General features: G+C 47.0%; 6 protein-coding genes, 1 long non-coding RNA gene and 1 pseudogene across 8 annotated transcripts; 2 read left to right on the top strand and 6 right to left on the bottom strand.

The window, feature by feature from the left end:
• Positions 1-20,797: 20,797 nt before the first annotated feature.
• LOC141171804 (indolethylamine N-methyltransferase-like) lies at positions 20,798-36,898 on the top strand (the record flags this gene model as incomplete). The annotated part of the gene is made up of 3 exons (XM_073655441.1): positions 20,798-20,945; positions 34,894-35,101; positions 35,682-36,898. Coding segments are annotated over 3 exons (786 nt in total), but the record flags the coding sequence as incomplete, so codon positions are not given.
• Positions 36,899-103,180: 66,282 nt separating this feature from the next.
• On the bottom strand, positions 103,181-107,861 carry LOC141171611 (nicotinamide N-methyltransferase-like). The gene is made up of 3 exons (XM_073655283.1): positions 107,687-107,861; positions 106,047-106,254; positions 103,181-104,474 (listed from the first exon to the last, which is right to left on the bottom strand). Exons 1-3 carry the CDS (start codon positions 107,835-107,837, stop codon positions 104,045-104,047), a joined length of 789 nt encoding a protein of 262 aa, XP_073511384.1. The 5' UTR covers positions 107,838-107,861; the 3' UTR covers positions 103,181-104,044.
• Positions 107,862-118,669: 10,808 nt separating this feature from the next.
• Positions 118,670-200,484, bottom strand: LOC141172611 (nicotinamide N-methyltransferase-like). Of its 2 annotated transcripts, XM_073657014.1 has the most exons (5): positions 200,254-200,484; positions 198,757-198,829; positions 181,943-182,134; positions 172,158-172,365; positions 118,670-119,183 (listed from the first exon to the last, which is right to left on the bottom strand). In XM_073657014.1, the coding sequence occupies exons 3-5, from the start codon at positions 182,076-182,078 to the stop codon at positions 118,754-118,756; spliced, it is 774 nt and encodes a 257-aa protein (XP_073513115.1). In that variant the 5' UTR covers positions 182,079-182,134; positions 198,757-198,829; positions 200,254-200,484; the 3' UTR covers positions 118,670-118,753. The 2 variants fall into 2 exon arrangements, with proteins under 2 accessions (XP_073513115.1, XP_073513114.1); XM_073657013.1 differs by lacking the exons at positions 198,757-198,829; positions 200,254-200,484 and adding an exon at positions 198,508-198,707 and having other exon boundaries at positions 118,671-119,183.
• On the top strand, positions 198,292-249,982 carry LOC141172612 (uncharacterized). The gene is made up of 3 exons (XR_012252497.1): positions 198,292-198,836; positions 209,960-210,049; positions 249,817-249,982. It is a non-coding gene; the product is annotated as an uncharacterized lncRNA (long non-coding RNA).
• On the bottom strand, positions 248,354-423,695 carry LOC141172610 (indolethylamine N-methyltransferase-like). Its single transcript, XM_073657012.1, has 6 exons — positions 423,538-423,695; positions 413,039-413,235; positions 411,156-411,363; positions 397,176-397,570; positions 249,803-250,010; positions 248,354-248,872 (listed from the first exon to the last, which is right to left on the bottom strand). Exons 2-6 carry the CDS (start codon positions 413,187-413,189, stop codon positions 248,443-248,445), a joined length of 1,392 nt encoding a protein of 463 aa, XP_073513113.1. The 5' UTR covers positions 413,190-413,235; positions 423,538-423,695; the 3' UTR covers positions 248,354-248,442.
• A 17,180-nt stretch (positions 423,696-440,875) lies between these two features.
• LOC141171610 (nicotinamide N-methyltransferase-like) lies at positions 440,876-451,424 on the bottom strand. Its single transcript, XM_073655282.1, has 3 exons — positions 451,328-451,424; positions 448,899-449,106; positions 440,876-441,678 (listed from the first exon to the last, which is right to left on the bottom strand). The coding sequence occupies exons 1-3, from the start codon at positions 451,371-451,373 to the stop codon at positions 441,252-441,254; spliced, it is 681 nt and encodes a 226-aa protein (XP_073511383.1). The 5' UTR covers positions 451,374-451,424; the 3' UTR covers positions 440,876-441,251.
• A 45,803-nt stretch (positions 451,425-497,227) lies between these two features.
• Positions 497,228-506,925, bottom strand: LOC141171609 (indolethylamine N-methyltransferase-like; annotated as a pseudogene).
• Positions 506,926-521,674: 14,749 nt separating this feature from the next.
• Positions 521,675-534,287, bottom strand: LOC141171608 (nicotinamide N-methyltransferase-like). Its single transcript, XM_073655281.1, has 4 exons — positions 534,233-534,287; positions 525,031-525,237; positions 524,486-524,693; positions 521,675-523,325 (listed from the first exon to the last, which is right to left on the bottom strand). Exons 1-4 carry the CDS (start codon positions 534,282-534,284, stop codon positions 522,896-522,898), a joined length of 897 nt encoding a protein of 298 aa, XP_073511382.1. The 5' UTR covers positions 534,285-534,287; the 3' UTR covers positions 521,675-522,895.
• Between the last annotated feature and the right edge of the window lie 11,269 nt (positions 534,288-545,556).

Below are 545,556 nucleotides of genomic sequence, written 5' to 3'. Positions count from 1 at the left end.
TTTAAAATAATAGAGGCTGCAAAAAAACAAAAAAATTGGCGGTACACGACACGGCATCTATTCAAATGATTGGCTGCCCATGAAATCCATAGATGTGCTTGGTTTGCCCAAACAGAGATAGGAGAGCACCAAACACAGATAGAGTCTTGTCTGATGGACAAATTGGGGTAAAGGAGGGATATAGGGATCTGCTCATCTTTAGGGGTTTAACCCACAACTCATCAGGGTTAACAGCTGCTGCAGTTCCCTGTGTGATCCAAGTAGGAGGAGTATGGGAGTGGTAGTCTGCGCTGCTGTGGTTGAAAAAGGAAATCAAGAAACAGTGGTAATGGTTGATGGCGTGGTTTATTCTCTAAAATAACATAGACAGTCTTAAACTGTTTATATTATGTAGTGATGACTCAAAAGAGTATTTCCAATGCATGAAACTAAATAAATATTTACTTTAGTATATTTTTTTTAGTTTATTTCCTTTATTGGTAATACTTTTTGGGTCCATATGGAAAACCAACAAAAACACCAACCAAACTATACATCATAATCTACTCCTTTGCCATTTCTGGGCATCTCAATCTTGTCCCGATTCTGACCCTTATATCCTCCCGTTCTTTTCCTACCACCCACGCCACTCCGAGTGTCACCACAATCACACCACCCGTCTAAAGCACCACATTGTCATACATTCCTTATTTCATTTACTCTTCCCACATCTCCTCACTATCTCACCCTTCCTGCCACATTTCATTTTTTTCTCCTCACCTCCCAACCATTGCACCTTCATTCCTTCTACAATTCCATTAATTTCCCTTCTTCTGACCTGTCCTTCTCTCTTTCTTCTGTCCTCCTTTCTTTCTTTCTTTCCTTTCTTTCTCCTTCACTCTTTCCCTTTCTTCTTCCTTACCCCCATTGAATCTGTGTCACCACAGCTTCTTCTATAGCTCTACAGCTTCAATCTAGATTACACCCAGTCACTACGGGGAAGTCTCTTCCCATGACTCACCGCAAGCTGTCAGATGGGGAAGTCGGGGATTTCCATTCTCACAGTCAGCAGAGTTCACAATTTTTCCCCATGGTATCTATCCTAATAAATACCTTGTTTTCAAACACAGAATCACCAACACGTGGTTCTACTAGTTCTTCCAAGAGCCATAACATGTTTATTTTTACATCCACATAGCTGTATGAGGGCTTGTTTTTGCGGGCCGAGTTGTACTTTTGAATAACATCATTCATTTTATTATGTGATGCACTGAATAGCAAGAAACAAATGCCAATTGTGTTGAAATAGTAAAAAAAAATGCAATTTCCCCAATTGTTTTTTGTGTTTTTTATTTACCGTGTTAAAACTGACCTGGCAATATGATTCTCCAGGTCAGTACGACCACGCAGATAACAAACCTGTATAGTTTTTTTTATTTAAGTGGTGAAAAATAATTCAGAAATTTGTAAGCCCAAAAATTTTTTGCTTGTGTTGCCATTTTCAGAGACCCGTAACGTTTTCATTTTTTGGGATCTGGGGCTGGATGATGGCTTATTTTTGCGCCATGAGCTGATGTTTTTATTGATATATTTTGTGGTAGATATGATGTTTTGATAGCCTCTTATTGCATTTTATTGCAATGTTGTGGTGGCCAAAAAAAACTGAATTCTGCCATTTTGATCCTTTTTCTTGTTACATTGTTTACCAATCAGATTAATTTGTTTAATATTTTGATAAATTGGAGGAACTGTGACAGTGGCGTCCCTCTCAGATACATCAGCCTTTTTCAACAAGGAAACATGAAACACAGGATTAATCTTCCAGGAAGTAGGGACATCCAACCTAACAGCAGACAACCTGAAGCACTTTAAATGGATCCACAAACTTAGGACCCAGTTTTTTAGAGGGAATCCTCAACCGCAAGTTCCTTGAGGACAACAAAACCATGTCACCCACAGTAAACAAAACCTCCTTACATTTCCTGTCAAAATACTTCAAGGACTTCTTGTTAGCCTCTTGCAGGTTACAACGTACATTAGCCCAAACTCTCTCCAAATCACCGGAAAAATTCTCCTCCTCCGGCACCGCCGACCCCAATTTGGAGAACGAACCAAAAGACGGATGTCTCTACGTACAATAAAAAAAAGGAGAACACCCAGCTGAGGAGGATGTATGATTGTTAAGAGCAAATTCTGCAAGAGGCAGAAACTCAGACCACACCTCTTGATTGTCTGCCACAAAACAACGCAAAAACTGTTCTACACCCTGGTTCTTTCTTTCAGTCTGTCCATTTGACTCCGGATGATACCCAGATGAAAATGACAAATGGACTCCCAACCTGTCACAAAAAGCACGCCAAAAGCGAGCCACAAACTGAGGTCCTCTATCAGAAACAATATCCGTGGGAATGCCATGGAGCTTGACAATCTCCTTAACAAACACCTTAGCGAGTGTCTTGGCGCAGGGCAACTTAATGAATGGAACCAAATGACACATCTTACTAAAACGGTCCACGACCACCCAGATGACAGTAAAACCCACGGACACAGGAAGATCAGTAATAAAATCCATTGTGAGATGCGTCCAAGGTGCACTAGGAACCTCCAGAGGGCAAAGCAACCCTTCAGCAGGAGCATGTGAAGCCTTTGACCTAGTCCAAGGTGCCCCAGCGAGGTAGTCGTGGGCGAGCTGTAGCCCCCTCTCGCTATGGCACCCTACAGACAATACGTGTCCTCCCTCTGAAGTGTGGCTGTGTATGTAGTGCTGTTCACTTACTTCAAGCCATCCGATCACGGCTGTCTCCAGGCAATTTTCTTCTGGGACCAGGGCAGCAATAATTTCAGAGGACACGAGGTTCTTAACCAGAACTTGGACTTTACTTGGGGAAGAGGAATATATACAATATTTACAGTCAGATATAATGGATAAGGCCTGACAGGCAATCATCTCTCTCACAGGCGCTGTTAACTGCTTCAGCCCTGGTTCCCTCTTTAAGCGGAGCATCTCTGTGGCTATAATCCCTGGCCCAAGAGACTCCTCTGTATTGACAGTGACCTGGATCCGATATCTCTCCCCCACGTCTTAGCCTGGAGTCCTATTTAGCTCCCTCTGCGTCCTGCAGACTAGAAGTGCCCCGTGTCCTCACTACGCTTTGATGAGTTTCTCCGGCGGGCTGACAGGACTCGTGCTCTTGTGTGGGGAGACTTGCACACTGGGATCCCACTGTCTGAGGGTACGGAGCTCCCGTCTACCCTAGCAGCCACTATAATCAGGCTGTCTGAACAACTTGCGGTCTCAACTTGTACTGAAGAATCACTTCCTGATTCTGGAAACTAAACAGAGACTTTCCTAATATGCCCACCCTCAGTGAGCTGTCATCACAGAACTTTAACCCATCACTGTCTATAACTTTGCTGGCAGACTCAACCTGACATCTGCACCCAGAACAGTGGCATCTTGTGGCTGTTTTCAGGTACTACAGCCCAGAAGGAATTATACCAGGAACAAGCTTTATATCTCTCTGGGCTTGATAAGGGCACTAAGTTCCCCCTCTACTCTACTAACTGGACCACTAAAGCTAACCCCCTTAGCTTGGTCTACCACAGAGAGGGAGGTCTGACCTCAGGGACACTTCCTTTAACTATCTCATTACCAAGGGAAGGCTATGCCCTTCCCCACTATTACATTCCCCGACACTTTAATGTTGGTCGTCCCTGACCACACTAAGCAATAAACATCAATCAACAGCTATAAAATTATGTTGCATAACTAAATTTTACTAAAATATTTTTAGTAAACGACTGGTCCTGAGGTCATCTTCTTGGATGGAAGACTGGCCCTTCTCGGTTAAGGGCCCTGGAACAGCAACTCAGGACAGTCCGTTATCAACTTTTTCAGAGGCACCGGTCCTTCTTGGTAAGGACCCTGGAAATGAAGTGTCCACAGTTTTAAGTCAGGTCAACACCTCAAAAGCCCCCAATCCCCTCCTGGGGCTATATTCTGAGGCACACAGTCACAGGTAACACCCTGTGAGTCTCTTTCTTCTTCGCCCTAGCGGGGGTCACCGGTTCTTCCCGCTAGGCCGCAAGTCTTTTAGATTTGGATGATATCCATCCTCAAGGTGTGCCTCAGCATTTTAAATTCCAGCAGAAAAAGGCGCAACAAGCGCAACAAAAAGAAAACAAAAGTAAAAACAAAAAGAGCAGCTCTCCTGGGCACGCAACTTTTGGGTGCTGCTTAAGGCCTTCCTGGCCTGGGAGGTAGGGGAACAGTCCTCCATTTTAATTCAACATGGGGCACTCCGCCCCCATTGGGTACAAGTCCCAGAAACTGGACCACCGCTGGTGGGTCCTGATAAAGGAAGAGATGAAAGGTCAACGGACCCTTAGCTAGTTAGCTTACTTCTTCCGGGCCTCCCCCCGTTCCTTCATGAAGGCGGCCCATGCTGCAGATGAAGGTGGCTTCCTCCACTTCCACGGCTGATCGGGGTATCTGCTAGGCCCGGGGTCCTCGTCCGAGGACGTAGCACTGCCACAGCCGACCTTGGTAGGGCCGTAGCTGGTGACAGAAAAATGATGGTCCTCCTGGCTGACACCAGCCTGAGTCTCTCTGGCAGTCCCCTGCTCAACTGCCTCAGCCCCTCCTGGGTGTTGTGGTGCCGACTCCTTCTCCGGCACCTCACTAAGGAAATCAGCTTCCTTGCCGCTTGCGACCTCCTCCTCCTCGTCGCTCACAATATCTCCCCACTACCGCCTCCTAGGCTCCTCTGTCGGTGGAGTACTGGCCTTAGGTGGGGACAGAAAGCCTTTAGGGGCTTCCCTAGCCCAGCGCTGCTTAGCCTCTCTTTTGGCCCTCCTCTCGAAGACCTGTCGGTCCTTCTCTAGGACGTCTTTCCATTTGTATGGGCGGGTGACCGCAGCTGCGTACCACCCCCTTGTACATTCACATTTTACGAAGAGGACAATGTCCCCCACGCGTAGGTTGTGGAGACGGTCAGGCAGGTAGTCACGCTTGATGACCTCACGGGTGACAAATACCTCGTCCCCGGTCCACTCTTCCTCCAGGAACCCGTACCCCTCACGAATGTGGAACTCAAGGACTCGCCCCCGAGTCTGGGACGCCTCCACTGACTCTCTCCGCGCCGCGTTGGACCCTTCCAGCCAGCCACTGAGGAAGGTGTCGGTCCACCGTCACTGCTCGCGCGAGGTCATCGGGGGGTCGTGGGTAGCCCACTGTGGACCTCCGGGCTTGGTGCACCGCCCTGCTGAGGAGGAGTGCAGGGCCTCCAAGGCCAGCGACCAAAAGTTCTCCTGCGGGGCCTTCTTCCTCGGAGGCCTCGCCTCCGCGCCACTACCTGTCGCCGTGGAAGCTGCCGCGGCAGGCGAAACCGGCCGCTGGGGTATAGGCTGCTCACCTCCGTCAGTCTCCGTCGCAGCTGTTGCTCCAGCCCCACTGGGATGTTCTCCACCCTCGGCCGAGGGGGACGGGCTTCCCGGCATCCGGCTCCAAGTCCACACACGGAGCTCATGGACGAGCAGGCCCAGCTCCGGTTCGGGCCTAGTAGTCCACTGCACAGCCACTGGGGGTAGAAACTCACGGGCGACATCCGCAAGCGAGCGACCCTCGCCTGCAGCCCCTGGGGTACTCAGCTCCAACACTTCTTCCTCACTCCGCACTCCGGACAGGTCGTCCGAGCCGCTGTCTGCCATTCTTCCGGAGCGTTCACCGCAGCGCCTCCTTCTCCTCACGTACCGGACAGAAAATGGCGCCGGTCGCTTATTGGTGACGCGCTTCCTGCGTGTCCAACTCCGCCTCTTCCTTGGCCGGCCTTCTGACGCGACCGCCGCGTCACTTGTCACTCTCGGCCGCTCCGCCTTTAGCCGCGCCCCGCGTTCCCTCTCTACTCTACTAACTGGACCACTAAAGCTAACCCCCTTAGCTTGGTCTACCACAGAGAGGGAGGTCTGACCTCAGGGACACTTCCTTTAACTATCTCAGTACCAAGGGAAGGCTACGCCCTTCCCCACTATTACATTAGCACACAAAGTACATTGACGCACCCACTTGATGACTTCTTTCTGCCATCCAGGCCACCAAAAACTGCAACTGATAAGTCTCTTAGTCTTAGAAATTCCTGGATGACCTGCCAACCGAGACTCATGACACTCTACAAACAAATCTCTCCTAAAGGATCTAGGCACGAACAACCTCCCTTGGGGAGTGTTAGATGGAGCATCATCTTGAACCTTCAGAATCCCATTCCCCAAAACAGAGTCCAATGCCGCCGCCACAACTCCTTTCTGTAAAATGCTCTCCTCCTCCTCGGCACCGACTGTAGGAGAGAAGCTGCGAGATAAAGCATTGGCTCTAACATTCTTAGTACCAGGGATATAGGTAACAGAAAAATGAAACCGAGAAAAAAAAAGTGCCCACCTAGCTTGACGGGCATTCAAGCGCTTGGCAGCATCCAGATAGATCAAATTCTTATGATCTGTGAAAACCTGAATAGGAAATCTAGCGCCTTCCAAAAAATGACGCCAATGTTCAAACCCGAGTTTAATAGCCAGCAACTCCCGATTTCCAACATCATAATTCAGTTCGGTTTCCGAATTTTTTTTTCGAAAAGAAGGCACAAGGATGTACTCCATCCCTGTTCTCCTGAGACAAAACTGCTCCGACCCCCACCGATGAAGCATCGACCTCGACCAAAAAAGGCTTGGTCTCATCAGGCTGCATAAGGATAGGGGCAGAACTGAACCTCTCTTTGAGATACTTAAATGCTTCAATGGCCTCAGTAGTCCACTGGACCGTATTCGCACCTTTCCTGGTGAGATCGGTTAGAGGCTTAACAATTACAGAAAAATTCTTAATGAATTTCCTGTAATAATTGGCAAAACCCAAAAATCTCTGTATAGATTTCAAACCAATAGGCCTAGGCCATTCCTGCACAGCCTGAACCTTCACCGGGTCCATCTCAAAGCCCTCGCTGAAGACAATGTAGCCCAAAAAACTAATTTTCTGCACAGTGAACTCACATTTCTCCAGCTTAGAAAAGAGTGAATTATCACTCAATAACTGCAAAACTTCACGTACACTCTGCCAATGGGACTCCAGATCTGGCGAATAAATCAAAATGTCATCCAAATACACAACCATATTCTTACCATTCAAAGGTCTCAGGATGTCATTAATAAGGTTCTGAAAAAATGCAGGTGCATTGGTAAGACCAAAAGGCATCACCAGATTCTCAAAATGACCTACCGGAGTGTTAAAGGCAGTTTTCCATTCATCACCCTCCTTCACTCGTAACAAATTGTATTCCCCCCGGAGATAAATCTTAGAGAACCACTTGGCCCCCACTAACTGGTTAAACAAGTCAGGAATTAACGGCAATGGGTAGGAATTGCATACGGTAATCTTATTAATTTCACAAAAATCCAGACATGGACGTAAACCCCCGTCCTTTTTTTAAACAAAGAAAAATCCAACTGCCACAGGCGACTTAGAAGGTCTAATGTGACCAGCAGCCAGGCTAGTCTGTATGTACTCCTCCAAGGCCTTTCTTTCAGGGATAGTTAGATTAAACAAGCGACTCTTGGGAAGAGTAGCTCCCGGAATAAACTCAATGGCGCAATCATAATCCCTATGAGGAGGTAAAACTTGCGACTCCTCCTCCGAAAAAATCCTCCAAAAATCTTGAATACGTACAGGTAATTCCCCTTTTTCCACAGCCGCAATGCGACCATTACAACATTTATCATAGCACCTCGGACTCCAAGACTTTATCATATTAGTAGACCAGTCCAGCAAAGGATTGTGCAGTGTTAACCAAGGCAATCCTAGAACGACTGGAGAGGGTAAATTATTTAATACAACCAAGTCAAAAAATTTCTTGGTGAAGTCCATTGATAGTGAGGGGAAATGCAGCAACCTTGTGAGTAATACATTTCAAGGGAGTGCTATCAATTGCAATCACAGAAATAGGTGATGACAAAGGATTGGATTTCAATTTAAGTTTTTCCAAAAACCCTTTATCAATCACATTAAGTGTTGAACCACAATTCACAAATACCTGAAATTCAATCAAATTTTCCTGCAAAGTAGTACTCCCAGAAAGAACTACTCCTGCAGAGCGTAAACAAGCTATACGGGCGTAACTGACCTTTTTTTTTCTTTACTTAAACGAAGCTCACAATAATTGCATCTCAGGTGCGGGGAATGCAATTAGCAAATCCTTAACCCTTTCACTCAGACCAGTAAGAAATAGACATTTCAGAGCAGGATCATTCCATTTGACTTCTGAAGCCCGTCTTCTAAAGCGTGTGCAATAATTTTCAACATCACCTGACCCCTGATTCAAACGCCTGAGTTCTGCCTCAGCAGATGAGATTCGATCAGGATCGTCATATAATAGACCCATAGCAGAAAAAAATTCTTCTACCGACCTTAAGCATGGATCATTAGGTTGAAGAGAAAAGGCCCAACCTTGTGTTTCAATGCGCAAAAGTGACATAATAAAACCAATGCACTGTGGTTCATTCCCAGAGGACCTTGGTCTCAAACCGAAATATAACAAACAAGCATTTTTAAAGGAAAAAAAATCTTTCTGTTTACCATAAAAAACATCAGGCAGTCCTACCTTGGGTTCCACAAAATGCTCTCCAGAACAGCTACTCACGTGTTGCTGTAGCTCGGCCACCTCCAGAGACAATCCCTGCAAGCGTTGAGCCAAATCCTAGACGGAAGCCATACTGATCCCTGAATTTCTTTCCTTTTAGTTTTTTTGGGCTGGACTTACTGTTATGATCTGCAACAAGTACTAAGGAAAGAAAGGGGAAAGCTATCCCTACAGTAAGAATAAGCTGAATCCCTATGATGTAGCGGGCTACCTGTTCCTTGCCAACAGACCCGCCTAGGTCCTCAGCTAGTCTGAACGAAGACCTATAGCATAAAGGGGAGGAGTCCCTAAAAGAACTAAGGACTGGAACAAAAATGGGACACCTCCTTAACAGAGAAAGTTGTTGCAGAACATAAAAAGATAAACTGACAAAAAGGTACTAGAGGTCCCAGAAGGACCAAGCGAACTGACAGAGAAAGGTACAGAAGAACCTGGCTAGCAAAACAGTCAAACAACATTGAAGTCCAGCAAAGCCAAAAGGGCGGAGCTGGAATATATAGGCAGATGGTCATGTGACCGCAAAACACAAGATGGAAAAAACAAACAGGAGGGTTCTAACACAAGCAGCTTGGTGAGAAGGCAACAACTGTTGGCACAATTATTAGAAAATGGAATAAACACAAGATGACTGTCAATCTTTCTCGGTCTGGGGCTCTAAGCAAGATCTTGCCTCGTGGGGTAAGAATGATTCTGAGAAAGGTCAGGAATCAGCCCAGAACTACACTGGAGGACCTGGTTAATGACCTGAAGAGAGCTGGGACCACACTCTCAAACATTACCGTTAGTAACACACTACGCCGTCATGGATTAAAATCCTGCAGGACACGCACTGTCCCCCTACTCACGCCAGCACATGTCCATGTTTAGTGCTAGGATGATTGAACAGCTGTAGAGTGGGAGGAGTCAGATGATAAATACCCAGCTTTCTAGAGCATTCAGTGTTGGGTGGGCCAGGAGGTGAAAGCTCTGGAACAGTGTGATCATGTTAAGAAAAGCTAGACCTTGTGTTGATTGTTCCTGAAACGGGCGGATTCCTGTAGCAACAAGGACTGTGCCATATGTTATTTTTTTGTTTTCCTGTTAAGCCGGGAAGGCCATGTTTGTTTTGCTAAACCTGCACTGGTTTTATACTGTACGTTTAAAAAAAACAGTGGAAGATTTAAAGAGACAGTGTTCCTGTGTCTCTCTATATGCAGCTGAGTGAGCCGATCTACCACAAACTCCACTCGCTATGGAGGAAGAAGAAGGATGACTAGAACCCCAAGAACACTGTCCCAACCGTGAAGTATGGTGGGGAAAACATCATACTTTCGGAGTGCTTTTCTGCAAATGGGACAGGATGACTGCATTGTATGGAAGGGAGGATGGACTGGGTCATGTATTGCAAGATTTTATGGTCTCGAAGACCTCCGTTTTCTCCATATCAACTTATTCAATCGCCGGATTTTGGTCAACAACCTCCTTCCCCCAGTAATAGCATTGAAGATGAGTCGTGGCTGGGTCTTCCAACATTTCAATGACCCGAAACACAGAGCCAGGGCAACTAAGGAGTGGCTCAGTAAGAAGCATTTCAAGGTCCTGAAGTGGCCTTGCAGTCTACAGACCTGAACCCAATAGAAAATCTTTGGAGGGAGCTGAAACTCAATGTTGCTCAGCAACAGCCCCGAAACCTGAAAGATATGGAGAAGATCTGTATGGAGGAGTGGGCCAAAATCCCTGCTGCAGTGTGTGCAAACTTGGTCAAGAACTACAGGAAATGTCTGACCTCTGTAATTGCAAACAAAGGTTTCTGTACCAAATATTAAGTTCTGTTTTTCTATTTTATCAAATACTTATTTTATGCAATAAAATGCAAATTAATTATGTAAAAATCATACAATGTGATTTTCTGGATTTTTTTGAAGATTCTGTCTCTCACAGGTGAAGTGTACCTACAATACAAATTACAGACCTCTCCATTCTTTGTAGGCGGGAAAACATGGAACATCAGCAGTGTATCAAATACTTTTTCTCCCCACTGTATAACGTACTTAAGAAATAAGAGGTGGGGTGGTGTGTTCCTTTAAATAGTATGGATACGTAGGCCCTTGATGGACAGAGTGGTCCCCCAACATGTGGATGGCAAAAGAAACACAGATGGGTTCCAGCAGCAGTTCAAATGTTTTTTACTCACTGGAAGGCAAAATGATTGATGGTTAGAGAATCTCCTTAAAAGGCAACAGGCTTGATCAGTGTTAGATGGTTAGTATACAGCAATGATCTAACGCTGGCGATAATTTGCTTGTGCTTATGACAGTCTGCTGGCAAACACCTCAGCAGCTCATCCTTCACTCAGAGACACTCTTTTGAACAATGCAGCATAGCACATATCCGCAGTGCTGGTCACCCCTTGTCATGGTCATATCTCTTGGCAGCAGTGTCACAGTTACTCATACACAGACACGTGCCTCAGTATGTCTCTAATATGGAACTTCTCTTTGCACTCAGACCTAACATTCTAATGCCACTTTTGTGGGAAGAAGCACAGTCAGAGAAAAAACCTGTGTTCCCCTCTGCTGTGACAAACTTTGTGCTATCAGTAGACATGCTCTTCCCTCAGAGGAATAAGTCTTTCTAGCTTCACTGGTGGCAATCCTTGTCCTTAAATGTTCTGTAATGGTGTCCCGCTCATCAACACAGGTTCATTTCTTCCACCCTGGACAGACTAAGACTACTGTAAAGCAGACTGGAACTTCTTACATGCTCCTTTTGAACCCTAACAAATCCCTGGGATGGCAAATAATTTTACAATTGTTACTCACCCCTTACTTATTAGCTTTTTATCTTTCAGACATCTTCTGCTTGGTCCTCTTTTACTGCATCAGCTTGGCTGCTTGTCTTCGTATCCTGTGTCGAAAAACCAGGAGAATTTAGCCCACCGGTACACATCCAGGCAGGGTGGGAAGATATGCTAATGCTAATTCGCCACATCTGATTACTCAGCATTTCACAGAGCAGCTCAGTGTGTTAACTCTTTATGTTCTGCGTTAACCACTTCAGACTTCACTCCTGTTACAAAGTGACAAGCTGTCAGGGCATTTTAAACCCAGGGTGAGTCTCCCACAAAACAAATTGATTCACATGTACATAATCCCTTACATCACATATGTCACTTGTCACTGGATCTGTTACATAGTTGTCATAGCAAACATATAAAAACATGGCCTAGTATAACACATTGCATTGAATGTTTCAGCATGTATGTCATTAGCATGGGGTCAGGCATATATGGACAAAAAACAAGGACTTGGTGAGTGCTGCCAAGGATGTGAGGGATCCAGAGGACGTAAAGTATAAGGCTTTATTGTAACTATGTAACTATGCGTTAGGGGTCGATCAGACCCCTTCATAAGGTATATAGTGAGGGGCCTGATCGACTGCAAAACAAGTAGTTACAATAAAGCCGTATCCTTTACCTCCTCTGGATCCCTCACATCCTTGGCAGCGCTCACAAAATCTGCGTTTTTTGTCCATATATCCATAGTTCATAGTTGAGGTACTCACAGGTCCAGGAACCATCAGGTGTAGCTACAGAGCTACAGCCATATGGTGGAACCATCCATACGATACACAATGTTGTACCTGCCTTGCACAACTTTCTAGGTGAGCGATTCAGCTTACTTTTACCGAATCACTGGTTTGGCTGATCTACACTAGGAGCGCTTTTCTCTCTCTTTACCTTTATTGGCATGGGGTCAGCACAGTAAACCAGTAATTTAGGCAACCAAATGGTATTCCCATAATGAGACCAACAGCAACCCAATCCACAGGCAGCATGTATCAGACACTGGCTGTAGGATGTCAGCCATGTATGTTTGACTCTGAAACGCTGCGACGTTTCAGAGAAAAACATACTTTAAAAACCATCAGGACCAAACTGCACCAGCTGCCTTTGAGTGAGTGGTCTTTCCCTGGGTGAATGTATAGGGAGAGACCTGTTGTAATGGGATGGGTTGTGGAACCACTGTGCCGTGGTGCGAGAAGAGACCGGAGGGGCGTGACTAGGTGACTCACCAAATCCGACCTCAGATCTATGGCGGCTTAACAACTCCGAGATCCAAACAGGGACAAGGGAAGTGGACCAGGTGCTACTCCGGTAGTGACCTCGGGTGGATGGCAGCTGACCCCCAAGGACAGGAGGCAGGCACAGGCAGACACAGCTGAGGAACAGGCAGGCTGACACAGCTGATGGAAGGGCAAGCAGGCACGGCTGATAGTTAGGCAGGCAGGCACAGCTGAAAGATAGGCAGGCAGGCACGGCTGATAGACAGGCAGGCGGGCACCGCTGATAGACAGGCAGGTGGGCATGGCTGATAGACAGGCAGGTGGGCACAGCTGATAGACAGGCAGGCGGGCACGGCTGATAGGCAGGCTGGTGGGCACGGCTGATAGGCAAGCAGGCGGGCACAGCTGATAGACAGGCAGGCGGGCACGGCTGATAGACAGGCAGGCGGGCACGGCTGATAGGCAGGCAGGCGGGCACGGCTGATAGACAGGCAGTTGGGCACCGCTGATAGACAGGCAGGTGGGCACGGCTGATAGGCAGGCAGGCGGACACATGCACTGAGACCTGAGTGTTATGATCTGCTACAGGGACTAAGGAAAGACAGGAGAACTATCCCTACAATAGAACTAAACTAGATCCCTACGATGTAACGGGGAACCTGATCCTGCGATCAGACCCGCTAAAGTCCTCGGCTAGTCTGAACGAAGACCTATAGATGTGAGGGAGCGATCCCTACAAGAACTAGGGACTGGGATAAGTTGGACACCTCCTAGCAGAAATAGTAGCAGTCAAAGACAAACACACAACAAAAAGCATAGAGGTCAGAAGACCTAGCAAAACTAACAGAGAACGGCAACAGAGCACCAAGCTAGCTCAAGAGTAGTAAATACAATGAAGTCCAGCAAGACCAGGAGGGCGGAGCCGGATTAAATAGGCAAAAATGGTCATGTGACCAGCAAACTAAAAAAAACCTAACAGGAGAGTTCTAACAGTACCCCCTCTTCTACGAGGATCCTCCGGATCCCCTAGGCCCAGGCTTACCAGGAAACCTCCTGTGAAACGCTCTGACAAGTCTGGAAGCAGAAACATCATCCGCCCTCACCCATGAGTTATCCTCAGGTCCGAAACCCTTCCAAGTGACGAGATACTGCAAACTCCCTCTATACCGTCTAGAATTTAGGATGCGGGAAATTTCATATTCCCCGTCCTCCACCACCGGAGGAACAGTGGCAGAGGCGTCACCATCAGACACATCAGCTTTTTTCAACAGAGAAACATGAAACACGGGGTTAATCTTCCAGGACGTAGGAACCTCCAACCTAACAGCAGATTAGTTAACTATCTGAAGCACCTTAAAGGGCCCTATGAACATGGGACCCAATTTTTTAGAAGGAATCCTCAAACGCAGATTTTTAGAGGACAACCAAACCATGTCACCAACAGCAAACAAAACCTCTTGCCGTTTCCTATCAAAGTACCTCTTAGATTTTTTGTTAGCCTCCTGAAGATTACCAAGCACATCCGTCCAAAACTCTCTCCTCCTCAGGCACAGCCGAAACCAATTTGAAGAATGACCCAAAAGACGGATGTCTCCCAGAACAACAAAAAAAAGGCGAACACCCAGCAGAAGAGGATGTATGGTTGTTAAGAGCAAATTCAGCAAGTGGCAGAAACTCAGACCACCCCTCTTGATTGTCTGCCACAAAACAACGCAAGAAATGCTCAACATCCTGGTTCTTCCTTTCTGTCTGGCCATTAGACTCAGGATGATATCCAGATGAAAACGACAAATGAACTCCCAACCTGTCACAAAAGGCACGCCAAAAACGAGCCACGAACTGAGGTCCCCTATCAGAAACAATGTCAGTAGGAACACCATGTAGTCTGACAATTTCCTTGACAAAGGCCTTAGCGAGTGTCTTAGCGCAAGGCAGTTTGATGAAGGGAACCAAGTGACACATCTTGCTAAAACGGTCCACGACCACCCAGATGACCGTGAAACCTTCAGAGGGGGGAAGGTCAGTAATAAAGTCCATAGCCAGATGTGTCCAAGGTGCACTAGGAACCTCCAGAGGGCAAAGCAACCCCGCAGCAGGAGCATGCGAAGACTTGGATCTAGCACACACAGTACATTGGCGCACCCACTTAATGACTTCCTTCTGCCATCCAGGCCACCAAAAACTGCGACCCACAAGTCTCTTGGTCTCAGAAATTCCTGGATGACCTGCCAACCGAGACTCATGACACTGAACAAACAAATCTCTCCTAAAGGTCCTAGGCACAAACAACCTCCCATGGGGAGTGTTAGATGGGGCATTCTCCTGAGCTTTAAGAATCTCATTCTCCAAAACGGAGTCCAAAGCAGCAATCACAACACCTTCTTGTAAAATGCTCTCCTCTTCCTCCTCAACACCGACCATGAGAGAAAAGCTGCGAGACAAAGCATCCGCTTTAACATTCTTGGTACCCGGGATGTAAGTAATGGAAAAATTAAACCGCGAGAAAAAAAGTGCCCACCTAGCCTGACGGGCATTCAAGCGCTTGGCAGCATCAAGATAGATCAGATTTTTATGATCAGTGAAAACCTGAATGGGAAATTCAGCACCTTCCAAGAGGTGACGCCAGTGATCAAATGCGAGTTTAATCGCCAGCAATTCCCGATTACCAATATCGTAATTAAGTTCAGTCTCGGAAAATTTTTTTGAAAAAAAGGCACAGGGATGTACTCCATCCTTGTTTTCCTGAGACAACACCGCACTGACCCCTACCGAAGAAGCATCAACCTCAACCAAAAACGGCTTAGTCACATCAGGCTGCATAAGGATGGGAGCAGAGGTGAACCTCTCCTTTAGAAACACAAAAGCTTCAATGGCCTCAGAAGTCCACTGAACCGCATTAGCACCTTTCCTGGTGAGATCGGTCAGCGGTTTGACAATAATAGAAAAATTTTTTATGAATTTTCTGTAATAATTGGCGAAACCCAAAAACCTCTGTATCGATTTCAAACCAATAGGCCTAGGCCATTCCTGCACAGCTTGAACTTTAACCGGGTCCATCTCAAAACCTTCACTGGAGATAATGTAGCCCAAAAAACTAATTCTCTGTATAGCGAACTCACATTTCTCCAGCTTAGCAAAAAGCGAATTGTCCATTAATAACTGTAATACCTCACGTACGCTCCGCCAATGAGACTCCAGATCAGGCGAATAAATCAGAATGTCATCCAAATACGCAACCACATTTTTGCAGATTAAAGGTCTAAGGATGTCATTAATAAGATTCTGAAAAAATGCTGGAGCATTGGTAAGACCAAAAGGCATAACCAGATTCTCAAAATGACCCACAGGAGTGTTAAAAGCAGTCTTCCATTCATCACCCTCCTTCATGCGCAACAAATTGTATGCCCCCCGGAGATCAATTTTAGAGAACCACTTGGCCCCCACTAACTGGTTAAATAAATCAGGAATCAATGGCAGTGGGTAAGGATTGCGTACAGTAATTTTATTAATCTCACGAAAGTCCAGACAAGGATGTAAACCGCCATCTTTTTTTTTTACAAAAAAAAATCCAACAGCCACAGGAGACTTGGAAGGCCTAATGTGACCGGCGGCCAAGCTTGTCTGTATGTATTCCTCCAAAGCCTTTCTCTCAGGAATAGTAAGATTAAATAAACGACTTTTAGGAAGAGTCGCTCCAGGGACAAATTCAATGGTACAATCATAGTCTCTATGGGGAGGCAAAATTTGTGACTCCTCCTCAGAAAAAACTCTCCAAAAATCCTGAATAGGTACAGTCATATGAAAAAGTTTGGGCACCCCTATTAATCTTAAGCTTAATGTTCTATAAAAATTGGTGTTTTTGCAACAGCTATTTCAGTTTGATATATGTAATAACTGTTGGATACAGTAATGTTTCTGCCTTGAAATGAGGTTCATTGTACTAACAGAAAATGTGCAATCTGCATTCAAACAAAATTTGACAGGTGCATAAGTATGGGCACCTCACCAGAAAAGTGACATTAATAGTTAGTAGATCCTCCTTTTGCAAAAATAACAGCCTCTAGTCGCTTCCTGTAGCTTTTAATGAGTTCCTGGATCCTGGATGAAGGTATTTTTGACCATTCCTCTTTACAAAACAATTCCAGTTCAGTTAAGTTTGATGGTCGCCGAGCATGGACAGCCCTCTTCAAATGATCCCACAGATGTTCAATGATATTCAGGTCTGGGGACTGGGATGGCCATTCCAGAACATTGTAGTTGTTCCTCTGCATGAATGCCTGAGTAGATTTGGAGCGGTGTTTTGGATCATTGTCTTGCTGAAAGATCCATCCACTTTGTAACTTCATATTTATCACTGATTCTTGAACACTATTGTCAAGAATCTGCTGATACTGAGTGGAATCCATGCGTCCCTCAACTTTAACAAGATTCCCAGTGCCAGCATTGACCACACAGCCCCAAAGCATGATGGAACCTCCACCAAATTTTACTGTGGGTAGCAAGTGTTTTTCTTGGAATGCTGTGTTTTTTTGCCACCATGCATAACGCCTTTTTGTATGACCAAATAACTCAATCTTGATTTCATCAGTCCACAGGACCTTCTTCCAAAAAGAAATTGGCTTCTCCAAATGTGCTTTTGCATACCTCAGCCAACTCTGTTTGTGGCGTGCTTGCAGAAACGGCTTCTTTCGCATCACTCTCCCATACAGCTTCTCCTTGTGCAAAGTGCCTTGTATAGTTGACCGATGCACAGTGACACCATCTGCAGCAAGTTGATGCTGCAGCTCTCTGGAGGTGGTCTGAGGATTGTCCTTGACTGATCTCACCATTCTTCTTCTCTGCCTTTCTGATGTTTTTCTTGGCCTGCCACTTCTGGCCTTAACAAGAACTGTCCCTGTGTTCTTCCATTTCCTTACTATGTTCCTCACAGTGGAAACTGACAGGTTAAATCTCTGAGACAGCTTTTTGTATGCTTCCCCTGAACAACTATGTTGAATAATCTTTGTTTTCAGATCATTTGACAGTTGTTTTGAGGAGCACATGATGCCACTCTTCAGAGGAGATTCAAACAGGAGAACAACTTGCAAGTGGCCACTTTAAGTAGCTTTTCTCATGATTGCATACACCTGGCTATAAAGTTCAAAGCTCCATGAGGTTACAAAATCAAAAAAAGTGCTTTAGTAAGTCAGTAAAAAGTAGGTAGGAGTATTTAAAACAAGAAAATGATAAGGGTGCCCATACTTATGCACCTTTCAAATTTTGTTTGAATGCAGATTGCACATTTTCTGTTAGTACAATAAACCTCATTTCAAGGCAGAAACATTACTGTGTCCAACAGTTATTACATATATCAAACTGAAATAGCTGTTGCAAAAACACCAATTTTTATAAAACATTAAGCTTAAGATTAATAGGGGTGCCCAAACTTTTTCATATGACTGTACAGGCAATTCCCCTTTATCCACAGCAGCAATACGTCCGTTACAACACTTGTCATAACACTTAGGGCTCCAGGACTTAATTTCATTGGTAGACCAATCCAGTACAGGATTGTGCAATTTTAACCAGGGTAACCCCAATATTACTGGAGAAGGCAAATTATCCAATACCACCAAATCCAAATTTTCTTGGTGAATACCATTAATAGTGAGGGGAAATTCACAGACCTTATGAGTAACACTCTTCAAGGGAGAGCCATCAACAGAAACCACAGCAATAGGGGATGACAAAGTTTTAGGTTCTAATCTAAGTTTTTCCAAGAATCCCCCATCAATCACATTTAGAGTAGAACCACAATCCACAAATACCCGAAATTCAATTAATTCATCCTGAGCAGCAGTAGTGGCAGAATACTCCCTTAGAATTTAAACAGGCAATACGGGCATAACTGACCATTTTTTTTCTTTCTTCATACGAAGCACACAGTTCTTAATAAAATGACCAGAATTTCCGCAATAGAAGCACAAGCCTTCAGAAAGCCTGCGATCTTTTTCCTGAGAGCGGGGTGCCATCGCCCCAATCTCCATCGGCTCTCCATTGTCAGCACAGACCCTCTCAAGACTCGGAGCTGACATAGCAGAGGATTTGCTCTCATTAACCCTTGCACGCAGTCTCCTGTCCACCCGTATAGCTAATTGCATTGCCTCCTGCAAGTTTCCAGGTGTGGGATAAGCAATCAGTAAATCCTTAACCCTTTCACCTAGCCCTGCAAGAAACAAGCTTTTCAAAGCTGAATCGTTCCACCCCACCTGGGCAGACCACCGACGGAAGTGAGAACAATATTTTTCCACATTACCTGATCCCTGCCTCAAACGTCTCAATTCAGACTCAGCAGATGAGACACGATCAGGATCATCATACAACAAACCCAAAGCAGAAAAAAAACTATCCACTGATCTAAAGCACGGATCACTAGGTTGGAGAGAGAAGGCCCATCCCTGAGGATCTTTGTGCAAAAGTGACATTATGAACCCTATGCGCTGTGATTCATCACCAGAGGATCCGGGTCTCAAACAAAAATACAATAAACAAGCATTTTTAAAAGAAAAAAAATCTTGTTGTTCGCCAAAAAATAAATCAGGCAGACGTACCTTTGGTTCCACAAAATGTGCTCCAGAACAGCTACTCACGTGTTGTTGGAGCTTGGCCACCTCCAGAGAGAGTCCCTGCAAGCGTTGAGCCAAATCTTGAACCGAGACCATGATGGAAAACTGGAGGTCTTTCCTTAGAGAAATTTTTTTTTTCTTTTAGGGCTGGACTTACTGTTATGATCTGCTACAGGGACTAAGGAAAGACAGGAGAACTATCCCTACAATAAAACTAAACTAGATCCCTACGATGTAACGAGGAACCTGATCCTGCGATCAGACCCGCTAAAGTCCTCGGCTAGTCTGAACGAAGACCTATAGATGTGAGGGAGGGATCCCTACAAGAACTAGGGACTGGGATAAGTTGGACACCTCCTAGCAGAAATAGTAGCAGTCAAAGACAAACACACAACAAAAAGCATAGAGGTCAGAAGACCTAGCAAAACTAACAGAGAACGGCAACAGAGCACCAAGCTAGCTCAAGAGTAGTAAATACAATGAAGTCCAGCAAGACCAGGAGGACGGAGCCGGATTAAATAGGCAAAAATGGTCATGTGACCAGCAAACTAAAAAAAACCTAACAGGAGAATTCTAACACTGAGAACTGAACAGAGTGTTAATAACAAACTAACAAAGTTGCACAGGCACCTCCATATTGAAGGAGGTTCCTTAAATAGTTAATGTCCTCCGGCCATTGGCCGGGGACACTTTAGGACGGTGCACATGGTCCCTCTAAGAGGAGGGGAACGCGCGCGCACCCTATGTACAGTGCCCGGGGATCAGCGCGTGGTGCTCGCAGCCCAGGCAGCAGGAGGATGCCAGAGCAGGACCCTCTGGCCGGGGGCTGCGGCGGTAAGGGGGTCGGTGTCTCTGCCTGGCAATGAGGGCAGAAAGCAGAGACGTTGGCACTACACCTGTCAGTCATTGGCAACCAGTGTGGCAAAGCCACTGGGGACATACCTTTCCACCTTTCTTAAAGTATGTTTTTCTTTGAAATGCTGCAGAATTTCAAAGTTAGACATACATGACTGAAATCATACAGCCAGTGTCTGATACATGCTGCCTGCGGATTGAGCTGCAGGTATCTGCTGTCAGGTTTCCTTTAAGTTATTGCAAAAAATCCCCCTTGGATTTACAGTGAAATTGTCCCTTTGCAATGCAAAATGGTTAAAATCCATTGCACATTCACATCATAATAATTTGCAGCATGACTCAAATCCCCATCAGAAAAATATGGTAAAAGTGAGCCAATACAGAAAATAGCTACAAATTAAAGGGGGTGCAGAAATGCTATAGCAATGGCAAACAGGGTCCGGTGCTTTGAATTATTCCTACGACTCCTATACTAGAACTCACAGTGAACTTTCTTCAATCTGTTTGTAGCTATTGAATTCTTTCTAAAAAATCAGTGCCAAAATCAGCAATAATCTAGGACTTGGACACAGTTTTAGAATCTCGTGTTGTTGGAACCCTGACAGTTTTATTCATGAAACATTTCAATTGTAATTTGTAAGTACTAAAATCCAAATCGTCCATTGCACAACTTGTTTATCATTCAACGCATCAGAACGGAAAAGGAAAACTTCTACGAACACAAAGCAAAGTCGAAAAGTTTACAGTTATTTCTATCCAGGTCAGAGAAAGCAGAGGAGCAGAGGTAAGAGACACTGAGTCGTTATTACAGAAGCTTCAGAGTGCAGAAGGGTTTCCAGTTGAAACTTTTTTATTGTCAAAGTCAAGTTGTTTCTACACGATAAGGGGATTGGTGCAACCTCAAAACATTTTGGTTATTCTTCTGCGCTCTAAGTTTTCAAACTTGTTGGACCACCCAGGTTGAGATCGAACCAACTCAAAAGACATAGACTAGTGGTGAGGATTCGCCTTCATGCCATTCTGCGCCACTGACGATGGTTCATTGGTACTTAATGTTGTATAGATCAAACTTTACCATCAAAGGTGTAAATGCGTTATTTCTAGAAATGAGCGGTGTTCGACTAGAACTGTTCGCCAATCTCAAATTCGAGCTGTCTTGGGCGGTGTTCGAGTTGTTCGATGAACCCGAACGATTTGCAAAAAATTCGGCTGTTCGAGGTTATGTTTGATAACTGTTCGTGCACCAAAAGCGTGTCCTGCATATCTGGCGCTATTTAGAGCACCAATCAAGCAGGGATTGTCTGCCACTCACTGTAATGCCACAGCCATGGTGGTTGTGGCATTACAGTGATTGCCCAAATCGATGGGAACAGTGCTCACAGTGAAACATGAAAAGCCGGCAATTCAGCAGCGGCATACACCGGTACTCGACAATTTAGAACAGAAAGAATAGAGAATCACACATAGATTAGATAGATAGAAACATGTCAGTCACATATATATGAAGTACAGTGACAGTGTTGCTTACTGTACTTGTCATTTAGTGTAAAGGATTTATTAAACAAAATAATAGTGTTTTCATGCACCGTCTCTTTAAAAAAGCCTGCCGGCATTTCAGCAGAGGTACCCGACAATTTAGAATAGAAGGAATAGAGAATCACACATAGATTAGATAGATAGAAACATGTCAGTCACATATATATGAAGTACAGTGATAGTGTTGCTTACTGTACTTGTCATTTAGTGTAAAGGATTTATTAAAAAAAATAATAGTGTTTTCATGCACCATCTCTTTAAAAAAGCCAGCTGGCATTTCAGTTGCGGTACCCGACAATTTAGAATAGAAGGAATAGAGAATCACACATAGATTAGATAGATAGAAACATGTCAGTCACATATATATGAAGCACAGTGACAGTGTTGCTTACTGTACTTGTCATTTAGTGTAAAGGATTTATTTAAAAAAATAATAGTGTTTTCATGCACCGTCTCTTTAAAAAAGCCGGCCGGCAATTCAGCATCGGTACCCGACAATTTAGAACAGAAAGAATAGAGAATCACACATAGATTAGATAGATAGAAACATGTCAGTCACATATATATGAAGTACAGTGAAAGTGCTGCTTACTGTACTTGTCATTTAGTGTAAAGGATTTATTTAAAAAAATAATAGTGTTTTCATGCACCGTCTCTTTAAAAAAGCCGGCCGGCAATTCAGCATCGGTACCCGACAATTTAGAACAGAAAGAATAGAGAATCACACATAGATTAGATAGATAGAAACATGTCAGTCACATATATATGAAGTACAGTGACAGTGTTGATTACTGTACTTGTCATTTAGTGTTAAAATAAAGGATTTATTTAAAAAAAAATTGGCGTGGGGTTCCCCATAATTTTAGGCTCTAGCGGAGGTTAAGCAGATGGCTGGGGCCTGGGAAGGGGGTAATACCCACGGAGCTTCCCAGGCTACTAATATCAGCCCCCAGCTGAATACCTAGCCTTTACTAGCTATTAAAATGGGGGACGCCTCAAAAAAGTGACGTGGGGTCCCCCCTATTTTAATAGTAACATAGTAACATAGTTTGTAAAGCCGAATAAAGACTTGCGTCCATCAAGTTCGACCTGTTAGTTCTGTAATTGCTAAAGTTGATCCAGAGGAGGGCAAAAACCCCAAATGATTTGGTCAATCTTCACCTGAGGAAAAATTCCCTCCCGACTCTGAAACCAGCAGTCAGAATAAATCCCTGTATCAACCTACTATTTTATTTTATTTTTAAGTATATGCTGAAATCTGCCTGGTATCTAGAAATGCATCCAGTCCCCGCTTGAACTGGTGTAGTGAATCCGACATTACCGTCTCCTCACTCAGTGAATTCCATATTCTCACTGCTCTTACCGTAAAGAACCCCTTCCTATGCTGGTGCTGAAACGTTTTCTCTTCCAGTCTTAGTGAGTGCCCTCTTGTTACCGTAATATCCCTCCTTTTGAACAAATCTCGGGCAAGATCTCTATACTGTCCCCTAACATATTTGTACACATTTATTATGTCCCCCCTCAACCTTCTCTTTTCCAAGCTGAATAGTCCTAGTTTTGCCAACCTCTCTGGGTATTGCAGTCCCTCCATTCCCTTTATTAATTTTGTTGCCCTCCTTTGTACCTTTTCAAGCTCATTTATATCCTTTCTATATATTGGGGCCCATAACTGAGCACAGTATTCCAAGTGTGGTCTGACCAGTGCTTTGTACAGTGGAAGAACAATGTTCTCATCCTTTGCAGCTATACCTCTTCTGATACATCCCATTACCCTGTTTGCCCTTACAGCAGCGGTCTGACTTTGGGCACTCCAATTTAGTTTGCTATCAATCAAGATGCCCAAGTCCTTCTCCATCTCTGAATTCCCCAATGATTTCCCATTCAGTGAGTACTGGTGACTTCCATTTTTCCTTCCCATATGTATGACCTTACATTTCTCCTCGTTAAACCTCATTTGCCATTTAATGCTCCACCTACCCAGCTTATCCAAATCCCTCTGTAGGTCTGCACTGTCCTCTTTTGTATTAATTGTTTTACATAACTTTGTGTCATCTGCAAATATTGATATTTTACTATTTATCCCGTTGACTATGTCGTTAATAAAGATATTAAATAACATTGGGCCTAGTACAGACCCCTGTGGTACCCCACTAGTGACGCTTACCCAATCTGAGTATATTCCATTTATAACCACCCTCTGCCATCTATCCTTTAGCCAGTTAGCTACCCACTTGCAGACATTTTCCCCCAGCCCCATCATTCTCATTTTGTATACCAACCTATTATGTGGCACGCTATCCAACGCTTTTGAGAAGTCGAGATATACGACATCCACTGGTTCCCCCTGATCTACTCGAGAGCTAACCTCCTCGTAGAAGTCAATCAGGTTTGTTTGGCAGGAGCGATTCCTCATGAATCCATGTTGGTTCGGGATTAAAAGATTATTAGCATCAAGATGCTCCATGATTGCCTCTTTAATGAAGCTTTCAAAAATTTTGCCCACAACGGACGTCAGACTCACTGGCCGATAGTTTCCGGCATCACTTTTCGATCCCTTTTTGAATATTGGCACTACATTCGCCTGTCGCCAATCAAGTGGTACAAACCCAGTCTCAACAGAGTCCTTAAATATAAGATATAACGGTCTGTCTATCACATTACTTAGTTCCCTTAGTACCCGTGGGTGTATGCCATCAGGTCCTGGTGATTTGTTTATTTTAATGTTACTGAGGCGTTTCTGTACCCCAGCTTGGGTTAGATTTGTCATACTTAGTGGAGGATTAAGTTTGTCACTTCTCATTTCTCCTGTTAGTTCGATTTCCTTTGTGAAAGTTGTCGAAAAAAAATTATTTAATAGATTAGCTTTATCCTCATCTTTCTCTATGATTTTGCCTTCCTCACTTTTTATCGGTCCAATATTATCCGATTTAATCCTTTTACTATTTATATACGTAAAGAACAGTTTGGGATTTGATCTACTTTCCCTAGCAATACGTCTCTCTGTTTCCTCCTTCGCTATTTTTATTTGTTTTTTACAGGTTCTCGTTTTTTCCTTGTAACACATTAGTGCTTCCTTACTGTTTTCCTGTTTTAATCTCTTGAATGCCTCTTTTTTGCTATTTAACGCCCCTTTTACGTTCTTGTTCAACCATATTGGTTTCCTCTTATTTCTGGCCCTTTTATTCCCATATGGTATATATCTCTCGCACTGAGTATTCAGAATTCTTTTGAAGGTTTCCCATTTACTATTCGTATTCCTTTGATTAAGAACTTTGTCCCAGTCAATAAGTTGAAGGCTTTCTTTCAGCTGATCAAACTTCGCCCTCCTAAAGTTTAATGTTTTTGTTGTTCCCTTATTGATAACCCTACTGAAGGGCATTTTGAAGTCGATAATATTATGGTCGCTATTACCTAGGTGCCCCCCTATCTGTACCTCAGTTATTCTATCAGGCCTATTAGTCAATATTAAGTCCAACACGGCCTTCCCTCTCGTTGGTTCCTGCACTAGTTGGGAGAGATAATTATCCTTAATATTTGTCAAGAACCTTTTACCTTTCTGAGATCTACAGGTTTCTGTTTCCCAGTCAATATCCGGGTAGTTGAAATCCCCCATTACAATCACTTCATTATGTTTTGCTACTTTGTCTATTTGTCCTAATAGCAGATTCTCATTCTCCTCTGTTATATTTGGTGGCTTATAGCAGACCCCCGGTAATATTTTACTATTATTTTTAGTTCCCTCTATCTCTACCCACATGGACTCGACCCCCTCTTCTCCCTCTCCTATATCTTCCCTTAGTCTGGGTTTTAGACATGACTTTACATATAAGCAGACTCCTCCGCCTTTCCCCTGTTTCCGGTCCCTTCTAAATAAACTATAATCTAATAAATTTACCGCCCAGTCGTAGCTATCATCTAGCCAAGTCTCTGTTATACCTACGATGTCATACCTCTCCTCCGATATAAGCGCCTGCAGCTCATCCGCCTTATTGGTCAGGCTTCTTGCGTTGGTCAGCATGCAAGATAAAACTTTGGGGTTATTTAGCATCCTATTCTTCTCTAACGATCTAACTGTACTATCCCCACCCCCCTCTCCACCCTCATTATATTCACTTCTCCCCTTCCCCCTTGCTTGCCTCACATCCCACCTATTTCCTTGGTTTCCCCCCCCCGTCTCTAGTTTAAAAACTCCTCCAACCTATTAGCCATCTTCTTCCCCAGCACCGCTGCACCCTCCCCATTGAGGTGCAGCCCGTCCCTACGGTAGAGCCTGTAGCCGACCGCGAAGTCGGCCCAGTTCTCCATGAACCCAAACCCTTCTGCCTTGCACCAACTCTTTAGCCACTTATTCACCTCCCTAACTTCCCATTGGCGCTCCTGTGTGGCTCGCGGGATTGGTAGTATTTCTTAGAAAACTACCTTGGAGGTCCTTGCCCTAAGCTTCCTACCTAGGTCCCTGAAATCATTTTTAAGGACCCTCCATCTACCACTCACTTTGTCATTGGTGCCGATGTGGACCATGACCGCTGGGTCTTCGCCAGCCCCACCCAGTAACCTGTCAACCCGATCCGCGATGTGCCGGACTCGAGTGCCAGGGAGGCAGCACACCGTTCGGCGATCCCGGTCTTTGTGACAGATTGCCCTGTCTGTCCCCCTAATAATAGAGTCACCCACTACCAGAACCTGTCTTGCCTGCCCTACACTTCCCCCCTCCCCCTCATTACTGGAGCATACACTCCCCCGGCGGTCAGAGGATCTGTCGTGCTCCAATAATGCCGGTTCTGAACCAGCCTTCCTATACTTCTTCCCTCTATCCCTCCTAACTGTTATCCAGCTCCCTGCCTGTTCAGCCTGCACTTCCCCTCTATGCTCCACCCCCAGTATTGACCCATTGAGTGTCTGCTCGGTGAGCAGCAAACTCCGTTCCATGTTGTCGATGCTCCTCAGTACCGCCATCTGAGCACCTAGATCCAGAATTTGGGCTTCCAAGTGCACGATATGCTCACATCTCTCGCAGCAGTATGGATCCTCGAGCGGTTGCTCACGGAATGCATACATTGCGCAAGATGTACACTGCACGGCTCCGGCCAACATGGACGTCATTCTAAATATGGGGATACAGTCAGTATATATATATATACAAGTACAAAACACAATTATTTATATATAGGTATATGGACGGGGATCAATTAGGGATGTGCAAGTGTATCAATTAGATATCGGCGGGGGATCAGTTAAGTATCAAGTATGGACGGGGGAATCAGATAAGTAGGTCAGGTGGATTAATTAAGTAAAAAGTAAAGTAAAGAAAGAATGAAATACAGTCAGCAATTCAGTCCTAAGTCCTCCCTTCCAAACTCCCTGAATGCAAAGTCACTGAAAAACAAGTCACACACTTACTTTCGTTCGCACTTACGCTCCGGACACACGCAGCTAGCAAAGGCTAGGCAGACAGCTGGGGGCGGATATTAATAGCCCAGGAAGGGTGCCATGAATATTGGCCCCCTCCCAGGCTAGAAACACCAGCCGTCAGCCGCCCCAGAAGTGGCGCATCCATAGGATGAGCCAATTCTGGCACTTAGCCTCGCTCTTCCCACTGCCCTGTAGCGGTGGCAGTGGGGTAATAGGGCTGGGGTTGATGTCAGCTTATAATGCCAGCTGACATCAAGCCCAGGTTAGTAATGGAGAGGCGTCTATAAGACACCCCCATTACTAACCCCATAGTCAAAGTAAAAAAAAAACACAAACACCCAGAATAAAGTCCTTTAATTGAAATAAAGACACAATTCTTTATTGTTCTAAATTAAACCATACTTACCGTCACGCCCATTCCAGCTGAAGCCAACGATCTCCTGCAATAAAGGTAAAATAATAAAGCAACATCATCCTTACCTTTCCATGGTTCCCACGACGGCTTCAGCTCTGCTACAATCACATGACAGGCTGGATCGCAGCAGAGCGCTGCCATCCAGCTTGCCATGCCGCACACACTGAGAAGCGCAGGCATGCTTGCGCTCCTCAGTGTCTCGCTGTGACGGCATAAAGATGAGCCGAGTTCATGTCCAATGAACTCGGCTCACCTCAGGCACGTCACTGACAGCGTGGGAAAATTCTCCTGCACTCAGCGCTTCAGCGTGAGAATTCTCCCACGCTGTCAGTGACGTGCATGAGGTGAGCTGAGATCATTGGACATGAACTCACCTCATGCACGTCACTGACAGCGTGGGAGAATACTTACGCTGAAGCGCTGAGTGCAGGAGAATTTTCCCACGCTGTCAGTGAGGTGCATGAGGTGAGCTGAGTTCATTGGACATGAACTCAGCTCATCTGGATGCTGTCACAGCCAGACACTGAGGAGCGCAAGCAAGCCTGCGCTTCTCAGTGTCTGCGGGATGACAGGCTGGATGGCAGCTTTCTGCTGCGGTCCAGCCTGTCATCTCGATGTAGCAGAGCTGAAGCTGTCGTGGGAACCATGGGAAGGTAAGGATGAGGTTGCTTTATTATTTTATTTTTATTGCAGGAGATCGTTGGCTTCAACTGGAATGGGCATGATGGTAAGTATTGTTTAATTTAGAACAATAAAGAATTGTGTGTTTATTTCAATTAAAGGACTTTTTTCTGGGTGTTGTGTTTTTTTTAAATACTTTACTAGAAATTCATGGTGGTCATGTCTAATATTGGCGTGACCCCATGAATTTCGGGCTTAGGGCCAGCTGATAATGCCAAGCTGGCCCTAACCCCTTTATTACCCAGTGAGCCACCGCACCAGGGCCCTGGATGAGTTGGGTACAGCGCCAGAAGATGGCGCTTCTATGAACGCGCCATTTTCCGGGGTGGGTGCGGACTGCAATTTGCAGCGGTGGGGGGGGGGGGCAGAAAGCTTGGGCCTCCCTGTGCTGCGGATTCCAGCCCCCATCTGCCTAGTTGTACCTGGCTGGACACAAAAATAGGTCGAAGCCCCGCAAATTTTTTTTTTAAAATTATTTCATGAAATTCATGAAATAATTAAGAAAAAAAGGGCTTCCCTATATTGTTGTGTCCAACCAGGTACAAATAGGCAGCTGGTGGTTGGGGGCAGCCCGTTCCTGCCTGCTGTACCTGGCTGGACACAAATATAGTGCGAAGCCCCACGTCAATTTTTTTAAATTGTCTCAGGAAATTCATGAAATAATTTAAAAAAATTGACGTGGGGCTTCGCACTATATTTGTGTCCAGCCAGGTACAGCAGGCAGGAACGGGCAGCCCCCAACCACCAGCTGCCTATTTGTATCTGGCCGGACACAACAATATAGGGAAGGCCTTTTTTTCTTAATTATTTCATGAATTTCATGAAATAATTAAAAAAAAAATACGTGGGGCTTTGCCCTATTTTTGTGTCCAGCCAGGTACAACTAGGCAGCTAGGGGCTGGAATCTGCAGCGCAGGGAGGCCCAAGCTTTCTGCCCCCCCCCCCCCGCTGCAAATTGCAGTCCGCAGCCACCCCGGAAAATGGCACGTTCATAGAAGCGCCATCTTCTGGCGCTGTACCCAACTCATCCAGGGCCCTGGTGCGGTGGCTCACTGGGTAATAAAGGGGTTAGGGCCAGCTTGGTATTATCAGCTGGCCCTAAGCCCGAAATTAATGGGGTCACGCCAATATTAGACATGACCGCCATGAATTTCTAGTAAAGTATTTAAAAAAAACACAACACCCAGAAAAAAGTCCTTTAATTGAAATAAACACACAATTCTTTATTGTTCTAAATTAAACCATACTTACCATCACGCCCATTCCAGCTGAAGCCAACGATCTCCTGCAATAAAAGTAAAATAATAAAGCAACATCATCCTTACCTTTCCATGGTTCCCACGACAGCTTCAGCTCTGCTACATCGAGATGACAGGCTGGACCGCAGCAGAAAGCTGCCATCCAGCCTGTCATCCCGCAGACACTGAGAAGCGCAGGCATGCTTGCGCTCCTCAGTGTCTCGCTGTGACGGCATCCAGATGAGCCGAGTTCATGTCCAATGAACTCGGCTCACCTCATGCACGTCACTGACAGCGTGGGAAAATTCTCCTGCACTCAGCGCTTCAGCGTGAGAATTCTCCCACGCTGTCAGTGACGTACATGAGGTGAGCTGAGTTCATTGGACATGAGCTCACCTCATGCACGTCACTGACAGCGTGGGAAAATTCTCCTGCACTCAGCGCTTCAGCGTGAGAATTCTCCCACGCTGTCAGTGACGTACATGAGGTGAGCTGAGTTCATTGGACATGAGCTCACCTCATGCACGTCACTGACAGCGTGGGAAAATTCTCACGCTGAAGCGCTGAGTGCAGGAGAATTCTCCCACGCTGTCAGTGACGTACATGAGGTGAGCTGAGTTCATTGGACATGAGCTCACCTCATGCACGTCACTGACAGCGTGGGAAAATTCTCACGCTGAAGCGCTGAGTGCAGGAGAATTCTCCCACGCTGTCAGTGACGTGCATTAGGTGAGCTGAGTTCATTGTCGGCTCATCTGGATGCCGTCACAGCGAGACCCTGCAGAGCGCAAGCATGCCTGCACTTCTCAGTGTCTGCGGGATGACAGGCTGGATGGCAGCTTTCTGCTGCGGTCCAGCCAGTCATCTCGATGTAGCAGAGCTGGAGCTGTCCTGGAAACCATCGAAAGGTAAGGATGATGTTGCTTTATTATTTTTCTTTTATTGCAGGAGATCGTTGGCTTCAGCTGGAATGGGCGTGACGGTAAGTATGGTTTAATTTAGAACAATAAAGAATTGTGTCTTTATTTCAATTAAAGGACTTTATACTGGATGTTTGTGTTTTTTTTTAACTTTGACTATGGGGTTAGTAATGGGGGTGTCTTATAGACGCCTCTCCATTACTTACCTGGGCTTGATGTCAGCTGGCATTATAAGCTGACATCAACCCCAACCCTATTACCCCACTGCCACCGCTACAGGGCAGTGGGAAGAGCGAGGCTAAGTGTCAGAATTGGTGCATCCAATGGATGCGCCATTTCTGGGGCGGCTGACGGCTGGTGTTTCTAGCCTGGGAGGGGGCCAATATTCATGGCACCCTTCCTGGGCTGTTAATATCAGCCCCCAGCTGTCTGCCTAGCCTTTGCTAGCTATTAAAATAGGGGGGACCCCACGTTATTTTTTGGGGGGGGTCCCCCATTTTAATAGCTAGTGAAGGCTAGGTTTTCAGCTGGGGGCTGATATTAGTAGCCTGGGAAGCTCCGTGGGTATTACCCCCTTCCCAGGCTTCAAACATCTGCCCCAGCCATCTGCTTAACCTCCGCTAGAGACTAAAATTACGGGGAACCCCACGCCAATTTTTTTTTTAATAAATCCTTTATTTTAACACTAAATGACAAGTACAGTAACCCATACTGTCACTGTACTTCTTATATATGTGTCTGACATGTTTCTATCTATCTAATCTATGTGTGATTCTCTATTCCTTCTATTCTAAATTGTCGGGTACAGATGCTGAATTGCCAGCCGGCTTCTTTAAAGAGACGGTGCATGAAAACACTATTATTTTTTTAAATAAATCCTTTACACTAAATGACAAGTACAGTAACCAACACTGTCACTGTACTTATTATATATGTGACTGACATGTTTCTATCTATCTAATCTATGTGTGCTGCTCTATTCTTTCTGTTATAAATTGTCGGGTACCGCTGCTGAATTGCCGGCCGGCTTTTTTAAAGAGACGGTGCATGAAAACACTAATATTTTTTTTAATAAATCCTTTACACTAAATGACAAGTACAGTAACCAACACTGTCACTGTACTTCTTATATATGTGTCTGACATGTTTCTATCTATCTAATCTATGTGTGATGCTCTATTCCTTCTTGTCTAAATTGTCGGGTACCGGTGTATGCCGCTGCTGAATTGCCGGCCGGCTTTTTTAAAGAGAGCATCTTCTGAGCAGTTTGTCAGCTTTTGGACACCTTTGAAGGTGTTTTCTATGTGTTTCTATGTGTTTTTGTTTGCCTGCCATTGGTTTTAACGGTGTTCGACAGTGTTCTAATGTGTTCGACGAACAGTTCGACGAACAGTTCCTCGAACATCCCGGTGTTCGACGAACCGAACCTGACCCAAACACTACGGGGGTGGCTCAACACTAGTTATTTCACCATCCTATAGAGCATAGAGTATTTTTCCCGCTTTTTCTTTTTTTTTGGGGGGGGGGGAGTGACTTTATGTGGTAGAGGAAATAGTGTAATTTAAAACTTCATCTTATATGGCTACATGACAGAAAAAAAACAATTTATGGCAAAAATTGGCCATGGCATGGCTGGAAGAGGTTAAGGGAGTTGTTTGAGATGAGAAAAGGAAATTTCCAAATAGCTATATTTGTAAAATCTTGAGAAAATAGAGCTCAAAGAATATGGGTATGTTCACATATGGCATTTTTGCTGAATTTTTTTTTCTGCTTTTCTTTTTTTTCTGCATCTTACCATACCGACAAAGTGAATGAGATTTCTAAAATCTCATTAACACACTGCAATTTTTGAAATCCACATCATGTCAACTATTTGGGCTTGTTCACACATTCTGTGTTTTTTTGCCACGTTCTATCCCCCCCCCCCCATTTGCTTTTACCATGGATGACGCAACGTGTGAACATACCAGGGATTACAGGATACTCTTTGGTGGCAATGTTTTTTTTGAATGCTAAAATATACAGTATATACAAATGATTTGTTGGTGATAAAGGGTTAATATCGTTATTTTACAATAAAGTTAATTTCTGAAGCATCTACAGAGAATCTGAGGACGGTTCGAGGACAGATCATCATGGCCGCCCCTATTAGCTCTCCGCAAACCTACATTGATGAGTTTAACACCAAAGATTACTTACAGACGTACTATGCTGCAGGGTAAGGTATACTTATTGGAGAATGGACAGATTTTGTTTTGCGAAATCTACATGAAAATTTCACAATAGGTAAAATAATTAATTCAAATGTATTTTATAATTAAATGTATTAATTTTAATTAATTGAAAAGCTTCAATTACATCATTTATATTGTAATTATTAGTCACATCTTTGATTTACTGAAGTATTTTCTGACATCAGTAATAAGTCTCTAATAAACTCACTAGTTCTGTTGGTACTCAAAGATACATATGGTATAGGGACAAGTATGTGCCCCTTCCACATTACACCAATCGGAGCTTTTCTGACCTCCCATTCTACATCCATAGACATTAATATGGAGTTGTTATACACCGGGGGCGAGGAGTCGGATGTTATACAGCAGGGAGGCAAGGGGCTGGATGTTATACACCAGAGGGGCAAGGGGTTGAATGTTATACACCAGAGGGGCAAGGGGTTGGATGTTATACACCAGAGGGGCAAGGGGTTTGATGTTATACACCAGGGGGGCAAGGGGTTGGATGTTATACACAAGAGGGGCAAGGGGTTGGATGTTATACACCAGAGGGGCAAGGGGTTAGATGTTATACAGCAGGGGGGCAAGGGGTTGGATCTTATACAGCAGAGGGGCAAGGGGTTGGATGTTATACATCAGAGGGGCAAGGGGTTGGATGTTATACACCAGAGGGGCAAGGGGATGGATGCTATATACCAGAGCGACAATGGGTTGGATGTTATACACAGGGGCGAGGAGTCGGATGTTATACACCGGGGGTGAGTAGTCAGATGTTATACACCAGGGGGAAAAGGGGTTGGATGTTATACACCAGAGGGGCAAGGGGTTGGATGTTATACACCAGAGGGGCAAGGGGTTGGATGTTATACACCAGAGGGGCAAGGGGTTGGATATTATACACTGGGAGGAAACGGAATCGGATGTTATACATCAGGGATGAGGGGTCGGATGTTCTACACCGAGGGCAATGGGGCCGAATGTTATATACCAAGGGTGAAGGGGCCAGTTGACATACACCAGTAGCAAAGGGGACAGATGTTATATACCGGGATAATGGGACTGAATTGAAAAACCTGAACTAAGAGATTAAGATGTGTGTCCCAATACTTTTCTCCATATAGTATATATCACACTTGCCTATTTGCAGAAGTTGCGATGTATACTGAACAATACAGCCATGTAAAATGTGTATTTATGTCTTACATGGACTAGATTAAGTGGGCATCTGAATGTTCCAATCATTTGTACTTGTTGCAGTTTTCATTCTAAAGCCATGGTTATCAGTACGGTGTTGGTTCTTCATTGCTGCTAGAAAATTCTCTACTCCTCTTGGAAAACTTTCAACTAGATTTTGCATTAAGCCGTAAGGGATTCTTGTGCATTCAGCTACATATATAATACTATGATTGATCACTCAAGTTGAGCAAAACGGCATAAACTCAACCTTCCGGTACCTCCTAAAAGTATTCCACAGAGTTCAGCTCAGAGAGACCTCAGAGCATAGTTAGAATAATATGTAAAAAATAAAAAAAAATCCTAATACTCACTTCACCGCTCCTGCTGCTCCTCTCCTCACTGTCACCCGTCTGGTCCTCGTCGCATCTTCAGATCTCCACTGCTCGTGTTGAATTCACGTTGGGCTGGGACTTCCGAGTTTGACTATGCCATTGAGAGTTCTGCATCAGCGCGAGAGGTCACGTCATCATGATGTTATAGTATATGCCTAGAGTGAGAGGCCGAGGATTTTAGCACAAGCGGCGACAATCTGAAGATGCGACGGGTCCCGGATGGGTGATGGTGAGGAGCCGGAGAGCTGAACAATGAAGTGAGAATAATTTTTTTTTTAAGATTTTCATGACTTTTTTCGGTTCAGGAAAATGGCAGCCGAGGGCCAGCATTTTGATAATTAACATATAAAGTTGCACTCTGTAGTGCTATAGCATGTAAATATTAATTATTTGAAATTTGAATTGCAATACTGCTCTAGAAAACAGTAAAAAAAACAAAGATATTTAGCAAATAATTTGGCCAAATCATGTATGTCTAGCAGCCAATGACAAGGCAACCTTCTTTTGCTGGGAACCTATCCTAATGTTATTTTTCTCCTGGGCTGATAGCTTTTCAACATTTTGATTAATCCATGCAGAGTTGAATTACAAAAAAAATCTGAATTTTTGCGAATACGGATTTTTGCAAAATTTGAATAGAATTATATTCTACCTGAATTTATTCGCTCATCTCTACTAAAAGTGTTCCTTCCTAACCTGACATTGTAAATGTTGTATTATCTTTTAAGGCGGGATTAGAGGGGACACGCTGCTTGATTTTGGCACTGGACCCACCATTTATCAACTCCTCTCGGCTTGTGAAGTGTTTGATAAAATCATCGTCTCAGATTTTCTTGAGCAAAATCGTGCTGAAATCCAAAAATGGCTGAAGAAGGATCCGGATGCATTTGACTGGACGCACATCCTCAAATTTGTTTGTGAGCTGGAAGGAAATAGGTAATAATTCCCTTTTAAAGTGTACACAAACTTAATAAATAACACAAATAGAAATAGCAGAGGTCAAGTAAAATACAATTAAAGCGTATCTGTACTTTTACAAAAATCATGTAGAAAAGCGCAGTCTGAAAAATGCTTTTAGTGCCTATATCAGTCCACTATGTCCAGGAGCGTTTTCAAGTCTCATGCTCTATAACCACTTATTGTGATTGAGTGGTTCTTCTTCATCTTAATCTTCATTCTGCCAGCACAATAGAGGCTGGAACTTCCTTTCCCTCACTTCACTCTTGCTGTTATCCAATAGTATGCTTGCCCTAAATGGAAAGACTTGTTCCACTTATTGTAATCAGCTTCGGTGTCTCTTCTGCTAGCGATGGATTACACTTTACAACAGGCGGTATACAACATGTAAGACAGGAGGGAGATACCTAGTGGCACTTTGGAATAATTTTTCAGTGGTAAAATATAGTTTTTCTTCTTGAGAAATCCCTTTTGATGGAGCTTTTTGTTCAGGTACTTATTACCATTTCATTAACGTACAAATTCCATTGTATAACACTTTATTCTTTTATGCTTAAAGGGAGGATTATGAGAAAAAGGCAGATAAACTCCGCAGTAAGGTGAAAGAAGTACTGAAATGTGACGCTCTGAAAAGGAACCCTTATGACCCTGTCGTTGTGTCACCGGTGGATTGTCTCCTGACTTGTCTTTGCCTTGAAGTTGCGTGTAAAGATATAAAGTCATTCTGTGAAGTTCTGAAAAATTTCAAAGACTTGATAAAATCTGGAGGTCACCTTGTACTTGTAAGTGTGCTGAACACTACTTACTATTACGTTGGTAAAACATATTTCGGTTCATTGAGCACAGAAAAGGAGGAACTGGAAGAGGCCTTCAAAGAAGCCGGTTATCAAATCGAAAAAATGGTGTACACTCCACGTATGGATAAATCAATGATGGAAGTTGCAGATTACCAAACTAACTATTTCATTCTTGCCCGTAAATCAGAGTAACGGCAAATTCTTGAGGCACCATTTTTTGGGAAATGCTAATATACATGGTATATCTGCCTGCTTAACCTTGTAATCCTGATGATAAATACAAGTAGTTATGAGATTTGGGGGTCGGTTGAGTTTGAAAAAAGCAAAACCAAAATAAGGTATTGCTCCACTTTAGATTTGCAGGACACTGGTCTAGCAAACACATCACTAGTCTGTTGGCCACCGGATCAAAGCGTCTTCCCTGGCTGCTCTTTTTATTAATTGGTCCAGCATGGCGTCATGCCCACCTCAAGCCGCAATGATGACTTTGCACCGTACCAACTGGACAAAAGTGCAGTTGGGATGATGGCAAACAAGAGGAGGTTTGCAGGGCTCTGATCCGGTGGCCACGGACCACCGACGTAGCTGCTGGACCATGTCCTAAAGATCATTTTGCTCAACCGTATTCCACTCGACAACACTATTAATAGAGGAATTCATATGCAAAAGCGTTAGTATATTTGGGTAGCCAAAAGAATGCAAACTTGGACGGAAAATGGTGAGTAGATTTGATACCTTTGGTGAATTTATTGAATTATTATTTTGAGATCCTCAGATGATTTTGTCTCTAAAAGAAATAATGCGCCCAAATTGTATTGAATTTTGCTAATTTTGTTGAATTTGAGTAGAAACTGAATGGGTCTAAAATAAAATTTAACGAGGAACACAACATGGTGTCAACTGACTGGCTACTTACCTTTACACCTATGTATGTTCATAAGTATAAAATACTTAATACAAACAATAAACTTTAGATTTGAAACCAATCCTGTCTTGTCCTCAATATTTTCTGAAGATTTAACCTATTATTTAATTTTACTTTCAAGAACATTTCATGATTTGTAACAATATCATTAGAATATGCCATACAGTACCAAAATGACAGCTAGGACTCTAATTCTCTGGATTGATGAAGGTCCCAGAGGTCAAACAGGTTTTCCAGGATCAGACTATTGATGGCCTTTAGATTATTGGGGCATTGTTTAATGACATCATTTAAAATTTTGTATGAGTTGGGGGACATACAATGGGTGCAGAATTAATAGACAGTATTTTAAAGACGCACTCCTCCCATCAAAATTTGTATCCTCTTAATATATTGCAGTCGTCATATTATATAGAACTGTGTACTTGCAATTGCTCATTTTGCCTTTCTACTTAGGTAATTCTTCTCTTTTCCATTAGGTCTATGACAGCACATGATTAAAAACTGACTAGCTGAATCCTTCTAAGCTCTGTGTAGAGACAGGAAGTCTCTTTTTCCTGCATAAGTCATAAGTCACTGCAAATGTCCCTGGCAGGGGGACGGGGGAGCTGCTGGGTCAGGAGTTGAAGAGGGGAATGACTCATGCTGAGAAAAGAGACTTCCTGTTTCTACATAGAAAAGAGAAAAGAGTTAACTGGGTAGAAATGCAAAAGGAGCAATTGAAAGTACAGAGTGCCTAATAATATGATGACTGCAATATATTAAGAGGATAAAAATGTTGATGGGAGGACGGCTTCTTTAAGCATATGTAGCATCGGCATCTCTGCCTCCTGCCGGGCAGGGACGCCGTTCCCCTCACCGCCGCTGTCCAGGTTTGGCGTCTTCCCGCTCCCTTGCTGCTGTGGCACGCACCCCGCGCAGCTTCCCGGGCACTGTGCTCAGGGCGCGCGCACGCTCCCTCCCTCTTAAAGGGGCCGCGCGCGCCGTCCTATAGAGTCCCCAGCCAATGGCCGGAGGACTTCCCCTATATTAGGCACCTTCTCCAATATGGAGGTGCCTGTGCAAGGTTGGTGTTCCGAGTGCTGAACACTTGCTCCAGCCCTCAGGTCCCGCTGCCTGTCAGTCCTTCCTGCCAGTCTGTCTGTGAGTCCAGCCCGCCAGCCTGTCTAACAGTTATGTCCTCCAGTCTGTCTACAGTTGTGCCCGCTAGCCTGCTTACCTGGAGCACCTGTCTATTATCTGTTGTGCCCGCCAGCCAGCCTACCTGGAGAACCTGCCTGTTACCTGTCGTGCCCGCCAGCCAGCCTACCTGGAGCACCTGCCAGTTACCGGCCGTGCCCGCCTGCTTGACTACCTGGAGCACCCATCTGGCTATCTGCCGAACCAGCCTGCTTATCTACCCGGACCACCCATCAGCCTTCCTGCCGTGCTCATCCGCTGTACTGGTCAGTTCCTGCCATCTGACCTGTAGGTGTCACCTGCTCTCACACAAGGTCGGTCCCAGAGTGGCACCTGGTCCACCTGCCCGGTCCCTCCCGGGTTCACGGAGTCGACTAAGCCGCTGTGTAACCTTGGTCGGACCAAGTAGGCACTTAGTCATGCTCCTCTGGTCCCTCCTTGCACCAAAGCACAGAGGTTCCACCACCCGGACCCGTAACAGCAATATATTATCATTTTTATGCAGATTTTCCAACTCTGAGCTGTATAAACTTGGAGGAAGCAGATCAGGTGATGTGTAGTGTTGAGCGAGCATTAAAATGTTCGGGTGCTCGAAGCTCCGGCCGAGCTCACCGTGATACTCGGGTGCTCGACCCGAGCAATGAGCCCAATGTTAGTCTATGGGAGACCCGAGCATTTTTGCGGCGGCACCCCCGGCAGCCTGTAGAAAGCCTAAAAAGTGCCCAAAACGATAGTGACAGTGCTCAAATGACATGGGGACAGCATGGGGATCGCCCCAGGAAGCATTGCTGACCCCTGCTGTCAACAACGTGGTCAGATGTATTAAGCCACTTTTACGGGCTCCCAATAAAACGTTCAAAAGCAAAACTGAAACTGCTTTCCTGTGAAATATGTTAAGGAACATCCTTTCCAGGGTAAAGACTTGTGTATAAGGTAAAATAAATAACCAAAACCAAAAATACTCCTCCACACCTTGGGCTATGTTCACAAGTAGCATTTTTTATGCGTTTTTGCACTTTTGTATTGCTTTCAACCGTGACAAATGCATTCACCGGGAAATGTCATTTTAACATTTTACAACCTTATCTGGCCATGTGCTGTGTGACACATGCATACAGTGCTGAAAAGACATGGGAACAGCATGGGGAAGACCCCTGGAAGCATCTCTGACAGCCAGGTCACTGCCTAAAAGTGTGCCCATCAGAAGTGATCCTTGTCGCATCAGAAGATGCAGACTTGCAACTATCCCCGTGCAAGTCCTTGTCCCAGGGCAGTGTTCAATTGTACCTCCCCCATTCGTTGCAATGCAAGCGCAAGTATACAGCCTGCCACCCACCCACCCCCAGGCTGCAATACCATACTGCTTGCTTGCACTTGAAATTGGGCCTTTTAGGTATGTGGAGGCGGAATCTGGCCACCACGTCATGGCTGCGTCGGCGGCCTGGTATTCATATCCAGTCCCCAGCCGCCAGGCGGCCGGGTGTCCACGCTTGGTCCCCAGCCACCGGGGGGCGGCCGGGTGTCCATACTCGGTCCCCAGCCGCCCCTATTTGTCCCGGTGCGCCTTATACACAAGCGCGCATACCAAAACATTACCTGTGCCCTCCCCAGTGCATTTAGTGGGAAGGACAGCCTAACCACAAACACGTGGACAAGTGAATGTGGCCAGGGATGGTCCATCTCACTGATGCCTTCACACTGGGTTAATATTGTGGAAGCCGGGACACAGTTGGATACTGGGATGCAACACGTCCTCCAGACATAGAGGATTGCGGGTCCTGGGTCAATCAGGCTTCAACACAAAGTTCAGAAGGTAGACAACAGCAGTGGTCGGCCTCCTACACAACGAGTAAATTATTCATGATCATGAGGCCATCCATCTCCTTAGCTTTCTGTTCCTTGAAATGCAAGCGCAAACATGTAGTAGTGGCTAGGCCTGAGGTGGTCAGCGTTTTGGCGCATATCCTACCTCCTCCGAGGATTGCTGGATGTTTTCCTGCTACTATCCCAGTTCTATGACTCCCGTTAAAACAAAGCTTCAGGTGATGAATGATGGATGAGGTGGTGGCAAAGGAGAAAGAGCAGGAGGAACAGGGACCATTCACATCAATATCAGGCCAGTCAATCACATATGTCTTGTAGGATATGTTTCTGTACCAAAAGGAGCGGTTCGGCTACACAGTTATAGGGCATACAGTGAGTGCAATGCCTACCAAAAATTTTGATGCACTCCAATGCCCCTTGGAAATGACATGGAGGTCAGAGGGCCTTAACTAAACTGTTTTTTCCATTTATAGCAACTGGGTCTCCGGTACACTGTTGGCCTAAGCAGTGAATGGAAGGTTTTCCAAAAATTTTGAGAAACTGCAATGCCCCTTGAAACAGACGTGGATTACAGCATACTAAAAACCTTAAGCTTAACAAGACGGTTTTAATGCCCCTTGGAAGAGACGTGGAGGTCAGAGTGGTTTAACAAGACGGTTTTAATGCCCCTTGGAAGAGACGTGGAGGTCACAGTAGCTTAACAAGACGGTTTTAATGCCCCTTACAAGAGTCATGCAGTACAGCATATTAAAAACATTATTCCCATTATTGGGGAGTGGGTCTCACATAGTCTTTGCCTATGCCTTCCAAGCAAAAGCTGCCAAAAATTTTGATGGATGAACTTGCAATGCCCCTTACAAGAGCCATGCAGTACAGCATATTAAAAACATTATTCCCATTATTGGGGAGTGGGTCTCCCATAGTCTTTGCCTATGCCTTCAAAGCAAAAGCTGCCAAAAATTAGGATGGAGGAACTTGCAATGCTGGCAACATAGACCACGGTCACCATGGTGGTATAGTGGTGGTGGAGGCTGAGGATAAGGAGAAGAGCAAAAAACAGCTGAAATGAGGAAGCGTATACCCATGTGTAGGTGTGAAGCGGTGCATGGGAATACACCTCCCGAAATAACGCAGTGGATTTGACTTTATGTTACTCTGCTATAATTTGGTGGTGAAGAGAAGTCTGGCCCAATCCAGCCCTTGTTCATTTTGATAAGGGTCAGCTTGGTTGGGCAACGAACTGTGACCTCTGCCGCTAGCGTGTTCAAATGGGAATTTTTTTAACAGTTCTGCAGCAAGGGCCTTCTGGTACTGCCCCATTTTTGTAGACCTCTCCACCTCAGGAATAAGAGAGTGAAAGTTCTCCTTGTAGCAGGGGTCTAAAAGTGTCACCAACCAGTAATGACTGTCACCCAACATTTTGACAACGCGAGGGTCACGGTTAAGGCGGCGTAACATAAAGTCAGCCATGCATGCCAGACTGGTAACGGGCAAGACTTCCGTATCCTCACCAAGATGACAACTGACCATGCTCTCTTCCTCCTCATCCTTCTCCCCCTGTCCTCAGGCCACCCACGCTGAACCGAAGGTATGACAGTTGTACAGGTACTACCATCTACAGCGTATGATACCAGCTCCTGTTCTTCCTCCTCCTCCTCCTCCTCCTCTCCCTCATTGTCCCCCAATGCACGTTGGGATGAGATGAGGCTGGGCTGTGTGTAATCGCCCGCGACGGCTTCTTGATCCATCTCATCATTCTCTGGCTGCAATGCCTCCTCTTTAATTCTCTGCAGAGAGTGTTGCAAAAGACAAGTGGGATGCTGACGCTAATGATGGCATCATCGCCACTCACCATCTTGGTGGACTCCTCAAAGTTTGTCAGGATGGTACATATGTCAGACATCCAGGTCCACTCCTGAGGTCTTATGTGTGGAGTCTGACCTGAATATCGACGGCCTTGTTGCAGTTGGTACTCCACAACTGCTCTCTTCTGCTCGCAAATCCTTTGCAACATGTGGAGGGTAGAGTTCCAACGTGTGGGGACATCACACACCAGTCGATGTGCCGGAAGCTGCAAACGCTGCTGCAACACAGCAAGGGCGGCAGAAGCTGTTGCCGACTTCCGAAAATGAGCTGACAGGCAGCGTACTTTGACGAGCAGATCTGGCAACTCGGGGTACGATTTAAGAAACCGCTGAACCACAAGGTTAAGCACATGAGCCAGGCATGGTACGTGTGTGATCTCGCCTCGCCCCAGAGCCGCCACCAGGTTACGGCCATTGTCACACACGACCATGCATGGATGTAGGTTCAGCAGTCTCAGCCACAGATCTGCCTGCTCTTTCACAGCTGTCCACAACTCACAAGCAGTGTGAGGTTTATCACCTAAGCTTATGAGTTTCAGCACAGCCTATTGCCGCTTGGCTGAGGCTGTACTGAAGTGCTTCCAGCTTGTAACTGATGTGGTGATATCTGAGATGGAGGCTGAACATGAGGAGGAGGAGGATGATGCGCATGAGCTGTACACTGTGGGGGCAACTCTGACTGACATAGGGCCCGCAATCCTCAGTGTGGGGAGGATGTGTTCCGTCCCAAGGTCTGACTGGGTCCCGGCTTCCACTATGTTTACCCAGTGTGCCGTCAGGGAGATGTACCGTCCCTGGCCAAAAGCACTTGTCCACGTGTCCGTTATCAGGTGGACTCTCCCAGTAACTGCGTTGTTGAGGGCACGGCAGATGTTTTGGGACACGTGCTTGTGTAGTGCGGGGATGGCACACTGGGCAAAATAGTGTCGGCTGGGGACCGAGTACCGAGGGACGGCCACCGCCATAAGGTTGCGGAAGGATTCCGTCTCTACCAGCCTAAAAGGCAGCATTTCCAACGCAAGCAGTCGTGAAATGAGCTAATTTAGGACTGTGGCCTGTGGGGCGTTGGCTGCGAATTTGCGCTTTCGTTCAAAGGTCTGGGATATGGACAATTGAACGCTGCGGTGGGACGTGGACGTTGATGCTGTTTCTTGAGAAACTGCCATAACAAGTGAAGACTGGGAGGAGGGGGCATCTTTGTCTGCAGTATGGACAAGGGAATGCCTTGAACGCACAACAGGGGGTTCTCTTACACGCACAACAGCGGAAGAGGCAGTGGTGACACCCGTTGACACTGGTCGTGGACCCTGGGGTTCGCCCCACAAAGTCGGGTGCTTTGCTGACATGTGCCTGATCATGCTGGTGGTGGTCAGGCTGGTAGTTTTGTCACCCCTGCTGATGCTGGCCTGGCAGGTGGTACAAATGGCCTTTTTGGGGTTATCTGCAGAGTCTTTAAAAAAATTCCAGACTCTGGAAGACCTACCGGTTGTACTGGCAACGTCCCTCGTGTTGGTGTTACGGGGAACAGTTGCCCGCCTTCTGTCTGCGGCCACCACACTGCTTCTTCCTGCCTGTTGGGGTACTCTGCCTCCCTCCTCCTGTGTGCTGCTGGCCTCGCTCTGCATGTCCTCCTGCCGCGTTGGGTCAGTTACTAGATCATCCACCACCTCCTCCTCTTCCACTTCCGCACCACGGTCCTCCTCCTCACTTTGTGGCAATTGTGTCTCGTCATCGTCCACCTCTTGTGACAAATTGCCAGCGTCGCCTTCCTGTGGCCGTGGCTGTTCAAATATTTGGCGATCGCTACATGGGATCTCCTCTTCCACCACTTCAAGCGGAGCAGGCGAGGGGCCCAAATATGGAAATGGACCAGTGAACAGCTCTTCAGAGTGTCCAACTGTGGGATCAGTTGCTGTCTGATGACACTCGGTATGGTGGGAGGAAGGAGCATCAGGGTGAGGAGGAGTATGCAGTCGAGACTCACGGCTACTAACACTTGACCGTGTGGAAGACAGACCGGAGGTGGTTGTGCCCAGGTGAGTGGAAGTATTATCTGCTATCCAATTAATATCCTGTTCACACTGATCAGTTTGCAGTAGTGGTGCTGTTGTGTGCTTCCCTAGTAATTCGGTCAAGAACTGGGAGCGAGAAGATGTGGCTGTTGGTTGTGGCACATTTTCACCTTGGCCACGGCCCCGTCCTCTGCACGCACCATCACCAGAATGTCCAGTTCCACGTCCCTTGCCACGCGCCTTGTCCATTGTAAATGAAGTAGAATAGCTTACACTGGCACTATCAATGGCAAAAGGGTAATAAAAAGGAGATTTGAACCGTGGAAGAGGAAAACCACAGTTCTAGTTATCTGGCCTACACCAGAATCTTTTAAACAGATATATTTGTGTCTGAACAGTCAGCAAGACACTCAAAATGTTTTTTTTTATGGAAAAAAGGCAAAAAAGTGGATAACATAGAGATTTGAACCGTGGAACTGCAAAACCACAGTTCTAGTTATCTGGCCTACACCAGACTCTTTTAAACAGACATATTTGTGTCTTAACACTCACAGACTGTTACGGGTCCGGGTGGTGGAACCTCTGTGCCGCGGTGCAAGGAGGGACCTAGAGGGGCGTGACTAAGTATCAACTCAGACCGACCCTGATCGTACGGCGGCTAACGACTCCGTGACCAGGGAGGGACCGAGCCGAGGGACCAGGTGCTACTCTGGGGACGACCTTGTAAGAGAGCTGGTGGCTCCCACGGGTCAGATGACTGGGACTGACCGGTATAGCGGGTAGGCACGACAAGCAGGTAGAAGTCTCTGGGTTAGCAGACGGGTGGTCGCGGCAAGTGACAGCAGGAGCCTCCAGGTAGGCTAGCTGGTAACAGGCAGGTAACAGGTGAGTGCTCCCAGGTGAGCAGGCTAGCAGGCACGGCAGGTAGCAGGCGGGTAACTGGCAGGTGCATCCTGGTAAGCAGGCGGGTTTGCCCATAGACAGACTGACGGGTAGAGCGGAAGGCAGACTGTCGGGCTGGAGAGTAGTCAGGCTGGCAGACAGGACTGGTAGTCAGGCTGGCAACGGGACATGAGGGCTGAAGCAGAGGTATACTTGTGCAACAACTTTTGCTCGGACCCCTCCATTTTGGAGAAGGTGCCTTATATATGGGAGGTCCTCCGGCAATTGGCCGGGGACTCCTTAGGACGGCGCGCGCGGCCCCTTTAAGAGAGAGGGAGCACGCGCGCTCGCACCCTAAGCACAGTGCTCAGGAAGCTGCGCGCGCCGACAGCAGCAGGAAGAGGAGCGCGGGAGGACGCCGCACGGGAAGCGGCGAGGTGAGAGGGACGGCGTCTCTGCCTGGCAGGGGGCAGAGACGCCGATGCTACACAGACACACTCAATTTTTTTTTGGGGGGGGGGGGGAGGCGGAAATACCAAAAGGTTAATAAGATGGGTATTTGTACAGTCTGACTGAGGAAAAAAAGCAGATTTAGATGAAAAAAAAAGATTTTTCCTGGCCCCTGAGACCTGGGGGTAAGTCTAGCAATTTGAAAAGCAGCACTCAGGACTGTAATGCAGTGTTTGTTGGTATAACCACTGCGTCTCCTATACAGCCTGCCTGCCGGCCTGATATCTGGGATGGATATTAGTCCTGAGAAGGACTGTTTGTTTGATTTGGCAGGCTTTAGAGACCCTCCCTAACTATTTTGCAGTATATATCTCTCCCTAACTCAGCAGCACTCTTCCTATACCGTCTGATCCAGATTTAAATACTCGAGGTGACGCTGTGCGGCCAGCCAATCACTGTAATGCCCACAAACAACATGGCTGCGGCATTACAGTGACTGGCTGGCAATCCCTGCATGTTCATTTGCTCTGTAAAGAGCGCCAAACATGCAGGGCGGAGACCCGAGCTCCCACCCGGGTAACCCGCTAATGCTCGGTGCTCGCCGAACATCCCGAGTAGTGAGATGCTCGGGCGAGTACCGAGCAGTGTCGAGCATGCTCGCTCAACACTAGTGATGTGCATTTCTGTAATGAGGGGGTATGGCTAAGGATACCATGTCCTTAACCAGGGTGTGCAGAATTATTAGACAGCTTGTTTTCCTTAGGCAAAATGGGCCAAAAAAGAGATTTAACTGACTCTGAAAGTCAAATTTTTTAAAGTCTTACAGAGGGACGCAAAACTTCTAAAATCGCTAAGATATTGGGGCGTGATCACAGAACCATCAAAAGTTCTGTTGAAAATAGTCAACAGGGTCACAAAAACGTGTCAAAATAAATGGCGCACATTAACTGCCAGAGATGAAAGAAGAATCAGACGTGAAGCGACCAGATAGCCATTATCCTCCTGTTGCATCTACAAGTCATCGTTTTGAGTTTTCAATCTGCGCATGAGTGCAGACAACCAGCGCGGGAGCATTATGACTTGTAGATGCGACTGAGCATGCGCCGCTGATGAAGCCATTTTCTTGAAGACCTGATGTTTTATAGGACACCACAAAAATGACTGAGCCGGCGCGAGATTTGAAATCGGAGCTACCCTGTCATTCAAACACAGTGTGTAGACAGAGGGGACAGAGCAGAAAGAAATGACCCTACCCTCAGTCCCGCCAAGATGCACGGAAATATCATTACAAGAAAACTTAAAACAAAAATCACAGAAAGGATTTCATCACCACAGGTATCATTTTTATCCTTATCACAGCCAATTTGGCCATGCCTTTACTTTACTTTGAAAAATCCTGCTGACAGGTTCTCTCTAAGTTGTGGTCCTTTAATATCAGTCATATTTTTTGCAAACATATCGCATGTAGCACTCTAATCTTCATTGCTGTACTCTATTTGTATAATTTGCTTAGTGTTTTATGGCTTTCTCTCCTTATCTCTGTGGCTAAGTTGTGAGCTGTGACGTCTGCTCACTATCCAGATTCACCACATAACGGCTTCTGCATTCCCTGCCTTGGCTTTTATATGGGCTGTGATAGTCCTTCCTGATTGGCTGTATTACACCACGTGATGTGATAGCTATAAGGGATTATGGGGAAGCCTGCCCAAGGTCATGTAATACTTTTCTGGCAGATGAAATCTTCTGCAACATATAAAGTAGTGGGAAGTCTCGTGAAGCGAATCACAAGTTGTTAAAATTCACCGGGTTATGCAAATTCCTAAAAATTTGATGCAAATTTGATTCACATCGAATCGACTCGCTCACCTCTATTTGGTGCCATATAAATAAATATTGTGTTACTTTAACAAGAACAATATACTTTGAAGACCGAGTTCACCCCGTCATAGCAGCAGTATTTCCTCTTTCAGCAGGATAATGGCCTTGTCACACGGCAGAAATAAAGGGTTATTCCCAAAATTTAAAGTTATCACCTTTCCCAGAATCCGGACCACCACTGATCCTGAGAACAGTCAGCTGAAACCATACCGATCACCAAGTTATTACCGTACCTTAAATTATTGTTAATAACCCTTAAAGGATCATGACAAAAGATTCAAGATGATGAATGTCTCCAAATTACACAAATCTCATATTTTACAGGATTAAAGGATCTGCTCCTACTGCCATGGTGGCAAATACTTTATCAGGACACATTCAGAAGCCTTATCGAGTCCATGCCTTGACAGCTCAGAACTGTTTTGGCAGCACAAGGGGATGTTCCCAATATCAGCCAGGTGGTTTTAATGCTATCATTGATTGTTGCCTAAATAATGGTAGATTCCTTTAATCTGGCAGCCACAAATTCGGAAAGTCCGATAATCTTTATCTGATTTGGCCAAGTTTATTTATTTTACTCACTTATATAGCGCCATTAATTACACAGATCTTTACAGACATTATTGGCACTGTCCCCATTGGGGCTCACAATCTAGATTCCCTATCAGTATGTCTTCGGAGTTTTGGAGGAAACTGGAGAACCCGGATGAAACCCACGCAAACATGGGGAGAACATACAAGCTCCTTGCAGATGTTGTCATTGGTGGGATTTTAACCCAGGACTTTGATGTCAGATTATACGAATGATTAAAATAGCTTGTCTCCAAAAAGTATTTTCTTGGGAATCACTTTTGATATTTTACTAGAAATATCTTATGGAATATTTCATTATTTCAGCTCAGTTGCATCCACAATTATTGGATTATATTATTATAAGTTTATAATGATGACTCAGCACAAATGAACAAACATCTTAACATTTGTGACTGCCTAAAGCCTTTTCTTCCTTGAATAGACATATCCAGCTCATTTATTTGCCAAGACACTTTGCCAAATTTTTATTTAATCATTCGCAATTTGGAACCAGGTATTAATATAACAGGTTTTCTTACAGATGAGCCTCTGTGCCAATGTAAAGTATGAGGAGGATGCTGTGCTCGCTGATGTAGAGCTCGTCTTCTTATTTTATTTATCACCAGGTCTCAGGCCACTACTGGTCAAACATTGATGGCCGATCTAAAGTTATAGTTCTTGCATGGAACCATAACGCAATGAATAAAGTTTTAAGAGTAGAAGATACTAAAAAATTTGGTACTGCAAAAAACTTACCAGGCTGGTAATAGCCTGTCTTTCTCTTCTCAACATGTTACTTTGTCTTCTTGACATGTCATTCCTACCCACCATGAGCTTCAGTCCCGATGGTGGTTGATAAGAGAAGACAAAGACTTGCCATATAACCATGTCATGTCTTTGTCTTCTCTTCTCAAGAACTGTCGGGACAGAAGCTCATGGTGGGTAAGATTACCAGGTGAGGAATGTGTGGTGTAAGGAGCTGTCTGGCATAAAAAAAAATATTCCTACGCACTATTTAAGATCTAGCCTTTGTGCCAGGTGTGATGGTTTATTCCCTGTTTTTATATAAGTGACTTCTTCGGTTTAGATCTCTGGCTTGTCGAAATACAACTCTAATTACATCATAGTATCCCAGTTGTGTCCATCTTCCATTACCTGACCCTGGCTTCTCTTCTCTTTCTCCATGATGCCACCATCTACATTTGCCTGACTTCCGTTACCAACCTCAGTTGGTACTGGTTTGGCATCTTCCATTCTTTCACGGCAGCGCAGAACAACCTATTTGCTCCATCTTTTTAGGCACCAACCTCAGTGTTACTCACTCGTCCTGGTTCTAGTGTCATACTCTGCATCCTCCTACATCGGGCTACCATGGCACCTTGCACGGTACTGTGAGAGCCCACTTCTAGGCCTCATAGGCTGGTGTAGGAGGCAGAACACCACCTGAGTATTCATGTAGTTGGTATCCACTCTGCTGATGTGGACCACTTTGTGACTAGCTCAGCTATGCTGGATCTCTGGGTAACAATGCTACACAGTACTGACTAGCTCTGCATTGGACTTTACGACAAATCCAGCTCTGCAATATCACTGGGTAACTTTGCTATACTGCTGGCAGCTCTACATTGGACTCTGTGACAAACTAAGCACTTTTATATCACAAAGTCAACTGTGCAATACTGCTGCCCGCTCTACAATGTGCTCTGCGATGTATCACTAAGTCAATCCAACCATATAACTATGTAATTGTTTCTGATTACTGAGTCTCCTCTGCATCCTTGTGGATTTCAACTCGGTTATATCTGTTTCTCTGATCTCAGTTCTTCTTCATTGGACCCTGTGACTCCTGTTTGCTCCTCCTGTTGCTGTTCTGCCACAACAGCTTTCATTGTTCCATCTGGATCTCCCTGCACAACCTCATCAGTCTGTGCTGCTTAGAACTGCTTATCCAGACCAAATACCTTGAGGATCCAACACACCAGATGAAAAATAAAACTCGATTAGTCTGTACACTTTCCACTAGTACGTCCAGTTCATTAACTTAGCCTATGGTACAGTTCTGCAAAGGCTTTCACTTGCCATTGCCCCCAGCAGCTGTACCGCCAAAATAACTCATCGAGTGGTCAATGTGACCTGAAATCACACATGCCTGCTCACACATGAGTTTGTTTGTGGAGCAGAGGTCACTTTCTTAATGTAAGTCTATCGAGTTTAATTTTGGTTCTTATATCCTAATAGTGTGAGCCACCAAAGCTGAAGAACAGTAACATGGGGCATCAGTGTTATAGGCTTATTTGGTGAGGTAGATTCTCAAAACCATAGGTCTGGAGGTCTGGGTGGCCAGCACGGATTGTAACAAATAGTGCATCGTAGAGAGTTTTAACCAATGACACATGAATCAGTGAGTACCAGGACAAGTTATGCAGCAGAGAAACAAGCAAAGCAGCTACCACAAATGAAGGATAGACAGGTGTGCCCGTATACACTGGAACATTAACTGGAATCTTCCAGCAAAGAAACAGTTAATCACATAAATGCAGTCTGGTATCTTCCAGCAGGTCAATAGTTAAACACAGGAGTAACAGAGAAGTTAATGATGCAGTTTGGTATTTTACAGTAGGGTAATGGTTTATAGCAATGTATGCACACGGGCGTTGTAGTAAAGAAATAGTTAACTGCAAGAAAGCAAAACTTGAGACTAACTTGAAAAGATGTGTAGTGCCCCAATGCTGATGTGTATGTACCTTTAAGATGTAGTACAGCTAGCAGCTACCTCATTATGTCTGGACAATGTTCACTTTCCCCTTTGCAGACAACGTACAGAATGGTTTAGATATGAATAGAGTGATGTACTTATTGTGTTCTGCTATCAGATTACTAAAGAGTTAACAATCCAGCCCTGCTTTCCATATGGTGAGACCACATGACCAGGTCCTGGGTTTAGCATCCAGAGAGAAGGAGACATGTTATAGTGTAGTGTCTGGTCTTTGCCTGGAAGCTGAAGGAGCAGGTATGGAAACTCAGATCTCCTGTGTATATCAGAGACTACAACAGCCTCAGCTGAAATCAGCTTTGTGATAGACTGTGCACATAAGCAGAAGCTGGTACTCCAGAATCACTGCACCATTTATGTATCTGCATTATCATACTGGAAAGTAACTGTGCTTGCTGCATTGAAATTGAAACTCTGCTGAATCGTCAGTCTGGATTTACCTGCGTTTGTATGCTACAAGTAAAGTTTATCAGTGATGAGCGAATATGTTCAAAATCCGATCTCAAATGTTAAGTTCAACACGAACGTGGCACATTCGGATTCGTGATCGGAAAGGCGAGAAAATGTGTTAAATTCGGGAAAATCGGTAATGTTCGGCGAATTTACATGGTTACGTGATTGCGGGGCAACTACTGTGTTTTTTACAGTTTTGCTACCATAGTGCTTGCGTATTGTAAGCGGGGAGACGTGGCAGATGAGTGGGAAGGCTGGTGAAAGCTCAGAGCAGGTCTGATCAGTGGCGCGCTGTTTTTTTTTTCTCCTTTCTGTAGGCGGTAACTTTAAATCAGGAAAGCTCGGCTAGCCAATCAGAGTGCAGGATGCATCCACAGTGTCCCAGACACAATGGCTTCTGCAATTGGCTGCTGAAATCACATGTCTTCTCCATATAAAAACCGGCCATGTTCCCTCAGCGCCATTTTATGCATGTCACTGAAGGAGATAGACGCTGCTCAGTGTGCTCTGTCCTGTGTAATGAGAGATGTTAGCTAGATAGATGGGCGCTTCTGTGGAAGTCAGATGTAGATAAGTCCTGTGCTGTGTACCTGTTCAATCGACCTTGCAGCCTTTTTTTATGTTTTTGTGCAATTACTGAGATTTTCACAAAAAGAACAGGGACTATGGCTCAGAACAGTGCTGTGCATCGGTTGTACTGTTCTCCATGCAGAACTTCAATCTATTTTTGCACTTACTAATGTGATAAAGCAAGAAAGCAAGCCCTTGTAAGCCACTTTTTGTTTTTGTGGGGTTGAAACTCAGCTATCTGCAGAGCTTGTCAGTGCAGAGTTTCTGAGTGTAGAGCACAAAAAAACTTTTTTTTTCATTTGCTAATATGATAGTGCAAGCTGTGTTAGCCCAGTTTGTCTTTTTTTTGGTGGATGAACTTCAGCTTTATGCACAGTAAAACAAATATTTTTTTGCTGTTGCTAGCCACAGCCCACCAAAGATTTTTTTTGTGTCACAGACGTGTTACAATCTGCTATAAGCCACCTAGTGCTTTTAGTGCGGTGAAATTAAGCTGTTTTCAGAGTCAAAAAATAGATATTTTCTGTTGCTAGTCACAGTCCACCAAAGATTTTTATGTGTCGCAGGCGTGTTACACTCTGCTATAAGCCACCTAGTGCTTTTAGTGGTGGTGAAATTCAACTGTTTTCAGAGTAAAAAAAAATCTTTTTTCTGTTGCTAGTCAGTCCACCAAAGATTTTTTGGTGTCACAAACGTGATACATTTTGCTAAAAGTCACATACTATTTTAGAGGCGGTGAAATTCAGCTGTATGCAGAGCTAATGCAAAGTAAATAAATCTATTTTTTACTGTGACTATAGTGATACAGCAGGCTAGATCGAGGGTTTGAAATATCTTGGAGCATATATTCTATGTTATACAGTCAAAAAATACTTTCTTTGATTCATAACGTTATACAGCAGGGGATATCTCAGTTTAAATTAGTTTGGAGAATATCTCGTATGTTATACAGGCCTCATCCACAATAAAAAAATACTTTCTTCTGTTACTAATGTGATACAGTATTACTAATGTGATACAGTAGGGGACATCTCAGTTTGAAATTGTTTGTAACATATCTCCTATATGTTATACAGGCCTCATCCACACTAAAAAAATACTTTCTTCTGTTACTAATGTCATACACTAGGGGACATCTCAGGATGCCAAGGGAGAGTGGTTCACTGCGATCGAGGGGGGTTGGCGATACCAGAAAAACTGTTAGTGAAGGTGTTAGTGAAGGCGAGGAACAAATGGAAGAGGAAGAGGTGATGGGCGAGCAACAGTCAGAACAGGAAAAGGATAATCATCCCCTCTGTGTTCGTGTTTGGTGGGTGGGGACAGAGGAAACCATCACCAACACAGCATGGGCTTGAACCTCAGGAAAGAAGCCGACATATGAGTGCGTTCTTGCTGCACTATCTGCAACATGATTCCCGTATAGTTATGATTCAAAATAGTGCTGACGACTGGGTTGCCACTCTGTTAGATCCACGTTATAAGAGTAAATTTTGCCAGATCCTTCCCGCCCTGGAAAGGGACCCGTGAATGCTGGAGCATTGAAACATGCTTTTACACAACCTTAACATAGGTTTTCCCCAAGCCAGCAGTGAGGCACACAGAGTTCATCGCAGCTCTACACTTCCAACCTCCGACACGTCAATTCGTCAACGCCAAAATATTAGCAGCAGCAGTAGTGTAAGTGGCAGAAGCAATTTCTGGGAGTCCTTTCACACATTTTTTAGACCAGCTCGTGCACCTGCACAACAGAGTACAAGTCTGACACGTGGTGAACGACTGGAGAGGATGGTGCACTCCTGATTGAGTCTCCATCTGCTGGGTTGGCAGTAGTGGAAGAGGTTTTGGTTCCTAATTCTACAATTTCTACTGTAGTGAAATTAATGCCACTTTGCTGGTGTCTGCCACAAATTTTTGGAAATGTGGAGAATCCTGATTGGGTCTCCATCTATTGGGTTTGGCTGTAGTGGAAGAGGTTTCTATCTCCATTAAACTGCTTCTACTCTGGTGAAATTCATGCAACTTTGGTGGTGTTAGGCCCTCATTTAGGGAAATGTAAACACTTCTGATTGAGTCTCATTCTACTGGGTTGGCTTTAGGGGAAGATGTGATGTTCCTAATTCTACAATTTCTACTGTAGTGAAGTTGATGCCACTTTGCTGGTGTCTGCCTCAAATTTTTGGAAATGTGGGGAATCCTGATAGGGTCTCCATCTACTGGGTTGGTTGTAGGGGAAGAGGTGTCATTCCTAATTGTACAATTTCTGCTGTACTGAAATTGATGCCACTTTGTTGGTGTCTGCCAGTAATTTTTTTAAATGTGGGGAATCCTGATTGGGTCTCCATCGATTGGTTTGGCTGTAGTAGAAGCTGTGACAGTGCCCATTATACTACTTAAACTCTAGTGAAATTCATGCCACTTTGCTGGTACTAGGTCCTAATTTAGGGAAATGTAAACACTTCTGATTGAGTCTCCATCTACTGGGTTTGCTTTAGGGGAAGACGTGTCATTCCTAATTCTACAATTTCTACTGTACTGAAATTGATGCCACTTTGCTGGTGTCTGGCACTAATTTTTGGAAATGTAGGGAATCCTGATTTTGTTTCCATCTATTGGGTTGGCTGTAGTGGAAGAGGTTTCTGTCTCCATTAAACTACTTCTATTCTGGTGAAATTGATTAGAGATGAGCGTTGTTCTACTCGAACTGTTCGCCAATCTCAAATTCGAGCTGTTTTGGGCGGTGTTCGAGCCGTTCGGCGAACACGAACAATTTGAGAAAAATTCGGCTGTTCGAGGTTATGTTCGATAACTGTTCGTGCACCAAAATCATAACTGGATTTTTTCTCAGTAAAGATGAAAATTAATGTTAATACGCAGTTTGAGTGTACAGCGGGGTGGGGGGAGGGGCAGGGGATGGATCTCTGCAGGAACAATGAAGATCTCCATTTTTTTTTTTCTCTTTCCCGCATTTAAAGTGGGGAGGTGCAATCTGTCAGCCTATCAGCAGCGCACACACGGAGCGAAGTGCTTTTTTTCACACAAGCAAGGGCATGTGTCATTGGCAGTGTATGTCACATGTCCTTGCCCTATAAGACCAAGCCATTTTCCCCGTCGCCACCATTTTCTCACTGCTGCAGCTGCGTGTTAGACGGCACCGCTGTTGCTGTGTGCGCTATACCTTGTTAATTTCAAGCCAATTTTCGCACAAATATACAGATAGCTTGGGAGTAGGGAATAGTTGTGATTGCAGTCCTTTTAAGGACTAGGTTACAGCATTTCCTACGACTTTTATCAGGCAGGTCTGTGCTCTTAAATAGATAGATTGTGGGAGTAAAGACTAATTGTAATTGGAGTCCTTTACAGGACTAGGTTACATCAGTTCCTATCAGTTTTTGCCAGGCAGGTCTGTGCCAGTGCTGTGCAAGTTTTTTTCACAGCATTTGGCTGAATCTAGCAAAGCTAATCCTTTTTGGCCTATTGCAGAGTGTGTTAGTCAGTGGAGTAGCCTATCTGTGTTGCAAGATATACCACCTGTGTATAGAATACCAATTTTTTTACTGCACCTAGTGAAGTAAAATCTTTTGGGCATAGCATCATTCTATTAGTCCATCTATACTGACCTCCATCAGGTTGCAAATTGAATATAATTTTTTTCTGCATCTAGCTCTGAAAAAATATTGGGCTTCTAGCTGTGTGTGGGACTTGTTGTATTAGTCCATCTATACTGACCTCCATCAGGTTGCAAACTGAATATATTTTTTTCTGCATCTACCTCTGAAAAAATATTGGGCTTCTAGCTGTGTGTGGGACTTGTTCTACTAATCCATCTATACAGACCTCCATCAGGTTGCAAACTGAATATATTTTTTTCTGCATCTACCTCTGAAAAAATATTGGGCTTCTAGCTGTGTGTGGGACTTGTTGTATTAGTCCATCTATACTGACCTCCATCAGGTTGCAAACTGAATATATTTTTTTCTGCATCTACCTCTGAAAAAATATTGGGCTTCTAGCTGTGTGTGGGACTTGTTCTATTAATCCATCTATACAGACCTCCATCAGGTTGCAAACTGAATATATTTTTTTCTGCATCTACCTCTGAAAAAATATGTGGCCTTCTAGCAGTGTGTGGGACTTTCTCTATTAGTCCATCTATACTGACCTCCATCAGGTTGCAAACTGAATATATTTTTTTTCTGCATCTACCTCTGAAAAAATATTTGGCCTTCTAGCAGTGTGTGGGACTTGTTCTATTAGTCCACCTATACTGACCTCCATCAGGTTGCAAATTCAAAATAATTTTTTGTCTGCATCTAGCTCTGAAAAAATATTTGGCCTTCTAGCAGTATGTGGGACTTTCTCTATTAGTCCATCTATACTGACCTCCATCAGGTTGCAAACTGAATATATATTTTTTCTGCATCTACCTCAGAAAAAATATTTGGCCTTCTAGCAGTGTGTGGGACTTTCTCTATTAGTCCATCTATACTGACCTCCATCAGGTTGCAAATTAAAAATAATTTTTATCTGCATCTACAGTACCTCTGAAAAAATATTTGGGCTTCTAGCTGTGTGTGGGACTTGTTCTATTAGTCCATCTATACTGACCTCCATTAGGTTGCAAATTGAATATAATTTTTATCTGCATCTAGCTCTGAAAAAATATTTGGCCTTCTAGCAGTGTGTGGGACTTTCTCTTTTAGTCCATCTATACTGTGTAGCGCCGGCGTCCCTGCCCTCTGCTAGGCAGGGACGCTGTTCCCCTCACCTCCCTGCTCCGTGCCCGGCGTCCACCTCCCGCTCTGCTGGCAGCGCGCGCTCCTTCCCGTCCACTGTGCTTAGGGCGCGCGCGCTCTCCCTCCCTCTTAAAGGGGCCGCGCGCGCCGTCCTAAGGAGTCCCCGGCCAATGGCCGGAGGACTTCACCATATATAAGGCACCTCCTCCAAAATGGAGGTGCCCGAGCAATGTTGTTGCACTGTTTACTACTCTGCTTCAGCCCTCAGGTCCCGTTGCCAGTTACCTGCCAGTTACCTGCCAGATTCCTGCTTGATTATCTGCTACCTGCCTGCTCGTCTGAGGTCCGACGGTCTGCCTTACTACTCCTGTCAGTCTGTCTAAGGACCAGTCTGCCCGCTCACCTGGGAGCGCACATCAGCCACCTGCCTGCTTGCCCGAGGTCCGACGGTCTGCCTTCCAACTCCTGTCAGTCTGTCTATGGACCAGCTTGCCCGCTCACCTGGGAGCACACACCTGCTACCTGCCTGCTAGTCTACCTGGAGGCTCCGCCGTCACGTGCTGTGACCACCTGCCTGTTCAGTGACTCCTGCCCGCTCACCTGGGAGCGCTCATCTGCTGCCTGTCTGCTAGCCTACCTAGAGGCTCTGCCGTCACGTGCTGTGACCACCCGCCTGTCCAGAGTCTTCTGCCCGCTCACCTGGGAGCGCTCATCTGCCGCCTGTCTGTTGGTCTTCCTGGAGGCTCCGCCGTCACATGCTGTGACCACCCGTTCTTCCAGAGACTCTCGCCTGCTCACCTGGGAGCTCACGTCTATCATCAGCCGCCACAGGTCGTACCAACCCTTTACCTAGAGACTGCCCCGGTCACTTGCCGTGACCATCTGCCCGTTCATCCAGAGACTGCCCCGGTCACTTGCTGTGACCATCTGCCCGTTCATCCAGAGACTGCCCCGGTCACGTGCCGTGACCATCTGCCCGTTCATCCAGAGACTGCCCCGGTCACTTGCCGTGACCTCCTGCCCGTTCACTCAGAGACTGTCCCGGTCACCTGCTGTGACCTCCTGCCCGTCTTCCCTGGTCGCCACCCGCTCCCTTACAAGGACTGCCCCCTTGTATAGTAGCTCAGAGGTTCCGCCTCCCAGACCCGTTACAGTTTGCTCGGGCCATGGAACCCGGTGGCACCCAAGCTCCCTCGCTCTCGGACCTGTGTCATGAACTGTCCCGTCAAAGGTCCCAACAGGAGTCCATCCTGGGTCACCTGCGGAATGTCAATACTCGCCTGGACACTCTGACTACTCCACCAGCAACCTCCGCCAGTGCCATGTCTCGCAATCCGGCAGCTCCGCTGCCCACTAATACCATGGTATCCTACCCCGGACCCCGGCTTTCTGCACCTCCTCGCTTCGGAGGCGACTCCGCCCAGGCTCGGGGCTTCATAAATCAGTGCACCCTGCACTTTGAACTTTTGTCCCACCAGTTTAACTCCGACCGGGCCAAAATTGCATTCATCATGTCCCATCTCACCGGGGAGGCCCTGGCCTGGCTAAATCCTCTATGGGAGAGAGGAGACCCCCTGGTGTCCAACTTGCCTGCTTTTCTCACGGCTTTCCGGAAAGTCTTCGACGAACCCGGACGGAAGACCTCATCCGCATCATCACTGCTACGCCTCCGTCAGGGAAGTCTCACCGTGGGCCAATATGCCATATGGTTCCGTACCCTTGCCTCGGAGCTGGCCTGGGATAACGACGCTCTGGTATCCGTCTTCTGGGAGGGTCTGTCCGGCCGTATTAAAGATGAACTTGCCGGTCGGGACATTCCTACCACTCTCGATGACCTAATAACTCTTGCCACCCGGATTGACCTACGGTTCCAGGAGCGTGCCAAAGAGGTCACCCGTGAGAGGAGGTTACCATGTCTAGCTCCTACTTTTCAGAAACCCGTCACTCCCTCCGTCTCTACCCAGGTACACTCTCCTGAGTCTATGCAGGTTGACCAGACCAAGATGGTCAAAACCCGTCAGGACTTACGCCGTGCCGAAGGGAGCTGCTTCTACTGTGGCAGTAAGGAGCACCGGATCCGTGCCTGCCCGGAGAGGTCGGGAAACGCCTGTGTCTAGGTTCGCTCAGAGAGGTCAACCTAGACAAGAATAAATCCTCTCCATCTCTGCTGCTGTCAGTCTCAATCGTCTGCGGGGAGAACCGTTATTTCGAACTAGCCCAACTTGACTCTGGAGCAGCCGGGAATCTTATTTCACAGTCCCTGGTAGAGAAATACCGCATCCCCACCAAACCTCTGGCTGTACCCTTGTCTGTTGCTGCCGTGGATGGGGGCCTCTTACCACGCCCCATCCAACTCATCACCGAATCCATTACTCTGCAGGTGGGAATGCTGCATTCTGAGAGTATCTCCTTTCATGTTCTGCCTGGACTCTCTCACGCCCTCTTGCTAGGCCTACCTTGGCTCCAGAGACATGCACCCGTGCTTGACTGGCAGACCGGAGAAGTCCTTCGCTGTGGACAGGACTGCCATAATACCTGTCTGGTTCCCGTCCATCCCGTCCGTCCTTCTCCTACCCCAGCTAATCTACCTGGACTTCCGATTCCTTATTGGTCTTATGCTGATGTCTTTAATAAAAAGGAAGCAGAGACACTACCTCCTCATAGACCATACGACTGCCCTATCGACATGTTACCTGGTACTACTCCTCCCCGTGGGCGTATTTATCCTTTATCCGCTGCTGAGACCCGGTCGATGTCCGAATATATTGAGGAGAATCTGGCCAGGGGATTCATCCGGAAATCTACCTCCCCGGCGGGAGCAGGCTTCTTTTTCGTCAAAAAGAAGGACGGCTCTCTCCGTCCCTGTATAGACTATAGAGGCCTTAACCAGATCACGGTGAAGAATAAGTACCCCCTTCCGCTCATTCCGGAGTTATTTGATCATCTGAGGGGGGCTAGAATCTTCACCAAACTGGACCTCCGTGGGGCGTACAACCTGGTTCGTATCCGTCAGGGGGATGAATGGAAGACGGCATTCAACACCCGGGACGGCCACTATGAATATCTGGTAATGCCCTTTGGTCTCTGTAACGCTCCTGCCGTCTTTCAAGAGTTGGTCAATGACATCTTCCGGGACCTTCTCTACTCCTGCGTAGTGGTGTACCTGGACGACATCTTGGTCTTCTCTCCGGATCTCCAGACTCACCGGAGGGACGTTCGTCAGGTCCTGCTCAGGCTCAGGCAGAATCACCTCTTCGCTAAATACGAGAAATGCCTCTTTGAGCAGACCTCGCTTCCGTTTTTGGGCTACATTATTTCTCAGACCGGCCTACGAATGGATCCAGAGAAACTGTCTGCCATCGAGAAATGGCCTCGACCGGAGGGGTTGAAGGCCATTCAGCGATTCCTGGGCTTCGCCAACTACTACCGCCTCTTCATACCACACTTCTCTTCCCGGACTGCCCCAATTTCCGCGCTCACCCGTAAGGGTACTAATCCCAAAGAGTGGCCGCCCGAAGCAGAGGAGGCCTTTCTTTCCCTAAAACAGGCCTTCTCTTCCGCCCCGGTGCTGCATCGCCCGGACGGCAACAAGCAGTTCTTCCTGGAAGTTGACGCCTCCTCCTCTGGAGCCGGAGCGGTACTTACCCAAAAATCATCTTCCGGGAGAATGGTAACTTGTGGCTTCTTCTCCAAACTCTTCTCCTCTTCTGAGCGCAACTATTCCATAGGAGACCGAGAGTTATTGGCCATCAAACTGGCATTGGAGGAGTGGCATTACCTACTCGAGGGGGCTCTTCACCCGGTAATAATTTACACTGACCACAAGAACTTGGCTTACCTCCAGCATGCCCAGAGACTTAACCCGCGCCAAGCCCGGTGGTCCTTGTTTTTTGCTCGCTTTGATTTTGTTCTTCATTTTCGCCCGGCTGACAAGAACGTCAAAGCAGATGCCTTGTCCCGATCCTTTCTGGTGTCCGATCTCGAGGAAGAACCTAAACATATCATCGATCCCGCCAGAGGAATGCAGGTGGCTCCCGTGAGCCTAAATCGTCTCCCTCCCGGTAAGACGTTCGTATCAGTACCTGATCGGGAGAAGATCCTACACTGGGGTCACTCGTCTAAACTAGCTGGCCACGCCGGTCAGAAAAAGACCCTCCAGCTTATTGCCCGGCACTACTGGTGGCCTACCCTGCACAAGGACGTAATAGACTTTGTTTCTGCCTGTGTGTCCTGCGCCCGCAACAAAGTCCCGAGACACCTGCCAGCCGGTCGCCTTCTTCCGCTTCCTGTGCCTGCTGCCCCCTGGCAGCATATTGCTATGGACTTCATAACTGATCTCCCCGTCTCTGCCGGTTGTACGGTCATTTGGGTGGTCGCTGACCGCTTTTCCAAGATGGCTCACTTTATTCCCCTGCCTGGTCTCCCGTCTGCACCCGAGCTGGCTAAAGACTTTATCCGCCACATCTTCCGTCTTCATGGCCTGCCCCTCCACATCGTGTCGGATCGTGGGGTACAGTTCACCTCACGTTTCTGGAGAGCCACTTGTAAACTGCTAGACGTCACCCTGGACTTCTCTTCCGCTTACCACCCACAGTCTAATGGTCAAGTGGAGCGGGTCAATCAGAACCTGACCAGTTACCTCCGGCACTTCGTTAATGCCCATCATTCTGACTGGGTGGATCTCCTACCATGGGCCGAGTTCTCCTATAACAATCACGAGAGCGAATCCTCTTCCAAATCCCCGTTTTTTGTAGTCTTCGGTCAGCATCCTCGGATTCATTTTCCTGTCTCCACCTCTGTGGACAACCCGGCTGCGGAATCTCTCGTTAGCAAATTTTCCTCCATTTGGGAGAGTACCCGATCCGCACTCCTCCAGTCGTCCGAACGGATGAAAAGAGACGCTGACAAAAAACGCCTGGATCCTCCACAATTTCGTCCTGGAGATAAAGTCTGGCTCTCGTCTAAATATGTCCGACTCAAGATACCTTCTTACAAGTTAGGGCCTCGGTTCATCGGTCCTCTGGAGGTCATCAGTCAGATCAACCCGGTGGCCTATAAATTGAAACTCCCGGCCAACTTACGGATCCCTAACTCCTTCCATGTATCTCTCCTCAAACCTGTGGTACTTAACTCTTTTTCCAAGTCTACAGGTACGCCTCCTGCTCCGGTTTCTGCTGAGGACGAGTTTGAGGTAGAGAACATTCTTGCCACCAAAAGGGTAAGAGGAAAGACCTTTTTTCTAGTAGATTGGAGGGGGTTTGGTCCTGAGGAGAGAACGTGGGAGCCCCGGGAGAACATCCATGCCCCTCTTATCCTAGCTAAATTTCTGTCTGGCCTAAAAAAGGGGGGGCCTAAAGGGGGGGGTACTGTAGCGCCGGCGTCCCTGCCCTCTGCTAGGCAGGGACGCTGTTCCCCTCACCTCCCTGCTCCGTGCCCGGCGTCCTCCTCCCGCTCTGCTGGCAGCGCGCGCTCCTTCCCGTCCACTGTGCTTAGGGCGCGCGCGCGCGCTCTCCCTCCCTCTTAAAGGGGCCGCGCGCGCCGTCCTAAGGAGTCCCCGGCCAATGGCCGGAGGACTTCACCATATATAAGGCACCTCCTCCAAAATGGAGGTGCCCGAGCAATGTTGTTGCACTGTTTACTACTCTACTTCAGCCCTCAGGTCCCGTTGCCAGTTACCTGCCAGATTCCTGCTTGATTATCTGCTACCTGCCTGCTAGTCTGAGGTCCGACGGTCTGCCTTACTACTCCTGTCAGTCTGTCTAAGGACCAGTCTGCCCGCTCACCTGGGAGCGCACATCAGCCACCTGCCTGCTTGCCCGAGGTCCGACGGTCTGCCTTCCAACTCCTGTCAGTCTGTCTATGGACCAGCTTGCCCGCTCACCTGGGAGCACACACCTGCTACCTGCCTGCTAGTCTACCTGGAGGCTCCGCCGTCACGTGCTGTGACCACCTGCCTGTTCAGTGACTCCTGCCCGCTCACCTGGGAGCGCTCATCTGCTGCCTGTCTGCTAGCCTACCTAGAGGCTCTGCCGTCACGTGCTGTGACCACCCGCCTGTCCAGAGTCTTCTGCCCGCTCACCTGGGAGCGCTCATCTGCCGCCTGTCTGTTGGTCTTCCTGGAGGCTCCGCCGTCACATGCTGTGACCACCCGTTCTTCCAGAGACTCTCGCCTGCTCACCTGGGAGCTCACGTCTATCATCAGCCGCCACAGGTCGTACCAACCCTTTACCTAGAGACTGCCCCGGTCACTTGCCGTGACCATCTGCCCGTTCATCCAGAGACTGCCCCGGTCACTTGCCGTGACCATCTGCCCGTTCATCCAGAGACTGCCCCGGTCACTTGCCGTGACCATCTGCCCGTTCATTCAGAGACTGCCCCGGTCACTTGCCGTAACCATCAGCCCGTTCATCCAGAGACTGCCCCGGTCACTTGCCGTGACCTCCTGCCCGTTCACTCAGAGACTGTCCCGGTCACCTGCTGTGACCTCCTGCCCGTCTTCCCTGGTCGCCACCCGCTCCCTTACAAGGACTGCCCCCTTGTATAGTAGCTCAGAGGTTCCGCCTCCCAGACCCGTTACATACTGACCTCCATCAGGTTGCAAATTGAATATAATTTTTATCTGCATCTAGCTCTGAAAAAATATTTGGCCTTCTAGCAGTGTGTGGGCCTTTCTCTATTAGTCCATCTATACTGACCTCCATCAGGTTGCAAATTAAAAATAATTTTTATCTGCATCTACCTCTGAAAAAATATTTGGGCTTCTAGCTGTGTGTGGGACTTGTTCTATTACTCCATCTATACTGACCTCCATCAGGTTGCAAATTGAATATAATTTTTATCTGCATCTAGCTCTGAAAAAATATTTGGCCTTCTAGCAGTGTGTGGGACTTTCTCTATTAGTCCATCTATACTGACCTCCATCAAGTTGCAAATTGAATATAATTTTTATCTGCATCTAGCTCTGAAAAAATATTTGGCCAACTAGCAGTGTGTGGGACTATCTCTATTAGTCCATCTATACTGACCTCCATCAGGTTGCAAATTAAAAATAATTTTTATCTGCATCTACCTCTGAAAAAATATTTGGGCTTCTAGCTGTGTGTGGGACTTGTTCTATTACTCCATCTATACTGACCTCCATCAGGTTGCAAACTGAATATATTTTTTTCTGCATCTACCTCTGAAAAAATATTGGGCTTCTAGCTGTGTGTGGGACTTGATGTATTAGTCCATCTATACTGACCTCCATCAGGTTGCAAATTAAAAATAATTTTTATCTGCATCTACAGTACCTCTGAAAAAATATTTGGGCTTCTAGCTGTGTGTGGGACTTGTTCTATTAGTCCATCTATACTGACCTCCATCAGGTTGCAAATTGAATATAATTTTTATCTGCATCTAGCTCTGAAAAAATATTTGGCCTTCTAGCAGTGTGTGGGACTTTCTCTATTAGTGTTAGAACCTTGCTGTTAGGTTTTTTTTTCCTTTGCTGGTCACATGACCTTGTTGGCCTATTTAGTCCTGCTCCGCCCTTCTGGCTTTGCTGGACTTCATTGTATATCTACTTTCTAGCTAGCCTGTGCTCTGTATCTAACTCTGTTAGTTTGCTTGGTCTACGGACCTCTATGTTCTATCTATTTTGTTTGTTCGTCTGTCTGCTTCTATTTATGTTAGGAGGTGTCCCATATTCCTCCCAGTCCTTAGTACTTGTAGGGATTCCCTCCCCACATCTATAGGTCTTCGTACAGACTAGATTAGGACTTTAGCAGGTCTGATCGCAGGATCAGGTTCCCTGTTACATCGTAGGGATTCAGCTGAGTCTCATAGTAGGGACAGATCTCCTCTCTTTCCTTAGCTTTGGTAGCAGAACATAACAGTAAGTCCAGCCAGCAAATTCTCTAAGGAAAGATTTTTCTGTTCCATCATGGTGTCGGTTCAGGATTTGGCTCATCGCCTGCAGGGACTCTCTCTGGAGGTGGCCGAGCTCCGTCAGCACGTGAGTAACTGTCCTGGAGCACATTTCTTGGAGCCTAAGGTATGTTTGCCGGATTTGTTTTTTGGTGAACACCGAGAATTTTTTTCATTTAAAAATGCTTGCTTATTGTATTTTCGTTTGAGACCTAAGTCCTCTGGGGATGAATCCCAGCGCGTAGGGTTCATAATGTCACTTTTGCGCAAAGAGCCTCAGGAGTGGGCCTTTTCTTTGCAACCTAGTGATTCATGCTTCAGATCAGTGGATAGTTTTTTTTCTGCTTTGGGACTATTATATGATGATCCTGACCGTGTCGCATCTGCTGAGACTGAGTTGAGACGTCTAAAACAAGGATCGGGTAATGTGGAAAAATATTGTACACATTTTCGTCGTTGGTCCACTCAAACAGGGTGGAACGATTCTGCTCTGAAAAGTCTATTTCTTGCTGGGCTCAGTGAAAGGGTTAAAGACCTGCTAATTGCTTATCCTACACCTGAAGATTTGCAACAGGCTATGCAATTAGCTATACGGGTGGATAGAAGACTGCGTGCTAGGGTTAATGAGAGCAAATCCTCTGCTATGTCAGTTTCTGGTTATGATAATGTGTGTACTAACAGTGGTGAACCGATGGAGATTGGATCGGTGGCACCTCGCTCTCAAGAAAAAGACCGTCGTTTTTCGCAAGGCTTGTGTTTCTACTGCGGAAAATCTGGTCATTTGATTAAAGGCTGTGAGCTTCGTATGAAGAAAGAAAAAAAAATGGTCAGTCACGCCCGTATTGCCTGTTTAAATTCCAAGGGTATATTTTTAGCTGCTTCCACGATTGCTCAGGAAAAATTAATGGAATTTCGGGTGTTTGTTGATTGCGGGTCTACACTGAATGTAATTGATGGGGGATTCGTGGAAAAACTCAATTTAAAACCTGAACCTTTGTCATCCCCCATTGCTGTGGTTTCTGTGGATGGCTCCCCTTTGAAGAATATTACTCTCAAGGTCAGTGAATTTCCTCTCACTATTAATGGTGTTCACCATGAGAAATTGGATTTGGTAGTGTTGAATAACTTGCCTTCTCCAGTAATATTGGGTTTGCCCTGGTTAAAATTTCACAATCCTGTACTGGATTGGTCTACCAGTGAAATTAAATCCTGGAGCCATAAATGTTATGACAAGTGTTGTAACGGGCGTATTGCAGCTTTGGATAGGGGAGAATTGCCTGTTCCTATTCAGGATTTTTGGAGAGTTTTTTCTGAGAAGGAATCGCAGGTTTTGCCTCCCCATAGAGACTATGATTGTTCTATTGAATTTGTCCCTGGAGCGACTCTTCCTAAGAGTCGTTTATTTAACCTTACTATTCCTGAGAGGAAGGCTTTGGAGGAATACATACAGACAAGCTTGGCCGCCGGTCACATTAGGCCCTCTAAGTCTCCTGTGGCGGTTGGATTTTTTTTTGTAAAAAAAAAGGACGGCGGTTTACGTCCTTGTCTGGATTTTCGTGAGATTAACAAAATTACGGTACGCAATCCTTAACCACTGCCATTGATTCCTGATCTGTTTAACCAGTTATTGGGGGCCAAGTGGTTCTCTAAAATTGACCTTAAGGGGGCATACAATCTGTTGCGCATGAAGGAGGGTGATGAATGGAAGACTGCTTTTAACACTCCTGTGGGTCATTTTGAGAATCTGGTTATGCCTTTTGGTCTCACTAATGCTCCTGCATTTTTTCAGAATCTGATTAATGACATCCTTAGACCTTTGATCGGTAAAAATGTGGTTGTGTATTTGGATGACATTTTGATTTATTCGCCAGATCTGGAGTCTCATTGGCGGAGCGTGCGTGAGGTATTACAGTTATTAATGGACAATTCGCTTTTTGCTAAGCTGGAGAAATGTGAGTTCGCTGTACAGAGAATTAGTTTTTTGGGCTACATTATCTCCAGCAAAGGTTTTGAGATGGATCCGGTTAAGGTTCAGGCTGTGCAGGAATGGCCTAGGCCTATTGGTTTGAAATCGATACAGAGGTTTTTGGGTTTCGCCAATTACTATAGAAAGTTCATAAAAATTTTTTCTAGTATTGTCAAACCTCTGACTGATCTCACCAGGAAAGGTGCTGATGCGGTTCAGTGGTCTTCTGAGGCCATTGAAGCTTTTGTGTATCTCAAGGAGAGGTTCACCTCTGCTCCCATCCTTATGCAGCCTGATGTTACTAGGCCGTTTTTGGTTGAGGTTGATGCTTCCTCTGTGGGGGTTGGCGCAGTATTGTCTCAGGATAACGGGGATGGATTACATCCCTGTGCCTTTTTTTCAAAAAAATTTTCGGAGACTGAATTGAATTACGATATTGGTAATCGGGAATTATTGGCTATTAAACTCGCATTTGAACACTGGCGCCACTTCTTGGAAGGTGCGGAATTTCCCGTTCAGGTTCTTACGGATCATAAAAATCTGATATATCTTGATGCTGCCAAGCGCCTGAATGCCCGTCAGGCTAGGTGGGCACTGTTTTTCTCGCGGTTTAATTTCTCCGTTACTTACATCCCTGGTACTAAGAATGTTAAGGCGGATGCGTTGTCTCGCAGTTTTTCTCCCATAGTCGGTGCTGAGAAAGAGGAAAACATTTTACAAGAAGGTGTTGTGATAGCTGCTTTAGACTCCGTTTTGGAAGATGAGATTCTTAAAGCTCAGGAGAATGCCCCATCTAACACTCCTCATGGGAGGTTGTTTGTGCCTGAGACCTTTAGGAGAGATTTGTTTGTTGAGTGTCACGAATCTCGGTTGGCAGGTCATCCCGGAATCTCTGAGACCAAGAGACTGGTGGGTCGCAGTTTTTGGTGGCCTGGATGGCAGAAGGAAGTCATTAAGTGGGTGCGCCAATGTACTATATGTGCTAGATCTAAGTCCTCACATACTCCTGCTGCGGGGTTGCTTTGTCCTTTGAAGGTCCCCAGTGCTCCTTGGACACATTTGGCTATGGACTTTATAACTGACCTTCCCCCCTCTGAGGGTTTTACTGTCATCTGGGTGGTCGTGGACCGCTTTAGCAAGATGTGTCACTTGGTTCCCTTCGTCAAACTGCCCTGCGCTAAAACTCTCGCTAAGGCCTTTGTCAAGGAAATTGTCAGACTTCATGGCGTTCCTACTGACATTGTTTCTGATAGGGGTCCTCAGTTCGTGGCTCGTTTTTGGCGTGCCTTTTGTGACAGGTTGGGAATTCATTTGTCGTTTTCGTCCGGATATCATCCTGAATCTAATGGCCAGACAGAAAGGAAAAACCAGGATGTTGAGCAGTTCTTGCGTTGTTTTGTGGCAGACAATCAAGAGGGGTGGTCTGAGTTTCTGCCACTTGCCGAATTTGCTCTGAACAATCATACATCTTCTTCTGCTGGTTGTTCGCCTTTTTTTTGTTGTTCTGGGAGACATCCGTCGTTTGGGTCGTTCTCCAAGTTGGGATCTGCCGTGCCTGAGGAGGAGAATTTTTCCGGTGATTTGGAAAGAGTTTGGACGGATGTGCGTGGTAATCTTCAGGAGGCCAACAGAAAATCTAAAGACTACTTTGATAGGAAACGACAGGAGGTTTTGTTCGCTGTTGGTGACATGGTTTGGTTGTCCTCTAGGAATCTGCGGTTGAGGATTCCTTCTAAGAAATTGGGTCCCAAGTTTGTAGGGCCCTTTAAGGTGCTTCAGGTTGTCAACCAATCTGCTGTTAGGTTGGAGGTTCCTACCTCCTGGAGAATTAATCCGGTCTTTCATGTCTCTCTGTTAAAAAAAGCTGTTGTGTCGGATGGTGACGCCTCTGCCTCTGTTCCTCCGGTGGTGGAGGACGGGGAATATGAAATTTCTCGCATCCTTGACTCTAGACGGTATAGAGGTAGTTTGCAGTATCTTGTGGCCTGGAAAGGTTTCGGACCCGAGGATAACTCTTGGGTGAGGTCAGATGATGTTTCCGCGTCCAGACTTATCAGAGCGTTTCACAGGAGATTTCCTGATAAGCCTGGTCCTAGGGGATCCGGAGGATCCTCTTAGAAGGGGGGGTACTGTTAGAACCTTGCTGTTAGTTTTTTTTTCCTTTGCTGGTCACATGACCTTGTTGGCCTATTTAGTCCTGCTCCGCCCTTCTGGCTTTGCTGGACTTCATTGTATATCTACTTTCTAGCTAGCCTGTGCTCTGTATCTAACTCTGTTAGTTTGCTTGGTCTACGGACCTCTATGTTCTATCTATTTTGTTTGTTCGTCTGTCTGCTTCTATTTATGTTAGGAGGTGTCCCATATTCCTCCCAGTCCTTAGTACTTGTAGGGATTCCCTCCCCACATCTATAGGTCTTCGTACAGACTAGATTAGGACTTTAGCAGGTCTGATCGCAGGATCAGGTTCCCTGTTACATCGTAGGGATTCAGCTGAGTCTCATAGTAGGGACAGATCTCCTCTCTTTCCTTAGCTTTGGTAGCAGAACATAACAATTAGTCCATCTATACTGACCTCCATCAGGTTGCAAATTAAAAATAATTTTTATCTGCATCTAGCTCTGAAAAAATATTTGGCCTTCTAGCAGTGTGTGGGACTTTCTCTATTAGTCCATCTATACTGACCTCCATCAGGTTGCAAATTAAAAATAATTTTTATCTGCATCTACCTCTGAAAAAATATTTGGGCTTCTAGCTGTGTGTGGGACTTGTTCTATTAATCCATCTATACAGACCTCCATCAGGTTGCAAACTGAATATAATTTTTTTCTGCATCTAGCTCTGAAAAAATATTTGGCCTTCTAGCAGTGTGTGGGACTTGTTCTATTAGTCCACCTATACTGACCTCCATCAGGTTGCAAATTCAAAATAATTTTTATCTGCATCTAGCTCTGAAAAAATATTGGGCCTTCTAGCAGTGTGTGGGACTTTCTCTATTAGTCCATCTATACTGACCTCCATCAGGTTGCAAATTAAAAATAATTTTTATCTGCATCTAGCTCTGAAAAAATATTGGGCCTTCTAGCAGTGTGTGGGACTTTCTCTATTAGTCCATCTATACTGACCTCCATCAGGTTGCAAATTCAAAATAATTTTTTGTCTGAATCTAGCTCTGAAAAAATGATTGGCCTTCTAGCAGTGTGTGGGACTTTCTCTATTAGTCCATCTATACTGACCTCCATCAGGTTGCAAATTAAAAATAATTTTTATCTGCATCTAGCTCTGAAAAAATATTTGGCCTTCTAGCAGTGTGTGGGACTTTCTCTATTAGTCCATCTATACTGACCTCCATCAGGTTGCAAATTAAAAATAAATTTTATCTGCATCTACCTCTGAAAAAATATTTGGGCTTCTAGCTGTGTGTGGGACTTGTTCTATTAATCCATCTATACAGACCTCCATCAGGTTGCAAACTGAATAAAATTTTTTTCTGCATCTACCTCTGAAAAAATATTTGGGCTTCTAGCTGTGTGTGGGACTTGTTCTATTAGTCCATCTATACTGACCTCCATCAGGTTGCAAATTGAATATAATTTTTTTCTGCATCTAACCCAGCCAATAGTTTTGGCCTAATACCACAGTTTGGCCACTCAGCTCTGCTCGGTTCCCATCCATTGTTTTTTTGTGCAAACAACTCCAGAGTTGTGAATTAGTTAACCACCAAAATGAGTGGAAAAAGGCCTGCTGCTGGTGGAAAGGGGAATAGGCGTGTTGGGAAGGGGAAAAAAGGTTGTGTCCGTGTGGTAGGTGTTAAAGCAACAGTAACATCTGCAGAAGAAAGACCATCTTCCAGCCAAACTAAAATGTCTACTTCTTTTAGCGGACAATGTGATAAGATCCCTTTCTTACGGCCACGCCAATCGCTACAAATTCCAGATGAGGCACAAAAACAGCAGGTGCTTCAACGGATATCAAGTGCTCCTTTAAGTGGGCTCTCCTCCACATCAACTTCAACATCACAAATACTCCAGTCCTCAAAGGTGTCACCCCAATCGCACTTGCTTCCTCACAGCTCCCAATTCTCCAGCTGCCCGTCTGAGTATGAGGTAGAACAGATGGTTGAGTCTGCAGAGCTGTTTACTCATACTATAGCCTGGGAATCAGAGGTCGACTCCAGCGCTTCTGTGAATCCAGACGAGGAAATGATCTGCACTGATGCCCAGAATCTTTATGAGTCGGATCCAGGACCAGACGCAGAAGGTTCTGACCATAATGTAGACCCTCATTCCCAAACTGTAACTCCTGTTGGTGGAGACAATGAGGAAGACGATGATAAGACTCAAATACCTGATTGGAGCGACAACTTTAGTTTTTTGTCAGGGCAGGAACAGGTTGGCTCTGAGGACGACGGGTGTGATAACGCACAGGGTGATGATGATGAGGTTGGAGATCCCACTTACTGTCAACCCACAGTCAGCCAAGAGATGAGGTCAGCAGAGGAGGTGGAGGAAGATGCTAGTGACGACGAGGTCAGGTTGCGCCTTCCTGGACAGAGACGTAGTACTGGAAGCACGTCAACAACTGCATCCTCAAACACAACTCTGCCTCTCACCACAAGTCGTGGTGGCTCTTCAGGTCGCATGGGTGCTAAGCCTTGCATAGCCTGGGCATTTTTTCAGATCGATAAAGATGACCCAACTCGTGTTATCTGTAACATTTGTCAGCAAAAGCTAAGTAGAGGCCAAAAAATACATAGTTTGAGTACTTCATGCATGAACCGGCACATGGACATGAAGCATAAGTTGCAGTGGGAAGCTCAGTGTGCTACAATGCGGCCTAGCCGGCCGGTCCAACCACCGTCTGCCATATCTTGTGCATCCGCGGCCTCTTCATCCTCTGTGACTGGGGGGACAGCAGTCACACCTGTTTTGGGGCGCAGACCTGCCACCTCTTTACCCGCAACAGCCAGCGTGATTGGCAGGTCATCATTTTCTTTGGAGGTGGTAACACCAGCTGGTCTTGAGCGCTGTCCGACATCGATAGCACCACCTTTGGATCAAGGCAACCTAACATGTCCGCCTGCATCTTCCTCACAGACCGGCAGTTTGCCGGGGACACCCTTATCAACCCCGTCTAAGCACAATAGCCAGCCCTCAGTCCCTCAGATGTGGACAAGTAAAAGACCATTTCCTCCTAGCCATGAGAAAGCTAAGAGGTTGAATTTCACCATCTGCAAGCTCTTGGCTACAGAAATGCTGCCTTTCCGCCTGGTGGACACAGAGGATTTTCGAGACCTTATGTCCATCGCAGTGCCCCAGTACCAGATGCCCAGTCGGCACTACTTCTCAAAGAAAGGTGTGCCTGCGCTCCACCAGCATGTCGCACACAACATCACCGCTTCTTTGAGAAACTCTGTGTGTGACAGGGTGCATTTCACCACAGACACTTGGACGAGTAGGCATGGACAGGGGCGTTACATGTCGCTGACTGGGCACTGGGTAACTATGCTGACAGATAAGCGCACGCGGCTCTCCACTGATAATGTAGACAGACTCACGTTCATAAAGATGAACAAATCATGGATCCGAAACAACTTTTCTACCCCTGTGTCATCCTGGGGAGAGTAAAAGCTTGATGATTGGTTAAAATCACCCTACCAACCGTTTTAAGCTTTCAAATTACTAATCATGTTTATCTGTATCTTGGCTGGAAAATAATTTGGGCTTTGTAGCAGTGTGCAGCACTGATTCTATTAGGCCATCTATAATAAGCTCCACCAGATTTAAAATTACTAATCATGTTTATCTGTATCTTGACTGGAAAATAATTTGGGCTTTGTAGCAGTGCGCAGCACTGATCCTATTAGGCCATCTATACTAAAGCTTCACCAGATTTAAAATTAATAATAATTTTTAGCTGCATCTAGCCCGGAAAATAATTTTGGGGCTCCGAGATGCGCAAGACACATAAGTGCCTTCTTGCTGCACTACCTGCAGCATGACCCTCATATTGTCAGAATTCGAAGTAATCATGACTACTGGGTTGCCACACTCTTAGATCCCCCAAACTTTTCGATCAACCTTTTCATTTTAATAAAGACCAAAAAAATGGTCATTTTTGAAATTATAAGCATTAGCAGGTTGTTAGAAACTGAAATCAAACAGTTTTCAACTCAAAACTTTATTCTAGGTGATGTTACATTTTCACATAGGACCCCTTGTTCGAAAGGAGCTTCTGAACACTCTCGTCCATTGAATTTGTCAGGTTTTGGATGGTTTCTGCTTCAATTGTTTTGCATGAGGACAGAATACCCTCCCAGAGCTGTTGCTTAGATGTGAACTGCCTCCCGCCATCATAGACACTCCTTTTAATGATGCTCCAAAGGTTCTGAATGGGGTAGAGGTCAGGGGAGCATGGGGGTCACACCATAAGTTTGTCCCCTTTTATGCCCATATCAGCCAGAGATGCAGATGTTTTATGTGCAGCATGAGATGGTGCATTATCATGCAAAAAAATGATCTTGCTGTGAAATACACGGTTCTTCTTCTTGAACCATGGCAGGAAGTGCTGTTTGAGAAAATCCACATACATTATGGAGTTCATCTTTAGCGCCTTCAGGGATCCTAAAGGGGCCGACAATCTCTCTCCCCATGATTCCAGCCCAAAACATTACTCCACCTCCTCCTTGTTGGCGCTGTAGCCGTGTTTGCGTGGGGTGTCCATCAACCAGCCATCCTCCACTCCATCCATCTGGACCATCGAGCGCTGCACGGCACTCATCCGTGAACAAAACAGTTTTGAAATCAGTCTTCATGTAATGTTTGGCCCACTGGAGCCGTTTCTGCTTGTGTGAAGTGGATAGAGTAGGTCGACAGGATGGCGTATGCACAGCTGCAAACCTCTGAAGGACCCTGCATCTTGTTGTTCGGGGGACGTTGGAGGCACAAGCAGCTTCAAAAACTTGTCTGCTGCTATGACAAGGCTTTTTTGCCGCTGCTCTTTCAACCTGACGTAATTGCCTGTAGGAAAGAGTCCTCAATTTGCCCTTATCAGCACGCACACGTGTGTACTGTGAATCAGCTACATACTTCTTGATTGCCAAGACACTTCATCCTGATCATCGCACAATGTTGATTGTAGTCATGCCTTGACCTAAACACTCCACAATTTGTTGCTTCTCAGCAGCCGACACATCCTTTTTCTTTCCCATTTTGGCAGAAAATGTAGGCTGCTTAATAATGTGAGACAGCCTTCTTAAGTAGTCTTGCCTTTCATTGGACACACCTGCCAAACTAATTAGCACAGGTGTCTGCAATTGCTTACAGTGATATAAAGAGCCCTGACACACAGCACCATCAATGAGTTTAACTGACAAACAAACAAATTCTTCCCTTATCACTCCTAAACACTTTTTGCATAATAATTTGGAACACAGTGTACATGTGCTTTTCCACAAAACACCAGTGGTTCACGTAGTGAATCTTACAGTTCTAACTTGCCAACCGTGGTCTGTATGGAGTTGTTCAATAAAGGGCCCAAAATTAAGATAACATAGATGGGAGAGGTCTCTATGAATAGGAATTCCTAAGTATTTGATACCCTGTGAGGGCCAGGCAAAGGGAAAGTTGGACTGGATGGAATCCTATATGGATTTGGGGAGGGAGACATCGAGGGCCTCAGACTTCGCTGCATTGATTTTAAAATTTGACCATGTAACAAAGTGATCTATTTCAGCCATAACAGCATGGATGGATATATGTGATTGAGTGATATATACTAGGACATCATCAGCAAATAGAGAGCACTTGTACTCGGTGCCTCCCACCTCAATCCACCTAATATTGGGGTTATGGCGAATTGATGAGAGCAGGTGCTCCGTCACTAGGATGTATAAGAGAGGGGACAGAGAACATCCCTGCCTTGTCCCATTGGTGATTGTGAAAGGTGATGAAAATGTTCTGACGCGCCCCCTGGGCCTTGGGACACCCGGAGCCGGACCCTTTTTGGTGGATGCTGGTGGTTGTAGTCTCCGTGGCGGCGACCCGGTTCCGTGGCTCAGGGCGGTCAAACCAGTGGCGGAACTATTTATGTGGTTTTGATGTTTAAATATCCGACTACGCCACCCGTGGATTGCGGTCAGAGTGAACCGCCGCTCCAGGGCAGACCGCTGAGGCTGGTGTTGTGGGTGCAGCAGAGCGTAGCATAACTCCCCACAGGAGGAGTATAGCCTCAGGGCAGTGTATGCGGAGGATGGGGGTGATGGTGCAGGGCAGCAGCAGTAACGACACGGAGTCAGTGATGCAGTCCAGGGCCTTTACTCACAGTTCTTATTATCCAGACCACGTCTGCAGGTAACGGCTGCCCACGTTGTACTGTGCTCACCAGGTGAGGGGCTCAGACAACTCCCAGATAACTTTGGAGCGCTTCACAGGACCCCCTTTGTGTGTCCTTTGTCTGGACTTTCTTACCAACCCTTCTGTCCGGCTGCCTCGGGCCTCCTCTTGGTAAACTTGGCGCCAGTTTCCCTGACCCTATGTGGTGCCTTCCTAGCGGGTGTAGCGAGGGGCTGCGCCACATAAAATGTCACAGCCTCCTGTTTCTAGCTGAGGGTCGTTTCCTGCCTCCACTAGTTTCGGGGACCGGTCTCCCCCTTTGGCCTGACCCCTCCACGCAGGTGGATTCGGGCGTGCGGTGGCGACTCGCCCGTCCGCACCCCTGGGATCCCTTCGTTCTTCGTTCCTGGAGCCTTCTCCGCTCCTCTTCCTTCCTTCTCCCTCTTCCAGGCCTGGGCCTCTGTTACTAGGCCCGCCTCCGGAGCAGAGCTCATGCAGAGCCCCTGCTCCCTGCCACTTCTGCTCAGACTTCTCTGCACTGAACTAAGATGGTGCCCACCTTTTATACTCCCTTCTCAATGCACCCAGGAACTGCTTCCTCCCTGCTCCTGCACTACAGGGTTCCCCTTCCTCAGTGTTCCCTCCCCCCACTCCAGCCAGGGACAGGGACTGTCGTGCCCATCTCAGGGGCATATTGGTCACCCTGCCCCACGGCAATGTGGTGTAATGCATGCAGGTGTCGGGTCCTGATCCACACTACATCCTTACCTGAGAGTGAGATATCACACCTCTGGGTGAGGTGCAATACCTCTGTAGCAACCGAGCCCTCAGGGTGCTACAGTTCCATTTATCTTCAGCCTAGGTGACGTATTGCGATACAGGGCCGTGATTTTGGCTATAAAAGGGTCCCCTAGACCCCTACCACAAGCTTTTTAAGAGAATCATATATGGCGTGCCAGGAGACTCTATGGAATGCTTTCTCAGCATCCAACGAGAGTATCTAATTACAAATTTTTAACTGCATCTAGCCCAGGAAATACTTTGTGCCTAGTAGCAGTGTCTGCTAGTCAGCGGATTATCCCGGCTGTTAAGCAAGCTACACCACCTGTAGTTTGGACACTTAATTTTTTCAAAGGAAATGCTTCGGGACCACGGGATACTCAGTGAAGAGCATCAGGAGGCACCCCAAGGCATAGGGGCTGGGACTGGCAGTAGGATGCCTTGCGGTGGACAGCCGAGCTCGATCCTTATAAAAGCTTTTTAACTGCAGCAGCTTTAGTGGACGCTACTGGAGCTGGAATTACGCGGCTGCTGGCATGAGACTTGCCCTCCAATAGATCCTTGTAAATGGATTTAAAGTGTATTCATTCAAATTAGAGAGACAATTTAAATTAAAAAGCTTAGAGCTGCCTCCACCACAGGGGGGCTCGCTCGACCCACCAGCGGACAGGCACCAGTATTGGGAGAGGGGGGCTGGCCGTCAGGGTTCACCGCGGCTCTGGCACAAACCCGGCGACACGGAGGTGGCACGGGCAGGAGCGGACTGAACGTGTCGGCTTCTCACTTTTTGGATTTTAGAAGGGCATGACATGCCTATATCTGTGTCTCCCCCTCCTTTTACTCCTCCACCTCTTTTCTTTTCGCATGACTATATGTACTTGTCACTTTTCCATGTGTTAGTTGTGTCTTCTGAGCAGTTTGTCAGCTTTTGGACACCTTTGAAGGTGTTTTCTATGTGTTTCTATGTGTTTTTGTTTGCCTGCCATTGGTTTTAACGGTGTTCGAAGGTGTTCGACGAACAGTTCGGCGAACACACGGGTGTTCGACGAACCGAACCGAACTCGAACACTACGGGGGTGGCTCAACACTAAAATTGATGCCACTTTGGTGGGTTTAGGCCCTAATTTTTTGAATTGTGGAGAATCCTGATTGGATCTCTCCATCTATTGGGTTGGCTGTAGCGGAAGAGTTGTTGGTCTCCATTATACTAGTTCTATTGTAGTGAAATTAATTCTTTGGTGCAGATATTTTTGTCACAGGGGTACACAAGATATAATCAAAATTGGTTTTCTTAGTACCCTGGTATATAAAGCAGACTATATTTCATTTTTAATTTTTCAGTGCTGATATTGTTCTCCATACAGAGGTACACATTAGTAATGAGAGAGCACTAAATGTGCTCAACTTAGTGGTTCAGCGGTTTCTCAAAACCTACCCAGATCTGCCAGCGCTGCTTGTGAAAGTATAACGCGTGTGTGCCCATTTCAGAAAGTCAGCTATAGCTTCCGCCTCCCTGGCAGTGCTTCAGCAGCATATGCAGCTTCCAGCTCACCGATTGTTGTGCGATGTCACTACACGTTTGTGAGTAGAGATGAGCGGTGTTCGACTCGAACTGTTCGCCAATCTCAAATTTGAGCTGTTTTGGGCGGTGTTCGAGCCGTTCGGCGAACGCGAACAATTTGAAAAAAATTTGGCTGTTCTAGGTTATGTAACTGTTCGTGCACCAAAATCATAACTGGATTTTTTCTCAGTAATGCTGAAAATTAATGTTAATACGCAGTTTGAGTGTACAGCGGGGCGGGGGGAGGGGCAGGGGATTGATCTCTGCAGAAATAATGAAGATTTCCATTTTTTTTTCTCTTTCCCGCATTTACAGTGGGGAGGTGCAATCTGTCAGCCTATCAGCAGCGCACACACGGAGCGAAGTGCTTTTTTTCACACAAGCAAGGGCATGTGTCATTGGCAGTGTATGTCACATGTCCTTGCCCTATAAGACCCAGCCATTTTCCCCGTCGCCACCATTTTCTCACTGCTGCAGCTGCGTGTTAGACGGCACCGCTGTTGCTGTGTGCGCTATACTTTGTTAATTTCAAGCCAATTTTCGCACAAATCTACAGATAGCTTGGGAGTAGGGAATAGTTGTGATTGCAGTCCTTTTAAGGACTAGGTTACATTATTTCCTACGTCTTTTATCAGGCAGGTCTGTGCTCTTAAATATATAGGTTGGGAGTAAAGACTAATTGTAATTGCAGTCCTTTTCAGGGCTAGGTTACATCAGTTCCTATCACTTTTATGAGGCAGGTCTGTGCTCTTAAATAGATAGGTTGGGAGTAAAGACTAATTGTAATTGCAGTCCTTTTGAGGGCTAGGTTACATCAGTTCCTATCACTTTTTGCCAGGCAGCTCTGTTTTAGTGCTGTGCCAGTTTTTTTCACAGCTTTTGGCTAAATCTAGCAAAGCAAATCCTTTTTGGCCTCTTGCAGTGTGTGTTAGTCAGTGGAGTAGCCTATCTGTGTTGCAAGCTACACCACCTGTGTATAGAATACCAATTTTTTTTACTGCACATAGTGAAGTAAAACCTTTTGGGCATAGCATCATTCTGTTAGTCCATCTATACTAACCTCCACCAGGTTGCAAATAGAGATGAGCGTTGTTCTACTCGAACTGTTCGCCAATCTCAAATTCGAGCTGTTTTGGGCGGTATTCGAGCCGGTCGGCGAACACGAACAATTTGAGAAAAATTCGGCTGTTCGAGGTTATGTTCGATAACTGTTCGTGCACCAAAATCATAACTGGATTTTTTCTCAGTAATGATGAAAATTAATGTTAATACGCAGTTTGAGTGTACAGCGGGGCGGGGGGAGGGGCAGGGGATGGATCTCTGCAGGAACAATGAAGATCTCCATTTTTTTTTCTCTTTCCCGCATTTGCAGTGGGGAGGTGCAATCTGTCAGCCTATCAGCAGCGCACACACGGAGCGATGTGCTTTTTTTCACACAAGCAAGGGCATGTGTGATTGGCAGTGTATGTCACATGTCCTTGCCCTATAAGACCAAGCCATTTTCCCCGTCGCCACCATTTTCTCACTGCTGCAGCTGCGTGTTAGACGGCACCGCTGTTGCTGTGTGCGCTATACCTTGTTAATTTCAAGCCAATGTTCGCACAAATATACAGATAGCTTGGGAGTAGGGAATAGTTGTGATTGCAGTCCTTTTAAGGACTAGGTTACAGCATTTCCTACGACTTTTATCAGGCAGGTCTGTGCTCTTAAATAGATAGATTGTGGGAGTAAAGACTAATTGTAATTGGAGTCCTTTTCAGGACTAGGTTACATCAGTTCCTATCAGTTTTTGCCAGGCAGGTCTGTGCCAGTGCTGTGCAAGTTTTTTTCACAGCATTTGGCTGAATCTAGCAAAGCTAATCCTTTTTGGCCTATTGCAGAGTGTGTTAGTCAGTGGAGTAGCCTATCTGTGTTGCAAGATATACCACCTGTGTATAGAATACCAATTTTTTTACTGCACCTAGTGAAGTAAAATCTTTTGGGCATAGCATCATTCTATTAGTCCATCTATACTGACCTCCATCAGGTTGCAAACTGAATATAATTTTTTTCTGCATCTAGCTCTGAAAAAATATTTGGGCTTCTAGCAGTGTGTGGGACTTGGTCTATTAGTCCATCTATACTGACCTCCATCAGGTTGCAAATTAAAAATAATTTTTTTCTTCATTTAGCTCTGAAAAAATATTTGGGCTTCTAGCAGTGTGTGGGACTTGTTCTATTAGTCCTTCTATACTGACCTCCAGCAGGTTGCAAATTGAATATAATTTTTTTCTGCATCTAGCTCTGAAAAAATATTTGGGCTTCTAGCGGTGTGTGGGACTTGGTCTATCAGTCCATCTATACTGACCTCCATCAGGTTGCAAATTAAAAATAATTTTTTTCTGCATCTAGCTCTGAAAAAATATTTGGGCTTCTAGCAGTGTGTGGGACTTGGTCTATTAGTCCATCTATACTGACCTCCATCAGGTTGCAAATTAAAAATAATTTTTTTCTTCATTTATCTCTGAAAAAATATTTGGGCTTCTAGCAGCGTGTGGGACTTGTTCTATTAGTCCATCTATACTGACCTCCATCAGGTTGCAAATTAAAAATAATTTTTTTCTGCATCTAGCTCTGAAAAAATATTTGGGCTTCTAGCAGTGTGTGGGACTTGGTCTATTAGTCCATCTATACTGACCTCCATCAGGTTGCAAATTAAAAATAATTTTTTTCTGCATCTAGCTCTGAAAAAATATTTGGGCTTCTAGCAGTGTGTGGGACTTGGTCTATTAGTCCATCTATACTGACCTCCATCAGGTTGCAAATTGAATAAAAAAATTTTCTGCATCTAGCTCTGAAAAAATATTTGGGCTTCTAGCGGTGTGTGGGACTTGGTCTATTAGTCCATCTATACTGACCTCCATCAGGTTGCAAATTAAAAATAATTTTTGGCCTAATACCACAGTTTGGCCACTCAGCTCTGCTCGGTTACCATCCATTGTTTTTTTGTGCAAACAACTCCAGAGTTGTGAATTAGTTAACCACCAAAATGAGTGGAAAAAGGCCTGCTGCTGGTGGAAAGGGGAATAGGCGTGTTGGTAAGGGGAAAAAAGGTTGTGTCCGTGGGGTAGGTGCAGAAGAAAGACCATCTTCCAGCCAAACTAAAATGTCTACTTCTTTTAGCGGACAATGTGATAAGATCCCTTTCTTACGGCCACGCCAATCGCTACAAATTCCAGATGAGGCACAAAAACAGCAGGTGCTTCAACGGATATCAAGTGCTCCTTTAAGTGGGCTCTCCTCCACATCAACTTCAACATCACAAATACTCCAGTCCTCAAAGGTGTCACCCAAATCGCACTTGCTTCCTCACATCTCCCAAATCTCCAGCTGCCCGTCTGAGTATGAGGTAGAACAGATGGTTGAGTCTGCAGAGCTGTTTACTCATACTATAGCCTGGGAATCAGAGGTCGACTCCAGCGCTTCTGTGAATCCAGACGAGGAAATGATCTGCACTGATGCCCAGAATCTTTATGAGTCGGATCCAGGACCAGACGCAGAAGGTTCTGACCATAATGTAGACCCTCATTCCCAAACTGTAACTCCTGTTGGTGGAGACAATGAGGAAGACGATGATAAGACTCAAATACCTGATTGGAGCGACAACTTTAGTTTTTTGTCAGGGCAGGAACAGGTTGGCTCTGAGGACGACGGGTGTGATAACGCACAGGGTGATGATGATGAGGTCGGAGATCCCACTTACTGTCAACCCACAGTCAGCCAAGAGATGAGGTCAGCAGAGGAGGTGGAGGAAGATGCTAGTGACGACGAGGTCAGGTTGCGCCTTCCTGGACAGAGACGTAGTACTGGAAGCACGTCAACAACTGCATCCTCAAACACAACTCTGCCTCTCACCACAAGTCGTGGTGGCTCTTCAGGTCGCATGGGTGCTAAGCCTTGCATAGCCTGGGCATTTTTTCAGATCGATAAAGATGACCCAACTCGTGTTATCTGTAACATTTGTCAGCAAAAGCTAAGTAGAGGCCAAAAAATACATAGTTTGAGTACTTCATGCATGAACCGGCACATGGACATGAAGCATAAGTTGCAGTGGGAAGCTCAGTGTGCTACAATGCGGTCTAGCCGGCCGGGCCAACCACCGTCTGCCATATCTTGTGCATCCGCGGCCTCTTCATCCTCTGTGACTGGGGGGACAGCAGTCACACCTGTTTTGGGGCGCAGACCTGCCACCTCTTTACCCGCAACAGCCAGCGTGATTGGCAGGTCATCATTTTCTTTGGAGGTGGTAACACCAGCTGGTCTTGAGCGCTGTCCGACATCGATAGCACCACCTTTGGATCAAGGCAACCTAACATGTCCGCCTGCATCTTCCTCACAGACCGGCAGTTTGCCGGGGACACCCTTATCAACCCCGTCTAAGCACAATAGCCAGCCCTCGGTCCCTCAGATGTGGACAAGTAAAAGACCATTTCCTCCTAGCCATGAGAAAGCTAAGAGGTTGAATTTCACCATCTGCAAGCTCTTGGCTACAGAAATGCTGCCTTTCCGCCTGGTGGACACAGAGGATTTTCGAGACCTTATGTCCGTCGCAGTGCCCCAGTACCAGATGCCCAGTCGGCACTACTTCTCAAAGAAAGGTGTGCCTGCGCTCCACCAGCATGTCGCACACAACATCACCGCTTCTTTGAGAAACTCTGTGTGTGACAGGGTGCATTTCACCACAGACACTTGGACGAGTAGGCATGGACAGGGGCGTTACATGTCGCTGACTGGGCACTGGGTAACTATGGTGACAGCAGGACAAGGGGCTGCTGTCCAAGTCTTGCCGTCCCCACGAGTTGTGCGTCAATCCTCTTTATGTCATTTTTCCTCCACTGCTTCTGCCTCCTCAACCTCCTCTCGGTCTTCCACCTGCACCCAAAGCCTGTCTGGTCATGCCACAAGCTTTCTAACTGCGCAGAAGGGATCCTGCACACCTCCTTACTATGCTGGCAGTAGGGCTCAACGTCATCAGGCGGTTTTTACATTGAAATGTCTGGGAAATGTGAGTCACACAGCTGAGGAGTTGTGGTCAGCTCTGGAGAACCAATTTCATGAATGGTTGTCTCCACTGGACCTGAAACCAGGGAAGGCCGTGTGCGACAATGCTGCAAACCTGGGTGCGGCCCTTCGCCGGGGCAATGTCACACACGTGCCTTGTATGGCTCACGTGTTGAACCTGGTTGTCCAGCAATTTTTAGCCCACTATCCCAGACTAGATGGCCTTCTGCAGAGGGCACGGTCGCTGTGTGCTCACTTCCGCCGTTCGCATCCCGCAGCTCAGCGACTTACATCTCTACAGAAGTCGTTGGGCCTGCCACTTCACCGGCTAAAATGCGATGTGCCTACCCGGTGGAATTCAACTCTGCACATGTTGCAGCGACTGTGGCAGCACCGACAAGCCCTGGTGCAATACGTTCTGACGTATAGCCTGGGCCAACGAGATTCAGAGGTGGGGCAAATCACGCTGGAGGAGTGGTCTCAGATCAGGGACCTATGCACCCTTCTGCACAGTTTTGAAATGGCGACGAAGATGTTTAGTGCTGACGATGCCATTATCAGCATGACTATTCCGGTGATTTACATGCTGGAGCACATGTTAAACAGAATTCGGAGTCAGGTGGTGGCACAAGAGGATGTGGAGGAAGTAGAGGAGGAGGAGTTGTATGCGGAAGGGCTAACATCTGCAAGGTCCAGACGGTCGGCAGCACCAGGGCGGCAGGCATGTGAGGGTGGGGGAGATGATTTTACCAGGGCGCATGGTAGCAGCCAAACTAGTGAGGAAGGTGCAGGAGCCCAGGAAGAAGTGGAGGACGAACTGATGGAAGACTCATCAGATGAGGGAGACCTTGATCACATTTCTGTTGTGCGAGGTTGGGGGGAGAGGACAGAGGAAGGAAGCATGATTGTTACCTCGCCACCAACACAACAGGGACTTGGTGCTCCTGGATGCGCAACACACATGAGTGCCTTCTTGCTGCACTACCTGCAACATGACCCTCGAATTGTGAGAATTAGAAATAATCCTGACTACTGGGTTGCCACACTGTTAGATCCCCGGTACAAAAGTAAATTTGCAGAAATTATTCCTGCCATAGAAAGGGATGCACGCATGCAGGAGTATCAGCAGAGACTGTTGCAGAATCTTACATGTGCTTTTCCACAAAACACCAGTGGTGCACGTAGTGAATCTCACAGTTCCAACTTGCCAACCGTGGTCTGTATGGAATTGTTCAATAAAGGGCCCAAAATTAAGATAACATAGATGGGAGAGGTCTCTATGAATAGGAATTCCTAAGTATTTGATACCCTGTGAGGGCCAGGCAAAGGGAAAGTTGGACTGGATGGAATCCTATATGGATTTAGGGAGGGAGACATCGAGGGCCTCAGACTTCGCTGCATTGATTTTAAAATTTTACCATGTAACAAAGTGATCTATTTCAGCCATAACAGCAGGGATGGATATATGTGATTGAGTGATATATACTAGGACATCATCAGCAAATAGAGAGCACTTGTACTCGGTGCCTCCCACCTCAATCCACCTAATATTGGGGTTATGGCGAATTGATGAGAGCAGGTGCTCCGTCACTAGGATGTATAAGAGAGGGGACAGAGGACATCCCTGCCTTGTCCCATTGGTGATTGTGAAAGGTGATGAAAATGTTCTGACGCACCCCCTGGGCCTTGGGACACCCGGAGCCGGACCCTTTTTGGTGGATGCTGGTGGTTGTAGTCTTCGTGGCGGCGATCCGGTTCCGTGGCTCAGGGCGGTCAAACCAGTGGCGGAACTATTTATGTGGTTTTGATGTTTAAATGTCCGACTACGCCACCCGTGGATTGCGGTCAGAGTGAACCGCCGCTACAGGGCAGACCGCTAAGGCTGGTGTTGTGGGTGCAGCAGAGCGTAGCATAACTCCCCACGGGAGGAGTATAGCCTCAGGGCAGTGTATGCGGAGGATGGGGGTGATGGTGCAGGGCAGCAGCAGTAACGACACGGAGTCAGTGATGCAGTTCAGGGCCTTTACTCACAGTTCTTATTATCCAGACCACGTCTGCAGGTAACGGCTGCCCACGTCGTACTGTGCTCACCAGGTGAGGGGCTCAGACAACTCCCAGATAACTTTGGAGCGCTTCACAGGACCCCCTTTGTGTGTCCTTTGTCTGGCCTTTCTTACCAACACTTCTGTCCGGCTGCCTCGGGCCTCCTCTTGGTAAACTTGGCGCCAGTTTCCCTGACCCTATGTGGTGCCTTCCTAGCGGGTGGAGCAAGGGGCTGCGCCACATAAAATGTCAGAGCCTCCGGTTTCTAGCTGAGGGTCGTTTCCTGCCTCCACTAGTTCGGGGACCGGTCTCCCCCTTTGGCCTGACCCCTCCACGCAGGTGGATTCGGGCGTGCGGTGGCGACTCGCCCGTCCGCACCCCTGGGATCCCTTCATTCCTCGTTCCTGGAGCCTTCTCTGCTCCTCTTCCTTCCTTCTCCCTCTTGCAGGCCTGGGCCTCTGTTACTAGGCCCGCCTCCGGAGCAGAGCTCATGCAGAGCCCCTGCTCCCTGCCACTTCTGCTCAGACTTCTCTGCACTGAACTAAGATGGTGCCCACCTTTTATACTCCCTTCTCAATGCACCCAGGAACTGCTTCCTCCCTGCTCCTGCACTGCAGGGTTCCCCTTCCTCAGTGTTCCCTCCCCCCACTCCAGCCAGGGACAGGGACTGTCGTGCCCATCTCAGGGGCATATTGGTCGCCCTGCCCCACGGCAATGTGGTGTAATGCATGCAGGTGTCGGGTCCTGATCCACACTCCATCCTTATCTGAGAGTGAGATATCACACCTCTGGGTGAGGTGCAATACGTCTGTAGCAACCGAGCCCTCGGTGCTACAGTTCCATTTATCTTCAGCCTAGGTGACGTATTGTGATACAGGGCCGTGATTTTGGCTATAAAAGGGTCCCCTAGACCCCTACCCCAAGCTTTTTAAGAGAATCATATATGGCGTGCCAGGAGACTCTATGGAATGCTTTCTCAGCATCCAACGAGAGTATCTACTTACAAATTTTTAACTGCATCTAGCCCAGGAAATACTTTGTGCCTAGTAGCAGTGTCTGCTAGTCAGCGGATTATCCCGGCTGTTAAGCAAGCTACACCACCTGTAGTTTGGACACTTAATTTTTTCAAAGGAAATGCTTCGGGACCACGGGATACTTAGTGAAGAGCATCAGGAGGCACCCCAAGGCATAGGGGCTGGGACTGGCACTAGGATGCCTTGCGGTGGACAGCCGAGCTCGATCCTTATAAAAGCTTTTTAACTGCAGCAGCTTTAGTGGACGCTACTGGAGCTGGAATTACGCGGCTGCTGGCATGAGACTTGCCCTCCAATAGATCCTTGTAAATGGATTTAAAGTGTATTCATTCAAATTAGAGGGACAATTTAAATTAAAAAGCTTAGAGCTGCCTCCACCACAGGGGGGCTCTCTCGACCCACCAGCGGACAGGCACCAGTATTGGGAGAGGGGGGCTGGCCGTCAGGGTTCACCGCGGCTCTGGCACAAACCCGGCGACACGGAGGTGGCACGGGCAGGAGCGGACTGGCCGTCTCGGCTTCTCACTTTTTGGATTTTAGAAGGGCATGACATGCCTATATCTGTGTCTCCCCCTCCTTTTACTCCTCCACCTCTTTTCTTTTCGCATGACTATATGTACTTGTCACTTTTCCATGTGTTAGTTGTGTCTTCTGAGCAGTTTGTCAGCTTTTGGACACCTTTGAAGGTGTTTTCTATGTGTTTCTATGTGTTTTTGTTTGCCTGCCATTGGTTTTAACGGTGTTCGAAGGTGTTCGACGAACAGTTCGGCGAACACACGGGTGTTCGACGAACCGAACCGAACTCGAACACTACGGGGGTGGCTCAACACTAGTTGCAAATTCAAAATAATTTTTATCTGCATCTAGCTATGAATAAATATTTGGGCTTGTAGCAGTGTGTGGGACTTGTTCTATTAGTCCATCTATACTAACCTCCACCAGGTTGTAAATTCAAAATAATTTTTATCTGCATCTAGCTCTGAAAAAATATTTGGGCTTGGGCTTGTAGCAGTGTGTGGGACTTGTTCTATTAGTCCATCTATACTAACCTCCACCAGGTTGCAAATTCAAAATAATTTTTATCTGCATCTAGCTCTGAAAAAATATTTGGGCTTGGGCTTGTAGCAGTGTGTGGGACTTGTTCTATTAGTCCATCTATACTAACCTCCACCAGGTTGCAAATTCAAAATCATTTTTATCTGCATCTAGCTCTGAAAAAATATTTGGGCTTCGGCTTGTAGCAGTGTGTGGGACTTGTTCTATTAGTCCATCTATACTAACCTCCACCAGGTTGCAAATTCAAAATAATTTTTAGCTGCATCTTGCCTGTAAACTAATTTTGGGCATATTAGCTGTGTGTGGTACTCTTTCTATTAGGCCATCTATACTAAGCTCCACCAACTTTCAAATTACTAATAATTTTTAGCTGCATCTTGCCTGGAAAATAATTTTGGGCATAGTAGCAGTGTGTAGTACTCATTGTATTAGGCCATCTATACCAAGCTCCACCAGCTTTGAAATTAATAATAATTTTTAGCTGCATCTAGCCCGGAAAAATTTTTTTCTTCCCAATAGTGGTAGCAATAGAAATATGGGGCGCGCTCCTGGCTAACAAAAATATACGCTTCATAACAAAAAACACCAGCCTAGCGCACTGCATTAATAAGATGGCATCATCGTCTCTCCCGTCTACGCCGGCTAGCATTCCTGTACCTAAAACACAATGCATGGGTCCGCGCTAGCCACGATGCTGAGGGGTCTAAAGCTGCTGTTAACGCTTTATCACAATTCAATTGGCAGATTTTCACAGAGCTCCTCCCCAACGCCCACCCATCGGTCAACAGTTGCCCACCCTCCCTATGGCATCTAGTGGCGAATAGTTGATGCCATTAATCAGAGCGTCAGTTGCCCCGTCGACGTGGCAAGCATACGGTAAGGCATGGGAAGAGTGGACACGACTAGTAGCAGGCAGACGGGTTGTCCAATGTGAACAAGCCAGATTACAAGTCACCATAGAATTTCTCCACCAGCTAATGATGAGGGGCATATCAGGGGTGTCAGCGCAGCGGTGTCTGACTGGAGTAGCATTTCACTTCCAACTACTGAATTGGGGAGATGTGACAAAGATTCATCATCAGACAATCCATAAAAGGGTGGAAAAGGGGTCAGCCAAGTCAGGAGTGTAGACGTCCCGTCCCGTGTCACTAAAACTGATTTCTCACATCATATCTGTTATGGGGCCGGGTGGTGGAACCTCTGTGCCGAGGTGCAAGGAGGGACCCAGAGGGGCGTGACTAAGTATCCACCCGAACCGACCCTGGTCGTACGGCAGCTAACGACACCGTGACCAGGGAGGATCCGGGCTGAGGGACCAGGTGCTACTCTGGGGACGACCTTGTAAGAGAGCAGGTGACTCCCATGGGTCAGATGACTGGGACTGACCGGTATGGCGGATGGACACGGCAAGCAGGCGGAAGTCTCTGGTAGCTGGCAGGTGGTCACAGTTCGAGAAAGCAGGGCAGGTAACAGTCTTTAGGTTTACCAGGAAGGTGGTCACAGCAAGTGACGGCAGGATCTCCAGGCAGGCTGGCAGGAAACAGGCAGGTGCTCCCAGGTGAGCGGGCAGACAGACGAGGCGGGTAACTGGCAGGAAACTGGTGGGCGCTCCCAGGTGAGCAAGCTGACGGACACAGCAGGTAACAGGCGGGTGCTCCCAGGTGAGCGGGCAGACAGACGAGGCAGGTAACAGGCAGGTAACTGGCGGACGCTCCCAGGTGAGCGGTCTGACAGACGAGGCAGGTAACAGTCAGGTAACTGGTGGACGCTCCCAGGTGAGCGGTCTGACAGACGAGGCAGGAACAGTCATGTAACTGGTAGACGCTCCCAGGGGAGCGATCTGACAGACGAGGCAGGTAACAGGCAGGTAACTGGAGGATGCTCCCAGGTGAGCGGTCTGACTGACAAGGCAGGTAACAGGCTGGCAGGCTGGACGAGGAGTCAGGCTAGCAGCGGAACCTGAGGGCTGAAGCACAGGTGAGACACAGTGCAAACAACTTTGCTCGGGCACCTCCATTTTGGAGGAAGTATATGGGAATTCCTCCGGCAATTGGCCGGGGACTCCTTAGGACGACGCGCGCGGCCCCTTTAAGAGAGGGGGAGTACGCACGCGCGTGCCCTAAGCACAGTGCCCGGGAAGGAGCGCGCGCCGGCAGCAGCGAGGGAAGGAGCGCAGGAGGACGCCACGCGCTGAACAGGAAGGTGAGAGGGACGGCGTCTCTGCCTAGCAGGAGGCAGAGACGCCGATGCTACAATATCCCTAACACCATTAACATGACACTCACAATTTGAAGCAATACTACTGTCTGCTGCATTTGCGATCGCCTTCTTCGGGGCACTATGCATAAGCGAATTAGTCCCTCAATCCAAAATTACCACCAGTGGAGACTTATTACACCAGGACGTAGTCATAGCCAATAGTGCAATACGCCAATCGAAAACGGTTCCAGCGGGCAGGGGCACTGGGGTACTTCTACAACCCACAAACGGTATACTGAGTCGGGTAACAATAGTAAAAACATATATAACCATCAGATCACAAAGTAATTTCTTCCTATCACACATTGATGGAACGCCATTATCAAGATACCAGTTCCAAGCTATATTTAATAAATGCATAACATCGGCAGGGAGCCACCCCAAAGATTACGGGACACACTCATTCCGTATAGGCGCAGCCACGGAAGCAGCAAGAGCAGGTCTGTCAGAAACGGAAGTTCAGAGGATATTGAGATGGCGATCCACCTGTTTGACGAGATACATAAGACCGGACTTGTTATCCTAACGTGGTTTGTTTCTTTTACAGGTGACGCTAAGCCAACAGTGTGGGTGATAGGCCACTCGCATATATATTGGGCAGAAAAAAGGACAAAAGTCCACCCAGGCGGGAGGAAATTAGAGTTTCATAACACATATTTCAACTGGAGAGGTATTAGAGGCCTGCTATGGCCACAGGTACTAATGGAGGTAATCAAGGTACGGAGAGAGGCAAGAGGTCCGGTCATCTTAGTTATACAGGCCCGGGGAAACGACCTAGGTCATCACAAGAGCGCATAACTAATGGCAATAATGAAACTAGACACTGAGCGCTTCAGAGAATTTTTCACAAAACTAACTATAGTATGGTCAGAGATTGTGCCGATAGCGGTATGGCAAGGTGCGCGAGACATCACGGCCATCAAACGGACAAGGCGGGTAATAAATATTCGGATGGCAAAATTTCGAAGAGACAGAGGCGGTGTAGTGATACAACACCGACAACTGGAAGGAGATAAAGCAGGCCTCATACGGCCCGACGGTATTCACTTAATGGATATTGGACTGTACATATTCCTGTCAGGACTCCAGGACGGAGTGGAACAAGCGTTAAGACTGATGAATGGGGGTCAGAGTCCTGCATACGAGTATGCAGGATCCTCCGTGGCCTGGAAATAGAAAGGACATGTTGGAGAGTTACACTTGTTGGCCAACTTGCCGGTGTGGAGACCCAGGGCATGCTGCAACAAGCTGAATTATTTTAGAAATAAAATGCCTTTCTAATGGAATGAGTATAAAGAGTTAATAAAGCTGTGACCGATCCTCACCCATGCAGTTGTAAGAGTTACATTGTCGTATTGTCAAGGAAAGGGGGGCGGTAGGGAGGCTGAGTGTCTGGGTTTGGTTGGGGGTCCCCACAGTCTGCCTAGGCTAGATGCATTTAAAAATTCTTATTAGATACACAGGCGGTGCAGCTTGCTTCGCAGCTGGGCTACTACGCCCAAAGTATTGCCTAGGCTAGATGCAGTTAAAAATTCTACGCTGACTAGCAGACACTGAAGCTTTGGAGCAGACCTCTGAGTAAACAGCTCTTCAGACTCAACCATCTGTGTTACCACAAGCCATAGTGTATGTAGTTTCTTACAGTTAAAAGGGGGGGGGCGACCCAACCCACCTGGAATTGACGATGCCAACGTCACGTAAAACACAGCAAGGGGACTCCAAGAAGAGTCTCCATTTTTTCCAAAAATTGTGGCACAGACACCACTTAAGTGGCATCAATTGCCCCAGAGTTGCTTAAAATGGTTGGTGAGGTGATTTTACCAAATCCTCAAGCTTTTAGTCTCCCCAAGATGACACAGGGGTAGAAAAGTCCTTGCGGATCCATGATTTGTTCATCTTTATGAACGTGAGTTTGTCTACATTCTCAGTGGACAGCCGCGTGCGCTTATCTGTCAGCACACCACCAGCAGCGCTGAACACACATTCAGAGAGAACGCTGGCTGCAGGGCATGACAAGATCTCCAAGGCGTGAGTGGCGAGCTCCGGACATTTTTCCAGATTGGAATCCCAAAATGAGCAAGGGTCCAGTGACACAGTCATGGCTTCGATGTTCACTTGGAGATACTCCTGTACCATCCTCTCTAGGCGTTGACTATGTGTCAGACTTCTTGTCTCCTGTGGCCTTGCAAAGGATGGTCTAAAATAGTGGTGAAACGATTCCACAAAATTGCTGTTACCAGCAGATACTGTGTTACTGTTACGGTTTGAGTGATGAAGACTCGACAGTCCCATGGTTTGCAAGTTAGAACTGTGAGATTCACTACGTGCACCACTGGTGTTTTGTGGAAAAGCACATGTAAGATTCTGCAACAGCCTTTGCAGATACTCCTGCATGCGTGAATCCCTTTCTATGGCAGGAATTATTTCGGCAAATTTACTTTTGTACCGGTGATCTAAGAGTGTGGCAACCCAGTAGTCGGGATTACTTCGAATTCTGACAATCCGAGGGTCATGTTGCAGGTAGTGCAGCAAGAAGGCACTCATGTGTCTTGCGCATCCAGGAGGACCAAGTCCTTGTTGTGTTGGTAGCGAGGTAAGAATCATGCTTCCTTCCTCTGCCCTCTCCCCCCAACCTCGCACAACAGAAATGTGATCAAGGTCTCCCTCATCTGATGAGTCTTACATGCCCATCGCCAGTTCGTCCTCCACTTCTTCCTCGGCTCCTGCACCTTCCTCAACAGTTTGGCTGCTACCATGCGCCCTGGTTAATCCCTCTCCCCCACCCTCCCATGCTTGCCGCCTTGGTGCTGCCGACCGTCTGGACCTTGGAGATGTTATCCCTTCCGCATACGACTCCTCCTCTACTTCCTCCACCTCCTCTTGTCCCACCACCTGACTCTGAATTCTGTTTAACGTGTGCTCCAGCATGTAAATCACGAATAGTCATGCTGATAATGGCATCGTTGTCAGCACTAAACATCTTCGTCGCCATTTCAAAACTGTGCAGAAGGATGTGTGGCGCCCCTGAGGGTTCAGTCGCCACAGAGGTACTGCATCTCACCCAGAGGTGTGGTGTCTCACCCTCAGGTAAGGAAGGAGTATGGCTCGGGACCCTAACACCTGCATCCAACGCATACCCGCAGTGGGGGTAGGGCGAGATTGCTCCTAAGGGAGAGCACAGTCCCAGGTCCCTAGCTGGTGGGAGGGTCCTATGTAGTGGGTGTGGGTGGAGAAAGCAGCTTAGGGGAGCACATGACAGGGAGAGTATAAATAGGAAGCCATCTTAGAAAGAGCAAGCCAGTCAGAGGAGGAGAAGTGACAGGAGCAGAGGCTCTGCATGAGCTCTGCTCTGGAGGCGGGCCTATCCTGGGAGGCCCAGGACTGAAGGAGAGAAGAGAGGAGTGGGAGCAGGAAGGCTCCAGGAACCGAAGGGACCCTAGGGGTATGGGCCGTGCAGAAGGCCACCCGTACACCGCTGCTACCAGGAGGTAGAGGGGTCAGGCCAGATAAGGGGAACCGGTCCCTCAACTAGCGGAGAAACAGCAAGGCTCAACTAGAAACCGGAGGCTGCAGCATTTCATGTACTGCAGGCCAAAGTCCACACCAGTCTCACTAAGAAGGTAGCCACATAGGACCCAGGGGACGGAACACATGTCGCCCGCCAAGGCCCGAGGATACCGGATAGAAGTGTCACTGGGTGTGAGGTGCAGGGAGAAGGCCAGAGAAAGGACACACAGAAGGGGGTCCTGCTAAGTACTCTGGAGCTATCTGGGAGTGGACTCAGCCACTCACTGAGTACGCACAGCACGACGGGGGAGATTGCTCTGGTACCTGTAGTCTGGACTGCAACAACTGTAAGTAAAGATCTTGAGACTGCATCACACGGACTCTGTGTTCATTACTGACTCCCTGCACTACAACCACCATCATCCACCCACACTGCCCTGAAGCTACACTCTTCCTGTGGGGAGTAATAATACCATTGCTACAAAACCACCAGCTTCAGAGGACTGTTCCGCAGCGGCGGCCCCTTTGGCTGCACTCCACAGGTGGCGTAGTCGGACATTATAAAACCCATATATACAAATTACCCTTGGATTGACCGCCATGGGTCACGGACCGGGTCGCCGCCACAGTGACTACAACCCCAGCATCTACCGGCCCGGCTCCGGGTACCCCACGGTCCAGGGGGCGCGTCAACTTCATAGGTCCCTGATCTGAGACCACTCCTGCAGCGTGATTTGCCCCACCTCTGGATCTCGTTGGCCCAGGCTATACGTCAGAACGTATTGCACCAGGGCTTGTCGGTGCTGCCACAGCAACATGTGCAGAGTTGAATTCCACTGTGTCGGCACATCGCATTTCAGCCAGTGAACTGGCATGCCCAACGACTTCTGTAGAGATGTAAGTCGTTGATCTGCAGGATGCGAACGGCGGAAGTGAGCACACAGCGACCGTGCCCTCTGCAGAAGGCCATCTAGTCCGGGATAGTGGGCTAAAAATTGCTGGACAACCAGGTTCAACACGTGAGCCATACAAGGCACGTGTGTGACATTGCCCCGGCGAAGGGCCGCACCCAGGTTTGCAGCATTGTCGCACACGACCTTCCCTGATTGCAGGTCCAGTGGAGACAACCATTCATGAAACTGGGTCTCCAGAACTGACCACAACTTCTCAGCTGTGTGACTCACATTTCCCAGACATTTCAAAGTAAACACCGCCTGATGCCATTGAGCCCTGCTGCCACCATAGTAAGGAGGTGTGCAGGATTCCTTCTGCGCAGTTAGAAAGCGGGTGGCATTACCAGACAGGCTTTGGGTGCAGATGGAGGACCGAGAGGAGGTTGAGGAGGCAGGAGCAGTGGAGGAACTTCTAGATAAAGAGGATTGACGTACAAGTCGAGGGGACGGCAAGACTTGGACAGCAGCCCCTTGTCCTGCTGTCACCATAGTTACCCAGTGCCCAGTGAGCGACATGTAACGCCCCTGTCCAAGCTTACTCGCCCAAGTGTCTGTGGTGAAATGCAACCTGTCGCACCCAGAGTTTCTCAAAGAAGCGGTGATGTTGTGTGCGACATGCTGGTGGAGCGCAGGCACACCTTTCTTTGAGAAGTAGTGCCGACTGGGCATCTGGTACTGGGGCACTGCGACGGACATAAGGTCTCGAAAATCCTCTGTGTCCACCAGGCGGAAAGGCAGCATTTCTGTAGCCAACAGCTTGCAGATGGTGAAATTCAACCTCTTAGCTTTGTCATGGCTAGGAGGAAATGGTCTTTTACTTGTCCACATGTGAGGGACCGAGGGCTGGCTGTTGTGCTTAGACGGGGTTGAGTAGGGTGTCCCCGGCAAACTTGCCGGTCTGTGAGGAAGATGCAGGCGGAAAAGTTAGGTTGCCTTGATCCAAAGGTGGTGCTCTCGATGTCGGAGAGCGCTCAACACCAGCTGGTGTTTCCACTTCCAAATGAAATGATGACCTGCCAATCACACTGGCTGTTGCAGGTAAAGAGGTGGCAGGTCTGCGTCCAAAAACATGTGTGACTGCTGTCCCCCCAGTCACAGAGGATGAAGAGGCCGCGGATGCACAAGATGAGGCAGACGGTGGTTGGCACGGCCCGCTAGGCCGCATTGTAGCACAGTGAGCTTCCCACTGCAACTTATGTTTCATATCCATGTGACGGTTCATGCATGAAGTACTCAAACTATGGATTTTTTGGCCTCTACTTAGCTTTGGTGACAAATATTACAGATAACACGAGTTGGGTCATCAATATCGATCTGAAAAAATACCCAGCCTATGCAAGGCTTAGAGCCCATGCGACCTGAAGAGCCACTACGACTTGTGGTCAGAGTCAGAGTTGTGGTTGAGGATGCAGTTGTTGACGTGCTTCCAGTACTCCGTCTCTGTCCAGGAAGGCGCAACCTAACCTCGTCGTCAATAGCATCTGTGACGCCCAGCTGCGCTTGGTATCACAGATCCTAGAAGAGTGCATGGATGCAATCCTCCACAAGAGGCCCCCATAAAAATACACACATCTCCACCTTCCACCTCAGACCAGCAGAGGGAGCCCATTAGGGATATAAATAGGGAAGGTGGAGCTAGGCAGTTCAGTTCCTCTGAAGAGTTCCTGCAGTAGAGAAGCCTAAGAGAGGTCAGTCTGCAGTGGAGCTCAGTCTAGTCTAGAGAACTCAGTTAATAGTTCAGCAGTGGAGCACGAGGCTCCTGTTAGCTAGATTCAGGGAGCCCAGTTAGAGCTTAAGGTGTGCCGGCGCCATAAGATCGGTGAAGCGCGGCAAGTTGTCGTTAGTGTATATAGCGTAGTGAGGGCCCGAGTAGGCCGAAGGTGAGTGGAGAGTTAGTACATAGGGGGCAGAGGAGCTTAACCAGCTCACCCCGAAGCATTTTACCGGACACCGGATCCGAGCTTACCGGGATCTCTATGACCCAGTAAGGCATAACCGGAATCCCTGGAGAACTACAAGTCCCAGGATCGCTAAGGTGCTGATACGTAACAGAACCAGGAGACGCTTAGGCCCCGCATACTGGGAGCATGAACTGAAGACAAGGCCCTACCACAAGGTCAGCCAGCACAGGACAGAGACAAAGTTAGGCCTAGCTCCAGGCAGGTCAGAAACTTACTACGCAGAGGGAAGAAACAGGAGGCCCTACACCCGCTCATTGGGAAGGATCCTGATATGCACCCTTCACCCTACAGTGCTCCGGGATGTGCCTGAATTTCCACCAGTAAAAGGTACTGAAGTGACTACCGTGTCCGTTCCCTGTTCTTGCTCTGACCCAGCTGGGTCTCGCCTGTCCTGAATTCCCCCTGCATACGCTTTTCTGAGGCCTAGCTCCACCTGTGGGGAGCTATACCATCGAGCTGCCTTTTCACCGGCCTCAGTGGACTACTGCAGTGCTGGTGCTTCTCACCAGATACCACAGGTGGCATCACGAACTCTTATAAAATTAACAAATAGCTACCCTTTTAAAGACTGACCCCAGGGTACGGGCCCGGGAGCCGACCACCGTGACATCCCAAAGGCCAGGCAAAGGCCCGGGTACCGAGTCATCCCCATCCCCTGGGCTAGTCACATCCTCCTCCACCTCCTCTGCTGACCTCATCGACTGGCTGACTGTGGGTTGACAGTAAGTGGGATCTCCAACCTCGTCATCATCACCCTGTGTGTTCTCACACCCGTCGTCCTCAGAGCCAACCTCTTCCTGCCCTGACCGAAAAGTCAAGTTGTCGCTCCAATCAGGTATTTGAGTCTCATCATCGTCTTCATCATTGTCTCCACCAACAGGAGTTACAGTTTGGGAGCGAGGGTCTACATTATGCTCAGAACCTTCTTCATCTGGTCCTGGATCCGACTCATAAAGATTCTGGGCATCAGAGCAGATCATTTCCTCATCTGGATTAACAGAAGCTCTGGAGCAGACCTCCGTTTCCCAGGCTATAGTATGAGTAAACAGCTGTGCAGACTCAACCATCTGTGTTACCCCATACTCAGACAGGCAGCTGGAGACTTGGGAGCTGTGAGGAAGCAAGTGCGATTGGGGTGACACCTCTGAGGACTGGAGTATTTGTGATGTTGAAGTTGAGGTGGAGGAGAGCCCACTTGAAGGAGCACTTGATATACGTTGAAGTACCTGCTGTTTTTGTGCCTCATCTGGAATTTGTAGCGATGGGCGTGTCCGTAAGAAAGGGATCGTATCACATTGTCCACGAAAAGAAGTAGACATCTTAGTTTGGCTGGAAGATGGTCTTTCTTCTGCAGATGTTACTCCCCCCCACCACGGGGGGGCTTGATCCACCAGCGGACAGGCACCAGTATTGAGAGAGGGGAGTTGGCCGTCAGGGTCCACCGCAGCTCTGGCACAAACCCGGCGACACAGAGGTCGCACGGGCAGGAACGGACTGGCCGTGTCGGCTTCGCACTTTTTTGGTTTTAGAAGGGCATGACATGCCTATATCTGTGTCTCCCCCTCCTTTTACTCCTTCACCTCTTTTCTTTTCCCATGACTATATGTACTTGTCACTTTTCCATGTGTTAGTTGTGTCTTCTGAGCAGTTTGTCAGCTTTTGGACACCTTTGAAGGTGTTTTCTATGTGTTTCTATGTGTTTTTGTTTGCCTGCCATTGGTTTTAACGGTGTTCGAAGGTGTTCGACGAACAGTTCGACGAACAGTTCGGCGAACATACGGGTGTTCGACGAACCGAACCGAACTCAAACACTACGGGGGTGGCTCAACACTATTTGTGAGCAGCAGAAGGCAGTTGTTGAGTACCAGCTTCAACACGCCCATCGGCATTCAGGTCAGCCTTGGCACATAAGAACTGATGAGTGGGCATGGATGTCTGACATCTGTGCCACCCTCAAAAACTTTAAGGACTCCGCAAAGATGGTGAGCAGCTATGACGCCATAATTAGCGTCACCATTCCGCTTCTCTGTCTACTGAAATGCTTGGTACTCACAGTTAAAGAGGAGGCATTGCAGGCGGAGCAAGAAACTATGCAGCCCAGCCTCATCTCAATGCGGATTGGGTGATAATGAAGAGGAGGAGAAGGATGACGAGAACATGGACAGTTGTCCTCTTTGGGAGGACAGGGAAGTCTTGGCTGTCTTGGAAGTCTTGATACCCCTTTTTCAGTCTGTGGGAAAGCTGTATGAGTTTCGCTTAATGACCTTCAGTGTTCTAAACCGTGGCTTTGCTTATGCACGTTATTTCTCTAATCGCAATGCCGATCAGGCCATTGTCCAACTCTGTAGTGATTAAATTCAAGGCGTAAAGAAACATCTTTGTCTGTGATTAAGCACCACCGAGAAGTATGAGCTTATGTTGGACGGGCTGCCATTGCTTATGTAACAAGCTGCATTAGAGGACTTCCTGGGAGAAATGACAGCCGGAGTAGATATGGTTTCCCTCTATGCCAGTCCTTTCACCAAGCTAAAGAATATGGCTGTGGTGAAATAAAACTCTCACCGAGAAGCAGTGTCAGACTGAAGAACATTGGGCCCACCAGAGGATTTGATTTTGAGGGACCACCTTTCTCCCCCACTAAAGAGCCCCATAGCAGCTGCAAGGTTTGCGCTATGAACTCTCCTGAAGGAGAAGCAAGGACCCACCGGAGGATTCTCCAGTTCTCTGGTGGGCCCTTCCAATCCTGCCGAGAAGCAGCCCTGGCTAAGAAAAGTGAGTGGGAAAGTTCCTGGACACTCTATGGCTGTTTTTTTGCTGAGGCCTGGCTCTAGTGAGATGTACTGTCCCTGGCCACATTCATTTGTCCACATGTTTGTGGTTAGGCGGTCCTTCCCATTAAGTGCACTGGGGAGGGCAGGGGTAATGTTCTGGGACCCGTGCTTGTGGGAGGCGGGGACGACACCGGGAGAAATAGTGGCGGCTTGGGGGCCGAGTATGAAAACCCAGCCGCTGCCGCCATGAGGCTATGAAAATTTTCCGCCACCACAAGCCTAAAAGGTAACATTTCAAGTGCAAGCAGCTGTCTAGAAATGTGGCAGTTTAGTATTGCGGCCTCTGGGTGGCTGCATACTTGCGTTTGCATTCCAAGAAATAGAAAATTAAGGAGATGGATGGCCTCATCATCATGACAACCTGCAAGGTTTGTGCTATGAACTCTCCTGATGGAGAAGCCAGGGCCCACCGGAGGAGTCTTTGGTTCTCTGGTGGGCCAGTCCAACCCTGCCAAGAAGCATCCCTGGCTAAGAAAAGTGTGTAGGAAGGTTCCCGGACACTCTATGGCTGCTTTTTTACTGTGGACTGGCTCCAGCAATCCATAAGTTTGCAATCTTTAAGATCCCTTCACTGGCTCCCAATTGCCCAGCGTATCCAGTTCAAACTACTAACACTGACGTACAAAGCCATCCCTAACCTTTCTTCTCCATACATCTCTGAACTAATCTCCTGATATATTCCCTTCTGTAATCTCCAGTCCTCCCAAGACCTCCTTCTTTCCACACTTATCTGTTCATCACCCAATCACCTCCAATACTTCTACAAAATATCCCCCATTCTCTGGAATTCTGTGCCTCAACACGTCCGATCAGCCACCAGATTCGGATCCTTCAGACACAATCTGAAAACCCATCTCTTCAAGACAGCCTACAGCCTGTCATTGTCTCGCTGCCACCTCACCTCAACACCACCGTAGCTAATGGAACTTTACGACCTACTGTCTCCTTCCCCACCATCCTGTAGAATGTAAGGCCGCAAGTGCAGGGTCTATAAGACTTAAGATGCAATATGGCACCTTGGCAAAACCCAGTTATGTTCTCCCTCTGATATCTAACAATAACAAACAGGTCATGCTGGAAAAAACTTGCACCTACTGCCACTCAGTGTCTTCAGCTCCTTTGTGAGAAACTAATGTTTGCTCAGCCAGTCTACCAAATAAAATTCCTGAGGTACGGAAATTGTGGGTGGTTTGCTTCTGGTACTGGGTGCTAATACCAAACCATGGCGTGCTATTCACTGGATATTCCTGGCTGGTTCGAGACAAGCTCATTCCCACAGAAAAGTACCAGCAAGCTAAGGAGATGGTGGCCTCTATCATCATGAAGGCGTTTGCTCGTTGTCTAGTAGTCTGGCTTTTATACTAATGATCCTGCTCATTTTTATAGTTTTAAGTGAGCACACGGAGAACGTGGTTTCTGGAGCTACGCACCCAGGCCGGGATAGTGGCGGAGAAATTGCTGTACCATAAGGATGAGGATGCGAGCCTTGCAAGGCACGTGTCTGAGGTTGCTCCAACGTAGGGCCGCCACTGGGTTTTCACCATTATCGCACATGGCCTTCCCTTGCTCCAGGTTCAGTGGAGACAGCCATTGCTCAAACGCGGCATGGAGAGCTGTCCACAACTCTTCAGCTGTATGACTGCGATCTCCAAAGCATATTAATTTTAACACTGCCTGATTGCGGTGAGACCTGGCTGCGCAGTACAGAGGTAGGGGGGATTCTCTCTGCACTGTTGGAACGTGTGTCTCAGTTACACAGAGGTTTAGGGTGCAGGTGGAGGCCCTAGAGGAGGTGGAGGATGCAGAAGCACTGGAGGAAGTGTTAGATACAGAGGTTTGTCCCGCAAGCTTTGGGGATTCCAACAATTGCTGTGTAGTGACACCTTGGTATCTAGTGGTTTAGTTCTCCATCCCCTGGTGTGTAGTGGTTTAGTTCTTCAACCCTAGCTGTTTAGTAGTTTAGTTCTCCAACCCCTCTTTTCTATTAGTTTAGTTCTCCATGTTCTGGTGTGTATTTTTTTGCATTCTCTAACCTTAGCTGTTTAGTAGTTTAGTTCTCCAACCCCTGTTTTCTATTAGTTTAGTTACCCATGTTCTGGTGTGTATTTGTTTCATTCTCCAACCTTAGCTGTTTAGTAGTTTAGTTCTCGAACCCCTGTTGTATATTAGTTTAGTTCTTCATGTTCCGGTATGTATTCATTTCTTTCTCCAACCCATCCATGCCCACCCCCAGGGGTTAACATCTTGTGATGAGGGTTTGGATTCTTCTTGGACCCTACTTCATCCGTGCCTGGATCAACTGAAAAAAATTTGGAGCATCGCTACACATGCTTTTCCCATCTTGAGTCTGTAAAGCTTTGGATTAGACCTCTGATGCCCCAGAATAAAAAGTGTGAACAGATCTGCGGACTCGCCCATCTGTGCTTCTCCACAGTCAGTTGGCTGGTTGGAGAGTTGTGACGTGGGTGAAAACAAGGGTAATTGTGGTGTCACCTCTGAGGACTGTACCGTGTGTGATGTTAATGTGAAAGAAGAGGAGCAGAGGCCACTTGATGCAGTGCTTGTCAGCTACTGGAGCATATGTTCTTCCTGCCCCTCATCTACTAGGCATACCGCTGTGCGACTGCCAAAGAAAGGGAGTGCAGTCCAGTAACAGAAGTTTTCAAAATGCTGCACAATTGCTCATTGCAGCAAAACAAACCTACTTCTCATCTCTCATATCATATGTGTCTCACAATCCTAAACAGTCAATCAGTACTTTCAAGTCCCTCCCCTGTCCACAAGCTCCCCCTCCCCCCCTCCTCTCATCTCAGCTGAAGACAACCTAATTCTTCAAGCAGAAGATTGACAACATAAGACAAAGCTTTTGCTTAAAGTTCCAACAGCCCCTTCTCATAACAACTCAACTCTCCTCCTCCAAAACCAGCTTTTCCGGCATCACGAAAGATCATCTTTACTCTCCAAATCACATCTCACCGCCTGTGAACTTGACCAAATACCATCCCACTTCATTTCAAACCATACCACAGTCTTCATCCCCAGCCTAACCCTCCTCTTCTACCTGTCACTAACAACTGGCGTCTTCCCCTCGTGGTTCAAACATACCTTGATCACACCCATCCCCCAAAACCCCTCCCTTGACCCATCCTATGTTAAGCTATCGCCCCATCTGACTTCTCCCCTATGCCTCCAAACTACTGGATCAACATGTCTATTTTGAACTGTCCTCCAACCTCTTCTCCCGCTCCCTCTTTGACCGCTTGCAATCAGGCTTCCGACCTCATCATTCCACTGAAACTGCCCTGACTAAAGTCACCAATGACCTACTAACTGCCAAATCCAAGCCAGACTACTCTGTCTTCCTCCTCCTAGACCCGTCATCTGCATTTGACACAGTAGACCATACCCTTTTACTACAGACTCTCATCTCTCGGCATCACAGACTTGACCCTGTCTTGGATCTTTTCATACCTAACCGACAGGACATTCAGTGTCTCCCACTCACACACCACCTCCTCATCTCACCCCTTATGTGTCGGTGTCCCCTAAGGTTCAGTTATAGGACTCAGGCTCTTCTCCATCTACACCTTTGGCCTGGGACAGCTCATGGTCTCACGGCTTTCAGTATCATCTGTATGCTGATGACACACAGATCTACCTCTCTGGACCTGATATCACCTCCTTGCTAACCAGAATCCCACAATGTGTGTCCTATATTTCATCTTTCTTCTCTGCTAGATTTGTAAAAATTAACATGGATAAAACAGAATGCATCAACTTTCCACCATCTCATTCACCCCCTCCTCCAACTGACCTATCTATAAAAGTGAATGGCTGCCCAATCTTCCTAATCCCGCAAGCTTGACTCTGATCTGTCCTTCAAACATCAGATCCAATCCCTTTCCACTTGCTGCTGACTCCAACTTCAAAGTATCTCGGGGATCCGCACATTCCTCAACCATGAATGTAGAAAAACACCAGTACACGCCCTCATCATCTCCTGCCTCGACTACTACAAGCTCCTGCTCTGTGGCCTCCCTTCTACCGCTCTCTCACCCCTCCAATCTATCCTAAACTGTGCTGACCAATTAATGCGCCTGTCATCCCGCTATTCCCAGGCTTCTCCCCTCTGTCAGTCCCTGCGCTGGCTCCCTGTTGCCCACAGACTCGAGTTGTAAAGCCTAACTTTGGCATACCAAGCCATCGAAAACCTGTCTCCTCCATACATGTGTGACCTAGTTTCCCTGTTCTAGTTACCTGCATGCAACTTCCCATCCTTCCAAGATCTCCTTCTCTACTTCCCTCTTATCTCTTCTTGTCACGATCGCATACAAGATTTGTCCCGTGCATCTCCGCTACTGTGTATTGCTGTACCCCAACACATCAGACTCTTGCCTACCGTGCAAACCTTGAAAAGAAAGCTGAAGACCCACTTCTTGTGACAAGTGTACAATCTGCCGTAAGCCTCGCTCCAGCATACCGCTGCACAACTAGCTATACCCTCACCTACTGTATCTTCATCCATCCCTTGTAGATTGTTTGTGCGCCCTGGTGGGCATTGTCCTCTCTACTCTTGTACCAGTCGGTGACCCCTTTTCACATGTAACGTGCCACAGAATAAATGTCGCAGTAATAGTAATAATAATTATAGTACTTGTACTCTGGGTCAATTGATGGCACTTTCCAGGTGTCTACCCCTAATTTGATGTGTTTTGGCAGCTTTTGGGCCGGTTTTAAGGTGTTGCGTATGCGTTTTTTTATCCCCCCCATTGAATCCTATGGCGTTCGGTAAGGTTTATCAAACATTCGACGAATAAATCGGCGATTATCGCAAATTCGGCGATCGTAATCCGAATCAAATATAAAAACATTCTCTATTTATCAATAGCCTTTTGGCCTCTCTATTTTCTGGACAATCGGGTGCACAACATACCATCACACCAGGAAGCAGAAGTTAATACAGTGCACCCTGGCATCACAAACTACATATTCTTTTACTTTTATTCCTGCCTTAGTGAAGTGGTAATACCCGCACACCACATCTGTGTGACCTATGGCAGAGTAGTGCATCACTGGCATTGCAGATCTTGATTACAGAGATCAGGTGTGAACAGCACTGAAAACAGAAGTAAATAACTTGCTTGCTTAATGCTAGGTGTTATTAACTAGACTAGTAAGGATCAGCTTGGAAATAATGCTTGTTGGAATTTAGAAGTAGATGAGACAATAGACACCTGGCTGGAGCTGAGCCAAGTGAAGTAGTAGAAATCTGAAAAACTTGAAGCAACAAGCACCCTTGCTCTGCCTGAGCTGTCTTTAAAAGGCATAGCGTGATGATTTCACAGGAGTTTGACTGGTTACCAGGAGTTTGCTAGAAACAGGACAGATGAGTAACTAGAAGAAGATCAGAGCGGCGACTGGAAACTGGGGACAATGATGATCAGTAGATATTTTAATACAATTGCACTAAATTAAATACAAAATTAGAAGGAATTAGGGGAAAAACATTGATACATCTTTAACATATTCAATCAGCAATTCTATTTCACTATGAAATACAATGTAATCACCAAAGCAATACAAATGTCCAATAACAGGTGCAGTGTCCTTTCTTCTAAAGGTGCTTTGGAGTAATTCTCCAGAGATGAGCTGACTAGAAAGCCGTGTTCTCTTCCAAATGGACCTTCAGACGCATCATAAGGGGGATATTCTATAGGTGCAGTAGTACGCACCTGCTTAGGTATTTATTAGCGCATCTACAAAAATAGCAATAAAACCAAACTACTGAGTAGAACTAATATAACAAGTTACTATTTGATAAAATTCTACTATATCACCATTAGATCATAAATAAAGAGAGAATAAATTTGAGTGGAATTGAACTCTACTCGAATTTTACAAAAATCCGCATTTGCCAAAATGCTTCTGCACAGCCTTAGCAATTTTTTACATTTTTTTTCTGAACTATTAAATTGTGTTAAAAGGTTGAAAAAAAATCCTAACACTCATCTTACCACTAACCTCTTTGGCTGCTCTGCTCCTCACTGTCACCCGTCCAATCCTTATTGCGTCTCCTTATACCCGCCGCTCTCACCAATATCCCCACGCCACTCACACTGAGTGAGGACTGGTTCTGCTTAAGTGCACGCAAGGTCTCGGTGCACCTCGATTTGCTGTGTCCTTCTGCTTGTGCAGAACCCTCCCGGGCCTCATCAGTGCTAGATGTCCTGGCTCAGTGTGAGAAGCCCGGGGATTTCAGTGTACGAGGCTGGGATCAGAAGATGTGACGAGGACTGGATGGGTGACCGTGAGCGGCGGAGGTGCTGGAGAATTGAGCATAAGGATCTTTTTTAATTTTTACATTGTACATCTAATATGCTTCAGAGTGGGGAGAGAACCCAGAGAATAAAAAGGGACATTAAATTTGTGGAGAATAATTATTCGTGAATCGAACTTCCCAGGAAAATCCACGCGAACAGGAGAATTCGAACTTTGACTGATCGGCTCATCTCTAATTGTAACCTCCCTTTCACAAACTTTCTGAATATGCAACATTTTAGCTATTACAGTGGATACTATATACTATTACATATGGACTCCATCATTCCTATCAATTACTTATTTTTTGCATTTATTTTTATATTTTTAGGCTCAACCCAACTCCAAATCACTTGCTTACGAGTATTGATGCAAAATTATGTAATTAGCCTACAATGTTTAGAAACTAAAGCATGCAGATATGCACCAGTATTTCCAAACATTGGTGGCTGAATTTGGTGTTACTTTGGTATACGGGCACTAATGAAATATTTAGTGTCATAATCAGAAATCTCCACGTGTGATTTATCCACACGAGGAGTATACACTGCTTTCTCAATCTGGTAACCTGCTTCTTTGAAGGCCATCTCCAGAGTTTCCTTTTTTGAGGTCAGTGCACTAAAACGCTTTTTGCCAACATAATAAAAAGTAGCATTTAACCCACTTAAAATTAAAAGGTGACCTCCGGGTTTTATCAAGTTCTTGAAATTTTTCAGAACTTCACAGAATGACTTTATATCTTTACATGCAACTTCAAGGCAGAGGCAAGACAGGAGACAATCCACCGGTGGCACAACGACAGGGTCGTATGGATTTCGTTTCAGTGCGTCACATTTCAGGACTTCTTTCACTTTACTGCGGAGTTTCTCAGCCTTTTTGTCATAATCCTCCCTTTAAAAATGCAAGAATATTATCATTTTTACACTACTGAAATGGGAGCTGGTACCAGAACAATATACCATCTCATGAAGACAACTCAGTCTATATCTCTTTCAGATGATAGAGGTGGATTCCCATCTCTAGGTTCCCCGTGATGAGCCTCAGTGGAGAGATGCTCTAAAATGTCCATGTGTTATGTGTTACATGGTTGACCATTTATTCTAGGTACTATGGTGGAAGTATTACAGGCAGCTACTCAAACATCTGATTTAGTAATGCATGGACAAACCAGATGCACCAAGCAGAACACTACAGATGCTGTCCATTCTGGCAAGGAACCCTCCTCGTAACATATCATAACATAAGAAAACAACACAAAACAATATAAAACAAAACAATAAAAAAGCATGATAACTTTATTCTTTTGGGCTGTACAATTATGATGATGCCATTTTTTAGATTTTCCTACTTACGTGCTCTAAAATCCATTTTATCCTAAAATAATGTGTTTCTGTGACAATCTTCCAAAAATGTCATGTTGTAGTCGCAATTGTCAGTGTCATCAAAGGTGTTAAACATTTCAGACTGGTGATCGCAATAATTTCCGCAGTTTCAGGAAGATCCTGCCACTAATTTGTGTGGGTACAGAGATGGTACTCGTCCAATGAATATGGTGTACATATCCATTATGGAGCGCTTATTGACAAGCTCTCATGATGAATATACAGCAGGTGAAATAGCAATTGAACACGTCACCAAGTTTCTAAGTAAATATATTTCTAAAGGTGTTATTGATGTGAAATTCTTACGAGATGTTGGTAGCAACCCATCCAATCCACACAAGCAAAGAGTTCAAACCATACATGTTCATACATTAAGTGATGTATAATAATGAAAAATAATACAGGGAAAAAGTATTGAACATGTATTGAATGATGTGTAAAACTAGTGAGCTTTTTCAAGACCTTTGCAACCTTATTGTTGCAAAACATACTGATGACATTGGTTAAAGAAGAATTTCTAAACTATTGAAGATTCCAGTGAGCCCTGTTGGGGTCATAATTTGGAAGTTGAAAGAACATCATTTCACCATAAACTGGAAACGACCAGGTGCTCCCCCCAAGATTTCAGAGAGAGGAGTGAAAACTGGTTAGAAAATTGGTGAGGTGTTCAATACTTATTTCACCCGCTGTATAGATGTTAAGAGGTTCATTAAGTTATAATTTTTACTTTTGTTTCAGAATTGTATTTTTGTTCTGAGGTTTTCTCACAGAGAACAAAGGAATGCTTGGCCAGGGCGGAAAGGGAGAGATAGCTGTCAGTAGAATGATCATCTACTGTCTGGGGCGCTTAATTGTAAAGGAAACCAGTGGTGTAAGTTGTTGCTTTATTTCTTCCTTTTGATTTTTTTAATTTTTTTACTGCAGCTCTGTGTGGTCAGATTGGCTACTGAGTCTTAGCAGTAGTCCTGCACCAAACACAGCACGTACCTCGTCAGTTTTAATATTCAGAAAATTTTTGTGATGTATATAAAAAGTTTGTGTAAACTTGTAAGTTTAAGTAAGTAAATTAAGTAATTATTACCCTTTTTCCTCCAGCTCACATACAAATTTGATCAGGTGAGTCCAGTCAAAAGCATCTGGATCCTTCTTCAGCCATTTTTGGAATTCGGCACGATTGTCTGCAAGTAAATCTGAGACGATGATGTTATCAAACACTTCACAAGCCGAAAGGAGATGATAAATGGAAGCTCCGGTGCCAACATCAAGTAGCGTGTCCCCTCTTACTCCACCTTATAAGACAACACAAAATGTAACATATCAGGTTAGAAAAGGATATTCCAAATCACAAATTACAGCTACAAACAAGTCTACAGAAGAGTAAGGGGGTTGCTCACCTTGGTAAATATCAATATTATATGCACTTGTAACGTGGTGCGGGGCGGTAGCCCTGGGCGAGGTACTTGTACTTCACACCCTGGCACGCTACATGAAAATGGAGGTCCTTACTGGGTGTGTGGACTTTAGTTGTGATAGCTATATGCCCTTCTAGATTGCATGGTGCTGTTGTTTTTGCCCGGCCAGGACCTCATTAACTTTTGAGGAACTATGTACCGCAGGTACTAGGCATTCATCTTCATGGATGATTCTGTTATTGCATGGAACATTATCACACACTTCTTCCTCTCTTTCCTGGAGTCACTTCACTTCGCCTTCTTCTGCTTCCACACAACCAGGTACACTATCCCAAGAGCCTCCTCGTCCCCAATAACGGCCCTAAAGTCCAGCAAGCAAGAGTCCTATAGTTCCACCTACAGTTCTGCATCCTTCCCCCCTTAGGGGAAATTTCTATGGCTGCTACTTAGCTTTCCGCTTCATTCAAGCCGCTGAATCACCACAGGGGGCATATCCTCTTCATCTTGCTTATCCTTCCTTCTCCATCCCGTTACCAGACTGACAGACAATTCCGTACCATCCCGCTACTCTTCCTGCCCCAGGCCCCGATACTTCTTACTCTCCTCTCTTTCACTTTGGACCGACTACTGACTGTGACTCACTTCTCTGTAGGATCTTATTGCTCGGTTGCCTTTCTCTTGACACTGGACACCCACTGCATGCAGTTCTGCTTCTCAGTCAGACCTAAGGTCTTCTACTGCTGCAGGCTCGTCCCTATGTGACATACAACCTGGAAACTCTTTGTTATGCCTTCACTTAGCTCCTCCCCCTTGGGCTAGTCCTAACTATTAACTCCGACTATTCCAGCCATCTACCTAGTGCTGGGAAGAACACAACTCCGTCATCAACAATATTAATCATTAGATATTTGAAACACCATCATTTTACATATTTTCTAGGGGGAACATGGGCAACTCATCCACCTCCTTACACACTCTGCTCTGATGGAATTTTTAACAGTAGATGTGTTGTGTGGAATTCTCTTATTTCTTTGGGAGCTGAAATACTCCCAAATTGAAATCATTGGTCAATTTTTGAGTAATAAGTGGAGAGAGCCACACTTGTTCGGACACTTCTCCATTTCCCGCAGCACAAAGCAGTGGCCATAACTGTTTGTTCTGGACATTTATGACATATCCTGTCAATCTGCCAAGAATAGGAACACTCCTTTAATTCCCACAAGGAGGTATAGAGACCAAATCGGTAATAATGACACTATAAATGTCAAAATGTAACTTTTCAATAAATTGAAATTACTGGATTACTTACTTTCAGTGAAAGTTTCATGGAGATTTTTTAATGCAAAATCTGTCCATTCTCCAGAATGGATTCCATTTCCTTCCACATAGTATCTCTGTAAGTATTCTTTGGCCTTAAATTCAGCAATGTAGGCTTGCTGGGAGGTAAAAGGAATGGCCATGATATTTTATCCCCAGGACTATCCTCGGATGCTTCACAAATAGAACTAATTGTAATATGAGAAATGAACCCATTAACAACAACATTTATAAATGTTTTAACTATGATACAGCATTTTCACCAAAGATTCGACTCTCAATATTTAGAATAAAATTTCATTTTATTAAGTTTTTATAAAGTTTGATCATTTTTCTCATCAGATAAACCCTTTGAAAATGTCTGGCTTGCGAAGGAATGCTTGTCTTTGATTTATTTCACACTTTTTTTATATATAATACGATTAAAAAAAGATAGTTAAACCAAGGGATAGAAGATGATGTGGATGAAAGGAAGGGACAAGGCTAAACTTTAGAATATATTTTCCCTATTGATTCAGTGGAAGTGTAAAAAAAAAAACCCATAATGCATGAACCAACGTTCCCATAAAATTATTTATGTTCTATTATTCTAAGAAATCATTAAAGCCTTTTTATATGGAAGCCATTGACTGTTCTCCTGAGGTTGTCTACTCTACAGATTCACAGTTCTCATGATAAAATAAAATAACCTTGTTGCTTCTGGAGACTGAACCTTTTTTTCTAAAATTGTATCCCTTTCTTTTTCAAGTAGGTTTTACGTAAAAAAGCCATAAATTATGGACCATTTATATACTTGTATGGGTTAATCATGTCACCCCTTAGACATTTCTTCTCTAGCTTGTCCATATTTTAATCTTTCCTTATAACTAAGGTCCTCCATGCCCCTTTATGTGACTCTTTGTGCTTTTTCTAACCCAAGTCTATACTTTCTATGAACTGGTGCCCAGATGAGTATACGTGAGTTGGTTAATTATTATAGGGAGATAATAAATTATTGATGTGATGTGCTCAGCCTTAATGATTAAATTCTTTCTTGTGATACTTTTTATGGTAACATCAGCCACAGAATTGTCATGTTTTTTTTAATTTAGCTTTTGATCCATCAACTTTGGAGAGTTTATATTATGGATCTGGAGAATGTAAAGAGGCAAAGAGCCTGAGGACATCCCAACCTTTACTGTAAACCCAATCATCAAAAACCAGAGTTTGACAGAATGGATATGAACATGGATACTTGATCCATCAAGTTTGGAGAGTTTATATTGTGGATCTGGAGCCTGTAAAGAGGCGAAGAGCCTGAGGACATCCCGACCTTTACTGTAAACCCAGCCATCAAAAACCAGAGCTTGACAGAATGGATATGAACATGGATACTTGAGCCATCAAGTTTGGAGTGCTTACATTATGGATCTGAAGGCTGTAAAGAGGCGAAGAGCTTAAGGACACTCTGACCTTTACTGTAAACCCAGCCATCAAAAAACAGAGTTTAACAGTATTTATTCGAACATGGATACTTGATCCATCAAGTTTGGAGAGTTTCCATTATGGATCTGGAGCCTGTAAAAAGGCAAAGACCTCAAGGACACCCTGACTCTTACTATAAATCCAACCATCAAAAACTAGAGTTTGACGGAATGGATAAGAACATTAAGAGAGATGACAGAAAAAGTATAGGCAGAAAAATCAATTAAAGTCTAAAAGTAAAAAAAAAAACAAGTCCTAAGCAAAGAACCATAGTCAGAAAACAAATCTAGAATATAAACCAGCAGTATTTCTGTGCCCCCATTGACTAATTGCTGTCAATAAATTCAATGCTAATGTTTCTCGTTCCTTACCTTGGCACCTTGGGTTAAGTTTTCTGGAGATGACTGGAGCGAGATGATCATTGTTGCTCTGTTTGATGGTATTTATATCATATGTGTCCGCATTAACATGCATTGACTTCTCAACAAAATTTGTGGGGAGAAAAGGGTGGACACATCTGTATTTGCCAAGTTATACAATAAAATAAAGTTTCCGAGTTCCTGAACAAATTGGTAATTTCCTGTCTAGCCGTCTTTATGTTAAGATGCAATTACATTAATGCAGTTGAATGCGTCGCTCATTATACAGGTGTGTTTAGGCATCAATTTTTTTTTCAGATTTTTTTTAGCAACTACTGTTTAATGTAGAGGTAGAACATTGTAGCTAAACCTTATTGAAATTAACACAACATTTCTAATTTTATTTGAAGATTTATTCAAAACCAAGTCAAGAAACTAAGGGTCGCCGTACAGAGTAAATTAAAGTTGATGAAGATTAAAAGTTTGATAAAAAATGATCATTCTTTGATTAAAAACTTAATGCAGAAGATCGTTTTGGCCGAAGAATCACAGACCGTCATGGTTTGAAATGAAGTTGGCCGTGATTTCGGTTGATTTTTTTGGGAGGAGGCTGAAAGTCAGACAAAAGATCATTCAATAAAAAAATATTCCCAGAAAAATTGTTTATTCGTTCGTCACTTTTTAGTTGATTTTTAGAAATTTTGTTTATTTTATTTAATTCTTAGTTCAGGACAATAACAGGAAATATGGACTAAAATGTGTATTACTGTGTCGGCATTACAATCGTTCTAAAAGCAACATACTTTAATTCAACTGGGCATTGAAGTGTTTCTAAAGAATTTAGACCTACCACAGATTTATTCTTTTTTTTGCAGAATTTCTTAAAAATATCTGCAGACTACATTATTTATGTTTACATCCCAGAATCAACCTACTAGGCAAGATGACTCAAAAGAAAAGTTTTGACAAAGTGTTGTAAAAAAAAAAAGACATACAATGACATAAAAAGTGTAGTTTCTTGTAAATTCTCATTCCTTCAGTCCAAAGCAGCAGCACCACGAATGGGAACGATTCTTCCCTGCTGAAATGATAGGACAGGTGATTGCAATTAATCCAATGTATTGTCATCCTATATACCCCTACTATCGAGTCATCTCAATGCAATTATAAGGACTAACCTAAAAATATCACGCAAGGTCTGCTGAAAGAAGCAGTCCCGTCAACATATTTATCCTCTTAATATATTGCAGTCATCATATTATATAGCACTGTGCACTTACAATTGCTCATTTTGCCCTTCTACCCAGTTAATTCTTCTCTTTTCCATTAGGTTTATGACATCACATGAACACGCGAACATGCTCGTTACTCGAGATTTACGATCATGCTCTGGTGTTTTCCGAGTATCTTCAGTGTACTCGGTGATATGTTTGAATCACTCCCGTGCGCATGATTTGCGACTGTTTGACAGCTTTAATACATGTGAGGAATGCCTATTTCTTAGGCATTCCTCACATGTATTAAAGCTGTCAAATACATTTATATTTTATGTGATATATATTTATGGATTCTGTTGCTGTATTTATATCTGGATTTATTATACTTATCCAGGGAAACTACCATCCATTCAATAGACCCACTCCCTATGCGCTTTTGTTACACTCGAGCCCGGACTGACTGGCGTGAGCGTGATTAGTGATCCCACTGTACCATGAACCGAGGAGTGCCTGGAGGGGCGTAACTAAGTATCAACCCGATCCGACCAAGGTCGCACGGCAGCTCAGTCAACTCCGTGAACCAAAGAGGAACCGAGCAGAGGGACCAGGTGCTACTCCAGGTCAGACCCCGGTCACAGCTGTTGACCCACACTGGGGAATGCAGGAACAGGCAGGTTAGACTGGCATACAGACAGGTGGGTATTGGCAGGTACGGCTGGTATGCAGACAGGTGGGTACTGGCCAGCACGGCTGGTATGCAGACAGGTGGGTACTGACAAGCACGGCTGGTATGCAGACAGGTGGGTACTAGCAGGTTGGAGCGCAGGCTGGATAGGGTCCAGTACAGACTGGGAGACAGGAACAGAGCCGCAGATGCAGTAGACAAGCAGAGTAAAGTGAAACCGCCGGAGTGGAGGACAAGGCAGAGCAGAGCGGAACTGCAGGTGCGGTGGACAAGGCAGAGCAGAGTGAAACCGCCGGAGTGGTGGAGAAGGCGGAGCAGAGCAAAACCGCCGGATCGGTGAGCATGCAGAGCGGAGCGAAACCGCAGGTGCGGTGGACAAGGCAGAGCAGAGCTAAATCGCCGGAGCGGTGGACAAGGCAGAGCAGAGAGGAACCGCTGGAGCGGTGGGCAAGGCAGAGCAGAGAGAAACCGCTGGCGCGGTGAGCAAGCAGAGCAGAACAAAACCGCAGGTGCGGTGGACAAGGCAGAGCGAAACCGCAGGTGCGGTGGACAAGGCAGAGCAGAGAGGAACCGCCGGAGCAGTGGGCAAGGCAGAGCAGAGTGAAACCGCCAGAGCGGTGAGCAAGCAGAGCAGAACAGGGCTGACGGTGCAGGCAGAGAGGACAGGGCTCTGTTCACATGGAACAGATAGGAAAATACAGGAAGATGGCTAGAACACAGGAGGTAGATACGGAGGAAGGGAAAAGGGACAAGCAGAACCAGATACACACAAGGTACTTACAATGAAGTAGCGAGTGGACACAAAACTCACAAACAGAAGTACAGAGACAACAAGTTGGAGTTAGGTGCAGGTTCAGACACTGCAGGAAAAGGGAGGGTACGGACATAGAGACAAACAGGTAACAGGCTAGGAGACAGTTCAGACAAGAACTGACACTGCAACGAGATACAGGAACGAGCCTGGGTATACAGCCCCCAGCGTGGCGGAAAAGGACTAGAAGTCACAGATAACAGGCCTGGGTATACAGCCCCCAGGGTGGCAGAAACAGACTAGAAGTCAGAGATAACAGGCCAGGGTATGCAGCCCCCAGGGTGGCAGAAACAGACTAGAAGTCAGAGATAACTGGCCTGGGTATGCAGCCTCCAGGGTGGCAGAAACAGACTATAAGTCAGAGATAACAGGCCTGGCTTTGCAGCCCCCAGGGTGGCAGAAACAGACAAGATACAGGACAAGACCTGGCAACTCAGAGGCAAGGAGCACACTGATAGTTAGTGTTGCTCAGGCACCTCCTTCTGGGTGGAGTAGGTTTAAATATCCAGTGACTCACAGCAATAGGCTGGGGACGCATTAGGAGTGCGCCCAAAGCAGCTATAAGAATCAGAAAGTAACTGGGCCGCCGCCCTAAGCAATCAGACAAGAGACATGCACACAGCATGAGCTGGAGCAAGGTTTGCAGGCTGGACTAATGGGTAAGATTGCGGTCTTGCATGGTGGAAGGTGGGGCACTATGCAAGCATGCCGCCAGGGATGTTACAGCTTTTCTGGGACTATTATGTTTTTTCACGTATAGTATCTCTATCCCCTCTATATATTTTGTCTTTTATCCTTATATATTAATAAAAATTATATTTTATATTGAATATTTCGAGTGTCTATGCACTTTTCTTTGAGTAGGTATTACTTTATAAATTCACGTGGGTTGAAAATGCTCACTATACCCCTGGATAAAATCCTTGAGGGGTGTAGTTTCCAAAATGGGTCACTTGTGGGGGGTTTCCAGTGTTTAGGCACATCCGGGGCTCTCCAAATGCGACATGGCATCTGCTATCTATTCCACCTATTTTTGCATTAAAATAAACAAAGGTGCTGCTTCCCTTCCGAACCCTGCCATGTGCCCAAATAGTAGTTTTCCTCCACATTTGGGGTATACGTATACTCAGGAGAAATTGCACAACAAATTTTGGGGGTCATATTCTTATGTTACCCTTGTGAAAGTAAATAATTGAGGCTAAAGTAAATTTTTTGTGAAAAAAAGTAAAATGTTAATTTTTTCCTTCCACATTTGAATAATTCCTGTGAAGCACCTGAAGGGTTAATAAACTTCTTGAATGTGGTTTTGAGGACTTTGAGGGGTGCAGTTTTTAGAATGGTGTCACTTTTGGATATTATCTGTCATAAAGGCCCCTCAAAGTCACTTCAAATGTGGTGTGGTCTTTAAAAAAATGGTTTTGTAAATTTTGTTGGAAAAATTAGAAATTGCTGATAAACTTTGAACCCTTATAACTTCCTAACAAAAATAAATTACTGTATATACTTGAGTATTATCCGACCCGAGTATAAGCCGAGGCACCTAATTTTACCACAAAAAACTGGGAAAACTTATTAACTCGAGTATAATCCTAGGGTGGGAAATGCAGCAGCTACTGGTAAATTTCCCCATCCTGGTAAGCATTGCCCACTCATCTCCAATCCTGGTATGCGTGGCCCCCCTCATCCCCAATCCTGGTATGCGTGGCACCCCCTCATCCCCAATCCTGGTATGCATGGCACCCCTCATCCCCAATTCTGGTATGCATGTCACCCCTCATCCCCAATCCTGGTATGCATGGCACCCCTCATCCCCAATCCTGGTATGCATGGCACCTCTCATCCCTATACATGGCACATGTATATTTTCCTGTGTATATGATCATGTGTGTATTTTGTGGGATTGGGGGAATGTGTATGGGGGCCAATCCATTCATCGCGTGGTTAAACCCTTAATGACTGGGCCAAATTTTTGAAATCTGACGTGTCAATTTATGTAGTAATGACTCTGGAATGCTTCAACATATCCCATTGATTTTGAGTTTGTTTTTTCGTGACACATTATACTTTATGATAATGGTAAATTTAGGTTGATATGTTTTGTGTTTATTTTTAAAAAATGTCAAAAAATTAGCAATTTTCAAACTTTGAATGATTATCCCTTTAATTCAGATAGTCATACCACACAAAAACATTTATAAATAACATTTCACTCATGTCTACGTTACATCAGCACCATTTGTAAAATCTTGTTTTATTTTGTTAACATTTTAGAAGGTTTAAAAATGTAGCATCAATTTTTCATTTTTTTTAATGGAAATTTACAAAATGTATTGTGTATAGGGACCGATTCAGTTTTGAAATGACTTTGGGGGTCGTCATTATTGGAAACCCACAAAAGTGATACCATTTTAAAAACAGCACCCCATAACATATTCAAAATTGCTTTCAGGTAGTTTATTAACCCTTCGGGTGCTTTTCAGGAATTAATGCAAAGTGACATGACAGGAATGAAAAAATTTATTTTTACCTCCTAAATGTTCCTAACTTCTGAACAGGGCGCTATAACTAGAAGACTTTAAGGTCGTCATTTGGCAATGAATTGCCATGGCAAGCATCAAGACCACATGATCAAGATCTGAGGGTGCCGATGGGGTTACAGAGATAGCCTCTACACTCTGTTAACCATATATATAGCAGTTCATAGAACACGATAGTGCATATGTCCCAACTGGGATCTATTATACTTAGTATTAATCAATCGTATGAATATCCAACAGCACTATCATAAACGGACTAATTGAATCCCATCGTTTACTTAACACCAAAAAACAAAAGCGTATAACGAAAGAGGGACTACCAAAGGTTTTCTTTAGAAAAATGTATAAAGTTTATTATTTAAAAAGATTTTTTAGAAGGCACAAAGGTAGGGGAGAAGTGAACCTGAGAGCAGTGGTAATATAAAAAAGCCTCTCACAAAACACTGTCACTACCCCAACGAACCCCACATATTCTAATTTGTACAGTCTTATTACTCAGGCTAAGAAAAGCACCAAGCTGTTGTAATCATAGCAACAGCAATTAGCAATCAAAATCAATAAATACATTCATGGTAATCAAGTAAATCACCTCCAAGAACCACCAAGAGTAAAACAGGGGGTAGTTACTCATCAACCCCCCTTCCATATCCAATCCCTGTAAAGAGTAATAAATGTCAATACATACCAGGGATTCAAATGGGGTTCTATTTAGGAGGCCTGAGACCGAGGGACCCGTTGGGGGAGCGCACACGTGAAGTGAAATGCCCCGACGCGCGTTTCGAACTCCCTTCTTCAGGTGTTAACCATCTAGATGCTGAAGTCACAATTGACAGCAGTACTTAAGGGGTTAAGCGGCCATGGTCAGAGGACATTAATACAGGACGGGAACATTACTACAGGAAGGGGCCCAGTATGGAGGACATTATTATAGTAAGTCATCGACCAAATGATCTTATCTGACAGCTATCTAATGTGTATAGGGGGCTTCAAGTTTGATAGATATCCCCTATTAAAAGGATAGGTGATCGATTCCTAATCACCGGGGGTGTGATTAATGAGACCCCCATCAATCCAGAGAATGGAGGAGCTTTGAAAAGCCCTCTCTGAAGGCAGAGGTGGTTGAGCATGCATATGCTCCATTCATTACCAATGGGACCACCGGAGATAACAGTGCATTTGACATAACTGAGTATTTGACTGGTCTCTGCCACTTCTACGAATGAATTGGAGTGGAGGTGCTTATGCTCGACTGCCGCTCCATTTAGAAAAGACCCTTTAGAGCCCCATTCTTAAAACTGGAGGGATCTCAGTGTTCGGACCACAGCAATTGGGAAGTTATCCCTTATTGTATCAAAAGGGGATAACTTCCAAACTTGGTACAACCCTGCAACTCAAGTTGCACAGTAAGTTGCACCCCATTTAGATGACTATTTTTGCGTATGAGAAACAGTTCTTTCATCAGCGTGGCATATTTTTTTTTTATCATATGCAAAATAAAATCAAGTTTCTCTTAATTATTAAACTCTAAAAAAAACTAAGGGACTTAAGAGAGTGGGTTTAACGAGACCTTTAGTTCAGGTCTGCTCCAAAAAAAAAGCACCTAAAAATCAATAAAAATGCTTGAAATACTTTTCCTATTTATTTCTTTTAGCATTGTTCTATCGCTTCAGCATATACTTTTCAGAGAACTCAAAGGGGTTGTCCAGTATTTGGAAATTGATAGCGTATCCTTATCCTTTTGATAATAATCAGTATCAGATCTTTAGGCTTCTGTTAGCAGCAGGGGCATAACAGCCGGGTTCGGGGCCCGTCTACGCCAGCAGAAACTTCAGTTGGATGTGTGTCCTCAGATGCACGTTCAGTTGAAGTGTATTGCGGTGCACAGTCCCAATGGATCCGCGCTCCACAATACACGCTGCCGGCCAGAGGCCAGCAGCTGACGTCGGTGTGTACTTGACAGGTCTCATGTTAGTGATGTCAAGCGCTGCCTGCTTCACTAGAGGATGCGCACGGTGCAGGAGCGAAGGAACAGTGAGTATTTATTTATTATTTTTTAAATCAGTGGCCATACTACTATATGGATGCATTATACTTTATGGATGACTATAAGAAGCATTATACTTTATGGATGACTGGGTTACCTTATACTTCATGAATGACTATGGGGTGCATTATATTTATGGATGACAATGGGGGTGGATTATACTACATGGATGACAATGGGGGTGGATTATACTACATGGATGACCATGAGGTGCATTATACTTTACAAATTACTATGGGCTGTGCATTATATATATATGGATGACTGGGGTGGATTATATTTATGGATGACAATGGGGGTGGATTATACTACATGGGTGACAATGGGGTGGATTATACTACATGGATGACAATGGGGGTGCATTATACTCTATGGATGATTATGGGGTGCATTATACTTTATGAATGACTATGGGGTGCATTGTACTTTATGAAGGATATGGGCTGTGTATTATACTATATGGAGGACTGTGGGGAATGCATTGTACGTCATGGATGACTGTGATCTGTGCAATATATTATATGGAGGACTATGGGATGCATTATACTACATGGAGGACTATGGGGGCGCATTATACTTCTTTTATGCTTCTATGGAGCCCCATGACATATATATGCCCCTACTGAGTATAATTGTTTATTTTTTTTTCTATACATTAAAGAATAGACATACCAACCCATATACCAGGATGAGACACATATATACCAGGATGAAGGGTGTATATATTATTTTTTTTAATTCAGGATTGTGGGGGGCACGGTCCAAATCTTGCACTGCTGTCATCAGACTCTAGTTACGCCACTGATTAGCAGGTCTAAAGTCTGCCAGAAGTGAAGCTGATGACAGCTGCATACACCATGTTTGTGTTTTGAGTAATACTATGAGGAGAGGGGCACCGAAGAACAATTTTGCAAAGGGCATCATTTAGCCTAAGGCCTGTAAGTCTCAAGTCTGTGCAGTTGAAGCACAGACCAGTGCAGGTGTGCTTTTCCGCTAAGGGCATGTGCCAGTGTCAGCTTCTCTCCCGGGTCATCGGTTCTCTCAGAAGCGCGTCTTCGCAACAGTCCGTGAGCTTAAGAAATACTGATTGATGCAATAAGACAATGACCCGATACACACCTACGCTATGCATGCAATTAATCCTAGAAAGTTTGAATTGTCTCTTCAGATAGGATGAGGACTAGAACACTAGTGCCACCTACAGCAAGTAGCAATTCTAAAAGTCAATAGTGACCCTTTAAGGAGCCTTATCACATGACTTAGGATATAAGCCAGAACCAGAAACTGAATTTTCAGACACTGTTTCGGGGTTCTCACACCTTGCACTGACAAGGGGCAGTACCCCGAAACACAGGGTCTGCAAATTGAGTTTCTGGTTCTGGCTTATATTCTAAGTCATGTGATAAGGCTCGTTAAAGGGTCAATATTGACTTTTAGGATTGCTACTTACTGTAGGTGGCAGTAGAGTTCTAGTCCTATTCCTATCTGAAGAGACAATTTGCATATTTCCCAGAGGAGCATTGCAGCTTTAAAAGTCTCCTTACCTTGCCATGCTTAACATGTCATTCTCTGCAAGGAGAAATGTTACCCCTTAGATAGAAATTTGGAGGAACTGAAAAAAATTTGCAGGGAAGAACGGTCCAAAACTCCTCCTTAGTATAGAGCAAATCTTATTAGCAGCTGCTGGAAATATTTAGCTTATGGGAGATATTGAGCTCAAGGCTCCACTTACATTTTACTTGATGTGCCCAATAAGTCATGAATGATACAACTGTGTTTAGTTAGATTAACTGTTATCGAAGTTGCAATTATAGACAAAGACAGACACATTAGTACCAATGAGACAGTTCTCAAAAGGTTCACTTACTTTTATTTCACATTTAATTTTTATCAATTTAGCATAATAGGTTTACATTTCAAAGCGATGCTGAAGAATTTGGTGTTAATTTGGTTTTCGGGCATGAATAAAATATAAACCTTCAAAATTAACAACATCCATCTTTGATTTATCCACACGTTGCATAAACACGGCTTTTTCAATCTGGTAACCAGCTTCTTTGAAGGCAATCTCCAGATCTTCCTTTTTTGAAGACATTACACTAAATCGCTTGTCACCAACGTGATAATAAGTAGCATTTATCCCACTTGCAATTATAAGGTGACCTCCAGGTTTTATCAAGTCCTTGAAATTTTTCAGAACTTCACAGTATGATTTTATGTCCTTACACGGAGCTTCGAGACAGAGACAACACAGGAGACAATCCACTGGTGGTACAACGACTGGGTCGAAAGGGTTTCTCTTAAGAGCATCACATTTCAGGAATTCTTTCACCTTACTGCGGAGTTTCTCAGCCTTTTTGTCGTAATCCTCCCTTTAAACATACAAGAATATTATTATTTCACTTACTATTATGCTAATGAAACAGTAGACAACTGACATCTAGACGCTAGACGATATGGACAACATACAGTAATAGTGGGTTTTCTTCTGCGACCCACCAAAATGAGCCTAAGCGAAGAGCTTTTCCATAAGAATGACTTTCCCTTTGGTGGACTGGAGACGTCCATGTATTACATGGATGACTATTCATTTGAATGCTACTACAACACTTCCCCTGTTATAGTTGCAACAGAGGGGTCATATAATCACTGTCCTAACATGGCAGCTTGACGGCTTTTCTAATTAGTTCTCTCCTTGCTTGGGATGTCAGTTTAGGTGGATGTATTGGTAAGTTTTCAGTTGTGCCATACTCCTTCCATTTTTTTGGATGATGGATTGAACAGTGCTCCATGAGATGTTCAGAATGTGGGCTATTTTTTTTAATAACCTAACCCTGCTTTACTCTTCTCCACAACTTTACCCCTGACCTGTCTAGTGTGTTCCTCGGTTTTCATGTTGCTGTTTGATCCCTAATGTACTCAAACAAACATGTGAGGCCTTCACAGAACAACTGTAGTTATATTGAGAAGAGATTATACAAGGGTGGGCTCAAATTCCTAATTCTGGAGGCAACAGGTCACTCAGGATTTTATTTGGGGTATCAAACTACAAGGGGCGTAATATAAAAAATTGTGACGTGCATTTGTATTTAGAAAACCATTTATCATTTCCTTTTGTTATGATCGTGTAGCAAGTAGCAACTCATTCAGGAAAATAGTAACAACTGCCACAGATCCTGCCGGTTCCTGTACAGACTAGAGATCTTGACCCCACAGTCCCTTGTGGGTCCTGCATGAGTTGAGATAGCCCTAACCACAGACTGTAATATGGCAACTTGGACCTATGTTGCCTGAAAGGTCGTCAAACGATACACGTTCCTCCTAAAGAACCGAGGGCAGAGCAGAGTGTAAATTACCTACAGAAGGGAAGTGTGCTCAAATAGCAAGATTCCAGAGTGAGTAGAACAAATCATGAAATACAAAATAAAGGATTAAGTACGTAATGTCAGAAAATATGCCGCCTACTTCCTAAAAAGAAACAGCAGATAGGTACAGAGTAAAGAACATACTAAGAGATAAACCCAGCTGGTCTTTCACTGACTGGCTTAAACTATAGCAGCATTGCTGGACATCCAAATTAGACTATCACCAGCAGGAAATACCAGCAGGGGGAAAGAATGTAAAGTCGCACCTGACAGGTGACAGGTCAGACAATTGAAACAAGGATCACAAAAATTAAATCCGAGAGAAAAGGTGTATCTGCTGTGGCTCAGAGGACAGAGAACCAGACCACAAAGCACAGGCTCAACGATTTGAACCCAGACTATTTTTTTTTTTATTATAACTTGTGTAAATATCTTTGTAATGCAATTTGTGTGTGATGCATTAGCACTAAATAGTCTAAGTTGGTGAAGTGAGAAACATATTGGCATAAATTAATTTTTAGGATAAAATAACTAAAAATTGGCATGTGCATATGTATTCATGCCTTCTGCTATGGAGCCCCTAAAATTTTCTGGTGTTACAATTACCTATATAAGTCACATACTTAGTGAAAGGAAGTCCACCTGTGTGCAACCTAAGTGTCACATTGTCTGTCAGTATATACACACCTTTTCTGAAAAGCCACACAGGATGTAAAACCATTAGGCAAGAGGCACCACTAACCAAACATCATGAAGACCAAGGAGATCTCCAAAGAAATCAGGGACAAAGTTGTTGAGAAGTACAAAGTCAGGGTTGGGTTCCAAAAAAAATATCCCAATCTCTGATGATACCCCGGAACACCATCAAAGCCATCTAACTTTAAAGAGCTGGAGCAATTTTGCCTTGAGGAATGGGCAAAAGTCCCAATGGCAAGATGTGGAATGCTCATAGAGACTATAGATGAGCGAACCTTTCAAGGTTCAATTCGGTTCCGATCGAAGAATTTCCCACTTTTCGTCGAACAGTTCATCTAACAGTTCAACGAACATATCCAAATCCAATTGAATTCCATGGAGGCAAAACTAATCACATAGACAACACCTTCAAATGGGCCCAAAAGCTGCCAAAACAGCTCAAATTAGGGGTGAACACCAAGTGTCAAAAGTGGCATCAATTGACCAACAGTGCAAATTTTATAATAGCACAGCATCAGTCAGCCCTGGGCCACGCAGGAGGTGTCACGGTCTGGGCCAGCAATTACAGCTTTGAATGTAAGTTCAAATTAAGATGAGATGGGTGAGGGATCAGTGTAGGCCTACTGTGCTGGGAGCCTTGATACCACATGCAACAGCTCAAGCAGCTTTTCTGGTGGCACAAATATAAGCTATGTAGACTACTATTGCTCGGAAAATTCAAGGATAGTAACACATTTAGTTGACTGAAAGTAAGTGCACGCTTGCCTGTCATGGGTGTGTCCGATGTAACAGACAGTTGCTCTGGATCTGGCTGCAGAAAGTCACTGCGTTTGACATTGCAGACGACTTCTTAATCCTTCTGACTTTTGGACCCAGCGGCAACTTCCCTCCTACTCTGATTGACACACCCTGGTCTGGGTGTTTATAAAGTCTCAGTCTGCTTCAGGAAATTATATTCTCATTTTCCCTTGTGAAAGCTTGGAGCAATAGCAGTCAACTAGCTTCCTCTCTGGTGCCCTTGGAGGACGTTTGGTGATATCTAACTGGTGTCTGCTAAAGCTAAGTTTTCCCCTCTTTGTTTGTCTCCCTTGTTGTCTTTAGTTTATAGTGGGGACTGACCAGTGCTCACCCCTCCCTATCTAGGGCCTTGCTCTAGGGATATACAGGGACTAGGTTTCCTGTTCGGCGATAGGTGCAGAACCTATATAGGGGTGGTAGGACAGGTAGGGTGATATTAGATCTGCCTAGGGGTCTCAACTCCACCTTTCCCTAGTGTTTTGGCTGCCCTCTCCTCATCCCTTTGTGTTGCACTTAGTCTTTCCCACACTGTGCGGGACACTGCCGGTCTGGGAGCCCTACTTCTATTAGCAACACACATGACCCAATCAGGAGTCTCCACATTTAAAAAAATTTGGGGCAGACACCAAAGTGGCATCAATTTCACCAGAGTAGAAGTAGTATAATGGGGACAGACACCCCTTCCATTATAGGAAACACACCAGATGGAGACCCAACCAGGAGTCTCCACATTTCAAAAAATTATTGGTAACATCAGCAGCAGAAACAGCAGGCACAAAAGCCATAACAAAGATGTCACAGACTGCAATAACGTGATATCAATGCAGCACACTAAAAACTACACCATACCCTAGTCTGCACAGTCTGTGATTGGGGTGCAAAAGTCTTTGGAGATCCATGACATGTTCATCTTTATGAAAGTTAGGTGGGCTACACTTTCAGAGGACAGCCGGATGCGCTTATCCGTCAGGACACCATCAGCAGCACTGAAGACACGTTCTGAGAGAACGCTGGCTGCCGGGCATGATAAAACCTCCAAGGCATGACAGGCGAGCTCAGGCCACTCTTTCATTTTTGAAGACCAAAATATAAAAGGGTCCAAACCCTCGCTGATGGTTTTGATATTGTCACGGGTGTGTCAGAGGTGACAGACAGTCGCCCTGCAGTGGGTTGCAGGAGATCTCTACGTTTGGCATTGGAGACAGTTTCTTAGTTAAGAGGCTGTCTTTAGGACCGAGCGGCTACCTCTCTCTTGCTAATTAGCTCTCTGGCCTGGGTGTATATATACCTGGTGTGTCTGAGAGGGATTCGCTGGCTATATCCATTTCTACTTGTGAAGCTTAGCAGGAGCTGTACTTCGTCTTCTCTGGAGCTTGAGGCCGTGTGCTTATTTGGAGTTCTTCTAAAGCTAAGCCATTTCCCCTGTTTTGTCCACCCTTGTTGTCTATAGAGTTTAGTGGAGGTTGACTAGTGCTCATCTTGACGCACCCCCTGTGCCGTGGGGTACTCGGTGCCGGACCGGTCGTTGCTAGGGGAGATGTCACAGTGGCGGTGACCCGATCCGTGACCCAGGGCGGTCAATCAAAAGGGAAATATTTACAGGGGATTTATAGTTTTTGATATACAGTTCATGACGCCACCTGTGGTATGCGGCTAAAGGGAGCCGCTGCAGAGCAGGTCCTCTGAAGCTGTTGTTAATGCAGCAGAGTTGGTTTAGCTCTCCACAGGTAGAGCTTAACTCCAGGGCAGTGTAGATGATGCTGTTATGGAAGTAGCACTCGTAGTGCAGTGTAGTGCATGGGGTGATGGCGCTGCAATAATTTCACAGAGACAGTGGGGTGCAGTCTTCAGAGTTTACTCACAGTTGTTAAGTTCCTCAGGTTGCACTTTCCGGATTACGACCTCCCACGTCGCGCTGCGTTCACCAGGCAGGGGCTCAGCAAACTCCCAGGTGCTTCAAGAGTGCCTGACAGGACCCCGTTATATATGCCCTTCTCAGCCGTCTTCCTGCGCTGGTCCTCACCCTTCTTGCCCTGCGCCTCGCCAAACAATGTCCCAAGCCGGTATCCTCAGATCTTTCTGGGCAACCTGGAGTTCCCTGGATCCTATGTGGTTACCTTTTTGGCGACTTGAGTGCGGATGTGGCAACTGCACCCTGAAAGTACAGAAGCCTGCGGTTTCCAGTTGAACTTTGTAATTCTCACTGATTAGGGGCCGGTCCCCTCTGCTGCTCGATCCCTCCACCGCCTGGCAGATTCGGGCATACGGGTGGCCTCCAGCAATGCCCGTACCCCTGGGATCCCTTCTTCACTCCTGGAGCCTTCCTCCTGCTCCTCTGCTCCTCAGTCTGTCCTGGGCCTCTCAGGCTAGTCCCTCCTCCTCCTGAGCAGAGCTCCTGCAGAGCTCCTGCTCCCTCTACTTCTCCTCCCAGACTGAACTGTCCTTTCAAGATGGCGTCTCTATTTATATCACTTCTTCCAATGCTCCCCTGATTTACTTCCTCCACCCACACCCACTACATGGTTCCCCCTCACTTTGGTTACCCTCACTCCAGCCAGGGACAGGGCTCAGCAGGAAAGCGACGCATCTTGCCCCTCCTGCTGGTCTGGAGTAGTGTAGTGTTGGATGCAGGTGTTAGGGTCCCTGGCAGCACTCTATCCTTACCTGAGAGTGGGATACCACACCTCTGGGTGAGGTGCAGTACCTCTGTGGTGACTGAACCCGCAGGGGCGCAACAATCTCCTTCCATCCCTAGCCGTGGCTATACGCCAGGGAGCGTAGGGCGAGGTACGAGTGCGGTGATTGCTGAGGAGGCAATATAAGGATGATAGTTGAGACAGGGTGATGCTAGACCAGACTAGGAGGTCTCCACTTCCCCCCTTTCCCTAGTGTCTGGGCTCCCTTTCCCTCCTCTCCCTTTTCCCTCTATGCTGCACTAAGTCTTCCCCACACCTGGCATGTTATTATAGCCGGCCGAGCACGTTTTGAAAAGGTAAAAAAAAAGGGAAGTGACTTTTTTTTTTTTCTTTGTGTGTTTTTGGGTGAGCACCTTTTTTTTCCTTTCTCCCTTTGGTATGGGTTCAGTTGCAGAGCTTGCAGAGCTCGCAGAGCAGTTCCGCTGTTTGTCTATGGAGGTGAATGACCTCCGCTGTGAGGTTCAGCAGCAGCATCAGCGGTTACAGGTCGCCAATATGGGGGTTTCTGAAGGTAGGTCTTTCCAGCCTGAACCCAAGGTTGCCCTTCCGGACAGGTTTTCAGGAAGCAGGGACAAGTTTTTTGTGTTTAAGGAGGCATGAAATTTGTATTTTAAACTTCATCCCTACTCCTCCAGTAATGAGGAGCAACGGGTTGGTATTGTGATCTCTCTATTGCAGGGCGATCCTCAGTCATGGGCGTTTTTGTTACCGCAGGACTTGGTTTGTCTCCAATCTGTGGAGGGGTTTTTCGGAGCTCTGGCCCTCATCTATGATGGCCCTGACCGAGTCACCTTGGCTGAGCCTAGGCTACGTCGCCTTCAGAAGGGGATTCGGTCAGTGGAAACATACAGTTCGGAATTACGTAGATGGACAACAGATTCCAAATGGAATGACTCAGCCCTTAAAAGTCAATTTTGTGAGGGGCTTACTGAAAGGTTGAAAGATGCCTTGGCTGTATATGAAACTTCTCAGTCCTTGGAGGCTGCCATGTCTTTGGCCATACGTCTTGATAGACGCCTTTGGGATAGACGGGTGCGACCACCTTCTTCAGGGCCTTCTAGCCGGTGTTGTGTACCTCTGCCAGGGGAGCGGTCTGGAGGTGAACCAGTACTGGGGGAGTTGGAGGAACCCATGCAGTTAGGGGGAGTCTCTACATCATACATCTCCCCAGAGATTCGCAGGAAAAAAGGTGTTTTTTTGTGGGAAAAAGGGACACTTTGTTGGGACCTGTCCTTCAATTCCTAAACAAAAGGAAACTCGATTAACTCTCGGTAGTCTGGAGTTGGATAAACAAGGGGTGCATTTGTGGCCAAACTGCAGTTCCCGCTTTGTCCTGACAGCAGAGGTGGTGCTAGAGAGCAAAACCGAAAAAATTTCTGTGTTTTTGACAGTGGAGCCGGAGTCAGCATGGTTGATGCTGAGTTTGTGAAAACTCATAGTCTTGCTTGCTGTGCTTTAGCTGAACCTTTTCCCATCTTTGCCCTTGACTCGGCGCCACTTGCACAGAAAACATTTACTCAGATTGTACATAATGTAAAACTGAGGGTGGGGTCAGTTCATTGTGAAGTCATCCCTTGCTATGTTCTGGACAATTTTCCTACTCCGATTGTTTTGGGTATACCTTGGCTTGTTAAACATAATCCGTTGGTGGATTGGCAAGCCAGGGAGATTATTGAATCGGGAGATTACTGCCATGAGAACTGTCTATATATTTCTATTGCTACTGTCTCTATGGAAATATTACCTGCTTTTTTGTCTGGTTTTGAGAATGTTTTTTTCTGAGAAAGGGTTTCAGGATTTGCCTGCTCATCGTGCTTATGACTGTCCTATTAACCTGACCCCCGGAGCTAAACTACTGAAGTCCAGACTGTATAATCTTTCTGACCCTGAGAGGCAATCCATGAAGGATTTCATTGTGGAGAAGGGACATATCAGACCCTCATCTTTGCCCGTGGTGGCAGGGTTCTTCTTTGTGAAGAAAAAACAAGGTGGTCTATGTCCCTGTTTAGATTTCCGAGAATTAAATTAAATTACCATCCATGATCCATATCCTCTTCCTCTGATTCCTGATTTGTTCAGCCACGTTGTGGGAGCTAAGGTATTCTCCAAGTTGGATTTAAGGAGAGCCTACAATCTGGTTAGAATCAGAGAAGGGGATGAATGGAAGACAGCGTTCAATACCCCGGAAGGACATTTCGAGAGTCTGGTTATGCCTTTTGGTTTGACCATTGCACCTGCGGTATTCCAGCATTTCATAAATTATATTTTCCATCATTTGATGGGGAGGTTTGTGGTGGTCTATCTGGACGTTATTTTGGTTTACTCACCTGATTTTGAGACACATGTTAAGCAGGTGCTCCAGATATTAAGGGATAACAAACTTTATGCCAAACTAGAAAAATGTGTTTTTGCTGTTCAGGGGGTGCAGTTTTTGGGGTACTTGTTGTAATCTTCAGGTTTTTGATCGATCCGGAAAAGATACATGCAGTTCTTGACTGGGAATGTCCCGAGAACTTGAAGGCTTTACAATGTTTTCTGGGCTTTACTGGCCTTTACTGACATGACTAAGAAGGGGTCTGATTTTTCCAAATGGTTAGATGCTTCCTTCCAGGCTTTTTCTTCCTTAACGAATCATTTTGCCACAGCACATATACTCAGTCAACCCGATGTTTCTCAACCCTTTATTGTGGAGGTCAATGCTTTGGATGTCGGGGTTGGGGCTGTGTTGTCTCAGGGTTCGTCTCCTGGTAAATGGCGTCCATTCGCCTTGTTTTCTAAAAAATTGTCTTCGGCTGAAAGAAATTTTTGACGTGGGTAATAGGGAACTTTTGGCGATCAAATTGGCGTTCAAGGAATGGCGATATTAGTTGGAGGGGGCTGTCCATCCTATTACTGTTATTACTGACCATAAGAACCTGTCTTGTCTTATCTCCAGTCAGCTAAACGTCTCAACCCTAGGCAAGCCAGATGGTCCCTGTTTTTTACAAGGTTGAATTTTGTTGTCACTTTTCGTCCAGGGGGTCAAAAACGTTAAGGCTGATGCTTTGTCCCGGAGTTTCCCTGGTGGTGGTGACCATGAGAACCCTGCCCTGATATTACAGAAAGGGGTAGTTATTTCGCCTCTTTTTCCTGAACTAGAGGGTGAAGTGTTGGAGGCTCAGGAGGATGCCCCTGCCTCCTGCCCTTCAGGAAAGTTATTTGTACGACCTGATCTGCGCCGTAAAGTAATCAAGGAACATCATAACTCTGTGCTTGCTGGGCATCCAGATGGTAAGGCAACCGCGGACCTCCCCTCTCGTTTTTGGTGGCCAGGGTTGCATTGGGATGTAATTGAACACGTAGCTGCTTGTAGTATTTGCGTCTGATCTAAGGTTTCGCACACCTGTCCATCTGGTACTCTTCTTCTGCTACCTATCTGACGCGCCCCTGGGCCTGTGTCGCACTGCGTTGCGCACGCGGGAGCTTACCCGGAGCCGGATCTGTTGAGGGTTGTAGTCTCGTGGCGGTGACCCGGTCCGTGCCCAGGGAGTCAAACTGAGCGGCGATGTATCAGCGGTAGATGTTGGACGACTACGCCACCCGTTGAGTACAGCTAAGGAGCTGCTGCTGCAGGGCAGACCGCTGAGGCCGGTGGTAGGATTGTGCAGCGTGATAGTATAACCCCCAACGGGAGGGGTATGGCCTCAGGGCAGCCGACGTGGATGATGGGGGTAGCAGGAACCACTCGGAGACGGTATGGTGTAGTTCAGGGTCTTTACTGGTGACAAAGATAGACCCTCCCAGAGTACTGGCTAGCGATTGGGGCCTGGTCAGTCCTTGAGCAGATGGGATCTCCCCTGGCCAGGCGGAGTTGTAGGCCTCCCAAACTAACTGTACTCTTCTGGCTACCTTGCTAGAGGCGGGTATAAGTAGCCCACATCCCTGAGTGTACCGTGTGGTGCTCACCCGTATGGCCGGTGACTCGGGTTTCTTGGCCAGAGGACCTGGAATCCCCTGCCTGACGGATTCTGCTGCTGGGTAGGAGTTAGTCCCCACAGCCTCGGACTCCGGGTCCGGTAAGAAATCTTCTCAGTCAGGGCGAGCTCTGCAGCTGCCAGCCCCTGACTCCTTGTAACACTGCTCCCACAGAGCTCCTGATGTTCTGTTCCTATATTTGCTTCTTTTCTCTGTCTCTACTTCTTTTCTACTCACTAACCCTGCCTCAGCCCTAGGTTTATATAGGGGAAGTTCTTCCCCTCCCAGGACTGGGCAGGAGGTGTGGCATGCATAGGATTCCTGACCAAGAGACCTCCCACCTGCTCTCAGACGTAATATCTCTATCACTGTGGCAACCAGACCCCTGGGGTGACACATTCCCCCCTAGTGAAATTTAGTACTCCGGGACTAAACATATTTTAGAAAAACATAACAAGATATAACAATAACAATACAATAAAGAAACACATAAAGGTGGTCACGGCATGTCCGTAACCGGGTGCAGTCTTTGAAGAAAGCAAGGTGTCCATTTCACCAAAACAGGGAGACGTAACCAGGTAGGGGTCTGTCCTGCCCCGAGTCATTAACAGTCTTTAGTCCGTCCTGGGTTACGCTCCAACTATGTACACAGGATTCCCGGTAAATCCACCAAAGACTCCTATAAACAACTAGAAACACATAATTATACACAAGCAACAAGAAAAACAGGTAACCACAAATAAAACAATTTATACACTTCAAATCCTCCAACGTGCGGGTAACTGGCCTCTAGTGGCCCTAGTGGACCTACGGAGCTGACTGTCTGGCCCTGAACTACAAGGTGTAGGAGCTGTCAAGGGTAAATTGGGCAGCTGTCTACGGGCCCTTTGGCTCACTAGGGATATGGCAGGCTCACTGCAAGCAGAGGGTTGATCCTCCTGATCTGCTGGTGTGGGATCTTCTGCCTCCTGGACTGGCTGTTCTTCCAGCTCTACCTGTTGCTCCATAGGTGCTTGGGATGCTGGTTGGAGGAAGGTGAGTATGGGTACCACAACTGCACCATTGACTTGAGTCCAAGACCGAGGGAAGTCTCCGAGCACAGTACTAACCATATCTTCCCTTTCCTCTACGGGTCGATGGTCTTCTTGTTCCTCTTCAGGGTTCCGTAGCTGTTCAGGACACTTCTTCAGGTGATCCCGGGATACAATGGCTGTGGTCTCCCCTCCGTCTTTACTGATGGTACAGACCTTCGGGTTCTCGTGGCTTGAGGGCAGTACGGTGTACGGGTCCTTCTCCCACTGGTCGTCCAACTTGTGGAGCCGTCTTTTCCTCTTCAAGACCTGCTCTCCGGGCACCAGGGGAACAGCGGGAGCATACTGGTTGTAAGTTTTCTCTTGTCTCTCCCTAGCCTGACAGAGACTTCGCTCCACGCTCTCCTGTACTTTCCGGTACTGCTGCTGCCTCTCTGTGTCCCAGTCTGCTTCTGGTGAAGTGTCCTCGGGTGTCAGGACTCCCATTTCCAGGTCAACAGGTAACTTACCAGGTCTCGCCCTCATTAGGTAAGCCGGGGTACAGTTGGTGGAACCTACCGGGATGTGGTTGTATAGGTCCACCAGATCGGGCAGCTTCTCAGGCCACAGACTGCGTTCTTCCAGGGGCAACGTTTTCAGAAGATCCATTACCACCTGGTTCATTTTCTCACAAAGTCCATTAGTTTGCGGATGATAGGGTGTTGTCCTTATCTTCCGGCAGCCATACAGATTGCAGAATTCCTGGAAGACCTCCGCTTCAAAGGCAGGTCCCTGGTCCGTCAGCACTTGGTCCGGGTACCCGTGTGGACGGCAGAAGTGCTGCTGGAAGGCTCTAGCTGCTGTTTGAGCCGTTAAGTCCTTGACGGGGACGACAACCAAGAACCGGGAGTAATGATCCACGATGGTTAACGCGTAGACGTAGCCACTTCTGCTTGGGGTCAGTTTTACATGATCCAAGGCTACCAGTTCCAACGGCTGCCGGGTGACGATGGACTGCAGGGGAGTCTTCTGGCTGGCACGGTCCTTCCTCCTCAGGTTGCACGGGCCACAGTCTCTGCACCACCTCTCGATGGTTCCCCTCATGCCTACCCAATGGAACCGCCCGCGCAGCAGGAACTCCAGCTTCTTCCATCCGAAATGCCCAGCTCCATCGTGGTATGCCTCCATCACCATGGCTGCGTCTCGTCGTGGCACCACTACTTGCCAGATTAGTTCATGCGTCCGGGAGTTAACCATCCTGCGGCACAACTTCCCCTTGTAAAGGAACAGTCTACTCTTTTCTGCCCACAGTTGCTTGGCTTCCTCCGGAGCGTCTGGGTCAAGGCGAGCCTCTGGCCGAGTCAACATCTCCTTCACCAGCCGGACGGCAGGGTCACTGTCTTGCGTTTCCGCCCAGTTGTAGTGAGGTAAGGGGTTAAGCGTAGCGCCTTGCTTACTCCTTACCCGATGGGAATACTGGATAGTCCCATGACGGTGAAACGCGGGGAGTTCGACTTCTTCCAGTCCCTCTGGATCTTCTCCTACGTCCGGTAGGTTTGGCATCCTGGACAGGGCGTCCGCGTTGGTATTGGAGCGTCCTGCCCGGTATTTGATGGTGAACTCGTAGTTGGACAGGCGGGCCATCCATCTCTGCTCTAGGGCACCGAGTCTTGCCGTGTCCAGGTGTGTCAACGGGTTGTTATCCGTGTACACGACGAACCGGGAAGAAGCGAGGTAGTGCTTAAAGCGTTCGGTGACTGCCCACACCACTGCCAGGAACTCTAGCTTAAATGAGCTGTAATTCTCAGGGTTTCTTTCGGTGGGTCGCAGTTTTCGGCTGGCGTAAGCGATTACTCGCTCTTTCCCCTGCTGGATCTGGGACAGCACGGCTCCTAGCCCGATGTTACTTGCGTCGGTGTAGAGGATAAAGGGCTGGCTGTAATCCGGGTACGCCAGGATTTCATCCCCCGTGAGGGCCATCTTCAGCTGGCGGAAGGACTCTTCTTCCAACTTCTCCCATCTGAAGGGCGGCTTCTGGTTCTTGGCCTTCCGGGACTGGCCTATCAGGAGGTCCTGCATAGGAGCTGCCTTCTTGGTGAAACCGGGGATGAACCTGCGGTAGTAGCCTACCAACACGAGGAACTGCCGCACTTCCTTTACACTGGAGGGACTTGGCCATTCCTTAATTGCGGTGATCTTATCAGGGTCGGGAGCCACTCCGTCAGCGCTCACCACGTGTCCCAGGTACTGCACCTTTGGTTTCAGGAGGTGACACTTGGAGGGTTTCACCTTTAGGCCGTAGCTTGCCAGAGCTTCGAACACTTCCGCCAGGTGTTTCAGGTGGTCCTCATAAGTCTTAGAATATACGATGACATCGTCCAGGTACAACAGGACCGTCTCGAAGTTTCTGTGGCCCAGACAGCACTCCATTAATCGTTGGAAGGTTCCTGGTGCGTTGCAGAGTCCGAACGGCATACAGGTAAACTCGCTAAGTCCCATCGTGGTGGTGAATGCGGTCTTCTCCCGGTCCGCCTCCGCTACAGGAACCTGCCAGTACCCACTAGTGAGATCCAAGGTAGAGAAGAAGTTAGCAGATCTTAAAGCAGCCAAAGACTCCTCTATCCTTGGTAAGGGGTACGCATCCTTGTGTGTGATACGGTTGATTTTCCGGTAATCTACACACATCCTCATGGTGTTGTCTTTCTTTTTGACTAAGACTAGTGGAGCTGCCCAGGGGCTACAGCTATCCCTGATCACCCCAGCCTCCTTCATGTCTCTAAGCATCCCCTTGGCGTGTTGGTAGTGTGCAGGGGGTACGGGTCGATACCTCTCTTTTATGGGAGGATGGTCTCCCGTGGGGATGTGGTGTTCTACCCCCTTGACTCGCCCGAAGTCTAACGGGTGTTTACTAAACACTCTCTCGTACTCTTGAACCACCCGATAGACTCCCTGTTTCTGGTGTGAGGGAGTGGAGTCAGTACCCAAATGTAGTTGCTGACACCAGTCCTCCATTGTTTACTTAGAGCCGTTACCTTCCTCCGGGTGAGATGGAGGCAAGGGTTCCACAGATTGTATAGCATTTTGGTTAATGGTATATAATTTGGCTAGCGTGGCATACCGGGGCAGGTACACTTCCCTCTTCCCGATATTGATTATGCGAACAGGCACCCTCCCATGGCGTACATTAACCACCCCCCGTGCTGTCAAGATGGTGGGCCTACTGTCTGAGTAAACTGGTTCTACCATTGCCTGGTAATCTCTACCTCTCAGACCAATAGCTGCCCGGCACCAAATCATCATTTCACTTTTTGGGGGCATGGCAATAGGGAAAGGGTCACACATTCTCACGCTACCAATCTCACCGCCGGAGAGTTCCACCTGTTGCCGTCGCATCAGTGCCCGGATCTCTTTTTGGAGCACTCGCTGCTCGCCGGAGCTGGCGTTCTTGGCAACCTGCTGTAAAAGGAAAATCACCTCTGCAAGACAATTTTCAATTACATTAGTTCCTAGAGTTATCTTTGGGTGACTCTCGTGTTTGTCAACGTCTACAATGATCAGTCCCTGTGCTGCCAGTTCAACTCTACCAATTTTAATGGTCACCTCTTTAAATCCGATCTGTGGCACGGGCTGACCATTGCTGGCGATGATACTCAAGTCGTCGTCAGGGTAGCGGGTAATATCCGAGTCATTCCAGTACTGCTTGAAGAGCACGTACGGGATGGTGGTGACTTGTGACCCGGTGTCCAGTAGGGCACTCATAGGAATGCCATCCAGTACCACAGGCAAGACTGGACGTCCTCCCACATATTTGTCGCGCCAGTTCGATGGGCCTGATGATCTTTTTCCTAGGGGTTGGCCCTCTACCCTAGGTTGTGCCAGTTTAAAGGACAGTACCTTGCCATATGTCCAGGTTGATTACAGCGGCGGCAGATGGGTCGTCCATCCTCGTTGTATCGGTCGCTGGGTCTTCCTCTGGCTGGTGGGGTCCTCCTTGGTCGACGCCATGGGATGTCCTCCGGTCCGGATGCCAGCTGGATCTTCCCTGGAGTAGAAACCTGTAAAGACTGCACAGTTCGGGTTAGCGCAGCAACGCTTTTAGCTAGCTCTTGGACCTGATGGTGCAGGTCTGGAGCCGGGTCATTGTTCAAAGCCTGCGCATCAGCTCCCACAGGCCCTGCCGACAAGGGCGCCGCCTCCTGGTGGTAAGTGGTAGTGGGGCGTCTGGGGGTCACAACGCCACTTGGTGCCGGTTCTCGAAGCACCCGGATGGCTCTGTCATTGAACTGTGCAAATCCCAGATGAGGGTCCTGTAAGGCCATTGCCCGCAACTGGGTTCGGTGGGCATTGCAATATAAACCCTCTATAAATTGTTCAGTCAACAGCCTGTCCTCGTCTCCCACGCCGTCAGGGTCGGTCTGCTTAATGGCTCTCAGGGCCTCTTGTAGGTTCAGGGCATAGTCCCTTATACTCTCATGTGCCCGCTGTTTGCACCCGTAGAATCTAAGCTTGATCTCGGCTGAGGTGCGGGTATCAAAGGTGTCCCTCAGCCGGGTTAGTATCCCTGCGACAGTCCTCCCCCCAGGTGGCCAGGACTTTACCTCCCTTCGGGCTGCCCCAGTTAATTGGGCCACCAGGATGCTCACTTTTTGCTCTTCTGTGAGGGGGTACACCTGGAAGAGGCTATCCAGCTTTTCTCTAAAGTCATGCAGGGTATGTGACTCCCCTGAGTACTGGGGTAGCCAGGCCGCTCCCGGGATATAGGGCATGGTGAAAGGCATCACTGCAGCAGCGGTGGCGCTGGCGGGGGTTGAGGCAGTGAAGCTCTCCTCCATATCCGACATCCTCCTCCCCCCTAGTGGACCGTGGCCTACCTTGCGATGATCCTCTTCCGTAGGCCGCGGCTCCACAGTAGATTGTCAGGGTTGAGGACCTTCCGTCGCGCTCCTGTGACGTCGGCGTCTGCTGGGCTCCTTCCAGAACCTTACGCGACGTCCGGACGTGAGGCGGGGCTTCAGTTCTCGCGCGCTTTCGGAGTCCACGCCCCTCTTCTTCCCGCGCGACGTCTTCAAGATGGCGTCCAACGGCGGGAAAACTCCACGGAAGGCGGGAAGAAGGCTGGAAATGGCGCCGGATGGCGGGAATCTTCACCACAGGTAAGTTTGAACAGTCTTTTTCAGGCACGCAGTACCCGGTGGTTGCGGGCACGAGATCCTGTCGACTACGCCAAAAGTTGACGCGCCCCTGGGCCTGTGTCGCGCTGCGTTGCGCACGCGGGAGCTTACCCGGAGCCGGATCTGTTGAGGGTTGTAGTCTCGTGGCGGTGACCCGGTCCGTGCCCAGGGAGTCAAACTGAGCGGCGATGTATCAGCGGTAGATGTTGGACGACTACGCCACCCGTTGAGTACAGCTAAGGAGCTGCTGCTGCAGGGCAGACCGCTGAGGCCGGTGGTAGGATTGTGCAGCGTGATAGTATAACCCCCAACGGGAGGGGTATGGCCTCAGGGCAGCCGACGTGGATGATGGGGGTAGCAGGAACCACTCGGAGACGGTATGGTGTAGTTCAGGGTCTTTACTGGTGACAAAGATAGACCCTCCCGGAGTACTGGCTAGCGATTGGGGCCTGGTCAGTCCTTGAGCAGATGGGATCTCCCCTGGCCAGGCGGAGTTGTAGGCCTCCCAAACTAACTGTACTCTTCTGGCTACCTTGCTAGAGGCGGGTATAAGTAGCCCACGTCCCTGAGTGTACCGTGTGGTGCTCACCCGTATGGCCGGTGACTCGGGTTTCTTGGCCAGAGGACCTGGAATCCCCTGCCTGACGGATTCTGCTGCTGGGTAGGAGTTAGTCCCCACAGCCTCGGACTCCGGGTCCGGTAAGAAATCTTCTCAGTCAGGGCGAGCTCTGCAGCTGCCAGCCCCTGACTCCTTGTAACACTGCTCCCACAGAGCTCCTGATGTTCTGTTCCTATATTTGCTTCTTTTCCCTGTCTCTACTTCTTCTCTACTCACTAACCCTGCCTCAGCCCTAGGTTTATATAGGGGAAGTTCTTCCCCTCCCAGGACTGGGCAGGAGGTGTGGCATGCATAGGATTCCTGACCAAGAGACCTCCCACCTGCTCTCAGACGTAATATCTCTATCACTGTGGCAACCAGACCCCTGGGGTGTCACATATCCCTAGCAGGTCATGAACACACTTGCCAATGGATTTTATTACTGACCAACCGGTTTTTGCAGACAAAACAATGGTTTTGGTAGTAGTAGATAGGTTCAGTAAAATGGTTCACTTCATCACATTACCTGCACTTCCAAATTCCAAGACACTTGCTCAGGTGTTCATAAATGAGATTGGAAAGCTTCACGGGGTTCCCTCCGATGTGGTTTCAGATTAGGGGACCCAGTTTGTTTCCAAGTTCTGGAAGGCATTCTGTTCTCGACTGGGGGTGCAGCTGTCCTTTTCCTCTGCCTTCCACCCTCAGTCGAATGGTCAGACCGAGCGGGTCAATCAGAACTTGGAGCCATACCTCAGGTGTTTTGTCTCCGAAAATCAGGAGGATTGGGTATCCTACTTACCGCTGGCAGAATTTGCCATCAATAATCATCATCAAGAATCCACTGGCAGCTCACCGTTTTTCTGTGCATATGGTTATCATCCACAGTTTTTTACTTTCAGTGGGCGAGGAGCTTCAGGAGTTCCTGAGGAAGAACGGTTTACTTCATCACTCTCCTCGGTGTGGCAGGGTGTTCTGTGTAATTTGAAGACCATGGGTGACAGGTATAAACGTATGGCTGGAAGAAAACGCTTTCCAGGTCCGGACCTTAATAAGAATGACTTTGTGTGGTTGTCTACCAAGAATATAAGATTGAAAGTTCCTTCTTGGAAGCTGGGAACTAGGTTTATTGGTCCCTACAAAATTACTGCCACCATTAACCCAGCAGCGTTTTGTCTTGAACTTCCTCGGGCTCTTAAGTAGAGATGAGCGTTGTTCTACTCGAACTGTTCGCCAATCTCAAATTCGAGCTGTTTTGGGCGGTGTTCGAGCCGTTCGGCGAACACGAACGATTTGAGAAAAATTCGGCTGTTCGAGGTTATGTTCGATAACTGTTCGTGCACCAAAATCATAACTGGATTTTTTCTCAGTAATGATGAAAATTAATGTTAATACGCAGTTTGAGTGTACAGCGGGGTGGGGGGAGGGGCAGGGGATGGATCTCTGCAGGAATAATGAAGATCTCCATTTTTGTTTCTCTTTCCCGCATTTGCAGTGGGGAGGTGCAATCTGTCAGCCTATCAGCAGCGCACACACGGAGCGAACTGCTGTTTTTCACACAAGCAAGGGCATGTGTCATTGGCAGTGTATGTCACATGTCCTTACCCTATAAGACCAAGCCATTTTCCCCGTCGCCACCATTTTCTCACTGCTGCAGCTGCGTGTTAGACGGCACCGCTGTTGCTGTGTGCGCTATACCTTGTTAATTTCAAGCCAATTTTCGCACAAATCTACAGATAGCTTGGGAGTAGGGAATAGTTGTGATTGCAGTCCTTTTAAGGACTAGGTTACAGCATTTCCTACGACTTTTATCAGGCAGGTCTGTGCTCTTAAATAGATAGATTGTGGGAGTAAAGACTAATTGTAATTGCAGTCCTTTTCAGGACTAGGTTATATCAGTTCCTATCAGTTTTTGCCAGGCAGGTCTGTGCCAGTGCTGTGCAAGTTTTTTTCACAGCATTTGGCTGAATCTAGCAAAGCTAATCCTTTTTGGCCTATTGCAGAGTATGTTAGTCAGTGGAGTAGCCTATCTGTGTTGCAAGATATACCACCTGTGTATAGAATACCAATTTTTTTACTGCACCTAGTGAAGTAAAATCTTTTGGGCATAGCATCATTCTATTAGTCCATCTATACTGACCTCCATCAGGTTGCAAATTGAATATAATTTTTTTCTGCATCTAGCTCTGAAAAAATATTTGGGCTTCTAGCAGTGTGTGGGATTTGTTCTATTAGTCCATCTATACTGACCTCCATCAGGTTGCAAACTGAATATAATTTTTTTCTGCATCTACCTCTGAAAAAATATTTGGCCTTCTAGCAGTGTGTGGGACTTTCTCTATTAGTCCATCTATACTGACCTCCATCAGGTTGCAAATTAAAAATAATTTTTATCTGCATCTAGATCTGAAAAAAATATTTGGCCTTCTAGCAGTGTGTGGGACTTTCTCTATTAGTCCATCTACACTGACCTCCATCAGGTTGCAAATTAAAAATAATTTTTATCTGCATCTACCTCTGAAAAAATATTTGGGCTTCTAGCTGTGTGTGGGACTTTCTCTATTAGTCCATCTATACTGACCTCCATCAGGTTACAAACTGAATATATATGTTTTTTCTGCATCTACCTCTGAAAAAATATTGGGCTTCTAGCTGTGTGTGGGACTTGTTCTATTAATCCATCTATACAGACCTCCATCAGGTTGCAAACTGAATATATTTTTTTTCTGCATCTACCTCTGAAAAAATATTGGGCTTCTAGCTGTGTGTGGGACTTGTTCTATTAATCCATCTATACAGACCTCCATCAGGTTGCAAACTGAATATAATTTTTTTCTGCATCTAGCTCTGAAAAAATAGTTGGCCTTCTAGCAGTGTGTGTGACTTTCTCTATTAGTCCATCTATACTGACCTCCATCAGGTTGCAAATTAAAAATAATTTTTATCTGCATCTAGCTCTGAAAAAATATTTGGCCTTCTAGCAGTGTGTGAGACTTTCTCTATTAGTCCATCTATACTGACCTCCATCAGGTTGCAAATTAAAAATAATTTTTATCTGCATCTACCTCTGAAAAAATATTTGGGCTTCTAGCTGTGTGTGGGACTTGTTCTATTAGTCCATCTATACTGACCTCCATCAGGTTGCAAACTGAATATAATTTTTTTCTGCATCTAGCTCTGAAAAAATATTTGTCCTTCTAGCAGTGTGTGGGACTTTCTCTATTAGTCCATCTATACTGACCTCCATCAGGTTGCAAATTAAAAATAATTTTTATCTGCATCTAGCTCTGAAAAAATATTTGGCCTTCTAGCAGTGTGTGGGACTTTCTCTATTAGTCCATCTATACTGACCTCCATCAGGTTGCAAATTAAAAATAATTTGTATCTGCATCTAGCTCTGAAAAAATATTTGGCCTTCTAGCAGTGTGTGGGACTTGTTCTATTAGTCCATCTATACTGACCTCCATCAGGTTGCAAACTGAATATAATTTTTTTCTGCATCTAGCTCTGAAAAAATGTTTGGCCTTCTAGCAGTGTGTGGGACTTTCTGTATTAGTCCATCTATACTGACCTCCATCAGGTTGCAAACTGAATATATGTTTTTTCTGCATCTAGCTCTGAAAAAATATTGGGCTTCTAGCTGTGTGTGGGACTTGTTCTATTAATCCATCTATACAGACCTCCATCAGGTTGCAAACTGAATATATTTTTTTCTGCATATACCTCTGAAAAAATATTGGGCTTCTAGCTGTGTGTGGGACTTATTCTATTAATCCATCTATACAGACCTCCATCAGGTTGCAAACTGAATATAATTTTTTTCTGCATCTAGCTCTGAAAAAATAGTTGGCCTTCTAGCAGTGTGTGGGACATTCTCTATTAGTCCATCTATACTGACCTCCATTAGGTTGCAAATTAAAAATAATTTTTATCTGCATCTAGCTCTGAAAAAATATTTGGCCTTCTAGCAGTGTGTGGGACTTTCTCTATTAGTCCATTTATACTGACCTCCATCAGGTTGCAAATTAAAAATAATTTTTATCTGCATCTACCTCTGAAAAAATATTTGGGCTTCTAGCTGTGTGTGGGACTTGTTCTATTAGTCCATCTATACTGACCTCCATCAGGTTGCAAACTGAATATAATTTTTTTCTGCATCTAGCTCTGAAAAAATATTTGGCCTTCTAGTAGTGTGTGGGACTTTCTCTATTAGTCCATCTATACTGACCTCCATCAGGTTGCAAATTAAAAATAATTTTTATCTGCATCTAGCTCTGAAAAAATATTTGGCCTTCTAGCAGTGTGTGAGACTTTCTCTATTAGTCCATCTATACTGACCTCCATCAGGTTGCAAATTAAAAATAATTTTTATCTGCATCTACCTCTGAAAAAATATTTGGGCTTCTAGCTGTGTGTGGGACTTGTTCTATTAGTCCATCTATACTGACCTCCATCAGGTTGCAAACTGAATATAATTTTTTTCTGCATCTAGCTCTGAAAAAATATTTGGCCTTCTAGCAGTGTGTGGGACTTTCTCTATTAGTCCATCTATACTGACCTCCATCAGGTTGCAAATTAAAAATAATTTTTATCTGCATCTAGCTCTGAAAAAATATTTGGCCTTCTAGTAGTGTGTGGGACTTTCTCTATTAGTCCATCTATACTGACCTCCATCAGGTTGCAAATTAAAAATAATTTGTATCTGCATCTAGCTCTGAAAAAATAGTTGGCCTTCTAGCAGTGTGTGGGACTTGTTCTATTAGTCCATCTATACTGACCTCCATCAGGTTGCAAACTGAATATAATTTTTTTCTGCATCTAGCTCTGAAAAAATATTTGGCCTTCTAGCAGTGTGTGGGACTTTCTCTATTAGTCCATCTATACTGACCTCCATCAGGTTGCAAACTGAATATATGTTTTTTCTGCATCTAAATCTGAAAAAATATTGGGCTTCTAGCTGTGTGTGGGACTTGTTCTATTAATCCATCTATACAGACCTCCATCAGGTTGCAAACTGAATATAATTTTTTTCTGCATCTAGCTCTGAAAAAATAGTTGGCCTTCTAGCAGTGTGTGGGACTTTCTGTATTAGTCCATCTATACTGACCTCCATCAGGTTGCAAACTGAATATATGTTTTTTCTGCATCTAGCTCTGAAAAAATATTTGGCCTTCTAGTAGTGTGTGGGACATTCTCTATTAGTCCATCTATACTGACCTCCATCAGGTTGCAGTTTAAAAATAATTTTTATCTGCCTCTAGCTCTGAAAAAATATTTGGCCTTCTAGCAGTGTGTGGGACATTCTCTATTAGTCCATCTATACTGACCTCCATCAGGTTGCAAATTAAAAATAATTTTTATCTGCATCTACCTCTGAAAAAATATTTGGGCTTCTAGCTGTGTGTGGGACTTGTTCTATTAGTCCATCTATACTGACCTCCATCAGGTTGCAAACTGAATATAATTTTTTTCTGCATCTAGCTCTGAAAAAATATTTGGCCTTCTAGCAGTGTGTGGGACTTTCTCTATTAGTCCATCTATACTGACCTCCATCAGGTTGCAAATTAAAAATAATTTTTATCTGCATCTAGCTCTGAAAAAATATTTGTCCTTCTAGCAGTGTGTGGGACTTTCTCTATTAGTCCATCTATACTGACCTCCATCAGGTTGCAAAATAAAAATAATTTTTATCTGCATCTAGCTCTAAAAAAATATTTGGCCTTCTAGCAGTGTGTGGGACTTTCTCTATTAGTCCATCTATACTGACCTCCATCAGGTTGCAAATTAAAAATAATTTTTGTCTTCATCTACCTCTGAAAAAATATTTGGGCTTCTAGCTGTGTGTGGGACTTGTTCTATTAGTCCATCTATACTGACCTCCATCAGGTTGCAAACTGAATATAATTTTTTTCTGCATCTAGCTCTGAAAAAATATTTGGCCTTCTAGCAGTGTGTGGGACTTTCTCTATTAGTCCATCTATACTGACCTCCATCAGGTTGCAAATTAAAAATAATTTTTATCTGCATCTACCTCTGAAAAAATATTTGGGCTTCTAGCAGTGTGTGGGACTTTCGCTATTAGTCCATCTATACTGACCTCCATCAGGTTGCAAATTAAAAATAATTTTTATCTGCATCTACCTCTGAAAAAATATTTGGCCTTCTAGCTGTGTGTGGGACTTGTTCTATTAGTCCATCTATACTGACCTCCATCAGGTTGCAAACTGAATATAATTTTTTTCTGCATCTAGCTCTGAAAAAATATTTGGCCTTCTAGCAGTGTGTGGGACTTTCTCTATTAGTCCATCTATACTGACCTCCATCAGGTTGCAAACTGAATATATTTTTTGTCTGCATCTACCTCTGAAAAAATATTGGGCTTCTAGCTGTGTGTGGGACTTGTTCTATTAATCCATCTATACAGACCTCCATCAGGTTGCAAACTAAATATATGTTTTTCCTGCATCTACCTCTGAAAAAATATTGGGCTTCTAGCTGTGTGTGGGACTTGTTCTATTAATACATCTATACAGACCTCCATCAGGTTGCAAACTGAATATAATTTTTTTCTGCATCTAGCTCTGAAAAAATAGTTGGCCTTCTAGCAGTGTGTGGGACTTTCTCTATTAGTCCATCTATACTGACCTCCATCAGGTTGCAAATTAAAAATAATTTTTATCTGCATCTAGCTCTGAAAAAATATTTGGCCTTCTAGCAGTGTGTGGGACTTTCTCTATTAGTCCATCTATACTGACCTCCATCAGGTTGCAAATTAAAAATAATTTTTATCTGCATCTACCTCTGAAAAAATATTTGGGCTTCTAGCTGTGTGTGGGACTTGTTCTATTAGTCCATCTATACTGACCTCCATCAGGTTGCAAACTGAATATAATTTTTTTCTGCATCTAGCTCTGAAAAAATATTTGGCCTTCTAGTAGTGTGTGGGACTTTCTCTATTAGTCCATCTATACTGACCTCCATCAGGTTGCAAATTAAAAATAATTTTTATCTGCATCTACCTCTGAAAAAATATTTGGCCTTCTAGCAGTGTGTGGGACTTTCTCTATTAGTCCATCTATACTGACCTCTATCAGGTTGCAAATTAAAAATAATTTTTATCTGCATCTACCTCTGAAAAAATATTTGGGCTTCTAGCTGTGTGTGGGACTTGTTCTATTAGTCCATCTATACTGACCTCCATCAGGTCGCAAACTGAATATAATTTTTTTCTGCATCTAGCTCTGAAAAAATATTTGGCTTTCTAGCAGTATGTGGGACTTTCTCTATTAGTCCATCTATACTGACCTCCATCAGGTTGCAAATTAAAAATAATTTTTATCTGCATCTAGCTCTGAAAAAATATTTGGCCTTCTAGCAGTGTGTGGGACTTTCTCTATTAGTCCATCTATACTGACCTCCATCAAGTTGCAAATTAAAAATAATTTTTATCTGCATCTACCTCTGAAAAAATATTTGGGCTTCTAGCTGTGTGTGGGACTTGTTCTATTAGTCCATCTATACTGACCTCCATCAGGTTGCAAACTGAATATAATTTTTTTCTGCATCTAGCTCTGAAAAAATATTTGGCCTTCTAGCAGTGTGTGGGACTTTCTCTATTAGTCCATCTATACTGACCTCCATCAGGTTGCAAATTAAAAATAATTTTTTTTCTGCATCTACCTCTGAAAAAATATTGGGCTTCTAGCTGTGTGTGGGACTTGTTCTATTAATCCATCTATACAGACCTCCATCAGGTTGCAAACTGAATATAATTTTTTTCTGCATCTACCTCTGAAAAAATATTTGGGCTTCTAGCTGTGTGTGGGACTTGTTTTATTAGTCCATCTATACTGACCTCCATCAGGTTGCAAACTGAATATAATTTTTTTCTGCATCTAGCTCTGAAAAAATATTTGGCCTTCTAGCAGTGTGTGGGACTTGTTCTATTAGTCCACCTATACTGACCTCCATCAGGTTGCAAACTGAATATAATTTTTTGTCTGCATCTAGCTCTGAAAAAATATTTGGCTTTCTAGCAGTGTGTGGGACTTTCTCTATTAGTCCATCTATACTGACCTCCATCAGGTTGCAAACTGAATATATATTTTTTCTGCATCTACCTCTGAAAAAATATTTGGGCTTCTAGCTGTGTGTGGGACTTGTTCTATTAGTCCATCTATACTGACCTCCATCAGGTTGCAAACTGAATATAATTTTTTTCTGCATCTAGCTCTGAAAAAATATTTGGCCTTCTAGCAGTGTGTGGGACTTTCTCTATTAGTCCATCTATACTGACCTCCATCAGGTTGCAAATTAAAAATAATTTTTATCTGCATCTAGCTCTGAAAAAATATTTGGCCTTCTAGCAGTGTGTGGGACTTTCTCTATTAGTCCATCTATACTGACCTCCATCAGGTTGCAAATTAAAAATAATTTTTATCTGCATCTACCTCTGAAAAAATATTTGGGCTTCTAGCTGTGTGTGGGACTTGTTCTATTAGTCCATCTATACTGACCTCCATCAGGTTGCAAACTGAATATAATTTTTTTCTGCATCTAGCTCTGAAAAAATATTTGGCCTTCTAGCAGTGTGTGGGACTTTCTCTATTAGTCCATCTATACTGACCTCCATCAGGTTGCAAATTAAAAATAATTTTTTTTCTGCATCTACCTCTGAAAAAATATTGGGCTTCTAGCTGTGTGTGGGACTTGTTCTATTAATCCATCTATACAGACCTCCATCAGGTTGCAAACTGAATATAATTTTTTTCTGCATCTAGCTCTGAAAAAATATTTGGCCTTCTAGCAGTGTGTGGGACTTGTTCTATTAGTCCACCTATACTGACCTCCATCAGGTTGCAAACTGAATATAATTTTTTGTCTGCATCTAGCTCTGAAAAAATATTTGGCTTTCTAGCAGTGTGTGGGACTTTCTCTATTAGTCCATCTATACTGACCTCCATCAGGTTGCAAACTGAATATATATTTTTTCTGCATCTACCTCTGAAAAAATATTTGGGCTTCTAGCTGTGTGTGGGACTTGTTCTATTAGTCCATCTATACTGACCTCCATCAGGTTGCAAATCGAATATAATTTTTTTCTCCATCTAACCCAGCCAATTGTTTTGGCCTAATACCACAGTTTGGCCACTCAGCTCTGCTCGGTTCCCATCCATTGTTTTTTTGTGCAAACAACTCCAGAGTTGTGAATTAGTTAACCACCAAAATGAGTGGAAAAAGGCCTGCTGCTGGTGGAAAGGGGAATAGGCGTGTTGAGAAGGGGAAAAAAGGTTGTGTCCGTGGGGTAGGTGTTAAAGCAACAGTAACATCTGCAGAAGAAAGACCATCTTCCAGCCAAACTAAAATGTCTACTTCTTTTAGCGGACAATGTGATAAGATCCCTTTGTTACGGCCACGCCAATCGCTACAAATTCCAGATGAGGCACAAAAACAGCAGGTGCTTCAACGGATATCAAGTGCTCCTTTAAGTGGGCTCTCCTCCACATCAACTTCAACATCACAAATACTCCAGTCCTCAAAGGTGTCACCCCAATCGCACTTGCTTCCTCACAGCTCCCAAATCTCCAGCTGCCCGTCTGAGTATGAGGTAGAACAGATGGTTGAGTCTGCAGAGCTGTTTACTCATACTATAGCCTGGGAATCAGAGGTCGACTCCAGCGCTTCTGTGAATCCAGACGAGGAAATGATCTGCACTGATGCCCAGAATCTTTATGAGTCGGATCCAGGACCAGACGCAGAAGGTTCTGACCATAATGTAGACCCTCATTCCCAAACTGTAACTCCTGTTGGTGGAGACAATGAGGAAGACGATGATGAGACTCAAATACCTGATTGGAGCGACAACTTTAGTTTTTTGTCAGGGCAGGAACAGGTTGGCTCTGAGGACGACGGGTGTGTTAACGCACAGGGTGATGATGATGAGGTTGGAGATCCCACTTACTGTCAACCCACAGTCAGCCAAGAGATGAGGTCAGCAGAGGAGGTGGAGGAAGATGCTAGTGACGACGAGGTCAGGTTGCGCCTTCCTGGACAGAGACGTAGTACTGGAAGCACGTCAACAACTGCATCCTCAAACACAACTCTGCCTCTCACCACAAGTCGTGGTGGCTCTTCAGGTCGAATGGGTGCTAAGCCTTGCATAGCCTGGGCATTTTTTCAGATCGATAAAGATGACCCAACTCGTGTTATCTGTAACATTTGTCAGCAAAAGCTAAGTAGAGGCTAAAAAATACATAGTTTGAGTACTTCATGCATGAACCGGCACATGGACATGAAGCATAAGTTGCAGTGGGAAGCTCAGTGTGCTACAATGCGGCCTAGCCGGCCGGGCCAACCACCGTCTGCCATATCTTGTGCATCCGCGGCCTCTTCATCCTCTGTAACTGGGGGGACAGCAGTCACACCTGTTTTGGGGCGCAGACCTGCCACCTCTTTACCCGCAACAGCCAGCGTGATTGGCAGGTCATCATTTTCTTTGGAGGTGGTAACACCAGCTGGTGTTGAGCGCTGTCCGACATCGATAGCACCACCTTTGGATCAAGGCAACCTAACATGTCCGCCTGCATCTTCCTCACAGACCGGCAGTTTGCCGGGGACACCCTTATCAACCCCGTCTAAGCACAATAGCCAGCCCTCGGTCCCTCAGATGTGGACAAGTAAAAGACCATTTCCTCCTAGCCATGAGAAAGCTAAGAGGTTGAATTTCACCATCTGCAAGCTCTTGGCTACAGAAATGCTGCCTTTCCGCCTGGTGGACACAGAGGATTTTCGAGACCTTATGTCCGTCGCAGTGCCCCAGTACCAGATGCCCAGTCGGCACTACTTCTCAAAGAAAGGTGTGCCTGCGCTCCACCAGCATGTCGCACACAACATCACCGCTTCTTTGAGAAACTCTGTGTGTGACAGGGTGCATTTCACCACAGACACTTGGACGAGTAGGCATGGACAGGGGCGTTACATGTCGCTGACTGGGCACTGGGTAACTATGGTGACAGCAGGACAAGGGGCTGCTGTCCAAGTCTTGCCGTCCCCACGAGTTGTGCGTCAATCCTCTTTATGTCAAAGTTCCTCCACTGCTTCTGCCTCCTCAACCTCCTCTCGGTCTTCCACCTGCACCCAAAGCCTGTCTGGTCATGCCACAAGCTTTCTAACTGCGCAGAAGGGATCCTGCACACCTCCTTACTATGCTGGCAGTAGGGCTCAACGTCATCAGGCGGTTTTTACTTTGAAATGTCTGGGAAATGTGAGTCACACAGCTGAGGAGTTGTGGTCAGCTTTGGAGAACCAATCTCATGAATGGTTGTCTCCACTGGACCTGAAACCAGGGAAGGCCGTGTGCGACAATGCTGCAAACCTGGGTGCGGTCCTTCGCCGGGGCAATGTCACACACGTGCCTTGTATGGCTCACGTGTTGAACCTGGTTGTCCAGCAATTTTTAGCCCACTATCCCAGACTAGATGGCCTTCTGCAGAGGGCACGGTCGCTGTGTGCTCACTTCCGCCGTTCGCATCCCGCAGCTCAGCGACTTACATCTCTACAGAAGTCGTTGGGCCTGCCACTTCACCGGCTAAAATGCGATGTGCCTACCCGGTGGAATTCAACTCTGCACATGTTGCAGCGACTGTGGCAGCACCGACAAGCCCTGGTGCAATACGTTCTGACGTATAGCCTGGGCCAACGAGATCCAGAGGTGGGGCAAATCACGCTGGAGGAGTGGTCTCAGATCAGGGACCTATGCACCCTTCTGCACAGTTTTGAAATGGCGACGAAGATGTTTAGTGCTGACGATGCCATTATCAGCATGACTATTCCGGTGATTTACATGCTGGAGCACATGTTAAACAGAATTCGGAGTCAGGTGGTGGCACAAGAGGAGGTGGAGGAAGTAGATGAGGAGGAGTTGTATGCGGAAGGGCTAACATCTGCAAGGTCCAGACGGTCGGCAGCACCAAGGCGGCAGGCATGTGAGGGTGAGGGAGATGGTTTTACCAGGGCGCATGGTAGCAGCCAAACTAGTGAGGAAGGTGCAGGAGCCCAGGAAGAAGTGGAGGACGAACTGATGGAAGACTCATCAGATGAGGGAGACCTTGATCACATTTCTGTTGTGCGAGGTTGGGGGGAGAGGACAGAGGAAGGAAGCATGATTGTTACCTCGCCACCAACACAACAGGGACTTGGTGCTCCTGGATGCGCAACACACATGAGTGCCTTCTTGCTGCACTACCTGCAACATGACCCTCGAATTGTGAGAATTAGAAATAATCCTGACTACTGGGTTGCCACACTGTTAGATCCCCGGTACAAAAGTAAATTTGCCGAAATTATTCCTGCCATAGAAAGGGATGCACACATGCAGTAGTATCAGCAGAGACTGTTGCAGAATCTTACATGTGCTTTTCCACAAAACACCAGTGGTGCACGTAGTGAATCTCACAGTTCCAACTTGCCAACTGTGGGACCGTCAAGTGTTCAGCACTCAAACCGTAACAGAACCACAGTATCTGCTGGTAACATCAATTTTGCAGAATCATTTCACCACTTTTTTAGCCCATCCTTTGCTAGGCCACAGGAGACAAGAAGTCTGACACATAGTCAACGCCTAGAGACGATGGTACAGGAGTATCTCCAAGTAAACATTGAAGCCATGACTGTGTCACTGGACCCTTGGTCTTTTTGGGCTTCCAATCTGGATAAATGGCCGGAGCTAGCCACTTACGCCTTGGAGATCTTGTCATGCCCCGCAGCCAGCGTTCTGTCTGAACGTGTGTTCAGCGCTGCTGGTGGTGTGCTGACAGATAAGCGCACGCGGCTCTCCACTGATAATGTAGACAGACTCACGTTCATAAAGATGAACAAATCATGGATATGAAACGACTTTTCTACCCCTGTGTCATCCTGGCGAGAGTAAAAGCTTGATGATTGGTTAAAATCACCCTACCAACCGTTTTAAGCTTTCAAATTACTAATCATGTTTATCTGTATCTTGGCTGGAAAATAATTTGGGCTTTGTAGCAGTGTGCAGCACTGATTCTATTAGGCCATCTATAATAAGCTCCACCAGATTTAAAATTACTAATCATGTTTATCTGTATCTTGGCTGGAAAATAATTTGGGCTTTGTAGCAGTGTGCAGCACTGATCCTATTAGGCCATCTATACTAAGCTCCACCAGATTTAAAATTAATAATAATTTTTAGCTGCATCTAGACCGGAAAATAATTTTGGGGCTCCGAGATGCGCAAGACACATAAGTGCCTTCTTGCTGCACTACATGCAACATGACCCTCATATTGTCAGAATTCGAAGTAATCATGACTACTGGGTTGCCACACTCTTAGATCCCCCAAACTTTTCGATCAACCTTTTCATTTTAATAAAGACCAAAAAAATGGTCATTTTTGAAATTATAAGCATTAGCAGGTTATTAGAAACTGAAATCAAACAGTTTTCAACTCAAAACTTTATTCTAGGTGATGTTACATTTTCACATAGGACCCCTTGTTCGAAAGGAGCTTCTGAACTCTCTCGTCCATTGAATTTGTCAGGTTTTGGATGGTTTCTGCTTCAATTGTTTTGCATGAGGACAGAATACCCTCCCAGAGGTGTTGCTTAGATGTGAACTGCCTCCCGCCATCATAGACACTCCTTTTGATGATGCTCCAGAGGTTCTGAATGGGGTAGAGGTCAGGGGAGCATGGGGGTCACACCATAAGTTTGTCCCCTTTTATGCCCATATCAGCCAGAGATGCAGATGTTTTATGTGCAGCATGAGATGGTGCATTATCATGCAAAAAAATGATCTTGCTGTGAAATACACGGTTCTTCTTCTTGAACCATGGCAGGAAGTGCTGTTTGAGAAAATCCACATACATTATGGAGTTCATCTTTAGCGCCTTCAGGGATCCTAAAGGGGCCGACAATCTCTCTCCCCATGATTCCAGCCCAAAACATTACTCCACCTCCTCCTTGTTGGCGCTGTAGCCGTGTTTGCGTGGGGTGTCCATCAACCAGCCATCCTCCACTCCATCCATCTGGACCATCGAGCGCTGCACGGCACTCATCCGTGAACAAAACAGTTTTGAAATCAGTCTTCATGTAATGTTTAGCCCACTGGAGCCGTTTCTGCTTGTGTGAAGTGGATAGAGGAGGTCGACAGGATGGCGCATGCACAGCTGCAAACCTCTGAAGGACCCTGCATCTTGTTGTTCGGAGGACGTTGGAGGCACCAGCAGCTTCAAAAACTTGTCTGCTGCTATGACAAGGCTTTTTTGCCGCTGCTCTTTTAACCTGACGTAACTGCCTGTAGGAAAGAGTCCTCAATTTGCCCTTATCAGCACGCACACGTGTGTACTGTGAATCAGCTACATACTTCTTGATTGCCAAGACACTTCATCCTGATCATCGCACAATGTTGATTGTAGTCATGCCTTGACCTAAACACTCCACAATTTGTTGCTTCTCAGCAGCGGACACATCCTTTTTCTTTCCCATTTTGGCAGAAAATGTAGGCTGCTTAATAATGTGAGACAGCCTTCTTAAGTAGTCTTGCCTTTCATTGGACACACCTGCCAAACTAATTAGCACAGGTGTCTGCAATTGCTTACAGTGATATAAAGAGCCCTGACACACATCACCATCAATGAGTTTAACTGACAAACAAACAAATTCTTCCCTTATCACTCCTAAACACTTTTTGCATAATAATTTGGAACACAGTGTATTCACGTAGTGAATCTTACAGTTCTAACTTGCCAACCGTGGTCTGTATGGAGTTGTTCAATAAAGGGCCCAAAATTAAGATAACATAGATGGGAGAGGTCTCTATGAATAGGAATTCCTAAGTATTTGATACCCTGTGAGGGCCAGGCAAAGGGAAAGTTGGACTGGATGGAATCCTATATGGATTTGGGGAGGGAGACATCGAGGGCCTCAGACTTCGCTGCATTGATTTTAAAATTTGACCATGTAACAAAGTGATCTATTTCAGCCATAACAGCATGGATGGATATATGTGATTGAGTGATATATACTAGGACATCATCAGCAAATAGAGAGCACTTGTACTCGGTGCCTCCCACCTCAATCCACCTAATATTGGGGTTATGGCGAATTGATGAGTGCTCCGTCACTAGGATGTATAAGAGAGGGGACAGAGGACATCCCTGCCTTGTCCCATTGGTGATTGTGAAAGGTGATGAAAATGTTCTGATGCACCCCCTGGGCCTTGGGACACCCGGAGCCGGACCCTTTTTGGTGGATGCTGGTGGTTGTAGTATTCGTGGCGGCGACCCGGTTCCGTGGCTCAGGGTGGTCAAACCAGTGGCGGAACTATTTATGTGGTTTTGATGTTTAAATGTCCGACTACGCCACCCGTGGATTGCGGTCAGAGTGAACCGCCGCTGCAGGGCAGACCGCTGAGGCTGGTGTTGTGGGTGCAGCAGAGCGTAGCATAACTCCCCACGGGAGGAGTATAGCCTCAGGGCAGTGTATGCGGAGGATGGGGGTGATGGTGCAGGGCAGCAGCAGTAACGACACAGAGTCAGTGATGAAGTCCAGGGCCTTTACTCACAGTTCTTATTATCCAGACCACGTCTGCAGGTAACGGCTGCCCACGTCGTACTGTGCTCACCAGGTGAGGGGCTCAGACAACTCCCAGATAACTTTGGAGTGCTTCACAGGACCCCCTTTGTGTGTCCTTTGTCTGGCCTTTCTTACCAACCCTTCTGTCCGGCTGCCTCGGGCCTCCTCTTGGTAAACTTGGCGCCAGTTTCCCTGACCCTATGTGGTGCCTTCCTAGCGGGTGTAGCGAGGGGCTGCGCCACATAAAATGTCAGAGCCTCCGGTTTCTAGCTGAGGGTCGTTTCCTGCCTCCACTAGTTTCGGGGACCGGTCTCCCCCTTTGGCCTGACCCCTCCACGCAGGTGGATTCGGGCGTGCGGTGGTGACTCGCCCGTCCGCACCCCTGGGATCCCTTCATTCCTCGTTCCTGGAGCCTTCTCAGCTCCTCTTCCTTCCTTCTCCCTCTTCCAGGCCTGGGCCTCTGTTACTAGGCCCGCCTCCGGAGCAGAGCTCATGCAGAGCCCCTGCTCCCTGCCACTTCTGCTCAGACTTCTCTGCACTGAACTAAGATGGTGCCCACCTTTTATACTCCCTTCTCAATGCACCCAGGAACTGCTTCCTCCCTGCTCCTGCACTACAGGGTTCCCCTTCCTCAGTGTTCCCTCCCCCCACTCCAGCCAGGGACAGGGACTGTCGTGCCCATCTCAGAGGCATATTGGTCGCCCTGCCCCACGGCAATGTGGTGTAATGCATGCAGGTGTCGGGTCCTGATCCACACTCCATCCTTACCTGAGAGTGAGATATCACACCTCTGGGTGAGGTGCAATACCTCTGTAGCAACCGAGCCCTCAGGGTGCTACAATTCCATTTATCTTCAGCCTAGGTGACGTATTGTGATACAGGGCCGTGATTTTGGCTATAAAAGGGTCCCCTAGACCCCTACCCCAAGCTTTTTAAGAGAATCATACATGGCGTGCCAGGAGACTCTATGGAATGCTTTCTCAGCATCCAACGAGAGTATCTAATTACAAATTTTTAACTGCATCTAGCCCAGGAAATACTTTGTGCCTAGTAGCAGTGTCTGCTAGTCAGCGGATTATCCCGGCTGTTAAGCAAGCTACACCACCTGTAGTTTGGACACTTAATTTTTTCAAAGGAAATGCTTCGGGACCACGGGATACTCAGTGAAGAGCATCAGGAGGCACCCCAAGGCATAGGGGCTGGGACTGGCAGTAGGATGCCTTGCGGTGGACAGCCGAGCTCGATCCTTATAAAAGCTTTTTAACTGCAGCAGCTTTAGTGGACGCTACTGGAGCTGGAATTACGCGGCTGCTGGCATGAGACTTGCCCTCCAATAGATCCTTGTAAATGGATTTAAAGTGTATTCATTCAAATTAGAGAGACAATTTAAATTAAAAAGCTTAGAGCTGCCTCCACCACAGGGGGGCTCGCTCGACCCACCAGCGGACAGGCACCAGTATTGGGAGAGGGGGGCTGGCCGTCAGGGTTCACCGCGGCTCTGGCACAAACCCGGCGACACGGAGGTGGCACGGGCAGGAGCGGACTGAACGTGTCGGCTTCTCACTTTTTGGATTTTAGAAGGGCATGACATGCCTATATTTGTGTCTCCCCCTCCTTTTACTCCTCCACCTCTTTTCTTTTCGCATGACTATATGTACTTGTCACTTTTCCATGTGTTAGTTGTGTCTTCTGAGCAGTTTGTCAGCTTTTGGACACCTTTGAAGGTGTTTTCTATGTGTTTCTATGTGTTTTTGTTTGCCTGCCATTGGTTTTAACGGTGTTCGAAGGTGTTCGACGAGCAGTTCGACGAACAGTTCGGCGAACACACGGGTGTTCGACGAACCGAACCGAACTCGAACACTACGGGGGTGGCTCAACACTACTCTTAAGGTTCACAATGTGTTCCACAGGTCCTTACTCAAAGGTACGTAGAACTTCTTGAGCCCTCACCTCTACCACCGCCCCCAGTAATGGTTGATGGTAATTTGGAGTTTGAGATTTTGAGGATATTAGATTCTCATCTCCAATGTTGTCCTCTGCAATACCTGGTCCACTGGAAAGACTATGGCCCGGAGGAGAGGACGTGGGTTTCAGCGTCAGAGGTGAATGCTCCCAGATTGATTCGCTCTTTTCACACCTCTTTTTCTGAGAAACCTGGTCCTGTGCTGCTGTGCTGAGAGAGGATGGAGTAGGGTGACCACAACAAACTGCTGGGACTGTGAGTGAGGTGCATGTGGAAATGTTAAGGTGGATTGAGAGAGATGAGGTGTGCTCGTGATATAAAAACAGCAGGCATGTCCAATTACATTACAGCTGACGGGCTTTCACTTTCCCCAACTGGAGCGGGTAAATAAGTGGAGGTTCTGCAGCCGGAGACCTGTGTAAGAACACTTGGCACGGTGACGGAGGAGGAATAAGCTTCATATGCGGTTGATTGGGCGGCCGATATTTTTTAAGGCCCTCTGGTCCACATTTTATTGCAGTGAGATTCTCAGACTAACACATGTTGATCGTGCATGTGCCGGTTCATGCATTTAATAGTCAAATTATTGCAATTTTTGCCTCTACTGAGTCATTTTTTACAAAGTTGGCTGATAACGTGAGTTGGGTCACCCTTTGCGGTCTCAAAAAAGACCCAGGCTAGACATCCCTTGCTGCTAATGTGAACTGCAGACCCGAGACTGCTGCTGGCCACAGCCACAGTTGTGGCTGAGGATGCAGTGCTTGTCGTGGTTGCATCACTCCATGTCTGCGTGGGAGGCCCCATTGAAACCTCCCTCCTCGTCTTCCTCCTCCTCCACCTCCTCTGCTAAGCTACTCAGCTGCATGCTTCTGGGTTTACACCAAGAGGGATCTACAACCTCATCATCATCCTCTCTGTTCTCCCACTCCTCACCCTGAAAATCACCTTCCTCCTTTTCCTACCCCGATAGCACACTACAGTCCCTGTGAGCCTCATGTATCTGAGTCTCATCAGGATCACCTTCCCCCAGGGGGTTAAAGTCTGGTGATGAAGGGCAGGATTTTGTTCGGACCCTATTTCGTCCTGCCCCGGATCCAACAGAAATTATTTTGAGTATCGATACAGATGCTTTCCTCCTCTTGCGTCTGTGAATCCTTTTGAGTCTGAATCTTTGTAGCAGACCTCTGATACCCATGGCATAGAATGTGCGAACAGCTCTGCAGATTCACTCGTCTGTAGTTTCCTACAGTCAGTTGGAGAGTTGTGATGTGGGGGGAAACAAGGGTAATTGGGGTGCCACCTCTGAGGACTGTGCTGTGTGTGATGTTAAGGTGGAGGAAGAGGAGGAGAGGCCACTTGATTCAGTGCTAGCATGTGCTAGCATGTGCTCCAGTGGATGGCACTTTCTGGCCTTCATGTACAAGGCCTACCTCTGTGCGGCTGCCAAAGAAAAGGAGGGGAGTATCTCATCCAGTAACAGAAGTTGTTAGTTGTCTTTGGATAGGAAGTGATGGTGTTTGTTCAGTAGAGCTTTGACTAACATTACCACGTACCCCACGCACACTTTGAACACCACGAGCTTGCATTTTCCCCACTCATGTTGGATGTACCCTTCCCCTCTTTTAACCAGCTGTTTAGAAAACCTATGCCCAGACCTGTCAGTCACCTGTCACTAAATTACCAATCAGTATTATTTTTGCTCAGATAGTGTGTCTGGAGCATGCTATTAGCACCAAAAAAATAGATTTTCTAATGTTTGGCCCCAGATACAGCAGAATCTCAGCACAAAACAATTACAAGCTCAGATGTGGCCTGCTTTATGTAGCATGGTAGGAACAGAAAAACTGTTTCAAAAGGTGTACTCTTGCATGGAGCACAATATCAGCACAACAGAGTTCTATGCTGAAATGTGGCCTGGTGTCTGTCTGAACCACACTAATAGCAAAACGATTGATCTTCTGGAAGGCCGATTTCACAGCCACACAGGTTCCTATCTATCCATCTAAACTATCTGACTTACAAGCAACCGCCTGGCTAACTAGCTCACTCTTTCACTATCCAGTAGCAGCAGAAGAAGCAGCCTCTCTGCTCTGTTACACTGACAAAATGGCACCAAAACAAAATGTCCACTCTTTATAAGGAGAGGGACATGTGACTTCAGCAGCCAATGACACACGCCCTTGTGTTTGAACAGATGGTTCCTGTGCCCTGATTGGCTGCCAGAATCTTCACACATTAAGCTAAGAAAACAAAAATTAAGAATAACAGTCCGCCGCTCCTCTGACCTCTCCCCACCCCCTCCCCTCATCAAACACATCTTCCCCCGCTCATCATACAGCACCACTCTCCTGGGCAAAGTCCTAAAAAATACTCTGGTGGAAACACAATCATTTACTGAACTTTGGCTGAATTTTGCCAATTTTGAGTAAAAATACTCAGGGTCCGATCACGAATCCAAATGTGCAATGTTCGTTCTGAATTTAAAATTACTGAACATGTTCGCTCATCTCTAATAGAGACTTGAAGCTGTAATTGCTGCAAAAAGAGGCTGTACAAAGTATTGACTTTAGGGAGGGGGTGAATAGTTATTCACACTGAAATTCAGTTATTTTGTTCTATTTGTTGTTTGCTTCACAATAAAAAGAAAAATAAATGTTCACAGTAACAGTGAAATTCCAGGTTGTGAGGCAGCAGAACACGAAAAATGCCAAGGGGGTGAATACTTTTGCAAGCCACTCTACATATATATATATATATATATATATATATATATATATATACACACACTATATAGTAGGAGTGTGTGTAATATACATACAGTGGGGAAAATAAGTATTTGATACACTGCCGATTTTGCAAGTTTTCTCATACTTCAAAGAATGGAAAGGTCCGTAATTTTTATCGTAGGTACACTTCACCTGTGAGAGACAGAATCTAAAAGAAAAAAATCCAGAAAATCACATTGTATGATTTTTACATAATTAATGTGCATTTTATTGCATGACATATGTATTTGATACAATAGAATAATGGACCTTAATGTTTGACACAGAAATCTTTGTTTACAATTGTAGAGGTCAGACGTTTCCTGTAGTTCTTGACCAAGTTTGCACACATTACAGCAGGGATTTTGGCCCACTCCCCCATAAAGATCTTCTCAATATCTTTCAGGTTTTGGGGCTGTCGCTGGGCAACATTGAGTTTTAGCTCCCTCCAAAGATTTTCTATTGGGTTCAGGTTTGGAGACTGACAAGGCCACTCCAGGACCTAGAAATGCTTCTTAGGGAGCCACTCCTTAGTTGCCCTGTCTGTGTTTTTCGGGTCATTGTCATGCTGGAAGACACAGCCACGACTCATCTTTAATGCTGTTTCTGAGGGAAGGAGGTTGTTGGCCAAAATCTCACAATACATGACCCCATCCATCCTCCCTTGACTACGGTGCAGTTGTCCTGTCCCTTTTGCAGAAAAGCACCCCAAAATATGATATTTTCCCCACCATGTTTCACAGTTGGGATGGTGTTGTTGGGGTTGTACTCATTTTTCTTCCTCCAAACATGGCGAGTGGAGTTGATACAAAAAAGTACTATTTTGGTCTCATCCGACCAAATGACCTTCTCCCATGCCTCCTCTGGATCATTCAGATAGTCATTGGTGAACTTCAAATGGGCCTGAACATGTGCTGGCATGAACTGGGGGACCTTGTGTGCCCTGCAGGATTTTAATCCATGACGGCGTAGTGTGTTACTAACAGTAATGTTTAAGACTGTGGTCCCAACTCTCTTCCGGTTATTTACCAGGTCCTCCTGTGTAGTTCTATGCTGATTCCTGACCTTTCTGAGACTCATCCTTACCCCACGAGTCGATGTCTTGCATGGATCCCCAGACCGAGGAAGATTGACAATCATCTTGTGTTTCTTCCATTTTCTAATAACTGTGCCAACAGTTGCTGCCTTCTCACCAAGCTGCTTGCCTATTGTCCTGTAGCCCATCCCAGCCTTGTGCAGGTCTACAATTTTGTCACCGGTGTCCTTAGACAGCTCTTTGGTCTTGGCCATGATAGAGAGATTGGAGTGTGATTGAGTGTGTGGACAGTTGTCTTTTATGCAGGTAACGAGTTCAGACAGGTGAAAATAATACAGGTAATGAGTGCAGAGTAGGAAGGCTTCATAAAGAAAAACTCGTGCTGGTTGGTAGGTGATCAGATACTTTTTTCATGCAATAATATGCATTTTAATTACAGTACAGACCAAAAGTTTGGACACACCTTCTCATTTAAAGATTCTGTATTTTCATGACTATGAAAATTGTACATTCACACTGAAGGCATCAAAACTATGAATTAACACATGTGAAATTATATACTTAACAAAAAACTGTGAAACAACTGAAAATATGTCTTATATTCTAGATTCTTCAAAGTAGCCACCTTTTGCTTTGATGACTGCTTTGCACACTCTTGGCATTCTCTTGATGAGCTTCAAGAGGTAGTCACCGGAAATGGTCTTCCAACAATCTTGAAGGAGTTTTCAGAGATGCTTAGCACTTGTTGTCCCTTTTGCCTTCACTCTGCGGTCCAACTCACCCCAAACCATCTCGATTGGGTTCAGGTCTGATGACTGTGGAGGCCAGGTCATCTGGCGTAGCACCCCATCACTCTCCTTCTTGGTCAAATAGCCCTTACACAGCCTGGAGGTGTGTTTGGGGTTATTGTCCTGTTGAAAAATAAAAGATGGTCCAACTAAACGCAAACCGGATGGAATAGCATGCCGCTGCAAGATGCTGTCGTAGCCATGCTGGTTCAGTATGCCTTCAATTTTGAATAAATCCCCAACAGTGTCACCAGCAAAGCACCCCACCCCATCACACCTCCTCCTCCATGCTTCACGGTGGGAACCAGGCATGTAGAGTCCATCCGTTCACCTTTTCTGCGTCGCACAAAGATACGGTGGTTGGAACCAAAGATCTCAAATTTGAACTCATCAGACCAAAGCACAGATTTCCACTGGTCTAATGTCCATTCCTTGTGTTCTTTAGCCCAAACAAGTCTCTTCTGCTTGTTGCCTGTCCTTAGCAGTTGTTTCCTAGCAGCTATTTTACCATGAAGGCCTGCTGCACAAAGTCTCCTCTTAACAGTTGTTAAAGAGATGTGTCTGCTGCTAGAACTCTGTGTGGCATTGACCTGGTCTCTAATCTGAGCTGCTGTTAACCTGCGATTTCTGAGGCTGGTGACTCGGATAAACTTATCCTCAGAAGCAGAGGTGACTCTTGGTCTTCCTTTCCTGGGGCGGTCCTCATGTGAGCCAGTTTCTTTGTAGCGCTTGATGGTTTTTGCAACTGCACTTGGGGACACTTTCAAAGTTTTCCCAATTTTTCGCACTGACTGACCTTCATTTCTTAAAATAATGATGGCCACTCATTTTTCTTTACTTAGAATTTGTATTATGGCAAGAAAAAAGCAGCTAACACTCTATTCAGTAGGACTATCAGCTGTGTATCCACCAGACTTCTGCACAACACAACTGATGGTCCCAACCCCATTTATAAGGCAAGAAATCCCACTTATTAAACCTGACAGGGCACACCTGTGAAGTGAAAACCATTTCCGGTGACTACCTCTTGAAGCTCATTAAGAGAATGCCAAGAGTGTGCAAAGCAGTCATCAAAGCAAAAGGTGGCTACTTTGAAGAACCTAGAATATAAGACATATTTTCAGTTGTTTCACACTTTTTTGATAAGTATATAATTCCACATGTGTTAATTCATAGTTTTGATGCCTTCAGTGTGAATGTACAATTTTCAAAGTCATGAAAATACAGAAAAATCTTTAAATGAGAAGGTGTGTCCAAACTTTTGGTCTGTACTGTATGTCAAAATCATACAATGTGATTTTCTGTTTTTTATTTTAAGATTCTGTCTCTCATAGGTGAAGTGTACCTATAATAAAAATTACAGACCTCTCAATTCTTTGCAGGTGGGAATACTTACAAAATCAGCAGTGTATCAAATACTTATTTTTCTGTGGCCCCGTTGAGGATTTGTGTGAACCCTATTTTAGGGGGATTCATGCACAACCTCCGGACGCACTGCAGAAACACAGTGTGAACAGGGCTTAATATACTACTGTATGGAATTGTGCAGTCTACTATACTATTCCAAAATATCCCAATACATCAACCAAACAGACACTTTTTTAAAATAAATCAGTGGTATATCAATTCTTTCAGCATTTTTGCAGCATTTTTTCCCCTATTCAAATGAATGGGAAACAAAAATACAAATGAAATGGCTGTAAAAATGCAGAATTTCTCCTGCCAACACTTTAGTTTTTGATGCAGAACAATAAACAGCAAAAACTGTGCTTTTAAACAGACCCTACAGGGTTTTCTGAGAATGTAAGCATAGAATTAAATCTTCCACGGCTCCAGTACTGATGCAGCGGTGGTCTATGGCAATCTTAGCACTTGGCTGAAGTGATCTTGTATCTCTACCTTCTGTTATAGGTGCATAGTAAATAATGACCATCAGGGACACCGAAGCATCGGCACTGAAGTCAGAGGGGATTTAGCAGGGTAGTTTGGGGGACATATAGGACTTTTTTTTAACACTTTTTATTCTGCCGTCTGTGAGGTAGTATGTACAAAAAGATGGAAATTCAGCTAATGTTTTTTATTGTTTGACTGTTAGGGATCATTCACACGACCGTATTCTCAGTCCGTGAAAAAAGCGTACAGCATTCAGACTAGTGTTTTTCAATGGGGCAGTGCAGATGATTTTTTCGCTGACCGAATCTGCATGTGAAAAATAAATAATCGCAGCCTGCACTAGATTCTTCCATAAATTGGATGAGACTCGCTCATTCAAGTCTATGGGTGCGTTAAAAAAAAATGAGATGCCACAGTATAGGATCCGATTTTTATGAATACATTGTAGTTCTGTAAGATAGGAAATTGTAAATTGTCCTGTAAATGAATAATAGCTGCTGCTGCAAAAAAACGCATTGTACATGGATCACACGTGAGAAAAAATGATAATTACTAGTGTTGAGCGAGCACTAAAATGCTCGGGTGCTCGAAGCTCGGGCCGAGCTCACTGTGATACTCGGGTGCTCGACCCGAGCAATGAGCCCTATGTTAGTCTATGGGAGACCCGAGCATTTTTGCGGCGGCACCCCGGGCAGTCTTTTAAAAGCCTAACAAGTGCCCAAAAAGATAGTGACAGTGCTCAAATGACATGGGGACAGCATGGGGATTGCCCCAGGAAGCATTTCTGACCCCCAGGTCACTGCTGTCAACAACGTGGTCAGAGGTATTAAGCCACTTTTATGGGCTCACAATAAAATGTTCAAAAACGAAACTGAAACTGTTTTCCTGTGAAATATGTTAAGGAAGTTCCTTTCCAGGGTAAAGACTTGTGTATAAGGTAAAATAAATAACCCCCCAAAAAAATACTCCTCCACACCTTGGGCTATGTTCACAAGTAGCATTTTTTATGCGTTTTTGCACTTTTGTATTGCTTTCAACCATGACAAATACATTCACCGGGAAATGTCATTTTAACATTTTACAACCTTATCTGGCCATGCGCTGTGACACATGTATACAGTGCTGAAAAGACATGGGAGCAGCATGGTGAAGACCCCTTGAAGCATCTCTGACACCCAGGTCACTGCCTAAAAGTGTGCCCATCAGAAGTCATCCTTGCCACATCAGAAGATGCAGATTTGCAACTATCCCCGAGCAAGTTCTTGTCCCAGGGCAGTGTTTAATTGTACCTCCCCCATTCCTTGCAATGCAAGCGCAAGTATGCAGCCTGCCACCCACCCACCCCCAGGCTGCAATACCATACTGCTTGCTTGCACTTGAATTTGGGCCTTTTAGGCATGTTGAGGCGGAATCTGGCCACCACGTCATGGCTGCGTTGGCGGCCTGGTATCCATACTCAGTCCCCAGCCGCCCGGCGGCCGGGTGTCCATACTCGATCCCCAGCCACCCCTATTTCTCCTTGGAACATCCCCCCCACACACTTTTCTTAGCCCGGCCTGCTTTAGGGCAGCATTGGACGAACCCACAAGAGAACCAGACTCCTCCGGTGGGCCCTGGCTTCTCCATCAGGGGAGTTGAGAGTGCCAAGGTGAGGACCATGATGATGATGAAAGTTAGCATCTGCTTTGTTTTCTTGGAATGCAAGTGTAAGTGTTCAGCCTGCCACCCACCCACCCCTAGGCTGCAATGCCATACTGCTAGCTTGCACTTGAAATGGGGCCTTTTAGTTTGGAGGAGGCTGAAGCTGGCCACTACCTCATGGCTGCTTCGGCAGCGAGGTATCCATACTCAGTCTCCAGCCGCCCCTATTTGTCCCGGTGTGCCTTATACATAAGATTAAGCGCGCATACCAAAATTTTACCTGTGCCCTCCCCAGTGCATTTAGTGGGAAGGACAGCCTATTCTGCTGTAGTGTGTGCATGCCAAACCCCTGTTCATGGTACATGCGAAGATGCCTCCCACCCTGCACCTGTCATTGCAGACTTGCAACTATCCCCGTTCAAGTCCTTGTCCCAGGGCAGTGTTCAATTGTACTTCTCCCATTCCTCGCAATGCAAGCGCAAGTATGCAGCCTGCCACCCACCCACCGCCAGGCTGCAATACCATACTGCTAGCTTGCTTGCATTTGAAATTGGGCCTTTTAGGCATGTGGAGGCGGAATCTGGCCACCACGTCATGTCTGCGTTGGCGGCCTGGTAACCATATTCTGTCCCCAGCGGCCCGGCGGCCGGGTGTCCACACTCGGTCCCCAGCCTCCAGGGGGCGGCCGGGTGTCCATACTCGGTCCTCAGCCGCCCCGCGGCTGGGTGTCCACACACGCTCCCCAGCCGCCTGGGGGCAGCCGGGTGTCCATAAACGGTCCCCAGCCGCCCCTATTTCTCCTTGGTATATCCCCCCACACACTTTTCTTAGCCCGGCCTGCTTTAGGGCAGCATTGGACGAGCCCACCAGAGAACCAGACTTCTCCGGTGGGCCCTGGCTTCTCCATCAGGGGAGTTGAGAGTGCCAAGCTGAGGACCATGATGATGATGATAGAAGTTAGCATCTGCTTTGTTTTCTTGGAATGCAAGTGCATGCATGTAGTAGCGGCTAGGCCTGAGGTGGCCAGCGTTTTGGCGCATATCCTACCTCCTCCGAGGATTGCTGGATGTTTTCCTGCTACTATCCCAGTTCTATGACTCCAGTTAAAACAAAGCTTCAGGTGATAAAAAATGGATGAGGTAGTGGCAAAGGAGAAAGAGCAGGAGGAACAGGGACCATCCACATCAATATCAGGCCAGTCAACCACATATGTCTTGTAGGATATGTTTCTGTAACAAAATGAGCGGTTCGGCTACACAGTTATAGGGCATACAGTGAGTGCAATGCCTACCAAAAATTTTGAGGCACTCCAATTCCCCTTGAAAATGACATGGAGGTCAGAGGGCCTTAACTAAACCGTTTTTTCCATTTATAGCAACTGGTACTCCTGGACACTGTTGGCCTAAGCAGTGAACGGAAGGCTTTCCAAAAATTATGAGGAACTGCAATGCCCCTTGAAACAGACGTGGATTACAGCATACTAAAAACCTTCTACCCATTAGTGGGGAGTGGGTCTCCCTTAGTTTTCGCCTTTTCATTGAAAAGCAAAAGCTGTCTAAAATCAGGAGGAAATGCAATGCCCGTTGGAAGAGTCGTGGAGGTTAGAGGTAATTAAAAACAACATTTCAATGCCCCTTGGAAGAGCTGTGGAGTTCAGAGTGGCTTAAGAAGACGCTTTTAATGCCCCTTTGAAGAGACGTGGAGGTCACAGTAGCTTAACAAGACTGTTTTAATGCCCCTCGGAAAAGACGTGGAGGTCCCAGTAGCTTAACAAGACGGTTTGAATGCCCCTCGGAAAAGTGGTGGAGGTCCCAGTAGCTTAACAAGACGCTTTTAATGCCCCTCAGAAGAGACTTGGAGGTCCCAGTAGCTTAACAAGACACATTTAATGCCCCTCGGAAAAGTGGTGGAGGTCCCAGTAGCTTAACAAGACGCTTTTAATGCCCCTCAGAAGAGACGTGGAGGTCCCAGTAGCTTAACAAGACGCTTTTCATGCCCCTCAGAAGAGACGTGGAGGTCCCAGTAGCTTAATAAGACGCTTTTAATGCCCCTCAGAAGAGACGTGGAGGTCCCAGTAGCTAAACAAGACACTTTTAATGCCCCTCGGAAAAGTGGTGGAGGTCGCAGTAGCTTAACAAGATGCTTTTAATGCCCCTTACAAGAGCCATACAGTACAGCATCTTAAAAACATTATTCCCATTATTGGGGAGTGTGTCTCCCATAGTCTTTGCTTATGCCTTCCAAGCAAAAGGTGCCAAAAATTAGGATGGAGGAACTTGCAATGCCCCTTACAAGAGCCATGCAGTACAGCATATTACAAACATTATTCCCATTATTGGGGAGTGTGTCTCCCATAGTCTTTGCTTATGCCTTCCAAGCAAAAGCTGCCAAAAATTAGGACGGAGGAACTTTCAATAATGGCAACATGGACCACGGTCACCCTGGTGGTATAGTGGTGGTGGAGGCTGAGGATAAGGAGAAGAACATAAAACAGCCGAAATGAGGAAGCGTATACCCATGTGTGGGTGTGAAGCGGTGCATGGGAATACACCTCCCGAAATAACACAGTGGATTTGACTTTATGTTACTCTGCTGTCATTTGGTGGGTATGAGAAGTCTGGCCCAATCCAGCCATTGTTCATTTTGATAAGGGTCAGCTTGTCAGCATTGTCAGTTGACAGGCGAGTGCGCTTATCAGTTATAATTCCCCCAGAGGCACTAAAAACACGCTCCGATAACACACTAGTGGCAGGGCAGGCCAGGACCTCCAAGGCGTACAGAGCAAGTTCATTCCAAGTGTCCAGCTTGGATAAACAATAATTAAAAGGCACAGAGGAATCACGGAGGATGCTGGTAAGGTCGGCAATGGTCAACGAACTGTGACCTCTGCCTCTAGCGTGTTCAGATGGGAACTTTTTGAACATTTCTGCAGCAAGGGCCTTCTTGTACTGCCCCATTTTTGTAGACCTCTCCACCTCAGGAATAAGAAAGTAAAAGTTCTCCTTGTAGCGGGGGACTAAAAGTGTCACCAACCAGTAATGACTGTCACCCAACATTTTGACAACGCGAGGGTCACAGTTAAGGCAGCGTAACATAAAGTCAGCCATGCGTGCCAGACTGGTAACGGGCAAGACTTCCGTGTCCTCACCAAGATGACGACTGACCATGCTCTCCTCCTTCTCCTCCTCCCCCCTGTCCTCAGGCCACCCACGCTGAACCAACGGTATGACAGTTGTACAGGTACTACCGTCTACAGCGTATGATACCAGCTCCTGTTCTTCCTCCTCCTCCTCCTCTCCCTCATTGTCCCCCAATGCACGTTGGGATGAGATGAGGCTGGGCTATTTGTAATCGCCCGCTGCGGCTTCTTGACCCATCTCATCATACTCTGGCTGCAATGCCTCCTCTTTAATTCTCTGCAGAGAGCGTTGCAAAAGAAAGACAAGTGGAATGCTGAAGCTAATGATGGCGTCATCGCCACTCACCATCTGGGTGGACTCCTCAAAGTTTATCAATATGGTACAGATGTCAGACATCCAGGTCCACTCCTGAGGTCTTATGTGTGGAGTCTGACCTGAATATCGACGGCCTTGTTGCAGCTGGTACTCCACAACTGCTCTCTTCTGCTCACAAATCTTTGCAACATGTGGAGGGTAGAGTTCCAACGTGTGGGGACATCACACACCTGTCGGTGTGACGGAAGCTGCAAACGCTGCTGCAACACAGCAAGGGCGGCGGAAGCTGTAGCCGACTTGTGAAAATGAGCTGACAGGCGGCGTCCTTTGACGAGCAGATCTGGCAACTCGGGGTACGATTTAAGAAACCATTGAACCACGGGGTTAAGCACATGAGCCAGGCATGGTACGTGTGTGATCTCGCCTCGCCTCAGAGCCGCCACCAGGTTAGGGCCATTGTCACACACCACCATACCTGGATGTAGGTTCAGCGGTCTCAGCCACAGATCTGCCTGCTCTTTCACAGCTGTCCACAACTCATAAGCAGTGTGAGGTTTCTCACCTAAGCTTAGGAGTTTCAGCACAGCCTGTTGCCGCTTGGCGGAGGCAGTACTGCAGTGCTTCCAGCTTGTAACTGATGTGGTGATATCTGAGATGGAGGCTGAACATGAGGAGGAGGAGGAGGATGATGAGCAGGAGCTGTACACTGTGGCGGCAACTCTGACTGACATAGGGCCCGCAATCCTCGGTGTGGGGAGGATGTGTTCCGTCCCAAAGTCCGACTGGGTCCCGGCTTCCACTATGTTTACCCAGTGTGCTGTCAAGGAGATGTACCGTCCCTGGCCACAAGCACTTGTCCACGTGTCCGTTGTCAGGTGGACTCTCCCAGTAACTGCGTTGTTGAGGGCACGGCAGATGTTTTGGGACACGTGCTTGTGTAGTGCGGGGATGGCACACCGGGCAAAATGGTGTCGGCTGGGGACCAAGTGTGGGATCAGTTGCTGTCTGACGACACTCGGCATGGTAGGAGGAAGAAGCATCAGGGTGAGGAGGAGTATGTGGTCGAGACTCATGGCTACTAAGAGTCGACCGTGTGGAAGACAGGCCGGATGTGGTGGTGCCCAGGTAACTGGAAGTATTATCTGCTATCCAATTAATAACCTGTTCACACTGATCAGTTCGCAATACTGGTGTTGTTCTGTGCTTCCCTAGTAATTCGGTCAAGAAGTGGGAGCGAGAAGATGTGGCTGTTGGTTGTGGAACATTTTCACCTTGGCCACGGCCCCGTCCTTTGCACGCACCATCACCAGAACGTCCACTTCGACGTCCCTTGCCACGCGCCTTGCCCATTGTAAAGGAAGTAAAATAGCTTACACTCGCACTATCAATGGAAAAAGGGTAATAAAAAGTAGATTAGAACCGTGGAAGAGGAAAACCACAGTTCTATTTCTCTGGCCTACACCCGACTCTTTTAAACAATTTGAACAATCAGGGAGAACCTATTACTGTTTTTCTTTACGGAAAAAATACCAAAAGCTGAAAAATAGAGATTTTTTACCCTGGAAGAGCAAAACCACAGTTATAATTTACGGGTGTATACCAGACTTTTTTAAATATATATATTTGTGGCTGAACAGTGAGCGACACACTCAAACTGTTTTTTTTTAGATACAAATGGCCCAAAAGTGGATAATACAGAGGTTTGTACCGTGGATCTGCAAAACCACAGTTGTATTTCTCGGGCCTACAACAGACTATTTTCAACAGATATATTTGTGTCTGAACAATCAGGAGACACTATTATTTATTTTTTTACAGCAAAAATGCCAAAAGCAGGATAATAGAGATTTTTTACCGTGGAACAGCAAAAGCACACTTCTGTCTCTCAGGCCTACACCAGACTATTTTCAACAGGTATATTTGTGTCTGAAAAATCAGGAAGACACTATTATTTTTTTTTTTTAACGGCAAAAAATGCCAAAAACAGGATAATAGAGATGTTTTACCTTGGAACAGCAAAACCACAGTTATAATTTACTAGTGTATACAAGACTTTTTTAAATATATATATTTGCGTCTGAACAGTGAGCGACACACTCAAACTGTTTTTTTTTTTAGATACAAATGGCCCATGGAACTGCAAAACCACACTTATCTTTCTCTGACCTACACCACACTATTTTCAACAGATATATTTGTGTCTGAAAAATCAGAGACACACTTTTTTTTTTTGGGTGGGGGAGGGGACACACCAAAAGGTTAATAAGACGGGTATTTGTACAGTGTGAAGGAGGAAAAAAAAAGAATTTAGATGAAAAAAAAAGGATTTTTCCTGGCCCCAGAGACCTGGAGCTAAGTCCAGCAATTTCAGCAACAGGAGCACACAGGACTGTAATGCAGCGTTTGCTGGTATAACCACTGTGTCTCCTATACAGCCTGCCTGCCTGCCTGATATCTGGGATGGATATTAGTCCTGAGAAGGACTGTTTGTTTGATCTGGCAGCCTTTACAGACCCTACACTAACTATTTCTCAGGATATATCTCTCCCTAAATCAGCAGCGCTGTCCCTACACTGTCTGATCCGGAGCAACTGTGTCCAAGATGGCGGCGCTCGGTTTTAAATACTTGAGGTGACGCTGTGCGGCCAGCCAATCACTGTAATGCCCACAAACAACATGGCTGCGGCATTACAGTGACTGGCTGGCAATCCCTGCATGTTCATTGGCTCTGTAAAGAGCGCCAAACATGCAGGGTGGAGACCCGAGCTCCCACCCGAGTAACCCGGAAATGCTCGGTGCTCGACGAACATCCCGAGTAGCGTGATGCTCGGGCGAGTACCGAGCAGTGTCGAGCATGCTCGCTCAACACTAATAATTACTGGTAATTACTAATTAGATTTTTTTCTAAAACCAATTACAGCACCTGAGAGCAAGAGAATCCGCCCAATCACTGAAGAGGAAGTCAAGAGCAAAAAATAAAAATGGCACATCCCACTTCCTTCTTCAGTGGTTTCCAAGAAGTCAAGTAGGAGCCTTCCAAAATTATTATTTTCCATATTCTTGTTATGATTTATACTGTAGCATCGGCGTCTCTGCCCCCCGACAGGCAGAGACGCCGTCCCCCTTACCGCCGCGCTCCTGGCCCGGCGTCTTCCGTCCCTTCTGCTGCTGATGGTGCTCTCAGCTTCCCGAGCACTGTGCTTAGGGCGCGCCCTCCCCAATGGCCGGAGGACCTCTCATATGAAAGGCACCTCCTCCAAAATGGAGGTGCCCGTGCAAGGTTGTAGCTCTGTGTTCTAAACTCTGCTTCAGCCCTCAGGTCCCGCTGCCAGCCTGACTACCAGTCCAGTCCGCCAGCCTGACTACCAGTCCAGTCCGCCAGCGTGACTACCAGTCCAGTCCGCCAGCTTGACTACCAGTCCAGTCCGCCAGCCTGACTACCAGTCCAGTCCGCCAGCCTGTCTACCAGTCCAGTCCGCCAGCCTGTCTACCTGTCCAGTCCGCCAGCCTGTCTACCTGTGTCCACCAGCCAAGTACACTCTCCAGCCCGATAGTCTGCCTATGGTCCAAATCCGCCAGTCTGTCTATGGGCCAGGATAGCCTGCCTACCTGGAGAACGTACCAGTTACCTGCCATGCCTACCAGCCAGCCTTCCTGGTGGCTCCTGCCAGTTACCCGTGGAGTCTGCCAGTCCGTCTTCCCGGATCACTCGTCAGCCTGCCTGCTGTGCTCATCTGTTGTACCGGTCAGTCCCTGCCTTCTGACCCGTGGGAGTCACCTGCGCTCATACAAGGACTGGTCCAGAGTAGCACCTGGTCCCTCTGCTCGGTCCTTCCCTGGTTCACGGAGTCGATTGGGAGGAGACACAGGTTAGATATTAGAAAAAACTTTTTGACAGTTACGGTGATCAATGAGTGGAACAGGCTGCCATGAGAGGTGGTGAGTGCTCCTTCAATGGACGTCTTCAAACAGAGGCTCGACAGACATCTGTCTGAGATGATTTAGTGAATCCTGCTTTGAACAGGGGGTTGGACCAGATAACCCAGGAGGTCCCTTCCAACTCTACCATTCTATGATTCTATGAGCCGCCGTGCGACCTTGGTCAGTCAGAGTTGATACCTAGTTACGCCCCTCTGGTCCCTCCTTGAACCGCAGCACAGAGGTTCCACCACCCGGATCCGTAACATATACATTCACTCACGCTCATTAGTCACTATAAGAAGAAAAAGACCAAAACCTTAACCACCATAAGCCAGAGGAAAGTTATAAGTAGGGGTGCTGTCATGGGTTTCAGGAAAATCAAGCTACCGGTCGGCAGTAAGTAATTATCATATTTCCTCTCACCCATGACAGCACCTGAGATACAATAATAAAGAAATCCTTTGATAGGGAGGGAGCACCTCTTCTAAGATCTTACACCTGAAGAAAGATCTTAAGAATATCCCAGTTTAATGAATAGTATTTAAGGAACACAGATCTTGAAAGTTCTAGATATATTATTCCATCAAGAAAATAACTTTCTTGATTCGGCGCTTCGACAACGAAAAAGTGTCCACAAGCTCACTGGAGACAGTGAGGAAGAAGTAGAACAGGTTACCATTATGCAGAAATCCCTTTATTTTTGATTATTTTTATAAAAAGAGGATCTATATTTATAGATCTATATTTATAGATTTACTTATATGCATGCTTGGTTATTTTTTAGTATTTAATAAGATAAACTATACTTGTTAAAACACTTAAGCAACAACCGAAGTACTCAGAAACCTGTACTAAAACCTAGTATGTCAATAGAGGCAGAAGTCAAGTGATTCCAGGAACCTGAAGTCTAAAATGATCTGAGCTATTCAATATAATGAAGAGCCACCAACCAACACTTATTTAGACATGATAGAAATTATCCTCTTTCCTATAAATGGGATCAATGCTCCAATTACAAATGGATGCTTTTAATATACTCCAACCATGAAGATTGTTTAGCTGAAAAGCTTAAATGCAAAACAGATTAGACTTCGTGCCAAGAGAGGCTAAGAATCCAAGTGATAACCATTATCCTTATGACACTGAAAGGCCTTTGGGGATACACATTTTTTCACTTTTTTATTTATGTTTAAAAAAAAAAAACACTACCCCTTAGTCTATTCTTTCGCATGAAGAAGCGACACAGATAGAGAGATATAAACCTCATATGGCATTGGTCGAAGCTAAGATGGTCTTACTCCAAGGGTATTAAAAACTCCCCACCTTCAACAATGCTCCATTACTGATGCCCATCCTGTTCTTGGGTAATCAGAACAGTCTTACCTCAATTCCAAGGTATTCATTTTAACCAGTAAAGACGTTCCTTTTTTGCTAGAGGAGTCTGCCAAGTAAGGAGACACCTTAATCCATCCATTGACTTGTCACTTTATAGGCTTATTGAGGACCTGCATTTCCTATAACTAATACTGACAAGTCCAACTTTCGAATCCAGGCCAGAAAAGCAGACTTGTAATTAGAATAGTGCCATCAGACTTAGCACAATTATGTCAATCTTACCACTCCAAGCTAGGAAGATTGATTGAGACAGTGAAGTTTTAGTAATTCAATGTCTTCAAAACTTGCCTTAAGACTCCATACTCGAAGGATTAGCTGGACTACAATGGTTTGTTTTTTTTCTTTGTTGTATCTACACGTATGGTCAGAATGTTGATCCGTGCATACTGGACTATTTATGGTGAGATGGCTTTTTTCCTTTTTTCACTTTTTGCCAGTCTATTTTATGACCCCCAGCTAGGAGGATCAACTGGACTATTCTGCTTTCATTCAGCATAGTGCACCCATGATCATCTTACAACTTCAACTAGGAGGATAAACTGGGACAGATTTTTATCAAACTAAAATGTTGACAAGCCTACTTTATGACTATAGACTAAGAAGATTACATGGACTAAAAAAAAATGTTTTTATTCAGCTTATAGACACCATGTCAATCTCACAACTCCAAGTAGATGGGTAAACTGGGACATGGGTGTTTAACTTAACTGTTGACCAGTTGATTTCATGACTCCAATTAGGAGGATTAATTGGACTTGCTGTGGTTTTATTTGGCATACCAAAACCATGTCCTCTCACAACTCCAGCAAGGAGGAAAAACTGGAACATAGATGTTTACCAACCTGAATGCCGAGCAGTCCATTGTATGACTCCAACTAGGAGAATCAACTGGAGATGCTATGGTTTTATTCATCTTAGCACAACCATATCCAGCCTACATTTACAACCAGGAGAAAAAACTGGGACATAGATATTTATCAGACTATACCGTACAGTATAGTACATCCTATTAAATCAAGGAAGATAACCAAGCATATATAGTCCATTTCCTACCTCCAAACTAGGAGGAATCACTGGACATACTACAGTTTTATTCATCTCAGCTCAACCATGTCAGTCTTACAACTCCAACAAGGAGGAGAAACTGGCCGTATAATGGTTTCAATCTGTTTAGCATAGCTATGGCCTTACAAAATCACCAACTAGAAGGACAAATTAAGGATATAGATGGTTTTCCAGATTAAATGCTAACCAGTTTATTTTATGCCTCCATTACATTTGATTTAGTGCAATATGCACATCTCAAGTAGGAAGGATAGACTATGAATCTTGACTTAAGAGCCTCTCGCAGGACTGCATTTTGGCCTCCCCTAACTACAATAGACCTCCGGTATCATCTGGAACTCATCCTTCATCAAGTTCAGCAAAGAAAAGGTAGAGACCGACACATTGTGAGGCAGTAATGAAAACCCAGACGTACTAAGCCATGAGTCAGCTGGCTAACCAGGCAAAGCCCATAGCACAAAGTTAATGTATATCACTGAGGGTCATAACAGGTTGAAGGTCCCATCAAGCCATGACATGAGGCAGAGACAACAAGCCAAAATAGAAGGCCGCTGGCCCAACAGCTACGGTAACACAAGGCAACAGCTAAAACACAAGGCCGCAGCTAAAACACAAGGCCGCATGCCATACAAAGCTGCAGGCCGTACAGCTAACACCAGGCCACCATCAACCCTGAGGGCGTAAGACCAGCACCAACCATGAGGCTGCAGATTTCACTGAAGTTGTAGGCCAAACATTAAATTTGAGACAGCAGGTACTGTAGACATGAAATCTAGTTTTCCCAAAGCTAATGATAACATTTATTGCCCAACTGGGCCCTTATACTCACTGCGATTATTGCTAGAGATTGCTATAGAGCACCCCAAGGGTGCTCCATGATCCATGGCTGCTCCAGCTGTGTGCTCAAGGCTCCTCTGAGGACAGAAATTCACTGAAGGAGGAAGTGGGAGTTGCCTTTTTATTTTTTGCTTTTGGCTTCCTGTCCAGTGATAGGGTGAATTCCCCCTCTCTCAGGTGCTGTCATGGGTGAGGGGAAAAAAATTGTTCCACTTTTCTGAATGAAACTGTGAATGATTTTTTATACGGTTGTGTGAACCTACTGTAAGGTCACCTCCACACGTCCGCACTTCCGGTACATGTGGGAACCAAACAGTACATGTGATTTCTTTCACGGATACCACATGTACCCATTTTAACCTATAGTGCTGCTCACAGTGTTTTCCTGGCAGCACGGATGACAAGGGTCAATGCAAGTCTTTGGGTCAGTGTAAACACGTACAGCACATGGATGGTACACTGATGACATAGGTACCGATGTAAGACATACGTGTTTAAAACGGGTGTGTGAAGGGTGCCTAACAGTGTTGTTAATTTGAGTATTTCAGAATTGGGGGCCCCCACTGAATTTCGCCCAGTGCCCTAATTTGTCTAAAACTGGCCCTAGGTGTAAACGTGACAAAATGTGGAAACCTTCATGTGATATGAATACTTTTTCAAGACGGTGTATAAAGTTGCAGTAAAGTTGATAAAACCGTTTTACCTATTTCCTTCCAGCTCACATACAAATTTGATGATGTGAGTCCAGTCAAAAGCATCTGGATCCTTCTTCAGCCATTTTTGGAATTCGGCGCGATTTTGTTCAAGTAAATCTGAGACGATGATTTTATCAAACACTTCACAAGCCGAGAGGAGATTATAAATGGCGGGTCCAGTTCCAAAATCAAGCAGGGTGTCTCCTCTTACTCCACCTTGCAAAAAAAATAAAAATATAAGGTTAAGAAGGAATATTAGGAATTCAAAATTACAGCCAAATCTATGCAAGAGTAAAAGGGTTGTTCATCTGGGATATGCCAGTTTATCACCAGTTAATTACTTTTGTTGTCATTGTGTATTTTTTTTATGTGACCCCTGATATGATCCATTTACCGGTAGATGGTTGATAAGGGCAGTAGGTTCAGTATTGGTTGTGTGGGGCCCAAAACCCATTATTAAAGATGAGATATAGATAGAACATAGGATGTAGTGGCCACTCGTGGTAGAATGGTTTCCATCTCATGTAGAAAGGAAACAGGTGTTCACTTCAAGAGTTTCTCACAAAAAGGCAATGAGCTTAGTGGTCCTCAGCATTACATGAGGCAATGAGCTTTAAGGTTTTGAAACATTTTATATGAGAATATGGGCTGACTTGAATAGAGATAGACAATTGGTACATGTGACAGTAGGTTATCACTATCGCATCTAATGCATCACACAGAAATTAAAAATTGTAGTTTTTCGGGGGTTGAAACCTCTAAGGAACACCCCCTTTAAATTTAGTAACAAGTCTATGCATTTCTCCTCTGCCGCAGCTTTCTTTCTTTGCTCTTTTATGCATTCGGTTATTGTAGTAACCAGGCGTGTACCCAAGATGTCCCCATTGTAGGCCTCTTAAGATGTCTAACACTTGCTTACCTCATCCCTGCTATTGCTGGGCACTGCAGTAAGTATCTATAGTGTGCTTCCTGACAAATACACCTCTGCTCCTCCAACATGTTGTCCACACTATTGGGCTCTTTATCTATTGCTACTCAAGGTGCTTACTACTGACTTAGCTCTGCTGCTATATTGTACTTGACTCGCCCCCTGGGCCGTGGGGCACTCGGATCCGGGCAATTAGGGAAACGGTGGGAGTAGTAGTGGCAACCCGGTTCCGTGGCTCAGGGTGGTCAGGCCAATGGTAGTCTGCTACGTTCTGCTGATAATGTCCGACTACGCCACCCGTGGATTGCGGTTATTAGGAACCGCCGCTGCATGCAGACCGCTGGGGCTGATGAGGTGTGCAGCTAGGGTAGTGTGACTCCCCACGGGAAGAGTGCGGCCCCAGGGCAGTATAATGGATGGTGGGAGTGATGGTAGTGAGAATCCCAGTGCTGATAGTGCTGGAGGAGCAAGGAGCACACAGACAACAAGTTGCAGTCCAGGGTCTTTACTACAACAGGTAAACTGACCCATAAACAGTCCCGGCTAGGAGGGGACCTGGATGTCTGAGAGCAACGGGAAAATTGGCCCTGGTCAGGGTGAGGGTGTAGGCCTACCGTGCTTTCTGCGCTCCTTCTGGCTATCTCCTCCTGATAGGGTAACAGCCCACGTTTCCGAGCTTTCCGTGTATTCTCGCCTGTATGGCCTGCGACGTGGGTTCCTTTCTGCCCCAGCCTCGTACGGCTTTACTGGTCCCTTCGGTTGTGGCAGGGCCTCCAGGCTTCTTAGGCCAAGGAATGTACAGTCCCTTGCGGACTGGTTCTCTGCTGGGGGATGTGGAATCCTTCCAGCCTCAGACACCAAAGTCTGGTAAAAATTAAGTCTTTTCTCTGCCAAGACAGGCTCTCTTCGCCTCTTGTCCCTGGCTTGTGGCTCTCCTCCTGCCACACTTCCTCTTAGGTGCAGTGCAACTGTCTGTCCCTGCTCTGCTGAGACACGTCTCAGTCCTGAGACAGGTCATCTGGTTCTCCCTAACCCTGCCCCCAGTACCAGCTTTTATAGGGGCAGCCAGCTCCCCCTACTGGCCTGAGACAGGAGGCATTGCATGCTAATGTTCCCCTGACTAGAGAACCTCCCCCTTGCTCTCAGACACAGCTTTAATTACACTTGTGGCATCCAGGTCAGGGTGACACATTCCCCCCTAGTGAAATTTAGTACTCCGGGACTAAACAATAAACAAAGACAATATGCATAACAATAAAACATTAATATACAAGTGACGCACAGATTGAGTTCTTAAGGTCACAGTGTGGCCTGTGACCGGGTGTCCATATCACCAATACAACGGGGAGCCTTAACCAGGTGGGGGTCTGTCCTACCCCAAGTCCTTCACAGTCTTAGTTCATTCCTGGGTTAGGCTCCGAACACAGTCCATACAAGGTCCTGGTTATAAAAAGTCCATAACCTGTGAGTCCTTACGGTAACTGCAAGAAACTGAAACACAGAATTACCAAACATGCATGTAACTTTGCAAACAATTCAACATTTGGCAACAAGGTTATTTACAATTTAGTACACTCTATATTCTCCAGCGAGCGGGTATCTGTCCCTTTGTGCTCCTGGTTGACCTACGTAGCCCACTGTCTGGTGGTGGACCAACCTGGCTTTCCCCACTAGCGTTAGGGGTGCAGCTACCAGCTGGGTGTACAGGTAGGGCAGGCAGCTGTCTGCGGGTCCTTTGGCTTACCGCAGGCATGGCAGGCTCACTGTCAGCAGAGGGTTGACTCTCCTGGGCTGCTGGTACAGGCTCTTCTGCCTCTGGAACCGCTTGCTCCTCTTCACCTTCCGGCTCTGGTGTTGGTTGTTGCTGTGCCGGTTGCAGGAAATGCAGGACGGGTACCACTATGGCATCATTTATGCGAGTCCAGGACTGAGGGAACTCTCCGAGAACGGTGCTGATCATTTCTTCCTTGTCCTCTGTGGGTTCAAGGTCACTCTGATCCTCTTCTGCACTACGGAGTTGCTCGGGGCACCTTTTGAGGTGGTCTCTGGAGACGACACTAGTGGTTTCTCCTCCGTCCTTGGTGATTACGCACACCTTTGGGTTGTCGTGGTCAGACTGCAGTACGGTGTAGGGTTCCCTTTCCCACTGGTCGTCCAACTTATGTAGCCTTCTCTTTCGCTTTAGGACTTGCTTACCAGGTTCTAGGGAACTAGCAGGGGCGTGTTGATTGAAGAGTTTTTCTTGCCTCTCTCTCACCTGGGCCAGGCTCTTCTCCACACTCTCCTGTACCTTCTTGTACTGCAGTTGCCTTTCCGTATCCCAGTCCGCATCCGGGGAGGTGTCCTCAGGTATTAGGACTCCCATCTCCAGGTCTACGGGCAGCTTACCTGGTCTAGCTCGCATCAGGTAAGCCGGGGTGCAGTTTGTAGCATTCACCGGGATATTGTTGTATAGGTCTATCAAGTCCGGCAGTTTTTCTGGCCACAGGCTGCGTTCCTCCAGGGGCAACGTCTTCAGGAGATCAATGACTATATTGTTCATCTTCTCACACATCCCGTTGGTTTGGGGGTGGTAAGGCGTTGTCCGTATTTTCTTACAGCCATAGAGGTTGCAGAACTCCTGGAAGATTTCAGCCTCGAACTCTGGACCCTGTTCTGTCAGGACCTGTTCTGGATACCCGTGTGGACGGCAGAAGTATTGCTGGAAGGCTCTGGCCGCTGTTTGGGCTGTGAAGTCCTTTACCGGGACCACCACTAGAAAACGGGAATAGTGGTCCACGATTGTCAGGGCATAGATGTATCCTGACCGGCTGGGAGCCAATTTGACATGGTCCAGAGCTACCAGCTCAAGAGGCTGCGTGGTGACGATGGACCTCAAGGGTGTCTTCTGGCTGGCACGGTCCTTCCTCCTCAGGTGACAAGGGCCACAGTCTCTGCACCACTTTTCTACAGCTCCTCTCATGCCGACCCAAAAGAACCTTCCTCTTAGCAGGAACTCCAGTTTCTTCCAACCGAAGTGTCCCGCTCTGTCATGGTAAGCCCCCAGGACCATAGCTGCATCCCGCCTTGGGACCACGACTTGCCAGGTCAGCTCGTGCGTCCGGTGGTTAACAATCCTTCTGCACAACTTGCCTTCGTAGAGGAACAGCTTGCTCTTCTCTTTCCATAGCTGCTTGGCTTCCTCTGGGGCATCTGGATCTAGGCGGGCGTCTTCCCGGGTCAGCAGATCTTTCACCAGGCGGACTGCAGGGTCACTATCTTGGGTCTCGGCCCAGCTGTGGTGAGGTAGGGGATTGATCATCACAGTTGTTAGATCCTCCTCCTTCACGCGGTAAGAGTGTTGAGCGGCTCCATACCGGTGAAACGCGGGGAGTTCTACCTCCTCCAGCTCTTCTGGGTCTTCGTCACCTTCAGGTAAGTGAGGCATTCTTGATAGGGCGTCCGCGTTGGCGTTGGTTTTGCCTGCCCGGTACTTGATCACGAAGTCATAGTTGGAGAGACGGGCCATCCACCGCTGTTCCAGGGCACCCAGTCTTGCATTGTCCAGGTGTGTCAACGGGTTGTTGTCCGTGTACACGGTGAACTTTGCGGAGGCCAGGTAATGCTTGAAGCGTTCCGTCACGGCCCACACCACCGCCAAGAATTCTAGCTTGAAGGAGCTGTAATTCTCCGGGTTCCTCTCGGTGGGCCTCAGCTTCCGGCTGGCGTATGCGATCACTCGTTCTCTGCCCTGTTGGTTTTGGGACAATACGGCTCCCAGTCCCACATTACTGGCATCTGTGTGGAGAATGAAAGGCTGGCCATAATCAGGGTAGGCCAGGATCTCATCCCCTGTGAGGGCCATCTTTAGCTGGTGGAAGGACTCCTCTTCCGGTTTATCCCACTTGAAGGGCGGCTTTTGGCTCCTGGACTTAGACTGTCCGATCAGGAGGTCCTGCATAGGAGCTGCCATCTTGGTGAACCCGGGGATGAATCTTCGATATTAGCCTACCAACCCGAGAAACTGTCTCACCTCTTTGATGTTCGAGGGGCTTGGCCAGCTCTTGATTGCCGTGACCTTGTCAGGGTCGGGGGCCACTCCTTCCGCGCTTACCACGTGCCCTAGGTACTGGACCTTTGGTTTCAGCAGGTGACACTTCGATGGTTTCACCTTCAGGCCATAGCCTGCCAGGGCTTCGAACACCTCGGTCAGGTGCTTTAGATGGTCCTCGTAGGTTTTCGAATAGACGATCACGTCGTCCAGGTAAAGGAGGACCGTCTCGAAGTTTCGGTGCCCTAGACAGCATTCCATCAGCCGCTGGAATGTCCCTGGTGCATTGCAGAGCCCGAAGGGCATACAGTTGAACTCACTCAGTCCCATCGGGGTGGTGAAGGCGGTCTTCTCCTTGTCAGCCTCTGCCACAGGAACCTGCCAGTACCCGCTAGTAAGGTCCAAAGTAGAAAAGAAGTTAGCTGATTTTAGTGCGGCTAAAGACTCTTCTATTCTAGGCAGCGGATATGCGTCTTTGTGGGTGATACGGTTGATTTGTCTATAGTCGACGCACATTCTCATGGTGCCGTCTTTCTTTTAGACCAGAACCAAAGGGGCTGCCCAGGGGCTACAGCTATCTCTAATGACCCCAGCTTCTTTCATTTCCCGCAGCATACCCTTGGCGTTCTGATAATGTGCAGGGGGTACCGGTCTGTGCCTCTCTTTTATTGGTGGGTGGCTCCCTGTGGGGATGTGGTGTTCTATCCCCTTTACTCTGCCGAAGTCTAGCGGGTGCTTACTAAAGACTCTCTCGTACTCCTGTACCACCCGGTAGACTCCTTGTTTTTGGTGCAGGGGAGTGGAGTCAGCACCCACATGGAGTTTCTGGCACCAGTCCTCCTTTTGTTTCTGGGAGCCATTACCCTCCGCCTGAGGAGATGGAGGCAAGGGTTCCACGGCCCTGATAGCTTTGTGTTCGACGACAAACAGTTTGGCGAGTGTAGCGTACCTGGGTAAGTGTACTTCCCTCTCCCCAATGTTGAGGATGCGGACGGGCACCCTCCCATGACGGACATCAACCACCCCCCGGGCTGTCAAAATGGTGGGCCTGCTGTCTGAGTACACGGGTTCTACCATGGCTTGGTAGTCTCTACCTCTCAACCCGATTGCAGTCCGACACCAGATCATCATTTCACTTTTGGGAGGCATGGAAATGGGGAATGGATCACTGAGTCTTACGCTACCGATCTCACCACCAGACAGTTCTACCTGCTGCCGTCTCATCAGGGCTTTTATCTCCTTGTTGAGGACTCTCTGTTGGCTGGAACTAACATTCACCGCCACCTGTTGTAAGATTACAATTACCTCTGAAAGACAATTTTCAATTACGTTAGTACCCACAGTTATTTTAGGGTGACTTTCACGACGGTCAATGTCCACAATAATCACCCCCTGTGCCGGCAGCTCAACTTTACCAATTTTAATGGTCATCTCCTTGAACCCCATCTGCGGCACGGGTAAGCCATTACTGGCGATGATGCTCAAGTTATTGTCTGGATACCGTGTGATATCAGCATCAGTCCAATACTGCTTAAAAAGTACATAAGGGATAGTGGTTACTTGCGACCCAGTATCCAGCAAGGCGCTCATGGGGATACCGTCCAGCACCACGGGTAAAACCGGGCGCCCCCCAACGTACTTATTACGCCAATTGTAAGGGCCTGGTGATCTTATGCCTGGGGGTTGGCTCTCTGCCCCAGGTTGGACCCGTTTAAATTACAGTACCTGGAAAGGTGTCCGGGCTGGTTGCATCGACGGCAAATGGGCTGTCCATCCTCTGCGTAGCGGTCTGTGGGCCTCCCTCGGAACGACGGGATCCTCCTCTGTCGACGCCACGGGACATCCTCCGGACTTGAAGCCAGCTCGATGGGTCTTGACGGGTCCACTTGCAACGCCTGGACGGTCCTGGTCAACGCCGCAACGTTCCTGGTCAGCTCCTGGACTTGGTGGTGCAGGTCTTTCGACGGGGCTTGGTTCAGGGCCTGTGCATCAGCCTCCACGGAGTCCATAGAGGAGGGCGCCGCCTCCTGGTGGTAGGTGATAGCAGGGCGCCGGGGATTTATAGCGCCACTGGTTGCAGATTCACGGAGCACCCTTATGGCCCTGTCCTTAAATTGGGCAAAGGTCAGGTCGGGGTTCTGAAAGAACATGAGGCGCAGCTGGGCCCTGTGGGCGCTGGACAGCAGACCTTCTATGAATTGTTCTGTTAGCAGTTTGTCCGTTTCCTGCACACTGCCAGGGTCAGTTTGTTGGATAGCCCTCAAGGCTTCCTGCAGATTTAGGGCATAGTCTCTGATGCTGTCCTGTGCCCGCTGCTTACACCCATAGAACCTCATTTTAATTTCAGCGGAGGTACGTGTGTCAAAGGTACCCCGCAGCCGGGCCAGAATACCCTTCACAGTCCTTTTCTCCTCAGTGGGCCATGATTTTACCTCCCTTTGGGCTGCGCCAGTTAACTGCCCTGTTAATATGCTGACCTTCTGTTCCTCTGTCAGGGGGTAAACGTGGAACAAACTGTATAGCCTTTCCTTGAAGTCAGTTAGGGCATGGGGCTCCCCTGAGTATTTGGGCAGCCAGGCCGCTCCAGGGATGTAGGGCAGGGAAAAGGGCATCACCGCTGCTGCAGCTGCGTTGGTGGTAGTGGGCGCCTCTGTGTCCGACATCTTTCTACCCCCATAGTGGACCGTGGCCTACCTTCCGACGATCATCTTCTGTAGGCCGCGGCTCCGCTGCTGCTGCTGTGGACGAGGACCTGGCGTCGCGTCCTGATGACGTCAGCGTCGCTCTCTCTCCCTTCCAGGACCTTGCGCAGCGTAGGTGCGTGGGGCGGAGCTTCGGATCTCGCGCGGTTTTGACGTCCACGCCCCTCTTCTTCCCGCGCGGCGTCCTGGAGATGGCGTCCGATGGCGGGAAACAGCTGCAGATGGCGGGAAGACGGCAGAAGACGGCGGGAAAAGGTCCAAGATGGCGTCTGATGGCGGGAATCGGCTCCGTATGGCAGGAAACGACTCCAGACGGCGGGAAACTTCGCCACAGATAAGTTACAAAAGTCTTTTTCAGGCACGCAGTACCCGGTGGTTGCGGGCACGAAATCCTGCCGACTACGCCAAAGCTGACTCGCCCCCTGGGCCGTGGGGCACTCGGATCCGGGCAATTAGGGAAACGGTGGGAGTAGTAGTGGCAACCCGGTTCCGTGGCTCAGGGTGGTCAGGCCAATGGTAGTCTGCTACGTTCTGCTGATAATGTCCGACTACGCCACCCGTGGATTGCGGTTATTAGGAACCGCCGCTGCATGCAGACCGCTGGGGCTGATGAGGTGTGCAGCTAGGGTAGTGTGACTCCCCACGGGAAGAGTGCGGCCCCAGGGCAGTATAATGGATGGTGGGAGTGATGGTAGTGAGAATCCCAGTGCTGATAGTGCTGGAGGAGCAAGGAGCACACAGACAACAAGTTGCAGTCCAGGGTCTTTACTACAACAGGTAAACTCACCCATAAACAGTCCCGGCTAGGAGGGGACCTGGATGTCTGAGAGCAACGGGAAAATTGTCCCTTGTCAGGGTGAGGTTGTAGGCCTACCATGCTTTCTGCGCTCCTTCTGGCTATCTCCTCCTGATAGGGTAACAGCCCACGTTTCCGAGCTTTCCGTGTATTCTCGCCTGTATGGCCTGCGACGTGGGTTCCTTTCTGCTCCCAGCCTCGTACGGCTTTACTGGTCCCTTCGGTTGTGGCAGGGCCTCCAGGCTTCTTAGGCCAAGGAATGTACAGTCCCTTGCGGACTGGTTCTCTGCTGGGGGATGTGGAATCCTTCCAGCCTCAGACACCAAAGTCTGGTAAAAATTAAGTCTTTTCTCTGCCAAGACAGGCTCTCTTCGCCTCTTGTCCCTGGCTTGTGGCTCTCCTCCTGCCACACTTCCTCTTAGGTGCAGTGCAGCTGTCTGTCCCTGCTCTGCTGAGACACGTCTCAGTCCTGAGACAGGTCATCTGGTTCTCCCTAACCCTGCCCCCAGTACCAGCTTTTATAGGGGCAGCCAGCTCCCCCTACTGGCCTGAGACAGGAGGCATTGCATGCTAATGTTCCCCTGACTAGAGAACCTCCCCCTTGCTCTCAGACACAGCTTTAATTACACTTGTGGCATCCAAGTCAGGGTGACACATACTGACCGCATGCTTGGCTCTGATACCTCAAGATGCTTGACTGCTGACTCAGATCTGTTGCTCCAAGGTAGTGTTGCACGCTTGACTTTACTTCTCCAACTTGCCTAACTGCTGTCTCAGTTCTGCTGTTCCGAAGTGCTGCCCACACATTTAGTTCTGCTACTGCATGGTACCTGTCTGCCATCTCAGCTCTGATGTTCAAATGAGCTGTCCACACCTTTTGCTCTGCTACAAGGTACCCATCTTCCATCTCAGCTCTGCTGTTTCCAGGTACTGTTTGCACAATTGACTCTGTTGTACCAAGATTCCTGGCAACATACATTGACCTGCCGCTCCAAGATGTTGTCTGCACACTCATGTCTGCTTTTCCAAGGTGCCTGTACTTATCTCTTGCTACTCTGATCCATGTGCCATTCAGTATATCCAGATCTACTGATACTTGGTGCTCCATGTGCCATCTGGCCTATTCAACTCCACTGCATCAACACCTCCTATCCGTGCTGCTTATCCTGACCTGCAGCTTAGCAAATCCACCTCACCAGGTGATTCATAACACTAGCAACCAGGATTTTACATGAAAGTGAAAAAGTACTCCAGTAAACTAGCCATATGAGTAATAATGACACGATAAATGTGAAAATTGAACCTTTAGATTAATAAACAATTGCTGAATTTCTCACCTTTAATGAAAGTTTCATACAGATTTTTTAAAATAAATTCTGTCTTCTCTCCAGAAGCCCGATAGTACATCTGTAAGTAAACTTTGGGGTCAAATTCATCAATGTACTGTTGCTGGGAGGTAAAAGTAGTAGCCATGATATTCTGTCCTCAGGATTATCCTCAGATTATCTGCTAGATGCTTCTGAAACGACCTGTGACGCAAATAAATTGTATATATTTTAGCAATCAAATAACTTCATCAGGACAGTCAGATTTGAATGACCGAGTATCATTTGATTTATGGTAGATATTAGTGCATGCTTCAATTTTTTTCACATACAGATTTGATTAGTGAAAAACAAAACACTCTTCTGCACTGCGCCATTGAATAACATTGGTCTGAGTGCTGTCCACATTTTTTCACGCATATCATTCGGACTGGAAATACGGTTGTGTGAACAAGCCCTAAAAGAAGCAGCTTTCTTTATTCTGAATGGTGCTAATTTGCCTGACATTTATTAGGATTTATATTAGTAACTGAAGAGGACAAAGACCAGTCTGTGAATAAAGCTCTTCCAAAAACCTAAACAAAACAGAGAAATGTGTAGGAAACTGGAGCATATCAAGTAAAAATTTGAATTCTTTATTTTAACAATCAGTAAAAAAAAGAAGTTTCAAATAATGCAAGATAAAAAGAAGGGGAAACAGAAGCGACACCAAAGTGCCACATCTATGTAGCGAGTACACTATGGTCTAGGCAAAAGTAATTCTTGACTTCAAGGAAAGGAGAAGGCTATCAATCTGAACATGATCCAATGGAGAGTAATATATACTATTCAATACAGTACAGATATACAGCAGCATGTAATCAAATAATGTAGAAGAGCATATAGCATGGATCGCTAGTAATTTCTATAAAGTGCTTGCGCAGGGTTTACATGATAAGGCAAAGATCATAATAAACAAATACATCCGTGATTGACATTATAGCAGAGGGTATATGACGCGCCCCTGGGCCTGAGTCGCGCAGCGTTGCGCACGCGGGAGCCTACCCGGAGCCGGATCAGATGGGGGGTAGTAGTCTCGTGGCGGTGACCCGGTCCGTGCCCAGGGAGTCAGACTAAGTGGCAGTCTATTAGCAGTGGATGGTGGATGACTACGCCACCCGTTGAATGCAGCTATGGAGCTGCCGCTGCAGGGCAGACCGCTGAGGCTGGTGGAAGGATGGTGCAGCGTGGATGGTATAACCCCCAACGGGAGGGGTATGGCCTCAGGGCAGCCGACGTGGATGATGGGGGTAGCAGGAACCACTCAGAGACGATGCGGTGTAGTTCAGGGTCTTTACTGGTGACAAAGATAGACCCTCCCGGAGTACTTGCTAGCAATCGGGGCCTGGTCAGTCCTTGAGCAGACGGGATCTCCCCTGGCCAGGCGGAGTTGTAGGCCTTCCCAACTAACTGTACTCTTCTGGCTACCTTGCTAGAGGCGGGTAAAAGTAGCCCACGTCCCTGAGTGTACCGTGTGGTGCTCACCCGTATGGCCGGTGACTCGGGGCCTTCTAATGGCTTCCGCTCCACGATGGCGGTGCTGGTCCCACGCGTGTGACCGTGCCTTCGGGTTTCTGGGCCAGAGGACCTGCAATCCCCTGCCGGTCGGTTTCTGCTGCTGGGTAGAGATTAGTCCCCACAGCCTCGGACTCCGGGTCCGGTGATACTTCTCAGTCAGGGCGAGCTCTGCAGCTGCCAGCCCCTGACTCCTTGTAGCACTGTTCCCACAGAGCTCCTGATGTTCTTTTCCTATATCTGCTTCTCTGTCTCTACTTCTTCTCTACTCCGGGCATGGCCCAGGAGCTGGGCCCCAGCCGGAGCCACAGCTCCCTGTCAGCCCTCCTGGCTGAACTCTGCCTCTGAACTCCCTAACCCTGCCTCAGCCCCAGTTTTATATAGGGGAAGTTCTTCCCCTCCCAGGACTGGGCAGGAGGTGTGGCATGCATAGGATTCCTGACCAAGAGACCTCCCTCCTGCTCTCAGACATAACATGGCTGTTACTGTGGAAACCAGACCCCTGGGGTGCCACATATACAGGGGAGAAGATCCCAGCCATTCCCAACCAAAGACACACAGTATAAATGTAAAGCCTCATGTACAACCTGGTAAGGATGTGGATAGATGGCCCCAAGGCGCGTTTCACATTTTGCTTCCTCAAACGTCCCCTGAGGGTTCTTACCTCTTAATCACGGTTGTATTTGTTTATTATTATCTTTGACTTATCATGTAAACCCTGCACAAGCCCTTTATATAAATTACTAGTGTGGCACCCCAGGAGTCCGGTTGCCGCATTGGCATTGCCTTCCTCACAGGGGGTGATGCCATACTTGGAAGCAAGGAGGGGTCACCTTATCAGGTAACACTAGCATCCAACACTTTTCCTGGCTCCAGACTAGAAGGGGGCGCTCTAACCTGATTTCAGGGGAGCTTCCCCTTTAAATTGGGGCCCGGAGGTGGGGGTTAGGAGAGTCAGTTGGGGACGGAGAAGAGTGAGTGAAAGATGAGGGAGAACCTGGGGAGGGGAGCTGTGACCAAGCTCGCCCCAGAGAAAAGCGCCAGAAACCGGACACCGGAGTCCGTGGTTGCTTGGGTACTGAAGTCCCGGCAGCTAAATCCGGAGAGCAGGAGACTGCAGGTCTCCTGGCCCCACCAAACACCCGGTGACTCAGCAGCATTCTGGAGCCCCCACAAAGGAGCGACACCTGTAAAAGGCCCGAGCTGCCTGCCATACGGGCTAGGATTTAACGATCACTCAGGAAAGAGGGTCGCAGCATAGCTTTAGGCAGCAGGGCCAAAGAGGACAGCACAGAAGGAAGGCCTACAACCCCACCTGGCGAGGTGGATCCCAAATTGCTTCCAGGCTGCCCGGATATCCATTACCTTCTGTTACCAGTGCCCTGGTCTGCACCATCAAACATTAAGTAAAGGCAGAGGAAACCACCATTCCTGTGTCGTCTGGTCATTATCTGCACCCTCAGTCCTGCACCCCAACATCCACAATCCCCTACATAAACCGTACCGGTAGCCCTTTGGCCCCGCTCTACCCTTGGGGAGCAAATCCATCCCAGCTGCGTGACCAGCGGCCCCAGCGGTCTCTTTCAGCAGCGGCGACCACCAATAGCCACATACCACTGGTGGCGTCACAAAACTTTTCCCCTAAATAAACTGTCTTTTTTATTGACCGCCCAGGGCCCCGGACTGGGTCACGCCCCCTTGACTATGCCAAGGAACCGACCAACCCGGTAGCGAGTACCCCACGGTTCTAGGGGGCGCGTCACTAGCGATCCATGTTATATGCTCGTCTACATTGTTTGATTACATGTACAAACAGTGACCAACATATCTTAAAGAAACAATGACTGAAACCCCGGTAAATCCAGGGTCAGCCAGAATAGCCTACTCATGTAACATTTAGAACAGAAAAAACCATGAGTACAAAATGGCAAAAAAAGTTAAAGTTTTATTTAGTCAATAACTTACATTAATATATCCATAATATAAATATAGTGCATGACAAGAAAGTGCAAAGTGCTTTAAGAAAAACGCAGTCCCACCTGTAAGGGCATATCATATCCAAGCTAAAAAGATAGAGTCCATATACATGGTGTGGTATCTTTCCAGAGATATACTGGATAGAATATGGCTTTATATTCCAAGTGGAGCACATAAAAATGTTTAAACCAAACCCAGGTTCACCACAATTGTATATGGGGACAAGGGGGATGCAGAGGACAGGTGGCAAAGGTGTCCCGACGCACGTTTCGCTTGCAAAAAGCTTTATCAAGAGACAAGTAAGTGAAAGAGAATGAACAGGACCTTTATAAATACACCCACAATTGGTCACATGGTGTGTCATGTGATTGAAACACATAGCTCAAGATAAATGAGGATCTTAGATGGAGCGTGCCTAGTAGTTTTAAACCCGCTCTGCCCCATGAGTACTGGGCGTCATCATGCAACTCAGGATCAATGAAGGCCTCAAGCGCATGAGCGGCAGCACCAAACCCGTTCGGCCCCATGGATAATGGTCGTCACGCCCCCTGTATGCGTCTCCAGCACGTGCAATCACGCATCCGGGGCCACACACAGGGGATAAAGATAGCCAAATCCATGCGCGGAAATCGGGGGCAGTGGCGCAGGCGCACATCGGCCCATAATAGCGCATGCAATCACCAAAAATCAAGCATATGTCACCAATCAATACTACCTCAACTGGTGTGTACAGTAAATAGTACAGTGCATGAAATACACAAAATTACGAGGAAAGTCATGTAGAAGCATAAAATGTAATGCACCCGAAAGATGATACATATATATAAATATTTATATCTAAAGACAATCCAGCAGACATGTTTCCAATGCAGTCCGATAAAATTCCAAATGGCATCCAATAGTTTTTGAGTTTTTTCTGTTCTAAATTATTTGATTACATGCTGCTGTATATCTGTACTGCATTGAATAGTATATATTACTCTCCATTGGATCATGTTCAGATTGATAGCCTTCTTCTTGAAGCCAGGAATTACTTTTGCCTAGATCATTGTGTACTCCCTGTACAGACGTGGTACTTTGGTGTCACTTCTGTTTGCCCTTCTTTGTACCTTGCATCTTAATTTGAAACTTGTTTTTCATTGATTGTTAAAATAAAGAATTTAAATTTTTACTTGATATTCTCCAGTTTCCTACACATTTCTCGATTTTGTTTATGATTTATATTAGTTTCCAAGGAGTATGTAGGACTGATAGTAGCGAAAAGCACTGGACACGTTGCGATATATCCACCACTAGGCATTGCAACAGAAAAGGTTGGTGACGGGCACAGACACAAACTTATGAGAAGGAAATCTTGACATCTGTAGCACCCTGAGGATTCGGCTGCTACAGGGGTATTGCACCTCAACCCAGAGGTGTGATATTCCACTCCCGGGTAAGGAAGGAGTGTGGAACTGAGCTCGGTAGGCTGCATGCACTACACACATCCCATTTCCGAGGAGCAGACCGACGGTACTCCCACTTAGAAATGTGCAGGTACGACCGAGTCTGTTCCTGGCTGGAGTGGGAGGGGGGTGGTACATCCCAAGTAGTGTAGGGGCAGATAGGGGGAGCAGCCTGGGTAAAGTTAGGAGCTCATTGGGTGCTGGTCACCTGAGCTCACACATAGAGGGTGTATATAAGGTGGGCACCAACTAAGAACAGGGTCAGATGCAGAGAACAAGTCAGGAGCAGAGGAGAAGGAAAGACCCAGAGTGAGAGAGGAGAGAGAGAAAGACCCAGAGGCACAGAAGAACAGGACTCTAAGATCCCAAATTAAAACCCCGGGTGAAGAGTCGGCATCAGGGTACCGGAACCCAAGCTGGTGGGGGTAAAAACATTCCCCAGCCAGAGACCGGAGACCGTGGGCAGCGTTTGCCACGGTCACCCACCACATCCACCCCGAAGGCACACCACATGAAGGGTCAGGGAACCCAAGGCCAAGGGTGTCCCAACAGAAGGCCCGAGGGAGCTGGACCTGGGTGGATCAATAGTGGGGACGGCCAGAGAACGGGACAGAAGGAGAGCTCAGGGCCACGCTCCGGACTTGTTTGGGGGTTGGCTGGATCCAGGACCTGGTGGACGCAGCACGGCTCGGGTGGTCACTCGGAGCTGGAGTGACCAGTACAACATCTGCAGTAAGTAAACACCCTTAACTGCACAACCCGACTCTGTCTTCACTGCCGTCTGCACTGCACCACCACAACCCCCATCCTCTGCACCTGTTCCCCCTGAGGCTATACCCCACCCGTTGGGGGTTATACCATCTCAAGCTGCACCTGCACCATCAGCCTCAGCGGACCCTGCTGCAGCGGCGGCCACAGTGACCGCATCACAACGGGTGGCGTAGTCGACACAAAAGAACTCTTAATAACATCTGTAGGACTGCCACATAACACTGAGCTTGACGCCCTGGGCACGGGGCCGGGTCACAGCCGCTCGGAGACTACAACCCCCCATCTGATCCGGTGCCGGGTATTCCCCTCCAAAAGGAATATGTCCCAGGGGGCGCGTCACATCTACCTATAGATTTCCATCTATAATGTGGTCAACTGTGCTCCACATCTCAAAGGTTTTTTCTGCTTTCTTACATTTGCTAGAAAGTTGTAAAGGTTAAAGATTAACCATTGAACTTTCGTCTAAATTCTACAACCTTTCTGAACTCCACTGTAAGGCTATGTGCACATAACATGAAAAAGCGCCCCATAAAAAGAATATAGTGCGCAATCATGTCAAAATGGCACTGCTGTGCCCATGTTCCTTCTAATGTCACTTTTTTTTAACTTTGAACAATTCAAAAAGTGAACTTCTCATTCTTCAGGTGGCTCGCACTAGGGAGCAGACCACTCTTAATACTTAACAGTATAGAGAGAAAGGTGCCGCTGGAGGAGCCGCTGCAAAAAAGAAGGTAAAGCTGCCTTAGAAAATGAACGTCAGCGGTTTCCTGATACAGGAAAACTCAGCGGCTGCTCTGGCATCTAAATGAAGCTGTGTGCACATACCAAAAGGTTATGCTCTGAGTTTTTTGAGGAGTTTTTTTGGAGCCAAAACTCTTCCAAACCTTTCTCAAAATCTGCTTCAAAACCTCATGAAAAACCCTTCCTAAATATATTTTTTTTTATGGGAAATCCATTTTACTGTTCATATAAGGTGTTTTTTTTTTTACTTTTGTTTTCTGAAGAGGTTTGGAAAAACACATGGTGGGAAAAGAGGAAAATGCATATTACTTATAAGGAGCGGATCCGGAAAGAAACCACTTCAAACTAAGCACTGTATGATCAAAAGGCTTCCTAAGCATTTCAAAACCGCTTCCGGAACCTACCCCAACTGTCCAATATCTGCTTCCAACCCACCGGCTGTACAAGATGGCGACAGTACAGGTCCCTGCCCCTCAAGACACATGCAACAAGTTCCCTTTTAACTCCAAAAAAACTTTTTTGGTCCTTTCTAATGCAATTATGCCATTGTAGAACACTTTGGACTTCTAGCATCTACACCTGCATAGACCTTGGATGACAATTGCACCAACATTTTTTAATCATGATTTCGGTGGGGGTTGAATATGTATTAGTTTATCTGTTTGAATAAGGATTTCTCTATCTTCACCTGCTGCCAGCAAACTTTCCTCTCTGTCCACTATTGTTTCTAGACAAACTCATCCAGCATTAGAACTGCCACTCCCACAGTAACTGACGGTGCCGCTATCCAAGGAGAGCCTGGGGGGGGCGGAAACCAGGTGCTACTCCAGGGTAGAACTCGGACACATGGCAGCTGAACCTCAAGGAGGTTTCCAGACTGGCAGGTGTAGGACCCAGCTCAGACTGGATGGGCAGGATCAGGTCCACGAAGAACTGGGTCACTGGCAGGTATGACTGGAAAACAGTGATGGGTAGGACCCAGTTCAGACTGGACAGACAGGAACGGCTTCAGGAAGGTTCGGGTCTGGGTATTAAGCCCCCAGGGTGGCAGGCACCACTTTAGGAAAAACTGGGTCTCTGGCAAGAGGGTACTGGACTGCAGATGTGGAAGGGTAGGGAACCACAGGTGCGGCCAGGCTGTAACGAGGTGGCACGGGGTGGTAGTTGTGGGCGAGTCTACTGAGCAACCTTCAGTGATTACCCCGGCACCTCGTACATGAATAAACGGATAGAGTCATTGCTTTTAAATAAAACCAACTTTACTGACAGATTGCAGTGTACAGGCAGGTGCAGCAGATATTCTCAGGCCCAGGTCTTATGCAGGGAAAATAAGCCGTTTCTCTACCTTCCGACTCAAGCAGGCAGACTTTCACCTTCAGCACACTCTCTGTCCTGGTTGCCGCTTGTCCTAGGGAAGCTGTGCTACTCGGATAAGGCTCCTATCCCTTTTCCACAGTCCCTGTTCTCTCTCGCTGTGCTACTCGGATATAGATATATATATATGTACATCCCTTTTCCACAGCCTCTGTTCGGTCTTCAGCTCCTGCTGAGGGTTGTCGGCATTCTCTCTCTCTTCCCGCGCACCTTCTAACCCTGGCCTGGGTCTATGGCTGCCGGACTCTGCTTAGTGCCTAGTCTCTGTCCTCGGATCCGCGCACCTTCTAACCCTGGCTCAGGTCTCTGGCTGCCGGACTCTCTGGTACTCACATGGACCCTTGATGTCTCGTGTACTGGCCTCTTCTCTGAGTGCATTTACACCATCACTGGTCCTTACTCATGGGCTTACGGCCCCACTGCTTTGACCTATCCTCGGTCCCGACCTGTCACGAGCAGGTCCTCTCTCGTGGGCTTACAGCCCCCACTGCCTTGACTCCTTCTTTGCGGGGACACCCCCATCTTCACACAAGCTCCCTTTCTCTGGAGCTCTTTTCTGACACCTTGTCCTGGGCATGGCCGCCCGGACACTGCCCCTTGACTTCCTGTCTCCTGTCTCTAAGCTCACTGCCTCTGCTCCTCCCTGCTACGCTCCTCCCCCTGGCCAGCTCTGCCATGCTGCTATAACTAGGCAACTACTGCACTGTACAATAGAATCATAGAATCATAGAATGGTAGAGTTGGAGGGGACCTCCGGGGTCATCTGGTCCAACCCCCTGCTCAATGCAGGATTCACTAAATCCTCTCAGACAGATGTCTGTCCAGCCTCTGTTTGAAGACGTCCATTGAAGGGGAACTCACCACCTCTCGTGGCAGCCTGTTCCACTCATTGATCACCCTCACTGTCAAAAAGTTTTTTCTAATATCTAATCTGTGTCTCCTCCCATTCAGTTTCATCCCATTGCTTCTAGTCTTTCCTTGTGCAAATGAGAATAAGGATGATCCCTCTACAGTGTGACATCCCTTCAGATATTTGTAGACAGCTATTAAGTCTCCTCTCAGTCTTCTTTTTTGCAAGCTAAACATTCCCAAATCCTGTAACCGTTCCTCGTAGGACATGGTTTGCAGACCGGTCACCATTCTGGTCACTCTTCTCTGAACTTGCTCCAGTTTGTCGATGTCTTTTTTAAAATGTGGCGCCCAAAACTCGACGCAGTATTCCAGATGAGGTCTGACCAAAGAGGAGTAAAGTCCGATAATGACTTCACGTGATCTAGACTGTATGCTTCTGTTAATACATCCCAGAATTGTATTTGCCGTTTTTGCTGCTGCATCACACTGTTGACTCATGTTCAATCTATGATCTATTAGTATACCTAAGTCTTTTTCACATGTACTGTGGCTTAGCTCTATCCCTCCAATTCTGTATATGCTTTTTTCATTTTTATTGCCCAGATGTAGTACTTTGCATTTTTCCCTGTTAAATACCATGCTGTTAGTTACTGGCCACTGCTCCAGTTTATTTAGGTCTTTTTGAATCCTCTCTCTCTCTTCTCTAGTATCCGCTATCCCTCCTAGCTTTGTGTCATCAACAAATTTAATCAGTTTACCCTCAATTCCTTCATCTAAATCATTGATAAAGATGTTGAACAATACAGGTCCCAGGACAGAGCCCTGTGGTACCTCACTTGAGACATTCATCCAACTGGATGTGAAGCCATTTACGACCACTCTTTGAGTCCGATCACTAAGCCAGTTATGAATCCACCTAACAGTTGCCTTGTCCATTCCATACTTGGTAATTTTTTCAATAAGGATGGTGTGAGATACTTTGTCAAATGCTTTGCTGAAGGGAGAACGCATAAATAGGGAGAACACATAAAAGCATCAACATTACATTAGACATTACACTCACATGGGGACAACTACTGCTGCACGTGGGAATAATAACAGGGAAAAGTCCTTCTTAAAGGGGTGGTGGCGTCCATCCCCCTTACAAGGCAGAGAACCACAGGTTCCCACTGGACAAAGAGGAGCAGTTTCACATTATTACAGACAGGGTCAGGTTTCACAGGACGAACTTAAGAACATGTATACACAAGTCAGACAGAGTCAGATTCACATAAGGTACTAACAATGAAGTTTCCAAGGAAATGGACAGCATGTGACTTAAATATGATTGTCTGAGCAAAGGGTCTGAATACTTATGACCATGTGATATTTCAGTTTTTCTTTTTTAATAAATTTGCAAAAAAATCTACATTTCTGTTTTTTTCAGTCAAGATGGGATGCAGAGTGTACATTAATGAGAAAAAAATTAACTTTTTAGAATCTACCAAATGGCTGCAATGAAACAAAGAGTGAAAATTTAAAGGGGTCTTAATACTTTCCGTACCCACTGTAGGTACAGGTTCAGACACTGCAGGTTTCAAAGATAGGTATTGGTTCAGACACAGGTAATATAGGAAAATATCCAGACTAAGATACAAACAGTTTCAGGGATAGGTCCTAATTCGGACAAGAACAGACACAGCTGCAGGTTCAGGCCTGGATATTCAACCCCCAGTGTGGCACTAATAGGCAAGGATCAGATATAGGTACAGATTCAGGGTTCAGGTATTCAGCCCCCAGGGTGGCAGGAAACAAGATCAGAAACAGGACAGGACCTGGCAACTCAGTAGTTGCACAAACACACTGGAAGAGCATGTTGCTCAGGCACCTCCAACAGGTGGAGGTGCCTTGAGTACCAAGTGACTTCCTGCAATAGACTGGGGACATGTTAGGAATGCATGCACTGTATCTTTAAGAATCAGGATGTGCACGCGAGGCCAACCTAAGCATGCAGCCAGGAGACATGCACAGCAAACAGGGACAAGGAGCACACTGCACACAGCAAGCAAAGGACAAGAAACACACTGTACGGTCCGGGGTGCTTAGTAAGTCGGTATCTCTGCATGGTGGGAGAAGGGAAGTTATGCAGGGACGCAGGCAGTGGTGTTACAGAAACATTGCAGAACCAAGACAAAAGCTGAACCAGGAACTGTATGCCAGATGCCAGATCCCAAAATACAACCCTGAGCCAAGACAAGGAGCAAATGTCACAACAGTAATAAAGAAAGCAGGGTAGGAAAAGTGACATATGGTAAGTGTCATAGTGCATTGGGTTCATATAACTTGTAGACTAACCTACTGATTCCCCATTTTTGTGACTGCATGACCTAAGGCTGTGTTTATATATAGCAACAAAAATATTCAGCATAAATATTAGGAGGAAAGAATCCATGTTACCAGCCCACCCAAAAGGCAAAAAATGGATCATTCACCTGAATTGATAATAATTTATTAAAAACACAATGCGTTTCAGCTGTACCCAGCCTTCTTCAGGTGTTAGAGGAAGAGACACCTGAGGAAGGCTGGGTATTCCGAAAGGCATTGTGTTTTTAATACATTTTTATCAATTCTGTTGAATGATCCATTTTTTGCCTTTGGGAGCTGGATTCTTTCCTCCTGATTATACCCTGATGAAACTCTCCCTGGAAGACTTTTCCACCGCAACCGGGTCGGCTACTCCCATCTGCAGTTGTTTACAAGATATATGTGCCCTACCTGCAGAACCCATGCAGGTAAGAGGCTTTACTTTTAATGGTCATATTAATACTCATCTACTATGCTCATAAAATACATACTGGCTCCCTTTTTTTTCCCATATAGTACATATGTGGCGCCTCTGAGGTTTTGGTCGCCACAGAGGTACTGCATCTCACCCAGAGGTGTGGTATCTCACTCTCAGGTAAGGAAGGAGTATGGCTCAGGACCCTAACATCTGCATTCACTAAACCACATTTCAGAGGGCAGGGCGAGATTGCTCCTACAGGAGAATACAGTCCCTGATCCCTGGCTGGAGTGGGGGGGAACCACAGTAAAGGGGAACCATTTAGTGGGTGTGGGTGTATGACATAGATCAGGGGAGCACTTGAAAGGAAGCTGTATAAAAGAGGGAACCATCTTAGAAAGACAAGCCAGTCAGACCAGTCAGAGGAGGAAAGTGACAGGAGCAGAGGCTCTGTATGAGTGCTGCTCCAGAGGCGGGCCTGGACAGTGAGGCCCAAGTCTGAGGAGAAGGAGGGGAGAGAGGAGAGGGAGCAGGAAGGCTCCAGGAACAGAAGGGATCCCAGGGGTACAGGCAATGTTGGAGGCCACCCGTACGCCCGAATCTACCGGGAGGTGGAGGGATCAGGCCATCAGAAGGGAACCGGGTCCCTCAACTAGCAAAAGACTGTACGTCTTAACTAGAAACCGGAGGCTGCAGAATTTTATGTCCTGTAGCCACAAGTCCACGCCAGTCTCACCGAGAAGGTAGCCATATAGGACCCAGGGGACGGAACATACGTCGCCCGCCAAGGCCCGCGGGTACTGGATTGGAGTCACTAGGTGTGAGGTGCAGAGAAGAGGCCAGAGAAAGGACACAGAAGTGGGTCCTGATAAGTACTCCGGAGCTATCTGGGGGTGAACTGAGCCCCTCACTGAGTAAGCACAGAACGACGTGGGCAGTTACATTGAGCTCTGTAATCTGGACTGCAACAACTGTGAGTAAAGACCCTGGGACTGCACTATCTTGTCTCTGTGTTCCTTGCTGCGCAATCCCTCACTGCACTACAACGCCCAGCACAACCACCAACATCCACACACTGCCCTGAAGCTAACTCTTCCTATGGGGAGTAATAATACCCTTGCTGCAATACCACCAGCTTCAGAGGACTGTTCCGCAGCGGCGGCCCCCTTTAGCCTCACTCCACAGGTGGCGTAGTCGGACTCTTTAATAAAACCCATATACCATTCCCCTTGGATTGACCGACCTGGGTCACGGACCGGGTCACCGCCACTGTGACTACAACCCCCAGCATCTACCGGCCTGGCACCGGGTACCCCACGGCCCAGGGGGCGCGACAACTGTGGCGTAGTCGGCAGGATATGTAACCCACCTGTTATCACCGGGTATTGTGCGCCTAGAGACTTTGTTTAAAGACTGAATGTGGCTAACGCCCCAGAAGAACGGGTGCCATTATGTGCGTGATCAAAGACAACAATACAGAACCTCCCATCATGGGCCGGGTCCCAGAATGGCACCAAACCGCAACCAGCCCCCTGCCGCTGTGGCCATACACATAGATGTGTCCATCAAGGTGGGGGAGACACCCCCAAGTGTGGCAGACAGCCAGCAGCAATGGGACCGCCCCAGAAAGGGGAGAGGAGAAAAGAAAACTGGGAAATGGGGTGTGGTCTGGAGCAGACCAGAAAGAACACACCCGGCAGGCAAGATGGAGGGAGGTGAGCCTGAGACAGCGGCCCGCAGCCTGCAACTAAGTGAGACACCTCTTACACTGACGGAGGTGATCTACTAGCTGACCCTGGAGGATGTGGAGTTCCTCCAGGCAAAGATGCGTGAGCTCAGCCGGCGGGTAGGAGAAGCTGAGAGAACCGCCGTCGCCAGCTGGAAGAGGGAAGTGCTGGAGAAGATAAGTGCAAGACGTCAGCCAGCACCGGAATCCACCGCACCGGAATCCACCGACAGCGCCCCAGCCCCGGCGGAGCCAGACCAGGACCAGGAGGCAGAGAGCAGCCCGGGAGCAGCTGCTGGAGCAGGTAGGAGGACCTTCCCTGTCCTGGGCGCAGTCCGCGCTGACCTGCTCCTGGGTCCCTTGGTGGCGCCTCCATACCCGGGCGCGCACGCTCCAGACTTACCCCCAGGCCCAGAATCCACCATGGCACCGAGCGCCTACTCCACAGACCAGCTCTGCGATCCCCTGGCGGCATCTCCATCCCACCTGGCCAGCTCCGCCAATCCACTCCTCGATCCCCTGACGGAATCCTCGCACTACCCGGGCGCCTGCTCGGAAGACCTGCTCCTGGGCCCGTTGTCAGAGCCGCCTGTCTCCGCACCCGGGTGGGAATACGAGACCTCCTCATTCGACTGGTCCGCCAGGAATGAAGGTCAGCAGAGACCTCCCCTTGCTCCCACACCTGTGCCCCCGATTACCTGCACAAGGGGAGAGGAGTTCCGATGGGACAACCGGGAGGGGAACCTCATCGGGTTCCATCAGGAGACTCAGGCTCAGGCCCTCCGGCGGGAAGAGTACTGCAGGAGGGAGCTCCTGCAGCTAGACAAGGAGCGGTATGACCGGCAGGTGCAATGGGAGTGCATGGAGGCCAGAAACATGGCGGCCAAGACACGGGCCCGCCAAGCAATGTCTACTAAACCCAGTCCCCGTCTGGAGGGGATCATAGTAAAATTTGACTTGGACTCCGGGTGGGGCTTCATCCGGGAGCCACAGACCGATAGAGATGTCTTCGTCAACCGGCAGGACGTGGAACCCCACCTCCAGCAGGGGCATCCCGGCCGGGACCTCTATCCCGGTGACCATGTCACCTTCAACCGTCATAAGGGAGAACGCGGGTGGTATGCCCTCCAAGTCCACAAGGTGGCAAAAGAAAGAAAGGACATGCCCCCGCAGTACCAGGCTGAACACCCGGCTGGGTCAGTCGGTAAAAATGAGGAGTTCCCCCGGCGGGAACCCCAATATTGAATTGAATATGAGTCCATGAAACTGTAAATAGTTACCCGTAAGGGTGCAGAAAACTTTGCAAGTTTGACCGGTTTTGTGTATGCTTAACCAGTTACCCGTGTGGGTATAAAGACAATAGGGAAGAGGACGGTGATCTCCCGAAAAACTTTCCTTTGTAAATAATTGCACTTCTTAAAGTGCCCCTTATTGGTTTTATAAAGTCTACAACAATGACCTCAGAACAAAATCCCGTTTGACGTGGCCGAAGACGTGGTCCAACGCCGGATCACCTACGCCCTGCAGCCACGCCCAGGGCCTATGTTGAGGGTTTGCGGACGGGTCCCTCAGGTTCGATTTTGCTAGTTTGCACCTTACAGAAAAATGGACACCTGGTTGCAGATCTCATTGTGACCGGTTGACAAAAGTTTGATATGAAAATGTGTTGACAAGAAAAATGTTTGATATGAAGAAGGTTTATAAAGAAAAATGTTTTATATGCAAAAGATGTGTTTATACAAGTGAAAAGAGTTTTATGATGTTGATTATATATGAAGAGAGTTTTATTGGAAAGAGAAATCTTATAATGTTTTGATATGACAAATGCTTAATATGAAAAATGTTTTATATTGTAACTTGAAACGTTAAAGAAAAGGAGCCTCCCATAAAGGGAAGAAATGTAGTGTTTGTGATCTTCTATGTGAATGCATTCTAAAATGTTGCATGTCTTTAAAATTGTTTTACTCTGTTCCAGCCCGCGGACGTGCTGTGTTTTACCCGGGGGGGGGGGGGGTGGCGCCCCTGAGGGTTCAGTCGCCACAGAGGTACTGCATCTCACCCAGAGGTGTGGTATCTCACTCTCAGGTAAGGAAGGAGTACAGCTCAGGACCCTAACATCTGCATTCACTACACCACATTTCAGAGGGCAGGGTGAGATTGCTCCTACGGGAGAGCACAGTCCCTGATCCCTGGCTGGAGTGGGGGGGGACCACAGTAAAGGGGAACCATGTAGTGGGTGTGGGTATAGTACGTAGATCAGGGGAGCACTTGAAAGGAAGCTGTATAAAAGAGGGAACCATCTTAGAAAGACAAGCCAGTCAGACCAGTCAGAGGAGGAAAGTGACAGGAGCAGAGGCTCTGTATGAGTGCTGCTCCAGAGGCGGGCCTGGACAGTGAGGCCCAAGTCTGAGGAGAAGGAGGGGAGAGAGGAGAGGGAGCAGGAAGGCTCCAGGAACAGAAGGGATCCCAGGGGTACAGGCAGTGTTGGAGGCCACCCGTACGCCCGAATCTACCGGGAGGTGGAGGGGTCAGGCCATCAGAAGGGAACTGGGTCCCTCAACTAGCAAAAGACTGTATGTCTTAACTAGAAACCGGAGGCTGCAGAATTTTATGTCCTGTAGCCACAATTCCACACCAGCCTCACCGAGAAGGTAGCCATATAGGACCCAGGGGACGGAACATACGTCGCCCGCCAAGGCCCGCGGGTACTGGATTGGAGTCACTAGGTGTGAGGTGCAGAGAAGAGGCCAGAGAAAGGACACAGAAGGGAGTCCTGCTAAGTACTCCGGAGCTATCTGGGGGTGGACTGAGCCCCTCACTCAGTAAGCACAGAACGACGTGGGCAGTTACATGGATCCCTGTAATCTGGACTGAAACAACTGTGAGTAAAGACCCTGGGACTGCACTATCTTGTCTCTGTGTTCCTTGCTGCGCCATCCCTCACTGCACTACAACGCCCAGCACAACCACCAACATCCACACACTGCCCTTAAGCTAACTCTTCCTGTGGGGAGTAATAATACCCTTGCTGCAATACCACCAGCTTCAGAGGACTGTTCCGCAGCGGCGGCCCCCTTTAGCCACACTCCACAGGTGGCATAGTCGGACTCTTTAATAAAACCCATATACAATTCCCCTTGGATTGACCGTCCTGGGTCACGGACCGGGTCACCGCCACTGTGACTACAACCCCCAGCATCTACCGGCCCGCACCGGGTACCCCACGGCCCAGGGGGCGCGTCACATATAGCATAAATATTCCAAATCTCTGAACACTAAGTGCCCTCATCTGGGTGATGTAACATGATGAAAAGTCGAAAGTCATTGTTTGAATTAACTGTCGTTATATAGATTACACAGACGTGTCCTTACTTACCTTTTCTTATGTCTTGAGATATCCTGAGATGAGTGGAGCGAGACGCCCAGTGTCAGCGTATGAGAGTGTAACAAGGTATCGGTATAGTGGTAGATAGGAGTTAACGAAATTCACAAAGAGGTAAACGAGGACACCGATAAATAGACCTCTTCATATCTAGCAGCTTTATGTCAAGATACAACTCATTACAGTATTGAATAAATCACTTATTACACTTTTCCCCTCCTTTTGTTGGCAACTGACACCTACCTGGCCCAGCGACTGTTATTTGCTCTTCAAGATCATCACGACAGCATTTCTGAGTCTGTGACCCGAAGCTTTCCTGGCAGGTAAGAAGTAGAAACATAAAGATCTTTATATCTCTGACCTACTACACATTATTAATTATTTGTCAAAAGTTATAGAAATTCTAAAACTTTCTACCACAATGTACCCAGGTGCCTAGTGCAAGCTTAGAATATAAAGGCACCAACTTACTTGGGGAAATGACTCATAAAATGTGTTTACTTTGGCAAAAAAGGGCATATTATCATGATACTGCACTTTTCCACATTTAATGACACCTAGGACAGATATCAGGGTCTCAATGGAAATATGTAACTAGACTTTTCGTAAAGGAAAAATCTCGGTCTAAGGCCGGTTTCTCAAATTCATGAAAAATGAACTGTGCTTGGATTGGAAAACCCAGACTGACCATCAGGTCTCCTGTCCTGTGCACACTGCTTCATTTATGTTTATGAACTAGTTAGCTAAGGTTGGGTCTTCTGATCCGAGCACGGTCTGTGCTTCATGGATTTGTAAAACCAGCTAATGAATTTTTCTGAATTGGAGTCAAAATATAATTGCTTTGATAGTTTTCTCAGCTGGTAAAGATGCTTCTAACTTTGCTTTATTTTTGCAAGCATGACAAGGTGGGCTGCATGTGCCTTGTTTGGTGGTCTTGACCCATAAAAACACTGTTTTTGGATTATGATAAACTACATATACTGTGATAAATTAGCATTTTAAAAAAATCACCAGTTTAAGATCTCTTTAATAAGTGACTGCAGGCTGTTTATCATGGGTGTGTCAGGTGTGACAGACAGTCACTCTGGCGCCAGCTGTAGAAGGTCACTGCGCTTGACATTGCAGATGCCTTCTTTATTCCCTCATCTCTGTAGTATAGTTTCATCCTTCTTCCTTTAGGACCCAGCAGCGACCTCCACCTTCTGCTCCTGATTGACACACCCTTGCTGGGTAGTTAAATAGTCTCAGTTTCTCCAGAGAGTCGCCAATGATAGTTCTATGTACCTCTGTGCAGGCTTGGAGCACTAGCAGTCAGCTAGTTTCTTCTCTGGTGCTCTTGGAGGACAGTTGGTGTTATCTCTCTGGTGTCTGCTCAAGCTAAGTGTATCTCCTTTGTTTGTCTACCTTGTTGTCTTTAGTTTGTAGTGGGGCCTGACTAGTGCTCACCCTGTCCCCTCCCTATGTAGGGCCAAGCTCTAGGGACATTCAGGGCTTAGGTTCCTGCTCGGCGATAGGTGTGGAACCTATATAAGGATGATAGGGTAGGTAGGGTGATGTTAGAGCTGCCTGGGGGTCTCCATTCCCCCTTTCCCTAGTGTTTGGGCTTCCTTTCCCGCTTCCCTTCAAGTTGCACTTAGTCTTTCCCTCACCTTGCGTGACACTGTTCTCAGGTCAATTATTTTTTTTCTTAAGAGCAGGTGAGTAAAAAAACAGAAAACCGACACTATTCAAATCACCTACCTTCATAGAGTTCCATGAGTGTCAGTCCACAGATGGCCAGACATCGCAATCAACGAGTGCTCAGCACAGAAGAAAGGAGTCTTGTATCACTTAGTAGATAGATGAAAGGCGGCACTCCAGCAAGCGTTTCCAGTTGAAAAACTTTTATTACTTCAAACACATGTTAAAACCTGGAGCCGGGGAAGTGGAGTACCTTCTGGACGACGGCTGTTTCGCACCTGCCTGGTGCTTTAACGGTCCAAAAGCAAACTTCATGAAACGGCCATCGCCCAGAAGGTACTCCGCTTCCCTGGCTCCAGGTTTTAATGTGTGTTTGAAGCAATAAAGGTTTTCAACTGGAAACGCTTGCTGGAGTGCTGCCTATCATCTATTTATTTTCTTGGCTGCAAAACTTTCGCTGTCCTGTATGCAGAGAGAGATTGGAGGGCACTGGAACATTACACCTCGTGATAGCGAGTCAAATTTTCAGGCAGTACAAGCCCATGTGTTGTGGGAGCAGGAGCAATAAAGTGGTGCCCCGGGTGGTGGCACATGCTCAGTGGGAATCCTCCGGAGATCAGCTGATAGACGCTGAATACAGGAAAAGCCTTCATGACGTCACGCTGTCAATGCCGGTAAGAGTCGATGAGAGGACCATACTTCATCCTATGTGTTTTGGAAAACAGTGGTTTCCTTCCTCAGGATGATCACCGGAGGATTCGCACCGGAGATGGCTATCAGGAAGCAGACCTCGAGATATAGATGTTTAATGTCCGCAAACCGATGTAGCTCAGAGAGAATTTTACAGAGTTGATTTAGGAGAGGGAAAAAATCCCATTTGGGATCTGGGTCCATAACAATAAATCAAATTTTATAACTCCAATTTTTGGTAGTAAACAAAACCCCTTGAATAAAGGTTAATGTATAATAATAGGAAATGAAAGCCCCTGTCTGCATTGACCCCCACAGACCGAGGCAGCAGAGAAGTAAATCTAAATGTAAGTTAGAAAATATACTTCCCAACAGATCACCTTGCCCTCAAGAAGGAGAGATAAAAAACACAGTGAGGCCGCTCAGTAGTCGGCTACATAGACTGACAATTCATTTGATTATCACCTGTCCTATCATTTCAAGAAAGGAGAATCTCTGCTATTGACGTGCCCAGGGGACGGGGAGGACTCGGCGCCCGGGCCTTGTTGTTAGTTTTGGGGGATGTCGCGGTAGTCGGCTCCCGGGCCCGTACCCTGGGCCTCTCTTTTAAAGGGTGGATAATTATGTGAAAGTTCGTGATGCCACCTGTGGTGTCTGGTGAGGATCACCAGCGCTGCGGCAGCCCACCGAGGCCGGTTTTAAGGCTGCTTGGGTGGTATAGCTCCCCACAGGTGGAGCTAGGCCTCAGGGCAGCGTGGATGCAGGGATGCAGGACAGGGGGAACCCAGCCGGGTCTGAAGAAGGATAGGCAAACACACAGTTCACTTCAGTACCTTTTACTGATGGAAGTTCAGGCACATTCCGGAGCACTGTAGGGTGAAGGGTGCATATCAGGATTCTCCCCAGTGAGCGGGTATAGGGCCTCCTGTTTCTTGCCTTTGTGTAGTAAGTTTCTGACCTACCTGGAGCTAGGCCTAACTTTGTCTCCGTCCTGCACCAGCTGACTTTGTGGTAGGGCCTTCTCTTGGAGTACACGCTCCCAGCTTGCGGGGCCTCCATGACTCCTGTCTCTTGTACGTATCAGCTCTTGGGTGATCCTGGGACCTGAAGTCTTCCAAGGGTCTCCGGTTGTCTATACAGGGGGATATACGGCCCTGTAGATGCGGACCCAGTGTCCGGTATATGTTTTCTGGGGTGAGCTTGTACAGCTCTTCTGCCCACAATGCTACTCACTCCTCTAGCCTTCGGCCTCGCTCGAGGCCCTCACTAGGCTATACACACTAGTGGCATCTTGCCGCGCTTCACCGCTCTTATGGCGTCGGCACACCTTGGGCTCTAACTGAGCTCCCTGAGTCTAGCTTGCAGGAGCCTCGTGTTCCACTGCTGAACTATTAGCTGTGTTCTCTAGACTGAGCTCCACTGCAGACTGACCTCTCTCAGGCTTCTCTACTGCAGGAACTCAACTGCCTAGCTCCACCTTCCCTATTTATATCCCTAACGGGCTCTCCCTCTGGTGGTCTGAGGTGGAAGGTGGAGGTGTGTGTATGCTGTGGAGGCCTCTTGTGGAGAAATCCATCCATGCACCCCTCTAGGATCTGTGGCACCAATGCGCAGCAGGGCGCCACACTATTCATGCTGGTGCCGAAGGACAACGAGGAAATACATTTCTCTACTTTATGGCAGTCTGGGAGAGATGCCTGGAAGCTTTTATGTGTAAATAAATTATTTCATCAGAAAGGAACAATCTGTGTCTAATAAAGATTTACACATTGGAAACACATTATTTTTAAGCCATTATTTTAGACTTTGTTGGTGAAAATGTTTATGTTTAAACTGTTAAAGAAAAACTGGCCGGACTTTGTGAACAAAAAGTTTTCCAAAATGTTTAACACTGTGAATACAACACAATAACCCATCCTAATAGGCTTTATGTTGGAAGTTCTGACCACCAATCAAAACCTTGATGATTTTTTCCTGTCTTCTTTCTGGGTTTTGGGTAAACAAACGAGTTCAACTATTGAAGCTTTTCTTTGATCTTTTTAATTTTCAGAATCAAAAACTTAATTTATGGTATTTTATATGACGCAAACAATCCTTCCTGATCAGTTATATATATATATAATATACAGTTGTGCTAAAAAGTTCACATACCCCTGTTCTTAATACCGTGTATTGCCCCCTCTAACATCAATGACAGCTTAAAGTCTTTTGTGGTAGTTGTGGACGAGGTTCTTTATTTTCTCAGATGGTAAAGCTGCCCATTCTTCTTGGCAAAAAGCCTCCAGTTCCTGTAAATTCCTGGGCTGTCTAGAATGAACTGCGCACTTGAGATCTCCACAGAGTGGCTCAATGATATTGAGGTCAGGAGACTGAGATGGCCACTTTAGAACCTTCACTTTGTTCTTCTGTAGCCAATGACAGGTTGACTTGGCCTTGTGTTTTGGATCGTTGTCATGCTGGAACGTCCAAGTACGTCCCATGCGCAGCTTCCGGGCTGATGAGTGCAAATTTGCCTCCAGTATTTGCTGATAACATGCTGCATTCATCTTTCCTTCAACTTTTACCAAGTTTCCTGTACCTTTGTAGCTCACACATCCCTAAAACATCAGCGATCCACCTCCGTGCTTTACTGTAGGAATGGTGTTCCTTTCATCATAGGCCTTGTTGACCTCTCATCAAATGTAACATTTATGGATGTGGCCAAAAAGTTAAACTTTGGTCTCATCACTCCAAATTACCTTGTTCCAGAAATTTTGAGGCTTATCTCTGTGCTGTTTGGTGTATTCTAGGTGAGATACTTTGTGGCATTTGTGCAGTAATGGCTTTCTTCTGGCGACTCGACCATGCAGCCCATTTTTTTTCAAGTGCCTAATTATTGTGCATCTTGAAACAGCCACACCGCTAGTTTTCAGAGAGTCCTGAATTTCAGCTGATGTTATTTGTGGGTTTTTCTTTGCATCCCGAACAAATTTCCTGGCAGTTGTGGCCGAAATTTTTGTTGGTCTGCCTGACTGTGGTTTGGATTTCACAGAGCCTGTGATTTTCCATTTGCTAATCACAGTTTGAATGCTGCTGACTGGCACTATCAATTCCTTGGATATTTTTTTGTATCCCTTTCCTGTGTTATACAGTTCAACTATCTTTTCCCGTAGATCCGTTGACAATTCTTTTGCTTTCCCCATGACTCACAATCCAGAAACGTCAGTGGCTGGATGAAAGATGCAAGAGTCTGTCTGGATCCCAGAAACTCACTCAACTTTTATGCACACACACACTGATTACAATTAAACAGGGCACAGGTGAGGATGTTATCTTTAGTAGCCATTCAAACCCATTTGTGTCAAATTCTGTGCATATTATCAGGCCAAAATCACAAGGGTATGTGAACTTTTGATCAGGGTCATTTGGATGTTTTTGGTTGTCAATAAGATTTACAAAGAGAAAACACAGTAGTTTGTCAATAAATGGCTTCACGCAACCAATAACCATGAGTGGAGAAAAAGTTTTTTTGTTATCATTCATATTCTCTGAAACAAGGCCAAGAAAGGAAAAATTCTGCCGGGGTATGTAAACTTTTGAGCACAACTGTATATACATATATATATGTATATATATATATATATATATATATATATATAGCCAGTGAAATAAATATTTAATACATGACCAATTTTTTAAGTGAATCTATTTCTGAAGGTGCTATTGACATGAAATTCTCACAACTGGAGATGAGCGAACATGTTCGGTAAACGTTTGCCAATTTCAACGTTGCAAATTCAGACTCGTGATTGGACACCCAAGCATTTTTACTTAAAATTGTCAAAATTCGCTAAAAGTGCAGGAAATTATTGTGTTTCCACGACAGTATTTTTATCACTTTGTCTAGGATACTGGTGCTGTATGATGAGTGGGGGATACGTGTTTGATGAGGGGAGCGGGTGGGGAGAGGTCAGAGGAGCGGCATGCTGGTAGTCTAATTTTTTTCCCCTTCACTTAATGTGTGCAGATTGCGGCAAGCCAATCAAGGTTCAGGAACCATCCACAATGTTCAGACACAAGGGCTTGTGCCATTGGCTGCTGAAATCACATGTCCCTCTCCATATAAAAGATGTTGTTTTAGCCCCATTTTGTTAGTATAACAGCGCAGAGATGATGCTCCTGATGGTGCTCCTGGATACTCAGAGATTTGACAGAGTTATCTAGGCAGTTGCTTCTAAGTCAGATATTTTAGATAGATGGGGTCCTGTGTGGCTGTGAATTCGACCTTCCAGAAGATGAACAGTTTTTGCTATTAGTGAAGTCCAGACAGAGACAGCAGGGCACATTTCAGCATAGAACTCTATTGAGCATTGCTTATATTGTGCTCCATGCTGGAGTACATCTTAGAAACTTTATTTTTTTCTTTTACTACCATGATACATGCAGCAGGTCAGCTTGTAATTTTCTGGCGGTGAAATTGAGCTGTATGAAGAGCTCATTCACAGTAAAAAAAAATCTATTTTTTTCTGTTGCTAATGTGGCGCCCCTGAGGGTTCAGTCGCCACAGAGGTACTGCATCTCACCCAGAAGTGTGGTATCCCACTCTCAGGTAAGGATAGAGTGCTGCCCAGGACCCTAACACCTGCAACCCCAACACGTCAACTTCAGTAGGGCAGGGCGAGATTGCTCCTAAGGGAGAGCACAGTCCCTGGTCCCTGGCTGGAGTGGAGGGGATCCAAGTGAGGGGGAACCATGTGGTGGGTGTGGGTGGAGGACGTAGATCAGGAGAGCACTTCAGTAGCTGTATAAAAAGGGGGAGCCATCTTGAGAGAGTGTGGTCAGTTGGAGGAGGAAAGTGAGAGGAGCAGGAGCTCAGCAGGAGCTCTGCTCAGGAGGAGGGTCTAGTGAGAGAGGCCCAGGACAGACTGAAGAGAGGAGAGGAGCAGGAAGGAAGGCTCCAGGAGGAACAAAGTGATCCCAGGGGTACGGGAAGTGCTGGAGGCCACCCGTACACCCGAATCTGCCAGGCGGTGGAGGGATCGAGCCGCAGAGGGGATCGGCCCCTAAACTAGTGGATAACTACAAGGCTCAGCTAGGAACCGGAGGCTGCTGTACTTGTAAGGTGCAGTGGCCACATCCGCAATTATATCGCTGAGAAGGTAGCCACAGAGGGTCCAGGGGACTGCAGGTCGCCCGACAAGACCCGAGGCTACCGGATTGGGACACTGATTGCAAGGCGCAGGGCAGGAAGGCGAGAGCCAGCGCAGGAAGACGACTGAGGAAGGCACATGGAAAGGGGTCCTGTCAGGCACTCTAGAACTACCTGAGGGATTGCTGAACCCCTGCCTGGTGAACGCAGCGCGACGTGGGAGGTTGTAGTCCGGAACCTATAACCTGAGGAACTTAATAACTGTGAGTAAACTCGGAAGACTGCACCCCACTGTCTCTGTGATTATTAACTGCACCATCACCCCTGCACTACAATGCCCAGCATCACCTATAACATCTACAACATCTACACTGCCCTGGAGCTAAGCTCTACCTGTGGAGAGCCACACCAGCTTTGCTGCACTAACATCAGCTCCAAAGGACCTGCTCGGCAGCGGCGGCTCCCTTTAGCCGCATACCACAGGTGGCGTCACGAACTTTATATATAAACTATAATCCCCTGTAAATATTCCCCTTTTGATTGACCACCCTGGGTCATGGACCGGGTCACCGCCACTGTGACATCTCCCATAGCAACGACCGGCCCTGCAACGAGTGCCCCACGGCCCAGGGGGCGCATCACTAACATGATCTAGCTGGCCACATTTCAGCTTGGCGTGATATCAGTGATGTGCTCCCTGCGCTTGACGCTGGGCTGTGGACGTTGTTACCCACATGCATCACACCCATCATCCACCGCGTGTTTTCCCAGTGAATGAGGAGAGGGAGAGCGCGATGTTAAAACTGGGTGTGACGCGCGGTGTAACCCGCCCACAACCCAGCAGCGATCAGTGGAACGCGGAAGATGGACCCTCGGCTGCAGCCTGGATTTGTCGTGACGTCAGTGAATGTCAGAGCCGGCTGCAGCCAGGCGTCACGTGATGCCTGTGAGCGGCCAGTGATAGCGCCGCTCACAGGCAGAAAAGGCAACACAAGGTATTTAGAGAAACACTTATGGGCGCTGTGGGAAACATTGGGGGATCATATAAAGTAGAGGACAACCCCTTTAAGACGGGATGGGTGAGGGATCAATGTAGGTCTGCTGTGCCGGGAGCCCTGATACCACATGTAACAGCTCAAGCTGCTTTTCTGCTCAAGCTGCTTTTCTACTCAGCCACACTCAGATAGCAGAAAAATCAGTTTCATAGAGTAGTATTGGTACAAAATTTTAAGAATAGTAACAGAGGTAGTTAACTGAAAGTAAGTGGAAGACTACCAGCAGGAAGACTACCAGCAGATGTTGCCTTGGAAGTGAAAATTCCAGAGACAGTCAACCCACTGCCACAAATTGATTGGGTCACAGAGAATCAGCAAAGACTAGAAGAAGCAAATGCCATTGTGGAAGAGAGGATGAAAGTCGTTCGTCAGAGACAAGAAGAGAACTACAACCTGAATGCCAAAGCAAAACCCCTGACAGTCGGAGATCGAGTTTGGCTTAAGAAGAATCATCGCACCAGCAAATTAGATGAGAAGTGGCAAACTTGCCCATTCATCGTTCGAGCTATCCCTCTGCCTGGAGTAGAAATCTACAATATCTCTAAAGAGAATGAAGAGACAAACAAGGTGGTACACCGTAGCCAGCTGAAGCTTTGCCTGACAGATGATATAGCCAACCATCCACCAGATTACTTCAGAGACGATTCCAGGAAGAATCCTGCAGAGAATGCCATTCCAGATCAGGTATCCCCTGACACAAGATCAGCAACAGCTCCAGAAGGTAATATGTTCCCTGTTGGATGGCAATTTGGTCCTTGTTTGCAGTGGTCCATCCCACAACCTGTCTGCCCACAGTATGAACTTGTTGACTCTCAGTCACTCTCCACTGAGTGTATTGCCTTTGAATCCCTTGAGGATGAGCCCTCATCAGGTATCACAAGTGACTCTTTATGAAGGTCAGAGAGAATGACCAAAGGCCGTGTGCCAGCAAGATACCTTGAATGACTGAGCTAATTATTTACTTTATATACTTTAATTGGGACTATAAAAATAGGAAATAGCCCACTACAAGAGACTGTTATACTACAGCCACATATTCTTCATTTTCTTCATTTTATGCAATGTTCAAACTACGTGCCTTCAAAGACTTTTGAAAGATGTTTTATTTGTTCCAGGTTACAGCATTTATTCAGAGACTCATGGACTCATAATATTTTACTGTTTGCATTTTATGTATGTTTCTCTTTATAGGTTGTCCTAAGACGTTCCAGATGCATGAGGACATGCATGTTTTTAAAGTGGGTGAATATGTAGTGCCCCAAAGTTGTATATGTATGCCCCTTTAAGATGTAACAGAGCCAGCAGCTATCTCATTATGTCTGCACAATGTTCATATTCTCTTTGCAGATATAGTACACAGGGGCGGAACTACCGCCCGTGCAGCCGGTTCATTGAACGGGGGCCCCGAGGGAGAGGGGGCCCCTCCAGCCTCCAGCAGGGCCGCCATCAGGGCATGACTGCCCTGACTCCAGTATGGGGCCCGGCCGGTAGGGGCCCGCTCGGGGGCCCCCCTCTTGTGCGTCTCTCTCCTCATGGGGCCCCTGGCCCCATGCTATGCGCCGGATCCGGGACATTTCAGCGCTGAGCTGCGCTGTTGCAGCAGCGCCTTCATGATTCCCCTGACTTCCGGTCATGTGACGGTGCCGTCACATGGCCGGAAGTCAGGAGAACCTGCTGTCAGTGATTTGGACGAGCGCCAGGATTCTGCAGGGATCGCATGGGGGTAAGTATAACAAGTTTTATTTTTTTTAAAATACAATTAACTAGGAGTGGAGAGATGGGAGATGAACATGTGTGTGTGTGTGTGTGTGTGTGTGTGGGGGGGAGATGGGAGATGCACATGTGTGTGTGTGGGGGGGGATGGGAGATGCACATGTGTGTGGGGGGGGAGATGGGAGATGCACATGTGTGTGGGGGGGGATGGGAGATGCACATGTGTGTGGGGGGGAGATGGGAGATGCACATGTGTGTGGGGGGGAGATGGGAGATGCACATGTGTGTGGGGGGGAGATGGGAGATGCACATGTGTGTGTGGGGGGAGATGGGAGATGCACATGTGTAGGGGGGGGATGGGAGATGCACATGTGTGTGGGGGGGGGATGGGAGATGCACATGTGTGGGGGGGGAGATAGGAGATGCACATGTGGTGGGGGGGGGATGGGAGATGCACATGTGTGGGGGGGGGAGATGGGAGATGCACATGTGGGGGGGGATGAGAGAGGTGCACATGTGGTGGAGGGGGATGAGAGAGGTGCACATGTGGTGGAGGGGGATGAGGGAGGGGCACATGTGGGGGAGGGGGATGAGAGAGGGGCACATGTGGGGGAGGGGGACGAGAGGGGCACATGTGGGGGAGGGGGACGAGAGGGGTACATGTGGGGGAGGGGGATGAGAGAGGGGCACATGTGGGGGAGGGGGTGAGATATGTGCACATGGGGGGGGATGTGAGCTGCACATGGGGGGGTTTGAGAGCTGCACATGGGGGAATTGGGAGTAGGGGGATAATGAGCTGCACATAACGAATGTGGGGTGGGGGAGAGTAAATGATAAATGATGATGGGGTGGGGAGAGCACGGACATGATATAATGAATTGGGGCAGGGGGTGCATGTAAATATTGAATGCGGGGAGCAGGAAGTATAGAGTAGGGGGCGTTGCGGATGCAGGAGTGTGACTGGTAACAAATTGGCGGAAAGAGTAGAGGTTCTAATTAAATTATATATTAAGTGCCTATTTACAGTTAATGGGGGCACAGTGGTGGATTACAATTTATATTTGGAATGGTAGGTTGCATAATAACTAACCATATATTGATGGTGGATGCACGTCTGTATTCAGCTGCGTAATGTAGAAGTTGGGGAATGTGCTCTAGATAACTGTGTTATTTTATGCAGAGATGAGTCCTGGCTGGAAGACGTGATGGCGGTCTGTGCTGGATGAAGGAGAAAAGTGAAGATGAAGGACTTCACCTAGAGACGTCACCGGTGAGTCAGTCTATTACATGTACACTGTGTATAATGTCACTGGTGATCACTGTATTACCTGTACACTGACACTATATACAGAGCTCCTGTGTATAATGTCACTGGTGATCACTGTATTACCTGTACACTGACACTATATACAGAGCTCCTGTGTATAATGTCACTGATGATCACTGTATTACCTGTACACTATATACAGAGCTCCTGTGTATAATTTCACTGGTGATCACTGTATTACCTGTACACTGACACTATATACAGAGCTCCTGTGTATAATGTCACTGGTGATCCTTGTATTACCTGTACACTGACACTATATACAGAGCTCCTGTGTATAATGTCACTGATGATCACTGTATTACCTGTACACTATATACAGAGCTCCTGTGTATAATGTCACTGGTGATCACTGTATTACCTGTACACTGACACTATATACAGAGCTCCTGTGTATAATTTCACTGGTGATCACTAGATTACCTGGACACTTACGTTATACATACCATGTATAGAGCTCCCGTGTATAATGACACTTATGGTAATATTAGTAATGTGGTGGTAATATTAGTAATTTAGTGGTAATATGTGGTCTGGTCATGGTGTGGCAGTTTTTCTCCCTTCTGTGTGGTATTATTCAGTCACTATGTTGTGGTAATATGTGGTCTGGTCATGGTGTGGCGGTATTCCCTGTATGTGGTATTATTGGTCATTTAAAAAAAAAATGTATATGACACATTCCCTTAAAGAAAACTAAATAAAAATATATCTAAAAAGAGTATTGGATATTTTAAGAAAATTTTAATAGGTTAGAGTAGGGCCCGCCCAGAAGAGTCTACCTTATCGTGGTGGCGGCTTTAAAAATCTTTTGGCCAAAACAAAAGCTGATGGCTATGTATGTGGCGCCGTCACATGGCCGAACGTCAGGAGAACCTGGTGGCAGCGACGTGGACGAGCGCCAGGATTCTGCAGGGATTGCATGGGGGTAAGTATAACAACTTTTATTTTTTTTAAATACAATTAATTAACTAGGAGTGGGGGGAATCAGAGATGCACGGGGGGGATGAGAGATGCACATGGTGGGGGTGAGAGATGCACATGGGGGGGGTGAGAGATGCACATGGGGGGGTGAGAGATGCACATGGGGGGTGAGAGATGCACATGGGGGGGTGAGAGATGCACATGGGGGGGTGAGAGATGCACATGGGGGGGTGAGAGATGCACATGGGGGGGTGAGAGATGCACATGGGGGGGATGAGAGATGCACATGGGGGGGATGAGAGATGCACATGGGGGGGTGAGAGATGCACATGGGGGGGATGAGAGATGCACATGGGGGGATGGGAGATGCACATGGGGGGGATGAGAGATGCACGGGGGGTGAGAGCTGCACATGGGTGGGATGAGAGCTGCACATGGGGGGGTGAGAGATGCACATGGGGGGTTATGTTTACATAACTTTGTTGCCTTATGAAGGGCAGGGGGGGCCCCCCAAAATTTCTTGCACAGGGGCCCACTACAGTCTGTGTCCGCCCCTGATAGTACAGAATGGTTTATATATGCAGAGACTGATGTACTTAGCAGAACGCAATAGCAGATTACCAATAGTTAATGATTTAGCCCTGATTTCCATATATGGCAATAAGGTCACATTGGTTAGAGACATGACAAGGTGCTGAGCTTAGTGCAGTGTGTGCTCAGAGAGAGAAGGAGAGAGTAGACATGTGTGGTGTCTTGTTTTGCCTGGAAGCTGAAGGAGCAGGTAGGAAGCTCAGACAGAGCTCCTGTACATGAGAGACCACAGCTTCAGCTGCAATCAGCTGTGTGATAGACTGTGCATATAAGTAGAAGATAGTACTCAGGAAATGCTGCACTATTTATGTACCTGCATTGCTGTACTGAGAATAACTGTGCTTGCTGCATTGGATTTGAAACTCTGCTCAATCATCTGTCTGGATTTATCTGTATTTGTTTGCAAGTAGTAAAGTTTACCAATAGCCTATCCGTCTATCTGTTTTCTGGGGTGCACAACATACCATCACACCAGGAAACAGAAGGTAATACAGTGCACCCTGGCATCACAAACTACATTCTCTTTTACTTTTCTTCCTGCTTTAGTGAAGTAATAATACCCGCACACCAAATATATGTGACCTATGGCAGAGTAGTGCATCACTGGCATTACACCATTATAAAATTAGTACTGTGGGTCAATTGATGCCACTTTTCCTGGTGTCTGCCCCTAATTTGAGCTGTTTTGGCAGCTTTTGGGTCATTTGAAGGCGTTGTGTATGCATTTGTTTTTGCCTCCCATTGATTGCAATGGGTTTCGGATATGTACGACGAACTGTTTGGTGAATTATTCGGAGGACATCGGGAAGTTCGTCGATTTGAAATGAATTGAACCTTGAGAGGTTTGCTCCTATCGAGTAACAACTAGTGTTGAGCGAGCATGCTCGACACTGCTCGATACTCACCCGAGCATCTCATTACTCGGGATGTTCGGCGAGCACCGAGCATTTCCGGGTTACTCGGGCGAGAGCTCGGGTCTCCGCCCTGCACGTTTGGCGTTCTTTACAGAGCCAATGTACATGCAGGGATTGCCAGCCAGTCACTGTAATGCCGCAGCCATGTTGTTTGTGGGCATTACAGGGATTGGCTGACCGCACAGCGTCACCTCGAGTATTTAAAACCGGGCGCTGCCATCTTGGACACAGTCGCTCCGGATCAGACAGTGTAGAGAGGGTGCTGCTGAGTTAGGGAGAGATTTATAATCCGAAATAGTTAGTGTAGGGTCTCTAAAGGCTGCCAAATCAAACAAACAGTCCTTCTCAGGAATAATATCCATCCCAGATATCAGGCAGGCAGGCAGGCTGTATAGGAGACGCAGTGGTTATACCAGCTAACGCTGCATTACAGTCCTGTGAGCTCTTGTTGGTCAAATTGCTAGACTTATCACCCCGGTCTCAGGGGCCAGGAAATTTTTTTTTTTTTTCATCTAAATCCTGTATTTTTTTTTTCCTGAGTCAGGCTGTCCAAATACGCATCTTATTAACCTTTTGGTATCCCCCCTCCCCCCAAAAAAAAAAATTTAGTGTGTCTGTGACTGTTCAGACACCAATATATCTGTTTAAAAGAGTCTGGTGTAGGCCAGAAAAATATAACTGTGGTTTTGCAGTTCCACAGGTCAAATCTCTGTATTACCCTGTTTTTGGCATTTTTTGCCGTAAAAAAAAAACCTGTAATAGTGTCTCCCTGACTGGTCAGACACCAATATATCTGTTTAAAAGCGTCTGGTGTACGCCACATAACTATAACTGTGGTTTTGCAGTTCCACGGGTCAAATCTCTGTATTATCCTGTTTTTGGAATTTTTGACGTAAAAAAAAACAGCAATAGTGTCTCCCTGACTGGTCAGACACCAATATATCTGTTTAAAAGAGTCTGGTGTAGGCCAGAAAAATATAACTGTGGTTTTGCAGTTCCATGGGTCAAATCTCTGTATTATCCTGTTTTTGGCATTTTTTGCCATAAAAAAAACTGTAATTGTGTCTCCCTGACTGGTCAGACACCAATATATCTGTTTAAAAGAGTCTGGTGTAGGCCAGAAAAATATAACTGTGGTTTTGCTGTTCCACGGGTCAAATCTCTGTATTATCCTGTTTTTGGCATTTTTTTTGCCTTAAAAAAACAGTAATAGTGTCTCCCTGACTAGTCAGACACCAATAAATCTGTTTAAAAGAGTCTGGTGTACGTCACATAACTATAACTGTGGTTTTGCAGTTCCACGGGTCAAATCTCTGTATTATCCTGCTTTTGGCATTTTTTTCCGTAAAAAAAAAACGTAATAGTGTCTCCCTGACTAGTCAGACACCAATATATCTGTTTAAAAGAGTCTCGTGTAGGCCAGAAAAATATAACTGTGGTTTTGCAGTTCCACGGGTCAAATCTCTGTATTATCCTGTTTTGGGCATTTTTTGCTGTAAAAAAAACTGTAATAGTGTCTCCCTGACTGGTCAGACACCAATGTATCTGCTTAAAAGAGTCTGGTGTACGTCACATAGCTATAACTGTGGTTTTGCAGTTCCACGGGTCAAATCTCTGTATTATCTTGCTTTTGGCATTTTTGCCGTAAAAAAAACTGTAATAGTGTGTCCCTGACTGGTCAGACACCAACATATCTGTTTAAAAGAGTCTGGTGTAGGCCATAAAAATATAACTGTGGTTTCGCAGTTCCACGGGTCAAATCTCTGTATTATCCTGTTTTTGGCATTTTTTGCCGTAAAAATAACTGTAATAGTGTCTCCCTGACTGGTCAGACACCAATATATCTGTTTAAAAGAGTCTGGTGTACGTCACATAACTATAACTGTGGTTTTGCAGTTCCTCGGGTCAAATCTCTGTATTATCCTGTTTTTGGCATTTTTTGCTGTAAAAAAAAAACAGTAATAGTGTCTCCCTGACTGGTCAGACACCAATATATCTGTTTAAAAGTGTCTGGTGTAGGCCAGAAAAATATAACTGTGGTTTTGCAGTTCCATGGGTCAAATCTTTGTATTATCCTGTTTTTGGCATTTTTTGCCGTAAAAAAACCTGTAATAGTGTCTCCCTGACTGGTTAGACACCAATATATCTGTTTAAAAGAGTCAGGTGTAGGCCAGAAAAATATAACTGTGGTTTTGCAGTTCCACGGGTCAAATCTTTGTATTATGTTGTTTTTGGCATTTTTTGCCGTAAAAAAAAAAAACTGTAATAGTGTCTACCTGACTGGTCAGACACCAATATATCTGTTTAAAAGAGTCTGGTGTAGGCCAGAAAAATATAACTGTGGTTTTGCAGTTCCACGGGTCAAATCTCTGTATTATCCTGTTTTTGGCATTTTTTGCCGTAAAAAAACAGTAATAGTGTCTCCCTGATTGTTCAGACACAAATATATCTGTTTGAAAGATTCTGGTGTAGGCCAGAAAAATATAACTGTGGTTTTGCAGTTACACGGTTCAAATCTCTGTATTATCCACTTTTGGGCCTTTTTTGCATAAAAAAAACTGTTTGAGTGTGTCACTGACTGTTCAGCCCAAAATATATCTATTAAAAAAAGTCTGGTATATGCCAGTAAATTAGAACTGTGGTTTTGCAGTTCCACGGTTCAAATCTCTGTATTATCCAGCTTTTGGCTTGTTTTACGTAAAAATAAAAAAAAATAGTGTCTCCCTATCTATTCAGTCACAAATATATCTGTTTAAAAGATTCTTGTGTAGGCCAGAGAAATAGAACTGTGGTTTTCCTCTTCCACGGTTCTAATCTCCTTTTTATTACCCTTTTCCCATTGATAGTGCGAGTGTAAGCTATTTTACTTCATTTACAATGGGCAAGGCGCGTGGCAAGGGACGTGGAACTGGATGTTCTGGTGATGGTGCGTGTAGAGGATGGGGCCGTGGCCAAGGTGAAAATGTGCCACAACCAACAGCCACATCTTCTCGCTCCCACTTCTTGACCGAATTACTAGGAAAGCACACTACAACACCAGTATTGTGAACTGATCAGTGTGAACAGGTTATTAATTGGATAGCAGATAATACTTCCAGTTACCTGGGCACCACCACCTCCGGTCTGTCTTCCACACGGTCAAGTTTTAGTAGCCGTGAGTCTCGACCGCATTCTCCTCCTCACCCTGATGCTCCTTCCTCCCACCATGCCGAGTGTCGTCAGACAGCAACTGATCCCACACTTGGACACTCTGAAGAGCTGTTCACTGGTCCATTTCCATATTTGTGCCCCTCGCCTGCTCCGCTTGAAGTGGTGGAAGAGGAGATCCCATGTAGCGATGCCCAAATATTTGAACAGCCACGGCCACAGGAAGTCGACGCTGGCAATTTGTCACAAGAGGTGGACGATGACGAGACACAATTGCCACGAAGTGAGGAGGAGGATCATGGTGCGCAAGTGGAAGAGGAGGAAGTGGTGGATGATCTAGTAACTGACCCAACGTGGCAGGAGGACACGCAGAGTGAGGCCAGCAGCACACAGGGGGAGGGAGGCAGAGTACCCCAACAGGCATCAAGAAGCAGTGTGGTGGCCGCACACAGAAGGCGGGCAACAGTTCCCCATAACACCAACACGAGGGACGTTGCCAGTACAACCGGTAGGTCTTCCAGAGTCTGGAATTTTTTTAAAGACTCTGCTGATAACCCCAAAAAGGCCATTTGTACCACCTGCCATGCCAGCATCAGCAGGGGTGACAAAACTACCAGCCTAACCACCACCAGCATGATCAAGCACATGGCAGCAAAGCACCCGACTTTGTGCGGTGAACCCCAGGGTCCACGACCAGTGTCAGCGGGTGTCACCACTGCTTCTTCCGCTGTTGTGCATGTAATAGAACCCACTGTTGTACGTGCAAGGCAATCCCCTGTCCGTACTGCATGCAAAGATGTCCCCTCCTCTCAGTCTTCACTTGTTATGGCAGTTTCTCGAGAAACAGCATCAACGTCCACGTCCACGTCCCACCGCAGCGTTCAATTGTCCATATCCCAGAGCTTTGAACCAAAGCGCAAATTCGCAGCCAACGCCCCACAGGCCACAGTCCTAAATTCGCACATTTCACGACTGCTTGCGTTGGAAATGCTGCCTTTTAGGCTGGTGGAAATGGAATCCTTCTGCAACCTTATGGCGGTGGCCGTCCCTTGGTACTCGGTCCCCAGCTGACACTATTTTGCCCGGTGTGCCTTCTCCGCACTACACAAGCATGTGTCCCAAAACATCTGCCGTGCCCTAAACAATGCAGTTACTGGGAGAGTCCACCTGACAACGGACACGTGGACAAGTGCTTGTGGCCAGGGATGGTACACCTCCTTGACGGCACACTGGGTAAGCATAGTGGAAGCCGGGACCCAGTCAGACCTTGGGACGGAACACATCCTCCCTACACCGAGGATTGCGGGCCCTATGTCAGTCAGAGTTGCCCCCACAGTGTACAGCTCCTGCGCATCATCCTCCTCCTCATGTTCAGCCTCCATCTCAGATATCACGACATCAGTTATAAGCTGGAAGCACTGCATTACTGCCTCAGCCAAGCGGCAAAAGGCTGTGCTGAAACTCATAAGATTAGGTGATAAACCTCACACTGCTTGTGAGTTGTGGACAGCTGTGAAAGAGCAGGCAGATCTATGGCTGAGACCGCTGAACCTACATCCAGGCATGGTCGTGTGTGACAATGGCCGTAACCTGGTGGCGGCTCTGAGGCGAGGCGAGATCACACGTACCATGCCTGGCTCATGTGCTTAACCTCGTGGTTCAGCGGTTTCTTAAATCGTACCCCGAGTTGCCAGATCTGCTCGTCAAAGTACGCCGCCTGTCAGCTCATTTTCGCAAGTCGGCTACAGCTTCAACTGCCCTTGATGTGTTGCAGCAGCGTTTGCAGCTTCCGTCACACCGACTGGTGTGTGATGTCCCCACACGTTGGAACTCTACCCTCCACATGTTGCAAAGGATTTGTGAGCAGAAGAGAGCAGTTGTGGAGTACCAGCTGCAACAAGGCCGTCGATAGTCAGGTCAGACTCCACACATAAGACCTCAGGAGTGGACCTGGATGTCTGACATATGTACCATCCTGACAAACTTTGAGGAGTCCACCAAGATGGTGAGTGGCGATGACGCCATCATTAGCGTCAGCATCCCACTTGTCTGTCTTTTGCAACGTTCTCTGCAGAGAATTAAAGAGGAAGCATTGCAGTCAGAGTATGATGAGATAGATCAAGAAGCCATAGCGGGCGATTACACACAGCCCAGCCTCATCTCATCCCAACGTGCATTGGGGGCCATTGAGGGAGAGGAGGAGGAGGAGGAAGAACAGGAGCTGGTATCATGCACTGTAGACGATAGTACCTGTACAACTGTCATACCGTCGGCTCAGCGTGAGTGGCCTAAGGACAGGGGGGAGGAGGAGGATGAGGATAGCATGGTCAGTCGTCATCTTGGTGAGGACACGGAAGTCTTGCCCGTTACCAGTCTGGCACGCATGGCTGACTTTATGTTACGCTGCCTTAACCGTGACCCTCGCGTTGTAAAAATGTTGGGTGACAGTCATTACTGGTTGGTGACACTTTTAGACCCCTGCTACAAGGAGAACTTTCACTCTCTTATTCCTGAGGTGGAGAGGTCTACAAAAATGGGGCAGTACCAGAAGGCCCTTGCTGCAGAACTATTAAAAAAATTCCCATCTGAACACGCTAGTGGCAGAGGTCACAGTTCGTTGACCAACCAAGGCGTACAGGCGAGAGAGACGCAACTCCAATCCAGCAGAGGCAGGGGAACACTGTCAGCGTTCTGGGACAGTTTTCTGAGACCCGCCCAGCTTACAGGCCCTGAGGCGCGGGGCACTCTCACAAGGAGGGGAAAGTTTCAAAAGATGGTGAGGGAGTACATTGCCGACCTTACCAGCATCCTCCGTGATTCCTCTGTGCCTTTTAATTATTGTGTATCCAAGCTGCACACTTGGAATGAACTCGCTCTGTACGCCTTGGAGGTCCTGGTCTGCCGTGTCGCTAGAGTGTTATCGGAGCGTGTTTTTAGTGCCGCTGGGGGAATTATAACAGATAAGCGCACTCGCCTGTCAACTGACAATGCTGACAAGCTGACCCTTATCAAAATGAACAAGGGCTGGATTGGGCCAGACTTCTCATCACCACCAAATGACAGCAGAGTAACAAAGTCAAATCCACTGTGTTATTTCGGGAGGTGTATTCCCATGCACCGCTTCACACCCACACATGGGTATACGCTTCCTCATTTCGGCTGTATTTTGCTCTTCTCCTTATCCTCAGCCTCCACCACCACTATACCACCAGGGTGACCTTGGTCTGTATTGCCAGCATTGCAAGTTCCTCCGTCTCAATTTTTGGCAGCTTTTGCTTGGAAGGCATAGGCAAAGACTATGGGAGACCCACTCCCCAATAATGGGAATAATGTTTAAGATGCTGTACTGCATGTCTCTTGTTTGCCAGCATTGCAAGTTCCTCCCTCCTAATTTTTGGCAGCTTTTGCTTGGAAGGCATATTCAAAGACTATGGGAGACCCACTCTCCAATAATGGGAATAATGTTTTTAAGATGCTGTACTGCATGGCTCTTCCAAGTGGCATTTAAACCATCTTGTTAAGCTACTGCAACCTCCACCATTCTTCCAAGGGGCATTAAAACCGTCTTGTTCAGCTACTGCGACCTCTACCACTTTTCCCAGGGGCATTAAAACCATCTTGTTAAGTTACTGCGACCTCCACCACTTTTCCAAGGGGCATTGATATTGTCTTTTTATTCCTCTGCGACCTCCACCATTCTCCCAACGGGCATTGCTTTTCCTCCTAATTTTAGTCAGCTTTTGCTTTTCAATGCATAGGCGAACACTAAGGGAGACCAACTCCCCAATAATGGGTAGAAGGTTTTTAGTATGCTGTAATCCACGTCTGTTTCATGGGGCTTTGCAGTTCCTCATAATTTTTGGAAAGCCTTCCATTCATTGCTTAGGCCAACAGTGCACAGGAGACCCAGTTGCTATAAATGGAAAAAACGGTTTAGTTAAGGCCCTCTGACCTCCATGTCACTTCCAAGGGGCATTGGAGTGCCTCAAAATTTTTGGTAGGCATTGCACTCACTGCATGCCCTTTAACTGTGGAGCCCAAACGCTCCTTTTGGTACAGAAACATATCCTACAAGACATGTGTGGTTGACTGGCCTGATATTGATGTGAATGGTCCCTGTTCCTCCTCCTCTTTCTCCTTTGCCACCACCTCATCCATCCATCATTCATCACCTGAAGCTTTGTTTTAACTGGAGTCATAGAACTGGGATAGTAGCAGGAAAACATCCAGCAATCCTCGGAGGAGGTAGGATATGCACCAAAACGCTGACCACCTCAGGTCTAGCCGCTACTACATACATGCGCTTGCATTCCAAGAAAACAAAGCAGACGCTAACTTCTATCATCATTGTGGTGCCCCTGAGGGTTCGGTCGCCACAGAGGTGTTGCAACTCAGCCAGAGATGTGGCATCTCACTCTCAGGTAAAGAAGGAGTACAGCTCAGGACCCTAACACCTGCATTCATTACACCACATTTCAGAGGGCAGGGCGAGATTGCTCCTACGGGAGAGCACAGTCCCTGGTTCCTGGCTGGAGTGGGGGGAACCTAGTTGGTAAGTGGAACCACATAGTGGGTGTGAGTGGAGGAAGTAGTTAAGGGGAGCACATAGAAGGAAGATATAAGTAGAGAAGCCATCTTAGATCAGTGAGTTCAGTCTGAGGAGGAAAGTGAAAGGAGCAGAGTCTCTGCAGCAGCTCTGCTCCAGAGGCGGGTCTAGTCAGTGAGGCCCAAGGCTGAGAGGAAGGAGAGAAGAGAGGAGAGGGAGCAGGAAGGCTCCAGGAACCAGAAGAAAGGACCCTAGGGGTACGGGCAGTGCGAGAGGCCACCCGTACGCCTGCATTTGCCTGGTGGTGGAGGGGTCAGGCCATCTAAAGGGAACCTTTCCCTCAACTAGTAGAAGATTGCAAGTCTCAGCTAGAAACCGGAGGCTGCAGTACTTTAAGTCCTATAGCCACAAGTCCACGCCAGTCTCACCGAGAAGGTAGCCACATAGGACCCAGGGGACAGAACAGACGTCGCCCGCCAAGTACCGCAGGTACCGGATTGGAGACACTAGGTGTGAGGTGCAGGGCAAAGGCCAGAGAGTGAGGACACAGCAGGGGGTCCTGCTAAGTACTCCGGTGCTATCTGGGGGTGGACTGAACCCCTCACTGAGTAAACGCAGCACAGCACGGGAAGTTGCTTTGATGTCTGTGACTTGGACTGCAATAACCGTGAGTAAAGACCCTGAGGACTGCACTTCCTTGTCTCTGTGTTTCTTACGGCGCCATCTACCCCTGCACTACAACGCCCAGCACCTGCAACATCATCTACACTGCGCGGGAGCTAGCTCTTCCTGTGGAGAGCCACACCATCCCTGCTGCAGTAACATCAGCTTCAGAGGACTGCTCCGCAGCGGCGGCTCCCTTTGGCCACATTCCACAGATGGCGTCACAAACTCTATAAAAACTCTATAAATCCCCTATATATGGCCCCTTTTGATTGACCGCCCTGGGTCACGGACCAGGTCACCACCACTGTGACATCCCCCAGCCGCCACTGTGACATCCCCCAGCACCGAGTACCCCTCGTCCAATGTTGCCCTAAAGCAGGCCGGGCAAAGAAAAGTGTGTGGGGGGATGTTCCAAGGAGAAATGGGGGCGGCTGGGGAGCGTGTGTGGACACCTGGCCGCGGGGCGGCTGGGGACCGAGTATGGACACCCGGCCGCCCCCAGGCGGCTGGGGAGCGTGTATGGACACCCGGCCGCCCCCTGGTGGCTGGGGACCGAGCGTGGACACGCGGCCGCCGAGCGGCTGGGGACTGAGTATGGATACCTCACTGCCGAAGCAGCCATGAGGTAGTGGCTAGCTTTGGCCTCCAAACTAAAAGGCCCCATTTCAAGTGCAAGCTAGCAGTATGGTATTGCAGCCTGGGGGTGGGTGGGTGTTTGGTTGCACACTTACGCTTGCATTCCAAGAAAACAAAGCAGATGCTAACTTCTATCATCATCATCATGCTCCTCACCTTGGCACTCTCAACTCCCCTGATGGAGAAGCCAGGGCCCACAGGAGGAGTCTGGTTCTCTGGTGGGCTCGTCCAATGTTGCCCTAAAGCAGGCCGGGCAAAGAAAAGTGTGTGGGGGGATGTTCCAAGGAGAAATGGGGGCGGCTGGGGAGCGTGTGTGGACACCTGGCCGCGGGGCGGCTGGGGACCGAGTATGGACACCCGGCCGCCCCCAGGCGGCTGGGGAGCGTGTATGGACACCCGGCCGCCCCCTGGTGGCTGGGGACCGAGCGTGGACACGCGGCCGCCGAGCGGCTGGGGACTGAGTATGGATACCTCACTGCCGAAGCAGCCATGAGGTAGTGGCTAGCTTTGGCCTCCAAACTAAAAGGCCCCATTTCAAGTGCAAGCTAGCAGTATGGTATTGCAGCCTGGGGGTGGGTGGGTGTTTGGTTGCACACTTACGCTTGCATTCCAAGAAAACAAAGCAGATGCTAACTTCTATCATCATCATCATGCTCCTCACCTTGGCACTCTCAACTCCCCTGATGGAGAAGCCAGGGCCCACAGGAGGAGTCTGGTTCTCTGGTGGGCTCGTCCAATGCTGCCCTAAAGCAGGCCGGGCTAAGAAAAGTGTGTGGGGGGATGTTCCAAGGAGAAATGGAGGCGGCTGGGGACCGTTTATGGACACCTGGCCGCCCCCAGGCGGCTGGGGAGCGTGTGTGGACACCCGGCCGTGGGGCGGTTGGGGACCGAGTATGGACACCCGGCCGCTCCCTGGTGGCTGGGGACCGAGCGTGGACACCCGGCCGCCGGGCGGCTGGGGACTGAGTATGGATACCTCGCTGCCGAAGCAGCCATGAGGTAGTGGCCAGCTTCGGCCTCCTCCAAACTAAAAGGCCCCATTTCAAATGCAAGCAAGCTAGCAGTATGGTATTGCAGCCTGGGGGTGGGTGGGTGGCAGGCTGCATACTTGCGCTTGCATTGCAAGGAATGGGGGAGGTACAATTGAACACTGCCCTGGGACAAGGACTTGCATGGGGATAGTTGCAAGTCTGCATCTTCTGGTGCGGAAAGAATCACTTCTGATAGGCACACTTTTAGGCAGTGACCTGGGAGTCAGAGATGCTTCCAGGGGTCTTCCCCCTGCTGTTCCCATGTGTTTTCAGCACTGTATGCATGTGTCACACATCACATGGCCAGATAAGGTTGTAAAATGTTAAAATGACATTTCCCGGTGAATGCATTTGTCACGGTTGAAAGCAATACAAAAGTGCAAAAATGCATAAAAAATGCTACTTGTGAACATAGCCCACGGTGTGGAGGAGTATTTTTGTTTTTGGTTATTTATTTTACCTTATACACAAGTCTTTACCCTGGAAAGGAAATTCCTTAACATATTTCACAGGAAAACCGTTTCAGTTTCGTTTTTGAACATTTTATTGTGAGCCCGTAAAAGTGGCTTAATACCTCTGACCACGTTGTTGACAGCAGTGACCTGGGGGTCAGAAATGCTTCCTGGGGCAATGCCCATGCTGTCCCCATGTCTTTTGAGCACTGTCACTATCGTTTTGGGCACTTTTTAGGCTTTCTACAGACTGCCGTGGGTGCTGCCGCAAAAATGCTCGGGTCTCCCATAGACTAACATTGGGCTCGTTGCTCGGGTCGAGCACCCGAGAATCACGGCGAGCTCGGCCCGAGCTTCGAGCACCCAAGCATTTTAGTGCTCGCTCAACACTAGTAACAACCTATCCAATCCACACAGGCCAATAAATCAAACTGTATATGTCCATAAATTAAGTTATATGTAACAATAAAAAATCACACAGGGAAAAAATATTGAAGCCTTTGTTGGTTATGAAGATTCAAGACGCCTCCTGTATGGAGATACTAGTCACATGCGTTGCTCAGGTGTGATTTTGGTCAATTCTTCCACACAAACGCTTTTCAAATCCTGAAGCTTCTGAAGGCTCCTTCTATAAATTCTGAGTTTTAGGGCGGTCATAGAGATTAGGATGTTTGGCAACTTGTACTAAAGTGTAAATTAATATTCCTGTTCAATTCTGGGTATTTATTTCCAATATTTTGCATTGAAGCATCTAATGAGACTGTGCCAAGGTCACTGTAATGGAGGGGGATCCGGGTCAGCTGTGACAACACCTATTGGAGGACAAATATGCAGGTTAATTGAACAATCGAACAATGAGGGATTACCTCCCACCACTCCTGTGGGATGAGGGACCACGGCTCCAGCTGGTGGAATATAGATCTGCGACACTGCCGATCTCTGAACCCACAAAGATGCTTGGAGGACCCAGGTTGGGACAATAAGGTCACCCGGCCACATACCTCACTGTACTCGGTCAGCTTCCTAAGTTTACCGCTACCTCCTCTCTGTGGGTGCCCCCCAAAAGCAGGTTGTTACTGGTTGAGGTAGTTAGGCCTGGATGCCCCGAAGTTGAAGAGGTCTTACTCCCCGGCGAGCCAGCGGAAGGGTGAAACTCTGTCATTTGCACCATCTTGTGTACTTGCTGGGACTGTACGCTATGTTGTTGACTGTTAGTGATTCAATAAAATATTACTGCAGTGTATTACCCTCACCCTGTGTTGTCTGAATAGTATTCTGTCCACGAGGAAGTAGTACGGGAGTTCAATGGGATGAGCCCTAGCCTGTGTGGTCTTTCTAAAGACAGTCGGGCCAGCGGACTAGTTGTCATTCACAACACTGTCTGCCTGGAGGATGTATATTGTACACTCACATGGCCGGACACTTCAATGGTTAAATGTATTCCAAACAAGTGTTTATTTAGCAAATGTTTAGGCAACTTACAGTAAGTGAGAACACTGGTAGCCTGGTCTTATTCCCACAGTCATAAACCTAAAGTGCAGTTGCTCATCTTTATGAGTTGTGCTCAAGCATAAGTACAATGCAATGAAGAAAGAGTAAATAAAGAGAATTAGAATTTTAGTGTGATGTTTGTTTGTGTCTTTAATTGCACGTAATGGGTGTGGGTTTGGGTTCTTAGATCCCCACTAGTGATGAGCAAGCACTAAAATGCTCGGATTCTCATTACTTGAACCGAGCAATTCCTAATGCTCGTATGCTCGTTTCGAGTAACGACGAGTATAATTGGAGTCAATGTGAAATTGAGCATCTCTGACTCCCAGATTGCTGCTGAAAACAATGCTGTCACACTTTTACTCCGCTTTAAGGACTAACAATAAAACATTCAATATCGAAGATAAAATGTAGAGAAAAAAAAGTTAAGAAACATTATTTCCTGTATAATGACTTGTATATAAGGCAAAATGTAAAAAAATAATAATTTAAGTAAACCAAAATTGAAATTTTTACTAAAAAATTGGAAATTTCTGTGTAATTTATGAAGATAGCAGGAAAGAAGTGGCAAAAATTAGGGACTCAGAGGGACTCAGATACATCCTGTATTAGACATAAAGAAGGGCCTCATCCACATTTGGTTAAAATTGTCATGTAGTGGTACTCCTAAACTTATAAAGTGCAGAGCTCAAAAGTGCAGAACCTGCCAAAAATTACCAGCAGGGTCATCCATAGACCCTTGAAGGCACCAACTGGAGTGCCTCATTCTAATATAAAGAAAGTGTAGTTGTGGTGCTTCTATACTAATAAAGGCTCTTCATGCAGTGCAAAGCCAGAACAAAAATATGAGGGTCATCAATACACCCTTGAAGGCAACAACTGGAGGGCCTCATTCAAATATTGAAGATTAAAAACTCTGTGCTGCTGTCATCTGGTGGTGTGGAAAGTTGGTGCTAACCAGGCTTTGTTCATTTTTATCAGAGTGAGCCTGTCAGTATTTTCTGTTGATAGTCAAAAGCGCCTGTGCGTCATGCCCCCTGGCGGTACTAAAAACCTGCTCAGAGAAGACGCTAACGGCAGGGCAGCACAACATCTCCAAGGCATAGATTGACAGCTTTGAGACCCAATAGTTAAAGGTTGCAGAGGAATTAGGGAGTATGCTGGTTTTGTCGGCCAGGTTTTGTTTGACCATCTTTAAAAACTTTTCCCTCCTTGTCAAAAATACCCAGTAATCCGGGCCTGGACGCTGGGAGAGTGTCATGAAATTGACCCAGGTCTTTGACCGTGTACTCCTGACTCTGCTGTACCCGGCGTGTGTCTCCCTCGCCTCCCCTTCTTGGTTGGGCAATGAAGCTTCACCCTGCTGCTAGCGTTGTCTGATGGGAATTTTTTCACCATACTTTCCACAATGGTCTTCTGGTATAGCACCATTTTAGTAGACCTCTCCATCTCAGGAAGGAGAGATGCAAAGTTTTCCTTGTAGCGTGGGTCTAGCAGGGTGGACAACCACTACTCTTTTTTGGCCAAACGAATATAACCCGAGGGTCACTGAAAAGGCAGTGGTACATAAAGTTGGGCATATGTGCCAAGCTGCCTACAGCCAACACTTCCCTGTCTCCACCATAATGACAACTCTCCATCTCCTCCTCCCTCTCTTCCTCCTCAACCCACCTATGTATCTACGTAGGAGAGACGGGACGAAGCTTGTGTGGGTACTAGCTTCTGTTGCGCTAGCACCAGCTCCTGTTACTCCTTTTCCTCAGCCTCCACCTCCTCATTGTTACCCAATCTACACTGAGCAGATGAGATGAGGCTGGGTTGGGTAGTATCTCCCTGTCTCATGTCTTCCTTCATCTCTACCTGGTCTGCATGCAAAACTTCATGTTTAATTGTGAGCAGTGACTGTTTAAGTAGGCACAGAAGCGGGATCATTGTGCTGATTATGGCATCATCGCCGCTCACCATCTTTGTGGAGTCTTCAAAGTCCTGGAGAACCGCAGAAATGTCATACATCCATGCCCACTCTTCATTTGTTATGTGCTGAGGCTGACCAGAATACTGACGGGCGTGTTGGAGCTGGTATTTCACAACTGACCTGTGCTGCTCACAAAGCCTTGCCAGCATGTGCAGTGGGGAGTTCCATCGTGTGGTCATGTCACACACCAATCAATGAGCTGGTACTTGCATGTGCTGCTGCAGTACTGCCAGATGGCCGGCAGCTGTAGCTGACTTGCATAAATGGGCACTGATGCGGCATACCTTTACCAGAAGCTCTGGCAAGTCTGGGTAGGTTTTCAGAAACCACTGAACTACCAAATTCAGCACGTGGGCAAAGCACGGTACGTGTGTGAGCTTGCCATCTTCTCAGCCACCACCAGATTACGTCCTTTATCACACACGACCATGCCTGGTTGTAGGTTCAGCTGTGAGAGCCATAGATCTGTCTGGTCTGTTTTTCCTTTCAATAACTCTGCCACGGTGTGCTTTTCGTTTCCTAGACAAATTAGCTTCAGCAGAGCCTGTGGCCGCTTCACTGAGGTATTGCTGCACAGCTTCCAGCTTCTGGCTGATGTGGACAATATGCTCTGAGATATCAAATCGGAGATAGAGGATAAGGAGGAGCTGGAGGGGTTTCAGGAACTTATGTAGAAGGTGGAGGAAACCCTGATAGAAGTAGGGCTAGCAATCCTCGGCGTCCGTAGCACATGTGCCATTCCAGGGTGGGACTCGGCCCCGGCCTCCACAATGTTCACCCAGTGTGTCATCCTGGACACAAGCGCTTGTCCATATGTCAGTCGTTAAGTGGACAATCCCAATAAGTGCGTTGGTAAGGGCACAGGTGATGTTCCGGGACATGTGCTGGTATAAGGGAAGGGACGCCACATCGGGAGGAATAGTGGTGGCTGGGGATGTGTAGCGAGGTACGGCTGCTGCCATAAGTCGACGGGAATCCTTGTCCACAAGTCTAAATGGCATGATTTCCAAGACAAACAGCCTGGAAATGTGCCTGCTAAGCATTTGGTTCTGTAAGTGGGTTGCTGGGAACTTTCTTTTTCATCCCAAGACCTGTGGTAGGGACAGAGGAAAGCTGTGCTGGGACAAGGATTTGGAAGTGCCTGATGATGGTGCCTCAAAATATGCAAGGACAGGTGCAGGGCGGGAGTCATCTGCGCCAGTGTCATGGACAATGGATTGGCAAGCACCTAGCACAGGGAAAGAGGCAGTGGAGTCACCCGCTAGCACCAATTGTGGACCTAGGCATTCGGCCCACCGAGTCGGGTGCTTAGACGACATGTGCCTGATCATGCTAGTGGTGGTTAGGCTCTTGCTGATCTTGCCCAGGATGTAAATGACCATTTTTTTGCCTCAGAACTCTTTTCCAGACTGGGGAACACTTAATTCTTTGACGAGTGTCGTTGCTCTGTGGAACAGTTGCCCACCTTCTCCCTCTGGTCACTCCACTGCCTCTTCCTGCCTGTTTTGGTGCTGCCGATCCCTCCCCCTCAGTGCTGCTGGCCTCACTCTGCTTGCCAGCTTCCCAGGTTGGGTCAGTGACTTCGTCATCCATCACCTTATCTTCCACTGCCGCACCCTGGTCCTCCTAACTTGGTGACTTATCAGCAACCTGACTTATCGGCAACTGTGTCTCATCATCATCTATCTCCTTAGACAAAATTTTCCATCTCCCCACAGTCATCTTCTTGTGACTGTGGCTGATCTAAATTTTGTACATCTCTAAACAGCATGTCCTCCTTTCCCTCTTGGAACATGCAGGGTGAGAGGCCATAATCAAGAAATGTTGATGTAAAGAGCTCCTCAGAGTGTCCTAGTGTGGGATCACTGGTCTCCTGGGACTCAACATGGTGTGAGGAAGGTGGATCAGGGTGAAGATTAAGTGATCCAGACTCTTGGTTGGTGTAACTAGACCGTGTGGAAGACTGGGTGGTGCTGGCAAGCATGCTGGAAGCATTATCTGCTATCCAGCCAACCAACTGTTCGCATTGGTGTGGCTTCAAAAGTGGTCTCCCATCCCTCTCTGCAAAGTGGGACAGGAAGCTATGTGTCGTGGTTGGGCATGTTGCTTGTGCTCCAGCAACAGGTGCAGTTCCACTTCCCTATCTTGTACTGCACACATTTTCTAATTGGTAGGTCTCTGGGAACCAAGTTTCCTTGATTAATTGAAAATATTTTTTTTTAATAGAAAAAACAATTTGACACTTGTAGTATGCCTAGCAATTTTTTTAAGTTTCAATCCACAGTAATTTAACACAAAGCTAGTTAAATGATATGGAAGACAATAGTCAATTTTTGAAACAAAAAAAAGAGTGGTCACTGTGGCGCCCGCAGATGCTAGAGGGGTGTATTCCTGGATTTCTCCACAAAAGGCCCCCACAGCATACACACACCTCCACCTTCCACCTCAGACCACCAGAGGGAGCCCGTTAGGGATATAAATAGGGAAGGTGGAGCTAGGCAGTTCAGTTCCTAGCCTGCTAGAGTACAGAGCAGCTAGGGAGTTCCTGCTCAGACACAGAAGGAGTCAGTGCAGTTGAGCCAGAGCCTAGCAGTTCCTGCAGAAAGAGTTCAGTACTGTCTGTAGAGTGAGTCCAGACTAGAACTCACAGAGCTCAGAATAAAGAGCTAGGAGTGTGCCGACACTCTGAGAACGGCGAAGAAGAGCAGCGTCCCGGCTGCAGTGTGTGTAGCCTAGTGAGGGCCCGAGCGGGGCTGAAGGCGAGTGGAAAGTGAGTAACATAGGGGGCAGAGTAGCTTAACCAGCTCACCCCGAAGAATATATCGGACACCGGGTCCGAGAGTCTACATGGATCTTCATGGCCAGTAGAAAACAACCGGAACCCCTGGCGAACTACATGTCCCAGGATCACCAAAAGCTGATACGTACCAGGGTCAGGAATCACGGAGACTCGAAAGAATAGGGAGAGTGATCTCCAACAGAAGGCCCTATCACCAGGTCAGCAGGTGCAGAACAGAAACCAAGTTAGGCCTAGCTCCAGGCAGGTCAGAAACTTACTACAGAGAGGCAAGAGACAGGAGGCCCTACACCCGCTCACTGGGGAGAATCCGGATGTGCACCCCTCACCCTACAGTGCTCCGGGACGTGTCTGAATTTCCATCAGTAAAAGGTACTGAAGTTACTTTCGTGTGTGCTGCTATTCTTGCTCTGACCCGGCTGGGTCCCCTCTGTCCTGCATCTGTGGCACCCCAGGGGTCTGGTTTCCACAGTAACAGCAATGTTATGTCTGAGAGCAGGTGGGAGGTCTCCTGGTCAGGAATCCTATGCATGCCACACCTCCTGCCCAGTCCTGGGAGGGGAAGAACTTCCCCTATATAAACCTAGGGCTGAGGCAGGGTTAGGGAGTAGAGAAGAAGTAGAGACAGAGAAAAGAAGCAAATATAGGAACAGAACATCAGGAGCTCTGTGGGAGCAGTGTTACAAGGAGTCAGGGGCTGCAGCTGCAGAGCTCGCCCTGACTGAGAAGATTTCTTACCGGACCCGGAGTCCGAGGCTGTGGGGACTAACTCCTACCCAGCAGCAGAATCCGTCAGGCAGGGGATTCCAGGTCCTCTGGCCAAGAAACCCGAAGGCACGGTCACACGCATGGGACCAGCACCGCCGTCGTGGAGCGGAAGCTACTAGAAGGCCCCGAGTCACCGGCCATACGGGTGAGCACCACACGGTACACTCAGGGACGTGGGCTACTTATACCCGCCTCTAGCAAGGTAGCCAGAAGAGTACAGTTAGTTTGGGAGGCCTACAACTCCGCCTGGCCAGGGGAGATCCCATCTGCTCAAGGACTGACCAGGCCCCAATCGCTAGCCAGTACTCCGGGAGGGTCTATCTTTGTCACCAGTAAAGACCCTGAACTACACCGTACCGTCTCCGAGTGGTTCCTGCTACCCCCATCATCCACGTCGGCTGCCCTGAGGCCATACCCCTCCCGTTGGGGGTTATACTATCACGCTGCACAATCCTACCACCGGCCTCAGCGGTCTGCCCTGCAGCAGCAGCTCCTTAGCTGTACTCAACGGGTGGCGTAGTCGTCCAACATCTACCGCTGATACATCGCCGCTCAGTTCGACTCCCTGGGCACGGACCGGGTCACCGCCACGAGACTACAACCCTCAACAGATCCGGCTCCGGGTAAGCTCCCGCGTGCGCAACGCAGCGCGACACAGGCCCAGGGGCGCGTCACATCCCCCTCTCTGTACGCTGCCCTGAGGCCTAGCTCCACCTGTGGGGAGCTATACCATCGAGCTGCCATATCACCGGCCTCAGTAGACTGCCGCAGCGCTGGTGATTCTCACCAGAAACCACAGGTGGCGTCACGAACTTTCATAGAGTTAACAAATAATCCCCTTTTAAAAGATGACCCCAGGGTACGGGCCCGGGAGCCCACCACTGCGACATCCTCAAGGCCAGGCAAAGGCCCGGGTACCCAGTCATCCCCATCCCTCTGGGCGAGTCATCACCACTCACCTGCAGCAACTATATATTTAGCAGTGGACTGCAACGCCCTAAGCCCTGCCTAGAGGCTGTATTCAGCCACTCTCTTTGTTCCAGCAGCTGACCCTAGGCTAAATGCGGAATGTATTGTATAGAAACAGCAAAACACAAGATTAGCCGTTAGAAGGATTTTTAATATGATGGTTCAGCATCAGTAACAGAATTACCACTAGAGGACTCTGATTCCTAAAACTGTGCACACCCACTCCTGGACAACTACTGTCTCCCTCCAATCACAGCTGTCCCTGAGCTGTGCAATGGCATTAGTGTGCTGAGCGTGGCGATGCTGGTCCTTTAATAATCTCTGATGAGGCAATGCGGCCAGCCAATCACAGTAATGCAACTACCAAGATGGCTACGGCATTACAGTGACTGGCAAGCAATCCCCGCATGTTTATTGGCTGTGTAACAGGTGGCAAACATGCGGGACGGGGATTCAATCATTCAGTCCGAGCACCAGCCAGTGCTCGCCAAGCACATCCGAGTACCCAGATACTCAAGTGATATTTGAGTATCATCGAGGACTTTCCCTCATTATTAATCCCCATTAATCGCTCAAAACCTTGAGAAATTCCCCGATAAGGAGATAGGAGCGCACATCTCCTGCCTGACTGGAGTACGAATTCTATAGAAAGCTAAACGATGTGTACTCCCCTCTGGCAGGAGATGCACACTCCTCAGGGGTGTTTTAAACAAAGTGATAAAATAATTTTTACTGGTCAACCCATGATTAGGTAAAGCTCAATTCCCCCTCCTCCCCCACGCCCCCACACAATTTTATGAAATAGTTAATGAAATTTCAGTGGAGGAACAGGATCTAACTTACTTTTTTATCTCTGTCCAACCATACTGAAGTTCAGTATTGCGGAATTAGTACAGGAGCCTGCGCTCACCAGCAGATGTTTATCACTTGGAGGGCTAGTTGATGATTCCCATTTCTTCTCTTATCTCTCAAAAAACCCCTCCTCCTTTGCCCAGTTTGATAGACTAACAGAAATGACCAATGGTGCTACGGACTAAGTGTTAACATGACCGACAGGTAAGTATTCACTAATCCATGAGATCGTGACAAACCAGTGACTCGCCCAGGGGGATATGGGGACTCGGTACCCGGGCCTTTACCTCCTTGGGATGTCACGGCAGTCGGCTCCCGGGCCCGTACTCTGGGGTCACTCTTTAAAAGGGGTTTTGTTAATAGTTTGTCTCGTGACGCCACCTGTGGTTTCTGGTAATAGTTACCAGCGCTGCTGCAGACCTCCGGGGGTGATGGGATGGCAGCTGGGATGTTTCTGCTCTCCACAGGCGGAGCGGGACCCCTGGGCAGGATTGATAGAAGGGATGCAGGTGAGAGATGGCCCGGTCGGGTCAGGGGGAATTACGGACACGCACACAGGGAATTCGCTTCAGTACCTTTACTGGTGTAACGGCAGGTATGGTCCAGGGTACTTGCTAGGAAGGGTGCACTTCAGGACTCTCCGCAGTGAGTGGGTATAAGGCCTCCTGATCCATGTCTTCCTCTCTCTAAGCTGCTGGCCAGCCTGAAACTTAGCCTAGCTTCTGTGTTGTGTTGCTCTCTCACCTAACCGCTTGGTAGTAGGACTTTTCCTTGGCAACCACTATCCCTGGACGCCGGGGCCTTCGTGGTTCCTAGTCCTGTTATTGCTGGTAGCTTCAGGATGACCAGGGGTCTGGAAGCATCCTGGTGTGCCGGTATTCCCTACTGGGTATGACGCGCCCCCTGGGCCAGTGCTGTTAGGGATACCCGGAGCCGGATCAGATGGGGGTTGTAGTCTCCGAGTGGCTGTGACCCGGTCCGTGCCCAGGGTGTCAAACTCAGTGTGTGGCAGTCCTTATAGATGTTACTAGATGTTCTTTTATGTCGACTACGCCACCCGTTGATTTGCGGTCACTACGGCCGCCGCTGCAGCAGGGTCCGCTGAGGCTGGTGGTGTGTATGCAGCTCAGGTAGTATAACCCCCAACGGGAGGGGTATAGCCTCAGGGGGTCAGTTGCAGAGGATGGGGGTTGTGGTGGTGCAGCGAGGATGGAAATGAGACTCAGAGTCGGGCTGTGCAGTTCAGGGTTTGTTTACTTACTGCAGTTGTTCTGGTCACTCCGGCCTTAAGTGACCACCCGAGCCGTGCTGCGTCCACCAGGTCCTGGACTCGGTCAACTCCCAGGCAACTCCGGAGTGTGGTCCTGAGCTCCCTTTCTGTCCTGTCCTCTTCTCTGGCCTTCCCCACCAGGGATCCACCTATGTCCGGCTCCCTCGGGCCTCTTGGTGGTAAACCCTTGTCTCTGGGTTCCCTGACCCTATTCCTGGTCTGCCTTCCGGGTGGATTTAGTGGGTGATCGTGGCAGATCGGTCCTGCCCACGACCTCCGGTTCCTGGCTAAGGTGTGCTGTAGCCTCTGCCAGCTTGGGATCCGGTACCCTGTTGCCAACTCTTCACCCTCTGGTCTAATTTGGGCTCTTGGAGTTCCTTCTTTCTCCCCCTCTGGGTCTTTCTTTCTCCTCTCTCTCTCTCTTGGCCTTGGAGCTGCTCTTCTCCTCTGCTCTGACAGACTGACCTCACTCTGCAAAAGACCCTGTCCTAAGATGGTGCCCACCTTATATACTCCCTCTATGTGTGAGCTCAGGTGACCAGCACCCAATGAGCTCCTAGCACTACCCAGACTGCTCCCCCTATCTGCCCCTACACTACTGGGATGTTCCACCCCCCTCCCACTCCAGCCAGGAACAGACACTGTCGTACCTGCACATTTCTCTAGTGGGAGTACCATCGGTCTGTTCCCCGGAAATGGGATGTGTGTAGTGCATGCAGCTAACTGAGCTCAGTTCCACACTCCATCCTTACCCGGGAGTGGAATACCACACCTCTGGGTTGAGGTGCAATACCCCTGTAGCAGCCGAATCCTCAGGGTGCTACATTCCCCCCTGGTAAATCACAGCACGTCCTCGGGCTGTAAGATATAAACATCCACAAACATACATTTTTTTTTCATAAAACATAAACATATAAAACATCATATATTATCAGCATAAACTTTTCATATAAAACTTATCATAAATAACACTCTTGTTCCTCCGGCCACGGTGCAACTTGTGACCGGGTAAAGTGCGACAGTCTCTCTTGGAATAAAACAGTTTCCTATAAAACCGGTAGGGGGCGCTTTAGGAAGCGCAACTATATACAAGGGGATATGGCCGCTCTCAGTCCTCGGCCAGGTATTAGGAACTAGGGATGACCGCTCTCAGTCCTCGGTCAGTGGGAATAGGGACACACGGGGTTAACAGTTCACTCTTGGCTGGTCCCAACGGGGACTATTTTAAGCAGCAACAGTTCTTGGTACCCCGACGGGCAACTTTATACAGTCTCTCTCTACCGTACTTCAACGACGGCGTCCTCCTGCTCCTTCTTGTTGGTTGGTTTCAGTTTCAGACCCGTCCGGGTCCTCTTGCTCCTCCTCACACCGCAGCTCCTCCTCTGTCAGGCGATGCACATGGAGGGCGTAGGGTCCTTTGGCACACTTGCGCCGGGTGAAGGTGACCTCGTCCCCTACATACAGGTCACGACCTCTGTGTCCCTCCGGCAGATGGCTTTCTACGTCTCTGCGGGTCACAAAGACGTCGCCGGGGGTATGATGGTCTCTGATAAAGCCCCATCCGTGCTGCATGTTGAATTTTATCACAGTCCCAGTGGAAGGGGGACCATGAGCTGCACGGGGATTCCTCCTGGTCCGGCTCTTCTGCTCCGCGCTCCTTATCTGCGCTTGCTGTTCCCGGACCCGCCTCTCTCTCCGCTCCCTCTCGAAGACCTCGAGCTGCTGCCGGCAGCACTCTGCACGCTCTGCTGCGGCCGCCCGAGTCTCCTGAGTGAACCCCATGAGGTCTTCTCCGGTGGGGTCCCACTCGAACTGTGCCTCCTCCAGCGGGGGCGAGGTCCTCTTTACGGGCTTCGGAGCCGGAATCAGGGGCTCGCACATGGGCCTTGCTCTCTGGAGTTCCAGCTGAATGTACTCCTGGGGCCATATGAAGGGCTGCCCATCCGGGCACGTATGCTGGGCAAATAGATCTTCACCCAGGTGCGGCACTCTAGATGTTGAGGGCGCGTTGATGGTAGCGGCGCCCGGGTTGACCAGGCCTTGCGACCAGGCTTGGGGCACGCTAAAGGAAAAGGGCACCGTAAGAACGGCGGCGCCCGTGGTTACTCGGCCCTGCGGCCAGGCCGGTGGCTCCGCGGAGGTAGGGGGCGCTGTTGGTATTGCGGCGCCCGGAGGTACTAGGCCTTGCGACCAGGCCGGTGGTATTTCCTGCTTGGCCACGCTCGAGGTCGAGGCGTGTGACGTCACAGGGGTCGCGGCCGCGGTTTCCGGTTGAGGCCTAGTCTGCGGCGGTGACGATGCAGCGACGGGCACGGCAGGGGGAATTTCGGGCTCTGCGACGGGGAGCTGGGGCAGGCACGCGGTTTCCCGGCTCGGGGTAGAGACGTCCCCTTTACTTGCCTCCGTCCATTCAGCTCCCTTCTCGGCGCCGTCTCCTGCCTTCATTCCTCCTGCGCCATCCTCAGAGGCGGTCTGTCTCCTCGTCTCGGGTGGCGTGCTCCGCTGACGGGTTTCGGTCTGCTGGGCCATCTCTCGGCTCCACTCCGCCAACGTCTCCCGCTGCACCCGGGCCATCCTCCGTGCGAGGCCCTCCAGCGCGGTCTGTGCACACTCCCGGTCTCGGGGGAGCTGTGCTAGGATCTCCAGCAGGCCTTCTGGAGTGGCGACCTGCAACAGGCTCCTGACCACCGGGTCGGTGCTGCCTGACTCTCCCTCCAGACGTCTTGTCTCCGGGTGCGCTCTCTCCAGACTGCTCCAGGCGACACCCATCTTTGTTCTCTTCTTCTGTCTCCGCCCACATTGAGGGTGGTCCCGGGGCAACTTAGTGATTGTCAGTTCCAGGGGCAGTTCTCTCACGCTGATGGACACTTCCAGCATCACAGTCTCTGTTGGTGGGCGCGGTTTCCGCTTTTGGCGCCATTCTTCGACCTGGCCCACGATGGGAGGTGGTCTCTTGCCACCCTCTGGCACGCCCATAATGACGTCCGCTCCCCCAATCTTCGGAAATGGCGGGAATCGTCTCCCAGTGGCGGGAAACTCCATGGATGGAGGGAAAAAGCTGCAAATGGCGGACAACCGGCGGGAAACGACCTGTGATGGGGTCCGTTGGCGGGGACCCTCCGGAACCGGCGGGAGACTTCTTTTTGAGGTAACGGTGAACTTTTCTTCAGGCACGCAGTACCCGGTTGTTGCGGGCACGTTATCCTGCTGACTACGCCAAAGTTGACGCGCCCCCTGGGCCAGTGCTGTTAGGGAAACCCGGAGCCGGATCAGATGGGGGTTGTAGTCTCCGAGTGGCTGTGACCCGGTCCGTGCCCAGGGTGTCAAACTCAGTGTGTGGCAGTCCTTATAGATGTTACTAGATGTTCTTTTATGTCGACTACGCCACCCGTTGATTTGCGGTCACTACGGCCGCCGCTGCAGCAGGGTCCGCTGAGGCTGGTGGTGTGTATGCAGCTCAGGTAGTATAACCCCCAACGGGAGGGGTATAGCCTCAGGGGGTCAGTTGCAGAGGATGGGGGTTGTGGTGGTGCAGCGAGGATGGAAATGAGACTCAGAGTCGGGCTGTGCAGTTCAGGGTTTGTTTACTTACTGCAGTTGTTCTGGTCACTCCGGCCTTAAGTGACCACCCGAGCCGTGCTGCGTCCACCAGGTCCTGGACTCGGTCAACTCCCAGGCAACTCCGGAGTGTGGTCCTGAGCTCCCTTTCTGTCCTGTCCTCTTCTCTGGCCTTCCCCACCAGGGATCCACCTATGTCCGGCTCCCTCGGGCCTCTTGGTGGTAAACCCTTGTCTCTGGGTTCCCTGACCCTATTCCTGGTCTGCCTTCCGGGTGGATTTAGTGGGTGATCGTGGCAGATCGGTCCTGCCCACGACCTCCGGTTCCTGGCTAAGGTGTGCTGTAGCCTCTGCCAGCTTGGGATCCGGTACCCTGTTGCCAACTCTTCACCCTCTGGTCTAATTTGGGCTCTTGGAGTTCCTTCTTTCTCCCCCTCTGGGTCTTTCTTTCTCCTCTCTCTCTCTCTTGGCCTTGGAGCTGCTCTTCTCCTCTGCTCTGACAGACTGACCTCACTCTGCAAAAGACCCTGTCCTAAGATGGTGCCCACCTTATATACTCCCTCTATGTGTGAGCTCAGGTGACCAGCACCCAATGAGCTCCTAGCACTACCCAAACTGCTCCCCCTATCTGCCCCTACACTACTGGGATGTTCCACCCCCCTCCCACTCCAGCCAGGAACAGACACTGTCGTACCTGCACATTTCTCTAGTGGGAGTACCATCGGTCTGTTCCCCGGAAATGGGATGTGTGTAGTGCATGCAGCTAACTGAGCTCAGTTCCACACTCCATCCTTACCCGGGAGTGGAATACCACACCTCTGGGTTGAGGTGCAATACCCCTGTAGCAGCCGAATCCTCAGGGTGCTACAGGTATAGAGGACCCTGTAGGCACGGAACCGGTGTCCGGATTGTGTCTTGGCGTGAGCCTGTAATGCTCCTCTGCCTCCTTAACTCCTTTCTCCTCTCTCCTTGCCTCGGCCACACTCGGGGCCCTCAGAACACACACAGCAGCTCACGTGCTGCTTCTTTACTGGTCTCAGCGCCAGCACGCTCTCTGACTTTCTGACTGCCTAACTCCACCCTCCAGTATATATATCCCTAACAGGGCTCCCTCTGGTGGTATGAGGTGGAAGGGTGGAGGTGTTTGCTTGTAGTGAGGGCCTCTTGTGGAGAAGTCCATCCATGCACCCTTTTGGGTCCTGTGGTACCTGTAGTAGCAGCGTGCCACACCAGCAAGTGGATTTGCTGGAAATGTTTTTATATTGGTTTTAATTTTTTCATCCCCTTTCTTTTTTCCCTAATAAATGAGACTGACAGAAATTATCAGTGGGCTACAGACTAAGCGTGAACCTCTCTGATAAAAGGTGTATATTTAGTTCAGTGGATAGGATTTAATAGAGAATTTTAATATAGATGTTTGTATTTTTTCTCCTTTTGTTCTCTTTCCTTATCTAGTGATGTTAAATTCATATGATACTGGTTTCAAATGATATTTTATTAGCGCTCCAAATACTTTTTGAGTGTACTATACGACAAGTGGTGAACTCTGACACTTGCCCTATGATGCGGTTCCTATGATCCTCCCTCCCCTTGCTTGTCTTTTTTTTGTCTCTTTTGAGAGAGTACATAAATGGAGGTGTACGATATATGGTTAGATTTGTTATATTCATGTCCTGATGAAGAAGTCAGTAAGACTTCGAAACGTGTTGATTTTAACAGTGTGACAAACAGAAATAAAATCCATAATGGAAACTTTGGATTCCTGAAATGTTCTCTCCACGTGGTGTACCAGCAGCGCAGGAAAACCGTTTGAAACCCATTTGTCTTTTTCCATATTCAGCTGTTAGCAGGTCTAAATTCAGCTGGAAGTGAAGCAGACCACAGCTCCATACACCATGTAGGTGTTTTGAGCAAAATGATGAGGAGACAGGCACCAAAGAGCAATTTTGCACAGGGCACCATTTAGCCTAAGGCCGGCTCTGACTGTAAACCTCAAGTCTGTGCAGTTGAAGCACAGACCAGCGCAGATGTGCTTTGCTGCTAAGGGAATGTGTAGGGGGAATAGATGAAGATGCTGTGTCAAGAAGGAATTAGTGTGCATAGTATTATATGATAACTAGATGGTGGCCCGATTCTAATGCATCGGGTATTCTAGAATATGTATGCGGCTGACCGGGCGCGACTAATCAGCGAAGCAGTGTTTAAATGGGTTGTGCACTACCTTAAATTAACTTCACAATGTATCCCCTCGGTGCCCCTAATGAATTTTGTCATTACGTCATGTTGTCAATCCTGCTTGTGACCACATCGCTGACGACGCACAGCCAGCACGTAATTCTCCCGCCTGCAGCCGGATCTTGCATCCGTTTACATCACAACTATTTGCGGCTGCAGCCAGGGGTCTCCTGTTCCGCGCACCACAGTGAATGACGGGCTGTGGCCGGGGTTATCCGTCATCGTGTCACATCCAGCATCCACAGCGCGGTCTGTCAATGTGGTTTGTATGGCTGCCTCATTCCTCTAATCCTGGTTTGTATGGCTGACTTATTTTTGATTGTACGCCTTCCTCATCTTAACTTGTATGGCCTCCTTATCCTGGTTTTGTATGACCTACTCATTCTCCCATCTCCACAGCACAGTTAAATAACTAAACCCTAATACTCACCTTGTTTCCTTTCTCTGCTCCAGCGCTGTCTGTCCTGTTTTCAGCAGCTCCTCGCAGGATGTGAGGCACAGCACGCGCTCTCAGATACTGCTGTGATTAGCTGCTGTCTGTAGATTCGCTGCTTTCCACGCCGGGACTAAGTGCGTGGAGAGGCACAAATCTGCATTCACTTTAGTAGCACATGCTGCAGATGCCGCTATGAAGATTTAACAATAATACAATAAATACACAAAATAATACTTTATTATTAACTATTATTGGTTATAGAACTTAATACAACTGAACAAAATTATTAAACAGATGATCAAAATATATAAACTATTCCATGAATATGTAACAATATTTTACAATGAATCATCGGACAAAAGAAGTACGACCCTAGAATATATTTCTTAACAATATCAACCTAAAATATTTTTGTACACAATATTTTTGGTGAATACTTTTGGACTATCTGTAAGCAACTTTCCTTGTAAATGGGTATCCAAAACTTGCACCTTGACATTGGACCTCATTTTAACTCTTGAAAATGCAACATAGAGTTGTCCATGACCAAAAACGGGCTCCGGTAAATATATGCCAACACGGTGTAGAGTTTGACCTTGTGACTTGTTTATTGTCATGGCAAATGCTGGCTTTACTGGAAACTGTCGACGTTGAAGCCTAAATGGAAGACCGGTGTCTGAAGGACATAAATCAATGCGTGGAATGAACACTTCGTCTCCTTTTGCAGATCCAGTGATCACTCTTGATTGAATTATGTGGGAATGGAGTCCAGTAACAATAAGGCGAGTTCCATTACATAGACCATTTCTTGTATTTAGATTCCGCAGCAACATTACGATTGCTCCAACTTTAAGTTGTAGTCTGTGGGATGGCATTCCTGATGGCGTAACACTATTTAAAAATTCAACTGGATAATGCTCTCGTTCATCTTCATTGTCGACATCCACCGAATCATCACTTTTGTACAATTTATACTCTCCAGGCATTCTATCCATCACATGGGAATTTAGCAGAGCTATGTCATCGTTCTTCAGACAGAGAATTGCATAGGAAGAGGCCCTCTCAACACTGCTTTGGTCGTTCACATCTATTTCAACGCGTTGTCCAAAAGCATCACTTACGATGCAGTCAGTGCACAACATGTCTTCTGGTATTTCAATAATGTCTTCTCCAAGGTTATATTCATTGCTAAGTTCACCATTACCAAGTTTAAGAAGCCAGTTGCTGTACTCTGGGTCAGAAGATCGCATGTTGTTAATTAGTTGGAGTTTACTAAACTCTTTCCAAAGGTCTGACATTTTTAAGGTTGACTCGATAATATTTGTTCTTGTTCCATTTGGTACAACTGGAAGGCATTGCCTAAAATCTCCGCCAAGGACAAAAACTTTACCTCCAAAAGGAATTTCATTCTTTTCTGCAATATTTGTAGTCATAACTTCACGCAGAAGTCTGTCAATTAAGCTCAAAGCATATTTGGGTGCCATGGTGCACTCATCAAGTATCAAAAGATTTGCACTGTTTAACTGTTTTCCTGCAAATGTGTCTTGTTTGATTCTGGAAACGGAGATTTCATTGACTGGAACTGGTATCCCAAAGAGTGAATGCATAGTGCGACCTCCTCTTAAAAGGTTTGCTGCAATACCTGTTGTAGCCGATGGCAATACGACTTTTCCCAACCCTCTAACGTGATGCATTAAAACTTCATAGAGGTATGTTTTACCGCTGCCTCCAGGACCGTCAATAAAGAAATATTTTGGCGTTGGATCGGCTTGGTTTTCTACAGCGCTCACAATAGTATCATATGCAATCCGTTGTTCTTGATTTAAGGAGTTTTTCTTCTCTGTTGCCAACAATAATTCATAAGCTTCGTCATACTCTTGAATTTGGGCAACTTGACTTGCAGGCTGTGGCAAATTAAAGTCTGAAAATGTTTTTCCATGCAGTAGTAGGACATTTTGGACATCTTGCATGGCATAAGATTCGCAATTTTGACAATTTCCACTTTTGTTGTGAAGACGTAAGCAGTAATCTTCAATTATATGTTCTTTGAAATTTGTCAAAAAGTTGAGCCGGATTTGTAGACGGTCTAAAGACACAAATGTAGGCAAACAATTCACGAAGTTTCTTAGGCATATGTAGGGTAACTGCGTCTTCTAAAGTAAGTGTCCACATAGTATCATCCAATAGAAGTCCTAAATCCAAAGCTGCAGCTTTAAATGTATCGTGCAATACTCCATTAACTGTTTTCAAATCTTCGTAATTTCTAGCTCCTTTCACATGCAGTAGTAACAGCCGAAGGCAATATCTTTCTTGATCCTTGACACTAACAGTATACATGTGTCCAATTATTCTGCTAAGTCCTCGTTGTCTTGGCTTCCAAGTTTTATTCCAAACGTAATGCTCTGGAATCTCTCGATACAAATACTGCCTTGCGTTTTCGTCACGTTGGTTCAGCAAAAACCATTCCATTAATGTTGACGTTGTGCTTAAATTTTTTGAGACATCTTCGACTTGAGCATTTTCAAAGAAATAAAGCTGCTGTTGATTTGGTAAATGAATAGCTAAACGTGTAATGGCATGGGACTGTGAATGCATTGGAAACGCAAATATTCTCCAAGCAGCTTCTGGAGCACTGACATACCTTGAGTCAACAAACCGTGATGATTCATCGTGATTGACTGTTTTTTGCTGTATTTCAACGTTAGCTTTGTCATGCCCCTTGTAGATATACTTGAAAAGATATTTAACACTTTTTATTGAAGCGCAGATTTCAACGTTGATGTGACAGTTGTAGCGTTTTAATAAGTAGGGGTTGTATGGAACTATCCATGAGTTATTTATAATCTTTTTGTTGTGTACAATGTTATCAATCAGTTGTCTCCGGTAGGATGGGTAGCCATCCAAATCTTTAACAGTGTGCTGTTTCAACTGCTTTGGAAACCCTTTTGTACACTTTCTGTTTTCCATGCATGGACTTTTTGGATTTGCTACACCACATGGGCCATGAACCATATTACAGATAACAATATTATACAATTCAGGATACTTTTCTTGGTTAGGAATTTCAGCCCACACTATGTTGTCAATTTCGTCCTCCGTGCGAAACTTAGAATCCGCGTCTAAAATAATTAGTATATGCGCATGTGGGAGACCTCGTTTCTGAAACTCTATGACGTGTACCATTGCTACGACTGTTCCAAAAAGCCAATTTTTGATGTCTTTAAAAAGGCTGCTGAGTTTTAGTCGAAATACGCGTGCAACTAAGTCCGGCCTGTGTTCAACTTGCTGCCAGGGTTGTAGATTTTCGCTAATTTCCGGCCATTTAGGATTACAGGTCATTGTTAAAAAAATGTCAGGTCTTCCATACTTTGTTACTATTGCCATTGCATCTTGATAACGCTGTTGCATGTTGCGGGGGCTACCTTCAAAAGACGACGGGAGAATTACTGTTTTTCCAATTGGAATTCCTTTTTGAATGGATTGTTTTTGCAAATGTTCTTGAAGAACGCAGTAGTCTTCATCTTTAAGTTGTTTTTGGTTCATTCGTATGAAATTTAGCCGATTAGCTTCAATTTTAACGTATGCGTCGACTAAGTACTGTTGTGTCAGTTTCCCACCGTTTAAAATAGGATTGAAGTAATTTCGCACAGACAGAAGAAAACTGTAGTACTGTAGTTGTGTAATTCTTCTTGAAGTTCCTTGCTGGTGTAGGTTTTCATGCCACCCTTGATCACCGCTTGGAAAGAATAGCGGATACAGAAGAGCATCAAGGTTGCTGTGCAAAATGCTAATACGTTGTGTTTTAGGAATGACAGGGTTGTTTTTGTCTGGCTTAAGATGGACTAATATATCTCTTTGAAAAGGAGGCTCTCCATCATCGTTTTGAAAAACAGCTGCGACCTCACTTACACGTGGTTTGTTGTAACATCGGGGATCTTGTTGACGTTCTTGTTTAATGGCCATGATAATAGAAGGCATTTTGCGTCCCATTTTGTATAGCTCTCTGTTCCCCCTCAGCTTCGACGTCTTTTAGCATGCGATATGCGGCAGCAAATGGGCTGATTGTTTGTAAATGTACGGCAATTAGGTTCATCAGTTCTGCATTACACTTTTCATTTCTTTTCAGTTCATCCTATGTTCTGTAGCCTCATTTGGATCAATTATGTATAATTGTGCAAATGTTGGTGGTTGTCCTAGTTCTGGGTGAAGTGTTCCAGTGCGGTGGTAGATCTGGCCATGAATTTTAAAACAATACGGTCCGAATCCAGGGGGCGGTGCAATGTTGGCACCAAATGAAGCAAACGCATGAGAACTGTTGATACTTCTGATATTTTCCATAAAATTTCTACTGTGTTCATGCGTTCCTTTCATCAACTGCTCAAACAGATCTGAGTAGTGACATCTTGGTAGCATCACTTTTCCTTTTTGGCAGCATTGAGTAAACTGATTGTCAGATGTTTTTTCCTCGATGAAATTCAGAGATTCGCATTTTGAACAAACTACATTCATCTTCCCACAGTAGTGTTGAATAATTATAGTTTCATTGTCTGCTACGTAATGTGCAAGTTGTTGAATGTTCTGCTGGGTTTGCCTTAGTTGGTAGAGGATTCGTTTTTGATAAATTTGTCAATCGTGTTCTGGAGATTCATTCAGCCGACATTGTCTATGGGATTCCGCATCGTGTTCCTGTCTAGCCGCAGTGTGTTGCAGTGTTTCCCGTTCCCGACGTTGTCTGTGAGATTCCGCATCCTGGGCTTGTCTGGCGGCAGTGTGTTGTGGTGTCTCCTGTTTCCAACGCTGTCTGTGAGATTCCACATCCTGGGCTTGTCTGGCGACAGTGTGTTGTGGTGTCTCTTGTTCCTGGCGTTTTTGGTGAGATTCCGCATCCTGGGCTTGTCTGGCGCCAGTGTGATGTGGTGTCTCTTGTTCCCGACGTTGTCTGTGACATTCGGCATCCTGGGCTTGTCTGGCGACAGTGTGTTGTGGTGTCTCCTGTTCCCGACATTTTCTGTGAGATTCCGTATCCTGGGCTTGTCTGCCGGCAGTGTGTTGTGGTGTCTCCTGGTCCCGAAGTTTTCTGTGAGCTTCCGCATCCTAGGCTTGTCTGCCGGCAGTGTGTCGTGGTGTCTCCTGTTGCCGAATTTTTTTGTGAGCTTCCGCATCCTGGGCTTGTCTGGCGGCAGTGTGTGGTGTTGTCTCCTGCTTCCGAAGTTTTCTGTGAGCTTCCGCATCCTGGGCTTGTCTGCCAGCAGTGTGTTGTGGTGTCTCCTGTTCCCTCGCACAGAAGTCCCTCGCACTGTGTGACAGAAGTCCCTCGCACAGTGTGACAGAAGTCCCTCGCACAGTGTGACAGAAGTCCCTCGCACAGTCTGACTGAAGTCCCTCGCACAGTGTGACTGAGAAAACCTGCTCAGTACTTTATGAGCAGTTTGTGAGTCACATGACCACATGGGCGGAGTTAGCCCTGCTATCTCCCGAAGGTGGCGTAGCTATTTGAAATGTTGCGGTAATTGGCCGGAGAGCGTGTTTAAATTTGGCGCGAAAATCTGTGATTGGTCGCGGGCGGCGTCCGCGACCAATCATAGAAGCGGGTTTTGAATCTCGCGTGCCATGTTACTAAGGAGCGGACAGTGTGTTTGAATTTAGCGTTAAAATCTCTGATTGGTCGCGGCAGGAGGGCGCGACCAATCAGCGAATCGTATTGGTGAGGACCGGGGAGCGGCTGCCTGTGCGGCTACTTCCGCTCCGAGAAGCCGGGAGATGAGAGACTGCTCGCAGCAGAAGTATCCCGACCCGCAGCGCCGCTCCCCGGTCCTCCCTTCACACCCTAGCCGCATGAATGTCAGCGGCGCTGCCTGTGCGGATACTTCCGCTGCGATAAGCCGGGACACGAGCGACTGCTCGCAGCAGAAGTATCCCGACCCGCAGCGCCGCTCCCCGGTCCTCCCTTCACACCCTAGCCGCATGAATGTCAGCGGCGCTGCCTGTGCGGATACTTCCGCTGCGATAAGCTGGGAAATGAGCAGGCGCTCGCAGGAGAAGTATCCCGACCCGCAGCGCCGCTCCCCGGTCCTCCCTTGACACGCTAGCTGCTGATCTCCCGACAGTAGCCGCATGGTGTTACTAAGGTCCGGACATTTGTGTTCAAAATCGCTGATTGGTCGCGGGCGCTGCCCACGACCAATCACCGATTTGGGCGCCACATTTAAATAGTGGACGCGACCAATCACCGATCTTGGCGCCACATTTAAACACCGCTGTGCTGATTGGTCGCCGACGCTGCCCGCGATCAATCACCGATTTGGGCGCCACATTTAAATAGCATCCTTGACCAATCAGCACAGCGGTGTTTAAATGTGTCTGCAAGATCGGTGATTGGTCGCGGGCGCTATTTAAATGTGGCGCCCAAATTGGTGATTGGTCGCGGGCAGCGTCCGTGACCAATCATCACAGCAGTGTTTAAATGTGGCGCCCAAATAGGTGATTGGTCGCGGCCGCTATTTAAATGTGGCGGCCAAATCAGTGATTGGTCGCGGTCAGCGTCCGTGACCAATCAGCACAGCGGTGTTTAAATGTGGCGCCCAAATCGGTGATTGGTCGCGGGCAGCGTCCGCGACCAATCAGCACAGCGGTTTTTAAATGTGTCTGCAAGATCGGTGATTGGTCGCGGGCGCTATTTAAATGTGGCGCACAAATCGGTGATTGGTCACGGTCTTCGGCCGCGACCAATCACTGATCTTGCCGCAAAAGTTAAGCACCGCTGAGCTGATTGGTCACGGACGCTATTTAAATGTGGCGCCCAAATCGGTGATTGGTCGCGGGCAGTGTCTGCGACCAATCAGCACAGCGGTGTTTAAATGTGGTGCCCAAATCGGTGATTGGTCGCGGGCAGCGTCCGCGACCAATCATCAGAGCAGTGTTTAAATGTGACGCCCAAATCGGTGATTGGTCGCGGGCAGCATCCGCGACCAATCAGCACAGCGGTGTTTAACTTTTGCGGCAAGATCAGTGATTGGTCGCGGCCGAAGACCACGACCAATCATCGAATCGTATTGTGAGGACCGGGGAGCGGAATCGTATTGGTGAGGACCGGGGAGCGCTGCTGCCTGTGCGGCTACTTCCGCTGCGAGAAGCCGGGAGATGAGCGACTGCTCGCAGCAGAAGTATCCCGACCCGCAGCGCCGCTCCCCGGTCCTCCCTTGACACACTAGCCGCATGGATGTCAGCGCCGCTGCCTGTACGGCTACTGCCACTGCGAGAAGCCTGGACATGAGCGGCTGCTCGCAGCAGAAGTATCCCGACCCGCAGCGCCGCTCCCCGGTCCTCCCTTCCGCATGGAGGTCAGCGGCGCCGGCGGTCCATCTGCTGCTACCGGCCGGGAGATGAGCGCCTCGCTCCGGTCATCTCCCGGCTGCATCTCCGTCCCGCAGATGAGCCGCTAACGGCCGCCATCTTTTTTCAGAAATCCCGCGGCACTGATTGGCCGCTGCCGGACCAATGAGTGACGCGGGATTTCCAGAACAGACAGACAGAAAGACAGACAGACAGCCAGATGGGATAAGACGATTATATATATAGATGTGCTATGTTATATGTTTGATAAAGAGTGTTGCATTTTATCCTTATGGCTGATTTGTGTCTCTGTTTCCAAGAGGTTCTACTTCAAGGCCTTCATTGGGAATAAGGAGGTCTGTCCACTAGGGGAACCATTACATAGCATAGAGATATAGTTTGCACCACACAGGGTAGTATACAGTTAACAGAAAGGATTAGCCCACTAGCTGGGAGGGGTTAGATCAGTTAATAAGGGAAGCACTTCCTGTTTTTAGTCAGTGGAGTTGAGGAGAGAGTCAAGTTCAGAGCCAAGTGTGTGAGTGGAGTTCAAAGAAAGTGCTTGATAGTGACAGCATTCTACAGGTTCCAAGAAAGCAGATGGTGCAAAGGCGAAACGGTTCTGTCAGTGCAAGTCTCCAAACAGTTTTGAGGACACATCTTAAGCTTCGTGAGGACACCGGAGCAGTCTTGGGCCTAAGGCCCAGAAGAGGCATTGAGTGCCATGTCTCTGTCTTCCTTGTGAGGAAGAGTCTCATTGAGAGGGAAAGATGTTGAATGTCAGGGAAGCTGTAATGCCAGATAGAAGGACCATGGTAAGAACAGGAGCTGTTGAGCTGGGGGCAGGTCTGGCAGAACGGAGTCAAGGACTGATAGCACACTGTACAAAGGGAACATCATCCAGAGAGAATTCTGTCTCATTCCATGTGCAGCAACCACATGTATCCAAATTACACAGGAAAACTGGACATGTTGAACCAGACCTAAGGTATCCTGTCATGTCTGTAGCTTTATCCGGTCCCATGGACGGGGAGGTAACAAGGACACCCAAACTGCAAGTGAGTAAAGAAAGCACCCCACATCACACTCAACTCAGATTATTGCTTAGAAGAGGGGATTCAGGGCAAAGAGAACTCAGTTCCGGCCTACAGCAACCGGCCCTGTACCCCCCTTCACATGCACCAAAATCCCTCCTGGGTCATCAGTAGAAGGGCAGAATGAAGCACATCTGCGCAACAGTCCATGAGCTGAAGAAATGCTGGTTGATGCAATTTGACAATGACCTCATGCACACCGGTAAATCAACCAAAGAATGGTTGAAAAGGAGTAAGATTTGTGGTTTGGAATGGCAAAGTCAAAAACCTCCCCTTAACCCTCCTGAGATACTGTGACATGACCGGTAGAGGGCTATACATGCAAATCATCCTAGCAATATTGATGAACTTAAAAACATTTGCAGGGAAGAATGGTCCAAAAGTCCTCCTTAATATAGAGAACATCTTATTAGTAGCTGCTGGAAATATTTGGCGGAGGTGACCACTACTAACAGGAGATATTGAGCTCAAGGCTACACTTTACTCGATGTGCCAAACAAAGAACGATACAACTTTGCTTGCAACTTCGATAACAATCAGACACATTAGTAACCAAAGAGAATTCCAAAAGGTTCACTTACTTTTATTTCACATCTAATTTTTGTCAATTTAACATAATATGTTTACATTTCAAAGCAATGCCGAAGAATTTGGTGTTACTTTGGTTTTCGGGCATGAATAAAATATATACCTCCAAAAGCAGCAATGTGCATCATTGATTTATCAACACGTGGCGCAAACATTGCTTTTTCAATCTGGTAACCAGCTTCTTTGAAGGCCATCTCCAGATCTTCCTTTTTTGAGGACATTACACTAATCCGCTTGTCACCAATGTGATAAAAATTAGCATTTAGCACACTTGAAATTAAAAGGTGACCTCCAGGTTTTATCAAGTCCTTGAAAATTTTCAGAACTTCGCAGTACAACTTTATGTCTTTACATGCACCTTCGAGACAGAGACAACACAGGAGACAATCCACCGGTGGTACAACGATAGGGTCGAAAGGGTTTCTCTGAAGAACGTCACATTTCAGGTATTCTTTCACCTTACTGCGGAGTTTCTCTGCCTTTTTGTCGTAATCCTCCCTTTAAACATGCAAGATTATTATTATTTCACTTATTGATATGCTAATAAAACAGTAGACATCCAACATCTAGATGCTAGACGATACGGATAACATACAGTAATAATATGTTTTCTTCTACAGCCCACCACAATGAGCCTTTGTGAAGAGGTTTTCCAAAAGAATGACTTTCCCTTTGGTGGACTGGAGACCTCCATGTATTACATGGATGAATATTCATTTGACTGCTACTAGTAAACTTAACCTGCAGCAGTTGCAACAGAGGGGTCATCTGGTCACTGTCCTAACATGGCAGCTTGACTGCTTCTCTAATTAGTGATTACCTTGCTTGGGATGTCAGTTTAGGTGGATACCTTGGTAGGTTTGCAGTTGTGCCATACTCCTTCTATTTTTGGATGATGGATTGAACAGTGTTCCATGAGATGTTCAGAACTTGGGCTATTTTTTATAACCTAACCCTGCTTTACTCTTCTCCACAACTTTATCCCTGACTTGTCTGGTGAGTTTCTGGGTTTTTATGATGCTGTTTGATCTCTAATGTTCTCTCACACATACCTCTGAGGCCTTTAAAGAACAGCTGTAGTTATACTGAGAAGAAATTACACACAGGTGGACTCAAAATACTAATTATATGACTTCTGGAGGCAACTGGTCACTCAGGATTTTATTTAGGGGTATGAAACTGCAGGTGGAGCTGAATACAAATGCATGTCACAAATTTTAGATTTAAGTTTTTAAAATATTTAGAAAACTATTTATTACTTTACACTTCATGAATACTTGCTACTTAGTGTTTGTTTATCACATAAAATCCCATTAAAATACATTCCAGTTTGGAGGTATAAAGTGACAAAATGTGGAAACGTTCATGTATGAATACTTTTTCAAGGCAGTGTATAAAGTTGTAGTAAAGTTGATTAATTTTTTTTACCTATTTCCTTCCAGCTCACATACAGATTTGATGAGATGAGACCAGTCAAAAGCATCTGGATCCTTCTTCAGCCATTTTTGGAATTCGACACAATTTTCTTCAAGTAAATCTGAGACGATGATTTTATCAAACACTTCACAAGCTGAAAGGAGATGATAAATGGAGGCTCCTGTGCCAATATCAAGCAGTGTGTCTCCTCTTACTCCACCTTGCAAAAAAATTTAAAATATCAGATTAAGAGTTGCATGTGTCCGGAGCGTAAGTGCGAACCAAAGTAAGTGTGTGACTTGTTTTTCAGTGAAGAGGTATTGGGAATCCTGCAGAAAATACCTGTGTGAATTGCGGTGAGTGCTGCATTGTAACCTGCTGAGTGCTTTTCTGCCTGTTTAGATTTATTGGGCTTTTTAGAACCTATTTTCTCACTACAGTTTTAGTTTCTTAGTTTACTACCTGTGTATTTAAGGGTTAACTAGATTGCACTAAAATCCTGAGGTGTAGCTTTACTCACAAGGGGTTAATTAAGGGGAAGGGGGTCATAATTAAGGGTTTATAAGGGGCAGCTGGTTGGGCATCCAGTCCTTTGGAAGTGAATTGAGGTGAAGGGTGCATTGCTGGAAAAGGGAAAAAAAAACAAAAAACAAAAAAAACCTCTTTAAATCTCTTAGTTTGCGAGTGTGAACGAGCTGAGTGTGTCCGGAGCGTAAGTGTGAACGAAAGTAAGTGTGTGACTTGTTTTTCAGTGACTTTGGATTCAGGGAGTTTGGAAGGGAGGACTTTGGACTGAATTGCTGACTGTATTTCATTAATTCTTTACTTTTCTTTTTACTTAACATTCTGTATATTGCAATCCCCATTAGGAAATGAGCTCCATTATTGACAATGCTATCCAGTGTACATCTTGCCACATGTATGTATTCCTTGAACAGCCGGTCGAGGTTGCTTACTGCTGCGCGAGATGTGTGCACGTTGTGCGTTTGGAAGCCCAGATACTGGATCTAAATGAGCAGCTGGCACCACTGAGATCCATTGACAACATGGAAAGGAGTCTGCTGCTCACTGAGCAGCAGCTCGCTGGGGTAGATGTGGGGGAGGGTGGTAGTCGGGAGCTGCAGGACAGTGAGGTCGCTAGTTGGGTGACAGAAGGGGTGGTAGAGGGAAGAGTGCCAGGGAGGCTAGTCCTGATCTGGCACACCCCAATAAGTTTGCAAAGTTGGCAGATGAGGGGAGTGACAGTACAGGGGTAGCACTACTGCAGCAAGGCATGTCCCCTGAAAGCCGGAGGAGTGTCAGCTCCAGTAAAGAGGGAAATAGGAGAGTAGGGCAGGCCAGGCAGGTGCTGGTAGTGGGAGACTCAATTATTAGGTGAACAGATAGGGCAATCTGTCACAAAGACAGGGATCGTCGAACAGTGTGCTGCCTCCCTGGCGCTCGAGTCCGGCACATCGCTGATCGGGTTGACAGATTACTGGGAGGGGCTGGTGAGGACCCAGCGGTGATGGTGTACATTGGCACAAATGACAAAGTTAGAGGTAGGTGGAAGGTCCTTAAAGATGATTTCAGGGAATTAGGCTGCAAGCTGAAAGCAAGGACCTCCAAGGTGGTATTCTCTGAAATACTACCGGTACCATGTGCCACGCCAGAGAGGCAACGGGAGATTAGGGAGATAAATAAGTGGCTCAAGAACTGGTGTAGGAAGGAGTGATTTGGGTTCCTGGAGAACTGGGCCGACTTCTCAGTTGGCTACAGACTCTACGCTAGGGACCGGCTGCACCTTAATGGGGAGGGTGCAGCTGTGCTGGGGGAGAAAATGGCTAGAAGGTTGGAGGAGTGTTTAAACTAGGGATTGGGGGGGAGGGTATTCATTTTATAGGTGGGGAAGATAGTGCAGATTGTGACCTGGGCACAAATAAAGAAATTGGGGGTGTGGTTAGAACAGTCAATAAAGTAAGAAGGAATAGAGGTACAGAGAGATACATAAAATGCATGTACACTAATGCCAGAAGCCTCACCAACAAAATGGAGGAATTAGAATTTTGTTGGAAAATAATTATGACATGGTAGGGATATCTGAGACGTGGCTGGACGAGAGCCATGACTGGGCAGTTAATTTACAGGGCTATAGTCTGTTCAGAAATGACCGTACAAACAAGCGAGGGGGGGTGTTTATATGTAAAATCATCCTTAAAACCTGCCTTGCGGGAGGATATATGTGAATCTAATGAAAATGTAGAATCCCTGTGGGTGGAGATAAGGGGAGGGGGAAAAAATAATAAATTACTGATAGGGGTTTGTTATAAGTCTCCAAAAATAATGGAAGTAGCGGAGAATATCCTCGTAAAGCAAATAGATGAAGCAGCGACTCAAGGAGAAGTCATTATTATGGGAGACTTCAACTACCCTGAAATACATTGGGGGACAGAAACATGTAGTTCAAGCAAAGGAAATAGGTTTTTGACAACTATGAGAGACAATTACCTTTCACAACTGGTTCAGGACCCAACAAGAAGGGGGGCACTGCTAGACCTAATATTAACCAATAGGCCAGACCGCATATCAAATATACGAGTTGGGGGTCACTTGGGTAATAGTGATCACAAAATAATACGTTTTCATGTAACCTTTAATAAGATGTGTAGTAGAGGGGTTACAAGGACACTAAACTTCAGGAAGGCAAATTTCCAACGGTTAAGAGATGATCTTAGTGCAATAAACTGGGACGATATCCTGAGACATAAAGCTACACAAAGCAAATGGGAGACATTTATTAACATCCTGAATAGGACCTGTGCACAATATATACCCCTTGGGAATAAACATGCTAGAAATAGGAGGAAACCACTATGGCTAAATAGAGCTGTAAAGGGCGCAATAAGTGACAAAAAGAAAGCATTTAGAGAACTAAAGCAAGTAGGTAGTGATGAGGCATTAAATAAATATAGAAAATTAAATAAATTATGTAAAAAACAAATCAAGGCAGCAAAGATTGAGGCAGAGAGAATCATTGCCAGAGAAAGTAAAAATAACCCCAAAATATTCTTTAACTACATAAATAGTAAAAAACTAAAAAATGATAGTGTTGGCCCCCTTAAAAATAGTCTGGGTGAAATGGTGGATGAGGATGAGGAAAAAGCCAATATGCTAAATGATTTTTTTTCAACCGTATTTACACAAGAAAATCGCATGACAGAAAACATGATTAGTGATAACAAAAATTCTCCAGTAAATGTCACTTGCTTAACCCAGCAGGAAGTACGGCGGCATCTAAAAATCACTAAAGTTGACAAATCCCCGGGCCCGGATGGGATACACCCGCGAGTACTGCAGGAATTAAGTAATGTCATAGATAGACCATTATTTTTAATCTTTAAAGATTCCATAATAACAGGGTCTGTACCACAGGACTGGCGTATAGCAAATGTGGTGCCAATATTCAAAAAGGAGACAAAAACTGAACTTGGAAATTATAGGCCAGTAAGCTTAACCTCTACTGTGGGTAAAATCCTAGAGGGTTTCATAAGAGATGCTATGATAGAGTATCTGAAGAAGAATAACCTCATGACCCAATATCAACATGGTTTACGAGGGACCGTTCCTGTCAAACTAATCAGATCAGCTTTTATGAGGAGGCCAGTTCTGGACTGGAGCAAGGAAATGTAGTGGATGTTGTGTATATGGACTTTTCAAAAGCTTTTGATACGATTCCACACAAAAGGTTGATACATAAAATGAGAAAATTGGGGATAGGGGAAAATATATGTATGTGGGTTAAGAATTGGCTCAGTGATAGGAAACAAAGGGTGGTTATTAATGGAAAACACTCAGACTGGGTCTCAGTTAACAGTGGGGTACCACAGGGGTCAGTATTGGGCCCCCTTCTTTTTAACATATTTATTAATGACCTTGTAGGGGGCATACAGAGTAATATTTCAATATTTGCAGATGACACTAAACTCTGCAGGGTAACCAATACAGAGGAGGACAATTTTATATTACAGGAGGATCTATGTAAACTAGAAGCTTGGGCTGATAAATGGCAAATGAGCTTTAATGGGGATAAATGTAAGGTAATGCACTTGGGCAGAGGAAATAAAATGTATAATTATATGCTTAATTGTAAAACACTGGGCAAAACTGTAACTGAAAAAGACCTGGGTGTATTGGTGGACGACAAGCTCACGTTTAGTGGCCCGTGTCAGGCTGCTGCTGCAAAGGCAAATAAAATAATGGGATGCATTAAAAGAGGCATAGATGCTCATGAGGAGAACATAATTTTACCTCTATACAAGTCATTAGTGCGACCACACTTAGAATACTGTGTACAGTTCTGGTCTCCGGTGTATAAGAAAGACATAGCTGAACTAGAGCGGGTGCAGAGAAGAGCGACCAAGGTTATTAGAGTACTGGGGGGGTCTGCAATACCAAGACAGGTTATTACACTTGGGGTTATTTACTGTGGAAAAAAGAAGGCTTAGGGGTGATCTTATTACTATGTACAAGTATATGAGGGGACAGTACAAAGACCTTTTTACTGATCTTTTTACTCTGAGGCCTGAGACGGGGACAAGGGGGCATCTTCTACGTCTGGAGGAAAGAAGGTTTAATCATAATCACAGACGGGGATTCTTTACTGTAAGAGCAGTGAGACTATGGAACTCTCTGTCGCATGATGTTGTAATGAGTGATTCACTGTTAAAATTTAAGAAGGGCTTGGATGCCTTTCTTGAAAAGTATAATATTACAGGTTATAAATACTAGATTCCTTGATAGGGCGTTGATCCAGGGAACTAGTCTGATTATCGTATGGAGTCGGGAAGGAATTTTTTTCCCCAATGTGGAGCTTAGTGTTTGCCACATGTTTTTTTTTTGCCTTCCTCTGGATCAACAAGTTAGACTATGGGTTGAACTAGATGGACTTAGTCTTCCTTCAACCTTAAAAAACTATGTAATATTAGGAATTCCAAATTACGGCCAATTCTACGCAAGAGTAAAAGGATTATTCATCTAGGTTATGCCGATTTTCATTATGTGCATATTTACCAGTTGTTTATGTCTGTTGTCATTGTGCAGTTTTTTATATGACCCCTGATATGATTCATTTACCAGTGGATGGTTTATAAGGAGGGGTAGGTTCAGTTGTGTGAGCTCCATAACCCATTATTAAAGATGAGATCTACAGTGGGTTAAATAAGTATTTGATACACTGCCAATTTTGAAAGTTTTCCCACCTACAATGATTGGAGAGGTCTGTAATTTTTATCGTAGGTACGCTTCAATTGTGAGAGACGGAATCTAAAAAATCCAAAAAATCACATTGTATGATTTTTACATAATTAAATTGCATTTTATTGCATGAAATAATTATTTGGTCACTTACCAACCAGGTAGAATTCTAGCTCTCACAGACCTGTTAGTTTTTCTTTAAGAAGCTCTCCTACTCTGCACTCATTATCTGAATTCATTGCACTTGTTTGAACTCGTTACCTGTATCAAAGACACCTCTCCACACACTCAATCAATCACACTCCAACCTCTCCACCATTCCCAAGACCAAAGAGCTATCTAAGGATACCAGGGACAAAATTGTAGACCTGCACAAGGCTGGGATGGGCTACAGGACAATAGGCAAGCAGCTTGGTGAGAAGGCAACAACCGTTGGCACAATTATTAGAAGAAACACAAGATGGCTGTCAATCTTCATCAGTCTGGGACTCCATGCAAGATCCCACCTCATAGGGTAAGGATGATTCTGAGAAAGGTTAGGAATCAACCCAGAACTATACTGGAGAACTTGGTAGATGACCTGAAGAGAGCTGAGATCACAGTCTCAAACATTACCATTAGTAACACACTACGCCATCATGGATTAAAATCTAGCAGGGCAAGTAAGGTCCCCCTGCTCATGCCAGCACATCTCCAGACCCCTTTGAAGTTTGCTAATAGCCATCTGGATGATCCAGCGGAGTCATGCGAGAAGGTAATATGGTCAGATGAATACAACCCCAAGAACACTTTTCCAGCCATGAAGCATGGTGAGGGAAACTTCATACTTTGAGGGTGCTTTTTTGCAAAGGGAACAGGGTGACGGCACCGTATTGAAGGGAGGATGGGGTCAGGTATCACGAGATTTTGGCCAATAACCTCCTTCCCTCAGTAAGAGCATTGAAGTTGGGTTGTGGCTGGGTCTTCCAGCATGACAATGACCCGAAACACACAGCCAGGGCAACTAAGGAGTGGCTCTGTAAGAAGCATTTCAAGGTCCTGGAGTGGCCTAGCCAGTCTCCAGACCTGAACCCAATAGAAAATCTTTGGAGGGAGCTGAAACTCAATGTTGCCGAGCGACAGCCCCTAAAGCTGAAAGATCTGGAGAAGATCTGTAAGGAGGAGTGGGTCAAAATCTCTGCTGCAGTGTGTGCAAATTTGGTCAAGAACTACAGAAAATGTCTGACCTGTTTTTCTATTCTATTAAATACTTATTTTATGCAATAAAATGCTAATTAATTATGTAAAAATCATACAATATGATTTTCTGGATTTTAGTTTAAGATTTTGTCTCTCATAGTTGAAGTGTACCTATGGAAGGTGCCTCAGCGAGGTAGTCGTGGGCGAGTTGTAGCCCCTGCTCTCTCTGGCACCCTGCAGACAATACGTGTCCTCCCTCTAATGTGTGGCTGTGTATGTGGTGCTCGCCACTTACTTCAGACCATTTGATCGCGGCTGTTACCAGGCATTTCTCTTCTGGGACCAGGGCAGCAATAAATTCAGAGGACACGAGGTTCTTAACCATAACTGGGACTTTACTTGGGGAAGAGGAATATATGCAGTATTTACCGGCAGATATAATGGATAAGGCCCGACAGGTTGTCATCTCCCTCACAGGCGCTGGAAACATCTTAAGCTCTGGTTCCCTCTTTAAGTGAAGCATCTCTATTACTCTATTCTCTAGCCCAAGAGAATCTTCCTCACCAGCGACAGTATATCCGCATCCTATATCTCCCCCACATCTTAGCCTGGAGTCCTATCTTCCTCTGCTGCCTGCAGACTGAATGTGCCCCGGGTCCTCAATACCTCCATTGTGTTTCTCTAGCCAGATAACTGGACTCTTGTGTAGGGAGATCTTCACACTAGTGATCCTACCGCCTGAGTGTACGGAGCTCCCGTCTACCCTAGCATCCACTATATTACGCTGTCCGTAAGGTTCATTGTCCAATCTCTCACTGAGTTCTTTCTGGAAACTCACCACAGGTTTCCTAAAGTGCCCACTCTCTATAGGCTGTCCTCACACACTTAACTCTTCACTGTCATACATGTCTGCAATCCTGCTAGCAGACCTGCACTATGGACTGTACCCGGGACAGTGGCATCTTGTGGCTGGTTACCAATACTACAGCCCACAAGGAATTATATCAGGAACAAGCTTTATACACACTTTATGCTTAATCATGGAAACCTTGTTCCCCCTCTACTCTACTGGCTGGATCATCACAGTTAACCCCTTAACTGGATCTAACGGCAGCTCAGAGAGATCTAACTATGAGAACATTCTCTCTTAACTCTTTCCGTGCCAAAGGAAGTCTACGTCCTTCCCCACTACTACACCTATGATAAAAATTACAGACTTATCCATTCTTTGTTGGTGGTAAAACTTGCAAAATCAGCAGTAAATCAAATACTTATTTTCCCCACTGTATATGGTGGGCTCTTTCTTAGACATAACATAGGATGGAGTGACCACTCATGGTAGAATGGTTTTTATTTCATGAAGAAAGGAAACAGGTGTACATAGAGTTCTCTTCAAGAGCTTTACTCACAAAAAGGGAACAAGCTTAATGGTCCTCAGTATTACATGAGGCAATGAGCTTTAAGGTTTTGAAAAGTTTCATATAAGAATATGGGCTGACTTGAACAGAAATAAATAATTAGTACATGTGACAGTAGATTTTCTCTATCGCACCTCATGCATCACGCAGGCATGTAAAAAATGTTTTTTTTCGAGGATTGAAACCTCTAAAGATCACTGCCTTTAAATTTAGTAAGAATTTCCAGTCCAGGCATTTCTCCTCTGCCACCGCTTTCTTTCTTTGCTTTTTTATACATCGGGTTATTATAGTAACCAGAAGTGCACCCAAGATATCCCCTTTGTAGGCCTCTTAAAGTGTCTAACACTTGCTTACCCAGCTCTGCTGTTGCTGGGCTCTCCAGTAATTATATATAGTGTGCCTCCTGACAAATACTCCTTTGCTGCTTCAACATGTTGTCCACATGTGACATGCAGAAGTAGTGCTGTTGCTTCAAAAGCATCCAGCAACTGTTACAAATAACACAAGCACAGGAGACAGGAAGTGTTGTGCTTCAGAAACATCCAGCAGCTAGAGGGGTTAACACAGTCACAGGAGACAGGGAATGTTTCAGCAGAGCCCCAGGGGGATTGTGGGGAACTTGTTATTGTAGTCTGGCTGAAGCCGAAGAGAAAGGTGGTGTGTTATCTGGATTTGACAGAAGGCAACTGAACAAGATTCAGATCAGGAGAGAAACTAAACACAGGTCACAGGAATTGTGTCACAGGGATCATCTCCCTCATCAAACCCTCCCCACCTCCATCTCCATGCAGGATAAAGAATGCTGTGTACTATTGTGTCCTTGTGAAGGAAAAGCCTGTGGTTGTGTATGCATAGAAGTGTGCTGCTAAGAGATCTAATCTATGCTGAATTATGCTATTGAAGAGACTGTAATACTGTGCCTTGTGAAGAAACTACTGTATTGTTACTGGAGCCGGTTGCTCAAGAAACTCAGACTGTACTGTAATGAAGATTGTTGCTATAAGATCCCTGAATTGCACTGGCCGTGCTTCAGATTAAATTCCACTGTTAAACTGTTGAAAAATACTCTTCAGCAATTGAATCTATCGTTTGCCTGAGAGAAACTGCAGCCTATGGTCGCCCTGAGTAACGTTTCCCCCAGGATTCCAAAGAATTCATGAAACCCGTCTTGCCCTATCTGAACCTAGCGGCGTGTGTGTAACATTGGTGACCCGTAGGGGATCAATTGACCTTGCAACAGCTGAAGATGATTTTAAAAGGGCACCATAAAGAAGAGAGTACTTCAGAATTGTTCCACCGACTCATTAACCTCTCACAGAAAAATAATGAATCACCCCAAAGTTTCTTGTTCAGAGCAATTGAACTGAAGCATAGACTGTTGGTTGCAACCATAGATGTAGAATCGGAAGAGAAGTTTGATGCTGGAGTAGTCCAGAAGACGTTCTTGAGATCATTGGGAACGGGGTTAATCAGCAAAGACATCCAGTTGCAGCTGAAACAGTACCTAGAAGATCCTGGCATTATGGACGAAGTCCTAATTAAAAAAATGAATGAGGCAGCTAGCTTGGAGTCAGAGAGCGAACAGAAGTTAAAGAAAGGCTCTGCTCCTAAAATCACCAAAATGAGTCAGCTGAAGATGGAGACCTCCGGTGGCCAGTCCGAAGATCATCATGGAGACCCTCCAGTGCCACCTCCGAAAGGGAACCTTAAATCACCAACAAAAGAGTGGACCGTGAGCGCTGACTGGGAGGAAGTAATAGGAGAACTGCGAGCCGAGTTGATTGAGGTGAAATAGTTGATACGTTCCAGACCAGAACCTGTACCCCTCAGACCCAGGAGTGGGTTCCAAAACAGAAGATACCCGGCTTGTGAAGCATGCCGTTCATCAAATCAGAGTACTCTGTGTGTCCACTGTCTAAGATCTGGTGAGGAAGGACATTATGCCAAGAAATGCCAATTTAACGGTCATTTGGGTTAAAAGACAGGAGGTAACCGTGACACGGAGGAGGCCCCAGAAGCTAATCCAAATCTCACCAAACCCCAGAACGGCGCATTAGGTAAAACAGCTGCGTCAGTACTATTCCCAAGTGTGATGCCATCTACAACAGCTGCAAGAGAGACAGGGGCATCAGTTACTTAATGCCCAGTGCAGAGGTCAAACAATGTACTCCTGGGAGGAGGATTCCTCAGTCAGTAAAGATAGCCTCATCAGCCTAATCGGTGAACAGTGCTTTATACAGTGCCAGCTAGATGGACTCCTGGTAAAAGCACTGTGGGACACAGGAGCCCAAGCAAGCCTTTTAAATGATGAATGGAGAAGGCGCTACCTGCCACATACATGCCTTTGGTCGCTAAAAGAACTCTTATGACCAGTGGAACTCCACGGCAAAGCTGTTAACCAGACCGAAATCCCTTTCATAGGCTGGTTGGAAGTGACTTTCCAACTGAGGGCCACGAAGAACAGCAACACCATTGAGCTTTTGGTACCTTTTCTCGTGACCAGTGATTAGAACGTGGCAGAGGATCCTATCCTGTAATCAGCGAGGTCATCACGAAACACAAGTCAGGAACGCTGGTGGTGGATGCAATTGCCACATCACTTGCCATACCAAATGTGATTCATAGAGTAAAGAAAGCACAGAATACAATAGACCTAAAAGAAGTCAAGGTAGGCTGGCACCCAACCATCATCCCTGCAAACCAAATGGTGGGGGTGAGGTGTGGAGTCCAGGTAGAACCGGGAAGAAAAGTTCAGAAAAGACTGTTTGTGCCAAAAGACTCCTCAGAAGGCCTAGTTCAAGGTGAGACTGTGCTTACGATTCCTACTGGTGGGTTTGCTCGAGTGACTGTACCAGTGATGAATACTATGAAACATGAAATTAGACTGGATCCAAAGACTGTGTTAGGTCACATTGAAACCGTTAAAACGCTATATCTAGCCAGTGTGAGACCCGCCCAGTGGTCTACCATGAATTCAGTCTCCCCACCAAGGAACAAGAGTTGCCCAGGAGAGGAAATTGCACGACCCACCTCAGGGTCCTGGGATCCCCCAGTATCCCTGGGATCCCCCAGTATCCCTGGAACACCTGTGTGCTGAAGATATAGCGATAGCAAAACAGATGCTGAGAGAAGAGTGTCATGCATTCTCTAAAGTTGACTCTGATATAGGCTGTATCCTGTCGTTGCAATTGAAAATCAATTTGAAAGACACGACCCCAGTAACCAGAAGTTACATGTCTGTGCCGAAACAATTACACCGTGATGTGAAAGAGTATTTACAAGATCTAATCAACAGAGGTTAGGTCCAAAAGTCAAAGTCGTCTTATTCCTCTCCTATTGTTTGTGTTAGGAAGAAGGACGGTATGTTGAGACTCTGCTGTGATTACCGGGAACTAAACCGAAAGTCAGTACCTGATCAGCACCCGATACCAAAGATTCAAGATATGCTGGATAGCCTATCAGTAAGTACCTGGTTCTCTGTCCTCGATCAGGGTAAAGCATACCATCAAGGGTTTGTTGAAGAGTCCAATAGACCCTTGACAGCATTCATCACACCATTGGGGTTATATGAGTGGATCTGCATACTGTTTGGGCTCAGTTCAGCTCCAGCAGAATTTCAGAGGAGCATGGAGACCTGTTTGGAAGGATTGAGGGTCGATATCTGCCAGCCGTGCTTGGATGACAATGTGGTACACAGCAAAACCTTCCGAGAGCATGTTGAACACGTGAGGACCGTATTACAGCGGTATCAACAACACGGAGTTAAGTTGACCCCAAAGAAGTGTGAACTGTTCAAAAGGCAAGTCTGATTTCTAGGGAAAATTGTGTCCGGAGAAAGATATACCATAGACCCAGCAGAAATCGCTGGCCTTAAAAGACAAGCGGCCCTCTAATGTCGGGGAGCTGAGGCAGATCTTAGGATTCCTCTCCTACTATCGTACTTGCGTTCCGAACTTCTCCAGGATTGCCACCCCGCTATACCTCCTCTTGGGGGGGACAACAGAGTCAACAACACCCATGAAGAAAAAGAAGAAAGCGGGTAGGTCCGGGCTGAAAAGAAACAACGCTGTTTCGTTCCAACAACCCATTCTCTGGACAGCAGACGACCAGGAGGTATTGGAAAAACTAGTAGACTACCTGATGAAACCACCCATCTTGGGATATCCTGATTTCAACTTACCATTTGTTCTTCATTGTGACGCTTCTCAAGTTGGACTGAGAGCTGCCCTGTATCAGCATCAAGATGGAAAATTGAGAGTCATCTGTTACGGTTCTAGAACATTGACAGACGCCGAGATGAATTACCATCTATATTCTGGAAAATTGGAGTTCCTGGTATTGAAATGTGCTATCTGTGAACGATTTAGAGATTATCTCTACTACAGCAAAGAGTTTTAGGCATACACTGACAACAACCCTTTGACCTATGTCCTCACTACAGCCAAACTGAATGCTACGGGTCAGAGATGGGTCACTGAACTAGCTGACTTCAATTTCAGTATCAAGCACAGGCGAGGAAAATGCAATGCGGATGCTGACAGATTGTCGAGAATGCCACTAGAGCCTGAGGAGTTCATGCAAGAATGCTCAGAGGACGTCAATCTGGAAGCAATTGAGAGCACTACACAAGCAGTGCAAGATTATCAAGAGGAAGACACACCTTTGTGGTGTTCGTTGACCATGGAAACCACCATAAAAGCGAGAGAAAAAGATCACCCTCTGTCCATTCAACAACTACCAAAAGGAAAAATCCATAGAGCACAGCGGGAAGATCAGATAATTGGTAGAATCCTAATTTATGTGGACCAAAATCAGTTTCCAAGCAAATGGGAGAGAGATAATGAGTCACCAGCAGTATCTGTTTAGTTAAAGAATGGACAAAGCTCTATCTCAGTGAAGACGGCATCCTGTATTGTAAAGGAGGACAAAACCAGCAGTTGGTACTACCCAGAGTATTCCGTAGGTTGGTCTTCAAAGAACTCCATGAAAACATGGGACACCTGGGAGTGGAAAGGACAACCAACTTGATCCATGAACATTTCTTCTCGCCGTACATGCAGAGAGATATTGAGAGGTACGTGACCAGGGAGTGTGGGTTTCTGAAAGATAAACATCCCAACATATCAACCCGGGCACCTATGGGCAACATCTAAACTATGTATCCATTTGAGATGGTCTCAATAGACTTTCTACATCTCGAGACGTGCAAGGGTGGTTACAAATACATATTAGTGGTGATGGACCATTTTTCTCGATTTGCCTAAGCATATGCAACCACCAATAAAGCTGGTCGAACAGCGACAGAGAAGATCTTCAGTGATTTCGCTTTGAGGTTTGAGTTCCCTACGAGGTTACACCATGACCAAGGAAGAGAATTTGAGAACTAGCTCTTTGCCAAGCTAGGAAAGTACTGTAGAATTCAGAGATCCCACACAACGCCCTATCACCCAGAGGGTAATGGACAGGTGGAAAGTTTTAACCGGACATTATTGTCGATATTGGGCACTTTAACAGCTGACGAGAAGAAAGACTGGAAGAGTTCTCTGTCAAAAGTGGTACATGCCTGTAACTGTACAAAGAGTGATGCAACGGGTTACTCACCCTTCTTCCTATTGTATGGACGATCGCCACGACTGCCAATCGACATCATGTTCGATACTCCGGTGTCAGAGACTTACAGAGCATATCCGGAATATGTTTGGAAATGGAAGAAACGAATGGCAGAGGCATACAACATAGCATCCAAAGTGGTTACACAAGGACAGAGCAAGAGTAAGGAGTACTATGATCAAAAATGTTATGGAGCAGAATTGGCACCGGGAAGCCGGGTGCTAGTCAAGAACGTATGTGAGAAAGGTGATCCAGGAAAACTTTGTTTGTACTGGGAAGACAAGGTGTATGTGGTGATAAAGAGGAAAGCCAATAACAGTCCAGTGTATGAAATCCGATTGGAAAGAGGGGACAAGAAAACCAGAATAGTCCATCGGAATTTATTACTACCCTGTGATTATCTCCCACCACAACAAGACTTATCAGAAGCAGACCGACATCAACCGAGATCAACTGAAAGTTCCGATGGAGAAGAGCACACCGATCTATTTCTTGGATCGGCAAGGAGAGGGGTGTACTATCCTCAGGAGAGTGAACTAAGTCCCGAGGCTCCATAACTTATACCAAGGAGTACAGATGAAGTCCAATTCAGACCTGAAGATCGAACACCGGTCAATGGAGAGACTGATCAACACTCAGGAGAAGCGGAATTACCAGACCGTGTGGAGCCAGGTGATTCCGGAGAAGTACAGGAACTTACAGAGGCAGTTCCAGGAGCATCTGAGGAAGAATGGGAAATGAGTGCGGTGGAAGAAACTCCTGTGATTGAAGAACCCGTGCTATCTGAGGAACAACCCACCAGGAGTATGTCGACTTGAGAAGTCAGGATGCCCATGATGTTGACGTATGAGACACTTGGTGAACCGAGTCAAGTGCCAAAGACTGTCGACTGGAAAAAAGTTATCTCTGCCTACGGACCAGGTAAGCCCACTGGAGTGGTATTCACCACCGAGAGGCAGCATGGAAGATGTTGCCTGGTGGAAAGACTTGTTTTCATGCTTTGATTTTCCTTAAAAGACTTTGTAGAAATAAAGAACTGTTAAGGCCTAGTGAGAGAGAGAGCTGGTTGAAGATGTACGAAAAGCTCCAGCTGAATAGACGCTGATTGTGTTAATTGTTTATTTCTTACAGGAGTACTACAACAAAAAGGTCGTAGAATAGGTTGTTATAAATCTATATAAATGTTATGCCAATTTATATATAAAGTTACTCAACTTTCACCGCTGTCTCAAAATTGGTCAGATTGACTAATTAAGACGATTGTCAAGGATGACATTCAAAAAGGAGGGAAGAGTGTGACATGCAGAAGTAGTGTTGTGCTTCAGAAGCATCCAGCAACTAGAGGGGTTAACACAGTCATAGGAGACAGGGAGTGTTTCAGCAGAGCCCCAGGGGGATTGTGGGGAACTTGGTATTGTAGTCTGGTTGAAGCCGAAGAGAAAGGTGATGTGTTATCTGGATCTGAAAGGAGTCAACTGAACAGGATTCAGATTAGAAGAGAAACTAAACACAGGTGAGATAAACTTCCTGAACTAACAGTGCAGAGTATTATCGGGCAGGAAGATAAGGACTGGAAGGAATTGTGTCACAGGGATCTTCTCCCTCATCAAACCCTCCCCCCTCCATTTCCATGCAGGATAAACAATGCTGTGTACTATTTTGTCCTTGTGAAGGAAAAGCCTGTGGTTGTGTACGCATAGAAGTGAGATGCTAAGAGATCTAATCTATGCTGAATTATGCTACTGAAGAGACTGTAATACTGTGCCCTGTGAAGAAACTACTGTATTGTTACTGGAGCTGGATGCTCAAGAAACTCAGACTGTACTGTAATGAAGATTGTTACTGTAATATCCCTGAGTTGCACTGGCCGTGCTTCAGATTAACTTCCACTGCTAAACTGTTGAAAAAAACTCTTGTCAGATGTGTCTGATCAGCAATTGAATCTATCGTGTGCCTGAGAGAAGCTGCAGCCTATGGTTGTCCTGAGTAACGATTCCCCCAGGTTTTCAAAGAATTCATGAAACCTGTCTTGCCCTATCTGAACCTAGTGGCGTGCATGTAACACACATACTTGGTCTCTTTATCTATTGCTACTCAATATGATTACTACTGATTTAGCTCTGCTGCTACATTATTATTATTTATCATTATAGCGCCATTAATTCCATGGAGCTTTACATGTGAAAAAGGGATATACATATCAAACAACAAGTACAATAGTTTGAACAAAAACAAGTCACCGACTGGTACAGGAGGAGCGAGGACCCTGCCCGCGAGGGCTCACAATCTAGAAGGGGGGAGTGAGGATACAGTAGGTGAGGGAAAAGCTGGTCGTGCAGCGAGGGTTACTGCAGGTTGTAGGCTTGTTGGAACAGGTGGGTCTTCAGGTTCCTTTTCAAGGTTTACATGGTAGACAAGAGTCTGACGTGTTGGGGTAGAGAGTTCCAGAGTAGGGGGGATGCATGGGAGAAATCATGTATGCGATTGTGGGAAGAGGTGATAAGAGGGGAGTAGAGAAGGAGATCCTGTGAAGATCGGAGGTTGCATACAGATAGGTACCAGGAGACTAGATCACAGATGCATGGAGGAGGCAGTTTGTGAATGGCTTTGTATGCCAAGGTTAGGGTCTTGAACTTGAGTCTCTGGGCAATGGGGAGCCAGTGCAGGGATTGACAGAGGAGAGAGGCTGGGGAATCGCGGGGGGACAGGTGGATTAGTCAGGCAGCAGAGTTTAGGATAGATTGCAGGGGTGCGAGAGTGGTAGAAGGGAGGCCACAGAGCAGGAGTTTGCAGTAGTCGAGGCGAGGGATGATGAGGGCATGCACTAGTCTAGGATTCATGTTTGAGGAATATACTGATCTGGGAAATATTTTTGAGTTGGAGTTGGCATGAAGTGGAAAGGACTTGGATATGAGGTTTTAAGGAGAGATCACAGTCAAGGGTTACCCCGAGGCAGCGAGCTTGCGGGACTGGGGAGATTGGACAGCCATTGACTTTGATAGACAGGTCAGGTGGGGGGGTTAAGTGAGATGGTGGAAAGATGATGAATTTAGTTTTATCCATGTTAAGTTTTAGGAATCTAACAGAGAAGAAAGATGAAATAGCGGACAGACATTGTGGGATTCTGGTTAGTAAAGAGGTGATATCAGGCCCAGAGAGGTAGATCTGTGTGTCATCAGCATAGAGGTGATACTGAAAGCCATGAGACTCTATGAGCTGTCCCAGGCCGAAAGTGTAGATGAAGAAGAGCAGGGGTCCTATAACTGAGCCTTGGGGGACACCAACAGATAGGGGCGAGATGAATGTGTGAGAGGGAGACGCTGAATGTCCGGTCTGTTAGGTATGAGGAGATACAAGATAGGGCCAAGTCTGTGATGCTGAGATATCAGAGAGTCTGTAGTAAGAGGGAATGGTCCATTGTGTCAAAAGCAGAGGACAGGTCCAGGAGGAGGATGACAGAGTAGTGTCGCTTGGATTTGGCAGTCAGTAGGTCATTGGTGACCTTAGTCAGGGCAGTTTCAGTGGAGTGATGCAGTTGGACGCCAGATTGTAAGTGGTCAAAGAGGGAGTAGGAAGACGGGTGGGAAGACAGTTCAAAATGGACATGTTGTTCCAGTAGTTTTGAGGCAATGGGGAGAAGTGAGATGGGGCGATAGCTAGACAGAGAGGATGGGTCAAGGGAGGACTTTTTGAGGATGGATGTGATTGAGGCATGCTTGAAGCATAAGGGGAAGATGACAGTTGTTAGTGAGAGGTTGAAGAGGTGGATTAGGGTTGGGATGAAGACTGCGGTGAGGTTTGGGATGAGGTGGGACGGGATTGGGTAAAGTTCACAGGTGGTGAGATGTGACCTGGAGAGTATAGAGGAAAGCTGATCTTCCGTGATGACGGAGAAGCTGGTTTTGAAGGCGGAGAGTTGAGTAGTTATGAGAAGTGGCTGTGGGGACTTATGGCCAAAGCTTTGCCTTATGTTTTCAATCTTCTGCTTGAAGAATGAGACAAAGTCTTCAGCTAAAATGAGTGGAGAGGGAGGGAGAGCTGGGGGACGGAGGAGAGAATTTAAAGTACTGAATAGCTGTTTAGGGTTGTGAGACAGGGAGGATGTGAGCGATAAGAAGTTGCAGTTACTGTGGACTTGAAAGTAGTGAGGGACTGTTTGAATGCGATGAAGTGCTCATTGGAGTGGGACCTTTTCCTTCTCCATTCAGCAACTCTAGAAGCCCATCTCAGGTCTTTAGTGAGACTGGTGTGCCAGGGTTGCCTGTTGATTGTGCGAGCTTTGGTATGTGTGAGGGGGGCGACCAAATTGAGAGCTGGAGATGTTGTGGTGTTATATAAAGCAGCAGCATCTGCATCGTGTAAGGAATTTATGTCTGTAAGAGGGAGAAGAGATTCAGAGAGTGAGTGTAGGTCAAGGTGTTTGAGATTTCTGCAAGGGTGTGCAAGTTTCTGGATGGGGGATTGCGGTCCTGGCGAGGAGAGGGAAGAGAATGTGAGTAAGTTGTGGTCAGAAAGAGGTAGAGATGAGTTAGAGAGTTTAGATAGAAAACAGAGGCGGGTGAAGATGAGGTCCAATGTGTGTCCATCTTTGTGAGTGGCTGCGGAAGACCATTGAGCGAGGCCAAAGGAGGAAGTGATGGATAGAATCTTAGAGACAGAGAATTGGGAAGTGTCAATGGGGATGTTGAAATCGCCCATGATGATAGCGGGGATGTCAGCGGAAAGGAAATGGAGTAGCCATGTGGTGAAGTGGTCTAAGAAGGTGGTAGCTGGCTCTGGGGGGCGGTAAATGACAGCCAGTTGGAGGTTGGTGGGGGAGTAGTTGTGCACACAGTGCACTTCAAAAGAAGGGAGGGTAACGCAGGTTGGCAATGGGATATGTGAGAAGGAGCAGTTATCTGACAGGAGAAAGCCAACTCTACCACCATGCTTGCTGATGGGGCGGGGTGTGTGGGACAGGTGGAATCTGCCATACGAAAGTGTAGCTGGAGAGGCTGTGTCAGAGTGGGTGACCCAGGTTTCGGTGATGCTGAGGAAGGAAAGTTTGTTAGTAATGAAGAGATCATGGATGTAGGAAAGTTTGTTGCAGACAGACGCGCATTCCATAGAGCTCCTGTTAGTGGGACTGAGGAAGCGGGGGCTGGGCGGATGGGTATAAGGTTAGAAAGGTTGCAGAAATGTGTGATCGATCTAGGATGAGAGGTAGATGTGACTGTAGGGATGTGATGGGGGGAGGGGCCAGCATTTGGAGAGATATCGCCAGCAGTGGGGAGGAGCAGATAAAGTGTTAGCAGGTGGGAGCAGGAGAGAGCATGAGGTGGCTGTCTGTGCTTAGAGACACAGGATTGTATGTTGAGGATCAGTTCTGAGAAGGAGGTGAGATTGATGGGGAGAATGGAGGAAGAGATGACCAGTTCCTTACTAAGAGTAAGGATTAGAGGGGTTAGTAGAAAGTTAAGGACTATAGAGGAGAGAGTGAAAATAAACAGGAACATTGTTTACTGTGATTAAGTATCCAGTTACCTTCAGTTCCCTTCAGGATCAATTCAGGTATAATTCTTAGCTGAGTATTTCTTAGTACACTTCTATGTTACACTTGTATGTTATGCAAGCAGACGAGGCCTGCAGGCAGCCTGCTCACAATATATATTTGCTACAAAATACAGGCACCTGTGAACCAGAGGGGAGTGGCCTCTGCTCATCTATATCAGATAGTTAAGTCTGAGCTAGATGCAGGATATTTAAGGCAGAGTAAACAAGGAGGTCATAAATAAGGGTGGGGGTAGAGCAGTGATTAGGTGAGAGTCATGATGATGACCGCATGCTTGGCTCTGGTACTTCAAGATGCTTGACTGCTGACTCAGCTCTGTTGCTCCAAGGAAGTGTTGCATGCTTGACTTTGCTTTTCCACATAACCTAACTGCAGTCTCAGCTCTGCTGTTCCAAAGTGCTGCCCACACATTTAGGCTACTGCATGGTACCTGTCTGCCATCTTAGCTCTGATGTTCAAATGAGCTGTCCATACCTTCTGCTCTGCTACAAAGTATCCGTCCTTCCATCTGTCTGAGCTCTGCTGTTTCAAACTGCTGTTCACACATTTGGCTCTGCTGTACCATGATGCCTGACAACAAACATTGACCTGCCACCCCAAGATGCTGTCTGCACACTCATGTCTGCTTATCCAAGGTGCCTGTACTTATCTCTTGCTACATATGCCATTCAGTATATCCAAATTTACTGTTACTTGGTGCTCCATGTGCCATCTGGCCTATTGAACTCCACTGCATCAACACCTCTGATCCATGCTGTTCATCCTGACATACAGCTTAATAAATCCACCTAACCAGGTGATCCATAACACTAGCACCAAGGATTTTTACATGAAAGTGAAAAAGTACTCCATAATTTCCTTCAGGAACAATGAAGTCTATTGTATCGTATATGAGTAATAATGTTCCTATAAATGTTCAAATTGAACCTTTGAAGTTATAAACAATTGCTGAATTTCTCACCTTTAATGAAAGTTTCATGTAGATTTTTTAAAATAAATTCTGCCCAGTCTCCACAATTGATTCCGTCCGGTGCCCCATAGTACATCTGTAAGTACAGTTTGGGGTTAAATTGGTCAATGAACTTTTGCTGGGAGGTAGAAGTAGTAGCCATGATGTTCTGTCCTCAGGATTATCCTCAGATTATCTGCTAGATGCTTTTGAAATGGCCTGCGACACAAATTTTTTTAATATATTTTAGCAATCAAATAACTTCATCAAAACACCCGTAGACTTGAATGGCCCAGTCTCATCCAATTTATGGTAGGCTTAGTGCACGCTGCAAATTTTTTCACATACAGATTCGATTAGTGAAAATAATTTCTCACCTGCACTGCCCCATTGAAAAACATTGGTCCGAGTGCTGTTCGTATTTTTCATAGATAACACTTGGGCCAAAAATATGGTCGTGTGAATGAGCCCTAAAAGAGGCAGCTTACTTTTTTCTGAATGGGGCTAATTTGCTTGACATTTACTTATATTAGTTTCCAAGGAGCATGTAAGACTATTAGTAGCTAAAAGCAGTGGACATGTTCCTGTATTATCCACCACTAAGCATTGCAACAGAAAATGTTGATGATGACGGGCACAGGCACAAACATATGAGAAGGAAATTTTGACATCTACCTATAGATTTCCATCTATAATATGGCTGTAAGGAATCCTTACCTCTCCACCCCGCCTGACGTCATTATTATGTCAGAAGGATCACGTGATACTGATTCTCTCTTGCACCAATGTGACATTCTGCACCCCCTGGGGACATGAAAGGTCAGATTGGTACAGTTTTACACATACACCGCTTGTCCACACGGGCCCAGGAAGGCACAGGGAGTGAGAGGATGCGGCCCACCCAGTCAATGATGAGGCACCACACTCGCTCACACCCCTGACAGGCTGAGAGACCCCTTTCACTAGCCCCAGTGAAACAGAACCTTATGAGCCCGATAGAGCTGCCACCAGCTCCTCGATCAATTCGATATAAGTCCATTAACAGGAATTATATCGGGCCAGAAACCAGCCCCTGTAACATGGAAAGCTAAAAATCGAGCAACAGATGTGTGGCTTCGTGGTTCAAGTTAAAAGAGCAGCCCAATGTTAAATTATGTATTTAATCACCTTAAGGGCACACTAGACAATACACCATATACACAAGGGTGAACCCGAATGGACATGACCAGAATAAAGGAGACAGCCACATCTTCTGTCAGTTCCCCAGAACCTGTCTCCTGGTCTCCATCTGACCGGGCAGCTACTTGGTTGGAATGGGGGCAGTCATCAGACCCCTGAGGTTCCGGTGCTACTGTGGTGCCCCTGCGGGGTTCAGTTGCCGCAGAGGTACTGAATCTCACCCAGAGGTGTGGTATCTCACTCTCAGGTAAGGATAGAGTGCTGCCTGGGACTCAAACACCTGCATCCAACACTCCACTACTCCAGACCAGCAGGAGGGGCAAGATGCGTCGCTTCCCTGCTGAGCCCTGTCCCTGGCTGGAGTGGGGGGAACCAAAGTAGGAGGAACCATGTAGTGGGTATGGGTGGAGGAAGTAAATCAGGGGAGTAAGAAATGATATAAAAAGAGGGTGGAACAATCTAGAAGGGGTCTTCAGTGAGAGGAAGGGTTAGGAGCAGGAGCTCTGTAGGAGCTCTGCTCAGGAGGAGAGCCTAGCCAGAGAGGTCCAAGACTGAAAGAGAGAGGAGCAGGAGGAAGGCTCCAGGAACGAAGAAGGGATCCCAGGGGTACGGGCAGTGCTGGAGGCCAACCGTATGCCCGAATCTAGTAGGCGGTGGAGGGATTGAGCCGCAGAGGTGACCGGCCCCTAACTAGTGAGAATTACAAAGTTCAACTAGGAACCGGAGGCTTTTGTACTTTCAGGGTGAGGGTTGCCACATGCGCACTCAAGTCGCCAAAAAGGTTCCATGGCCATGTTCCAAGTTCCATGGCCATGGCCTGGACTATAGTGACATATTTATAGTCTGAAAGTTGTCAAGGGATCTCTCACCACGCTCACCCATACACAAAATAGTGGATGGTTTCTGGGATTGGGATGGCCATTCTGGCACTGGGGATGTGGCACCCTGCTGTTCACTGGTACCACAGGACCCAAAAGGGTGCATGGATGGACTTCTCCACACAAGGCCCTCACTACAAACAGACACCTCCACCCTTCCACCTCATACTACCAGAGGGAGCCCTGTTAGGGATATATATATGGAGGGTGGAGCCAGGCAGTTCAGTTAGTTTTTTTAGACAGAGAGTGTGCTGCCACTGAGAGCAGTGAAGCTGCTGTATTGAGGGCCCTGAGTGTGGCCGGAGGCAAGGAGGAGAGGACAGAGGAGTTGAGGGGGCAGAGGAGCATCCTAGGCTCTCCCCAAGACACAAACCGGACACCGGATCCGCGGGAAGAAGAGGGGCGTAACCGCGGGAATCAGAGAGGCGTGACTGCTGGAAGCGCGCAAAGCTCAAGCCCCGCCTCGCGCTCTGACAGAGCACCAGGAAGCGTCAAGTCCTGGAAGGAGACCGTCGTCTGTGGAGCTGCGGCCTATTCGAAAAAGGAAAAGAAGGTAGGCTACGGTTTACTAGGGGGGCGCAACCATGGCCGACGACCAGCAAAACGCTCCTGATGCTCAACTTGCGCCCGGCGCTGCTCAGGCCGGAGCGGCCGCCCCACCAGCAGGGGTCGTGACTCCTTTAATACCCATGGCCCTGCCGTATATCCCTGGAGCAAAATGGCTTCCCCAGTATGACGGCAAACCAGACACCCTGTCTGAATTCAAAAGGAAAATATGCGGTGTACTGGACATGTATTCAATGACTGGTAAACAGAGAGCCGCTGTTGTGCTGGGACAATTGACTGGTGCCGCAGAGCGGGAAGTTGAAACCTGGCCAGCCGCAGACCAGGAATCATTATCCATTATCTTTAAGAGACTGCAAACTGTGTTTGAAAACCGTACTGAGACAGATCTCCTGATGAGGTTCTACCACTGTACCCAGAAACCTGAGTACAGTATCCGGGACTATGCCTGGTGCTTACAGGAAGCCCTGCGGGCCCTGAAACAGGTTAGTCCATCCAGCATACATGATGAGGACAAAATGCTGACAGAACAATTCATCCGGGGGTTGAGGTCCCAGGAGGAGCACAGAACCGTACTGTGGTGGGCCTTAGATCATCCAGATGCCACCTTTGACGCCCTGAAGGACATGGCTATTAAGGGTCTGCAGCCCCTGGAACCATCAGATACTGCTATCCAGCGTTACCAGGGTGGGGCCACCCCAGTGCCCGCAGCTCCCACTGCTCGTTCATTAACGACTGAAACAAAGATGCAAACAGTGCCCCCTAGCGAGCTGGACAGCCTGCGCTCTGAAGTGCGTCAGCTAGGTAAAACCCTGGCCACTGTCCTGAGCACCCTGCAGCTACAGACGGAGCCCGAGCCGGAAGAAAGGATCCTACTCGCCGACAGTCCTGAGGATGTCCCCTGGATGAGGAGAAGGAGGAGGACAATGCCACCCCGTAGGAGGACAACGCTACCCCGTGGGAGGACCAACGACCAACTTCGCCCTCCAGTAGACTTCATCTGCTACCGTTGCCACAAGGCAGGCCACACCGCGCGGGACTGTCTTTTAAACGGGCAAACCCTGGGGCCAAGGGCCAACACCGAGGAGTAAATCAACCAGGCCCATCAAGCTGGTATGACCAGTTTGTAGGAGGAAGGCCTTTCCTGTCCATCGTGCTGGACGGCATAGCAACACCTGCATTACTGGACACCGGCTCACAGGTAACCATCATACCTGATGTCCTCTACAAAAGGTACTGGTCCATAGATGAACGCCACCCGCCAGCCCCGAACCTCTCTGTGTATGCCTCTAACGGCCTTCCTCTTAACCTAGTAGGGGTTAAGGACGTGACAGTGAAGGCGGGGAGAGTGGAACTAAAGGACTAATTGTCATAGAATCTAATCCTGGTGATACCAATCCGTATATGATACTAGGAACAAATATTGTTGGTAACTGTTTGGGAGACGTGTTGTTTTTACTCCAACAGATTGCTGACACTGCCAAACCAAGGCAGAGGGAGGTGCTCCAGAAAGAAATTTGAGCCCTCCTGTACCAGCAACAGGTAAAGCTAACAGGTGGTGAGATTGGTAATGTACGGGTAACAGACCCGATACCCATTGTGATTCCCCCAATGAGTGAGATGCTGATTTGGTGTAGAGCAGCAATAGGTCTCAAGGGACAGACCTACCAGGCGGTAGTGGAGCCCACTAGCTCAGAGCACAGACCTACACTCCTAACTGCTAGAGGGTAGTTGATGTACGCAATGGGAGGGTACCAGTACGTCTCCTAAATTGTGGGGAGGAGGAAGTCAAATTGCCAAGATACGCCACTGTTGTGAATAATGATGCCATACACACAGTGGAATCCTTGACTCCACCAGATACAGTGGAGGACAATGACTCCGAAGCTCAGCTGGAGGAATGGTGTCAACAGCTCCATGTTGGGACTGACGCCACTCCTGTCCATCAAAAACACGGTGTCTACAGAGTGGTTCAGGAATATGAACAAGTCTTTAGTAAACACCCGCTTGATTTTGGAAGGGTTAAAGGGGTACAACACCACATACCCACAGGTAACCATCCACCCATTAAGGAGCGTTACAGACCCATACCACCAGCACATTACCAAAAAGCCAAAGAAATGTTGCATGACATGAAAAAGGCGGGGGTGGTAAGGGATATCTGTAGCCCCTGGGCAGCTCCCCTGGTCCTGGTCAGAAAGAAGGACGGTAGCCTGAGGATGTGTGTAGATTACAGACAAATTAATCGAAAAACACATAAAGATGCATACCCTTTGCCCCGTATAGAGGAATCCCTGGTTGCACTAAAATCTGCCAATTACTTTTCTACATTGGATCTTCTAAGTGCCACCTGCTCAAACAGAAGGTTCAGTACCTGGGACACGTAGTCAGCTCAGAGGGAGTAGCACCAGACCCGGAGAAGGGCACTGCCATCCAGAAGTGGCTTGAACCAAGAAACATCAAAGAAGTACGGCAATTCCTGGGACTGGTCGGGTACTACAGGAGGTTCATAAAGGACTATACCAAAAAGGTAGCACCTCTACAAGATCTCCTAGTAGGACAGTCCAAAAGAGGAAAAAGTCCCCCGTTCTGTGGGGCAAAGAGCAGACTGAGTCCTTTGCATCAATGAAGGAAGTCCTAACCGGTGAAGAAATCCTGGCTTACCCTGACTACAGCCGCCTTTCCTGTTGTACACCGACGCCAGCAACGAGGGACTGGGAGCTGTGTTGTCCCAGAAGCAAAATGGCAGAGAAAAGGTAATTGCGTATGCCAGTAGGAAGCTTCACCCTACTGAGAGGAACCTGGAGAATTACAGTTCCTTCAAGCTGGAGTTCCTGGCCTTGGTCTGGGCTATCACCGAAAGATTCAAGCATTACCTAGCCTCAACTAAATTCACAGCCTTTACCGACAATAATCCCTTGACACACCTGGAGACAGCCAGGTTGGGAGCCATGGAACAGCGTTGGGTGGCCAGACTGTCGAATTATCAGTTCACAATCAAGTACCGGGCAGGTCACAAGAACACCAATGCAGATGCCCTGTCAAGGATGCCCCACCAGTCAGACACCGAGGATGAAGTGGATGATCTCGAAGAAATTGAACTACCTGCTTTCCACAGAAATGGAATGGTCCATGAGCAGCACGCCTCCAGAAGATGTCATGGTAGGATGCCAAACCCTATACCTCATCACAGCTGGAAGGAGACCCAGGACAGTGACCCGGTTGTCAGCCTCATCAAAAGACTGATAACCCAAGAAGGTTCTCACCTGGAGAAGGATGCTCCTTCACAAGCCAAACACCTGTGGAATGAGAGAAGCCGGCTGTTCATTTACAGAGAGAAGCTGTGCAGAAGGTATGTCAACCCCAAGACCCATGAAATGGTGTGGCAGATTGTTGTACCCAGGACAGATATCCAGATGGTGTTGGAGGCCTACCACGACCAAGCAGGTCACTTTGGCTGGAAGAAGCTGGAAACCCTGCTGAAGGATCGGTTCTATTGGGTTGGAATGCGGAGTTCCATAGAGAGGTGGTGCTGGAATTGTGGGCCCTGTAGCCTTAGAAAAAAGACTACGGCAGCCAGAAAGCACCCTTGCAGTCCATCAAAACAACCCAACCCCTGGAGATTGTCACTCTGGATCATGTCAAACTGTCACCCAGCATATCAGGCTACTTCTATGCCCTGACCATGGTGGATCACTATTCCCGGTTCCTGGTGGTAGCCCCAGTCAAGGACCTGACAGCAGAAACTGCAGCAAGAACGTTCCAAGCCTACTTCTGCAGACCGCATGGATATCTGGAAAAGGTGCTCACAGATCAAGGCCCTGCTTTCAAAGCTGAGCTATTCAAGGAATTCTGCCACCTGTTTGGATGCAAGAAGATCTGGACTACGCCATATCATCTGCAGACCAACGGTATGTGCGAGAAAATGAACAACATCGTTATAGACCTGTTGAAAACCCTACCCTTGGAAGAAAGGAACCAGTCGCCAGAAAAGCTACCTGACCTAGTGGACCTGTATAACCACTGTAAGGTAGCGGTATTGATCATGTTGGGAGGCACTCACTTCACCGGGTCAATTAAAGCACACAAGCCACGTTTTCCAGTAAACTAAAGTCCAGCAGTTTATTACATGTCATAAACTGCTTATAACATAGTCCATCTCAGTGGCTCGCAGGCATGTTACACATGTAATGTCCTAGAGCCTTTTCAGTGGCAGCTATGCCCGCTTGGCTTTAGATACAGACTTCAGCAAGGTACAGCATCAATGTCCATATAAAGAACCATTTTTACCTTTGCCGGGTCTTAGCTGCTTCTCTCAGCTCTGTTCTGCCACAGCTGTGGCTTTAAGGCTCCCCAGCCGTGGTCTCCAAGCCACGTGCCTTCCAGGGCTACTGCGTCCCAAACACAGGGATCTAGCCTCTTGCCTCACCAGGCCTCTCCAGGCCTCTCTCTTCCAGCCTCTACAGGCTAATGGTGTCCCACACACAGGGATCAGGCCTCACTCCTTTCACACCTGTTTCAAAACTACCAGGGTTTATATATCAGTCTGTGCACACAGGACCTGTGATGATGTCACAGTCATGTGATCAGTCACCTGAGGGGAGGTAAATGGTCAGCCAGAACACACCCCCTGGACATTTTAGCAATGCAGCAAGGCGCTGCATTACATATCTCCCCCCTCTGTTCAAACTTGTGGGGTTGAACACATAATATACACAATCACATTATAACTCACAGTTCACACAGAGACCATGTACTTGACAATTGTGCTGCTCAGCCCTTGGAACATTAGTCATCAACCTACCATCTGTCATTGTCACTAACTTTGTGAAGTCACATTTCCGAGTCGTAACCTTGTCAGACCTCCCCCGCTCCCAGTGGTCAGTCGTAACCTTGTCAGACCTCCCCCGCTCCCAGCGGTCAATACAGCAGTGTGACTCACTTGCCCTTGTATCTAAGGTCCGGTCTGACTCCGTACGGTCTCGTACTCTATTAGGTCGTTTGTATGGGCCTCTCAAACCTGAGTTACTGGAGGTCTCACTACCTCTAAACCCACGCCCACTACTCTCAGGACATCTTGAAAGGTCCCTAACTTCAGCTGTAGCTGTTCTGTTATTTAGGGGGCCCTTTCTCTGTCTGGTCTCACAATTTCTAGATGGCTGCCACCTTCTGCCGCTCAGGCGATGCTGTCTTTCCACTTGCAGTCTGGCGAGTTTCAACTGTTCTACCTCTCGCAGGTAGGTCACTCGGTACTCCATCAGCATGCGTATATATGCAAGACTTTCTTCCGTTCCTACAGTGGAGAATGACACCATGCCATCTTCATCTGGTATCCAGTCCTGACGATCACGTCGACTACTTACTTTCATCACACCAGACTTCTTTACCATCATTTGCATGGCTTGGTCATTTCTCCCAATGAGCTTTCTCACCAGAGCATGAGGCACCCGGATAACCTCTTCATGCAGACTTTGAGCTTTTCTCATAAGCTCCAGTTGTCTAACGGCTTGTTCCGTCTTCAACCGAAGAAACAGCTTCGTGCGAATACATCGCCAGTGCATGTCACATAGGATAGCCACCCGCTTCACTGTGACTTCGGTCGTGGACAGGACCACCAGCTGTTTAGCTTCTGAGGTTGAGTACACCTTACAGGGTCCCATGGCCTTCTTAAACTCTTCATGCACTGACTCTCTGGTGCATTCTTCTCTCAAATCTTCGGGTACATCTATGAGGCACTTGTACCGAGAGGTTTCTGTCTCACCAGTGGTCTCCAAACGATCATCTGGCTCAGGTTTCAGGGGCAACTGACTTTCAGCTTCTTCACCCTGTACGCTTCCCCTGAGCTGACTCACAGCTACAAATTCAAGAATTTTCATCTTGACCACTTCCATTTCATACTGATCTTCTGTTAACACTCTCTTAGCTCTCCTCAGGTCCACCTTCTCATGGTATAAAGGAGTAAGTGCAACTTGTTTGTCCTTTTCATTCTCCAAGGAGGCCTCGTTCACTGAGTGATACTTTGCCAGAAGACCTTTGAGCTCGAAAACTTCTTCCTCTAGCTCAGCTACTCGCCTCTCAGCAGCCCATCTCTGAAGCTCTTCCTGCTTCAACTGCTCCTTTAACAGTAGAGTTCTCTCAGACCTCTCTGTCTCCAATGCACCCACTCGGCTCTCAACAGCCAGTCTCTCAAACTTCTCTTGCTTCAAATGGGCTTGTAGCGTCTCCTTGAGCCCATTGATCTCGGCTCTAACATCCACCGAATCATCCGAGCTCGCCTTATTCGAGGAGGTATTTGCTTCATACCTCCCATCTCCAGTGGCCAACTCCTGGCCCTGGTCTGTGGCTTCTCCGATAGACTCCTTCATCTTTTTCCGCCCAGCTTCCATCTTGCTGATTCTTTCCTTAAGGCACGTCTCTGCCCTCTGGAGATTATCACAGAACGTCTGCAGCTCCTTCACCTGAGCTTCCAGACCTAGGGTCTTTCTGCGAAGATCATCATTTACATCACGGGTGTCCTGCAGAGTGGTCTCAATAACTTGGCGCCTGTGCTCTGCATCCGCCTTATCATCCTCTAGTTTTTCCTTAACCTTGAGGAGATCCTCATAGTCTCTTTTAGTTTGTTACAGTTCCCTATTGAACTTTTCATGCCTCATTTCTGCCTCTTTTAGGGTGGATAGCTCCCGGTCTCGCTGGTACAGAGAGTCCACCAGCCCCTCCTTCTCCTGCATTAGAGGCTTTACTTGGTCCTGGAATTGCTGCTGCTCCCTCATTAGTTCACCATGCTCCTTCTTGGATTCACACAGCTCCCGGTTGAACTGTTTGCGCAGTCGTTCTAGGTCTTGATCACGTCCAGAAACTTCATCCTGCAGCGCCCCTTTTAAGGCAGATAGCTCCCTATCCCTCTGGAGTAGACCCTCATCCAGCCTTTGCTTCTCCTGCATCAGCTCTAACTGTACCAGGGAGAAATGATCTTTCATCTCGCAGAGCTCATCTTCAGACATCGCTTTGTCAAACTGCAACCGAACAACCTCCTCTTGGGTTCTGCGGAGGTCCTCTTTAATTTTCTGGAACATCTCCTTCCATTTGTTGATTTCCCCGCTGCTTTGTTTTTGCTGCCCAGCACTCTGATACTGCTGCCTGATAGGCTCCAGCTCTTGGTCATGACTGGCCGCCTCCTCTTTCAGGGCTATCAGATCCTGATCCTTCTGTCTCAGTACTGTACCGGAGGTTGCTACTGGCAACGTCACCTCCTCTTCTGCCTCTAAAGGAGGATCCACACCTGGAACAAAGGCACACAGTACTACATTTTCTTTATTTTCACTTTCAGCAAAGACTACAGGAGCAACCTTTTTGTGGCCCTTACGACGTCGACGACGAGAGGGGGGCTTTCTCCCCTCGTCTAGCCCCTCCTGACTGAACTCTCTTTCTACTTTCATAGCGTCACCGTCAGTTGTGGGGTCTGTGTCACTCCCCATGGTGTCGTGGACCAGCAAGTCACCTCTCACCTTGACGTCAACCCCTTCTAGTGGAGCTACCCCGTTATCAACGGTCAAATTGTCATTTTTAGGCCGTACCAACCCACAATCAGTAACAAATTTTGGTTTTCTATACTCCACGCTCTTTTGAAAATCTGCCCCCTTTTTAGACTCCGCCCCCTTTTGGACAACCACACCTAAAGGGGATATTTTAACAAAAAAAAACGCAACAGTCTTAGGACTCAGTTACTACCTCCCTGGGCACTCTGGGATAGTACCGGTGCCACAGGAGAACTCAAGAAATGGTCCGCTGCCACCATTCTGTAAGGTGCCAACAGCTCCTGCCGTTCCTGCACCAAGTCCTGTTGTTGTTTCTCAAATACCTGCTGTTGTTTCTCAAATACCTGCTGCAAGTCCTGTTGTCATTTCTCAAATAACTGATGTTGTTTTTCAAATACCTGCTGCGGTCTCATTTGCTGCTCCCTTCACAGCCATCTTTATCAGCTCCTGCATTTCTTCAGGATACTCTATTTTGTTGTAGAGCATTTGCAGCCGGTCATCTAACCCCTTCTCCATTCGTCTGGGGATACTGCTCACACCGCTCTCCCCGGAAAAATTTTCATGGCCCCACCAAGCCACAGCAAACCAGGTTTGAGTGCGACGACAATTTTCGCAACCCCGCCGAGTTACAGCCAGATGCTTGCATCCACGTTCGTCGTCCTGTTCCGTTACCCCTAGCAACCAGGCTGCAGTTGCCCGCATTCTCTAACCAATTGTAAGGTAGCGGTATTGATCATGTTTGGGGGCACTCACTTCACCGGGTCAATTAAAGCACACAAGCCACGTTTTCCAGTAAACTAAAGTCCAGCAGTTTATTGCATGTCAAAAACTGCTTATAACATAGTCCATCTCAGTGGCTTGCAGGCATGTTACACATGTAATGTCCTAGAGCCTTTTCAGTGGCAGCTATGCCCGCTTGGCTTTAGATACAGACTTCAGCAAGGTACAGCATCAATGTCCATATAAAGAACCATTTTTACCTTTGCTGGGTGTTAGCTGCTTCTCTCAGCTCTGTTCTGCCACAGCTGTGGCTTTAAGGCTCCCCAGCCGTGGTCTCCAAGCCATGTGCTTTCCAGGGCTACTGCGTCCTAAACACAGGGATCTAGCCTCTTGCCTCATCAGGCCTCTCCAGGCCTCTCTCTTCCAGCCTCTCCAGGCTAATGGTGTCCCACACACAGGGATCAGGCCTCACGCCTTTCACACCTGTTTCAAAACTACCAGGGTTTATATATCAGTCTGTACACACAGGACCTGTGATGATGTCACAGTCATGTGATCAGTCACCTGAGGGGAGGTAAATGGTCAGCCAGAACACACCCCCTGGACATTTTAGCAATGCAGCAAGGCGCTGCATTACACCACATACCCGTGAGTTCTACAAATTGTACCCCAGCGTACCTCATGAGAGCAAGACCTGGAAAATTGCCCCTGGACCTGGAACTCGGAGTGGTAGAACCTGCTGCAGATACGTCCACTGAAGATTGGGACACAAGTCAGCAAGAGCAGTACAGGAAAGTACAGGCCTGTGTCGAAGACAGTCTAAACAAGGTGAGGGAAAGACAGGAAGAGCAATACAATAAACATGCACCAGCAGAACCCTTGGCACCTGGAGAGATAGTGCTGAAGCGGAAAAGAAGAGGTCACAAGCTCGATGACCAGTGGGAAAGAGAGCCCTACACTGTGCTAAACTCCAGATTTGACAACAGTAAATCCTGCCTGATTAGTAAGGATGGAGGTAAGACAACCGCAACAGTCTCAAGAGACCACTTGAAAGTGTGCCCAGGTCTACTGAAGACAATGGAGGAAGAAGTACCTCTTCTAGCACCGGAAGAACTCAAGGAAGATGTGCTTCACACAGTTCTAGGAGATTTCCCTGCAGAATGGCCTCAACTTGATGGAGCAGTTATTATACCAGTAATACACTTCTATCAACCACAAGAAGAACCTGTGAGCGCTCTAGAAGAACCTGCTCAGGAACAGGAAGAGTCCCCAGTCAGAGGAGGATCACCCGTTGAGGCAGAGCCTGAAGGCCCAGTAATCAGTGCACTTGCCAGTCCCATAGAGAGATTGAGGCAGTTTTATAATCTAACAGCACGTACACCTGATAGGTTAGCAGAGAGTGCATGCACAGACACCAGTATCACCCCAGTGCTACGAAGGTCCACACACAGCACACAAGGACAAATCCCTGCCAGGTTTATGGATTAAAATGCAAAGTGCCTAAAGTATAAATAGTTACCCAGTTGGGTATTGCCTATTGTTTATTATGTAAACTGAAATTAATGAGTGCCTGTAGTTGCCCGTCAGGGTACAGAGACTTGTAGGCTGAGGACTGTGAGCAGCCAAAAACTGTCCTTGTAAATAGTTGCACTCATCAAAAGTGCCCCCTTAATTGACCACTGAACAAAAACCCGTTTGACGTGGCCATAGACGTGGTTCATCACCTGGATCACTTATGCCCTGTAGCCACGCCCAGTGCCTACGTTGAGGGTTTTCAGGCGGGTCCCTCATGTTACTCTTGTAACGCTTTCTTCGGTGAAATGGACACCAGGTTACGGGACTTACTGTAACTTTATTATTGTTATTATTATTATAATTATTGTTGTAACCTGTTACAAAATGCTTCAGTCCAGGAGTACTGAATTGTATTAGGGGGGAATGTGGCACCCTGCTGTTCACAGGTACCACAGGACCCAAAAGGGTGCATGGATGGACTTCTCCACAAGAGGCCCTCACTACAAACAGACACCTCCACCCTTCCACTTCATACCACCAGAGGGAGCCCTGTTAGGGATATATATATGGAGGGTGGAGCCAGGCAGTTCAGTTAGTTGTTTTAGTCAGAGAGTATGCTGCCACTGAGAGCAGTGAAGACGCAGCACGTCTGCTGCTGTATTGAAGGCCCCGAGTGTGGCCAGAGGCAAGGAGGAGAGGAGAGAGGAGTTGAGGGGGCAGAGGAGCATCATAGGCTCACCCCAAGACACAAACCGGACACCGGGTCCGCGCCTACAGGGTCCTTTATACCCAGTAGGGATCACCGGCATGCCAGGAGGACTACAAGTCCCTAGTCGACCTGAAGCTAAACCCTTGAAAGGACTAGGAACCACGGAGGCCCCGGCATCCAGGGATAGTGGTTGCCAGAAAAAGGTCCTACTACCAAGCGACAGGTGAAGGAACAGCACGACACAGAAGCTAGGCCCAGTTGCAGGCTGGCCAGGAGCTTAGAGAGGGAGACATGGACCAGGAGGACTTATACCCGCTCACTGGGGAGAAGTCCTGAAGTGCACCCTTCCTACCGAGTACCCTGGACCGTACCTGACATCTGCACCAGTAAAGGTACTGAAGTGAATCCCTTGTCTCTGTCAGTTACTCCTGCTGCGCCATCTCTCCTGCACTGCAAGCCCCAGCATCACCACCATTTGCACCTACACTGCCCCGGGGGCCCGCTCCGCCTGTGGGGAGCAGAAACATCCCAGCTGCCATCCCATCACCCCCGGAGGTCTGCAGCAGCGCCGGTAACCATTATCGGAAACCACAGGTGGCGTCACGAGACAAACTGTACACTAAAACCCCTTTTTAAAGAGAGACCCAGAGTACGGGCCGGGAGCCGACTGCCGTGACCTCCTAAACAAGGTAAAAGGCCCGGGTACCGAGTCTCCTATAATCCCCCTGGGTGACACAGGGACACATGGCTGAAGTGTCCCGGCTGCCTGCAGAGATGACACAGGCAGGGTTCCCTTACCGACGTGAAGAGGGAAGCATGGGAAGGTGTCCCCTTATGCTTGGGGGTAGGGACAGCAGACAACAGACACCACATTCATCTTACTCCCTCTCCAGCTGGCAAGTTTCTTGGCCTCTGGAGTCCTGTTGTTGGAGTACTCATCGGCAAGTATCGTTGTTGCGGAGGCCCCCTTTTGCTTCCGGTCACGGAGATACTGCTGGAGGTCCTCTGGGCAGTTCCACAAAAACTGCTCCGTTCCGATGAGCTCCTTCCACAGCTGGATGGTGGTAAGCTCCTATCCCGTGGTCCATTGGTTGACTGCTTTCAGTAGGGCCTGCATGTTATCGGCCCAGCTGTCTGTAGGACCCCGCTGCATACTCCGTAGCTATTCCCGGTACGTCTCAGGGGTCAAGTTCTACTGCCAGACCAGAACCTGCATGATGACCTCCTAACTCAGGGGGGTCTTGCTGGGAAGGTACTCAAATATTTCTAGGGCCTTACCCACTGGGGTGTCCAAGTCACCTCCTTTGTCCAGCAGGGAGAAGTCCTCCGCCTGTTGCTTCAGGACTCAGATCTCAGGGAACTCATGACTGGCCGGGGTCTGCAGCTGGAGCTGAAGCATTTTTTGCTGGTGCACGCACTCCCGCTGAAGTTCTACAACTTCGACTGCCTCACGACATTCTGCTGTTGCTGCTGCTGCTGCCTCACGGAGTTCTACTACCGCTATGAGGATCTCATAGGAGACCTTGTCTCCTTCCTTGAGACTGGCCATAGCAGTTTTCAGGAATTTATCCGAGCCTGCCAATCTGGGGGGACAGGAAGGTGGTGAGCGGCCCAATGAGGGACTGACCACCGGTGACTGGCTCCTTGGGGAGCCTGGGCTGGACTCCCCCTCTCCTCGAGCAACATCGTCTTCCACCTCCTCCCCACAGTATGTAGCATTGGCCATCTCCCTGGCTCTGTTCCTGGTGCTACTGGGGTGGCCATTCTTGCAATCTTTGGTCACTTACACAGAGCTGCAACCTGATGTACCCACACACCTTACAGTATTTATACTCAGACTGTCTAGTTCTGAGCTGATCTGAAGATGTCAGCAGCAAAAGCTACTGCTGGCAATCTTTAGTGTTTGGGAGTATGCGTCCCACACTCACACACGCTATTATCTCGATACCCATCGCACTGCCACCACATCTGAGGAATCCCTAGCTCGTCACTCCGCCTGATGTCAATATTATGTCAGAAGGATCACGTGACACGGATCCACTCTTGTACCAATGTGACATTCCACACCCCCTGGGACACGCAAGTTCAGATTGGTACAGTTTTACACATACACTCCCTGTCCACACAGGCCCAGGAAAGCACAGCAGTGAGATAATGCGGCCCACCCAGTCACTGACGAGGCACCTCACTCGCTCACACCCCTGACAGGCTGAGAGGCCCCTTTAACTAACCCCAGTGAAAAAGAACTTTATCAGCCCGGTAGAGCCATCACCAGTTCCTGATTCAATATAAGCCCGGTTCATTAACAGGAATTATATCAGGCCAGAAACCAGCCCCGGTAGCATGGAAAATGAAACTGAGCAATGGATGTGTCGATTCGTCAGAATAAAAGAGCAGCCCAAGGTTAGATTATATATTTAATCGTCTAAGGTCACACTAGACAATACACCATATACACAGAGGTTATACATATATAATGGTCAGATATGCAAATACAATAGTAGTGGTACAAAAGTATGCAGATATTAAGAGTCACTTACCAGTCAGATGAAAGACCTGGCTTGCCCCTCCTGCCCTGTGGGATGGGCCTAAGTCCCCTCCCCAGGAGCTTTGTAGCTAGATCTCCCAAAACCTATGAAACATTATAACTCCTTTCTGGATGGTCCTAGGATGGCGGTTCTTGTGCCATTGGATCCAGCCGAGCCCCTGCTATGTGTTGAGACCAAGCACAGCACTGCTATCTGGTTTCTACTTGATATTCTACGTATATCCCTATCCCAATGTGCTAGAATGGGTCGAGACCCAGGCGAATATTCGCCATGTCCTTGGGATTTCGGAAATATACACGATGTAGTGTTGAGCGAGCATGCTCGACACTGCTCGGTACTTGCCCGAGCATCTCACTACTCGGGATGTTCGGCGAGCACCGAGCATTTCCGGGTTACTCGGGCGGGAGCTCGGGTCTCCGCCCTACACGTTTGCCGCTCTTTACTGAGGAAATGAACTTGCAGGGATTGCCAGCCAGTCACTGTAATGCTGCAGCCATGTTGTTTGTGGGCATTACAGTGATTGGCTGGCCGCACAGAGTCACCTCGAGTATTTAAAACCGGGCGCCGCCATCTTGGACACAGTCGCTCCGGATCAGCCAGTGTAGGGTCAGTGCTGATGAGCTAGGGAGAGATTTATACTCCGAAATAATTAGTGTAGGGTCTCTAAAGCCTGCCAAATCAAACAAACAGTCCTTCTCAGGACTAATATCCATCCCAGATATCAGACAGGCAGGAAGGCTGTACAGGATACGCAGTGGTTATACCAACAAACAGTGCATTACAGTCCTGTGTGCTCCTGATGGTCAAATTGCTAGACTTTTATCTAAATCCTGTATTTTTTTTTTCCTCAGTCAGACTGTACAAATATGCGTCTTATTAACCTTTTGGTATCCCCCCCCCCAAAAAAAAAATTGAGTGTGACTGTGACTGTTCAGACACCAATATATCTGTTTAAAAGAGTCTGGTGTAGGCCAGATAACTGGAACTGTGGTTTTGCAGTTCCACGGTTCAAATCTCTGTATTATCCTGCTTTTGGCATTTTTTCCATAAAAAAAATGTAATAGTGTCTCCCTGACTGACCACCTCATCCATCATTCATCACCTGAAGCTTTGTTTTAACGGGAGTCATAGAACTGGGATAGTAGCAGGAAAACATCCAGCATTCCTCGGAGGAGGTAGGATATGCGCCAAAACGCGGACCACCTCAGGCCTAGCTGTTACTACATACATGCGCTTGCATTCCAATGAACAGAAAGCTAAGGAGATGGATGGCCTCATGATCATGACCTCATGATCATGAATAATTTACTCTTTGTGTAGGAGGCTGACCACTGCTGCTGTCTACCTTCTGAACTTTGTGTTGAAGCCTGATTGACCCAGGACCCGCAATCCTCTATGTCTGGAGGACGTGTTGCATCCCAGTGTCCAACTGAGTCCCGGCTTCCACAATATTAACCCAGTGTGAAGGCGTCAGTCAGATGGACCATCCCTGGCCACATTCACTTGTCCACGTGTTTGTGGTTAGGCTGTCCTTCAAATAGGGGCTGCTGGGGACGTTTATGGACACCGGGCCGCCCCCAGGCCGCTGGGGACCGTGTGTGGGTACCCAGCCGCGGGGCGGCTGGGGACCGAGTATGGACACCCGGCCGCCCCCTGGTGGCTGGGGACAAAGCGTGGACACCCGGCCGCCGGGCGGCTGGGGACTGAGTATGGATACCAGGCCGCCGACGCAGCCATGACGTGGTGGCCAGATTCTGCCTCCACATGCCTAAAAGGCCCAATTTCAAGTGCAAGCAAGCTAGCAGTATGGTATTGCAGCCTGGGGGTGGGTGGGTGGCAGGCTGCATACTTGCGCTTGCATTGCAAGGAATGGGGAAGGTACAATTGAACACTGCCCTGGGACAAGGACTTGCACAGGGATAGTTGCAAGTCTGCATCTTCTGATTAGAGATGAGCGTTGTTCTACTCGAACTGTTCGCCAATCTCAAATTCAAGCTGTTTTGGGCGGTGTTCGAGCCGGTCGGCGAACACGAACAATTTGAGAAAAATTCGGCTGTTCGAGGTTATGTTCGATAACTGTTCGTGCACCAAAATCATAACTGGATTTTTTCTCAGTAATGATGAAAATTAATGTTAATACGCAGTTTGAGTGTACAGCGGGGCGGGGGGAGGGGCAGGGGATGGATCTCTGCAGGAACAATGAAGATCTCCATTTTTTTTTCTCTTTCCCGCATTTGCAGTGGGGAGGTGCAATCTGTCAGCCTATCAGCAGCGCACACATGGAGCGAAGTGCTTTTTTTCACACAAGCAAGGGCATGTGTGATTGGCAGTGTATGTCACATGTCCTTGCCCTATAAGACCAAGCCATTTTCCCCGTCGCCACCATTTTCTCACTGCTGCAGCTGCGTGTTAGACGGCACCGCTGTTGCTGTGTGCGCTATACCTTGTTAATTTCAAGCCAATTTTCGCACAAATATACAGATAGCTTGGGAGTAGGGAATAGTTGTGATTGCAGTCCTTTTAAGGACTAGGTTACAGCATTTCCTACGACTTTTATCAGGCAGGTCTGTGCTCTTAAATAGATAGATTGTGGGAGTAAAGACTAATTGTAATTGGAGTCCTTTTCAGGACTAGGTTACATCAGTTCCTATCAGTTTTTGCCAGGCAGGTCTGTGCCAGTGCTGTGCAAGTTTTTTTCACAGCATTTGGCTGAATCTAGCAAAGCTAATCCTTTTTGGCCTATTGCAGAGTGTGTTAGTCAGTGGAGTAGCCTATCTGTGTTGCAAGATATACCACCTGTGTATAGAATACCAATTTTTTTACTGCACCTAGTGAAGTAAAATCTTTTGGGCATAGCATCATTCTATTAGTCCATCTATACTGACCTCCATCAGGTTGCAAACTGAATATAATTTTTTTCTGCATCTAGCTCTGAAAAAATATTTGGGCTTCTAGCAGTGTGTGGGACTTGGTCTATTAGTCCATCTATACTGACCTCCATCAGGTTGCAAATTAAAAATAATTTTTTTCTGCATCTAGCTCTGAAAAAATATTTGGGCTTCTAGCAGTGTGTGGGACTTGGTCTATTAGTCCATCTATACTGACCTCCATCAGGTTGCAAATTAAAAATAATTTTTTTCTTCATTTATCTCTGAAAAAATATTTGGGCTTCTAGCAGCGTGTGGGACTTGTTCTATTAGTCCATCTATACTGACCTCCATCAGGTTGCAAATTAAAAATAATTTTTTTCTGCATCTAGCTCTGAAAAAATATTTGGGCTTCTAGCAGTGTGTGGGACTTGGTCTATTAGTCCATCTATACTGACCTCCATCAGGTTGCAAATTAAAAATAATTTTTTTCTGCATCTAGCTCTGAAAAAATATTTGGGCTTCTAGCAGTGTGTGGGACTTGGTCTATTAGTCCATCTATACTGACCTCCATCAGGTTGCAAATTGAATAAAAAATTTTTCTGCATCTAGCTCTGAAAAAATATTTGGGCTTCTAGCGGTGTGTGGGACTTGGTCTATTAGTCCATTTATACTGACCTCCATCAGGTTGCAAATTAAAAATAATTTTTTTCTGCATCTAGCTCAGAAAAAATATTTGGGCTTCTAGCAGTGTGTGGGACTTGGTCTATTAGTCCATCTATACTGACCTCCATCAGGTTGCAAATTAAAAATAATTTTTTTCTTCATTTAGCTCTGAAAAAATATTTGGGCTTCTAGCAGTGTGTGGGACTTGTTCTATTAGTCCTTCTATACTGACGTCCAGCAGGTTGCAAATTGAATATAATTTTTTTCTGCATCTAGCTCTGAAAAAATATTTGGGCTTCTAGCGGTGTGTGGGACTTGGTCTATTAGTCCATCTATACTGACCTCCATCAGGTTGCAAATTAAAAATATTTTTTTTCTGCATCTAGCTCTGAAAAAATATTTGGGCTTCTAGCAGTGTGTGGGACTTGGTCTATTAGTCCATCTATACTGACCTCCATCAGGTTGCAAATTGAATAAAAAAATTTTCTGCATCTAGCTCTGAAAAAATATTTGGGCTTCTAGCGGTGTGTGGGACTTGGTCTATTAGTCCATCTATACTGACCTCCATCAGGTTGCAAATTAAAAATAATTTTTTTCTGCATCTAACCCAGCCAATAGTTTTGGCCTAATACCACAGTTTGGCCACTCAGCTCTGCTCGGTTACCATCCATTGTTTTTTTGTGCAAACAACTCCAGAGTTGTGAATTAGTTAACCACCAAAATGAGTGGAAAAAGGCCTGCTGCTGGTGGAAAGGGGAATAGGCGTGTTGGGAAGGGGAAAAAAGGTTGTGTCCGTGGGGTAGGTGCAGAAGAAAGACCATCTTCCAGCCAAACTAAAATGTCTACTTCTTTTAGCGGACAATGTGATAAGATCCCTTTCTTACGGCCACGCCAATCGCTACAAATTCCAGATGAGGCACAAAAACAGCAGGTGCTTCAACGGATATCAAGTGCTCCTTTAAGTGGGCTCTCCTCCACATCAACTTCAACATCACAAATACTCCAGTCCTCAAAGGTGTCACCCAAATCGCACTTGCTTCCTCACAGCTCCCAAATCTCCAGCTGCCCGTCTGAGTATGAGGTAGAACAGATGGTTGAGTCTGCAGAGCTGTTTACTCATACTATAGCCTGGGAATCAGAGGTCGACTCCAGCGCTTCTGTGAATCCAGACGAGGAAATGATCTGCACTGATGCCCAGAATCTTTATGAGTCGGATCCAGGACCAGACGCAGAAGGTTCTGACCATAATGTAGACCCTCATTCCCAAACTGTAACTCCTGTTGGTGGAGACAATGAGGAAGACGATGATAAGACTCAAATACCTGATTGGAGCGACAACTTTAGTTTTTTGTCAGGGCAGGAACAGGTTGGCTCTGAGGACGACGGGTGTGATAACGCACAGGGTGATGATGATGAGGTCGGAGATCCCACTTACTGTCAACCCACAGTCAGCCAAGAGATGAGGTCAGCAGAGGAGGTGGAGGAAGATGCTAGTGACGACGAGGTCAGGTTGCGCCTTCCTGGACAGAGACGTAGTACTGGAAGCACGTCAACAACTGCATCCTCAAACACAACTCTGCCTCTCACCACAAGTCGTGGTGGCTCTTCAGGTCGCATGGGTGCTAAGCCTTGCATAGCCTGGGCATTTTTTCAGATCGATAAAGATGACCCAACTCGTGTTATCTGTAACATTTGTCAGCAAAAGCTAAGTAGAGGCCAAAAAATACATAGTTTGAGTACTTCATGCATGAACCGGCACATGGACATGAAGCATAAGTTGCAGTGGGAAGCTCAGTGTGCTACAATGCGGTCTAGCCGGCCGGGCCAACCACCGTCTGCCATATCTTGTGCATCCGCGGCCTCTTCATCCTCTGTGACTGGGGGGACAGCAGTCACACCTGTTTTGGGGCGCAGACCTGCCACCTCTTTACCCGCAACAGCCAGCGTGATTGGCAGGTCATCATTTTCTTTGGAGGTGGTAACACCAGCTGGTCTTGAGCGCTGTCCGACATCGATAGCACCACCTTTGGATCAAGGCAACCTAACATGTCCGCCTGCATCTTCCTCACAGACCGGCAGTTTGCCGGGGACACCCTTATCAACCCCGTCTAAGCACAATAGCCAGCCCTCGGTCCCTCAGATGTGGACAAGTAAAAGACCATTTCCTCCTAGCCATGAGAAAGCTAAGAGGTTGAATTTCACCATCTGCAAGCTCTTGGCTACAGAAATGCTGCCTTTCCGCCTAGTGGACACAGAGGATTTTCGAGACCTTATATCCGTCGTAGTGCCCCAGTACCAGATGCCCAGTCGGCACTACTTCTCAAAGAAAGGTGTGCCTGCGCTCCACCAGCATGTCGCACACAACATCACCGCTTCTTTGAGAAACTCTGTGTGTGACAGGGTGCATTTCACCACAGACACTTGGACGAGTAGGCATGGACAGGGGCGTTACATGTCGCTGACTGGGCACTAGGTAACTATGGTGACAGCAGGACAAGGGGCTGCTGTCCAAGTCTTGCCGTCCCCACGAGTTGTGCGTCAATCCTCTTTATGTCATTTTTCCTCCACTGCTTCTGCCTCCTCAACCTCCTCTCGGTCTTCCACCTGCACCCAAAGGCTGTCTGGTCATGCCACAAGCTTTCTAACTGCGCAGAAGGGATCCTGCACACCTCCTTACTATGCTGGCAGTAGGGCTCAACGTCATCAGGCGGTTTTTACATTGAAATGTCTGGGAAATGTGAGTCACACAGCTGAGGAGTTGTGGTCAGCTCTGGAGAACCAATTTCATGAATGGTTGTCTCCACTGGACCTGAAACCAGGGAAGGCCGTGTGCGACAATGCTGCAAACCTGGGTGCGGCCCTTCGCCGGGGCAATGTCACACACGTGCCTTGTATGGCTCACGTGTTGAACCTGGTTGTCCAGCAATTTTTAGCCCACTATCCCAGACTAGATGGCCTTCTGCAGAGGGCACGGTCGCTGTGTGCTCACTTCCGCCGTTCGCATCCCGCAGCTCAGCGGCTTACATCTCTACAGAAGTCGTTGGGCCTGCCACTTCACCGGCTAAAATGCGATGTGCCTACCCGGTGGAATTCAACTCTGCACATGTTGCAGCGACTGTGGCAGCACCGACAAGCCCTGGTGCAATACGTTCTGACGTATAGCCTGGGCCAACGAGATTCAGAGGTGGGGCAAATCACGCTGGAGGAGTGGTCTCAGATCAGGGACCTATGCACCCTTCTGCACAGTTTTGAAATGGCGACGAAGATGTTTAGTGCTGACGATGCCATTATCAGCATGACTATTCCGGTGATTTACATGCTGGAGCACATGTTAAACAGAATTCGGAGTCAGGTGGTGGCACAAGAGGAGGTGGAGGAAGTAGAGGAGGAGGAGTTGTATGCGGAAGGGCTAACATCTGCAAGGTCCAGACGGTCGGCAGCACCAAGGCGGCAGGCATGTGAGGGTGGGGGAGATGATTTTACCAGGGCGCATGGTAGCAGCCAAACTAGTGAGGAAGGTGCAGGAGCCCAGGAAGAAGTGGAGGACGAACTGATGGAAGACTCATCAGATGAGGGAGACCTTGATCACATTTCTGTTGTGCGAGGTTGGGGGGAGAGGACAGAGGAAGGAAGCATGATTGCTACCTCGCCACCAACACAACAGGGACTTGGTGCTCCTGGATGCGCAACACACATGAGTGCCTTCTTGCTGCACTACCTGCAACATGACCCTCGAATTGTGAGAATTAGAAATAATCCTGACTACTGGGTTGCCACACTGTTAGATCCCCGGTACAAAAGTAAATTTGCAGAAATTATTCCTGCCATAGAAAGGGATGCACGCATGCAGGAGTATCAGCAGAGACTGTTGCAGAATCTTACATGTGCTTTTCCACAAAATACCAGTGGTGCACGTAGTGAATCTCACAGTTCCAACTTGCCAACCGTGGGACCGTCAAGTGTTCAGCACTCAAACCGTAACAGAACCACAGTATCTGCTGGTAACATCAATTTTGCGGAATCATTTCACCACTTTTTTAGCCCATCCTTTGCAAGGCCACAGGAGACAAGAAGTCTGACACATAGTCAACGCCTAGAGACGATGGTACAGGAGTATCTCCAAGTAAACATTGAAGCCACGACTGTGTCACTGGACCCTTGCTCTTTTTGGGCTTCCAATCTGGATAAATGGCCGGAGCTAGCCACTTACGCCTTGGAGATCTTGTCATGCCCCGCAGCCAGCGTTCTGTCTGAACGTGTGTTCAGCGCTGCTGGTGGTGTGCTGACAGATAAGCGCACGCGGCTCTCCACTGATAATGTAGACAGACTCACGTTCATAAAGATGAACAAATCATGGATCCGAAACGACTTTTCTACCCCTGTGTCATCCTGGGGAGAGTAAAAGCTTGATGATTGGTTAAAATCACCCTACCAACCGTTTTAAGCTTTCAAATTACTAATCATGTTTATCTGTATCTTGACTGGAAAATAATTTGGGCTTTGTAGCAGTGTGCAGCACTGATCCTATTAGGCCATCTATAATAAGCTTCACCAGATTTAAAATTAAAAATAATTTTTAGCTGCATCTAGCCCGGAAAATAATTTTGGGGCTCCGAGATGCGCAAGACACATAAGTGCCTTCTTGCTGCACTACCTGCAGCATGACCCTCATATTGTCAGAATTCGAAGTAATCATGACTACTGGGTTGCCACACTCTTAGATCCCCCAAACTTTTCGATCAACCTTTTCATTTTAATAAAGACCAAAAAAATGGTCATTTTTGAAATTATAAGCATTAGCAGGTTGTTAGAAACTGAAATCAAACAGTTTTCAACTCAAAACTTTATTCTAGGTGATGTTACATTTTCACATAGGACCCCTTGTTCGAAAGGAGCTTCTGAACTCTCTCGTCCATTGAATTTGTCAGGTTTTGGATGGTTTCTGCTTCAATTGTTTTGCATGAGGACAGAATACCCTCCCAGAGCTGTTGCTTAGATGTGAACTGCCTCCCGCCATCATAGACACTCCTTTTAATGATGCTCCAAAGGTTCTGAATGGGGTAGAGGTCAGGGGAGCATGGGGGTCACACCATAAGTTTGTCCCCTTTTATGCCCATATCAGCCAGAGATGCAGATGTTTTATGTGCAGCATGAGATGGTGCATTATCATGCAGAAAAATGATCTTGCTGTGAAATACACGGTTCTTCTTCTTGAACCATGGCAGGAAGTGCTGTTTGAGAAAATCCACATACATTATGGAGTTCATCTTTAGCGCCTTCAGGGATCCTAAAGGGGCCGACAATCTCTCTCCCCATGATTCCAGCCCAAAACATTACTCCACCTCCTCCTTGTTGGCGCTGTAGCCGTGTTTGCGTGGGGTGTCCATCAACCAGCCATCCTCCACTCCATTCATCTGGACCATCGAGCGCTGCACGGCACTCATCCGTGAACAAAACAGTTTTGAAATCAGTCTTCATGTAATGTTTGGCCCACTGGAGCCGTTTCTGCTTGTGTGAAGTGGATAGAGGAGGTCGACAGGATGGCATATGCACAGCTGCAAACCTCTGAAGGACCCTGCATCTTGTTGTTCGGGGGACGTTGGAGGCACAAGCAGCTTCAAAAACTTGTCTGCTGCTATGACAAGGCTTTTTTGCCGCTGCTGTTTCAACCTGACGTAATTGCCTGTAGGAAAGAGTCCTCAATTTGCCCTTATCAGCACGCACACGTGTGTACTGTGAATCAGCTACATACTTCTTGATTGCCAAGACACTTCATCCTGATCATCGCACAATGTTGATTGTAGTCATGCCTTGACCTAAACACTCCACAATTTGTTGCTTCTCAGCAGCCGACACATCCTTTTTCTTTCCCATTTTGGCAGAAAATGTAGGCTGCTTAATAATGTGAGAGAGCCTTCTTAAGTAGTCTTGCCTTTCATTGGACACACCTGCCAAACTAATTAGCACAGGTGTCTGCAATTGCTTACAGTGATATAAAGAGCCCTGACACACATCACCATCAATGAGTTTAACTGACAAACAAACAAATTCTTCCCTTATCACTCCTAAACACTTTTTGCATAATAATTTGGAACGCGGTGTACATGTGCTTTTCCACAAAACACCAGTGGTTCACGTAGTGAATCTTACAGTTCTAACTTGCCAACCGTGGTCTGTATGGAATTGTTCAATAAAGGGCCCAAAATTAAGATAACATAGATGGGAGAGGTCTCTATGAATAGGAATTCCTAAGTATTTGATACCCTGTGAGGGCCAGGCAAAGGGAAAGTTGGACTGGATGGAATCCTATATGGATTTAGGGAGGGAGACATCGAGGGCCTCAGACTTCGCTGCATTGATTTTAAAATTTTACCATGTAACAAAGTGATCTATTTCAGCCATAACAGCAGGGATGGATATATGTGATTGAGTGATATATACTAGGACATCATCAGCAAATAGAGAGCACTTGTACTCGGTGCCTCCCACCTCAATCCACCTAATATTGGGGTTATGGCGAATTGATGAGAGCAGGTGCTCCGTCACTAGGATGTATAAGAGAGGGGACAGAGGACATCCCTGCCTTGTCCCATTGGTGATTGTGAAAGGTGATGAAAATGTTCTGACGCACCCCCTGGGCCTTGGGACACCCGGAGCCGGACCCTTTTTGGTGGATGCTGGTGGTTGTAGTCTTCGTGGCGGCGATCCGGTTCCGTGGCTCAGGGCGGTCAAACCAGTGGCGGAACTATTTATGTGGTTTTGATGTTTAAATGTCCGACTACGCCACCCGTGGATTGCGGTCAGAGTGAACCGCCGCTACAGGGCAGACCGCTAAGGCTGGTGTTGTGGGTGCAGCAGAGCGTAGCATAACTCCCCACGGGAGGAGTATAGCCTCAGGGCAGTGTATGCGGAGGATGGGGGTGATGGTGCAGGGCAGCAGCAGTAACGACACGGAGTCAGTGATGCAGTTCAGGGCCTTTACTCACAGTTCTTATTATCCAGACCACGTCTGCAGGTAACGGCTGCCCACGTCGTACTGTGCTCACCAGGTGAGGGGCTCAGACAACTCCCAGATAACTTTGGTGCGCTTCACAGGACCCCCTTTGTGTGTCCTTTGTCTGGCCTTTCTTACCAACACTTCTGTCCGGCTGCCTCGGGCCTCCTCTTGGTAAACTTGGCGCCAGTTTCCCTGACCCTATGTGGTGCCTTCCTAGCGGGTGGAGCAAGGGGCTGCGCCACATAAAATGTCAGAGCCTCCGGTTTCTAGCTGAGGGTCGTTTCCTGCCTCCACTAGTTCGGGGACCGGTCTCCCCCTTTGGCCTGACCCCTCCACGCAGGTGGATTCGGGCGTGCGGTGGCGACTCGCCCGTCCGCACCCCTGGGATCCCTTCATTCCTCGTTCCTGGAGCCTTCTCCGCTCCTCTTCCTTCCTTCTCCCTCTTCCAGGCCTGGGCCTCTGTTACTAGGCCCGCCTCCGGAGCAGAGCTCATGCAGAGCCCCTGCTCCCTGCCACTTCTGCTCAGACTTCTCTGCACTGAACTAAGATGGTGCCCACCTTTTATACTCCCTTATCAATGCACCCAGGAACTGCTTCCTCCCTGCTCCTGCACTGCAGGGTTCCCCTTCCTCAGTGTTTCCTCCCCCCACTCCAGCCAGGGACAGGGACTGTCGTGCCCATCTCAGGGGCATATTGGTCGCCCTGCCCCACGGCAATGTGGTGTAATGCATGCAGGTGTCGGGTCCTGATCCACACTCCATCCTTATCTGAGAGTGAGATATCACACCTCTGGGTGAGGTGCAATACGTCTGTAGCAACCGAGCCCTCGGTGCTACAGTTCCATTTATCTTCAGCCTAGGTGACGTATTGTGATACAGGGCCGTGATTTTGGCTATAAAAGGGTCCCCTAGACCCCTACCCCAAGCTTTTTAAGAGAATCATTTATGGCGTGCCAGGAGACTCTATGGAATGCTTTCTCAGCATCCAACGAGAGTATCTACTTACAAATTTTTAACTGCATCTAGCCCAGGAAATACTTTGTGCCTAGTAGCAGTGTCTGCTAGTCAGCGGATTATCCCGGCTGTTAAGCAAGCTACACCACCTGTAGTTTGGACACTTAATTTTTTCAAAGGAAATGCTTCGGGACCACGGGATACTTAGTGAAGAGCATCAGGAGGCACCCCAAGGCATAGGGGCTGGGACTGGCACTAGGATGCCTTGCGGTGGACAGCCGAGCTCGATCCTTATAAAAGCTTTTTAACTGCAGCAGCTTTAGTGGACGCTACTGGAGCTGGAATTACGCGGCTGCTGGCATGAGACTTGCCCTCCAATAGATCCTTGTAAATGGATTTAAAGTGTATTCATTCAAATTAGAGGGACAATTTAAATTAAAAAGCTTAGAGCTGCCTCCACCACAGGGGGGCTCTCTCGACCCACCAGCGGACAGGCACCAGTATTGGGAGAGGGGGGCTGGCCGTCAGGGTTCACCGCGGCTCTGGCACAAACCCGGCGACACGGAGGTGGCACGGGCATTAGCGGACTGGCCGTCTCGGCTTCTCACTTTTTGGATTTTAGAAGGGCATGACATGCCTATATCTGTGTCTCCCCCTCCTTTTACTCCTCCACCTCTTTTCTTTTCGCATGACTATATGTACTTGTCACTTTTCCATGTGTTAGTTGTGTCTTCTGAGCAGTTTGTCAGCTTTTGGACACCTTTGAAGGTGTTTTCTATGTGTTTCTATGTGTTTTTGTTTGCCTGCCATTGGTTTTAACGGTGTTCGAAGGTGTTCGACGAACAGTTCGACGAACAGTTCGGCGAACACACGGGTGTTCGACGAACCGAACCGAACTCGAACACTACGGGGGTGGCTCAACACTACTTCTGATGCGGCAAGGATCACTTCTGATGGGCACACTTTTAGGCAGTGACCTGGGTGTCAGAGATGCTTCCAGGGGTCTTCCCCATGCTGTTCCCATGTGTTTTCAGCACTGTATGCATGTGTCACACAGCACATGGCCAGATAAGGTTGTAAAATGTTAAAATGACATTTCCCGGTGAATGCATTTGTCACGGTTGAAAGCAATACAAACGTGTGCAAAAACACATAAAAAATGCTACTTGTGAACATAGCCCAAGGTGTGAAGGATTATTTTTGTTTTTGGTTATTTATTTTACCTTATACACAAGTCTTTACCCTGGAAAGGATGTTCCTTAACCCCTTTCCGACCTGGTCAGTAATAGTACGCACCAGGTCGGGAAGGCCGGTTCAGCGGGGGCTCCGGCGGTGAGCCCGCACTGAAGCGAGCACATGTCAGCTGATTATTGGAATCGCAATCCACCCGCGGCTGTTAACATGTTAAATCTCTGACAGTGGCATTTAACTCGCACTTCCGGGAGTCCTAAGCCCCGCCCATCAGTGACCCCGTCACGTGATCGCGGGTCACCAATGGGTGGGCATGACAAGTCAGGGTCTGCAGCAGACGCCTGTGGTTGTCATGTCTCAATTGCTATGAGCGCCACCTAGTGGTCAGCGCTCATAGCAAGTGAGTATTTTTGTTTTTGGTTATTTATTTTACCTTATACACAAGTCTTTACCCTGGAAAGGAAGTTCCTTAACATATTTCACAGGAAAACCGTTTCAGTTTCGTTTTTGAACGTTTTATTGTGAGCCCGTAAAAGTGGCTTAATACCTCTGACCACGTTGTTGACAGCAGTGACCTGGGGGTCAGAAATGCTTCCTGGGGCGATGCCCATGCTGTCCCCATGTCTTTTGAGCACTGTCACTATCGTTTTGGGCACTTTTTAGGCTTTCTACAGACTGAGGGGGTGCCGCCGCAAAAATGTTCGCGTCTCCCATAGACTAACATTGGGCTCGTTGCTCGGGTTGAGCACCCGAGTATCATGGCGAGCTCGGCCCAAGCTTCGAGCACCCGAGCATTTTAGTGCTCGCTCAACACTAGTTAGGACATATAATATTTCCATAACTCAATATGAAATTCCTATCTGTCCGAACAAAGCAGACTATATGGTTTGGATCCACAGCGGGTCTTCGTGTAGAAGCTTGCATTTAGCTAACTGGTGGGGGGTTGAATCCCTTGTTTGAAGCTGGCCAGGTGTCTTGTTACAACTACACATGCTTATGTGAAGCCCAGCTGTGCTTGGTATCACAAATCCTAGAAGGGTGTATTGAAGGATTCCTCCACAAGAGGCCCTCATAGCCATTCACACATCTCCACCTTCCACCTCAGACCACCAGAAGGAGCCCGGTAGGGATATAAAAGGGAAGGTGGAGCCAGGTAGCAGTTAGTTACAGTCAGAGTCTAGTTCAGTCTGGTTTAGCAGTGAGTCCAGTACAGCCTGAGAGGAGTTACCTCAGAGGACAAAAGCCTGTTCCAGCTCCTGCAATTGCTATCCTGCAGTGGAGCTTATCCAGATCGAGACTCAGTTGTAGCTCAGAGAGGTGAGCTTTAGGTGTGCCAGCGCCATAAGATCGGTGAAGCGCGGCAAGCTGCCGTTAGTGTGAGTAGCCTAGAGAGGGCCCGAGTAGGCTGAAGGCGAGTAGAGAGAGTTAGTTCATAAGGGGCAGAGGAGCTTAACTAGCTCACCCCGAAGAAGCAGTTACCGGACACCAGGTCCGAAGCTTACCTGGGATCTCCATGACCCAGTAAGATAAACTGGAATCCCTGGAGAACTACAAGTCCCAGGATCGCTAAAGTGCTGATACGTACCAGAGCCAGGAGACACATAGGCCCCATAGGTCGGGAGCGTGCACTCCAAGAGAAGGCCCTACCACAAGGTCAGCCAGCGCAGGACAGAGACAAAGTTAGGCCTAGCTCCAGGCAGGTCAGAAACTTACTAAGCAGAGTCAAGAAACAGGAGGCCCAAAACCTGCTCATTGGGGAGGATCCGGACATACACCCTTCACCCTACAGTGCTCCGGGGAGTGCCTGAATTTCCATCAGTAAAAGGTACTGAAGTGACTATCGTGTCTGTCCCTGTTCTTGCTCTGACCCAGCGGGGTCTCTTCGTCCTGCTTTCCCCATTCATACACTGCCCTGAGGCCTAGCTCCACCTGTGGGGAGCTATACCATCCAGCTGCCTTATCACCAGCCTCAGTGAACTGCGCAGCGCTGGTGATCATCACCAGAAGCCATAGGTGGTGTCACAAACTCTTTTATAAACTTAACAAATCACCAACCCTTTTTAAAGGAGAGGCCCAGGGTACGGGCCCGGGAGCCGACCACCGCGACATCCCTAAAGGCCAGGCTAAAGGCCCGGGTACCGAGTCATCCCCATCTCCCCCTGGGCTAGTCACTTACAGGATGTTTGTAAGCTGCAATTACATCCCTCCATCTTTCACAATGTCCAACTGGGCTCCACATCTTTAAGGTTTTCCCGGCTTTCTTACACATGATACAAATTTGTAAGGATTAAAGATTAACTATTAAACTTTCTTCTGAATTCTACAACCTTTCTGACTCGAAGGTCAAAATGACACTGCTGTGCACATGTTCTGTCGCGAGCCATTCAAAAAGTGAAATGCTCATTCTTCTGGCAGCTTGCACTAGGAAGCTGACCACTCTTAATACTTAACAGTATAGTGTTAAAGGTGCCACTGGAGGAGCCGCTGCAAGAACAAAGGCTAAGCGCCTTAGGAAAAAGAACGTCTACAGTTTCCTGAAACAACTTCACCTGGGAAAACTCAACGGCTGCACTGGCGTCTAAATGATGCAGTGTGCACATACTCTAAGGCTTTGAGGCGTTTTTTTTTGGAGATAAAAATCTCCAAAACCCTTCTCTAAAACTGCTTCAAAACCTCTTGGAAACCCTTCCTAAATCATTTATGTGGCAAATCCACTCTACTGTCCTTACAAAGAGCTTTTTTGTTTGTTTTTTTTACTTTTTTTTCCTGAAGAGGTTTTCAAAAACAGAAGATGCATGCCACTTCTGGGGAGCACATCCTGAATGAAATTGCTACAAAGTAAGTTTGGAGCGGCTTTCATTAGAAGCTGCTTAAAAGAAGGAGACATCCACTTTATTTTTTTCCACCAGGTTTTATTCTAATCCTAAAGCAGAAAAAAAATCAAGACTGAACATATAAACAGCAAAGTGATTTTTACAATAGAAATCAACAGGAAGAATCTTTCAAGCATTTTTTAAGTGATTTTTCAAGCATTTTGTTATTTTAGACACACTCCAAAAAGCTCCTAAAAACAGTGAACACTACCACCAAACACAACCCCTTGTCATGTAAACATCATGCCCTAAATAGTCTTGTAAATAAAAAAAAAATGGTTGAGGAAGAGTCCTTCAAGCATTTTTTAAGCTATTTTTCAAGTGGTATTTCATTTTAGACACACTCACTCCTAAAAGCTCCTAAAAAAACCTGTGTACACTCTACCACTATACCTAACCCTTTATCATGTAACATCGTGCCCTAAATGTTCTTGTAATTTATAAATAGCTGCTGCTGTAAAAAACTCACAAAAAACAAGCCCTCATATGTTTATGTGGACAGAAAAATTAAAAAAGTTATGGCTCTTCCAAGAAGGGGAGGGAAGAATGAAAATGAAAAAAAACGAAAAATCGGCCAGGTGTGGAGGAGGTAAAAAGTCTGACTGATGACCACCTATGACAATGAGAGTGCCCACACCCCCAACACATGACTTGAAGCCAAATTGAGCACAAAGGTGGAAATTTACGCCAGAAAAAATGCCTATAAAACTTTCAAATGTTGCCAACTTTTTGCGCAATGTGGAGTTGTGGAAACATTTTGCGATTTTTTTAACTCTTCACACCAGGTTCCAAAAACAAGCAGAGCTGGGGAGGGGAGGAGCAGGGATGGGTTGTGGCTATACCCTCCCATCACATTTTTTGACAGTGGTAAAATACATTACACCAGAAATATTACCCTGGCTCCTGACTAGAGTAACATTTCTGGCGAGATGTACACAATTAATAAAGTGCACCAAATTTATTAAGTGGGGTGCACCTGTTAAAGTGGCACAACTTTTACATGCACGCTGCACATTAAGACTATCCGATCTTATTGACTTGAGGTAAAAATCTAATTTTATCATCGCACATCCGAAACCCATCAGAATCAATAGAGGGTGGATGTGCAGTATTCCCTATTTGTATCATTAGGGGGTGGAAGTGAAGTATCCCTTATTCGTATCAATAGGGGGTGGATGTTCAGCTCCGCAACTGAGCAGTTCTGTCCGACACCAGTGTGTTGCACCTCCACCAATCTGACATTGATGACCTATCCTAAGAATAGGCCATCAATGTTAAAGTACCAGACAATCCATTTAAGCAATGGAATTTGAAAAGTTTACATTATTATGGATCGGGTTGGTGAAATCTATACCATAATCATATTGTCACTGTTTCATGACTGACTGTGGCCTAGGGATGCTGTGAGTGACAGATCATCTGCCCTATAGGATCTGGAGTGTGCTGGACTGTCAGTATTGTGAGTGACCGGCCAGTCACCCAATCTGATCCTGTCTAGTGATGAGCGAGCACTAAAATGCTCGGGTACTCGTTGCTCGGGTCGAGCAAATTGGAATACTTGGGTGCTCGACCCGAGCAACAAGCCCAATGTAAGTCTATGGGAAATTCAAACATTTTTCAGGCGGCTCCCCCCGGCGGTCTGCAGAGGGCCTAAAAATTGCCCAAATCGATGGAAACAGTGCTCAAATGACATGGCAACAGCATGGGGAACACCCCTGGAAGCATCTCTGACTCCCAGATCACTGGGCTATGTTCACACGTAGCGTTTTTGATGTGTTTTTGCACTTTTGCATTGCTTTCAACCAATACAAATGTATTCACCAGGAAATGTCATTTTAACATTTTACAACCTTATCTGGCCATGTGTGTGTGACACATCATCAGACACATGCATACAGTGCTGAAAAGACATGGGAAGCATCTCTGACTCCCCGGTCACTGCCTAAAAATGTGCACATCATAAGTGATCCTTGGCACATGCAAGATGCCTCCCGCCATGCACCTGTCGTTGCAGACTTGCAACAATCACCGTCCATGCCCTTGTCCCACTGCAGCGTTCAGTTGTCCCTACCCCATTACTTGGAATGCAAGCGCAAGTATGCAGGCAGCCACCCACCCACCCACAGGCTGCAATACTATACTGCCAAATTTTTGACAGCTGCTTGCACTTGAAATGTGGCCTTTTAGGCTCGTGGAGGCGGAAGCTTTTCATAACCTCTTGCGGGCGGCAGTTGGGTGTCCATACACGGTCCCCAGCTGCCACTATATTTCCTGGAATCGCCTCCGCCTTCCACAAGCATGGGTCCCACAACATTACCCATGCTCTCCCCAGTGCACTTACTGGGAAGGACCGCCTAACCACAAACAAGTGGACAGGTGAATGTGGCCAGGGACCGTACGGAGCCAGTCCACAACTTTTTTTGCTGAGAGTTGTATTTAGCTCGGTGAAAGGACAGGCATAGAGGGAAACCGTATCTACCCTGCGTGTCATTTCTCCCACGAAGTCCTCTAAAGCTGCTTGCACTTGAAATGTGGCCTGAACATTACTGCTGGTACTTTTCTGTGGGAATTTGCTTGCATCCTACCAGCCTGGAATATTTACAGCAAACTATGGTACAACGCCATGGTATTAGCACTGCCCCCAGTACCAGTAGTGACGCCATCCCCAATTTCCTTCTCAGGAATTTTATTTGGTAGACTGAGTGGCTGCCCAAATACATTTTCTCATAAAGGAGCTGAAGATAGAGTGGCAGTAGGTGGAAGTTTCTCCAGCCTGTTAGATATTAGAGGGTGAACGGCAGCACATTGGATCAGTGGTTAGCACTGAAGCCTTGTAGCACTGGGATCCTGGGTTAAAATCCCAGCAAGGACAACATCTGCAAGGACTTTGCATGTTCTCTCCGTGTTTCCGTGTATTTCCTCCTCAGTAAAAATAGAGTGTCCGGGATCCTTCCCACACACTTTTCTTAGCCAGGACTGCTTCTCGGCAGGGTTGGACTTGGCTTCTACCTGAGGAGAGTTCATGATAGCTCTAATTTTGCAGCTGCTATGGGGCTCTTGAGCGGGTGAGAAAGGTTAGCCCTCAGAATCAAATCCTCTGGTGGGCACAATGTTTTTCAGTCTGAAACAGCTTCTCAGTGGGAGTTGTATTTCACCAGAGCCATATTCTTTAGCTCGGTGGAAGGACTGGCATAGAGGGAAACTGTATCTACCCCGGCTGTCATTTCTCTGTCACCAGGTTCCGCCAATTGTCACACACGACCATGCCTGGCTGTATGTTTAGCGGTGGGAGCCACAGATCAGGTTGCTATGTATGCAACAACTCTGCAGCGCTGGTTTGTCAATTAAGCATTAATCATGTTATCTTCAGCACAGCCTGTTGCCGATTGGCCAAGGCAGTGCTGCAGTGCTGTCAGCTTGTGACTGATATAGTCATTTCGGAGATGGAGGAGGAGGTGCATGAGCTGAACAATGTGATTACATTGAGGTTAAATTGGTGACGCTGTTTTTTATACTAAAGAAAGACCCTATTGTTTTGTTTTTTTTACGTTATTTTTTAAGACAAATGCATTCACCGGGAAATGTAATTTTAACATTTTACAACCTTATCTGGCAATGTGGTGTGAGACACATCATCAGACACATCCTGTTTTATTTATGATGGAGGGACTCTGAAAGTCATAAAGCCTATTCTTATAGGGCTATCAGACGGCCCTTACTATTCTTAAAAGGCCAGCTGTCGGCCCTCGCTATTGTTAGAGAGCCATCAGCCGGCTATGCTTTGTTGTTCCCATTATTAACAAGTGGGTCTCCTATACTGTTATTACATATCCAGTGACTGCAAGGGCTGCCAAAAATTTGGATGCAACCCAATACCCGTTTGAGGAGACATAGAGGAGGGTCTAAGTAAAAAAAATGTTCCCATTATAAAGGAGCGGGTGGTAATGCCCATGCTGTGACTGCAAGGGCTGCCAAAATTTGGGAAAAACCCCACTAAGAATTTAAAGACACATAGAGCAGGGCCACAGTAACGACAATTTCCATTTAGGAAGGAGAGAGTCTGCTATACAGTTATAGGGTATGCAGTGAGTCCAACGGCTGACCAATTTTGGGAAAAACCCCACTAAGAATTTAAAGACACATGAAGCAGGGTCACAGTAACAAGGTATGACATGTTCCCTTTAGAAAGGAGAGGGGCTGCTATACAGTTATAGGGTATGCAGTGAGTCCAACGACTGACCAATTTTAGGAAAAACCCCACTAACAATTTAAAGACACATAGAGCAGGGCCACAGTAACGACAAATTCCCATTAGAAAGGAGTCTCCCATAGTGTTGGGCTATGCAGTGAATGCAAGAGCTGCCAAAAATTTGGAGGCACTTCAATGCCCCTTGGAAGAGACGTGGAGGAGGGCCTCATAAAAAAATGTTCCCATTAGAAAGAAGCGGGCCTCCTATACTTGTAATGCCCATGCACTAAGTGTATGGGCTGACAAATATTTACCCCTGGGGGGTCTACATGAACATACTGTATAATTTTTTTTTTTTACGGGCATCATAAACACCCTTTAAAAAAATTATGTGGGTGTTGCATCACGGACCACGGTCACCCTGGTGATATGATGGGGGAGGATGAGGAGAAGGAGGAGGACAAGAGCAAATAGCCAAAATCAGGAAGCATATACCCATGTGTCGGTGTGAAAAGGTGCATGGGAAAACACCTGCCAAGAAAAGACGCTGGATTTGAGTTTATGTTACGCTGCTATCATTCAGTGGTGTTGAGAAGTCTGGCCCAATCCAGCCCTTATTCATCTTTATAAGAGTCAGCCTGTCAGCATTTTCAGTTGATAGGCGGATGCACTTATCAGTTATAATTCCAACAGTGGCACTAAAAACCCCCTCTGATAAAACGCTGGTGGCAGGGCAGGCCATGACCTCCAAGGCATAGAGAGCCAGTTCATTCCATGTATCCAGCTTGGATACCCAATAATTATAAGGCACAGCGGAATCACGGAGGACGTTGGTATGGTCGGCAAGGTACTCCCTCAGCATCTTCCCAAACTTTGCACTCCTTGTGAGAGTACCCCGCGCCTCAGGGCCTGCGCGATGGGAGGGTCTGAGAAAACTCTTTCAGAACTTTGACAGTGTTCCCCTGCCTCTGCTGGATTGAAGTTGTGTCTCTCTCGCCTGTACTCCTTAGTTGTCCAACGAAGTGTGCCCTCTGCCGCCAGCGTTTTCAGATGGGAATTTCTTTAATAGTTCCGCAACAAGGGCCTTCTGGTACAGCCCCATTTTTGTAGACCTGTCCGCCTCAGGAATAAAAGATAGAAAGTTCTCCTTGTAGCGTGGGTCTAGAAGTGTCAACAACCAGTAATGACTGTCACCCAAAATTTTGAGAACACGAGGGTCATGGGAAAGGCAGCATAACATAAATTCAGCGATGCGTGCCAGACAACTAACAGGCAAGACTTCTGTGTCCTCACCAAGAGGATGACTGACCATGCTCTCTTCCTCCTCCTCCTCCTCTCTGTCCTCTGGCCATCCACGCTGAACAGATGGTATGACAGCTGTGCAGGTAGTACCATCTATAGTGCATGAAACTAGCTCCTGTCCTTCCTCCTCCTCCTCTTCCTCATTATCACCCAATCCATGTTGGGATGAGATGAGACTTGGCTGTGTCTAATCACCCTGTATGGTTCCTTGCTCCATCTCATCATGCTCCGCCTGCAATGCATCCTTTTTGATTGCGAGCAGAGAGCGTTTCAGCAGACAGAGAAGCGGGATGGTGATGCTAGTTATGGCGTCATCGTCGCTCACCATCTTGGTAGAGGCCTCAAAGTTTTGGAGGATGGTACATATGTCTGACATCCATGTCCACTCCTGAGGTCTTATGTGTGGAGTCTGAACTGAATACCGACGGCCTTGTTGATGCTCGTGCTCAAGAACTGCCCTCTTCTGCTCACAAATCCTTCTGAACATCTGCAGTGTAGAGTTCCAATGCGTGGGGACACCACATACCAGTCTGTGGGCCGGAAGCTGCAAACGCTGCTGAAGCATGGCAAGGGCGGCGGAAGCTGTAGCTGACTTTCTAAAATGGGCACACAGGCGGCGTACTTTAACAAGCAGATCCAGCAGCTCCGTGTAGGATTTGAGAAACCGCTGAACCACGAGGTTAAGCACATGGGCCAGGCATGGTACGTGTGTGAGCTCGCCTCGCCTCAGAGCCGCCACCAGGTTCCGGCCATTGTCACACACGACCATGCCTGACTGTAGGTTCAGCAGTGTGAGCCCCAGATCTGCCTGCTCTTTCAGAGCTGTCCACAGCTCTTCAGCATTGTGTGTTTTTTCAGCTAAGCATATTAGCTTAAGCACAGCCTGTTGCCGCTTGGCCAAGGCAGTGCTGCAGTGCTGTCAGCTTGTGACGGATGTAGTCATTTCGCAGATGGAGGAGGAGGTGCATGAGCTGAACAATGTGATTACATTGAGGTTAAATTGGTGACGCTGTTTTTTATACTAAAGAAAGATCCTATTGTTTTGGTTTTTTTACGTTATTTTTTAAGACAAATGCATTCACCGGGAAATGTCATTTTAACATTTTACAACCTTATCTGGCAATGTGGTTTGTGACACATCATCAGACACATCCTGTTTTATTTATGATGGAGGGACTCTGAAAGTCATAAAGCCTATTCTTATAGGGCCATCAGATGGCCCTTACTATTCTTAAAAGGCCAGCAGTCGGCCCTCGCTATTGTTAGAGAGCCATCAGCCGGCTATGCTTTGTTGTTCCCATTATTAAAAAGTGGGTCTCCTATACTGTTATTGCATATCCAGTGACTGCAAGGGCTGCCAAAAATTTGGATGCAACCCAATACCCCTTTGAAGAGACATAGAGGAGGGTCTAAGTAAAAAAAATGTTCCCATTATAAAGGAGCAGGTGGTAATGCCCATGCTGTAACTGCAGGGGCTGCCAAAATTTGGGAAAAACCCCACTAAGAATTTAAAGGCACATAGAGCAGGGCCACAGTAACGACAAATTCCCATTAGAAAGGAGTCTCCCATAATGTTGGCCTATGCAGTGAATGCAAGGACTGCCAAAAATTTGGAGGCACTTCAATGCCCCTTGGAAGAGACGTGGAGGAGGGCCTCATAAAAAAATGTTCCCATTAGAAAGGAGCGGGCCTCCTATACTTGTAATGCCCATGCACTAAGTGAATGGGCTGACAAATATTTACCTCTGGGAGGTCTACATGAACATACTGTACAAAAAATTTTTTTTACGGGCATCATAAACACCGTTTAAAAAAATTATGTGGGTGTTGCATCACGGACCACGGTCACCCTGGTGATATGGTGGTGGAGGATGAGGAGAAGGAGGAGGACAAGAGCAAATAGCCAAAATCAGGAAGCATATACCCATGTGTCTGTGTGAAAAGGTGCATGGGAAAACACCTCCCAAGAAAAGACACTGGATGTGAGTTTATGTTGCGCTGCTATCATTCAGTGGTGTTGAGAAGTCTGGCCCAATCCAGCCCTTATTCATCTTTATAAGAGTCAGCCTGTCAGCATTTTCAGTTGACAGGCGGATGCGCTTATCAGTTATAATTCCACCAGTGGCACTAAAAACCCCCTCTGATAAAACGCTGGTGGCAGGGCAGGCCAAGACCTCCAAGGCATAGAGAGCCAGTTCATTCCACGTATCCAGCTTGGATACCCAATAATTATAAGGCACAGCGGAATCACGGAGGACGTTGGTATGGTCGGCAAGGTACTCCCTCAGCATCTTCCCAAACTTTGCACTCCTTGTGAGAGTACCCCGCGCCTCAGGTCCTGCGCGATGGGAGGGTCTGAGAAAACTCTTTCAGAACTTTGACAGTGTTCCCCTGCCTCTGCTGGATTGAAGTTGTGTCTCTCTCGCCTGTACTCCTTAGTTGTCCAATGAAGTGTGCCCTCTGCCACCAGCATTTTCAGATGGAAATTTCTTTAATAGTTCCACAACAAGGGCCTTCTGGTTCAGCCCCATTTTTGTAGACCTGTCCGCCTCAGGAATAAAAGATAGAAAGTTCTCCTTGTAGCGTGGGTTCAGAAGTGTCAACAACCAGGAATGACTGTCACCCAAAATTTTGAGAACACGAGGGTCATGGGAAAGGCAGCATAACATAAATTCAGCGATGCGTGCCAGACAACTTACAGGCAAGACTTCAGTGTCCTCACCAAGAGGATGACTGACCATGCTCTCTTCCTCCTCCTCCTCCTCTCTGTCCTCTGGCCATCCACGCTGAACAGATGGTATGACAGCTGTGCAGGTAGTACCGTCTATAGTGCATGAAACTAGCTCCTGTCCTTCCTCCTCCTCCTCTTCCTCATTATCACCCAATCCATGTTGGGATGAGATGAGGCTTGACTGTGTGTAATCACCCTGTATGGTTCGTTGCTCCATCTCATCGTGCTCCGCCTGCAATGCATCCTCTTTGATTGCGAGCAGAGAGCATTTCAGAAGACAGAGAAGCGGTATGTTGACGCTAATTATGGCGTCATCGCCGCTCACCATCTTGGTGGAGTCCTCAAAGTTTTGGAGGATGGTACATATGTCTGACATCCATGTCCACTCCTGAGGTCTTATGTGTGGAGTCTGAACTGAATACCGACGGCCTTGTTGATGCTCGTGCTCAAGAACTGCCCTCTTCTGCTCACAAATCCTTCCCAACATCTGCAGTGTAGAGTTCCAATGCGTGGGGACATCACACACCAGTCTGTGGGCCGGAAGCTGCAAACGCTGCTGAAGCATGGCAAGGGTGGCGGAAGCTGTAGCTGACTTTCTAAAATGGGCACACAGGTGGCGTACTTTAACAAGCAGATCCGTCAGCTCCAGGTAGGATTTGAGAAACCACTGAACCACAAGGTTAAGCACATGGGCCAGGCATGGTACGTGTGTGAGCTCGCCTCGCCTCAGAGCCGCCACCTGGTTCCGGCCATTGTCACACACGACCATGCCTGGCTGTAGGTTCAGCGGTGTGAGCCGCAGTTCTGCCTGCTCTTTCAGATCTGTCCACAACTCTTCAGCATTGTGCATTTTTTCAGCTAAGCATATTAGCTTCAGCACAGCCTGTTGCCGCTTGGCCGAGGCAGTACTGCAGTGCTTCCAGCTTGTGACTGATGTGGTCATTTCGGAGATGGAGGCTGAAGAGGAGGAGGAGGCTGAGGAGGATGAGGTGCAGGAGCTGTAGACCGTGGGGGCAACCCTGATTGACTTAGGGCCCGCAATCCTTGGCGTCGGGAGGACGTGTTCCGTCCCAAGGTCCGACTGGGTCCCGGCTTCCACTATGTTAACCCAGTGTGCCGTCAGCGAGATGTACCATCCCTGCCCACAACCACTTGTCCACGTGTCCGTGGTTAGGTCGACAAGTGCTTGTGTAATGCAGGGACGGCACACCAGGAGAAATAGTGGCGGCTGGGGACCGAGTACCGAGGGACAGCCGCCGCCATCAGGTTGCGCAATGCTTCCGTCTCCACGAGCCTAAAAGGCACCATTTCGAGCGCAAGCAGTCGTGAAATGTGAGAATTTAGTAGTGTGGCCTGTGGGGCGTTGGCTGTATATTTGCACTTGCGTTCCAAAGACTGGGGTATGGACAACTGAACGCTGCGCTTGGACAAGGACATGGACATGCTTCCTGATGCTGCTACTTGAGAGTGTGCAACGACAGGTGCAGGGCAGGAGGCGTCTTGGCATACACCATAGACAGGGGATTGGCTTGCATGCACAACTGCGGAAGAAGCAATGGTGCCACCTGCAGACACTGTTCCTGGACACTGGGGTTCGGCCCACAAAATCGGGTGCTTTGCTGCCATGTGTCTGATCATGCTGGTGGTGGTCAGGCTGGTAGTTTTGCTACCCCTGCTGATGCTGGCATGGCAGGTGGTGCAAATAGCCTTTTTGGGATTATCGGCAGAGTCTTTAAAAAACAACCAGACTCGGGAAGACCTAACAGTAGTACTGGCAACTTCCTTTGTGTTGGTGTTACGGGGAACGGTTGCCTGCTTTCTGTCTGCGGCCACCACACTGCTTCTTCCTCCCTGTTGGGGTGCTCTGCCTCCCTCCCTCTGTGTGCTGCTGTCCTCACTCTACATGTCCACCTGCCAAGTTGGGTCAGTTACTATATTATCCACCACCTCATCTTCCACTTCCGCACCCTTGTCCTCCTCCTGACTTTCTGGCAATTGTGTCTCATCATCGTCCACCTCTTGTGACACTTTCCCACCGTCGCCTTTGTGTGACCGTGGTTGCTCAAATATTTGGGCATCGCTACACGCGATCTCCTTTTGCCCCACTTCAAGTGGACCGGGCGAGAGGCCCGAATCTATAAATGGAAAAGTGAACAGCTCTTCAGAGTGTCCAAGTGTGGGATCAGTTGTCTCTGGGTACTCGGTATGGTGGGAGGAAGTAGGATCAGGGTGAGAAATATGCGATCCAGACTCACGGCTACTGTAACTTGACCGTGTGGAAGACAGGGTGGTGGTGGTGGTGGCTAAGTGACTGGAAGCATTATCCGCTATCCAACCAACAACCTTTTGACACTGCTCTGGGTTCAATAGTGGTGTGCTGCGGTCCCCGAGAAATTGGGACAGGAAGGTCAGGCGAGAAGATGTGGGTGTTTGTTGTGGCACAATTTCGGCTTGCCCACGGCCTTGTCCTCGGCCTCTGCATGCACCATTACCATCACGTCCAGTTCCCCGTACCTTGCCACGTGCCTTGCCCATTTTAAATGGAGGACAGTATCTTCCACGCTCACTACAAATGACTGAGTTTGGAGCGACCTTATATGTGATCCGTGTGATGGAGAACACAGAGTTTTAAATACCTGGCCTGTAGGTAAGTAGTTTGACCAGCAAACTTCTGTGAATTGCTTCACTGACACACTGAAAGAAATTTTTAATGGAGGCCAGAAATGGCAGTATTTTCTGACAACGTATATGTGATCCGTGTGATGGAGAAAACAGAGTTTTAAATACCTGGCCTGTAGGTAAGTAGTTTGACCAGCAAACTGCGGTGAATTGCTTCAATAACACACTAAAGGAAATTTTTAATGGAGGCTAGAAATGGCAGTATTTTCTGAGAACGTATATGTGATCCATGTGACGGAGAAAACAGAGTTTTAAATACCTGGCCTGTAGGTAAGTAGTTTGAACAGCAAACTGCGGTGAATTGCTTCAATGACACACTAAAGGAAATTTTTAATGGAGGCCAGAAATGGCAGTATTTTCTGACAACGTATATGTGATCCGTTTGACGGAGAAAACACAGTTTTAAATAGCTGGATATTTAGCGCTGTAATATGGAAAGGACCTGGCTGTATTCTGCAGTGCCAACAAGCAAATTGGGCAGAAAAAATGGTGTTCACTGGATGGCTTTTTAAGCAAATAATGAGGATTAAGATCCAAAGAAAAGTATTCCTGGCCCCTGAGACCTGGGCCTTTGTATATAAATATCTAACAGCAGCAGAAGGCAGAATTGGAATGGAGCCTCTTGTGCTATATGCACTGCCGTCTGCTATATACCCTGCCTGCCTATACACCCTGCCTGCCTGATATCTCTGCAGATGGATTAGTCCTTAGAAGGACTGTTTGTTAAGATGGATATGTATAATGTACGGTTTTTCTCCCTACACTACCTAATACACAATCAAATCTGTCACTGACGCAGCAGCCGCTCTCCCTACACTGTCTGATTCCAGAGTGACTGTGACGAGCATTGCGGCGCCAGGTCTGATATAGACCTGTTGATGCTGTGCAGCCAGCCAATCACTGTAATGCCCACAATCAACATGGCTACGGCATTACAGTGCATGGCAGGCAATCCCTGCATGTTCATTGGCTCTCTAAAGAGCTTCAAACATGCAGGGAGGGGACCCGAGTTCCCGCCCGAGCAACCCGGAAATCTCGAGCAGTGAGATGCTCGGGCGAGCACCGAGCAGTAGCGAGCATGCTCACTCATCACTAATCCTGTCGCATGCTGGGCTGTCAGAATTTTAATTGACAGCCCTGCTGCTCAATCTAGCCTAGTCTGAGGGCTTTCCCCCAGGTGTTTCCCATTCTTGTTAATTTGCTAGCTATTTAGCTGGCTAGCTATGTGCAGACCATTGTCAGTTGTAGCTTTGCTCAGTGTTTTTCTCTATGTCTGCTTTCTCAATCTTGCTTCTGGACCTTCAATTTGTGTTGACTATTTGTGTGTGTTATTCCTTTTGCTATTAATGCTCTCTGACCTAAGGTACCTGACCTCGGACTTGGCCGCTGAGTATCCATTTATCTTATCCCCTTATCTTGATGTACCCTCCTGGAATTTGACCACAGACTGTTACTTGACCACGCCTTTGACTTGCCCCTTTGTACCATAAATCCTCCTGGTATCTGACCTCGGACCTCCTGACTATCCTGTCTCATGGCTCATCCGTGAGTAGTGACTCAGCATCACATATATCCAGTGGGGAAAATAAGTATTTGATACAATGACTATTTTGCAAGTTTTCCCACCTAGAAAAAAATGGAGAGGTCTGTAATTTTTATCGTTGGAACACTTCACCTGTGGGAGATGGAATCTTATAAAAATCCGGAAAATCACATTGTATGATTTTTACATAATTAATTAGCATTTTATTAGATAAAATAAGTATGTGATACATTAGAAAAACAGAACTTAATATTTGGTCTAGAAACCTTTGTTTGCAATTATAGAGTTAAGACATTTCCTGTAGTTCTTGACCAAGTTTGCACAACTGCAGCATGGATTTTGGCTCACTCCTCCATACAGACCTTCTCCAGATCTTTCAGGTTTAGGGGCTGTCACTGGGCAACATTGAGTTTCAGCTCCCTCCAAAGATTTTCTATTGAGTTCCGGTCTGGAGACTGGCTAGGACACTCCAGGCCCTTGTAATGCATCTTACGAAGCCACTCCTTAGCTGCCTTGGCTGTGTGTTTTGGGTCATTGTCATGCTGGAAGACCCGGCCACGACCCATCTTCAATTCTCTTACTGAAGGAAGGAGGTTGTTGGGCAAAATCTCACGATACTTGACCTCATCCATCCTCCCTTCAATATGGTGCAGTTGTCCTGTCCCCTTTTCATAAAAGCACCCCCAAAGTATGTTGTTTCTCCCATCATGCTTCATGGTTGGGACGGTGTTCTTGGGGTTGCATTCATCTTTCTTCTTCCTCCAAAGACGGCGAGTGGAGTTGATACCAAAAAGTTCTATTTTGATTCCATCTGACCACATGACCTTCTCCCATGCTTCCTCTAGATTGTTCCAATGGTCATTGGGGGACTTAAAATGGGCCTGGACATGTGCTTGGGTGTGCATGCCCTGCAGAATTTTAATCCATGACAGCATAGTGTGTTACTAATGGTAATGTTTGAGGTCATTGACCAGGTCCTCCCGTGTAGTTCTGGGCTGATTCCTGACCTTTCTCAGAATCATCTTTGCCCCACAAGGTGAGATCTTACATGGAGCCCCAGACCGAGTAAGATTGACAGTCATCATGTGCTTCTTCCATTTTCTAATAATTGTGCCACCAATTGTTGCCTTCTCACCAGGCTGCTTGCCTATTGTCCTGTAGCCCTACCTAGCCTTGTGCAGTTCTACAATTTTGTCCCTGGTGTCCTTAGACAGTTCTTTGGTTTTGGCCATGGTGGAGAGGTTGGAGTGTGATTGTTTGAGTGTGTGGACAGGTGTCTTTGATACAGGTAACGAGTTCAAACAAGTGCAATTAATACAGGTAATGAGTGCAGAGTAGGAGGGCTTCTTAAATAAAAACTAACAGATCTGTGAGTCAGAATTCTTACTGATTTGTAGGTGGTCAAATACTTATTTCATGCAATAAAATTCAATTTAATTATTTAAAAATCATACAATGTAATTTTCTGGATGTTATTTTTAGATTCTGCATCTCACAAGTGAAGTGACCTAAGATAAAAAATTACAGACCTCTCCATTCTTTGTAGGTGGGAAAACTTGCAAAATTGGCAGGGTATCAAATACTTATTTTCCCCACTGTATATAGAACATACAGAAGTAAAGAGCCCAAGGACACTCTGACCTTTACTCTAAAGTGATCCTTTGAAGTAATCTGTGATCCATGGGGATGCAAGAGCCCATGGATCTATAATATAACCAAGCATGTGTCCGTCTGTCCGAAGCCTCTATAGACTGAGCATGCTCAGGATGGCGTAATAGCGACAAAATGTCCAGGAAGAGAGAAAAAGAAAGAAAGAGAAAGAAAGAGACAAATTCGTCATTGAGTACTCTCCCGTATCAGTACACTATATATACAACGCAAAGCATAAGTTTGTACACCCCTGTATTATCAGTACATTATATATACAGCGCTCAGCATAAGTGAGCACACCTCTGTATTATCAGTACATTATATATACAGCGCTCAGCGTAAGTGAGTACACCCCATGTATTATCAGTACATCTATAATATAACCAGGGATGTGTCCTTCTGTCCGATGCCTCTATAGACTGGGCATGCTCAGTATGGCGCAATAATGACATTATGTCCAGGACGAGAAAGAGAGAAAGAAAGAGAGAGACAAATTTGTAAGTGAGTAAACCCCGTATTATTAGAGCACTATATATACAGCGCTCAGCGTAAGTGAGTACACCCCCCTGTATTCTCAGTACATTATATATACAGCGCTCAGCATAAGTGAGTACACCCCCTGTATTCTCAGCCCATTATACATACAGTGCTCAGCGTAAGTGAGTACACCCCCCTGTATTCTCAGCTTGTTATACATACAGCGCTTAGCACAAGTGAGTACACCCCCCTGTATTCTCAGCTTGTTATACATACAGCGCTTAGCACACCCCCCTGTATTCTCAGTACATTATATATACAGCGCTCAGCATAAGCGTGTACACCCCCCTGTATTCTCAGTACATTATATATACAGCGCTCAGCATAAGCGTGTACACCCCCTGTATTCTCAGCACGTTATACATACAGCACTCAGCGTAAGTGAGTACACCCCCCTGTATTCTCAGCATGTTACATCTACAGCGCTCAGCATAAGTGAGTACACCCCATGTATTATCAGTGCATCTATAACATAACCAGGGATGTGTCCCTCTGTCCAAAGCCTCTATAGACTGGGCATGCTCAGTATGGCGCAATAACGACATTATGTCCAAGACGATAGAGAGAAAGAAAGAAAGAAAGAAAGAGAGAGACTAATTCGTAAGTGAATAAACCCCCATATCATTAGAGCACTATATATACAGCACTCAGCAGATGTCAGTACACCCCCCTGTATTCTCAGTATGTTATATATACAGCGCTCAGCATACGTGAGTACACCCCCCTGTATTGTCAGTACGTTATATATACAGCTCTCAGCGTGAGTACACCCTCTGTATTCTCATCACATTATACATACAGCGCTCAGCGCGAGCACACCCCCTGTATTCTCAGCACATTATACATCCAGCGCTCAGCATAAGTGAGTACACCCCACCTGTATTCTCAGTACATTATATATAAAGCGCTCAGAGTAAGTGAGTACATCCACTGTATTCTCAGTACATTATATATATAGTGCTCAGCGTCAATGAGTACACCCCCCCTGTATTCTCAGCACGTTATAAATACAGCGCTCAGTGTAAATGAGGACACCCCCCGCATTCACAGTATGTTACATCTACAGCGCTCAGAGTAAGTGAGTACACCCCCCTGTATTCTCAGTACATCTTATATATGCTGAACGCGTCCTTCTGTCCGAAGCCGGGATGGGTGGCGCCAGCGCAGTGAGGTTCCTGAGTCATCACATGTGCAGACCACGCTACGGTGCCATTTTATTGAAGTCACTGTGTTTGCGAATTCGCAGACAGTGTCTTTAAAAAATGGTGCAGGACAGCACAGTTTACGCACATGTTGACTCGGGTGCCATTAATAAAATTAAAAATGTACCAATAAAAATGCTAGCCACCCAGACAGAGAATGGGTTTAATAGCTAATGTACTGTATATACTGTATATATCCGGAGTTGTAAGTAACTAGAATGTGGAAAAATGGAGGCAAGATACTAAAGCCAAAATCTTAGCTAGAAAACTGACCAGAGTCAAGGACAAGAAACATTGCAGAACCAAGACAAAAGCTGAAGCAGGAACTCTAATCATAAGGCAGATCCCAAAAAACATCCCTGAACCAAAATAAGGAGCAACTGTCTCAACAGTGATAAAGAAAGCAGGGTAGGAAAAGGGACATATTTTAAATGTCATAGTGCATTGAGTTCACATAACTTGTGAAATAACCTACAGATTCCTCATTTTTTGTGACTGCATGACCCAGGGCTATATGGAAATAATATAGTAACAAAAATCTCCAACACAAATATTAGGAGGAAAGAATCCATGTGATTGGTGCTCCCAAATGCAAAAAAATGGATCATTCTCCTGAATTGATAATAATTTATTAAAAACACAAAGTGTTTCGGCTGTACCCAGCCTTCTTCAGGTGTTAGAGGAAGAGACACCTGAGGAAGGCTGGGTATAGCCGAAAGGCATTGTGTTTTTAATACATTTTTATCAATTCCGTTGAATGATCCATTTTTTGCCTTTGGGAGCGCCGGTCACCTGGATTCTTTCCTCCTGATTATACACTGCTGAAACTCTCCCTGGAAGACTTTTCCACCGCAACCGGGTCGGCTGCACCCATCTGCAGTTGTTTTTGAGATATATGGAGTTGTGCCCTATCTGCAGAACCCAAGGAGTTAAGGGGCTTTTCTTTTAATGGTCATATTAATACTCGTCTACTATGCTCAGAAAAGTGCTACTCTCTCTCCCTTTGTTCCTATATAGTATAAACAGCATAAATATTACAAATCTCTGAGCACTAAGTGCCCTCATCTGGGTGATGTAACATGATGAAAAGTTGTAAGTCATTGTTTGAATTAACTGTCGTTATATAGATTACACAGACGTGTCCTTACTTACCTTTTCTTATGTCTTGAGATATCCTGAGATGAATGAAGTGAGACGCCCAGTGTCAGCGTTTGAGCGTGTAACAAGGTATCGGTATAGTGGTAGATAGGAGTTAATGAGATTCACAGAGAGGTAAAAGAGGACACCGATAAACCTACCTGGCACTGAGACTGTGACCCGAAGCTTTCCTGGCTGTTAAGAAGTAGAAGAATAGAGATTTTTATATCTCTGATTTACTACACATTATTAATTATTTGTCAAAAGTTATAAATTCTAGAAATTCTAAAACTTTCTCCCCCGATGAACCCAGGTGCCTAGTGCAAACTTAGAATATAAAATTACCAATTTACTTGGGGAGACTACTCATTACAATGTGTTTATCTTAGCAAAAAAAGGCATGTCTTCATGTTACTGCATTTTTCCACAACTGTTTACTTTGACCTCCTGTACCTTTTGTGTTTTGTCCTTTCCTTTCTCGGAGACTGGGTAGATTTTTTCTTAAATGTTTTATTGTTGCTTTGTTATAAAACAAACAAAACATTTTTAATACAAGACATGTAGAAAGCAACTAAAATTATCTTATTACAAAGTAATCATGGTTGCTTATTGCAAACAGTTTCACATTTAAACTATAGACCCGTACAAAGTCACACCTTCCCCCACCTCACAACCTGCCCAGATTTTTTCATGTTTCTGATTTTTATTATAATATTGTTTTAGAACATTAAATTATTCTTATTTTGAATTTTGCGGTAATTGTGATTTCAGTTTGTAAGTGGCAGTGGTTTGCATATTGAAAGTACCTGTATTTTATTTATGTTGGTTTTAAATTATATGAAATAAAATTATTGATTTTTAATTAATATCGGATGTCTTCCTTATGAACTAGTTTAATGGATACCAGTCTTTTGATGTGATAAAATATTAGTAGGACAGGTGCCTGTGAGAATGTGCAGTAGGAAGCTCCACTGCTGTTGACGCGCCCCCTGGGCCTGTGTTGTGCAGGGGATACCTGGAGCCGGATTGCTGGGGGTTGTAGTCTCCGTGGCGCTGACCCGGTCCGTGCCCAGGGTGGTCAATTCAGTGGCAGTCTTAGTATTATGATAATTGTCCGACTACGCCACCCGTGGATTGCGGTCAATGGGGACCGCCGCTGCAAGGCAGACCGCTGAGGCAGGTGTTATGTGTGCAGCTAAGAATGGGATGACTCCCCACGGAAGGAGTACAGCCTCAGGGCAGCTAATGTGGATGATGAGAGTGATGGTGTGAGCATCCCAGTACTGATGGTGCTGGTGCGGAGATGAAACACAGAGACGCGTGGTTGCAGTTTCCAATGCTTTACTCACAGTTCTTTACTGGTCCTAGTCACCTCGGTACCGGCGGTGACTGCCCAAGCCGTGCTGCGTCCACCAGGCAAGGGGCTCGACCAACTCCCAGGCAATTCCAGAGCGTGGCACAGGGCTCCCTTCTCTTCCTTTCTCCGGCCGTCCCCACCAGTGACCCACCTTTGTCCAGCTTCCTCGGGCCTTCTCTTGGCGAATCCTATCTCCGGTTTCCCTGACCCTATGTGGTATGCTTTCCTGGTGGATGTAGTGAGGGGTCGCACCAAGTTGTGGTCACAACCTCCGGTCTTTGGCTGAGGAATTTATTGCCTCCACCAATTTGGGTTCCGGTACCCTGTTCTGCCAACCCGTCACCCGCAATCTCCTGGGCCTATGGGGTTCCTTCTTCTCTCGTGTCTCTGGGCCTCTCTTAAAATTCCTTTTCTTCTTTCCTTTCTGTTCCTTTATGTTCTCGTTCTCTCTCTCTCTGGCTCCGGCCTTCACCCTAGGCCTGCCTCGTGGAGCTGGGCCCAGACTGAGCCACAGCTCCCTGTCAGCCCTCTCTGGCTGAACTCCTTCTCTCCTCTGACTGTCTGACTTCTAAGATGGTGCCCACTTTATATACCTCCCTCTATGTGTGAGCCCAGGTGACTAGCAACCAATGGGCTTCTACCTATGCCCAGAGACCCACCCCTATCTGCTCCTACACCACTGGGTTTTGCTTCCCCTCCCCACTCCAGCCAGGGACAGAAGCGATCGTGCCTGCACTTCTGTGGGAGCACCGTTGAGCTGTCCCTCGGAAATGGGGTGTGTGTGGTGCATGCAGCTAAACGATCCCTGGTCCACACTCCATCCTTACCCGGGAGTGGAATATCACACCTCTGGTTTGAGGTGCAATACCCCTGTAGAAGCCGAGCCTTCGGGGTGCTACACTGTCATCTGGCAATAACCTAAACCACAAGCTATCTACAGGTCACCACAGCCACTCACCATTGAGAAACACAGGGTGTATAGCTGTGTGAGCAGCCTCTTCTTACCTCAGCATCTCTTGTGTCTCTAGTAGTAGATCGAATTAATAGGATGGACAGCATTGTGAACAGTCCCTTCTTATTTTAGTACCCTTGGTATCTTCAGTATTATTTCATATAGACAGAGTGGACAACAGGGTGAGCAGCCTCTTCTTACCTCAGCACCCCTGTTATCTTCAATACTAGATCAGATAGACAGGGTGCACAACAGGGTCAGCAGCCTCTTCTTACCTCAGAATCCTGTATTTCCAGTACTTGATCATAAAGACAGACAGGGTGGACAGCAGTGTGAGCTGCCTCATCTTACCTCAGCACTCCTGGAATCTCCAGTACTAGATCCCATAGACAGGGTGGACAGCAGTGTGAGCAGCATCTTCTTACCTTAGCACTCCTGCTATCTTCAATATTAGATCAGATAGACAGGGTGGACAGCAATGTGAGCAGCCTCTTCTTACATCAGCACTCCTGGTACTTTGAGTATTATTGGACTTTACAAACTAACAGTAGAATAGCCTTTATTCCGATAGGCCAGAGTAGAATCATGTTATGCTTAAAAACAACATTTTTTGGTAATGAAAATGTTAATTCAAATTTACAGATTTTATAAATTCGTCTTTTTAATCCCACTGAAGAATCTGCAGCCTTGGGAAACATTTTTTTCTAATGTTAAAGTATTTGGTCAGATTGCATCATGACTTGATCTGATTGCTATTAAATACATATAGCATGAACTGAAATATTTGCTACTTGCCATTTTGACCAATTTTACTGCACAATCACATTACTGTATTTGTAGCTGAATGAAGAAAAGTCTCTCCAGGAATATTGCAAAAACTAGTTGAGTCATATTAGAAGAGTTTCAAATATGCAAATACATAGTCTTGCCCATGTGATGCGTAGCTGCTGTATTTGAACACTTATCTTCTGTACATACTGTATATTGCAAATACTGTTTTATATTATGTGGATATATAAGTGAAGAGAAAAGGAAGGTACATCCAGCACTGGGTCCTCATAAAAAATTCTTTATTGCAAATCCATAAAAAACTCCAGACAGAGTAATCGCATACGCGTTTCAGACGATTACTTCCTTAGTCATTGCATACATACATGATATAAGTGATATATGTGATGACACACAATTATATACATCTTCTCCTGACATCACCTCTGTATTACTACAAGACACTAGGGATTGTCTGTCCACTGACTCTAACATCATATCCTCCCTTTATCTAAAACTGAATCTGGAAAAGACTGAACTCCTTGTGTTTCCTCCCTCCACTAACCTATCTAAATCTGAAATTGTCATTTTCATGTTTGGTTCTATCATCATTCCCCAGCAGCAAGCTTGCTGTCTTGTAGTTATATTTGACTTAGATCTTTCCTTCACCCCTACATCCAATCACTCGCTAACTCATGTCACCTACACCTCAAAAACATCTCTAGAATTCGACCTTTTCTTACTTTTGACTCAGCAAAAACTGTTAGTGTCGCTCTTATCCATTCTCATTTGGACCACTGCAACTGTCTACTAATCGGTCTCCCTCTTACTAAACTCTCACCTCTCCAATATGTCTTGAATGCAGCAGCCAGGATCATATTGTGTCTAGCCTCTACACCGATGCCTCCACCCTGTGCCAGGCATTTCACCGGTTGCTCATCTGCTACAGAGTCCAATGTAAACTGTGACGAAACGGCAGCAGGGAAACCCCGCAGAATCTCGCTGTTGCTGTCTCTTGAGATAGATCCAAACCCCGCCTCCCGCCTGACGTCACAGTTACGCCAGATGGAGCACGTGGTATGGACCTGCCCTCTTCACCTACGTGACGTTCCGCACCCCCCTGAGGGATGCGTAAGGTCAGGTTGGTACATTATGCACAGACACCCCCTGTCCACACGAGACAGAAAGGCACCAGGGAGTGGGTAGAGGTGGCCCACTTAGTCACTGACGTGGCACCACACTCGCCCACAACCCTGATAGGCTGAGAGGCTCCGCTCACTAGCTCCAGTGAAGCAGATCCTAGTCGGCCTGGGAGAGCTGCCACCAGTTTCAATTTGATATAACGGAATATATCGGGCTAGAAACCAGCTCGGTAGCGTGTTCATTGGCCCGAACAACAGGTGTAAGGTTTGTGGATCGAGATAAAAGAACAGCCCAAGGTTAAATTAAATATTTAATCGCCTTAGGGGCACACTAAACAGTTCACTATCTACATAAGAGTTATACATATACAGTGGTCAGAGTTACAAGCACAAAAGCATGGGTACAAAAGGTGTAAAGAAGTTATTACAAGTCAGTTACCGGTTTAGATGGATGATCTGGCTTTCGGGGGAAGGGCTGCCACATGGGAGGTTTGTGGGCCTTCACTTGGTTGAAGGAGTTGTCCCACACATCTGGATGTCACGACCTCCCCAGGAACAAAGACTCTGGGCTCGGTGTTATGATCTGCAACAAGAACTAAGGAAATATAGGGGAAAGCTGCCCCTACAGTAAGACTAAGCTGAATCCCTACGATGTAGCGGGCTGTCTGTTCCTAGTGAACAGACCCGCCTTCATCCTCGGCTAGTCTGAACGAAGACCTATAGAATTAAGGAAGGGGTCCCTAAAAGAACTAAGGACTGGGACAAAAATGGGACACCTCCTAAACAGAAATTGTTGTAGAACACAAAAGACAAACTGACAAAAAGTACTAGAGGTCCAAGAGGACCAAGCAAAATGACAGAGATAGGCACCGAAGCACCAGACTAGCAAAACAGTCAAACAACACTGAAGTCCAGCAAAGCCAGAAGGGAGGAGCTGGAATATATAGGCTGATGGTCACGTGACCGCAAACACAAGATAGAAATACTATCAGGAGGGTTCTAACAGTACCCCCTCTTTTAAGAGGATCCTCCGGATCCTCCAGGCTCAGGCCTATCCGGAAACCTCCTGTGGAAAGCTTTAACAAGCCTAGGAGCAGAGACATCATCCATCCTTACCCAGGAGTTGTCTTCGGGACCGAAACCCTTCCAGGAGACAAGATACTGTAATCTCCCTCTATGCCATCTAGAATTCAAGATACAAGAAACTTCATATTCGCCGTCTTCCACCACAGGAGGAACTGTGACAGTGACGTCCCTATCAGATACGTCAGCCTTTTTCAACAAGGAAACATGAAACACAGGATTAATCTTCCAGGAAGTAGGGACATCCAACCTAACAGCAGACTGGTTAACAACCTGTAGCACTTTAAATGGACCCACAAACTTAGGACCCAGTTTTTTAGAGGGAATCCTCAACCGCAGGTTCTTCGAGGACAACCAAACCATGTCACCCACAGTAAACAAAACCTCTTTATGTTTCCTGTCAAAATACTTCTTGGACTTTTTGTTAGCCTCTTGAAAAATTCTCCTCCTCCGGCACTGCCGACCCCAATTTGGAGAACGAACCAAAAGACGGATGTCTCCCAGTACAACAAAAAAAAGGAGAACACCCAGCAGAGGAGGATGTATGATTGTTAAGAGCAAATTCTGCGAGAGGCAGAAACTCCGACCACACCTCTTGATTGTCCGCCACAAAACAACGCAAAAACTGCTGAACATCCTGGTTCTTTCTTTCAGTTTGTCCATTAGACTCAGGATGATAACCAGACGAAAATGACAAATGGACTCCCAACCTGTCCCAAAAAGCACGCCAAAAGCGAGCCACAAACTGAGGTCCTCTATCAGAAACAATATCCGTGGGAACGCCATAGAACTTGACAATCTCCTTAACAAATGCCTTAGCGAGTGTCTTGGCGCAGGGCAACTTAATGAATGGAACCAAATGACACATCTTACTAAAACGGTCCACGACCACCCAGATGACAGTAAAACCCTCGGACACAGGAAGATCAGTAATAAAATCCATAGTGAGATGCGTCCAAGGCGCACTAGGAACCTCCAGAGGGCAAAGCAACCCCGCAGCAGGAGTATGTGAAGCCTTTGACCTAGCGCACACAGTACACTGACGCACCCACTTGATGACTTCCTTCTGCCATCCAGGCCACCAAAAACTGCGACTGATCAGTCTCTTAGTCTCTGAAATTCCTGGATGACCTGCCAACAGAGACTCATGACACTCCACAAACAAATCTCTCCTAAAGGCTCTAGGCACGAACAACCTCCCATGGGGAGTGTTAGATGGAGCATCATCTTGAGCTTTCAGAATCCCATTCACCAAAACGGGGTCCAAAGCCGCCACCACAACTCCTTTCTGTAAAATGCTCTCTTCCTCCTCGGCACCGACCGTAGGAGAGAAGCTGCGAGATAAGGCATCGGCTTTAACATTCTTAGTACCAGGGATATAGGTAACAGAAAAATGAAACCGAGAAAAAAAAAGTGCCCACCTAGCTTGACGGGCATTCAAGCGCTTGGCAGCATCCAGATAGATCAAATTCTTATGATCTGTGAAAACCTGAATAGGAAATCTAGCGCCTTCCAAAAAATGACACCAATGTTCAAACGCGAGTTTAATAGCCAGCAACTCCCGATTTCCAACATCATAATTCAGTTCGGTTTCCGAATTTTTTTTCGAAAAGAAGGCACAAGGATGTACTCCACCCTTGTTCTCCTGAGACAAAACTGCTCCGACCCCCACCGATGAAGCATCGACCTCGACCAAAAAAGGCTTGGTCTCATCAGGCTGCATAAGGATAGGGGCAGAACTGAACCTCTCTTTGAGATACTCAAACGCTTCAATGGCCTGAGTAGTCCACTGGGCCGTATTCGCACCTTTCCTGGTGAGATCGGTTAGAGGTTTAACAATTACAGAAAAATTCTTAATGAATTTCCTGTAATAATTGGCAAAACCCAAAAATCTCTGTATAGATTTCAAACCAATAGGCCTAGGTCATTCCTGCACAGCCTGAACCTTCACAGGGTCCATCTCAAAGTCCTCGCTGGAGACAACGTAGCCCAAAAAACTAATTTTCTGCACAGCGAACTCACATTTCTCCAGCTTAGCAAAGAGTGAATTATCACCCAATAACTGCAAAACTTCACGTACACTCTGCCAATGGGACTCCAGATCTGGTGAATAAATCAAAATGTCATCCAAATACACAACCACATTCTTACCAATCAAAGGTCTCAGGACGTCATTAATAAGGTTCTGAAAAAATGCAGGTGCATTGGTAAGACCAAAAGGCATCACCAGATTCTCAAAATGACCTACTGGAGTGTTAAAAACAGTTTTCCATTCATCACCCTCCTTCACTCGTAACAAATTGTATGCCCCCCGGAGATCAATTTTGGAGAACCACTTGGCTCCCACTAACTGGTTAAACAAGTCAGAAATTAATGGTAATGGGTAGGAATCGCGTATTGTAATCTTATTAATTTCACGAAAATCCAGACATGGACGTAAACCGCCGTCCTTTTTTTTAACAAAGAAAAATCCAACTGCCACAGGTGACTTAGAAGGTCTAATGTGACCAGCAGCCAGGCTAGTCTGTTTGTACTCCTCCAAGGCCTTTCTTTCAGGGATAGTTAGATTAAACAAGCCACTCTTGGGAAGAATAGCTCCAGGAACAAATTCAATTGCGCAATCATAATCCCTATGAGGAGGTAAAACTTGCGACTCCTCCTCCGAAAAAACCCTCCAAAAATCTTGAATAGGTACAGGTAATTCCACTTTTTCCACAGCCGCAATGCGACCATTACAACATTTATCATAGCACTTCGGACTCCAAGACTTAATCACATTAGTAGACCAGTCCAATAAATGATTGTGCAGTTTTAGCCAAGGCAATCCTAGAACAACTGGAGAAGGTAAATTATCCAAAACAACCAAGTCCAAAATTTCTTGGTGACCTCCATTGATAGTGAGAGGAAATGCAGCAGTCTTGTGAGTAATACATTTAAAAGGAGTGTTATCAATTGCAACCACAGAAATAGGTGATGACAAAGGTTTGGATTTCAATTTAAGGTTTTCCAAAAACCCTTTATCAATCACATTAAGTGTTGAACCACAATCCACAAATACCTGAAATTCAATCAAATCTCCCTGCAGAGTAGTACTCCCAGAAAGAAATATTCCTGCAGAGCGTAAACAAGCTATATGGGCGTAACTGACCTTTTTTTTTTCTTTACTTAAACGACGCTCACAATACTTAATCAAATTGTCACCTTTACCACAATAAAGACACAACCCATTGCCGAACCTCCGGTCTCTTTCCTGAGAGCGGAGTGACATCCCCCCAACCTCCATCGGTTCCCCACCGTCAAAGCATATTTTCTGAGGACTAGGACCTGACATTACAGGAATCTTTACCTCATTGAGCCTGCAACTCAGTCTCCTGTCTATACGAACAGCTAACTGCATAGCTTCCTGCACTGTCTCCGGTGCAGGGAATGCAATTAGCAAATCCTTAACCCTTTCACTCAGACCAGAAAGAAATAAACATCTCAGCACCAAATCATTCCACTTTACTTCTGAAGCCCATCTCCTGAAGTGTGTGCAGTAATTTTCAACATCATGAGACCCCTCATTCAAACGTCTAAGTTCTGATTCAGCAGATGAGATTCGATCAGGATCGTCATATAATAGCCCCATAGCAGAAAAAAATTCTTCAACAGAACTTAAACACGGATCATTAGGCTGGAGAGAAAGGGCCCAACCCTGTGGTTCTTTGTGCAAAAGTGACATAATAAAACCAATGCGCTGTGATTCATTTCCAGAGGATCTTGGTCTCAAACAAAAATATAGCAAACAAGCATTTTTAAAGGAAAAAAAATCTTGCTGTTTACCATAAAAAACATCAGGCAGTCCTACCTTCGGTTCCACAAAATGCGCTCCAGGACAGCTACTCACGTGTTGCTGAAGCTCGGCCACCTCCAAAGACAATCCCTGCAGGCGTTGAGCCAATTCCTGGACAGAAACCATACTGATCCCCGAATTTCTTTCCTTTTAGTTTTTTGGGCTGGACTTACTGTTATAATCTGCAACAAGAACTAAGGAAAGATAGGGGAAAGCTGTCCCTACAGTAAGACTAAGCTGAATCCCTACGATGTAGCGGGCTGCCTGTTCCTAGTGAACAGATCCGCCTTCGTCCTCGGCTAGTCTGAACGAAGACCTATAGAATTAAGGAAGGGGTCCCTAAAAGAACTAAGGACTGGGACAAAAATGGGACACCTCCTAAACAGAAATTGTTGTAGAACACAAAAGTCAAACTGACAAAAAGTACTAGAGGTCCAAGAGGACCAAGCCAACTGACAGAGATAGGCACAGAAGCACCAGGCTAGCAAAACAGTCAAACAACATTGAAGTCCAGCAAAGCCAGAAGGGAGGAGCTGGAATATATAGGCAGATGGTCACGTGACCGCAAAACACAAGATAGAAAAATCTAACAGGAGGGTTCTAACACTCGGGGCTGCTGGAGCTGTTAAACTCTCTGGATCCCGCCCACTCCTGCCTCCAAGCTGGACTCAACTCTCCTCGCCCTTGTCTTTTTCAGCTTCAACTCTAAAAACTGAAATGGGCTAGGGAGCTGGTTCTGGTGTCATCGGATCCAGCCGGGCCCCTGCTACATGTGGAGACCAAACACAGGGGCCCTAGGGGCTTCTGAAAGGCTGTGCTGCATATCTCCCTATCGTTGTTTGCTGGGCGGTGGAGAAGGGGCTTGTGAGATTCTCCATTCCTTTCAGTTTAAAAAAATCTGGTTGGTTTTTCACTCTGGTGTATCGTTTTCCCATAACTACTGTTGGATTATGTTTCTTGAACAAAGAAGCACATGCTGTTGGGGGAAGGGACATCCTGTGTAGCTGGCAGCTGCTGTGGGAGATTTCACTCCTCGCTTCTCAGCCCCCTCCTTTGTGTGCTGCAGTGTATTCAAGAGAGTCGGATTACACTGTGCATTGAAGATCTCTCTAGAACCTGATCAACAGGTCACAGTGATTGACATGAGTTTGTCTTGAATATTCTTCACACTTCCCCCCTTTAGAAGGCGCTATGAGGTAGCACCAACCGGTGTTCCCACGTGCCCGTCTGCAACTTCCCCTTGTCGGGATAACTGTCGGCATTTCCATGTTCACAGCCCTTTTTGTGGCGAATGGTGAAGTGGTACTGCTGGAGCGCGAGGCTCCAGTGCAGCAACCTCCCATTCGTTCCGGACATGGTGTGTAACCAGCTGAGGGGATTGTGGTCTGTTTCGACAGTGAATTGGCGTCCGTACAAGTATGGCTGCAGACGCTGCAGGGCTCACACAATTGCCAGACATTCCTTCTCCATCGTGGAATAGGCCACCTCCCTCGGCAGGAGCTTCCGGCTCAGGTACAAAGCGGGGTGTTCATGGCCCTTAGTGTCGACCTGACTGAGTAACGAACCAATGCCAAAGTCACTTCCATTAGTCTGTACTACAAACGGCCACGTGAAGTCGGCTGCCTCTAGTACCGGGGGCTAGAAAGGGCGGTCTTAAGCGCCAATCAACTGTGGAGGGCAGCTTCTTCTTTGTGAGGTCCGTCAGGAGCCTCGCCAGTCTACTACAGTGAGGGACGAACCTCCTATAGTACCCGGTGGTGCCCAGGAAGGACATCACCTGTTTCTTGTGCCTGGGGGCTGGCCAGGATTTGATGGCATCCACATTTTCGGGCTTCAGAGCTCCCCCACCTACCCGGTGTCCCAGGCAGTGGACCTCACTCATACCCAGCTGGCACTTTTCCGGCTTAATGGTCAAGCCTGCCTGTTGGATTCGCCCGAGCACCTGCGCCAGATTCTCTAGGTGATCCTCTCAGGTGGGACTGAAGATGGCAATGTGATCCAGGTATGCGGCCGCGTACCCTTCGAATTCCTTGAGTGGGGTGATAAAGGCAGAGCGTTCCTGTACCTTGGGGATCAGTAGAATCTTCCAATAAGCCCAGCTCAAATCCATGATGGTCAAGTACTTGGCCTTGGCCAACTGATCAAGCAGGTCATCGATGCGCGGGATTGGGTACGCATCGGTGACTGTGACAACGTTGTGCCCCCTGTAGTCCACGCAGAACCGGGTTGTCCGGTCCTTCTTTGAGACGAGGACCACAGGCGAGGCCCAAGCACTGCTGGAGAGTTAGATGACCCCCAGCTTCAGCATGTCGTTGGTTCATCTCTTGGTGCATGTGCTGCTGTACTTCCAGGGAGACTGGATATGCTGAACGCCAGATTGGGGGGTGATCCCCAGTGTCCACGTGATGGACGTCTGTCTCTGTCCTTCAGGGCTTGTTGCTGAACCAATTCCGGAAGGGGTTCAGGGTTGCCCACAGCTGGGACTGTTGGTCCGACAACAGCTGGTGGCAAACCTCCATGTCCTTGATGGTCCCACCCACATTAGCCTGGACGAGCAAGTCCGGGAGGGTCTCCGCTAGTGTTGAGCGAACATGCTCGACACTGCTCGGTACTCGCCCGAGCATCACGCTACTCGGGATGTTCGGCGAGCACCGAGCATTCCCGGGTTACTCGGGCGGGAGCTCGGGTCTCCGCCCTGCATGTTTGGCGCTCTTTACAGAGCCAATGAACATGCAGGGATTGCCAGCCAGTCACTGTAATGCCGCAGCCATGTTGTTTGTGGGCATTACAGTGATTGGCTGGCCGCACAGCGTTACCTCGAGTATTTAAAACCGGGCGCCGCCATCTTGGACACAGTCGCTCCGGATCAGACAGTGTAGGGACAGCGCTGCTGATTTAGGGAGAGATATATCCTGCAAAATAGTTAGTGTAGGGTCTGTAAAGGCTGCCAGATCAAACAAACAGTCCTTCTCAGGACTAATATCCATCCCAGGTATATCAGGCAGGCAGGCAGGCTGTATAGGAGACGCAGTGGTTATACCAGCAAACGCTGCATTACAGTCCTGTGTGCTGCGCCTGTTGCTGAAATTGCTGGACTTAGCTCCAGGTCCCGGGGGCCAGGAAATATCCTTTTTTTTTATCTAAATCCTCTTTTTTTTTTCCTCCTTCACAATGTACAAATACCCATCTTATTAACCTTTTGGTGTCCCCCCCCCCCCCCAAAAAAAAAGTGTGCCTCTCATTTTTCAGACACAAATATATCTGTTGAAAATAGTCTAGTGTAGGCCAGAGAAATAGAAGTGTGGTTTTGCAGTTCTATGGGCCATTTGTATCTAAAAAAAACAGTTTGAGTGTGTCGCTCACTGTTCAGCCGCAAATATATATATTTAAAAAAGTCTGGTATACACCAGTAAATTATTACTGTGGTTTTGATGTTCCACGGTAAAACATCTCTATTATCCTGTTTTTGTCATTTTTTGCTGTATAAAAATAATAATAGTGTCTCCCTGATTTTTCAGACACAAATATATCTGTTGAAAATAGCCTGGTGTAGGCCAGAGAGACAGAAGTGTGCTTTTGCTGTTCCACGGTAAAAAATCTCTATTATCCTGCTTTTGGCATTTTTTGACGTAAAAAATAAATAGTGTCTCCTGATTGTTCAGACACAAATATATCTGTTGAAAATAGTCTGGTGTAGGCCCGAGAAATACAAGTGTGGTTTTGCAGTTCCACGGTTCAAACCTCTGTATTATCCACTTTTGGGCCATTTGTATCTAAAAAAAACAGTTTGAGTGTGTCGCTCACTGTTCAGCCGCAAATATATATATATTCAAAAAAGTCTGGTATACACCAGTAAATTATAACTGTGGTTTTGCTGTTCCACAGTAAAAAATCTCTATTATCCTGCTTTTGGCATTTTTTGCTGTAAAAAATAAATAGTGTCTCCTGATTGTTCAGACACAAATATATCTGTTGAAAATAGTCTGGTGTAGGCCCGAGAAATACAAGTGTGGTTTTGCAGTTCCACGGTTCAAACCTCTGTATTATCCATTTTTGGGCCATTTGTATCTAAAAAAAACAGTTTGAGTGTGTCGCTCACTGTTCAGCCGCAAATATATATATATTCAAAAAAGTCTGGTATACACCAGTAAATTATGACTGTGGTTTTGCTGTTCCACGGTAAAACATCTCTATTATCCTGCTTTTGGCATTTTTTGCCGTAAAAAATAAATAGTGTCTCCTGATTGTTCAGACACAAATATATCTGTTGAAAATAGTCTGATGTAGGCCCGAGAAATACAAGTGTGGCTTTGCAGTTTCACGGTTCAAACCTCTGTATTATCCACTTTTGGGCCATTTGTATCTAAAAAAAACAGTTTGAGTGTGTCGCTCACTGTTCAGCCGCAAATATCTCTATTTAAAAAAGTGTGGTATACCCCAGTAAACAATAACTGTGGTTTTGCCATCCCACGGTAAAAAATCTCTATTATTCAGGTTTTGGTAGTTTTTTCCGTAAAGAAAAACAGTAGTGTCTCCTGACTGTTGTGACACAAAAATATATCTGTTGAAAATAGTCTTGTATAGGTCCGACATCCCAGTGTGGTTTCGCAGTTCCACGGGTCAAATCGCTGTACTATCCAGTTTTGGGCCTTTGGTATCTAAAAAAAAAGCAGTTTGAGTGTGTCGCTCACTGTTCAGCCGCAAATATCTCTATTTAAAAAAGTGTGGTATACCCCAGTAAACAATAACTGTGGTTTTGCCATCCCACAGTAAAAAATCTCTATTATTCAGGTTTTGGTAGTTTTTTCCGTAAAGAAAAACAGTAGTGTCTCCTGACTGTTGTGACACAAAAATATATCTGTTGAAAATAGTCTTGTGTAGGCCCGACATCCCAGTGTGTTTTCGCAGTTCCACGGGTCAAATTGCTGTACTATCCAGTTTTGGGCCTTTGGTATCTAAAAAAAAAGCAGTTTGAGTGTGTCGCTCACTGTTCAGCCGCAAATATCTCTATTTAAAAAATTGTGGTATACCCCAGTAAACAATAACTGTGGTTTTCCTCTTCCACGGTTCTAATCTACTCTTTATTACCCTTTTTCCATTGATAGTGCAAGTGTAAGCTATTTTACTTCATTTACAATGGGCAAGGCGCGTGGCAAGGGACGTGGAAGTGGACGTTCTGGTGATGGTTCGTGCAGAGGACGGGGCCGTGGCCAAGGTGAAAATGTGCCACAACCAACAGCCACATCTTCTCGCTCCCACTTCTTGACCGAATTACTAGGGAAGCACAGAACAACACCAGTATTGAGAACTGATCAGTGTGAACAGGTTATTAATTGGATAGCAGACAATACTTCCAGTTACCTGGGCACCACCACCTCCGGTTTGTCTTCCACACGGTCAACTCTTAGTAGCCGTGAGTCTTGACCGCATACTCCTCCTCACCCTGATGCTCCTTCCTCCCACCATGCCGAGTGTCGTCAGACAGCAAGTGATCCCACACTTGGACACTCTGAAGAGCTGTTCACTGGTCCATTTCCATATTTGGGCCCCTCGCCTGATACGCTTGAAGTGGTGGAAGAGGAGATCCCATGTTGCGATGCCCAAATATTTGAACAGCCACGGCCACAGGAAGTCGACGTTGGCAATCTGTCACAAGAGGTGGACGATGACGAGACACAATTGCCAGGAAGTGAGGAGGAGGATCGTGGTGCGCAAGTGGAAGAGGAGGAGGTGGTGGATGATCTAGTAACTGACCCAACGTGGAAGGAGGACATGCAGAGTGAGGCCAGCAGCACACAGGGGGAGGGAGGCAGAGTACCCCAACAGGCAGGAAGAAGCAGTGTGGTGGCCGCAGACAGAAGGCAGGCAACCGTTCCCCGTAACACCAACACGAGGGACGTTGCCAGTACAAGCGGTAGGTCTTCCAAAGTCTGGAATTTTTTTAAAGACTCTGCTGATAACCCCAGAAAGGCCATATGTTCCACCTGCCATGCCAGCATCAGCAGGGGTGACAAAACTACCAGCCTGACCACCACCAGCATGATCAGGCACATGGCAGCAAAGCACCCGACTTTGTGGGGCGAAACCCAGGGTCCACGACCAGTGTCAGCGGGTGTCACCACTGCTTCTTCCACTGTTGTGCGTGCAATAGAACCCCCTGTTGTGTGTGCAAGGCAATCCCCTGTCCATACTGCATGTAAAGATGCCCCCTCCTCTCAGTCTTCACTTGTTATGGCAGTTTCTCAAGAAACAGCATCAACGTCCACGTCCACTTCCCACCGCAGCATTCAATTGTCCATATCCCAGACCTTTGAACGAGAGCGGAAATTCGCAGCTAACGCCCCACAGGCCACAGTCCTAAATTTGTACATTTCACGACTGCTTGCATTGGAAATGCTGCCTTTTAGGCTGGTGGAGACGGAATCCTTCCGCAATCTTATGGCTGTGGCCGTCCCTCGGTACTCGGTCCCCAGCCGACACTATTTTGCCCGGTGTGCCATCCCCGCACTACACAAGCACGTGTCCCAAAGCATCTGCCGTGCCCTCAACAACGCAGTTACTGGGAGAGTCCACCTGACAACGGACACGTGGACAAGTGCTTGTGGCCAGGGACGGTACATCTCTCTGACGGCACACTGGGTTAACATAGTGGAAGCCGGGACCCAGTCGGACCTTGGGACAGAACACATCCTCCCCACACCGAGGATTGCGGGCCCTATGTCAGTCAGAGTTGCCCCCACAGTGTACAGCTCCTGCGCATCCTCCTCCTCCTCCTCATGTTCAACCTCCATCTCAGATATCACCACATCAGTTACAAGCTGGAAGCATTGCAGTACTGCCTCCGCCAAGCGGCAACAGGCTGTGCTGAAACTCATAAGCTTAGGTGATAAACCTCACACTGCTTGTGAGTTGTAGACAGCTGTGAAAGAGCAGGCAGATCTGTGGCTGAGACCGCTGAACCTACATCCCGGCATGGTCGTGTGTGACAATGGCCGTAACCTGGTGGCGGCTCTGAGGCGAGGTGAGATCACACACGTACCATGCCTGGCTCATGTGCTTAACCTCGTGGTTCAGCGGTTTCTTAAATCGTACCCCGAGTTGCCAGATCTGCTCGTGAAAGTACGCCGCCTGTCAGCTCATTTTCGCAAGTCGGCTACAGCTTCCGCCGCCCTTGCTGTGTTGCAGCAGCGTTTGCAGCTTCCGGCACACCGACTGGTGTGTGATGTCCCCACACGTTGGAACTCTACCCTCCACATGTTGCAAAGGATTTGTGAGCAGAAGAGAGCAGTTGTGGAGTACCAGCTGCAACAAGGCCGTCGATATTCAGGTCAGACTCCACACATAAGACCTCAGGAGTGGACCTGGATGTCTGACATATGTACCATCCTGACAAACTTTGAGGAGGCCACCAAGATGGTGAGTGGCGATGACGCCATCATTAGTGTCAGCATCCCACTTGTCTGTCTTTTGCAACACTCTCTGCAGAGAATTAAAGAGGAGGCATTGCAGCCAGAGTATGATGAGATGGATTAAGAAGCCGTAGCGGGCGATTACACACAGCCCAGCCTCATCTCATCCCAACGTGCATTGGGGGACAATGAGGGAGAGGAGGAGGAGGAGGAGGAGGAGGAAGAACAGGAGCTGCTATCATGCGTTGTAGACGGTAGTACCTGTACAAGTGTGATACCGTCGGTTCAGCGTGGGTGGCCTGAGGACAGGGGGGAGGAGGAGGAGGAGGAGAGCATCGTCAGTCGTCATCTTGGTGAGGACACGGAAATCTTGCCCGTTACCAGTCTGGCACGCATGGTTGACTTTATGTTACGCTGCCTTAACCGTGACCCTCGCGTTGTCAAAATGTTGGGTGACAGTCATTACTGGTTGGTGACACTTGTAGACCCCCGCTACAAGGAGAACTTTCACTCTCTTATTCCTGAGGTGGAGAGGTCTACAAAAATGGGGCAATACCAGAAGGCCCTTGCTGCAGAACTCTTAAAAAAATTCCCATCTGAACACGCTAGCGGCAGAGGTCACAGTTCGTTGCCCAACCAAGGCGTACAGGCGAGAGAGATGCAACTCCAATCCAGCAGAGGCAGGGGAACACTGTCAACGTTCTGGGACAGTTTTCTGAGACCTGCCCAGCTTACAGGCCCTGAGGCGCAGGGTACTCTCACAAGGAGTGGAAAGTTTCAAAAGATGGTGAGGGAGTACCAGCGTCCTCCGTGATTCCTCTGTGCCTTTTAATTATTGGGTATCCAAGCTGGACACTTGGAATGAACTCACTCTGTATGCCTTGGAGGTCCTGGCCTGCCCTGCCGCTAGCGTGTTATCGGAGCGTGTTTTTAGTGCCGCTGGGGGAATTATAACTGATAAGCGCACTCGCCTGTCAACTGACAATGCTGACAAGCTGACCCTTATCTAAATGAACAAGGGCTGGATTGGGCCAGACTTCTCATCACCACCAAATGACAGCAGAGTAACATAAAGTCAAATCCACTGTGTTATTTCGGGAGGTGTATTCCCACACATGGGTATACGCTTCCTCATTTCGGCTGTTTTTTGCTCTTCTCCTTAACCTCAGCCTCCACGACCACTATACCACCAGGGTGACCGTGGTCCATGTTGCCAGCATTGCAAGTTCCTCTGTCCTAATTTTTGGCAGCTTTTGCTTGGAAGGCATAGGCAAAGACTATGGGAGACCCACTCCCCAATAATGGGAATAATGTTTTTAATATGCTGTACTGCATGGGTCTTGTAAGGGGCATTAAAATCGTCTTGTTAAGCTACTGTGACCTCCACGTCTCTTCCAAGGGTCGCTAATATTGTCTTTTTATTCCACTGCAACCTCCACCACTCTTTCAAGGGGCATTAAAAGCGTCTTGTTAAGCTACTGTGACCTCCATGTCTCTTCCACAGGGCGTTGATATTGTCTTTTTATTCCACTGTAACCTCCACCACTCTTCCATGGGGCATTGATATTGTCTTTTTATTCCACTGCGACCTCCACCACTCTTCCAAGGGGCATTAAAACCATCTTGTTAAGCTACTGCGACCTCCACATCTCTTCCAAGGGGCATTAAAACTGTCTTGTTAAACCACTCTGAACTCCACGTCTCTTCTAAGGGGCATTAAAACCATCTTGTTAAACCACTCTGAACTCCACAGCTCTTCCAAGGGGCATTGACATGTTGTTTTTAATTACCTCTAACCTCCACGACTCTTGCAACGGGCATTGCATTTCCTCCTAATTTTTGTCAGCTTTTGCTTTTCAATGCATAGGCGAACACTAAGGGAGACCCACTCCCCAATAATGGGTAGAAGGTTTTTAATACGCTGTAATCCACGCCTGTTTCAAGGGGCATTGCAGTGCCTAATAATTTTTGGAAAGCCTTCCATTCCCTGCTTAGGCCAACAGTGTACAGTAGACCCAGTTGCTATAAATGGAAAAAACGGTTTAGTTAAGGCCCTCTGACCTCCATGTCACTTCCAAGGGGCATTGGAGTGCCTCAAAATTTTTGGTAGGCATTGCATTCACTGTATGCCTTATAACTGTGTAGCTGAACCGCTCCTTTTGGTACAGAAACATATCCTACAAGACATGTGTGGTTGGCTGGCCTGATATTGATGTGAATGGTCCCTGTTCCTCCTGCTCTTTCTCCTTTGCCACCACCTCATCCATCATTCATCACCTGAAGCTTTGTTTTAACGGGAGTCATAGAGCTGGGATAGTAGCAGGAAAACATCCAGCAATCCTCGGAGGAGGTAGAGTATGCGCCAAAACGCGGACCACCTCAGGCCTAGCCGCTACTACATACATGCGCTTGCATTCCAAGAAAACAAAGCAGATGCTAACTTCTATCATCATCATCATGCTCCTCATCTAGGCACTCTCAACTCCCCTGATGGAGAAGCCAGGGCCCACCGGAGGAGTCTGGTTCTCTGGTGGGCTCGTCCAATGCTGCCCTAAAGCAGGCCAGGCTAAGAAAAGTGTGGGGGAAGGTGACAGGAGAAATCAGGGCGGCTGGGGACCGAGTATGGACACCTGGCCACCACCAGGCGGCTGGGGACCGAGCGTGGACACCCGGCCGCCGGGCGGCTGGGGACAGAGTATGGATACCTCGCTGCCGAAGCGGCCATGAGGTAGTGGCCAGATTCGGCCTCCTCCAAACTAAAAGGCCCCATTTCAAGTGAAAGCTAGCAGTATGGTATTGCAGCCTGCGGGTGGGTGGGTGGTTGGCTGCATGTTTTCGCTTGCATTGCAAGGAATGGGGGAGGTACAATTGAACACTGCCCTGGGACAAGGACTTGCACGGTGATAGTTGCAAGTCTGCATCTTCTGATGCGGCAAGGATCACTTCTGATGGGCACACTTTTAGGCAGTGACCTGGGTGTCAGAGATGCTTCCAGGGGTCTTCCCCATGCTGTTCCCATGTCTTTTTAGCACTGTATGCATGTGTCACACAGCACATGGCCAGATAAAGTTGTAAAATGTTAAAATGACATTTCCCGGTGAATGCATTTGTCACGGTTGAAAGCAATACAAACGTGCAAAAACGCATAAAAAATGCTACTTGTGAACATAGCCCAAGGTGTGGAGGAGTATTTTTGTTTTTGGTTATTTATTTTACCTTATACACAAGTCTTTACCCTGGAAAGGATGTTCCTTAACCCCTTTCCGACCTGGTCAGTAATAGTACGCACCAGGTCGGGAAGGCCGGTTCAGCGGGGGCTCCGGCGGTGAGCCCGCACTGAAGCGAGCACATGTCAGCTGATTATTGGAATCGCAATCCACCCGCGGCTGTTAACATGTTAAATCTCTGACAGTGGCATTTAACTCGCGTTTCCGGGAGTCCTAAGCCCCGCCCATAAGTGACCCCGTCACGTGATCGCGGGTCACCAATGGGTGGGCATGACAACTCAGGGTCTGCAGCAGACGCCTGTGGTTGTCATGTCTCAATTGCTATGAGCTCCACCTAGTGGTCAGCGCTCATAGCAAGTGAGCATTTCTCCTGCATACAAGCGATCTGCTCATCGCTTGTATGCAGTAGAAGCAATCAGACAACTGCTGCTTCTAGTCTCCTCTGGAGACTATAGAAGCAAGCAGAAAGTGTAAAAAAAAAGTTTTTAAAAAAATAAAAAAAATAAAAAGTATATAAAAGTTTAAGTCACCACCCTTTCGCCCCATTCAAAATAAAATATATATATATAAAAAAGCCCCACATACACATATTTGGTATCGCCGCATTCAGAATCGCCCGATCTATCAATATAAAAGAAGAATTAATACAATCAGTAAACGGCGTAACGAGAAAAAAATTTTAAACGCCAGAATTAAGTTTTTGTGGCCGCTACAACTTTGCAATAAAATGCAATAACGGGCGATAAAAACATCGGATCTACCCCAAAATGGTATCAATAAAAACGTCAGCCCGGCATGCAAAAAATAAGCCCTCACCTGGCCTCAGATCCTGAAAAATGGAGAAGCTAAGGGTCTCGGAAAATGGCGTCATTTTTTTGTTTTTTTTTAGCAAGCTTTGGATTTTTTTTGCACCACTTAAATAAAAAAGAACCTATACATGTTTGGTGTCTATGAACTCGTAACGACCTGGAAAATAATGATGGCAGGTCAGTTTTAGCAATCTGTGAACGTGGTAAAAAAAGGACCCAAAAAACAACTGTGGAATTGCATTTTTTTTGCAGTTTCACTGCACTTGGAATTTTTTTACCATTTTCCAGCACACGATATGGTAAAACCAGTGATGGTGTTTAAAAGTACAACTCGTCCCGCAAAAAATAAGCCCTCACATGGCCATATTGAACGAAAATTAAAAAAGTTCTGGCTCTGGGAAGAAGGGGAGCAAAAAAGGAAAACACAAAAACAGAAAGACCCATGGTCGTTAAGGGGTTAACATATTTCACAGGAAAGCACTTTCACTTTCGTTTTTGAACGTTTTATTGTGAGTCTGTAAAAGTGGCTTAATACCTCTGACCACGTTGTTGACAGCAGTGACCTGGGGGTCAGAAATGCTTCCAGGGGCGATCCCCATGCTGTCCCCATGTCATTTGAGCACTGTCACTATCGTTTTGGGCACTTTTTAGAATTTCTACAGACTGCCGGGGGTGCTGCCGCAAAAATGTTCGGGTCTCCCATAGACTAACATTGGGCTCGTTGCTTGGGTCGAGCACCCGAGTATCACAGTGAGCTCGGCCCGAGCTTCGAGCACCCGAGCATTTTAGTGCTCGCTCAACACTAGTCTCCGCCTCTCCCTCCTCTGGCAGGCTGCACACAGGAAGGGCGCAGGCTTCCACGCTCATGATGTGCCTTCATCATGTTCACGTGGAAGGCCTTCCGCCTTCCCCGGGCGTGGTCCAGGGTGACCTGGTACGTCATGGCATTGAGCTGCTGGTGCATGAGGTATGGGCTTTCCTAGGCCGCCTGAAGCTTGTCCTGGGGTACGGGGACCAGTACCCACACCTTTTGACCCACCTGGTAGGTCCTCTCAGAAGCATTCTGGTCATACCATCGCTTCTGGTCGGCCTGGGCTCATGTCATATTGTCATGTACCAGCTGCGCCAAGGCCTGCATTTTGTCACTGAAGCGCACAACATATTTGATGACCGACACTCCAGGGGTGGCTAAGTCCCCTTCCCAGACCTCACCAGAGCCAGAGGGCCCCGTGCACCATGATCGTACAGGAGCTCAAAGGGGGAGAACCTTGTTGAGGCCTGTGGAACCTCCCGATAGGCAAATAGCAGGTGTGGGAGGTACCACTCCCAGTCGCAGTCGTGGGAGTCAACCAACATCTTAAGCATCTGCTTTAGGGTGCAAATGAATCGTTCGCACAGGCCGTTGGTCTGTGGGTAGTACGGGCTGGTCACCAGATGTTGCACCTGTATTTGCTTACAGAGGGACTCCTTCAGCTGTGACATGAACTGGGTCCCCTGATCGGTGAGCATTTCCTGGGGAAAACCCACTCGGGAGAAGATCTCCAGTAAGGCGGTGGCCACCTTGTCAGCCCGAATGGACGACAGGGCTACCGCTTCCGGATACCGGGTGGCACAGTCTACTACCGTCAGTATGAAGCGTTTCCCGGAGCTGCTGGGCCAATCAAGTCCACAACCACCATCCTGAAGGGCTATTCGATGATGGGCAGAGTTACCAGTGGGGCCTTCTGGTGCCGCCCCGCCTTCCCCACCCTCTGACAGCTGTCACATGACAGGCAGTAGGCAGTCAGCTCGGCCCCCATTCTTGGCCAGTAGAAATGCTGGGTTAACCTGGCCTTGGTCTTATTGATCCCTAAATGTCTGGCCATTGGAATCTCATGCGCCATCTGCAACAACTCCGCACTGAACGGATAAGGTACCACTAACTGTTGGTCCCTGGGCCACACCTCCAGTGAATCTCGCTGGATCTTTACCCGGTACAGCAGCCCCTGGTCCCAGTCCACCTGCTCGAGGTCTGAGTCTGAGGGAGGCTGTGCTGCCTGCTCCTTAAGAGCCTCCAGGCTGTCGTCAGTCTCTAACGCTGCCTGAAACCCCTAACTGGGCGTAGCCAGACTAGACGAAACTGCCATGTCTTCTGTCAGTGCCCCAGGATCAGTCTCCTGGCCTCCATCTGACCCGGCAGCCACTTGGTCGGAAGGGGAGAAGCCGTCGGACACCCAAGGGGCCCCTGGGGCCTGGGTGCCACCACTGCGCATGACAGTGGCCACAGCCGCTGTGACCACGAGTAGCGCCTGCTTCTCCTCCGCTTCTGACCAAGCCTCCGGTCTAAATGGACTACTCCGGCCCTCTGACATCCCAGTTGTGGAGGAACCCTGCCATGCAGCCTTACCTGGGAGTCCTACCTCTCCTGGGACTGCCTCGTCCTCCAGGGCATGCTCCTCCTCCGCAGCTGTTTGCCCCCTGTCTGTCCCCTCTGTGACAACCTCACAAGACAAACTGTTCCAGCCTGCCGACTGGCCACACTCTAAGGCCTTATCACAGCTGACTTGATTAATCTCCTCCACCCCGAGGGGAGAGAAACACAGTACATCTACCACCCCCATATCCCCATCAGTAGGCATGTTAATATTACTAGCCGCAATAGGGGTGGATATGATTGTCTGGAGAGTTAGGCCTTGGGGGTTCAGTGGCCACATAGTGGGACACTAGCTGCCCCAAGTCTCTCCCAAGTAAAGCACTCCCCTCCCGGCACCCCAGTCTAAATACACTTTGGCGATGGGCAGCGCAGGCTCGACGCCTCCAGTCCTGGAGATGGCTCGAGTTTTCCCAGGTATCAAATCCTGGGGTGACACCAGTTCGGGCCACACAAGAGTCATCTCAGCACCGGTGTCTCTCATTTCCATGGCCCTGGCGTAGCCTATGGTGACAGTCTGAAGGTTGTCAAGGGACCTCCCACGACCCCCACTCACACACAAAACAGTGGATGGTTTCTGTGACAGGGACCTTCTGGCGCTGGGGACACATCATTTTGAAGTGGCCTGGCTGTTGGCAAAGGTGACACAGTCGGGGTCCCCTACCAGCGTGGAGAGAAAAGCATGGGTAGGTGCCCCCTTGGGCTTGGTGGCAGGCACAGCAGGCACCGGGTTCGTTTCTTGGCCTCTGGAGTCCTGTTGTTGGAGTACTCGTCAGTAAGTGTTGCTGTTGCAGAGGCCCCCTTTGGGTTCCGGTTATGGAGGTACTGTTGGATGTCCTCCGGGCAGTTCCACAGAAACTGTTCAGACTCGATGAGCTCCTTCAGCTGCTGGACGGTGGTGAGCTCCAGTTCCATGGTCCATTGATCAACTGCTCTCAGTAAGGCCCGCATGTGATTGACCCAGCTGTCTGCAGGACCCCGCTGCAGACTCTGGAGCTTCTTCTGGTACGACTCAGGGGTCAGGCTGTACTGTCGGATCAGGGCCTGCTTGATGTCCTCATAGCTCAGGGTGGACTCTCTGGGCAGGTACCCAAAGATTTCATGGGCCTTACACCTAAGGTGAGGGGTCAAGAACTGGACCCACTGGTCCTCAGGCAGATGGTACTGCTGGCAGGTTCTTTCAAATGCCAGCAAGAAAGTGTCCAAGTCCCCTCCTTTGTCCAGCAGGGGGAAGTCCTCCAGCCGTAGCTTCGGGACTCAGAACTCAGGGGACTCGCGACTGGCTGGGGCCTGTTGCTGGAGCTGTAACTGGAGCTGGAGCACTTTTTCCTGGTGCTCACGCTACCATTGACGTTCTGCTGCTGCCTCGCGATGTGCTGCTAGGAGGGTCTCATAGGTGTCCCTGTCCCCCACCTGGAGACGCGCCAGGGCGACTTGCATGAGGGGGTCAGAGTCTGCCTGGCTGGGGGGATTGGCAGGTGGTGGGTGGCCAACTGTGGGATTGACCGCTAGCGACTTTCTCTCTGGGAAGCCTGGGCGGGATTCACCTTCTCTTAGAGCAACATCGTCTTCCACCTCCTCAACACCACCCGTAGCATCGGCCACCTCCTTGGTTCTGGCCCTTGTGCCACTGGCCATCCTTGCACTCTACGGTCACTGACACCGAACTGCAACCTGATGTACCCACACACATTACAGTATTTGTACTCTGACTGTCTAGTGCTGAGCTGATCTTAAGACCCCAGCAGCAAAAGCTACTACTGGCAGTCCTTAGTGTCTGTGAGTATGCATTCCACACTCATACACACTATTATCTCGATCCCACACCGCTTGCCACCAATGTGAAGAAACGGCAGCAAGGAGACCCCGCAGAATCTCAGCTTGAGATGGATCCACACCCCGCCTCCCGCCTGACGTCACAGTTATGTCAGATGGAGCACGTGGTATGGACCTGCCCTCTACACCTACGTGATGTTCTGCACCCCCCTGAGGGACGCATAAGGTTAGGTTGGTATGTTATGCACAGACACCCCCTGTCCACATGAGACAGAAAGGCATCAGGTAGTGGGTAGAGGTGGCCCACTCTGTCACTGATATGGCACCACACTCACCCACAACCCTGACAGGCTGAGAGGCTCCGCTCATTAGCTCCAGTGAAGCAGATCCTAGTCGGCCTCGGAGAGCTGCCACCAGTTTTTATTTGATATAACGGACTATATCTGGTAGAAACCAGTCCAGTAGCGTGTTTGTTGGACCGAACAACAGGCGTAAGGTTCGTGAATCAAGATAAAAGAACATCCCAAGGTTAAATTATATATTTAATCACCTTAGGGGCACACTAACAGTACACTATGTACATAAGGGTTATACATATACAGTTGTCAGAGTTACAAGCACAAAAGCATGGGTACAAAAGGTATAAAGCAGTTATTACAAGTCAGTTACCGGTTTAGATGGATGATCTGGATTTCGGGGGGAAGAGCTGCCACATGGGAGGTTTGTGGGCATTCATTTGGTTGATGTATAAGAGAAACCTCGGCACTCAGGTGATGAATTTAACAAAAGAAGTTTTAATTGCAGTCCACAGCAAAAATAAACATTTTGGTCTATACAGTCTTCATCAGTCTACCACTTGCTGGGAATGAAAAAGGGGAGGAGGATGAGGACGCAGTGTCTAAGGCACATGATCCCTTAGGACCAGAGGATAAGGGGAAATGGCTGTCAAGACCGCGGCATCCACCACTGGTATCTGGCGTGCAATTATATCTGTATCTGTGGACTGCAATTATATCTGTGTATCTGTGGACTGCAATTAAAACTTCTTTTGCTTAAATTCATCACCTGAGTGCCAAGGTTTCTCTTATACTATATATGCTTTTGGACCCTACTCATGCACCCTGGTCCAATTGTGCTGCGTTTCCTATCACTACTTCACTTGGTTGATGGACTTGTCCCACATGAATTGATGTCATGACCTCCCCAGGAACAAAGACTCTGGGCTCAGTGCTGCTGGAGCTGTTAAACTCTCTGGATCCCGCCCACTCCTGCATCCAAGCTGCACTCAACTCTCCTCCCCCTGGTCTTTCTCAGCTACAACTCTAAAAACTAAAACGGGCTACACCTCCTTACTGGACGATCCTAGGGAGCTGGTTCTGGTGTCATTGGATCCATATGGGCCCCTCCTATGCATGGAGACCAAACACAGTGGCCCTAGGGGCTTGGCCCCAGGTGCTTCTAAAAGGCTGTGCTGCATATCTCCCTATCGTTGACAGTGGAGAAAGGGCTGGTGAGATTCTCCATTCCTTTCAGTTTCCAAAAATCTGGTTGGTTTTTCACTATGGTGTATCGTTTTCCCATAACTACTGTTGGATTATGTTTCTTGAACAAAGAAGCACATGCTGTCAGGGAAGGGACATCCTGTGTAGCTGGCAGCTGCTGTGGGAGATCTCACTCCTCGCTTCTCAGCCCCCTCCTTTGCGAGCTCCATTGTATTCAAGAGAGTCGAATTACACTGTGCATTGAAGATCTCTCTAGAACCTGCTAAACAGGTCACAATGATTGACATGTATTTGTCTTGAATATTCTTCACATAAAAGTATCACTCTCACCCACAAAGCACTCCACGGTTCTGTGCAACCCTACATCTCCTGCTTCATTTCTGTCTATCACCCTACCAGTCCCCTCCATTCCGCTAATGAGCTAAGAATAACATCCTCAATAATCCGAACCTCCCACTCTCGTCTTCTTGACTTCACGCTTGCTGCCCCAATTCTTTGGAATGCACTACCCAGGACATAGACTTTCATTCAAAAGTGACTTCTGGTTTGCCCAATAAACACTGGGGCAATCCAATGGGTCACAAACTGATGGAGACTAAGAAGAGTGGAGGCAATAGAAGGTGAAGATGATGGCTGGTAAGTATAATAATAATAAGATTAGGTTCAGGGACCTTAGCGTGGACGCCCCACTCCAGAGCTGCAATATAAAAAAAACACTGGAGTGGTGCTTTAAAAGAGCACTCCACTACTGAACAACCAATTGTGAATTGGCCCAGGGATGTAAGAAAAAAAATGATACTCACCTCCCAGATAAGCGCTGCTCCTCTTTAAATAGCGTTGTGTTTCCCAACAGTCTGCTCAGTTCAACAACTGGTGGGGTGACACCTGATCGCTGCAGCTAATCAGCAGCTGTTGATGGGCTGCAGAGTTCACATTTTGTGTGGGCTGAGTAAAAGGCACAGTGTATTGATTTTGAATTGAGAAAAAAAATGAGTCTGAAATTATGACAGGCAAGAATGGACACATCCCATTTAGAAAAAAGTGGAGCTTGCAAGTTCAACAATAAATGGATAATTTAGTGTCAAGATGCAATTTCGTTAAAATGTTCAATGTATCACTTATTACACTGGTGTGTCTGAGAATTAACTTTTCCCTACTGTATGTTGCCAACTGCTGCCGAATATAGATGTTTTGACATCTTCTTGGCACCAGAGCCCTCAGTTTTCTTGCCTTTTATTGAGTCACTGGTGAGCCCCTTATGTATAGTATATTACAATATTATTTTGAGGCAGTATCCGTGTTTTGTACATGGTAGCATAACGTAGCAGCTGAAACCCTTATTCCAGTCCTGGTTCGCTTACTGAGTTTCATGCTGTAATTTTGAGTAATAAAACTCTTTTTCAAGTGCTGCAGCTTTGCTAGTCTTCTCAATAATACACACGTGGTCAATTGTTGGTACCCCTCGTTTAATGAAAGAAAAACCCACAATGGTAACAGAAATAACTTGAATCTGACAAAAGTGATAATAAATTAAAAATCTTTGAAAATGAACAAATGAAAGGCAGACATTGTTTTTCAACACTGCTTCCACAGAATTTAAAAAAAAATTAAACTCATGAAATAGGCCTGGACAGAACTGATGGTACCCCTGAAAATAATGTGACAAAAGGGACATGTTAAATCAAGTTGTGGCCACTAATTAGCATCACAGGTGTCTACAATCTTGTAATCAGTCAGTGGGCCTGTATATAGGGCTACAGATACTCACTGTGCTGTTTGGTGACATGGTGTGTACCACACTCAACATAGACCAGAGGAAGCAAAGGAAAGAGCTGTCTCAGGAGATTATAAAGAAAATTATAGACAAGCATGTTAAGGAAAAAGGTTATAAGACCATCTCAAAGCAGCTTGATGTTCCTGTGACTGTAGTTGCACATATTACTCAGAAATTTAAGATCCATGGGACGGTAGCCAACCTCCCTGGACGTGGCCGCAGGAGGAAAATTGATGACAAATCAAAGAGACGGATAATACGAATGGTAACAAAAGAGCCCAGGAAAGCTTCTAAAGAGATTAAAGGTGAACTTCAAGCTCAAGGAACATCAGTGTCAGATCGCACCATCTGTCGTTGTTTGATCCAAAGTGGACTTCATGGGAGACGACCAAGAAGAACATCATTGTTGAAAAAAAATCATAAAAAAAAATTCCAGACTGGAATTTGCCAAACTACATGTTGACAAGCCACAAAGCTTCTGGGAGAATGTCCTATGGACAGATGAGACAAAAATGGAAGTTTTTGGCAAGGCACATCAGCTCTATGTTCACAGATGGAAAAATGAAGCATATCAAGAAAAGAACTCTGTCCCTACTGTGAAACATGGAGGAGGCTGTTATGTTCTGGAGCTGCTTTGCTGCATCTGGCACAGGGTGTCTTGAATCTATGCAGGGTACAATGAAATTTCAAGACTATCAAGGGATTCTAGAGAGAAATGTGCTGCCCAGTGTCAGAAAGCTTGGTCTCAGTCACAGGTCATGGGTCTTGCAATAGGATAATGACCCAAAACACACAGCTAAAAATACCCAAGAATGGCTAAGAGGAAAAATTGGACTATTCTGAAGTGGCCTTCTATGAGCCATGACCTAAATCCTATTGAGCATCTTTGGAAAGAGCTGAAACATGCCGTCTGGAAAAGGCAACCTTCATACATGAGACAACTGGAGCAGTTTGCTCATGAGGAGTGGCCAAAATCCCTGTCGAGAGGTGCAGAAGTCTCATTGACAGTTACAAGAATCGTTTGATTGCAGTGATTGCCTCAAAAGGTTGTTCAACAAAATATTAAGTTAAGAAGAATCATTTCTGTCCAGGCCAATTTCATGAGGTTAATTTTTTTTTAAATTCTGTGGAAGCAGAAAAGCAATGACTGACTTTCATTTGTCCATTTTCATAGATTTTTAATTTATTATTACTTTTGTCGGATTCAAGTTATTTCTGTATACCATTGTGGGTTTTTATTTCATTAAACGAGGGGTACCAACAATTTTGACCACGTATGTAAGTTCCTGCTATGTAGTCTGCAATATGTATGAGTGCTGGCTATCCATTCCCTCACCATTAATTAGAAGCTTTCTGCCTTTCTGCCTGACACAGAAAGCTGTCAATCAGTGGTGCTGGGTGGGGCCAGACTGAGCCCATCATTGAAATTTCTAACAGAGCTGCAGCAGATACAATAGTGATTTCATGAAAACTACAGAAAAAAGCCAATTAAGTGACACATCAATGAAATCAGAGGTCTCTGCCCTATTTTATGAGATTTCCTCAGATTAGGAAGAAGCATAAACCTAGTAACAGATTTCCTTTAAGAATCAAATGTGCTGAGAATGATTTCGTCTTTTGGAAATAAGGTCAATTACAAACAACTAGAGCAAGAAGTAATCAAAGAAACACTACAAGGGGGTAAACAAATTGCATTATTCAGCTCTGCAGCCGCTATTCCATAATGTATCTAGTCTAATATGTTTTAAAGGAGAACATGGGGAGTTCTTGAGGTCTCAAGACCACAATTCATTACTTTGGTCTTTGGGCCCTCAAGCACTCCTCAAATGCCCATATGGTCACTACAGTCTTTCTACGGACTCATTTATACAAGTGGATTTTTTTTTTTTAGAAGCGAAGTCACTTGTGGGCCGAAGAATGCTGGAATTACTCTTTGTGGACACAAGACTAATTAGCTTGTTCTTTAAAGATGTTCCCATTGTGCTGAATCTTATGTATACATGGTAAAAGAGGATGGATGGTCTGTGGAGAAACATCAGACCCTAATAAGGCATATTTGATTTGCATAGAATACATCTGATGCAAATTGAAATTACCTCCCCTAATTCAAGCAATTGCTGAATTCTAATTTTGACACTTTTTGCTCATCCTTATAGAAAACCTGTCAGCATCATTTTTCATATATAAGCAATGTTATGGCTGTATAGGCACTTGTCTCCAAATAAAAATGATACCTTTTTGTAAAGATCCGATAAGCCAGTATGGAGAAAGCTAAAGTAGACACCATATGCAAATCAGGTAGGAAATGCATCGGTAGCAAGACCCCAGAGCACTTCCAGACTGATTTGCATATGGCTTTACCATTAGATTTCTCATGACTGACTTATCGATTTCTACAAAAAAAGGATCATTTTATTGCGGGAGTCAAGCTCCTACACAGCCATACCATTAATTCCATATCTAAAAACATGTTGATAGATTATCTTTAAAGGGGCTGTTAATCTAATATTGAAGTTGTAATACCATTTGATATAATATATAGGCAGTGCCAAGCTTAGAAGATGATTATGTAGCACCCTGAGGACTCGGCTGCTACAGGGGTATTGCACCTCAAGCCAGAGGTGTAGTTTTCCACTCCCGGGTAAGGATGGAGTGTGGAACTGAGCTCAGTTAGCTGCATACACTACATACATCCCATTTCCGGGGGACAGAACGACGGTACTCCCACCAGTTTATGTGCAGGTACGACTGCGTCTGTCCCTGGCTGGAGTGGGAGGGGGGGTGGAACATCCCAGTAGTGTAGGGGCAGATAGGGAGAGCAGTCTGGGTAAGGCTAGGAGCTCATTGGGTGCTGGTCACCTGAGCTCACACATAGAGGGAGTATATAAGGTGGGCACCATCTAGTTGCAGGAAGAAGTTCAGTTCAGGCAGGAGGAGAAGAGCAGAGGAGCTCAGCCAGAAGGGCTGACAGGGAGCTGTGGCTCCGGCTGGGCCCAGCTCCAGAGTAAGGCCTGCTGAGAGAGAGAGAGAGGAGTCAGAAGGACCCAGAGAGGAAAGAAGAAAGAACCCCAAGACCCCAGAATACAGACAGAAGGGTGAAGGGTTGGCGGACCAGGGTACCGGAACCCAAGCTGGCAGAGGCCAAAGCACACCTTAGCCAGGAACCGGAGGTCGTGGTCAGGATCTGCCACGACCCTCACCAAATCCACTAGAAAGGCACACCAAGCATAGGGTCAGGGAACCCAGAAGAGGTGCAACCAACAAGAGACCCGAGGGAGCCGGACATAAGTGGATCCCTGGTGGGGACGGCCAGTAGAAAGGGAAAGTCAGAAAGGAGCTCAGGACCACGCTCCAGAATTGCTTGGGGGTTGGCTGAGTCCAGGACCTGGTGGACGCAGCACGGCTCGGGTGGTCACTCAAGGCCAGAGTGACCAACAGAACATCAGTAAGTAAAAACCCTGAACTGCACCTCCCGACTCAGAGTCTCCTTTCTACACCACAACAACCCCCATCATCCACACCTGCTGCCCTGAGGCCATACCCCTCCCGTTGGGGGTTATACCATCACTGCTGCACATACACCACCGGCCTCAGCGGACTGCTCTGCAGCGGCGGCTTCAAAGCCGCACTCAACGGGTGGCGTAGTCGACAATCAAAGTAACATCTACTGCCTTAGACTGCCACTTAGTTTGACACCCTGGGCACGGGCCGGGTCACCGCCACAAGGACTACTACCCCCATCGAGATCTGGCTCCGGGTATCCCCGACAGCACTGGCCCAGGGGGCGCGTCAACTTTTGGCGTAGTCGGCAGGATCACGTGCCCGCAATCACCGGGTACTGCGTGCCTGAAGAAAAGTTCACATTTACCTCAAAAAGAAGTCTCCCGCCGATTCCAGAGGGTCCCCGCCAACGGACGCCATCACAGATCGTTTCCCACCGGTTGCCCGCCATCTGCAGCTTTTTCCCGCCATCCACGGAGTTTCCCGCCACTGGGAGACGATTCCCGCCATTTTGAGAAGATTTCCCGCCTTGGAAGAGCAGACGCCATTATGGGCGTGCCAGAGGGTGGCAAGAGGCCACCTCCCATCGTGGGCCAGGTCAAGGAATGGCGCCAAAAGTGGAAACCGCCCCCACTAACAGAGACTGTGATGATAGAAGTGTCCATCAGCGTGAGGGAACTGCCCCTGGAACTGACAATCACAAAGTTGCCCCGGGACCACCCTCAATGTGGGGGGAGACAGAACAAGAGAGCGAAGATGGGTGCAGCCTGGGGGAGTCTGGAGGAGCCGCACCCGGAGATGGAGGGAGAGGCAGGCAGCACCGACCCAGTGGTCAGGAGCCTGCTGCAAGCGACAACCCCACTAGGCCTGGTGGAGATCCTGGCACAGCTCCCCCGAGACCGGGAGTGTGCGCAGACAGCGCTGGAGGGCCTCGCACGGAGGATGGCCCAGGTGCAGCGACAAACGCTGGCGGAGTGGAGCAGAGAGATGGCCCAGCAGGCTGGAACCCGCCAGCGAAGCACGCCACCCGAGACGAGGAGACAGACCGCCTCTGAGGATGGTGCAGGAGGAGTGAAGGCCGGAGACGACGCCGAGGAGGGAGCTGGAGAGACGGAGGCAGGTAAAGGGGACGCTACTACCCCGGGCCGAGAAACCGCGTGCCTGCCCCAGCTTCCCGTCGCAGAGCCCGAAATTCCCCCTGCCGTGCCCGTCGCTGCACCGTCACCGCTCCAGACTAGGCCTCAAACAGAAGCCGCGGCCCCGACCCCTGTGACGTCACGCGCTTCAGTTCTGAGCGCGGCCAAGCAGGAAACACCACCGGCCTGGTCGCAAGGTTGGGTACCCCCGGGCGCCGCAATTCCAACAGCGCCCCCTACCCCCACGGAGCCACTGGCCTGGTCGCAAGGCCGAGTAACCCCGGGCGCCGCCGTTCTTACGGTGCCCTTTACCTTTAGGGTGCCCCAGGCCTGGTCGCAAGGCCTGGTCAATCCGGGCGCCGCTTCCACCACCGCGCCCTCAACATCTAGAGTGCCGCACCTGGGTGAAGACTTGTTTGCCCAGCACACTTGCCCGGATGGGCAGCCTTTTATATGGCCACAGGAGTATTACCAACTTGAGCTCCAAAAGGAAAGGCCCCTGTGTGAGCCCCTGATTCCGGCTCCGAAGCCCGTCAAGAGGACCCCGCTCTCGTTGGAGGAGACACAGTTCGAGTGGGACCCCACTGGAGGAGATCTCATGGGGTTCACCCAAGAAACTCGGGCGGCCGCAGCTGAACGTGCGGAGTGCTGCCGGCAGCAATTAGAGGTCTTCGACCGGGAACGGAGAGAGAGGCGGGTCCGTGAGCAGCGGCTGCAGATACAAAGCGCAGAGCAGAAGAGCCGGACCAGGAGGAACCCCCGTGCAGCCCACGGTCCCCGTGCCACCGGGACTGTAATTAAATTCCAGTTGCAGCACGGTTGGGGCTTCATAAGAGATCACCACACCCCCGGCGACGTCTTCGTGACCAGGAGAGACGTCGAGTCCCACCTACCAGAGGGACATAGAGGTCGTGACCTATACGTAGGGGATGAGGTCACATTCACCCGGCACAAGTGTGCCAAAGGACCCTACGCCCTCCATGTACACCGGCTGACGGAGGAGGAGCTGCGGTGTGAGGAGGAGCAAGAGGACCCGGACGGGTCTGAAGCCTACTTGCGAGAAGGAGCAGGAGGACGCCGTCATTAGAGTACGGTATAGTGAAACTGTAAAATAGTTACCTGTCGGGGTACAAGAACTGCTGCCGTTTAAAATATGTTCCCCGTTGGGACAAGTGTAAACTGTAACCCGTATATCCCTTATTCCCACTGACCGAGGACTGAGAGCGGTCATCCTTTCCTAATATATGGCCGAGGACTGAGGGCGGCCATTTCCCCTTGTATATAGTTGCGCTTTTTAAGGCGCCCCCTACTGGTTTTGTAGGAAAGCTGTTTTTCAAGAAGAGACTGTTGCACTTTACCCGGTCACAAGTTGCCCCGTGGCCGGAGGAACAAGAATATTTATTATGCTGCTGATAATGTTTATATGTTTTCTATGTTTATGTTTTATGAAAAAAAATTGTATGTTTGTGGATGTTTTTTATTCTTTTACAGCCCGAGGACGTGCTGTGATTTACCAGGGGGGAATGTAGCACCCTGAGGACTCGGCTGCTACAGGGGTATTGCACCTCAAGCCAGAGGTGTAGTATTCCACTCCCGGGTAAGGATGGAGTGTGGAACTGAGCTCAGTTAGCTGCATACACTACATACATCCCATTTCCGGGGGACAGAACGACGGTACTCCCACCAGTTTATGTGCAGGTACGACTGCGACTGTCCCTGGCTGGAGTGGGAGGGGGGGTGGAACATCCCAGTAGTGTAGGGGCAGATAGGGGGAGCAGTCTGGGTAAGGCTAGGAGCTCATTGGGTGCTGGTCACCTGAGCTCACACATAGAGGGAGTATATAAGGTGGGCACCATCTAGTTGCAGGAAGAAGTTCAGTTCAGGCAGGAGGAGAAGAGCAGAGGAGCTCAGCCAGAAGGGCTGACAGGGAGCTGTGGCTCCGGCTGGGCCCAGCTCCAGAGTAAGGCCTGCTGAGAGAGAGAGAGAGGAGTCAGAAGGACCCAGAGAGGAAAGAAGAAAGAACCCCAAGACCCCAGAATACAGACAGAAGGGTGAAGGGTTGGCGGACCAGGGTACCGGAACCCAAGCTGGCAGAGGCCAAAGCACACCTTAGCCAGGAACCGGAGGTCGTGGTCAGGATCTGCCACGACCCTCACCAAATCCACTAGAAAGGCACACCAAGCATAGGGTCAGGGAACCCAGAAGAGGTGCAACCAACAAGAGACCCGAGGGAGCCGGACATAAGTGGATCCCTGGTGGGGACGGCCAGTAGAAAGGGAAAGTCAGAAAGGAGCTCAGGACCACGCTCCAGAATTGCTTGGGGGTTGGCCGAGTCCAGGACCTGGTGGACGCAGCACGGCTCGGGTGGTCACTCAAGGCCAGAGTGACCAACAGAACATCAGTAAGTAAAAACCCTGAACTGCACCTCCCGACTCAGAGTCTCCTTTCTACACCACAACAACCCCCATCATCCACACCTGCTGCCCTGAGGCCATACCCCTCCCGTTGGGGGTTATACCATTACTGCTGCACATACACCACCGGCCTCAGCGGACTGCTCTGCAGCGGCGGCTTCAAAGCCGCACTCAACGGGTGGCGTAGTCGACAATCAAAGTAACATCTACTGCCTTAGACTGCCACTTAGTTTGACACCCTGGGCACGGGCCGGGTCACCGCCACAAGGACTACTACCCCCATCGAGATCCGGCTCCGGGTATCCCCGACAGCACTGGCCCAGGGGGCGCGTCAATTAACTGGTAGTAAAAAGCCTCATTATACCCCAATCTATAAATTAAGAAGTCCAAAAGATAATTCCCCGGTTCACTTGTATGTACAGTATAAAGGATGGAGCTTGTTTTACTTTAATAATTCAAAGTCTAAAACACGAAAAGTGCTTGGTAAACTGGCTTTAATCTTCCTGATAAAATAATCTGGGAGTGGAGCTGATTAGTGATGAGCGAGCATGCTCGCAAGTACTCGGTACTCGCCCAAGCATCTCAGTACTCGAGATGCTCGGAGCTCGCTGAGTACTCGAGAGATGCTCAGGCGGATGCTTGGGTCCCCTCCTTGCATGTTTGGCGCTCTTTAGAGTGCCATTCAACATGCAGGGATTGCCTGTCTCTCATTGTAATGCCACAGCCATGGTGGTTGTGGCATTACAGTGATTGGCTGGCCACATAGCGTCATCGGGACTATATCAGACCTGGCGCCGCCATGCTCGTCACAGTCATTCCGGAATCAGACAGTGTAGGGAGAGGTGCTGCTGCGTCAGGGAGAGATTCGCTTGTGTATTAGGTAGAGTAGGGAGAAAAACCGTACATTACACATATCCATCTTAACAAACAGTCCTTCTGAGGACTAGCCCATCTGCAGAGATATCAGGCAGGCAGGGTGTATAGGCAGGCAGGCAGTGTATATAGCAGAATGCAGTGATTATAGCACAAGAGGCTCCATTCCAATTCTGCCTTCTGCTGTAGAGATGAGCGTTGTTCTACTCGAACTGTTCGCCAATCTCAAATTCGAGCTGTTTTGGGCGGTGTTCGAGCCGGTCGGCGAACACGAACAATTTGAGAAAAATTCGGCTGTTCGAGGTTATGTTCGATAACTGTTCGTGCACCAAAATCATAACTGGATTTTTTCTCAGTAATGATGAAAATTAATGTTAATACGCAGTTTGAGTGTACAGCGGGGCGGGGGGAGGGGCAGGGGATGGATCTCTGCAGGAACAATGAAGATCTCCATTTTTTTTTCTCTTTCCCACATTTACAGTGGGGAGGTGCAATCTGTCAGCCTATCAGCAGCGCACACACGGAGCGAAGTGCTTTTTTTCACACAAGCAAGGGCATGTGTGATTGGCAGTGTATGTCACATGTCCTTGCCCTATAAGACCAAGCCATTTTCCCCGTCGCCACCATTTTCTCACTGCTGCAGCTGCGTGTTAGACGGCACCGCTGTTGCTGTGTGCGCTATACCTTGTTAATTTCAAGCCAATTTTCGCACAAGTATACAGATAGCTTGGGAGTAGGGAATAGTTGTGATTGCAGTCCTTTTAAGGACTAGGTTACAGCATTTCCTACGACTTTTATCAGGCAGGTCTGTGCTCTTAAATAGATAGATTGTGGGAGTAAAGACTAATTGTAATTGGAGTCCTTTTCAGGACTAGGTTACATCAGTTCCTATCAGTTTTTGCCAGGCAGGTCTGTGCCAGTGCTGTGCAAGTTTTTTTCACAGCATTTGGCTGAATCTAGCAAAGCTAATCCTTTTTGGCCTATTGCAGAGTGTGTTAGTCAGTGGAGTAGCCTATCTGTGTTGCAAGATATACCACCTGTGTATAGAATACCAATTTTTTTACTGCACCTAGTGAAGTAAAATCTTTTGGGCATAGCATCATTCTATTAGTCCATCTATACTGACCTCCATCAGGTTGCAAACTGAATATAATTTTTTTATGCATCTAGCTCTGAAAAAATATTTGGACTTCTAGCAGTGTGTGGGACTTGGTCTATTAGTCCATCTATACTGACCTCCATCAGGTTGCAAATTAAAAATAATTTTTTTCTTCATTTAGCTCTGAAAAAATATTTGGGCTTCTAGCAGTGTGTGGGACTTGTTCTATTAGTCCTTCTATACTGACCTCCAGCAGGTTGCAAATTGAATATAATTTTTTTCTGCATCTAGCTCTGAAAAAATATTTGGGCTTCTAGCAGTGTGTGGGACTTGGTCTATTAGTCCATCTATACTGACCTCCATCAGGTTGCAAATTAAAAATAATTTTTTTCTGCATCTAGCTCTGAAAAAATATTTGGGCTTCTAGCAGTGTGTGGGACTTGGTCTATTAGTCCATCTATACTGACCTCCATCAGGTTGCAAATTGAATAAAAAAAATTTCTGCATCTAGCTCTGAAAAAATATTTGGGCTTCTAGCGGTGTGTGGGACTTGGTCTATTAGTCCATCTATACTGACCTCCATCAGGTTGCAAATTAAAAATAATTTTTTTCTGCATCTAGCTCTGAAAAAATATTTGGGCTTCTAGCAGTGTGTGGGACTTGGTCTATTAGTCCATCTATACTGACCTCCATCAGGTTGCAAATTAAAAATAATTTTTTTCTTCATTTAGCTCTGAAAAAATATTTGGGCTTCTAGCAGTGTGTGGGACTTGTTCTATTAGTCCTTCTATACTGACCTCCAGCAGGTTGCAAATTGAATATAATTTTTTTCTGCATCTAGCTCTGAAAAAATATTTGGGCTTCTAGCGGTGTGTGGGACTTGGTCTATTAGTCCATCTATACTGACCTCCATCAGGTTGCAAATTAAAAATAATTTTTTTCTGCATCTAGCTCTGAAAAAATATTTGGGCTTCTAGCAGTGTGTGGGACTTGGTCTATTAGTCCATCTATACTGACCTCCATCAGGTTGCAAATTAAAAATAATTTTTTTCTTCATTTAGCTCTGAAAAAATATTTGGGCTTCTAGCAGTGTGTGGGACTTGTTCTATTAGTCCTTCTATACTGACCTCCAGCAGGTTGCAAATTGAATATAATTTTTTTCTGCATCTAGCTCTGAAAAAATATTTGGGCTTCTAGCGGTGTGTGGGACTTGGTCTATTAGTCCATCTATACTGACCTCCATCAGGTTGCAAATTAAAAATAATTTTTTTCTGCATCTAGCTCTGAAAAAATATTTGGGCTTCTAGCGGTGTGTGGGACTTGGTCTATTAGTCCATCTATACTGACCTCCATCAGGTTGCAAATTAAAAATAATTTTTTTCTGCATCTAGCTCTGAAAAAATATTTGGGCTTCTAGCAGTGTGTGGGACTTGGTCTATTAGTCCATCTATACTGACCTCCATCAGGTTGCAAATTGAATAAAAAAAATTTCTGCATCTAGCTCTGAAAAAATATTTGGGCTTCTAGCGGTGTGTGGGACTTGGTCTATTAGTCCATCTATACTGACCTCCATCAGGTTGCAAATTAAAAATAATTTTTTTCTGCATCTAGCTCTGAAAAAATATTTGGGCTTCTAGCAGTGTGTGGGACTTGGTCTATTAGTCCATCTATACTGACCTCCATCAGGTTGCAAATTAAAAATAATTTTTTTCTTCATTTAGCTCTGAAAAAATATTTGGGCTTCTAGCAGTGTGTGGGACTTGTTCTATTAGTCCTTCTATACTGACCTCCAGCAGGTTGCAAATTGAATATAATTTTTTTCTGCATCTAGCTCTGAAAAAATATTTGGGCTTCTAGCGGTGTGTGGGACTTGGTCTATTAGTCCATCTATACTGACCTCCATCAGGTTGCAAATTAAAAATAATTTTTTTCTGCATCTACCTCTGAAAAAATATTTGGGCTTCTAGCAGTGTGTGGGACTTGGTCTATTAGTCCATCTATACTGACCTCCATCAGGTTGCAAATTAAAAATAATTTTTTTCTTCATTTAGCTCTGAAAAAATATTTGGGCTTCTAGCAGTGTGTGGGACTTGTTCTATTAGTCCTTCTATACTGACCTCCAGCAGGTTGCAAATTGAATATAATTTTTTTCTGCATCTAGCTCTGAAAAAATATTTGGGCTTCTAGCGGTGTGTGGGACTTGGTCTATTAGTCCATCTATACTGACCTCCATCAGGTTGCAAATTAAAAATAATTTTTTTCTGCATCTAACCCAGCCAATAGTTTTGGCCTAATACCACAGTTTGGCCACTCAGCTCTGCTCGGTTACCATCCATTGTTTTTTTGTGCAAACAACTCCAGAGTTGTGAATTAGTTAACCACCAAAATGAGTGGAAAAAGGCCTGCTGCTGGTGGAAAGGGGAATAGGCGTGTTGGGAAGGGGAAAAAAGGTTGTGTCCGTGGGATAGGTGCAGAAGAAAGACCATCTTCCAGCCAAACTAAAATGTCTACTTCTTTTAGCGGACAATGTGATAAGATCCCTTTCTTACGGCCACGCCAATCGCTACAAATTCCAGATGAGGCACAAAAACAGCAGGTGCTTCAACGGATATCAAGTGCTCCTTTAAGTGGGCTCTCCTCCACATCAACTTCAACATCACAAATACTCCAGTCCTCAAAGGTGTCACCCAAATCGCACTTGCTTCCTCACAGCTCCCAAATCTCCAGCTGCCCGTCTGAGTATGAGGTAGAACAGATGGTTGAGTCTGCAGAGCTGTTTACTCATACTATAGCCTGGGAATCAGAGGTCGACTCCAGCGCTTCTGTGAATCCAGACGAGGAAATGATCTGCACTGATGCCCAGAATCTTTATGAGTCGGATCCAGGACCAGACGCAGAAGGTTCTGACCATAATGTAGACCCTCATTCCCAAACTGTAACTCCTGTTGGTGGAGACAATGAGGAAGACGATGATAAGACTCAAATACCTGATTGGAGCGACAACTTTAGTTTTTTGTCAGGGCAGGAACAGGTTGGCTCTGAGGACGACGGGTGTGATAACGCACAGGGTGATGATGATGAGGTCGGAGATCCCACTTACTGTCAACCCACAGTCAGCCAAGAGATGAGGTCAGCAGAGGAGGTGGAGGAAGATGCTAGTGACGACGAGGTCAGGTTGCGCCTTCCTGGACAGAGACGTAGTACTGGAAGCACGTCAACAACTGCATCCTCAAACACAACTCTGCCTCTCACCACAAGTCGTGGTGGCTCTTCAGGTCGCATGGGTGCTAAGCCTTGCATAGCCTGGGCATTTTTTCAGATCGATAAAGATGACCCAACTCGTGTTATCTGTAACATTTGTCAGCAAAAGCTAAGTAGAGGCCAAAAAATACATAGTTTGAGTACTTCATGCATGAACCGGCACATGGACATGAAGCATAAGTTGCAGTGGGAAGCTCAGTGTGCTACAATGCGGTCTAGCCGGCCGGGCCAACCACCGTCTGCCATATCTTGTGCATCCGCGGCCTCTTCATCCTCTGTGACTCGGGGGACAGCAGTCACACCTGTTTTGGGGCGCAGACCTGCCACCTCTTTACCCGCAACAGCCAGCGTGATTGGCAGGTCATCATTTTCTTTGGAGGTGGTAACACCAGCTGGTCTTGAGCGCTGTCCGACATCGATAGCACCACCTTTGGATCAAGGCAACCTAACATGTCCGCCTGCATCTTCCTCACAGACCGGCAGTTTGCCGGGGACACCCTTATCAACCCCGTCTAAGCACAATAGCCAGCCCTCGGTCCCTCAGATGTGGACAAGTAAAAGACCATTTCCTCCTAGCCATGAGAAAGCTAAGAGGTTGAATTTCACCATCTGCAAGCTCTTGGCTACAGAAATGCTGCCTTTCCGCCTGGTGGACACAGAGGATTTTCGAGACCTTATGTCCGTCGCAGTGCCCCAGTACCAGATGCCCAGTCGGCACTACTTCTCAAAGAAAGGTGTGCCTGCGCTCCACCAGCATGTCGCACACAACATCACCGCTTCTTTGAGAAACTCTGTGTGTGACAGGGTGCATTTCACCACAGACACTTGGACGAGTAGGCATGGACAGGGGCGTTACATGTCGCTGACTGGGCACTGGGTAACTATGGTGACAGCAGGACAAGGGGCTGCTGTCCAAGTCTTGCCGTCCCCACGAGTTGTGCGTCAATCCTCTTTATGTCATTTTTCCTCCACTGCTTCTGCCTCCTCAACCTCCTCTCGGTCTTCCACCTGCACTCAAAGCCTGTCTGGTCATGCCACAAGCTTTCTAACTGCGCAGAAGGGATCCTGCACACCTCCTTACTATGCTGGCAGTAGGGCTCAACGTCATCAGGCAGTTTTTACATTGAAATGTCTGGGAAATGTGAGTCACACAGCTGAGGAGTTGTGGTCAGCTCTGGAGAACCAATTTCATGAATGGTTGTCTCCACTGGACCTGAAACCAGGGAAGGCCGTGTGCGACAATGCTGCAAACCTGGGTGCGGCCCTTCGCCGGGGCAATGTCACACACGTGCCTTGTATGGCTCACGTGTTGAACCTGGTTGTCCAGCAATTTTTAGCCCACTATCCCAGACTAGATGGCCTTCTGCAGAGGGCACGGTCGCTGTGTGCTCACTTCCGCCGTTCGCATCCCGCAGCTCAGCGACTTACATCTCTACAGAAGTCGTTGGGCCTGCCACTTCACCGGCTAAAATGCGATGTGCCTACCCGGTGGAATTCAACTCTGCACATGTTGCAGCGACTGTGGCAGCACCGACAAGCCCTGGTGCAATACGTTCTGACGTATAGCCTGGGCCAACGAGATTCAGAGGTGGGGCAAATCATGCTGGAGGAGTGGTCTCAGATCAGGGACCTATGCACCCTTCTGCACAGTTTTGAAATGGCGACGAAGATGTTTAGTGCTGACGATGCCATTATCAGCATGACTATTCCGGTGATTTACATGCTGGAGCACATGTTAAACAGAATTCGTAGTCAGGTGGTGGCACAAGAGGAGGTGGAGGAAGTAGAGGAGGAGGAGTTGTATGCGGAAGGGCTAACATCTGCAAGGTCCAGACGGTCGGCAGCACCAGGGCGGCAGGCATGTGAGGGTGGGGGAGATGATTTTACCAGGGCGCATGGTAGCAGCCAAACTAGTGAGGAAGGTGCAGGAGCCCAGGAAGAAGTGGAGGACGAACTGATGGAAGACTCATCAGATGAGGGAGACCTTGATCACATTTCTGTTGTGCGAGGTTGGGGGGAGAGGACAGAGGAAGGAAGCATGATTGTTACCTCGCCACCAACACAACAGGGACTTGGTGCTCCTGGATGCGCAACACACATGAGTGCCTTCTTGCTGCACTACCTGCAACGTGACCCTCGAATTGTGAGAATTAGAAATAATCCTGACTACTGGGTTGCCACACTGTTAGATCCCCGGTACAAAAGTAAATTTGCAGAAATTATTCCTGCCATAGAAAGGGATGCACGCATGCAGGAGTATCAGCAGAGACTGTTGCAGAATCTTACATGTGCTTTTCCACAAAATACCAGTGGTGCACGTAGTGAATCTCACAGTTCCAACTTGCCAACCGTGGTCTGTATGGAATTGTTCAATAAAGGGCCCAAAATTAAGATAACATAGATGGGAGAGGTCTCTATGAATAGGAATTCCTAAGTATTTGATACCCTGTGAGGGCCAGGCAAAGGGAAAGTTGGACTGGATGGAATCCTATATGGATTTAGGGAGGGAGACATCGAGGGCCTCAGACTTCGCTGCATTGATTTTAAAATTTTACCATGTAACAAAGTGATCTATTTCAGCCATAACAGCAGGGATGGATATATGTGATTGAGTGATATATACTAGGACATCATCAGCAAATAGAGAGCACTTGTACTCGGTGCCTCCCACCTCAATCCACCTAATATTGGGGTTATGGCGAATTGATGAGAGCAGGTGCTCCGTCACTAGGATGTATAAGAGAGGGGACAGAGGACATCCCTGCCTTGTCCCATTGGTGATTGTGAAAGGTGATGAAAATGTTCTGACGCACCCCCTGGGCCTTGGGACACCCGGAGCCGGACCCTTTTTGGTGGATGCTGGTGGTTGTAGTCTTCGTGGCGGCGATCCGGTTCCGTGGCTCAGGGCGGTCAAACCAGTGGCGGAACTATTTATGTGGTTTTGATGTTTAAATGTCCGACTACGCCACCCGTGGATTGCGGTCAGAGTGAACCGCCGCTACAGGGCAGACCGCTAAGGCTGGTGTTGTGGGTGCAGCAGAGCGTAGCATAACTCCCCACGGGAGGAGTATAGCCTCAGGGCAGTGTATGCGGAGGATGGGGGTGATGGTGCAGGGCAGCAGCAGTAACGACACGGAGTCAGTGATGCAGTTTGTTATGCACACGCCCGGACTGACTGGCGTGTGCGGGTGTTGTGGTTCCACTGGACCATGGACCGGAGAGTGCCTGGAGGGGCGTGACTAAGTTTCTGGCCGATCCGACCAAGGTGGCACGACGGCATACGACGCCAGTGCACCAGGGAGAAACCGGGCAGAGGGACCAGGTGCTACTCCAGGTCAAACTCCGGACACGGGGGTTGACCCACACTGGGATTACTGGAACAGGCAGGTTAGGCTGGCACAGACTGGTGGATGTAAGCAAACACGGCAGGTATGCAGATGGGTGGATACAGGCGAGTATGCAGGCAGGGAGGTACTGGCCGAAAGGACGGGCTGGAGCACAGAAAGGTTAAGACCCAGTACAGACTGGGTCACAGAACCGCAGATGCGGTAGACAACCACAGCAGAGAGGGAATGCCCGAAGCGGTGGGCAAGAACAGAGCAGGACGGGGCTGCAGGAGCAGCGAGCACAAGCAGGGCAGGACAGGACTGCCGGAGCAGCGGGCAGAAGCAGGGCAGGACAGGACTGCCGGAGCAGCAGGCAGAAGCAGGGCAGGACAGGACTGCCGGAGCAGCGGGCAGAAGCAGGGCAGGACAGGACAGGACTGCCGGAGCAGCGGGCAGAAGCAGGGCAGGACAGGACTGCCGGAGCAGCAGGCAGAAGCAGGGCAGGACAGGACTGCCGGAGCAGCGGGCAGAAGCAGGGCAGGACAGGACTGCCGGAGCAGCGGGCAGAAGCAGGGCAGGACAGGACTGCCGGAGCAGCGGGCAGAAGCAGGGCAGGACAGGATAGGACTGCCGGAGCAGCGGGCAGAAGCAGGGCAGGACAGGACTGCCGGAGCAGTGACCAAAAGGGTCAGAGCGGAGCAAGGCTGCCGGAGCAGTGAGCAAAAGGGTCAGAGCGGAGCAAGGCTGCCGGAGCAGTGAGCAAAGGAGTCAGAGCAGGCTAGAACCGCCGGAGCGGTAAGCAAAGGAGTCAGAGCAGGCTAGAACCGCCGGAGCGGTGAGCAAAGGAGTCAGAGCAGGCTAGAACCGCCGGAGCGGTGAGCAAAGGAGTCAGAGCAGACTAGAACCGCCGGAGCGGTGAGCAAAGGAGTCAGAGCAGACTAGAACCGCCGGAGCGGTGAGCAAAGGAGTCAGAGCAGGCAAGGCTGAGTAGGGGGGACAGGGCTCTGTTCACACGGAACAGACAGGAAGGGAAAGGCAGAACCAGACACCCACAGGGTACTTGCAGAGAAGTAGCGAGTGGACCACAAACTCACAAACGGGAGTACAGAGACAACAAGCAGGAGTTAGGTACGAGTTCAGACTCTGCAGAAAAAGGAAGGGAACGGACATAGAGGCAAAACAGGTAAAGGATAGGAGAGAGTTCAGACTGGAACTGAGTGTACGGAGGAGACCGACACTGCAGCGGAATACAGGAGCGGGTCTGGGAATACGGCCCCCAGAGAGGCAGGACGAACAGGCAAGGAGCGTGTTCAGACAGGACAGACAAGATACAGGAGCGGGTCTAGGTAATCGGCCCCTAGAAGGCGGGAGGAACAGGCTAGGAGCGTGTTCAGACAGGTCAGACAAGATACAGGAACGGGTCTAGGTAATCGGCCCCTAGAAGGCAGGAGGAACAGGCTAGGAGCGTGTTCAGACAGGCCTGGAAATACAGCCTCCAGGATAGGCAGACAAGAGAACACAGAACGGGACCTGGCACCTTCAGAGTGCAAGCACACACTGAATGAAACACTATGCTCAGGCAGGAATAGATGGGAGCAGCTGAGCTATATACCAGGTGACAGACAGCAATAGGCTGAGGACGCACAAGGGGTGTGACCCACAGCAGGTACAAAAAGCAGGAAGTGATCGGGCGCCACCCTTAAGCAGCAGAAACAGACACAAACAGACAGCATGGAGGGAAGCCAGAGAGACATTCTGGACTGGAGATCAAGTGCGCGCTCTTGCACAGTGGGAGATGGACCACCATGCAAGGACGCCGCCAGGTATGTTACACAGTTCAGGGCCTTTACTCACAGTTCTTATTATCCAGACCACGTCTGCAGGTAACGGCTGCCCACGTCGTACTGTGCTCACCAGGTGAGGGGCTCAGACAACTCCCAGATAACTTTGGAGCGCTTCACAGGACCCCCTTTGTGTGTCCTTTGTCTGGCCTTTCTTACCAACACTTCTGTCCGGCTGCCTCGGGCCTCCTCTTGGTAAACTTGGCGCCAGTTTCCCTGACCCTATGTGGTGCCTTCCTAGCGGGTGGAGCAAGGGGCTGCGCCACATAAAATGTCAGAGCCTCCGGTTTCTAGCTGAGGGTCGTTTCCTGCCTCCACTAGTTCGGGGACCGGTCTCCCCCTTTGGCCTGACCCCTCCACGCAGGTGGATTCGGGCGTGCGGTGGCGACTCGCCCGTCCGCACCCCTGGGATCCCTTCATTCCTCGTTCCTGGAGCCTTCTCCGCTCCTCTTTCTTCCTTCTCCCTCTTGCAGGCCTGGGCCTCTGTTACTAGGCCCGCCTCCGGAGCAGAGCTCATGCAGAGCCCCTGCTCCCTGCCACTTCTGCTCAGACTTCTCTGCACTGAACTAAGATGGTGCCCACCTTTTATACTCCCTTCTCAATGCACCCAGGAACTGCTTCCTCCCTGCTCCTGCACTGCAGGGTTCCCCTTCCTCAGTGTTCCCTCCCCCCACTCCAGCCAGGGACAGGGACTGTCGTGCCCATCTCAGGGGCATATTGGTCACCCTGCCCCACGGCAATGTGGTGTAATGCATGCAGGTGTTGGGTCCTGATCCACACTCCATCCTTATCTGAGAGTGAGATATCACACCTCTGGGTGAGGTGCAATACGTCTGTAGCAACCGAGCCCTCGGTGCTACAGTTCCATTTATCTTCAGCCTAGGTGACGTATTGTGATACAGGGCCGTGATTTTGGCTATAAAAGGGTCCCCTAGACCCCTACCCCAAGCTTTTTAAGAGAATCATATATGGCGTGCCAGGAGACTCTATGGAATGCTTTCTCAGCATCCAACGAGAGTATCTACTTACAAATTTTTAACTGCATCTAGCCCAGGAAATACTTTGTGCCTAGTAGCAGTGTCTGCTAGTCAGCGGATTATCCCGGCTGTTAAGCAAGCTACACCACCTGTAGTTTGGACACTTAATTTTTTCAAAGGAAATGCTTCGGGACCACGGGATACTTAGTGAAGAGCATCAGGAGGCACCCCAAGGCATAGGGGCTGGGACTGGCAGTAGGATGCCTTGCGGTGGACAGCCGAGCTCGATCCTTATAAAAGCTTTTTAACTGCAGCAGCTTTAGTGGACGCTACTGGAGCTGGAATTACGCGGCTGCTGGCATGAGACTTGCCCTCCAATAGATCCTTGTAAATGGATTTAAAGTGTATTCATTCAAATTAGAGGGACAATTTAAATTAAAAAGCTTAGAGCTGCCTCCACCACAGGGGGGCTCTCTCGACCCACCAGCGGACAGGCACCAGTATTGGGAGAGGGGGGCTGGCCGTCAGGGTTCACCGCGGCTCTGGCACAAACCCGGCGACACGGAGGTGGCACGGGCAGGAGCGGACTGGCCGTCTCGGCTTCTCACTTTTTGGATTTTAGAAGGGCATGACATGCCTATATCTGTGTCTCCCCCTCCTTTTACTCCTCCACCTCTTTTCTTTTCGCATGACTATATGTACTTGTCACTTTTCCATGTGTTAGTTGTGTCTTCTGAGCAGTTTGTCAGCTTTTGGACACCTTTGAAGGTGTTTTCTATGTGTTTCTATGTGTTTTTGTTTGCCTGCCATTGGTTTTAACGGTGTTCGAAGGTGTTCGACGAACAGTTCGACGAACAGTTCGGCGAACACACGGGTGTTCGACGAACCGAACCGAACTCGAACACTACGGGGGTGGCTCAACACTATTCTGCTGCTGTTAGATATTTCTATACAAAGGCCCAGGTCTCAGGGGCCAGGAATACTTTTTTTTGGATCTTAATCCTCATTATTTGCTTAAAAAGCAATCCAGAGAACACCGTTTTTCTGCGCCATTTGCTTGTTGGCACTGCAGAATACAGCCAGGTCCTTTCCATATTACAGCGCTAGAAATCCAGCTATTTAAAACTGTGTTTTCTCCATCACTGGGATCACATATACGTTTTCAGAAAATATTGCCATTTTTGTCCTCCATTCCAATTTTTTTTCACTGTGTCAGCGAAGTTTTTGACACCGGTTTGCTGTTCAAACTAGTTACCTACAGGCCAGGTATTTAAAACTCTGTTTTCTCCGTCACACGGATCACATATACGTTGTCAGAAAATTCTGCCATTTCTGGCCTCCATTAAAAATTTCTTTTAGTGTGTCAGTGAATCAATTCATAGCAGTTTGCTGTTAAAACTAGTTACCTAAAGGCCAGGTATAACTCTGTTTTCTCCATCACACGGATAACATATATGTTCGCTCCAAACTCAGTCATTTGTAGTGAGCGTGGAAGATACTGTCCTCCATTTAAAATAGGCAAGGCACGCGGCAAGTCACGGGGAACTGGACATGATGGTGCACGTAGAGGCCGAGGACAAGGCCGTGGGCAAGCTGAAATTCTGCCACAACAAACACCCACATCTTCTCGCCTGACCTTCCTGTCCCAATTCCTAGGGGACCGCATCACACCACTATTGAACCTAGAGCAGTGTCAAAAGGTTGTTGGTTGGATAGTGGATAATGCTTCCAGTCACTTAGCCACCACCACCACCACCCTGTCTTCCACACAGTCAAGTCTCAGTAGCCGTGAGTCTGGACCGCATATTCCTCACCCTGATCCTCCTTCCTCCCACCATGCCAAGTGCCCGGAGACAACTGATCCCACACTTGGACACTCTGAAGAGCTGTTCACTTTTCCATTTATAGATTCGGGCCTCTCGCCGGTCCACTTGAAGCGGGGCAAGAGGAGATCGCATGTAGCGATGCCCAAATATTTGAGCAGCCACGGTCACACGAAGGCGATGGTGGGAAAGTATCACAAGAGGTGGACTATGATGAGACAGAATTGCCAGAAAATCAGGAGGAGGACCAGGGTGTGGAAGTGGAAGACGAGGCTGTGGATGATATAGTAACTGACCCAACCTGGCAGGAGGACATGCAAAGCGAGGACAGCAGCACACAGAGGGAGGGAGGCAGAGCACCCCAACAGGCAGGAAGAAGCAGTGTGGTGGCCGCAGACAGAAGGCAGGCAACCGTTCCCCGTAACACCAACACGAAAGAAGTTGCCAGTACAATTGTTAGGTCTTCCCGAGTCTGGTTGTTTTTTAAAGACTCTGCCGATAACCCCAAAAACGCCATTTGCACCACCTGCCAGGCCAGCATCAGCAGGGGTTGCAAAACGACCAGCCTGACCACCACCAGCATGATCAGGCACATGGCAGCAAAGCACCCGACTTTGTGGGCCAAACCCCAGGGTCCAGGTACAGTGTCTGCGGGTGGCACCATTGCTTCTTCCGCTGTTGTGCATGCAAGACAATCCTCTAACAATGGGAAGATGCCTCCTGCCCTGCACCTGTCGTTGCACACTCTCAAGTAGCAGCATCAGGAAGCACGTCCATGTCCTTGTCCCAGTGCAGCGTTCAGTTGTCCATACCCCAGTCCTTGAAGCGCAAGCGCAAATATGCAGCCAATGCCCCACAGGCCACACTACTAAATTCTCACATTTCACGATGCGGGGACGCCACTATTTCTCCCGATGTGACGTCCCCGCGTTACACAAGCCCTTGGTGAACACAGGACGACGTGGGCGGTTATAATCCGGAAAGTGTAACCTGAGGAACTTAACACCTGTGAGTAAAATCTGAAGACTGCACCCTACTGTGTCCTTGAATAATTGCTGCACCATCACCAGCCCTGCATTACACTGCACCAACAAAAATCTACTGTAACATACCTGGCGGCGTCCTTGCATAGTGGTCCATCTCCCACTGTGCAAGAGCGCGCACTTGATCTCCTGTCCAGAATGTCTCTCTGGCTTCCCTCCATGCTGTCTGTTTGTGTCTGTTTCTGCTGCTTAAGGGCGGCGCCCGATCACTTCCTGCTTTTTGTACCTGCTGTGGGTCACACCCCTTGTGCGTCCTCAGCCTATTGCTGTCTGTCACCTGGTATATAGCTCAGCTGCTCCCATCTATCCCTGCCTGAGCATAGTGTTTCTTTCAGTGTGTGCTCGCACGCTGAAGGTGCCAGGTCCCGCTCCTGTATCTTGTCTGTCCTGTCTGAACACGCTCCTAGCCTGTTCCTCCCGCCTTCTAGGGGCCGATTACCTAGACCTGTTCCTGTATCTTGTCTGTCCTGTCTGAACACGCTCCTAGCCTGTTCCTCCCGCCTTCTAGGGGCCGATTACCTAGACCTGTTCCTGTATCTTGTCTGTCCTGTCTGAACACGCTCCTTGCCTGTTCGTCCCGCCTCTCTGGGGGCCGTATTCCCAGACCCGCTCCTGTATCCCGCTGCAGTGTCGGTCTCCTCCGTACACTCAGTTCCAGTCTGAACTCTCTCCTATCCTTTACCTGTTTTGCCTCTATGTCCGTTCCTTTCCTTTTTCTGCAGAGTCTGAACTTGTACCTAACTCCTGCTTGTTGTCTCTGTACTCCCATTTGTGAGTTTGTGGTCCACTCGTTACTTCACTGCAAGTACCCTGTGGGTATCTGGCTCTGCCTTTCTCTTCCTGTCTGTTCCGTGTGAACAGAGCCCAGTCCCCCCTTCTCTGCCTTGCTCACCGCTCCGGCGGTTCTAGCCTGCTCTCACTCCTTTGCTTACCGCTCCGGCGGTTCTAGCCTGCTCTGACTCCTTTGCTTACCGCTCCGGCGGTTCTAGCCTGCTCTGACTCCTTTGCTCACCGCTCCGGCGGTTCTAGCCTGCTCTGACTCCTTTGCTCACCGCTCCGGCGGTTCTAGCCTGCTCTGACTCCTTTGCTCACCGCTCCGGCGGTTCTAGCCTGCTCTGACTCCTTTGCTCACCGCTCCGGCGGTTCTAGCCTGCTCTGACTCCTTTGCTCACCGCTCCGGCGGTTCTAGCCTGCTCTGACTCCTTTGCTTACCGCTCCGGCGGTTCTGGCCTGCTCTGACCCTTTTGCTCGCTGCTCCGGCAGCCTTGCTCCGCTCTGACCCTTTTGCTCACTGCTCCGGCAGTCTCGCTCCGCTCTTATCCTTTTGCTCACTGCTCCGGCAGTCTTGCTCCACTCTTGCTCACCGCTCCAGGCGGCCTCGTCCTGCTTTACTCTTGTTCACTGCTCCGGCAGTCTCGCTCAGCTCTGACCCTTTGCTCACCGCTCCTGGCGGCCTTGTCCTGCTCTGCTCTTGCTCACCGCTCCAGGCGGTCTTGTCCTGCCCTGTTCTCGCTCATCTCTCTGGGCGGCCTCACTCTGCTGTGTTTGTCCGCCACATCTGTGGTTCTGTTCCTGAGTCCCAGTGTGTACTGGGTCCTATCCCGCCAGTGTCCCTACCTGCTAGTGCCTTCCTTTCTGTACTCTAGCTGTGCTCGCCTGTACCCCTCTGCCTGTATTGTTCCTGAGTCCCAGTGTGTACTGGGTCCTATCCCGCCTGTGTTCCTACCTGCTAGTGCCTCCCTGTCTGCACTCTAGCTGTGCTTGCCTGTACCCCCCTGCCTGCATACCCGCCTGCCTGCATACCAGTCGTGCCTGCCTATACCCACCAGTCTGTGCGCCAGCCTAACCAGTCTGTTCCTGTATTCCCCTGTGTGGGTCAACAGCCGTGTCCGGGGTCTGTCCTGGAGTAGCACCTGGTCCCTCTGCTCGGTTCCTCCTTGGTGCACTGGCGTCGTATGCCGTCGTGCGACCCTGGTCGGATCGGGTGAATACCTAGTTACGCCCCTCCAGGCATTCACTCTCCGGCATGGTCCAGTGGAATCACACGCACACGCCGCTCAGCCCGGGCGTGTGCATTACATCTACCTCATAAAATCCCCATCTACTGCCCTGTAGCTAAGCTCTGCCTGTGGAGAGCTGAACCAACTCTGCTGCGCCACCATCAGCTCCAGAGTATCTGCACCGCAGCAGCGGCTCCATATAGCCACATACCACAGGTGGCGTCACGAACATTATCTCTAAAAACTTTATTCCCCTTTTACCTTTCCCTTTAATTGACCGCCCTGGGTCACGGACCGGGTCACTGCCACCGTGACATCCCCAGTACTGACCGGCCCGGCTACCGAGTACCCCACGGCCCAGGGGGTGCGTCACATGTCTTTTCCAAGGGGCATTGAAGTGCCTCCAAATTTTTGGCAACCCTTGCATTCACTGCATAGGTCAACACTATGGGAGACCCACTTCCTAATAATGGGAACACTGTTTTGAGAAGGCCCTCTGACCTCCATGTCTCTTCTAAGGGGCATTGAACTGCCTCCAAATTTTTAGCAACCCTTACATTCACTGCATAGGCAAACACAATGGGATACCTACTTGCTAATAATGGGAAAATTGTTTTCAGGAGGCCCTCCTCTAAGTCTCTTCAAATGGGTATTGGGGTGCATCGAAATTTTCAAAGTGGTATTGGGGTGCGTCCAAATTTTGGGCAGCCCTGGCACTCACTGCATACGGAATAACAGTATAGGAGACCCACTCTTTAGTAATGGGAACAATAAAACATAGCCGGCTGATGGCTCTCTAAGAATAGTGAGGGCCGACTGCTGGCCCTTTAAAAATAGTAAAGGCCACCTGATGGCCCTATAAAAATAGGCGTTGTGACTTTCAGAGTCCCTCCTTCATAAATGAAACACGATGTGTCTGATGATATCTCACACACCACATGACCAGATAAGGTTGTAAAATGTTAAAATGACATTTCCGGGTGAATGCATTTGTCACGGTTGAAAGCAATGCAAAAGTGAAAAAACGTATCAAAAACGCTATGTGTGAACATAGCCCAAGGTATGGAGGAACATTTTTGTTTTTGGTTATTTTATTTTGCTTTATTTACAAGTCATTACCCTGGAAAGGATGTTCCTGAACATATATCCCAGGAAAATCCATTTTGTTTTTGTTTTTGTATGTTTTATTGTGAGTCCGTAAAAGTGGCATAATACTCTGACAACGTTGTTGACAGCAGTGACCTGGGAGTCAGAGATGCTTCCAGGGGTCTTCCCCATGCTGTCCCCATGTCATTTGAGCACTGTTCCCATCGATTTGGGCAATTTTTAGGCCCTCTGCAGACCGCCGGGGGGAGCCACCTGAAAAATGCTCGAGTTTCTCATAGACTTACATTGGGCTTGTTGCTTGAGTTGAGCACCCGAGTATTTCAATGTGCTTGACCCTAGCATCGAACACCCGAGCATTTTAGTGCTCGCTCATCACTAGAGCTGATCACTCTGAACATGGTCATTGATTATCTGAATTTCTTAGCTGCCAATCCTGTTACATTAAGTTATCTTATTTAGGTTATTAAAGAATAATACTCTTAAAACAGATAAAGCCTAAAACACCCTGGCCCCTAGGAAAAATCTGTAGTAGGGCCCCCCTTGTGATAAGCCATTAATAATGTCACTGCCATCTTCTTTGGTTGCAGAGGAACCATTGGACAACTCAGCATTAGGGTCGAAAGCAACTGGTGCACCTCTGCACCCCTTATGGCTATGCTTTTGACCCCATTTTGGCCAAAAAAAGAAAGGTCAATATAATAAAAACAGATTAGCAATAAAAGGTCAGGACATGACTACAGGAATACCCAGATTAACCAGCGAAGAAAGTCACGATGGTTCATAAAGTAGTTGTCACGAGTTTACAGACAGAGAGGGGACAGAAGACCACAGCATCTGATTTCTTGTACTCCTGCACTGATCAGAAGCACTTCTCCTTCATATTAAACAGTGTGTGTTTCTGTTAGCAGTGCAGGTTTCTTTTAGAAGTGCAGGGGTTGATCTGTTGAGCTTGCAGTCTCTGAAGCTTCCCAGCTTGGACGATCTCAGCTGTTCAGTATTGGCCATCCCCCTCACCTATATAAACTCACCTCTGGCAATCTGGATTGCCAGTGTTAGTCTTGTACAGCCTGGTGAGGATCGGAGGAGTCGGCTGTTGGTTGAAGTGTTTGAAGTGTTTATCTGTGACTGTTGCTTGGTGTTTGCCTGTGTGCAAATCCTCATCCTCTCCTATTTAGTTTCTCTTCCTTTTCTCCCCGGTGTTCCTCTCTGTTGTCTGTGAGTGCATATTTGTATGACTGGTATTTTCATTTATCCCTGTACATCCTTCCTTGTTTTTCTGGTTTGTATATATAAATACACTATTCTTCCCCACTACCCTGGGTGGCGGAGGGGGACAGATATAGGGCTGATTCAGGAGTTCAGCAAGGTACGTGGCCCCAGCATCTTCACCACCAGAAGTAATCTGAGGAGCAGGGATAGCTCGGCCGCCCCTAGCGTTAGAGACAGGGAAGGAGCCTCTTGCCCCGGGTAATGTGACAACAGAGTTGTGACAGTAGTAATAGCACATTGCTTGTAGATCTGGAAAATTAAGAAAAGAAAAATTTCACAAGTGCTTATGGTGGCTGGTCCAGGAAAATGCGGGTAATGGATATTGGAAAGTAATAATGAACCAGACCAGTCAATACTCACTGGAATATTAATTATATTTGTATGTGTCTAATCTTAATTTAATGCATGTGCTCACAATTGCAAAAATTATGTTCAGCCCAAAACACATGCATTTAAGTAAAAAAAAAAATTCTCATGTGACACATCAAAATGTGGTATGTCAAGCCAAGATGAAGGGTGAGGAAGGACACATCTGTAGCTCAGATCAGTTCTACAGATCATAAATAGAATATAGTATTACACCCAGAATGAAGTACAATTACCTACACAGAGTCCAGCTTTTTCAGTGCTCATACTTTGCTATATGTCAATTCCATATAGGACCATAGTGCAGAGGTATTTTTCCCTTTTTATGTATTACATCTTGAGAAGAATAACCTCATACTTCAGCATCAAATGGAGAATGCCATATTTTTTTTAAAATACAACAGAAAAAGATCCCTATATGCCTCTATGTAGACATACATGATATACAGTACATATACTCAATGCTTGCAGAAAACTGCCATATAAATATCTCTTTTATGTACCTGTTGCCTTCCAGTTCATACACAAATTTGAAAAAATGAGTCCAGTCCAGGGCATCAGGATCCTTTCTCAGCCACTTATTTAGTTATTTTCTATTTTGCACAAGAAAATCAGGAGTTATGATATTGTCAAACACTTCACAGGCAGAAAGCAGATGATAAATTGTGGGTCAGCTCCGAAGTCGATTAGTGTGTCTCCTTTCACATTTCGTTGGCAATAAATATGGAATATAAATGATAAAAGATGAGCAACAGTTTTGTCTAAACATGTTCACTAAATGCTAAAACTGACCAGCCATTATGATTCTCCAGGTCATTACGAGTTCATAGACACCAAACATGTACAGGTTGTTTTTAATTTAAGTGGTGAAAAAAAATCCAAAATTTGTAAAAAAAAAAAATGGTGCCATTATCCGAGACTCGTAGCGTCTCCATTTTTTGGGATCTGGGAATCGGTAAAGGCTTAATTGTTTCGCGTTGAGCGGACGTTTTTATTGATATCATTTTTGCGTAGATATTTTGATCGACCAGTATTGCATTTTATTGCAATGTTGCATTGACCAAAAAAACGTAATTCTGGCGTTTTGATTTTTTTCTCGTTACACCATTTACTTGTCGGATTAATTCTTTTTATATATTGATAGATTGGGTGATTCTGAATGCGGCGATACCAAATATGTGTATTTTTTTTATTATTGTTTTATTTTGAATGGGGGAAGTGGGGTGATTTGAACTTTTATATATTTTTTATTTTTTTTAATATTTTTAAAAACATTTTTCTTTTTTACTTTTTACTTGCTTCAATAGTCTTCATGGAAGATTAGAAGCTGCGATTATTTGATCGCCTGTGCTACACACAGCGCCCTGCTATGTGTTGCAGATATGTTCATCTGCTATAAGCGCCGACCGCTGGTCGGCTGTCACGGGTATTTCAGAAGTGACAGACAGTCGCCCTGCAGTTGGTGGCAGGAGATCTCTGCGTTTGGCCTTACAGAGATCTTCTGTAATGCCAAAAGAAGGCTTAGCAAGAGCAGTACTTCGTCCTGTCTGGAGCTTGAGGCTGAGTGCACATTTGGAGTCTTCTAAAGCTAAGCAATCTCCCCCTGTTTGTCTAACCTTGTTTTCTATAGAGTTTAGTGGAGATCGACTAGTGCTCATCTCATCCCATCCCTAGCCTTAGCCATACGCCAGGGTTGGAATTGTGATCTTTCTACCCCAGGAAGATCCTCAGTCCTGGGTGTTTTCTTTGCCGCAGGACTCGGTTTGTCTCCAGTCTGTGGAGGGTTTTTGGCTCTGGCCTCATCTATGGTGACCCTGATGGAGTTGCCTTGGCTGAGTCTAGGCTACATTGCCTTCATGAGGGGAATTGGTCAGGGGAGACGTACAGTTCGGAATTCCGTAGATGAGCAACGGATTCCAAATGGAATGACTCAGCGTTTAAAATTCAATTTTGTGAGGGGCTTACTGAAAGATTGAAAGATGTCTTGGCAGTATATGAGACCCCTCAGTCCTTGGAGGCTGCCATGTCGTTGGCCAAACGTCTTGATTAGAGATGAGCGTTGTTCTACTCGAACTGTTCGCCAATCTCAAATTCGAGCTGTTTTGGGCGGTGTTCGAGCCGGTCGGCGAACACGAACAATTTGAGAAAAATTCGGCTGTTCGAGGTTATGTTCGATAACTGTTCGTGCACCAAAATCATAACTGGATTTTTTCTCAGTAATGATGAAAATTAATGTTAATACGCAGTTTGAGTGTACAGCGGGGCGGGGGGAGGGGCAGGGGATGGATCTCTGCAGGAACAATGAAGATCTCCATTTTTTTTTCTCTTTCCCGCATTTGCAGTGGGGAGGTGCAATCTGTCAGCCTATCAGCAGCGCACACACGGAGCGAAGTGCTTTTTTTCACACAAGCAAGGGCATGTGTGATTGGCAGTGTATGTCACATGTCCTTGCCCTATAAGACCAAGCCATTTTCCCCGTCGCTACCATTTTCTCACTGCTGCAGCTGCGTGTTAGACGGCACCGCTGTTGCTGTGTGCGCTATACCTTGTTAATTTCAAGCCAATTTTCGCACAAATATACAGATAGCTTGGGAGTAGGGAATAGTTGTGATTGCAGTCCTTTTAAGGACTAGGTTACAGCATTTCCTACGACTTTTATCAGGCAGGTCTGTGCTCTTAAATAGATAGATTGTGGGAGTAAAGACTAATTGTAATTGGAGTCCTTTTCAGGACTAGGTTACATCAGTTCCTATCAGTTTTTGCCAGGCAGGTCTGTGCCAGTGCTGTGCAAGTTTTTTTCACAGCATTTGGCTGAATCTAGCAAAGCTAATCCTTTTTGGCCTATTGCAGAGTGTGTTAGTCAGTGGAGTAGCCTATCTGTGTTGCAAGATATACCACCTGTGTATAGAATACCAATTTTTTTACTACACCTAGTGAAGTAAAATCTTTTGGGCATAGCATCATTCTATTAGTCCATCTATACTGACCTCCATCAGGTTGCAAACTGAATATAATTTTTTTCTGCATCTAGCTCTGAAAAAATATTTGGGCTTCTAGCAGTGTGTGGGACTTGGTCTATTAGTCCATCTATACTGACCTCCATCAGGTTGCAAATTAAAAATAATTTTTTTCTTCATTTAGCTCTGAAAAAATATTTGGGCTTCTAGCAGTGTGTGGGACTTGGTCTATTAGTCCATCTATACTGACCTCCATCAGGTTGCAAATTACAAATAATTTTTTTCTTCATTTATCTCTGAAAAAATATTTGGGCTTCTAGCAGCGTGTGGGACTTGTTCTATTAGTCCATCTATACTGACCTCCATCAGGTTGCAAATTAAAAATAATTTTTTTCTGCATCTAGCTCTGAAAAAATATTTGGGCTTCTAGCAGTGTGTGGGACTTGGTCTATTAGTCCATCTATACTGACCTCCATCAGGTTGCAAATTAAAAATAATTTTTTTCTGCATCTAGCTCTGAAAAAATATTTGGGCTTCTAGCAGTGTGTGGGACTTGGTCTATTAGTCCATCTATACTGACCTCCATCAGGTTGCAAATTGAATAAAAAATTTTTCTGCATCTAGCTCTGAAAAAATATTTGGGCTTCTAGCGGTGTGTGGGACTTGGTCTATTAGTCCATCTATACTGACCTCCATCAGGTTGCAAATTAAAAATAATTTTTTTCTGCATCTAGCTCTGAAAAAATATTTGGGCTTCTAGCAGTGTGTGGGACTTGGTCTATTAGTCCATCTATACTGACCTCCATCAGGTTGCAAATTAAAAATAATTTTTTTCTTCATTTAGCTCTGAAAAAATATTTGGGCTTCTAGCAGTGTGTGGGACTTGTTCTATTAGTCCTTCTATACTGACGTCCAGCAGGTTGCAAATTGAATATAATTTTTTTTTGCATCTAGCTCTGAAAAAATATTTGGGCTTCTAGCGGTGTGTGGGACTTGGTCTATTAGTCCATCTATACTGACCTCCATCAGGTTGCAAATTAAAAATATTTTTTTTCTGCATCTAGCTCTGAAAAAATATTTGGGCTTCTAGCAGTGTGTGGGACTTGGTCTGTTAGTCCATCTATACTGACCTCCATCAGGTTGCAAATTAAAAATAATTTTTTTCTGCATCTAGCTCTGAAAAAATATTTGGGCTTCTAGCAGTGTGTGGGACTTGGTCTATTAGTCTATCTATACTGACCTCCATCAGGTTGCAAATTAAAAATATTTTTTTTCTTCATTTAGCTCTGAAAAAATATTTGGGCTTCTAGCAGTGTGTGGGACTTGTTCTATTAGTCCTTCTATACTGACCTCCAGCAGGTTGCAAATTGAATATAATTTTTTTCTGCATCTAGCTCTGAAAAAATATTTGGGCTTCTAGCGGTGTGTGGGACTTGGTCTATTAGTCCATCTATACTGACCTCCATCAGGTTGCAAATTAAAAATAATTTTTTCTGCATCTAGCTCTGAAAAAATATTTGGGCTTCTAGCAGTGTGTGGGACTTGGTCTATTAGTCCATCTATACTGACCTCCATCAGGTTGCAAATTGAATAAAAAAATTTTCTGCATCTAGCTCTGAAAAAATATTTGGGCTTCTAGCGGTGTGTGGGACTTGGTCTATTAGTCCATCTATACTGACCTCCATCAGGTTGCAAATTAAAAATAATTTTTTTCTGCATCTAACCCAGCCAATAGTTTTGGCCTAATACCACAGTTTGGCCACTCAGCTCTGCTCGGTTACCATCCATTGTTTTTTTGTGCAAACAACTCCAGAGTTGTGAATTAGTTAACCACCAAAATGAGTGGAAAAAGGCCTGCTGCTGGTGGAAAGGGGAATAGGCGTGTTGGGAAGGGGAAAAAAGGTTGTGTCCGTGGGGTAGGTGCAGAAGAAAGACCATCTTCCAGCCAAACTAAAATGTCTACTTCTTTTAGCGGACAATGTGATAAGATCCCTTTCTTACGGCCGCGCCAATCGCTACAAATTCCAGATGAGGCACAAAAACAGCAGGTGCTTCAACGGATATCAAGTGCTCCTTTAAGTGGGCTCTCCTCCACATCAACTTCAACATCACAAATACTCCAGTCCTCAAAGGTGTCACCCAAATCGCACTTGCTTCCTCACAGCTCCCAAATCTCCAGCTGCCCGTCTGAGTATGAGGTAGAACAGATGGTTGAGTCTGCAGAGCTGTTTACTCATACTATAGCCTGGGAATCAGAGGTCGACTCCAGCGCTTCTGTGAATCCAGACGAGGAAATGATCTGCACTGATGCCCAGAATCTTTATGAGTCGGATCCAGGACCAGACGCAGAAGGTTCTGACCATAATGTAGACCCTCATTCCCAAACTGTAACTCCTGTTGGTGGAGACAATGAGAAAGACGATGATAAGACTCAAATACCTGATTGGAGCGACAACTTTAGTTTTTTGTCAGGGCAGGAACAGGTTGGCTCTGAGGACGACGGGTGTGATAACGCACAGGGTGATGATGATGAGGTCGGAGATCCCACTTACTGTCAACCCACAGTCAGCCAAGAGATGAGGTCAGCAGAGGAGGTGGAGGAAGATGCTAGTGACGACGAGGTCAGGTTGCGCCTTCCTGGACAGAGACGTAGTACTGGAAGCACGTCAACAACTGCATCCTCAAACACAACTCTGCCTCTCACCACAAGTCGTGGTTGCTCTTCAGGTCGCATGGGTGCTAAGCCTTGCATAGCCTGGGCATTTTTTCAGATCGATAAAGATGACCCAACTCGTGTTATCTGTAACATTTGTCAGCAAAAGCTAAGTAGAGGCCAAAAAATACATAGTTTGAGTACTTCATGCATGAACCAGCACATGGACATGAAGCATAAGTTGCAGTGGGAAGCTCAGTGTGCTACAATGCGGTCTAGCCGGCCGGGCCAACCACCGTCTGCCATATCTTGTGCATCCGCGGCCTCTTCATCCTCTGTGACTGGGGGGACAGCAGTCACACCTGTTTTGGGGCGCAGACCTGCCACCTCTTTACCCGCAACAGCCAGCGTGATTGGCAGGTCATCATTTTCTTTGGAGGTGGTAACACCAGCTGGTCTTGAGCGCTGTCCGACATCGATAGCACCACCTTTGGATCAAGGCAACCTAACATGTCCGCCTGCATCTTCCTCACAGACCGGCAGTTTGCCGGGGACACCCTTATCAACCCCGTCTAAGCACAATAGCCAGCCCTCGGTCCCTCAGATGTGGACAAGTAAAAGACCATTTCCTCCTAGCCATGAGAAAGCTAAGAGGTTGAATTTCACCATCTGCAAGCTCTTGGCTACAGAAATGCTGCCTTTCCGCCTGGTGGACACAGAGGATTTTCGAGACCTTATGTCCATCGCAGTGCCCCAGTACCAGATGCCCAGTCGGCACTACTTCTCAAAGAAAGGTGTGCCTGCGCTCCACCAGCATGTCGCACACAACATCACCGCTTCTTTGAGAAACTCTGTGTGTGACAGGGTGCATTTCACCACAGACACTTGGACGAGTAGGCATGGACAGGGGCGTTACATGTCGCTGACTGGGCACTGGGTAACTATGGTGACAGCAGGACAAGGGGCTGCTGTCCAAGTCTTGCCGTCCCCACGAGTTGTGCGTCAATCCTCTTTATGTCATTTTTCCTCCACTGCTTCTGCCTCCTCAACCTCCTCTCGGTCTTCCACCTGCACCCAAAGCCTGTCTGGTCATGCCACAAGCTTTCTAACTGCGCAGAAGGGATCCTGCACACCTCCTTACTATGCTGGCAGTAGGGCTCAACGTCATCAGGCGGTTTTTACATTGAAATGTCTGGGAAATGTGAGTCACACAGCTGAGGAGTTGTGGTCAGCTCTGGAGAACCAATTTCATGAATGGTTGTCTCCACTGGACCTGAAACCAGGGAAGGCCGTGTGCGACAATGCTGGAAACCTGGGTGCGGCCCTTCGCCGGGGCAATGTCACACACGTGCCTTGTATGGCTCACGTGTTGAACCTGGTTGTCCAACAATTTTTAGCCCACTATCCCAGACTAGATGGCCTTCTGCAGAGGGCACGGTCGCTGTGTGCTCACTTCCGCCGTTCGCATCCCGCAGCTCAGCGACTTACATCTCTACAGAAGTCGTTGGGCCTGCCACTTCACCGGCTAAAATGCGATGTGCCTACCCGGTGGAATTCAACTCTGCACATGTTGCAGCGACTGTGGCAGCACCGACAAGCCCTGGTGCAATACGTTCTGACGTATAGCCTGGGCCAACGAGATTCAGAGGTGGGGCAAATCACGCTGGAGGAGTGGTCTCAGATCAGGGACCTATGCACCCTTCTGCACAGTTTTGAAATGGCGACGAAGATGTTTAGTGCTGACGATGCCATTATCAGCATGACTATTCCGGTGATTTACATGCTGGAGCACATGTTAAACAGAATTCGGAGTCAGGTGGTGGCACAAGAGGAGGTGGAGGAAGTAGAGGAGGAGGAGTTGTATGCGGAAGGGCTAACATCTGCAAGGTCCAGACGGTCGGCAGCACCAGGGCGGCAGGCATGTGAGGGTGGGGGAGAAGATTTTACCAGGGCGCATGGTAGCAGCCAAACTAGTGAGGAAGGTGCAGGAGCCCAGGAAGAAGTGGAGGACGAACTGATGGAAGACTCATCAGATGAGGGAGACCTTGATCACATTTCTGTTGTGCGAGGTTGGGGGGAGAGGACAGAGGAAGGAAGCATGATTGTTACCTCGCCACCAACACAACAGGGACTTGGTGCTCCTGGATGCGCAACACACATGAGTGCCTTCTTGCTGCACTACCTGCAACATGACCCTCGAATTGTGAGAATTAGAAATAATCCTGACTACTGGGTTGCCACACTGTTAGATCCCCGGTACAAAAGTAAATTTGCAGAAATTATTCCTGCCATAGAAAGGGATGCACGCATGCAGGAGTATCAGCAGAGACTGTTGCAGAATCTTACATGTGCTTTTCCACAAAATACCAGTGGTGCACGTAGTGAATCTCACAGTTCCAACTTGCCAACCGTGGTCTGTATGGAATTGTTCAATAAAGGGCCCAAAATTAAGATAACATAGATGGGAGAGGTCTCTATGAATAGGAATTCCTAAGTATTTGATACCCTGTGAGGGCCAGGCAAAGGGAAAGTTGGACTGGATGGAATCCTATATGGATTTAGGGAGGGAGACATCGAGGGCCTCAGACTTCGCTGCATTGATTTTAAAATTTTACCATGTAACAAAGTGATCTATTTCAGCCATAACAGCAGGGATGGATATATGTGATTGAGTGATATATACTAGGACATCATCAGCAAATAGAGAGCACTTGTACTCGGTGCCTCCCACCTCAATCCACCTAATATTGGGGTTATGGCGAATTGATGAGAGCAGGTGCTCCGTCACTAGGATGTATAAGAGAGGGGACAGAGGACATCCCTGCCTTGTCCCATTGGTGATTGTGAAAGGTGATGAAAATGTTCTGACGCACCCCCTGGGCCTTGGGACACCCGGAGCCGGACCCTTTTTGGTGGATGCTGGTGGTTGTAGTCTTCGTGGCGGCGATCCGGTTCCGTGGCTCAGGGCGGTCAAACCAGTGGCGGAACTATTTATGCGGTTTTGATGTTTAAATGTCCGACTACGCCACCCGTGGATTGCGGTCAGAGTGAACCGCCGCTACAGGGCAGACCGCTAAGGCTGGTGTTGTGGGTGCAGCAGAGCGTAGCATAACTCCCCACGGGAGGAGTATAGCCTCAGGGCAGTGTATGCGGAGGATGGGGGTGATGGTGCAGGGCAGCAGCAGTAACGACACGGAGTCAGTGATGCAGTTCAGGGCCTTTACTCACAGTTCTTATTATCCAGACCACGTCTGCAGGTAACGGCTGCCCACGTCGTACTGTGCTCACCAGGTGAGGGGCTCAGACAACTCCCAGATAACTTTGGAGCGCTTCACAGGACCCCCTTTGTGTGTCCTTTGTCTGGCCTTTCTTACCAACACTTCTGTCCGGCTGCCTCGGGCCTCCTCTTGGTAAACTTGGCGCCAGTTTCCCTGACCCTATGTGGTGCCTTCCTAGCGGGTGGAGCAAGGGGCTGCGCCACATAAAATGTCAGAGCCTCCGGTTTCTAGCTGAGGGTCGTTTCCTGCCTCCACTAGTTCGGGGACCGGTCTCCCCCTTTGGCCTGACCCCTCCACGCAGGTGGATTCGGGCGTGCGGTGGCGACTCGCCCGTCCGCACCCCTGGGATCCCTTCATTCCTCGTTCCTGGAGCCTTCTCCGCTCCTCTTCCTTCCTTCTCCCTCTTGCAGGCCTGGGCCTCTGTTACTAGGCCCGCCTCCGGAGCAGAGCTCATGCAGAGCCCCTGCTCCCTGCCACTTCTGCTCAGACTTCTCTGCACTGAACTAAGATGGTGCCCACCTTTTATACTCCCTTCTCAACGCACCCAGGAACTGCTTCCTCCCTGCTCCTGCACTGCAGGGTTCCCCTTCCTCAGTGTTCCCTCCCCCCACTCCAGCCAGGGACAGGGACTGTCGTGCCCATCTCAGGGGCATATTGGTCGCCCTGCCCCACGGCAATGTGGTGTAATGCATGCAGGTGTCGGGTCCTGATCCACACTCCATCCTTATCTGAGAGTGAGATATCACACCTCTGGGTGAGGTGCAATACGTCTGTAGCAACCGAGCCCTCGGTGCTACAGTTCCATTTATCTTCAGCCTAGGTGACGTATTGTGATACAGGGCCGTGATTTTGGCTATAAAAGGGTCCCCTAGACCCCTACCCCAAGCTTTTTAAGAGAATCATATATGGCGTGCCAGGAGACTCTATGGAATGCTTTCTCAGCATCCAACGAGAGTATCTACTTACAAATTTTTAACTGCATCTAGCCCAGGAAATACTTTGTGCCTAGTAGCAGTGTCTGCTAGTCAGCGGATTATCCCGGCTGTTAAGCAAGCTACACCACCTGTAGTTTGGACACTTAATTTTTTCAAAGGAAATGCTTCGGGACCACGGGATACTTAGTGAAGAGCATCAGGAGGCACCCCAAGGCATAGGGGCTGGGACTGGCAGTAGGATGCCTTGCGGTGGACAGCCGAGCTCGATCCTTATAAAAGCTTTTTAACTGCAGCAGCTTTAGTGGACGCTACTGGAGCTGGAATTACGCGGCTGCTGGCATGAGACTTGCCCTCCAATAGATCCTTGTAAATGGATTTAAAGTGTATTCATTCAAATTAGAGGGACAATTTAAATTAAAAAGCTTAGAGCTGCCTCCACCACAGGGGGGCTCTCTCGACCCACCAGCGGACAGGCACCAGTATTGGGAGAGGGGGGCTGGCCGTCAGGGTTCACCGCGGCTCTGGCACAAACCCGGCGACACGGAGGTGGCACGGGCAGGAGCGGACTGGCCGTCTCGGCTTCTCACTTTTTGGATTTTAGAAGGGCATGACATGCCTATATCTGTGTCTCCCCCTCCTTTTACTCCTCCACCTCTTTTCTTTTCGCATGACTATATGTACTTGTCACTTTTCCATGTGTTAGTTGTGTCTTCTGAGCAGTTTGTCAGCTTTTGGACACCTTTGAAGGTGTTTTCTATGTGTTTCTATGTGTTTTTGTTTGCCTGCCATTGGTTTTAACGGTGTTCGAAGGTGTTCGACGAACAGTTCGACGAACAGTTCGGCGAACACACGGGTGTTCGACGAACCGAACCGAACTCGAACACTACGGGGGTGGCTCAACACTATTCTGCTGCTGTTAGATATTTCTATACAAAGGCCCAGGTCTCAGGGGCCAGGAATACTTTTTTTTGGATCTTAATCCTCATTATTTGCTTAAAAAGCAATCCAGAGAACACCGTTTTTCTGCGCCATTTGCTTGTTGGCACTGCAGAATACAGCCAGGTCCTTTCCATATTACAGCGCTAGAAATCCAGCTATTTAAAACTGTGTTTTCTCCATCACTGGGATCACATATACGTTTTCAGAAAATATTGCCATTTTTGTCCTCCATTCCAATTTTTTTTCACTGTGTCAGCGAAGTTTTTGACACCGGTTTGCTGTTCAAACTAGTTACCTACAGGCCAGGTATTTAAAACTCTGTTTTCTCCGTCACACGGATCACATATACGTTGTCAGAAAATTCTGCCATTTCTGGCCTCCATTAAAAATTTCTTTTAGTGTGTCAGTGAATCAATTCATAGCAGTTTGCTGTTAAAACTAGTTACCTAAAGGCCAGGTATAACTCTGTTTTCTCCATCACACGGATAACATATATGTTCGCTCCAAACTCAGTCATTTGTAGTGAGCGTGGAAGATACTGTCCTCCATTTAAAATAGGCAAGGCACGCGGCAAGTCACGGGGAACTGGACATGATGGTGCACGTAGAGGCCGAGGACAAGGCCGTGGGCAAGCTGAAATTCTGCCACAACAAACACCCACATCTTCTCGCCTGACCTTCCTGTCCCAATTCCTAGGGGACCGCATCACACCACTATTGAACCTAGAGCAGTGTCAAAAGGTTGTTGGTTGGATAGTGGATAATGCTTCCACGAACCGAACCGAACTCGAACACTACGGGGGTGGCTCAACACTAGTCTTGATAGATGCCTTCAGGAAAGACGGGTGAGACCACCTTCTCTGGGGCCTTCTTGTCGGGGTTGTATACCTTTGCCAGGAAGGCGGTCTGGGAGTGAACCAGTGCTGGGGGAGGTAGAGGAACCCATGCAGTTTGGGGTGTCTGTGCATCATACATCTCCCCGGAGAATCGCAAGAACAAAGGCGTATGTTTTTTTTGTGGGCAAAAGGGACATTTTGTTGGGACCTGTCCTTCAATTCCTAAACAAAAGGAGACTCAATTAACTCTTAGTAGTCTGGAGTTGGATAAACAAGGGGTGCATTTGTGGCCAAACTGCAGTTCCCACTTTGTCCTGACAGCAGAGGTGGTGCTAGAGAGCAAAACCGAGAACATTTCTGTGTTTGTTGACAGTGGAGCCGGAGTCAGCATGGTGGATTCTGAGTCTGTGTCTTGTTTGCTGTACTTTAGGTAAACCTATTTCCATTTTTGCCATCGACTCGGCGCCACTTGTACAGAAAGCAATTACTCAGATTGTACATAATGTAAAACTGAGGGTGAAGTCAGTTCATTGTGAAATAATTTCTTGCTACGTCCTGGACAATCTTCCCACTCCGATTGTCTTGGGTATACCTTGGCTTGTTAAACATAATCCATTAGTGGATTGGCAAACCGGGGAGATTATTGAATGGGGAGATTACTGCCAGGAGAACTGTTTAGATATTTCCCTTGCTACTGTCTCTATGGAAATATTACCTGCTTTTCTGTCTGGTTTTGAGGATGTTTTTTCTGAGAGGAGGTGTCAGGATTTGCCTCCTCATCGTGCTTATGACTGTCCCGTTAACCTGACCCCCGGAGATAAACTACCTAAGTCCAGACTGTATAATCTTTCTGGTCCTGAGAGACAAGCCATGAAGGATTTCATTGCAGAAAGTCTGGAGAAGGGACATATCAGACCCTCATCTTCGCCCGTGGCGGCAGGGTTCTTCTTTGTGAAGAAAAAAGATGGTGGTCTATGTCCCTGTTTAGATTTCTGGGAATTAAATCAAATTACCATCCGTGATCAATACCCTCTTCCTCTGATTCCTGATTTGTTCAGCCAGGTTGTAGGAGCTAAGGTAGTCTCCAAGTTGGATTTAAGGGGAGCCTACAATCTGGTTAGAGTCAAAGAAGGGGACGAATGGAAGACAGCATTCAATAACCCGGAAGGACTTTTCGAGAGTCTGGTTATGCCCTTTGGTTTGACAAATGCACCTGTGGTATTCCAGCAGTTCATGAATGATATTTTACATCATTTGGTGGGAGGTTTGTTGTGGTCTATCTGGACGATATTTTGGTTTACTCACCTGATTTTGAGACTCATCGGGGGCATGTTAAGCAAGTACTCCAGGTATTAAGGTATAACAAACTTTATGTCAAACTAGAAAAATGTGTTTTCTCTGATCAGAAGGTGTAGTTTTTGGGTACTTGTTGTCATCTTCGGGTTTTCGGAACGATCCAGAGAAGATCCGTACAGTCCTTGATTGGGAACGCCCCGAGAACCTGAAGGCTCTGCAACGTATTCTGGGCTTTACTAATTTTTACCCGAAATTCATTCAAAATTACTCTTTTATAGTGAAACCCCTTACTGACATGACTAAGAAGGGGTCTGATTTTTCCAAATGGTCGGATGCTTCCCTCCATGCTTTTTCTTACTTAAAGAATCATTTTGCCACTGCACCTATACTCAGTCAACCCAATGTTTCTCAACCCTTTCTTGTGGAGGTTGATGCGTCGGATGTCGGGGTTGGGGCTGTGTTGTCTCAGGGTTCGTCACCCGGTAAATGGCGTCCATGCGCCTTCTTTTCTAAAAATTGTCTTCGCCTGAGAGAAATTATGATGTGGGTAATAGGGAACTTTTGGCGATCAAATTGGCATTCGAGGAATGGCAACAATGATTGGAGGGGGCTGTCCATCCTATTACTGTTATTACTGACCATAAGAACCTGTCAAATCACCAGTCAGCTAAACGTTTAAACCCTAGGCAAGCCAGATGGTCCCTGTTTTTTACTAGGTTCAATTTTGTTGTCACTTTTCATCCAGGGGTCAAAAATGTCAAGGCTGATGCTTTGTCCCGGAGCTTCCCTGGTGGTGGTGACCATGAGAACCCTGCCCCGATATTACAGAAAGAGGTGGTCATTTCAGCACTTTATCCTGAACTGGAAGGTGAGGCGTTGGAGGCACATGGGGATGCCCCTGCCTCCTGCCCTTCAGGGAAGTTATTTGTACCATCTGATCTGCACTGCAATGTAATTAAGGAACATCATAACTCTGTGCTTGCTGGGCATCCAGGTGGTAAGGCAACCGCGGACCTCCTCTCTCGTCATTTTTGGTGGCCAGGGTGGCATCGGGATGTGATTGAACACGTAGCTGCTTGTAGTATTTGCGCGAGTACTAAGGTTTTGCATACCCGTCCGTCTGAAACTCTTCTTCTGCTACCTATCCCTAGTAGGCCATGGACACACTTGTCCATGGATTTTATTACTGACCTACCAGTTTCTGCAGGCAAAACGATGGTCTTGGTGGTAGTAGATAGGTTCAGTAAAATGGTTCACTTCATCGCATTGCCTGTACTTCCAAATGCCAAGACACTTGCTCAGGTGTTCATAAATGAGATTGTGAAGCTTCACGGGGTTCCCTCCAATGTGGTTTCAGATCGGGGGACCCAGTTTGTTTCCAAGTTCTGTTCTCAACTGGGGGTGCAGCTGTCCTTTCCTTTTGCCTTCCACCCTCAGTCGAATGGTCAGACCGAGGGTGTCAATCAGAACTTGGAAACCTACCTCAGGTGTTTCGTCTCCGAAAATCAGGAGGATTGGGTATCCTACTTACCGCTGACAGAATTGCCATTAATAATCATCGGCAAGAATCCACTGGCAGGTCACCGTTCTTCGGTGCATACAGTTATCACCCACAGTTTGGTACCTTTAGTGGAAGAGGAGCTTCAAGAGTCCCTGAGGAGGAACGGTTTGCTTCGTTGCTCTCCCCGGTATGGATGGGTGCTCTGAGCAATTTAAAGATCATGGGAGACATATGGCTGACAGAAAACGCTTGCCAGGTCCGGACCTGAATGTGAATGACTGTGTGGTTGTCTACCAGGAATATAAGATTGAAAGTTCCTTCTTGGAAGCTGAGACCTAGGTTTATTGGTCCCTATAAAATAACCGCCATCATTAACCCAGCAGCGTTTTGTCTTGAATTTCCTCAGGCCCTTAAGGTTTACAACGTGTTCCACAGGTCCTTAACCAAAAAGTATGTGGAATTTCTAGAGACCTCACCTCTTCCACCGCCCCCAGTAATGGTTGATGGTAATCTAGAATTCCAGATTTCGAGGATTGTAGATTCTCATCTGCAACGTCATTCTCTACAATACTTGGTGCACTGGAAAAGCTATGGTCCAGAGGAGAGGATGTGGGTTTCAGCGTCATATGTGAACGCTCCCAGATTGGTTCGCTCATTCCACACCACTTTTCCTGAGAAACCCGGTCCTGAGTGTCTGGAGGCCACTCGTAGAGGGTGGCGGTATACTGTCACGGGTATGTCAGAAGTGACAGACAGTCGCCCTGCAGTTGGTTGCAGGAGATCTCTGCATTTGGCATTACAGACATCTTCTTAGATGAGAGGCTGCATTTAGGACTCAGCAGCTACCTCCCTCTGGCTAATTAGCTCTCTGGCCTGGGTGTATAAATACCTGGTGTGTCTGAGAGAAGGCTTGTGAAGGCTTAGCAAGAGCAGTACTTCGTCCTTTCTGGAGCTTGAGGCCGAGTGCACATTTGGAGTCGTCTAAAGCTAAACAATCTTCCCGTTTGTCTACCCTTATTGTCTATAGAGTTTAGTGGAGATCGACTAGTGCTCAGCTCCTCCCATCCCTAGCCTTAGTCATACGCCAGGGAAAGACAGGGCGAGGCAAGTGTGCGGCGATTGCTGAAAAGGCAATATAGGGACGGTAGTTGAGGCAGGGTGACACTAGGCCACTCCCCCCTTTCCCTAGTGTTTGGGATCCCTTTCTCTCTTCCCTCTGTGTTGCACTAGTCTTTCCCACACCTGGCATGACATCGGCTCTCATAGCAAATCGGCTATGACAATCACAGGGATCTCCTGCAGACCCTGAGTTGTCATGCCAACCCATCGGTGCCCCGCGATCATGTGACTGGCACTCTGATGGGCAGGTCTTATGATGCACTTCCGGCACGGCCATTTTTAGTGCTGCTGTCGGAGATTGAAGTGGCATTTAACATGATAACAGCCAAGGATGGATTGTGATTCCATCTTCAGTTGCTAGGGGCACATGTCAGCTGATAAAATCAGCTGACATACAGTACAGACCAAAAGTTTGGACACACCTTCTCATTTAAAGATTTTTCTGTATTTTCATGACAATGAAAATTGCACATTCACACTGAAGGCATCAAAACTATGAATTAACACATGTGGAATTATATACGTAACAAAAAAGTGTGAAACAACTGATAATATGTCTTATGTCTTATATTCTAGGTTCTTCAAAGTAGCCACCTTTTGCTTTGATGACTGCTTTGCACACTCTTGGCATTCTCTTGATGAGCTTCAAGAGGTAGTCACTGGAAATGGTCTTCCAATAATCTTGAAGGAGTTCCCAGAGATGCTAAGCACTTGTTGGCCCTTTTGCCTTCACTCTGCAGTCCAGCTCACCCCAAACCATCTCGATTGGGTTCAGGTCTGGTGGCTGTGGAGGCCAGGACATCTGGCGTAGCACACCATCACTCTCCTTCTTGGTCAAATAGCCCTTACACAGCCTGAGGTGTGTTTGGGGTCATTGTCCTGTTGAAAAATAAATGATGGTGCAACTAAACGCAAACCGGATGGAATAGCATGCCGCTGCAAGATGCTGTGGTAGCCATGCTTGTTCGGTATGCCTTTAATTTTGAATAAATCCTCAACAGTGTCACCAGCAAAGCACCCCCACACCATCATACCTCCTGCTCCATGCTTCACGGTGGGAACCAGGCATGTAGAGTCCATCCTTTCACCTTTTCTGCGTTGCACAAAGACTCGGTGGTTGGAACCAAAGATCTCAAATTTGGACTCATCAGACCAAAGCACAGATTTGCACTGGTCTAATGTCCATTCCTTGTGTTCTTTAGCCCAAACAAGTCTCTTCTGCTTGTTGCCTGTCCTTAGCAGTGGTTTCCTAGCAGCTATTTTACCATGAAGGCCTGCTGCACAAAGTCTCCTCTTAACAGTTGTTGAAGAGATGTGTCTCCTGCTAGAACTCTGTGTGGCATTGACCTGGTCTCTAATCTGAGCTGCTGTTAACCTGCGATTTCTGAGGCTGGTGACTCGGATAAACTTATCCTCGGAAGCAGAGGTGACTTTTGGTCTTCCTTTGATGGGGCGGTCCTCATGTGAGCCAGTTTCTTTCTAGCGCTTGATGGTTTTTGCAACTGTACTTGGGGACACTTTCAAAGTTTGCCCAATTTTTCGCACTGACAGACCTTCATTTCTTAAAGTAATGATGGCCACTCGTTTTTCTTTACTTAGCTGCTTTTTTCTTGCCATAATACAAATTCTAACAGTCTATTCAGTAGGACTATCAGCTGTATATCCACCTGACTTCTGCACAACACAACTGATGGTCCCAACCCCATTTATAAGGCAAGAAATCACACTTATTAAACCTGACAGGGCACACCTGTGAAGTGAAAACCATTTCCGGTGACTACCTCTTGAAGCTCATCAAGGGAATGCCAAGAGTGTGCAAAACAGTCATCAAAGCAAAAGGTGGCTACTTGAAGAACCTAGAATATAAGACATATTTTCAGTTGTTTCACACTTTTTTGTTAAGTATATAATTCCACATGTGTTAATTCATAGTTTTGATGCCTTCAGTGTGAATGTACAATTTTCATAGTCATGAAAATACAGAAAAATCTTTAAATGAGAAGGTGTGTCCAAACTTTTGGTCTGTACTGTATGTCGGAAAAGATGCAGGCTCATCACCGTAGCCCGCATCAAACAGGGGGAGGCAACTTATGATGTGCCTATACATCATAAGTCGTAAGGGGATTAAGATTGTCTAAGTCTTCTGCACATTCATAGCAGAGGAGTATATTAGCTTTGTTAGCTGCAAAACTCATTCCTATTCATACACTTGACTATACATGAAGGCTCGGACTCTCCTACAAGAGAGCAGGTGAATCTCCCGGTGGGACACTGCAGAACTGGACTCCCAACTCACCACATGAGTAGTGCTTTGCACAATACACTTAATGCAGCATATACAGACGAGGGTAACATCTCATCATTCATTTAACAAACTACTATGTTTTATTATTTAATAGAAGCAAAGCAAAATTTGAAAACAATGGTCAGGAAATGTAGATGAAAAGTTAGCCCCCAAAATCGATAACACTATTGAGCCCTTAGCACCCCAGTCTGACACTGAACATGTTGAAAAATGTTCATGCCTCATGTAAAAAAATATATTGTTAAGACTCAAATAACTTCACATAGCTCATCTTCAAGTCAGTGTGCTATTGGAGAAAAGCTGGTTAAGCAAAGCTAGGGCTTAGAGGAGTTCTCCAGGTCTATAACACTGATAACGCATCTTCAGGATAGGTAAATTTCCGGCACCCAGCACTCCCACTGATCAGCTGTTCTCAACTCCAATGGTGGCCAGATATTAACACTGCAGTTTGAATACCACAACTCCATTGACTATGTAGTGGCCATTGCCAAGAATTACATAATTTTAATGGGAACGGAGCTGCAGTTCTCATCAAAGTCCACTACACAGTGAGCACAAGAAACTATGGATTCATTAAAATAGCTACATGTGAATACACCCATGAAATTCTAAAAGTATGAGATGTCAATTAATTATCCACTATTATTCTGATGGAATTTGATTTTTCATATGAATATATCCATTAAAATCCTCTGAATATGCAATGTCACTTCAGTGTGTAATACTTCAATGGAGAAAAAAAATAGTGCAGATAATTTTTGCTTTGAACAGAATGACTCTATATCAGGAATGAAAAAACAAACAAAAAAACAAACTTTTTTAATGGAATTTTTGTTTAACACATAATTATTTTTGGTCTAAACATTTTTTTTATTTGCAATTAACTGGTACTGTAATGGGGTCAAAAATTGCCCCTGTTCGCTATTATTTTACTATTGTCATGTCACATTGTGAATATGTTTTCTTAAATGCTTTCATCATTGTAATTTGATCATACATCACTATTAATGAAGTAGATGAGGTCGTAATATCATACAGAAATAAAGACAGAAGGAATATAAGTATGCTTTTATCACAAATTATACTCAATTTAAAAGAATATTAGAACAAATATTATAATATTAAAAAGGAAAAAGGAAAGGTCATGAAGATTATAAGCCTGGATAACCCCTTTATAGATTCAATTTTGATAATCCTGCCCATTTCTATTACAGATTACTTATTCATTTTACCTGAAATAAAGGTTTCATGAAGATTTTTTAAAACAAATTCAGTCCATTCTCCTAAAAGAACCCCTTTTTCTGGAGCCTAGTAAGTGCTGAAGTAATCGTTGGGGCAAAATTCCTTGATGTAAGTTTCCTGTTTGGTGATTGGGGGGTCCATTGTGTCACCTTGTAGGTCTGTCGCTTCTGGGAAATAGTCGGTAGGTGGTAGGTCTGTCGCTTCTGGGAAATGTTACCCTATTTATCCCACTGATCCTATGATATCAATGCAGATAGTGTTTCAAATCTCCCAGTTTGGTATAAGCCTATATATAGATCATGAAGGCTTAGATTAACTATTTTCGAGATACTAAATGCCATAGCGTTTCAAAAGGAAAATACTTACATAAGGACTTAAGGAATGAGTGATAACTTGCTGATGGTTAGTGGTCCCTTTGCTGGGTCCCCCAATGACCCAAGAATGGGGCTATACAGAGTCCTGTCTAAGTATAGCTGAAGATGAACACCGCTTCATTCATTGCTGAATAAACTATCAAACATACTTCTCCAGCAAACCATAGACATTGAATTTAGTGGTGGTACATTTGAGCAGCTAATATCTCCATTCAAACAGCACTCCATGCCCCATTCTCAAAATGTATGTGGGTCCCAGCGATCAGCAAGTTATCACCTGTCCCATGAATAGGTGATAACTTTCCCACTTGATACAAATCCTTTAACCCTAAATAACCACCTAAAATCACGATAAACATGAAGTGAAACACTCTTTATTCATTTATCGCCATCATGATAAATTATTATAATTTTTTATAATTTTTAATACAATGGTTTTTTTCAACGCATACAAAAAGCACCAGCTGAAACTATTAACCTTTTCCTTTTCAAACTATTCTGGGCGATAATGACCAGTTCAATTTTTCAATTTCTTTTTTGCATATGTTCATCAAACGTCTATGAAATAGCAAAAGGCTCCATGATAACAGACTAGAGTTTCCTCTGAAATACTGCACCTTTTCGAGAGAGATATCAATCAAGTATAGCTGGTTGGGGAGAAGCCAGAAGGGAGACGACCATTCAGATGTGAGATTAAAATTGTTAACAACTGGTTCTTTATCTGGTCAACATAGCAATATTGTTGCAATGTACTGTCATTATCAGTGTCTCCTAAGTGTCATCCCAAATACCCCCAAAAGTGTCATCCCCAAAGCATCCTTCAAGTCTCAACCTGTGTCCCCCTTAAGGGTCATCCTCGGTGACCCCATAAACATCAGCTAGAGCTTTCCAAATTGTCATCCACACACCGATAGGGCCAGCCATAGTACCTAGTCTCAGTGACCTCCTAATTGTCATCCCCAGTGCCCCTTCAAGCATCAGCCACAGTGTTAGACACTGTATCTCCTTTACTGTCAGCCACAGTGTCCCTGTGGTAAAAAAATAGAAGTCCCTCTCTCTGGAAGCAGGTTACTTGGATGCAACAACGCAGACAATGAGGAGACAGTGGTACTTATCCAACACTATTTGACTAACACACAAAAAAAATCTATTTATAAGTATATATATACGCAAGTAAGCACTATATTGCCTGTAACAGTAACAGGGTTAATAGTACATTGTGACACAGCAATACGACTAAATACAATATCTCTGCAATGTTCTATTACATACACCATTCTTGTTATCTAGCAGTTAAACAACTATTAATGCCTTTATGTCTCAACTTCACGGGCATCACTCTCAGTACAAGGCCCGTCCCTATCGTAGTCTCTATAAACACATCTGATCTGCACTGGCTCTAACGGGGGTCACCGGTATTTCCCACTGTGCCGAAAGTCCTAGATATGCGAGTCATTGGGATTACAGTGTGCTTGTCGCACTGGCCACTTCCATTCCCTGAAGCACGGTCCCAGCTCACATGCTGTACCGTACGTTTATACTGGAAGCATCGGCCAACAGGAACGGCCCTCTGCTACAGCTGGATTGTCTCCTGAGCCTGGTTTGGATTTGGTCATGGTTTTCTACTGGTGCTGTTTACGGTATTCTACTGGCGCTATTAACAGATCTTCTACTGGTGCTGCTCATGGATCTTCTACTGGCGCTCTCTGCAGCCACATGATCTGCCTGGTCCATGTTCTGGCACCAACTTCCTCTTCTCGGCACAGCCAGGACTTTTTATAATTAGTAACTGCAACACAGGTATCACCTGACCGGGTATCATCTTCTATAACTCTTCCCTGGGGAAAAATGTACTTCATTCTTTGGTTCCTACTAATATAATTCTTTCTTTACTTTCATTTTCGCCTTAGACCTGCAAATTGCGATGTTAACCCACTGATACTCATTAGACACTAATCATACTCGTCTTTTCTCTTGTCTACTTCCTTACATATCCATGAAAACTTATCATCCCCTCAATATTTTAGGCTGCTTTTATACAAAATATAGAGGTACTTTAACTTGAGGCCGTCATTTTAATAATGTAATGCACCTAAAGCTAAGTTCACTCAGTTTTTTTAAGAGTTTATTGGAGTTGATCCAAAACCCTGGTAAAGATTTAATTAAGAACTCGTTTTTGAGGCTGCATAAGTCATTCGCGGTCATGTCTCACAGGTGATGATGTCAGTAACGTCATTGCCCATGAGACATGACCATGAATGACCTATGGAGCCCCGTCCTCATTTTCTGGATATGGTTTTTGTTTTCTGAAGAAGCGGGTTACACTTCGAAACGCGTAGAAAAGGAAAAAAAAAACGTTATTTTACATTATCTCTAGCATTCGACGTACATTCATTAGCTGGCAGCGTGGCTATAGACCACGAATATTCCATTTTTTATATAAGTTCCAGAATTGGTGCATCTAATGGATGTGCTATTTCTGGGGCAGCTGGTCTTATTAGGCTGGGAAGAGGCCAATATTCATGGACTTTCCCAGCCTATTAATATCAGCCCCCAGCTGTTTACTTTGCCTTAGCTGGTTATTAAAAATAGGGGAGACCCCACCTCATTTTTTTACGGTCCCCCATCTACTATATAATCGGTTTATCCCGTCTGTCTGTCTGTCCAGGAAATCCCGCGTCGCTGATTTGTCCGGCCGCGGCCAATCAGCGACGCAGGATTTCAGAACAAGTCGGGAGATAGCAGGGCTGACACTGCCCATGTGGTCATGTGACTCACCAACTGCCCATGACGTACTGAACATGTTTTGTCAGTCAGAGTGTGATGTACTTCTGTCACGTTTAATGAATACGTTCTGTCAGTCACAGTGCGACATAGTTCAGTCACGTTTACTAAACATGATCAGTCAGAGTGTGATGTACTTCTGTCACGTTCAGTGAGCACGTTCTGTCAGTCACAGTGTGACATACTTCTGTCACGTTTCATTCACCATGGTACGCGGAACAGGAGACCCCTGGCTGCAGCCGCAAATAGTCGTGATGTAAGCGGAAGCAAGAGCCAGCTGCAGCCAGGGGAATTACGTGCTGGCTGTGCGTGGTCAGCGATGTTGTCACAAGCAGTATTGACAACATGACATAATTACAAAATTCATTAGGGGCCCCGGGGGGATACATTGGGGGGTTAATTTAAAGTAGTGCACAACCCATTTAAACACTGCTACGCTGATTAGTCGCGCCCGGTCGGCCGCATACATATTCTAGAATACCCGATGCGTTAGAATCGGGCCACCATCTAATCTATAATAACAAGCAAAGGCAAAGCAGACAGCTTGGGGTCTGATAATAATAGACTGGGAAGCGCCATGGTTATTGAGCCCTTTTCAGCATAATTTAGACCAGCTCTTAGCCAACAGAAGCCAATGGGGGCCCAAACTTTTGTGTTGTAAAATGGGGGTAGTAAGGGGTAGGGGGCTGCAAAAAGAAGCAAAATGGGGGTAAGAGCAGGACAATTGCCCTGCAGACAAATGTAGAAACGCAAATGAATTAAAATAACATTGAATAAAAAAAAATAATAATCTTGAACCATGAGGCGGAGGTTCAAGTGGAGGAGGAGGTGGAGGTGAAAGTGGCAGTGTAGGTGGAAGAGGCAGGGGACGAGGTAGCCAACTTTTTTTTAGGGAAATGACTTAAAAGAACATAGAATAAAATGAACTAAAAAATTACAATCTAGAACCTGGAGGCAGGGGTCCAAGTGGAGGAGTGGAGCAGTGCCTTACATGTGTAGATTACTGTACTTGTTAATAAATGAATCAATAAATGCAAAAAATAACGTGGCTTTCCCCCTATTTTCAATAACCAGCAAAAGGAAAGAAAACAGCTGTGAGCTGTTCTTATTATGCTGGGAAAGGGCCAATATCCATGGACCTTCCCAGACTATTAACATCAGCCCCCAGATGTCTGATTTGCCTTTGCTGGTTATTAAAAATGGGGGGATCCGAAAAAAAATGACGTGGGGATTTTTAATAACCAGCTGAGGCAAAGAAGATGTAGCATCGGCGTCTCTGCCCCCTGCCAGGCAGAGACGCCGTCCTTCTCACCTCCCCGCTTTTCGGGGCGTCCTCCTGCGCTCCTCTTCCTGCTGCGGCCGGCGCGCGCAGCTTCCCGGGCACTGTGCTTAGGGCACGCGCGCGTGCGCTCCCCCTCTCTTAAAGGGGCCGCGCGTGCCGTCCTAAGGAGTCCCCGGTCAATAGCCGAGGGTCCTCCCATATATAAGGCACCTCCTCCAAAATGGAGGTGCCCGAGCAATAGTTGTTGCACAGTATACTCACCTCTGCTTCAGTCCTCAGGTCCAGTTGCCAGCCTGACTACTGTTCCAGTCCGCCAGCCTGTCTACTCTTCAGCCAGACAGTCTGTCTTCCGTTCAACCCGCCAGTCTGTCTATGGGAAAGTCCGCCTGCTTACCAGGAAACACCTGCTAGTCACCTGTCTTCTAACCTAGAGACTTCAGCCAGCTCTGCTGTCACTTGCCGTGACCACCTGTCTGCTAACTTAGAGACTTCAGCCTGCTCTGCCGTCACGTGCCGTGACCACCTGTCAGCTAACCCAGAGACTCCTGTCTGCTTGTTGTGCCCATCCGCTATACCAGTCAGTCCCAGTCTGCTGACCCGTGGGAGCCACCTGCTCTCTTACAAGGTCGTCCCCAGGGTAGCACCTGGTCCCTCTGCTCGGTCCCTTCCCTGGTCACGGAGTCGTTAGCCGCCGTACGACCAGGGTCGGTCTGAGTTGATACCTAGTTAAGCCCCTCTGGGTCCCTCCTTGCACCTCGGCACAGAGGTTCCACCCCCCGGACCCGTAACAGAAGACAGATGGTAGCTGATATTAATAGGCTGAGAAAGTCGATGGATAATGGTCCCTTCCCAGCATAATAAGACCAGCTCATATCTGTATGCTTTTCCTTGGTTGGTTATTAAAAATAGGGGGGACCCCACATTGTTTTTTTTCATTTATGTTTTAATTTATTAACAAGTACAGTAACCTACACACACGGCACTGCTCCACTCCTCCATTTGGACCTCTGCCTCCTAGTTCAAGGTTATTATTTTTCATTATTCCATGTTATTTTAAGTCCTTTTCCTATCCAAATTTGTTTGCAGGGCAATTGTACTGCTCTTACCTACATTTTGCCACCTTTTGCAACCCCCTAGCCCTATGACCATTTCACAGCACCTAAGTTCAAGTCCCCATTGGCTTCTATGGGGTTTGGGTTCAGGGTCAAGTTCTGGTAACCGAACTGAACTTTGGACTACAGTGTGGCTGAACCCGACGAACCCGAACTTCCACGGGTCCGCTCATCCCTAGCTGTGGGGGCTATACATGCAATTTATCCTAGAAATATTGAAGAACTGAAAAACATTTGCAGGGAAGAATGGTCCAAAAGTCCTCCATAATATAGAGCAAATCTTATTAGCAGCTTCTGGAAATATTTGGCAGAGCTAACCGCTAAAAACGGGACATATTGAGCTCAAGGCTCCACTTTTTACTAGATGCGCCAAATAAAGAATTTTTTATTTTTAGTTACATTGTATTTGTCTATAATTGCAACTTTGATAACAATCAAACACATTAGTAACCAATTAGATAATTCCAAAGGGTTCACTTACTTTTATTTCACATGTAATTTTTATCAATTTAGCATAATATGTTTACATTTCAAAGCAATGCTGAAGAATTTGATGTTACTTTGGTTTTCGGGCATGAATAAAATATGTACCTTCAAAATCAACAAGATCCATCCTTGATTTATCCACACGTGGCGCAAACACCGCTTTTTCAATCTGGTAACCAGCTTCTTTGAAGGCCATCTCCAGATCTTCCTTTTTTAGGGTCAATGTACTAAACCGCTTGTCACCAACGAGATAAAAAGTAGCATTTAGCCCACTTGAAATTATAAGGTGACCTCCAGGTTTTATCAAGTCCTTGAAATTTTTCAGAACTTCACAGTATGACTTTATGTCCTTACACGGAGCTTCGAGACAGAGACAACACAGGAGACAATCCACTGGTGATACAACGACTGGGTCGAAAGGGTTTCTCTTAAGAGCGTCACATTTCAGGAATTCTTTCACCTTACTGCGGAGTTTCTCTGCCTTTTTGTTGCAATCATCCCTTTAAAAATGCAAGAATATTATTATTTCACTTACTGTTATGCTAATGAAACATTAGACAACCAACATCTACAGTGCTGGCCACAAGTATTGGCACCCCTGCAATTCTGTCAGATAATACTCAGTTTCTTCCTGAAAATGATTGCAACCACAAACTCTTTGGTATTATTATCTTCATTTAATTTGCTTGCAATGAAAAAACACAAAAGAGAATGAAGCAAAAATCAAATCATTGATCATTTCACACAAAACTCCAAAAAAGGGCCGGACAAAAGTATTGGCACCCTCAGCCTAATACTTGGTTGCACAACCTTTAGCCAAAATAACTGCGAACAACCGCTTCCGGTAACCATCAATGAGTTTCTTACAATGCTCTGCTGGAATTGTAGACCATTCTTCTTTGGCAAACTGCTCCAGGTCCCTGATATTTGAAGGGTGCCTTCTCCAAACTGCCATTTTGAGATCTCTCCACAGGTGTTCTATGGGATTCAGGTCTGGACTTATTGCTGGCCACCTTAGAAGTAGTGTTGAGCCACCCCCGTAGTGTTCGAGTTCGGTTCGGTTCGTCGAACACCCGTGTGTTCGCCGAACTGTTCGTCGAACTGTTCGTCGAACACCTTCGAACACCGTTAAAACCAATGGCAGGCAAACAAAAACACATAGAAACACATAGAAAACACCTTCAAAGGTGTCCAAAAGCTGACAAACTGCTCAGAAGACATAACTAACACATGGAAAAGTGACAAGTACATATAGTCATGCGAAAATAAAAGAGGTGGAGGAGTAAAAGGAGGGGGAGACACAGATATAGGCATGTCATGCCCTTCTAAAATCCAAAAAGTGAGAAGCCGACACGGCCAGTCCGCTCCTGCCCGTGCCACCTCCGTGTCGCCGGGTTTGTGCCAGAGCCGCGGTGAACCCTGACGGCCAGCCCCCCTCTCCCAATACTGGTGCCTGTCCGCTGGTGGGTCGAGCGAGCCCCCCTGTGGTGGAGGCAGCTCTAAGCTTTTTAATTTAAATTGTCTCTCTAATTTGAATGAATACACTTTAAATCCATTTACAAGGATCTATTGGAGGGCAAGTCTCATGCCAGCAGCCGCGGTAATTCCAGCTCCAGTAGCGTCCACTAAAGCTGCTGCAGTTAAAAAGCTTTTATAAGGGTCGAGCTCGGCTGTCCACCGCAAGGCATCCTACTGCCAGTCCCAGCCCCTATGCCTTGGGGTGCCTCCTGATGCTCTTCACTAAGTATCCCATGGTCCCGAAGCATTTCCTTTGAAAAAATTAAGTGTCTAAACTACAGGTGGTGTAGCTTGCTTAACAGCCGGGATAATCCGCTGACTAGCAGACACTGCTACTAGGCACAAAGTATTTCCTGGGCTAGATGCAGTTAAAAATTTGTAATTAGATACTCTCGTTGGATGCTGAGAAAGCATTCCATAGAGTCTCCTGGCACGCCATATATGATTCTCTTAAAAAGCTTGGGGTAGGGGTCTAGGGGACCCTTTCATAGCCAAAATCACGGCCCTGTATCGCAATACGTCACCTAGGCTGAAGATAAATGGAACTGTAGCACCCTGAGGGCTCGGTTGCTACAGACGTATTGCACCTCACCCAGAGGTGTGATATCTCACTCTCAGGTAAGGATGGAGTGTGGATCAGGACCCGACACCTGCATGCATTACACCACATTGCTGTGGGGCAGGGCGACCAATATGCCCCTGAGATGGGCACGACAGTCCCTGTCCCTGGCTGGAGTGGGGGGAGGGAACACTGAGGAAGGGGAACCCTGTAGTGCAGGAGCAGGGAGGAAGCAGTTCCTGGGTGCATTGAGAAGGGAGTATAAAAGGTGGGCACCATCTTAGTTCAGTGCAGAGAAGTCTGAGCAGAAGTGGCAGGGAGCAGGGGCTCTGCATGAGCTCTGCTCCGGAGGCGGGCCTAGTAACAGAGGCCCAGGCCTGGAAGAGGGAGAAGGAAGGAAGAGGAGCGGAGAAGGCTCCAGGAACGAGGAATGAAGGGATCCCAGGGGTGCGGACGGGAGAGTCGCCACCGCACGCCCGAATCCACCTGCGTGGAGGGGTCAGGCCAAAGGGGGAGACCGGTCCCTGAACTAGTGGAGGCAGGAAATGACCCTCAGCTAGAAACCGGAGGCTCTGACATTTTATGTGGCGCAGCCCCTCGCTACACCCGCTAGGAAGGCACCACATAGGGTCAGGGAAACTGGCGCCAAGTTTACCAAGAGGAGGCCCGAGGCAGCCGGACAGAAGTGTTGGTAAGAAAGGCCAGACAAAGGACACACAAAGGGGGTCCTGTGAAGTGCTCCAAAGTTATCTGGGAGTTGTCTGAGCCCCTCACCTGGTGAGCACAGTACGACGTGGGCAGCCGTTACCTGCAGACGTGGTCTGGATAATAAGAACTGTGAGTAAAGGCCCTGGACTGCATCACTGACTCAGTGTCGTTACTGCTGCTGCCCTGCACCATCACCCCCATCCTCCGCATACACTGCCCTGAGGCTATACTCCTCCCGTGGGGAGTTATGCTACGCTCTGCTGCACCCACAACACCAGCCTCAGCGGTCTGCCCTGTAGCGGCGGTTCACTCTGACCGCAATCCACGGGTGGCGTAGTCGGACATTTAAACATCAAAACCACATAAATAGTTCCGCCACTGGTTTGACCGCCCTGAGCCACGGAACCGGGTCGCCGCCACGAAGACTACAACCACCAGCATCCACCAAAAAGGGTCCGGCTCCGGGTGTCCCAAGGCCCAGGGGGTGCGTCAGAACATTTTCATCACCTTTCACAATCACCAATGGGACAAGGCAGGGATGTCCTCTGTCCCCTCTCTTATACATCCTAGTGACGGAGCACCTGCTCTCATCAATTCGCCATAACCCCAATATTAGGTGGATTGAGGTGGGAGGCACCGAGTACAAGTGCTCTCTATTTGCTGATGATGTCCTAGTATATATCACTCAATCACATATATCCATCCATGCTGTTATGGCTGAAATAGATCACTTTGTTACATGGTAAAATTTTAAAATCAATGCAGCGAAGTCTGAGGCCCTCGATGTCTCCCTCCCCAAATCCATATAGGATTCCATCCAGTCCAACTTTCCCTTTGCCTGGCCCTCACAGGGTATCAAATACTTAGGAATTCCTATTCATAGAGACCTCTCCCATCTATGTTATCTTAATTTTGGGCCCTTTATTGAACAATTCCATACAGACCACGGTTGGCAAGTTAGAACTGTAAGATTCACTACATGAACCACTGGTGTTTTGTGGAAAAGCACATGTACACTGCGTTCCAAATTATTATGCAAAAAGTGTTTAGGAGTGATAAGGGAAGAATTTGTTTGTTTGTCAGTTAAACTCATTGATGGTGATGTGTGTCAGGGCTCTTTATATCACTGTAAGCAATTGCAGACACCTGTGCTAATTAGTTTGGCAGGTGTGTCCAATGAAAGGCAAGACTACTTAAGAAGGCTCTCTCACATTATTAAGCAGCCTACATTTTCTGACAAAATGGGAAAGAAAAAGGATGTGTCGGCTGCTGAGAAGCAACAAATTGTGGAGTGTTTAGGTCAAGGCATGACTACAATCAACATTGTGCGATGATCAGGATGAAGTGTCTTGGCAATCAAGAAGTATGTAGCTGATTCACAGTACACACGTGTGCGTGCTGATAAGGGCAAATTGAGGACTCTTTCCTACAGGCAATTACGTCAGGTTGAAAGAGCAGCGGCAAAAAAGCCTTGTCATAGCAGCAGACAAGTTTTTGAAGCTGCTTGTGCCTCCAACGTCCCCCGAACAACAAGATGCAGGGTCCTTCAGAGGTTTGCAGCTGTGCATACACCATCCTGTCGACCTCCTCTATCCACTTCACACAAGCAGAAACGGCTCCAGTGGGCCAAACATTACATGAAGACTGATTTCAAAACTGTTTTGTTCACGGATGAGTGCCGTGCAGCGCTCGATGGTCCAGATGGATGGAGTGGAGGATGGCTGGTTGATGGACACCCCACGCAAACACGGCTACAGCGCCAACAAGGAGGAGGTGGAGTAATGTTTTGGGCTGGAATCATGGGGAGAGAGATTGTCGGCCCCTTTAGGATCCCTGAAGGCGCTAAAGATGAACTCCATAATGTATGTGGATTTTCTCAAACAGCACTTCCTGCCATGGTTCAAGAAGAAGAACCGTGTATTTCACAGCAAGATCATTTTTCTGCATGATAATGCACCATCTCATGCTGCACATAAAACATCTCTGGCTGATATGGGCATAAAAGGGGACAAACTTATGGTGTGACCCCCATGCTCCCCTGACCTCTACCCCATTCAGAACCTTTGGAGCATCATTAAAAGGAGTGTCTATGATGGCGGGAGGCAGTTCACATCTAAGCAACAGCTCTGGGAGGGTATTCTGTCCTCATGCAAAACAATTGAAGCAGAAACCATCCAAAACCTGACAAATTCAATGGACGAGAGAGTTCAGAAGCTCCTTTCGAACAAGGGGTCCTATGTGAAAATGTAACATCACCTAGAATAAAGTTTTGAGTTGAAAACTGTTTGATTTCAGTTTCTAACAACCTGCTGATGCTTATAATTTCAAAAATGACCATTTTTTTGGTCTTTATTAAAATGAAAAGGTTGATCGAAAAGTTTGGGGGATCTAAGAGTGTGGCAACCCAGTAGTCATGATTACTTCGAATTCTGACAATATGAGGGTCATGCTGCAGGTAGTGCAGCAAGAAGGCACTTATGTGTCTTGCGCATCTCGGAGCCCCAAAATTATTTTCCGGGCTAGATGCAGCTAAAAATTATTTTTAATTTTAAATCTGGTGAAGCTTTAGTATAGATGGCCTAATAGGATCAGTGCTGCACACTGCTACAAAGCCCAAATTATTTTCCAGTCAAGATACAGATAAACATGATTAGTAATTTGAAAGCTTAAAACGGTTGGTAGGGTGATTTTAACCAATCATCAAGCTTTTACTCTCCCCAGGATGACACAGGGGTAGAAAAGTCGTTTCGGATCCATGATTTGTTCATCTTTATGAACGTGAGTCTGTCTACATTATCAGTGGAGAGCCGCGTGCGCTTATCTGTCAGCACACCACCAGCAGCGCTGAACACACGTTCAGACAGAACGCTGGCTGCGGGGCATGACAAGATCTCCAAGGCGTAAGTGGCTAGCTCCGGCCATTTATCCAGATTGGAAGCCCAAAAAGAGCAAGGGTCCAGTGACACAGTCGTGGCTTTAATGTTTACTTGGAGATACTCCTGTACCATCGTCTCTAGGCGTTGACTATGTGTCAGACTTCTTGTCTCCTGTGGCCTTGCAAAGGATGGGCTAAAAAAGTGGTGAAATGATTCCGCAAAATTGATGTTACCAGCAGATACTGTGGTTCTGTTACGGTTTGAGTGCTGAACACTTGACGGTCCCACGGTTGGCAAGTTGGAACTGTGAGATTCACTACGTGCACCACTGGTGTTTTGTGGAAAAGCACATGTAAGATTCTGCAACAGTCTCTGCTGATACTCCTGCATGCGTGCATCCCTTTCTATGGCAGGAATAATTTCTGCAAATTTACTTTTGTACCGGGGATCTAACAGTGTGGCAACCCAGTAGTCAGGATTATTTCTAATTCTCACAATTCGAGGGTCATGTTGCAGGTAGTGCAGCAAGAAGGCACTCATGTGTGTTGCGCATCCAGGAGCACCAAGTCCCTGTTGTGTTGGTGGCGAGGTAACAATCATGCTTCCTTCCTCTGTCCTCTCCCCTCAACCTCGCACAACAGAAATGTGATCAAGGTCTCCCTCATCTGATGAGTCTTCCATCAGTTCGTCCTCCACTTCTTCCTGGGCTCCTGCACCTTCCTCACTAGTTTGGCTGCTACCATGCGCCCTGGTAAAACCATCTCCCCCACCCTCACATGCCTGCCGCCTTGGTGCTGCCGACCGTCTGGACCTTGCAGATGTTAGCCCTTCCGCATACAACTCCTCCTCCTCTACTTCCTCCACCTCCTCTTGTGCCACCACCTGACTCCGAATTCTGTTTAACATGTGCTCCAGCATGTAAATCACCGGAATAGTCATGCTGATAATGGCATCGTCAGCACTAAACATCTTCGTCGCCATTTCAAAACTGTGCAGAAGGGTGCATAGGTCCCTGATCTGAGACCACTCCTCCAGCGTGATTTGCCCCACCTCTGGATCTCGTTGGCCCAGGCTATACGTCAGAACGTATTGCACCAGGGCTTGTCGGTGCTGCCACAGTCGCTGCAACATGTGCAGAGTTGAATTCCACCGGGTAGGCACATCGCATTTTAGCCGGTGAAGTGGCAGGCCCAACGACTTCTGTAGAGATGTAAGTCGCTGAGCTGCGGGATGCGAACGGCGGAAGTGAGCACACAGCGACCGTGCCCTCTGCAGAAGGCCATCTAGTCTGGGATAGTGGGCTAAAAATTGCTGGACAACCAGGTTCAACACGTGAGCCATACAAGGCACGTGTGTGACATTGCCCCGGCGAAGGGCCGCACCCAGGTTTGCAGCATTGTCGCACACGGCCTTCCCTGGTTTCAGGTCCAGTGGAGACAGCCATTCATGAAATTGGTTCTCCAGAGCTGACCACAACTCCTCAGCTGTGTGACTCACATTTCCCAGACATTTCAAAGTAAAAACCGCCTGATGACGTTGAGCCCTACTGCCAGCATAGTAAGGAGGTGTGCAGGATCCCTTCTGCGCAGTTAGAAAGCTTGTGGCATGACCAGACAGGCTTTGGGTGCAGGTGGAAGACCGAGAGGAGGTTGAGGAGGCAGAAGCAGTGGAGGAACTTTGACATAAAGAGGATTGACGCACAACTCGTGGGGACGGCAAGACTTGGACAGCAGCCCCTTGTCCTGCTGTCACCATAGTTACCCAGTGCCCAGTCAGCGACATGTAACGCCCCTGTCCATGCCTACTCGTCCAAGTGTCTGTGGTGAAATGCACCCTGTCACACACAGTTTCTCAAAGAAGCGGTGATGTTGTGTGCGACATGCTGTTGGAGCGCAGGCACACCTTTCTTTGAGAAGTAGTGCCGACTGGGCATCTGGTACTGGGGCACTGCGACGGACATAAGGTCTCGAAAATCCTCTGTGTCCACCAGGCGGAAAGGCAGCATTTCTGTAGCCAAGAGCTTGCAGATGGTGAAATTCAACCTCTTAGCTTTCTCATGGCTAGGAGGAAATGGTCTTTTACTTGTCCACATCTGAGGGACCGAGGGCTGGCTATTGTGCTTAGACGGGGTTGATAAGGGTGTCCCCGGCAAACTGCCGGTCTGTGAGGAAGATGCAGGCGGACATGTTAGGTTGCCTTGATCCAAAGGTGGTGCTATCGATGTCGGACAGCGCTCAACACCAGCTGGTGTTACCACCTCCAAAGAAAATGATGACCTGCCAATCACGCTGGCTGTTGCGGGTAAAGAGGTGGCAGGTCTGCGCCCCAAAACAGGTGTGACTGCTCTCCCCCCAGTCACAGAGGATGAAGAGGCCGCGGATGCACAAGATATGGCAGACGGTGGTTGGCCCGGCCGGCTAGGCCGCATTGTAGCACACTGAGCTTCCCACTGCAACTTATGCTTCATGTCCATGTGCCGGTTCATGCTTGAAGTACTCAAACTATGTATTTTTTGGCCTCTACTTAGCTTTTGCTGACAAATGTTACAGATAACACGAGTTGGGTCATCTTTATCAATCTGAAAAAATGCCCAGGCTATGCAAGGCTTAGCACCCATGCGACCTGAAGAGCCACCACGACTTGTGGTGAGAGGCAGAGTTGTGTTTGAGGATGCAGTTGTTGACGTGCTTCCAGTACTACGTCTCTGTCCAGGAAGGCGCAACCTGACCTCGTCGTCACTAGCATCTTCCTCCACCTCCTCTGCTGACCTCATCTCTTGGCTGACTGTGGGTTGACAGTAAGTGGGATCTCCAACCTCATCATCATCACCCTGTGTGTTATCACACCCGTCGTCCTCAGAGCCAACCTGTTCCTGCCCTGACAAAAAACTAAAGTTGTCGCTCCAATCAGGTATTTGAGTCTTATCATCGTCTTCCTCATTATCTCCACCAACAGGAGTTACAGTTTGGGAATGAGGGTCTACATTATGGTCAGAACCTTCTGCGTCTGGTCCTGGATCCGACTCATAAAGATTCTGGGCATCAGTGCAGATCATTTCCTCGTCTGGATTCACAGAAGCGCTGGAGTCGACCTCTGATTCCCAGGCTATAGTATGAGTAAACAGCTCTGCAGACTCAACCATCTGTTCTACCTCATACTCAGACGGGCAGCTGGAGATTTTGAGCTGTGAGGAAGCAAGTGCGATTTGGGTGACACCTTTGAGGACTGGAGTATTTGTGATGTTGAAGTTGATGTGGAGGAGAGCCCACTTAAAGGAGCACTTGATATCCGTTGAAGCACCTGCTGTTTTTGTGCCTCATCTGGAATTTGTAGCGATTGGCGTGGCCGTAAGAAAGGGATCTTATCACATTGTCCGCTAAAAGAAGTAGACATTTTAGTTTGGCTGAAAGATGGTCTTTCTTCTGCAGATGTTACTGTTGCTTTAACACCTACCCCACGGACACAACCTTTTTTCCCCTTCCCAACACGCCTATTCCCCTTTCCACCAGCAGCAGGCCTTTTTCCACTCATTTTGGTGGTTAACTAATTCACAACTCTGGAGTTGTTTGCACAAAAAAACAATGGATGGTAACCGAGCAGAGCTGAGTGGCCAAACTGTGGTATTAGGCCAAAACTATTGGCTGGGTTAGATGCAGAAAAAAATTATATTCAATTTGCAACCTGATGGAGGTCAGTATAGATGGACTAATACAACAAGTCCCACACACAGCTAGAAGCCCAATATTTTTTCAGAGGTAGATGCAGAAAAAAATATATTCAGTTTGCAACCTGATGGAGGTCAGTATAGATAGACTAATACAACAAGTCCCACACACAGCTAGAAGCCCAATATTTTTTCAGAGGTAGATGCAGAAAAAAATATATTCAGTTTGCAACCTGATGGAGGTCAGTATAGATGGACTAATACAACAAGTCCCACACACAGCTAGAAGCCTAATATTTTTTCAGAGGTAGATGCAGAAAAAAATTATATTCAGTTTGCAACCTGATGGAGGTCTGTATAGATGGATTAATAGAACAAGACCCACACACAGCTAGAAGCCCAATATTTTTTCAGAGGTAGATGCAGAAAAAAATATATTCAGTTTGCAACCTGATGGAGGTCAGTATAGATGGACTAATACAACAAGTCCCACACACAGCTAGAAGCCCAAATATTTTTTCAGAGGTACTGTAGATGCAGATAAAAATTATTTTTAATTTGCAACCTGATGGAGGTCAGTATAGATGGACTAACAGAGAAAGTCCCACACACTGCTAGAAGGCCAAATATTTTTTCAGAGCTAGATGCATACAAAAAATTATTTTGAATTTGCAACCTGATGGAGGTCAGTATAGGTGGACTAATAGAACAAGTCCCACACACTGCTAGAAGGCCAAATATTTTTTCAGACCTAGATGCAGAAAAAAATTATATTCAGTTTGCAACCTGATGGAGGTCTGTATAGATGGATTAATAGAACAAGACCCACACACAGCTAGAAGCCCAATATTTTTTCAGAGGTAGATGCAGAAAAAAATATATTCAGTTTGCAACCTGATGGAGGTCAGTATAGATGGACTAATACAACAAGTCCCACACACAGCTAGAAGCCCAATATTTTTTCAGAGGTAGATGCAGAAAAAAATATATTCAGTTTGCAACCTGATGGAGGTCAGTATAGATGGACTAATACAACAAGTCCCACACACAGCTAGAAGCCCAAATATTTTTTCAGAGGTACTGTAGATGCAGATAAAAATTATTTTTAATTTGCAACCTGATGGAGGTCAGTATAGATGGACTAATAGAGAAAGTCCGACACACTACTAGAAGGCCAAATATTTTTTCAGAGCTAGATGCAGAAAAAAATTATATTCAGTTTGCAACCTGATGGAGGTCAGTATAGATGGATTAATAGAACAAGACCCACACACAGCTAGAAGCCCAATATTTTTTCAGAGGTAGATGCAGAAAAAAATATATTCAGTTTGCAACCTGATGGAGGTCAGTATAGATGGACTAACAGAGAAAGTCCCACACACTACTAGAAGGCCAAATATTTTTTCAGAGCTAGATGCAGAAAAAAATTATATTCAGTTTGCAACCTGATGGAGGTCTGTATAGATGGATTAATAGAACAAGACCCACACACAGCTAGAAGCCCAATATTTTTTCAGAGGTAGATGCAGGAAAAAATATATTCAGTTTGCAACCTGATGGAGGTCAGTATAGATGGACTAATACAACAAGTCCCACACACAGCTAGAAGCCCAATATTTTTTCAGAGGTAGATGCAGAAAAAAATATATTCAGTTTGCAACCTGATGGAGGTCAGTATAGGTGGACTAATAGAACAAGTCCCACACACTGCTAGAAGGCCAAATATTTTTTCAGAGCTAGATGCAGAAAAAAATTAGATTCAGTTTGCAACCTGATGGAGGTCAGTATAGATGGACTAATAGAATGATGCTATGCCCAAAAGATTTTACTTCACTAGGTGCAGTAAAAAAATTGGTATTCTATACACAGGTGGTATATCTTGCAACACAGATAGGCTACTCCACTGACTAACACACTCTGCAATAGGCCAAAAAGGATTAGCTTTGCTAGATTCAGCCAAATGCTGTGAAAAAAACTTGCACAGCACTGGCACAGACCTGCCTGGCAAAAACTGATAGGAACTGATGTAACCTAGTCCTGAAAAGGACTCCAATTACAATTAGTCTTTACTCCCACAACCTATCTATTTAAGAGCACAGACCTGCCTGATAAAAGTCGTAGGAAATGCTGTAACCTAGTCCTTAAAAGGACTGCAATCACAACTATTCCCTACTCCCAAGCTATCTGTATATTTGTGCGAAAATTGGCTTGAAATTAACAAGGTATAGCGCACACAGCAACAGCGGTGCCGTCTAACACGCAGCTGCAGCAGTGAGAAAATGGTGGCGACGGGGAAAATGGCTTGGTCTTATAGGGCAAGGACATGTGACATACACTGCCAATGACACATGCCCTTGCTTGTGTGAAAAAAAGCACTTCGCTCCGTGTGTGCGCTGCTGATAGGCTGACAGATTGCACCTCCCCACTGTAAATGTGGGAAAGAGAAAAAAAATGGAGATCTTCATTGTTCCTGCAGAGATCCATCCCCTGCCCCTCCCCCCACCCCGCTGTACACTCAAACTGCGTATTAACATTAATTTTCATCATTACTGAGAAAAAATCCAGTTATGATTTTGGTGCACGAACAGTTATCGAACATAACCTCGAACAGCCGAATTTTTCTCAAATTGTTCGTGTTCGCCGAACGGCTCGAACACCGCCCAAAACAGCTCGAATTTGAGATTGGCGAACAGTTCGAGTAGAACAACGCTCATCTCTACTTAGAAGTCTCCAGTGCTTTCTCTAAAACCATTTTATAGTGCTTTTGGAAGTGTGTTTTGGGTCATTGTCCTGCTGGAAGACCCATGACCTCTGAGAGAGACCCAGCTTTCTCACACTGGGCCCTACATTATGCTGCAAAATTTGTTGGTAGCCTTCAGACTTCATAATGCCATGCACACGGTCAAGCAGTCCAGTGCCAGAGGCAGCAAAGCAACCCCAAAACATCAGGGAACCTCCGCCATGTTTGACTGTAGGGACCGTGTTCTTTTCTTTGAATGCCTCTTTTTTTTTCCTGTATACTCTATGTTGATGCTTTTTCCCAAAAAGCTCTACTTTTGTCTCATCTGACCAGAGAACATTCTTCCAAAACGTTTTAGGCTTTCTCAGGTAAGTTTTGGCAAACTCCAGCCTGGCTTTTTATGTCTTGGTGTAAGAAGTGGGGTCTTCCTGGGTATCCTACCCAGTCCCTTTTCATTCAGACGCCGACGGATAGTACGGGTTGACACTGTTGTACCCTCGGACTGCAGGGCAGCTTGAACTTGTTTGGATGTTAGTCGAGGTTCTTTATCCACCATTCACACAATCTTGCATTGAAATCTCTTGTCAATTTTTCTTTTCCGTCCACATCTAGGGAGGTTAGCCACAGTGCCATGGGCTTTAAACTTCTTGATGACACTGTGCACGGAAGACACAGGAACATTAAGGTCTTTGGAGATGGACTTGTAGCCTTGAGATTGCTCATGCTTCCTCACAATTTGGTTTCTCAATTCCTCAGACAGTTCTTTGGTCTTCTTTCTTTTCTCCATGCTCAATGTGGTACACACAAGGACACAGGACAGAGGTTGAGTCAACTTTAATCCATGTTAACTGGCTGAAAGCGTGATTTAGTTATTGCCAACACCTGTTAGGTGCCACAGGTAAGTTACAGGTGCTGTTAATTACACGAATTAGAGAAACATCACATGATTTTTCAAAGGGTGCCAATACTTTTGTCCACCCCCTTTTTTAGGTTTGGTGTGGAATTATATCCAATTTGTCTTTAGGACAATTCTTTTTGTGTTTTTTTCATTGAAGACAAATTAAATGAAGAGAATAATACCAAAGAATTTGTGATTGCAATCATTTTCAGGAAGAAACTGAGTATTATCTGACAGAATTGCAGGGGTGCCAATACTTTTGGCCAGCACTGTAGATGCTAGACAATATGAACAACATACAGTAATAGTGGGTTTTCTTCTGTGACCCACCACGATGAGCTTAAGTGAAGATCTTTTCCAAAAGAATGACTTTCCCTTTAGTAGACTGGAGACGTCCATGTATTACATGGATGAATATTCATTTGAATGCTACTGCTACACTTCCCCTGCAGCAGTTGCAACAGAGGGGTCATCTGGTCACTGTCCTAACATGGCATCCTTACTTGGGATGTCAGTTTAGGTGGATGTCTTAGTAGGTTTGCAGTCGTGCCATACTCCTTCCATTTTTGGATGATGGATTAGAGAGATTAGAGAGTGGATTGAAAAGTGCTCCATGAGATGTTCAGAACTTGGGCTATTTTTTATAACCTAACCCTGCTTTACTCTTCACCACAACTTTATTCCTAACCTGTCTGGTGGGCTCCTTGGTTTTCATCATGCTGTTTGATCCATAATGTTGTCACACAGACCTTCACAGAACAACTGTAGTTATATGGAGAAGAAATTACACACAGGTGGACTCAATTTACTAATTATATGACTTCTGGAGGCAACTCGTCACTCAGGATTTTATTTAGGGGCATCAGACTACAAGGGGCTGAATACAGATGCACGTCACAATTTTCAGATTTATATTTTTAAAAATATTTAGAAAATCATTTATCATTTTCTTTACACTTCACAAATACTTTCTTCTTAGTGTTTGTTTATCACATAAAATCCCAATAAAATACATTTAAGTTTGTGGGTGTAACGAGACAAAATGTGGGAACTTTCATGGGGTATGAATACCTTTTCAAGGCAGTGTATAAAGTTGTAGTAAAGTCAATTAAAACGTTTTACCTGTTTCCTTCCAGCTCACATACAGATTTGATTATGTGAGTCCAGTCAAAAGCATCTGGATCCTTCTTCAGCCATTTTTCAAATTCGACACGATTTTCTTCAAGTAAATCTGAGACGATGATTTTATCAAACACTTCACAAGCCGAGAGGAGATTATAAATGGAGGCTCCTGTGCCAAAATCAAGCAGCGTGTCCCCTCTTACTCCACCTTGCAAAAAAATGTAAAATAGGTTAACAAGGAAAATTAGAAATTCCAAATTACGGCCAATTGTACGCAAGACTAAAAGGGATATTCATCTGGGTTATGCCAATTTTCATTATGTGCATATTTACTAGTTGATTACTTCTATTGTCATTGTGCAGTTTTTTTTGGTGTGACCTCTGACATGATCCATTTATCAGTAGATGGTTTTATAAGAGGGGGAGTAGGTTCAGTTTTTCACTATTATTAAACATGAAATATAGATGGTGGGCTCTTTCTTAGATATATCATAGGATGTAGTGACCACTCATGGTAGAATGGTTTTCATTTCATGAAGAAAGGAAACAGGTGTACATAGAGTTCACTTCAAGAGCTTTGCTCACAAAAAGGCAATGAGCTTAGTGGTCCTCAGCATTACATGAGGCAACGAGCTTTAAGGTTTTGAAACTTTCATATGAGAATATGGGCTGACTTGAATAGAGATAGACAATTGGTACGTGTGACAGTAGGTTTTCTCTATCGCACCTAATGCATCACACAGGCATAAAAAAATGTTTTTCTTCAGGGGTTAAAACCTCTAAGGAACACCCATTTTAAATTTAGTAAGAATGTCCAGTCCGTGCATTTCTCCTCTGCCATGGCTTTCTTTGCTCTTTTATGCATCGGGTTATTATAGTAAGCCGGCGTGCACCCAAGATGTCCCCTTTGTAGGCCTCTTAAGATGTCTAACACTTGCTTACCTCAGCTCTGCTATTGCTGGGCTCTGCAGTAAGTATATATAGTCAAAAACTCCTTTGCTGCTCCTACATTTTGTCCACACACTCGGGCTCGTTATCTATTGCTACTCAAGGTGCTTACTACTGACTTATTGCTGGGCTCTGTAGTAAGTATATATAGTCAAAAACTCCTTTGCTGCTCCTACATGTTGTCCACACTCTCGGGCTCTTTATCTATTGCTACTCAAGGTGCTTACTACTGACTTATCTCTGCTGTTACATGGTGCTGACCGCATCCTTCACTCTGCTACTTCAAGATGCTTGACTGCTGACTCAGCTCTGTGGCTCCAAGGTAGTGTTACATGCTTTACTTTGCTTCTCCAACTTGCCTAGCTGCTGTCTCAGCACTGCTGTTCCAAAGTGCTGCCACACATTTAGTTCTGCTACAACAAAGTACCTGTCTGCCATCTCAGCTCTGATGGTCAAATGAGCTGTCCACACCTTCTTCTCTGCTACAAGGTACCCATCTTCCATCTAAGTTCTGCTATCTCCAAGTGCTGTTCACACATTTGAATCTTCAGTACCATGATGCCTGACAACATACCTTGACCTGCTGCTCCAAGATGCTGCCTGCACGCTCATGTCTGCTTATCCAAGGTGCCAAGTACTTATCTCTTGCTACACTGATCTATGTGCCATTCAGTATATCCAGATCTACTGATACTTGGTGCTCCATGTGCCATCTGGCCTATTCAACTCCTCTGCATCAACACCCCCGATCCGTGCTGCTTATCCTGACCTGCAGCTTAGCAAGTCCACCTCACCAGGTGATTCATAACACTAGCAACCAGGATTTTACATGAAAGTGAAAAAGTACTCCAGTAAACTAGCCATATGAGTAATAATGACACCATAAATGTCAAAATTGAACCTTTTGAGTAATAAACAATTGCTGAATTTCTCACCTTTAATGAAAGTTTCATACAGATTTTTTAAAATAAATTCCGTCCAGTCTCCAAAATGGATTCCGTCCCATGCTCCAAAGTACGTCTGTAAGTATGCTTTCGGGTCAAATTCATCAATGTACTGTTGCTGGGTGGTAAAAGTAGTAGCCATGATGTTCTGTCCTCAGGATTATCCTCAGATTATCTGCTAGATGCTTCTGAAACGGCCAGTGACACAAATAAATCGTATATATTTTAGCAATCAACTTCATCAGGACAGTCACAGACTTGAATGGCTCAGTCTCATCCGATTTATGGTAGACACCAGTGCACGCTGCACTGATGTCACGCCTCACTTGACGTGACATCAGTGACGGGTCACGTCATGCATCTGAGCGGCAAGCAATAGCACCGCTCAGAGGCAGAAAAGGTACCGCAAGGTATTTGCAAAAACACTTCTGGGCCCCGGGAGGATACATTGGGGGGATAATATAAAGTAGTGGACAACTTTTTAAAATAACATTGGTCCCAGTGCTGTCCATTTGGAATGAGCAGACCCGTGGATGTTCAAGTTTGTCAGGTTCTGTCAAACTGTAGTACAAAGTTCAGTTCAGGTATTTGACTCCAAATCCCATGGCAGACAATGGGGACCCGAACTTTTGGCTGTAAAATGGTCATAGTAAGGGTTATGGGGCTGCAATAGGAAGCAAAATGGGGGTAAGAGCAGGATAATTGCCCTGCAAACAAATGTCAATAGGGAAATGACTTAAAATAACAGAGTATAAAAAAAAAAATAAGAATCTTGAACCAGGAGGCAGAGGTCAAAGTGGAAGAGGAGGTTAAGGAAAACGTTGAGGTGTAGGTGCAAAAGGCAGGGGAGGAGGTAGCCAACACTGCTTTTGTGTTTTTATATATTTTTTTTGTTGGGAAGTACTCTGAATACAGGCTCTGTTGGTGCACTCTGCATATGACGCGCCCCCTGGGCCAGTGTTGTTTGGGGGATACCCGGAGCCGGATCAGATGGGGGTTGTAGTCTCCGAGTGGCGGTGACCCGGTCCGTGCCCAGGGTGTCAAGCTCAGTGTGTGGCAGTCCTACAGATGTTACTGGATGTTCTTTAGTGTCGACTACGCCACCCGTTGATTTGCGGTCACTACGGCCGCCGCTGCAGCAGGGTCCGCTGAGGCTGGTGGTGTGTGTGCAGCTCAGGTAGTATAACCCCCAACGGGAGGGGTATAGCCTCAGGGGGTCAGTTGTAGAGGGTGGTGGTTGTGGTGGTGCAGTGAGGATGGTAATCAGACTCCGAGTCGGGCTGTGCAGTTCAGGGTTTTACTTACTGCTGTTGTTCTGGTCACTCCGGCCTTGAGTGACCGCCCGAGCCGTGCTGCGTCCACCAGGTCCTGGACTCGGCCAACCCCCAGGTAATTCTGGAGCGTGATCCTGAGCTCCCTTTCTGACTTGTCCTTCTCTCTGGCCTTCCCCACCAGGGATCCACCTATGTCCGGCTCCCTCGGGCCTCTTGTTGGTAAAACCCTTGTCTCTGGGTTCCCTGACCCTATTCACGGTTTGCCTTCCGGGTGGATTTAGTGGGTGGTCGTGGCAGATCCTGCCCACGACCTCCGGTCTCTGGCTAAGGATTAGGGCCCTCCACCAGCTTGGGATCCGGTACCCTTGTGCCAACTCTTCACCCTCTGGTCTAATTTTGGGTTCTTGGAGTTCCCTCTTCTCCCCCTCTGGGTCCTTCTTTCTCCTCTCTCTCTCTCTCTTGGCCTTGGAGCTGGCTGAGCTGCTCTGCTTCTCTGACTCAACTCTGACAGACTGACCCTGATCTAAGATGGTTCCCACCTTATATACTCCCTCTATGTGTGAGCTCATGTGACCAGCACCCAATGAGATCCTAGCTTTACCCAGACTGCTCCCCCTATCTGCCCCTACACTACTGGGATGTTCCACCCCCCTCCCACTCCAGCCAGGGACAGACACTGTCGTACCTGCACATTTCTCTAGTGGGAGTACCATTGATCTGTCCCCCGGAAATGGGATGTGTGTAGTGCATGCAGCCTACTGAGCTCAGTTCCACACTCCATCCTTACCCGGGAGTGGAATACCACACCTCTGGCTTGAGGTGTAATACCCCTGTAGCAGCCGAATCCTCAGGGTGCTACATTCCCCCCTGGTAAATCACAGCACGTCCTCGGGCTGTAAGATATAAAAAACATCCAAAACATACAATTTTTTCATAAACATAAACATAGAAAACATCATATATATATCATCAGCAATAAACTTTTCATATAAATAACATTCTTGTTCCTCCGGCCACGGTGCAACTTGTGACCGGGTAAAGTGCGACAGTCTCTTTAAGCAAAACAACAGTTTCCTATAAAACCGGTAGGGGGCGCCTTAGGAAGCGCAACTATATACAAGGGGAAAGTATGGCCGCTCTCAGTCCTCGGCCAGGTATTGGGAATAGGGACACACTGGTTAACAGTTCACTCTTGTCCCAACGGGGACATATTTAAAGCAACAACAGTTCACTGTACCCCGATGGGTAACTATTTACAGTCTCTTTACCGTACTTTAACGACGGCGTCCTCCTGCTCCTTCTTTATCTTCAGACCCATCCGGGTCCTCTTGCTCCTCCTCACACCGCAGCTCCTCCTCCGTCAGGCGATGCACATGGAGGGCGTAGGGTCCTTTGGCACACTTGTGCCGGGTGAAGGTGACCTCGTCCCCTACATACAGGTCACGACCTCTGTGTCCCTCCGGCAGATGGCTTTCTACGTCTCTGCGGGTGACAAAGACGTCGCCGGGGGTATGATGGTCTCTTATGAAGCCCCACCCATGCTGCAGGTTGAATTTAATCACAGTCCCGGTGGTACGGGGACCATGAGCTGCACGGGGGTTCCTCCTGGTCCGGCTCTTCTGCCCTGCGCTCTGTTCTTGCAGCCGCTGCTCTCGGACCCGCCTCTCTCTCCGTTCTCGCTCGAAGTCTGCCAACTGCTGGCGGCAGCACTCCACTCGCTCTGCTGCGGCTGCCCGCGTTTCTTGAGTGAACCCCATGAGATCTCCTCCGGTGGGGTCCCACTCGAATTGTGCTTCTTCTAGCGGGAGCGGGGTTCTCCTGACGGGCTTCGGAACCGGAATCAGGGGCTCATCTAGGGGTCTTTCTTTCCGGAGTCGGGGATGGTGAAACTCCGGTGGCCACACAAGGGGCTGCCCATCCGGGCACGTATGCTGGACGAACAGGTCCTCACCCAGGTGCGGTACTTTAGGTGTTATGGGCGCTGTGGTGGTAGCGGCGCCCGGGTTGACCAGGCCTTGCGACCAGGCTTGGGGCACGCTAAAGGAAAAGGGCACCGTAAGAACGGCGGCGCCCGTGGTTACTCGGCCCTGCGACCAGGCTGGTGGCTCCGCGGAGGTAGGGGGCGCTGTTGGAATGGCGGCGCCCGGGTGTACTAGGCCTTGCGACCAGGCCGATGGTATTTCCTGCTTTGCCGCGCTCAGGGTCGAAGCGCGTGACGTCACAGGGGTCGCGGCCGCGGTTTCCGGTTGAGGCCTAGTCTGCGGCGGTGACGATGCAGCGACGGGCACGGCAGGGGAATTTCGGGCTCTGCGACGGGGAGCTGGGGCAGGCTCACGGCTTCTCGGCTCGGGGTAATGACGTCCCCTTTACCTGCCTCCATCTGTTCAGCTCCCTTCTCGGCGCCGTCTCCGGCCTTGAGTCCTCCTGCACCATCCTCAGAGGCGGTCTGTCTCCTCGTCTCGGGTGGCGTGCTCCGCTGATGGGTTTCGGTCCGCTGGGCCATCTCTCGGCTCCACTCCGCCAACGTCTCTCGCTGCACCCGGGCCATCCTCCGTGCGAGGCCCTCCAGCGCAGTCTGTGCACACTCCCGGTCTCGGGGGAGCTGTGCCAGGACCTCCACTAGGCCTAGTGGGGTTGTTGCTTGCAACAGGCTCCTGACCACTGGGTCGGTGCTGCCTGTCTCTCCCTCCATCTCCGGGTAGGCTTTCTCTGGACTCCTCTCCAGACTTCTTGTCTCCGGGTGCGCTCTCTCCAGACTGCTCCAGGCGACACCCATCTTCGTTCTCTTGTTCTGTCTCCGCCCACATTGAGGGTGGTCCCGGGGCAACTTTGTGATTGTCAGTTCCAGGGGCAGTTCTCTCACGCTGATGGACACTTCCAGCATCACAGTCTCTGTTGGTGGGCGCGGTTTCCGCTTTTGGCGCCATTCTTCGACCTGGCCCACGATGGGAGGTGACCTTTTGCCACCCTCTGGCACGCCCATAATGGCGTCCGCTCTTCCAAGGCGGGAAATCTTTGGAAATGGCGGGAATCGTCTCCCAGTGGCGGGAAACTCCGTGGATGGCGGGAAAAGGCTGCAGATGGCGGGCAACCGGCGGGAAACGACCTGTGATGGGGTCCGTTGGCGGGGACCCTCCGGAACCGGCGGGAGACTTCTTTTTAAGGTAACGGTGAACTTTTCTTCAGGCACGCAGTACCCGGTTGTTGCGGGCACGTTATCCTGCCGACTACGCCAAAGTTGACGCGCCCCCTGGGCCAGTGTTGTTTGGGGGATACCCGGAGCCGGATCAGATGGGGGTTGTAGTCTCCGAGTGGCGGTGACCCGGTCCGTGCCCAGGGTGTCAAGCTCAGTGTGTGGCAGTCCTACAGATGTTACTGGATGTTCTTTAGTGTCGACTACGCCACCCGTTGATTTGCGGTCACTTCGGCCGCCGCTGCAGCAGGGTCCGCTGAGGCTGGTGGTGTGTGTGCAGCTCAGGTAGTATAACCCCCAACGGGAGGGGTATAGCCTCAGGGGGTCAGTTGTAGAGGGTGGTGGTTGTGGTGGTGCAGTGAGGATGGTAATCAGACTCCGAGTCGGGCTGTGCAGTTCAGGGTTTTACTTACTGCTGTTGTTCTGGTCACTCCGGCCTTGAGTGACCGCCCGAGCCGTGCTGCGTCCACCAGGTCCTGGACTCGGCCAACCCCCAGGTAATTCTGGAGCGTGATCCTGAGCTCCCTTTCTGACTTGTCCTTCTCTCTGGCCTTCCCCACCAGGGATCCACCTATGTCCGGCTCCCTCGGGCCTCTTGTTGGTAAAACCCTTGTCTCTGGGTTCCCTGACCCTATTCACGGTTTGCCTTCCGGGTGGATTTAGTGGGTGGTCGTGGCAGATCCTGCCCACGACCTCCGGTCTCTGGCTAAGGATTAGGGCCCTCCACCAGCTTGGGATCCGGTACCCTTGTGCCAACTCTTCACCCTCTGGTCTAATTTTGGGTTCTTGGAGTTCCCTCTTCTCCCCCTCTGGGTCCTTCTTTCTCCTCTCTCTCTCTCTCTTGGCCTTGGAGCTGGCTGAGCTGCTCTGCTTCTCTGACTCAACTCTGACAGACTGACCCTGATCTAAGATGGTTCCCACCTTATATACTCCCTCTATGTGTGAGCTCAGGTGACCAGCACCCAATGAGCTCCTAGCTTTACCCAGACTGCTCCCCCTATCTGCCCCTACACTACTGGGATGTTCCACCCCCCTCCCACTCCAGCCAGGGACAGACACTGTCGTACCTGCACATTTCTCTAGTGGGAGTACCATTGATCTGTCCCCCGGAAATGGGATGTGTGTAGTGCATGCAGCCTACTGAGCTCAGTTCCACACTCCATCCTTACCCGGGAGTGGAATACCACACCTCTGGCTTGAGGTGTAATACCCCTGTAGCAGCCGAATCCTCAGGGTGCTACACATACAGCCAGTGTAATAATCTACTGGCCACTCTCTCTTAATGTATACTGGCTGTGTAATAATCTTCACTTCTTTGGGGTGCAAAGAATGTGAGTATGACACGCCCCATGGGCCGTGGGGTGCTTGGTAGCCGGGCAGGTCGATGCTGGGGGATGTCACGGTGACAGTGACCCAGTCCGTGACCCTTGGCGGTCAATTAAAGGGAAAGTAAAAGGGGAATAAAGTTCTTAGAGATAATGTTTGTGACGCCACCTGTGGTATGCGGCTATATGGAGCCGCCGCTGCGGTGCAGATCCTCTGGAGCTGATGGTGACGCAGCGGAGTTGGTTCAGCTCTCCACAGGCAGAGCTAAGCCCCAGGGCAGTGTATGATGATGTTGTGAGGTAGATGTTTCTGGTGCTGTGTAATGCATGTCTGGTGATGGAGCGCAATTATTCAAGGACACAGTGGGGTGCAGTCTTCAGATTTTACTCACAGTTGCTAAGTTCCTCAGGTTACACTTTCTGGATTATAACCGCTCACGTCGTCCTGTGTTCACCAAGGAAGGGGTTCAGCAGCTCTCAAGTATTTCAGGAGTACTTAAACGGGACCCCGTTCTATGTTCCTTTCTCAGTCGTCTTCCCTGCGCTGGCTCTCACCCTCTTGCCCTGCGCCTCACAATCAGTGTCCCAAGCCGGTAGCCTCGGATCTTGTTGGGCGACCTGCAGTCCCCTAGACCCTATGCGGCCACCTTTTCTGCGATGTAATTGTGGTGGTTGGCAGCTGCACCTTGCAAGTACAGTAGCCTCTAGTTATCTAGCTGAGCCTGATTATTCTCCACTAGTTTAGGGGCCAGTCCCCTCTGTGGCCTGATCCCTCCACGTCCATGTAGATTCGGGTGTACAGGTGGCTTCCTGCTCTCACCGTGCCCCTGGGATCCCCTCTGTCTCTGGAGCCTTCCCTCTGCTCACGTCCTCTCTCACTCTCTCTCCTGGGCCTCTCCTCTCTACTCCTCTCAACTCCTGCTCCAAGCACTGGAGCCAGAAGCCTGGACCTCCTACACTGCTCTCCTGAGCAGGACTCGCTCTGACTGAACTCCTTCTAGATGGTTCCCTTCCTTCTTATACTCCTACTGACGGTGCTTCCCTGAACTTCTTCCTCCACCCACACCCACTACATGATTCCCCCTCTCTTGGTCCCCCCCCTTCCAACCAGGGACAGGGCTCAGCAGTGGATTCATGCATCTTGCCCCTCCTGCTGGTCTGGAATGGTGTAGTGTTGGATGCAAGTGTTTGGGTCCAGGGCAGCACTCCCTCCTTATCTGAGAGTGGGGTACCACCCCCCTGGGTGAGATGCAGTACCTCTGTGGCGACTGAACCCGCATGGGCGCCACAGATAGAGAAATGACTTAAAAGAGTTTTCCCACAAACAAAGTTACCATATTTTTCAGGTTATAAAAAAGCACCTTTTTTCTTCCAAATTTGGGAGGAAAATGGGGGTGCGTCTTGTAATTCAAAGTGAGCCTACTGGCGGTGGTGGAGGGGGGGTCAGAGGGAAGGTTGAGGGGCCAAAGTGTATTGGAAAACACTAATTAGACAGACAGGGGTAAATAGACATTGATAAAAGAAAACTACTATCATACAAATATATTCACAAAAAGCAGAGTGGGAAACGGGGGGAACAGGAGACACAAACCAAATGGGAGAGGATAATGAGAAACATGCAAACCAACTCCAGGCAGAAATCTCCTGAAAAACCCTCTACCCACCTACTCAAAACACTGAACTTCTCCTTTAATTCCAAACCAGTAAGTGGAAAAACTATCACTGGCAACTCCCAAATGCCAGAGGTGAGCATCTATACTAGAGGTGAGTGGCCAACACAGAACAGCTGAGACAATCCATGTTGAAGAGCTCCAGGAGATCAACTAAACTGATTAATACTTGCAATGACAGAGCAAAAAAAACTGCACTGTTTAGTAGGATGGTGAGCAATAGATGATGTGCGCACTCAGCATTTTTGCGGGTGTCAGCTGGACTGGAGAAATCAAAATAGTCAAGTAGAAGATAATCAGCCGCACTCAGAGGATTGCAAATAGTGCTTGTTTTTATTTCAACACAAAATAGTCATTCACCAAATTGTTGGATATCATAAAAGAAATGATGGCTAAAAAAATCATAGGTTACGTTTTGACCCAATCTGGGTCTTTTTCAAATGTCGCTAGAAAAGGAATATATATAGGGTTATTGTGCTGTACTAATATACATATGATAATATCAATTGATATAAAATAAATAAAATGGGAAAAAATAAGATTATATAAACCCTAACAATAGAAATAACAAAAACAATATAAGGCTAAGTGCCCACGATGCAGAAATGCTGCATATTTTTTCCGCATCTCCCTGGCAGGAAAAACGCATGTGGATTGTACATGCGTTTTTCCTGCCAGGGAGATGCGGATGTGATGCGTTCTTCACATGCATTTCCGCATGCAGGTTGACAAGCGCTTTCCAAGCGATTTTAGCATCACTTGGAAAAGTGCTTGACAACTTGGTCACACTATATAAATCCATGCAACCGGCATGAATTTATATAGTGTGACCAAGTTAATAGTTAAAAAAAAGAATAAAAATGGTAAAAAAATAAAAAATAAAGATTATACTTACTTTCCGATGGCTGCCGGTGTTTTCTCCGCTCCGTCCGGTCTGTTGTATGGATCGCGGTGGTATGAAAGGACCTGCGGTGACGTCATTGAGTCATGTGACAGGTCACGCGACCGCCGACGTCAGCGGTCGCGTGACCTGTCACATGACTAAATTACGTCATTGCAGGTCCTTTCATCCCACCGCAACCCATACAACAGACCGGACGGAGCGGATAAAACACCGGGGGCCATCGGAAGGTAAGTATAATCTTTATTTTTTATTTTAAATTCTTTTTCAACAGGTTCTATGGTACCCGGGTCTGGATGAGAGTCTCCTCTTCTCCAGACCCGGGTACCATCCGCACATAGAAATGCATAATATCCGTATGAGCAAATGTGCTCACGCGGATATCGAGCATTTCCAATGCAAGTCAATGGCATCAATAATGGTGTGTCTGCAAAATTAATGGACATGCTGCGTATTTTTCCGCAATGATCATTGAGGACCATGGGGCACGTATTTACCAAGCATTTTTTAAGCTTTTTCTCTGCAGAAATTCCGCGGCAAAAACGCTTGAAAAACGCATAGTGGGCACGCAGCCTAAACCACAAAAGACACAGCTGTAAAGTGCTAAAATACATAATAGTTTCATAATAGTCTGTAACAAAGCACCATTATGAAGCAATAGATATTAAGGTAGCATGAACTTCTAAACATACTAGGAATAGAGGCGATCCTATGCATTGGTATATATATAGTGTATTTCAAGTAAGGAAGGAATTGGCAGGTGAGATAAAAATGCTTATACAAAAGCAAGAAGAGATGAAGATAGTAGACGGTAACCAAGGACTTGAGTATTAAAATATATCATGGTACTAACCTATGTCCAGTTATGCCAGATATATGAGGTAACTGCTTTCTGAGCGCTAACCACAGTAGTGTGGCATCCCAAGGAGGGCTATGGGAAACAAGTCTCATGAATGACTGGGATGTAGAATGGCAGAAAAACCAAATGGAGAATATAAGATTTCTTCTGACCGTAAATCAGAGCGCCAGGGGAACCTGGGCGCCAGGGGAAGACAGTGTGCACTGTCTGCGATGAAGTGGCGTTATTGATGTCAGTGGCTGTTTAAATGGGCGTTCAGAGTGGTACTTCCGGTGTGCTTACAATGGAAGTGATGCGGGTACTAACTCCAGGTCTGGAAAGCGGGGCATGTGATGCATGCGCAGTAGCGCGCGAACGCAGGGTGAGGTGGATCATGTGCAGTAGTGCTAAGAAACAGGGAATGCCTCATAGAATGTGTACTCTGTGGACTTCGTGGGCAGAGAAAGCTACAAAGGAGAGGAAGGAAGAGAAGGCGGGGAGAGTTATAACGTCCTGATAAGGGAAAGAGTGAATGGTTATATAAAAAATAGAATGGCTAACTTATCAAATAATGTTTGAATGACGGATATTGAAAAAATGGAAAACAAGGGGGAGAAGTAAATAAAAATAAAAGATTAAATGGAGGACCAGAGAAGGGGAACAGAATTATTTGAAAAATTATAGGGAAAACAAAGGAAAAAAACTTTTCCCCTTGTTTTCTCATAATTTGACATAATAATTCTGTTCCCCATCTCTGGTCCCCCAATTAATCTTTTATTTTTATTTAATTCTCCCACGTGTTTTACTTTACTATGAGTCATTTTTTCACCATCCATAGTGAATGGTGAGATATGGAGCCTGAAAGTCAAAAGTTCAAAACATTGCTACCTTTTTGCTCGTTGGTGTATATACATACAACAATGTATATACTGTATAAGATCTGATGTCTCTAGTCACAGTATGTCATATACCAGCACTATATGTACTATATTGTGCACTGACAATAGATAATATATGCACTGGACTGATCCTGCACCGGCTTACAGACATCTCATTGTATAGATGGTAGTATATATACAATCTGTGATGTCTTGCAGTCGGTACAGGATCAGTCTGCATGAAGGGTCAAACTGCTGCACTAAATTTTTCTGATCCTCAGCAAAGCGGCCATTGAAAAATTCAGGATTGTGCCCTTGACTTGTCAAGAGGTGAACAGCGTCCTGCCATCACCTCACTCTACAAAAAGTATAAATTTCCTGCCCCCACCACCATCCAGAGCCGAAACTTACAAGAATCAAACGAGGTCTGTCCTCCTGTACTGCTCATCAGATGAAGCTTCTCTCCGGTAGGCGGAAGAACTTGAGTAGTGTCTGCTTTGCTGTGATGCAGCCGCCCGGGACGCCACGCATACACATTTAGTGCCCGCCTGCGTTCTCTAAAGCAGCAGATGGCTGGGCGGCCCTCAACAGCTGCTATTAATTTACAGGATTCAATAAAATGAAATTTACGAGTTTATTAACTCAATGGGGTGCAAGGGAAATAGATAAAAAAACTATAGAAAAAAATAAACTTTCAGAATAAATTCCTAAATGCTTTAAATGAGCAAAATAAAAATAATTTTCTTTAGGGAGCTTATCGCTAAACTATATTTAAAAGGTCTATGTCTTGATATGCTGGCATAAACCTGTTCTAGAATATTAGTAAGACAAGAGCCTGTGAGAATGCGCAGTAGAAAGCTCCACTGCGGTCACCTGGCAATAACCTAAATCACAAGCTATCTACAGGTCACCACAGCCACTCACCATTGAGAAAGACAGGGTGTACAGCTCCGTGCGCAGTTTCTTCTTACCTCAGCACCCCTTATATCTCCAAGATTAGATCAGATAGACAGGGTGGACATCGGTGTGAGCAGCCTCTTCTTACCTCAGCATCCCTTGTGTTTCTAGTAATAGATCAGGTAGACATGGTGGACAGCAGTGTGAGCAGCTTATTCTTACCTCAGCACCCCTTATATCTCCAGTATTAGATCACTTAGGCAGGGTGGACAGCAGTGTGAGCAGCTTCTTACCTCAGCCCCCTTGGTATCTCTAGTATTAGATCAGATAGACAGGGTGGACAGCAGGGTGAGCAACCTCTTCTTACCTCAGCACTCCTGGTATCTCCAATATTAGATCAGATAGACAGCAGTGTGAGCAACCTCTTCTTACCTCCGCACCCCTGATATCTCCAGTATTAGATCAGATACACAGGGTGGATAGCATTGTGAGCAGCTTCTTTATATCGCAGCTCCCCTGGTATATCCAGTATTAGATCAGATAGACATGGTGGACAGCAGTGTGAGCAACCTCTTTGTACCTCAGCATTCCTAGTATCTCCACTATTAGATCAGATAGACCGGATGGACAGCAGGGTGAGCAGCCTCTTCTTACCTTAGCACTCCTGGTATCTTCAGTATTAGATAACATAGACTGGGTGTACAGCAGTGTGAGCAGCCTCTTCTTACCTCAGCACTCCTAGTATCTCCAGTATTAGATCAGATAGTCAGGGTGGACAGCAGTGTGAGCAACCTCTTTGTTCCTCAGCATTCCTAGTATCTCCACTATTAGATCAGATAGACCGGGTGGACAGCAGAGTGAGCAGCCTCTTCTTACCTTAGCACTCCTGGTATCTCCAGTATTAGATCACATAGACTGGGTGTACAGCAGTGGGAGCAGCCTCTTCTTACCTCAGGACCCTGGTCCCTTTAGTGTTATTGGACTTTACAAGCCAAACTGTAGAATATTCTTTGTTTCGTTAGACCAGCATAGTATGATAGACTACTTTTCACAGAACATTTTTTGGTCATGAAAATGCTAATTAAAATTTACTAATTTTATGAATTCTTCTCTTTGAATCCTACGGAACAAGCGACAGCCATGGAAAATGTTTTTTTTTCTAGTTTAAAAGTGCTTGATCTGTCTGCATCGTGACTTGATCTGAAAGCTATTAAATACATATAGCATAAACTGGAATATTGGCTACTTGACATTTTGTCCAACTTGACTGTCCAACTTGACTGACCAGTATCCTGTATGGAGCGTTATATGGAGACCAGTATCCTGTATGGAGCTTTATATGGGGACTAGTATCCTGTATGGAGCATTTTATGGGGGCCAGTATTCTGTATGGAGTGTTATATGGGGACCAGTATCCTGTATGGAGCTTTATATCGGGACCAGTATCCTGTATGGAGCATTTTATGGGGGCCAGTATTCTGTATGGAGCTTTATATGGGGACCAGTATCCTGTATGGAGCATTATATGGGGACCAGTATCCTGTAAGGAGCATTTTATGAGGGTCAGTATCCTGTATGGAGCATTATATGGGGTCCATTAAACTGTATGGAGGACTATACTGTCTGGTCTGCACTGTGAGCTGTGAGGATTCGCCGGTTTCTGAGCTATTGTAGAATTTACAATAGATATCGCTCATGTAATGTAGTAAGTGAAATCTTTGCATTGTACTATATATATATAGATTTCTCTGTGGTATCTGTGCATCATGAATCGTGGTATGTGCTAAAGGGGCCCACTGAGACTCTTTTGCCCAGGGCCAACAAAAACCTGGAGCCGGCCCTGATGGCAGCACTCAGCTACGATCCAGCCTGTCATCTCAATGCCATCCCAGCGTGGGAGAATTCTCCTGCTGAAGCGCTGTCAGTGACGTCAGTCAGAATTTTCCCACGCTGTCAGTGACGTGCATGAGGTGAGCTGAGTTCATTGGACATGACCTCGGCTCATCGGGAGGCAGTCAAAGCCAGACACTGAGGAGCGCAAGCATTCCTGCGCTTCTCAGTGTCTGCGGCATGGCAAGTTGGATGGCAGCTTTCGGCTGCGATCCAGCCTGTCATGTGAATGTAGCAGAGCTGGAGCAATCATGGGAACCATGGAAAGGTAAGGATGATGTTGGTTTATTATTTTACTTTTATTGCAGAAGACATTGGCTTCAGCTGGAATGGGCGTGATGGTAAGTATGGTTTAATTTAGAACAATAAAGAATTGTGTGTTTATTTCAATTAAAGGACTTTATTCTGGGTGTTTGTGTTTTTTTTTTTAACTTTGACTATGGGGTTAGTAATGGGGGTGTCTTATAGGCGCCTCTCAATTACTAACCTGGGCTTGATGTCAGCTGGCATTATAAGCTGACATCAACCCCAGCCCTATTACCCCACTGCCACTGCTACAGGGCAGTGGGAAGAGCGAGGCTAAGTGCCAGAATTGGCGCATCCTATGGTTGCGCCATTTCTGGGGCGGCTGACGGCAGGTGTTGCTAGCCTGGGAGGGGGCCAATATTCATGGTACCCTTCCTGGGCTATTAATATCAGCCCCCAGCTGTCTGCCTAGCCTTTGCTAGCTATTAAAATAGGGGGGACCCAACATCATTTTTTTGGGGGTGCACCATTTTAATTGCTAGTAAAGACTAGGTATTCAGCTGGGGGCTGATATTAGCAGCCTGGGAAGCTCTGTGGGTATTACCCCCTTCCCAGGCTTCAAACATCTGCCCCAGCCGTCTGCTTAACCTCCGCTAGAGACTAAAATTACGGGGAACCCCACGCCAATTTTTTTTTTTTAATAAATCCTTTATTTTAACACTAAATGACAAGTACAGTAATCAACACTATCACTGTACTTCTTATATATGTGACTGACATGTTTCTATCTATCTAATCTACAGTACAGACCAAAAGTTTGGACACACCTCATTTAAAGATTTTTCTGTATTTTCATGACTATGAAAATTGTACATTCACACTGAAGGTATCAAAACTATGAATTAACACATGTGGAATTATATACTTAACAAAAAAGTGTGAAACAACTGAAAATATGTCTTATATTCTAGGTTCTTCAAAGTAGCCACCTTTTGCTTTGATGACTACTTTGCACACTCTTGGCATTCTCTTGATGAGCTTCAAGAGTAGTGTTGAGCCACCCCCGTAGTGTTCGAGTTCGGTTCGTCGAACACCCGTGTGTTCGCCGAACTGTTCGTCGAACTGTTCGTCGAACACCGTTAAAACCAATGGCAGGCAAACAAAAACACATAGAAACACATAGAAAACACCTTCAAATGTGTCCAAAAGCTGACAAACTGCTCAGAACAACTAACACATGGAAAAGTGACAAGTACATATAGTCATGCGAAAAGAAAAGAGGTGGAGGAGTAAAAGGAGGGGGAGACACAGATATAGGCATGTCATGCCCTTCTAAAATCCAAAAAGTGAGAAGCCGACACGTTCAGTCCGCTCCTGCCCGTGCCACCTCCGTGTCGCCGGGTTTGTGCCAGAGCCGCGGTGAACCCTGACGGCCAGCTGGTGGGTCGAGCGAGCCCCCCTGTGGTGGAGGCGGCTCTAAGCTTTTTAATTTAAATTGTCTCTCTAATTTGAATGAATACACTTTAAATCCATTTACAAGGATCTATTGGAGGGCAAGTCTCATGCCAGCAGCCGCGTAATTCCAGCTCCAGTAGCGTCCACTAAAGCTGCTGCAGTTAAAAAGCTTTTATAAGGATCGAGCTCGGCTGTCCACCGCAAGGCATCCTACTGCCAGTCCCAGCCCCTATGCCTTGGGGTGCCTCCTGATGCTCTTCACTGAGTATCCCGTGGTCCCGAAGCATTTCCTTTGAAAAAATTAAGTGTCCAAACTACAGGTGGTGTAGCTTGCTTAACAGCCGGGATAATCCGCTGACTAGCAGACACTGCTACTAGGCACAAAGTATTTCCTGGGCTAGATGCAGTTAAAAATTTGTAATTAGATACTCTCGTTGGATGCTGAGAAAGCATTCCATAGAGTCTCCTGGCACGCCATATATGATTCTCTTAGAATGCTTGGGGTAGGGGTCTAGGGGACCCTTTTATAGCCAAAATCACGGCCCTGTATCACAATACGTCACCTAGGCTGAAGATAAATGGAACTGTAGCACTCTGAGGGCTCGGTTGCTAGAGAGGTATTGCACCTCACCCAGAGGTGTGATATCTCACTCTCAGGTAAGGATGGAGCGTGGATCAGGACCCGACACCTGCATGCATTACACCACATTGCCGTGGGGCAGGGCGACCAATATGCCTCTGAGATGGGCACGACAGTCCCTGTCCCTGGCTGGAGTGGGGGGAGGGAACACTGAGGAAGGGGAACCCTGTAGTGCAGGAGCAGGGAGGAAGCAGTTCCTGGGTGCATTGAGAAGGGAGTATAAAAGGTGGGCACCATCTTAGTTCAGTGCAGAGAAGTCTGAGCAGAAGTGGCAGGGAGCAGGGGCTCTGCATGAGCTCTGCTCCGGAGGCGGGCCTAGTAACAGAGGCCCAGGCCTGGAAGAGGGAGAAGGAAGGAAGAGGAGCGGAGAAGGCTCCAGGAACGAGGAATGAAGGGATCCCAGGGGTGCGGACGGGCGAGTCGCCACCGCACGCCCGAATCCACCTGCGTGGAGGGGTCAGGCCAAAGGGGGAGACCGGTCCCCGAAACTAGTGGAGGCAGGAAACGACCTTCAGCTATAAACCGGAGGCTGTGACATTTTATGTGGCGCAGCCCCTCGCTACACCCGCTAGGAAGGCACCACATAGGGTCAGGGAAACTGGCTCCAAGTTTACCAAGAGGAGGCCCGAGGCAGCCGGACAGAAGGGTTGGTAAGAAAGGCCAGACAAAGGACACACAAAGGGGGTCCTGTGAAGTGCTCCAAAGTTATCTGGGAGTTGTCTGAGCCCCTCACCTGGTGAGCACAGTACGACGTGGGCAGCCGTTACCTGCAGACGTGGTCTGGATAATAAGAACTGTGAGTAAAGGCCCTGGACTGCATCACTGACTCCGTGTCGTTACTGCTGCTGCCCTGCACCATCACCCCCATCCTCCGCATACACTGCCCTGAGGCTATACTCCTCCCGTGGGGAGTTATGCTACGCTCTGCTGCACCCACAACACCAGCCTCAGCGGTCTGCCCTGCAGCGGCGGTTCACTCTGACCGCAATCCACGGGTGGCGTAGTCAGACATTTAAACATCAAAACCACATAAATAGTTCCGCCACTGGTTTGACCACCCTGAGCCACGGAACCGGGTCGCCGCCACGAAGACTACAACCACCAGCATCCACCAAAAAGGGTCCGGCTCCGGGTGTCCCAAGGCCCAGGGGGTGCATCAGAACATCTTCATCACCTTTCACAATCACCAATGGGACAAGGCAGGGATGTCCTCTGTCCCCTCTCTTATACATCCTAGTGACGGAGCACCTGCTCTCATCAATTCGCCATAACCCCAATATTAGGTGGATTGAGGTGGGAGGCACCGAGTACAAGTGCTCTCTATTTTGCTGATGATGTCCTAGTATATATCACTCAATCACATATATCCATCCATGCTGTTATGGCTGAAATAGATCGCTTTGTTACATGGTCAAATTTTAAAATCAATGCAGCGAAGTCTGAGGCCCTCGATGTTTCCCTCCCCAAATCCATACAGGATTCCATCCAGTCCAACTTTCCCTTTGCCTGGCCCTCACAGGGTATCAAATACTTAGGAATTCCTATTCATAGAGACCTCTCCCATCTATGTTATCTTAATTTTGGGCCCTTTATTGAACAACTCCATACAGACCACGGTTGGCAAGTTAGAACTGTAAGATTCACTACGTGAACCACTGGTGTTTTGTGGAAAAGCACATGTACACTGTGTTCCAAATTATTATGCAAAAAGTGTTTAGGAGTGATAAGGGAAGAATTTGTTTGTTTGTCAGTTAAACTCATTGATGGTGATGTGTGTCAGGGCTCTTTATATCACTGTAAGCAATTGCAGACACCTGTGCTAATTAGTTTGGCAGGTGTGCCCAATGAAAGGCAAGACTACTTAAGAAGGCTGTCTCACATTATTAAGCAGCCTACATTTTCTGCCAAAATGGGAAAGAAAAAGGATGTGTCGGCTGCTGAGAAGCAACAAATTGTGGAGTGTTTAGGTCAAGGCATGACTACAATCAACATTGTGCGATCAGGATGAAGTGTCTTGGCAATCAAGAAGTATGTAGCTGATTCACAGTACACACGTGTGCGTGCTGATAAGGGCAAATTGAGGACTCTTTCCTACAGGCAATTACGTCAGGTTGAAAGAGCAGCGGCAAAAAAGCCTTGTCATAGCAGCAGACAAGTTTTTGAAGCTGCTGGTGCCTCCAACGTCCCCCGAACAACAAGATGCAGGGTCCTTCAGAGGTTTGCAGCTGTGCATACGCCATCCTGTCGACCTCCTCTAGCCACTTCACACAAGCAGAAACGGCTCCAGTGGGCCAAACATTACATGAAGACTGATTTCAAAACTGTTTTGTTCACGGATGAGTGCCGTGCAGCGCTCGATGGTCCAGATGGATGGAGTGGAGGATGGCTGGTTGATGGACACCCCACGCAAACACGGCTACAGCGCCAACAAGGAGGAGGTGGAGTAATGGTTTGGGCTGGAATCATGGGGAGAGAGATTGTCGGCCCCTTTAGGATCCCTGAAGGCGCTAAAGGTGAACTCCATAATGTATGTGGATTTTCTCAAACAGCACTTCCTGCCATGGTTCAAGAAGAAGAACCGTGTATTTCACAGCAAGATCATTTTTTTGCATGATAATGCACCATCTCATGCTGCACATAAAACATCTGCATCTCTGGCTGATATGGGCATAAAAGGGGACAAACTTATGGTGTGACCCCCATGCTCCCCTGACCTCTACCCCATTCAGAACCTTTGGAGCATCATTAAAAGGAGTGTCTATGATGGCGGGAGGCAGTTCACATCTAAGCAACAGCTCTGGGAGGGTATTCTGTCCTCATGCAAAACAATTGAAGCAGAAACCATCCAAAACCTGACAAATTCAATGGACGAGAGAGTTCAGAAGCTCCTTTCGAACAAGGGGTCCTATGTGAAAATGTAACATCACCTAGAATAAAGTTTTGAGTTGAAAACTGTTTGATTTCAGTTTCTAACAACCTGCTAATGCTTATAATTTCAAAAATGACCATTTTTTTGGTCTTTATTAAAATGAAAAGGTCGATCGAAAAGTTTGGGGGATCTAAGAGTGTGGCAACCCAGTAGTCATGATTACTTCGAATTCTGACAATATGAGGGTCATGCTGCAGGTAGTACAGCAAGAAGGCACTTATGTGTCTTGCGCATCTCGGAGCCCCAAAATTATTTTCCGGGCTAGATGCAGCTAAAAATTATTATTAATTTTAAATCTGGTGAAGCTTTAGTATAGATGGCCTAATAGGATCAGTGCTGCACACTGCTACAAAGCCCAAATTATTTACCAGTCAAGATACAGATAAACATGATTAGTAATTTTAAATCTGGTGGAGCTTATTATAGATGGCCTAATAGAATCAGTGCTGCACACTGCTACAAAGCCCAAATTATTTTCCAGCCAAGATACAGATAAACATGATTAGTAATTTGAAAGCTTAAAACGGTTGGTAGGGTGATTTTAACCAATCATCAAGCTTTTACTCTCCCCAGGATGACACAGGGGTAGAAAAGTCGTTTCGGATCAATGATTTGTTCATCTTTATGAACGTGAGTCTGTCTACATTATCAGTGGAGAGCCGCGTGCGCTTATCTGTCAGCACACCACCAGCAGCGCTGAACACACGTTCAGACAGAACGCTGGCTGCGGGGCATGACAAGATCTCCAAGGCGTAAGTGGCTAGCTCCGGCCATTTATCCAGATTGGAAGCCCAAAAAGAGCAAGGGTCCAGTGACACAGTCATGGCTTCAATGTTTACTTGGAGATACTCCTGTACCATCGTCTCTAGGCGTTGACTATGTGTCAGACTTCTTGTCTCCTGTGGCCTTGCAAAGGATGGGCTAAAAAAGTGGTGAAATGATTCCGCAAAATTGATGTTACCAGCAGATACTGTGGTTCTGTTACGGTTTGAGTGCTGAACACTTGACGGTCCCACGGTTAGCAAGTTGGAACTGTGAGATTCACTACGTGCACCTCTGGTATTTTGTGGAAAAGCACATGTAAGATTCTGCAACAGTCTCTGCTGATACTCCTGCATGCGTGCATCCCTTTCTATGGCAGGAATAATTTCTGCAAATTTACTTTTGTACCGGGGATCTAACAGTGTGGCAACCCAGTAGTCAGGATTATTTCTAATTCTCACAATTCGAGGGTCATGTTGCAGGTAGTGCAGCAAGAAGGCACTCATGTGTGTTGCGCATCCAGGAGCACCAAGTACCTGTTGTGTTGGTGGCGAGGTAACAATCATGCTTCCTTCCTCTGTCCTCTCCCCCCAACCTCGCACAACAGAAATGTGATCAAGGTCTCCCTCATCTGATGAGTCTTCCATCAGTTCGTCCTCCACTTCTTCCTGGGCTCCTGCACCTTCCTCACTAGTTTGGCTGCTACCATGCGCCCTGGTAAAACCATCTCCCCCACCCTCACATGCCTGCCGCCTTGGTGCTGCCGACCGTCTGGACCTTGCAGATGTTCCTTCCGCATACAACTCCTCCTCCTCTACTTCCTCCACCTCCTCTTGTTCCACCACCTGACTCCGAATTCTGTTTATCATGTGCTCCAGCATGTAAATCACCGGAATAGTCATGCTGATAATGGCATCGTCAGCACTAAACATCTTCGTCGCCATTTCAAAACTGTGCAGAAGGGTGCATAGGTCCCTGATCTGAGACCACTCCTCCAGCGTGATTTGCCCCACCTCTGGATCTCGTTGGCCCAGGCTATACGTCAGAACGTATTGCACCAGGGCTTGTCGGTGCTGCCACAGTCGCTGCAACATGTGCAGAGTTGAATTCCACCGGGTAGGCACATCGCATTTTAGCCGGTGAAGTGGCAGGCCCAACGACTTCTGTAGAGATGTAAGTCGCTGAGCTGCGGGATGCGAACGGCGGAAGTGAGCACACAGCGACCGTGCCCTCAGCAGAAGGCCATCTAGTCTGGGATAGTGGGCTAAAAATTGCTGGACAACCAGGTTCAACACGTGAGCCATACAAGGCACGTGTGTGACATTGCCCCGGCGAAGGGCCGCACCCAGGTTTGCAGCATTGTCGCACACGGCCTTCCCTGGTTTCAGGTCCAGTGGAGACAACCATTCATGAAATTGGTTCTCCAGAGCTGACCACGAACTCCTCAGTTGTGTGACTCACATTTCCCAGACATTTCAATGTAAAAACCGCCTGATGACGTTGAGCCCTACTGCCAGCATAGTAAGGAGGTGTGCAGGATCCCTTCTGCGCAGTTAGAAAGCTTGTGGCATGACCAGACAGGCTTTGGGTGCAGGTGGAAGACCGAGAGGAGGATGAGGAGGCAGAAGCAGTGGAGGAACTTTGACATAAAGAGGATTGACGCACAACTCGTGGGGACAGCAAGACTTGGACAGCAGCCCCTTGTCCTGCTGTCACCATAGTTACCCAGTGCCCCGTCAGCGACATGTAACGCCCCTGTCCATGCCTACTCGTCCAAGTGTCTGTGGTGAAATGCACCCTGTCACACACAGAGTTTCTCAAAGAAGCGGTGATGTTGTGTGCGACATGCTGGTGGAGCGCAGGCACACCTTTCTTTGAGAAGTAGTGCCGACTGGGCATCTGGTACTGGGGCACTGCGACGGACATAAGGTCTCGAAAATCCTCTGTGTCCACCAGGCGGAAAGGCAGCATTTCTGTAGCCAAGAGCTTGCAGATGGTGAAATTCAACCTCTTAGCTTTCTCATGGCTAGGAGGAAATGGTCTTTTACTTGTCCACATCTGAGGGACCGAGGGCTGGCTATTGTGCTTAGACGGGGTTGATAAGGGTGTCCCCGGCAAACTGCCGGTCTGTGAGGAAGATGCAGGCGGACATGTTAGGTTGCCTTGATCCAAAGGTGGTGCTATCGATGTCGGATAGCGCTCAACACCAGCTGGTGTTGCCACCTCCAAAGAAAATGATGACCTGCCAAACACGCTGGCTGTTGCGGGTAAAGAGGTGGCAGGTCTGCGCCCCAAAACAGGTGTGACTGCTGTCCCCCCAGTCACAGAGGATGAAGAGGCCGCGGATGCACAAGATATGGCAGACGGTGGTTGGCCCGGCCGGCTAGGCCGCATTGTAGCACACTGAGCTTCCCACTGCAACTTATGCTTCATGTCCATGTGCCGGTTCATGCATGAAGTACTCAAACTATGTATTTTTTGGCCTCTACTTAGCTTTTGCTGACAAATGTTACAGATAACACGAGTTGGGTCATCTTTATCGATCTGAAAAAAAGCCCAGGCTATGCAAGGCTTAGCACCCATGCGACCTGAAGAGCCACCACGACTTGTGGTGAGAGGCAGAGTTGTGTTTGAGGATGCAGTTGTTGACTTGCTTCCAGTACTACGTCTCTGTCCAGGAAGGCGCAACCTGACCTCGTCGTCACTAGCATCTTCCTCCACCTCCTCTGCTGACCTCATCTCTTGGCTGACTGTGGGTTGACAGTAAGTGGGATCTCCAACCTCATCATCATCACCCTGTGCGTTATCACACCCGTCGTCCTCAGAGCCAACCTGTTCCTGCCCTGACAAAAAACTAAAGTTGTCGCTCCAATCAGGTATTTGAGTCTCATCATCGTCTTCCTCATTGTCTCCACCAACAGGAGTTACAGTTTGGGAATGAGGGTCTACATTATGGTCAGAACCTTCTGCGTATGGTCCTGGATCCGACTCATAAAGATTCTGGGCATCAGTGCAGATAATTTCCTCGTCTGGATTCACAGAAGCGCTGGAGTCGACCTCTGATTCCCAGGCTATAGTATGAGTAAACAGCTCTGCAGACTCAACCATCTGTTCTACCTCATACTCAGACGGGCAGCTGGAGATTTGGGAGCTGTGAGGAAGCAAGTGCGATTGGGGTGACACCTTTGAGGACTGGAGTATTTGTGATGTTGAAGTTGATGTGGAGGAGAGCCCACTTAAAGGAGCACTTGATATCCGTTGAAGCACCTGCTGTTTTTGTGCCTCATCTGGAATTTGTAGCGATTGGCGTGGCCGTAAGAAAGGGATCTTATCACATTGTCCGCTAAAAGAAGTAGACATTTTAGTTTGGCTGGAAGATGGTCTTTCTTCTGCAGATGTTACTGTTGCTTTAACACCTACCCCACGGACACAACCTTTTTTCCCCTTCCCAACACGCCTATTCCCCTTTCCACCAGCAGCAGGCCTTTTTCCACTCATTTTGGTGGTTAACTAATTCACAACTCTGGAGTTGTTTGCACAAAAAAACAATGGATGGGAACCGAGCAGAGCTGAGTGGCCAAACTGTGGTATTAGGCCAAAACTATTGGCTGGGTTAGATGCAGAAAAAAATTATATTCAATTTGCAACCTGATGGAGGTCAGTATAGATGGACTAATAGAACAAGTCCCACACACAGCTAGAAGCCCAAATATTTTTTCAGAGGTAGATGCAGACAAAAAATTATTTTTAATTTGCAACCTGATGGAGGTCAGTATAGATGGACTAATAGAGAAAGTCCCACACACTGCTAGAAGGCCAAATATTTTTTCAGAGCTAGATGCAGAAAAAAATTATATTCAGTTTGCAACCTGATGGAGGTCAGTATAGATGGACTAATAGAACAAGTCCCACACACAGCTAGAAGCCCAAATATTTTTTCAGAGGTAGATGCAGAAAAAAATTATTTTCAGTTTGCAACCTGATGGAGGTCTGTATAGATGGATTAATAGAACAAGTCCCACACACAGCTAGAAGCCCAATATTTTTTCAGAGGTAGATGCAGAAAAAAAATATATTCAGTTTGCAACCTGATGGAGGTCAGTATAGATGGACTAATAGAGAAAGTCCCACACACTGCTAGAAGGCCAAATATTTTTTCAGAGCTAGGTGCAGACAAAAAATTATTTTTAATTTGCAACCTGATGGAGGTCAGTATAGATGGACTAATAGAGAAAGTCCCACACACTGCTAGAAGGCCAAATATTTTTTCAGAGCTAGATGCAGATATAAATTATATTCAGTTTGCAACCTGATGGAGGTCAGTATAGATGGACTAATAGAACAAGTCCCACACACAGCTAGAAGGCCAAATATTTTTTCAGAGGTAGATGCAGATAAAAATAATTTTTAATTTGCAGCCTGATGGAGGTCAGTATAGATGGACTAATAGAGAAAGTCCCACACACTGCTAGAAGGCCAAATATTTTTTCAGAGCTAGATGCAGACAAAAAATTATTTTGAATTTGCAACCTGATGGAGGTCAGTATAGATGGACTAATAGAGAAAGTCCCACACACTGCTAGAAGGCCAAATATTTTTTCAGAGCTAGATGCAGACAAAAAATTATTTTTAATTTGCAACCTGATGGAGGTCAGTATAGATGGACTAATAGAGAAAGTCCCACACACTGCTAGAAGGCCAAATATTTTTTCAGAGCTAGATGCAGAAAAAAATTATATTCAGTTTGCAACCTGATGGAGGTCAGTATAGATGGACTAATAGAACAAGTCCCACACACAGCTAGAAGCCCAAATATTTTTTCAGAGGTAGATGCAGATAAAAATTATTTTTAATTTGCAACCTGATGGAGGTCAGTATAGATGGACTAATAGAGAAAGTCCCACACACTGCTAGAAGGCCAAATATTTTTTCAGAGCTAGATGCAGACAAAAAATTATTTTGAATTTGCAGCGTGATGGAGGTCAGTATAGATGGACTAATAGAACAAGTCCCACACACTGCTAGAAGGCCAAATATTTTTTCAGAGCTAGATGCAGAAAAAAATTATATTCAGTTTGCAATCTGATGGAGGTCAGTATAGATGGACTAATAGAACAAGTCCCACACACTGCTAGAAGCCCAAATATTTTTTCAGAGCTAGATGTAGAAAAAAATTATATTCAATTTGCAACCTGATGGAGGTCAGTATGGATGGACTAATAGAATGATGCTATGCCCAAAAGATTTTACTTCACTAGGTGCAGTAAAACAATTGGTATTCTATACACAGGTGGTATATCTTGCAACACAGATAGGCTACTCCACTGACTAACACACTCTGCAATAGGCCAAAAAGGATTAGCTTTGCTAGATTCAGCCAAATGCTGTGAAAAAAACTTGCACAGCACTGGCACAGACCTGCCTGGCAAAAACTGATAGGAAATGCTGTAACCTAGTCCTTAAAAGGACTGCAATCACAACTATTCCCTACTCCCAAGCTATCTGTAGATTTGTGCGAAAATTGGCTTGAAATTAACAAGGTATAGCGCACACAGCAACAGCGGTGCCGTCTAACAGGCAGCTGCAGCAGTGAGAAAATGGTGGCGACGGGGAAAATGGCTTGGTCTTATAGGGCAAGGACATGTGACATACACTGCCAATGACACATGCCCTTGCTTGTGTGAAAAAAAGCACTTCGCTCCGTGTGTGCGCTGCTGATAGGCTGACAGATTGCACCTCCCCACTGCAAATGCGGGAAAGAGAAAAAAAAATGGAGATCTTCATTATTCCTGCAGAGATCCATCCCCTGCCCCTCCCCCCACCCCGCTGTACACTCAAACTGCGTATTAACATTAATTTTCATCATTACTGAGAAAAAATCCAGCTATGATTTTGGTGCACGAACAGTTATCGAACATAACCTCGAACAGCCGAATTTTTCTCAAATCGTTCGTGTTCGCCGAACGGCTCGAACACCGCCCAGAACAGCTCGAATTTGAGATTGGCGAACAGTTCGAGTCGAACAACGCTCATCTCTATTCAAGAGGTAGTCACCGGAAATGGTCTTCCAACAATCTTGAAGGAGTTCCCAGAGATGCTTAGCACTTGTTGGCCCTTTTGCCTTCACTCTGCGGTCCAGCTCACCCCAAACCATCTCGATTGGGTTCAGGTCTGGTGACTGTGGAGGCCAGGTCATCTGGCGTAGCACCCCATCACTCTCCCTCTTGGTCAAATAGCCCTTACACAGCCTGGAGGTGTGATGGTCTATTCTTTCTATTCTAAATTGTCGGGTACCGATGCTGAATTACTGGCCGGCTTTTTTAAAGAGACGGTGCATGAAAACACTATTATTTTTTTTAATAAATCCTTTAGCACTAAATGACAAGTACAGTAAGCTGAGCGCTGCCATCCAGCTTGTCATCCTTCAGAGACACTGCAGAGTGCAGGTATTATGGGAACTTCAGACTCCGGTATTCGATATTCTAAAAGTATCGGAACTCCGTATCGGAACTCCGATACCGCGAATATCGGTCGATACCCGATATTTCACTATCGGAATGCTCAACACTACTTATAGCCCATCCACTTTATTACTTTATTACTTACCGTATATATTTGTGAGTTTTTACATCATTTTTCTATTCTTTCTTCATACGCACAATGTCCATATTGTTACTACAGTGATTTGTAAAAGTCTATACCCATATGTTACTATATTTATCATTATACTTTTATTACTCCTTGGTATAATTTATTCCTTGTTTATCTCATTTTCATTATGGATCTGCTTTTGATACTATTCTATGATGTAATATCCAATATTAGTTTATGAATGTTTACTTTGGTGTACATGAACTCCCTTTATTCATCCTTTCAGTCTAATTCTGAGTTCGCACCCATCATTTCATTTTTTTTCTGCATTATTTCTTTACTTTTCATTTACATATTTGCTTTCATGTACATTGATTACTCTCATATTGGCCAAGTCCACCTCTTCATGGCAGTGGTATTCCCTAATGGCAGTGGCCTCATTCAGTATGATAACTTATGATGCCATACTCTTCTTCTGCAATGGTTTTAGGAACACAACAGCGTTCAAGGTTTTGATTTAGTCTCTAAACTCCAAAAGATCTCTTTACAATAGATACAGAGGTGTTGGAAAACCAAAAAAGTCTGATTCATGGATGCTTAACCTAGTGTTTGGAATTCTGTTGCCTTCTACAGTTTGACCAGTAGTGGCCGCTATTGTTCACTTTAATAATTGTGCTGCAATTTCACTCCTTACCAGTGGAGGTTGCTGTGGTGTTCTACAATTGCCCTTTTCCAAGATGGCAGATTCTGAATTTATGGAATCTATCTTGTTTCCTGTTTGGGCCTACTTAAAGCCCCATGTATCTCTCACTCATTGCTTGAGTATTGTGTCTAGCTGTTAGCTTAGCTTCAGTCTCCAGCTCCTGAACATTCTTACCCAGTCTGTTCTAATTTATCTACTGATTGTTTCCTATAACTCCTTGCCATCTCCAAGAACTTCCTCTACCGCATGCTGTTCCTGCTTGTGCTCCTATGGCCACTGGTTTCCAGCAGTACTATGCCAGTATTGTAAAAAACTTCCTGACACCTACGAACTTACAATACTTAAAGCACGACTCCAGCGTTTTTTTTTATTGTAGCTCTGGAGTGGTGCTTCTAATCTAAGGTCCCTGACCCTAGTCTTATATTTTCCCGCTGGTGTCTTTACCTTCAATAGATGCCACTCCGGCACCATCTTGTCACTTCTGACTGTCCGGAAATAAGAAGTAACTGTCACAAGTGTTCAATGCAAGTCTAGGAGAGCCAGAACGATGCTCTCATAGACTTGCATCGAAAAGTGACCTCCGGCTCACTCGACAAACACTGGAGCCATCCGGCAGGTCACAAACTGCTGGAGACTGAGAGGAGTGGTGGCTTGTAAGCATAAGAGTAGGTGCAGGGACCCAAGCTTAAATGCATCACTCCAGAGCTGCAATATTTAAAAAAAAAAAAACTGGAGTGGTGCTTTAAAGGAGCTCTCCACTACTGAACAACTAATTATAGAAAGAATCAGCTGTGATTCCTTGCTGTCCTGTCTGTATACTCTTTTGCCTCCTCCCCTGCCCAGGAGATGTGGTATGATCAGATCATGTTCCTGCACTGTCAGACGCTGACATTACACAGTACACAGCAGGGGCACATTTATAAGATTATCTCAGCACAGGAACATTTTTTTTAAACACATCCAATTGTAGAAGCTAGTTCTTCACAATAATAGGTTCCTGCTATGTAGTCTGCAATCTGTATGAGTGCTGGCTATCCATTCCCCCACCACTAATTAGAAGCTTTCTGCCTATGCACAGTGACACAGAAAGCTGTCAATCAGTGGCGCTGGGTGGGGCTAGACTGAGTCCATCATTGAGATTGCTAGCAGAAAACTACAGCAAAAAGCCCAGTAAGTGACACATCACTGAAATCAGGAATTTCTGCCTTATTTTATGAGTTTTCCTCAGATTGGGAAGCATAGACTTAGAATCACAGATGGGCTGAGAATGATTTGGATTCTTGGAAACAAGGTCAATTACAAACAGTGTTGGACTGGAGTGTCAATGACCCACCAGTAACCAACCCCAGGGCCCCACTTTTCAGCTACATGAAAATGTGAAATTATCATCAATCACAAATTTATATAACAATGAACTGGGTAGATTGACAAATGAATAAGATGCTGCCTTTGTTTTTACATAGTGATTCAAGTATATTGTGCCAAGTACTGCTTATATAAGAGGGTGGTGGCCCACCGGAGGATTCACCAGTTCTCCTGTGGACCAGTCCAAGCCTGATTACAAACAACTAGAGCAAGTAGTAGTCAAACACTATACCACAAGGAGGTAAACAAATTGCTTTATTCATCTATTCAGCTGCCCTGTCTAGTCTAACTTGCTAAAAGGTCCTCTTTAATGGAGAACTTGGGGAGTTCTTGAGGTCTCAAGACCACAATTCATTACTTTGGTATTGGGGCCTCAAACACTCCTCAAATGCCCATATGGTCACTACAGTACTTCTGCGGACTCATTTAGACAAGTGGATTTTTTGCATTATTTTTTTTCCAGAAATGAAATCATAGTGAGTACATAGAGTCACTTGGGGACCATTGTGGTAATTACGCTGTCTGTTAGAAGTACTGGAATTTTTCCTTGTTGACACAAGACTACTTAACTGGTCCTTTAAAGATGATCCCATTGTGCTGAATCTTATGCATACATGGTAAAGGAGGATGGGTGGACTTTAATCAGTTTAAGGTTTGCGGGCATGGACAAAGTATAAACTATCATAATCACTGATGTCCATCCTTGACCTATCTGACCGTGGAGTCACTTTTATTTTTACAGTTCCATACCCGGCCTCTGTAAATGCTTTTTCCAGGTCATCCTTAGTTAAGGACAGAGAGGAAAACCATTTCTCCCCAACATGGTAGAAGGTGCAGTTCAGAACGCTCTGAATTAGAATGTGACCTCCTGGTTTAAGAAGCTCCTTAAACTTTTTCAGAGCATTGGTGAAGGCTTCCAGGTCTTTACATGGAGCTTCTAAGCAGAGACAGCTAATCAGACAGTCCGCTTCTGGCATGGGCACAGGGTCATACGGCTTCTCTGCAAGAGCATCGCACTTCAACACTTTGGTTACTTTTCTCCTCAGCGTTTCTTCTTTTTTCTCCCATTCATTACTGTCAAGAAAAGTTATTAGACTGGTCATTAATTTCTTGCATTAATTTTAGTACCATTTTGATCAATAAACTGAGCTCCGTAGATGTGTAGTTTATACTATGAGTACACTACTCATGCTCCATCATGCGTGATTACTTCCAGCCATCTTTCTCGCCACCTGACATCTGCTTCTGTAAATCATGCTCTTTTATGGAAAGCGAATTTGAAATAAACAATTGAATAAAGCATATTGCATTTTATCTTGCTAATTTTTTTACCATAGAGGAGCCCCCTGAAAATAAGCAAATAACATTGCTCGTTGTTCATTTCTCCTACTTTATTATTCCTGCGGGGGTAGTGTATTACATGATACACTGCTTCTGGGAGTATTTAAAACATATGCAGTGCTACCACATGAATAATGAAATAGTTGATACTTATTTAAATTAACTTTGAAATGAAGGTGCTTCCTCTATAACACACGAGTCCACCATGAACCAAAGAAGTATTTCCAGCTCCTTCTTTCTCGCTTTATCTTTTGTTCAATAAGTAATGGGAATTAATCTGGTCTTTAACAGCTCTGGTGCTGACTAGGGCTTGTAACGACATAACATCTTGTGGCAATGCACATAATGACGTTGTGTGAAGCCTAGTCAACGTCAGAGGTGCTGAAGACCGGACTGATACTGTCAAGATGAAGACAGATGATCTCTGAAGAGAAGACTGAAAATGTAAGGGCTGGACAGGGAACTACATGGAAAAGTGAGGGCTGTGGTGAGGTCTGGAGAGACATCAGATTATAATAAGGCACATTTGATTTGCATAGAATAATTTCAATGCAAATTAAAGTTTCCTGCCTAATTCAAACAAATTGCTGAATTCTAATTTCGACTGTTTCGCTCATCCTTAAAGGAAACCTGTCATCACAATTTTACATATATAAGCAATGTTGAGTCACTTGTCCTCAAATAAAAATGATACCTTTTTGTAAAGATCCGATAAGCTATTCATGAGAAATCTAATTTAGAAGCCATATACAAATCAGGTAGGAAACGCATCAGAAGCAAGACCCCAGAGCATTTCCAGGCTGATTTTCATATGGCTTTTACATTAGATTTCTCATGACTGGCTTATCAGATTTCTACAAAAAAAATATAATTTTATTGGGGTGGGGGGGTCAAGCCCCTACACAGCCATACCATTAATTCCATATGTTCCTCTCTGTTGTCTGTGAGTGCATATTTGCATGATTTGTATGATTGGCATTTTCATTTATCCTTGTACATCCTTCCTTGTTTGTCTGGTTTGTGTATATATATATATATATATATATATATACTCTATTCCTCCCCACTTCCCTGGGTGGGGGAGGGGACAGATAAGGGCTGATTCAGGAGCTCAGCAAGGTATGTGGCCCCAGCATCTTCACCACCAGAAGTATTCTGGGGAACAGGGATAGTTAGGGCACCACTAGCGTTGGAGACAGGGAAGGAGCCTCTGGCCCCAGGTAATCTGACAACAAAGTCATGACAGTAGTCATAGCACATTGCTTGTAGATCTGGAAAATTAAGAAAAGAAACATTTCACAAGTGGTTATGGTGGCTGGTCCAGGAAAATGCTGGTAATGGATGTTGGAATGTAATAATGAACCAGAGCAGTCAATACTCACTGGAATATTAATTATATTTGGGTGTGTCCAACCTTAAAGGATATGGACACAATTGCAAAAATTATGATTAGCCCAAAACACAGGCATTTAAGTAAAAAAAAAATTCTCATGCGGCACATCTCAAGATACGGTATGTCAAGCCAAGATGAAAAGTGAGGAATTACACATCTGTAGCTCAGATCAGTTTTACAGATCATCAATAGAATATAGTATTACACCCAGAATGAAGTGCAATTATCTACACAGATTTGAGCTTTTCCAGTGCTTATGTGATATATTAAGAGAGACATTATGTACATGCAGCTTACACAGTGGTTCGTGAAACTAGTACGTAGTTGGAGGCTTTTTGTGCATTGCTATATGCAGGGGCATAAAGACTGCGGTCGCAGAGGTCACGACCACGACTGGGCCCATGAGGGTGAGTGACCCCCCCAACGCCCGCACAAACTTCAACTGGAGTGTATTGCGGCGCGCAGACCGGGTTTATGTGCGGCAATACACGCTGCTGGCCAGTCAGAGGCCAGCAGCTGATGTCAGCATGCACATGACTGGGGGAGCATGGTAGTGACATCATGCGCTCCCGTCGCTTGCACTCTGAAGTCAGCTGCCAGCTTCAGAAGAGGACGCCGCGTTGTGGGAGAGCGGAGGGAAGGCGAGTCTAATGGTCTATTTTTTTCTATACATTATAGAACAGCGGCAGAATGGGGGATATATACCAGGATGGGGCCCAGGATAAGGGACATATATACCAGGATGGGAGCTAGGATAAGGGACATATATATCCGGATCGGGGATATATACTAGGATTCTGCCCAGGATAAGGGACATATACCAGGATGGGGGATATATATCATGATGGGGCCCAGGATAAGGAGCATATATACCAGGATGGAGAGGATATATACACACACACATGGTCAAAATTATTGGTACCCCTCATTTAATGAAAGAAAAACCCACAATGGTAACAGAAATAACTTGAATCTGGCAAAAGTAATAAGAAATTAAAAATCTATGAAAATGAAGAAATGTAAGTCAGACATTGCTTTTCAACCCTGCTTCCACAGAATTTAAAACAAAATTGAACTCATGAAATAGGCCTGGACAGAAATGATGGTTCTTCTTAACTTAATATTTTGTTGAACAACCTTTTGAGGCAATCACTGCAATCAAACGATTCCTGTAACTGGCAATGAGACTTCTGCACCTCTCGACAGGTATTTTGGCCCACTCCTCATGAGCAAACTGCTCCTCTTGTCTTGTGCTTGAAGGTTGCCTTTTCCAGACGGCATGTTTCAGCTCTTTCCAAAGATGCTCAATAGGATTTAGGTCAGGGCTCATAGAAGGCCACTTCAGAATAGTCCAATGTTTTCCTCTTAGCCATTCTTGGGTGTTTTTAGCTGTGTGTTTTGGGTTATTATCCTGTTGCAAAACCCATGACCTGTGACTGAGACCAAGCTTTCTGACACTGGGCAGCACATTTCTCTCTCGAATCCCTTGATAGTCTTAAGATTTCATTGTACCCTGCACAGATTCAAGACACACTGTGCCAGATGCAGCAAAGCAGCTCCAGAACATAACAGAGCCTCCTCCATGTTTCACAGTAGGGACAGTGTTCTCTTCTTGATATGCTTCATTTTTCAGTCTCTGAACATAGAACTGATCTGCCTTGCCAAAGACTTCAATTTTTGTCTCATCTGTCCATAGGACATTCTCCCAGAAGCTTTGCGGCTTGTCAACATGTAGTTTGGAAAATTCCAGTCTGTTTTTTTTATGATTTTTTTTCAACAACCGTGTTCTCCTTGGTCGTCTCCCATATAGTCCACTTTGGATCAAACAACGACGGATGGTGCGATCTGACACTGATGTTCCTTGAGCTTGAAGTTCACCTTTAATCTCTTTAGAAGTTATCCTGGACTCTTTTGTTACCATTCGTATTATCTGTCTCTTTGATTTGTCATCAATTTTCCTCCTGCAGCCACGTCCAGGGAGGTTGGCTATAGTTCCATGGATCTTAAATTTCTGAATAATATGTGCAACTGTAGTAACAGGAACATCAAGCTGCTTGGAGATGGCCTTATAACCTTTACCTTTAACATGCTTGTCTATAATTTTCTTTCTAATCTCCTGAGACAATTCTTTCCATTGCTTCCTCTGGTCCATGTTGAGTGTGGTACACACCATGTCACCAAACAGCACAGTGAGTATCTGTAGCCCTAAATACAGGCCCACTGACTGATTACAAGATTGTAGACACCTGTGATGCTAATTAGTGGCCACAACTTGATTTAACATGTCCCTTTTGTCACATTATTTTCAGAGGTACCATCATTTCTGTCCAGGCCTATTTCATGAGTAAAAATTTTTTTAAATTCTGTGGAAGCAGAAAAGCAATGTCTGACTTTCATTTGTTCATTTTCATAGATTCAAGTTATTTCTGTGACCGTTGTGCGTTTTTCTTTCATTAAACGAGGGGTACCAACAATTCTGACCACGCGTGTATATATCTATCTATATCAGGATGAGGGACATATACAGTACAGACCAAAAGTTTGGACACACCTTCTCATTTAAAGATTTTTCTGTATTTTCATGACTATGAAAATTGTACATTCACACTGAAGGCATCAAAACTATGAATTAACACATGTGGAATTATATACTTAGCAAAAAAGTGTGAAACAACTGAAAATATGTCTTATATTCTAGGTTCTTCAAAGTAGCCACCTTTTGCTTTGATGACTGCTTTGCACACTCTTGGTATTCTCTTGATGAGCTTCAAGAGGTAGTCACTGGGAATGGTCTTCCAACAATCTTGAAGGAGTTCCCAGAGATGCTTAGCACTTGTTGGCCCTTTTGCCTTCACGCCTTCACTCTGCGGTCCAGCTCACCCCAAGCCATCTCGATTGGGTTTGTGTCACCCCAGGCCTGGATGCCACAAATATTAAAGGCTGTGTCTAAGAGCAGAAGGGAGGTTCCCTGGTCAGGGACAATTAGCATACAGCACCTCCTGTCCCAGGCCAGTAGGGGGAGCAGGCTGCCCCTATAAAAGCTGGAGCTGAGGGCAGGGTTAGAGAGAACTCGATGACCAAGCTCAGGACTGAGACTAGTCCCGGAGAAGGAGGGACAGTTCAGCTGTAGCCAAGGAGTCCGTGAGGCTGAGGAGAAGCTGCGAGCCAGGGACAGAGGTGACGAGAACCGGTCCTGGCTGAGAGAACTACACTACCGGACATTGGGGTCCGAGGCTGTCAGGGTTGCAAGCCCAGCAGCAGATAACCAACCCGCGAGGGATTTCAGGTCCCTTGGCCTAAGAAGCCTGGAGGCTCCGACACACAGAGGGACCAGTACAGCATGGAAAAGCAAAAGGTACCTAAGGTCCGAGTCGCAAGCCATACAGGCGAAGTACACGGCCAGCTCAGGGACGTGGGCTATTACACCACGAAAAGGGGGATAGTCAGCAAGGGCAGAGAGAGAACGGTAGGCCATCACACTCACCCTGACCAGTGGGGCTCGCCCGAATGCCCTCAGACACCCAGGCCCATTCCTGCCCGGTACTCCTGTTGGGTCAGTAGTAATACCTACAATAAAGACCCTGGACTGTTTGAAGCGGACTCTGAACTCTTATTACTGCGGCCTACACCATCACCCCCAGCATCCACCTACATTGCCCTGAGGCTACACTCTTCCCGTGGGGAGTTATCCTATCCCTGTGCTGCACACCAACACCAGCCTCAGCGGTCTGCCTTGCAGCGGCGGTCATCCCTGACCGCAATCCACGGGTGGCGTAGTCGGACATTCATAGCTCTACAAATAGACTGCCACAGCATTTGGTCTGACCACCCTGAGCCATGGGATCGGGTTGCCACTACTACCCCCATCATCGCACTGAAGCCCAGTTCCGGGTGCCCCATGGCCCAGGGGGCGAGTCAGGTTCAGGTCTGGTGACTGTGGAGGCCAGGTCATCTGGCGTAGCACCCCATCACTCTCCTTCTTGGTCAAATAGCCCTTACACAGCCTGGGGGTGTGTTTAGGGTCATTGTCCTGTTGAAAAATAAATGATGGTCCAACTAAACGCAAACCGGATGGAATAGCATGCCGCTGCAAGATGCTGTGGTAGCCATGCTGGTTCAGTATGCCTTCAATTTTGAATAAATCTACAACAGTGTCATCAGCAAAGCACCCCCACACCATCACACCTCCTCCTCCATGCTTCACGGAGGGAACCAGGCATGTAGAGTCCATCCGTTCACCTTTTCTGCGTCGCACAAAGACACGGTGGTTGGAACCAAAGATCTCAAATTTGGACTCATCAGACCAAAGCACAGATTTCCACTGGTCTAATGACCATTCCGTGTGTTCTTTAGCCCAAACAAGTCTCTTCTGCTTGTTGCCTGTCCTTAGCAGTGGTTTCCTAGCAGCTATTTTACCATGAAGGCCTGCTGCACAAAGTCTCCTCTTAACAGTTGTTGAAGAGATGTGTCTGCTGCTAGAACTCTGTGTGACATTGACCTGGTCTCTAATCTGAGCTGCTGTTAACCTGCGATTTCTGAGGCTGGTAACTCGGATAAACTTATTCTCAGAAGCAGAGGTGACTCTTGGGTCTTCCTTTCCTGGGGCGGTCCTCATGTGAGCCAGTTTCTTTGTAGCGCTTGATGGTTTTTGCAACTGCACTTGGGGACACTTTCAGTTTTCCCAATTTTTCACACTGACTGACCTTCATTTCTTAAAGTAATGAAGGGCCATTGGTCACTCGTTTTTCTTTACTTAGAATTTGTATTATGGCAAGAAAAAAGCAGCTAACAGTCTATTCAGTAGGACTATCAGCTGTGTATCCACCAAACTACTGCACAACACAACTGATGGTCCCAACCCCATTTATAAAGGCAAGAAATCCCACTTATTAAAGCTGACAGGGCACACCTGTGAAGTGAAAACAATTTCCAGTGACTACCTCTTGAAGCTCATCAAGAGAATGCCAAGAGTGTGCAAAGCAGTCATCAAAGCAAAAGGTGGCTACTTTGAAGAACCTAGAATATAAGACATATTTTCAGTTGTTTCACACTTTTTTGTTAAGTATATAATTCCACATGTGTTAATTCATAGTTTTGATGCCTTCAGTGTGAATGTACAATTTTCATAGTCATGAAAATACAGAAAAATCTTTTAATGAGAAGATGTGTCCAAACTTTTGGTCAGTACTATATATTTACATATTTATACACATGTATATATAAACTGTATATATATATACCAGCATGGGGGAGGGCCCCTTTCCAAATCTTGCACCATTGCCCATCAGACTCTAGTTACACCACTGGCCATATGGTAATTCCCTATGCGACCATAGTGCAGAGGTATTTTTCCTTTTTTTGTGTATTAGTTCTAGAGGCGAATAACCTCGTACTTCAGCATCAAATGGAGAATGCCATAATATTTTTTTAAAATACAACAGAAAAAAATCCCTATATGCCTCTATGTAGACATACATGACATACAGTATATGTAAGTATACTCAATGCTTGGAGAAAACTACCATATAAATATCTATCAATCATTTTCTCTTTTATGTACCTGTTGCCTTCTAGTTCACACACAAATTTGACAATATGAGTCCAGTCCAGGGCATCACGATCCTTTCTCAGCCACTTATGTAGTTGTGTTCGATTTTGCTCAAGAAAATCAGAAGTTATGATGTTGTCGAACACTTCACAGGCAGAGAGCAGATGATAAATTGTGGGTCCGGCTCCGAAGTCGATTAGTGTGTCTCCTTTCACATTTCCTTAGGAATAAATATGGAATATAAATGATAAAATATGAGAAACAGTTTTGTCTAAACATGACTGGGGCCTCATGCACATAGCAGAGCTGCCTATAGGGAGGCTATACGGAGGTAACTAGAGGTTGCACAGATCTCCATTACACTGGTGGGACTGACAGGACATTATTTAATCATGGAACATTACCTACAGCTACAAATGAAGCAAATTCACTTTAAGATTTTCTATGTCTTCTGCACATTCACGTAGCCTAGCAGAGGAGTATATTAGCTTTGTTATCTTCAAAACTCATTCCTAATCATACACTGACCATGCATGAAGGCTTGGACTGGCCCACAAGAGAGCCGGTGAATCTTCCGGTGGGCCTCTGTGCCGGATTGGACTCCCAACTCCCCACATGAGTAGTGCGTGGCACAATACACTTAATGCAGCATGTACAGTCAAGGGTAGCATCTCATCATCCATTTAAAAAACTACTATGTTTTATTATGTAATAGAAGCAAAGTGAAATTTTGAAACAAGGCTCAGGAAATATAGCTGAGAAGTTAGCCCCAAAATTATTATTACTATTGAGCCCTTAGCACCCCAGTCTGACACTGAACATGTTGAAAAATGTTCATGCTTCATGTAAAAAATATGGTGAGACCCATCAATAACTTCACATAGCTCTGCTTCAAGTCAGTGTGCTTGTGAAGAAGAGCTGGTTGAGTGAAGCTAGGGCTTAAAGGAGTTCTCCAGGCCTATGATATTGATAACGTATCTCCAGGATAGGTGAATGTCCGGCACCCAGCACTGCCACTGTTCAGCTGTTCTCAGCTCCGATGGTGGCTAGATATGAGCACTGCAGCTTGAATACCACAACTGAATTGACTATGTAGTGGCCATTGCCAAGAATTACATAAATTCAATAGGAACTGAGCTGCATTTACCAGCAAATGCCACTACACAGTGATCACAAGAAACTATGGATTCATTAAAATATCTACATGTGAATATATTCATGAAAATTCTCAAAGCATGAGATGTCAATTCATTGTAAACTATTATTCTGATGGAGTTTGTTTTTTCATGCAAATATATCCATTAAAATCTTCTGAATGTGCAATATCACTTGTGTAATACTTCAATGGAGAAAGGGCTTAATGCAGTTCATTTTTGCTTTGAACAGAATGACTATCATGAATTAAAAAACAAACATAAAAACAAACTTTTTAAATAGAATTTTTGTGAAGACACAATTAATTTTGGTCTAGAGAGATTTTTTATTTGCAATTAACTGGTACTGCTATGGGGTCAAATTTCGCCCCTGTACTTTACTATTTTCATGTCACATTGTGAATATATTTTCTTACACGCTTTGTTCATTGTAATTTGATCATACATCACTATTAATGTAGATATTGTAATATTATATCGATATAAAGACAGAGGAAATCTAAGTATGCTTTTATCACAAATTATAGTCAATTTAAAAGAATATTAAAACAAATATTATTATGTCAAAAAGGAAAGGTCATAAAGATTATAAACCTGGATAATCCCTGTATAGATTACATTTTGATAATGCTGCCCATTTTGATTACAGATTACTTAGTAATTTTACCTGAAGTAAAGGTTTCATGAAGATTTTTTAAAGCAAATTCAGTCCATTCACCGAAAAGAACCCCTTTTTCTGGAGCATAGAAAGTGCTGAAGTAATCGATGGGGCAAAATTCCATAATGTATGTTTCCTGTTTGGTGAATGGTGGGTCCATTGTGTCACCTTGTAGGTCTGTAGCTTCTGGGAAATGTTACCCTATTTATCCCACTGATCCAATGATGTCAGTGTAGATAGTGTTTCAAATCTCCCAGCTTGGTATAAGCCTATTCATGTATCATGAAGGCTTAGATTACTATTTTCGAGATAATAGATCCTATAGCGCTTCAAAAAGAAAATACTTACATAAGGTCTTAAAGGGAATCTGTGACCCCCTGGGATTTATTTAACCTACTAATATGGGCATACAGGTGATAGAAATGTAAATCTATTCATACCTGTATGCCTCATATTAGAGATCTAGTTGCTGTGAAATTTCTTTTTATTCATTCATTCAGGTTTCTGATGCGTTCCAGTCCCGGGTCCCAGATGAAATCCCCACCTCCTGTGGTAATTATAATGTTCCCTCCCTCTCCTGCACATCACAGTGCCCTGTGACATGCACTTGCAGCGGCCAAATCCCATACCTGCACACTTCACGTTTTGCACAAAACGCAGTTCTTCTATGTTCATTGTACTGCAGGGATCTTGTGTGCAGGCGCAGAGAAGTCACAGTGACTCATTGTTGATGAGACTACCAAACATACTTCTCCAGCAAACAATAGACATTGAATATAGTGGTGGTGCCTTTGAATCTCCATTCAAACCGCACTCCATGCCCCATTCTCAGATTTTTTTTGTGTCCCAGAGATCAGTTATCAATATGTGATAACTTTCCCACTTGATACAAATTCTTTAACCCTAAATAACCAGCTAAAATCACAACATGAAATGCAGAACTCTTTATTCATTTGTCGCCATCATGATAAATTATTATAATTTTTTTTAATCATGTTTAATACAATGTTTTTTTTGCAACATATACAAAAACCACCAGCTGAAACTATTAACCTTTTCTCCTTTGAAACATTCTGGGCAATAATAACCATTCCAATTTTTCAATTTCTTTTTTGCATGTACTGGTCATACATCTATAACTTACTTATTTTTAAGGTTATTAAAGTAAAAAAAAATAACAACAATGTCCCTTTAAGAGCAGGGGAGCGCAAACGCTCGCACACTAGGCACGCCACCAGAAAACAGTGTGGTTTGCATAGATGGAAGAGGAGAAGAGCAAGGATGCTGCTGCGGCTGGGGCGGTTAGTGTGTCGGGGACTCCGCATGGAGAGAGAAGGGGAACCATGCGGGGGCCATTACAGTGAACTTTGTAAAAATAAAAACAAAGTAATATTTTTTTTTGTTCACATCTACAGCCTCAAAAAAATAATTAAAAAGTGATCAAAAAGTTGTATGTACGCAAAAAGTGACATCAAGAAAAAGTACAGCTTGTTGTGCAAAAAAACAAGCCCTCTCATGCCTCCATCTACAGAAAAGTGTGATGATTTAGGATGGAAATCTGTTTTCCCTTAGTCCTGACAGCTGCACAACATATGGGGAATTTCTCCTCCCTACGAGAAAGAGTATCAAAATATGACCAAAAAAGTGGGGTTTTTTTAAGTCTTTTTTTGTGAAAAAGTAGCAAAGCAGTTAAAAAAAAATATACAAAATTGATATTGTATTGACCTGTAGAATAATGATATCAGGAGAATTAAATCTAATGGTGAATGGTGTTTTAAAAAAAATATATAGAATTGTAATTTTTTGGTTTATTATGCTTACTAAACTATGTAATAAAAAGTGACCAAAAAGCCACAAAATAGCATCAATGAAAACTACAGCTTGTCACTCAAAAAATAAATTCTCATACAGCTCCACTGATGGAAAAATGTGACACTTATGGTTCTCTGAATAAGGCAAGCCCCATTTCCCAGAGGAGCATGCATGGCTTACAAGTCTCCTCACTCTGACATGCCAGTCTTGGCTAGCCATTCTCCATAAGGAGAAATATTACCCTTTGAACCCAGTTCAGAGCCTCTCACCTAGCCAATTCAGATCTCAAACTTTGCCATAACTTGTCTGCATATTGAGGTTCTGGTTTGGCTTGTATCCCAAGTCATTTTGCAAGGCTTGTTAAAGAGTCAATATTGACTTTTAGGATTCCTGCTTCCAGTAGAGTTCTAGTCCTCTTCCTCTCTAAAGAGACAATTTGCATATTTAATTTCCTAGTGGAACATGCATGGCTTATAAGTCTTCTCCTTCTGACTTGCCAGGCTTGGCTTGTCACTTTCCACAAGGAGAAACGTTACCCCTTAGACCCCAGTCCAAAGCCTCTCGTCTAGCCAAATCAGATCTTATAGAGCCAAATCAGATCTCATACTTTGCACTGATGAGGGGCAAAACCCCAAAACACTGTGTCTGAAAATTGAGATTCTGTTTGGCTTTTATCCTAAGTCATATTGCAAGGCACGTTAAAGAGGCGATATTGACTTTTAGGATCGCTGCTTCCCATCAATGGCGCTAGAGTTCTAGACTTCTTCCTCTCTGAAGAAAAAATTTGTATGCAAAAGTAATAAATAATAAATAAACCCATAGTATTTGGTATTGCAAAAATAGTACTGACCCACAAAAAAAAGTTAACACTTTAATTGTGCAGTCAATAGCGTAAAATTTAAAACACCAAAATAATGGCAAAATTGCTGTTTTGTTTATATGTCTTCCTATAAAAAGTTAACAAAAGTTTGTTAATAAGTTATATCTACCCAAAATGATGTCACTCCAAAAACACAACTCATCTGGGAAAAAAAATCAAGCGCTCATGTCACTATGTCACTGAAAAAAATAAAAAAGTTATGGCTTCTGGAACACTCCAGTAAGAAAAGTAAAAAAAAACACTGTCATAATGGTGAAACTGGCTGTGACTACAAGGGGTTAATGCATTATATGAAAACTAAAATAATTATGTAGCACCCTGAGGATTCGGCTGCTACAGGGGTATTGCACCTCAACCCAGAGGTGTGATATTCCACTCCCGGGTAAGGAAGGAGTGTGGAACTGAGCTCAGATAGACTGCATGCACTACATACATCCCATTTCAGAGGAGCAGGCCGACGGTACTCCCACTTAGAAATGTGCAGGTACAACCGAGCCTGTTCCTGGCTGGAGTGGGAGGGGGGGTGGTACATCCCATGTAGTGTAGGGGCAGATAGGGGGAGCAGTCTGGGTAGTGTTAGGAGCTCATTGGGTGCTGGTCACCTGAGCTCACACATAGAGGGATATATAAGGAGGGCACCAACTTAGATCAGGGTCAGACGCTGAGAACAAGTCAGTTGGAGAGGAGAGAGAGGAAAACAGCAGCCCTGGAGAGAGAGAGAGGAGTGGAGCAGAGAAAGACCCAGAGGGGGACAGCAGAAGGGACCCAAGAACCCAAATTAGAACACCGGGTGAGGAGTCAGCACAAGGGTACCGGAACCCAAGCTGGTGGGGGCAAAAACATCCCTAGCCAGAGACCGGAGGCTGTGGGCAGCATCTGCCACGGCCACCCACTACATCCACCCTGAAGGCATACCACATGGAGGGTCAGGGAACCTAAGGCCAAGGGTTGCCCAACAGAAGGCCCGAGGGAGCTGGACCTAGGTGGATCACTGGTGGGGACGGCTGAAGAAAGGACAGAGGGAGAGCTCAGGGCCACGCTCCGGACTTGTTTGGGGGTTGGCTGGATCCAGGACCTGGTGGACGCAGCACGGCTCGGGTGGTCACTAACAGCTGGAGTGACCGAACCATCAGCAGTAAGTAAACTCCCTTAACTGCACAACCCGAGTCTGTCTTCATTGCCGGCTGCACCGCACCACCACCACCCCCATCCTCTGCGCCTGTCCCCTCTGAGGCTATACCCCTCCCGTTGGGGGTTATCCCACCAAGCTGCACATCCACCATCAGCCTCAGCGGACCCTGCTGCAGCGGCGGCCACAGTGACCGCATCACAACGGGTGGCGTAGTCGACACAAAAGAACTCTTATAACATCAGTAAGGACTGCCACATAACACATAGCTTGACGCCCTGGGCACGGGACCGGGTCACAGCCGCTCGGAGACTACAACCCCCCCCCATCTGATCCGGTGCCGGGTATTCCCCTCAAAAAGGAATATGTCCCAGGGGGCGCGTCAACTTTGGCGTAGTCGGCAGGATTACGTGCCCGCAACACCCGGGTACTGCGTGCCTGAAGAAAAGTGCAAGTTTACCTCAGAAAGAAGTCTCCCGCCGGTTCCGGAGGGTCCACGCCATCGGACTCCATCACCAGTCGTTTCCCGCCGATTGTCCGCCATTTCCAACTTGTTCCCGCCATCTGCAGAGTTTCCCGCCACTGGGAAGCGATTCCCGCCAAAACCGCAGATTTCCCGCCTTGGAAGAGCAGCGGACGCCATTATGGGCGTGCCAAAGGAGGGCAGGAGGCCACCTCCCATCGTGGGCCAGGACAGAAAATGGCGCCAAAAGTGGAAACCGCCCCCACCAACAGAGACTGTGATGCTGGAGGTGTCTGTCGGCGTGAAAGAACTCCCCCTGGAGCTGACAGTCACCGAGTTGCCCCGGGACCGCCCTCGAAGTGGGAGGAGACGAAAGAGAAGAGAAAAGATGGGTGTCGCCTGGAGCAGTCTGGAGCGAGCGCACCCGGAGGCAAGAGGTCTAACAAGGAGTAGCGGAGAAGCTTACCCGGAGATGGAAAGAAAGCAGAACAGCACCGGCCCGCTGGCCAGGAGTCTGCTAGAGACCGAGGAAGGAGGGCAGAGCAGCACCGGCCCGCTGGCCAGGAGCCTGCCGGAAGCCGAGCAGAGCAGCACCGACCCAATGGTCAGGAGCCTGCTAGAGTCCACAACCCCGCTAGGTCTAGCGGAGATCCTAGCGCAGCTCCCCCGAGACCGGGAGTGTGCACAAACTGCCCTGGAGGGCCTCGCAAGGAGGATGGCCCGGGTACAGCGCGAGATACTGGCGGAGTGGAGTCGGGAGATGGCCCAGCAAGCAGAGACCAGTCAACGGAGCACGCTACCCTGGAAGAGGAAGCAGACCGCCTCTGAGGATGGCGCGGGAGGACCCAAGGCCGGAGACGGCGCCGAGAAGGGAGCCGAACGCATGGAGGCAGGTAAAGGGGACGCCTATACCCCAAGCCGTGAAACCGCCCACCTGCCCCAGCTCCCCGTCGCAGAGCCCGAAAGTCCCCCTGCTGTGCCCGTAGCCGCCATGTCACCGCCATGGACTAGGCCCCGACCGGAAGCCGCCGCAGCGACCCCTGTGACGTCACGCGCCTCGACCCGGAGCGTGACAAAGCAGGAATTACCACCAGCCTGGTCGCAAGGCCTAGTACCCCCGGGCGCCGCACCACCAACAGCGCCCCCTACCTCCGCGGAGCCTCCGGCCTGGCCGCAAGGCCAGGTAGCCCAGGGCGCCGCCGTCCTAACGGTGCCCTTCACCTTCCAGGTGCCCCAGGCCTGGCCGCAAGGCCTGGGCAACCCGGGCGCCACCACCACCGCGCCCGCGCCCGCAATACCTAGGGTGCCACACCTGGGGGAGGACCTCTTCGGCCAGCTCACATGGCCGGACGGGCGGCCCTTCATCTGGCCCGAAGGATACCATGAGCTGGGGCGGCAACAGAGACGAGGGCCCTTGTGTGAGCCCCTGATCCCGGCTCCGAAGCCCGTGACTCGGGTCTCGCCTCCTTTGGAAGACGCACAGTTTGAGTGGGACCCCACCGGAGAAGATCTAATGGGGTTCACTCAGGAAACTCGGGCAGTCGCCGCTGAGCGGACTGAGTGTTGTCGTCAGCAGCTAGCAGAGTTTACGAGAGAACGGGAGGAGAGGCGGGCCAGAGAACAACAGGCCCAAATCCGGAGCGCGGAGCAGAAGAGCCGGACTAGGAGGAACCCCCGTGCAGCGCACTGTCCCCGCACCATCGGGACGGTGATAAAGTTCAACCCGCAGCATGGGTGGGGCTTTATTCGGGACCGTAACAACCGCGGTGACGTTTTTGTGACCCGCAGAGACGTCGAGTCCCACCTGCCGGAAGGTCACAAAGGCCGTGACCTCTACGTCGGAGACGAGGTCACTTTCACCCGGCACAAGTGTGCCAAAGGACCTTACGCCCTCCACGTACACCGCTTGACGGAGGAGGAGTTGCGGTACGGAGAGGAGGAGCCAGAGGACCCGGACGGGTCTGAAGAAACATCATATCAAGAAAGAGCAGGAGGAAGACGCCGTTGAGTGCGGCCGAGAAGTGTTGTAAATAGTTACCCAATCGGGGTATATAGAAACTGGAACTGTTGCTGCTGCTAAAATAGTCCCCGTTGGGACCAGTGAACTGTTTAACCCGTGTGTCCCCTACCCAAACCAGGCTGAGGACTGTGAGCAGCCATCCCTTTCCCTTTACTTGGCCGGGGACTGAGAACGGCCAAAATCCCTGTAAATAGTTGCGCGTCCTAAAGCGCCCCCTACCGGTTTTATAAGAAAACCAGATTTTTCTAGAAAGACTGTCGCACTTTTCCCGGACACACGTTGCACAGTGTCCGGAGGAGGAACCAGAGACAAGAGAAGTCTACGAGAATGTTTATATAAAAAGTTTTATATATATATAATGTTTATATGTTTTATATGTTCATATAAAAATTTTGTATGTTTTGGTGTTTTATGTCTTACAGCCCGAGGACGTGCTGTGATTTACCAGGGGGGAATGTAGCACCCTGAGGATTCGGCTGCTACAGGGGTATTGCACCTCAACCCAGAGGTGTGATATTCCACTCCCGGGTAAGGAAGGAGTGTGGAACTGAGCTCAGATAGACTGCATGCACTACATACATCCCATTTCAGAGGAGCAGGCCGACGGTACTCCCACTTAGAAATGTGCAGGTACAACCGAGCCTGTTCCTGGCTGGAGTGGGAGGGGGGGTGGTACATCCCATGTAGTGTAGGGGCAGATAGGGGGAGCAGTCTGGGTAGTGTTAGGAGCTCATTGGGTGCTGGTCACCTGAGCTCACACATAGAGGGATATATAAGGAGGGCACCAACTTAGATCAGGGTCAGACGCTGAGAACAAGTCAGTTGGAGAGGAGAGAGAGGAAAACAGCAGCCCTGGAGAGAGAGAGAGGAGTGGAGCAGAGAAAGACCCAGAGGGGGACAGCAGAAGGGACCCAAGAACCCAAATTAGAACACCGGGTGAGGAGTCAGCACAAGGGTACCGGAACCCAAGCTGGTGGGGGCAAAAACATCCCTAGCCAGAGACCGGAGGCTGTGGGCAGCATCTGCCACGGCCACCCACTACATCCACCCTGAAGGCATACCACATGGAGGGTCAGGGAACCTAAGGCCAAGGGTTGCCCAACAGAAGGCCCGAGGGAGCTGGACCTAGGTGGATCACTGGTGGGGACGGCTGAAGAAAGGACAGAGGGAGAGCTCAGGGCCACGCTCCGGACTTGTTTGGGGGTTGGCTGGATCCAGGACCTGGTGGACGCAGCACGGCTCGGGTGGTCACTAACAGCTGGAGTGACCGAACCATCAGCAGTAAGTAAACTCCCTTAACTGCACAACCCGAGTCTGTCTTCATTGCCGGCTGCACCGCACCACCACCACCCCCATCCTCTGCGCCTGTCCCCTCTGAGGCTATACCCCTCCCGTTGGGGGTTATCCCACCAAGCTGCACATCCACCATCAGCCTCAGCGGACCCTGCTGCAGCGGCGGCCACAGTGACCGCATCACAACGGGTGGCGTAGTCGACACAAAAGAACTCTTATAACATCAGTAAGGACTGCCACATAACACATAGCTTGACGCCCTGGGCACGGGACCGGGTCACAGCCGCTCGGAGACTACAACCCCCCCCCCATCTGATCCGGTGCCGGGTATTCCCCTCAAAAAGGAATATGTCCCAGGGGGCGCGTCAATTACATTTCTCCAAATTCCTCAAAATGTTACTTTTACTGGCTACTGCAGTTCTAGAATTATTTGCAAATCAGATGGATGTTGTCTCCTGCAAACCTGTTGTAATAATCAATGGTCTTCATTAGGGATGAGCAGACCCATGGAAGTTCGGATTCTGGTACCGGACCAAACTTTATGTCCAAAGTTCGGTTCAGGTATCAGAACTTTACCAGAACTTTATCTGAACATTCTCTCTTTTACTTCCCCCATAACTCCAAACAATAAAATGGACTTCTGGGAGAAGTCCATGTCCGGAGTTTAGGTACAAACCCCGAACTTTAAAGCTCGGATCCACTCATCTCTAGTCTTCATTATTTGCTTCAGGTGTGCTTGAAATCAAATACCTGGACTGGTTAGGGCGGTTGTTGACTGTGATAATTGATTGCATTCTGGAAATATGGTTAAATCAAGAGAGTGGTCCAAAGAGTGGGCTAAGATTCCTCAGGACTAGTGTTGAGCCACCCCCGTAGTGTTCGGGTTCGGTTCGGTTCGTCGAACACCGGGATGTTCGAGGAACTGTTCGTCGAACTGTTCGTCGAACACCGTTAAAACCAATGGCAGGCAAACAAAAACACATAGAAATACATAGAAAACACCTTCAAAAGGTGTTCAAAAGCTGACAAACTGCTCAGAAGACACTCTCTTTAAAAAAGCCGGCCGGCAATTCAGCAGCGGCATACACCGGTACCCGACAATTTAGACAAGAAGGAATAGAGCTTCACACATAGATTAGATAGAAACATGTCAGTCACATATATATGAAGTACAGTGACAGTGTTGGTTACAGTACTTGTCATTTAGTGTAAAGGATTTATTAAAAAAAAAATTAGTGTTTTCATGCACCGTCTCTTTAAAAAAGCCGGCCGGCAATTCAGGAGCGGTACCCGACAATTTAGAACAGAACGATAGAGCATCACACATAGATTAGATAGATAGAAACATGTCAGTTACATATATAAGAAGTACAGTGACAGTGTTGGTTACAGTACTTGTCATTTAGTGTTAAAATAAAGGATTTATTAAAAAAAAAATTGGCGTGGGGTTCCCCGTAATTTTAGTCTCTAGCGGAGGTTAAGCAGACGGCTGGGGCAGATGTTTGAAGCCTGGGAAGGGGGTAATACCCATGGAGCTTCCCAGGCTGCTAATATCAGCCCCCAGCTGAATACCTAGCCTTTACAAGCTATTAAAATGGGGGACCCCCCCAAAAAAATGACGTAGGGTCCCCCCTATTTTAGTAGCTAGCAAAGGCTAGGCAGACAGCTGGGGGCTGATATTAATAGCCTAGGAAGGGTGCCATGAATATTTGCCCCTTCCCAGGCTAGAAACACCAGCCGTCAGCCGCCCCAGAAATGGCGCATGCATAGGATGCGCCAATTCTGGCACTTAGCCTCGCTCTTCCCACTGCCCTGTAGCGGTGGCAGTGGGGTAATAGGGTTGGGGTTGATGTCAGCTTATAATGCCAGCTGACATCAAGCCCAGGTTAGTAATGGAGAGGCGTCAATAAGACACCCCCATTACTAACCCCATAGTCAAAGTTAAAAAAAACACAAACACCCAGAATAAAGTCCTTTAATTGAAATAAACACACAATTCTTTATTGTTCTAAATTAAACCATACTTACCATCACGCCCATTCCAGCTGAAGCCAACGATCTCCTGCAATAAAAGAAAAATAATAAAGCAACATCATCCTTACCTTTCCATGGTTCCCACGACCGCTCCAGCTCTGCTACATCGAGATGACAGGCTGGATCGCAGCAGAACGCTGCCATCCAGCTTGCCATGTGGCAGACACTGAGAAGCGCAGGCATGCTTGCGCTCCTCAGTGTCTCGCTGTGACGGCATCCAGATGAGCCGAGTTCATGTCCAATGAACTCAGCTCACCTCATGCACGTCACTGACAGAGTGAGCACTGTTCCCATCGATTTGGGCAACCACTGTAATGCCACAACCACCATGGCTGTGGCATTACAGTGAGTGGCAGACAATCCCTGCATGATTGGTGCTCTAAATGTCAGACATGCAGGACACGCTTTTGGTGCACGAAAAGTTATCGAACATAACCTCGAACAGCCGAATTTTTTGCAAATCGTTCGGGTTCGTCGAACAACTCGAACACGGCCCAAAACAGCTCGAATTTGAGATTGGCGAACAGTTCTAGTCGAACACCGCTCATCTCTACTCAGGACCTCTGACATAAGCCGATGTCTGGCTATGCCTGACATTTACAGCAGGTTATAACAGCCAGACGGGCTCCACTAAGAACTAAACACACTGGTCCTGCTGGGGTGAATAATTCTGACACTACAGCACTAAAAGTGGAATTTTATGGTGAATTTGCAAAAAAATCACTTTTGCTATTGACATTGTTCTTGTTTGACTGGTTTATTGCAAACTGCAGAAAGTTTGCGAATTTTGCTAATAAACCAAATTTGCAATGGATTGTGGATAATTTCTATTGCAACTAAATATACCCAAAATAGTCTTTCTCCCCTTTGTTGAAATGCAAATACCGTCAATGCTATCTATGATATGTAATGTGCACTTGGATATTTTCTTCCATTGCAGAGTAATACGAGGATAATATTCGAGCTGGATCCCGAGAGCTGTAATGTTTGTGTTGGACTGTAGGCCATGTTTGTTCCTGCCAACTTTATTATGCAATAACTAGATGTTTCCAAGGTCAAATTAAGTTTAAATGCTCAGTGTACATGATCTAGATAAGACTTGAGCAATTTGGTTTATCTGCCTCTAAAGGAATGAGAACACATTTTATGTACAGAACATTATTAAACTGAAAAATGCCCTTTTATACATGAGTAATGTATTCACAACGACTGCTGCTCTGAGGTCACAGAATCTTCCCAATATCCTGCTGCAACGAGCCAATGAATAGCGAACAATGGTTCTCCTATACACTGTGTTCCAAATTATTATGCAAATAATATTTTCTCAGATTTTCCCAAATTACCTATATGAATTGCAGTTATTGTAATTTTCCAAATAACTATTAGAGTACAATTGAAAGGTTTTTGTACAAACTGCCTATGATAACAGTATATTTTTTAAAAAATAAAAAACTCAAACTGCACTCAAAATGCATGTTCCAAATTATTATGCACAGCAGAGTTTTCAACCTTTGCATTTTAATAAAGAACAAAAAAATGGTCATTTTTGAAATTATAAGCATTAGCAGGTTATTACAAACTGAAATCAAACAGTTTTCAACTCAAAACTTTATTCTAAGTGATGTTACATTTGCACATAGGACCCCTTGTTCGAAAGGAGCTTCTGAACTCTCTCGTCCATTGAATTTGTCAGGTTTTGGATGGTTTCTGCTTTAATTGTTTTGCATGAGGACAGAATACCCTCCCAGAGCTGTTGCTTAGATGTGAACTGCCTCCCGCCATCATAGACACTCCTTTTGATGATGCTCCAGAGGTTCTCAATGGGGTTGAGGTCAGGGGAGCATGGGTGCCACACCATAAGTTTGTCCCCTTTTATGCCCATAGCAGCCAGAGATGCCGATGTGTTATGTGCAGCATGAGACAGGGCATTATCATGCATGAAAATGATCTTGCACTTTGGCTTAGATTCTCATTAGAAGCTTGGTTGACTTCTTGGGTTCATGGTGGACACTGGTAGTTTAGTCAGGTAAAAGGTGATGTGCCAATATGAATACGCCTTGTTTTAAATGCATTGACAATAATAAAAAATGATATTAAAAAGCACACTATCTTCCACAACCGCGAGATCTGTCCAATTTGGAAAACAGGTCAACACTTTCAACTCTTTGTAATGTTCCTCAAACCATTCCTGTAAGAGTTTCTCAGATGGGCAGCAAAGACCCTCGGTCATATGGTTTGCTTTGCAGAACTGTTTTGGTTATGGACTTCTGCTGAAAGAATATCTCTAACAGAACATAATCACCAACTATCGTCTATAGTTGGAAGAAGAACATGCAATTGATGGTCGCAGAATGCACCTAAAGTCACGTTACTTCTATGTCACTCAACACAACTTTGCTGTTCTCTTTCCAAGCTTTTCTCTACCAGAGCATGGGGTCTTACGATATTCCACTGGTCCACTAAGTGTTGGTTTGTTGACTCGAGTGGCTTTCGAGCTTTCTTCTGTGCTTCTGTGAGTCCTTGATTAGGCTCAACATGCCCTACCTCCACCCAAGAGATACCTGCCGAACTGCACCAGCCAGTCAATATTGTTCTGCTTAGCAACTCTTTGTTACCATAATATCACTACCTACTACAGAATTGCTCCTAACCACCCTCAGATGCAAAAAAGCTGTCGAGTCTCAGAACAGCACATGATGACCACAAAGTCCATGCAAAGTATGCATCTTCTTTCTACCAGTGAGTTTATGATTTCACTTCTGTGGCAATATTCGAGTCTTGTGCCCAAAAACACTGGCACTTATCAACAATTCCCACTATGAAGCTTTTATTTGGGCATTTTTCACTTGTTCTTGTGCTTGAAGCCCACATACATTCTCAAAAATAACAAATCCAGACCAAATTATCTCATTGCCCTCTCCAGTCTGGAGCCACAATGCTGCCATATAAAAATGTCCCTGTTCTTCGTGTGGCGTAACGTATCAATATTACACTATTTTCACGTACATCAGCATTGAGCTATTGCAGGCGCCCATGCCGATGCTGGAATCTCTTCCGGCCTACAAGCCATGGTGCAGCTGTCACGTACGAACACTCATCTGCCCTCTACTACTCATAGCACAGTCTCACTGTGATCCATTATTTTCATATTTGTTGGTCTCCCGTTCCTCAGTCATTTCTTCAGGAATATTTCACATACTCTTGAGGCTTCACTTTGTTAGATTCCTTCTTTCGACACCACTCAACGCCTCTGGCCAACTTTTCTTCTGTCCTCAAAAACAAGGGACCTTTGCCTGTCATGTGGCTTCAGCTACACACTGACTAATTTACTGTTAACAGTTTATAGACATTGTTGGTTATAATTGCACATCACAGTTTAATTCCAAGTCAGTTAAACTCCAGGAATATCAATCTGTTCACTTAGGAAGCAGAAGTGATTGGGAATCAATGTCACTGGCTTGGTTCAAATGAAGATGACAACAGGGGCAATGGAGAGGAACAGCAAGACAATCAACAAAAAGGGAATGGTGCAGGTGGTGACCACAGACTATTACTTTCTCCTTATCCTTCATGACTGAAACTGATTCCGCTCTAGCTTTGCATTTTGCTCTTGTCCTTTACACTACAGGTAGCATAAGTCAATTGCTGCAGCCCATTCTGATTGCACAAGTCTTCTAGTTCTTCCAAGATGGCTCATTCATACATGTCGTCACAAGAAGGTTTTCTGTGTCTACCAACACAATCTCAAGAGCATGGAGCAGATACCAGGACATGGGCTTTTACACAAGGAGAGCCAGATAGGGCTCTAGAAGAGCATCAACTCAACTGCAGGCTCGGTATTTGCTCCATTGTGGGAGGAAAAACTGGAAGAGAACAGCCAAGACTCTACAAAATGGTCTACAGAAGCTACCGGTGTGCATGACCAAACTGCAAGAAGCACACTTCATGAAAGTGGCATGAGGACCCTATATTCTGTAGTTTGCTCACAGACCAGCACTGTGCCGCTCAATTAGCATTCACCAGAGAGAAGCAGAATAGGCAACTCCTATCCACCATTGGCATCTTGTTCTCTGAACCAATGAGAGCAGGTTCATTGAGCATGTGACAGACATGAAAGATTCTTGAGACGCCGTAGTGAATGTCATGCTGCCTGTAACACAATGTAGCATGATTGGTTTGGCAGTGGGTCTGTGATCATATGACAAGGCACATCCTTGGAGGCTAGCATAAACCTCCATGTGATAGCCAATGGTACCCTGACTGCTGATAGGTCCTGGGATGGAATCCTTACAGGGATTGTTAGACCTTACATTTGTGGGGTGGGCCTGGGTTCTTCCTCCTGGTGCAGGATAGTGCCCGGCCTCGTGTGGTCAGAATGTGTAGGCAGTTCCTAGATGATGGAATTGCCCTCATGATCCTCAGATCTGTCTCCAATTAAGAACCTCTGGATCATTACATATCAGTGCATCTAATGCCGCCAAGCAGCACCACAGAATATCCATGAGCCACTGATGCCTTGATCCAGGTCTGGGAGGAGATCCCACAGGACAACCCCCATGCCTCATCAGGAGTATAGCCAGATGTAATTGGGTGTACATACAGGCACAAGGGGCCGTACACACTACTGATTAGATGAGCTGTCGGGAGAGCATACATTTATGTAGAGACGGCACACACTACTGTGAAGACCCGGGGTCTTCCGTGATTGTAACACTACTCAGATAACACAGGGTGATGGTAAAATAGGGTGGCAATACTTTATTGAACCACAAAGCGGACAATAAACACACAGAACAGTCCCAGCAAATACCCAAGATGGTACAACATTACATAGTCTCACCCTTCCTTCTCCACCCGCCTGGGATTGAACATCAGCGACTTTGGGACTTCCAGGGCCAAGTACCTCAACCAGTGGCCCCGCGCTTCTGGACCCCACAGAGAGGAGGTAGTGGCAAGCTTAGGAAGCTAGCAGTCCATCAAGGTACAAGGACAGGAGACCCGAGGATCCCAACCTGGCCTCTCCGAGAGTTTCCATGGAGCCAGATGACCGGCAGGTCACAATCTGGCTTCTCCGAATGTTTCCATGAGTTCCAGGACACCGGTGGGTCCCTCCTGGCAACCCCAAACAACATATCCATGGGGCCGGGTGACTTCCTCATCCCACCCTGGTCTCCACAAAATGTATCCATGGTCTCTCTTATGGTCAATGAAGCAGATCCATATCTTTCCAGTCAGGACCGTACCCTTAGGCTGAATCATGTGAAATCCAAATCTGTGTCTCTTTGGATGGATCTGCCATGCTATCCATCTACTTTCCGGAAGGATGTCTCTCATTCTCCTTGTCAAGTCTTTCTGATGCTCCTTGATTCTGCTTGTACTACTATAGACATACCTGTTTATATTTACATCTGTGTAAGGTCATCATTCACAGGTAAGAGGTAAAAGGTGCATGGCTCACCAGGTCTCATTGTCGGAGCTAATCAATTTACATAGTTGGTATCACAGGGGCTATTGTAAAGAACCCTCTAGCTGATTTTTAGTACAATTTGTCATTAGGATAGTAAACATAATGGTTTCCAAAAGAATATAATTCAACATTCAGGGTTATACAAATACTGGTCGGTGTTAATCAACTAAAGAAGAACACAGGTTAAAAAGTCAACATAAAAATAAAAGTATACTGCTCTTGACATCAGAAAGTATGTCAAGCATAATTAAGAGTTTAAGCTGTATCGTCACAACTAATGAGTCACATTATGAGTTGCTGAGAAGAAATTCACGTAAAATTGGATTTGCCTGTGATTTCAATTTTTTACTTTGATTTGGACTACAACACTCAGCCGATTTTGGTTTCCATTCAATGTTTTATAATGAATTACGAAATTTATATTAATACGTAATTTTCGCTCAATGAGATCTGATTTGTGATTTACGTGTTCCCTTCATTTTTTGAGCAGTATATATATCCTCCTCCACCTCTGGGTTCCTGCTGCAACAGAGACACCTTGTGCTACCTGGCAATATTGCAGTATAAACTCATACACTAGATTAAAGGGCTATCCAGGTCTTAGGCCATCAATAACAGATCTGTGAGGGTCTGACCTCCAACATTCCCACCGATCAGCTTATATCTGCTCCTGTAATGGCTGGATGTCACCCATGTACTGAGCGGATCACAGAGCAGCCCTGTACATTGCTTAGTGCCTGCTGCCGGGTCCTGCACCTTACAGTGAATAGGAGATATGCTGTCACTCATAAACACACATTCTGTATACTTACTATTACTCTAATCTACCTGCCTTATTGGTGGCCTTCTCTTCATATTCACCAGTGTTTGCAGATAATGCAGCTACTGTATATTCTGTATTCAGGAGCCATCTGGGGATTTGACTGTATAAATGGGTTCTGACATGTAAAGAAATACAGCACAACTTTATTTTTTCATGTTCTGCCCAATGTTTCCCGGCAAAGCATTGCCCCGTCATACTGCCTCTGTGTGCTTACTTTTTGCCCACATTGCATTTGGGCTCCATGTCTTCCCTAACTAATGGCACTCATGCATCCAGCCGCCCAGAATCCACCTTTTTTCCATTGCTCCATGACCCTATTGTAATAATCATGTCTCCGTTGTAAGTGCTGTTTGCAGTGGGTAGCGGTCAGCATGGGCAGTTTGATGGATCTGAAGCTAGCAATCTTCTTGATGTGCTTTATCCCCTTTCTAGCATAGCCTTGTTCTGTGACGTTGGACTTAGATGAGCTAGCCTTTGTGTGCCATTTGCATCCAAAGAGTCGCAGGAGTCTGTAACCGTCACTTGTCAATTTTCCTTCTTTGGACCACTTCTGGTAGTTACTAACCTCTGTAAATCAGGAACACCAAGGCATTTTGGAGAAGCTCAAACCAAGTTGTTTACTGATCACTGTTACGCACACGCCCGGACAGACTGGCGTGAGCATGATTAGTGATCCCACTGGACCATGAACCGAGGAGTGCCTGGAGGGGCGTAACCAAGTATCAACCCGGTCCGACCAAGGTCACACGGCGGCTTAGTCGACTCCGTGAACCAGAGAGGAACCGAGCAGAGGGACCAGGTGCTACTCCAGGTCAGACCCCGGTCACAGCTGTTGACCCACACCGGGGAATGCAGGAAGAGGCAGGTTAGACTGGCATATAGACAGGTGGGTACTGGCAGGCACGGCTGGTATGCAGACAGGTGGGTATTGGCAGGCAAGGCTGGTATGCAGACAGGTGGGCACTGGCAGGCATGGCTGGCATGCAGACAGGTGGGCACTGGCAGGCACGGCTGGCATGCAGACAGGCGGGTACTGGCAGGTAGGAACACAGGCAGGATAGGGAGCAGTACAGACTGGGATACAGGAACGGAGCCACAGGTGCGGTAGACAAGCAGAGCAGAGCAAAACCCGCAGGTGCAGTAGACAAGCAGAGCAGAGCAAAACCCGCAGGTGCAGTAGACAAGCAGAGCAGAGCAAAACCGCAGATGCGGTGAACAAGCAGAGCAGAGCAAAACCGCAGGTGCGGTGAACAAGCAGAGCAGAGTGAAACTGCAGGTGCGGTGAACAAGCAGAGCAGAGGAAAACTGCAGGTGCGGTGAATAAGCAGAACCAGATACACACAAGGTACTTACAATGAAGTAGCGAGTGTTCACAAAACTCACAAACAGAAGTTCAGAGACAACGAGTTGGAGTTAGGTGCAGGTTCAGACACTGCAGGAAAAGGGAAGGTTCGGACATAGAGACAAACAGGTAACGGGCTAGGACACAGTTCAGACAGGAACAACATACAGGAACAAGACTGGGAACTCAGCCCCCAGGGTGGCGGAGACAGACTAGAAGTTACAGATACAGGTAACAGGCCTGGGTATACAGCCCCCAGGGGCGGATCACACAAGATACAGGACAGGACCTGGAAACGCATTTGCAAGGAACACACTGAAGAAAAGTGTTGCTCAGGCACCCCCTACTGGGTGGAGGGAGTTTAAGTATCCAGTGACTCACAGCAATAGGCTGGGGAGGCATTAGGAGTGCGCACACAGTAACTATAAGAATCAGGCAGTAACCGTGCCGCCGCCCTAAGCAATCAGACAAGAGACACAGCAGGTAGTGGAGCAAAGTGTGCAGCCTGGATTGATAGGTAAGATGGCAGTCTTGCATGGTAGGAGGTGGTAAGCCATGCCAGCAGGCCGACAGGGATGTTACAGTACCTCCCCCTTTACGCCCCCTCTTCTTCAAGCTAGCAAGGATTTTCTGCAGAGAATTTGGAGGCCGAGCCTTCTCTTCAAGAATATTACCTCTTCTGTCCACTAGAGGGAGCGAAACTGGTCTCACCATCTTGGTGACTAGGATGCTTCCTCCCATCGAGCCATCCTCAGCAACAGATGAAGTGAGTGAAGTACCAGGAACAGGACACAGGAAAGTCTCTCTCCATTTGTTAATATTGGGTAGCACCCCAAAAGATTCACGGGACAACTGGAGATCTGTCACGGGTGTGTTGCCACGAAGATCGTCACGAGTACACAGCCTGACTTCTCGCAGCTGACTTGTTGGTGCTTTGTGTTTTCTCGGCAGTGTAGGAGTTAATTCTCTCTCTCTCTGGGCTAGCTGAGGTCCAGCCTCGCCCAGCTGCAATCAATGCTTCTTTAGTGAGACTCCTTTATATTCCTGCAGGTCTGTTTGGGAGGTGTCGGTGAAAGCTTTTCATTCAGACTTACAGAGCGGATCGTGGTGTTTGGAGTTGCTGAGATAAGTGTATTTGGAAGTGTGTTTTCCCTTTCCTCGCTTTATCATTTATCTCCTTTCCCGTTGGTGTTCCCTCTGTTGTAGTTGTTTAGAAGTTGTATGCAAGGTGGTTTTGGTTTTTCCCTTGTACTGTCTCGTTCGTCTAAATACTGTGTGTGGGCATATTATTTCTGGTTCCCTATTGTTGTGATCGGGGTCCTTCTCAGGACTAGATTACTTAGGTGCAGGGATCCTCAGAAGGTAGGGGTTACGCTGGCGGCCTGGACCTCTGTACCTTTAACAGTACCTCCAGGATGAGGGATTAGTCAGGGCCCCAGCTTAGGGTCAGCTTAGGCCCCTTACCTCCAGTATTCTGTGACAGTGTGACATTTTCACCGACCATCTTAGTTTTTCTCCAGCTACCATGGATCCAGTAGCCGGTCTAGCTCGGCAGTTGCAGAGTTTGTCCATGGGGCTGGCGGACGTTAGGTCCAAGGTTTTGCATCCTCTGGAGCAAGCCGGACCAGAACCTAAAGTAGCTCTCCCTGACAGGTTCACTGGGGGGCGGGACAAGTTTTTTGTTTTCCGGGAGGCATGCAAATTGTACTTTCGGCTGCGGCCTCGGTCATCGGGCAGTGAAGAACAAAGGGTGGGAATTGTCATCTCGCTCCTACAAGGGGACCCACAATCTTGGGCGTTCTCTCTTCCCCCAAGCTCCCCGGTTCTCCAGTCAGTGGATAGGTTTTTCGCTGCTCTGGGACTCGTATATGATGACCCAGATCGGATCTCCCTTGCTGAGTCTAAGTTACGTAGGATTCAGCAGGGAGATCGTCCGGCGGAGGAATTCTGTTCGGAGTTCCGTAGGTGGGCCACGGACACCCAGTGGAATGACCCGGCTCTTAGGAGCCAGTTTTGTCATGGTTTATCCGACAAATTACAGGATGTGTTGGCACAGTATGACTCTCCCGCGTCACTGGAAGCCGCTATGGCCCTTGCTATTCGCGTTGACAGACGGCTTCGGGAGAGGTGCGGGATAACTCTACCCCCTGTAATGTCTCCACCTCCTACAAGGTCCCCTCATATGGTGGTTCCCCTGGTCAGTCCGGAGGAGCCTATGCAATTAGGAGGGACATCATTTCGGGGAAGGGGACCGGTGGTGCGCCATAAGACAGGAAGGTGTTTTCTCTGCGGGAAAAAGGGACATTTTATTGGGGGGTGTCCATCCCGTCCCTTGCAGAGTAAAGAGTCGTTGAAAAAACTGTTGATCCCAGGTTGTGTGGTGGACGGCAATCTGGGAGTAGGTATTTCGTCCCTAGGTTCGTCTCAGTTTCTCGTACCGGCGGAGGTGGTGGTGGGTACGAGAACTGAGAGGATATCTGTTCTTCTGGATAGTGGGGCCGGGGCTAATCTGGTTGATGCTCGGTTTGCCCGGGTTCAAGGTATGCGATTGAGTGAGTTGGCTAAACCCATCCCCATATTCTCGATCGATGCCAGACCTCTCGGTCAGGGAAGTTTTTTGCAAGCTGTGCATGGCGTAAAACTTCAAGTGGGGGCAATACATAAAGAACTGTTGTCTTGCTACGTGTTGGAGGGTCTTCCCACTCCTATAGTGTTGGGCCTTCCTTGGTTAGCTAAGCATAACCCGGTTATTAATTGGCAAACCAGAGAGATAAGCCAATGGAGTAAATTCTGTAATAAAAACTGCATGAACACGGTCATCGGTGCGGTTACTCCTTGGGTCTTACCTCCATTTCTGGCGGACTTTGAGGATGTATTCTCGGAGAATGGGTGTCAGGAACTACCTCCTCATCGCGTGTATGACTGTTCTGTAAAACTGCTCCCTGAGGCCAAGTTACCTAAAGCTAGGTTGTATAACCTTTCTGGTCCTGAGAGGCAGGCCATGAAGGATTATATTTCTGAAAGTCTGGCTAAGGGGCATATTAGACCTTCATCTTCTCCGGTGGCCGCGGGGTTCTTCTTTGTTAAGAAGAAAGATGGAGGCCTACGCCCTTGCCTGGATTTCCGTGAACTTAATCGGATTACGGTCCGAGATCCGTATCCGCTCCCACTTATTCCCGATCTCTTTAATCAGATCGTGGGCGCCAAATGGTTCTCTAAGTTGGATCTCAGGGGGGCGTACAATCTGATTAGGATGAAGGAGGGGGATGAGTGGAAGACGGCTTTTAACACTCCGGAGGGGCATTATGAGAACCTTGTCATGCCATTCGGTCTGACTAATGCCCCGGCGGTGTTTCAACACTTTGTTAATGATATTTTTCGCCACCTGGTGGGACAGTTTGTTGTCATATATCTGGATGATATCTTAATTTACTCGCCGGATCTGGTGTCTCATCAGGAGCACGTTAGACAGGTGTTACAGATCTTGCGGGATAATAAACTGTATGCCAAGTGGGAAAAGTGTGTGTTCGCCGTACAGGAACTCCAGTTTTTAGGCTTCCTGGTTTCAGCGTCCGGTTTTCGTATGGACCCTGGGAAAGTGCGGGCAGTTCTTGAGTGGGATCGGCCGGAGAATCTTAAGGCACTACAACGTTTCCTGGGGTTTGCTAACTATTACCGGAAGTTCATTCGTAATTTCTCGTCCATGGTTAAGCCTCTCACAGACATGACTAAAAAGGGGACGGATTTTTCTAGGTGGTCTGACAAGGCTTGTCAAGCATTCTCCTCCTTGAAAAAATGTTTTGCCTCGGCACCCATACTCATTCAACCTGATGCGTCTCAGCCATTCTTTGTAGAGGTAGACGCTTCCGAGGTAGGGGTGGGAGCAGTATTGTCACAGGGTTCGTCCCCTGGTAAGTGGCATCCGTGCGCTTTTTTCTCTAAAAAATTGTCGTCCGCTGAGAGGAATTACGATGTCGGCAATAGGGAACTCTTGGCCATTAAGTTAGCTTTTGAGGAGTGGCGCCATTTTTTGGAGGGGGCAGTTCATCCGGTCACCGTCATCACCGATCACAAGAACCTGCTATATCTGGAGTCCGCTAAACGTCTGAATCCCAGACAAGCTAGGTGGTCATTGTTTTTTACCAGGTTTAATTTCGTCGTTACATATCGTCCTGGGTCTAAAAATGTAAAGGCGGATGCCTTATCTCGTAGTTTCCCTGAGGCCGGGAATACGGACGACCCGATTCCTATTCTTCAGGAGGGGGTGGTGGTTTCGGCAGTATGCTCTGAGCTGGAGGAGGAGATATTGGAGGCTCAGGGAGACGCCCCTGTTGGACCTCCGGGGAGACTGTTCGTTCCAGATCAGTTGCGACAAAAGGTGATCGAGGCACACCATAACTCAGTTTTTGCAGGACACCCGGGGAGTAAAGCAACTGTGGATCTCCTCTCGCGTCGGTTTTGGTGGCCTAACTTACATAAAGAGGTGGTAACTTTTGTCGCGTCCTGTGGGGTTTGTGCGCGCTCTAAGACCTCACATACCCGTCCGTCTGGGGCCCTCTTACCTTTGAAGATCCCGGAGCATCCTTGGACTCATCTGTCTATGGACTTTATTACTGACCTCCCTCCGTCTTCGGGTAAAACGGTCATACTCGTTGTAGTGGACAGGTTCAGCAAGATGGCACATTTTATCGCTCTTCCGGCTCTCCCTAATGCTAAAACTCTTGCGCAGGTGTTCATTGGGGAGATTGTGAGGCTTCACGGGGTACCCTCCGAGGTGGTGTCTGATCGGGGGTCTCAGTTTGTGTCCAAGTTCTGGAAGGCGTTTTGTGCACGGCGGGGGATGCATTTGTCATTCTCGTCGGCTTTTCATCCTCAGACCAATGGTCAGACGGAACGTATGAACCAGAGCTTGGAGACATATCTTCGGTGTTTTGTGTCAGAGAACCAGGAGGACTGGGCTTCTTTCCTACCTCTGGCAGAGTTTGCTCTCAATAATAGGCGGAGCGAGTCCACTGGTAAGTCCCCGTTTTTTGGGGCATATGGTTTTCACCCCCAGTTTTGTACTTTCAGTAGGGGGGGCTCTTCGGGGGTTCCGGAGGAGGAACGATTTTCCTCATCTCTCGCTTCAGTATGGAGAGGGGTGCTGAAGAATCTGAATACTATGGGGAACCGATACAAACGTATGGCTGATAGGAGGAGAGTGTCTGGTCCGGACCTAAGTGTGAACGATCAGGTATGGTTGTCTACCAGGAATATTAAACTTAAGGTTCCCTCCTGGAAACTGGGTCCCAGGTTCATCGGGCCGTACAGAATCAGTTCTGTTATTAATCCGGTGGCATTCCGTCTTGACCTCCCCCCTACGTTTAAAATTCACAACGTGTTTCACAGATCATTGCTTAAGAGGTATGTGGCGCCGGTGGTACCGTCACCTTTACCTCCCCCTCCTGTGGTTGTCAATGGTAACTTGGAGTTCCAGGTATCGAGGGTCATTGATTCACGCTTTAATCGCCGGTCCCTTCAGTACTTGGTTCATTGGAAGGGGTATGGTCCTGAGGAGAGGATGTGGGTTCCTGCGTCGGATATTAACGCAGACCGATTAGTTCGGGCCTTCCACACGACTCACCCGGATAAACCTGGCCCTGAGGGTCCAGAGGCCCCTCGTAGAAGGGGGGGTACTGTCACGGGTGTGTTGCCACGAAGATCGTCACGAGTACACAGCCTGACTTCTCGCAGCTGACTTGTTGGTGCTTTGTGTTTTCTCGGCAGTGTAGGAGTTAATTCTCTCTCTCTCTGGGCTAGCTGAGGTCCAGCCTCGCCCAGCTGCAATCAATGCTTCTTTAGTGAGACTCCTTTATATTCCTGCAGGTCTGTTTGGGAGGTGTCGGTGAAAGCTTTTCATTCAGACTTACAGAGCGGATCGTGGTGTTTGGAGTTGCTGAGATAAGTGTATTTGGAAGTGTGTTTTCCCTTTCCTCGCTTTATCATTTATCTCCTTTCCCGTTGGTGTTCCCTCTGTTGTAGTTGTTTAGAAGTTGTATGCAAGGTGGTTTTGGTTTTTCCCTTGTACTGTCTCGTTCGTCTAAATACTGTGTGTGGGCATATTATTTCTGGTTCCCTATTGTTGTGATCGGGGTCCTTCTCAGGACTAGATTACTTAGGTGCAGGGATCCTCAGAAGGTAGGGGTTACGCTGGCGGCCTGGACCTCTGTACCTTTAACAGTACCTCCAGGATGAGGGATTAGTCAGGGCCCCAGCTTAGGGTCAGCTTAGGCCCCCTACCTCCAGTATTCTGTGACAGTGTGACAAGATCCTCCACCTGGTTGGAGGGGTGCAGAGACTCGGGGGTAACCACTGCCTTGATGTACACTGGTTTCTGAGATGACACATCTGCGAGGCAGGGCGGTGCCTAAAGCCTGATCATTGATACAATTGTCGAGACTGTGTGGGGACAATGCCTCCGCTTCCCTTCCTTCGGAGACTTCAGCGCACAGCGAGTCAGCGACTAGCAGATCTGGTGAAGAAGAAGAAGACACTGCTGACTGTCCTGAAGATATGGGGACTGGACACCCGTTGTACCTCAACAGTCCCCCAGGAAACACCTTGCAGGATCTCCAGACCTGAGCGGGCACTAGATCGCTCGGCTCTGGACGACCTGTGGGTAAACCAGACAGCACCTGGAATGTGAACTTCTTCATGTGTAATGCTCCAATCTGGAGCTTAATTTGTACAGACATATTTTGACTGTTTCTAAGTAGGGCTCGTCCTTCCGCTGACAATGCCCAAACCGGATTCTGTAGTTGTCGAACGGGAATCAGACACCGACTCTTCAAGGCTTTACGCCCAAAACTTCCGGTTAATCCGAGGCCTTCACTTGCCACGGAGACAGTCACGGTCTTCTGTGGAGAGGAAACAATAACGCCAAGGGCAGCCTCTCCTACAGGCCTAATGTCTTGGTATTCTCCAACCTTCGCTGGACAGAGACCGTCAGGGTGTCCCAAACAACTGCCTCGAGAACGCAATCTGATTTTGTGACCGAGTTCCGGCCTCTGCTTTGCCTGACGAACATGGTCATCCTTCAGGGATTCTGTGCGGGTAGCTGCCTCTACAGGCTGGGGAACAGTAGGTCTTTGGCAGGACAGAACCTGGTGTGACGGTTTACCTCTACGCCTTGCACGTCTGGACTCCCTCTTGAGGTTGGGAAGAGAAGTATTCTGTGGAGCATTGTCATCTTGTGTAAATTCTGTGTGGGCAGCAGTCTTCAGGCTGGAGAGCTGGTGGGCTACCTACACGCATCACCCATCGGTACTGCTCCAGGATACTGGGAAGGGAAGCTTTAGCAGAAGCCTCAGGGTTAGGGTCATCGAAGACCATTAGAAAGGCCACTAGGAAGGCCTGCAGGTCAGACGATAGGATCCCATGATTCCCATAGGGGGGTGATCCAATTCAAGGCATCACCCGCTAAGTAGGACATCATGAATGCTACTTTAGCCCAATCAGTGGGAAAATAGTGAGCATAGAATTTGAAATGCAGCACACATTGCTCCACAAATGCACGGCTTTGTTTTGGATCCCCATAGTACCATGGTGGATCCGCAGGAACGAGTGCTGATAGCTCCATTTGGGCTGGTGCGTAAATCGCCTGGACATCAACTTGAGAACATTTTTTTCCTTGGTGCACATATTCGCCAGACAAGAATTCAAATGTCTCAGAGAGCAAAGGGCCGTGGGGCTCAACGGGGACCATGGCCTGAGCAAACTGTTACGCACACGCCCGGACAGACTGGCATGAGCATGATTAGTGATCCCACTGGACCATGAACCGAGGAGTGCCTGGAGGGGCATAACTAAGTATCAACCCGGTCCGACCAAGGACGCACGGCGGCTCAGTCAACTCCGTGAACCAGGGAGGAACCGAGCAGAGTGACCAGGTGCTACCCCAGGTCAGACCCCGGTCACAGCTGTTGACCCACACCGGGGAATGCAGGAACAGGCAGGTTAGACTGGCATATAGGCAGGTGGGTACTGGCAGGCATGGCTGGTATGCAGACAGGTGGGTATTGGCAGACACGGCTGGTATGCAGACAGGTGGGCACTGGCAGGCACGGCTGACATGCAGACAGGTGGGCACTGGCAGGCACGGCTTGCATTCAGACAGGCGGGTACTGGCAGGTAGGAACGCAGGCAAGATAGGCACCAGTACAGACTGGGATACAGGAACGGAGCTGCAGGTGCGGTAGACAAGCTGAGCAGAGAAAAACCCGCAGGTGCTGTAGACATGCAGAGCAGAGTAAAACCCGCAGGTGCAGTAGACAAGCAGAGCAGAGCAAAACCCGCAGGTGCGGTAGACAAGCAGAGCAGAGCAAAACCGCAGATGCAGTGAACAAGCAGAACCAGATACACACAAGGTACTTACAATGAAGTAACGAGTGTACGCAAAACTCACGAACAGAAGTTCAGAGACAACGAGTTGGAGTTAGGTGCAGGTTCAGACACTGCAGGAAAAGGGAAGATTCGGACATAGAGACAAACAGGTAACAGGCTAGGACACAGTTCAGACAGGAACTGAACCAGGAACAACATACAGGAACGAGACTGGTAACTCAGCCCCCAGTGTGGCGGAGACAGACTAGAAGTCACAGATACAGGTAACAGGCCTGGGTATACAGCCCCCAGGGGCGGAACAGACAAAATACAGGACAGGACCTGGCAACTCAGTTGCAAGGAACACACTGAAAAAAAAGTGTTGCAACTGGGTGGAGGGAGTTTAAGTATCCAGTGACTCACAGCAATAGGCTGGGGAGGCATTAGGAGTGCGCACGCAGTAACTATAAGAATCAGGCAGTAACCGTGCCACCGCCCTAAGCAATCAGACAATAGACACAGCAGATACTGGAGCAAAGAGTGCAGCCTGGATTGATAGGCAAGTTGGCGGTCTTGCTTGGTGGGAGGTGGTAAGCCATGCCAGCACGCCGCCAGGGATGTTACAATCATAATTTGGTCCTTGCAAAAGTCAATGATATCTGTCACTGGATTTCACAGTACAAACTACAAAATACATGGTTAAATAGAGCCCTTAGACCCAATGGAGTTGGTGTACTTACTTTGAAATCCCTGTCAAATTGGCTGGGCAATCATAATTGAAAGTTTTAGCTTCATCACCACCTAGCCTGATTGGCAGCTCCTCAGTGTGCTCCTCCCAGCTGCGGTTGAGGTTCCATCAACCTAGCCTGATTGACAACTCCTCTGTGTCCCTCCTCCTTGCTGCTGAATCTCCTCCCACATAGTCAGATTCAAAGCTCCTTAGTGTCCCTCCTCCCTGCTGCTGAGATCTCACACTGCTCAATACAAGCCATAGCTGTCAGTCAGGGTAGTTGGCGATAGACTGAATATACTTGGACTCATGAGGTCTCTCACTTCTCCACTGAACTCCTAAAATACTCCTTTTTATATTGAGACCATACACTCATTCTGATTTGGATTTTCACAGTAAGTACATCAGCCTCATTAGGTCTATTTAATAATGTATGCAGTTTGTATTGTGAAATCGAATAACAGATCCCCTTTAAGCTGAATGGTCGCTCGCTGACCAATATATCCTATGCCATGTCATCCCTATGTAGCTCAAGGATGAAAAAGATACAGATGCTGAACACAACAAAGATTATCCATTCCAAAATGTCAGACGTCTTTATTTGATACTAAACTATGACATGCAAGTAAAGTAAAACAGAAATTAAATTATTCTCATTGGACCATAGAAAAACAGAAAGATTGGATCGTGAGGATTTCTTGGATGCTCGAGGGATGAACGATAAATCTGGTAAGAGCATGCAATTCGGAGGTTCCTTCCTATTTGTCTTTGCAGACGTTGTATATATAATTAGAGATGAGCGTTGTTCTACTCGAACTGTTCGCCAATCTCAAATTCGAGCTGTTTTGGGCGGTGTTCGAGCCGGTCGGCGAACACGAACAATTTGAGAAAAATTCGGCTGTTCGAGGTTATGTTCGATAACTGTTCGTGCACCAAAATCATAACTGGATTTTTTCTCAGTAATGATGAAAATTAATGTTAATACGCAGTTTGAGTGTACAGCGGGGCGGGGGGAGGGGCAGGGGATGGATCTCTGCAGGAACAATGAAGATCTCCATTTTTTTTTCTCTTTCCCGCATTTGCAGTGGGGAGGTGCAATCTGTCAGCCTATCAGCAGCGCACACACGGAGCGAAGTGCTTTTTTTCACACAAGCAAGGGCATGTGTCATTGGCAGTGTATGTCACATGTCCTTGCCCTATAAGACCAAGCCATTTTCCCCGTCGCCACCATTTTCTCACTGCTGCAGCTGCGTGTTAGACGGCACCGCTGTTGCTGTGTGCGCTATACCTTGTTAATTTCAAGCCAATTTTCGCACAAATATACAGATAGCTTGGGAGTAGGGAATAGTTGTGATTGCAGTCCTTTTAAGGACTAGGTTACAGCATTTCCTACGACTTTTATCAGGCAGGTCTGTGCTCTTAAATAGATAGATTGTGGGAGTAAAGACTAATTGTAATTGGAGTCCTTTTCAGGACTAGGTTACATCAGTTCCTATCAGTTTTTGCCAGGCAGGTCTGTGCCAGTGCTGTGCAAGTTTTTTTCACAGCATTTGGCTGAATCTAGCAAAGCTAATCCTTTTTGGCCTATTGCAGAGTGTGTTAGTCAGTGGAGTAGCCTATCTGTGTTGCAAGATATACCACCTGTGTATAGAATACCAATTTTTTTACTGCACCTAGTGAAGTAAAATCTTTTGGGCATAGCATCATTCTATTAGTCCATCTATACTGACCTCCATCAGGTTGCAAACTGAATATAATTTTTTTCTGCATCTAGCTCTGAAAAAATATTTGGGCTTCTAGCAGTGTGTGGGACTTGGTCTATTAGTCCATCTATACTGACCTCCATCAGGTTGCAAATTAAAAATAATTTTTTTCTTCATTTAGCTCTGAAAAAATATTTGGGCTTCTAGCAGCGTGTGGGACTTGTTCTATTAGTCCATCTATACTGACCTCCAACAGGTTGCAAATTAAAAATAATTTTTTTCTGCATCTAGCTCTGAAAAAATATTTGGGCTTCTAGCAGTGTGTGGGACTTGGTCTATTAGTCCATCTATACTGACCTCCATCAGGTTGCAAATTAAAAATATTTTTTTTCTGCATCTAGCTCTGAAAAAATATTTGGGCTTCTAGCAGTGTGTGGGACTTGGTCTATTAGTCCATCTATACTGACCTCCATCAGGTTGCAAATTGAATAAAAAAAATTTCTGCATCTAGCTCTGAAAAAATATTTGGGCTTCTAGCGTTGTGTGGGACTTGGTCTATTAGTCCATCTATACTGACCTCCATCAGGTTGCAAATTAAAAATAATTTTTTTCTGCATCTAGCTCTGAAAAAATATTTGGGCTTCTAGCAGTGTGTGGGACTTGGTCTATTAGTCCATCTATACTGACCTCCATCAGGTTGCAAATTAAAAATAATTTTTTTCTTCATTTAGCTCTGAAAAAATATTTGGGCTTCTAGCAGTGTGTGGGACTTGGTCTATTAGTCCATCTATACTGACCTCCATCAGGTTGCAAATTGAATATAATTTTTTTCTGCATCTAGCTCTGAAAAAATATTTGGGCTTCTAGCGGTGTGTGGGACTTGGTCTATTAGTCCATCTATACTGACCTCCATCAGGTTGCAAATTAAAAATAATTTTTTTCTGCATCTAGCTCTGAAAAAATATTTGGGCTTCTAGCAGTGTGTGGGACTTGGTCTATTAGTCCATCTATACTGACCTCCATCAGGTTGCAAATTAAAAATAATTTTTTTCTGCATCTAGCTCTGAAAAAATATTTGGGCTTCTAGCGGTGTGTGGGACTTGGTCTATTAGTCCATCTATACTGACCTCCATCAGGTTGCAAATTGAATATAATTTTTTTCTGCATCTAACCCAGCCAATAGTTTTGGCCTAATACCACAGTTTGGCCACTCAGCTCTGCTCGGTTACCATCCATTGTTTTTTTGTGCAAACAACTCCAGAGTTGTGAATTAGTTAACCACCAAAATGAGTGGAAAAAGGCCTGCTGCTGGTGGAAAGGGGAATAGGCGTGTTGGGAAGGGGAAAAAAGGTTGTGTCCGTGGGGTAGGTGCAGAAGAAAGACCATCTTCCAGCCAAACTAAAATGTCTACTTCTTTTAGCGGACAATGTGATAAGATCCCTTTCTTACGGCCACGCCAATCGCTACAAATTCCAGATGAGGCACAAAAACAGCAGGTGCTTCAACGGATATCAAGTGCTCCTTTAAGTGGGCTCTCCTCCACATCAACTTCAACATCACAAATACTCCAGTCCTCAAAGGTGTCACCCAAATCGCACTTGCTTCCTCACAGCTCCCAAATCTCCAGCTGCCCGTCTGAGTATGAGGTAGAACAGATGGTTGAGTCTGCAGAGCTGTTTACTCATACTATAGCCTGGGAATCAGAGGTCGACTCCAGCGCTTCTGTGAATCCAGACGAGGAAATGATCTGCACTGATGCCCAGAATCTTTATGAGTCGGATCCAGGACCAGACGCAGAAGGTTCTGACCATAATGTAGACCCTCATTCCCAAACTGTAACTCCTGTTGGTGGAGACAATGAGGAAGACGATGATAAGACTCAAATACCTGATTGGAGCGACAACTTTAGTTTTTTGTCAGGGCAGGAACAGGTTGGCTCTGAGGACGACGGGTGTGATAACGCACAGGGTGATGATGATGAGGTCGGAGATCCCACTTACTGTCAACCCACAGTCAGCCAAGAGATGAGGTCAGCAGAGGAGGTGGAGGAAGATGCTAGTGACGACGAGGTCAGGTTGCGCCTTCCTGGACAGAGACGTAGTACTGGAAGCACGTCAACAACTGCATCCTCAAACACAACTCTGCCTCTCACCACAAGTCGTGGTGGCTCTTCAGGTCGCATGGGTGCTAAGCCTTGCATAGCCTGGGCATTTTTTCAGATCGATAAAGATGACCCAACTCGTGTTATCTGTAACATTTGTCAGCAAAAGCTAAGTAGAGGCCAAAAAATACATAGTTTGAGTACTTCATGCATGAACCGGCACATGGACATGAAGCATAAGTTGCAGTGGGAAGCTCAGTGTGCTACAATGCGGTCTAGCCGGCCGGGCCAACCACCGTCTGCCATATCTTGTGCATCCGCGGCCTCTTCATCCTCTGTGACTGGGGGGACAGCAGTCACACCTGTTTTGGGGCGCAGACCTGCCACCTCTTTACCCGCAACAGCCAGCGTGATTGGCAGGTCATCATTTTCTTTGGAGGTGGTAACACCAGCTGGTCTTGAGCGCTGTCCGACATCGATAGCACCACCTTTGGATCAAGGCAACCTAACATGTCCGCCTGCATTTTCCTCACAGACCGGCAGTTTGCCGGGGACACCCTTATCAACCCCGTCTAAGCACAATAGCCAGCCCTCGGTCCCTCAGATGTGGACAAGTAAAAGACCATTTCCTCCTAGCCATGAGAAAGCTAAGAAGTTGAATTTCACCATCTGCAAGCTCTTGGCTACAGAAATGCTGCCTTTCCGCCTGGTGGACACAGAGGATTTTCGAGACCTTATGTCCGTCGCAGTGCCCCAGTACCAGATGCCCAGTCGGCACTACTTCTCAAAGAAAGGTGTGCCTGCGCTCCACCAGCATGTCGCACACAACATCATCGCTTCTTTGAGAAACTCTGTGTGTGACAGGGTGCATTTCACCACAGACACTTGGACGAGTAGGCATGGACAGGGGCGTTACATGTCGCTGACTGGGCACTGGGTAACTATGGTGACAGCAGGACAAGGGGCTGCTGTCCAAGTCTTGCCGTCCCCACGAGTTGTGCGTCAATCCTCTTTATGTCATTTTTCCTCCACTGCTTCTGCCTCCTCAACCTCCTCTCGGTCTTCCACCTGCACCCAAAGCCTGTCTGGTCATGCCACAAGCTTTCTAACTGCGCAGAAGGGATCCTGCACACCTCCTTACTATGCTGGCAGTAGGGCTCAACGTCATCAGGCGGTTTTTACATTGAAATGTCTGGGAAATGTGAGTCACACAGCTGAGGAGTTGTGGTCAGCTCTGGAGAACCAATTTCATGAATGGTTGTCTCCACTGGACCTGAAACCAGGGAAGGCCGTGTGCGACAATGCTGCAAACCTGGGTGCGGCCCTTCGCCGGGGCAATGTCACACACGTGCCTTGTATGGCTCACGTGTTGAACCTGGTTGTCCAGCAATTTTTAGCCCACTATCCCAGACTAGATGGCCTTCTGCAGAGGGCACGGTCGCTGTGTGCTCACTTCCGCCGTTCGCATCCTGCAGCTCAGCGACTTACATCTCTACAGAAGTCGTTGGGCCTGCCACTTCACCGGCTAAAATGCGATGTGCCTACCCGGTGGAATTCAACTCTGCACATGTTGCAGCGACTGTGGCAGCACCGACAAGCCCTGGTGCAATACGTTCTGACGTATAGCCTGGGCCAACGAGATTCAGAGGTGGGGCAAATCACGCTGGAGGAGTGGTCTCAGATCAGGGACCTATGCACCCTTCTGCACAGTTTTGAAATGGCGACGAAGATGTTTAGTGCTGACGATGCCATTATCAGCATGACTATTCCGGTGATTTACATGCTGGAGCACATGTTAAACAGAATTCGGAGTCAGGTGGTGGCACAAGAGGAGGTGGAGGAAGTAGAGGAGGAGGAGTTGTATGCGGAAGGGCTAACATCTGCAAGGTCCAGACGGTCGGCAGCACCAAGGCGGCAGGCATGTGAGGGTGGGGGAGATGATTTTACCAGGGCGCATGGTAGCAGCCAAACTAGTGAGGAAGGTGCAGGAGCCCAGGAAGAAGTGGAGGACGAACTGATGGAAGACTCATCAGATGAGGGAGACCTTGATCACATTTCTGTTGTGCGAGGTTGGGGGGAGAGGACAGAGGAAGGAAGCATGATTGCTACCTCGCCACCAACACAACAGGGACTTGGTGCTCCTGGATGCGCAACACACATGAGTGCCTTCTTGCTGCACTACCTGCAACATGACCCTCGAATTGTGAGAATTAGAAATAATCCTGACTACTGGGTTGCCACACTGTTAGATCCCCGGTACAAAAGTAAATTTGCAGAAATTATTCCTGCCATAGAAAGGGATGCACGCATGCAGAAGTATCAGCAGAGACTGTTGCAGAATCTTACATGTGCTTTTCCACAAAATAAAGGTGGTGCACGTAGTGAATCTCACAGTTCCAACTTGCCAACCGTGGGACCGTCAAGTGTTCAGCACTCAAACCGTAACAGAACCACAGTATCTGCTGGTAACATCAATTTTGCGGAATCATTTCACCACTTTTTTAGCCCATCCTTTGCAAGGCCACAGGAGACAAGAAGTCTGACACATAGTCAACGCCTAGAGACGATGGTACAGGAGTATCTCCAAGTAAACATTGAAGCCACGACTGTGTCACTGGACCCTTGCTCTTTTTGGGCTTCCAATCTGGATAAATGGCCGGAGCTAGCCACTTACGCCTTGGAGATCTTGTCATGCCCCGCAGCCAGCGTTCTGTCTGAACGTGTGTTCAGCGCTGCTGGTGGTGTGCTGACAGATAAGCGCACGCGGCTCTCCACTGATAATGTAGACAGACTCACGTTCATAAAGATGAACAAATCATGGATCCGAAACGACTTTTCTACCCCTGTGTCATCCTGGGGAGAGTAAAAGCTTGATGATTGGTTAAAATCACCCTACCAACCGTTTTAAGCTTTCAAATTACTAATCATGTTTATCTGTATCTTGACTGGAAAATAATTTGGGCTTTGTAGCAGTGTGCAGCACTGATCCTATTAGGCCATCTATAATAAGCTTCACCAGATTTAAAATTAAAAATAATTTTTAGCTGCATCTAGCCCGGAAAATAATTTTGGGGCTCCGAGATGCGCAAGACACATAAGTGCCTTCTTGCTGCACTACCTGCAGCATGACCCTCATATTGTCAGAATTCGAAGTAATCATGACTACTGGGTTGCCACACTCTTAGATCCCCCAAACTTTTCGATCAACCTTTTCATTTTAATAAAGACCAAAAAAATGGTCATTTTTGAAATTATAAGCATTAGCAGGTTGTTAGAAACTGAAATCAAACAGTTTTCAACTCAAAACTTTATTCTAGGTGATGTTACATTTTCACATAGGACCCCTTGTTCGAAAGGAGCTTCTGAACTCTCTCGTCCATTGAATTTGTCAGGTTTTGGATGGTTTCTGCTTCAATTGTTTTGCATGAGGACAGAATACCCTCCCAGAGCTGTTGCTTAGATGTGAACTGCCTCCCGCCATCATAGACACTCCTTTTAATGATGCTCCAAAGGTTCTGAATGGGGTAGAGGTCAGGGGAGCATGGGGGTCACACCATAAGTTTGTCCCCTTTTATGCCCATATCAGCCAGAGATGCAGATGTTTTATGTGCAGCATGAGATGGTGCATTATCATGCAGAAAAATGATCTTGCTGTGAAATACACGGTTCTTCTTCTTGAACCATGGCAGGAAGTGCTGTTTGAGAAAATCCACATACATTATGGAGTTCATCTTTAGCGCCTTCAGGGATCCTAAAGGGGCCGACAATCTCTCTCCCCATGATTCCAGCCCAAAACATTACTCCACCTCCTCCTTGTTGGTGCTGTAGCCGTGTTTGCGTGGGGTGTCCATCAACCAGCCATCCTCCACTCCATTCATCTGGACCATCGAGCGCTGCACGGCACTCATCCGTGAACAAAACAGTTTTGAAATCAGTCTTCATGTAATGTTTGGCCCACTGGAGCCGTTTCTGCTTGTGTGAAGTGGATAGAGGAGGTCGACAGGATGGCATATGCACAGCTGCAAACCTCTGAAGGACCCTGCATCTTGTTGTTCGGGGACGTTGGAGGCACAAGCAGCTTCAAAAACTTGTCTGCTGCTATGACAAGGCTTTTTTGCCGCTGCTGTTTCAACCTGACGTAATTGCCTGTAGGAAAGAGTCCTCAATTTGCCCTTATCAGCACGCACACGTGTGTACTGTGAATCAGCTACATACTTCTTGATTGCCAAGACACTTCATCCTGATCATCGCACAATGTTGATTGTAGTCATGCCTTGACCTAAACACTCCACAATTTGTTGCTTATCAGCAGCCGACACATCCTTTTTCTTTCCCATTTTGGCAGAAAATGTAGGCTGCTTAATAATGTGAGAGAGCCTTCTTAAGTAGTCTTGCCTTTCATTGGACACACCTGCCAAACTAATTAGCACAGGTGTCTGCAATTGCTTACAGTGATATAAAGAGCCCTGACACACATCACCATCAATGAGTTTAACTGACAAACAAACAAATTCTTCCCTTATCACTCCTAAACACTTTTTGCATAATAATTTGGAACGCGGTGTGCATGTGCTTTTCCACAAAACACCAGTGGTTCACGTAGTGAATCTTACAGTTCTAACTTGCCAACCGTGGTCTGTATGGAATTGTTCAATAAAGGGCCCAAAATTAAGATAACATAGATGGGAGAGGTCTCTATGAATAGGAATTCCTAAGTATTTGATACCCTGTGAGGGCCAGGCAAAGGGAAAGTTGGACTGGATGGAATCCTATATGGATTTAGGGAGGGAGACATCGAGGGCCTCAGACTTCGCTGCATTGATTTTAAAATTTTACCATGTAACAAAGTGATCTATTTCAGCCATAACAGCATGGATGGATATATGTGATTGAGTGATATATACTAGGACATCATCAGCAAATAGAGAGCACTTGTACTCGGTGCCTCCCACCTCAATCCACCTAATATTGGGGTTATGGCGAATTGATGAGAGCAGGTGCTCCGTCACTAGGATGTATAAGAGAGGGGACAGAGGACATCCCTGCCTTGTCCCATTGGTGATTGTGAAAGGTGATGAAAATGTTCTGACGCACCCCCTGGGCCTTGGGACACCCGGAGCCGGACCCTTTTTGGTGGATGCTGGTGGTTGTAGTCTTCGTGGCGGCGATCCGGTTCCGTGGCTCAGGGCGGTCAAACCAGTGGCGGAACTATTTATGTGGTTTTGATGTTTAAATGTCCGACTACGCCACCCGTGGATTGCGGTCAGAGTGAACCGCCGCTACAGGGCAGACCGCTAAGGCTGGTGTTGTGGGTGCAGCAGAGCGTAGCATAACTCCCCACGGGAGGAGTATAGCCTCAGGGCAGTGTATGCGGAGGATGGGGGTGATGGTGCAGGGCAGCAGCAGTAACGACACGGAGTCAGTGATGCAGTTCAGGGCCTTTACTCACAGTTCTTATTATCCAGACCACGTCTGCAGGTAACGGCTGCCCACGTCGTACTGTGCTCACCAGGTGAGGGGCTCAGACAACTCCCAGATAACTTTGGAGCGCTTCACAGGACCCCCTTTGTGTGTCCTTTGTCTGGCCTTTCTTACCAACACTTCTGTCCGGCTGCCTCGGGCCTCCTCTTGGTAAACTTGGCGCCAGTTTCCCTGACCCTATGTGGCGCCTTCCTAGCGGGTGGAGCAAGGGGCTGCGCCACATAAAATGTCAGAGCCTCCGGTTTCTAGCTGAGGGTCGTTTCCTGCCTCCACTAGTTCGGGGACCGGTCTCCCCCTTTGGCCTGACCCCTCCACGCAGGTGGATTCGGGCGTGCGGTGGCGACTCGCCCGTCCGCACCCCTGGGATCCCTTCATTCCTCGTTCCTGGAGCCTTCTCCGCTCCTCTTCCTTCCTTCTCCCTCTTGCAGGCCTGGGCCTCTGTTACTAGGCCCGCCTCCGGAGCAGAGCTCATGCAGAGCCCCTGCTCCCTGCCACTTCTGCTCAGACTTCTCTGCACTGAACTAAGATGGTGCCCACCTTTTATACTCCCTTCTCAATGCACCCAGGAACTGCTTCCTCCCTGCTCCTGCACTGCAGGGTTCCCCTTCCTCAGTGTTCCCTCCCCCCACTCCAGCCAGGGACAGGGACTGTCGTGCCCATCTCAGGGGCATATTGGTCGCCCTGCCCCACGGCAATGTGGTGTAATGCATGCAGGTGTCGGGTCCTGATCCACACTCCATCCTTATCTGAGAGTGAGATATCACACCTCTGGGTGAGGTGCAATACGTCTGTAGCAACCGAGCCCTCGGTGCTACAGTTCCATTTATCTTCAGCCTAGGTGACGTATTGTGATACAGGGCCGTGATTTTGGCTATAAAAGGGTCCCCTAGACCCCTACCCCAAGCTTTTTAAGAGAATCATATATGGCGTGCCAGGAGACTCTATGGAATGCTTTCTCAGCATCCAACGAGAGTATCTACTTACAAATTTTTAACTGCATCTAGCCCAGGAAATACTTTGTGCCTAGTAGCAGTGTCTGCTAGTCAGCGGATTATCCCGGCTGTTAAGCAAGCTACACCACCTGTAGTTTGGACACTTAATTTTTTCAAAGGAAATGCTTCGGGACCACGGGATACTTAGTGAAGAGCATCAGGAGGCACCCCAAGGCATAGGGGCTGGGACTGGCAGTAGGATGCCTTGCGGTGGACAGCCGAGCTCGATCCTTATAAAAGCTTTTTAACTGCAGCAGCTTTAGTGGACGCTACTGGAGCTGGAATTACGCGGCTGCTGGCATGAGACTTGCCCTCCAATAGATCCTTGTAAATGGATTTAAAGTGTATTCATTCAAATTAGAGGGACAATTTAAATTAAAAAGCTTAGAGCTGCCTCCACCACAGGGGGGCTCTCTCGACCCACCAGCGGACAGGCACCAGTATTGGGAGAGGGGGGCTGGCCGTCAGGGTTCACCGCGGCTCTGGCACAAACCCGGCGACACGGAGGTGGCACGGGCAGGAGCGGACTGGCCGTCTCGGCTTCTCACTTTTTGGATTTTAGAAGGGCATGACATGCCTATATCTGTGTCTCCCCCTCCTTTTACTCCTCCACCTCTTTTCTTTTCGCATGACTATATGTACTTGTCACTTTTCCATGTGTTAGTTGTGTCTTCTGAGCAGTTTGTCAGCTTTTGGACACCTTTGAAGGTGTTTTCTATGTGTTTCTATGTGTTTTTGTTTGCCTGCCATTGGTTTTAACGGTGTTCGAAGGTGTTCGACGAACAGTTCGACGAACAGTTCGGCGAACACACGGGTGTTCGACGAACCGAACCGAACTCGAACACTACGGGGGTGGCTCAACACTATATATAATGTGACACATCTTACAAGTGCATCTCACCAAATTAGAAAATCATCAAAAAGTTAATTTATTTCAGTTCTTCAATACAAAAAGTGAAACTCATTATATAGAGTCATTACACACAGAGTGATCTATTTCACTTGTTTATTTCTGTTAATGTTGATTATGGCTTACAACCAATGAAAACACAAAAGTCATTGCTTACACCTTACTAGTATGAAGATTCTTAACCCTTTTTAAACTTTTTATTTCCATCAGAGATGGAAATAAAATGTTTAAAAAGGGTTAAGAATTAGTGTTGCGCGACCACTAAAATGCTCGGGTACTCGGAGCTCGGGTCGAGCTCACCGTGATACCTGGGTGCTCGACCCGAGCAACAAGCCCAATGTTAGTCTATGGGAGACCCGAGCATTTTTGCGGCGGCACCGCCGGCAGTCTGTAAAAAGCCTAAAAAGTGCCCAAGACGATAGTGACTGTGTTCAAATGACAAGGGGACAGCATGGGGATCGCCCCAGGAAGCATTTCTGACCCCCAGGTCACTGCTGTCAACAACGTGGTCAGATGTATTAAGCCACTTTTACGGGCTCACAATAAAACATTCAAAAACGAAACCGAAACTTTTCCTGTGAAATATCTTAAGGAACTTCCTTTCCAGGGTAAAGACTTGTGTATAGGGTAAAATAAATAACCAAAAACAAAAATACTCCTCCACACTTTGGGCTATGTTCACAAGTAGCATTTTTTATGCTTTTTTGCACTTTTGTATTGCTTTCAACAGTGACAAATGCATTCACCGGGAAATGTCATTTTAACATTTTACAACCTTATCTGGCCATGTGCTGTGTGACACATGCATACAGTACTGAAAAGACATGGGAACAGCATGGGGAAGACCCCTGAAAGCATCTCTGACACCCAGGTCACTACCTAAAAGTGTGCCCATCAGAAGTCATCCTTGCCGCATCAGAAGATGCAGACTTGCAACTATCCCCGTGCAAGTCCTTGTCCCAGGGCAGTGTCAATTGTACCTCCCCCATTCCTTGCAATGCAAGCGCAAGTATGCAGCCAACCACCCACCCACCCCCAGGCTTAAATACCATACTGCTTACTTGCACTTGAAATTGAGCCTTTTAGGCATGTGGAGGCGGAATCTGGCCACCACGTCATGGCTGAGTCGGCGGCCTGGTATCCATACTCGGTCCATACTCATTTTAGGGAAAAACAAACCTTCATACAGATAAATGTGTAGCTCTTGGAATGCAAGTAGTAAAAAAAATAGCCAAAAATATTGCTTGACTCTTAAGGGGTACCCCATGTAAATTACAAAGGCCAAAGCATGATTCCATTTTCATTATAAAGTGGACGGTGCTTGTTTTATATTATGCAACATCTAAAACCAGAGTGGCGCTGGGTAAACCAGCTTTACTCTTCTTGATAAAGTAACCAGGACTTGGATCCGAGCGCTCTGAGAACATGGTCATCCGATATCCAAATTTTTTAGCTGCCAACCATGCTAGATTAAGTTTTCTTATTTAAGTTATTCATTTCCCTTCTAGTAGAGGCAAAGTTTGAGTCTCTCCGGCACCCGGGTGTTTTGCAATTGACTACCGGATATGACAGTAGACCTCCAATTGGACTTCCAGCACCTCTTGGGACAACAGTAATTTTCTCCCATTACCTAGCACAAGGAAAACAGATTTGTTCCTGTGATGCATTAGATACAGAAACAAATGTAATTTCCCACCATACGGAGTTTGACTCCTTCTGGATTATAAGTGGTCTTGTTGAATAAGTTCTTATGGACATGGAAGACAAGCGAGCATGGGGCTTGCACTTTGTAATCTGCAATTAATTTTTAGTTTTAGGCTTTTTGTGCTTTGCCAAATGGGATCTAATTCCAAAACCATTGTACAGAGACATTCTTCTGTCCTATAAGCAAAACTTCATAAGTACCTTCATAATATGGCATACAGAGGTACAATATGGCTTCTAAGACTGCAAAGAGTGTCATATTAGGGTTAACTACAACCCAAACCCCAATATACCATTTCTGTAGTTTTTATATTATATACCTGTTACCTTCCAGTTCACACACAAATTTGTTGACACGAGTCCAGTCCAGGGCTTCAGAGTCCCTTCACAGCCACTTCTTCAGTTGAGTTCGGTTTTGCTCAAGAAAATCAGAAGTTATGATGTTGTCGAACACTTCACAGGCGGAGAGCAGATGATAAATTGTGGTTCAGTTCCGAAGTCGATGAGTGTGTCTCCTTTCACACTTCCTAAATAAAACATAAATTTGGAATATAACTTATGAAACACGAGCAACAATTGCGGTGTGCGGATTTGAGAATTATGGGTAAGGAGCTGGCTGGTGCGGTGGCGCCTCACTTGGTGGCCACATTTGCTCCTCGCTACTGACTGATGACACTTAAATGCTATGGTCTGCCATTTAAGAGGATAAACAACAGGTAAAGCTTGGTTCATATGTAGCGCCCCAAGGGTTCGGTCGCTACAGAGGTATTGCATCTCACCCAGAGGTGTGATATCTCACTTCCACGTAAGGATGGAGTGTGGCTCAGGACCCTAACACCCACATGCACTACACATCATTTCCGGGGGACAGGGCGACAATGCTCCCAAGGGTGAGCACAACTGCCCCTATCCCTGGCTGGAGTGGGGGGAGGGAACACCTAGAAAGGGGGAACCCAGTAGTGTGTGGGTGGAGAGAGTAGATCCCGGGTGCACTGTAAGGAGGAGTATATATGGTGGGCACCATCTTGGAGTTAGAGAGAGGAGAGAGAGCAGGGAGAGAACGAGACTGGGAGCAGGGGCTCTGTATGGGCTCTGCTCCGCAGGCAGGCCAAGTCTCAAGGCCTGAGCCTGGAGAAGAGAAAACAGAGAGGAGAGGAATGGAAGGGGCTCCAGGAGTGGAGTGAAGGGACCCCAGGGGTGCGGACCGGTCAGTCGCCACCGTACGCCTGCCGCTACCAGAGTAAGGGGGGGTCAGGCCAAGAAAGGGAACCGGATCCCTCATCTAGTGGAGGAGAGCAACTACCCTCAGCTAGTAACCGGAGGCAGTGGCATTGCACGTATTATGGCCCCTCACTACACCAGTTAGGAAGGCACCATATAGGGCCCAGGGAAACTGAACATACGTTTGCCCGCCAAGGCCCGAGGCAGCTGGACAGAAACGTGGTCAATTGTGGGGTACGACGGGCCAGAGAAAAGGACACACAAAGGGGGTCCTGAAAACCATTCCAAAAAGGTACCTGGGAGTTGGCCGAGCCCCTCACCTGGTGAGCACAGTACGACGTGGGCAGCCATTACCTGCAGAAGTGGCTTGGAGTGTAAAACTGTGAGTAAAGACCCTGGACTGCATCACTGTTGCTCCCGCGCACCATCACCCCCACCATCTGCACTCACTGCCCTGAGGCTATACTCCTCCCGTGGGGAGTTATACTACCCTCTGCTGCGCACACAACATCAGCCTCAGCGGTCTGCACCGCAGCGGCAGTTCTCAGTGACCGCAATCCACGGGTGGTGTAGTCGAACATTTAAACATTATAAAACCAAAGAAACAGATCCGCCACTAGTTTGACCACCCTGAGCCACGGGACAGGGTCGCCGCCACGGAGACTACAACCCCTAGCATTACACAGAGACCCGGCTCCGGGTATTCCCCCACACACATGGCCCAGGGGGCGCGTCACATACACCCGCATCTGATATGCAATGTACATGGTGGGAAGGGGCTGAAGGCAAATTTTACACTTTTTTCAAATTCATAGGGCTGTGTTGTCTTTTATGGTTTTAGTTTTTCTCCACATCTCTAGAGAGGGGACATATCACCATCACATTGAACATATAATTAATCCCATAACTGGGGAAGTGAGAGGGAGCCGACACTTCAACCTCCATTAAAGTAGGGACCTCCTGCAGTGACCAGGTAATTACAACAGGAGATCTGTTATGGGAACCAGCCACCCAGACAGGGATTCATTTATGCAGAGGTGGAGAAGCACCGTTCCAAAGCAAGAGCTTCCTCTGAACAAAGCAATGTTCTGAGACATTTTGGAGCCAGTTGTCAGTGATGAATATTAGGGTTTGCATCAATCCAGTATTTATGGGAGATATATTTTCGGTGTCGTAGCGAAGGGCTGAACATAACGCATTCACTCACATCACTGTAAGGCCATTCTAACCCCTCCAACTTAATTTCAGTTTGATGGCTGATGCCATCCATGCCATGTTTCATCTCTATAGAAAGGTAAAATCAGGATAGGAACTCTCTCAGCGTGTTTTATAAACGTTTAGAACTCGATAATATTGAGCCAATGAAGTCACCTACTGCCTACGGGTCTCCATACCAAGGGCGACTAAAAGAGATGATAAAATCAATTAATAGAAAATAAAATTAGTCTCAAATTAAAATAAATGCATTTACCCAAATCTCAATTTTTGGATTAGTCACTAAAAATTACGCAATTTATTTTTTCAATTTTTTTAAATAAAATCCAATCTTATACTTCTCTCACCTTGACCCTCCCCATACCTGCTATAGTACCACCCCTGGTCCTCTAATAGGCTCTTGTATCTTTTTTCTTCCGCCCTTATTCTGGTCCTCCGGACAGGTCTACCATTTGCTAGCCTCCACAACATCACATGGGGCTCGACGAACATCAATAATATGTATGATGTCGGGGGATCTAGTGAATAGAAGACCCGGCCGAGGGGAGGAGAGTATAAGAGGTTTCTTTTAACCCCTTCCATTCAGATGCAATTGAATTGAGCAAATCTGCGCGAATCAAGATTTCAAGAGATTTGCTCAACTCAAGGAAGTAAGTTTTGATACTGTGAATATGAAATGTGCAAAACAAGCTAAACTTACAGGAAGACAACCAACATTGAAGAGGTTCTGCATAGGGTAAATAGAGAAACTGTATTTAGTAAATAGGCTATCTTTGAGTTAACTCCTAGGATGCATCCCACAAGTTACATTTCATCAACTACAGAGCTGCCGCTCCGTGTATGCCCACAGGTTTGCTGCGGTGATGTCTAATGTACAGTCATTGACCTCAGTGGTACTGTGCAATCTGTCTCAAGTAACACAGCTGAGCCCAGTGACTGTCTGCAGTGGTCACACGCTGGAGATAGGACATCACTGACGCAACCTTGCACCGGCTGGGAGCAATGGTGAGGTGGTGCTGGAACCGCAAGGGCAACAGTAAGCAAATACTGCCCATTTTGATATGTTGAAGCAAAACTAATGATTGCCCATAGTTTATGAAACTAAACAACTCCTTTAAGCTTCAGCCAAATATTTGCACGAGTTAGAAATAAATACAATAAATGATCAAATAACATTATTCAAATACCAAAATGCAATCAAAATAGGAGGTGTCCTACTTTAGTTTTGCGCTTGACTCAAAATATTCTGATATGTGGCACAATATGACTAGGTTTGTAAAAAAAAATATTCATCGGTCGACCATGACAGCACCACGAGAGAGGGAATCCGCCCACCAAGGACAGGAAACCTACAGGCTTAAAAGGGGGCGGCTCTGCCTCTCGCCTCAGTTTGGTTTCCTGTCCTTGATGGAGGAAGCCGGTCGCAGGCAAAAGAACGTGGATGGCGACGGCTGTCAATCCTGCTCCCCTGTCTGGGGACGGCAGCTCCAGCGTTGGCCTATGCTCGTGCGCCCCTATATGGGAGAGGCACAGCATCCTGAGCACTGGGGGTTCCTTTTGCAGTGGGGCTGCGCCCCTGTCTGGGATGGCATCCCCTTTTCTGCCTCAAGCCAGGTGCGCCTCCCGTGGGAGTGTAGGCCCTGGCTGAGCCCCAAAAGTGCCGTGGGGTCTGCATCCCGAGTGGGGGTGACAGCCCACCATCACCCTCCGTAAGTACGGGGAGGGGGGGTGAGGGCCAAGGTGATTGTGTCCCCTCGCCCTGCCCTTGGTGAACGCAGCGCGGTGCATCGCTAAAGCGTGGCTTACCTGAGGGAGCGCTGACAGCATGCGTCCTCGCGCGAAGCTCGTGCGGCGCGTACTTCCGGGTTTCGGTAAGTCGCGGCCCGATGACGTCACCGAGACTCGGCGTTCATGTGCCAGCAAAAGAGCGCAAGAGTGTCCTCGCAGAAAACTATTGGATTTCCCGCTTTATAAAAGCAGTAGGTAGGTCCAGGCCGGTTACCAAAACGAATGTCGTTCCATGGGACCTAAACCTGGTTCTGAAAGCGTTAGCTGGGGCACCCTTTGAACCAATAGATTCTGTATCCCTGAGATCTATTACCCTCAAAACAGCACTTCTTGTAGCCCTAACATCTGCTAGGAGGATTGGTGATATTCAGGCTCTGTCCTCTGGCCCTCCCTTCACCCAGGTTCTGCACGACAGAATAATTCTTAGAGCAGACCCAGCATACTTGCCTAAGGTAGCTTCCCGGTTTCATAGACTTCAGGAAGTAATATTACCCTCTTTTTGTCCGAACCCTAGTAATCAGATAGAAGCAGATTTCCATGCTTTAGATGTGAGAAGGTGTGTGGTTAGGTACCTTGCTGTCACTCAGCCCTTTAGGAGAGATAGTTCCCTGTTTGTCTCCTATCAGGGGGTTAGGAAGGGGCTTAAGGTCTCTAGATCTACCATAGCTAGATGGATTAGGGAGGCCATTACGCTAGCCTATGTATCCAGCGGAGAAGAAGCACCGCGTGGCCTGAAAGCTCACTCTACCCGGGCGGTGGCAACCTCATGAGCAGAGAGGTCTGGCGTCTTGATGGAGGATATATGTAAGGCAGCTACCTGGTCTTCTCCATCTACCTTCTATAAGCACTATAGACTAGATCTGGGTGCTTCGTCTGACCTCACATTTGGGAGAAGGGTGCTCCAAGCGGTGGTCCCTCCCTAGAATCTTCAGCTCTGCAATTCTCTCGTGGTGCTGTCATGGTCGACCGATAAAGAGATTAGTTACTTACCGGTAACGGGATTTCTCGGAGACCATGACAGCACCCTTATATTCCCTCCCTTCACCCCTTTTTGGGAGCACTTCTTATCTGTTTTCATTCTTTATTCTCACACATTGGTGTTGTAAGAAAATGTATATACTGTGTTTCATGATTATGTTGCTATGTCTACTAACCGGGCGGTCCTCTCAATGCTCTGTAATCCAAACTGAGGCGAGAGGGAGGGCCACCCCCTTTTAAGCCTGTAGGTTTCCTGTCCTTGGTGGGCGGATTCCCTCTCTCGTGGTGCTGTAATGGTCTCCGAGAAATCCCGTTACCGGTAAGTAACTAATCTCTTTTTCAATACTCTGTCGGGAGACGTCTATGCTATATGTGTCTGTATGTTACCACCCAGTCGTCGCTATGATGTGCATGACAGTCTGACAGTTTTGATAACATGGCACAATATATCATTGAATTAACACACTTGAAGAAAAGGTAAAAGGTGAAAACATCTGTCATTACAAAAGGTATCATATGACCGATTGTGATGGACCAATACACATGAATAGCTGTTTTCTACCTCAGTGTAGTGCCATAAGTAGTTTAGGTGAGATTTATACTGGCTACCTTGAAAACAGAAAAAGCTCTAGCAGATAGAGCAGCTCTACACCATGAAGACCCTCGAAACAACTCAACATATCTCAGCTCCCTGAAACCCATGGGTGTGTCATTGAGAGAGAAATTCTATCAAATCTTTACCTGGAAGTGAAGGTTTCCTAAAGATTTTGTAAAACAAATTCAGTCCATTCTCCAAAAAGAACCCCTTTCTCTGGAGCGTAGTAAGAGCTGAAGTAATCAATGGGGCTAAATTCCTTAATGTAAGTTTCCTGTTTTGTGAATGGGGGGGGATCCATTGAATCTCCTGCTATTGTCATAGGTCTGTCACTTCAGGGAAGAGTTACCTTATTTATCCCACTGATCCAGTGAGATCAGTGCAGGTAGGGTTTCCACTCTCCCAGCTTTGTATAAGACTATTCATGTAACAGGAAGCCTCAGGCTTACCATTATTTTTTTGGGATGATGCGTATATTTGGGTTCAAATTCAAATGAGTTATGTAAAGCCTTAAAAGGGGTTGTCCAGCCTTGATTTGATTGTATTTATTTTTTTAAATGTGAGGCCCATAATATACTGTACATAGAAACCAAAACTTAGATCTGTCCATTTTCCTTTTCTGGATTGAGCATTCCTGTTGAACACAGCAAGCAGAGGTCCTTTTAAAGAATTAAAAGCCCAAAACATTCAACTTTTCATTATAAATATTTCTAAAACTGGATAAATGCTTCAAGAATATACAGCAGGTTTGTTCAGATGCAGGTTTCAGATTTTTTAGCTTGTGGAAGTCTTTCTCCCAGGAATACAGGCTGGATGGGAGGTTGCTGTTTTCTTGAACATATCAGCACAGCTTCTATCCTGCACTTATTTTTATTCATATCTGTAGACTGTTTCTTCTGCCTTCTGTGAGACTGTAGTTAAATGCTTTCACCCCTCTTCCCATAGTGGAAATATATGTGTTCAACCACCTCTGTGCTACTAAGACCAGGTTCACACAACCATATTTCAGTCTGAGAGCTGGCCATGAGGGGGAAAAAAAAACCACAGCAAAAAACTGATATTACACATAAAGAACTAGGACAAATATTATTCAAGTGGGCTGTTCAGCTGTGCGTTTTTGTTTTTTTTTATTAATGGACCAATTTTGGTCATGGAAAATAGAGATTAGAGAGATATTGTATAATATATATATTACTGCCACCTAGCAGAGTCAGTAGTGCATGTAGCCAGTATGGTTCTACTTTAAGAGACCATGTAGCCCATTTACACTACAGAAGAGACAACAGAGTATTGGCCAATAGAACAACAATTAGAAGAATCAGATTTTCACATTTTGTTGAATTTGCTGAGTTGGAATATAAATTTAGTTTCAGTGATATGTTGAATTAGACAAGGGCTTGTATTCTCGGTTGTGTTACACAGGATATATTCATAGTAGATGTAGGTAAGGATTTATTACACCTGTAATAACACTGGAAGGACGCACCTTATTTTGGTTTTCGGGCATGAATATAATAGTAGCCTTTATAGTCACAAACATCCATCCTTGATTGATGATTACGTGGAGCATATACGGCTTTTTCAATCTCATATCCCGCTTCTTTAAACGCCTCCTCCAACTCCTCCTTTCTTGTGGTCATACTAGAAAAGTACCGGTCACCAACATAGTAAAAAGTAGCATCTAGTATACTTAAAATAAGCAAGTGACCTCCAGGTTTAATCAGATCCTTAAAGTTTTTCAGAACATTACAGAATGATTTTATGTCTTCGCAAGGAGCTTCAAGGCAGAGACAGGTAAGGAGACAGTCAGCAGGTTGTAGAAGAATGGGATCGAAAGGGTTTCTTTTCAGAGCATCACATTGAAGGACTTCTTTCATCTTACTGCGGAGCGTCTCAGCCTTTTTCTCATAATTGTCCCTTAGAACACAGAAAAATAAAGTCGTATTTAATCTCATTAATATAGGTTTACATTCTTCAATAATCTTTTATTAAAGAAGAACTGTCACATGCCCCCTGACGAAACTTGGGTAAAACGCGCGTTGGGGAGCGAGGACCACAGAATATACTAGCTCTTCTTAATGCGCGTACCTATTTTCACTCTTGCGCTGCCGTTCTGGTTTAAACAGTCTGATATTAATTAGTATTGGTCATTTTAGAGCCTAGAGCTTAGTGGTAAAAAAACATACCTAGTATATGTAACAACTGACACTAATACTAGATCACATTTTGTGTAGTCCTCTATAGGGTTACTCTGGCTCTAATTTTATGATTTTTATTGTTTTAATTATTAAATTCGATAAACGTTATATTTTAGGAGACATCATGCACCTTTTCTTTTTTCTTCACGGTATCATCAATAGAAAGCAGCCATGTTTTTCACCCACAAAACAGAGCCATCCTTGTCCACAGGTTGTAAGTGGTACTGCAGCTTACCTACAGTCAAGCTGTAATCCCAGACAACCTATGAACAGGTATAGGAGCAGTTTCTGGAATGAACGGAATAATTAGTAAGAAAAAAAAAATTGATCAAGAACACTAAACTATTATATAAAAACCATGTTACTGCTATTTATAAATTTAATAAAATAATGACAGTATCAATCATTTAATTCTCTACGTTAATCTTTTTTCAACATTACATTAGAAAAGATGCGTTTCTGTAACATGTAGAAACTTAACTTTTAGATCTAAGGTTTAGAGCAGAACATCAGGACTCCTTTTCATACTCATCTCACTAGAATTAAATTCTTTACATGTCATTTCCTTTGAGTCCTGGTGTCTGCAAAAACTGTAAAATCAGCCCTCTAACACATTTAACAGTTCATTCCAAACATTGTTTGAAACTTTAAGTATGGGGATACGTTTTATAACTTACATGTTGCACAATATTTTAATGTAGAACTTTTTCAAACAAATGAAAATGCTCGTACACAGAGTGTAGTTCATGTTTCAGATATAAAATGCATAGTAGAAGTGTCAGAGGGAATTTGTCAGCAGATTTTGCAATCTGAGAGCAGCATGATGTAGGGACAGAGATCCTGATTCCAGCAATGTACCACTTAGAGTCATAGTTTTCTCTGCTGTAGATCTAGCAGAGTTCAGAATGTTGAGCCATGTATAACTCCGCCCACACCACTGATTGGCTGGTAGCTTTCTGTGTATGCTGTACAATGACAGAGCTGCCAATCAGTGCTGGGGGCGTGGTAGGACTTGGAAGCAGGAGACACCTAGTCCTGCAATAATAATCTGCTGCTGATAAAACACTGTTTGTATCGAAACAGCATCACACGTAACAGTAAGTGACATTACTGGAATCAGGCTCTCTTCCCCGATATAATGATGCTCTCAGATTACATAGCAAAAACCTGGTGACAAATCCTTTTTAAAGGGGAATTTTCACACTTTCATTACCCGTTTCCTTCCATCTCACACACTTGTTTTATAGTTGGGGTCCAGTCAAAAGCCTCTGGATCCTTCTTTAGCCATTTTTGTAGTTCAACGCGATTTTGTTCCAGGAAATCTGAGGTGATGATTTTATCAAATACTTCGCAAGCAGAAAGTATGTGATAAATGGTGGGTCCGGCACCAAAGTCAGAGTGTCTCCTTTTACTCCACCTTGGAAGATGACAAAATATTTGCAATTTGATGAAAAAAAATAAAGCTAAATTAATTCTAAATTGGAAATATTTCAAGACTACAAAGTTTTTGTTGTGTGACCCAGGTAAATGTGTACAGTGTATGAGTTAGGGTTATCAGAAATTAACTAAATCTAGAAGTTATCCTGGACATGTAATAAAGACATCGTAATGTTTAGTCAGCCTCAATACAAGTTTGTGAATTTCTGCAGGCAGAAGTTAACCCTAGGATAGGCGATATCTTCTAGATCGGTGGGGGTCCGACCACTGGAACACAGAAAGGGGCCCGAAAACTGGGAAGCAGGATGGAAAGGACACCCAGTATGACTATATATTACCATAGGTCATAATATATTGTCTGGGGTCAGACACTCAGGACTTCCACCGATGAGCTGTTACCAGCTCAAAGCAGCACCCAAATATAAACAGTTCATGGAGTGATACGCCACCTCTCTGACACATGGTTTAATGGCCGCTCCCGACTTCTGCACATCGGCCCCTATTCAATTGATTTTTACCCTTTAACTTCTAAAAAGAGTTCAGAGGGGGCACCCAGGTTGTGTCCCCTGTAGCAAAAATCTGAATTCTGTTTGGCGGTTAAAGGATCTCCCACTTATTTTGGATTTTCAAAATAAGTACACCAGCTTCATCAGGTAAGATATCCATTTATTAATTAATGTAATTTATATTGCAAAATCTGGTCACTGATACTTTTTAAAGACCTGTCCCATGCCATACATATATAATATTGTTGTTATCTGTTGTAAATGCCGCTGTTCTCCTGATTCCGGCGATGTTTTTCTTTTGCTCCTGCGTCTCTCCGTTGCCGATATATGGCCCCTTCTTTCCTGCATATAAAATCTAGTCCTGTAAGCCAAGTGGGCGTGGTCCTCAATTCTTTATGGGAATCTTCCATATGACCACGCCCACTTTGCTTACAAGACTAGATTTATATGCAGGAAAGAAGGGGCCATATCTCGAGAACGGAGAGGCGCAGGAACAAAAGGAAAAAAGCACTGGATTCAGGAGAACAGCGGCTTTTACAGCAGTTAAATAGCTACATATGTGTGACAGGTCCTCTAAATTCCAGCTCTATTACAGAGTTTAATCATAGTATTCAGGGTATCTTTAGCAATAAACAAAAAGAAGAAAAGCAATAGAACTGTGCGTGTTTTGGTTTCTATTGGAAAATCCACAATATCTTGTCCATCATTTCAGTATTGTGTTTACCTGTAGTGAACGTTTCATGAAGGTTCCTCAGTACAAAATCTGTACTTTCTCCACGTAGCACTCCTTCCTCTTCTTTATAGTATGTCTGTAAGTAATCTGAGGCGCTAAAGTCGTCAATGTAGGTTTGCTGACTGGTAAAAGGAGTCTCCATGTTGATATTTCCTCAGGATCACTGTATTGTAGATACTTCAGATTATAATCCTGCATGTAAAAGACAATATGCCAAACAAATGACATGGATGAAGGAGGCCTCCTCAGCAGCCATTTTAGAGACTTTGGGTCAAAACTATTTTGTGCCTAAATTTCTGTGTGTGCAATGAAGAAAAATAAATTTTGTGGTGTTGTAAGGAGATGGACATACTGCCCACATTCACCGATGAAGAACATATGTATTGTTATATTGTGTAATGTGAACTGTGACGTGAGTTAATGGTATTAGTGTTGTGTGTTGCCTTATGGTAGGGAGAGTTAGAATTAAAGTTTGGGACTAGCCCAGAGTGTGTGTGTGGGGGGGGGGTAAGCTGAAGGGACAGAGACAATTTCCTGTCAAGACGTCAGATAGGGCCCAATATGCGTCTGAAGTAGACCTATGGCCTAAACAGCCAGCAGTGCCAAACGACGCGTGTGTTCTGAAGTGAGGGGAGCCCAAAACTGTGGTTAGCGTGAACTGGAGCAAAGAGGAAAGAAGAACCAATGAAAAGACAGTGTGGTTAATTGGAAATGGGTCCCAGGAGAGGACACCTAGTAGTATGGCCCAGAGTTTATAAGTCCGAGAGGTAACGGTACAAGATAGGACAGAGCATAGGAGATGAAGAGTGGGCTCCAGGTGGGAGTTCCGGAGCGTCAGTAGCAGAGAAGCCAAGTATCATCCATACTTGCAACATGGTTCCCTTGAGGAGAAAGAAAGTCTTATGATGCGCTTTCGGCGCACTCGAGTTAAATGCGACAGTCAGTGATTGACAACGGCATGTAAAATTCCGCGGGTGGGTCATGATTTCACCCGATGCTGTTAGGGCACATGACAGCTGATCAAATCAGCTGTCAAGTTCCAGGAAAGATGCAGGTGACGCGCCCCTGGGCCTACTTGGTGTAGCGTTGCGCACGCGGGGACTACCCGGAGCCGGGCCTGTTGGGGGTAGTAGTCTCGTGGCGGTGACCCGGTCCGTGCCCAGGGAGTCAAACTGTGTGGCTGAGTATTAGCAGTAGATGTTGGACGACTACGCCACCCGTTGAATGCAACTATGGAGCTGCCGCTGCAGGGCAGACCGCTGAGGCCGGTGGTACGATTGTGCAGTGTAGATGGTATAACCCCCAACGGGAGGGGTATGGCCTCAGGGCAGCCGACGTGGATGATGGGGGTAGCAGGAACCACTCAGAGACGATGCGGTGTAGTTCAGGGTCTTTACTGGTGATCAAGATAGCCCTCCCGGAGTACTGGCTAGCGATCGGGGCCTGGTCAGTCTTTGAGCAGATGGGATTTCCCCTGGCCAGGCGGAGTTGTAGGCCTCCCCAACTAATTGTACTCTTCTGGCTACCTTGCTAGAGGCGGGTAAAAGTAGCCCACGTCCCTGAGTGTACCGTGTGGTGCTCACCCGTATGGCCGGTGACTCGGGGCCTTCTGGTAGCTTCTGCTCCACGACGGCGGTGCTGGTCCCACGTGTGTGACCGTGCCTTCGGGTTTCTTGGCCAGAGGACCTGAAATCCCCTGCCGGTCGGTTTCTGCTGCTGGGTAAGGATTTGTCCCCACAGCCTCGGACTCCGGGTCCGGTGATAATTCTTCAATCAGGGCGAGCTCTACAGCTGCCAGCCCCTGATTCCTTGTAGCACTGCTCCCACTGAGCTCCTGATCTTTCTTTCCTATAGCTGCTCCTCTCCAGACCAGACTATGTCTCTGTCTGGGACTCCTCTTCTCCTCTTCTTAACTCCCTGTCTCAAGATGGTGCCCACCTCTTATACTCCCTCTGACACCCGAGCCCAGGTGACTAGCACCCAATGGGCTTCTTCCTATGCCCAGAGTCCCTCCCCTGACTGCTCCTACACTACTGGGATGTCCCCCCCCCCCCCACTCCAGCCAGGGACAGACGCTGTCGTACCTGCACATCTACCTAGTGGGAGTACCGTTGTTCTGTCCCCTGGAAATGGGGTGAGTGTAGTGCATGCAGCTAACTGAGCTCAGTCCCACACTCCATCCTTACCCGGGAGTGGAATACCACACCTCTGGTTTGAGGTGCAATACCCCTGTAGCAGCCGAGTCCTCGGGGTGCTACACAGGCTCCTCTCCGGAGCCCGTGCCAAAGGGAGGGACACAACCTATGATGTACCTATACGTCATAATTCGCGAAGGGGTTAAAAGATGATTATTGAATATAATTAGTAGAAAATATAGATTACAAAAGAAAAAAAAAAAAAAAAGAATACAGCAGCCTCTGTGTCTTAAAATGTGTGCAAGCATTCAATATGTGAAATTTGGACTGCATAGACTTTCATTAAGTGCAGCATACTAGACATGCTTTAGGTCCGCAGACCACACAGTCTCTGCATAGTTTACATTGGGATTCAGCCAGTCTACAAAAAGTCAACGCCACATCTCGCAGAGGAGGGAGAGGTGCCTGAGCTAGGAAGCGTCTGAGACAGAAGGTTATCTACCTTCCATATTTGTGGAAAAATGACAAAAACAAACTCACTTGTGGTCCAATGGACCTCACGCGACTGATTAAGGGTTGAGTGCTTATCTTTATTTGTATCTAATTTTTAAAAGGATTGCAGGCCTTAAGATATTGGACTATGATTAGGTTACTGACAAAAATATATGAGGAAGGATGCACATTAGCACAAGTAGCCTTTAATAAAAATAGACAATGCACTGCATATTTCTTAGTCACTGAATGAACCTTAGAGGGGTTGTCCGATCTAAAATTAAAAGTCTGCAGTCACTGTGTGTGTGTGTGTGACTACAGACTTATGAATTCCCCCAGTGCGCTACGAGGATTCACCGGTTTCTGAGCCGGGAATGGCGGTGATGTATGGGATGTGCAGACTCTCGTGCAGTGGACACAGCTTTGCTCCATACACTTGTATAGAGCCAGGGCGCGACCACTAACCGGCTTCTGCCCGGGAGTATGCACATCGCATACCTCACCGCTGTTGTATGCTTGTATGGAGGGCATTATGTTGGGGTGGGGGCACTGTAGGGGGCATGATATTATGTGCGAAAGACATTGTAGAGGCATCATACTATTTGTGACGACGCATGAGGAGGTAATTGTACTGTGGGGACATCCTACTGTGTGGTGGGCACTGAGGGGAGGCATAATACTGTGCGGTGGGCACTGACGGGAGGGGAGCATAATACTGTATGGTGGGCACTGAGAGAGGGGGGAGCATAATACTGTGTGGTGAGCACAGAGAGGGGGGCATAATACTGTGTGGTGGGCACTGAGAGGGGGGCATAATACTGTGTGGTGGGCACTGAGAGGGGGGCATAATACTGTGTGGTGGGCACTGAGAGGGGGGCATAATACTGTGTGGTGGGCACTGAGAGGGGGGCATAATACTGTGTGGTGGGCACTGAGAGGGGGGCATAATACTGTGTGGTGGGCACTGACGGGAGGGGAGCAGAATACTGTGTGGTGGGCACTGACGGGAGGGGAGCAGAATACTGTGTGGTGGGCACTGACGGGAGGGGAGCAGAATACTGTGTGGTGGGCACTGACGGGAGGGGAGCAGAATACTGTGTGGTGGGCACTGACGGGAGGGGAGCAGAATACTGTGTGGTGGGCACTGACGGGAGGGGAGCAGAATACTGTGTGGTGGGCACTGACGGGAGGGGAGCAGAATACTCTGTGGTGGGCACTGACGGGAGGGGAGCAGAATACTGTGTGGTGGGCACTGACGGGAGGGGAGCAGAATACTGTGTGGTGGGCACTGAGAGAGGGGAGCATAATACTGTGTGGTGGGCACTGAGAGAGGGGAGCATAATACTGTGTGGTGGGCACTGAGAGAGGGGAGCATAATACTGTGTGGTGGGCACTGAGAGAGGGGAGCATAATACTGTGCGGTGGGCACTGAGAGGGGGGGGAGCATAATACTGTGCGGTGGGCACTGACGGGAGGGGAGCATAATACTGTATGGTGGGCACTGAGAGAGGGGGGAGCATAATACTGTGTGGTAAGCACTGAGAGGGGGGGCATAATACTGTGTGGTGGGCACTGAGAGGGGGGGCATAATACTGTGTGGTGGGCACTGAGAGGGGGGGCATAATACTGTGGTGGGCACTGAGAGGGGGGGCATAATACTGTGTGGTGGGCACTGAGAGGGGGGGCATAATACTGTGTGGTGGGCACTGAGAGGGGGGCATAATACTGTGCGGTGGGCACTGAGAGGGGAGCAGAATACTGTGTGGTGGGCACTGAGAGGGGAGCAGAATACTGTGTGGTGGGCACTGACGGGAGGGGAGCATAATACTGTGTGGTGGGCACTGACGGGAGGGGAGCATAATACTGTGTGGTGGGCACTGACGGGAGGGGAGCATAATACTGTGTGGTGGGCACTGACGGGAGGGGAGCATAATACTGTGTGGTGGGCACTGACGGGAGGGGAGCATAATACTGTGTGGTGGGCACTGACGGGAGGGGAGCATAATACTGTGTGGTGGGCACGGACGGGAGGGGAGCATAATACTGTGTGGTGGGCACGGACGGGAGGGGAGCATAATACTGTGTGGTGGGCACGGACGGGAGGGGAGCATAATACTGTGTGGTGGGCACTGACGGGAGGGGAGCATAATACTGTGTGGTGGGCACTGACGGGAGGGGAGCATAATACTGTGTGGTGGGCACTGACGGGAGGGGAGCATAATACTGTGTGGTGGGCACTGACGGGGGGGAGCATAATACTGTGTGGTGGGCACTGACGGGGGGGGGGAACATAATACTGTGTGGTGGGCACTGACGGGGGGGGAACATAATACTGTGTGGTGGGCACTGACGGGGGGGGGAGCATAATACTGTGTGGTGGGCACTGAGAGGGGGGCATAAGACTGTGGTGGGCACTGACTGGGGTGGGCATAATACTGTGTGGAAACGCTAATATGCTTCACTAGGAGTAATATTTGTGTGGGCACATAAGAACTGGGAGAGATCACGGAAGTGACTTCGTGTCAAATCATTTCAGGAGGGTGCGTTGCGTACACCACAATAGGTGTCCCCCTCTTTTCTATTATTCACATTTAGGAGGCATGCTTATTGCTTACCTTAATGTTGCAGGTGCGTTTTGTATCAAGTTATTGGGGAGATGTAAAGAGGCATTTTTAAAAAGTTTACCCCTTGCATAGATTGTAGTGTAACATATATACTGCGGCTACATGTTACACACAAACAAATGTATCCATCATCAAACAAACAGGCGCAATAACTTCCGTCAATGCAGTCAGTCTGCTAATTATTACAAAGTAGCCAACCTAGAATGCCCAGATTTCACCATCAGGTGACATAGGAAACACTCCAGAATGGCACTAAACCACTGTAAGGATGGTATTATTTACAGCTTCCTCTTTACTATATATTCAGGAGAAAAATAATTTAAAAAAAAGCAAATAAGACTTGTAGATAATCGAACAGCATATAGGTCATCATCCAGTACGGATCAGCGTCTAGCTTAGAAAAATCAAGTATTGCCAAGATTGCAGTCTCATTAAAAACTAATAGGGGACTACTCGACTAATTTCTCCCCCCCTCAAAAAAAATTAAAAATAAACATATGAATATGTAAATGGAATAGCAGGGATTTGGCTACATGAGAGGGTAGAACAGAAAGCCAATATGAAAACACGTTGGTCAGGAGAGACCTGTAAGAGTCATAGCTAGACCTTGCATTTTTTTCATTAGAAAATCAATTGCGGAAAAATCTATTTGCTTGGTCTTCTACGGTTCAGTAAACTGGAGACCACAACTCGCTGCAGTTTTGCGAAATTCAAGCGGAGGAAATTGCATATGGAGAATACAGGGACAGCATGGAAACAAATACTGGAAGGTGGCAGAGTGATTCGGGGGCAGTCCATGGAGTCTGTGCTATGATAACAATAAGTGGAAGGCTGAGAGTGCAGCCACTGAGGAATGTAAAACTCTTCTTACAAAACTCCTACAGGAGTGATACATCGCGGTAAAATCAACAGGCTTTTACCCCAAAATAAAGTCATGTGTGCACACCAGTCACAACAAGCTGTACCTTTCGATGGGACCCTAACTCTTCCTATCAGGAATACCCTTCCCAGGTAGGAAAGTCTGCAAACGTGAAGAGCAGGTAGGATCCAGCACTAATTAAAAACAGCCTTAGGTTGATGGGAGGAGTTCAGTCAAATATGAAGGTAGTCGGGTGCTACAATTGGGTGAAACAAAGAAGAAAAAAACTGACCAGCACCTCCTAAGGCTATGTGCCCACGTTGCATTTATGAAGCAGAAAATTTCTGCTGCATAAATGCAAGTCCTCTCCCGGAAAAACGCATGCGGAATTCCGCACGCGTTTATCGCGCATTTTTCGCGCGTTTATCACGCGTTTTCCACATGCGGAATTGCCTTGCGTTTTTTATGCATTGGACAAAGGCAATTCCGCTTGCGGAAACGCAAAATTAAATGACATGCTGCGGATTTTTGAACGCGGCATAAACGCTGCGGAAAAATCCGCAGCATGTGCATAGAACTTGCGGAATCCCATTGGGGACCATGGGGTGCGGATATACATGCGTTTTTCAAGCGTTTACGCTGCGGAAATTCCGCAGCATATACGCTTGAAAAATGCTACGTGGGCACACAGCCTAACAGAATGAAGCAAGTATGAACAGCTGCAAGCTGCTCTCACTGTCTTATATACAAAAAAGCATGCAGCAGCAGCCACTGTATACACTAAGATGTATGTGACGCGCCCCCTGGGCCAGTGCTGTTAGGGGATTACCCGGAGCCGGATCAGATGGGGGTTGTAGTCTCCGAGTGGCGGTGACCCGGTCCGTGCCCAGGGTGTCAAGCTCAGTGTGTGGCAGTCCTACAGATGTTATTAGAGTTCTTTGTGTCGACTACGCCACCTGTTGATTTGCGGTCAAAAGGCCGCCGCTGCAGCAGGGTCCGCTGAGGCTGTTGGTATGTGTGCAGCTTTGGTAGTATAACCCCCAACGGGAGGGGTATAGCCTCAGGGGGTCAGATGTAGAGGATGGTGGTTGTGAAGGTGCAGGATGAATCAGCAAGAAGACTCAGAGTCGGGCTGTGCAGTTCAGGGGTTTTTACTTACGGGTGTTCTTATGGTCACTCTGGCCTGAAGCGACCACCCGAGCCGTGCTGCGTCCACCAGGTCCTGGACTCGGCTAACCCCCAGGCAGTTCTGGAGCGTGGTCCTGAGCTCCTGTCTGACTTTCCCTCTCTTCTGGCCGTTCTCACCAGGGATCCACCTATGTCCGGCTCCCTCGGGTCTCTTGGTGGGTACACCTCTTCTGGGTTCCCTGACCCTATACTTGGTATGCTTTCCTAGTGGATTTAGTGAGGGTCGTGGCAGATCCTGCCCACGACCTCCGGTCTCTGGCTAAGGTGTGCTTTTCTCTCTGCCAGCTTGGGATCCGGTACCCTGGGTGCCAACCCTTCACCCTTCTGTTTGTATTCTGGGGTCTTGGGGTTCCTTCTTCTTCTCTCTGGGTCCTTCTGACTCCTCTCTCTCTCAGACTTGGCCTTGGAGCTGGGCCCAGTCGGAACCACAACTCCCTGTCAGCCCTTCTGGCTGAGCTTCTCTGCTCTGCTCCTCTGACTAAACTCTGACAGACTGACCCTGTCCTAAGATGGTGCCCACCTTATATACTCCCTCTATGTGTGAGCTCAGGTGACCAGCACCCAATGAGCTCCTAGCATTACCCAGACTGCTCCCCCTATCTGCCCCTACACTACTGGGATGTTCCAACCCCCTCCCACTCCAGCCAGGGACAGACACTATCGTACCTGCACATATATTTGTGGGAGTACCGTCGATCTGTCCCCCGGAAATGGGATGTATGTAGTGTATGCAGCTATCTGAGCTCAGTTCCACACTCCATCCTTACCCGGGAGTGGAATACCACACCTCTGGCTTGAGGTGTAATACCCCTGTAGCAGCCGAGCCCTCAGGGTGCTACATTCCCCCCTGGTAAATCACAGCACGTCCTCGGGCTGTAAGAGAACAAAAACATCCACAAACATACATTTTTTTTTCATAAAACGTAAACATATAAAACATCATATATTATCAGCATAAACTTTTCATATAAAGCTTGTCATAAATAACACTCTTGTTCCTCCGGCCACGGTGCAACTTGTGACCGGGTAAAGTGCGACAGTCTCTTGTAGTAAAAACAACAGTTTCCTATAAAACCGGTAGGGGGCGCCTTAGAAAGCGCAACTATATACAAGGGATATGGCCGCTCTCAGTCCTCAGCCTGTGGGGAGATGGGACACACTGGAACAGTTCACTGGTCCCAACGGGGACTATAATGGTAACAGTTCCTGTACCCTAACGGGTAACTATTTTACAGTTCCATTTACCGTACTTTAGTAGCGGCGTCCTCCTGATGCTTCCTCCAGCGAGAGTGGGGTGATCTTGGCGGGCGCCGGAGCCGGGATCAGGGGCTCATCCAGAGGTCTTTCTTTCCGGAGTCGGGGATGGTGGAACTCCGGTGGCCACACAAAGGGCTGCCCATCTGGGCATGTGTGCTGGGCAAATAGGTCTTCACCCAGGTGTGGCGCTGTGGACGTTGAGGGCGCTGTTGTGGTGGCGGCGCCCGGGTTCACCAGGCCTTGCGACCAGGCCTGGGGCACCCTGAATGTAAAGGGCACCGTGAAGACGGCGGCGCCCGGGGTTACCTGGCCCAGTGACCAGGCCGGTGGCTCAGTGGAGGTAGAGGGCGCTGTTGGCACTGCGGCGCCCGGGGGCACTAGGCCTTGCGACCAGGCCGGTGGCGTCTCCTGCTTGGCCGTGCTCTGGATCGAGGCGCGTGACGTCACAGGGGGCGTGGCCGCGGCTCCGGCCGCTTGAGGCCTAGCTTGGAGCGATGACGCAGCGGCTACGGGAACGGTGAGTGGGGCTTCGGGCTCTGCGACGGGGAGCTGGGGCAGGTTTACGGCTTCTGGGCACGGGATATTGTCGTCCCCATTACCTGCCTTCATCTCTTCGGCTCCCTCCGCGGCGTCGTCTCCGGCCGTCGTCCCTCCTTCGCCGTCCTCAGAGGTAGACTTGCTCCTCGCTGCGGGTGGCATGCTTCGCTGGCAGGCTCCAGCCTGCAGGGCCATCTCTCGGGTCCACTCCGCCAGTGTTTCCTGCTGCACCCGGGCCATCCTTCATGCGAGGCCCTCCAGCGCGGTCTGTGCATGCTCCCGATCTCCGGGGAGCTGCGCCAGGATCTCCAGCAGGCCTTCTGGAGTGGCGGCCTGCAACAGGCTCCTGACCACAGGGTCGGTGCTGCCTGACTCTCCCTCCATCTCCGGGTGTGTTCTCTCTGGACTCCTCCAGGCTGCTCCCATCTTCTTCCTTTTGTTCTGTCTCCGCCCACATTGGGGGTCGTCCTGGGGCAACTTTGTGATTGCCAGTTCCAGGGGCAGTTCCCTCACGCTGATGGACATATCAATCATCACAGTCTCTGCTGGTGGGGGCGGTTTCCACTTTTGGCGCCATTTCCGATCCTGGCCCACGATGGGAGGTGGCCTCTTGCCATCCTCTGGCACGCCCATAATGGCGTTCGCTCTGCCAAGGCGGGAAATCTTCTCAGATGGCGGGAACCGCTTCCCAGTGGCGGGAAACACTGCAGATGGCGGGAAAAGACTGCAGATGACGGGCAAATGGCGGGAACTGATCCGCGAGCTCAAAGAACACTGGATTTTGGCTGTTGGAGCTGAAAAGAGGACATCGGTAAACCGCGCGCATTTTGAGGCTTTTTTTTTTTTTTAAAGCTTTTTTTTTTCACTGTTTTCAGAACATTAACAGTAAGAACATGGAAGAGTCCAGGAGCCATTTGGTGAGCTGCATATCCTGCTACATGTTCACAGACTTGCCAGTGGAAAAGCCAAACTTCACATGCCAGAAATGCAAGCTTGTGTCCCTGTTGGAGGAAAAGTTGCGAAATCTAGAAGAGAGGTTAACTACCTTGAAAATCATTAAGGAAGGTGAAGAGTTCTTAGACAGAGCAGAATTATCTCTTCATGATTCAGAAAGAGAAGAAATTCGAACTGCACCTGAGGAAACAGAGGAATGGAAGCATGTGACCCAGAGAAGTAGGAGGATCGAGAGGCAGTCAGCACCCATACTGCTCAGGAACCAGTGCCAGGCTCTCACGCAGGAGAACCATGAAGAAATACAGCAAAATAAGACTTTGCCAGCAATGAATAACCTTGTAAGCCCTCAGAATCCTCCTGGATGGAGAAAGAAGAATGTTGTCAAGAAAAAACGGAGAGTGGTGGTCATGGGGGATTCCCTGTTAAGAGGAACAGAGGCCGCTATCTGCAGACCAGACATAACCTCAAGAGAAATGTGCTGTCTTCCAGGAGCAAAAATTAAAGATGTGTCTGACAGGATATCAAGACTCTTCAGACCTACAGATCACTACCCATTCCTGCTAATACATGTGGGGACAAATGACACCGCAAGAAAGGACCTGGAAACCATCTGCAGTGACTTTGAAGACTTAGGCAAGAAAGTGAAAGAATTGGGAGCGCAGGTCGTCTTCTCATCCATCATCCCAGTGGATGGCCATGGAACAATGAGATGGAATAAGATTCTACAGGTGAACAACTGGCTACGTCGATGGTGCCGTCAACAAGGATTTGGATTTCTGGATCACGGAATGAATTACCTATACGATGGACTACTTGCTAGAGATGGGGTGCACCTTACGAAGACAGGAAAACATGTATTTGGAAGTCGCCTTGCTACACTCATCAGGAGAGCTTTAAACTAGAACAATGTGGGAAAGGAAGCAAAAGGCCAGAAAAAGCCATACAGCTGACAAATACTATTGAGATCTCTGCTACTGGAAGTGGAAAGGAAGAACAAAGACAAAACAATTTAAATAATAAAAATATGGGAGGAAGAGAAACCAATCACAAACTAAAATGTTTTTATACAAATGCACAAAGCATGGGCAACAAACAAGGAGAATTGGAACTACTAATGCAGGAAAAGGAATATGATGTCATTGGAATCACTGAAACTTGGTGGGACGATACACATGATTGGAATAAAAGGCTAAAAGGATACAACTTATTTGCAAGAAACAGACTTGATAAACGAGGAGGAGGTGTCGCATTGTATGTTAGAAAAGCGTATATCTGCACAGAGATTGAAGCTTCAGAGACTGGGAGTTCTGTGGAAACTGTTTGGGTAAGAATACAAGGAGAGAACAACGGAAAGGACACCATTATAGGCATTTACTACAGGCCACCTGGGCAAGCTGAAGATATGGATGAACTCTTTATGTATCAAATGACCAAGTTCTCCAAAAAATATGACGTAGTGGTCATGGGAGATTTCAACTATCCAGACATTTGTTGGGAATCTCTCTCAAGTAAAACTAACAGGTCAAGCAAATTCTTATCCTCTCTTGCTGACAACTTTATCTTCCAAAAGGTAGGGGAGAAAACAAGGGGATCTGCTACTTTGGATCTAATCCTTATAAACAGGGAGGAAATGGTTGAGGAGGTAAAGGTGGCTGGGACGCTAGGAGGCAGCGATCATGCTATTATAGAATTTTGGATAACTAGAGGAGGAAGACATGTGAAGACTCAAACTTCAAGGTTAGATTTTAGAAAGGCAGATTTTAAGAGACTCAGAAAGAGAATAGGAGGGATCCAATGGCTGGATGTCCTTAAGGACAAAAATGTCCAGGAAGGATGGGAAATTTTTAAAAATGAGATTCTCAAAGCACAATCGTTAACAATCCCGAAAAGTAGGAAGAATGGGAAGCATTTAAGGAAACCAGGATGGATGAACACAGAACTTAAACACATGCTAAAAAGAAAGAAAGAAATGTTTATTAAATGGAAAGAGGGAGGCATATCTAAAGAAGATTATAATGCAGTCTGCAGATCCTGCAGGGCACGTATCAGGTTAGCTAAAGCTGACAATGAATTAAGGCTTGCAAGAGATGTCAAAAGCAATAAAAAAGGATTTTGGGGGTATGTCAAAAGTAAAAGAAAAGTCAAAGATGCTATAGGCTTTTTACAGGATGAAAATGGAGAAATGGTAAGAGAGGATGTTGAGAAGGCCGAACTTTTTAATTCCTATTTTGCATCTGTTTTCTCTCAGAAAGAAAATGTAACATCAACTGATCTTCACTGTCCTTTTAGAGGAATAGAGGAATCCAAGTTATCTGTAAACAGAAAGATTGTGAGGGAATATTTAGCTAACATAAATGAGTTCAAGTCTCCAGGTCCAGATGAATTACACCCCAGAGTACTGAAGGAGATCACAGAAGAAATTTTAGAACCACTCTCCATAATCTTTGAAAATTCTTGGAGAACAGGAGAAGTCTCAGAAGACTGGAGAAGAGCAAATGTTGTTCCTATCTTCAAAAAGGGGAAGAAGGTGGACCCAGGGAACTACAGGCCGGTGAGTCTGACTTCTATACCAGGAAAGATCTTTGAACAAATTATTAAACAACATGTATGTAAGTACATGGATAAGAATGAAGTGATTAACCAGAGTCAGCATGGGTTTGTAACTAACAAGTCATGTCAGACTAACTTAATTTCCTTCTATGACAGAATCACTGACTGGGTGGATCAGGGAAATGCTGTAGATATAGTATATCTTGACTTCAGCAAAGCATTTGACAAAGTATCTCACACCATCCTTATTGAAAAAATGACCAAGTATGCAATGGACCAGGCAACTGTTAGGTGGATTCATAACTGGCTTAGTGATCGGACTCAAAGGGTGGTTGTAAATGGCTTCACATCCAGCTGGATGAATGTCTCAAGTGGGGTACCACAGGGCTCCGTCCTGGGACCTGTATTGTTCAACATCTTTATCAATGATTTAGATGAAGGAATTGAGGGTAAACTGATTAAATTTGCTGATGACACAAAGCTAGGAGGGATAGCTAATACTAGAGAAGAGAGAGAGAGGATTCAAAAAGACCTAAATAAACTGGAGCAGTGGGCAGCAACCAACAGAATGGTTTTTAACAGGGAAAAATGCAAAATACTACATCTGGGCAATAAAAATGAAAAAAGCATATACAGAATGGGAGGAATAGAGCTAAGCAACAGTACATGTGAAAAAGACTTAGGTATACTAATAGATCATAGACTGAACATGAGTCAACAGTGTGATGCAGCAGCAAAAAAGGCAAATACAATTCTGGGATGTATTAACAGAAGCATACAGTCTAGATCACGTGAAGTCATTATCGGTCTTTACTCCTCTTTGGTCAGACCTCATCTGGAATACTGTGTACAGTTTTGGGCACCACATTTTAAAAAAGACATAGACAAACTGGAGCAAGTTCAGAGAAGAGCGACCAGAATGGTGACTGGTCTGCAAACCATGTCCTATGAGGAACGGTTGCAGGATTTGGGAATGTTTAGCTTGCAAAAAAGAAGACTGAGAGGAGACTTAATAGCTGTCTACAAATATGTCAAGGGCTGTCACATTGTAGAAGGATCATCTTTATTCTCATTTGCACAAGGAAAGACTAGAAGCAATGGGATGAAACTAAATGGGAGGAGACACAGATTAGATATTAGAAAAAACTTTTTGACAGTTAGGGTGATTAATGAGTGGAACAGGCTGCCACGAGAGGTGGTGAGTTCCCCTTCAATGGACGTCTTCAAACAGAGGCTGGACAGACATCTGTCTGAGATGATTTAGTGAATCCTGCTTTGAGCAGGGGGTTGGACCAGATGACCCAGGAGGTCCCTTCCAACTCTACCATTCTATGATTCTATGATTCTATGATTCTATGAGATGGCGTCCGATGGCGGGGACCCTCTGGAATTGGCGGGAGACTTCTTTTTACGGTACAGATAAACTTTTCTTCAGGCACGCAGTACCCGGTGGTTGCGGGCACGTTATCCTGCCGACTACGCCAAAGTTGACGCGCCCCCTGGGCCAGTGCTGTTAGGGGATTACCCGGAGCCGGATCAGATGGGGGTTGTAGTCTCCGAGTGGCGGTGACCCGGTCCGTGCCCAGGGTGTCAAGCTCAGTGTGTGGCAGTCCTACAGATGTTATTAGAGTTCTTTGTGTCGACTACGCCACCTGTTGATTTGCGGTCAAAAGGCCGCCGCTGCAGCAGGGTCCGCTGAGGCTGTTGGTATGTGTGCAGCTTTGGTAGTATAACCCCCAACGGGAGGGGTATAGCCTCAGGGGGTCAGATGTAGAGGATGGTGGTTGTGAAGGTGCAGGATGAATCAGCAAGAAGACTCAGAGTCGGGCTGTGCAGTTCAGGGGTTTTTACTTACGGGTGTTCTTATGGTCACTCTGGCCTGAAGCGACCACCCGAGCCGTGCTGCGTCCACCAGGTCCTGGACTCGGCTAACCCCCAGGCAGTTCTGGAGCGTGGTCCTGAGCTCCTGTCTGACTTTCCCTCTCTTCTGGCCGTTCTCACTAGGGATCCACCTATGTCCGGCTCCCTCGGGTCTCTTGGTGGGTACACCTCTTCTGGGTTCCCTGACCCTATACTTGGTATGCTTTCCTAGTGGATTTAGTGAGGGTCGTGGCAGATCCTGCCCACGACCTCCGGTCTCTGGCTAAGGTGTGCTTTTCTCTCTGCCAGCTTGGGATCCGGTACCCTGGGTGCCAACCCTTCACCCTTCTGTTTGTATTCTGGGGTCTTGGGGTTCCTTCTTCTTCTCTCTGGGTCCTTCTGACTCCTCTCTCTCTCAGACTTGGCCTTGGAGCTGGGCCCAGCCGGAACCACAACTCCCTGTCAGCCCTTCTGGCTGAGCTTCTCTGCTCTGCTCCTCTGACTAAACTCTGACAGACTGACCCTGTCCTAAGATGGTGCCCACCTTATATACTCCCTCTATGTGTGAGCTCAGGTGACCAGCACCCAATGAGCTCCTAGCATTACCCAGACTGCTCCCCCTATCTGCCCCTACACTACTGGGATGTTCCAACCCCCTCCCACTCCAGCCAGGGACAGACACTATCGTACCTGCACATATATTTGTGGGAGTACCGTCGATCTGTCCCCCGGAAATGGGATGTATGTAGTGTATGCAGCTATCTGAGCTCAGTTCCACACTCCATCCTTACCCGGGAGTGGAATACCACACCTCTGGCTTGAGGTGTAATACCCCTGTAGCAGCCGAGCCCTCAGGGTGCTACATATGCAAACATTGAATATATGAAATGTAAACTGTGTTACTGCCACATAGACTATACTTATAAAATTGAGGTACTTAGAGCATAAATTGACCAATTTGTTTATGCCCTTATGGCTACGTTCACACAATGAGTTTTTGGTGAGTTTTTCATGCTTCATATTTTCAGAAAAAAACCCGCAAGTAACCAATTTTACATAATTAGTGCAGAAAATCTGCAAAAAAAAAAACTCACCAAAAACTCATCATGAAAACATAGCCTTGGATATCGCAATTAAATATGTTTGTACTAGCTAAGTGGTGACAATTAGGCCATGTTCACACGTTCAGTATTTGGACAGTATTTTACATCAGTATTTGTAAAGCCAAAATCAGAAGAGGAACAATCAGAGGAAAAGTATAATAGAAACATGTCATCACTTCTGCATTATCACCCACTCCTGGTTTTGGCTTACAAATACTGATGTAAAATACTTATCAAATACTGAATGTGTGAACGTGGCCTTAAGCTGCGTTCACGCATTGCGTTCTCAGTGGAGTTTTTTTTGCCATGATTATAGGAAAATGACCATGTTTTTGCTGTGATTTTTAAAAACCATGGCAAAATGCTGCAAAATGGCCGCAAAGCAACATGTTTTGTCTCTTCTTTGTTTGTCATGTTATAAACAAAGCCGCTTTGTTTTTGATACTTCCTTGTTTTTGTCTTTGACAAAACTTTATTGATACAGTCATGTGCAGATTACATGCTATTTTGATTTGGAATGCACTAAAAACGTATGTGGATTGTTTACCTGGGATTTTTCCGCATCTAATTTAAATATATTGGAAAAATCCGCACAGAAAACTCAGCGCACCCACAAGAGAAATTGACGTTACCGATCGGAAACACGCACCAAAGGCCAGTTTACACTGAGTAAAAGATCAGCTCAGTGGGCAGGAGATTCCTATAAATCCCATCCACTTTGCTGGAACCGTAAGAAGCTGCATTTTTGATGCAGCAAAAATATACAGCTTCAAAAACGCACCAAAAACTCATTACGGGCACACATTAAGGCCAGTTTCACACATCCGGATATTTCCAGTACAGGAAAAAACGGTACCGGAGATATCCGTGCCCCGTGTGGCCGTGTGTGTGTTTTACGTGTGGCATCCATGTGCGGCACATGTGCTGCATCTGGATCACACGGACGGGCGCCTGGGAGTCAGCGCTACAGATAGCGCTGTTCCCAGACACCAGTGCTGAACGTTGTCGTCATCATGGTTCCCTGCCGGCGCTGTGATCAGCACTAGCGGGGACCATGATGAGTGTAGTATTGTACTCTCAGTGTCCCCATCTGTAAAATTAAGAATAAAACAATAAAATCCTCATACTCACCTCTCCTATGTGTTCCCTGATGTCATCCATGCGATCGCTGCTGCAGAGAAGCCAGGGAGAATGAGCCGGAGCTGCAGCTCAGGAGCGGTGTCCTGTCACTCACTGAGCGCAGCTCCAGAGCGGCTCATTCTCCCCGGCTTCTCTGCAGCAGCGGTCGCATGGATGACAGCGGGGGACACCTAGGAGAGGTGAGTATACGGATTTTATTGTTTTATTCTTAATTTTACAGGTGGAGACACTGAGAGTACACTACTACTACCCTCATCATGGTCCCTGCTGGTGCTGTTCGCAGCGCTGGCAGGGAACCATGACGATGGCAGCATTCAGCACCGGCGCCTGGGAACAGCGACATTCCCAGGTGCCGGTACGTTTCACACGGATGACACAAGGATGTCATCCGCGTGGTACGTTTTGTGGACCGTGTGCCCGAAAAAAATGGACTTGTCTCCGTGTGGAGCACATGGACACACGGTCCGCAAAAACACACTGAGGTGTACACAGACCCATTCATTTGAATGGGCCTGCGTGTGTCAGTGTCTCCGGTACGTGTGGAAACTGTCACCACTCGTACCGGAGATACTGACGTGTGAAAGAGCCCTAAAAGTGCAATAATCATTTTGGAAAATTAGAGGGTAATGGCTGGAAGGGTAACTAACCTAAATTACAACAGTTGCTTGGAACCACACTTATTTTTTGCACCCTGAGTTGGTATTTTTATTGATAGCATTTTCGGGTAGATACAATGTTTTGCTTGCATCTTATTGCATTTTATTGCGGCCAAAAAAACATAGTTCTGGCATTTTGATTTGTTTTCTTGTTACGCAGTTTGCAGATCGAATTAATTTATTTTAGATTTTGATAGATCGGAATTTTACCAACACAGCGATACCAAATATGTGTATTTTTTATTGTTTATTTTTAATGGGGCAAAAGGGGAGTGATTTGAACTTGTGTTTTTTTTTTCATATTTTTAAAAACTTTTTCTCACTTTTTACTGTGTTTAATAGTCCAATAAGGGGACTTGAAACTTTGATCGTCTGATTGCTTGTGCTATAAAAAAGTCGCATGATGTCTGATTAAATCAGTCATCATGTGTGGACAAAGATGTGGGCTTGGCATGCCCTCAAAGGCAGGGACATGATCTTTGATGTAAATATATGTCAAAGGTCGTAAAGTGGTTAAAGTGGGTTGTTCAGACTTGGGGTTAAAGTCTGCTGTCGCTCTATGTGACTGCAGTCTTGTGAATCCTGACATCGGCGCACTGCGCACTGCCAGGATTCTCCGGTGCCGAGAGCGAGTGTTCATGTCATAGACATATATGAGGCTGTCAAGTTCTTGTCAAGAGACCTATGGCCAGTCAATGCCTCACGGTCTGTAGTCAGACAGTGACTCACAGATGTGTGGATGCAGCGTTGGGCAATGTTCAGACATCTGCTGTTAAATTTGTGCCCATCACATCTGTAGATAGAGCCAGTCACATCCACAATCTTTAGATCTATATCCTCGCCTGGATTATGGCCGATGCAGGAGATGCCCGATATTACATGCACATGTTTGGCCTGTAACACACCAGATAAGGGCGTAATCTAATTTTTTAGTTTTTGATCCTGGCTTAAAATCACTGGTGTTATTGGACTGTGTGTTGTCCACTGCTTGTACAGAACATCATCTGTATTATATATTTTACTGTCCCCGCTCCTGTGCCGTCTAGCCATGATGCTGGTGTAGCACCCTGAGGATTCGGCTGCTACAGGAGTATTGCACCTCAACCCAGAGGTGTGATATTCCACTCCCGGGCAAGGATGGAGAGTGGAACTGAGCTCAGTCAGCTGCATGCACTACACACATCCCATTTCCGAGGAACAGGCCGACGGTACTCCCACTTAGAAATGTGCAGGTACGACCGAGTCTGTTCCTGGCTGGAGTGGGAGGGGGGTGGTACATCCCAAGTAGTGTAGGGGCAGATAGGGGGAGCAGCCTGGGTAAAGATAGGAGCTCATTGGGTGCTGGTCACCTGAGCTCACACATAGAGGGTGTATATAAGGTGGGCACCAACTAAGAACAGGGTCAGATGCAGAGAACAAGACAGCTGCAGAGGAGCAGACAGCAAGACAGCTGCAGAGGAGCAGACAGCAAGCAGAGAGGAAGTCAGCCTGCAGCAAGAGAGAGACCCTGAGTGAGAGAGGAGCAAAGAAGGAGTACCCAGAGGGGAAAACAGAGAGGACCCAAGAACCCAAATTAAAGCACTGGGTGAGGAATCGGCACAGGGTACCGGAACCCAAGCTGGTGGGGGCAGAAAACACACCCCAGCCAGAGACCGGAGACCGTGGGCAGCGTTTGTCACGGTCACCCATCACATTCACCCCGAAGGCACACCACATGAAGGGTCAGGGAACCCAAGGCCAAGGGTGTCCCAACAGAAGGCCCGAGGGAGCTGGACCTAGGTGGATTACTGGTGGGGACGGCCAGAGAACGGGACAGAAAGAGAGCTCAGGGCCACGCTCCGGACTTGTTTGGGGGTTGGCTGGATCCAGGACCTGGTGGACGCAGCACGGCTCGGGTGGTCACTAGCAGCTGGAGTGACCGGAACATCAGCAGTGAGTAAATACCCTAAACTGCACAACCCGACTCTGTCTTCCTTTAACATCTATGCTGCACCACTACAACCCCCATCCTCTGCACCTGACCCCCTGAGGCTATACCCCACCCGTTGGGGGTTATACCACCAAAAGCTGCACCTACACCATCAGCCTCAGCGGACCCTGCTGCAGCGGCGGCCATAGTGACCGCAATACAACGGGTGGCGTAGTCGACATTAAGAACTAATAACATCTGTAGGACTGCCACATAACACTGAGCTTGACGCCCTGGGCACGGGGCCGGGTCACAGCCGCTCGGAGACTACAACCCCCCCCCATCTGATCCGGTGCCGGGTATTCCCCTCAAAAAGGAATATGTCCCAGGGGGCGCGTCACTGGTACTGGTGCCTCCAGAACAGGAAGCAATATATAAAAAATATATAAAAATCTTTATATAATCCCCCCTTCCCTCTTTTATTAACGGAGTTGATCCTATGTCAGTCTGACGTAGTCCACATACGGATACGCTATGAACTGAGGTGACATCATTAAGGTTACCTCAGTTCACAGGCGCCGGACTCACAAGGGTAACACGAGAGCCAAAATGATAAGCGGTGATTCTAGCTCTTGCGCTGTACTAAAAACACTAACAGCAAAAGCCACACTAAGAAGAATTAAAATTCCCTCAAAAATTCAAGAAAAAACAGCAAAAAAGGGCAGCAATGTTTACCTGCCCAGATCTTCAAACCCAAATGCACTACCAGGATGCAGCAGACCCACATAAAGATGGCGGCTACACAGGTGCAAAATACTGATGAGACAATCACTCACAACCTACCATTTCATGGAGGGGGTGACTGCTTAGTATTTAAATTGCACAAAAAAAGGCTTGTATAGGGTGCTGTTCACATTAGGGTAGTGCACAGTATCCAGCTTACAGCCTACTAGTTACGCCCATACTATTAGATTAGGCGGGCTGCCCGGTACTATCCAAGTGCACCCCCTGGGAACAGACCTGTGTAGCCGCCATCTTTATGTGGGTCTGCTGCATCCTGGTAGTGCATTTGGCTTTGAAGATCTGGGTTGGTTTTCTCTTGCGCTGTACTCCACGAGAATCAGTGACTGAACTGAGGTAACCTTAACAACGTCACCTCAGTTCAGTGTCAGCTGATCCAGTCTATGGAACTACGTTCTCTGAACAGGGCTCCATATACTGGACGAAGAAGACTGGGGTCGCCATGGAAACTCCATTTGGATTAAAGTGGACTGGTGTTGATTATTTTTTTTTTAAATAAATAGAGAGGAACAGGGAGTGATTTTTTTTTTTCAAATAAAGGAACCTGTGTGGTTATTTCTTTTGACTGCTGGGTTAGTAATGGGGGTATCTGACAGACTTCTCTCCATTACTAACCCATGGGCTTCAAGTCAGCACCAGCTGCTGAAATCAAGCCCACAAACTCAATACCCCGATTGCCCTGGTGCATTGGCAATCGGGAAGAGCCATGGCTAATGGATGCGCCATTTCTGGGTGGCTGAGGGATGGTCTTATTAGGCTAGGAAGGGGCCAATATTCATGACCCTTCCCAGGGCATTAATATCAGTCCAAAGCTCTCTGCTTTGCCTTAGCTGGTTATTAAAAATAGGGGGCACCGCATATAATTTTTTATTTTAGGGTCCCCCATTTTTAATAACCAAAGGCAAAGCAGACAGTTGGGGGCTGATATTAATAGGCTGGGAAGGTCCATGGACATATGCTGGTAAGGGGCCAAATAAGACCAGCTCACAGCTGTCTGATTTCCCTTTGCTGATTTTTAAAAATAGGGGGGACCTCATGTCTTTTTTTCATTTATTTATTAACAAGTACAGTAAACAACACACACAAGGCACTACTCTCCTTGACCCTCTGCCTCCTGGTTCAAGATTATTTTTTTTAATTATATGTTATTTTAAGTCATTTTCCTATCCACATTTGTTTGAAGGGCAATTGTCCTGCTCTTACCCCCATTTTGCTTCCTTTTGTAGCCCCCTAGCCCTTACTACAACCATTTTACAGCACCAGTGTTTGGATCTTCACTGACTTATATGTTGTTCGGGGTCAAGTTTGGGTACCCGAACGTTGAAATCTAGTTTGGCCGAATCTGAACTTCTACGTATTCGCTCATCACTGTCTGTTGCTCCTGGACTATCCCTACGCTTACTGATTCATTCAACCCGGGATCCGTTACCTTCCCTTCTTGCGGTTCTGTGTCCATCGTCCTCTGTACGCCAGAGGATAAGGCACTCTTCGTAGTACCTGTACTGAGCCTTGAGCTCTGGATGTTGCAGGAATGTCTGCAAAGGATTCTAGTATGGCCTCCTACTGCCATGAACAATAGATCCACTCTGAGGCTAGCAGCCCACTGCACTTGACCTTGGTTACTGGACTTCCCTGAGTCACTACCAGGAAACAGTGCCTTTTTACTGGGACTTATCCCTCCCACTATGGGCTAGTCCCAACCTTTAACTATCTGTCCCTACAGTAAGTACCTTGCTAAGTATATTACACTCTTGTGTCCTAAATTGTATATTATGCTATACCTTACTCTATAACATTCTATAGTAATGTATAGTACAGTAGTTTTGCATTACTATACTTTACCTAGTGCCTGGGTAACACGTATCACATTCTATCATACAATGCGATTGGTGACTTCAGTGGCAGGAACATGACAGTACAGTCCACCACTCTTACAGCTGTGCTACACAATGAAATAAAACTGGGCGCACCATTTGTCACAGAAGCTAAACATCGCTAACTTTCCAGGTTTACGACATTTTAGCTATTCAACTAGGTAGCAGATATTATGTCACAGATTCAATCATAAAAAGCAAGTTCTTTTAATTTTGAATTTTCAGACTGAATCCCAAATCACTTACTATTATGAATGCAAAAGTGCAAAAGCACTTGTCATACTGTAAAAAACACTCCTATACATCAGTATTTCCAACAAGTGACAGCTGAAGAATTTGGAGTTACTCTGGTTTACGGGCATGAATAAAATATTTAGCTTCATAATGAGTGAGATGCATTTTTGATTTATCGATTCGTGGAGTATACACAGCTTTCTTAATCTGGTAGCCGGCTTTCTTAAAAGCCATCTCCAGATCTTCCTTTACTAATGTCGCTACATTAAATCGCTTTTCACCAACGCAATAAGAAATCCCATTGAGTACACCCAACATTAAAAGGTGACCTCCAGGTTTTATCAAGTCCTTGAAGTTTTTCAGAACTTCACAGTATGACTTTATGTCTTCACACGCGACATCAAGGCAAAGACAAGTCAGGAGACAATCCACCGGTGGCAAGAGGACAGGATCAAAAGGGTTCCTTTTCAGAACGTCACATTTTAGGATGTCTTTCACCTTACTGCGGAGTTGCTCTGCCTTTTTCTCATAATCCTCACTTTAAAAAAAAAAAACATAACAAATTATTGAAATGGAAACGAATGCCCGAACAATATACCATGTCAGGAAGATAACCACAATATTTTATTAGATGCTAAAGGTGGATTCTACTCTATTGGAGCTCCTTATGGAGGACCTAAAAGTAGAGTTTCTCTAGATTGACTGCATGTAATACATAGTCTCTCATAAATGAGCATGCTTGTAATGCATGGACAGACCAGACTACCAGAGCAGTATGGTTGCCACTTGTTCTGGCAAGGGGCATTCCACTATGTCCTAATGTGCCATGTGGACAAGGGTCATCTTTAAAGAGATATTTGTTTTGATCAATTTAGAGTTGTTACTTGAGTTTATTTTTTCCCCCTGTAAATGTCACGCACAGTGTAGGAAAGACAAAGTGCAACACGAAGGGATGAGGGGAAGGGAGCCCAGACACTAGGGAAAGGGGGAGTGGCGCCCTCCTAGGCTGATCTAATATTACCCTGTCTCCCCTACCATCCCTATATTGGTTCCTCACCAATTGCCGAACAGGAAATCTAAGCCCTGTATATCCCTAGAGCTAGGCCCTGAATAGGGAAGGGGGGATAAGCACTAGTCAGTTCCCACTAAGAACTAAAGACAACAAGGGAGACAAACACGGGGGGAAGCAACTTGGCTTGAGACGACTTCAGAGAGATTACACCAAATGTCCTTCAAGCATCAGAGATTAAGTAAGCAGACAGCAATAGCTCCAAGCCTTCACAAGGGAAAATGTGAATATCACCAACGCCTCCCTGTAGCAAACTGAAAGTATTTAAAACACCCAGGCCAGGGTGTCAATCAGAGCAGGAGGGAGGTAGCCTCTGGGTCCTAAAGTAAGACAGATTTAAGAAGGCATCTGTAATGCCAAACAAAGAGATCTTCTGCAGTCAACCGCAGAGTGACTGTCTGTCACATCTGACACACCCGTGACAGTACAGCTGTATGATAATCTTAGCTTTATAGGATATCTGTGGTACAAACCATTACTGTCTTTTTTCTGCAGCTCTATACGGTCAGATTAGCTGCCGAGTCTTGGCACTAGCCCTGCACCAAACAGTGCATACCTGGTCAGTTTTAATATACTCCCATAGTTATGTATATTGTATGCATGCACATTAATTGAATAAAATATTTTACCCATTTCCCTCCAATTCACATCCAAATTTCATGAGGTGATTCCAGTCAAAAGCATCTGGATCCTTTTTCAGCCATTTTCGGAAATCTGCATGGTTGCTCTCGAGTAAATCGGAGACAATGATTTTATCAAACACTTCACAAGCCGAGAGGAGATGATAAATGGAAGCTCCGGTGCCAACATCAAGCAGCGTGTCCCCTCTTACTCCACCTTATAAGACAACACAAAATGTAACATATCAGGTTATAAAAAGATTAGGAGCAGGGGTGGACATGCTATTGGTGCAGCCTGTGTCGGACTGGGTTTGGAAAGGCCCACCAGTAACTGATTGTTGGGGTCCTTTGTTCAGCTACATGGAAAGGTAACCTGACCCAAGTACATAAGATTTACTTTTGATTCTATGTATGATTAACTTGGCTTGTCTGTTTATGGCATATTCTGTCATGGGAATGACCCTTTAATTTCTGCAAAGAGGTATAGAAACCATATCATAAGTGATACTACAATTCTGAACTCTCAATAAAATTGAAATTACTGAGTTACTTACTTTTGGTGAACGTTTCATGGAGATTTTGTATTGCAAAAGTTGCCCAGTCTCCAATATGGACTCCATTGCCTTCCGCATAGAATCTTTGCAAGTAAGCTCTGGGGTTAAAATGATCAATGTAGTTTTGCTGGGAGGTAGAAGATGTGGCCATGTTGTCCTGTCCTTGGGACCGTTGGAGGTTACTGGTTAGATTCTTCAGAACTAGACCTGATTGTGATAAAGAATCACTTTATTTACAAACATTAAAAGGAGACAGAGTCCAAAATCAGGTGAAAAAGCTTCAAAAGCTCCTTTTATTCTGCCATAGATGCGATTAAAAAGACCTATGCCTAATGGCAGCACACCACAGGACCGCTATGGGGTCCGTGAGTCAGGGGATTCCTGAGCCAGTGCCGCCTTCCCCCCCGCATTCCACTGTATAGGTAACAGCAATGATGGAGGAGAGCGTGTCATGTGACGCTCCCTCTCCCAGCATTACCCCTCTTCCTCTGAAACAGCGGGCGCGATGATATTGCCACGCTGTGCAGGGCAGTGGAGCTGCTGAGACGTACTGCAGAGTCCGCAGCAATAAGTACTGTATTTATTTATTTTTATATATACTGTATATTAGTGACTACATGGTGGCCATAACACTGCAGAACTGTGGGGACTGCATTATACTTTATGAGGGGGCTGCATTATACTTTATGAGGGGGCTGCATTATACTCTATTAGGGGGGCTGCATTATACTTTGAGGGGTCAGCATTACACTTTGAGGGGAGGTAGGATTATACTTTATGAGTGGGGTGCATTATACTTTGAGGAGGCAGCATTATGCTTCGAGGGGGGCTGCATTATACTTTATGAGTGGGCTACATTATACTCTATTGGCGGGCTGCATTATACTTAGAGGGGGCAGCATTATACTTTGAGGGGGGCTGCATTATACTTTTGAGGGGGCATCTTTTTATTTTATGAGGTGGGCAGCATTATGCTCTGTTAGTGGGGCTGAATTATAATCTGAGAGGGCTACATTATACTTTATGAGGGGGCTGCATTATACTCTATTAGGGGGGCTGCATTATACTTTGAGGGGGGCTGCATTATACTCTATTAGGGGGGCTGCATTATACAATATCAAAGACTATCGAGTGCATTATACTATATGTACTATATGGGGCTGCATTAAAGTATATGGGGGCTGCATTATCCTCTATCAAGGACTATGGGGAGTGCATTATACTATCTTACTATATGGGACCTGCATTATACTGCATTGAGAACTATGGGGGAAGGAATTATACTATGGGGGGTGAAATTTCACTATATGGAGGACTATGGGGGGTGCATTATACAATATGGATGAATATAGGGAGTGTATTATACTATATAGATGATTATGGGGAGAGGATTATACAATATGGAGGACTATGAGGAGTGTATTATACAATGTGGAGGACTATGGGGAGTTCATTATACAATATGGAGGACTATGGGGAGTGTATTATACAATATGGAGGGCTATGGAGAGTGCATTATACAATATGGAGGACTATGGGGAGTGTATTATTATAGGGAGGAGAGCCAGGCGGAGGTGACCGAGCGGACCGGGAGGACCAGTAGGAGGCAACCGGAGGGACGAGCGCAAGAGAGCGCTGTGGCAGCGTGCAGTGCCGGCCAGCGGAGGGTGCCAGGTGGTGGTGACCAGGAGGTGATCAGGAGGACCGGTAAGAGGCGACCGGAGGGACAAGCGCGCTGTGATAGCGTGCAGCGTCCCTAGAGGAGGTGAGTGAGGGGCAGGAGGCCGCGATAAGCGGCCCTACTGAACCCAAGTGTGTACTGTACTGTATTGTATTTGTATCTGTATTGTAATTGTATTGTATTCCCTAGTCCATATTTAATTGATTACCCCCCCGTCCATATTTAATTGATCACCCCCGTCCATATTTAAATTGATTCCCCTGAACACCCCCGTCCATATTTAACTGATCCCTCTGACCACATTAAATTGACCCCCCCGTCCTCATTTAATTGATCCCCGACCACCCTCTGTCCATATTAAAGTGATCCCCCTGACCACATTTAAATGATTGACCCCCCAGCCCATAATTGATTGATCCCCCTTGTCCTATTTAATAGATTCCCCTTGTCCACTTTTACTCATCCCCAGTCCCTATCTATTTGCCTTATCCCCCACCATATTTAATTAACCCCTGTCCATAATTAATTGATTGATTCCCCAGACCACAATTAATTATTTCCCCAGTCCATATTTATTGATATTATTGATACTTATTGATCCCCAGTCCTTAGTTAATTGACCCACCGTCCATACCTATTTATTTGCTTTACCCCCCATCCTATTTAATTAAACCCCCTGTCCATAATTAATTGATTGATTCCCTAGTCCACAATTAATTATTTCCCCAGTCCATACTTATTGATCCCAGTCCATAGTTAACTGACACACCGTCCATACTTAATTAATCCACCTGACCCACTCAGCTGATCCCCCGTCCATACTTAATTGATACTTAATTGATCCCCCGTCCATACTTAACTGATCCCGCGCCGATATCTAATCGATACACTTGCACATCCCTAATTGATCCCCGTCCATACACCTATATATAAATAATTGTGTTTTGTACTTGTACATATATACTGACTGTATCCCCATATTTAGAATGACGTCCATGTTGGCCGGAGCCGTGCAGTGTACATCTTGCGCAATGTATGCATTCCCTGAGCTACCGCTCAGGGATCCATACTGCTGCGAGAGATGTGAGCATATCGTGCACTTGGAAGCCCAAATCCTGGATCTAAGTGCTCAGATAGCGGTACTGAGGAGCATCGACAACATGGAACGGAGTTTGCTGCTCAGCGAGCAGACACTCAATGGGTCAACACTGGGGGTGGAGCTTAGTGGGGAAGCGCAGGCTGAACAGGCAGGGAGCTGGGTAACAGTTAGAAGGGATAGAGGGAAGAAGTATAGGAAGGCTGGTTCAGAACCGGCATTATTGGAGCACGACAGATCCTCTGACCGCCGGGGGAGTGTATGCTCCAGTAATGAGGGGGAGGGGGGAAGTGTAGGGCAGGCTAGACAGGTCCTGGTAGTGGGTGACTCTATTATTAGGGGGACAGACAGGGCAATCTGTCACAAAGACCGGGATCGCCGAACGGTGTGCTGCCTCCCTGGCGCTCGAGTCCGGCACATCGCGGATCGGGTTGACAGGTTACTGGGTGGGGCTGGCGAAGACCCAGCGGTCATGGTCCACATTGGCACCAATGACAAAGTGAGTGGTAGATGGAGGGTCCTTAAAAATGATTTCAGGGATCTAGGTAGGAAGCTTAGGGCAAGGACCTCCAAGGTAGTTTTCTCAGAAATACTACCAATCCCACGAGCCACACAGGAGCGCCAACGGGAGGTTAGGGAGGTGAATAAGTGGCTAAAGAGTTGGTGCAAGGCAGAAGGGTTTGGGTTCATGGAGAACTGGGCCGACTTCGCTGTCGGCTACAGGCTCTACCGTAGGGACGGGCTGCACCTCAATGGGGAGGGTGCAGCGGTGCTGGGGAAGAAGATGGCTAATAGGTTGCAGGAGTTTTTAAACTAGAGACGGGGGGGGGGAAACCAAGGAAATAGGTGGGATGTGAGGCAAGCAAGGGGGAAGGGGAGAAGTGAATATAATGAGGGTGGAGAGGGGGGTGGGGATAGTACAGTTAGATCGTTAGAGAAGAATAGGATGCTAAATAACCCCAAAGTTTTATCTTGCATGCTGACCAACGCAAGAAGCCTGACCAATAAGGCGGATGAGCTGCGGGCGCTTATATCGGAGGAGAGGTATGACATCGTAGGTATAACAGAGACTTGGCTAGACGATAGCTACGACTGGGCGGTAAATTTAACAGATTATAGTTTATTTAGAAGGGACCGGAAACAGGGGAAGGGCGGAGGAGTCTGCTTATATGTAAGGTCACGTCTAAAGCCCAGACTAAGGGAAGATATAGGAGAGGGAGAAGAGGGGGTCGAGTCCATGTGGGTAGAGATAGAGGGGGCAAAAAATAATAATAAAATATTACTGGGGGTCTGCTATAAGCCACCTAATATAACAGAGGAGAATGAGAAACTGCTATTAGGACAAATAGACAAAGTAGCAAAACATAATGAGGTGATTGTAATGGGGGACTTCAACTACCCGGATATTGACTGGGAAACAGAAACCTGTAGATCGCAGAAAGGAAAAAGGTTCTTGACAAATATCAAGGATAATTATCTCTCCCAACTAGTGCAGGAACCAACGAGAGGGAAGGCAGTGTTGGACTTAATATTGACTAATAGGCCTGATAGAATAACTGAGGTACAGATAGGGGGGCACCTAGGTAATAGCGATCATAATATTATCAATTTCAAAATGCCCTTCAGTAGGGTTATCAATAAGGGAACAACAAAAACATTAAACTTTAGGAGGGCGAAGTTTGATCAGCTGAAAGAAAACCTTCAACTTATAGACTGGGACAAAGTTCTTAATGAAAGGAATACGAATAGTAAATGGGAAACCTTCAAAAGAATTCTGAATACTCAGTGCGAGAGGTATATACCGTATGGGAATAAAAGGGCCAGAAATAAGAGGAAACCAATATGGTTGAATAAGAACGTAAAAGGGGCGTTAAATAGCAAAAAAGAGGCATTCAAGAGATTAAAACAGGAAAACAGCAAGGAGGCACTAATGTGTTACAAGGAAAAAACGAGAACCTGTAAAAAACAAATAAAAATAGCAAAGGAGGAAACAGAGAGACGTATTGCTAGGGAAAGTAGATCAAATCCCAAACTGTTCTTTACGTATATAAATAGTAAAAGGATTAAATCGAATAATATTGGACCGATAAAAAGTGATGAAGGCAAAATCATAGAGAAAGATGAGGATAAAGCTAATCTATTAAATAATTTTTTTTCGTCAACTTTCACAAAGGAAAAAGAACTAACAGGCGAAATGAGAAGTGACAAACTTAATCCTCCACTAAGTATGACAAATCTAACCCAAGCTGGGGTACAGAAACGCCTCAGTAACATTAAAATAAACAAATCACCAGGACCTGATGGCATACACCCACGGGTACTAAGGGAACTAAGTAATGTGATAGACAGACCGTTATATCTTATATTTAAGGACTCTGTTGAGACTGGGTCTGTACCACTTGATTGGCGACAGGCGAATGTAGTGCCAATATTCAAAAAGGGAGCGAAAAGTGACGCCGGAAACTATCGGCCGGTGAGTCTGATGTCCGTTGTGGGCAAAATTTTTGAAGGCTTTATTAATGAGGCAATTATGGAGCATCTTGATGCTAATAATCTATTAACCCCGAACCAACATGGATTCATGAGGAATCGCTCCTGCCAAACAAACCTGATTGACTTCTACGAGGATGTTAGCTCTCGAGTAGATCAGGGGGAACCAGTGGATGTCGTGTATCTCGACTTCTCAAAAGCGTTCGATAGCGTGCCACATAATAGGTTGGTATACAAAATGAGAATGATGGGGCTGGGGGAAAATGTCTGCAAGTGGGTAGCTAACTGGCTAAAGGATAGAAGGCAGAGGGTGGTTATAAATGGAATATACTCAGATTGGGTAAGCGTCACTAGTGGGGTACCACAGGGGTCTGTACTAGGCCCAATGTTATTTAATATCTTTATTAACGACATAGTCAACGGGATAAATAGTAAAATATCAATATTTGCAGATGACACAAAGTTATGTAAAACAATTAATACAAAAGAGGATAGTGAAGACCTACAGAGGGATTTGGATAAGCTGGGTAGGTGGAGCATTAAATGGCAAATGAGGTTTAACGAGGAGAAATGTAAGGTCATACATATGGGAAGGAAAAATGGAAGTCACCAGTACTCACTGAATGGGAAACCATTGGGGAATTCAGAGATGGAGAAGGACTTGGGCATCTTGATTGATAGCAAACTAAATTGGAGTGCCCAAAGTCAGGCCGCTGCTGTAAGGGCAAACAGGGTAATGGGATGTATCAGAAGAGGTATAGCTGCAAAGGATGAGAACATTGTTCTTCCACTGTACAAAGCACTGGTCAGACCACACTTGGAATACTGTGCTCAGTTATGGGCCCCAATATATAGAAAGGATATAAATGAGCTTGAAAAGGTACAAAGGAGGGCAACAAAATTAATAAGGGGAATGGAGGGACTGCAATACCCAGAGAGGTTGGCAAAACTAGGACTATTCAGCCTGGAAAAGAGAAGGTTGAGGGGGGACATAATAAATGTGTACAAATATGTTAGGGGACAGTATAGAGACCTTGCCCGGGATTTGTTCAAAAGGAGGGATATTACGGTAACAAGAGGACATTCACTAAGACTGGAAGAGAAAAGGTTTCAGCACCAGCATAGGAAGGGGTTCTTTACGGTAAGAGCAGTGAGAATATGGAATTCACTGAGTGAGGAGACGGTAATGTCGGATTCACTACACCAGTTCAAGCGGGGACTGGATGCATTTCTAGATACCAGGCAGATTTCTGCATATACTTAAAAATAGAATAAAATAGTAGGTTGATACAGGGATTTATTCTGACTGCTGGTTTCAGAGTCGGGAGGGAATTTTTCCTCAGGTGAAGATTGGCTAAATCATTTGGGGTTTTTGCCCTCCTCTGGATCAACTTTAGCAATTACAGAACTAACAGGTCGAACTTGATGGACGCAAGTCTTTATTCGGCTTTACTAACTATGTAACTATGTAACTATATGGAGGACTATGGGGAGTGTATTATACAATATGGAGGACTATGGGGAGTGTATTATACAATATGGAGGACTATGGGGAGTGCATTATACTACATGGATGACTATGAGGAGTGCATTATACTTTATAGAGGACTATGGGGAGTGCATTATACTATATGGAGGACTATGGGGAATGTATTATACTATATGGAAGTCTATGTGGAGTGCATTATACTATATGGAGGAGTATGGGGAGTGTATTATACTATATGGATGACTATGGAAAATGTATTATGCTATATGAAGGACTATGGGGAGTGCATTATACTATATGGAGGAGAATGGGGAGTGTATTATACTATATGGATGACTATGGAAAATGTATTATGCTATATGAAGGTCTATGGGGAGTGCATTATACTATATGGAGGGTATGTGAGGCCCATTATACCATATGGAAGGCTATGTGGAGTGTATTATACTATATGGATGACTATGGAAAATGTATTATGCTATATGGAGGATTATGGGGTGTGTTATACTAAAGAAGCAAAATGCTGCCTATTTATCAAGTGAATAGATTGTTTATGCCGGAAAAAAAATCCTTGTTCTCAGCAGCACATCGCCTGGTGTAAACTGCAGATATGCTGCTGCTAACGTGATGTTGTATGGGAACAGATTGATCTATTAGTGATTGTTCTGTGCCCGTCATTTTTCCTCAGTCGGTGTAAAGAAGCCAGGAAACAAGCGCAGAACGACTTCAGTATTGTGGATCAAGCTCGTTTAGCGGTCTGAAGTTAGCGCATGTTAATACAACCGAAATGTTTTTGTGTGAAGGTACAATATGTTACCATTTTGGCCCCACTTCCAGGGCTGCATTTTGTCTACAACGGGCCTTGGTATCAGGGAATGAAGGCGGCCAGCGTGCCGAGTAACCCACCAATCTGGGACTTGTGGTCTGTCGAATAGTATCGTCGACCGCCCCTTTAGGATCTGTGCGAAATTTTGCGTTGCCTAGAGAGTGACGACGATGACAGGGCCGGTAGTGATAGTGACACCCTTTAGGTTGTGGTATTACGACTAAGACGTCACTGACGATAGTTTAATGGTAATAGTAGAACGAAACGTGTGTCACTAGCATTGTGTCAACATAACCTGTTTAATTTTTCACCGTTTGTGCTATCCCCTGATAGGTTGCATCCCCCTTTTTGGTGCGGGCTCTGGCGCTGAGCCCGCACCTTTCCGGGGACATGACAGCTAATATGATCAGCTGTCATGTGCCTCTAACAGCCGCGGGTGGAATCACAATCCATCTGCGGCTGGTAACATGTTAAATGCCACTATGAATCTTTGACAACAGCATTTAATATGGCTGCAGTGGAAAGAACATCACAAGTCCAGCCCATTGGCGCTCGTGTCACATGACTGCATGTTGCCAATGGGTTGGCATGACAACCTGGGGTCTACAGGAGACTCCTGTGGTTGTCATTGCCAGGATGCTATGATCGCCGCCAAGCAGTCGGCGCTCATAGCGAGTGAGCACTTTAGCTACACATAGTAGGGCTGAAGCCCTGATGTGTATAGCACAGACAATCAAATGATCGCAGCTTCTAGTCTCCCATGGAGACTATTGAAGCAAGTGAAAAGTAAAAGAAAAAAAGTTTTTAAAAATATTAAAAAAAAATAAAAATTAAAGTTCATATCACCCCCCTTTCACCCCAATAAAAATTAAAACAATAAAAAAAATTAAATATACACATATTTAGTATCACCGCGTTCAGCATTGCCCGATCTATCAGTGTATAACAAGAATTAATCCGATCTGTAAACGGCATAACGAGAAAAAAATCAAAACGCCAGAATTACATTTTATTGCTGACTGCAACATTGCAATAAAATGCGATAACGAGCGATCAAAACATCGTATCTACCCCAAAATGGTATCAATATAAAAGTCAGCTTGGCGCACTAAAAATAAGCCCTCGCCCGGCCCTAAATCCCGAAAAATGAAGACACTACAGGTCTCAAAAAATGCCGACTTTTTTTGGCAATTTTTTTTTTCACCACCTAAATAAAAAAGAACCTATACATGTTTGGTATCTACAAACACATAGTGACCTGGGGAATCATAATGGCAGGTCAGTTTTTGCATTTAGTGAACATGGCAAAAAAAAAAAAATTCTGAAATTGCATTTTTTTGAATTTTGTTCCAATTTTGAAGCACACGATATGGTAAAACCAATGGTGTCGTTCAAAAGTACAACTCATCCTGCAAAAAAACAGGCCCTCACACGACCATATTGACCAAAAAATAAAAAAGTTATGACTCTGGGAATAAGGGGCGCAAAAAAAAAACAGCAAAAACCCAAGGTGGTGAAAGGGTTAAAGAGATTATCCACTACCCTGTTGTTGTTTTTTTAATAAATCTTGCTCTTATGTGCCTCGAATGACATCTATAATCTTATTTTAGCAGTATTTACCTTGTATTATGCTTTTCCTTTTTGCTGGCTGCAACTCTGAGGCACAGATCATGCATTACAGTGGCCTGTAAGCCAGCACATATCACACCCACTCAAAACCCACCCAAACCCCACCCAAACCCCTCTATCTTCAATCTGCAGCTTCCAGTTACCACTGACACAGTGCAATCACCTACTGCTGATGAGGAGAGATCCCATCAGTGTCACCAGCACTGCACACAGCCATGATAGTAAAGCTTTTATCTGTCCCCCTTACTTACAAAGAATATACTAAACTCAGAATATAGTGAAATATATCATTAAGGGGATCATATAAAAGTTTTATTGCCATGATTGTGTGCAGCGCTTGATGCTGTACTGTCTGTGCTTGTGATACCGCCTGCGTCACCACACAACAATAAGGTCTTGTCGTGGACGACCATAGAGGAGCCGCGGATGCAGAGAGGTAGGGAGAAGGTGCGCAGGGCTCTGGTTCTTTGACCGCTGTACCAGGGTCCTGCAAATCTTTTTTCTCTAATTTAAAATATATAAGACATATGCAGCAGAGATGAGATTGTCTGCTGGAGCAGGCACAGTTTGTTTGATGTAGTAGGGCTTAATCGCTAGAAAAATTACCAATATATCTCAATTAGCCCAAAATATAACAATTCCCTATAAGGCACGGGAATGAATAAAAAGCCAAAGAGAGAAGAAAACTAGGAAAGGATTTTTTGGCACATCCAGCCAGATAATATATATGTTTATTGAAAGAAAGTAATAAAAAGATAAAACATGGAAACCTGACGCGTTTCTAGTGCAAGAAAACGCACCCTTACTCATATGAGCTCCAGGGTAGCTGTAGTGACTTTTCTTACGCTCCATAGCTTCCCTTTAATTTTACGTATCTCCTGTCGTAACTCACAGGCCCAGTCTGGTTCGGCATTGGGCGCCCAGAGGAGGTTACTTCCTGACTTCGGACCAGACCCGCTACAGTCGGAGCCTCTTGCTCTCTCCCTAGCTTCTGCTCCAACTTCAAGGAATCTCAAGTTAGAATTGTAGCGCAAACATTCTTTCAGGGCCTGCCTCAAGTAAGTGTCTCGGGATTTGCTTTTCCTAGAATAATACTCTCCACGTGCACCACCCTGTAATGCACACGCCCGGGCTGAGCGGTGTGTGCGTGTGATTCCACTGGACCGTGCCGGAGAGTGAATGCCTGGAGGGGCGTAACTAGGTATTCACCCGATCCGACCAGGGTGGCACGACGACATACGACGCCAGTGCACCAAGGAGGAACCGAGCAGAGGGACCAGGTGCTACTCCAGGACAGACCCCAGACACGGCTGTTGACCCACGCAGGGGAATACAGGAACAGACCGGTTAGGCTGGCACACAGACTGGTGGGTATAGGCAGGCATGACTGGTATGCAGGCAGGCGGGTATGCAGGCAGGGGGGTACAGGCAAGCACGGCTAGAGTGCAGACAGGAAGGCACTAGCAGGTAGGAACACAGGCGGGATAGGACCCAGTACACACTGGGACTCAGGAACAGAACCACAGATGTGGCGGACAAACACAGCAGAGTAAGGCCGCCCAGAGTGGTGAGCGAGAGCAGGGCAAGACGAGACCGCCTAGAGCGGTGAGCGAGAGTAGAGCAGGAAAAGGCCACCTGGAGCGGTGAGCAAGAGTAGAGCAGGACGAGGCCGCCTGGAGCAGTGAGCAAGAGTAGAGCAGGACGAGGCCGCCTGGAGCGGTGAGCAAGAGTAGAGCAGGACGAGGCCGCCTGGAGCGGTGAGCAAGAGTAGAGCAGGACGAGGCCGTCTGGAGCGGTGAGCAAGAGTAGAGCAGGACGAGGCCGCCTGGAGCGGTGAGCAAGAGTAGAGCAGGACGAGGCCGCCTGGAGTGGTGAGCAAGAGTAGAGCAGGACGAGGCCGCCTGGAGCGGTGAGCAAGAGTAGAGCAGGACGAGGCCGCCTGGAGCGGTGAGCAAGAGTAGAGCAGGACTAGGCCGCCTGGAGCAGTGAGCAAGAGTAGTCAGAGCAGAGCGAGACTGCCGGAGCAGTGAGCAAAGGGTCAGAGCGGAGCAAGACTGCCGGAGCAGTGAGCAAAGGGTCAGAGCGGAGCAAGACTGCCGGAGCAGTGAGCAAAGGATCAGAGCAGAGCAAGACTGCCAGAGCAGTGAGCAAAGGGTCAGAGCGGAGCAAGACTGCCGGAGCAGTGAGCAAAGGGTCAGAGCGGAGCAAGACTACCGGAGCAGTGAGCAAAGGCAGAGCAGGCTAGAACCACCGGAGCGGTGAGCAAGGCAGAGCAGGCTAGAACCGCCGGAGCGGTGAGCAAGGCAGAGCAGGCTAGAACCTCCGGAGCGGTGAGCAAGGCAGAGCAGGCTAGAACCGCCGGAGCGGTGAGCAAGGCAGAGCAGGCTAGAACCGCCAGAGCGGTGAGCAAGGCAGAGCAGGCTAGAATCACCGGAGCGGTGAGCAAGGCAGAGCATGCTAGAACCGCCGGAGCCGTGAGCAAGGCAGAGCAGGGGGGACAGGGCTCGGTTCAAACGGAACAGACAGGAAGGGAATGGCAGAACCAGATACCCACAGCTTACTTGCAGTGAAATAGCGAGTGGACCACAAACTCACAAACGGAAGTACAGTGACAACGAGCAGGAGTTAAGTACGAGTTCAGACTCTGCAGAAAAAGGAAAGGTACGGACATAGAGAAACACAGGAACCAGGCTAGAAGAGTATACAGACAGGAACAGACACAGTAGCAAGATACAGGAGCGGGTCTAGGTATGCAGCCCCTAGAAGGCGGGAGGAACAGGCCAGGAGCGTGTTCAGACAGGACAGACAAGATACGGGAGTGGGTCTAGGTATGCGGCCCCTAGAAGGCGGAACGAACAGGCAGGAGCGTGTTCAGACAGGACAGACAAGATACGGGAGCGGGTCTAGGTATGCGGCCCCTAGAAGGCGAAACGAACAGGCAAGGAGCGTGTTCAGACAGGACTGGAAATACAGCCTACAAGAAAGGCAAGCAAGCAAACACAGAAAGGGACCTGGCACATTCAGAGTGAAAGAGCACACTGAATGAAACACAATGCTCAGGCAGGGATTCATTGGAGCAGCTGGGTTAAATACCAGGTGACAGACAGCAATAGGCTGAGGACGCACAAGGGGTGTGCCCGCATCAGGTACAAGAAACAGGAAGTGATCGGGCGCCGCCCTTAAGCAGCAGAAAGAGAAGAAAACAGACAGCATAGAGGGAAGCCAGAGAGACATTCTGGACCGGAGATCAAGTGCGCGCTCTTGCACAGTGGGAGATGGACCACCATGCAAAGACGCCGCCAGGTATGTTACAGTACCCCCCCCCTTACGCCCCCTCTTCTCCAGGCCTGCCAGAATGTTCCGCAGGGAATTCGAGGGCCAATCCTTCACTTCAAGGAGATCACTTCCACTGTCCACAGGAAAAACTGGTCTCATCTGAGTAGCCAGGATGCTACCTCCTATCCAGCTATCCTCAGCAACAGATGAAACGGGTGGAGTACCAGGAACAGCACACAAGGAAGTCTCTCTCCACTTATTATCAGGTAGCACCCCAGAGGGTTCAGGAGACAACTGGAAGTCCTCCGCCGGATTGGAGGGGTGCAGAGACTCGGGGGTAACCTCTGCTTCAGGGTACATCTTGTCAAGCTCACAGGATGAAATGGGCGAGGTATCAGGTACAAGGTGTAGAAAAGTCTCTGTCTCTTTGTTATCAGGTGGTACCCCGGAGGATTCAGGAAACAACTGGGGCTCCTCCGCCGGGTCGGAAGAGTGCAGAGACTCGGGGGTAACCTCTGCTTCGGAGTACACTAGGTCGGACATGCTGGAAGAAGCGGGCGAGGTATCAGGTACCGAGTATAGGAGAGTCTCTTTCCATTCGCTATCAGGTAGCACCCCGAAGGGTTCAGGAGACAACTGGAGGTCCTCCGCCTGGTCGGAGGGGTGTAGAGACTCGGGGATAACCTCTGCTTCGGAGTACACTAGGTCGGACTCACTGGAAGAAGCGGCCGAGGTATCAGGTACCGAGTATAGGAGAGTCTCTGTCCATTTGCTATCAGGTAGCACCCCGAAGGGTTCAGGAGACAACTGGAGGTCCTCCGCCTGGTCGGAGGGGTGTAAAGACTCGGGGATAACCTCTGCTTCGGAGTACACTAGGTCGGACTCACTGGACGAAGCGGGCGAGGTATCAGGTACAGAGTATAGGGAAGACTCTGTCCATTCGCTACCAGGTAGCACCCCGAAGGGTTCTGGAGATAACTGGAGGTCCTCCGCCTGGTCGGAGGGGTGTAGAGACTCGGGGTTAACTACTGCTTTGAGGTACCCATTGTCAGGCTCACAGGACGGAGCGGACGAAGTATCGGGTACCGGGTGTAGGGAAGTCTCTCTCCATTTGTCATCAGGTGGTATCCTGGAGGATTCTAGGTGGGCAGAAGTCTCTTCGGGCAGGAGAACTGGTGCGCTACCCACGCATATTACCCGTAGGGGCTGCTCCGGGATACAGGGAAATGAAGCTTCAGCAGGGACTTCAAGGTTGGGATCAGGAGGTCTTTGGAAGGACAGACCCAGGCGTGACGGCTTGCCTCTACGCCTAGCACGTCTGGACTGCCTCTTGAGGTCGTGAGAAGTATTCTGGAGAGCGTAGTCATCCCGTGTGAATTCTGGGTGGGCAGTAGTCTCTTCGGGCAGGAGGACTAGTGCGCTACCCACACACATTACCCATCGGGGCTGCTCCGGGATATTGGGAAGTGAAGCTTCAGAAGGGGCTTCAGGGTTAGGGTCCTCGAAGACCATACGAAAGGCCACCTGGAAGGCCTGCAAGTCAAGGACGACAGGATCCCAAGCTTCCCATAGGGGGGTGACCCATTTCAAGGCATCACCCGCTAGGTAGTCAATCATAAAGGCAACTTTAGCCCAATCGGAAGGAACATAGAGAGGGTAGGCCTTGAAGTGTAGCATGCATTGCTCCACAAATGCACGACTTTGTTTTGGATCCCCAAAATACCGTGGCGGATCCGCAGGAATGAGTGCAGAAAGATCCATCTGGACGGGTGCGTAATTCGCCTGGAACTCAGCTAAAGGAAAAAAAAAAATATATATATATTTTTTTATTTATTTTTAATGCACGTATTCGCTGGAAAAACGTCTCAGAGAGCGAAGGCCGTGGGGCTCAGCGGGAACCATGGCCTGATCATGCTGTAATGCACACACCCGGGCTGAGCGGCGTGTGCGTGTGATTCCACTGGACCGTGCCGGAGAGTGAATGCCTGGAGGGGCGTAACTAGGTATTCACCCGATCCGACCAGGGTCGCACGACGGCATACGACGCCAGTGCACCAAGGAGGAACCGAGCAGAGGGACCAGGTGCTACTCCAGGACAGACCCCGGACACGGCTGTTGACCCACGCAGGGGAATACAGGAACAGACCGGTTAGGCTGGCACACAGACTGGTGGATATAGGCAGGCACGACTGGTATGCAGGCAGGCGGGTATGCAGGCAGGGGGGTACAGGCAAGCACGGCTAGAGTGCAGACAGGAAGGCACTAGCAGGTAGGAACACAGGCGGGATAGGACCCAGTACACACTGGGACTCAGGAACAGAACCACAGATGTGGCGGACAAACACAGCAGAGTAAGGCCGCCCAGAGTGGTGAGCGAGAGCAGGGCAAGACGAGACCGCCTAGAGCGGTGAGCGAGAGTAGAGCAGGACGAGGCCGCCTGGAGCGGTGAGCAAGAGTAGAGCAGGACGAGGCCGTCTGGAGCGGTGAGCAAGAGTAGAGCAGGACGAGGCCGCCTGGAGCGGTGAGCAAGAGTAGAGCAGGACGAGGCCGCCTAGAGCGGTGAGCAAGAGTAGAGCAGGGCGAGGCCGCCTGGAGCGGTGAGCAAGAGTAGTCAGAGCAGAGCGAGACTGCCGGAGCAGTGAGCAAAGGGTCAGAGCGGAGCAAGACTGCCGGCCTCAAGGCCAGGCAAAGGCCCGGGTACCGAGTCGTCCCCATCCCCCTGGGCGAGTCATCTTCCCTGGCGTCACGAACAGGATTGCGTGCCTGCTGCAACGACGGAGTGTTATGCCCGTCGCCACCGGGTACTGTGCGCCTTTAATTAAAAAAAAAAAACTGTGTACGTTAAACTGTGGTGAAGATTGCCGCCATAGTTGGGCCGCTGAGCGAGAAGAAGGGCGTAACCGCGGGAAACTGAGGGGCGTACCTGCAAAAGCGCGTGAAGCCCCGGACACGCCCCACGCCTCGACGTCAAACCAGGAAGCGCCAGGTCCTGGAAGGAGCGTCTCTGAACGCTCTGACGTAGGACGCAAGCGACGCAAGGTCCTGAAGACGACTGTCACCTGCGGAGCTGCGGCCTACCGGAAGAAAAGAAAAGAAGGTAGGCCACAGTTCGCTAGGGGGGCGCCAGAATGTCCAAGGAACAGCACGACGCCGGAATACCGGTTAACGGCCCTGATATTCAACCCGCGCCCGACGCCGGGCAGGCCGAAGCGGCCGCTCCACCAGCAGCGCCTGTAACTCCTGTCATTCCCATAACTCTATCGTACATTCCTGGAGCAAAGTGGCTCCCCCAGTACAACGGCAAACCAGATACCCTGTCTGGATTCAAACGGAAGATATGCGGTATCTTGGACATGTACTTTATGACAGGCAAGCAGAGGGCCGCTGTTGTATTAGGACAACTGACTGGTGCTGCGGAACGGGAAGTGGAAACATGGTCAGCCGCAGAACAGGAGTCAGTGTCCGCAATCTTTAAAAAGCTACAGACTGTTTTTGAGGATCATACTCAGGCGGACCTCTGGATGAGGTTCTACAACTGTTCCCAACAGCCGGAGGACAATGTTCGGGACTATACCTGGCGTCTACAAGGGGCCCTGCGGGCTCTGAAACAGGTTAGTCCGACTAGCATCGAAAATGAAAACAAAATGCTGAAGGAACAGTTTGTCCGGGGACTGAGGTCTCCAGAGGAGAGCAGGACTGTATGTTGGTGGTCCTTAGATCATCCAGATGCCACCTTTGACAATCTTAAGGACATGGCTATAAAAGGACTGCAGCCCCTGGAAACAAATGCCATCCAATGTTACCAGGGTGGGGCTACCCCAGTGCCTGCTACACCCACCTTTTCCCCAGTGGCTGCTGAAGCCAAGGTTCCAGCAACGTCCCCTAGAGAGCTGGACAGTCTGCGCTCTGAAGTGTGCCAGTTGAGAAAAACCCTGACCACTGTGCTGAGTGCTCTGCAGCTGCGGACGGAGCCCGAGGAAGGAGGGAAAATCCTGTTAGCCGATAGCCCTGATGATGTCCCCTAGATGCAAAGGAGGAGGAGGACCACACCACCCTCTACAAGGATCAGTGACCAGCGCCGTCAACAGAAGGACCCTACCTGCTACCGCTGCCGCAAGACCGGACACACCGCCCAGAATTGTCCTTTAAACGAGAAAACCCTGGGGCCGAGGGCCGACACCCAGGAGTAAATTCCCCAGGCTCCTCAGACTGGTACAACAGATTCGTCGGAGGAAGACCTTTCCTGTCGATTGTGCTGGACGGCATCCCAACGCACGCTCTGCTGGACACAGGATCTCAGGTAACCATAATGACTGACGTCCTCTACAAGAGGTTCTGGTCCATGGACGACCTACGTCCGCCAGCTCCAAATCTTTCTGTTTATGCCTCAAATGAACTCCCCCTTAACCTAATCGGGGTTAAGAATGTGACAGTAAAGGTGGGGAGAGTGGAGCTGAAGGACCAGGGACTAATTGTAGTAGAGACTAATCCTGATGATACCAATCCGTATATGGTACTAGGCACTAACATAGTTGGTAACTGTTTGGGAGAAGTTGTGTTCTTGCTCCAACAGATAGCTGACACTGCCAGACCAGGACAGAGGAGGGCGCTGCAGAAGGAGATCCGAGTCCTGATGTACCAACAGCAATTAAGGTTAACAGATGGTGAAATCGGTAATGTGTGGGTGACGGACCCCATACCCATTGTGTTCCCCCCAATGAGTGAAATGATTATCTGGTGTAGAGCTGCTATAGGTCTTAGAGGACAGAGCTACCAGGCGGTAGTAGAACCCCTTTGCTCCGAGCACAGACCCACGCTCTTAACCGCCAGAGGAGTGGTAGATGTACGCAATGGGAGGGTGCCCGTCCGTCTTCTCAACTGTGGGGAAGATGAAGTCAGATTGCCACGTTATGCCACTGTTGCCAAATTACATGCTGTAAATAACAACTGCATTCACAAGGTGGAGTCCTTAACTTCACCAGACGAAGTGGAGGATAATGATCCTGCAACCCAGGTGGAGGATTGGTGTCAACAGCTCCATGTTGGGACAGACACCACTCCTGCCCATCAGAAACAGGGTGTACTCCGCGTGGTTCAAGAATATGCGCAGGTGTTCAGTAAACATCCACTTGACTTCGGGAGGATTAAGGGGGTTCAACACCATATCCCCACAGGTGACCATCCACCCATCAAAGATCGTTACAGGCCAATACCACCAGCACACTACCAGAAGGTAAATGAAATGTTGCACGACATGAGAAAGGCGGGGGTAGTAAGGGATAGTTGTAGTCCCTCGGCAGCTCCCCTAGTGCTAGTTAGGAAAAAGGATGGGAGCATGAGAATGTGTGTAGATTACCGACAAGTAAATCGCATTACACATAAAGATGCATACCCTTTACCACGCATAGAGGAGTCCCTAGCTGCCTTAAAGTCTGCAGATTACTTTTCCACCCTTGACCTCACTAGTGGGTACTGGCAAGTAGCTGTGGCTGAGGAGGATCGGGAGAAGACAGCCTTCACTACCCCGATGGGACTCTGCGAGTTCAACAGTATGCCATTTGGACTCTGCAATGCCCCTGGAACGTTCCAGAGATTGATGGAGTGTTTCCTGGGACACCGCAACTTCGAGACTGTGTTACTATATCTGGATGACGTGATAGTGTACTCCAAAACGTATGAGGACCACTTGAAGCACCTGGCAGAGGTATTTGAGTCACTGTCCCGGTATGGGATGAAGTTGAAGCCCTCAAAGTGCCACCTGCTCAAGAGAAAGGTACAGAACCTGGGGCACATTGTCAGTCCGGAAGGGGTAGCACCAGACCCGGAGAAGGTCACTGCCATCCAGAAGTGGCCGGAGCCGAAGAACCTCAAAGAGGTGCGTCAGTTCTTGGGACTAGTAGGATACTACCGGAGGTTTGTAAAAGACCACACTAAGAAAGCAGCTCCTCTGCAAGACCTCCTGGTAGGGCAGTCCCCCAAAGGCAGAAATCCCCCATTCCACTGGGGTAAGGAGCAAGCCGAGTCATTTCAAGAGATGAAGGAGATCCTGACAGGCGATGAGATCCTAGCCTACCCTGACTACAGGCAACTGTTCCTGCTGTATACAGATGCCAGCAACGAAGGACTGGGAGCTGTCTTAAGTCAGAAGCAGAATGGCCAAGAGAAGGTAATCGCATACGCAAGCAGGAAGCTCCGCCCGACCGAGAGGAACCCAGAGAACTACAGCAGCTTTAAGTTGGAGTTCCTGGCCTTGGTCTGGGCCATCACTGAAAGGTTCAAGCACTACCTAGCCTCCAGTAAGTTCACTGCCTTCACTGATAACAACCCCTTGACCCATCTTGAAACAGCTAAGCTAGGATCACTGGAACAACGTTGGATGGCTCGGCTGTCAAACTATCAATTCACAATTAAATACTGGGCTGCCTGCAAGAACGCCAACGCCGATGCCCTGTCCAGGATGCCTCACCACTCAGACAAAGAAGAAGAAGTGGATGACTTGGAAGAGATTGAGCTACCTGCCTTTCACCGGAATGGGATGATCCATGAGCAACGAGCCTCCAGGAGGCAGCGTGGAAAGACTTTAAACCCCCTGCCTCACCACAGCTGGAAAGAGACCCAGGACAGTGACCTGGTTGTCAGCCGCATCAAGGAGCTGATAACCCAAGAAGGTTCCTCCCTGGAAAAAGAAGCGTCTCTGCAAGCAAAGCAGCTGTGGAACGAGAGAAGCCGGCTGTTTATCTACCGTGAGAAGCTGTGCCGGAGGTACGTCAATCCAAAAACCCATGAGATGGTATGGCAGATAGTGGTCCCCAAGACAGACATCCAAATGGTGTTGGAGGCCTACCACGATCAGGTAGGGCACTTTGGCTGGAAAAAGCTAGAGACCCTGCTGAAGTGTCGATTCTACTGGGTAGAATCCATCAATCCATCAAGACGACCCGACCCCTGGAGATCGTGGCCCTGGACCATGTCGAGCTGTCCCCCAGCAGGTTGACATAGTCTGACCATGGTGGATCACTACTCACGTTTCCTGGTGGTCGCCCCCATCAAAGACCTGACGGCAGAGACAGCAGCAAAGACGTTCCAAGCGTATTTCTGTAGACCCCATGGTTATCCTGAGCAGGTGCTGATGGACCAAGGCCCGGCCTTTGAGGCTGAGTTGTTCAAGGAGTTCTGCCATCTCTACGGGTGTAAGAATATAAGAACTACACCGTACCACCGACAAACCAATGGTCTCTGTGAGAAGATGAATAACATCATCATCGACCTGCTAAAGACAATACCACTTGAGGAGAGAAATCAGTGGCCAGACCTACTACCTGACCTAGTCGATCTGTACAATCACATACCAGTAAGTTCCACCAACTGTACTCTGGCATATCTCATGCGAGCTAGGCCAGGAAAGCTGCCCATGGACCTGGAGCTTGGTGTTGTAGAACCAGAAGCGATTTTACCACTGAGGACTGGGACACGGCCAGACAGGAGCAGTACAGAAGAGTACAAGCCTGTGTTGAAGATAGTCTCACTCGGGTGAGGGACAAGCAGGAAGCTCAATACAACAGAGGTGCCCAAGCAGAACCTTTCACACCTGATGAAGTAGTACTAAAAAGGAAAAGAAGGAACCACAAACTTGATGACCAGTGGGAGAGGGAACCCTACACTGTGTTGAAGTCAAGATTTGATAATAAGAAGACCTGCATAATTAGTAGAGACGGAGGAAGGACAACTGCAACAGTATCCAGGGATCACCTAAAATTGTGTCCAGATCTGCTAAAACCCCAAGAGGAAGTGCCTCTCGTTATTCCGGAGGAGCCTAAAGAAGCAGTAATACACACTGACTTAGGAGATTTCCCGGCAGATTGGCCCCAACTAGGAGGAGCAGTAATCATCCCTGTAATTACCTTCTACCCACAGCAAGAAGAGCCTGTAAGTGCTGAAGAGGAGCCAGCTCAAGAAGAATCCCCGGACGAAGGATCCCCGGTAGGAGAAGAGCAAGAAGGCCCAGCCAATGGTAAACTTGTCAGTCCTGTAGAGAGGTC

Source organism: Phyllobates terribilis, unplaced genomic scaffold (assembly GCF_046119375.1).
Source record: "Phyllobates terribilis strain yellow unplaced genomic scaffold, ASM4611937v1 Scaffold_12__6_contigs__length_324123572, whole genome shotgun sequence".
NCBI lineage: Eukaryota > Metazoa > Chordata > Amphibia > Anura > Dendrobatidae > Phyllobates > Phyllobates terribilis.
This window is presented reverse-complemented; position numbering and strand designations above follow the sequence as displayed.

Coding starts and splice junctions, on each gene's coding strand:
- LOC141171611 (XM_073655283.1), bottom strand. CDS start 107,837: ATGGCCATTCCTTTTACCTCCCAGCAAGCCTACATTGCTGAATTTAAG. Junction 106,255..107,686: donor CCATGAAACTTTCACTGAAA/GTAAGTAATCCA, acceptor TTGTCTTATAAG/GTGGAGTAAGAGGGGACACG. Junction 104,475..106,046: donor TGTGAGCTGGAGGAAAAAGG/GTAATAATTACT, acceptor GCATTTTTAAAG/GGAGGATTATGACAAAAAGG.
- LOC141172611 (XM_073657014.1), bottom strand. CDS start 182,078: ATGGCTACTACTTTTACCTCCCAGCAACAGTACATTGATGAATTTGAC. Junction 172,366..181,942: donor GTATGAAACTTTCATTAAAG/GTGAGAAATTCA, acceptor TTTTTTTGCAAG/GTGGAGTAAGAGGAGACACC. Junction 119,184..172,157: donor TGTGAGCTGGAAGGAAATAG/GTAAAACGGTTT, acceptor GTATGTTTAAAG/GGAGGATTACGACAAAAAGG.
- LOC141172610 (XM_073657012.1), bottom strand. CDS start 413,189: ATGGCTACTACTTTTACCACCCAGCAACAGTACATTGATGAATTTGAC. Junction 397,571..411,155: donor TGTGAGCTGGAAGGAAACAG/GTAAAACGTTTT, acceptor GCATTTTTAAAG/GGATGATTGCAACAAAAAGG. Junction 250,011..397,175: donor GGATCTTGTTGATTTTGAAG/GTACATATTTTA, acceptor TTTTTTTGCAAG/GTGGAGTAAGAGGAGACACA.
- LOC141171610 (XM_073655282.1), bottom strand. CDS start 451,373: ATGAACATAGAAGAACTGCGTTTTGTGCAAAACGTGAAGTGTGCAG. Junction 449,107..451,327: donor GCAAAACGTGAAGTGTGCAG/GTATGGGATTTG, acceptor TTTATTCCTAAG/GAAATGTGAAAGGAGACACA. Junction 441,679..448,898: donor TGTGAACTAGAAGGCAACAG/GTACATAAAAGA, acceptor TTTTCTTGACAG/TAATGAATGGGAGAAAAAAG.
- LOC141171608 (XM_073655281.1), bottom strand. CDS start 534,284: ATGATCTGTGCCTCAGAGTTGCAGCCAGCAAAAAGGAAAAGCATAATA. Junction 525,238..534,232: donor AAGGAAAAGCATAATACAAG/GTAAATACTGCT, acceptor TATCACAATCAG/GTCTAGTTCTGAAGAATCTA. Junction 524,694..525,030: donor CCATGAAACGTTCACCAAAA/GTAAGTAACTCA, acceptor TTGTCTTATAAG/GTGGAGTAAGAGGGGACACG.